The sequence below is a fragment of the Chionomys nivalis genome, chromosome 6 (genome assembly GCF_950005125.1).
Source record: "Chionomys nivalis chromosome 6, mChiNiv1.1, whole genome shotgun sequence".
Taxonomy (NCBI): Eukaryota; Metazoa; Chordata; class Mammalia; order Rodentia; family Cricetidae; genus Chionomys; species Chionomys nivalis.
The window spans coordinates 89,388,614-89,912,189 of NC_080091.1; the positions used below are offsets into that span (position 1 = coordinate 89,388,614).

At 42.7% G+C, this 523,576-nt stretch overlaps 9 protein-coding genes, 1 non-coding gene and 2 pseudogenes across 23 annotated transcripts; 4 read left to right on the top strand and 8 right to left on the bottom strand.

Moving 5' to 3' along the window:
- Positions 1 to 160,902: 160,902 nt before the first annotated feature.
- Positions 160,903 to 182,462, bottom strand: Rchy1 (ring finger and CHY zinc finger domain containing 1). Of its 2 annotated transcripts, XM_057773161.1 has the most exons (9): positions 182,001 to 182,462; positions 173,005 to 173,124; positions 172,666 to 172,781; positions 167,676 to 167,754; positions 165,430 to 165,474; positions 165,269 to 165,327; positions 165,155 to 165,181; positions 164,207 to 164,327; positions 160,904 to 162,089 (listed from the first exon to the last, which is right to left on the bottom strand). In XM_057773161.1, exons 1-9 carry the CDS (start codon positions 182,088 to 182,090, stop codon positions 161,961 to 161,963), a joined length of 786 nt encoding a protein of 261 aa, XP_057629144.1. In that variant the 5' UTR covers positions 182,091 to 182,462; the 3' UTR covers positions 160,904 to 161,960. The 2 variants fall into 2 exon arrangements, with proteins under 2 accessions (XP_057629145.1, XP_057629144.1); XM_057773162.1 differs by lacking the exon at positions 182,001 to 182,462 and having other exon boundaries at positions 160,903 to 162,089; positions 172,670 to 172,781; positions 173,005 to 173,018.
- Positions 182,229 to 190,086, top strand: Thap6 (THAP domain containing 6). 4 transcript variants are annotated; one of them, XM_057773164.1, is made up of 5 exons: positions 182,229 to 182,325; positions 182,993 to 183,095; positions 184,302 to 184,509; positions 185,555 to 185,677; positions 188,825 to 190,086. In XM_057773164.1, exons 2-5 carry the CDS (start codon positions 183,016 to 183,018, stop codon positions 189,059 to 189,061), a joined length of 648 nt encoding a protein of 215 aa, XP_057629147.1. In that variant the 5' UTR covers positions 182,229 to 182,325; positions 182,993 to 183,015; the 3' UTR covers positions 189,062 to 190,086. The 4 variants fall into 4 exon arrangements, with proteins under 4 accessions (XP_057629147.1, XP_057629146.1, XP_057629148.1 ...); XM_057773163.1 differs by having other exon boundaries at positions 182,245 to 182,273; positions 182,991 to 183,095; XM_057773165.1 differs by lacking the exon at positions 182,229 to 182,325 and adding an exon at positions 182,534 to 182,598.
- Positions 185,570 to 213,910, top strand: Odaph (odontogenesis associated phosphoprotein). Its single transcript, XM_057773167.1, has 3 exons — positions 185,570 to 185,677; positions 208,626 to 208,808; positions 213,524 to 213,910. Exons 2-3 carry the CDS (start codon positions 208,730 to 208,732, stop codon positions 213,814 to 213,816), a joined length of 372 nt encoding a protein of 123 aa, XP_057629150.1. The 5' UTR covers positions 185,570 to 185,677; positions 208,626 to 208,729; the 3' UTR covers positions 213,817 to 213,910.
- On the bottom strand, positions 185,692 to 253,287 carry Cdkl2 (cyclin dependent kinase like 2). Of its 6 annotated transcripts, none has more exons than XM_057773156.1 (14): positions 252,466 to 252,951; positions 249,433 to 249,631; positions 244,308 to 244,502; positions 238,106 to 238,284; positions 236,756 to 236,868; positions 236,233 to 236,378; positions 235,712 to 235,800; positions 233,174 to 233,303; positions 230,830 to 231,128; positions 230,239 to 230,332; positions 228,393 to 228,516; positions 227,925 to 228,031; positions 218,568 to 218,652; positions 185,692 to 186,476 (listed from the first exon to the last, which is right to left on the bottom strand). In XM_057773156.1, the coding sequence occupies exons 2-13, from the start codon at positions 249,598 to 249,600 to the stop codon at positions 218,587 to 218,589; spliced, it is 1,710 nt and encodes a 569-aa protein (XP_057629139.1). In that variant the 5' UTR covers positions 249,601 to 249,631; positions 252,466 to 252,951; the 3' UTR covers positions 185,692 to 186,476; positions 218,568 to 218,586. The 6 variants fall into 6 exon arrangements, with proteins under 6 accessions (XP_057629139.1, XP_057629140.1, XP_057629138.1 ...); XM_057773157.1 differs by lacking the exon at positions 185,692 to 186,476 and adding an exon at positions 194,958 to 195,067; XM_057773155.1 differs by lacking the exons at positions 185,692 to 186,476; positions 252,466 to 252,951 and adding exons at positions 217,159 to 217,478; positions 253,077 to 253,287.
- An 8,318-nt stretch (positions 253,288 to 261,605) lies between these two features.
- Positions 261,606 to 341,326, bottom strand: G3bp2 (G3BP stress granule assembly factor 2). Of its 4 annotated transcripts, none has more exons than XM_057771828.1 (12): positions 341,180 to 341,326; positions 280,401 to 280,519; positions 277,864 to 277,945; positions 277,052 to 277,225; positions 275,785 to 275,875; positions 275,050 to 275,152; positions 273,855 to 274,035; positions 272,844 to 272,942; positions 267,706 to 267,808; positions 265,619 to 265,747; positions 264,800 to 264,918; positions 261,606 to 264,500 (listed from the first exon to the last, which is right to left on the bottom strand). In XM_057771828.1, the coding sequence occupies exons 2-12, from the start codon at positions 280,493 to 280,495 to the stop codon at positions 264,228 to 264,230; spliced, it is 1,449 nt and encodes a 482-aa protein (XP_057627811.1). In that variant the 5' UTR covers positions 280,496 to 280,519; positions 341,180 to 341,326; the 3' UTR covers positions 261,606 to 264,227. The 4 variants fall into 4 exon arrangements, with proteins under 4 accessions (XP_057627811.1, XP_057627810.1, XP_057627812.1 ...); XM_057771827.1 differs by lacking the exon at positions 341,180 to 341,326 and adding an exon at positions 288,911 to 289,107; XM_057771829.1 differs by lacking the exon at positions 341,180 to 341,326 and adding an exon at positions 288,716 to 288,874.
- Positions 265,434 to 265,562, bottom strand: LOC130876646 (small Cajal body-specific RNA 23). The gene has a single exon (XR_009057305.1). It is a non-coding gene; the product is annotated as a small Cajal body-specific RNA 23 (non-coding RNA).
- LOC130875593 (H/ACA ribonucleoprotein complex subunit 3-like) lies at positions 266,021 to 266,573 on the top strand (annotated as a pseudogene).
- A 269-nt stretch (positions 341,327 to 341,595) lies between the features above and the next one.
- Uso1 (USO1 vesicle transport factor) lies at positions 341,596 to 408,031 on the top strand. 2 transcript variants are annotated; one of them, XM_057771648.1, is made up of 25 exons: positions 341,596 to 341,753; positions 353,802 to 353,888; positions 354,194 to 354,258; positions 359,345 to 359,421; positions 367,661 to 367,761; positions 368,160 to 368,262; positions 368,414 to 368,469; positions 371,074 to 371,194; positions 375,651 to 375,829; positions 379,745 to 379,885; positions 382,240 to 382,328; positions 382,729 to 382,883; positions 383,764 to 383,975; positions 385,324 to 385,344; positions 391,465 to 391,575; positions 391,833 to 391,951; positions 392,078 to 392,259; positions 392,623 to 392,744; positions 398,423 to 398,561; positions 399,272 to 399,435; positions 400,664 to 400,750; positions 403,424 to 403,522; positions 405,009 to 405,116; positions 406,335 to 406,550; positions 407,038 to 408,031. In XM_057771648.1, exons 1-25 carry the CDS (start codon positions 341,688 to 341,690, stop codon positions 407,116 to 407,118), a joined length of 2,901 nt encoding a protein of 966 aa, XP_057627631.1. In that variant the 5' UTR covers positions 341,596 to 341,687; the 3' UTR covers positions 407,119 to 408,031. The 2 variants fall into 2 exon arrangements, with proteins under 2 accessions (XP_057627631.1, XP_057627632.1); XM_057771649.1 differs by lacking the exon at positions 385,324 to 385,344 and having other exon boundaries at positions 341,598 to 341,753.
- Positions 396,747 to 398,041, bottom strand: LOC130875594 (KH domain-containing, RNA-binding, signal transduction-associated protein 1-like; annotated as a pseudogene).
- A 5,534-nt stretch (positions 408,032 to 413,565) lies between the features above and the next one.
- Ppef2 (protein phosphatase with EF-hand domain 2) lies at positions 413,566 to 439,546 on the bottom strand. The gene is made up of 16 exons (XM_057772337.1): positions 439,492 to 439,546; positions 436,444 to 436,571; positions 436,248 to 436,305; positions 434,991 to 435,154; positions 433,659 to 433,773; positions 432,718 to 432,764; positions 431,180 to 431,346; positions 430,595 to 430,631; positions 430,368 to 430,517; positions 427,453 to 427,845; positions 424,202 to 424,387; positions 421,978 to 422,120; positions 417,904 to 418,010; positions 416,706 to 416,869; positions 415,562 to 415,649; positions 413,566 to 414,338 (listed from the first exon to the last, which is right to left on the bottom strand). The coding sequence occupies exons 1-16, from the start codon at positions 439,544 to 439,546 to the stop codon at positions 414,106 to 414,108; spliced, it is 2,235 nt and encodes a 744-aa protein (XP_057628320.1). The 3' UTR covers positions 413,566 to 414,105.
- A 3,357-nt stretch (positions 439,547 to 442,903) lies between these two features.
- Naaa (N-acylethanolamine acid amidase) lies at positions 442,904 to 460,964 on the bottom strand. Its single transcript, XM_057773150.1, has 11 exons — positions 460,697 to 460,964; positions 459,623 to 459,787; positions 457,182 to 457,308; positions 453,122 to 453,212; positions 450,311 to 450,387; positions 448,679 to 448,851; positions 448,505 to 448,567; positions 447,615 to 447,681; positions 446,078 to 446,106; positions 444,093 to 444,170; positions 442,904 to 443,615 (listed from the first exon to the last, which is right to left on the bottom strand). The coding sequence occupies exons 1-10, from the start codon at positions 460,906 to 460,908 to the stop codon at positions 444,095 to 444,097; spliced, it is 1,080 nt and encodes a 359-aa protein (XP_057629133.1). The 5' UTR covers positions 460,909 to 460,964; the 3' UTR covers positions 442,904 to 443,615; positions 444,093 to 444,094.
- A 32,847-nt stretch (positions 460,965 to 493,811) lies between these two features.
- On the bottom strand, positions 493,812 to 512,726 carry LOC130875727 (guanylate-binding protein 6-like). Its single transcript, XM_057771840.1, has 11 exons — positions 512,561 to 512,726; positions 510,351 to 510,561; positions 508,700 to 508,827; positions 502,248 to 502,357; positions 501,850 to 502,046; positions 499,287 to 499,532; positions 498,264 to 498,544; positions 497,421 to 497,627; positions 496,362 to 496,464; positions 495,811 to 496,004; positions 493,812 to 494,995 (listed from the first exon to the last, which is right to left on the bottom strand). The coding sequence occupies exons 2-11, from the start codon at positions 510,535 to 510,537 to the stop codon at positions 494,786 to 494,788; spliced, it is 1,863 nt and encodes a 620-aa protein (XP_057627823.1). The 5' UTR covers positions 510,538 to 510,561; positions 512,561 to 512,726; the 3' UTR covers positions 493,812 to 494,785.
- Between the last annotated feature and the right edge of the window lie 10,850 nt (positions 512,727 to 523,576).

Sequence of the window (523,576 nt, forward strand, 5' to 3'; positions counted from 1 at the left end):
ACACACACACACACGCACACACACCTCCCTCCACTCAGGTGACACAGCCGGCCTAGAGAGAATTACAATTGGCTCTTTCCAGGTATGTTGGGCTCCTGTGAACCTTATTTAATAAGACTCTGATAAAAATAGTTTCATCAAGACATGTTTTGTTGCAAAGAATGGAATCCTCCAGAGAAGTTTGAAAATGGCCTGCCTTCAGGCTGAGGCACAAATTTCTTGGTGATCTCATGCAAAATCCTTCCTTGCCTCCAGTACAACAAAGGAAGAGGGGGTTGCTAGGACATCTGAGCCATGCACTGTGCCTTTAAAAACACTGGATGAATGACAAAGGCTTATTAGAAAACACTATAAACCAAGTTACCGTTTTTGCAAAATCCCTAGGGGAAAAAAATTACAAAAAGAGTCAGTAAATATCCAAGTGGGGGAAAGGTAATCATCCCCACAATTGATACTAGGGCAAAACAGAACATTTCAAACATCTATTTAAAAGCAAACATCAAACCGCCAGTCTAGTCTATGTTTTTTAAAAATATCTCTTCCTGTTTTAGCCCTTACTTAATTCATACTTAGGCTGCACACGACAGAAGAGTCTTTTTCAGTCCCCTTAAAGAATTCTCACATATTATCCCCAAATAGGGGTCATTTTGAGCTTTGGGGACATTACGGACAGTTACACTAAAAGATGGAGAATTGCAAATGTAAAAGCACTATCAAGGCCGTCTGGAAACCATTTCCACGATGGCCATCCAGGGAAGGAAAGTGGCTAATTTTAAATGAAATACCTAATTTTCTCTTACTTATATTTTTTTAAGCTGCCAGGCTCCCCTGAAAGAGAAGCGCTAAACTGGCACAGGTGGGAAAGACACGGACTTTCAAAATCATATTGTGTGCATACGGACAACCTCAGTCCTGCATTGGCTGCTTGGAAAATGAATATCATCATTATTTTACAACCAAACTATTTTTAGGAGGCCAATTATTTCTCCCCAAGCCAGAGAGGAAGCTTGAAAGTGGGCCCACTGGAGAAACTCGTGGAGTTAATTTGGGGACTTGAGAAAATCATGACAGTCAGAAGCCAACAGTTTGATTATTCCTTTCTGTCTGTCTGTCCATCTGTCTTTCTTTTCTTCTGTTCAAGATTGATTACTGTGCCCCGAAGAAATGGAAAATCAAAAGCAACAGCGCAGGGTAAAATCGTCAGGTTAAACTGTTTCAAACCGTCAATGTCAATTTACCGAGGAAGAAAGCAGACTCCAGTCAATGTGCTGTTGACCCCTCCTGCAGCTGAGTGGGATCTCAGTTTTTCTTTTGTAGTTGACGCGTCTAGTTGTACACATGAGGAATCTGTGAGATGCTCTGATGAAGTACACACTGTGCGCTGTGCACAGCACGGGACAGGAGCAGTCTCCTCAAACGCGGTCACCTCGCTGTGGTAAGAATACTGCAAATCCTTTCTCCTAGCTTGTCTTAATATCAGTACATTATCTTTGCCTATCGTCAGCTTCCTGCACTATAGGATAGCAAACTTATTTCTCCTGTCACAGCCCCCATTCTCCAAAGTTTCCCCATCTCTCCTCTGCTTCCCCAGTGTCAGGATTTAAACCTTAAAATACACTTCACTTTGTTTGTTTGTTCGAAAGTCTGAAAGCATAGCAAGAAAATGATACATGCTTAGCAAATCAAGCCCTATCCTTTTAAGGAATTTGTCCTAAAGCTGTAGACACAGAAATATAGAGATGATGTTCTAATTCCCCCATTCTGAAATACAACAATAAATAATGCACAATCGTTTCCAAAATTTCATCTAGTTGGTATTTTAGTTGACCTTATTCTCAGGAATCTGTTTTCAAGATGTTTATCTTGTTGATAACCCCCATGGCCTGGGGTAGAAGCAGTGAAAATACCCAAGTTAATGAGACACATACAAACCTGTTGAAAGAGTATTGTGTATGCATACACACGTGCACGTGTGTGTGTGTGTGTTTGTATGTGTGTGGTGTGGGAGAAATTCAAAATCTTCTAGCTGATAACCTCAATTTAAGGAAAAAGGAGACTAAATAAGGGAAATGGATAATGGCTTTGCACAACCAAGTTTTCAGTTTTAATACACCCCAGCTTGTTCAAGGGAAGTGAAAAAACAGTCTACCTCCATCTTAGCCTTAAAAGCCATCATCTTATAGTTAAAAACAAATTAGGTTCACTCATGTTTATGATTAAGCTCTGTTTCTCAAGGATTGGGCTATGTCCCCCCCCCCCAAACTTAACTACAAATGGTTCTATACTGCCTGTTCCAAGAGGACCACCGCGTCTTTGTTTCAAAAAGTTAAAAGTTAATAACCGTCTTGCATCCCTAACTTTGTTTCAAAAGGGTTGTTATGGTTACTTTGTTATGATTGCTGTTGTTCCGAGCACCTTGCAAACATGTCATTGTTTCGGGAGGTTGCTATCACTAATTTGTTATGCTATGTTCTGCTCACGTGACCCTGCCTGTTTTGCCTTGCTACCAAGTCCCCCTTTTGGAAACCCCCTACCCCTGACCTATAAAAGCCTTATCTTCCACATATCCAATTCTTGACCTCTCAAACCCTGCCCTGAGGACAGGCAGCCCGTGTACACAAACAAAAAAGCTTGCTTTAATTAATTTGGCCATGATAATTTTGTCTTCCTTTTTCCATCTTTGGAATTAACAGAAACTTGTCCAGATCAGGATATGAAAATTAGAGAAGGGGCTGGAGAGATGGCTCAGTGGTTAAGAGCATTGCCTGCTCTTCCAAGGGTCCTGAGTTCAATTCCCGGCAACCACATGGTGGCTCACAACCATCTGTAATGAGGTCTGGTGCCCCCTTCTGGTCTGCAGGCATACACGCAGAAAGAATATTGTATACACAATAAATAAATAAATAAATAAAAAGAAAAAGAAAATAAGAGAAGCACACTGCCTCTCACCCAGCAACTACAGATGGAAGAGAGAGACATTGCCAGAGTTTCCCTTTGCTTTCGGTTGCTTCTGCCCTGCTGGTAGAGGCTCTCTCCCGTCCTTGTTTTTATCCTTGCAAGCCTTCTTAAGCCCAATAGGGATGCTATTCATTTATACACACACTTCAACAAAGCTCTTCAACTACTAACAGCTCCAAAAAGAAAAACTCTCTTGTTTTTCTTTTTCCTCACTCCATTGCTGGTTCTCCCCTGCGTCAGCTATGGGTCCTGTCCACATGGAATGTTCCAGACTCTGTCCTCTAAGAGGATTCTCAACCACAGGTTTTTAAACCCCAAGCTGCCAAAAGAGAAAAGGAAAGAATTGACAGAGAATACATGCAGGAAGTCAGACTTGGTTCAAGAGAGTGGTGGGGGGTACCTTTCCTGATAACAGTGGTTACTGTCCTGATTCCAGAACAAGTAGAGCCAGGAAACCCTGAAATCTTAAAAGAATACTATGATTTGGGATGTAAGATGCTTAGTCATAGAAAATTGTGGTTAAAACAGGAATTTTCTAGAATCCCCCCTTGAGTACGGCTGCTAGGAGGCAAACAAGCAGAAATGTTTAACCAGTCCCAAGTCTTCATTCCAATTCACTGTGGGTGATTAAATATTTGTGAGACGTCTCAGGAGGACAGGAGAAGGTTTAAGATGGGAAAGAAAAAACAAAAAGTTGGGGCTTTATGGCAGAGGAGAAAAAAAACATGTCTTTTCTCCTCCTAACAGCAGTATTTTCCTGAGGAACCTGTGAGTTCCACAGCCTCACAGACTCAGCTGGCTTCCCCATCTCCATGCTGCTCCTGAGTGGACCTGCAGGTTCAGCAGGTGGCAGTAGCCATGGAGCCTGGCCTTTGGCAGGGAGTGGTGCCGCTATGACTGTCCTTTCCTGAAGACCCTTGTTTACACCCAATGAACAGGAGGACAGTGGAAGTTAAAAACCACACCCCTTTCCCTCCTCAGTTCAGAAACACAGAGGGAGTAACTCTGCCCTGTACTAACTCCAGATCAGTAGCGTCCTCCCGAAAATGACAGGCCCAGCACCTCCATCCCACAGCTACGGGATCCTGCCATGGCTGTCTTCGCAATAATCACACAGGAGAAACATTGAGTGTACTTCCTAAATCACACACAGCCTTCACCATGTCTGTTCCACTGTCAGTGGCAATCGTATGACCGTTCCTTTTAGTTTCCTAGTCTATGCATTTGCCTTTACTCAGATTCACTGTGCCGTTGGCTGTGAGAGACTCAACGCTTTTCAGCAAGCTAACAAACAGGAACGGCGTTGAAACTATCATTAATCCACAAGGCTTTCAACCTTTTAAGAAGGACACCTGGTTGTCTCTGCAGGCTCAAATGTTTGATGTATGTTTTGCGAAGGTTTACATTTAATGATGTTACCACCTCTGTTCAAAGCAGAATATAATTGAGGACAAGATTTTTTGGTATGTGATTTCTAGGAGGAACTTTTATCTAAGATTCATGGCATATTTCAAAAATCTTTCATCTTTAAATGCTGGAAACTTCAGACAGGCTATAACAAATGCTTTCACTCGTGTTTTATTTAAATGCTCAGCCAGATAGACTCGTAACTTAGAACACATTATATTCTGAAAGGATTCCAGCAGAGTCCATATGTTTAAACTACTTATATAAACAAAACCAGGTCTGAGATGTCTTCTCTTTCTCTAAGAATGTATTTTCTTTGGAGTCTTTGTTATGACTTTATTGAAGAGTTTTCATAAATACTGTTTAGGATGATTGTGGTATCTGTCACCCCTACACAATTTAGAGGGACCAGAGTTAATAATGTGTTTTTAAATTAATCTCCTAAGACGTGAGGAAATCTCAAATGAAGCACCCATGATCTAAATGGAATTATACCCAACTTTAATGCACTTTTTAAAAATTATTTGCTTAAAAGCAAGAGTTCCAGCAGGTAATTTACAAGCAAAAAAAATAATGAGAAGGTGTAAGCATCTTCATTAGTGTAGTTCTTACCCCTCTTAGTGTATTAGCATTGTAGCAATAATGTTGTGTGGAGATCCGTGCTCTTTAAAATCCATTAATACGTAATACATAATTACTCTTCCTACAAATTTGGCAATAAGACAGTTTTTCTTGTCATTTGTTTTTGTGGTTCTGAAGATGACATGTTGGGTTTCATGAGCACTGTATCATTGAGCTGTATCCACAGCCTCCTTCCTGCCCTTGGGGTGAACCATTACCTACTTCACTGTCATAACATTTGAAAATAGTGCTTGCTTCTTTCCATAATTAGCAACTGCAACATCATGACTGATTGCCACAGTGTCTTCCTTATAGTAATACATCAATATTTCGGTCAACTGATAGAATTTTAGCATAGAAAGCACATAAAAATATCCCTCCAAAAATGTGTTGCCAATATTTTATGATAATTTTAGACACAAAAAAATACATCTGGCATTCACAACTTCTTGAATTACTCATTTAATTTGCCTGCAAGGACAAGATGGTAGAAGTTATGATCATAGGACACTGACCACACAAAATTCAGACGTCAGGAATGATAATGATGCAAGCCTCCCACTACTTATCTGGAAGGCAGAATCCATGGGAAGGGGTAGACTTTGAGTCATATAGTGTAGGATAAACTTGGCTGCACCCCTACATGTGTGTTTGCTTGTCTATATTATTAAATGTCTACTCCACATTCAGCTAGGATATAAATTTCATGAATTCACAGGATTTGTTTTTGTGCATCACGGTATTTGTCAGTCTGGCAAAAGATGATAAATATTTGCTGAATGGAACAATGAATACCACACAGCGCTACAAAGAATAAATTCTACAGTCACGCCACACATCTGTAATCCCAGCATTTAGGATGCCAAAGGAGGAAAGATTATGAATTTAAAACCAGCCTGAGCTACAGAATAAGTATGAGGACCGCTTGGGCTATATAGCAAGAATAGTCTCAAGAGAAAGAAAAAAACAATAAAATTCATATATCCGTAGTGACATATATAGATGTCTACAACATACTTAAAACTAGGCTACCTTTTATATAGGAAGGTACTATGCTCCCCATTAATCCAGGTGTTTAGTACATATAAATGAATCAAATGACTAAAATACATCCCTCAACATTGTATTTCCTGCCTCCAGTCTCTCAAGTTTTCTGACAACCCCCTTCTATTCACTCATTCTTCCCTTTACTAGTATATGTGCAATCGATGTCATGATCTTTCTGTCATATGCATATATTTTCCTGCCCCAAAGCTTTTAATGTCTCACTATAACCTCTAAGAAGAATTTTGGTATTTATAATAGAGCGCCATTATGATTTGGCTGTGAAGTTCTCAATATGCTCAAATGTAGCCACTGGTGGTGCTCTTTGAGGGATATATGGAAGTTCTAGGAGCTAGGACCTATTGAGAGGAAGCAGGCCACTGAAGGCATGCTGTTGAAAGTTATACATTGTCCCTCGTCCACTCCTCTCATGAGATGCAGGACATCCACTGAGATGATGTTCTTCTGCCCAAGTGTCTGGAGCCACACAATCATAAAGAAAAGGCCCTGGAACCAAGAGCTCAAATAAACTATTCTTCTCTTTAACTCTTCTCATGAGTATGTTGGTCCTGGCCATACTTAATAACTAAGAGCCCACACATAATAACTAAACACAGGAAACTGACACCAGGGAAGTGCAGCCATTGTGACTGCCTGTGACAATGTGACTCATGAGCTTTAGATCGAGTTCTGGGAAGAATTGAAAACTTATACAAAGAGGCTAGGAAAAGCCTAGAAGGCCGCAAAAGAGTTTAAGAAGCAATTCTGGCAGGAGCTCAGAGTACTAACTAGGTTTTAGGTAGAAATAAAGACTTGGTGAGAAATTGTTCTGAAGGCCATTCATGTTGTCTTCAGACAAAGAACTGGTCCATGTTTTACCTGTGTCTTGAGACTTTGAGTCAAACTGATTTAAAAATAAAGGATTAATTAATCTGGCAAAGCAAATTTTAAGACAGCATAGCATTCAGGATATGGCATGGATATTGCTAGTTGTGTTTAACCAAATTTATATTGAGAATTGGTAGTAAAAGGCAGAGTAGAAACATTTTTTTAAAATATATAGTTTGACCAGGAAAATAAAGTACTTAAAATTATAGGCAAGGAAAACACGATTGTTAATGAGATTGATACCATTAGAAAGAAATCAAGGGCTTTTCACTGAGACCATAAGAAAGATGCCCTGAAGACACCTCAAAATGCCTGACTCTATCCATCCTAGGATAAAGGCTGTAAGGTTCTAACACATAGAAAATGATGCTTTGAGGAAAGAGTTTTGGAGCACCCTTAACCTTCTTGATCACCTAGGTGAGTATTTTTCTGGGTTTAGCCATGCAGGTACTTACTCAGTGGCTGTTGCAGCCACAACCTAAGGAGCAGAGTGGGCGGCTATCGCTCAAACCGTGGTAGACCTTGGCATTGTCCCCATGAAGCTCATTTCACAGCTGTGGGTGACAGACTCCTCAATGCTTCGTGCAGATTTCAAAAGAAAGCCTAGGAGTCTAGGCAATGTGCAGCAGGGTAAGGACCATTGCAGGTATCCCTAAGAGGAAATAGAGTCAGCTGTGAGCATCCTTAGAATGCTGGAGATGCTGGGAACATGGAATATCTTCAGAGGAAAGCTTCAGGCAATGAGCAAGAGTACAGCCACGAGGGTTGCAAATAGCAAAGCTACCGGAGCTGCAGGATTGAGTGTTCGCCGCTGAGGTGTTTGGGTCTTGCTTTGGTTCAATCCTTTCTCTTCTTTTCTGTCCCTTCCCTTCAGTATTGGAATACTTAATTTGTGTCAATCCATGTGTTAATATGTTATCTGGTTTAACTGTTTTGGCTAAGAATTCACAAGTCAGCATTGACTTGCGTTTTCAGGAAAGACTTCAAATTCAGTCTTTTGAATAATGCTGGAACTATTCACATGATGGGGACTCGAGAAAATACACATTGCTTTATGTGAGACAGGGGACCAGGGGCAGGATGTCGTGGTTTGATGGTGAAATGCGCTCATCTCTTCTTTAAGGGAAGGTTTGTTCCGCAGTTGCTGGTGCCACTTTGGAGTTTATGGGACCTGACTGGAGGAAGTGCGTCCTAAGGAACATCCCCTTGAAGATTAAACTTTGCCCCCAGTTTCTTCCTAGCTCTTTGTTTTCTGCTGGTCAAGATGAGGTAACCAGACTCACCCCCCACAAGTCCCTGCTACTGTGGTATTCACCACGCATCCATAAACGGTAGAGTCAAAGATTGTAGACTGAAATCTCTGAAATCGTGAGCCAAAATAAACCTTCCTTTCCTTGTGTTTATGTCATTTTATCAGCCAACTAGAAAACTAAACGGGAAAAAGAAAAGAAAAAGAAAAGAAAACTAAACGGGCAACACAGTTTGCCATCATCCGCTTCCAGCAAACCTAGAATGATTCAAGCGCCACAGCCTTTGCCTCTCCACTGAAATCTCCCCGTGTCTTAAGTGCTCACAACACCGGTTATTTAATTCCTAGGCATTCCGATACTGGTTCCTTCCTATTGCTAACAACAACAACAACAACAAAAGTGTTTTAGCTGCTGCCACTCTGACTAACACCTTTGTCCTTCTGTATTTCGTGTGTCTTTTTGTCGGGGGCATTTAAGATTTAATAATAACCACGGGTTTCAAGCAGTTTGATTATGATCCACTCTGATGACGCTCTCTTCATTAAATTTGGATAATCTCAGCAATTATTTCTCCTACAGTATTTTCTGTCCTCCTTAACCCAACACTTCCTCTCCTCTAGCTGCCAATTACGTGCACGTTAGTCCGTGTGGGTCTTCCACAGCTCATTAGTGTTCTTTTCACAGAAAATACTTTTTCTGATTCTAGTAGGACTGTTTCTATGGAGATTCTTCAAACATATGCCTTTTTCTAATACTTTATTCTAATATGTAATCTGCCAATAGTGTTTTCTGTTATATATTGTATTGTGGGTTTTGTTGTTGTTGTTGCTTTGTTTTGATTTTTGAGACAGGGTTTCTCTGTGTAATCCTTGGCTGTCCTGGAACTTCCTCTGTAGAACAGGCTGGCCTCAAACTCAGAGAGCTGCTTGCCTCTACCTCCTGAATGCTGGGATTAAAGGTGTGCGCCCCCACCTGCTTGACTATATAGTGCATGTTGTTATCTCTAGAAGTTCAATGTGGGTTTTGTAATATCTTAGCTATCTTCAACTTTTTAAAAAAACATGGAATATAATTATAGTTCTGCAACTGTCTTTGCTTTCTAATTAAAATGTCAACTCCAGCTCTGAGTTAGTTTTGGTTGTTTTTCTCAGTATGGGTCTTATTTTTCTATTTCTTTATTTATCTAGTGACCTTTGTTTTAGTGATAAACATGGTGAGCTTTCACTTGCTGGGTGGTGGGCAACTTTTATTCCTGATATTTGTGACCTGTGTCCTGGGTTAAGTTTAGCTACCTGGGAAGAGTTGTGACACACTAGGCACCACTTCTTATTTGCTGGGCGGGTGCCTATTGGTAACTGGCCAAATTATGCTCTACCACTTGGGGAAAGTTTCCAAAGTATTTACTTTATGCTATACAAAGTGAGAGCCTTCCAGTCTGGCTTTCAGAGAAGAATAGCGTTCCTGGACTCACACGAGGGTCTAGGACTACGATTTTTAATTAAATCCTTTTTAGTTATGTTTCTATCATTTGAATAGTTCTGGGTGCTCTTTGCTCAAATACAATGATGACCAAAGGGACAGAAGCTCCCACTGGTCACTACGGCTCCCCGTCCAGGCAGCTCTTCTTTGGTTCTCAGTCTTACGAACTCTATGCCCTTCATGCACTTGGAAATGTTCAGCTCAGTCAGATTCTTATTCTCACAGCAAGATCAACAGTCAGAACAACATGGTGGCATCATTTCCCAGTGTCCCCAGAGTGACATAATGAGAACCAGATGTGAAAAATTGTTTTCCTTGAGTGACAGGCTCACCAGTAGGTAAAGGACACAGAAACATCCATTCTCTGTGCTCGTGTACGAAAGACAGAGGCAGTTGCTCTTTTTCCTATTTCTAAGAGAACCTCCTTGAAAATGCTTCGGCGTAACCTCTTGGAATGTAAATAAATCTCCCCAGAGAAAAGATAATCCCAGTGTCTCCAATTTTACAACTCAGAGATGCCTCCAAGACCCAGAATTCCTCCCCTCTTACGATATAAACACATGTCTCTGGGGTTAGGCAAATCCCTCTGGAGTTTCCATCATCTATTCAATTGTAAATTAACCTCTTAAGATATTTTTCCCCAGGTTAGATCCAAGGTTTAGTAAAGTTGATTCAGGAAGCCCTAAGTGTAAAAGAAATAAAAATACTTTCTTTTCGGTCTTGCAATTCTCCCTTTTCTCTGGCCTGGAAACCCTCAAAAGAAGCTAAAACAATTGAGTCTTGACTGCGGAATTTTCTATTCCTTGGGGATCATTGTCCTTCATTTTCTGGTGTCTAGAATCTTAAACACTGGCTTTTCCTTTTTTTCATTGGTTTTATTGGTTATACATGATCAGAGGAAATCTACTTCCTGGTACTCCATTTTGGGGGGAAGCCAAAGTCCCCCACTGTTTCCTGTCTGTTTGCCCTTGATGTTCCCTTTGTTTAGCCCAGCTTTCACCAGCAGCAGTTATGTCCTCCAATATCTACCTGTCTAGGCTCACATCTGTGGCAGTTGGAATGTACCTGACCAACCTCCATAATCTCATAGGGAATGCACTATTAGAAGATGTGACTTTGCTGGAACATTATGGCCCTGTTGGAGGAAGTGTGTCACTGTGAAGGCAGGTTTTGAGGTTTCCTGTGATCAGGATACAGTCCAGTGTCTCAGTTGACTTCTTGTTGCCTGCCAGATGTAGCACTCTCAGTGTCTTCCCGAAATGCCTGTGCTCACCATCATGATGATAACAGACTGAACCTATGGAACTGTAAGTGAGCCACCCCAATTCAATGTTTTCTTTATAAGAGTTGCTATGGTATAGTGTCTCTTCACAGTAATAGTAACACTAACTAAAACAACATCTGTCATAGTTCAGGTAGCTAACATGTCTGTTTTTGCTGGCTTTTCAATACACACTGCTGGGTATTCGGTCGTGCCCCATAAACACTCTGAATCCTATTCCTCATATAATCCTGGCTCAGTTTTCTTCTCTGCTGCAGGTCTTCCTCTGGACCAAGAGGTCCAGAAGAGATACACTGTAGCACCTGCTCTACAGGACGGTTCAGTTCGGGAGCTGGACAAGGGGCTGGAGATTGAAACACACAGAGACAGAGATAGACAAAGACACGGTCATCCTTGAAACAAGAATGCCAAGAATGACCCCGTGAATCATGAATGCCAACTTTATTGTGTTCCAGAATAGCTTATATAGGGTCTTCCTTGACCAATGGCCACACCCTAGCTCTTGGGATCCTTCAGTTGCAAGCCTCCAGAAACCACTCCCCTGCCATCAGGAACTCCTGAGGGTCTTGTGCTCAAAGCAGCTGCAAGCACAGGTGTAGAAGGAGCTGCAGGCAGTGTTTTTGCCACCCAGCTCCAGGCCGCCGGGCTAACTTATGCCCTGAAATAACAACACATAAATTGTATTCTTTTAAACACTGCCTGGCCCATTAGTTCTAGCCTCTTATCGGCTAATTCTCACATCTTGATTAACCCATTTCTAATAATCTGTGTGGCACCACAAGGTGGTGGCTTACTGGGAAAGATTCAGCATGTCTGACCTGGTGGCTGGCTCCATGACATCTGCTTGTCTCTGCTCTTTCTCCCAGCATTTCATTCTGTCTACTCCGCCTATCTAAGCTGCTGTCCTATCAAAGGCCAAGGCAGTCTCTTTATTTGACCGATGAAAGTAACACATAGACAGAAGACCCACCTACATCACATAGGAAAATAAGTTGTTTGCTCAGAGCAGCTGCAAGTATTATTTACTCCGGCAGGCAGTGGGGCACAGGAAACCCAGGGCCTGGGGGACCACAGTTCCCAACAATACACAACCCATGGACATCCCATGAGGGGAGGAAGGCCAGATGCTGGTCTCTAGCAAAACTTTCTTCACTCCTATGGCAGAACAGAGGGGAAAATAATCTTCCTCTTCCTCTTCTAAACATGCATTTTAATATGTTTAAATGTGGCCTCTAAGCCTAGCACAGCCTGAGAATGAAGCCACCACTGTGAGAGCAGACAGACAAAAAGAACCTGGTGGTGTCACTGAGTGGCAGAAACTCAACCCTCCATCATACTGGATGAAAAGAATCCAAACGGACCAGGCTTTGTAAAGTAGCCTTGTTTCTAAGTGAAGGGTTTTCATCTCCCGAGAAGACTGTGACATCTTTATTGCCATTATTTTTGCTTGTTCATTGTCGTGTAGTCAAGATAGTCCTTGAACTTCTGACCTTCCTGCCTCTACCTTACAGGTGCTAGAATCTCAGGCAAGCCCCACCACACCTTATTCTTTATTGCTACAATTAATATTATTTATTGAAATGTTAACTACTTATCAGCTACAATGTATATACATATCATATAACCTTTGCCAAAACCATAGGAAGCAGACATGGCTATAGTTTTATGCTTATTTTACAATGGGAAGTTTAAGCTAGGGAAAGTGCAGGACCTCATCCAAGCGTGCCTCTGGCCAGAGGTTGCCAAAGTGAGAACAAGAACTACAATTTGATATGGGAGTGTCATATATCAATCTGTCGATTTCATTGGTTAATTAATAAAGAAACTGCTTGGCCTGATAGGTTAGAACATAGGTGGGTGGAGTAAACAGAATAGAATGCTGGGAGGAAGAGGAAGTGAGGCAGAGGCCATGCCTCTCCTCTCCAGGGCAGACGCAATGAAGCAAGCCGCCAGGTCAGACATGCTGAATCTTTCCCGGTAAGACTGGTGCTGCACAGATTACTAAATATGGGTTAGGAAAGATGTGAGAATTAGCCATTAAGAGGCTAGAACTAATGGGCCAAGCAGTGTTTAAAAGAATACAATTTCCGTGTAATTATTTCAGGGCATAAGCTAGCCAGACATCCGGGAGCCAGGCGGCAGAACGCAGCCCGCAGCTCCTACTACAGAATGGCGCCCAGATGTGAATAACTGAATCCACAGAAAGCTTGAGAAAGCTTGGGAAAGAATAGAGTAAAGCATGTTTTCTTGGTAGCAGCAATTTCTCGGGTCTGCTCTGCTTGCTAGAGGCAAGCAAACACTTTTTTAAAGAAAATCACGTGATTTGACTAACTCACGTTTCCTCCACAGAAGCCGATCTCTTGCTAGTTTATCTGTACGTAATAAAGTGGACTCAAAAATATTAGACCGAATAGAGTTGAATTGGGTTCAATTCAATTATCCACAGTGGGGGAAGGGTGATGGCTGACACTCCAGAGCTGAGTGGTGGCGGGGCTCAGCTCTAATTCCCTCCTGGAGAAGTAAATTGAACCGCCTGTCTGTGTGGAAATCCGCAGAATGACACTAGTGAAATTACCTTCCAGCGCTCTCCAGGGAATTCATCTCACACTCAAATGGCGCACGAGTCCCCTCTTCTGATTTCCCCACTGAACCCACAGGTATTTCATGAACGATCATATAGTTCCAGATTTGTTTCCTTTTGCAAAGCCAAGCAAGACGTTGAGGCTCCCAATAAATATCACTTAGTGACCAAAATGGAGGTGCAGGATGATGGTGGTTTCTTCCTCCTAATTGCTTTAAGAAGCCCATGGTATCAGCAAATGTCTGGACTGGACTGAAAGCCTTGAGAACCAGCCCTTCAAATCTCCCCGTGATTAATCAGCACTGCCAGGTGTTGCCATCTCGCTGCATCCTCCAAGAGGCTTTGCCATCATCACTACACACTCAGAGTTACGGGGACAAATACAATGTCAGTGAATCCTCAATGCAATATGCCATCTCTGCCCTTCTAAAATGAGACGCGCCAGAACGACACTGTTCTGGTCATGTTCCTGGTCTCCCCTTCCTTCAGCTGGGAAAGGAGAGCAGGCTTGGACTTCCACTGCCAATGTTAGAAGATGTTTGTTCCGCATTCCAGATGCGGAACAATTATGCCAACGTGGACATCCACTCCTAAGGGTCTGGTTTCTATTCTTCACATATAAACACACCTTCCTAAGGAGAGGAAGCTCTAGATGACATAAAATGATTTTATGGATAAGTCAATGTTTACATGCATTTTAAAGCGCCCTGTCTCTGTGGAAGTTAAGCATCATTGAGTGTTTTAACTTTCCTGAACTGTCTCCTAGACCAGATGGCTATGGTCCTTTCCCACCACCAGAGGATAGTTTGCACACGTGTGACTGAGAGTCAAACTACAACAGGAATGCAGGTCCACACGTGCACATTTGCAAACCCACACGTACACACGTGCAACCCAATTGACCTTGAAGTCTCTAAGTAGGTAGATTGTCTAGTGTGTGAAAATCACACTGTATGAATGTCCCTAACTTTCTGTTAACCTTCCCAAACCACCAGGGCAAAATATCGCACAAACAGAATTACCGAGAAGCCAGGCTCCTTGCTATAACTCATCTGATCTTAGACATTTTTACAGATCTTTACGTTTTTACATCCTAGACACAGTTTTTAAGCTCCACTCTGGCTTATAAAGCTCCGAGCACGGTTTCTTTAACAGACACTCACAGTAAGAGTTTTTATCCAGCAGTCAGGTCCCTCACAAATGAAATACTTCTCACCTTCTGCCCTTCCTCCCAACTGGCCCCTTTAAACAAGGGCATCCCCTCTCCCCCAGCACCTAGTCCTCCAAGGTGTTATTGATCACAGCTTTGCCACCCTGTGAACACTCAAATGACCCAAGGATATGACCTTTCAACTCCCCTGCCAGGCCAGTGATATTTTTAGCTGTGAGAAAAGGAAATGGAAAGCTGAGGGCAATGGTGCCTTTCGGACCGTGAAGCAACCAGGCTAGAATTTTTTTCCACAGTGTGGTGCATACACTGGCTGACTGACAAAAGTAAATCCCAAACTGCAGAAGGATTCAAGTAAATGAAAATATATAAAATTAGAGCTAGAAGACTACATTCAATTTGGGCAGATGGACTTCTGATCATAAATGAAAAATTCATACCTTTGCTAGAGAAAATAACTTAAACTGTCTTCCTCCACTTTTTACTCCCTGGGCAGGACTTTGCAGATATAATTATTATTATTATCATTATCATCATCATCATCATCATCATCATCATCATCATCATCTTTGAGACCCTTTCCTCCTATTCCCCAAATTGAATGGAAGAGGTGTCAAAAGCCTAAGTTCTGAGCTATAGCCACCCTGGATCTGGCAATGGAAACAGTCGGCTAACCTTTCTGAGCTGTAGTTTCTCATTTACAAAATGAAGATAATGATGCCTTCATTCATGAGGTTATGTGCGTAGCCCTCGGTGAGCTCTAAAAGGTTACATAAATATAAGGAGCCTTTAGTATGATGATCCAGGCACACTTCCAAGCCACTAGAGTTAATATCAAAATGTTAGGAGCCATGCGCTGGTAAGCTATGGTGGAGAAAAAAATTCTGCAGCCTGAGGAAGAATGTACCTCCCCACTTTAGGAAGAGTGTGTGTTCACAGAGATGCATCCTAACCATGCCCTGGTCACTGCTGTGAAAACATAGGAGCTGGCATGGTTTACTGGCTGAAGAAAATAATTATCACCAGAAATATAATTGAAATAGATCATTTTTTTTTCTTCTCAATATATTATCCAACTTTGCAGAGATGCTGGGGGTGTGAGAGTTGGGATAAGGAGGAGGAAGGAGGGAGAAAAGGAGGGAGGAGAGAGGAAGAAGAAAAGAAACGGAAAGGAAAAGCCCCTGACACTATACTAAGTGTTTTTGTTCACCTCGTCTAACTAACCCCTCCCCTGGGACACAGCTTCTGTTATCATGGTTGCTTTCATTTTTCTGCCAGGGTTATGGTCTAAGGAATGTGCCCAAGGTGTTGTTAATAACACAAGTAGTAACCCAAATTTGAACCCACACTCCCAGCGTGCCTTTCTGCTTCCTTCTCTTAAGATCTAGATTGAAGCTAATCTTTCCAGCTAATCTTGTGTGGCAAGTCTCCAGTCTTCCTGAAGGTTTCCTGGGACACGAGAAGGGAAGGGTGCTTCTATACTCTCTAGAGTTCCTGCTGGCTCTGACCTTCTGCTGATTAAGAAAACCCAGAGCTGGGTAGTAGTGGGAGAGGTAAAACCAGATTGAATTAAAAGACAATCTAAGGACAGAAGAGGCAGCATTGAACACAGTGGACACAGGTAAACTGTCCAGCCAAGAGACAGGGCACTAGGTCAGTGCTCAACAGTCTGTGGGAGGATACATTTGCACATAGAGGATCTGGTTAAACTGCTCAGTGGTCTGGGCTTGGGGTGAGGAATTCACATACCGAGGATGACAAGAGTCCTGCCTTAACCGACTCAGCAGGATCCAAGTCAAAACCAGACTCCCAGGAACTACACCCCCAAAGACAGAGCTTAACTGAAGATCCCAGAGGAGCCTGCTCTAGTTTGGTCAAGGAGAACCTGTCACTCTGACAACATTCCTCTTGGGACTTCAACTCCAGAGCAGCCACAGCCTGCCCAGAATTTCCAGTCAAGGCTTTCATTGTAGATTTCCAGAGAGACAGTTGGGAATGACTTCATTTTCATCTTAAACATTTTCGTTTCCCGAAGACCTTTGGCAGTTTCTCCACCTTCAGATCCTGCCTTAACCACCATGTTGCCCAGTGCTTCCCTCTCTGGGTCCTTCCTCATCCCATCTTCTGCAGCGGCTGCCACTCCCTCCACCAGAAGTGAAATTCTGCTACATCATGTATGGATATGGTTCCTTCCTGTCCTCCCCTCAGGAGCTCACCTTGCCCCAAGCGATCCATCCCATGAAAAACATTTCCTAAGCAAACAGTTTCCTCCCTAGGGGAGATTTGAGCGCAAGCTCTTAAAAGGAGGACTTTCCACGCTGATACCGACACCCATGTAGTTAAGAAATGTTTATTCCTGGGAGGTAAAATGACAAGGTGGCAATGCTTGAAACTGCAGTGATGTCTTTGCTCACTGAACTCTTGTACCGCAAAACCACGCCAACCTGATTAGCAGTGGAAATCACAGACCCCGAGCTCTGTAATTATTATCAGATTTGCATAACTCATCACCATCTATTATAAATTCATTATTAACAGGAGGTCTGTTCTCTCCCCCAAAACATTAAAATATTCTGCTTTGGAGGAGAGAAAACAAGCTGGTGACAGGACAGTGTGCAATGTTTATTAAAAACTATCGTCTTTAGGATCACAAATTATAGACTCAGTGGCCCCTATCCATGGCTAGAAACCAATTATGAGTGAGTACATCCCATGATCTCCTTTTTGGGTCTGGGTTACCTCACTCAGGATCGTATTTTCTATTTCCATCCATTTGCATGCAAAATTTGAGAAGTCATTGTTTTTTACCGCAGAGTAGTACTCTAATGTATATATATTCCACACTTTCTTCATCCATTCTTCTATTGAAGGGCATCTAGGTTGCTTCCAGGTTCTGGCTATTACAAATAATGCTGCTATGAACATAGTTGGACAAATGCTTTTGTCATATGCTAGGGCATCTCTTGGGTATATTCCCAAGAGTGCTATTGCTGGGTCCAGGGGTAGGTTGATCCCAATTTTTCTGAGAAACCACCACACTGATTTCCAAAGTGGTTGCACAAGTTTGCAGTCCCACCAGCAATGGATGAGGGTACCCCTTTCTCCACAACCTCTCCAGCAAAGGCTATTCTTGGTGTTTTTGATTTTAGCCATTCTGACAGGTGTAAGATGATATCTCAGAGTTGTTTTGATTTGCATTTCTCTGATCGCTAAGGAGGTTGAGCATGACCTTAAGTATCTTTTGGCCATTTTAACTTCTTCTGGTGAGAATTCTCTGTTCAGTTCAGTGCCCCATTTTTTTTTATCATTTTTTTTATTCTTTTTTAATTAAAATTTCCAACTGCTCCCCGTTTCCCATTTCCCACCCCTCCTCCCACACATTGCCCCCTCCCCCCACTCCCCTCCCCCATCCCCACTCCTCTTCTCCTCCCCCCAGTCCATTCCCCCCCCTCTCGATACTGAAGAGCAGTCCAAATTCCCTGCCCTACAGGAAGACCAAGGTCCTCCCACTTCCATCCAGGCCCAGGAAGGTGAGCAACAAAACAGGCTAAGCTCCCACAAAGCCAGTTCATGTATTAGGATCGAAACCTAGTGCCATTGTCCTTGGCTTCTCATCAGCCTTCATTGTCCGCCATGTTCAGAGAGTCCAGTTTCAACCCATGCTTATTCAGTCCCAGTCCAGCTGGCCTTGAAGAGCTCCCAATAGATCAGTTCCACTGTCACAGTGAGTGGGTGCACGCCTCGTGGTCCTGATTTCCTTGGTCATGTTCTCCCTCCTTCTGCTCCTCATTTGGACCTTAAGAGCTCAGACCATTGCTCCAATTTGGGTCTCTGTCTCTCTCTCGATCTATCGCCAGTTGAAAGTTCCTGTGCCATTCTTCTTGGACTCTCGTCAGCTCTCATTGTCCGCCACATTCCGAGAGTCCGGTTTTATCCCATGTTTTTTCATGGCACTAGGTTTCGATCCTAATACATGAACTGGCTTTGTGGGAGCGTAGCCTGTTTGGATGCTCACCTTCCTGGACCTAGATAGAAGTGGGAGGACCTTGGTCTTCCTGTAGAGCAGGGAATTTGGACTGCTCTTCAGTATCGAGAGGGAGGGGGAGTGGACTAGGGGGAGGAGAAGTGGAGTGGGGATAGGGGGAGGGGAGCGGGGGGAGGGGGCAATATGTGGGAGGAGGGGGAGGGAAATGGGAAATGGGGAGCAGTTGGAAATTTTAATTAAAAAAGAATAAAAAAAGAAAAAAGAAAAGAAAAGAAAAATAAATAAATAAATAAATAAATAATAAAAAAAAAAAAAAAAACTATCGTCGTCAGCCAGTTATTCTGACAGCTGCTCAGGCCGCAGGTACCAACTCAGAGCTGCCTCACTCCCAAAGCCAGACCAGCTGCTTTATCAGAAGCCTTGATGGTGTGTAGATATTGGCTTTATATTTCCCATCAATCCCTGTCCAGAGTCCATTCCCTGCTCTGTTGACACATTTACAGAATCATAATTTATATTGACACATTAACTGTTTCACTTCTTTTACTGGGCTATCATTTTGTATGCATGAAACCCACACATCACACATCGAGCATTTGTGGAGAGATTACCATAGACAAGGTCACAGAGACGGAAGCAGAAAGCATATGGCCCCTGCCCTGAAGTCATCCTGGGAGTCTCGCCTTACAAGTGTCCATAAGAGGAAACAGTCAGCCCATGGTGTTACATGTGCAATGAACCAATGCTCTGAGACTCACCTGCTGTCCTGGGTACCTACATTGCATAACCACATGTGCCCTTCCCAAGGCCATCACCTCCAGAGAGCCATTATTTAATACCACTTTACAGTCACTGTGACTGGTAGTTAGAGCAGTTAAGGAACTTACCTGCCATCACCAACTATTTAAGCTAGCAGTAGCAGAGCCCAGCTACCAATCCAGGTCTATCTAATTCTAAATGCTGGTAAAGGGGCTTGGGATGGGCTTGGCTGGTATAAGAGCCTTGCCGAGTATACACAGAGCCCTGGGTTTAACCCCCAGCCTTGGCATCATTGCCTCTACTAAAATAGATGATCTCCTTTGTGTTACACCCCCAGTGGTGGTGAAGAGAAGAATTGTGTAGGTAGAGATAGGAAGACATGACATGCCCTGACCCCAGCTCAACCTCAGTAACTCACCAAAGTAGAAGGAGTGATACCCTGGTGTAGTAAGAAGGCGCAGGCTGCTTATTCCACAAAAATAACCACGCCAAAATTGTATTAATTAAAAGACTGCCTGGCTCATTAGCTCTCGCCTCTTATTGGCTAACTCTCACATCTTGATTTAACCCATTTCCATTAATGTGTATCGCCACTTGACTGTGGCTTACCGGCATGAGTCTAACCAGTGTCCATCTTGAACAGGAGAATCATGGAGTCTGACACACTTCCCTTCTTCCCAGCATTCTGTTCTGTCTACTCCACCCACCTAAGGGCAGCCCTATCAAAAGGCCAAGGCAGTCTCTTTATTCAACCAATGAAAGCAACACAAATACAGGACCTCCTACACCACCCTGGGACCAGCATTTCTATCTCTACTAATGTTGCCCAGAGCAGACAGGATGCTCTCCAAGCACAGATACCATGTCCCACTCATCAGTGCTTCTGCCAGAGCCCAGAACAATGTCTTACAGAGACAGTGATTGACTTCTATTAGGAGAAATGAAGAGTATGAGGTGAGAAGGAAAGGAGGGAGCTGGGGGAAAATCCAACTTCTGGTGTTAAGTTCTCAACACAGAGTGTCTGACTGTGTTTGCTTTCTACAGCATTTAAGGCTGTGCTTAGGGGGCTGAGGTGACTCTCATGATCGCTCATGTGTAATCTGAGCCACAGAATTCCCCTTTTTGTGGTCTAGAGGCCACAAGGCTCATCTTTGCCACTCAGATGGTAATACAAATAGCTATGTGTTATAGTGCAGACCAAATGGCATATGGAGCAGGTCCACATCATCCATCTTTGTTAGGTATTAATTGCCAAAATAAGAGTCATGAGACCTTACACATTTCGCACATGTCCATCAAGGCAGTTGTCCCTCTCGTCCTATAATGACTCTCTGGGGATTTGTATAGTTTATGGAGCTAAGCACCAGGTATATAGGAGAATCCAAAGCAGGCCCAAAGAGTTCCCAATCCCAAATCCTTCCTTTCCAGCCTCTTGCTGCAGGAATTAAAGATTCATCTCCATCGGAGTGTAAAACCCACTCATTTCCAGACGTTCTGTAAGTATGTCTGTGTGTCTGTCCTCTCTTGATTCTTTCATTATCCTAATCAGGTCACATAAATCCCCAAAGCCTTGTTGGTGACAGTACATTATCATTATAACTTTGGGCTTTTTTTTTCAACTAAAATAGTTGACAATTTTATTTTCACAATTCACACTACAAGTGAAAACAGCACATTTTTATTCCACTTCTCCCCTCCAGAATCATTCTCTCTGCTAATTAACACAAGCCCAGACACTTTCATACTATACCCACGAGACCCATGGTAAACATAAAATAACAGGAATGGGTTAATTTAAGATGTAAGAGTTAGTTAATAAGAAGCCTAAGCCATCGGCCAAGCAGTTTTGTAATTAATATAGTTTCTGTGTGATTCGGGTCTGGGCAGCTGGGAAACAAATGAGCAACCTCTATCTACACAACTCTCTGTGTAACTCCAGCTTCAAGGGTCCCCAGCACCTCTGGCCTCCATTGGTTCTTGTACCTGTGTATACACACACACAAAAAAAAAATACATGTAATTTAAAATAATAAAAGTAATCCTTTATTAAAAAGGAAAGGAAGAAAAGAAGGAAGGAAGGGAGGGTCAGAGTGAGGGAAGAGAAAAAAGAAACATGATAAAAGGTCAAAATAGACTCCTTACCCTGGAATCCCAGGGACCATTAAACATGTACATACCATGTGTCATTCAGTATCAAAACCTCATCTTTAAAGATCCACAAAACCATGACACACCTGCTCTGTGTACTAGGAGCTTAGTTCCAAGGTGGCTCTAGAGGAAGTTAGTAGAACAGTTGACAGGCTAGGTCATGTGGAATGTGCTCAGGTCACTGGGCTATGAAGAGGAGTCTCCAAGAACAAGTGAGATTGTGAACATAAAGGATGGTATAGCCATAAACAGCTCTCTCTCTCTTTCTCTCTCTCTCTCTCTCTCTCTCTCTCTCTCTCTCTCTCTCTCTCTCCTCTTCCTCCTCCATCATCCTTTAGAATCATAGAATATACTACATGTTCCTGCCATATGGCACCCTCGTCTGAGACCTAAAGCAAAGGGGCTTCCTTTTCTCAGATGGAACCATCCAGAGCTGAGAACCAAGACAATCTTGTTCTCTTCCTAACTTAATTACTTCAGGTATTAGATTATAACAGCATCAATGTGTCTAGTGCACATTTTGATCTTGTCTTAAGGAATCCAGAGAACCTCCCTAAAGAGAACAACTCTGTCTTTGCTTGTGCGGCACTGCCTCATGCAGATAGATATGTCAATTATGTGAGGGAATTTCACGCAGTGAGAATAGTGGACATAATTACAACTTTGTGAGTTTTGTTTTCCTCTCTAAATATCAGCTACGTTCAGGGAATCTGACATTCTTGTGAGATTTCAAGTGACAATATTTTTCTTAGGATTCAGATTGCCCTCTGAGTTACTGCTGGTAAGAATTGACAAGAGAGTGACCGGAAGTGAAGAGACTTGTAAGGGTCAAGGAAAACAGAGACTTTGGCCCCGGAAATGGGGGTGGAGAATGCAGGAGTAGTGAGGTACAGGGTTTAGAAAGAATGAGCCAGGCTATCCTAAGACCACAAAGAAGACTTGGCTAACTGGCTGGAATGCCAAAGGGAACCAGAAAGGTACAGACAATGACCTCAGAGAGAGGGACTCGTTGAATCAGTGAAAAATTAAATATGAGCACCAGAGTTTCACTATCAGGAGAGGTGACTGTAGAAGGCAGTGAGCTGTGGTGGCCTTTGCTGATCTGGGTGAGAATTAAAGACACTGATGTAGCCCTTAGATTTTTTTTGTACACAAATGATATAAATGCAGGAGTCCTCTGCGAAGACCCAGGGGTGACAAGCCTCCAAGGCAATGAGCACACTTAATGTCTAGCTGGACCTCGCTCCATTAATCTTTCTTCTCCAGCAAGAACCAAAGCTCCCTGGAAAACCAGCTTGGTTCCCAAGCTAAAGTTCGGGGAGATTACAAATATTGGGCTGTTCTAGGTAGCGACAGGGCATTCATACCATCCAGTTTGAAGAGAGTCCACCTGGCCAAATTGGTGACAACTGTGACTGTGACAGCAATTAGAATGAGTAATGGTGGTAAAATCTATCACCCTGTAAATAACCTACGAATGCGTGAGCCTACACACATGTAAGTGGGAAATGATAAAGCATGATTAAAAGTGGATAATGACGTAACTTCAAAATTCTCCCCCACAAAATCCTAACTACAGAGAAGAAGAGAATAGCATGAATGTGAAGAGCCTGGCGGACTCCTCTTCAACCAAGTGCTCTGAGTGGCCATCATCCGCCCTGAAGGCAGTTGACACTGGGAGGCGCTTGGCAGGCGGTGGTGCACACAGTACCGAGTAAGCTCCATGTAGCAGCGTCCTGCGAAAGACTCCACATGGGCATCTAACCGTGTGAGAACACCAAAGAAGACAACACAAGGCATGCTGTAGAAAGATAGAGACAGACAGACAGACAGACAGACAGACAGACAGACAGACAGACAGATGCTACAATCTTCCTCAAAAGTGTTAAGGTCAAGAAAGCCCAAGGAAGACTGGGGAATGTAACAAGCAATTCTGGACTGGATCATTTTGCTATAAATAACTTGTTGGAACATTGGTGAAATTTGAAAGCGTTCTGTGGCTCAGGTGGCAGCCGTGTATCAATGTCAGCCCTGGCTTCAGTAGCTGCACTGTGCCCATAAAGGCTAATTCCTTTATAGCAAATGTACACGGAGGTGGGCAGGGCTGGCTGGCAACTGTTCTAGCTTGATCTCTGCTTCTGTGATAAACACCCCAAACAAAAGCAACTGAGTAGGGGGGAAAGTCTTGCTTTCTTCTTATACTTGCAGGTTACAGTCCTTTATTGAGAGAAGGGGGGACTAGAACCTGGAACACAAAGCATGAGGAACGCTGCTTTCTGATTCGCTTCCTCTTGCTTGCCCGTATCGTTTACTCATACAGCTCAGGCCCGCCTGCCTAGGGGTGGTGCCACCCATAGGGGGCAGAGTCCTCTCACATCAATCTCCAATCACGGTCACTCCTTTAAGACATACCCATAGGGTTAAAGACAGAGACAATTCTCCAACTAACGTCCCATCTTTTCAGGCGACTCCAGGCTGCTGCAACTTAAAATGATTCAGGAGTAAAACGTTGTTTGGGCTACATCACAATACATACTTCATAAATGTGAGCTTCGCAATAACAACTTTAAAAACCTTTATGTAAAAGAAGCCATCTTGCTAAATGGATTATTTGGGGCAAGTGAAGTCAGAACACTAAATATGATATTTTATATAAGATTAGATCTTTTAAAGGTAGGCACTCAAACAAATTATTATTAATAGAAAGGGGAGGGAAGGGAGAAATTTTGACTCTGTCGAGGGGAGGCAGGTGGTGGTACGTAGAGGCTCATAGCAAGAGGCGACACATTGATAACCTCAAAGTTTGAACCAAAGCATCTGGGTAGTTGGTGATGCCTTTTTCTGAAATGGGGAAGACAAGAGGACCAGGTTCGGGAATGAAATGAAGAAGTATTCATCCAGGACATCCATGAGGGGACCTGATGAAGATACAAAGCAGCAGGAGATGGAAGTCTAGTGAGTTGATCATGGGGCTCAAGGACCTATGCTCAAGGAAGAAGCTTTGTCCAGACAGAGATGACCCTCAGAAGAGCTCAGAGGCTGTGACAGCACACACAAGACCTGGAAAGTTCAAACCAGACACTATCCAGCCTGGGTAAAGGAAGTGAGCACGAAGTCCCACCCCTGACAAGCTATTTGCAATTGATGCCCAATGGTGGGGAGAGGTGGAATCAGTTTTCTCCAGTGCAGTACCACACTAGGTATACCATCCACATTCCAGGCCAATGCTAAGTTGACTCTGTGTCTTTTTGTTTTGTTTTATCTTGTTTTGTTTTATTTTTTGAGACAGGGTTTCCTGTGTAGCTCTGGATATCCTGGAACTCACTCTGTAGACCAGGCTGTCCTGGAACTCACAGAAACCTGCCTGCCTCTGCCTTCCAAGTGCTGGGATTAATGGTGTGTGCCACCACTGCCCAATGGATTCTGTATCTTTAATGTGGTTTGGAGATTGTTTTGTTTTGATTTTTTTTTCTTACTGGTTTTTTCCATCTTTTATTTTATTATTATTTTTTTGACAAGAACATAAAGTTAAGTTGGAAGGATCTGGGAGAAGTTGGGAGAGATGGGAGAATATGATCAAAATACATTGTATGAACAAAATTTCAGTTAAAAGAATAAAAAGAAATTGAAGTCTATTGCCTAGGGGGCAGATACAAATTTTTCAGTCGTGATGATGTACATGATTTTAGTTGTAAATTTGAGTTGTATCACCATGGCCTTGAGGTTCTTGGTGGAAATCAACCAGACCTCCAGAGGCATAAATGTGTACACGAGACAGGGTGGCAAAGGACCAGAAGGAGGGAATCCGGGTGAGAGGGGCACCACAGATAATCTGAAAAGATAACAAAGTGAACAATTCTGCCGAGTGTTGCCAAGTTACAAATTATCCAAAAATTTATTAGTGAGAATGAAATGCGAAATATCTAATGAGATGAGGTTCTGATATCTTATATCATTTGTCTTTAAATTGTGAAATATTTTAATCAATAGCTATCTTAGGGTTTTCAATGCTATGAAGAGACACCATGACCGCAGCAACTCCTACAAAGAAAACATTCAGTTGGGGTGACTCACTCACAGTGTCAAAAGTTCAGTCCATTATCGTCATGATGGGGAGCATAGCGGCTTGTAGGTTAGATGTGGTGCTGGAGCAGCTGAGAGCCCTACATCTTGCAGGCAACAGGAAGTTGATCTGATATCTCACTGAGGGAAGCTTGAGCAAAAGAGACCTCAAAGCCCACCCCCACAGTGACACACTTCCTCCGACAAGACCACTCCTCCTAATAGTGCCGCTCCCTCTAGGAACCATTTGTCTTTCAAACCACCACAGTGGCCCCAATCTTTCCTGTGGCCAAATGAGAAACCTTCTCTCAACAGATTTAAAGACACAGATAGCCAGCCTCTGCCTCTTTGGTATTTGGTATTTTGGTATTGTTCTATTCCTCAGAGGATAACCAATACTGTTTCACACTGACATAAGACTTAATACCCCTTTTTATACACAACTCACTGCCTTAATTATTGCTACTTTTACAAGTCTATATACTTTGATTCTGCACATGCAATATTTGACATGGACTTCACTATCTTTTTCCATCGCTTCCCAATCTTTACCTCTTTATTCCTTCTGTATTTGTTCTTCCTTAGTATCAAAAAACAAACTTCAATCTCACATTTTAGATGACAATAACAGAATGAAGGTTTTGATTTAATTTTCTTTAGCATTAGAATTTTGGCAATATTCTCCAAACTTTCCATATTTCCAGATAGTTTTGAATAGAAATGAAAATAGCCACTGACAAAGGAAAATATAGATGGACAGACAGAGGGTTTCATCATTCTGGAGAGAACACAAGTTGAATCATATCCATGGAAACAAACCCTTACAAGCAACTTCTAAATAGAAAAATAATAATTGGCCATAGGCCGGGTATCAGTGCCATGAACAAACTTTGTTTTCTCTATCATAAGACACTTTGAAGATGGATGAGAGAGATGACAAAGTCAGATAGAGTTGTAAGGATAGTACTCTTGAGCACCACACACACACACCTCACACATAGACACATGCACACACACACACATACACACACACCTATGTGTGTAGTGTGTGAAATATATTGGCATTTCATTTGTATTTTTATAAATAAATTAAATTGTAATTTAATAAATAAAGCGTGCCTGAAGATCTGAGAGTGAAACAGCCCCACTGGTCAGCCTTACAGACCAGGTAGTGGTGACACACACCTTTAATCCCAGTAGCCACACTAGTTGTTATAGAAACTGCATGGTGAATACCTTTAATCCCAGTGTGCACACCTTTAATCCCAACCCTAGAGAGGATTATAAAATAGGAGGAGACAGTCTTAGACACAGTCTCATCCTGAGATTCCAGGAGGCAGGATCGCCATTTTGGTCTGAGGTCGAGGTAAGAGCCAATGGTTGACTGCTTTGTTTTTGGGGTCTTTGGGTTAAACCCCAATTTCTCTCTCTGAGTTTTTATTAATCATGCTTCACACCTGCACACTCACACACATAAACTAGGAATGACTGCTGTTGACTCAGGGATCTGCTGGGGAAATAAGAAGCAGGCTTTATGTTTCCTACAGTCCTATTTAGATGGAACCAAGCAAACCATATGCTTTTGTGTTCTATGTCATTTATACAGTGCAATTATCCTGTAATTTATTCATATTGTGTATACCGATAATTATTCTTAATTGATCAGTAATTTGTCATCATATGATATAGATCACAACACATTTATCTTTTCATCTACTAAAAATCACTTGGGCTTGTTAAAGTTTTGGATCATTAAAATAAACATTAAAATTGCTATAGACATTTATGTTCAAATTTCTATGTGAACAAGCTGTCTTCTCTTGGATAAACTTCTAGGAATTGAATGGCTAGGTGACCTGGTATGCGTTTAACATTTCAAGAAAATGGAAAGCTTTTCCAGTGTGGTTATACTTATTTTACATTCCCACAACCAGCAACGGGAGTTCATACCCTTACCAACATTTTGAATGTTCAGTCTTTTCTCTTTCGGCCTCTGTAGCACTTGCTCAGAACTGATGACATGATGTGGTTTCATTCTGCATCTTCTGTGAACTAGAATGAGCATCTGTGCATTGCTCCTTAGTCATCTATATATTCACCTCAGTGAAGAATCTATTTAAATCTTCTTCCTGCTTTAATTGGTTTATTTGTCTTCTTACTCTATATGTCTAGAGCCTTGGTATATACCCTAGGTGCAAGCAATTTGTCAGATAAATGTTTTGTAAATATTTTTGCCCGGTCTGTCCCTCCTGCTTTCATTTTATTTTCTCTATAGCATATTCTGAAGACAGACATTTTCAATTTTAATGCCAAATATTGCCTGTAAATGCATCTTTCACTAAAGCTAACAAATTCTACTGTGTCATGTTTTCATTGAGATCTACTTCAAAGTACTGTCTAAATAGCAGTTACGCCACCACTTGCTGTCTCCAGGCCATCACTCTTTTTCCTCTGTGAAGTCCATAGAAAGATTCAGAACAGCCACCGACTTGGGTAATAACACTTCACAGGTTACAGAACTCTCCTCCCTTCACCGCAGCCTCCAGTATTGTTAGTCTATCTTATAGACGAGGAGATTATAGCTCAGGAGATTAAAATAACCAGCTTGGTATTGAACTACGCATAATGACAAACCCTACTCAGACCATCTGGCTCTAAATCCTATTTTCTTTTCCATGCACTATATCAAAGATACAGGCCATTCCCAAGCTCAATTTGTTAAGCAAGTCAATGTTCTAAAACACACAACTAGCCAACAGCAAAGGGCAAGAGATTTGGGAGTATCCAGCCCTAAAGGAATATCTACATGACACCCCTCCCTTCAAGGCTCAGGGATCTATGTGAAAGACCCAAGGACAGAGAACCACTCCAAAGAAACAGCCTTTTCCGGACACAGCAGGGTTGACACATGTGCTAACTCGCAGAGGCTATGACAGCACAGTTCAAACCAACATCCAGGCCTGGAGGAGGGAAGTGAGCACCAGGTTCCACCTCTAACTGACTAATAGCTGCTCAAAGGGGGAATCTGTTTTTGCCAATGGAGCAGGGATGCTGGGTGTATCAATTACCCCAGGGCAAGGATTCATGCTCAGGAAAGTTGGGCAACACAAAAGAGATACCAGAGATCTTTTGTAGAGGGGGTGCTTTTTTGTTTTGGGTTTCTCTTTTTGTTTTAAGAAAGAAAGAGAATATGAAGTTGAGCCCATAAGGAAAGGGTAATCTGGGAAGAGTTAGGTAGGGAAAAGAATATGACCAAAATATATTGTACAAAAATACAATATATTTTTGAAATAAATGTTAAGAATTTCAATATAAAAAATCAAGAGTTTTTCAAGGTCATCCCAAGGGTTGATTCTTCGATTTCTAAAGTTAATAGTGTGAAACACAGCAGCTGCAGTGAACGGGCAAGGTCTCCACCAATCTGCCTTCCTTGCTCTCTACCCTCTGCTGGTAACCCTGGCCATGGGTCAGCCATTGCCACCTGAAGGAGGCCCTTCATTCTATATGTAGCCAGAAACTTAAAGGACCTGGCAAGGTGTTCTCAAATCGGTGTTTAGACGATTCCCCACGAGGCCCCCTGGGATTCCAATCAATCACAGCAGACCAGGAATCAAGGTTTCTTAGCAATGTTTTCAGAGAATTCTGATGTGCTTGCTCTATTACTGGAGCACCCTAATGGGAGGGAGACAGCTGATGGTAGGGGTCAGGGGAGACAAGACAAGGTGGGCAGTGGAGGGGACTGATAATGGTGGGCCTGCTGTAGGAACTTCAACTCTGAAGGATAATGAAGAATGCCTGAGGTTGCTGAATACTACATAACATCTACCCTTAGAAATGATCGTGAAACTTTCCTGACTCTTTCTTTTCAAGAGAATAATTGTTAATGTGGACGGAGGGAAGCTAGTGCCTTGGATTATAAAAGGGTGCTGCCCAAAATGAAATCTGGGCAATGACTGCCTAGACAGCAACCATATTTAGAAGGCAATTTTATGCTATCTCATGAAAGTCTTTCCTAGGGAGCCCTAGTTGGCCGTTTCTGTGCCTTGTTCGGGAGCCCCACCCTTCACTACAGCCTCATCACTCAATTGGCTGTAAAACTGGGAGATGCACTTTGTCCTGAATCCACCATTAAATGTATTCAGGGAAATGCTACATTTTAGTCTCAGGATTCTGTGGACATGCTGGCTATGTAATGTGTGTGTACGTGTGTGTGTGTACGTGTGTGTGTCTGTCTGTCTGTCTGTGTCTATGTGTGTGTCTGTGTATGTGTCTGTGTATACACATAAGCTTGGTATACCCACCCTTTCTGATAATATTTTAATCCTATCATATGTCATCTCCCTGAGGCTGGTACAAAAGGTTATAGGTTCAAATCCCATTGAGGTTGCCTCCTGATTAAGTCAATTTTATTTTTAACCCACATATATTCATGTGATTTTTATTATTTTTCCAAGCAACATCAATCACAACCCAGAAATGTGATAATAATGTTGTTTGCACCCACCTAAAGGAAGAAAAACACCAGAAAAATAGAGAGATGATGCCCTGCAATAAAGCTTCAACAAGACAAGGGGTGCAGGGGGTGTAGGAGGAACCCTAACATCTCCAAATAAGGGGAGGGGAGAAAGACAGAGGAGCTGTTTTTCAACTCTGACCTTGCAGTAAACCACCTGGAGCCTTCCTGGGCTAGAGTCTCCAGCAAGACCAATTAGCTCAGCTGTGCCTTAAAACCTCCGCAGCTGCTTCAAACGCTCAGCACCAGGAACCGCTGTGGTAGGAGCCTTGAGGGCCTGGGGTGAGATTTTTCAGCATTCAAGGCTCCTCTCTCGGTCATGTTGTGGCCCAAGGACTGATTCAAGGCCCCGTGTAGTCTCCACAGTAAAATGTCTACTTAAATTTTAAAGAACTTAATAAGTGAAAAGACTTTTTTAAAAAAAGACTTTGTCCTTCAGGGATAAATATAGCTGCTTGTTTTTCTCACCTTTTAAGAACAGGAATCAGATAAGTGAGTTTTTAGAAATGAAAACCACTTTCCTGCTTTTTTTATCTTTTAGAAACGTGTATCAGAGCACATTCTTTTCCTCCCAGTTTATTTCTCATATCTGTGGAGCCTGAGCGGTGACTCAGAGATAAAACCTACTGCTGTAAATAGATCAAGCTGATATCCCATTAAATAAAATCTATCCCATCCCCTTTGACAAATATATACATATAACAGATATATATGTATGTATGTATATATATACATACATACACATACCTATGTATTTTTCTCAACTGGAAGTTGGAAAAAGAGCAGGGATGACTCAATTCAACTCCTCTCTGAGGTTTATGGCCTTGATTTGTGCGAGCGAAGGGGGCACCTGCTCCAATGGGAATGTGGTGGCCCAAGAACTTCAGGGGATTCGTTCTTTCACCGTCCAGATCCCAGTGATCAAGCACAGGATGCCGCACTTGGTAGCAAGCTCCCTTACTCACAGGGCCAACTTAATTGAATGATGACCCACATCTGAGTGTTCTCTTGGGGCTGCAGAGTCTTCGTGGGCACTAATAAAATAAGGTAATACTTGATGCATAAATCACCATCCGTGGAAGAAGGTTTTCTCTCCTTCAGCTTAGTGGAGTCAGCAGTTGCACTGTTATCATCAAGACCTTGCCCACATTTCTCATGCTGGTGGCAATGATGTCAAACAAACTAGGTTCCTATCTTGAGTTCTACTCCTTAGCTTTTGGAGAGTTTCGTGGGTTTTCGTTCTTATTATTTCCATTTGGAGACACTTCTCCTCCTGAAACAGTAACAATCTGAGTGAGGCAGCAACTCGATAAACATCTCAACTAACATTGTTTTACACCTTCAGATTCTGTCATGCTCGCGGACTTTAAGGCCTGTGTGTGGTGATAACTATAGTTCTGTGGAAAGTACTGGGAAACACTTAATTTAATCATGAGCCCTCACGTTTTTGTCTCTTTTTGCGCTGTAAACAATGCCTGGGAACTGAAGAACCTGTTGGATGTGTGAGTGTTTAATCTATAAACGTGGCAGGTACCGCAGCAGCACGGAGCCCACAGCAGGGCGTTCTGCTCCCTTTCTGGTACCCCTCAATGGCTTCTCTGAGAATGAGCTAATGAAGCTTACGTAATTTCTTACTGATTTCTGCTCAGTCCTAGCATGGTTACCAATAGCTCCTGTTCCCACTCACTTTACTCCAGCTACAATCAAGGGTCAAGGTCTGAGCCCCAGACTCTTTAGGAACATTGCACGTGATTGTCCTCTGCCCACCATACCTGATGGTTGCTCCTCACGGCTGGCTCCGTGTCCCCCATGTTCAACTTAAAGCAGTCTGCCTCTAGCGAATAAAGGTGCAGTTTCTGCCCTGTGCTCCCTGGGTTCAAATTTGGCTCTGCCATTTGCCATTAGTGAGGTCTTGGCAAGTCTCTAAATGGCTCCATTTTTCCATTTCCTCTCTTCTAACACTTTTAAGGAATCTATAGTATTCTCTCATAGAATCCCATGAGCCTCGGTGTTAAGACTTCATCGTGTGGTAATTGGGAGAACTGAATGAGTTTATGCTTATAAAACCCTCAGGGCAGGCAGCGCATTGGAGCTCTCAATAAACCAGAGCTTTAAAAAAAAAATAGCTAAAGCTATATAGTTTAATCAAAACCCATATCCTTAGAGGAGGTTTCCCTGACCACCCTCTCACAGATGACTCTGTTGCTCTTGCAGGGAGGGAATTTATCACCATGTAGAATTGTGTTTATTTGTAATAATAGTTTCATAACTATTTATTGTCCGTTTCCTTTCTCTAGATTTCAAGTCACTTGCTTATACAGGTGACTTTCTTTTGGGTCACCAGCCAGCTCCCAAATCATGACACGGACACTTACTATTAGTTCTGAATGCTCAGCCTTATTTTACGCCTGCCCCACTAACTCTTTTAACTTAATTTAATCTGTTTCTCTTCATCTACATTTTGCCTCGGGGCTTTTTACCTTTCTTTCACTCTGTACATCCTACTCCGTGTCTGGCTAACTGACTAGCCCTGAGCATCCCCCCCCCATCTCTCTGACCACCAGCCCCGCCTCTACTGACTGGCTATTGGCCGTTCAGCTTTTTATTAGACTAATCCAGTGCCTTAAGCAGGCAAGGTAGGTAAAACAGCAACATATCTTTACATCATTAAAAAATACAACATAAACAGCCGGGCGGTGGTGGCGCACGCCTTTAATCCCAGCACTCGGGAGGCAGAGGCAGGCGGATCTCTGTGAGTTCGAGACCAGCCTGGTCTATAAGAGCTAGTTCCAGGACAGGCTCCAAAACCACAGAGAAACCCTGTCTCGAAAAACCAAAAAAAAAAAAAAAAAAAAATACAACATAAACAAATGTAGCACATCTTTGCCTAGTTAAACAAATATTCCACAACACACTTACTCTTGGCACACAGCCCTGATAATAATTACTCTTTATGGCCTATAAGCGTTAAGCCAAATCAGAAATTACATTTTAGGAGCTGGAATTTACTGTCACATCTCCAACAAACCCTTCTCAAGATGTACTCATTTCTGATAAGCCTCCCAGAGCGATCAGGGCTGTGGTGTGCTATGTAGGTGATGAAGGCAGAACAAGGTCACAGCGCTGAAGACCACCAGCCCCTCAGAAGCATTAAAAGAAGCTTCTAGCAGCTCCAAGGAAAGAGTCTAGCTAGCTAATTTACCAATTCTGACTTTCCATCAGATGTATTTAGCTGCTGTTTACTGTTAAGGAGTAAGCTCAACTATAACTGATCAGTATCCGCCCTCTACAGTGGGCAGAGTCGCCCCTGGAGGAAATTACCCCTAAAGAGAGAACAAGGAACCTGACCTAAACGGATCATCAGGAGAATTTGTGAAGGAACACAAACCAGTCTGTATATGTCACGTGAAATCACACCCCATAAAACAGGAATGAGAAGGTTATTTCCTGAGACGGGAATCCTTTTGTTGTCTGCTGTCTTGCTTTCCCCAAAGAAATGTCTTAAGCTTGTGCCCCACCGATGCACACCAGAGGCCAGAAGCAAGGGTTCCCCACTTAGTGTGGGTGGTGTCACAGAAAACTGAGTCTCAGCAGTGCACAGGACTTGCTCATGGCAAAGCTGTCTGCTGTCCACTGGCTGCCCCTATAGTAAGGACCTGGAATTCTCTGTCCCTTTAGACATTCCCCACATCCACAGACCTTCATCATTTACCATTGCTACTGTCTGTTTCTAGTCTGTTCCTACTAATCAGGCCAGAAAACCAATTTGAATCCCTTTGAGTTCTTTAGGTCAAACGTAACAATTTAAAAGGTAACAAGGTCTGCCTTGTGTAGCCAGAAGACTCGGAAGCAGAAAGTGAGTGAGGCCCGGTTAGTCATGGCTACAGCTATCAGGAAGTATGTAAGCAATGACCCCAAATACCACAGTGCTGTTCTTGTCCCCTGCCCAGGCACTCTGAGAAACAGAAGCAGGCCTGCAGGGATGGGATTCGGCTAAGCTGAGATATGCCATGACATAACAGCTTTTAAAAAATTGTACTTCAGGGGCAGGACTGTCACAAAAGTCTGGGTTATCTGAGGGATGCACCAATTGTCCTGAATAAAAGGGAAGATGCAGCCTGATGGTTCTCAAGATCTTTCATCTGGCCTGAGGCTGTGACCAGGTAGATGGGTCATCTTTATTCTGCCTGCTCAGATGGGGCGTCTCACTCTGACTCACTAACAGGGGCCACATAGGAAGCTTCCACTCACACACACTCCAGGGTGAGCATACACTCGTACGGGGTGGAAGCGCAGACCCTCTCCACTCCATAACCTTTGCATGAGTCTATAGTCAACACTTCATGTCTGGCTTCTCATAAGATTACAAGGTTCCTGAAAGCAGACACTCAGCTTTAACCCCCATTCACAGGAACTCCCTAGCCTAGAAACTGATTTAAAAAAAAAATAAATAAATAAAGTAAACTGTGCCAATGCTCGAAAACCATGTTTATTGAAAGAATAAAAGGCTTTATTATCTGTCTGGGTGGGTGGGTGGGTTGGGTTCATAGATGGGGAAACAAGAGAAATTCAGGAAGAACGTTTCAAGAAACAACCAGTCCTCCAGGACTCAGCACAGCACACCTCACACAAACACAGGCTGTGCTGGAGAATTTCAGTTTTAACCTCCAGATTGGATACCCACCCATCTCCACCTCACCTAGGAGAGGAAGCTGACCTATACCAACTGCATCAAAGGTCTCAAAGAGCTGGGCAGGCCACTCTGGGTCCCTTAGATTGGTGCTCTTCCTCCTATGCCCTCTAAATCTTTTCCGTACGTTCTATTAAGAGAAGTAAATGCCAGCGTTGGCCAAGATCCCCTGTGAGTCACTGAGTGGATGCTCAGGTGAGCACTCACCGTCATGGAAAATGTTTTAATAGGGCCCCATTTCCTTGAAAAGCAGACTCCATGCAGGACGCTGCAATCTTAACACTCACAGCGGTAAAGCTAATCTAATCTAATCTAATCTAATCCTCAGAACAAAAGAATATCTCTAAGTTAATAAACCTAAACGTTTGATCATGGTGCCTCCTTTAGCCTCCCTGGAGACGAGCTGGGGGAGTCCTTTCATTTCTTTATTCCCTAATTTGATGCTTTCCAAACCTTTTCAAAAGAAAGCCCAGGTAGAAAATGCTGATTCCTGCTGCTCATGGCAGCCAATCTGGGGACTCCAGTTCATGCCATTTGCAGCCCCGACAGCTGAGGAGACCAGGTGTCTTAGGCTATTGGTGTGGATTACATGACACAGCAAAGGCACCAGTTTGGGGCATGGATGCTGCGCCCAGTGACACTGGATATAAATGACACCACTAAAGTCGTGGAGACTTTGCCTCTGGAAACCGGATGTCACTGTGATCTCCACTGCTGTCATTCTCAGAAGGCTGCAATTGGCTCACTGACAACAGCTCGCAAAGGGATCTGGTCTACTGGTTCCCAGTAAGTAGCCTTCCAGGCCGGTTCTTGGGTTCTCTGAGAAATTATAACTGTTTTCTTAGGTTCTACATATATTCACAATGTTCAAAACAACACAGCAACATATACATGAAGACTTTGCTCTACTATCTCCAAATCCTCCATGGCCCTTCACAACTTTTAAAGCATCAGTCTTAAGGCTAGGTGTTCTGGGCCTGGAGACACAGGTCAATGGTTAGAGCACTGGCTGCCCTTCCTAAAGACCTTGGTTCAATTCCAGCACCCATACGGTGGCTTACAATAATCGGTAACTCCAGTTCCAGGGTATGTGATGCCCTCTTCTACACTCCCCAAGCACAGTGTACACACATGGTACACAGTTACACATGCAGAGAAAACACCCATACACATACTATAAAATGTTTAACCTTTTAAAAGTCTGTGTATTCCTCTGGCATTTCTTTTTACAGAAATAGTGTAAAGAAATCAATGTTTAACTATAAATTTGATGGTGTATAATTACATAAATTTATGGCTACAAAATCATGTTTTGGTTTATAAATACAATGTAGAACAAATAGATCAAACTGCTTAATACACCCATCAACTCAAATACTTAAATACTCAAAATTTTATGGTAAAATATTTCAAATTATACTCTTAACAATTCTCAATGTGCAGTATTGTTACTAGCAACATTTACCACGACATACAGTAAGTTTCAAAAAAATTACAACTAATTTTAGATTTTAGAAAACACCTTGATCTGGGATAACTGGATCAGAAATCAATATTCTTATCACTCCTAATTCTTAAGCAAAAAATGCATAAATACAGATCTAGATAGATATTGTGTGTGTCATTTTACCACTGTTTTTTTATAATCAACAAAATATCTACCTGAGCACCCAGAGTTTTCCAGGGGCACCGATCTCTACAATGGAATTGCACCATGGTTTTTTCTATTGTTAATTATTCATTGATATTTATTTGGTTAATTCTCAATTTTATACTATAAACAGAAACATGCATACCCTTTCTAATGTATGTTTTTAGAAGAAACTCCCAGAAACATCATTATGAGGCCAGAGGCCGAATTCATTCATAATTTTGATAAATCTTACTAAATGGCCCTCTGAGAGGTTGATCATTTTGTCTCTCCCAGAAATATCTGACAATTCCTATTCCTCTCACAGCTTTGCCAACAGAGTATGTGGACCAACATTTGGGTTTTTGCCAATCTGATGTATTTTAGTGTCATTTTAAATTTCATTTATCTTTTGTGGAAGGTTCATCATCTTTTCATTTTTTGAGACCATCTATAGTTCTGGTAATAAAGCCTCTTTCTACTGGAATCAGCCAGCATTTTCTGTTGCTAAACACTGCTGATTAAGACCCTTCCCTCCTGGAAATCATGGTGTTTCTGCACATACTTTATTCGTTTATCTAGACAAGGTGTCATTTAACACAGGCTAGCCTCGGGTTTACTCTGTAGCTAAGGAGGAACTGTTAGCTTCTGCCTTCCGTGCCTCCACCTTCTGAGTGGTAGGACCACAGATGTTCACCACCACACCTAACTTGTGGTGCTGAGTACCAAACCCGGGGCCTGATCCATGCACTTGTTTTAATAATGGTATTTAAAATACTACAGCAGGGTCTGGGACCACCAAGGGAGTAGGCCTGAGTCAGGACCTCTGAGGGTCTGGGCACACCCGAGTCTAGGAGCTCGAAGGGAGTAGACCAGAGCCAGAGTCCTTTGAAGGACCACACCCAAGTCAGGAACCTCTGTGGAAACAGGTCCAGACCAGGGACATTTACGGAAACAGGACTGAGCCAGCAACCTAGGCCAGAGCAGGTCTGAGACAGCAAACTCCACAAAAGCAGGTAAAAGGAAGCAACAGCTGAGGGAGTTGGCCAGAACCAGAGACCTCTGTGGGTCCAGGCTTGAGTCTGGGACCTCCAAGGGAGTAGGCAGGAACCAGAGACGACCTCTGCAGGTCCAGGTGTGAGTCTGGGACCAACAAGGGAGTAGACCTGAGCCAGGACCTCTGCCAGAGCAGGCCCAAGGCAGCAACCTCAGCAGAAAGAGCCTCAAGCAAGCAATATCTGTGGGAGAAGGCTCAAACCCTCCCTGGTATTGCAGAACAAAGCCCAGGAGCATCGATTGACCTCCAGAAACACAGATTGACCAACAGCGTGGCTGGAACCATGGCCCGGACTGTACCATATAGAGCAACTATCTGAGCCTTGGATCCACTGGTCCCTAGAAGATCGATCACCATAGTCAAAGACAGCCCCAACTACATTAATCAGAAGAAAAGATAGGTAGACAAGGTAAAAACACATGCAACACCACAAAGATACAACACCAGTAAAAACTAGTGATGCTATAATAGCAAGACTTGATCATCCAAAGAAAGATGAGGCAGAAGAAAATGACCTAAAAAGTAACTTTAGGAGAATATTTGAGGCTTTTAAAGAGGAAATGAAAAATTCCCTCAAAGAAATGGAGAAAAACACAAACAAAAAAATTTGGAAGACATCAATAAATCCCTTAAAGAAATCTATGAACAATAAATCAAACATATGAAAGAAAATATTCAAGACTGAAAATGGAAAGAGAGACAATAAAGAAAACACAAACTGAGGAAATTATAATCAGGAACCACTAACGCAAGCATAAGCTGCAGAATACAAGAGATGGAAGAAAGAATCTCAAGTACTGAAGATACAATAGAGGAAATAGACTCATCAGTCAAAGAAAATATTACATCTAACAAAAGCTTAACCCAAAATATCCAGGAAATATGGGACACTATGAAAAGACCAAACATAAGAATAATAGGTATAGAAGAAGGATAAGAAGTTCAACTCAAAAGCACAGAAAATATATTTAACAAAATCATAGAAAAAAAAAACATTCCCAACTTAAAGAAAGATATGCCTATGAAGATACAAGAAGCTAATAAAACACCAAATAGACTGGATCAAAAGAAAAAGTCCCCTCGACACATAACAATCAAAACACTAAATACACAGAATAAAGAAAGAATATTAATAGCTGAAAAGGAAAAAGGCCAAATAACATATAAAAGCAGGCCTATCAGAATTACACCTGACTTCTCAATGGAAAAAATGAAAGCCAGAAGGTCATGGTCAAGCGTAATGCAGACATTGAGAGACCAGCCCAGACTACTATACCCAGCAAAACTTTCAATCACCATAGAAGGGCATAACAAAATATTCTATGACAAAACCATATTTAACCAATGCCTAGCCACAAACCCAGCCCTACACAAAGTACTAGAAAGAAAACTCCAACCCGAGGAATTTGGCTGTATCAACAAAAACAGACAATTGATGATCTTACAGCAGCAAATCCCAAAGATGGGAAAACACACAAAACAACATCACCAACAACAAAAATTAATTAACAGAAGATAGCAGACACTAGTCATTAATATCCTTTAATATAAATGGACTCAATTCACCTATAAAAAGGCACAGGCTAACAGATTGGATATGAAAACAGAATCCATCCTTCTTCTGCATAGAAAAAACACACCTCAACCTCAAAGACAGACAGGAGGACCAATGGAACCAAATCAAAGACCCAGATATTAATACACACACCTATGAACACCTGATTTTTGACAAAGAACCTAAAACATAAAATGGAAAAAAGAAAGCATATTTAACAAATAGTGCTGGCATAACTGGATGTCAACATGGAAAAGACTGAAAATAGATCTGTATCTATCACCATGCACAAAACTCAAGTCCAAATGAATCAAAGACCTCAATATAAAGCCAGCCACACTGAACCTCATAGAAAAAAAAAGTGGGAAGTACACATGAACGCATTGGCACAGGAGACCACTTCCTAAATATAACCCCAGGAGCAGAGACACTGAGAGAAACAATTAATAAACGGGATCTCCTGAAACTGAAAAGCTTCTGTAAAGCAAAGGACATGGTGAACAAAACAAAGCAACAGCCTACAGAATGGGAAAAGATATTCACCAACCCCACATCAGACAGAAGTCTGATCTCCAAAATATACAAAGAACTTAAGAAATTGGTCATCAAAAAAACAAATAATGCAATAAAAAAATGGAGTACAGACCTAAACAGAGAACTCTCAACAGAGGAATCTAAAATGGCTGAAAGACACTTAAGGAAATGTTCAACATCCTTAGCCATCAGAGAAATGCAAATTCAAACAACTCTGAGATTCCATCTTATACCTGTAAGAATGGCCAAGATCAAAAACACTGATGACAACTTATCCTGGAGAGGTTGTGGGGTAAAAGTAACACTCCTGCATTGCTGGTGGGAGTGCAAGCTGGTACAGCCCCTTTGGATATCAGTATTGTGATTTCTCAGAAAATTCAGAAACAACCTTCCTCAAGACCCAGCAATACCACTTTTGAGTATATACCCAAAGGGTGCTCAATCATACCACAAAGACATGTGTTCAATTATGTTCATAGCACCATTGTTTGTCATAGCCAGAACCTGGAAACAACCTAAATGCCCCTCAACCAAAGAATGGATAAGGAAAATGTGGTACATTTACACAACAGAGTACTACATAGCAGAAAAAAATAATGACATCTTGAAATTTGCAGGCAAATAGATGGATCTAGAAAACATCATATTGAGTGAGATAACCCAGACTCAGAAAGACAAATATCATATGTACTCATTCATAAGTAGTTTTAGACATAAGGGAAAAAAACAGCCTACAAATCACAATTCCAGAGAACCTAGACAACAATGAGGACCCTAAGAGAGACATACATGGATCTAATCTACATGGGAAATAGAAAAAGAAAAGATCTCCTAAGTAAATGGGAGCATGGGGACCATAGTAGAGGACTGAGGGGAGGGGAGAGAATGGGAGGGAAACAGAGAAAAATGTAGAGCTCAATAAAATCAACAAAACAAAACAAACTATAGCAAAAAAGGTGGACTTTGCCTCAGGTGTACACTCTTAGAGAAACAGGGGAGACAACACTGGTGGTCACAGGCTATCCCTGCCTCCAACCTTGGCCCGAGAATCTCGGACTTTACCACATTTCACTGTTACACGTTGGGCGTGGGAAGAAGCAGTAGTGTCCCGATGCTGAGCCTCTTGTGAAGCTCCAACTCTGCTTCATGGTTCAACAACTTCAAAATATGTACAGTGTTATATTCTAAATCCTTCCTCTTTGTTTTCCTCTCAGCCTGCCTTCCTTTTGTTCTTTGTTTTCCATGATTAAGTCAGTATCTGTATGTTGAGGGTACCTGTGAATTCCAACAAACTACCACAGTTTTTCCTTCTTTCCCTAGAGCTCACTACCCCCACATTGATGAATTTCAACTACTTCTACCAAGTCTTACAATTTAAGCTGACTTTGGCCTGTGGATTCCTCCCTCCAGTGTTAAGCCCTGATTTTATTTAAGAAAAGAAATCAGGATTAGGGGAAATATTATGGAGGAGACGATTGCAGGGAAAACTCTGGTCTCAGGAGCCAACTCTAGCCAGTCAAGAGGCAAAGCCTGTATTCAAACCAAGCAATGAATACCATGAGAGATCTGCCCAACAGATTCAGCACTCAGTAGACAGTAGACAAGACGCAGTACCAGGAAGACTAACCACATGTGGCGCTGGTCACTATTAGGAGGCTCTGGGCAGGGCTTCTTACACTCTTCCTACTTCTACTTCCTTCTTACCCATGAAGCGGTTACACAAACCCAGGCATATAGGTTATAAAATGTGTACACAAGTCTAACATTTACATATGACAAATCAGGAAGAAATTCACTTTTACGTAATTCTTTGGCATATATATTACCATTTATTAAAAATGAAAGCAAACTTACACACAAATGAGATGTATGTATAATGTGATTTTGTATTAATTAAAATGTGGCTGAATGTTTGATTCTGCAGGACAGAGAATCTTCAGCGTTTCTCAGTTAGTAGGCATTTTGGTCCTATAATTAGTTGTTCATGCTAAGAACACTGCTTTTTATGAATACATACGACAAAAATGGCACAAACATGGTTAGAGCCATTTTAGAATTCCAAGCTAAAATTCACTTTTTAAAAGATATTTTTATGGATTGTTGTGGGATGTTTGTACACTGTGTGAAGATATATTTCTGTTACTAAGATAATAAAGAGCCAAATGGCCAATAGCTAGTCAGGAGGTATAGGTGGGACTTCCGGACAGAGAGAAGACGTAGGAGAAGAATCTAGGCATGTGAAGGGCACCATGAAGATGTGGAATGAGTCAGATACGCAGAATGGGAGGTGGGTTAAAGCCATGTGGCAGAATGCAGATTAATACAAAGGGGTTAATTTAAGTTATAAGTGGGTTAAGCCTAAGCTAAGGCCAAGCTTTCATAATTAATAACAAGTCTCCATGTCATTATTTGGGAGATAGCTGGCAGGACAGAGAAAGACGCGTTACAGTGGGTTGAAGCCATGGCTCAGCAGTTAAGAGTTCTAACCGCTTTTGTAGTGGAACTGAGTTGTGTAGCGCACCACGCCCATCTGCGCTCTCTGTGCCACCATACAGTTCGTGAACCGGGCAAGGGGCTGGAGATTGAAACACACAAAGCCACACAGCAGAGACATGGGTCATCCTTGAAACAGGAATGCCCCCTTTATTGTGTCCAGGGGCAGCTTATATAGGGATCCTTTACTGATAGCCACGCCCTAGTCAAACCCACCAAAAACCACTCCCCTGCCATCAGGAACTCCTGAGGGTCTCGTGCTCAGAGCAGCTGCAAGCATTACACATTGTTTACAAGAAATTCAGGATCTGGGGGTTCACAGCTCCCAACAGAGTCCCAGATACTAGCGCCCATGATGTGAGGCTCACAACCACCTGTGGGCATGGAATGCGCATGTCCAAACCCATGGGAAGATCACATGCACATACATAATTAAAAATTAAAAAATATTTAAAAGTATACTTATTTATTCTTTGACAATTTCATACATGCATACAATATTTCTTGATCATACATGTTCCCCACTCCTCCCTCCCTCTCTACCCTGTATCCCCTCTTCTACCTTCATAGTCTTTTATTTTTATAACTCAGTCTAATTGCTGCTGTCCATGTGCAGGTGGCTATAGGTTTGTCCACCGGAGGATGAGCAACCTTCCAGAGGCTCTCCCTTTCCCAGAATCCATCAATTTCCCATGACTCCTCAGTTGGGGTGGGATCTTAAGCACCCATCCCCGACCAAGCCAAAATTTAATGACTTTTAAAAAAATGAATCACAGTCAATTTTATTCAAATTCTCCAAAATTTAAACCAAATATGTTATTTCTAAAAATGCATGCCACCCTTTATATAATGGTTATTATGTATTTCTTTTATTCCTTTTTCTTCTTTTATAAATAATTCTTTATTAGAAACCAGAATCTTGTGTTGCCCAGTTAAGAGCCCCTGGCTTACTATTCTGGTTCGGTTTCTTTTCAATACTCATGGCTAACATTTGGCTTCTACAAAACAGACTCTTTTGTCTTTTCAGTCACTTGATGATAAGAGAGAACTGGCTGTTACCTTTGACCACACGGCGCAATCTAGAATCCATCTTGAATCCATCTTGGCATCCAACCTTGCATTTCTTATCAGACCCACAATCCATCTTTAAACTTTTTCTGGGGCCTTATTCCACTTACCTGCTATGATATTAATATTGAGAGACGTAATAAAAATTCCCAAATGTAAAGAGAATGTGTGTTTTCAATGAAGTCCTCAAGACAAACCACCAGAAGAATTTCTTCCTAAGTACCAACTCACATTACTTTGACTTTGCTTGCGCCCCATCAAAAATCAAGGTTACCATTGAAGCACTCAAGTTCTGTAAGTGCATCCTTATATTTGTAAGAGTGCTGCTGGGTAACTTTTACTGCCTCTTTCGGCATCTGACAGTGATCCCAGACATCTTTGTTATAACAGCAATGGTCAAATAGCAGAAAATATGTGGACACAATCTCTGAGTTGCTTTAAGGTACTCCGGCTGGTAAAGGAAGAAATCAATCATATTATCCTGGCCTTTGGAGTGGCTAAAAAGAACATAAAACAGCAGGGATGTTGGCTGTTAAAGAGACTGGTGTAGAGAACTCCCAGAATTGTCATCTACAGTCTTCTAACCATGTCAAAGTCATCCGTGGCTGCTGCATCCAGTTCTCCATGAACATTTCAGAGGCCATTTTTTCCATGTGAACTTGAAGCATTTCAGTCTATTACTGGATTATATTGCTGGATTTACCTAAAAAGGTAAAGATATTCTGCTGTTTCCACTTACAATGGAGTTTTGAACATCAGTAAAATACATTTAAACACTCCTGCTAAACCCAGACTTGGCTTCCAAGTAGGCAAACAGCTTCCAACCACCCTTGGTTGACTGCATCTGTCTTCTAGATTCTGGGTCTTCAAAGGTCTTCACGACTGCTCTGTTTCTGCCTGAAGCTGTGTCAGCTGTGTGGCAACTGGGCTTCCTTTTCTCACAAAGCACGAGGGATGCCATCGGAATGAAGGTTTTTGTATACATCCACCTTTATTACAGGGTAAATAGAGATTTTAGCCAAACAATAACAATGTATCTATCTACTAGAGTAGATACTAAGTAGAGTTATTCAACTAGATCCATTTTCTACTTGATTCTTGCTTGTCACTTTTCTCTTATGCACACATTTTACAGGGTCCACTCAAAGCACAAGACTGATCTTTTTGATCTGTACTGGCTCCTACGGCTAGCGTGGCCTCTCTCACGTCTCACCCGGGATGGGCTTGCTGCAGCTGGGGCTGTCAATAACAGTACTAAGTTAAGAGCATGGTTGTGTTTATTTCTTTATTTTTCTGTCTGTTTCCTCTAATCCAGGCACTTGAAAACCAGCCATAACAGCAAGTGTCTGCAGACATTCACTAATTCGTTTGCTACAGTTTCCCCTTCGGCGGTGCTGACATGTAATAGATACCATCAGGATTCTTCGAACGGGTAGGAATGACAGGAACTTTGTTGGCTCCTAGGGTTGTGTCTTGATAATTTATTGAAACCACCTGGCTTTGGAGAGCCTACTCTGGGAGATATCTAACTAGCATCTTGAAAAATTTCAGACCTACGGAAAAATTGAAGATGGACAAAGGTCACCCATGCAGCTTCCTTCTTCTCCTCAGTTTGAATGCATTTGCTTTCTCTTGCTATGTGTGGGATCACAGGAGAAGAAATTGTACTAAAAGTGACACTTTCGCCCTTCATAGTTGAGCACTCGCTTCTAAAGAGCTTGAGCATCCTCCCCACTTAAGTGTGTCGCCATTACGGACCTCAGAATAGTTCATGTTGCTGCAATCAGCAGACAGCAGTTCAGACTTTTTGGTTGACACACTGAAGTTCTTAGCACTATTTTCTCTCCAGGATATACTTGAGGTTAATGTATTGCCTTCGTTGTCATGTCTCCCTGATTTTTTTTATCCTTAACAATTTTCCTGCAAACCTGCCTTCCTCCCTTCCCTTGTGCACTCTTTAATTGTGGCAGCGTTTCCAAAGACTCTTCAGCCTAAAAATCATTTCCCTATACTTTGATCTGGGGTAAGTATTTTGAAAAGATTTGGGCAACACCTTGTAAGTGATGTTTCTATTCTCTTTACATTTCATTAGCAGCCTATGCCCTGTTTCTAAAGATACTAATTTTGATGACTAGGGTAAAAAGGAATCTGGAAAACGTTTTCACGGAAAAGGTACACTTTCCTTTTGTAATCTGCAGACTAAGAAATGACCCTTTGAGAAGATGTACATGCTCCTTCCCCTGAAAGCTTCCCGTCCACCGACTGATGGTCATCCAGCGACATCAGTCGAGACTGACCGTGACACTGTGGGTGGCAGAATAAAAACTTCCAAATACCCTCTATGTGTTATTTGTGATTCTTTGGAAAAGAAAATGTTTCCCTTCATCCCAAACAACACCACTTCTGATTTTTTTAAAAGTCACAATGTTCTAATCCATGATTATTATCTCTTGATGTTATTTTTGAAATGTGGTCCAAGGAAATCACTTGAAGTTGGTAAAGCTTGCAACTTTGTTACATTATTAAATATTTCCATCATAAGAAAGAAGTTATGACATATAAAAATAATGATTCTTAACAACCAGTCCTTTATTGAAGTATTAATAATACAGCCCAAAGGCCCCTCTGTGCTCCTCATTATTCATGGAAAATAATTTATACTGCCATTCCAATAAAATATGGAAAGGCCACTCGGACAGTTTCAAAGATTTAAGGCAGTGAGAACATAACTGTTTCTTCTGATTACCGACCTCCTTTCCTGAGCAGCCCAAATTCCATCAGCTCAGCTCAAACTGAGGCTGGAGCTAGCTCACTGGGGGCCGTGGAGGAAAGAGCTGTGGTAAAAACTGCGGGTTGCTCATAAATATCATGATGAAAACAGGCTCTGGAGTTAAAGGAGAGGTTAGGGTGATAAGAAGCCCAGAAGCCCAGAAGACTGTCGGAGTTAAATTAAGCTTGCAAGTGGATTTAAGATAGCCAAGTTGGCCTGTTTAAGAGGCAGACATGGGCCCTGAAAGACAAGGCTGGGGTCCGCAGGCCTACTGAACGGCTTCCCTGAGGAACGCTGTCTCTCTCTCTCTCTCTCTCTCTCTCTCTCTCCCACAACACATTTTCTTGCTCCTAATGCACCTAATTATAACGGGGTAAATTCTAAAAATGGTCTCTCGAAAGCCTCCACCTATTTCAAGAAAGACATTGCTAAGGCTGCCCTGTGAACAAGGAGTTAAATACGAGACAATAGACGATAACTGTGTCTACATCTCAGTAGCTGTAACACTCACATACACACACACACACACACACACACACACACACACACCACATTCTGTTCATAATATTCCTACCCACAGGACTTTGAAGGAGGTTTGAGTAACATTTGTCATTGAGAAAACAGGGAAGCAGGCAGTCTAATCTGCAGCACAGTGTGTCCTGAGCCACTGAATCCTCTGTCTCTTGGTGCCCAGAACCTGTCCTGATGCCATGATGCTGAGAGCCAGTTGCTGAACTTACAAATGATTATTCACCAGGATATAAAGGTCATATCTCAGCCTCTGGCCTAAACTACACAGGGCTACATCTAAATATGTTTAAGCATACACACACACACACCATTACACCATATGTTACTCCTCTGTGAATCCTTATATTGGTGAATTACATTTTTAATTACATTTATTAATAAAGTACAAACAGGGAGTGAAGAGATACTATGGTTTGAAGGTGTCCCCTTCTCCAGATTTCCATGTTCCAGCATAGACACAAAACAGTGTTAAATGTGGAATATTTAAGGGGTGATTAAGTCAGAAGACACTCGTCAGGAATAAATTCATGATATTTTTATGAACATAAGTTTATTATCAAAAGAGCAGGTCTGTTAAAAAGCAAGTTCAAGTCCTGTTGACCTTCTCTCTCACATTCTTGGTCCTTCTGCCCTTGTCAGACGTAAGCCCCTAGATCATAGACTTCCAGGCCTTCAAATGAGAAGAACTGGGTTTCTACTCTTCATGAATTTGTCTGTGGCATTCTGGTGTAGCAGCACCAAACACCCTTCATGCTGGAATGAGAAGAGGGTGCAAGAGAGAAACAAAAGGCAAAGACTCGTCCACTTTGACATTTTTCTTTTTGTTGTTATTGTTGTTGCTATTGTTTTTGAGACAGTGTCCCTCCACATATCCCTGGATATCCTAGTTCTTTCTGTGTAGACCAGGCTATCCTCAACCTCACAGAGAGCCTCCTTTCTCTGTTTCCCAAGTCCTGGGACTAAAGACACGCACCACCATATCAAGCTAAACATTTTTCTTTTTTATTTTATTGTATTACTTATTGATTTTATGTGTATGGATGCTTTGCCTGCATATATATCTGTGCACCACAAGCGTGCCTGGTACCTATAGGGGTCAGAGGAGGAAACTAGATAGTTGTGAGCCACCATGTGGGTTCTGGAACTCAAACCCTGGTCCTCTGCAAGAGCGGCCAGTGCTCTTCACCGCTGAGCCATATCTTCAACACCCTGACATTTTTCTTAAGGAAGCAAACTCAGCCCCATTTGCCCACTCACACTAAATCGTAACTGTGGTTTATTCTTCCAGTCCAATGTTGCTTTCCCCTCCTCACTGGGCTCTGAACCAACCTCTTCATCAGATGGACCTTACAGCCCCATGCTGTGTGGAGAGACCTCAGAGAAGTATGTGGGCTAAGTCTTGTACAAGCATCGAGCATGCGATTTCTTTTAAATTTTCTAATAAATAGAAGTACTGCTGTAGTTAACATTTTAAGATTAGCATCAATATCACCCTATTAATAGTAACATGGTATCTCTGTGTATTCCTCAATTGACAGATAAAAATATTCCTATAAGCTTGGCCTGGGTATATTCTTAGTATAATACTGCAAGAATTTAGGAACCATTTTAGTTAGATGCAATTAAATATTACTATTTCTTAAGTTCCATTATGGCCTTGGACTGTGTCCCACCGAGATCCTAAACACCAAATGCTTTGGATCTTGCAGTGGAAAAGCAATGAAGCAATATGCTCTACATAACATAAGTGAAAAGATCCCGTCCCTTCCCATCTTGTCCTTTCCCCTCCCACCCCTTCCTCTCCCTACGGACCTCATCTGTGGGACTCAACACACAGTCAGTGGGGTCCAAGCAGACCAAGAGAATAAAGAGCTTGTGGTTTCAGCCTGCTTCCTGGGGACAGGACTGCATGCTCTGATACCCAGAGACACTTTCACTTTAACTGAGGAGGAGGAAATAGTTATACAAGAATACATAATTTAAAAGCGGCTTAAAGAACTTGCCTGGGGACTTAACTCGGTTAGAAGACTGTTTGCCACACAAGCACAAAGACCTGGGGTGAATTCAATTCCCAGAATTCCCCTTGTAAAAGCTGAGTATGTGGACAGTCACTATGACTCAGCAGGTAGAGGGGCTTGCCACCAAGCCTGATGATGAAATCACCAGAACCTACATGATAGAAGGAGAGAACTGATTCTGAGTCCTCTGACCCCACATGTGCACTGTAACATGAACATGTCCATGCATGATGGATAGATAGATAGATAGATAGATAGATAGATAGATAGATAGATAATACATACATACATACATGATAGATAGATAGATAGATATAGAGACAGATAATAGATAGATGATAGATAGATAGATAATAGATAGATATATACATACATATATAGATGATAGATAGATTATAGATAGACAGATATAGATATAGTTAGAAGATAGATAGATAGATGATAGATAGATAGATAGATAGATAGATAGATAGATAGATAGATGATAGATTCATACATGCATACATAAATGCAAATATAGATAGACAGAGAGATAAGCAGATCTCTGGGGCTCACTGACAAAACAGCCTAGCCTGCTTAGCAAGCTCCAAAAGAGATCCTGCCCTGCACACTGTAGCCCCCCCAAAAAATAACAAGGGAATGGTATTTGAGGAACTCCACCCAAGGTTGGCCTGTAGTCTCCATATTTACACACACACACATACGCCCACATGGACATATGTAAGTGGTCATACATGCACTCACAAAAAGAATTTTGTTTAATAATTCAAGGGTTAAGAAATCTAGAGGCAAAGAACTTTGAGAATATTTGGTGCACGATTATATTACCATGGTCATCCAAATTTTCTATCTTACGGGTCTATGATTATAGTAAGTTGGGTTTCATTGTCAAATTGTGGCTCAAGAAGACTGCAACATCTCAATTACATCAAAAGGCAAAGAAAAAGCAAGTTTGGGGGGCTTTTTTCCCCCTTGCCCATCTGTTTTTAGAAGGAAGAAAATCTTTCCCAAAAGTTCCTCCCTGGGAACTTTACCAGCAATTCCCTCAGGGACCTCTGACAGAGTTCACATTGTCGGCTCGGACTACGGAGAGACAAGAAAAATGTGCATGGAAACTTTTCCAAGCTGAGAAGCTGACATGGCAGCAAAGGGTTAGGTCTCTATCTCAAGATGATGGAGCATGGGGCAAGGTGTTGAGGATTTCTCATGGAAAGTCAGGAAGCGAAGACGGCCCTTTAGAGAAGGGAAGTGAGTCTGGGCTGCAGCTGCACTCTTTGGCTTTGGAGTCAAAGTGCACATCCGCTTTACACCTCAGTTACTCCAGTTCATCTCGCCAACCCATTGTCCCTTCTTACTGCCTTCTCCCAAGGGTTAGAAGCTTGAATTTGTCTTGTCTTGCTTTGCATTTAAGTTTTTCACTTTGTTTTGTTTTGGACAGAGTGTCATTAAATATCCCTAGCTGGCCTAGATCTCTATGGAGAACAGACTGACCCCAAATGTGAGTGACCCCTCTGTGTCTGCCTGCTGAGTTCCAAGATGACAAACGTGTGCTACCATGCCCTGCCTTCTTTGGGGAGAAATTCAAATTCACTATAGAAAATACTAATAAGTCAATAATAGAGAATAGAAAGCAGAGGCAAGGGAGGTGACTCTGTGGGCGAAACACCTGCACTACAAACTTGAGGACATCAGTGTGAATCCCCAGCACCTATGCGAAAATGCAGGGCATGACTGTGCTAGCCTGGAACCCCAGCATCAGGGGGTAAAAACAGACAGATCCCAAGAGCTCCCTGGACAGCCAGCCTAGCCAAAATGGTAAGGTTCCAGTTCAGGGAGAGATCATATCTCAAGGTAATAAGGGAGAGAACTGTACATAACACCAAATATCCTGCGGTGGCCTCCACATGAAAGTACCACACACACAGACACACAGACACACACACGCACGCACGCACGCACAAAGAAAATAGCAACCATGCCCTCCTGAGATGCGCGCTACTGCTGCTCACAGCTTGGTGCACACTTCCTTAGCTACAGCTGCATTAATGTGCATGCGCACATCTGACAAAGCCCCTCCCACCCCAGCACTCTCTGCCATGGCAGCACATGTAAGAACAGCAAGACAAATGTGTGGACCCCGCTTTAAGAGTTGAACTGTTTTGAGAAACAGACCGAACTATTTAGAGAGTAACAAGTGTTACTGCCAGAAAAAGCATGGGGAAACAGACACTGCCGTAAAGGAGTTTGGACCGCTGTCAGTTCGCAGTTAATGCATCAGGTTTCTATCTCAGAAAATGTGAGGTTGTGGAGCTCTTGGCTGGAGCAGAATCTTGGGTGAAATTCGTTTCCAGACCAGCGTTTGAAACGGGAGGGAGCACCGTAGCTCTCCACGCACAGGCAGGCTTGCGGCTGGGATTCCAGGCGTAAGTCGCTCCTCCACACTCCGTCTCTAACAATGCGCGCTCCTCCACACTCTATCTCGAACAAGGCCGTGACCTTAGAAGGATTCAGAGCATTAAATATTTGTTGACATTTGCAAATAGATATCCATACGTAGCAACTTCATCTTTCAGAGAATTCTCTGAGATTTCTCAAGTGATATTCTCAAGATCTTTCTAAAAAGCATAGTTCTTAGTAGGAAACACTGGGTTTAAATCAGCCAGCATCACAGGGACAATAGCTGTGCACTGGCAGAGCACTGCTGTCTACGTTTGGATCCTCGTGTGTCACGTGACTTGCATGTGTAGCATGGCAGCCTGATGGAGCGATTTTTGACCAAGCTCCTTGACTTCCCCTATGCTGCCCCTCTGCCGAGGGGATGTTTTGACGTGGTTCCGATTCTGCTCTAGTGTCCACTAGCTCCTTTCTGGTGACAAATTGCTTGACATTTATTAAAGACACCGCTTTCCCACCTCAGAGATTGGAAATAATAACATGTACCTCAGATATTTGTGGTGAGGATTAAATCAAATATTTTCAGTTTTTCCTGCAAAGCCTATGACATTTCACTTGCTCCATAAGTTACGGCAATGAATGACAGTGATGATATTGGTGAGGGTGGTGGCCGTGGAAAGGGCTGTACAGACTGGCTGAACACATGCGGTCCACTCAGGAGACTCTGGGGCAGCCATTCCTAAATGCAAGCATGTTCAGTGGACTTAGTTACAAACTTCCATCCCAGTTGACACAATCCTCCCTCTCTCTTCAGCTACAAGCATGCTATTCTCTAGGAATCTCACCAGGAATCTTATTTATAGAAAAATAACATATATTGAACCTTTGTACAGCCACTGTGGCTTCTAGTTTTACCTTACCCACCCAAGCACTCGGGGAACCAGTCGGTAACCTCCCTTATCAGGAAAGTGATAAAGGGGAGGGTCTTTCCAGCAATAACTCGACGAACACCAAAATGGTGCACGTGACCACTGCTGAGATCCCAAAACCACTCTGTCTTGAAAGCCACCCCAGAAGTTGACTATGTCTCACTTTCTGCTGTCCTGCCTTGGAAGGCCCATGCCCACATTGGGTCAGTCTTTCTTCCTGACCATCTTTCTTTTTCTTAGCCCTCATGTTTAATCTTTCATAAAGTCTCCAGTGCTTCCTCAAACTGGCTTGTCCTGAAATTATTTTCTCTGTCATAGCCAAAAACCCTGGCTGGGTCTGAGTTGAGGTTCATAGAAGAAAATAGGGGTACTCCTCAGGTCGATGAGAATGAGAGCATGGGGCTGTGTCTCTGTCCCATCACTACTAAAACAAACATCAAACAGGGAACTATTGTGTCCCAGTGAACCCCTGTGACAACTGAGGCTACTGCCCACAAACATGGCATGTTAGGAACACACAGACTTTCTCAGAATCGTCAAAGCAGGTAGTAACTCCTGGCTGCCGCAGTAAAATATGCCGGGGTAGCATCACCCAGCAGGGACTGGAGAGGGGGCTTTTGATGTTACTTCTCTTATCTCTGCCGACCCCACTCAATACTGTCATCACCTGAAAGACCAGAGAGGAAAAACAGCCACACCAGTCTATGAATGAGGCTCCGGGAAGGTTCGGCAGCATCTGTGCTGACAGAGTAAGGGGGGATAACATTCTCAAGAAGGGCTTTATCCGACTCAAATGCAATTGTGTGGCTTAATGGAAGGCTGTTCTCCAGCTCATGAAAAGGAAGGAGGAAGCGGACGACAGCACCAATCTATTGATTGAATTTCAAGCTATTTTGCTACAGGATGTCCACCCTAAGGAGGCTCAGTGCCCAGAGATCATCTGCCACAAGGTTTAGCTGGGGTACACGCTCACACACAAAAAGACTGTCCTTGCTGCCGCCGCCACCACTACCTCCACCACCACCACTGCCTCCACCACAAGACGTGTAGGCAGCAGCTGATGGCAAAACATTTGTCCGTGATAGTTTGAAAATTATAATTGTATCTTGCATGATAACAGCTTGGTGTACATTTGATACTCTTGTCTACAAATGTGGGTCTGGCAGGCTAAGATGAGATATGACTGAAAAGTTGATTCTGGCTTAGTGTAACCATCCGAGCATATGTCCATGCCTCTCCTGTTCGGTTAACACATCCTCCTCAACAGATGGGGCAGGGGTAGGGCTGAGAACCAAAGAATAATCCTGGCTTCCATTGTCTGCTCCACAGATGTCTTTGAAAAAGGCTTAACTTTTTTTTTTCAGAGTTCTGTGATGTTTTGTACTTTGCTAAGGTTATTTGAAAAGGGCACACATTCTCCATTCTTTGAATACCGACCCAGAGAAGGAAAGGAAAGATGGTATATGATGATACTCTAGCTTGAAACCAAGCCAAATAATTTTAAATTTGAGATACCACAATGATAAGTTTCAGCATTACAATTTATATGGTGACTTCTAATTATCTCAAATCGAGGTTGAAAAGAGGTGCTTTTCAGTGGAGCAATCTGATAAAGGAAAAAGCGTGTGTGTGTGTGTGTGTGTGTGTGTGTGCAAAACCTCTACCATAGGCTGGCCAATTGTATCCTGTCAGAGTTGTCACAAGCAAGAAATGGGGGCGGGGTGGGACAGTGGGAGTGAGGAAGAAACCTGGCATACAAAACCATGAACTCTCCAAATAGGTAAAATTCTACTTTATCCTGAGGTCATGGACATGTATGGTTATTGCATGGGTTTGTTGTCTCATTTCTGATTCTTTTTAATTTCCCAAAGCTCTGGCTACATTAACTTTTGATTATCTACAAGTGATGCACACAACTCTACCTGCTGAGGATTGTGCGCCTCAAGATAAAACACTCCTGTGCAAGTGGATGCCACAGCACCGCGTAACTGGTAAGAGTTTAGGGAACTGACAAAGCTCACTCTCCTGTGATTCTGTTCCTTTAGACACCTGAGCAAACACCTACTCATTCCAGGTACAGGACTGACAACAGACTGAGGTAAGGCTATTACCAAAGTCCAGCTTGGAAAATTCATGAATATTGAGGTTACCTACAGCAATATGGATGAGGGTTTACTTCCAGGTACAGAAAGGACACGCAGACAGCTGTTATCACCAAAGCTCACCCCAGCACGGGTGACAGCTCACAAAGGCTGGGAACCTGGAGCACACTGCACAGCCTGCAGGCAGCTCAGCGGGTTAGAGCATCCTTCCCAGGTAGCTCAAGTTAGTTTGAACTTCTACCAGGAGGCTCCACTGGTCTCTGCTTCTTTTAGCAGCCCAGCTTGTCTGACTGCATCTCTGAGCAATCCTTGTGGCTTGTGTATGCTTGGTGGAGGAGCAGCCTAGAGATCTGGTCAGTTCCAGTCCTTATGGCTTGTATGTGCTTGTGATGGAGCGGCCTAGGAATTGGTTAGCTTCAGGGACTTCCTGAAACCACTGAGTTGTTTACTTCTTAACACCAGAAGACAGGGAAGAGAGATGCATACATCATGAATGTTCTGACATGGTCCTTAGATATGCATGCGTCTCTGTGTGCTGATCACGTGTCCATCTTTCTTATTTCTGATTAGAGACACTACCATTTTTAGATGACAGTTTCACATGAGAAAGAGGTCCGACATCCTGCCATCTCCCTAGTCTCACTGAAACACATGCTATGCTTAAATGTCCCTGGCTCTGTGAAGAGGCTCATGGCCCTACTCTGTTCTCTGCTGGACTGGGGTCCATCCTGCCAACTAGCCCTTGCGCTCTTGTGTGGACCAGCGATGCGCTCAGAACAATGGTCTGCGCCAGGTGGGCTGGCACCCACCCATCATGCCAGCCCTTGGAAGGTAGAAGCAGGAGGACTATGAATTCTAGAACAGCCTGGGCTAAATACTAAAACCCTGCACCAAAAGATAAACGTCAAAGCTGTCTTCACTGAGTAGAATCTGGGAGACATTGATTGGCCTTTCTTAGTTTGTCCTGGCTGGCATCCAGGTCTTCTCATACCTCCCTAGTGAAACTATTTATAGCTCTTGGTTTAGTCTTCACTAAAATTAAAGTTTCCCTGGGATCCTGTACTAAATAAAACAACACATTGCCTCATTTTCTTACAACAACTTGAGTTGTGCTAGGGACTCGCGACTGAAGCAACTCTGACAGGTAGAGATACTGGGTCTGGCCAGCGTCTCCAGCCACATACCTAGAATACAGAACTGAGCAATTCTTTCTGACCCACGGTGGGAGCAAAGACTTGGATAATTCTGCAGAGAAAGAATAAACAGGCTGAGCATGACCCGCTGCGGAGGCGCCTGAGACCACAGACAGCGCCTTGCCGAACACAAGCAGAAATGGAGATGGGGGGGGGCTCTGAAACCAGCTGCCTCAGCCTTGTCCCTTAGCGTGGGAATCGTTTTGCCCTTCCCACAGGACCAAATGCAGGGAGCTGGCAGTGATGGGAGAAGAGGGTCAAATAGCTCAGCTTCCTCCCAGAGTTGATGTATATTTTTAGAAGTGAGTGGAACTCATTAGTACCATGACATTCCCGGTGCAGGTCTAGTCACTGGGCTGCCTGTGGCCTTTGATGCTGGCACGCCACAGCTGTTCCTACACGTCTGCTCTGAAAGCGAGATCAGACACCTAATCCTCTCCCACTAGCCATCACATGTTAATCTCTCTCTTTCTCCCCAGGCTCCCAGACCCTTCCGACTCGTTCCCCCCACACGCCTCTGACATAACTCAGAGGCGGGTTCCTCTTCTCTGTCTTCTATTTCCACTATTTCATAAAACTATGCATGATTAAAGGATTTTATTTACTTATTTGTTTGTTTGTTTGTTTTGTTTTGAGACAGGGTTTCTCTGTGTAACAGCTCTGGTTGTCCTAGAACTCTCTTTGTAGACCAGACTGGCTTTAAACTCACAGAGATTGGCCTGCCTCTTCCTCCCAAGTGCTGGAATTCATGACATGTGCCACCAATGCCTGGCTCACTCTTTAGTCTTGTTATCGTCTGTCTACCCAACAGGAGAGGTGACAAAAGTCTCATCTCCATTCCTAGACAGGAAATGCTAATTACTCTCACCCAAACCAAATCCCAACACTCAGGGGGAAGGCGTAGTTCAGTCCAGCATGACTCTAGGGCTGCCTAGAGTATTCACTCTGGAATACTCAAGAGCTAGGTCTCCTAGAAGATGAAGTCGCCCACTCAAAATCTAGGAGGTAGAGGCAGGAGCATCCATCAGAAGCACTACATGTATACATTGCACCTGATGTTTACAAAGACCGCTTTGGAGAAATTCATTCACTGCATGGTCAAGGTTTAGGAAAACAGCCAGATATTAGCTGTATCTTCAATATGATTACCAGAGTTTAAAAATAAGTAATAAATCTTTAATATACATGCCAAGTCACTGCTTTACCCAATCACATCATAACACATAATAAATAACAGATTCACAATAAATGCTTGTCAAATGAATGGATGGACAGAAAATAAAGGCAGAAACAGGGCACGGCAAACAGTAATGACTTAGTGTAAGATTACAGGACACTTTCATTTTTATCCACTTCCAAATGCTTACAAATGCTGCCACCATTAGCATGCGTTGCTTTTAAATTTTACTTCAAAACATTATCATTATAAGGAAACTTATGAAAAGTGAGTATTCTATACTTCCCTGGGGAGAAAAATCGAAGTGTTATTGAGCTCCCTGGGCAGCGATCGGTATTAACCTCTTGGTGATGATGCCTCCCAACAAGATGAACAGGAGTGTGAAGAAAGAAAGGGCACTTCTCACTCCTGGGAACCCAGCCTGCCGGAGCCATGCCCCATGGAGTACTGGGGCATTTCATTCGGTGCAAACAGTGATCTCTCTCCCAGGACAGTCCAGACTCACTTCGCTGTTTGCCTTGCTTTTGCCACAAGACACTTCCCAGACTGGACAAGGATCATCCAAGCAGCCTACCAGGTTCACCTCTTCCAGCCTTTGTCACTCATCCAAGTGTTCCCACTACGCTTCTTTTCTTCTGTGATGCTGCACAGCTGTCTTTACAGGCACGGAGATGTCAGAGTTGGGGTCATTACACCAGAGGAATTTGGACCAACTCAAGGCCGCTGTGTTTTCAGAATCTAGTCACATTGTCCTGCTGCTTCATCATCAACTTTTGAAGCTCTGCCTTACCTTCCAAACCCTTCCTCTTCGGAGTCTCCACCACTCCTTGCCCCCCTCCCCAATCTTCCCCCTAAACTTCCTCCTCCTAGGCTAAGTGGTAGCTGGGTGACAGAGTACTTGCCTAGACTACATGAGGTCCTGGGTCTTATCTCTAGCATAGCCAAAAGAAAAAGGCTTACCTGTTTTATAGATCTCAAGTTTTGTCAGTCACTAGAATCTAAGTCCTTACTGGAGGAGGAAGGAAGGCTCGCACAGCCCAAAGCCTCAGCCTAAGGGCTTCATGCAGGTGTTGGCAATGAATCCTTGTGTCTACAGCAGAGAGTTTGTGTCTAGAGTCTGTAACAGTCATTCACCTCCTTTTTTTTTTTGGTTGCCCAGCTCTCTTTTTCCCTTCATTGTCTTTATTGTGTGAATATCTTTCTCTCCTATGAGTCAGGATCCTTTCTAAAACTGTTTTCCTTTCACAATATATTTAAACACAACTTTTTAAAAAAGGATACAGAACCAGCCCTGCCAGAGCTACTTCCACAGCAGGTTTTCTGTCTCACGTTTCTGCTTTGTTCTGTTTTCCTTCTCTTCCTCCCCTCATTGTTCTCCCTAGTAACTACCTGGGACACTCATTTTTCTGCATTCGGTTTCATGCTTATATTACACATATATAAACATTTGGTAGGGACCACTTTTTTTTTCTTTTATAAAAATGAGATCCTATTTTATAGGCTTTTCTGTGTCTTCTTTTTCTCATCCAGTAATTTATGGAAATCCCTTCCAGTTCCATGGTGTGAGTCCAATTCTTTGTCATTTAGCGGGTGTATAATATCACATGGAGAAAATGTTCCACAATTCGTTCAGTATTTCCTGTTGATAGACACTCATTTCTGTCTGGTTTTGCCCAGCCAATGCAGTAATAAACACCCTTAATTCACATTCCTAGACCTGGGGCTTTTATTTCTGACCGTCTCTCCCGATTGATAGCTGCTGGATCCGGAAATCTAGATACTTTTATTTTGACAATAATTTTCATTTATCTTCAAACTGACTGTAACAATTCCTGTTTCTACAGCAAAAGGTGAGGCTATTGTCTGCGTGCCCAGCAGCTATGGATTGTGCCTGAGAGGCCTGGCCTCTGTCAGATCTTGTTACCCCCCTTCTTGTCTGGAGTGTCCTTGGCCTGCTGTAGATGTGAACATCCTCTTTGATCCTCCCTGAATTGCTTCTGAAATTCTTTTGTCCATTTTCCACCTAAATATTCATCTTCTGGTCATTCTGTAGGGACCCTTCATATAGAAAGTCTTAGCTCATCCTCAGCCTTATAGATCTCTTTCCAAATTGGTTCCTTATTTATTGATTGGTTTATTGTATTTGTATATAAAAAGCCTTTTTCAGCTTTATATAGCGTATGGTTTTTAAAAACTCTTCCTATATGCGTGTCTACAATGCACATGCATGTACAACATATGGCCATACATATATTCTGTATGAATGGTCAGTACATGTAATGCATGCATATGCAAACATTTATGATCATGTATGTGAGTGATCACCCATTCACACATGCTAAAGATTGTACGTGGAAGTCAGAGAACAATCTAGTGTGTCTGTCTTTGCCTTCCACCTTTTTGGGGAACATACTTTCCTTATTGCTCCCCACTATATACAGAAAGCTAATTTGACTACAAGGTTCCAGCATTTCTCCTGCCTCTGCTTCCACCTTGCCATAGGACTTCTGGAATTACTGACACACAGCATTGCACCTGATTTTGCAGGGTTCTGGGAATTCAAACTCCAGTCCTAACATTGGCATGGCAAATGCTTTCCACACCGAGCCATCTTCCTAGGCCCCAGTCTGTGATAAAATAGCCCCTGAACATACCTTGCTTACAGTCTCCTTTATCCCAGAAGAGGTGTGTAGGTATCTCTTAGATCTTCTCCCAGGTATTTTTTTAAATTGCCTTGTTGTCTACATTCAATTCATTGTCTTACCTATATTAATATTCAGCTATTGGATAGTGGAATATCCTTGGAAATACAAAAAGAAATATGTATCCTTTAATTGTTTGACTATGGCATTAAATGAGAGGTTTGTGGATGTGTTATTGACATCGCTCCCAGGACAAGGAGAGGAACCACTACCTACTTGCTGTTGGCTGTGAAACAGGATCTGGACTCTGCACATTTTCATGCTAGCTTGTAGAGGTTTCTCCAGCAAAAATTCGAATTATTTCTAGCCAAGGGAGAACGTAGTTCATAGAACAGTTTTGCTTCTGAAAAGGCCATTAGTCAGTTTGTCTCTTGGTAGCCTTGCTCCAGAATGTCTTTCCTGATAGACTCACATCTCTGTCCTCCAAATGCCCTCCAGACCATCTCTCTCATCCCTCTGCTCCCTCATTCATGGGGGCTAGAAATCTTTGGTCCCTGTTCAATTTATTTTCACAGAAGAGCCCTGTTTTGTTTTTTTTTTTTAAAAAAAAAACTTTTTAACAGTCCCATTTTGTAGTTGGAAGGCACATGTGTATCTATTGTGAGAGATGTTTTATTTTCCTCTGTATGAATGGTCAGTTGTGCCAGATCCATTTATTAAATAGCATTCTTTTTACCTCCAATGAATTACAAGGCTTAATTATTTCAGCCCTCGGAGAAAACTTAGCATGCATAGTAAATGCAGAAAATATATATTTTGTAACTATTGTTTATGCAGCCAGGTATCCGGGAGGCAGGGCAGGTGGACCTTTGTCACCAACTTGCTTTGTACTATATTCTGATGTGCGAAATGGTCACCTTTATTTACTTTTCTATCAATTTTTGCCCTCTATGCATAAGTATTTTTCTTATAAATTTTAAGGCATTTTCTTCCAATTCTAAAGTTAAACCTATTTTTGGAGTTTCACTGAATGTTATACAGTCACCTGTTTCAATATCTTGGTGAAGTTGGCATTGTTCTGGTTTTGAGCCTCTCTTCTTTGGCACTGATATGTCCTCCCATTATTTCAGCTTTTGCTTTATATCTTTCAATAGCAATTTTATGGTTTCTTTTTACAGGACCTACATTTTACTATCATTACCGCTATGTGTTCTGTAGATATTGAACATGGAACGTTATTTCTCTATTTCCATTTGCAGATGATTTTTGCCACAACAGAGAAAAACAAATTATATTTTATATCTCTATCTTGTATACAAATGCCCTAATAAAGTCTCATTATTTTTAAATAGTTCACTTGATTTCACATTCTGGCCTGAAGAGCTTCTAGAGAAAAAAAATAAATATAGATAGCCCATATGATCTCCTGTCTATCTCTGCATAGTTTATTTCAGCTAGCAACCGGTCCTTTAACACGTTCCATATTTTTTCCTAATGCCATAGAACTGGCCATGGACATGCTCTTTAAAGTCGCTGTTGAAGCTCTTGCTGAGAGAGAAGGAAGTGCCTTGCAGGAAAACAGTCTACCAGGAGGCTCTCTGCATGATACAGGTCGTGGGAGACAGATCAGACCTGGAAACGATGTGACCCACAGGCTCAGAGCTGCACAATACACCGTCCCAATCTGCTAGGAAAAGAGCCGTGTGCCAGTAGTGAGGGCTGATAAAATACTCTTTAAAATCTTAGACACCAAGTACGATGACAGGGAGTGAAGGGGCAGGTTAGGATGGGGAACAAGAAAGAAGTCCTGACAAGAAAAAGTTTTACAGGACTGGAATATTTACAAGGCAGCTCCCGGGAGCTGAATGTGTGCGGCTTTGATTGTAGCATTAGAAACCCAAGCATCCAAACGTCTCTGGGGCGCTGAGCGCGTTTTTGTAAAGAGGGCAGTGGCTTCATGTAAGCACACTTAGCTCACACTCACAGTGCAGTGGCTTCATGCTAGCACGCTCAGAAGCTTACACTACACTCAGAAGCTCACACTCACAGTGCAGTAGCCTCCCCGAGCACGCTCAGAAGCTCACACTTGCAATGGTAAATAACCTTTCTTTGTACCCCTGCTTTGTCTAAACACTTCCCTTGTGGTGTTCTTGACTGTAAAGTCTGCTTTACCTTTTCTGGGGGAGAAATGGGAGGAGAGTTCATTTCCTACCACCCTTTAAATAAAGGGAAGGGGGAAATATGGTTATCATCTCTTTATGTAGTAAGATAATAAGGTGCCAGCACTTGGGGGTTTTTTGTAATTTAATCAGAGTGTTTTATAGTCCGTAAAATCAGTCGCCTTCTGAATTCAAAAATGGTGTTTTCCACAGGAAAAAGATTCACCAAGAGCACATATGCTTTTCCAATCCATTTGTTCTTGGTGTCTGCAGTGTTGGAGGAGGCATTTACGGCTAGCCTATACTTGTTCTAAATGTCATGAGTGACAGACTCTTAACATTAGAGAGAACATCTTCATTTACCATCATCTGAGTCAATATTGTTGCAAGAGACATTTTCTCAATCTAATAAAACACAAACTCCTTCAGCCTGGAAAAACAAAAGGGCCCTGAAACACCCCGAGATCATTTTTCATGGGACTAAGAAGAAAGTCTGCAGACAGAACAGCTGGATCCTCTTTAGGCTTTGAAATGAACACACCGAAAGAAACGCGGTCCTTGTTTTCCCCTAAGCTGGGTAGAAGCCCACAGTGGTCGTCCGACATCCTCCCTCTCACTCCCAACACTTCACTCTGAAAGGGAGCCAGTGTCTCTCTGTCATCCTGGGCGTGCATGCCGCCTTTGGCGCCAAAGGCCAGGAGCACCGTGGCATTGCCTTACACCTCCCTTCTCTCTCTTGTCTCTCACTTCCTGACTCAGCTAGTGAGGAAGCACTCTCTGGCCTGCTCATCTCAGTCCTGGGCTATTTCACAAGTAAATAAGCAGGCTTACTGCTGACCTTGGAGTAGCCATGTCTGTGACAGAGCACACGGCATTCACCGCCCAGCTCCCACACGTTTCTAAAGAGAATGAGAGCTGACAACCCTAACTTGACAAACCACTGAACGGTAGTGATGTCTAACTCAGGACTACCTTCCTCTCGGGATCTACAGCCCTGAGTGGGACATCACTCACTCATTCATTCATTCATTCATTCATCATAAAAATGGAAAGCAATTGAGCATCTCCTGTGTGGCAGATAAAGGAAGCTAACAGGCCACTGTCACATGGCACACCATCCTCTGTGCACTCTGTACCAAGGCAGAATAGAAAGAGAGGGGACATTAGGGAGGGGAAGGAACCCTTCTCCTAATCCTATGGTCTGGTTGAAGTCTCTCACAAGCTGAGGATCAAGAATTCCAAGGCAATTTACAAGTTTTGCTGTGCAGGCTGCATGCAAGGCAACACTATTCTTTCTATACTGGGAAATTTCAAACAGGCATAAAGTAACAGCTGAGCCATGTGTAAGTGTTGGGGGGAGCTGCGGGCTGTGTTCCTGCCGCCCCAGCTCCTGGTCGCCTAGCTAGCTTATGCCCCAAAATAACAACACACAAACTGTATTCTTTTAAACACTGCTTGGCCCATTAGCTCTAGCCCTCACTGGCTAATTCTCATATCCCGATCAACCCATCTCTAATAATCTGTGTAGCATCAGTCTTATCGGGAAAGATTCAGCTTGTCCGACCTGGCGGCTTGCTTCATTGCATCTGGCTCTGAGAGGAGCTGCCCTGCATCTCAGCTCACTTCCTCTTCCTCCCAGCATTCTATTCTGTTTACTCCACCCACCTAACGACTGGCCAATCAAACGGGCCAAGGCAGTTTCTTTATTAGCCAATGACCTTCCTCCATCACGTAAGGCCTAAGCACATCTGGCCTTTCTCCCTCTCCGGGTGCAAACTTGAGATTTTCTAGGAATCTCACAAGCCTCTGCATTTACAGTAAGAACTCTCTCTCAAGCCTCTTGTGCAACCTTGATCCCCACTATTTTATTTCATCAGACTGTAATTCCATCAAGGTACCCTCAGGAACCATTCTGTGATCTCATTTATCAAAGAGAAGAGGGAGGAAGATCCCTCAGAAAGCCGGTGGTTATAACTGCCGAAGCTACAGAAGTCCTTAAGTTTGTAGCAGCTCTGTGGAGCCCATGGCTGTGTCTCCCTATTAACTTCCACACCGAAATCTACGCTAACATCTCTTAATAAACACTCCAACTCTGAAAATCCTTTCTGCGCTGAAGCCAAGAATCCCAGCTTTATCTGAATAGAAAGAAATGTCAGAAAAGCCATTCAGAAGGCAGCAGGGAGAGCTGTGCTCTGGGCCCCATGGCCACCGACAGCACTAACGTCTATAAGGTTGTCACTGACGCTGTCTGCCAGCTGCAGACACAGTGTGAACACGACAAGCCTCTGCCTACACTTTCACAATAGAACAGCCACACTGCCTGGTGGACATCACCATTGTTGAATAGAACATTGGTGTATACTGTATTCAATAATGGCAATGTGGAATCCATCTCTGGTTGACATGACAGATTTGTCACTGGAGTCTAGGAGGCAGAAGCAACAGGCGTTGTTAAGCACCTGTAGTGTGTATGGCAGCCTCCAACAGTGAAGGAGTCCTAATGTTAGCAACTCCTGCTTAGCCTTCTGTTGTTTTATAATCAGTTCACACAGGGGCCTCTAAGATGCAGGCAGGTCAGTGTCTATGAACAGCATCTTACTCCTGGGGATGCTAGGGCTTAGTCCTGGTTACAAACTCATGAAACCTTTTAGAAATAGAGGCATGTCATAGGGAGAAAAGCTGAAATTAACCCATCATCTTCTGTGGGGGAGGGGGGAGAAATGATGTGGTTCCGGGGCTGGGAAAGATCAGCAGGGCGTATACCAGGCCTGGGCACACATGCCAGACATGTCCCTCGCTCTGACACTCTAAATCCTACTTACAATCAAAGCCACAAGGCAGTGAAGCAAAAGATTTAATTAGCTCTGGGCATTGGAAAGAGCCAACTCAGGCTTTTCAAGGAGCAACTGGATTTGCAAATGCATGCATCAAACTTTAATAACAAATTGGAGGAAATGAGTTCAAGTCAACTTCAATAGCATTCCAAGTCCATAGCACAACACAAGGTGCTCAGAACGCCCCACCCACTTCGGGGGCAACAGAGTAACACCAAGTTATGGAAGCTGATACGCCAAGAACGAGACCCACACTTGGAAATGGCTAAACTTAGCTTTCTTTAATACACACTAACACCCACCCACGCCTACACACACACACACACACACACACACACACACAGATTACTTAGTGCCATTGAGTTGTCGGCAGAAAAGATACACTATGATATACTATCCTACTCAGAACCCTTTTTGGGAAAAACAAAGCAAAACAAAAACTTTCCTGATACATCTTTCAAAAAACTCATATTTTTTTCAGTTTCATTATAAAAAGAAAGAGTAATGACTCGTGATCTTTATGAATGGTGTTTTGTCTCTGTTTTCAAAGCCCTTTTGGTCTAGGGGGTGGATTGTTCTTTGAGAAATGGGCTGTGAAACACCTCTCTGATGGCCATACTCTCCCCTGCTCTCATCCATGCCTTTAGTTCTCGGGCAGAACTGTAGGAGGTGCGCGGACTAAAATGTTCTCAGATAAAGAACTACCAGAAAAGCCTGTGCTGCCCCTGCCCTCCTAAGAGTAGGATGTCCCACCACACGTTAGCCTGGGAACTCTTTTGCCCCCAGGATGTAAAGCCCACAGCAGGCAGCTCTTCAGGGTTTTGCTTACACACACACACACACACACACACACACACACACACACGATCAGGAGTCCATTTGCCTCATATCATGCCTGAGACTTGGGAGAACCACTCACCACTGACTCCTAAGCCTCCGCAGCCCCTGCTGGTCACATCTGTAATGAATCAGTCTGCTTCGTGCACAGTGCATGTCTGCTGTCTCACCAGGATGACAAGACTCAGCACCACCCATAGTTCAGGCGGTGTGGTGGTCTAGGGGCCCTGGTGGAACTGATTTCCGTGCACATGAAGCCTGTTTCCCGTGGGCTGACGCACCGGGTGTGAGTTTGAAACGCTCTTCCCAGGAGTCTTCTCTCCGTTCTTGCATCTTGATAACTCTTGAGTGGAAATGTCCATTTCTACTAAATTAAATTTTCAGCAGCTCCTGTCTTCCTGAGAAACCACTAGAAACTGACCCGACTTTTCAAATGTCTGTGTTGCTGTTGAATACATCATCTTTCCTCTTACTCCCAGCATTTGGAAAGATGAGCATCGTATTTAAAGCCTAAATACAGTATTTGGCACCAAAAACACACAATGCAGTATTCTGAAGATGGGGCCTGTTTATGGCATTGCCTCTCTGAGGACAGGCTATGAGACTGGCTGACAATTACTATTCCTCCTCTGGCCTCGGGGTCCCTGACAAAGCGGCACAGAGCAGAAAGCAATTAGAAAAAGCAGGCAGAACGTCAGCAATGTGGCACCATGTGGCACCTTGCAGAATCTCCAAGGAGAAGGATTAAGGAAAATCATCCAAAGTAATTATCCCAAAGACTGGGAGGACTGAGACAAATTCCCCACAAATTCTCAAGATGCATCCTAATGCTCTCAAACCAGGGACGGAAGAATGTTTGCCCGAGTGACTTCACAGAATAAAGAATACTGTTCAGACGATCACCAATTCAAGGTAAACCTGCAAGTGTGCCCTACTGTCCACCTCTGCTATTTCCACTTCACTTTCTTCTACTCTGTGATTTCCCCCTCTCCTCTTGGCCTCTGCCTCCTCCCCATCTCCTCCCTTCCCTCCCTCTACATATATATGTACATGTGTGTATATGCATGTATCTGTACATGCCCAGATGTAATATGAATGTATACACAAAAAGGTTTTAACTTTTCATTCTCTGTGTGTATTTGTGCACTTGTGTGTGCGCACGTGTGACAGCATACACTTGAAATCTGAGGACAACCTGGAGGATTCAGTCCTTTCTCTACCATGGGTGTTCTGGGGATCAAACTCAGGTGGTCAGTCCTGGAAGCAAGGACTCCACCCACTGAGCCATTCTGCAGTCCCAAGGCTTTTATATTTTAAAAATGTGCAGATGTTATCTTAGGGTTTCCACTGCTATAGAGGGACACCACGATCATGGCGACTCTTTGGAAGTAAAATAAATATTGGGACTGGCTTACAGTTCAGAGGTTTAGTTGATTATCATCATGGCGGGTGGCATGCAGGCAGACACGGTACTGGAGGAGGAACTGAGAGTTCTACATCTTGATCTTCAGGCAACAGAAGGAATCTGTGTATCACACTGGGTGTAGCTTGAGTATATAAGACTTCAAACCCCACCTCCACGGTCACATACTTCCTTCAACAAAGCCACACCTCCTAACAGTGCCACTCCCTATGGGCCAACCATCCAAACACTTGAGTCTGTGGGGGCCATATCTATCAAACCACCACTGACGTGGTGACACGGGCATCCCAGATGGTAGAGACAGGGGATCAGAAGTTCAAGGTCATCTTCAGCTACACATGGTGAGTTCAAGGTCAGCCTGACCAATGTCTCAAAACAAAACAAGGGCTGGCAAGATGGCTCAAAAACACCTGCCACCAAGCCTGATGACACTAAGTTAGAGTCCTGGGACCCACACACATTGTCAAAGAGAACTGACTCCCACAAGTTGTCCTCTGACTTTCAGGGGATTCGGTGGCACAAGTGTCCCAGCTCACTCCCACATAGAAAAACAAATAAGTTAACTAATTAAGACAAAATTAAAGCAAAACTAAAAATGAAGAGCACTTTTAAGTTGGCGTCATCTTGCTTAGCCCAAGTTCCTTTTGTTGATAAGACTATTTTGAAATGAATTTGAATTAACTTCCTTGTGAATGCAACACTTTTCATTCAACTGGATATACATGAGTAGAAGTTATTGGTTATCCAATTTTAAATATTCCATATAAACAAACTACATAGCAGTGGTATTTATATCTGTTGGCTTCCCTCAACCACTGGGTATAGTCATTCCATAAATACTCAGCAAAGGAAACCATGATTTAAAATTGAAAGTAACACCAGGTGGTGGTGGCACACACCTTTAATCCCAGCACTCGGGAGACAGAGGCAGATGGATCTCTGTAAACTCAAGGCCAGCCTGGTCTACCTCAGGATTCAGTTATACCACTCTTGGGTATATACCCTAAAGATGCTCAAGCATACTACAAAGACATATGTTCAACTATATTTATAGCTGCATTATTTGTAATGGCCATTACCTGGAAACAACCTAGATACCCCTCAACTGAAGAATGGATAAATAAAATGAGGCACATTTACACATAGAGTACTACTCAGTGGTAAAAACAATGACATCACGAATTTTGCATGCAAATGGGTGGAACTAGAAAACACCATCCTGAGTGAGGTAACCCAGACCCAAAAAGATGAATATGGTATGTATTCACTCATTAGTGGATACTAGCTATAAACAAAGGACATTGAGCCTATAGTTCACGATCCTAGAGAAGCTAAGTAACAAGGTGAACCCTAAGAAAAGCATATATAGGTCCACCTGGAAAGTCGAAATAGGTGAGATTGCCTGACAAAATTGGGAGCATGGGGGTAGGGGGAGAAGGGACACTGGAGAGGGAAAAAGAGGGGAGGAGGGAGGGGGAAGAGAACTTGAGGAAATGGGATAGTCAAAATGGAGGAAGGGCAGAGATGAGAGCAAGGAAAAAGATATCTTGATTGAGGGAGCCATTATGGGGTTAGCAAGAAGCCTGGCTCTAGAGAAACTCCCAGGAATCCACAAGGATGACCCCAGCTAAGACCCTAAGCAATAGAGGAGAGGGTGCCCAAACTGGCACTGCCCTGTAGTCAGACTGATGACTATCTTAAATGTCACCATAGAACCTTCACCCAGCAACTGATGGAAGCAGGGGCAGAGACCTGCAATAGAGCACTGGACTGAGCTGCCGAAGTCCAGCTGAAGAGTGGGAAGAATGAGAATATGAGCAAAGAGGTCAAAACCATGATGGGCTCATCCACTGAAACAGTCTATCTCAGCTAATGGGAGCTCACCAATACCAGCCAGACTGGAAAGGAACAAGCACAAGACCAAACTAGTTACTCTGTATGTGGTTGACAATTGCATGGCTGAGGCAGACTGAGGGGCCACTGGCAGTAGCACCTGGATTTATCCCTACTGCTTGTACCATCTTTTTGGCAGCCTATTCTCTTTGGATGGATACCTTGCTCAGCCTAGATGTATTAGGGAGAGCCTTGGACCCTTCCCAAAGCAATGTGCCTTACCGTCTCTGAGGACTGGGAAGCAGAAGGCATAGAAGGAGGGGAGGAAGTAGGAACTTGGATTGCTATGTATAATGAGAAAAGATAGGTAGTTTTCTTTTTTAAAATAAAATAAAATAAAATAAATCCAAGAAAAAGAATTTGCCTTTTTAGATTGTGTGTGTGTGTGTGTGTGTGTGTGTGTGTGTACTTGTGGCATCATATGTACATGTGGAGGTCAGAGGACAACTTTCGGGAGTTGTTTCTTTCCTTCTACTATGTGGTAGCCTCCGTGATAAAACTTAGGTTTGGTGGCGGGCCTTCACCCTCTGAGCCATTTTGTCACCAGAATTTGTCTTTAGTAGAGAAATTTAGTCTCTTGAGTTCGGGGTCTTGCTATGTTGCTAGGTTGGCCTCCAAGTCCCAACCGCACTGCTTTATCCTCAGGAATACTGACTGAGGTTACAGACATTATCTGCCATGCTGAGATTCAGGTATTCATTTTCAAGTTTGAATGAAGACTAATTTGATCATTGAATTTCCTTTGAACACAAAAGAATGTTTGAGCTCAAATGAGCCATTTAAAAAAAAAATGTGCTCTTAAAATAGTGGAAAGGTTGTATTTCAGAAGGAAGCCAAGAGCTTTCCCCAGAGATCCACAAGGACCACTCCAAATCTTCCCTCCGTGCAAGGCGGTACACTTTCAGAGACTGCTGGATAGTTCCTGCACTCCTCGTCAGTCTGCTTAGAACAGGGGCCTGGAGCCCAGCTGCTCCCACACACAGTTCCTTAGCATTATCCAGAAAATTCCTCCGTGTCTACCACCTATTTGGACTTTACATACTGACCAAAGCTTAGGTGAGTTCTGGACTCCATGAAACTGCTTGCAGGCCACAACACTAAACAGGTCTATCGACCTGACTGTGCTTGAGAAATCTTAAATCATTTACCTGTTATCTTCATTGATAAATAAAGCCTGCGTAATGACTGCCATGGTTGGAGCAGGCTCTGGGCACATCTTTGTGCTCTTGTTATCAGCTCAGCTCTTGGTCCCTGAGGTCCCTTCTGCACACTCTACAGCCATGGCTGGATTATTCTGTCCACTGTCAGTCATGTTTAGACATTCACCTTTGGAACCACTGTGCTGTGGAAACTCCAGGACAAAGTTACCATGTCAGCACAAATTGCCTTCTCTTGATCAACCAGACATCCTATGGCCTCTCAATCCAAATAAGTATGCTGACAAATGGGATGCATTAAAATATTGGGCTGAGATAGACATAATTACAAAACTAAAGCTTTGTGGGAGCAAAACAGGATACAGTCCAAAGCTAATTTGAAAAGAAATAGAAATCTTCAGCTCTCTCAGTTCCAGGGGCAACTATATATACTTTCCCAAGTCAGCGTTTCCCTTTGTGCAGCCAAGACAGGGTCCAAATGATGCTGAGCCCTGCAGCATTGCTCCCTAGAAAAAGATCAAGAATAGGCTGTCCTTTCTGAAGAACGATTCCCAATAAAAAGCCAGAGCATGTCAAGAGCGTTAGGGTCATGTCTTCCAATAGCCCCACCAGTCTCCTTTCACGGGCCATTTCCAGCCCCATCCTCCTGTAGCTAGGTGAACAGCAGCCTCCCAGGAAGGTATTAGCATCCTGTTCGTCTACTGCACTGCGAACGGCTTGAAACAAAACTCATCAATTTCCTGTAAATTCTCCTCACCCCGCCCTTTATCGCTCCTCTTCTCGGGATCTGCGTGGTGCTGCCGAGCCGTCACGGCCACTGTCCCTGGAAAGCCTCTCATTTTTCTTTTAGTGTTAGTTCTTAAGAAGCCACAAAGCAAAACAAATTACCCCCATAAAATTATAATGGAGAGCTGGAAAATTCATGAGAGCCCTCCTCCAGGATGACAGTTGCCACAACTCATGCTTGCTCAGACCCTTTAAGCACCCATCTCCTCAGCCCTCCAGAGCTGAGGGATCCTGGGAGTTTGCTTCAAGACCTTGGAGGGCAGCAGGGGCCTCTCCAGTCTCCCAAGCCACCCTACACTTTTCTGACCATGTTGCTGTGCCACCAAAGCTGTGCCAATCAACATCATAAGTGGTGACCTACAATCTGGATAACCCAATAGCAACGATTCATTTATTCTTTTTCTGCTCTCTCAAAAGGGACGAGCACTCTTGATTACCTCTTTCTACCAGAAAAAAATGTCCTCATCAGTTGGAGTCCAAAATATCTCACCCTGAGTCTGGTTTTCCTCTCATTCTCCTTCATTGTTTCTGCTCCTCCAGTCTCTAGAACCGTCAGGCCCCTCCTTGTAGTCCTTCGCACGCCTCATTCAGTAACATCCACCTGGATCAGGTGTCAGATAACCAACCTACTTCTTTTTATAAAGAACCCTCCCAGGCAGAGCGTAGGGGAGAGGCAAAAATACGTGACAGAAAAGTTTCTGCCTGAACCCACTGTTCACCGACATAGAAGGATGCAAGCCTTTTTTTAGCCAAAGGACAACTTTCAGAGCCATTTCAGAGCCTGTATCTGCAGAGAGCTACAATTTCTCTGAATAACTAACTTGAAATATACCAAAGAAATATATTTAGGCTTAGATATTTTACTCTCCCATAGGATGGACAAAGATAAATTGAATGTAAAACACATCATTTTTTTTCAGTAGTTGGCATTTAATAAACAATAGCGTTCACTACTGTACCCAAACTAGATCAACTGTAAAAACCTTAATTATGCTTCTGACAAAGCAGGAATTACTAACTGAATGGCAATATATACATGCCAAGCGGCACTATAAATCATTTGAAACGCCTTCAAGTAATATCAGCTACATGGAGTAATGTTGGTACTTATAATGTTATTGACAAAAGCAAATCTAATAACGATGTATCAGGCAAGTCAGGGTGTTAGAACTGAGAGCACACAGAAGCAAAAGCGGCCATATGGCTCCTGGTTCGTGGAACTCCAGCCTATGTGGAGAAAGAAAGTAGAGTCAGAAACAGGACACTGTGTAGTGTCATGGACAGTATGTGAATAGATGCACCATCGTCAGGGCCCCATCTAGGAACTGTAGGGTTGTGGTTGATTTTATAACCCGAGTTGCATTTATATGGTATTCTCCAAAAACATGTACTAATTTAGTTGAAACCACTTGCACAGTTGTATGAACCTTGCTGCTCATGGAGGACCTTGGTAGAGAACTTTTAAATCCTCTCTTTACTGTTGGTTTTTCTTTGCATTTGTCTTACTTAGGTTTTATAACAAAGTAATCGGTAAATCAGCTGTGAACTACCTCAGTTTCCTGCAGTCTGCATCCGTCTCCTCTTCCCACACTCCAGCAAGGGGGTGTCGGGCAAGCAGGTCCGCCCTCCTTTGCTTTCTCCACGCTCCTCTAGGTCCAAGCCATTCTTGGCCAGCCCTCCCGTCTGCAGGTATAGCCTGTTCCTCCTCCCTCATCCTGCCATGTGGACCAATCCTAATTCCTACCTTCTTTCTCAACAGGCAACATTTGTAGGAAAGGTCGAGACACTTCCCTCTGCTTTATCGGCTCCTGGGCACTCTTCAACGTGAGCTCAAGCATACACTGCACTCATTGGGACAGCCTTGCAAGCGTCTCCAGGAACTATTGCCACATACAGAGGCCACATCGCATTTGAAATTTTAAAGCCTCTTTGGTGACTTTTGCTAACTGGTTAGCCTGGAACGCTTTCCCCTGGCCAGACTAATGCCATCTTATTTTTATTAATTCTAAAGTCCCAGCTCAAATGACAGTGGCCAAAGAAGGCCTCTCCAATCCTCCACTCCATCCATACCCACTAAAGGTAAGCTGTCTCTTACATTGTATGACTCTCTTACATCCCTGATGGAATTAGGAAGGTTTTTTTTTTTCTTTTGTGTTTTTATCTTTTGTTTTTATAGCCTTTCATGTATTTAGATCTTTAGTTCATTTCAGCAGTGATTTAGAGGTCTAGTGTAGAGGTTTTTTTACAGATTTTCTGAGTATATATGTACGTATCTTGTGACAAGGCAGATTTTATCCTTATTTATGCTCTCTTATGCTATTTTGATCTTTTAAAGTATTTCTAGTAGCTGATTATTCATTGCTAGTGTATAAAAAGCACTTGATCTTTGCATATTGAGCTTCTATTCTGAACTTTGAGACCTAGATACCTCTTTCATCCCTAGCAGATTTGTTGGATTTCGCGCAGACATGATCATTTTAGCTGCACTCAAATAGCTTTACTCCTTTGTTTCAACCACAGTCTCTTCCTTCCCGGTCTGGATTCATTTTGACTTGCTTGCCCTATGCCACTGCGCAGAACCTCGCTTATAAAGTGGGGCAGTTATGGTGTGAGAAGCCATTTCCTTGTCCCGTGTGAAGCAGTAAAAATGTCTTTGTTTTTAATTTGCTATGGAATCCTTGTCTGGCAACCACCACACAAACACCCCAGTACCCTCTCAACACCCCTCAAGTGTCCCCTCCCCAGCTATTTAAGATATTTTCTTACTGTTTTGCCCTCACTGCTTTTTATAAGTAATGTGCTGTCATCCTTCCCTTTGTTTTCCTGCACATAGCATCTTTTCTTATTATTTCTTCCAAGAAGTTCCTATCACTGACTTAAAAATTTGACGATAATGTGCCCTAAGGGTTCGTTTCTTTGTTTTACTATTTTGTGCATTGAGGCTTTATTGAGATTCTTATAACATTTTTACATTTCACTTCTAATTTGGATATTTTCAGGCATTACTTTTTTGAGTCACTTTTTCCTTTGTGTTTTGTTTCCATCAGACATACACGTATAAACGTGTCCCTTCTTTTGGCAGACTCCAATCAAGTATAGATTACATCGCTTGAAGCTATCCCAAGATTGCTCATTATTTGATGATTAAAAAGTAGTTTTCTGTGTTTCCTTTGAATTGTATCTATTGCTAGATCCTTTCAGAGTTAATGTACATGTGCGTGCACACACGTATGTGTTTATATGAGGAGATATGCATGTGTGTAGGTGCAATCACCTGTGCGTGCAAACAGAAGCCAGAAGAGGGCACCAGACATCCTCCTCTCTCACCGACTATCGCTTTGAGGCAGAGTCTCTCCTCAAAACTAGGATTTGCTTGTGTTTTCTCAGCTACATTGAAAACCAGCAAACCCCAATGATCCTCATGTCTCTGCCTCTCAGAGAGGTAGAGTTGCAAGTTTTTGCAGGAACACCTTGCTTGTGACATGGATGTCGGGATCCAGGCTCCAGTCCCTAAGATTATGAAGCAAGTTGTCTTACCTGCTGAATCTTCTCTTCAGCCCTGCTGTGATGTGGGACTCCTCTCTATGTACTGTGAATATTACTGATTAATAAAGAGGCTTCTTTTGGTCTATGGCAGGGCAGAATAGGCCAGGCAGGAAATCAGAAAGGGATATAGAGAGTGGGCAGAGTCAGAATGATGCCATACAGTCACCAAAGGAGACAGATGCCTCCTGGTAGGCCATAGCCTCGTGGTGATACAGAGATTAATAGAAATGCATTAATGTAAGATGTAAGAGTTAGTTAATAAGCCTGAACTAATAGGCCAAACAGTGTTACAATTAATATAGCTTCTATGTGACTATTTGGGTCTGAGTGGCCAGGAAATGAACAAGCAGTCTCCACTTACTCTGCTGCCTCTTAAAGCGCACTACTTATTTCTACAATGTTTATTCCCCTGTTAATATCACACAGTGTACTTTCCATCTTACACATTGCAATTTCCATGTCTAAAGTTCAATGTGCATTTTAAATATCTTCCATGCCTTTACATGACTTTTTTTGAAGAACGAGGGGTTGATTTTTCTAGACAGTTTCTTTGTGTAGCTGTGGCTGTCCTGGAACTAGCTCTGTAGACCTCAAACTTCCAGAAATCAGACTGCCTCTGCCTCCCACTTGCTGGGATTAAAGGCGTGTGCCACAACCACCTAGCTCTACACAACTTCTCAAATACATGGAATATTAATATAGTATCTATTTTAATGTCCTTGTACAAATAAGAACATCAGCCAGCTGGATTAAGAGAGACACTCAGACACTCGCCCAGTCCCAGACTCTGCACCTCAGTAAACTTTTACTGTTGGAGTTGCCGTTCCGAAGCCACAGGGCTTCTCTCAGGGTTTTTACATGTTCACTGACCATTAAGTTGTACGCACTTATCACATATTAGGGTTTTACATGTTCACTGACCATTAAGTTGTACGCACTTATCACATAGGAAGCTAAGAAACTATGACACAATTGAAACAAGAAAACCAATTAGCTTTATGTCCTCATCCATCCATACCTTTTGTTATTTTAGCTGCATTCCATCCTTACTCATCATCTAATTCGTCCCACCCTTTCTTGGTCTCCTTACTAAAGGTTATACTCTAGTCACACCTCCAGACATACATGTATACATTATAGACTGCTGTCACCTGTGGGGAAGGGAGAACGGGCAGTTCTTGTCTCTCTGAGTCTGAATCAGCTCATTTAATACTGACTCAACCCCCCCCCCCGCCACCGTTTTGCTCCTGCAAGCTTCGTTATTTCATTTTTACATAAAAGCCCGTCCTGTGCATAGCCCACATTTTCACTACACAGCACCTGCTGATAGGCATCTAAGATGGTGTATTTCCTTGCCCCAGTAAACAGAGCAGCAGCAGACACGGGTGTGCAAGTGTCTGTGTGGTGGGACGTAAAGCCCTTTGGGTATATGTTGAAAGGGAGAGTCGGGTCCTATGGTAGACAAAACATTTCCTATAAACACAGATTATTTCATCTGGCAGTCTCACTCTTAGGTATTCATCAAAGATAAACAAAAGCCTGTGCCACACGAAGGCCTAGACCCAAACATTCACAGTGGCTTTATTTAAAATCACCAGCACTACCAAGGCAAACAGCCCTGATGAGTAGGTAAACAAACCAGAGACACACACTCAGCGTTAAGCTAAATTCAGCCCAAAGGGATAAAAGTGACTGTCACCTGCAGCAATGTGGATGCATCTCAAAAGAAAGCTGCATAAAAAAACACCAGTCACAGAAAGCCTCCTCCTGATTCAATCCATAGGAAGCTACACTGTTGAAGAAAATCAGGCCAGCGGCTACCAGGGCTGGGAATGAAGAAAATGATTCATTACCGAGGGGCTCCAGAGAACATTTTAGGGTAACAGAAATGTTCTACATGTTAGTTGTAGTGGCGGTTGTAGAACTGAGTGCATACGTTAAAATTTGCTCCTCTTGTACATTCCTCTAAGGACCGCTGCTGAGAAACTGAAGTAGAACTTGAGACTCAACAGAACCAGAGGACTCAAGGCAATGTTGCTCAAGGGTTCGGCACTGGGCTTCTCTGAGGCTTTTGTTCTGAATGGTTGGGAGTTAACAGCAGGGTCAGAGAAACGGGGACAAACATACAGAGTATTTCTCATCACTAGCACCAGTTGAACTCGGGATACATGTCTCGTGGCCAAATAGGTGCTGTCTGCAGAATGCCTGTAAGCAAACCAAGCTGACTGCTGGGTGTGGGGAGAGGTCTTGCTCAGAGGTGTCTTCCAGCAGGTGGAAGCATTCCTCCCAGGGGAATAAACAAAGTTCTATGGGAACAGAGTTCACATAGCAGGATGGTTTAGCAAAGCCTAATTGCAGAATGTAATCATTACACACCTAAAAAGATAAATCGTATAGTATATAAATTAATATTCTAAAATATACATATAGTTTTTAAAAACTGCAAAATTTCGAGTCAGGCTCCTCTCCACAGCTGGCTTCCTATGACTTTGTCACCCCAGCCTGGGTAAAGCCATTTTCTCTTAGTTCCCACAGCACATGGTGCCTCGGCCATTTCCTTGGAGAGACCATACTATGTTGAATCATCCACTTATCGGTTCAGCTTTGCACTGCTTTGACTGTGAAATACTGAAATAATGAACTCTCTGAGCAGAAGAAGGTTATTTGGCTTACATTTAGCGGGGGGATCAAGGCCATGGATGGCACCCTCTTCAGCTCAGCTCTCAACTGGATCTCATCCTGGCCAATAGCAATGGTGCCTGTAGGAGCAAGAGAGCAGATAACTAATTCCAAGCTGCCTTAGTTGGAGTTACTAATGCTCTGAAGAGACATCATTACCAAAAGCAACTTGGGGCAAAGGGGCTTATCTGGCATATATTTCTATATCAGTGTTCTTTATGGAAGGAAGTCAGGACAGGAACTCAAACAAAGCCGGAACCTAGAGGCAGGAGCATGTGCGGAGGCCATGGAGGCCATGGAGGCGGCCAAGCTGCTTACTGGCTTGCTCATCATGGCCTGCTCAGCCTGCTTTCTTATAGAACCCAGGTGTCCAGGGGTGGCAGCACCTGCAGTGGGCTGGCCCCTTCCCCATCAATCACTGAGAAAATGACCTACAGACTCGCCGACACTGGGAGCTTATACAGACATTTTCTCCATTGAGGCTGCCTCCTCTCACACGACTATTGCTTGACACAAAATTCTCTAGCACAATCACTTGTCACCTTGACACACAAACAAATCACTGTTATGCCACAACCATTCTTGTCTTGTTCATCCTCAATATTACAAATTCAGATCTACATCATAATATAAAATATTTTCAACTTAAAAGTGACAGTCTTAGAAATTCCAACACTTTAAAAATTCCTTCTCTTAAAAAAAAGTGTCTTTTAAAATCCAAAATGTTTTTTTTTAAAGTACAAAGCCTCTCAACTGTAGGAGCCTATAAAATCAAAAATAAGTTAAACGCTTCCTTACTTCCAAAGGGAGACCAAGGGCACGGCCACCATCTGAACAAGGGCAAAAGCAACTCCAATTGTGTAAACAACTCTCTACCCAGTGTCTGGGATCCACTCATGATCTTCTGGGCTCCTCCAAATGGTTTGCGTCACTTCTCTGGTTCTGCCCTCTGTCTCCCCGCCTGCTGCTGTTCTTGGTGGCTATCTCACAGGACTGGCATCTCCACAATGCTGAGATAGCTTGTTAACACCAGGCTGCACTTTCAGCAACAGCCTCCCCTAGGCTCTCTTCAGGAACTCCCATCCTGCCCACAGTGCCAGGACTCAGCTGCTCTCCATGACCCCTTCATGCCTTCAAAACCAGCACTGCCTGGGTGACTCTTACACTTCCAAGTTCAGCTGCCAGCACAGTGGCCACCCTGGCCACCCCTGGAACACAGCTTCTGAGTCCTGCCTTGAAGAAACATTCCCTAGAAGATGTCATGCCAATGATGCTGGGCTCTTCTTGGTCACTGCTGATTTCTCAGCCCCAGATGACCAGCATCCGTTGTCCCAGCAAAGAAAAGGTTCTGGTGGTTCTGGTCTCTTATTAATCACAGCCGATTCTTCAGCCCCAGCTAAAACTAGAACCACAGGTCACAACTCAAAATAACAAACAGCTCTGAAAGAGTCACTGACTCTGAAACTTCCAAACCCAGGCCTCGGTCATCTGCATGGCTTTCTACATTCTTATCTTCCAGGCTCCCACAGGAAAGCTCACCAAGCTTTGAACCCTCAATGGTTTTTCTACCCAAATTTCCAAAGTCTTTCCACAGTCCTTCCCAAACAGCATGGCCAGTCATGGTCTGTCAGAGCAGTATTCCCTTATTTTGGTACCAGTGTGTCTTAGTCAGGGTTTCTACCACTGTAATGAAACACCGTGACGAAAGCAATTCAGAGAGGACAGGGATTATTTGACTTATACTTCCACATCTGTTCTTCATGGGAGGACGTCAGGGCAGGAACTCAAACAGGGCAGGAACCTGGAGTTAGGAGCTGATACAGAGTTGATGGATGGGTGCTGCTTACTGGCTTGCTCTCCCTGACTTGCTCAGCCTGCATTTTTTTGTTTGTTTGTTTCTTTTATTCTTTTTTAATTAAAATTTCCACCTGCTCCCCGTTTCCCATTTCCCTCCCCTCCTCCCAAATATTGCCCCCTCCCCCCACTCCCCTCCCCCTATCCCACTCCTCTTCTCCTCCCCCCACACCATTCCCCCTCCCTCTCGATACTGAAGAGCAGTCCAAATTCCCTGTCCTGCGGGAAGATGAAGGTCTTCTATCTACGTCCAGGAAGGTGAGCGTCTAAACAGGCTAAGCTCCCACAAAGCCAGTTCCTGTATTAGGATCGAAACCTAGTGCCATTGTCCTTGGCTTCTCATCAGCCTTCATTGTCTGCCATGCTCAGAGAGTCCAGTTTCAACCCATGCTTATTCAGTACCTTGGGCAACTGAGGAGAGGGAACCTGAAATGACCCTATCCTATACTGATGAATATCTTACGTATCACCTTAGAACCTTCATCTGGCGATGGATCAAGGTAGAAACAGAGACTCAATTTGGAGCAACGGTCTGAGCTCTTAAGGTCCAAATGAGGAGCAGAAGGAAGGAGAACATGAGCATAGAAATTAGGACCACGAGGGATGCACCCACCCACTGTGACAGTGGAACTGATTTATTGGGAGCCCACCAAGGCCAGCTGGTCAGCCTGCATTTTTATAGAACCTAGAACCACCAGCTCAGGAATGGCCCCACCCTCAATGGGCTAGTCCCTCCCCATCAAATCACTAATTAAGAAAATGCCCTACAGGCTCACCTACAGCCAGATCTTATGGAATCATTTTCTTAATTGAGGTTCCCACCTCTCAGATGACTTTAGCTTGTGTCAAGTTGGCATATAAGTAGCCAGCAAGCACACAAGCCAAGACTGATGACAGAGAAAAGAATCCCATAATTTCACTCAAGGCCATACACCCAAAACCCTAGAGTCTTCCATTATACCCTACATCCCAAAAGCTCCCGCGCCTCAGAGCAGCATCTGGTGCAGACCCAGCCTTTAATGGACCCTTAGGGAACACTCATATCAAGCCCCCAACCATAGCAGTGCTCAAAACAGTATTTGCATTTTTACATGTCTGGCCCCCTGCTGGGTGGTGAGCTCATTAACGAACGGAACCGTATTTTATTTGTCTTGTCTCCCTCTCCCACCCTCAAGCTCCGAACCACTCCCCCCAGCTAGCGCATTGATCAGTTGATGATCAATGACATCTCTCCTCTGTCTGCTTAGCGGGCTATGTAATGATGTCCCCTGCTAAGTTCAGAATCTTGCCTCCAACGTTGCCTCATCAAAATTCTCTATTTTTCTTTTCTTTCCTTTCAAGCTAATGCAGCTACATAAGTCTTAATACGGCGTCGGTGACTGGTGGTGAGCACAGAAATTTTAGTGTATATTCTCAGTATTTATTTATGTGAAAGATAGGACCCCAATGGTAGGTTTGGTTTTTTTTTTTTTTTTACACAAACTAACAGCTTTGTTTCTGGAGAGATACCGATCAGTGTCTCTTGAATTAATTTAAGAAATGACTACTAATTATATAAGAACACGTTCTCATTTTAAAGTCAGGAGCTATGAGGTATTTCATGTGTTTCTTTGTTCCTAGAGACTTCTAAAGAGCCTATTACTTTGTACAGGGGATGAAATATGCCTTTTAGAATGGGAAAAGAAGTCGGGACCCCCACCACCACCACACCCAAAGCTGCACCTGAAAACCAGAACTCGGTGGCATCACTGACTCAAGATAACCAGACATGGTCCTAGACCCCATGATGCCCACTGGACAGTCTATAAGCAGAGACCAAGAGCAACGCTCTGCTCTGCACGTCTGGAGAGACACCATGTCGATCTGCCCCGAGGCTAAAGGTCTCCCCAAGATCCTGACCCTCAAACCAAAAACTTCTGTTAAAAACTGGACCTAACCTTCAGTTAAAATGTGTTACACAGGTGGGCAGCCTTGGGGAGAGAAGTTTAGGACCATAGTTACTAATTTAAAGTATGAACCTTGTATGACGACCCTCAGCATAACAAAATATAACTTCTGTTACATAGCTGCATGCACCTACCATCTTGCTCAGAACAGAAGGGCAGATGTAACCTCCTCTACAATGCAGCCTGTATCTGGTGCCACTGGGGTTCCTTTTCACACAAATTACAGAATAAACTGAACTCTGAGTCTCTTTTTCTGAGACTCCTTCACTGAAAGGAGTGGGGTCATAATTTGAGGTAGACATCGCTGGAGACCCCTGCCACACATACAAGCTGCCTTTCTTTAAAGGCTACCCACTATTCAAGGTTGTGTGGCTTCTGAAATGGTTCTCACCTACAAATCAGGTCACTCACAGTAGCAGGGAAGGGGAGAAAATAATTCACAAGTCTTGAGCATTGACCTTGTCTTTCGTTACACTCTTGAAAACCACAATGCATTTAATCCAAGCAAACTTTTCCTACCCAGCTGGCTCACCATTTTCTCTGCCAGTTTCTGCTGGTCATAGTGCAGGGTCAAGACAACAAGAGAGAAAGGTTGACTGACTCGGTGGGACACTATTTGCTGTCCTGGCTAGATTTTTTATCAGCTTGACACAAGCTAGAGTTATCTGGGAAGAGGAACCTAAATCAAAAAAAAAAAAAAAAAAAAAAGCCTCCATCAGATTGCCTGTAGGCAAGACTATAGGGCGTTTTGTTGTTGTTGTTGTTGTTGTTGTTGTTGTTTTGTGGGTTTTTTTTTTTCTTATGGAAGAGTCAAGCCCTCTTTGAGTGGTACCGTCCCTGGGCATGTGGTCCTGGGAAGTATACAAAAGTAAACTTATACGTCCATGGGGGGAAAGTCAGTAAGCTGCATTCTTCCATGGCTTCTGCTTCAGTTCCTTCCTCCGGGTTTTTGCTTCCCGGTTCCTGCCTTATATGAGTCTGATAGAAGCAGTATACAGCAGATGAAGACACTTGTCTGACACTAATTCTAAGCATCAAAATCATGGATAGGATTATTAGTCAGAGGTTACCACGTATAAAAACTTCCTGGAAAATAGGTTTTTTTTTTTTTAATTCAATTCTATGACATGCCTGTTCTTCTTTGTTGTTTCCTGATGCCATGATAAAAACCCTGATCATAAGCAGCTTGGGGAGGAAAGGGTTTCTTTGGCTTTATGGTCACATGAAGGAAAGCTGAGGTAGAAACTCAAAACAGGAGCCAGGAGGCAGGAACTGAAGCAGAGACCATGGAGGAAAACGGCTTACTATCTCACTCTCCATGGCCTGTGTTCACCTCGCTTTGTTATACAAGCTAGTCTATACCTGCCTAGAGATGGCACCACTCACAGCAGACTGGACCCTCCCACGTCAATCCCTAATCAATGCCCCCAGGCATGCTCCTAGGACAATCTGACCGAGGCAACTGAACGCCTCAGTTAAGGTCCCTTCTTCCCAGGCAACTATAGTTGGTGTCAAATTACCAAACCAGTGAGCACAGTGCCCTTATTTTTGACAAGTATTTCATTAAAACACAGTATAAGGGCATATATTAATAAAATTAGTATAAATAAGTAAATATTGAGCATATTAGCAGTTATCCTATATTTGGAACCATAGAATAGCTTTTTAGAATCTACTAAAGGGGCAGAATCCTTCCCCTGGACAATGTGTGTGTGCCCCTAGCCCATGCCTACTATTGACCTATAACAGAATACCAAATTGTCTTTTCTGGTGGTTTACAAAATATTTCCATATCTAAGGCTCCCTTCCATCTTCTTCATTAGATAGAAGAAGAATTTGCATCATTGTCTCACAAATGAGAAACTGGAGCTTAAAGAAGTTGAGAGAAGAATGCGAAACTGCTTTTCATTTCTCTTCCATAGAATGTTGCCTGCAGTTAAACATTAAACTGCCTCATAGTCAGACATGATAGGGACATTCCAGGTCTTGACTCAGTGTCTTCAGGCTCCTAGCTGCCCAGTGTTTGGTTTCTAGATCCTTTCAGCATAGGGGGAAAAAAGTAAATATGAATTTCAGCTCCTTGAGCCTCCTCGACACCTTGTCAGTCACCCCACAACACCCCATCCTGCCATACGGTTCCTATCCCCTTAACCTCAGCTCTGGAGGATAGATCCATGAAGTCACGATGACCCTGGAAAAAGGATAAGATTTTCCACCCTTGAGTGTAGGTCCCGCACTTCTCTGAACATCAGCTCTTTCCACACATACCACCACCCAGCCCTGTGTCGTGTGAGTCTTGACTCACAAGGAGTTCTAATCTGCCTTAAGTACAGATCACTGGCTGGGCCACCAGAGTGGCCTTTTTCTCTCTTGGCCCTTATGATAAAACTGATATTCTTCAGCAAGAGAATCCAAATGACTTCTGAATCTTTTTCCATTAGCAATCAGTTGAAATTCACTTAATACTGTAAAAGCAAGAAACGCTGTTTTTTTAAAAATGCCATTTAATAATGAGACTTGCTTGGAACTACTGTCGGCAGAGTTGATGCTATTTTTGTCACAGAATTAGCATATATTCTGCCTCATCCAAATCACTTTCTCCTCTCTGCCCTTTTCCAGAACCTCCCAAATTGGCTGGAATATAGAGCAGAATTTCCCCAGCTCACAGACACCGCCCATCTGTCTCTAATTTCACAAAATGACAAACAAAAATAGCCCTGACAGCCAAAAATGTTATTCTCTTCTTCTCTCTGGTAGCCCAGTTAGGCCAATAGGTTTTTATTTTCCTTTCATATAAGGAAGGCATTTAAAGCTGAGTCGAGAAAAGAGAAAACAGACTCCAAGCAACTCACTGCTGTGCTATTGATGAGAACTTGCGAGAAGCCAGACCCTTCGGATCAAGGTGAGGGCAGTCAGCCCAGGAGTGTCTGAGAATCGTAGAGATTACTGCACTTCCCCCTACAAAATATAAACTGAAAGATTTCATCTGAATCTGGGAGCAATCCTCTAACATGGGGCACAGTGTGTAAAACATGTCTCTCCCCCACTGACTTTTATTTGGCGGCGGAAGTCCGGAAGTCAATGACTGTATCTCAGGACAAGGACTTTTTGAGGTAAACCATTATCTCCCAAAGAAAACAGTTTCTGGGTTTGTTTGTTTCATCTTTCAGAGGACCTTAAAATAAGCTGAGGTTGTAAGAAAAACAAATGAAACGGAGACAAACACAAAGACACAGAAGAGATTGAACACAGCTCCAGAGCATCAAGGGTAGCAACCAAGCACCAATTCCAATCGCTTTGTTCGCCTGGACGCTTCCTTTGGAAGGACACATTCTGACAGAAGACGCAGATTCAAACTCAGGAAATGGACACACGGAATTAGTCATATTTTTGAGAAGTGGGCACGACAGAAGGTCTTTAATTTAAAGTCAGAAATCCTTACTGAGCTCTGATCCCAGGCTTAGTTGGAGGTCAGAGACTTGCTCTTCACCCAGTTCCAAACACCAGTGATCCGCAAGCGTCCCTCTGGGAAGGGGACATGAGAACTTGAGTCGCGATAAGGATGCAGCACCTGGAACAAAGAGAACGCCATTAAAAGTCGGGGAAAGATCTAACATGGGGCAGAGCTGCCCATTTCCTCTGAGGCTCCCAAGAGGGACACACACTCCCAGAACCGGTTGTCGGTAGGATAGCCGAGCGCCTCCCTACATCCTGACGGCCCCCTTCGGTACTATGTAGCCCCCGGGGCACGTTCCCTTGTTTTAGGCCCAGCAAACTCCGGCTGCAGCGGGAGAAGGGCATGGAATAGAAGAAGAGAAACAAACCAAGGACCTGAGATGAGTTTTGACAGCTCCCCCTGCTGGGAGCTCTCATGAAGTTGCCCACCAACCACAGCAAGGCAAATACCAGTGGTGGTCATGGGGGCTTTGACGTGGGCACCGGAGTGTTTAGTATGCTGTCCCGAGGCTTATAGTGTTCCTTTGTTTATTCTAGCCTCCAAAATGACCAACACTACCTGCACATCACTTTCTTCATTCTAAGCCACTCAGCTGTGGATGAGTCTGTCCTTCCTGAAGAACCGCAGCACTTTGCAGCGGTAAGGCTGACCTTCAGAACGCTCCCCGTGCCCACAGCCCCCACCGGCTCTGCTTTGATACCTGCTCTCAATTTAAAATCATTCAGTCCAGGAAGCTTTTCTTGACCTCTAGGTCAGATACTCATATGTGTTCCCTAGGAACCGGCTTCTGGGTGCTATGTAATCATATCCTATATTAAATGCTTCCTGAAATATCTGTTCCTCTAGACACGCAAAATATACCACTCAGTCGTCATGGGATGTATTCATTCATATTTGGTTTCTAGCCATGAATAGGGGACGTTGAGCCTATTATGCGTAATCCTAGAGAAGCTAATTAAGAAGGTGAACCCAAAGAAAAACATTTAGGCGATGAAAGGAGACAGAGACAAAGACCCACATTGGAGCACCGGACTGAAATCTCAAGGTCCAAATCAAGAGCAGGAGACAGAGCACGAGCAAGGAACTCAGGAGCGTGAGGGGTGCACCCACACACTGAGACAATGGGGATGTTCTATCAGGAACTCACCAAGGTCAGCTGCCCTGGGTCTGAAAAAGCATGGGATAAAACCGGACTTGCTGAACATAACGGACAATGAGGACTACTGAGAACTCAAGAACAATGGCAATGGGTTTTTGATCCTACTGCACGTACTGGCTTTGTGGGAGCCTAGGCAGTTTGGATGCTCACCTTACTAGACCTGGATGGAGGTGGGTGGTCCTTGGTCTTCCCACAGGGCAGGGAACCCGGATTACTCTTAGGGATGATGAGGGAGGGGGACTTGATGGGAGAGGGAAATGGGAGGTGGTGGCGGGGAGAAGGCAGAAATCTTAAATAAATAAATAAATAAATAAATAAATAAATAATATATACCACTCAGTCATCAGTTCCGTGAGATCAAGAAGGGTTATCCTTTATTGATAGATGTGGTCCCAAAGCTTTGCACACTGCCTTGCACAAAATTCTAACTAATAAGCTTTTGTTCAGTTCACTGAGGAGTGGGTAGATGAAGAAAGGAGTATGTAAAGAAGTCAGATTATCGGTCGCAGCTGAAATCTGCCTGCAAGTCTTTTCTTCTGAACGCCAAGACTCTCTTTCTTGGTATATTGTCTTCAGAGTCATGATTCCAGAACGTTCTCTCCCTGGAAAGAAAAAAAGCTCACCCTTTGCTGGAGTTGCCCTCGGGATTTCTCCCTTCTCTGCACCTCTGCCCTCCTCCTGGCTGACCTCCTTCTAAGGATCACTGTTTGTTTTGTAGTTAGCACTTCCAGGAGCAAGCAGTGTTGTTAGACCTGTCCTGGCTTTACAGATGGTTTTCTTCCGAGTCTGGTGGCCATCTTTCCTTGTTGCTAAAATCTGGTGCGACTTCTGTCCTCGTGAAGTGGGTGTGTGTGTCCTCCTTGCTTCTCATCTCTGTGACTTCATCATTCTCAAAGGATGCCAGCCCTATACAGAAACAGAGAAGAAGGTAATGGAAGCCTTCTGGTGAGTTGAGCTTTACCCACCACGAGGAGCCAAGGACACGTTTTCTTTGGGAAGCAATCAGAGTGAGGGCTCCTCTGAACCTCAGACGACTTCATAAATAAGGAGAAAATCTCCGAGTCGGCCAGCCTCCTCGTGAGTGTAGGGAAGGATGTCGGGCTGTCTCAGAGGAGACTTCAGTGGATAGCAGATGCTTCCATGTTGGCATACAGCCACCGGAGTTTAATAACTGGAAGAATAATAGATGAGCCCAAAGCCGTCTCCAAAGGCCAGCAAATCTATGTAAGGGCCGTTAGCACAGATGAGAGGATACACATTCGTGCACAAAACTGATGGTGGATAAACAAAGCCCACCCCAGTCCCCAGATGACGACAGACTGCTTGGAGCTTGTTCACACCATGATACTTCTTACCTCTTCAGTGCCCACCGCCTGTGCTGCCCAGGGGCTGGTCCCCACCCCTTTCATCTTGCCACTCATGTTTCCTATGCTTGCTTCTATTTGCCTCTCCTAGGAGGTGTTCCCCGAACCCTGGAGTGGGTGAAGTACACCTTCCTCCTCATCCCTATCCCTGAAGGTACCATGTTGTCTGCCCCTCCTGCTATTCTAGAGGAAGGAGAGAGCTTGTTAATGTTTGTATTGCCATCTCTCTCAAATAGCACCTTGCCTGCATGAGGTCCCTCAGCCAAACTGAGAAATACGCTGAATGAATGCATAAACCAGGAAGAAGTAGTTAGGTCCAGATCTCCGATGTAAGGCAGGAGGATTTTTTCGTAAGAACAAGCACAAAGTATAAGATGAGATTGGCTCCCAGTCCTGGACCATTGTTTTCTAAAACCTTGTTACCAGAAGTCAAGATCAATATAAGACTTTGATATGAAACCTAGTTCATAGATAAGGGTCTGTGGTGGCTAAAAGAAAATGTCCCCCAAATGGAGTGCCCCAAAAGGCACTATTAATAGGTATGACCATGTTGGAGTAGGTGAAGTTCCTATTGGAGAAAGTGTGTCACTATGGAGATGGGCTTTGAGGTCTCTATATGCTCAAGTCATGCCCAGTGAGACAGTTCACTTCCTGTTGCCTTTGGATCAAGATACAGAATTCTCCAGCACCATGTCTGCCTGCACACTGCCGTACTCCCAGCCACCATGCTCCCTGATATGATGATAATGGACTAAACCTCTGAAACTGTAAGCCTCCACCTCAGTTAAATGTTTTCCTTTATAAAAGTTGCCGTGGTCATGCTGTCCTCTTCACAGCAATGGGAACCCTAAGACAAGGCCCTTCTGACTCCAACCCTGGGTAGCAGTAGAAGAATCTAGAAAAGCTAGCCTAGCGTATTTGCAGTGGGTGGATGAGAGCGCTGCTCTGGATTGGCAGGGGTTGAAAAACTTAGAAAGCGGCAGATGGGTGGGAGGAAGTAGAGAGGCATTTATTTGGGGAGAGAGAATCAGTACACTGTCCTGATAGAATCTCCCCAATCCAATCTGCCCCTCCTCCCTCAGCATGCGCCAACCTCCACCCTAGCCCTCTTTAAATTTGTTGACTATGCCAAAATCCTTCTTGTCTCCAGGCCTTTGCGCATGCTCCTTCCTCTGTCCTGAATTTATATCTACCTACACCTTGAAGTATAAACTTCTTCTCCTCTGTAGATTTTAGATTAAACATTAATCTTCAGTGAGGCCTTTGATAGTTACCTTATTGGCTGTATATGTCCCCCATCACAGCCCATTAATCTCAATATTTTTTCCTTTCATCATAATTTATACAGCTTGTAATTGCTTCATGTATCTATCTATTTACCAGTGGTGTTAAGAGGGATAGTATCTCTTACCAGAGAAAATTCCAGTAGGACACAGGGGCCTTTGCAGCTGGTTCACTGGATTGCCTTTTGCATTTCATAGGTCGCCTGGCACCTAGCAGGTCATTGTTGCCAGCCCTGCTGTTGCTGTGGTTGTTATTTTCAACAGAATTCCTATAGTATTTATAAAACCGAGTAGACGCATCAAACTATTGACTGGACCGTGAACTGTTTCATTTTCTAGATATTTTATTTTTAATCTAGAACAACCCATTAACGCATTCAGGACCACCTCAGAATTCAGCAATATGTTTTAAAGATGACTTGTAGGTCCTAGTTAACTCATGAATAAATCCCTCTTAATGAAAGAAAATGCAATTTCCTGATTAAAGGGTTTAGAAATAATCAAAACAGGGTTAAAAATAAAACTAGTGGGAGCCAAGCACGCCAAAGAATAGCTGCTGGCATTAGAATCTCCCAAAATAATGTTCCAGACTCTGATTTTACATGAAAAGATAAATAAAATAATTGCTTGCCAAACTACATAAGACATCATAAGTTCTCAGAGAATTTAGAGCAGGAACTAAACCTCAATAGGCCTACAGAGTCTAGAACTATCCAGTCCCAGATTTTTCCTAGCCACTTTGCTTATTCCCTCATCTAACTTTTCATCATTCTTGAGATGAGGCGCCATCAGTGGTCTGGTCTTAATTACTCAAACCAGGACTGTTAAGTTAATTGAAAACAAAATAAAACAGAAAATATGCCCTAAGCTAAGTTTTTAAATGAGCTTTGGTGTTTTTGCAAAACCATGATACAGTCCCTGCTCAGTCCCTAGGCAATCTAAACTTTAGCACTGTATGTGTGTGTACGTGCGTGTGTCTCATCACAGCCGTGTCCCATCTCCTTTAAGCTAGCTTTTAAAACTAATGAGTTATAAAGAAAATTTTGCTTCCTACATGGAATGCTAGCGGTTTTATTGTCAGCTTCTGGAAGCTTAACATTGGAAAGAGATGGTTAGAAATTATGCAGATACAATACTCATGCATATATTCTCAAAAACATTTTTAATCAACATGACATTCGAAGGCAGGGGACAAAACTTTTCTAGTCATCTCTCTTCTCCCACCCACTCGCACCCAACCATCACGGTCCCTACACACACCCTGCCGTGTTCTAGAAATCCATTAGTGTTTCACCTCATAGAGATTATCCCAAGATCTCTGGAGGAGAACCCAGTGCTCCTTTATTTGTTAACATCTGGTTGCATAAGATAAAGAGCAAGATGAAGAACTATGGGAGAAGCCAGAGAGAAGAGACATTAATTGTGACAAAGCCAATTTTTTTAACAAAGTATTTCACAGGCTGTCTCTATTAATCTGCACCAAAAGCCCATGAATACAAATTCCTTACTACTTTCCAGATGAGGAAACTGGGGTTCGGTTTGTGAGAGGCTAAAAGACTCATCTATACTCCTGAACCAGTAAAAAGTAAAACTGGGCTTTGAACTCAAGACTCAAGCCACGCAGATCATTCTCCATCCTCCACACTATGGAACCAGTTTCACCTCTTCTGCGGCTTCCTCACCAAGGCATGGGAAATGGACCAGTGTTGCCAGAGAAACGAGGGTTCCTGTTAGGATATTAGCCTTGCTAATAAAAAAGAATTTAAAAAGAAACTCAAGATAATGCTTAAGGACCATGCTCTGAAGATTTGGGGGTACCCAGTCAGGGGTCACAACAGGAACAGTTACTAGAGAAATTAGGGTCCCATCGGGATTCTCTGCTGGTTGGTTTTTGTCAACTTTTGACAAACTAGAGTCACATTATAAAGGAAACATCAGCCGAGGTATCGCCTCCATCTGACTGGCCTGTGGGCTCATCTCAGGGCATTTTCTTGGTTGATGGTTGGTGTGAGAGGACCCAGCCCACTGTCGGCAGTGGGTTGTGGGAGAAATTAGGCTGATGTCTTAATTAGGCTTAGTATTGCTGTGAGGAAGCACCACAACCACAGCAAATCAGGGAGGAAAGGGTTTACTTGGCTTACACTTCCACATCACTCACTGTTCACTACGGAAAGAAGTTGGGACAGGAACCCAACCTGAAGTCAGGAGCTGATGCAGACACCGTGGAGACGTACTGGCTTGCTCCCCATGGCTTTCTCAGCCTGCTTTCTTATAAGACCCAGGATCACCAGACCAGGGGTGGCACTACCCACAATTAGTGGTCCTCCTCCATGGATCACTAATTAAGAAAATACCCTTCAGGCTTGCCTACAGCCTGAACTCATGGAGGCGTTTTTTCTCAACTGAGGCTACCTCCTCTCAGATGACAAGAGCTTGTGTCAAGTTGACATAAAACTGGCCCGCCGGGCTGATCAAGCCGGTGAGCAGTTTACGCCATGGTTCTTGCTCCTCTGCTCCTGTCTGAGTCCCTGCCCTGACTTCCCACAACGATGGACTGTGGCGTGAAGTGTAAGCCAAATAAACTCTTCCCCCCCACACACACCCCGCATCAAGTTGCTTTGGTTTGTAGTGTTTATAGCAGCAGAAAGCAAACTAGAAGTTCTTAGTCTCTTCAATAGAATTATTTAAAAGCAGACTCAAAAGAAGCGTGAGAAGAATTTTATTAGCGTTTAAAATACAAACCTCACGGCAGCAAGCTGTAAACCTTGGCAGCTGTGTGGAAGACAGAGAGCCACGCTATTTACGCTGTTTACCTGTTTACGTTGTTAAGCTGGGATAGAGGTCAGTCACGTGGAGAAGCAACCACGTGATGGAGAAGGCAGCTTTAGGTAGAGTGAAAAGGCCCCAAGTATGAGAAGAAGAATACTTGGAAGAAAAAGATAGAAGGAAGAAAAGTTGTGACATTTTTAGATGGGACCCAGAAAGGACAGCCCCAACAGAACCTCGTGGTATTTCTGGAAAAGCTACAGAGACAGTAAGGATTCTGGGAAAGAAAAGTACAGTGTCTCATTAATGCAGTGGGTCTCAACCTGAGTTGCATATCAGATATTTACATTACAATTCATAACAGTAGCAAAATTACAGTTCTGAAGTAGCTTGAAGACCGCATGAGGAACTGCATTCAAGGGCCGCAGCATTAGGAAGGTTAAAAAACACTGCATCAATAGGATTACTCCTATCTCCTTAGCATGGTTTAAGGTGGACCCTCCTGCCTGAGGGATGATCCCTTGTCCAGTTAAGCAACTAGTCCAATTGGGTTAACTCTCAAGGAGAAAACAATGACATGTCTCCACCCTCAAATGTATATCCCATGCTTTACTGTGACAATTGCATTAAAGATGGAAAGAAGACAGGGTAGGAAGTCAGCTCTAGGCAGCTGTTGGAAGGGTGCGGGGAGAGGAGGAAGATGAGGAGTGGGAGAGGAGGAAGATGAGGAGGGGAAGGAGGAGGGGGAGAAGAAAGAGAAGTTTGGGTACAAGAAAGCAGGAATTTTAGCATCGAAAGTTAACAACAAGCAGATCCATGGCAGCAAGAGGACAAAACGAGACTTCAGAGAAGAAGTGGGGATCCAGGAGAAGCTTGTTTAGACTTTTGCTCCACGCCCAAAAAACAGATAGAAAGGAGAAAAAAGGAAATTCACATTTTTTTTTTAGTCAGAACTCAGTCCTCTGGGCAGACCTGGCAGCACTGTCTGTTGGAAGCTCTGAAGACACTGCCATGGGGGAAGAGCTTTTGGAAAGTCTAAGAACATCATCTCATTAGGGGATAGTTAATCTTCCCCTCTCCTCAGCATGGCTTCAGCTTTCCTGAGGGGTGGTCTCTTAGCCAGGTGATTGACCTGCCCAACTGGATTCATTCTTAAGGGAAGAAACAAGAGTAAGTGATAATTTAACTTCAGGAACAGGATGAAATATGTTTCCACCCAGGGCCAGAAGTAGAACTCACCTTCCATTCTTTCAACCAGGAAAAAGAATCTCTTCCTTAATGGGCATCAACAAATCCTGACATCACCTTTTCATGGACTGTTCTGCATCCTAAAGAGAGGCAATGTTTCCCTTTCTAGTGCTACCATCCCAATGGAACGTCTCCAGGCAACCATGTGGCAGAGGTCCATGCTCAACGGTTGATAGAGTTGAGAACAAGAGTCTCTGTGGCATAAGATAAGGGACTCTGACGAAGGTCTGGCAACGCTTCTGAGGTAGATTCATGGGTGTGAGCTGAGCCTCAGGGTTAGGTTGCGTTGTAGAGCCTCACAGGCCTTCTCCAGCAGATTCCAAAAAGATGAATTCTCCGTGCACAATGTGAAAATTGCACTCTCCTTATGTCATCTGGTCACTGTGAGTTGAAAACAACTCTGTCAATTTCATGCTTTCTTCAAAGAAACAGACCTCATCAGAACCCATTAGAAGTTAGTTTACAGTACCTTCACAAGTTTATGATGCCAATAGAAAATACTGTTTGCAGAGAGGACCAATCTAGCAAACTGCCATCTACTACCAAGTTTATTTTTCTGTCAAAAATGTTCGTTTTCCTTAACTTAGCCAATTCCTTACAGCTTTGGGGATCTGAGAACTAACAAGTAAATGAGTTAGGGCTACAGAATCATCTTTGTCTTTTTCCTTTTGTGGGCCTTCAGTCTCAAGTGTCCACACTTAGTGTATTGGCAAAGCTGTCAGGATTCAACTTCTCTAAAGGACCGAATCTCGGGAAGCAGAGGACTCAAGAGGTGACCCCTAGAAAGGGTAGAGCAGGGGACGAGACAGAGATAGGAAGACAAAGGCTGCAGACCCGGCTGTCTCTGTTCTTTGCAGACAACAGGAAAGAGCACAAAAATTCTTGCTAATATCACCACATGAGATTCTAGAGTTTCTGTTGTCCTCCCTGGAGAGCTGCAGATTGCCAAGGTCAACTTCAAAGGCAAAAGTACTGGAACACCAGGGCTTTCCTGTTTAATAAAATGTCTGTCGGCCTTGTCCCTTTACTTTCATCATTTCCCGTTTTCCTTCTCCACTCACGTAGACTCTCCCCTTCCTCCTGAAGTGTTAGTTGACAGGGAGATGGTCATTTATTTGAACATGTCTTTGGCAGGTTGACTCTGAACAAGAGGTGCCAGGGTTTTTGGATGGCATTGCATGCACAGCCAGAGGAAGACATTGGACACCAAGGAAGAATTTGGAATGAAGTTTACAAAATGTCCCTTTTAAGCCCTGCATTTTACTGACTCAAAATTGGATAAATTCTCTGAGGAAGAGGAACACAAATTCTTCTTAAGAAAGCTGAAGAAAGCATCATCCAAAGAAACAGCTCTCACCTCAAAGAATAGCAGACATGGTTTCTTCTGGAGCCAAAATTATGAGTGACCATGGCCTGGGGGGACATACCTTAGGTCTCCCCAGATACAATGTTCCAACAAGGAAGCAGTTTCATGAGTTTTTATAGTAATGGAACAAAGGAAATTCCTGAGCAGGCATTTTAAAAAATACATTGATGGAAACATCAGGCATGGTTGGAGCAGACGGAGGATGCTCCTACAGCCCTCAGGGACTACCTGCTGGCGTTCTCACAGGCTACCTGCTGGGGTTCTCACAGGCTACCTGCTGGGGTTCTCAGCTCCTACAGCCCCCATAGGCTGTCTGGTGGGGTTCTCAGCTTCTACAGCCCTCAGAGGCTATCATCTGCTGGTGTTCTCACAGGCTACCTGCTGATGTTCTCAGCTCCTACAGCCCTCAGAGGCTACCTGCTGGGGTTCTCACAAGCTGTCTGCTGGCGTTCTTAGCTTTTAAATTGGTAGAAACTAGGATCTCGTCAGTTAGTAAATTCGAAAAGATTTTTATCTGTTGATTATGGAGTGTTAGTTCTGACACAGAAGTGGGCAAAGAATGGCCATTTAGAGAGCTAAAGCTAGCCCGAAATAAAGTGCAATTAGACTCTGGACCTGCAGCGTCCCAACCTGTCCACATCCCTGGAGCTCCACCATTTAGAGAGCTAAAGCTAGCCCAAAATAAAGTGCAATTAAACTCTGGACCTGCAGCGTTCCAACCGTCCATATCCCTGGGGCTCCACCGTCAGTCTGTCTTTTCAGACACAGCTTCTTCCCATAAGTTCTCATTCACAGAAGAATTTGTTAGAAAATGTACAATGTTATATGACTGTAAGACAATTGTAATTCTTGTACAGGTGTCTATATAGGGTTCTTGAAGGTCTTGGCTGTGGGGTCCCTTTCTATAGCTCTTTGAGGAAGGAAGGTCTCACAGAGCGAGCCTGTAGCCAGGCTCTCTGATTCCTATAGAGGACACAGGGAAGGGGTGGAGGTCAGGACAGGTGGCTTTTTATCCCCCTTCTGATATAAAATCAGCTCCATGTACCCACTCTGATGTGGGATTCCCTTCTGTATGCTGTGAATATGTTTTATTATCATTGGTTAATAAAGAAGCTGCTTTGGGCTTATGACAGGGCAGAATAGAGCAAGGCGGGAGTTCCAAACAGAGATAGAGGAGAAAAGAAGGCAGAATCAGGCGCCATGTAGCTGCCGAAGGAAAAAGACACCTGCCTGCCAGAACCTTACTGATAGGCCACAGCCTTGTAGTGGCACACAAATTAATAGAAATGGGCTAATTCAAGATGTAAGAGCTAGCTAGAAATATACATAAGCTATTGGCCAAACAGTGTTATAATGAATATAATTTCTGTGCCATTATTCGGGTCTGGGCAGCTAGGAAATGAACAAGCAGTCTCCGCCTACACCACTCCCATCCCCATCCCTGGGAAAAATCCAGGCACCCTCAAAGTCCATTAGCTAGAGATTCACCACAGGCAATGCCCTCAGTAGGAGCCTGTGGGCATCTTTGAGAGGGAGAGGGCTACAGGTCTGGTGGCCTGAGCAACAGCCTGGTCTGGATTCTAACATTACAGGAGCCACACTGAACAGGTTGTACAGATGAAGGCAGAAAAATGAGGGTGGTGGGTCCTACATTTTGAAAACTACTTCATGAAGAAAGAGAAAGAGGGTGGAGGACAGAAAGAAAGAAATGCAAAGGCTTGATTTTTTAAAAATTTAAAGTTTTAGAAAATGTTCTTGCAGAATTGGAGAAGGTAACAATGTGCTACTTTTTATCCTGCCCTGTTTTAGAAATGAAATCTCCTCTCCGAAAATGGATGCTATGTTTATACTGCTGGCATATTTTAATATTTAACATTTTAAGTCCATGTAACATTTATTTTAACCAAATTTGATACTTTAAAAATAATAAAAGGATGTTCTTCACTTTGCAAAAGAATTCACAACCAAGTTGCATAATCTCCACAGGCCCTTTGGGAACTTCCAGGGTGGTTATACTTATTAAAAGTGAAAGCATGTACAAATTTTCCTGAGTTGATCTTTTGTGTAAATTGAGATACCTCTCCCTGGCAAGGGCTATATTCATTTTCAATTTGTAAAATGCTAAACCCTCCTCAGAACCCTCCACTGCTCCTCATCCTAAATCTAGAAGTTTCCTACACCAAAACCATAATTCTTTTCCCAAGTATCAGTCAAAGAAATTCTAAGGGGCAGACATTTGCTTACTTAGACAACGTGGCACCATCAGCCGATCCTGCAAACTTTGGGCTTCGAAATCCTTCAAACAACATGGATGAAAATGCTGACAGCCCTTTATTTTTTTTTTCCATTGACAGCAAATGAATTGTCTCAATGATCTTGTTCTTTTAAGAAAGTTGAACTCCACTACTCACTGGGTGATGTAAGCAGCATTAGGGAACCTGTGTGACTCCATGAACAAAACATCAGCCTCATGGGTTCAGCTAGTAAAGTGCCACTTGCCACATGTGAGGCCCCGACTTCAGTCCCCAGTACGCAAGCAAAAGGCCAGGCAATCCTAGCACTGGGGAGATGCAGGCAGGCAGGCAGGCAGGCAGGCCGGTGATTCTGGGGACTTACTGGCTAGCCAACCTAGATTCATCTGCTGGCCCCAAGTCCCATACAGGGGTCCTGTCTCAAAAATTAATGTATCCAGGTCCTGGGAAATACACCTAATGTTGACCTCTGGTCTACACATATTTGCACACACACACAAAGAGAAACACAGATGTGCAAGCACACAATGTATGTGTGTCAACTCATGATAAGGAGGGAGATAAACCAACTTACAGCCATTATTGCCCTTAAATAAACCCATTTCACTGCTACCTCTAAGTAGCATGGAGACTGACACCTTAACCTTGCTTTTTGTTTGGTTTATGGGTTTGCTTTTGTTCTTGGAAACAGTCTCACCATGTAGCACCTGGCCTGGAATTCAATACTTGAACAAGACTGACTTTAAGCTTACAGCAATGCCCCTGCCTCTGACTCCTAAATCAGAGATTACAGACTTGCACCCCATACTTAGCTATGTCTATCTTCAGGAGAAACCTATGCTGTCTGCCCTCCCAAAGGCCTCTCCAGTTCTCAGCCTGATCCCGCCATGTTTATCTGGGATGACGGCCCATGAGAACTGTCATGCTTCCAAAGGATGCACTGATGCTCTCCAGCAAGCTCATGTCTGCTAGCTTTGTTGTGGAGTATGTTCTCATTTCAGTTAGAAGAAGGATAAAGGAGGGGTCATCAAAGAAGCTGGTAGACATCTGAAGCAAGTGGGAAGAAAGATACCAAGATAAGGCAGAGCCTGGTGCTGATGAGACAGAGCGTGAGAGCAGGGAAAGGAAGATTGGAATGGGATGTTCCACAGAATGTTCCACAGGATGCTCTGTAGGATGCTCCACAGGATGTTCTATAGGATGCTCCACAGGATGTTCTATAGGATGCTCCACAGGATGCTCTATAGGATGCTCCACAGGATGCTCCACAGGATGTTCTATAGGATGTTCTATAGGATGCTCCACAGGATGCTCCACAGGATGTTCCACAGGATGTTCTATGGGATGCTCCACAGGATGCTCTATAGGATGCTCCACAGGATGCTCCACAGGATGCTCCAAAGGATGCTCCATAGGATGCTCCACGGGATGTTCTATAGGATACTCCATAGGATGTGGAGCACATAGCCCAACACTTCCTCTCCATGGTAGAGGACTGGTAACTTGGCCAATTCCCCCGATGAGGAAAACTGAAATAACTGGACATCTTATAAAATTCATTTAAAAAAACATCATAAAGCTAAAGAGATTGACATTACTGGGCCAACATCTACAAGACAGCAGAATTCTAAAGACGTCAGACTGCCATTTTGCTGGGAGTATGATGGCCAATCAAGTAGAGGCAGCTGAGGGGCTGGCCTTGTACTAGATGACATCATAGGGTCAGATTGACAAAACAGTGTCTCCCAGAAGAAAACTCATAAAACATCGAAAACTTTGAGAAAATATCAGAAAGACATAGGAATGGAGGGCAGTTAAGATGCCTGTGGGTCAAAATCTCACCTGTGTTGAGCTCCAGGATGTCAATAAGCCACAAGACAGGAAAAGCAGACACAGGCCTGTTTCTATAAAGTCACTATAAAGATAGAAATGTGTACTTGGGAGCAGACAGTCTGTTGAGAAAACTGGACAGCCCCGTGAGGGGACACATGAACTCAGCACCCAACCTCTCACCTCATCACTACCAACATTGCCCAACCCCAGCTATGAACTTGCTAACAAATGCTTGCTTTAACAGATTTGGACAAACTATGCGTGAATATTCCTGTGGATGGAAAAATGGCTCAGCAATTAGGAGTGTGAACTAACTACTCGAGTTTGGTTCTCAACACTCACACTGGGCAATTCACAACCCCCTACAACTCCAAGGGATCTGATGACTTCATTGGGTCTCCATGAACACCCACATGCACACTCACTAACACATATACACGTCAATAAAAATAGGTATTCTTTAAAAACAATGCCCAGAGAGGAAAAGGAATCTTTTCCTCCCTTTTAGCTCTTCTCCCAGTCACTACCCTTGCCCTCTTTAGCTTTATGACACTTTAAAGGGTAAAACTTGCTTATTTTTAATGAAACAGTACATGGTCTCAATGAATAGAATGAATAACTATTTAATGGATAAATAAGGAAATATTATTGTAGAAGGAACAGCAGGCTGCATTCCTGCCGCCCGGCTCCCGGCCACCTGGCTAGCTTAAGCTCCGAAATAACAACACACAAACTGTATTCATTTAAACACTGCCTGGCCCATAGCTCTAGCCTCTTATTAGCTAACTCTCACATCTTTATTAACCCATTTCTAATAATCTGTGTACCACCACAAAGTGGTGGCTTACCAAGAAGATTCTAACCACCATCCATCTTGGGTAGGAGAAGCATGGCAACTGACTCACTTCCCTTCTTCCCAGCATTCTGTTCTGTCTACTCTACCCACCTATGTTCTGACCTATCAGTCCAAGCAGTTTCTTTATTAATTAACCAATGAAAGCAACACATAGAAAGAAGACCCATCTACATCATATTATAATACAGTAAAAATAATAGATCATCAAAATTTTTTAAAAGATAATGTTGTAAAGCTACAAAATTGAAAATTGCGACCTTCTTAACCATAGGCTTCTACAGTGTCAGGCATGCATTTCCTCCCATGCAACAGGCCTCAAATCCAATTAACACCCCCCCCAACATTCATGCCACTATTGCACCAGCAATCCAATATCGTAACAGGTTAGGTTCAGAGCATGATATGATCATTGGTGACTTCTTCCCCAGCAACCTGCATAACATGATTAACTATAATTGCGAGCCAGAAAGAAGGAAGCTTCCAGCTGTTATGGCTTGTGTTCCCTCTGTCCTATATCCAGCGTGTGCAATGCCTAAAGCACAGGCTCTTACTGTCTACTTCCGGGAGCACCTAAGAGCAACAGCAATAGCCTATACTGTTTGCAGGAGACTCTGAGAGCTCTCTAGACAACCCCTCACAGGAGGTATCCTACATCTGGCATTGGAATTTGGGTCGAGACGTGACTTTTGGTAGCATCGTTTCCTTTATGAAGATAACAGATGCTGACGAGGATGTGAAAAAGGAGGAACCCTCATTCACCGCTGACTGGAGGGTAACCTGGAACAGTAACTTTGACCATCAGTGGGGAGGTACTCAAAAATTACAAGAAAGGACCATGGGAGGTGTGCGGGGAGGGGTGGACTCTGGAGGGGAGTGGTTGATGGTAAAACACATGGAAGGTAAAAACAGAAGAGAAGAAGGAGGAAAGGTTTGATGCGGGTGGGGGTGGGGCTAGGGAAAGGTGGATTAGTGGGAGGGCCAACAGAAACTACGAGTGGATTAGGGGCCATGTGGAAATCCATTACTTCATGTGCTAACTAAAAACATGATCCCCTCCCTGGTGGAGTTTGTATTTGAATTTACAAACAACTACAGAAACAAGTACTAAGATTATGTGTTCAGAGTTTGGGAAACAGCTCAGTCACTAATAGGAAAGCTAAGCTTCAACTTTAAATCATTATAATTTTGTCCTACTCAGATACTATGATAAAATAGGCATTCATTCTTCACTTTTAAATTCTGTGACTCTTTCTCAAAGCCAAGAATGTGTCCCCAACTCAAGCAGTAAAGCAGTCACCTTGCCTCCAACAGGATGACATCTATGCTGTCCTACAGATGCTATCCTTCCCTATCCTGTGAATGATAAGCTATGAAGATGAAAGGAGGTGGGTCCCTAAAAGACAGTTCTAGATTCACTTTTATGAACTTTAAATTATTATTTAAAAATGAAATGTTTATATAAGTCAAACTTTGTTGTGATTCCTGTTACTCATATCTAAATAAAATCTTATCTGGTACATTTAATAATTAAACCCCAAATAGACCTAGCACTATCTACTTTATCTAATATAGCTCAAAAAAAAAGCCATGGAAAAACACATATTTGTCCTATCTATGAACTAAAGGCAGACTAGTCTGAAACCAAACTGTCACGGGTCTTAAATTTGAAAATACAAATGGCCAGGACAGCTGGATGGACACAGCTGAAGAACAAATTAAGTAACGAGACAAAATTCTCGATGGCAGTGAAGCAGAACACAAAGCCTGAACACAGCTGTGCAGTTCCCTCAGCTGTAATGCCACATCACCTCAGCTGAGGTGGTTGAGGGAAATGTGTTACCACTGTTGTGAGCTAAACATCGGAATGGAGGTGTTGATAGGCAGCTCCCTTCTGCCAGCTGTCAGGGAGACTCTTGGTGGTCTCCTGTCTGGCTTCTGTTTGCTGGCGACCGTAGACCTTGGTTAGCTTGTAGCTACACTGCTCTGATGCCTGTCTCCTTGTTCGCACGGTGCTCTCTCTCCCTGCATTGTATCGATGCTCCGGCTCTCCTTGGTATATGAACAGCTGATCTTGCTGTGATCAGAGGAAGTTGGGTGCGCAGCATCCTCTGGCAGTCAACTCCTAACAGCATTCACAGCTCTTCACCCTCCAAACCAGCTCCCTAAGAGTGAAAGAAGGTACCTGTGGCCACAGTGCCTAGCTTCCTTTAGTCTAATGAACCAAACAACACGTTAAAGAAAGGAGGGTTGCCCTTTGGGGCCATCCGTCTACCTCAGCTGCAGGCGGCGCATAGCCATGTGGTCCTTGGTCTTGGCTATATGCTGCGCTATTCTCGGTAGGATGTGGGCTCAAGGTGTCATTCGGTGCTACTGTATTCCATCCCCTGGCTACTCCTGACTAAGGAAGCATAACATCAAGAAAACCTTTACTTGGGGGAAGAGAACTGCCAAGCCAAGCATAGAGATCAAGGCTGTTCTTTTCCTGGTGAGGAGCAGAAGCAGAGGGAATCCCACAGTGCAGGGATTATAAGAGAGGGCTAGGCCCACTCTGACCTGAGGTGAAAGCTCATGGGATAGAGCACTCTAGGGGTACTCTAACAGTTCATTCTGAGCAATATGGGAGCAACAATGCAACACTTTCAGATGTGGGGAAAACCTGAGCTTAAGTCACCCTCTAGTGCTGAAACAGCAACAAGAAACCAATAACCGCGCAAGTGCACTGTTTAGAAAACATCAGCTCTGGCTGCAGCCCCTGGGTAGGACCTGATTAGTTCCAGCCAGTCAGAGCAACCCCATCCTCCCACTGGGATATGGCTCAGACGCAAGTACCTTACACATTCCAGCTGAGACACAAGGAGAATGTTGTCATGAGTCTGGAAGATGGTCCTCCTTGTTCTCTTGGGACGTCTGTCTTTCTCTCATTGGGTGACCCGTTTCTTAGCACCGCCCACAGCCCTGGAAACAGGTGAGATGAAACCTGATCCCGGTGCCTTTGTCAACCAGGCCTCTGCAGGATGATCAAGGGCTGCTGAAGGACACCTGGGGCGCTGTGGCAGAAGCTGGTACAATGCTGGGCACATGGTAGGCAGGTGTATCTAATGCAGTCTGTGGGTTCCTCAGGTCACTCACACTTTCTAGAGGGGGGTGAGAGGATCAAGTCTGATGTCCAAATCCAGCTCAGCACCCATGTAGTGGGATCCCAGACTCCCCTATTTATGCACTGCCTTGGGGTACATCCACATTACAAAATCAAAGCTAACTGCTATGACCTTCTGTCCACTGACGGTACCAATCCCTCCTGAGAAAGTCTACAAAGGGGATTGACTATGTCCATCTTGGTCTTTGTCTGATGGTTAGCAGGACTTTGACACAGATGTCCCCGTGCCTGTGACTGATGGATAGCAGCGCTGTTGTCACGATGAAATGAGCGGGTATCTGCAGTGATGGATATATCACCTGGTGAACAGTAGGTCTCATCCCACACTTACTGCCTATCATCACTGGCTCTGCCTGGACCCAACTGGCTGCTTCCCACATTGCTCAGCTTTGCTATCCCACGACAGCTGCAGCTCACATTTAGCTTGCCGGGTTTCTTTAAGTTGTCTGCTCTAGAATGCACCATTCCCAGGCCTGGACCTTAATAATTGTCAACTGGACCATGTGGCAATTAGTAAACTACTTATTTAGACTCCATTTCCTGCTGAGAAGAGCTGCAGAGTCTCGCTGCAAACAGGGCATAGGTGTAGGCAGCAATGATTACCATCATTTCTGTGTGCAATCTCTATTAGTCTTTATGCTCTCTTAACATGGCTTAAATATCAAACATTTAAAGTAATATAAACAAGACTTTACTCCCCCACACACACACCTTTTGAAATGCAAATCTTTATTAAATGGAAGCCTTTTAAAACACATTCTGTGGGCTAGAGAGATGTCTTCACCGTTAAGAGCACTGGCTGCTCTTCCAGAGAACCCAGGGTCTCAATTTAAGGCACCCACGTGACAATTCATTACCATCTGCAGCTCCAGTTCCAGGGGATCTGACACTCTCTTGTGGCCTGCACATGTACTGAACATGCGGCCGGGCGGTGGTGGCGCACGCCTTTAATCCCAGCACTTGGGAGGCAGAGGCAGGCAGATCTCTGTGAGTTCGAGACCAGCCTGGTCTACAAGAGCTAGTTCCAGGACAGGCTCCAAAACCACAGAGAAACCCTGTCTCGAAAAAGAAAAAAAAAAAAAAAAAAAAAAAAAGAAATAACAAATGTACTGAACATGCATGGGGTTCACAGACAAACGTACATACAAAACACCATATACATAAAATAAAAGAAAAATTCAAAAAATAAATAGCATATTATGATGGTCTGGTTTTTTTTTCTTCTTTTTCAACTTGACACAAGCTAAAGGCACCTTGGAAGACAGAATCTAATTGAGGGACTGCCTCCATCAGATTGGCCCATAGACAAGTGTGTGGCAGCATTTTCTAGATTAATGATGGATGTTTGAGGGCCCAGCTCACTGTGGGAAGTGCCACTCCTGGGCATATGGGACTGGGTTATATAAAAAAGCAGGCTGAGCCAGCCAGTAAGTACCAGTCCTCATTATCTCTGCTTCAGTTCCTGCCTCCAGCTTTCTTACATTCCTGCCCCAGCGTCTCTCCGTGACGGACTGTTGTAAAATGGGAGCTGCAGGATGAAATGAGCCTTTTCTTCCTCAAGCTGCTTTCGGTCACGATGTTTATCTCCACAGAAGAAAGTAAACGAGAATATATGTAAATTATTTTGCTCTTAGGGGAAAGATGCATTGATATTTAGCATGATGATATCTAAAACAAAAATAATAGCAAACACATACAAGCCACTTAGGATAGATCAGGATGGCTTCCAAGCAGTGAATTACAGCAAGTTTTTAATCCATACGAGGTTCTATAGCACATGCATTATAAAATAGCATAGAAGATATTTTCCTCATTCTATAGGTAAAACTGCAACAAAGAGAGGCCAAAGTCTTGCGTCAGCACTAGGTGGTAGAGCTGGGGTTTGGGTCCAGCAATCTGGCTCTGGGGTTTATCCATATGCCCGGTACACTATGCTGTCTCTAGGGATGGTGTACAGACCAGGAAAGGTCTGTTGCTGGGTAAACATTCGATACAAAGTCTGAACCATTCGGTCGCATTTCAGTTTATCCTTATTGTTCTAATTCCCCTGTGGTAGGCCAAACGCATCTCAAATGGCGCATACTCAGGTCCAAAATACATAAATAAGGGCAAAATTGGGTTAGGTTTATGAAGGAGAGAGCTCTGAGGAGAAACATTAAAGAAAGCAAATTCACAAAGGAGATGTTTCTGATCTTCTAATATCTAGAGACACAACCCTCATGTGAGGCGCCCAGAGGGAGAACAACCTGAGCCTTGCCTATGCCTTTGTGGGGGGTGAGGGTCCCTGTGAAGAAACATTGCAAGAAGAAAGACTTCAACCAGACCTGATTCACAAGGACGTCCACATGAAATAATACCACTATCATACCACAGCCCCTCTACAGGATGTCTCAGAAAGCAGTGGTGAGGACACCTTCCATGGGCAGATTTCAAAGCAGAGTGACTGCAGAGGTGGCCTGAGGTATGAATTAGACAGACACTTGGGTGTCAACTAATGGTTTGGCTGGTTTCTCATAGGCCTAAAGGCAACAAGTCTAAAGTCTGGATTGCAAAGGTCTACAGGTGAAGCCATGGGGATAAAACAGGTGCTGTTCTTCAAATGATGCTCACAGAAAATTACCTGCTGCAGAGAAGCCCAGCCAGATGGACCGGATGATGAATCTTAAGGATGCCAGCCAATCTCTGCCCATCAACCAGACTCCAGGTGGTACAGCAACTCCCGAGCCATGAGCCTCCAGTGTCAAGGAAGGCAGCTCTGAATGGCCAGCCCATCGGTCCCCATCGGTCCCCTTCCATCAAATCTACTCCAATCAGTGTCGCTGCTGAGTGCTCAACCACTCCAGTTACACAGACCAACGCGGCGCCCTCAGTATTGTACAGCTCCCTCTTACAGGGACAGCATCTTTGTAAAAATCAATACTGCTTTATACCACATTCCCTTCCTGCTTGCCTCTGTCACATCTGGGATCAGAAGACACAGAAGATGTGTAATGTCAATCCCACACAAGAAATTAAGATAAAAGTGTCATAGCGGTGAGCATGTAATCACAGGATGCTACAGTCCTACTGGGTACCCCATGACCAGAATCAGTCAGGCTGACAGATCAATGAGAGGGCCTATAATGTTTATATTGCATTTGTTATTCTAAGCAACGTAGAGATGATCTAGGTGTACGGAAAGATGTTTAAGCTATATATAAATCTTTCACCAACTAAGGGGCTTCTTATACATCTTCTAGTTGAAGTATCCTCAAGAAGTCCTGGGACCAACACCTCAATGGTACAGACAGACCATTGTGTCCCGTACTCATGAACTGATTCTAAAGCACCATCGTTAGAACCCCTTTTATCAATGACATCCTTTCAGTGTGTGGGAAAGAAAAAGAGCAGAATACCACTGTATTCGATTTAGCCCGTTTGCTTAAGTCTGGGACCTGTTATGTAATGCTGGGTGATTCATTGAACTTCTTTGAGTTTAATTGCCCAACCTGTTATCAACAAGGTCTCCGTGTAATTAAAGATGAGCTCCGGGAGAAGACAGCTGGAGACCTGCGAAAGCTGGACAGTTTACATGACGTCCCAGGTTTCCGTTCACTCGCGTGTGAAATGGAAATAGGAATGCAGCCTCCACCACGGGCTTCCTTTGGGAATTTGGTTGTATCAATTATGCACAGTACTCATAAAGTTATTTTTGGTTTGTTTTATGTTATTTTAGTTTTTTGAGATAGGATTACTCTGTGTAGCTCTGATGTCCTGGAACTCCCTATATAGATCAGGCTTGGCCTCAAACTCAAAGATTCACCAGCCTCTGCCTCCCAAGTGCTGGATTTAAAGGCAAAGGCCACGATGCCAGGCTTATCTGTAAAGCTCTTAATCTATCATTATCACCTCTGGGGAAAAAAAAAAAGCAACTCTTCTCCACCCGCCCCCCAAAAATAATGGTTGTAAAGATTAGCTGTCTTCTCCAGGTAACTGTTGTCAGGGTCTGCACACCTGGACTCTTACAGCATGGCATAACAGTAGACGGGTTTCCCCCCTGGAGAGAAACATTATCATTTGTGTTTGATTGTTTTTCCCTCGCATGATAGGAGAAGACTCATCACCCCCTGAGCCCAAAGAGTTCACTCTCCAGATGGCAACCACTCCTCCCCTGCTCAACAAGCCAGCCCCTTCTGCTCCTCTCTTCCCCACCCCTTGCTTTTGCTTGCCCTGGCAGAAGACAGAGACGCAGACAAGGCTGCTTCCTGTCCTTACTCAAGTACTAATTTGAAATAAGTGACCTGAAGTCCCCAATCTGAGGAGGGGCTCTTGGCTAAGAAAGGGAGGACAGATTCACACCAAATGACTTTGTTTTGATTGACATTTGATCTAATGTCACCCCTTTATGAAACAGTGAAGAAATTAAAATCAATGGACTTGGAAATACTGCCAGCATGAGGACCCACTGCAGATGTTATAGATTGGTGTGTAAAACACGAGGCTATTGGACTCACCAAGAATTCTATTGCTAGTGACGTGAGAGACAACAGACACCTATCCCTTCAACAGCTGACTGAGAAATTGAACGTACTGCTCCAGGCTCAGCTCAGAGGACAGATCCAGGTTCTCGGGCTATATCCTAAGAACAGCTCTCTTTCCTTTGTACTGGAGTTGGGCTCAGCATATCTGAATAACCGAAAACAAAAACATAGCAAGACTGCTGAGATCCTAGGCCAAATGAGGCAGTGGATACGGCCTCACGGCAACAGAAGCAAACACCAGAGTCTGCACCGACCCCATTCAGTGCCCATTACCGCACTGATCTCACTCCGAACGCCTCCACGGGTATTCTTCTCCCAAGATATCCCCCTTTGGAGATTTATAATTGCCACGAAGCACCATAATTCATGCAATTAATGGTTTATTCCAGACACCACACTGATTGCCACTGTTCGGCTGGATTAGAGGTTGCCCGTGACAGAGAGACTTCGCAGCAATCTCTCCAGTTAATTATCATTTTCGAGCACTCGCCGGGAAGTCAACATCAACAGACGCTGCTGGGTAATGGCCATTGTTTACGGCAAATTGCAAGGTGCCCTGGCTCCCTCGTCCCGGTCGCTATGATCACAGCCACGATTGTCATTGCTCTCGATATGGGTTGAACGCCCACTTGAGTGCACGCCACTCTACTAAGCACTTCAACGTGTCCTGCCGCACAGCCTGACAAAGAAAGCCAGTCATGAAAATAGCGCCCCACACTTATCCCGCCGTTCTAATGTAGCTTCGCGATGTGCTAATTATCTTCGCTCAGTTTTGAAACCCAATGTCAGGGAATCACAGGCATCAGTAAAGTAACCCTTTGCTGGGGAACATCTCTTTTGGTGTCTGACACAGGTAAGCTCTCCCCATATCTACTGAATAAATAAAAATGTAACTCAAGTCTATAGCAAAAATGTCCAATGAGAGCCGAGGCACCAGATCGAAAAAGAGAAACAAATAAGAAATAGCTTATAGCTCTCCTCTCTCAAAAAAAAAATTTATTTTAACTATGTGTATGCTTGTGTGTGGTTATGTGAACATGAATACAGGTGTCCACGGAGGTCAAAGGCATCAGATCTCCTGGAGCTGGAGTTACAAGTGGTTTTAAGCTCCCTAACATGAATACTAAGAACTGAATTCAGGTCCTCTGCAAGAAAGGTACATTCTCAGAGCCACTGAGCACTCTCTCCAGCCCCAGTTCAGGTGTCTTGTGTGATGGCTAGAGATATAGGCTCTTCATCTACTCAACATTGCCTCCAAGAGAAACAATCACCTTTTTTTTAATAAAGAAGAAAAGGAGGAGAGGGAGAAGGAGAGAACCATTGTCCTGGTTAGCCTAGGGTCACCTGAAGGGGTGGGGAGTGTCAATTGAGTAGTTGTCTTTATGATGGTTTGTGGACATGTCTACAGAGGTGGTCTTGATTTTTAATTGATGTAGGGTGTTCAGTCACTGTAGGTAGAACCATTCCCTGGGCAGGGGATCCAAAACTACACCATAAAGCTGGCTGAGCCTGATCCAGGGAGTGAACCAGCAAGCTCCATCCCTCCACCGTTCCTGTCTGAGTTCCTGCCCGGATTTCCCTCAATGATGGACCATGACCCAGGAAAGCAATCCAAACAGCACAGGTTTCTTTCCTGAAGTTGCTTTTGGTTAGAGTGAAAGGAAACCAGAACCAGCATAATTTCATGAGGTTATGAAAAGGGCCTAGTCATTGGCTTATGTGATAGAGGCTGGGTAGTCTGGCAGAATCTTGGAAGAAGGTAGGCCAGTGGCATCATATTGGGAATGGGAAGGTTTAGAAGGCTCCCTGGGAGTTGCTGTGTGAGTCCACACTGCAAGGCTGAAGAAGCTGGAGTCTGGTGTCTCCAGGCAGTGATGGCAGTAATTGAGGCCCGGATGGATGGAGCTGTCTCATGCCGACTTTCTCTTTAGCCACTTCTATTCCACCAGCTCTGGGTTGCCCACCTTAGTCTTTCCATATCAAGTTGCTCTCCCACAGATCAGTCCTCTCTGGAAATGCCCTCGAGCAAACACACAGGAATGTGTCTAATAACCTCCTGGGCGTCTCTCTGTTCAATCAGGTTGACAATATTCACCAACACGGTGAAAAAGCATTTTGGCACACATTCATATTACTGGTCAAGAATGATCTTATCACTTTCTCTTCCCTCAGAGAAATAACGGAACCTGAACAGAGCACATTGGCATGACTGAAGGATTTCAATCATAAATTTATTCTCATTTCTTTAAGTCAAAAGACAAATAATTCAAAACTCTTGCTTCCTGAATCATGCTTCCTGATCATGGATTACTCATGCTTCCTGAATCTTGCTTCCTAATCATGAATGATGTGTAGATTCAATGCAGCCAACTATGACATGACTGGTTCCCTCAGCTCAGGAGCTGACATAAAAGCTTAGAGGAAGACACCGTATCTTAGTTAACTCTACAGTCCAGCGCAGTGATTACTCAGTATTGCATCTCAGTGCCATTACTGTAACATGAGAAGTTAGAGTAAATGCCCAGGACTGAATGTCTTTCTTCAAATTGTCCATGGTAAAACCCTAATTTCCAGAAGGATACTATTTGGAAATGACCCTTTTAAAGGTGATTAGATCATGAGGATGGGGCCCTTATCATGAGATTAGTGTACATATAAGAACAGACACTGGAGGCTGGGGAAGATGCCCATGAGTCTGGCTTAGGTGGCAGAACAACTAAGATGTAACCAAGAGAATATAAGAGGAAAAGCAGGAGGGGGCAGAAATGAGAAAATGGGCTGGTTGGTTGGCTGATTGATTGGTTTGACATCAGGACTGTTGGAAATGCTCCTGACTATAAGAAACAACTCAGCCAGCAGAATTTTAGCAATAGACATTTAGTTACTGTAGCATAAAATCTGGAAAGATGTGACTCAGGCCAGTGCAGTTGGATCAGTTCAGCCATATCATCAAAGAGCCAGGCTCCATCCATTCTTTATTCCAGCACCCTTGACATGCTGGCTTTTTATCTTTGTTCTTACTGTTTTGTGCTCACAGTATGGCTGCCATAGCTCCGGGTATCGTTCTCCATTCAGGAAGTGAATAGACCGTGTCTCATCGGTAGAGCCATGTTTCCCCAGATGCCCTCAACGTCAGACCTCTCACCTCATCTCATTGACAGCTGCAACACATGCTCACTCTCGGTACAAAGGAGGCTAAACAGGTGTCCTCCACAACCAGAGGTTAAAACAAAACAAACAGACAAAAACAGACCCGTGAGGAGCTGGGGAGATGTCTCAGTGGACCAGAGTTTGAATCTCCGGAACTCAGGTAAAAGCCTGAATTATAATGCTAGCATCTGTAACCGCAGTGCTCCTATAGGGAGATGGGGAACAGGAGAAACCCCAGAGGGTCACAGATCAGCTGGCCAGGCTCACACAGACAACAAGGAACAACAAGGAACGTGAGGCAAATAAGGTGAAAAGTGAGGGCTGACATCCGAGGCTGTCCTCTGGTCCACGCATGTGCACGTACACACCAAACTGGTGATCGTGTGGTATTTCAGATAACATTTTCAGCTGAAAATTTTCCTAAGCAAGCCTAGCAAACTCTAGGAAATCTTCAAATACAATTCCAATATTTTATATCCTTATATGTGAGGGACACAGAAAAAATTGCCAGTCATATTTTATGCCTTTGTATGCAATGGGGTGCAATAAAGAAACTATCAATATGGCCAGGCACTGGTGGCACACGCCTTTAATCACAGCCCTTGGGAAGCAGAGGCGGGAAGATTTCTGCAAGTTCAAGGCCAGCCTGGTCTACAAGAGCTAGTTCCAGAACAGGCTCCAAAACTACAGAGAAACCCTGCCTTGAAAAACCAAAAACCAAAAAGAAAGGAAAGAAGGAAGGAAGGAAGGAAGGAAGGAAGGAAGGAAGGAAAGGAAAGGAAAGGAAAGGAAAGGAAAGGAAAGGAAAGGAAAGGAAAGGAAAGGAAAGGAAAGGAAAGGAAAGGAAAGGAAAGGAAAGGAAAGGAAAGGAAAAGAAAAGAAAAGAAAAGAAAAAAGAAAAGAAAAGAAACTACCAACATGACTGTTCCACTATGCAGGGGTGGAGGTGTGGATAAGAGAGAAAGCATCCAGAGACACCTGGATGAGTCTAACTGGAGCAAAGAGAAAAGAAAGCAGAATGAATACGGCCAGGACTAAGGAGAGCAAGGGAGAGTAGTGGAGATAGTGAGTTAGCCAGAAAGCAAGAGAAAGAATGTATGTGGGGAATGACAAAGGGAAAGAGAGAGAATCTATGTGGGGAATGACAGAGAGGAAGAGAAAGTAAGAGCGAGAGTGAGTGAGGGATAACAGGAGATAAAAACAGAACATAGCCAGAGAGAGCAGATAGCGAGAGACAGAGAGCAAGAGATGCAGGGGGAGTGGCAAGGGTGGGAATAGAGAAAGCAGGGCGGACAAATCGTGTGTTATAAGGAGGACAAGCAGCTGCAGGGAGAAAGGGCCTGGAGGCCAGCATGGACTTTGAAATGTGTAACAGGCACCTATGATACTGAGGGAGCCTGGAGGCCAGCATGACCTTCGGTATGCCAATAGACACCACAGGCAACCATTCCATTCTACCAGAAACGACTCCTTTTGGCAGAACAGAACTGGATTCACAAGTTCTTGAGGAATGCTGCCTTTTATCTACCTACCAGAAATCCTCCTACAGTCCAGGTCAAGCTCATTTCTAGATATATGAACTGCCTGGCACCTAACACTTCTGAATCAACCAGCTGCCTTCACCACTTCATCACACTGTGAAGACTAAGAGGCCCTGGAGCTCCTAACACAGGTTTGAGGGCACAGTTGAGATCAGTAAGCATTTCTCAATTTACTGACGAATAGAACTTGGGCCCAAAAGAACACTGAACATGAAAGGACATTGAGCATGGAAGATTATAGGTAGGGTTATTTGTTACCAGTTCTGGCTTCGATGATAACATCTGACTGCACACAGATTTCTAAAACTGGAGAGAATAGCAACCTTGGCAAATCTATTGTCTATGTCAGCTATCCAATTAAAATTTGCTTAATCTCCCTTGTCTGTCACTTTATTAGTGTCTTAAACGCCAACTTTCAAAGACTAGCTAGCGTATAAACTGCATTAGCCCAAAAGGATAAACACCCGAGCGATCTTTCCTCCCCACTCTCCACATAGCCATAAAGCAGGTGGCACTAAAAATTAAAACGCAGCCCTGACGACTGGCTAGATGCAAATCAAACCAGCAGCCATAGACATGGAAAGCCTAACAATGCTATCAACTGGCATTTCTCTGGCAGTGCGGTGTGGTCCAGCAGACGGCAGCCGGGTAACATTCTCTTCCAATTCTTTCCGCTGTACATCCCGGCTCAATTAGTCAGAGCCACAGAGCACCTGTGGAATGTAAATTGCTTTATGAACAGCTGCTTCGTCCCCAAAGTAAACAGGCTGGATATTGAAAAAAGGCTTCTAGTCTGGGGCCTGCTCATAGCATAGCATCTTGATTTCCCTAGACGGAAGGCAATACATGTAAGTGTATTTATGTATAGCAAGCAGAAGAGTGTTAGAGCTTTTCCCAGACAGTAGGTTAGCCCTCAAACATTTCCCACTAGCCCCTAGACATCACAGAAGAAGATTTGAATATGTATTATTAATGATTCATTTACAGTCAGCCGCTTGAGGAAATTGCTGTATTAATGGGCATCGGTGTTCACTGGAATCTGGAAAGACGTTGGGAGTCCGAACTCTGCCTGTTTCAGGATGCAGCTTTCTTCATCACAATTACAGATTCCTGTGTGGTGTCGGACATGGATGCTTGGAGCTCTGGAAAATGCAGTCCTCCAGAGACAGCCGAGCCATACAAAAAGAGAGTGCCCTGATTTCTCCCGCTTCTAATTTTGGCACTTATTCACCTGAAGGGCGGGTAAATACACACAGAGAGACAAATGCGGGTGCACATACAAGCATAAGTAAGCGCTCATACAGACCTAAAGAGAGAACTCTCAACAGATGAATCAAAAATGGCTGAAAGACACTTAAGGAAATGCTCAACATCCTTACCAAGAGAAATACTAATCAAAACAACTCTAAGATTCCATCTTACACCTGTAAGAATGGCTAAGATCAAAAACACTGATGACAGCTTATGCTAGAGAGGATGTGGGGTAAGGGGAACACTCCTGCATTGCTGGTGGGACTGCAAACTGGTACAGCTGCTTTAGAAATCAGTATGGTAATTTTTCAGAAAAGTAGGAAACAATTTTTCAGAAAATTAGGAAACAATCTACCTAAAGACCCAGCAATACCACTTTTAGGTATCCCAAAGGGTGTTCAATCATGCCACAAGGACATGTGTTCAACAGTGTTCATAGCAGCATTAATGCCATAGCCATAATCTAGAAACAATCTAAATGCCCCTTGATCGAAGAATAGATAAAGAAGACGTGGTATATTTACACAATGGAGTACTACACAGCGGGGAAAAAAATAACACTTTGAAATTTACGGGCAAATGGATGGATCTAGAAAACATCATATTGAGTGAGGTAACCCAGACCCAGAAAGACAAATAATATCACTCCTAAGTGGCTTTTAGACATTAAAGCAAAGAAAAACCAGCCTACAATTCACAAGCCCAGAAAACTTAGACAACAAAGAGGACCTTAAGAGAGACATACATGGATCTAATCTACATGGGAAGTAGAAAAGGGCAAGATCTCCTGGGAAAACTGGGAGCATGGGGATCTTGGGAGAGGGTAGAAGGGGAGGGGAGAGGCAGGGAGGGGAGCAGAGAAAAATATATAGCTCAATAAAAACAATAAAAAAAGAAAAAAAGAAGTGTTCACACATGTAAACCCATATGTGCCCATAACAGAAACACATACACTCAGAAACACATGCACACACACAAACACACATAGACACCCACACAACTGCATACATAAACATATATCTGCATATTAACACCCACGTATATAAACACATGCACATATATAAGCATGTGTGCACATACACACAGACACATGAATACACACACCAGGCCCCTCAGCCTTCTGTGTGGGATTCTGTGTTCCTGAATGTCAGTACCCCTTTCCTCGTCACCTCCTCAAGACTCTTACTGTCCCCCGAATCTGACCTTTCCAGACACCAGGAAGAAAGTCAGTTGACACGACTGATAACAGCAGAAGGTTGATGAGGCTGCTCCAGAGGGCAATGGCACTGGGAAAGCCTGGCTTCTTCCAGACAGGGGGAGTCTAATAACACACCTGGGGCAAAACGCTCTCCAGCAGAGGACCCTTTGTGGCCTCTCATCCTAGATTTCCTACCTGTGAAACAGGTTCTTGCAAATGTTTTCACTGTTTTTCAACTAAGGCCATGTAACAAAACAAAAGTACCCTATATAACAGACTTTTTTTCTTACCTGCTGAGCAAGGTCAGCTATTGCATGAAATGTACCAGCTCCTAAGAATATGTAAACACCAGAGGCCTATGCTATTAAAAGGTAATGAACTAGATGGAACTCTCAAATATTCCTCAGAGAAAGTACTGTTTGCATCCTGGAAAAGGTGCACAAAGGGCTACATGAAGTTGGACACCAGGGGCATGAGGAGCCAGGCTCCTTGTGCAGGGCCGGGGAAATCTTTGAAAACAAAGGAGAAATCGCCACCATTCTGGTTCTTGAAAAACTGAGAGAATGAGCTGGAGAGATGGCTCAGCAGTTAAGAGCACTGGCTGCTCTTCAAGAGGACCCTGGTTCAATTCCCAGCACCCAAATGGCAGCTCACACCTGTCTGTAACACTAGTTCTGGGGAATCTTACACAGATACACATGAGGGCCAAACACCAGTGCACATATTTTTTAAATAAGTAATCATTGTGCAGTATCCCTTTACATTATGTGAAGAGTGCCACTGTGGTTGGTTTAATAAATGGCCAATAGCTAGGCAGAAGGTACAGGCAGGACTTTTGAGAAGAAAGGCAGAGCCTCCAGCCAGACTTGGAATTACCAGAATGAGCAGTGTGGAGATGAGGGAATGAGCACATGGAAGGGTGTAGATTTAAAAATATGGGTTAGCTTAAATTATAAGAGCTAGTTAGAAACAAGCCGGGACTAAGGCCGAGCTTTCATAATTAATAATAAGTCTTTGTGTCATTTTTTTTTTTTGTGAACTGGCATTCCAAAAAGAAAAATCTGCCTACAGATAATCTTTTAAAAAACTGAGAGAACTGGAGAGTTTGGGGTACAGCTCAGTAGTTAATCACATGCTTAGACTATGTCAGACCCTGGGTTCCAGCCCCAACACCACTAGGACATAAATGGAAGGAAATGAAGGGGAAAAATTGATTAAACAGTGAATAGATGGGGCCAAGTAGCAAACACTGGTGACAGCAGGCTGAGAATCCACATAAAAAAGTGTCTAGGCTGATCAGCACAGCCAGGCCAGAGCAATGGCTGCCACACGACGGTTAGCATCAGAAACAAAGCTGAGACACAAACCTCTCCACACAGGACAAGAGAAATAAAAGCCTGGCTGCTTTTCCTGTCTTCTGCTGATGCCTCCACAGGGAAAATCTGGAGCTCAATTGGCCAAAGCTATGTAGAACTGGGGTTGGGGGAGGGTGAGCAGTAAAAAAAGGACTTGGGGAAAAAAATGAGCAAATGTCCAACCATGGATCAACTCTCAGAGGCGTAAGAAATTCTCTGCCCATGCCTGGTCCAATTGAGTAACTGCCCCACCTGCCTCTCCTTGTCCTTCTCGGGGGCAGGCCGGCACACAACTCAAGGGCTCTTGCACACTGATGAGTTCGTGAGAACCAGGGAATGTGGCTCCAGAATCCAACAGCTGCTGCTCCCTAAGGGTGGGGTGATGACTGCTGAAGACCCAGGAAAGGCCAGTTCGGGCCCCCTCTCCTCTATTGCTTAGGGTCTTAGCTGGGTTCATCCTTGTGGATTCCTGGGAGTTTCTCTAGAGCCAGGTTTCTTTCTAGCCCCATAATGGCTCCTTCAATCAAGATATCTCTTTCCTTGCTCTCATCTCTGTCCTTCCTCCATCTCAACTATCAGGTTCCCTCAAGTTCTCCTCGCCCCTCCCCTTTCCTCCCCTCCTCCCCTTCTACCCTCCTTTCTCCCCCTGCCCCTATGTTCCCAGTTTTGTCAGGAGATCTCATCTATTTCAACTTTCCAGGTGGATCTATATATGTTTTTCTCAGGGTTCACCTTGTTACTTAGCTTCTCCAGAATCATGAACTATAGACTCAATGTTCTTTGTTTATAGCTAGTATCCACTTATGAGTGAGTACATACCATATTCATCTTTTTGGGACTGAGTTACCTCACTGCTAAGGCCCTAAGCAATAGAGGAGAGGGTGTCCAAAGTGGCCTTGCTCCGTAGTCAGACTGATGAATATCTTAAAGATAACCCTAGAACCTTCATCCAGCAACTGATGGAAACAGAGACAGAAACATGCATTGGAGCACTGGGCTAAGCTCCCAAAGTCCAGCTGAAGAGTGGGAGGAGTGAGAATATGGCAAACGAGTCAATCAGCCACAGAGTTGGTGCTCTGGATTGCTGGATTCCAGTCTCTAGAGAGATAAACAAGGAATGTTGTGAACTATCCAGCCCACAGAATAACATGGAAAGGAAAACCGCTAAAAGTCTAAAACCTCAATGATAAGACAAATTCATAAATAGACAAAGCAAATGTTTGTTTGATATAGTCAACATTACTATATGATATTAAACTTTGGAGTTAATGACCTCGAGTCCTTCAGGAGAAATCTGAAGCTCATCTTTCATCGGATTCCGATCTTTAGTCAAAAAGAATGAGGCAGGCGAGAGATGTACCGGGACATAGACAGGTTACGCTCCAGATCATAAAAATGATTGGATCCCCAAGCAGTCACTGCCTAGTGACTCAACCCTCATCCCTCAACAGCCAGAGCCCTCTAATGGTTCTCTCACTCCTTCACTGCCCAAAGGAAAAAAAAGGACCCCAAAATGTTTTTCCTTCTCTCCCCAATTTCAAATTCTTGTTTTACTCTCCACCCACAGACCCCTAGTCTCCCCTTCCCTCATCTCAGGAGCAATTGCTCTAGGCTCAGTCTTTATATATATATATTTCCAGCCTGACTATATTCTGTTAAGCCATTGGGCAAAAGTAGCTTCTTTATTAACCAATAAGAGTGACACATATACAGAAAGACTTCCCACATCATTTTCCCTTTTCTGTTTAAATAAAAAGGAAGGTTTTAATTTTAACATAGTAAAATTACATATAACAAAACAGGTATCAAGCAAGAATTACCTTATCAAGCAAGTTATAATATTGATATTATATTTTTTTATTTTTATTATAACTATAACTATCCTTCAACTCCATTAAAGACTCCAGAAAGATACAATATTACCTAAGTCATTGTGAAGTACATTATAAGCAACTTTCACCCTGTATTGCCCCCTACACTGATGCTGTCTCCACAGCTTCTCTGTCCCTCAGCTGCCACTATGGATGTCTCATCTCCAACTAAATGTAGATTTCCAGCCTGCACTGGATCTCAGGACACCCACAAGCTAGACAGAAGGTACACACTGACTATCATCAAACACAAAATGGTCATGTTGCACCTTTCATCCCTGAGAACCTGGAAGCTATGCACTGAAACTATGGAGTTGGGATCTTGGAAAAACTTGACCCTTAGGCCAGTGTATTCTAACAGGAATTCTCAGAAGCTAGGATCTACAGAGGGACCACAATGGTCCTTCCAGAGTCAGGGAAGGTGACAGAGTCTTCCAGATACCCAGCCTCCCCATCCAGAGTACTCCTTTGTCATGCATGATCCCTTTCCCTGGTGATTTTGCCAAAGGAAGGACTCCAATCATTGAAGGAGTAATTTCACTACTTCTTCATATATATATATATATATATATATATATATATATATATATATATATACACACACACACACACACACACACACACACACTTTAAAGTCTTTTTAGTGTTAAAATTGCTTTTGTTTTTTAACAGCACATTTAACTACCGGTAAATGGACTTCTCTAAATAGAATTTTCTCTACCTTCATCAAGAACAAAATCCAATTATTCAGAATCATTGCTGAGTGGGATCAGTCACCCCTCTTATCTCCTCATTATCCAGAGAAAAGAGTGGATTGTTCCTCAGTAAGACCGTTTTAGAGTGTCCATATATGTAACAACATAATTATAAACCGTGAGAGCTACATAAAAATGTTAATGACTGTTTTTCCTGAAAAACAGCAAGCCATTTAATGTTTGTGAATAAAATGCTATGGAAATGATTGCTAAGAAGAAGAAGGTGCATTTAAATTTGGCATTGACCTTTGTAGCAGTCTGCTCTGGCTTCCTCTCAGCTAAGAACAGTGTACAGCGGTAGCCAGTTCTCCACAGTGGAGCTCTTAAGTCCCATTACCATGAGCTGTCAGGACCACAGTATAATCTTCACAAACAATGCTGCCTCTCTCTCCTCAGGAGATAACACATCACTGAAGTGAGAGAGATGACTGCTCTTTTTTTTTCCTCAGAAAGAAGTCTGTCTCTTTCTTGCTTTGGCAAAGCAGGATTCCAAAGAAGTTCTTCAAGCCCCTGAATCCTAAGTCTGCCAAAAGTAGGTGTTGACAACGATCTCCCTGGACTCGCTTCCTACTCTTTATTCCCCACGATCCATCCACCTCTCCAACCTATGTCATTCCCCTCAGATTTTGTCCCTTCTCTGTTGATGGATGGAGGCACAATGACAGTGGGTGGCTTCAATACCCAGTTCTCACCAATATACAGGTCATTCAGACAAAACGCTGGAGCTAAGTGGCATCACAAACCAAATGGACACAACAGGTATTTATAGAACATTCCGTTCAAATACAAAGGAATATACCTTCTTCTCAGCAGCTCATGGAGCTTTCTCCAAAATTGACTGTGGGGTCTCCCTTTTCCTCATAGTCTGTTGGTCACCAGTCTACAAAGACAAAGGAAGCAGAGGTGCCAGGCAGCATTTGGCCAGCTATGAGTATGACAGAAACAACCTTCCAGGAGTCAGCTTCAGTGAGACAGCTCAACTGTGTTCCAGAGTGAGGGGAATATACAGGACAGGGACAGCAGCTGGGACATCACCTAAGAGGTGCTCACAGTGTGCTTCATTTGCATTTGGCAGTAAGGGTCCCATCATATAGATCGGAGCACAGCAACTAATTATCCTATGGGTCTCAGGGAGAGAGCATTTGTAGGGAACTGTGTCAAAGGTCATACTTAAGAAAAGTCTGGCATATAAACTCAGGGACAGCTTCCAAATAAAGTTAGGCAAGGAGTAGGAAGCCCTGCTGGAGGAAGGAGTCTTCCATTTTGTGCCAAGCTCAGAGAACTGTCTGGACATGGTGAACTGCAAAAACATTTCCACTAAAGTCAGGAACAAGACAAGGTTGTTCATTCTCTATATAGCTACTCAATACAGTACTTGAAGTCTTAGCTAGAAGAATAAGACAACTGAACAAGATCGAGAGAATACAAAGCATAAGAGAAGTCCAAGTATCTTTATTTGCAGATGATATAGTAGTATATACATAAGTGACCCTAAAAGTTCCACCAGGAAACTCTTACAGCTGATAAACACTTGGTCAATGTGGAAATAGGCTCACATTTTTTGGGCCTCCACAGTTGTGTATCCCATAAGGATCTTGTATATCCACTATATAAAGAATTCTCACAGAAGTAGGTAGATTGCAATGAGTTTGAGGCCAGCCTGTTCCAAGACAGCCAGAGGTACATAGTGAGACCCTTTCTTCAAAGAAAAAGGAAGAAAGAAAGAAAGAAAGAAAGAAAGAAAGAAAGAAAGAAAGAAAGAAAGAAAGGAGAGAAGGACTCTCACAATCAATAACACAAAGAAAATAATGCACTTTTAAAAGGATCTGATAAGAATATGTTCCATGAAGCTATTAAGTACAGAAAAAGTTGTTCCACGTGGTTGGTGACAGGGAAATGCCAACCAAAAGCACATGAGAGATCACATCACATGTAGTAAGATAATTAGAGAAAAGGAGTAAGACAGTAAGCATTGGCACAGATGTGAAGAAACTAGACTGCAACAGAAATGTGACATGGCTCACTCGTAGACTCATTCTTGGCTAGCTTTCTAATACAGCCAAAATAATCTGCCTAGGGGATGATACCATCCATAGCAGGCTGGACCCTGCTGCATCAATTAATAGGTTATGTCAAGCTGATAGTTAACAATCACTAGGACACAGTCTTACCAATTCTATTCTTTTTTGTCCCTTATCCTCCATGATGATATCTCAGGTTCACACTGGAGAGTATGAAACCAACTGCAAATGAGGTGGACAAGGGAGGACCTGGCAGAGCAGTCCCTTCTCCTACCATTCCCAGATAATGCAGAAGGTACACATTTGAGCCATGTCAGGAAGGACTGGTGATGCCAACTGACATAAAGTCCAAGGGTCTACAGGACAGTGACACATTTCCTTCAACAAGGCCACACCTACTCTAACAAGGCCACACCTCCTAATCCTTCTCAAAAGTAGTGCTAAATATATGAGCCTATGGGGAGGGGTCATTCTTCAAGCAACCACATCACCTTAGACTCCACCTTAGAGGGAAGCAGAGTAGATGAAAAAAATTTGAAAGCCTGCACTACCCAGACACCGCGCAGACCTAAGGAGAGTGCTTAAGCTACAGCAGCTGTCTACAAGGAGGAGATTTGTAAGAAAACCAGACCCGCTATTTATTTTACATATGAGCCTGTAGTGTGAGAAAAGTCACAGTCACATAATAAACAAAAGACTTCTGTGCTTACAAGTCCAACATTATGGTTTCATCTGCAGTCAATGTTTAAGAACATAAACAGCTTCTGTGGTGTCTTCTGAAAGTAAATTTAGTCACCATGGCATTCTAAAGTCACTTCCTACAACAAGGAAAGCAAGAAACCATTAGAGAGAACTCCTGAATGTGTATAAACTATCGCAAAGTATATGTGTGTGTCTATGAATGATGTATGTATATGTATGTGTGTCTGTACAGGCAAGCAATGTGTGTGTGCATGTGGGATATGTGGGTGTCTGGTGTGTGTTAGTGTGTGTAGTGTATTGTGGTATGCATGTGTGATATTTGTGTAGTGTTTTAGGGGAATGTGGTATGCATGTATATGACATGTTTATATATAGTGTATATACATGACAGGGTATAGTGTGTATATATGTGTGTATAGTGTGAATGTTGGATGTGTGTGTGTATCTGTGTGTGTGGTATAGGTATGAGATGTGGGAGGGGTGGTGTATGTGGATATTGGTGCATATGCATTATGTATATTGATTTTATAGTCATTGAGATCTAGTTCTAGGGAGAGGGAACTAAGACACCCAGAGAGCCCAGGGGAGGGCAGTGAGTACCTCTGGGAGCAGTCAACTCTTAGGGGCTCCTTGTTGCTGATCTCTGCCCCCAGGATTCTCCCAGCCACCCTGCAGCTTTCTTTGTCCAGGTGTTCACATACCTCTCCACATGGCAAGATGGCTTCCTTCATTGTCTACCTCCTTTGCTCTGCCTAGAGAGTACCTCTGGGATATGCTCAGTGAGGACACGTGAGTGCTGGGGAGTAGCCTCTGGGCCACCTCTCTCCACAATGAAGGTTAGGACCTGGTGGATCAATATCCTGTGTGTCTGCAGTGGGATACTCCTGTGGCAGGCTCCATCCTGTCACAAAGGATCCCCCATAGGATTGAACCCCAATTTCCCAACATGGGGACCTACTCACTAATTCCATTAACCTCTCCTCCTTGCCTGTCTCACCTCTCACTCCTGCCTGCACTTCTGAGGGGACTCTTAACCAAGTCAAATGCAGACCCATGTTAGGGTCAGGAGTTCTATTCAGACAGCTAGACAGGAAAAAGCAAGGGGACAGGACTGAGCAATGACCAAGTTATGGAAAGGGCCAAGCCATCTAGTGTAAAGCCTGCACTCTCTGGACTTCATTGGACGTCGCAGTCTGCCTGAGGTGTCTGTGTTAGGGGAAACAAAGAAAGGGACCTTGTTTGGGTATGCAGTAGAACTTTAAAACTGAGCCAGAAAAATCCAGGGACTACAGAGTCTGGTTAGAGCCACAAAAATCAAGGTGGAGCCGGGCGGTGGTGGCGCACGCCTTTAATCCCAGCACTTGGGAGGCAGAGGCAGGTGAATCTCTGTGAGTTCGAGACCAGCCTGGTCTACAAGAGCTAGTTCCAGGACAGGCTCCAAAGCCACAGAGAAACCCTGTCTCGAAAAACCAAAAAAAAAAAAAAAAAAAAAAAAAAATCAAGGTGGGGAGATGTTGGGGGCAAAAGGAGGCTCACTACATCCTGACCATGTAGGGATAAATCTTAGAGAGAATGGGTTTGCCTTAAGGAGGAAGACATGCTCTAGAATCTAATCTCCACTCATACTAAGCCACTATTTCCCCTGTTCTCAAACAAGTTTCTTTAGCATGCTACAGTGTTGGTGAAATTTATGCAGAATGCTGTTGGGTGCAACTGAATCTGTGAGTTAGCAGAAATGCTCACAGCGATTAACTATGTGGAGCTGTAGGATTTCAAATGGGTCTTTGACAGTGAACTCACATGGAGTCCAGTCGCTTCTTTTCCTTTGGCACCTTGTTACACACCCCGCCGAGAACGCTGTGCTAATGCGCCCTTCTTCAGAGACGGCTTACCACAGCATTACAGTTTTAACTCATGTGTTACAGATTTCACAGTGAGTCGAAATGAAAGAGCAACTGATTGGTTGGGTTGTTCACCTTTCTTAGATAATTATTTGCCTGCAGAACGGTCAGCCAAAATTTCCTGCTGGGTTCAGTCATGTCTAATCCTTTGATCTCTTTTTTTCCACTGATGTTTCCCTTCTAGTGACATTTGCTAATGAAAATCAGGCCGGTCCCTGTTGTCTCTCTGAAGAAAGGAAAAGAGGAGAGTACTTAATGATGTAACTATAATGAACTCAAGAGTCATTCATTGTGGAGTAGTTTGAATGGCTTGTTCAGCTTTATAGAGGTATTAGCATGTAGGATTTAGGTCTAGATTGAGGGTCACAAGGGTGTAGCAAGACTTGATAGATTATTTGACTAAAATGCTGTTCTGGAAACAAAGCAAAGATTACAATCAAGAAGGAAAAGTGGTTACAAACCTCAGGTTTCAAAGGCGATGTAGGTCTGATGGAGTGAGTCAGGAGGTCAAAGGTGAAATTAGTAAGATCAGGTACCAGAGCGGAAAGCAAGATGGTTGGCTGGGGGACTGTGGACTAAGGCTATAAACAAGGCAAAGCTACCAGGACCCTACCTGAGCTCCAAAGCTTCGTAAGTATGAAGGCTGAGAGTAGAAGAAGATAAACTGATGGCCTGATAATAACAAGCCCAAGGTCAGTGCACGGCAGATTTGCGGCTTGGTGAGAGACCAGTTTCTCTTTCATTAGTAGGGATTTTCCCTGTGTCCTCATACAGTGGAAGAGGCAAGCTAACTCTCTGGGGTGTCCTAACCCCATTCCTAAGGGGCTAGCCTTCAGGATCTAATAATCTCCTAGAGGCCTCACTTCTTGATATTACCACCTTGGAGTCAGGATTTTAGATATGAATGGGTGGCAGAGAGACAAACGCATCCAGCATTTCTGAACTCTTCTGGAGGTAAAACTGGACTTCCTGGATCACTTACAGTTGGGTGGAATCATGTCAAGAGTTCTGCCCAATGAGTGTTAAGCCTATCTGTCCATTCCAGAACAGAACATGAGGCTGCCATCCTAGGACTCTCCAGACTTCTTTTCCACTTGACCAGGTGATTAGCATTTCCAAGGTGGTAACTGGGACATTGCCCTGGGTCCAGTAAGGTGTAGAAGGCATCCGGCTCACATGCACTGTTATGCCAGGCGAGCAAGAAACAAACCTTTGCTGTTTTAGCCATGAGATTTTGCAGGTGACTTTGTTTGTAGACCAGGATAACCTCAAACTCTTTACGTAGCTCCGGATAACTTTGAGCTACTTCTCGTTCTGCCTCCCTCTCAAAAGTTCTAGGATCATAGGCATAAATTCTCACACTTGGATTGCACAATGCTAGGGATCAAACCCAGGACTTCGTACTAGGCCAGCACTCTACCAACTGAGATACATCCCCAGCCTGAGACTTTAGTAATTACCACAGAGAATCTTGCTTAACCTGTCTAACATAAAAAAGGTAATTCTGTTGAATTGAAGGAGATGGACATGCTAAATATTGTTCACATTTATACAAATATTTTAGGTAGTGAAAAGAACATTCAGTTAGGACGGTTGGTTGTATGTATGGATGGATGGATAGATGATGGATGGATGGATGGATGGATGGATGGATGGATGGATGGAAGGACGGATGGATGGATGGTAGATGCAAAGATGTAGACAATGATTTAGATAGTCAAAATTGCACCATGGAACTAGAGTTGGGGAACCGGGGTCTACTGCAACCTCCTTCTTCTTTTTTTTTTTTTTTTTTTTTTTTTTTGGTTTTTCGAGACAGGGTTTCTCTGTGGTTTTGGAGCCTGTCCTGGAACTAGCTCTTGTAGACCAGGCTGGTCTCGAACTCACAGAGATCCGCCTGCCTCTGCCTCCCGAGTGCTGGGATTAAAGGCGTGCGCCACCACCGCCCGGCTGCAACCTCCTTCTAACCATTAGTCCATTTGGCCTCTTTAATGCAGCAACAATAGCTCCATCTGCCCGACAGAACTGAGCCTCTCTCCAGCCCACCTAAAAGGATTGTATTGATCACTGTGGTTCATCGTGTTGATACCTAGACTCATTAATGGCCACCCCTGAACCCTGCCTCCTAGAGTTGGTGCCTTTGGCAATCTCCCCAAGAGTGGGAATGAGACACAACTCATTTCTAAGTAGTAGACTTTGGAGAAAGTTACAGAAGCTTGCCTCCATGATTGCAGCACATATACAATCAGCCCTCCATGGGGCTTATATCTATAAATTCAACCAACAGATGGAAACTCTTCCCCGAATTGTGGTCCATACTGAACATATAGAGACTCCTCTCTGGGTAATATTTTCAAAACAATACATCAACTATTTACATGGCACTTATATCAGATTAGATGTGGGAAGTAATCTAGAGATGGCTTAAATTTTATGAGAGGCTGCGTTCTGGTTGTGTGCAAATACCACACCCGTAAGAAATGAGCATCTGAGGAGTGGGATCTCCGGTGGGGTCCTGAAAGCAAGCCGTATGGACAGAAGTCTGACTATATGACTGCATTTTGCTAGCAGATTTGGCAGACTGTCTCTGCTAGCTTGATAAAGTCAATAGTCATGATGGGGGGGAAACCGTTGGCTGGGACTTCCAGGGCCAGTGGTTCTCAACCTGTGGGTCACGACCCCTTTGGGGATCCAGCAACCATTTCACAGAGATCAAATATCAGATATCCTGCATACCAATATTTACATTATGGTTTAAATAGTAGCAAAATTACAAAGTAGCAATGAAGCTAATTTTATGGTTGGGGGTCATCACCACATGAGGCATTGTATTAAAGGGTCACAGCGTTAGGAACATTGAGAACCACTGCTATAGGTGGTCTCGAGAAACTGAGGGTACAGCTGCAATCAGGGCTCCAAGCACAAGAAACTGAAACCTGCCAGTGAAAGAAGTGCATGCATTAACGGGATGAACTTCAAGGCAGTTTCTTTCCCAGTCATTCCACCAGATGGGAGTACTGCCCAGTTGACCCCTGGATCACAGCTTGAGAAACACTTGAGAGGAGCCCCGTAAGCTTCCCACTCCTGAACCCTAGAAACTGTGAGAAAAGAAATGTGTTGCTTTGACTGTTATGTTTATAGCAATTTGCTGTGGTGATAGGGAAGAAAGCAACAGAAATGCTAAGTGAATTAACATTCGCCAAAGAATTTTATGAATGGGGAAGCATTACCCACTGGTTAGATATAAACCCCAAGGACAGCAAAAGATCCATGAAGCCTTTGCATAATGTAAAATGAAGTAAAAGTCACTCTTAAGCTTTGGGAATTCAAATCGTCCAAAAGTCATCTTTTAACCAATTCTTTATACTAACTCTTTCTATCTTCCTGAAAATTTCAACATATACTTATTTTATCCTAATTCTAAAGTTCAGATTCATTGATTTTGGCCCATACATATATATATTCTGTATTGCTATCAATAAAGATAAAACCTAGCGTTTCAGTGTTCCTCAGGGTACTATGAAAAGCCCGGGATCCCTTAACTATGGATCTTAGCTTAATAGGTCTGCTTCAGCCCACATTTCAGCCCAACTGCCACTTCCATCATCTTTACTATCACTCTCTGTCTCCATGGCTACTGAGACCGTCGAGGAGTGCTTGTATTTGATGTCTAAATTTTTCATCTGGATACTGTTAAATGGATGGTGGAGGCACACTGTCCTTGTCAATACGCCAAATTCCATCTCAATTACAAGACTAAAATGATCTGTCTTCGGTTTCTGTTACCAGCAATGAGTTGCCTTCTGTGTCATCTCTGTTCCATGGACCCACGGCCACTGTGGGATGAGCTACGTAGCTGTGGGGAAGACTCCCCTAATGAGTTGAGTGTTGGCATTATGGTGAGCAGGACCAATGAGGACCAAGAAGGCATCTTCTAAGTGGCAAGCTCCTCGTGGGCATCCTAACTAATCTTTGCAATCTCCAGCGCACTTTCATTCCTTTTGCAAACCATCTGGAAACAAGACTTAGGTTTACTCACCAGAGGTCATGCATTTGTAAGTTTCTTGGCCAAGAGTTTACATCTGGTATCTCGGCCTTAAAAACACACTGTATTCTCCACTTCTCCAACTCTCCAGGACAAAAATATTGAAATGATAGCACCAATTTAAGGAATGTTCTCCAATCTTCCCCCATTTATTAACAACCATTTAGCTTTCAGAACATCTTTAGAATAGTATTTATGTGATCATCAGCTCAGAAATAAAATGGTGTCCATTTCTGTACAGAAAAGAGACGGGTCTTATATTACAATAATGTTTTGCAGTGAATGAGAAAAAAAAAACAAAATTACCTTAGCGTAAACAAGATGTGAGCTTATTTCTCTTTCATGTGGGTGTCACAGAGATTGGAACACGGTAAACCTAAGACTCAGTGCTCAAAGCATTTGCAGTAAAGAAAAGCAAGCAGTGGCGGATAATGTGGAAAGGAACAAAAGCTTTGCTGCTAGTGGAGACGTCAGTTATAATTGGCAGAAATCTAAGAACGCTCTTGAAGAAGTGGCCCTGCCTTGAGCTTTGAAAGTAAACAAAACTTCATCAGACAGCAAAGGATTTAAGGAGTTTGTGAGGTGCAAAGAGAATAAAAGAATTTTCCCCTAAGTAAACACAAAAGAAAGCCAAAGAGCAGTGAGTGTTAGTCCAGTCTCCCCTATGAAGGGGGTGGGATATGGACCTGGGAAGGCCTTCTCTTTGTTTGCCCGATATCCATTCTGCCTTCCTTACATGGTAGCAGGATTCCTAGCTAAGTTCATATCCACTCAAATCAAAAACCTGTGTTTCCCAGCCTGCCTAAGAGCTAGGTGGGCTGTCAGGCTCAACTCTGAGTGATGCGGTGTAAACAGATGAACCTCACAAAACTGCTACTCTGAACTGTTAAGAAACCAGCTAATACTCCAAGCCTGGCCATCTCTGCATCTCTCTTTCCTTCAGGCTGAAATATGTGTGCATTGGTTACGTCTTAAGCAGCCAGATTGGAACATAAGATGCCATTGGACATGATGGTTCCAAAATCTTGTTATTTCCATAGGACCATCCAATGGATCTTCCAATTGACTTTTCAGATGTCTGGCCTGGGTGTATGTCTGTGCACCACTTGCGTGCCTGGTGCCTGCAGAGGGCATCAAGTCTACTAGAACTGGAGTTGCAGATGATTGTGAGCAACCACATAGATCCTCTGCAAGACCAGCCAGTGCCCTTAACTGCCGAGCCCCCTCTTCAGTTCCACTCCCATAAACCTTTGCCCTCACACCGTTTTTCCTTTAACTCCCTTGGAGGTCCCGGCCATACACCAATAAGTGATGTGGGATTCCCCTTTGTATGCTGTGAATACCACTGGCTAATGAATAAAGCTGCTTTGGCCTATAGCAGGGCAGAATTGAGTAAGGCGGGAATTCCAAGCAGATAGAGGAGGAAAGAAGGCGGAGTCAGGGAGATGCCATGTAGCCACCAGAGGAAAAAGACACCCACCCGTGTACCCATAAACCACAAGCCTCATGGTAAAATATAAAATAATAGAAATGGGTTAATTTAAGATGTAAGAGCTATCTAGAAATATGATTAAGCTACTGGCCAAACAATATTGCAATTAATATAGTTTTTGTGTGATTATTTCAAGACTGGGCCACCAAGAAATAAACAAGCAGTCTCCGCCAACATTATGGCAGGGCTACCTACCACTATTGAGCTCTGGACCGGAAGTTTTCTCTTTTATAAAGCATTCAAACATGCAATAGATTCAGTTTATTCCACAATACACCTTCTTATCTCTGTGAAGTATAAGAAGATAAACCTGGCTCTGCCTTCTATTCTAGTCAGGTTCACCAAGGATTGTATGACGTCAGCCCACCTTGAAGAGAGTGATCTTTTAGTCAAATGACTCAAATGTTAATCACTTCTTGAAACATTTTCATAAGCATACCTAGAAATAATATTGTGTTAGCTATCTGAGCATCCCTCAGCATAGGGAACACATAAAGTTAAATCAAGGCAATAGAGGAATTATTCAAGAAACAATAAAAAATGCACACATGAGATAATATCGCTTGCCTGTCCCCATCATTCTCCCTTTTCCTTGCTAGCAATAATTTCTTTTCTTTGGTGTTGGGGAGGCAATGCACTCAAGGAACTTCGCTTCCTACTCTAGCCTTAGGAGATGAAACATAATAACCAAAGCAAGCCAAGTGAAGTCCACTTGCTCTCCCAGCCATGGTGGGGAGAGCAGCATAAGGGAGGCGTAAGTTCAAAAGTGAAAGAGGAAATCAGTAGGGACCTGTGAGGATGGGTTTCCTCCAGGACAGCAGTAATAATAATAATAAAGGTAGTACCCTCCTTTCTGTTCAAATTTAAGCATAAAAAGGCATGAGGCTTAGGGCTCTGTCGCTATTGTGTGACCATGAGACAAAAGATGGAAGAATCAGAGGAGCTAACCCAGAAGGCAGAGACCAACTAACTATACTGTTAAATGAGCCCACCTGGAAACCCACTCCCAGCCACATCAAACCTTTCATTTCTCAGAGTGAAAGCATCTCATTGACAAGATGTCTTATGTGGGGTTCTCAGAACTCCTTATAAATAATGTCATTAAATGTTATAAGCAAAATCTACACTTCTATTTCAGTATATAGTTATATAGTTATAAATCAGATACAACACAATTGGCAGTGGCGGTTTACATGATTTGAATTCTCAGAGCTCTGAAAGCTAATTCTTTGTTCATTTGTTTTGTTTTCAAATGAACTCAGATTTCAGTTCATGATCTTCCTGTCTCTTTGCCCCTTTCGGGCTCGGGTTACAGTCGCAACGCGCTGTGCCCAGTGGCTGAAGCCAAGTTTTGACAAGACTTAGCAAATCCAAGTCACTTTACAGTAACTGTTGAGAGGAAGTCAAAGCCATCTTATTTACATTTTGTTCTTGGATTGTCGGAGCCCACTGGCTCTCCAGGCAGAGGTGACCGCCATATGCTGTGCCCACCACACTCCTGAGGCATGGCTCATGGGTGGATCATTTTATACCTACCCCAAAGTTGCTCGAGACAGACTGAAGAGCCAAGGAGTGGATCTGAAAATCCACACAGGGTGCAAGGATGCAGACAAATCTCAACTTCTGACTTGGGAAACCCGAGGATGAGAAATCAGTGCTAATGAGTCCATACTGCCTTTTCACAGCTACAGGAGGGTTTAAGGGCCCTGGGTCACAGTATATGTCCATAGGCTGTCTTCCTCGTGGCCACATCATACTGGCACTGGATTGGGAATGTCGCACACCCAGCTGTGAGATGCACTTGCCCTGATGGGCCACAGATGCGTTTTAAAATGCCATTTGTATATTACTTCTCTCAGGCCTGCAAAGGATGTAATGAGATAATGTGGTGGAAACACTCTGCAAGCTGTGAAGTGCTGTTTTTATGGCAACTTAAGTGATTTTTTTATGCTAAAAATGAACAAAGGCTTTAGGACAACACAGTCGTCATCTCAGAAAGGCTGGCGCTAAGATAATGGGACTCACACTTAAAGGTGCAGCTGTGCTAATGACTTCCGCCATTTTTGGAGGCTGAATTCTGTCCAAAAAAAAAAATGAACCATTTGAATGAACCCCACCTTCCTCTTCCCCTGTTTCAAAAAGAACTAAATAGCATGCACTTCCAATCATGGATGACTAAAACCAGGTACCCGCAGGTCACCTGTGATCCAGTGACCTTAGGGCTGATCCGAGGGCTCTGGTTTCAGTATGCCAAACACAATATCTGTCCCCAGAGGACACAATTGTGTCCTCCACAGTTGAACTGAGCGAGATTCTGTTTTTACTCAAAATCTAATCCACAGAGCAGCTACACCGGACATCACTGAGAGCTGACTGGACATGCACAACCTTCTGACCTAGGAAATGGTCAGAATCTGTGCCCTCCTGATCCAAATGCTGGGTTCTCACTCTGCAGGGGAAGGGTTGCTATCTAGCAAAATGTTGTATCTGGGCTGGAAATGGTAGCACAGGCCTTTCATCCCAGCACTGGGGAGGCAGGCAGAGACAGGAAGAGCTCTCGGTTCCAGGCCTGCCAGGACTACATAGTGAGACCCTGACTCAAAAATCAAACAAACAAGAAAGAATGTCCTATCTGCTGTGGCTGTGTCCTTGTGTTCTCTTTCCATGCCTCCCTTGCTGTACACCATTACCCAACAGCATGTAAACATGGTTGCTTGCTAAGCTGGCCAAAGGCTAAAGTGTTGAGATGTGCTCACTGAGAGGTTAGCTTGGCATCTGAGTATTATAGTTCTCTTAAGCTAGGAAAGTTCTGAAGCACATTGCACACAGTCTTCTAGAGGATTCCCAGCGACTTGGTTCCAGCTACTCAAAGTTAAAACCCACATGGGCTTTCTGATCTGCTGCCTCATTTCCCGCGTCCTCAACACTGCTTCCTGAATCACATCCCAAATGAATGATGGCATACTGACCTTGCCTCAAGATCCGGTCTTGGAAGAATGTCAACGCTCACAGGTCTCTGTCACTTTTGATAGACAATGCTCTGTCCTCAGCCCTGGATAGACTGTACTGCCGTAGCAGGATAAAGCAGTCAGGCATTGACCAAGAGAAGGTCAACATGCCAACACGATCTTTCCTGGTTCAAGGTGGCTGTCTTTCCAGTGTGTGCTCACACGACAGGCAAAGCGCTGAACGCCTCACTCCTCCTCTTAATCAAGAAGGCCTGCGAAACTTGGGCCAGAGAACCCTTCATTTTAAAAGATAAATAAGCCAAAATACCAAGGAGCTAAATAAATTCCCTTCTGGACAGCCAACACGGTTGTATGGATCAGAGCGAAGAGGGGATTCAGCCACCTAGCTTTCAACTCTGGCTGAACCGCGAAGCTCCCTGGGACTGTCCTCAGTGGATATTGCCTGACTATAATGCTCTATCCGGTTGGAAGAACAGAGCCCTGCACGCAAGCCTTTCGACTCCAACTCCATGGTCACTTTCTGCACACCAAACTGCAGCTCCTACCCACCCTTGAGAGCTTTCATGGCAACGGCAACTCCCCAAAACTGGAGTTCCTCACTCTTTTGTTTCTCAAACCTAATCACTTTGATTACAACCAATTCATGGTAATTCACACTGATGAAAGAGCATCGATATAAATAATTCAGAACCTCGCTAATAATCCTCACAGCTGTAAGACACTCCTGCCAGAGGAAGCATCCCAGGAGGCCACCGAGGCTCGGTTGGTGGTGGGCAGGGCTCCAGTGCATGTAGATGATCCCCAGCTCAGAGGCTGCCTACCGCCAGCTCCAGACTCGGATCAGAAAGGATGATCAATTTCAGATGCTCTGTGATGTGGGGGAAAGGCCACTTTTAGCACATGTGGCCAGGAGGCCAACATGGCAACTGCAGGTCTTCAAAATCTGTCTTGCACAGGAGGTGCTAACAGTAGGGGTTCTGCTCCCTGAACACCCAGCATTGCTTTGTCACAGGACTTTTGCTGGCAGCTCCCCTTCCCTCACCATTCTTACTTGGACTTCATTGCTGCTGTGAATACCCAGTGTAGTAAGGAAGGTTCAAGTGGGAGGGGTTGGAGGCACTGGAGAGAGGAGAGTGATTAAAAAATGCATTGTACGCATCTATAAAATTCTCAAAGAATTAATTTAAAATATTATATACTTTTAAGGAAAGGTACTAGTGGTCCCATGAGACTCCAGCAAGCTGTTGAGAGTCACCACTTTGGTATTTTCCAGAGAAGATGGATTGAGTATCCCCAAACATACTTTCTCCCTCTTTGCTCTCCTGTCTCCTCTTGCTAAAAGTATGGTCTAGTGGAAAAGGCATCTCAAGGATACCTAATTGGATTTACCTCCAGGATCAGAGACATGCTTTTTCCCACTCCTTGCTCTGAATCGTAGTTCAGTCAAACCCATCTTTGGGCCTCCTTGGCCCACAGGAGCATGATTTCATCACCATGACCCCCAAAGTCTTAGACCAAAACCTTGTTCCCAGGGATGTGGTTAGGCATTGGGTTAAAGAAACCACTAGATGTTTGTGTAATCGTGTGACCTGGAGTCATCCCTAACACGTGGGAATAACTAGGAAAGAAACTAAAGAGGGACTAGAACATGAAAACCAGCGGCTCTCAACTTTCCTAACGTTGTGACCCTTTAATATAGTTCCTCGCGTTGTGCTGACCCCAACCATAAAATTATTTCATGACTGTAATTTTGCCATTGTTTAAAATCATAATGTAAATATCTGGATATGCAGGATATCTATCTGACATGCGACCCCAAAGGGTTTGATACCCACAGGTTGAGAACCACTGGTGTAAACCAAGACTGGTTCATTAATGCCTTGGATGTGGTGACACCCAGCTCTCACTAACCCAGACTACAAAGCGTCTTGTGTGGGTTAATCCTGATTATCAACTTGATGGGACTTAGAGTCACTTTGGAGACAAACCTCAGGGGGTTTCTTCAAGGGTTTCCAGAGAGGTTTAACGGAGAAGGAAGCCCTAACTGCCCTAGATGTGGGTGGCGCCATTCCATGGACTGGGGTCCTGTGCTGAAAACCAGGTACAAGTTTTAACTGAAAGGTAACACTGCTGCAAAGAAAACTGAGTGTTCAGCCTAAGCAGCTGTCCTCTGCCATAGCCAGAGCCCAGTGTGGACAGTGAGCTCTGAGACATAAAAGACTCAGTGCACAAACATGACAGAGGCCAGTAGCAAGGACCAATAATCTCTTATTCCTGAGGACCCATATTCCCTCAGAATATTAGAAATACCTTGGAAACACTGACTAGGGTCTAAAAGCCAGTGTTGATGGCCTTTATCATCAGCTTTGTACTTAAATAAATATCATAAGATTTGTACTTAAATAAATGTATCATTATCTTCATTATATCTAGGGAAAGTACCCTTAGACTTCATTATATGCTTATGAAATCTGCACAATTAAATTTTAAGGCATTTAAATTTTAAAGCATAGAAAGTGGAAGAGAAGGGTGATTCGGGCTATGAAAAAGGTCAAGAGCCACCATCTGCTGAAAAATGAAGCTTCCTTGCTTGGGCCAAGAGTGAAACTTAACTGTGGGTATACAAATAAAAATTTTTTAGATTATTTGGCACCTATGAATGCTTTGCCTGCATATATGTCTGTGCTCCATGCATGCCTGGGGCCCAAAGAGATAAAGAAGGGGTTGGATCCCCTGGGACAGAGCTATGGATGGTTGTAAGCCACCAAGTAGGTGCCGGAAGTAACCTTAGTCCTCTGCAAGAGCGGCAGTGCTCTGAGCCTCTGAGTCGAGGCTCCAGTCCAAGTCTAAATATTTAGAATGCAGAGAGTAAGTGATCACGGTGTACCATCCCATCTGTTAACATCTACGGTGAAGCTTCTATACCTAAGGCTCAGGGACTATCTCAGAAGAGTTCACAGCCAGATTGCAGCACAAGATGACCAGGATGTCTGTGGTGAAATTGTCTTTCAGATAGGACATGGAAGCTATACCCAGGAAACCTCAATGATACAGTTGCCTGAACAAGATCTGCATGATGACAACACCGGTTCTCATGACAGCACAGATGGGGAAAAGTCACAAGGTCCTTTCCCTATGAGAAAACTATGGACAACTAAGATGCCGAGAAAAGAGAACCAATCTTTTCTAGGAACAAGCCCCCTGATAAGTTATAGGTTATCCAATCCCAAGTGTTCAGCCCTAAAACACATGGACATAAAAGAAACACTACATGGGCTCAGTAGGGTGCATGTGTCTGTCTGTCTGTGACTGTGTGTGAGTGTTCATGTGTTTCTGTGTCTATGTCTATGTGTGTCTGTGTATGTCTGTGTCTATCTGTATCCATGTGTGTGTGTCTGTATGTGTGTTTGTGTCTGTATCTGCGTATGTGTGTGTGTGTCTCTATCTGCGTGTATGTATGTCTGTAGGTGTCTGTGTATGTCTGCCTGTCTGTATCTGTGTGTGTGTGTGTGTATCTGTGTCTGTCTGTCTGTATCCGTGTGTGTGTGTAAGTGTGTGTGGTGTGTGTGTCAAATACTGTTCTACTTCCTGACGCTTAGCCTTCAGCACACCAGTTTTCTCTTGAGTGACATGGGGACAACCTTCCATGCAAGTTACTGACATGTTAAAGAGCATAGAACATATAAGATGTGTAGCAAATAGGAAACATTCAATACCTAGGACCTATTAGTACTTTCCTTAAACAAATAATTAAGCCATATCTCCCAGCATAAAATAAGATGAAACTTTATAATTGCCAATATGAACGTTTAGTATACATCAAGATGAGCCAATTTACTTTTCTAGTCTCCATTTTTTTCCTTCATTGATAAAATGATCTGATTTGTCTTAAAATAAGAACCCAGCAGTTCCAACTTGGTCTGTGAATGTGTAATGTGTGAACCGCTAAGCTCTCTACAAATAAAGTAGCACAGAGAAAATATGGGAGACCCCTTTGAAGGCGTGGCTTCATTTTCACAGCATTAAACTGCTGTTGTCAACTTGGAGCAGTTGCTGTCAGTGCTGCAAAGCTCCCATGTGATGCTGACAATACGTAAAGTAATGGAATGTGGAGCAGAGATGGGGCTACTTAGGAAATCTGATGCTATGAACATCTAAATAGGCAAAAAAATAATAATACAATTTTATCACTGAGCCCTAAAGCAAACACCTCTGAATTGGCATTTTATGCTGAATTTTCTTGACCAATGATCTTAGGGAAGAACATAACTTGAACAAAAAAAAAATGCAAAGAAGCCAGATGTGTGTGTGTGTGTGTGTGAGAGAGAGGGGGGGGGGGAGAGAGAGAGAGAGAGAGAGAACTGCATAATTCTGCTAAGAAACTTACCACATGATAAGGATCTGCAGTGTAGAGTCAGCCTCCTAGTGTCTGGAGGTTACCTCCAGAGAAACCGGTTTTTGAGCCCCTCTATAGGGCTGAACTCTGCCAAGAAGACCCCTTTCCAAAGAAAAGATGCTTGTCCATCTGTCAAGTCTTGTGACTTACATGAGTGAGTTCTGAGTATAAAAGCCATCCTAAATGACTTCCCATTAAAAAATAGCCCAAAGCAAATGCTACTTAAAAAGAAACAATGGGCATCTGAAGAAATAGCATAATGGGCATGAGCCGTGCTCTGCTCTTACAGAGACCCCGGGTTGAGTTCCCAGCATCCACATGGTGGCTCACAACCATCTGTAACTCCAGTTCCAAATGATCCAACATTCTATTCTGGTCTCCTTCAGCACTGGGCACATATGTGATGTGATGTGTGTGTGTGTGTGTGTGTACCTGTGCAAACAAAGCACTATGCACACAAAATAAAATAAGCAATTTCTTTAATGAGAAAAGGCAATGCTGGTGAGCTGGGGAGGAAATGACAGGATGATTGTAAAATATGAGACCATTCCTTTTGCTCTTTCTTCAAACACATATATAGCAAGTGCGTCATACATGAACCTGAGGAATTAAAAGAAGACAGTCCTTGCCCTCCAAGACCTCAGTGTCTATTGCTATCTAAATACAAACTGATTTAAAAGAAAAAAAACCCTACAAAACTATCTGCAAATGAGAGCAGAATTCAAGAATACTGCAGAGAGAACAAAACTGTCAAGCAACCTTAAGTGATTGTTAGACCCAAAAATGTACATTCTAGGGAGGCAGAGAGGGGTGCTTACATAAGCAAAACCCAAGATGGCTTTCTTGAAACAACAGAATCTTGGACAATGTTAAATAAAACCATCAATGTATTGCTTAATAGACTGTGGTGTGGTTGTAGAGTCAGAATTTCTGTAATTACAAGAGAGGGAAAAAAAGCCGAGCAAAGTATCCAGTTATTTCTGGTGCAGTCATCTTACTCAATTTACATAAACCAACTTCTTAGTTGGGTGCAAGGAGAATATTTAAGCAGAACTCTGCTAATCATGTTTTACATCCACAGAACTCTGAATGGGAACCAGCCACTACATCAGTCAAGGGTCTGTTCTGTGGAGTCGCTTTCCTTGATGCTCTTGGAGAAGCACTTTAGGTAACCAGTCTGGAAAAAGAAACTGGGTTTCTACACTAGGAAGCCCCAGGACAGCAGAAAGAGTGGCCTCCAGGTTTGGAAGCCCTGGTGACACTCCCACCTGACTCCACCGTACCCTCTCCCTGACTAGCAACAGACAGCCTCGCACCATCCATCCCCTCCCAGGGTGGATAGCTTGTAGTTAATCATTCCTGACTATAACACATCCACCTGGCAAGACTGCTCTGCTACTAACCTGCAAATGCCACTGGCATTTCTAAAAAGCTCCAGAATGTTTTCAGAGCCCCAACCCCACAGGCCACAGCAGCCCCGACCATCCTCCTTGTCCACAGCATTGTCTTTTTAAATTTTCTGTAGTCAACATCACTTGACAACATTAAGATGGAGACGGAGGCTGGAAAGGGTTTTAGAGTTACACTACAGAAGAACATCTCCCAGTGCATAGCACATGAAAACCCGGTGTGCATTTTATTCCCGCAGTCCATGGTAAGTCAGACTGCTCATACTTCAAGTGCATGGTTATGACATTTGGCTAGAAGTGACTGAATTGGCCAGTCTGGCTCTGCTGCTGCATCCTTCCTATGTGACACTAGATAGATTAACCTCCCTTTGCTTCAGAAAGTAGTATATGATACGTGATCCGCAAATCCTTTAAAGTAGTACCTAGCACCTACAAATGTCCCCATAAGCATCAACCATGGACTTCATCTCAAAACACAGGGGTAACCAGAGGAGAGCACCAGGGAATACTTGCCAGCTGGTGGCCCTTGATAAAATACTTGCAGGAAAGCAACAAATGAATAAAAATCTCACTACGGCTGTTTAAGATTTCCAGGTTTTGTAGTCGTTAAGAGCTGGTATGAGACTCACCCTCGGTTCTGCTATGAACCAGCGGTATGATATTAGAACATCTATTTCATCACTGATGCATCGGTGCCTTCACCTGGAAAGTAAGAATGTAGTGTTGTTGATCTTATGTGACGAGGATGAGGATCTAATGATTCCTAGATGACAAGCACTTAGAAGAAGAACCAAGAGTGGGGATAAGCAGTGGTCACCATCTTTTGACATCATTGCTGCTGTCACTGGAACTGTGATCGTCACTGTTCTTCTACCAGCTGTGTAGTTGACACTACTCTCACCATTGCACTGAACACCTGCTGGGCTTTAGTGGACCCAGATCCGTCTGCGGGGCATCCAATTATAAATGTCTCTATTCAAATTATAAAGCAGGGGCAAAAACAATTACAACACACTGGTTAAAAACATCCAGTTGGCACACATCACAATCTGGGTCACGATTCTAAGTACTGAGAAGCCACACCAGGTGACTGGGGACTGAACAATAAATAAGCAAATAACCAGATATTACCTGTCAGTCCTGCACTCCCTCCTGCCCTCTTCTTTGTTCTCCTTGATAGCTCACGGGCTAGAAGGCAGGAATTAAAAGCCATGTACACATTGCTGGCATGCTACCAGGTCTGGTTTGTAACCATGAGGTACGATCACTGCTGTCAAGCCATTCAAGTCTTAGAAGGCAGAAAGGAGGTGGAATTAGTCTTCCTCTGCTCGCCTAGCAAATGCGTGGGTTTCAAAAGTGGAGAACATTAATAAAAGCTTCTAGCTTCCCTTGAAATCTGCCCGCTGAAAGCCTCAAAAGAGTTAGGGGACCCGCAGTGGTGGCTTCTTACCCCGGAGTGGCATCAGCAGCTCCCTGGCCCCCTGGAAGACCACAGGTGTGATTGTCCCCTTGATATTTGCTGTCAGCCTCCTCAGCGACTGAGGGGACGCCTAGAATGATTTCCATCTTCCTAACTCATCCACTGCTTTCCTCTGAAATTTGATCTTGACTCCTTAGCTTGCTGATGCTTCCAAGAGCTGTGGGGAGCTAAATGCCAGGGAAGACTGAAATTCTGTTTAATTTCAACATAGTAACAACTATGAAAGCTGTAAATCACCAACCAGTTCTCAGTGACAAACCAGGGAATCTTTTTATACGACGTTTAAATGTTTTCATGAATTGTTTTCATGAATCCTGTCTCAAGGATTCAACCTAAAATGCCTTAGAACAAAGGCCCAACCCCTTTTTCATAATAAAATTGCCTCTACCTAGTGTATCACAATTGAGAAACTGTGGGGCTGCTGGGGGATGGGGAGGCTGGGGCCACATCCACACTTACACCGAGTTCAACATCAGTGCCATCGCCAGCAAGAGCTGTCACATCTTAGCTGTGGGTGTGCATGACCGTTGTCCTTCACGGGAGCACAGGCTGGCTCTGTCAACAGGGTCAAGATAAGACCGTGTCTAAGGCAGGTCCGTTTGACTTCAGAGTGAAACAAACATGTGACAGAGAAATTCCCAGCAGTGGTTTCGAAAATCCTGCGTCACAGGAAAAGCATTTGTTTCTACCTAATTTAGCAAACCTCATTGACAAATTGCCTGGGAATCCCTCTCCCCCTGGAAAAAGTCTGGGATTGGGGTCCTTCTCTAGAGAGCTGGATCGAATGCTGATCCCATGAACGTCTCCTCTCACACTGGGCCGCTTTTGCTAATGAGATATAAACAGGTGGATAAAGTAGCTGAGATCAGAAATGAGTGTTCGTCGAGGCTTTGGGCTCTGTGTTTCCACAGCAACGTCATACCTGGAGAAAAGCAGCATTGTGATAAAGCCCCGCATGTCTGTCTCCATAACAACAGGCTCATGACAAGTTGACTGAGATTCCTCCCCAATCTTCCTCAGCAGCAGTGACCATGGTAACAATGCCACACACCTTCACTTTCCAAATAGATAAATGTCCACCTTCGGGCTCCTATGATAAATGTCTTAGGGCAGGCTCCCAAGGGAAATCAGATAGGAGAGGGTAATAGCACAAGAAGTGAGAAAGCCAGACAGTGGGACCATCCTACATGGTCCTGCAAGGACAGCTTCAGCTTAGTGTAGTGGAAGAAATCACATGTCTAAGCTGCTGCTACCCAGAGTTGTCCATCACGTCACAGAAGAACAAAGTTCCACATACTTTTACTTGGTTTTTTTTTTTTTTAACCTTTGCTGGTATTGAAATTCCAGGAGCCAGAAAAATGAGAGAAAGCCTGCAGGACTGGCTTGCAAGGTAAAAATTAAAACCAGCAGACATAGTGTGAGGATGTTCAAGGTGGGGATGGTAGTAAAAGAATGACACCACCATCCGCTGTGTCAGAAGCCAGAGGGCTATGCAGAGACGGATGCTGCGGGCTTTAAACGCCAGGATCAGCTGTCGGCTGCTGATCATCCACATTTGTTTAGCACACGAATGGGAGTCACAGAGGTATAAGGCAGCAGAGCTCGTTAACTACATACAGTGGGCTAAGACTTGGGTGACCCAGCAAGGGATGCATATCTGTGCAATAAAAAAGGAACTAGGAGCTATATGACTTCCCAAAACAAACTCCGTGAGGATCATGTGATATGACATTGTCTTGACTACTTTTCTATTGCACAACATGGCTAAGGGGATTTTCTTCCAAATTTACAAGATAAATTTGACACTTCAAAGTCAATGTAATCTACATATTAATGAACTAAAACAATGGAAAAATACATGATTATATCAATTAATGTATCTGTTAGCTACTTTTGTCATTGCCATGACAAACTAGTCAGCAAAAGCAGTTTAAGGGAGGAAGGGCTTTTCTTGGCCCATGGTTTGAGGTTACCATCTATGGTGAAGAAGGCAAGAAGGCAAAATCATGGTCATATTGTGTGCATAGTCAAGAAGCAGAGACATGAATGCTGGTGTCCGGCTAACATTCTCCTTTTTATCCAGTACAAGACTATAGCCCATAGAATGGTACCACCCACATTCAGGGTAGGTTGTCCCACCTCAATCTAGAAACTATCTCACAGACATGCCAAAGTGTGTCTCCTAGGTGATTCCAAATCCTGCCAAGGTAGCAATCAATATTAACCATCACAATGCATAAAAATCATTTGACAAAATTCAACATGTACTCATTATTAGAAAAAAAGAGAAAAACTCTTCTCTATTTAACCAAGATCATTTGTAAATGTCCCTACAGCTTACCTTGTACTTGATAGTGACAGGTGTGGCATGGGTAATAAAAACCCAGAGACAGATATTGGGGTTCAAGCTGAAAATCAGGAAAGCTCCTGGCTCTTACCTCTACCTCAGACCAAAATGGATGATACTGCTTCCACAAACTACAAAACTCAGACTGGGGCTGAGCTGAGACCTGTCTGTCTCCTCCCATCTTATAATCCTTTCTAATGCTGGGATTAAAGGTGTGTATCACCACCATCCAGCCTTTATGGCTAACTAGTGTGGCTGCTGGGACTAAAGGTGTGTGCCACCACTGCCTGATCTGTATGGTTGACTTGTGTGGCGGCTTTGCATTCTGATCTTCAGGCAAGCTTTATTTATTAAAACACAAATACTATTAATGTGGGATTCCCCTCTGTATGCTGTGAATATGTTTTATTACCATTGGTTAATAAAGAAGCTGTTTTTGTCCTACAGTGGGGAATAATACAAGATAAATACACAAAATAAATTGCATTTCTACAGATGACCAATGAACAATCACTCAAAAAATAAATATTTAGGTATAACACAAACAAAAATGTTTATATCCTTAAATTCACATATTAAATTCCTAACCCACAATGCCTTTGGGAGGCAATTAGGTTTTTATGAGATCATTATGGAACATTCATAATGCAATTAGTGTGCTCATAAGGACTGAAGAAGATACCAGAGTTCTGTCCTTCCTGTGTAAGGATGTGAACGGAAGACAGCTGTCAGCAAATCAGGAACCAAACTGACTGGCACTTTCATCTTGGACATCACAGTCTCCAAGCTATAGGATTAACTGTTTGTCACTTACACCACACCATCTGTCTTATTTTGTTGTATTACAACAAAGATAGACTTAAATGCTAAAAACAGTGCAACAGAGAGAGTAAGTGTAGAGTTATATCATGTTATGGAGTTGGAAGAGCTCAAGACAAAAATGTGAACTCTTCCCAAATTAATACCTAATTGCTGTCAAAATCCTTGCAAGATTTTTATAGGTGTAAACAAGATGACTGTTAGTCTTATAGGTGGACAGGGAAAGTGGGTGCAGTAATACAGCTTTGAAAAATAAGGAAGTGGGAAGAACCACCCTACAGGATTTTCAGAGTTAGTAGGTCATTACCGTCATCAAGACTTGTCCTGTCAAGGGGCAGAGTTAGTAGGTCATTGCCATCATCAACACTGTGTTGTCCTGTCAAGGGACAGACACACAAATGGACAGACCAGAGCACAGAGCCAGCAGACATTTCTAGATATTCTTATAAATGTCCAAAGCAGTTTTACAGAGGAAAGGCAGCCTTGCCACAAATGATACTGGAAGAATTGAACACTTAGAACACAAGCCTTGTGTTTTCTATTTAAAAAAAAAAAAAGCCATGGCCTTAAATATGAATCATAAAACCTAAAAACATTTTAGGTAAAATGCAAGAGAAAAGCCTTGGAAATCTAGGGAAAAAGTTAATGCTTACAGCCAAAAACACAACTCATACAAAGAAGCCTTAATGAATTGTAGTAACCAAAATTTCAACCTTGGCCTTTAGATTGATTAACAACAAGAATATAAAATGGGAGCTGGAGTGATGGCTCCTTGGTTAAGAGCACTGTTTGATCTTCCAGAAGACCCATGTTCAATTCCCAATACCCACATGGTGGCTCACAACTGCCAATAAGTACAGTCCCAAGGGATCTTACACCTTCTTTTACCTTCCATGGGCACTGCAACACATACATGCAGGCATACATATAAAATATTTTCATTTTCTTTTTTTTTTTTTTTTTTTTTTTTCTCGAGACAGGGTTTCTTGTATAACAGCCTTACCTGTCCTGGAACTAACTCTGTAGACCAGGCTGACATCAAACTTACAGCCTCCCTCTGCCTCCCAAGAGTTAAAATTAAAGGTATGTGCCACCACTACCCAGCTAAAATACATTTTCTTAAGAATTTTAAAGAAAATGACAAATTGAGAGAAATTATTCACAAACAACATACCTGAAAAAGGACTATACACTTAACACACATAACTTATGAATAAACAGCTCAGTTATGACATGGACAAAAGATGTAACCACATTTCAACAAATAATGTGTACTGACATAAATAAATATAATGAAGTCTGAGATCTAGCCATAAGGAAAATACAAAGACCTATCAGAATGACTAAAATAAAAAATAGCAGAGCCAAGTATGATGGTGCACCCCTTCAACCCCAGCACTTAGGAGACACCTTGATCTACACAGCTAGTTCTAGCATAGCCAGGACTATAGAAAGAGATCTTACCAAAAAGAAAAGTTAAAACATCGAATAAACTGTCAAAAATAATTCCTAATAACAGTAATTACAACAAGCTTTATTTAAACCCCTAGTTTAGAGATTACTAAGCTATGTTTAAAAAAGAAGATCTCTAACATGAAACACGTGAGCTTTTCCTCACACCAACCAGTTCTCTCACCCTCTCTGTATGTCAGCTGGGAAATCCCACAAGCTATTTCCAGTTTAAAGTCATTGCCAGGTGTTAGCAATGAACCCACAGTTCTAAATGTGCACCCATCACTTCCTTCACTTCGCGTACTAGGAACAAGTATTGGGTCTCGGGCTATTCATGCTTAAGTTCAGCTTAGATTCAAGCATGGGGGTCCAGTTGGGTGTGGTAGCAAATGCCAGCACCTGGGAGGCTAAAGGAAGGTCATAGGCCAGGCTGGAAATCAGGAAGATCCTGTTTCAAAAAGGAAACAAAAGAAGGGAGGGAAGGACATAGAGAGGGCAGGGAGGGAGAGATGGAGGGACGGAGGAAAGAGAATCAGGAATTCCTACACTCCCCTCCCTGCCATCTCATCCTCCACCACCACCACCCATGGCCTCCCCACAGTCCCGGCAGTATCAGAAATCTATAGACAGCTTACAGAGAGTGAGAACAGAGTTGACTTGCTACATATTTGTTATAAAGGCCACAGAAAGAGCAGCCAAATGGAAGCCGCACTGCGCAAACTGTGGGGAAGAGGTAGCAGAGCATCTATCTGTGCAGTCCCCAGTACATCCCAACCCTCCCAACACCTTGACATTCAACCAGCATGCCCTCCTAGCTTTGCCATTTGCAAGTTTTTATGAAAATTTCATTACTTAACCATGCTTGATTAAATCATCAGCATTGTTTATTAATTCAATATCCAGTGCATTTTCCCTCACAATTATTTATAATCTTTTGTAAGAAGCAAAGATAAGTAGAAGATAGTAAAATGATAGATAGGTAGATAGATAGATAGATAGATAGATAGATAGATAGATAGATGGATAGACGATAGATAGATAGATAGATAGATAGATAGATAGATAGATAGATAGATGAATAGACACACAGCGAATAAACGTTCAGCATTTACATAGAAAGTGCCTCCTCAATCCCACTCCTAAGTACACACATTAACAGCAGGCTGGCTCTGCTCTGAGTTATCCAGCTTCGTGTAGAACAGCAGCTTTCAAGCTGTGCCTAGCCTGAAGTTATTTCATTTTATAAAGCAACAGTTTTGACTTGAGTTACTCCATTTTGACTATAAGTGACAAGAAAGAAGAACTCCTCAACTACCCCATCAGCACATCAGGAGACACAAACTCATGGTTTATTCATAAGCATAATTAACGACACCTGTGAATGCATCAAATCATAAAAAAACACCAGACACAGAACTTATCAATCACACGGATACAACCTTCTCGCCTGGGAGATGTGACAAGCACAGCTACCTGATGCCCAGCCACTCATCACAAGCCTTGGATGAGAACACTGCCAGTGAGGGACCGCTGCCTCTGTCCCCGAGCTTCAGATCAACCGCAGATCCTCCTGCCCTGACAGTCAGCTTCAAGCTGACACCTGAAATGCTGTCCGCCTGCCCTGCAGTGAACACCTTTGTGTTCGGGCAGCGCTGTGTCTCTATGTAATACTTCTTAGCTGTCCTCCAGACTTTCCCTTGTGCTATGATTCCACAACATACATACATGTGTATAACTTGTGATCTGAGAGCTACCATTAGCAGTTAGAATAAAACATCCAAAGGCCAATTATAGCAGCAGAAACGGCAGCATTTGATAAATGACTACTACCTAAACTGACATATGAATCTATTATGTTAGTCAATAGATTCTGACATGATGGAAAGACAAAAATCTGCCATTTGTTTCTGGCATTGCATCCACACGTGTATCACAGAAACCCTTGCTGGGACCACTATCTTGGCATGCACACATATGACAGCACTGTTTGGAAGAGCAAAAAATTCTAACAGTTGGGAAAGAATGATGTCTTCAGACTGAATAACAGTTTGTCTCAGGGAAAAGAAATAGTTACCATGGCATGAATGAATCTGTCAAATGTTAGTAAGAAAAACAAGTCCTAGAATTTTATTCTTTGTAAAGTTTAAAAACAGATACTACTGTATTCTTCTGCCATGCCATATATGTACACAAATATGTATGTATATGTATATGCAGCATCCATATTTACCAAATATTCTTCCTGTGTGTTTATATGGATATATTGTATGGATATATACACAATATCTATTTGATATATACATGTATCAGATATACTTAGTACAAAATATATAGATATATTCGGCAAAATCACTTTTAAAGCAAGACAATGAAAAACACAAAAATTAGGCAAAATTTTTCCCAAGCAAGGAAGCAGGTGATGGGGGAGCCCACAGAGACACAGCTGTTACCATCTAAATCGCATAAGTTATTAAAAATAGTGGTTCTGTATACTGACTGAGGGACAACAGGCCAAGAAGATTCACGATCATGAACAATGCGCATTTAATAACAGACTTCAAAATACGTAGAATAACGGAAGGAAAGAATCATGCTCCTTGGAAATTGTCAAACTCATATATTCATCCCTGTCCTTCCATGAGGCGCCACATACCAGGCATGAGTCCTGTTAGCAACAACAATTTATCTCTCACACGTCTGGAGCCCAGGGACCCAAGACCAAGGTGGTGGTACATTTGGTGTCTGGTGAGACTCCACAGCTCCTCATAAACCGCATTGGCTCATGATGACCTCATTTCATAGAAGAGCCTCTTTTATAAGAACATGAATGCCATTGATAGAGGCCCCAAACCATGATGTAATCACCCTGAAAAAGCCTCACACATTACTACAGTCATATTGGGAATTAGATTTCAATATATGAGTTGGGGAGAAGGAGACACAAACACTCATACCAACTGATAACCTAAGTAAGAGGGGAAAGAAACAGAATATTTAATCTAATCAAGAGGTACATAAACTCAACCCAATAATACACCCACAAGAATAGCCATCCTCTAAGGGGAAAGAGAGAGGGGAGAAGAGTGAAGGGGAAGGAGAAGAGATAGAGAAAGAGAGAAGATCATTAATACTACATGATATCCTTGATTCTACAAGGGTAGTAGCCAACATGGATAAAGCCAGAAGAAACTAAGACTCACGCTATTAAACACAGAGACACAAACTACATATCACATCCCGAACTGTGAGTTTGGGTTTTCTCAGGGATGATTTCTTCTTCTCAGATTTATATCTTCCAGCTTTGGGAAACAAGAGGTCTTGGTGGTTCTGGGAATAGACTCGGTAGTGTGAAAAGCAAATTCCCACTTCCTCTGAAGCTTCCAGAAAAGCACAGTTTCTCTGTGGGATCAAACTGGCCTGCCAGCATTAATCTGGTAAAACTGTAAGACACTTAGACTTCAGAGACCTTGTTACACCCTAGGGCAACAGTTCCTCACCCCTATGAAGCTTATAATGCTGATTGGTCTCCACTAATGTGTTACCCTGGAGATGTTTATCTGCATCTTAAAGATACAAACATTTGTTGGATTTCTTTGTTAGGCCAGAAAAAAAAAATTGTTGGCATTTAACATGACTGGCAAAATCAAGTAAAATTGTGTTGGATAGAAGGCTTTGTCTTATTTAAATAAATGAATAACTCCTGGGCTAAGTAGACAGTCATGACAAAACAACAATCTTCTGCGTACTGAACAGTGGAAGCCCTATATGTTAAAATTTGTGGGCTTCATTTAAATAGCACTTAGAGGGAACGCTCTATATCTAAATATATTGAAGCATGACAAAAAAATAAATTATTTCTCCTCTTCATCATCCTTCCGTTCTTTGTCCCTCCTCCTTCCTTCCCCAAACAAAACTCAGTCCTAACTATATTGGATGAACGCAAACAAACCAGGCATCTTCGCCCCAGGAGAGACTGAGCCCCGATGGTCCACAGTATATGTGGAGACCGTGAAAGCTAAGGAGGCAACCATGCAAGAGAGGAGCCCAGCTCAGCCAAGCAGAATGATGGGAAGTCTGCCACCACCATCATGTGGAAGGGAGTCAGGTGGGAGGAAGGGAGGAAGACACCTTATGGGCCAGCAGCCTGGCAGCGAGGTCAGAGCAGAAGTACCCGGAGGATGTCCGCCCCCTGGGAGGGCTTGGAGGCCAGGAATCAGAAATCACCTACACACAGGGGATGAAACAAAGAGTGCCCAGGAAGTCTTAAAATTTCTACCAACTCATAAAAGAGCTGAAATGTTTAAGGACTCGCTTATTTGTGTGCTCACTCATTTATTTTGTGATGCAGGGAAGCACACTCGGAGCCTTGCACGTGAACAAACTTCTCGCTTGCAAATATTGCCTTTCTTGTCCTTTGTTCTGATCATCTTTTATGTCCCATAATAAAATTTTATTATTTTCTTCAAATAATTCTTGTGCTTTTATTTCAAAACATATTTCTAAGTATTGTGTGCATGCTCCCATTGATATAAATCCTATGTTTTTTACTCATTACTTATTACTTATGTTTATAAGTTACTTATAGATAGGGACTCACACTGTAGCCCAGACTGGCCTTAAATTTACGGCAGTTCCCCTACCTCAGCATCCTGAATCTTAGGACTTATACATGTTATCAATTACCTAAATAAATCTTCTCATTAATTTTTATGTTTTATTTACTAATGCCTTGTACTTCCTAAATATGATATCATTTCATCAGTTTTCCTACCACTGATACCAATTATCACTGTTTTAAGATTTGTTTTACTTTAAATTATGTGTGTGAGTACACGCCCATGAGTACAGTTCATTCAGAGGCCAGGGGTGTCAGATTCTCCTGCACCTGATTGGGAGCCCCAAGACCTGAGTGCTAAGAACTTAACTCAGGTCCTCTAGTGGAGAAGGAAGCACTTAACCACTAAGCCATCTCTTCAGCCCCCAGTTATTATTTTTATGGTCGCTGTATCGGGAATTTCCAATAATTGATAAAATGATAACACAGCTTTAAATAGTTTTCTATTTTAATGGGAAAATATTTCCCAGCTTGATTTTAGGGTAATGTTTGCCGTCAGGTGCTGGCGGATGACTGCAGAATGCTTTAATTTGGTAATGGAAGGTGAAGCAGCAGGCCGTACGAGCTGAAATGCCAGTCATCAGGAATGAGTTAATGAACTTGCCCTTCGGTTTGGACATTACATACTGCTCTGCCAGCTAAGCAACTAAAATCTTAAGTCTTCCCATCACAAGATCTAGGGGTATCCTTGGCACACTTTATACTGAGGAAGAATTTACTTGTTTTAAAAAACTTGGGCTAAGCCTGGAGCAATGGCTCAGCCGCTAAAGGCTAGGCTCACAACCAAAAATAAAAAACTTGGGCTAGGTAGGCAGTTTGTTCTTCAAGCTGTTTAGAACATTGAGAGTATCTGTATCCACCACAGAGATGAGAGTCATAAACCGTTCCAATTGTGAGTACCGTGAAATGAGTCACTTACAAACAATAGGAATATACTCCACACAACTTTAGATGGCTAGAAGGCCACATTAGGTTGATGACCTTCGACCTAGAAGGACCCACTTCCTGGTTCTCAGACAATTTAAAACCTTACTGTGTCTTCTCATGCAGAAGGAATATGGGAGCTCTTTAGGGTCTTTTTTATAAGGACACTGATACTGTTCATGAGTACTGCTCCCATGATTATCTAAGTCACCACAAAAAGCTCTCCTCCCTAATACCTTGGACATTAGGAGTCTAACATATGAACTCAGTAGAATATAAATATTCAATCTGTAACAATAAAAAATGAAAATTTAATGTAACAGGACAAATAGTAGTTGTGAACAATGACCAATAAAGATTCCTATTCCTAGCTTATTTTTGGTTGAATTGGGCACCAGTACTGACTCTCATCAAATACTCTTCTATACTTATTAAAATGATATGATTTGCTAATACAATAAAGTATTTATGGATTTCTTGCCACTAGTTCATTTTCATGTCTCTAAAATAAAAATATATTTTATAAAGTATGACTATTGATTTAGTGCAAAATTATTTTTTACTAATGCTTATTGAAATTTTTCTCCTATATTGAGAAATAAGGCTTGCTTAAAATCCTTGTCTTCCTCAAATCTGGGTAACAGCAGAGATGGCATTGTAGGCATGGACAAATCATCCAGGACATCCCTGTAACCATAGGATATTCTATAGATCCCCCAAAGCCAGATCTCAAGGAGTCCTCCCGCTTGGTGACATCTCTCTCCTCCCTCCTGGAGGAGGGGAGCTGCTGCCTTCACTGGCCCAGCACTGCTATAAATGTCCTCACATCTGCACCGTTGTTAGAAGCATTTCTGTAAGTCGCCAGCCCTGAAGTGGAACCGCGGCACAGAGGTGTGTCTCTCTCTGTAGGTGCCGCTCATGCACCCAACCCGTCCTCCCCAATTCCTGTCATTGTGAGACGTTTTGTCTCTTTTGCTTCATTTATGACAGGGTTTCCCTCGTTAGCCCAGGCTAGCCTAGAACTCCTGATTATCCTGCCTCAACCTCCTGAGTGCTGATTACAAGCCTGTGCCCCCAGCATTATGAAACCTTTGTAAAAGATTTTTACTTTATGTGTGTGAGGTTTTTGACTATATGTATATATGTGCACCACATGTTCACAGTACTCACAGAGGTCAGAAGAGGACATTGGATCACTTAGAACTAGAATCACAGATGGCTGTGAACTGCTGTGTGGGTCCTCTGCAAAGGCAGCCAGTGCTTTTAACTTCTGAGCCATCTCACCAGCCACAGAGACATAAATCCGTTCATTATATGTTTCAACTTTATTATTTTTCTAGTGTTGCAATTGTTTTTTTTTTCTAAAATGAGCTCTGAGTTCTTTCAATAACCTGCCTTTCATAGTGCTAATAAAAATACTGAAGGCTATTGTCTTAGGGTTTCTATTGCTATGAAGAGACACCGTGGCCATGGCAACTCTTATCAAGGAAAATATTTGAGGTGGCAGCTTATAGTTTCAGAGGTTTAGCCCATTATCATCATGGCGGGGAGCATGGCGGCTGGGAGTATGACAGCATGCAGGCAGACGTGGGGTTGGAAAAGGAACTGAGAATTCAGCATCTTGATCCAAAGGCAACAGGAAGTGGTCTAAGATACTCGTCCTGGCTTGAGCATATATAAGACCTCAAAGCCCACCTCCACAGTGACACACTTCCTCCAACAAAGCCAACCTACTCCAAGAAAGCCATACCCCCAAGAGTGCCATTCCCTATGAGTTTTGGGGGCCAATTACATTCACACTGCCACAGTTATACATTTTTATTTGAGCATGAATAGCTTTTGCAAAATACATTGATTTTTGGCATAAATCATTCTTTTATTGCTTCTTAGAGATTATCCAGGTGTATAGCATGTATTATAAAGTGATAAAGAAATTTCAGGTCACTGTCCTATCTTTCAATTCTTATTAAATTTTAATCCTAGAATATGACCTGCAGTATCTCTAGCATTTAAATCTCAAGATTTTTCTTTGAGATCAAGAACATCAGGTTTTACAAATCATTCAACTATAAATGAAAAAGAATACTTCCAATTCAAAATGTGTATGTTTCTGTAAATGCCAATTACATGGACAGCATTTAAAGTAGCATTTGGCTCTCCTGGTGCTCACTTAATTTGCTCACTACATCTGTTTAGTTAAACGAGACAGTGAAGTCTCCCACTGCTATGTATCTTGGCTGGAAGAGGAATTACAGTTTTCAATAGTGGCTGGAGATAACTAACCAAGGCCTGAAGGGAGGTCAATTATGCAGTTATTTCGGAAAAGAGCAGGCATGCTGAGGAACTATAGACTTAGCAGAATATTCCAGAAACCAGGGGGAGGTCAAGGTAGATGGGGGGGGCTAAGAGAGAGATAGGCCGTTTGAGCAATGCGATCAAAGCATAGAGGACCTAGTGGTGAGCCAGTGAGGAACCAGCTTAACTCTCAGATGTGCTCCCTCTGATAGCCAGCATCATGAGCCACAGCAGCCTCTTGGGGAGGTCTCTGCAAGCTCCTCAGACCTTTTGACTTGAGACAAAGATGCAAATGCCCCTGCCACTCCCCTCTGAGTGACATTGAAATTCAAAATACAGCTCTCTCCTCAAAAGTTCTCCACTCTAGACCCTTTTGATACTAATCATAAATGAGTTTGCAAAGCACTGAACCTGTAAGTCCTGATCTACACCTCACAGAGTTTAGTATCTATCTTGTTTCATCCCAAACTTCTATCATAAAACCTGTAATGATCAACTTTGCCAACTTAGACTTAAAAATGCCTACAGGATTCATCACACACCCTGTGTGCCTATGGGGCCCACTTCAAATGACAACTAGCATACAGGGATGGCACCTGAGGGGAAAGACCACTGTAAACACGGACAGTATTGTTCCCTAGCCTAGGGACCCAGGAGGAACAGAAACAGAAGGGGAAACTTGCGTGCGGTCTCCACCTGCCCCTCTCTGCCTCCTGGGATGGCATGAGTTGGGCCGCGCTCCTGTGCCATACTGTTTTTTCCTAGCCATAGGCCCAAAAGCAGTAGAGCCCGCTGTCTAGGGGCACAAATCTTTCAAACGATGAACAAAAATAAATTTTCTCCCAATTGTTTCTTTAGGGCATGTTTTACAGCAATGGAGATCCACCATAATGGCCTATGAAAATACAAGTCGAGGACCTGGAAAATGGCACCAAACACAAGCTCCCTTGCCTTGCATCAATCCATGTTTGTGCAATGATATTTTCAAATTAATGAGTGCTTGCTATGAAATCTGTAAATAATTAGTATTATTATCATGTTTGATAATTGGTATTAATTTGGGGAAGAAGAGAGAGTAGCAGAACAGGCTATTCTAATCATCCCACTTCATCATGAGGAAGACACATCTTTCCAGTCAACTCTCAGCTAGCATCAAAGCCATATCTTGAACCCAAGTCCATGAGTCCTCCAAATTAGGTTTCCCTACCACTATTATTTGAATGAAAACATATTACAGCTAGCCAAGGTGATAAGTCAGCTTGGCTCTGTTTATGCATGGTCGGGTTTGTTATAAATGTAATGACCTTCCCAAGTTCTCAGAAGCTGAAGAATTGCCAGTCAGATAAAACTAAAAAGAGTGACCCTGGGTCTACCAAAAGTTTTTACAAATTTTACCAGGATGTAAGTGGAAGAAGAAAAGGAGGGAAGGAGGGAGAGAGGGAAAGGAGGAGAGAGGGAGGGAGCGAGAGAGGGCTGTTGGCTAATGTAAGGAGAGTGAGTCGAAGGTTCCTGGGGAGAGGTTTATTGTTAGACCAGCATCTCAGCAGTTTTCTCTTCTGTCCATGTATCTCGTGGCTCCCTGAGAGTCTGATGGTTTCCCATGACTTCTCAGGAAAGCATTATGGAAGAACACAGCAAAGTCTATTATTCCAGTTCCGTGTCTTCTGTTACACGGAGTGTTTAACAGTGAAGCGAGACATGGAGCCCACTCAGATGGAGTCAGCAGCTCCATCCCAGATGTAAACACAACTCTCCTGGATCAGCCTACACCCTGTGCATCACAGATGTGCATTGCTCAGGCAGATGGGGAAACAAAGTGAATTTTTCTCTACTACCCACTGGCAGTGTGGCCCCTGCAGTCACTCTCAGCCAGGATTATAGCACCCTCTTAGTTGGTGCCTATATCTCATTTCTCTGCAGTTTACCTTCCAGACATCAGTAAATGAGATGACCTAGCTTGCTTGAAATCTTCCCAGGTTTCCCACTTGAACCAGGAAAACATCCTTCATGTCTCAGCACGACATCGAAAGACTGCAAGAACCCATCACCCTTTAAACTGCAACACGTCTTACCTACAGGTATCCAGGCCTGGGCTCCCACATTCTGCCTCTCCTTTGTCCCTCCAGACGCCAACCCCGACTCAGGCCCCGCATCTGCTGCTAAGTATGGCTGGATTCTCTGCCTCATCCAGCCTGCCCCACCCTATCTCTGCATACTTCTCTCCCACTTCCCAGCCCTCACTCCAGTGCAGTCTCTGTGCAACCCACCCAGCCAAAGCAGCTGCCCACCCCAGACACATCCTCGCCATATTTTAACGGCCCCAGTAGTACTTTTTCCGTTACCTCATTCCTGTTTTGATTGTCTTTCTTCGCCCTAGAATAGAAGGCTCCGTCTATCGGTGTCTCTATATCCTGCTGTTTCATGGGCGCTGCTGCCCAGTGGAAACACTCAGTAAGTATGCAACTGCCATTACCTTCTGGATGAGATCCAGACTTCTCATTCCATCTGGTGTCGGCAATGTCTTCGAGCTCATCTCCTGAGTCTGAACCTCTCCCAGCATGCAACTGGGAAGATGTGAGAGGTGATGCTGACCAGATACGTCTCAGAGTCAAAACCTCAACAACAATGAAAAAAGTGGCTTATGCCAAACACAGTCCAAGTACCAAGAAGGAAGGTAAGAGAAAAGGGAACAAGGAAGAGGGAGGGGAGGGAGGGAGATATTCCCAGTGGTGCTGGGCATGTGTCAGGTAGGTAAACAGCCTCAGAACCAAGAGTGTAATTCTTATGGTGGGGAATTCTACTTAGAGGAAAAATGAGACTTAAAATCAGGGGGCGGGGGAGACTTTTTACTGCACATGTGAAACTATGTGTTCTTGAATAGTCATTTTAATTCTCCAACTGGTTTCCCCAAAGACAATAGCTAGCCTCCCCACCTGGCTTCCTTCTTTTCTTTATTTTGTGTGTTTGTTTCCCCAAAACCTTAAGTATAATATTCTTTTTTTTTTTTTTTTTTTTTTTTTTTTTTTTGGTTTTTCGAGACAGGGTTTCTCTGTGGCTTTGGAGCCTGTCCTGGAACTAGCTCTTGTAGACCAGGCTGGTCTCGAACTCACAGAGATCCGCCTACCTCTGCCTCCCAAGTGCTGGGATTAAAGGCGTGCGCCACCACCGCCCGGCAAGTATAATATTCTTTAAGTAACAGGAAGTGCTTTCTGATGCATGGATGATCTCAGGGTTTATTGGGGAGGAAGAAGTGAGAGATGGGTAGAGCAAGCATGGTAAAAATCTGGAGTTTCCTGTATGCAGTCAAGAATATCTCATTGGAAGGAGTCAGGGCACCCATCTGTGCCAGGGCCAGAACCAGCATCAACAACCCAGCCTTCACAACAGGTTAAAGGAAGTGGGAAATCTTTCCTGCTGAAAGACATTAGCTCACACGTGCCTCTGTACACAGACAAAGGGAGTCCCTTGTCTGGCTAACTGAAGCTGCTCCCTGACTTCAGGGCAGAGATCATTCTCAAGCACAGAGCAGAAAACACTTAATGTGCTGACCAGGGGAGGAGCACAATTATCCCTTCTGACCTCTGTCTCCTCCATTCGCAGAGACCTGGCTACGGGGTCAGCTGTGAGGGCGAGATGAGACTGAAGAGGAGCGGGAGGGGATGCTGATTCAGATGATGCTAAGGGCCAGGCTTGCCCGGGCGGCCCACCTGTCAGTTCCTGTCCTGCTGTGGTATCTAAGCAACACTTTCCTCTGAGCACATCAACAGCACTTATCTCCCTGTGGATGAGCAGCAAGTACTGAGCAATAGCAAATTCTCAGTTTAAAGGGAAGGAGACAAGGTGCAAATCCTCTAAGATACAGCAAGTCTCTGGAACAACCCTGTAATACTCTAAGCTCTGTATTTTATGAATGAGGAAACCAAGAAATTAAATGGCATGCTAGGGCCACAGAGCAAAGCCAAGATTCAAAATACAGAGACCTGTCACTAAACCCTCAGCTATTACCCTGTACCATTCCAGTTCAAGTGATGAACTGATGCTGGTAGTTACTGTTCAAGAGTCAATCTCCAAATAAATGTTTCAATACATTCTTAATGTCCACTCTGGAAAATGTCAGACACATAGAAAACTAGATAAAGCTGTATAATAGACCATCTTATGCCCAGATCCATTGTTACAATTATCAAATCCCAGTCGTATTTTGTCCAGAATCCAGCTCCCAACAATCTTCACACAAGCCGTGAGCATCATGTAATTCTAGAATCGTTTAAGATTTATTTTTATTATACAGTATTTGCCTGGATGTATTAATATGTACCACATGCATGCCTAGTTCCCCCAGAGGCTAGAAGAGGGTATCAAATTCCCTTGGAACTGGAGTTACAGATAACTGTGAACTGTCATGTGGGTATGGGAACCAAACCCAGGTCCTCTGCAAGAGCAGCCAGTGAACTTAACCTCTGTGCCATCTCTCCAGGTTTTGGAATCATTTCCTAACTGTAGAAGAGCAAACAGTTTTTCTTTAGATAGATAGATAGATAGATAGAGAGAGAGAGAGAGAGAGAGAGAGAGAGAGAGAGAGAGAGAGATAGATAGATTATAGAGATAGATTATAGAGATAGATAGATGATAAATAGATGATAGATATAGATGATTAGATAGATAGATAGATAGATAGATAGATAGATAGATAGATAGATAAATAGATAGATAGATAATAGCTTTATTGAGGTGTGCATGCCATAAAATACACCCATTCAAGTTTATAAATTCAATAGGATATTTGTGTATTTAGTCATATAACCATTATTACACTCAATTTTAGAACAGTGACTATTGTCATCCTCACCCTCCATAACCAGCCCCCAACTCTTGGCACTATTTTACTTTTGTTTGTGTGGGTTTGCTCATTCTGAACACCTCATCTAAATGAAATCATGCAACGGTGTGTGTCCCTTTGTAACTGGCTTCTTTCATTTGCCATGTTTTCAAGATGCATCCATCAATCAGTACATCATTTATTTTGTTGAATTTTTCTTTGTGTATGGGTATTTTGTCTGCATCTATGTCTGTGCACCACATACATATTTGGTTCCTTCAGAGGGAACTGAGTCTCCTGAGACTTAAGTTAGCAGTGGTTGTGGGCTGCCAGGCAGGTCCTGGGAATCAAACCCACATTCTCTGGAAAAGCAACCAGTTCTCTTAAGCAGTGTCATCTCCTCAGCCCCATCAGTACCTCATTTCTTTTATCTGTTTGTTGGTTTGTTTTTTTGGTTTTTTGAGACAGGGTTTCTCTGTGTAGCTTTTGGAGCCTGTCCTGAAACTCACTCTGTAGACTAGGCTGACCTCGAACTCAGAGATCTGCCTGCCTCTGTCTGTCTCCTAAGTACTGGGATTAAAGGCGTGCGCCACCACCGCTTGGACAGTACCTGATTCCTTATAGTTGAGTAGTATTCCATCTTGTTCATTATGTTTCCCACACATACTCTTAAATGTAAGCTCCATGGGAAACCCTACACACTGGCTCCCCACTGTATGCTGGGTGCCAGAAGAGTCATTTGAGAGTTGGATGATTAGTTCTCATACTGTGGAGTTCTCCCTCAACTTTGTTAAAGTGCTGATGTTTTACCTCTTTATAATAAGGCCCATTTACTAAGGACAGCACTGGAAACAGGCATGTTGCTCCTCACCCTGCACTCTTAGAAATGAAGTTAATCCAGTAAATGTCCAACTTCTACAAACTTTGTACAAGGCACTTAACCAGCGCTTACAGGGAGACTATTCCTGGAATATGCTTGCTCTATCATATGGAATGAGGAAAACACAAGCATGTATTATAATTACAAATCTGTTGTTTTTTTTAATACATGTGTAACTCGGTGTTTTTTTTTTTAAAGCCATATTTTCAGTAAGAATCGCCAGCATTCCACTGGAAGATAAGCCTATCTGCCATGTTTTGCAGCCTCCTTGCTAGGCACATTTGATTACCTGGCTCTGATTAGTTTACAATTACTGGCAAGTCAAGCCGTGCTTTGCCTGCTGGGACTATGCTCTGCTTGCTCCTTCGGTGTAGCTTCCCCAGGGCACCGAATTCCCAGCAAACCAGCACTCATACTGCAATCCACGTCAGTTCGGTACTGTTCTTCCTGCATCCTCCTTTGACCACTCCAAAAAGGATTTGGCGAAACCCTAGCCATTTTTCTGATTGGGCTGTGTTTTAGTTGTCTGCTCATCTGGTTGGTGTTTTGAGAAAGGATCTCACCGTGAGGCCCAAGGCTGTCCTCAATGGCTGGAATTCTAAGGACTGTGGTGGTTTGAATAAGAACGGCCCCCATAGGTTCATATATTTGAGGTTTGGTTCCCAGTGGCCTGCTACAGGAAGTGTGACATCGGTGGTGGTAAAGGTTTCCAAAGCCGGCTGCAAGTTTCAGGCCAGATGTGACATGAATGCCTACCTGCCTCCCTCCCACTTTCCACCGTGCTCACCACCGTGGTTTCTGGACCAACCCTGTGAGACTACAAGCAAGCCTCTAATTGGACGCTTCCTTTTAGAAAGTGTCTTACTCATGGTGCTTCGTCACAGCAATAGGACAGTGGCTTCCTACTTGGCTCAGTCACAGCCTCCTGGAAATACTCTATCTTGACAAACCTGACCCAAGAAACAGAAATAAGAAATACAGTGGTAACAGCCTAATTAAAATTTAAAGCCACTCAGTAACTGTGCATTCCTCGTGCTGGTTTATGTCACTATTACATAATGGACAATAAAAGTCTTCAATGTTGGTCTCCAGCCAAAAGACTCTTAAAGTGCCAGGCAGAGAAAAGGAAAGTAATCCTGTCTAGATCTCTATCATGAGCAACATTATGGCACCCTCTGCTGTCAGGAAGCAAAATCTGAGGTCCCCTTTTTCCTACAAGTTCCTCCAGCATCCTGGTTCTTACCAGATCTAAAGGCATAATGTAGAGGGAGGAGAAAAGGATTGGAGCAGGCTGCTGTAGCAAGATACAACAACAAAAGAATGAAGTTCCAGTTGGTGTGGGCAGTAGAGTAAGAAAGGAAGGAAAGAAGCTGTACTGAGAATCTCTAGTCGGCGACTACAGGGCAGCCAGGCTGTCTGAGCACTTACACGAGGAACACTAGACAAACAACCCATGACACAGGGAAAGATCAAGTATGATGTCCTAGGTCACAAAACAGAGTCAAGATACAAACTTGTATTTTTAGCCATTTTTTGCTCTACTTCCCAACAGGAACTAGTTTGCAGGGGGCAAACTTCCTTAAGTACACTTGTGTTTATTGCTAGTTATTCTTACACTCATCTAAAAGAAAACTGAGTGCCAGGAAAATTTCTCTCTTCATCCTAAGAAAAGAAATAAAATAATTTCAGTCTCTTGCCCACAAATTTAAATCTGCCCAAAGTTGAAAAGGATTCTTTTCTAAACTTAGGGAAAAACTTATTCTATGGATAAATTTTATTGTAAAATCAAAATTACAGTAACCAAAACAATGCCCTCCACCACAGCTTCATTGAAATTGGCACTTGTTTTATAGGGCTGAAAAGACTCTCAGAATGTTCCACAAAGACTAGTCACTTGATGAGTAACACCAGTAACAGAAGGGTGGTACTGGGGTATGTGGAGTGGTGGCGCTTTCTTCATAAGAGACATAACAGTCAATTCCCCTCCTCCTCAGTGGAAAGGTCTGGGTCAGAACAGGAGGGAGCTGGAGGACACCAGGCTGCAGGCAATACCTAGCAGGATGAAACCCCTCAGATGGCGCTACAACAGCTACGGTGAGCCCTGCCTGACAGCCAGGACCAAGGTCCAATCATTCAAAGCTATTTTCCCTGCCCGAGCTCTCCGGGTTCAGACTCCACGTGGTAACAGCAGTGCCTAGGCCCTGTTGTGATTGGAGCCTTGTATGGTTCACTACAAGCACAGGCAGGAGACACCCCAGTGTTACGACAGCTAGAGGCATAAGCCTTAATACTTATGAGGAGCTAGGATGCTCCAGACAGCTCCTAGTGCCTCACACTTAAGCCTGTTCAGACTTCACCAAATACTGGATATCAGGTCCGTTTTAGTTTATCCTAAGGGGAGGCTAGTCTTTTCATCCTAAATTGCCTTCAGCCCACAGGGTCTGAGCCCTAAATGCCAAGTCAATAGGTCTTTGGAATACAGTATTGTCCTCTAGTCTTGCTTTAGCTAACCAAACAGAAAATTCTGTCCCCATTTAATAGTACTGAGAATAAATTTTTCATTCTCTTTGGGTCTTCCATTCATCCCACTCTATCAGAGGAAGAAGTCATTTGATTGGTGAGATTTAGGAAAAGATCATTGCATGTACACAGTCTGGAACCTTCTGAGGACCAATGCTTTCCATAGGCAGCTGCAATGCTTAGGACTCATGGCTTCCCTTCCCAGGAGGTGGGCCCTGTGACAGAGACCTGCTCAGTGATGCCTGGGGAAATTCAATGTAAATAAGTACATATGACCAGATGTCTGGCGTGTATCTGGTCCAAAATACATTTTGTGAAATTGAATAAATAAAGGTCTCTTGGGCAAGTTCCAGCAGGATTTACTTAATCCTTGTATTTCTACCTTAAGAATATTATGGTAACATCAGATTTCACTCAGTTCCAAAAATAAACATATCTAGGGGAAGTTTTCCGAACAGATTTTTGTCCACATATGTATATGCACAAACGTGCATGTGCACGCACACACACTTCACATACTTTTCTTTTTATATATTGTGTCTTTCACATCACGCATCTCCATTCATCTCCCTGTCCCTTCATATCTATCCTCTGCCCTTGCAACCTCCCCCCCAAAAAAAATAAAATTTCAGAAAAAAAGGAAAAGAAAAGGAAAAACTCAGTCTCATGGAAGCTGTAGTGTGGCAGTGAGCTGTGTAGCAAACCCTTTGATCCAAATCTTTACCTGTAATTCACTCTTCTAACCACATCCTACATACAGTGAAAACTCGAGAACAAATTATTCTTAGTCCTCACTGCAAATTCTATCTATAAAGCAAGTAGGAAAGCTAAGAAAGAAAACCCAAATAAATAAAGCCATAAATGAAAGACAAATCCACTAGTACAAAATACAGTAAGAGACTATCATAGACAACTACATACCTACACTTTGAATAACCTAGAAGAAATAGATTCTTAAGAACCTACAACCTATCAAGATTGAATCAGAAAGAAACAGAAACCTGAACAGACCAAAAACAAGGAGATTGAGCCAATAATGTAAAAATACTATCAGAGGAAACTGAACCAGCTCAGCAGGAAAGAGATACTACAGCACTTGCAGAAGGCTCACATCAGAGAGCTCACAACTGTCTGTACCTCCACCTCCAGGGGTAGGGCCAATGCCTCTGGCCTCAGCAGGCACCTTCATTCACATGTGCATACCCACACACTGATAAACACATAATTAAAAAAAAAAAAAAAAAAACTCCCACCCAAAAGGAAAAAAGAATAAGGCTTCCCAGCAGAATTGTGGCAAAGATTTAGGAACTAACACCGATCCTTTTCAAAGTCTTCTGAAGTAGGGAGAGAAAACGAAGATGATGATTGTACTCACTGACCCATTTTATAACCCATTACAGTGTTACTACCAATGGCAGGCAGTCCAAAAGAAAAATTACAGGCCAATGTCACTGATGAGCACAGATAACAAAAACTCTCAACAAAATACTAGCAAAACAAATTTTGGGGGACTTACTTTGAACACTAGATTCAAGAAGTAAAAATGTGACATACGATGTTAAGAAAAAACAGTTAGCTCAATAAATTCAGAAAATATATTTGACAAAATCTAAGATACTTTTACAACTTTAAAAAATAAACTATCAATAAATTAGGTATAGAAGTAATAAACTAAACAAAAAGCCCCCAGCTGGAAAAGCTGGCTGGCTGACCAACTGTGGCTTCCTATAAAATCAAAACACAAACTAAATACTTTCTTACTTCAAGAGGGAAGAACCAGGACACAGTCACCACCTGAACAAAGAAAAACAAAGTTCCAGCAGGTTCTGGTATCCTGTTCATCACGGCTGATTCTTCAGCCCCTGCTAACCAGAACCACAAATTCTTAACTCAAAACAGCAAATGACCCTGAGGGTCATTAACTTCACAAGTCAGGCCCCCATAGTGGGCACTGCTCTCAACACTCTCATCTTCCAAGCTCCCACAGACAGTTCACCAAGGCTTTCTCAATGACTTTTCTCACCCGAATTTCCTACGTCCTTCTACAATCCTCTCAAAAACAACAGGGTCAGGTCTGTCACAGCAACACCCACTATCCTGACACAAACTTCTGTCCTAGTTAGGGTTATGATTTCTGTGATAAATCATCATAATCAAAGCAACTTGGGGAGGATATTGGCTTACCCTTCCACATCACTATTCATCATCAAAGGAAGTCGGAGCAGGAACTCAAACAGGACAGGACCTGAAGGCAGGAGACCATGGATGGGTGCTGCTTATTGATACGCTCCTTATAGTTTGCTCAGCCTGCTCTTATAGAACTCGGGACCATGAGCCAGGGGTGGTCCTCCTCCATCAATCACTGCTTAAGAAAATGCTTTACAAGCCGGGCGGTGGTGGTGCACGCCTTTAATCCCAGCACTCGGGAGGCAGAGGCAGGCGGATCTCTGGGAGTTCAAGGCTAGGCTAACCTGGTCTACAAGAGCTAGTTCCGGGACAGGCACCAAAGCTACAGAGAGACCCAGTCTCAAAAAAAACCAAAAAAAAAAAAAAAAAATGCTCCACAGGCTTGCCTGAAGCCCAGTCTTAGGAAGGCATTTTCTCAATTGAGGCTCCCACTCTTGATGATTCTAGTTTGTGTCAAGGTCACATAAAAGTAGCTGGCACAGTATCCAAGCGTTAGATCAAAAGGGAGATTATCCGTCTTTAAATGACCTCTTAGATATAAAAAAGCCCTATACACACTGTACTTGGGTCACATCCATTCCCACTACTTCGCACCAAGACTCTCTAGCAAATCACATCCCAACTTTTATTTATTTATTTATTTTTTTGAAACACGGACTTTAGGCCAGGATGGCATTGAACTCAGAGATCTTCCTGCCTCTACCTCCTAAATGATAGGACTAAAAGCAGGCACCAACACGCCTGGTCCCTGTCCTTTTTTAAAATTTATTTGTATATAAAAATATGATTTTTTTTTAATTTATATGAATTTGTGTTGGGATTCTGAAATTTCCCCCTGAAATCATGGGGTAACTGGGAATCAAACTCAGGTCCTTTAGAAGAGAAGCAAGTGCTCTTAAGAACTGACCATCCCTCCATCTTACCCTATCTTTTTTTTTAATTAATAATCCACTGGGTCCAATTAGTGCTGACCATATACACAGAGGTGATGCCATCCACTGGAGCATATATCACCTCCAGAAATCCACACATCCTAATAATGGGTAGTTCTCCTCCATCGGGAGCCATTCCTAGGGACAGGGTTTCAGGAATCCCTCCTCTACCCCTTGCAGGACTTTGGCTCCTCCTCATCCTCTTACATCCTTCCCACCCACCCCCACTACGTTGTTCCTTGAACCTAGAGACCAGGGGTTGACATAGACGCCCCATCCATGGCTGGCACATTAGTAACTTTGGTCCCAAATTAAGAGGTATATTTAATTCTATTATATAAATACAAAAAAGTATTATAAAATGAAAGTACTTGCCAGAATAGCTCATCCCACTCATTCATCTCTTACTTTTGAGAATTTAGAAAATAATCCATTTGTTTACATTGAATACATATACTGCTTACATTAATTAAACAGAATATGTTGATCAAATACAAGGAACGGCAGAATGTACCACTACAAGAGCAGGAACTTTTGTATACACTATTCATTGTCATCTATAAAGCTTCGAGAATCATAACTGGATTACATCTGCTTGATAAATAGCTGATGAATGACTTACAATGTGGAGAAGTAATTTTGCAGACTGAAAGAAATTACAACAATAGTTGCCTTAAAATCTTGGATGAGCTTCATTACTTCACAAGCCACTTTTCCCCAATCAATCAAACTTACAGAAAAACACCTCAAAAAAAAAAAGAAGAGAACTTCTTTTACAACATAAAATGACCTTACTGTCACAATAAAAACAAAAATAAGCAACCTTGGGGGAAAAATCCTGTAAAACAATGTCTCAGTATAATTTTATTGGTAGTTTTTACATAAAAACTCACTTGTAGGATCCAAAGGACTGTCTTAGAAAATTCAAAACCATTAGATTTTAACAATAAGAACTTTAAAATTATATTACAGTCCTTAAAAATCAAAGACTAAAATTAAATGCAGTTCTATCAAGAACTAGAAATGAACTCTGCGTGCATCGTATCACTTAGAGTTCCATGAAAATATAAAATATTTCTATGTGTGTGACTATATCTGAGGCAAACATCATTGACTTCAAAACCTGACTAAAAGAACTTCCGATCAACACGTCAGCAGCGGCTTCATCCAGTACGAGTTACGGTAATTCCATCCAGAGAGCTTGAATCTGTAGGTACATATAATATGACCTGCTGCTTTGCGACATCACTTAGGACACATTGTGACAACAGGGTCTTTTAAACAGAGTTTATCTACATCACAGAGCTGTCCTCCAGCCGAGGACAGGCTGCTCATTGCTGGTCCACTGCAGCTCTGCGGCCCCCAGCCTGAGCAGTATTGTAGGACTCACAGATCTTACATTTCATGCCTAAGATATGGAATTGGACTGTGGATCGCCCATTACAGTCATTGCAGAGAATCTGAAAAATGAAGAATAAGGACTTAAGTCTTGTAACTACAAGTGGCACTATCTCTATAAAACAATCATTTGAGGGTCATATAAAAGGTGTGAGATACAGGCATATATCTATAGACATTTCTGCAGTGAAAATGTCTTTTCTCCAATGAATATTTTAAAGATTATTAAGGTAGCTTTGAATTCTGAAAATATGAATCTGAGCACAGAAGACTCATTTTAAAATACTTCCTACAAGTATACATAATACAAGCAAGAAAATTAGCACATATTCAAATCTAATGTTTATCATTAGGTAAACAATACTTAAAATATAAAATAACACGTATAACAACTTCATTATTTTCACTGGTACTCAGAATTAATCTTAACTAATAAAATTGAAATTTCTACAAATTGGAATATTTTTGCTTAATTTTTAGGTTTACTATGCCTTAGGAATGAATCAAGAACAAGAGCACTTGTTAAGCCAGAGTTAAGCCAGAAAGCTTCTTGCTAGTCCCTAACATGATAAAGACTCAATGTCTTCTGGTGTTAAGACACTGAAAACTCAAAATGTTCATCTGAGAATACATCAACATATAACTATATAGCAGTCTTAGCATACACACATCATAAACAAAAAATTTCCATTTGTTCTTCACATAATTTGGAAGACTACTTTTAAGAACCCTACTTAAAGGCAGAGATCAGAGGCTGTCTGAGACGTGACTACGGTGAGGTGCAGCTGGTGGGGTGCAGCTGTTGAGGTGTTTGTTGTTTGGTTATATTTTGTGGTGTGGTGTGGTGTGGTGTGGTGTGGTGTGGTGTGGTGTGGCGTGTGTGTGAGTGCGCGTGTGTGTGGGTATACCTGAGGTCCACACTGGGTGTCTTCCCTTCACTGCTCTCCACCCTCACCCCTTGAGACACACGGAACATGAAGCTCAAGGACTCAGGTAGGCAGGCTGGTCAACGGCTCTCAGGGACTGACTCTACCTCCACCTCAAGGACAAAGCTATAGCATGCAGTAACCATGTCTAGCTTTTTCCGTGTTCTAGAAATCCAAACTCAGGCCACTGTGCTTGGGTGGCAGACACTTTACCAAATGAGCCACCTCATCAGCCCTGGTCATAGAGTTTTTTCATAAATGACAAAAATATTTTAAAATATTAAAATAAAAATTGTGATACTGTTTGCAAAATTACGTAAAAGTACTAGGAGTCACTGAATTATATACATTTAAGGAATGGGCTCCAATGTATGTGACATGTACCTTCATAAAGCTACTTAAAAAAAAAAAGTGTCTATATGAACACAATAAACTTGAGCTACTAACAAACATCTCAATTACCAGATAGTATCTAAAGGATCTTCCATTGTCCTCAGTAACAACTCAGTTATCAACATTAATTTTGGAACTTTACGGTGTAAATAAACCAGAAGGGGTTTTGTTTTTTGTTTATAGTGCTAGGATCAAATCCATGACCTTACACATGCTAACTACTACTGAGCTATGTGTCCAATATTAAAAGTAATTACTTGGTTTTGTTTTCTCTTTGTGTTTGAAAGTATTTGTAGACAATGAGAATATTTTTATGTCCAAAAGTTATGAAAGCATCAGAAAGCTATTTAATTTTTCAACTCTGATTTAACTCAATACTATGCTGAAACTAAGCTACAACACAGCAACTCTTGTAGGGCCAAAGGGAATAAGCTAATTGAGACCAAATAAAGGCTACGACAAAATAAAACAGGCAGTAAACATTGAAATCCAAAAGCTAGCTTTCAAAAACCAGCAAATATATTCTCTTAAAACAAAATTTTGAATAATTTAAGTGAAACAGGTAAAATATCAGTGATTCGCCTCTGACTCTGGCAAGCGATTTGTCAGAAATTCATAGCAAAGTTTTTGCCTGCCATCTAGTGTTGAGGAAAAACTATACAAAGTTGTTCTTAGGGTTTTTTTTCTCACCCTAGTCTGACATCAACATAAAAAATTTTTTTAAAATAATTTATTTCCTTTGCTTTAATTAGTTACAATGCCAAATAGTAATTTTGGGACAAATTCAAGCAAAGAAGCAAAAATAAGAAAGACTATATCAGCAAGAAATCTAAAAAGTCCTAAGCATGGATTCTACTCACATCCACAGTCATATTCTGGTACTCAGATGGCATAGGAGTTTGTGCGACCTCATTATCCAGCTGTCTCCAGTACCGCGTCATATCTAAGGCAGAATGCATACACAGTGGACATCTGTAGCCTCTGCAAGAGACAATGAATAGGATCTATATACAAGAAGACACAAGCTCACTGGCACATAACCCGAACAGGGTAGTATTCTACATTTCAAGCTAACTTCTCAGGAACCTGAAAAATCTATGCAATAAAAAAGATAAATACTCAATTCTCTATTTTATAGTCCATTTAAATCCTAAGTCTTTATCCTCAACTCTCTAAAACAGAGAACTAGTCAGTACTCTTCATAGAACTATGCCTTTACTTAGTAATATCAATTAAACTATTCATTAGCAAAACAACTTCAATTCTGATTGAAAGAATTTCTATTACTTAAAAAGTATTCCAATCAAAAAAAAAAAGAATTCCAATCATATTACTACTTCCTGTCTAAAATTTTCAATAGTTGCACCATTTCTACTCTTTCCTATTTCTCATTTTAGTTCCAGTTTTAAAGAACATTTTCTTTGTAGTTCATTGCTGGATCAATATAGAGAGCTAATAAAATGTGCACACTGTTCTTCAGTGCTTTTACAACACCATGATTAATTCCAGAGGTAACTATGTTCCCCAGAACACATGGTTAGAAAACAAGAGGTTTTGCCCACCTCAAGCTACATAAAGAAATAGGCATGATAAGGACATGGGAACAGAGATACAGTCCTGTTCCCCAAGATGCCATGGCCAGCTAAACACCAGTTATCTACTCTACTCACCTCCGTATACATCTACCATACCCCAAACAGTGTACCTAGCCACCATGGTTTGCCCACCTCCCCACCACCCTCCTCACAAAAACAAACATCTTAAAACTGTACGTTTTAAAATTAAAAAAAAAAGAAAAAAAAACTCACTCTTTTAACATTTCTTCGTAACACGTTCTGAAAGGAAATAGAACAGTATTTCAGTAAAGAAAAACTACCTCCATTGTTTCCAAACACCTCCAAGCAGGAAGAAAGTTATCTTACCTATGTAAGAGATGCCCACACGGCAAGACATGAGCAACAACGCGGGACGTGTGAATGTCCTGAAAGGAAAGGAAGCTATTAGTGCCCTATAAAGACACTTAGCAACACTCAAGCACTTTAAACCGAAGAGATTTCCAAAGTGAAAAATATTCCACACTCACCTCCAAACATATTGGACAATTCTGCCGAGAAACATTTTCAATACACTGTTTAAAGGAGAACCATACATTAACAAAAGCATGAAAAGATAAAAATGTCAGCTACAACAGCATTAATAAAAAAATAAACTGGTTAAAAGAGCCAGTGAGATGACTCACTGGCCACCAAGCCTGAAGACCTGAGTTCAATCCCTGGAACCCACATGTTGGAAGCAGAGAACCCACTCCTGCAAGTTGTGCTCTGGCCTCCATGTGTACACTACTAAGAGGTGGAGTTAAGCTGGAATCTCAGCAGTGTGAGGTTTTTGCAGAGCAATACATGTCTAATTATATAGAAGGAGAGATCATTTTGGTTCTCAGGTACACTCCATATATATACAAACCCACATACTTTAACATCTATGTAATTAGGATGCTTCTGATGGTTAATGCCATCGCTGAGTGAATTAAATTCAAATGAAGTGAATATGCAATGGGCTGGCTGTGTGTATGCACACGTGTGCACATGTGTACACAAATGTATTCTATATATGCCATGGAAACCAGAACAGAGCCAAAGAAATACAATCCATAAGGCTATTGAAAGTCATTCTCTATCCTGCCCGGCCCACTGGACTGGTTTCTTTCCCGCCCGCAAATCCCTGCAGCCGTTTAGAAAATAATCATTCACAGGCTTAATATTAATTATAATTGCTTGGCTGATGGCTCAGGCTTATGATTAGCCTGCTCCTACATATAAATTAACCCATTTCTAATTATCTGTGCATCACCACGTGGCTTTGTGTCATTATCTATTCTCTAGTACATCTTGCTGTTCTGACTGCTTGCTAGCATCTCACCAGATCAAGCTCCCACAACATTACCGACTCCAAACTATCTTCATTAGCCTGTCCTTTTAATTTTTTTTTAATTTAATGACTTTTGTTTATCTTGAGACAAGGCCCCTCTATGTAACTCAAGTGAGCCATGAACTTTCATGTGTCATAACCCTAGCCAGTTTATCTATCGCCCCCCAATTTTTTTATCTTTGTTGTTGTTGTTTGTTTTTCGAGACAGGGTCTCTCTGTAGCTTTGGAGCCTGTTATGGAACCAGCTCTTGTAGACCAGGCTGGTCTCGAACTCACAGAGATCTGCCTGCCTCTGCCTCTTGAGTGTTGGGATCAAAGGAATGCATCACTACCGCCAAGCCACCCCAAAATTTTTAAGGTCAGACTCGATCTTTAACAAATTCACATCCTGCTCATCAAATTCCTTTAAGCTAAGACTGAGTATCTTGGGAGTTACCTTTATTCAGCCTCACTCTATTCTCAGTTATCATTTCTTAATGTCTGTTATTCATCTTAATTTTCCTCACTACTCTGTGTCTGTATATTCTCTCTCTGTGTCTCTCTTTCTCTGTGTGTGTGTCTGTCTGCCTGTCTGTCTGTCTCATCTTCAGACAGAAGGCTATTATTAGTCTCTTACTGGACTGTCCTCTATTTTATACTTTGCTTTGCTGATCCTCCATTCTTTATATTCTTACAGTAGATAGAATCAGTACTATAAATACAGTGTTTTCATTAGATTGTTTTTAAATAAGAGAGAGGGTCTGAGATTACAATAAAATTCCTATATTCATATTTATAAGCCTTAATTATAAAATACAAAGAATACTTTCTAATTATTCTTAGAACACTGTAAATAGTTATATCACTTAGCATTTTTCCTTTTACAGTTAATTTTAGAAGCACTATCTATGGTAAGAATCTGTACTCACTATAAGTGGCTTTTAGACATAAAGCAAAGAAAAATCAGCCTACAGTCCACAACCCCAGAGAACCTAGACAGCAAAGAGGATTCTAAGAGAGACATACCTGGATCTATATAAAAAGGAGAAGACAAGATTTCTTGAGTAAACTGGGAGCATGAAGGTCACAGGAGAGAGTAGAAAGGAAGAGGGGAGGAAAGGGAAGGGAGCAGAGAAAAATGTATAACTCAATTAAAAGAAAAATCCATGAACCAACTGAGAAGCTGCCAGCATTATGCTAATAACTTCTATAGGCATTCTTACATTATGAAAAGTAAACTGTAGATCAAATATTCTGAGGCATATATTTTAGATTATCTACTTAATTCTACTTTTTAGAAAACCAAAGAACATAGTTGTATTTGGTAATATATGAAAATTAGCATGTTTCCAAACATACTAGAATTTAAGCTTGTTTTCAAAAACACTAATAGGTTTGAAATTATGCAGCTGAATTATATACCTTATGTTTTCCTCGAAGATTCATGGCTAGGCATAAGTTACATTTCAAGCAGTGGAAAAAATCTTCTTTTGGACCAATCCTAACAAAACACAATATGAAAGCCAAAAGATTATTTTTATTACACGATTATTTGTTCACTACATAATACCCAAACTCGGTCTCACTGTAGGAATATTCAAACACACTGAAGAATGTGGAGAAACGCCATCTTTCCAGTGTCCACGGTAACCAGCACAAGCAGAGTGACACTTCCGTAAAATCGGATATGGATGCACAGAACAGATGCACACAAGTTGAGCTTAATTTCTTACACAATTCTACAGTTGCCGTTCTGCAATTATTTACACTTAGTAATATATCCTGATGATTGTGTCTGTCCATAGAAAACTACTTCATTCTTAATAGCCACACAGCAGTCAATGGTATAAATGTATCATAATTTACAAAAATATTTCTTTATTGATAAAATTTACAATCTTTTTGTTTTCTTAGTATTTTGAAGCTGAAAAAATTTACAATCTTTACTTGCTACAATAATATAATTTTAAAAACTGTCCAGCTAGCATTTAATCCATATATATCCTATTTTTTTCACTATCCCTAAAAGTGACACTATTGAGTCAGAGAGTACTGGATCATCAACTGTGATATTGACAACCTGACCCCCTCCAAAGACTGCTAGTTTACATGTCCACATGCATGTTCCTCACAACCTGGACTACATGGACACATGCATGATAGATAATATATGCTATTCTAACTTTCATTTCTCAAATTACAAAGGACTAATTTTTAATGTTAAAGAATTGTTCAGATTTCTGTGAATTTTCTGTTGATGTGTTCTGCTCATTTCTCTACCTCAGTATTTGCCCTTTATCAATTAATTTAAAAGAAGCCTTATATAGCCTGGATATTCACTTTTCACTATGTATGTTATGATCACTGCTCTGTTGTCTAGCTCTTCATAAAGATTCACCATCACTTTATATTTATTAAAATGAGTCAGTAGATAAAAGCAACACTGCTCTTGCTCTTGCAGACGACCCACATTCAGCTCCCAACACCCATGAGAGACAGCTCACAACCACCCATACTTCCAGCTCCGGGGATCTGAGCTCTAGCCTCCATGGTCACCTACGCTCACAAGTACACACATCCAATTTAAAATAAAAACAAAAGTAAAACTTAAAGGCCATCAATATTTTCCTTTATAGTTTATGCTTTTTGCCCACTATTTAGGAAAAACTTCTATAAACTATAGACTAAAAACATTCTCCTTTGTATACACTAACAGTTAAAATAACTCATTTTATATTTTCTTCAGGTTGAAGCTCATTATAAAATTTATAATATATATGGTAAAAATAAGACTGCTAGCTGGGAGCCGGGCGGTGGTGGCACACCTTTAATCCCAGCACTCAGGAAGCAGAGGCAGGTGGATCTCTGTGAGTCTGAGGCCAGCCTGATCTACAAGAGCTAGACAGGTTCCAAAGCTACAGAGAAACCCTGTATCAAGAAACTTAAAAAACAAAAACAATGCTAGCTGATCCCTACATTTCTATTCTTTGCTTCTTTCACAATAAAACATTTATTTAAAAGGCAGTTATTGAGACCTATCCTGAAAACAGACAAGTTCCCAGCTTCTTTGGAGGCTGGGGAAAGATCCGATTTTCTTGTGTGAGAAGCGCTCTACAAGATGATTCAGAAAGCAAAGGCACCGGAGAGCCTGACTGCATTCCCTGAAACTCCCATCAGGAAAGGAGGGAACAGGCTCCTTCCAACAATCCCCTGACTTCCACATGCACACATGGCACACAATTAAAGGAAATAAAGGGAAAGAGAATGCCTCCCTCACAGATCTACTCATTTTTCCCTGCCCAGAAGATGAGCCCGCAGAATCAAAGAAGAAAACACCTAGGATCAGAATGTGAAGGGTGCGAAGTTATTTAAGTACCTGAATCAGACTTTTCCAATGAGAAATAAAATTCAGACTTTCATGAACTACTATTGAGTTTCTGTCACAAAATGCTAAAACCGTTTTATAATGAATATGCACATTTCAGAATCAAGATTTTTCCAAATAGGTATCAATTATCTTTGCTTGTTTTGTTGGGTTTTGTTTGCTTTGCTTTTTGAGACAGGGTTTGTTTGTATAGCCTTGGCTTTCCTGGAACTAGCTCTGTAGATCAGGCTGGCTTTGAATTCAAAGAGATCAACCTGCCTCTGCCTCCTAAATGCTGGGATTAAAGACATGGTTATCAGTTATCTCAGTACCCTTTCTCAATTTAGAATATCATTTTTGCTCCTGGCTCATATTAATAAATAGCTAATCTTTACATGACAACAGAGGACTACATTTAAAAGTAACATGACTTTTTAAAAAGTTATAGTGAGAGGATTAATTTCAACTCTGCTGCAAATGCACACACAGATTTTAGATTCCCTTTTGATATTTCAATCATTTCAAAACAACAGTGGCTGAAATGGCGGCACGCGCCTGTAATCACAGCCTTTGGATGCTGAAATAGAAGAGTATTAAGTCTGAGGTCAGCCTCTGCTGTACCAGGACTGTCTCAAACAAATGAAAAGAAATCCTTGATGTCACACATTATTTCTGAATAGAGGTAGCAGTATCAGTCTATGTAACAGGTTTTATTTCTCATATCTTTGAAAAAAAATCTTTGAAAACTCGAGTTCTGTAAATCTCCAGGTGAAGGCTCAGTGTGCCAGAGGCACTTAAAGCTACTAGTGAGGGGCTAGAGCAACAGCAGCTCTTCCAGAGGACCTGGGCTCCATCTGCAAAATCTACATGGCCCCTCACAACCCAGCAATCTGATGCCCTACATGAGCTGCCGGCAAAGCACACACACACATCAAATAAATAAAATTTTAAGTAAAAAAATCAACTACTGAGCCAGGCACAAAGGTGCACCCCTTTAACTCCAGTACTTAGGAGGCAGAAGCAGGCAGGATCTCTCTGACTTACAGGCCAGCCTGGTCTACATAGTAAGTTCTAGGCCAGAGTAAGACCTTGCCTTAAAAACAAAACACAATTACTAAATAGACACTTCAAAGACTTTTTAAAAACAAAGTGTTAATATCTACTAAATGCTTGAAGTAATCATAATCATTCAGCTCAAACATGAGTCACATCATCTGATGCTCAGTAAAATAAAAATGAAATGTTTTTTCATTTAAGATTTTTTTTTTTTTTTTTTGGTTTTTCGAGACAGGGTTTCTCTGTAGCTTTGGTGCCTGTCCCAGAACTAGCTCTTGTAGACCAGGCTGGCCTTGAACTCCCAGAGATCCGCCTGCCTCTGCCTCCCGAGTGCTGGGATTAAAGGCGTGCGCCCGGCTAAGATTTTTTTATAAATATTCACTACTTCAGATTTTTCATAACTTAGTTCTCATATGATAAGGACTGTAATCAAACTTAAAGCACAACATTCTTAGAGATCTCTAAGTATGGTAGAAATACCTGAAAAGCAAATACAGAAAAGTCACCACTATTTGCAAGATCCTTCAGGTTCCTTTTTGTATTGCTCAAAGCATTACACCATCTATTACAAAGGTATTAAGTACGAAGACACCTTGGTAGGCTTTGTCAGTTCTTCTTAACCACATTGAAAAGGCTGAAATTTTCCTTTTTCATTCAAAATGGCAAAAAGTAAAACAAAAAGATAAATGAAGAGGCACATAGCATGCTACATACCAGACTGTGGTTTTTTCCTAACTAGCTTCTAACATTTGGACCAAACTGTTCTAGTGACAGGGAACTGTTAGCACATTGTAAGAATTCTAATAGCATTCTTGGCTTGTACCCAGTAAATGTTATGACAACACAAAATGTCTTCACAACCAAAATACTCTCTCAAGGCAAAAATCATCCTTACTAAATTAAATAAATAAATAGATAATAAGAATCCATAAAATCTCACCAGCATGACCACCCAAACATGAACTCAACAAGGACTCAACAAACATGCCAAACTTTGCAGGAGAAAAGCCCATGAAGCCTCAACCCTACACAAAGAACTCCAGACAACTGAAGCTAGGAGGAACGGTGGCCCTCCCCAGGGAAGAACACACGAATAGCTGTCCAGTGCAGAACAGCCCTGAAAACATGCATACAAGTAACATTATATCAACTCAACAGGTTATATTTAAGAACGCTTATATACACAGAAATACACATATATATGTAGGCTTATAACAATTGGTGACAAAATAGACCACAAATTTGAAGGAGCGTGGGGAGGAGTATATAAGAGAGCTTGAAGGGAGGAAAAAGAAAAGAGAAATGTTGTGATTAAATTACAATCTCAAAAATAAGCAAATACAAGAACCACAGCGCTTAACTCTAACAATGGCCCTATAGGCAATAAATCAGATTGCTACTTTCAGATGACCACACCTTAGACGATGGTCTCACATTAAAAAAAAATAAGTCAGACAGTGGTGGCGTAAGTTTTTAACACCAGCACACAGGAGGCAGGGGAGGCAGATCTCTGAGTTTGAGGCCAGCATGAAATATACAGCAAGCAGTGAAATCCTATCTCAAAACAAAACTAGCTAATTTTTTAAACTACTTTGCTGGTTTAAATGAGAATGTCCCCCACAAGCTCCAGTGTTTACCTTCTTGGTCCCCTGTTGGTGGTGACATCTGGGGAAGTTTAAGAGGTGTGGCCTTGCTAGAGGAAATGTGTCCCTGAAGGAGAGCTTGGAGACACGGGTGAGCTAGTTCTTTCTCTCTCTGCTTCCTGCTTAAAGAGCAACATGTGAGCTCTAGGCTGTCGAATCCGCCACCTACTGCCAAACTGTTCCCCATGCTGTGTGTGTGTGTGTGTGTGTGTGACCACCAACTCTAACCCTCTGGAAGCACAGCTCAAACTCTCCTCTCCTCCACATTTCACCACAGCAACAGAAAAGTGACTAAGACACCATAATTGGCCAAATGCACAGGAAATATTAGGACATTTATATACAGTACCTACAAATTCCACAGTTCTCGCAATGATACTGCTTCTTATCTTTGTCAAACAGATGGCATATATTGCAGTAATATTCTCCAAACAGTGTGCTACAATGTTCACAAGTCTGCTGGGCCTGAAAAGGACACCGTAGTTAAAAACTCAAGTAACTTTACCAAAACGATTTAAATATTCAGAATTTATATAAAAGCATGTTTAGCTTATTTTTATGTTTTTAAACATCTAACTCAACAACATTACTTACTCAGAGAGTTAGAGTTAAGTCTCATTTCCAACTTTTGATTAAAGTTTTTAATCCATCTTAAAACTTTAAAAAGGCAGGTGCCATAAAATCTTACATGCTGGAGTTTTTCACAGTTGATGCACTGCACTTCCTTTACTTGGAAACGATCCAGCTGGTGATCTTCATTGTTATCATGACACAGCCGGCACATATAGAGCTTGTCACAACAAGGTGCCTAACCCAGGGGAACAAAGGGAGCATAAGAAGAGAAGTTAATTATAAAGCAAGAAAATTCCTACCTCCTTCTCTGATCAAGGTCAAAGATTACAACCAATGGATCCATGGCTAGCTTTCATTTCTTGGCATATTTGATGTTAATAATCTTCCCCTTCAATATCTGCCTGAAAGACTCTGAATACAACTTTAAAACACAAGCATTATAAAGGCAGAAATCTCTAGACAGAAAAATCAATCCCACAACAACCGCATCTCATTCTCAACCTAAATAGTAGATAACACCTTCTTAGACATTGTCAGAAAAAAAAAAAAAAAAACAACATCTAAACATAAACTGTTTTAACTTCACTAATATTTACTAATCATAATGCATATACCTATTACTGCACGGGATACAATAAATTTGTTTGTTTTTAGAGAGGGTCTCTCAATGTAGCCCTGGCTGTCCTAAAACTAACTACGGGTCAGCTATGATCAGATTACCCCACCTCCTAAGTGCAAGGGTTAAAAACATATACCTCCACGCCCAGACTCACTGATTTTGAGAGTGTTAAAAACTGCCAATTGTCCACTGAAATCTGTTCCCTCCTTAGAGCAGATTATTGAACTATTCTACAGCTGGATCCCACATAAAGATGATCAAATGCCTTACAATATGTTAAAATAATACAACAGAAAAAATTTGACTCTAAAATGACCAAGTGAAACAGTGGTCTTTATCCATCTGGATCACACTTGGAATTGTTACATGGAAAGAAATGTACAGAAATGTATTCTTGATTATTTAAACCTCATTATTGTTAGGTCATTTCATAAGTGTTTAACTTTTACCCCATTATATCAAGAAATGCCAGGTTTGGGATGTAGATATTGGTATAGTACTTTCCTGGCATTATGCAAGGTATTCATTTCAATACCTAATCCCCAGAATTCAAAAAAGAACATCTCTTTTATTTTTTTTTGGGGGGGGGGGCTGAAATGACCAAAATGTATGACATTGTCAGCGGGGAAAAAAATGTAGTAGGTAGGTAGGTAGGTAGGTAGGTAGGAAGGAAGGAAGGAAGGAAGGAAGGAAGGAAGGAAGGAAGGAAGGAAGGAAGGAAGAAAAAAGAAATTCCCAGGCCAAATGTTTCTCCAGTGTACTATGAGTGTGCAGATCTGCACATCCTGACCATTTCCTAAGGCTGTTACTGAACACACCCCATCCTTTAAGTGCTGTAACGTGTTACTGACTTTTCTTCAACATTATTCTTGACTAAATTTTAGTGATGAATATATCCACAATAATCCCTTCAATAACCTAAATTTTCTCACTTTAGATGGCCTTGTATCCCAATCCTCCTCTGCCACGCAGTCCCATCCCTAAGTGTGAACACAACAATATCCACAAGCATTTCAGTCTCGGGCCCCTGTTAAGCTCTAAGACTCTTAAGGGTATCAAAGAACTTCTGTTTACCTGGACTATAGCTATCAATATCTCACATAAGAATTACTTATGGTTTTTTGGGGGTTTTTTTTTTTGGTTTTTTGAGACAGGGTTTCTCTGTGGCTTTGGAGCCTTTCCTGAATTACTTATGTTTTTAAAGTATTATAAATTGTTTTCCTTCATGAGTCCTGACTCCTTCCACACTTTTGAGAAAATGTCTCCCATATACTCAAGCTTGAATAACCAATTATTTTCAAGCAAAAAAAAAAAAAGTTCCATGAACAAAGCAACTAATTTACTTCACAAATGCCTAAGAATCTTTACTCAAGAAAACCAAATGCTTGCTGAAAGTCTATTTGTCAAATAAGTTACTAAAAGATACAGATGTGCGGATCTCTGAGTTCGAGGCCAGCCTGGTCTACAAGAGCTAGTTCCGGGACAGGCACCAAAGCTACAGAGAAACCCTGCCTCGAAAAACCAAAAAAAAACAAAACAAAACAACAACAACAAAAAAGATACAGATGAGAATGAGCTAAGATTTGATAATTATTAATTTTAGCACTTCATCAATGACATTTTTAAGTGACACTGGCTCTAACTGTAGGTATACTACAGTGTACTTGATTGCAATACAAAATCCCGGCTTGAATCATACGGAGACTAGTTTTAGTTTTAATCATTGCTTTCCACCATCAGTATAAATGCCAACACACTGGATACAGAACATCTACTATCCCACAAAGTAGTTTTTAGAGATTCCTGCGGACCCAGTCATCACACTCTGCAACTGCTGCTCCTGAGAAAGGACTGTACTAGCCCTGCATTTCAATTCCAAGAACGAATTCTAGCCACTAACTCTCTACTCTTCTCAACTAACTCCATGTGTTCCCTTGCACATAGCCTAGCTGCCTCCTCCTTTCTCCAAATACCAGACAGCTAAACCCTAACACTAGCTGAACCCCACTCCTATCCACTGACATGCATCAGAAGCAGCTAACCACAGCTGAAGTAAACACCACCACACTGTCTGGTCTCCTTCTTTGTTTGTTTTTATTGTGTGACAGAGAAGAACATACTTTTGCATGCCTGCCCCCAAGCTTTTAATTTTTATTACTCTGAGATTCCTGACAATACCTTTCATGAGCTCTGTGTGAACTTTTGAAGACTATAATAAGGAAAACTCCAAGTTTTCTTCCCTTAAACACAGACACCATTATTAACAGAATTCATTTTTACACTAGTAGTGAAAATTGTACTAGAATTTATCACTAAACTAACATTTTTATTTATTTTTTTAAAATGTCTTCATATCTTCACTGTCAGGTAACTTCCTGTTCTTAACTTCCTGGCATAATGATAAATAAAAATAAACTTTGAATTTTCTGCACTGTTCTTGGCACCTCAAATTATTCTTGCTTCACTAGATACTCAAAAAATATTTTATTACCATCATTTCATAGTTAATGCTCTCATTCTTCTAGAGTCTAAGCCTCAAGGTCTAGCACAGTGGTTCTCAACCTTCCTAATGTTGCAATCCTTTAAAACAGTTCCTCAGGCTGTGGTGACTGACCCTGTGGCTAACATATATAAGAATAATGGGTTAATATAAGTTAAAAGAGCTAATACAAAGCTTGAGCTAATGGGCCAATCAGTTTATAACTTATGAAGACCACTGTGTAATTTTCTTTGGGACTTGTTGGCTGTGGGAACTGGGCAGGACAAAAACCTCTACAAGCAGGCCTCATGTTACAGATGGCGCCAATGTGTGGACAACTGCATCCACATAAAACCTGAGAGAGCTTCGGAAGTAATTCTAGACAGAAAAGAATAGAGTAAAGCATGGTTTTTTGGTAGCAGCAATTTCTCAGGTCTGCTCTGCTTGCTAAAGGCAAGCAAGCAGTCTCATCTAAGATAGGCTTCCTGACTCAGCTTTAGCTGTAAAGCCTTGCAGCACTTTTAAGAGGTCCTGCCAAGAAACACTTACATAGTGTTGATGAAAAGCTGACCGCACGCTTTTCAGTTTTCAGCCAAAGCAGAAAAAAAGCTGCGCCACTTTTCAGTTTTCAGCCAAAGCAGAAAAAAAGCTGCGCCCTTTTAAAATGCCGGCTTTCTGGGCCGTGTCAGGGCAAACTCTGACTCTTTCACGCAGGTGGTCGGACTACAGAGCACTTGTGTGTGGTTTGTGAGCAGACTGCTGCAGCTTGCTTGCTGGTAGGGACCTTGAAACACTGTAGAGTTGTGGCAATAAACGTGGCTACAGACTACCTCCACCATGAGGTTGAAATCTCAGAAAGATAAGAAATGGGCTGGATCCAGTCGTCAAAGCCACAGCTTCAATCCTACCCATATTGCTAGTATATTAAAGACTCATGTGGTCAGAAAAAGAGAGATATATACAGTGAAGATAGAGCCAAAGATTTTTAAAAAAATCTAAACGGTTTGCTGTCTGTTAAAAATATATACTAGCTTTTTGGGTTTTTTTTTAAATTATTTATTTATTTAATTATTAAAGATTTCTGCCTCCTCCCCGCCACCGCCTCCCATTTCCCTCCCCCTCCCCCAATCAAGTCCCCCTCCCTCATCAGCCGGAAGAGCAGTCAGGGTTCCCTGCCCTGTGGGAAGTCCAAGGACCTCCCACCTCCTCCAGGTCTAGTAAGGTGAGCATCCAAGCTGCCTAGGCTCCCACAAAGCCAGTACGTGCAGTAGGATCAAAACCCAGTGCCATTGTTCTTGACTTCTTGGCAGTCCTCATTGTCTGCTATGTTCAGCGAGTCCGGTTTTATCCCACGCTTTTTTAGACCCAGTCCAGCTGGCCTTGGTGAGTTCCCGAAAGATCATCCCCATTGTCTCAGTATGTGGGTGCACCCCTCACGGTCCTGAGTTCCTTGCTCGTGTTCTCTCTCCTTCTGCTCCTGATTTGGACCTTGGGATTTCAGTTCAGTGCTCCAATGTGGGTCTCTGTCTCTGTCTCCTTTCATCGCCTGATGAAGGTTAATATCCAGGAGGATGACTTTATGTTTTTCTTTGGGTTCACCTTCTTATTTAACTTCTCTAGGATCACAAATTATAGGCTCAATGTCCTTTATTTATGGCTAGAAACCAATTATGAGTGAGTACATCCCATGTTCCTCTTTTATGCCAATACCAAGCTGTTTTCAATACTGTAGCTCTGTAATAGAGTTTGAAGTCAGGGATGGTAATGCCTCCAGACAATCCTTTATTGTATAAGATTGTTTTGGCTATCCTGGGTTTTTTGTTTTTCCATATAAAGTTGATTATTGTCTTCTCCAGGTCTGTGAAGAATTTTGATGGGATTTTGATGGGGATTGCATTGAATCTATAGATTGCTTTTGGTAGAATTGCCATTTTTATTATGTTGAAAACAGCTTGGTATTGGCATAAAAACAGAAGAATGAAAATAGATCCATATCTATCACCATGCACAAAACTCAAGTCCAAATGGATTAAAGACCTAAATATCAGTCCGAACACACTGAACCTGATAGAAGAGAAAGTGGGAAGTACTCTACAACACATGGGCACAGGAGACCACTTCCTACGTAAACCCCAGCAGCACAGACATTAAGGGCAACATTGAATAAATGGGACCTCCTGAAACTGAGAAGCTTCTGTAAAGCAAAGGACACTGTCACTAAGACAAAAAGGCAACCCACTGACTGGGAGAAGATCTTCACCAACCCCACAACTGACAAAGGTCTGATCTCCAAAATATATAAAGAACTCAAGAAACTAGACTGTAAAAAACTAATCAACCCAATTATAAAATGGGACACTGAGCTGAACAGAGAATTCTCAACAGAAGAAGTTCAAATGTCCAAAAGACACTTAAGGTCATGCTCAACTTCCTTAGCGATCAGGGAAATGCAAACCAAGATAACCTTAAGATACCATCTTATACCTGTCAGAATGGCTAAAATCAAAAACACCAGTGATAGCCTTTGCTGGAGAGGTTGTGGAGTAAGAGGTCCCCATAAGATTATCAGCACCCCCAACCAGCAGGAAGTAGCCTGGAATATCCCGCCCACAGTCCCAAAAAATGGACTCTAGATATTTTCCTTTGTTTTTTTTTTCTTTTTAAAAAAAGAGGGAGAATTTTTGTAGGACAATTCTATATTCTGTCAATTATATTTTAAATAAACTCTGATTGGCCAGTAGCCAGGAAGGAAGTATAGGCAGGACAAACAGACAGGAAGTAGAGGGGGGGGACAATCAGACAGGAAATAGAGGCAGGGCAATGAGAAAAGGAGTATTCTGGGAAGAAGGAAGCTCTTTCCGCAGTCCTCCCCAGATCACGGAAGAAGCAAGATGTGACCTACCCAGCTGAAAAAGGTATCGAGCCATGTGGCTAACATAGATAAAAATAATGGGTTAATATAAGTTATAAGAGCTAATATGAAGCCTGAGCTAATGAGCCAATCAGTTTATATAACTTATGGAGACCTCTGTGTGATTTTCATTGGGACTTGCCGGCTGTGGGAACTGGGCAGGACAGAACCCCCCACAAGCAGGCCTTCATGTTACATGACCCCAACTATAAAATTATTTTGTTGTCACTTCCTAACTGTGATTTTTATAACCAATTGTTATGAATCATAATGAAAATATCTGCTATTCAGGATATCTGATATACAACCCTTGTGAGAGGGTCATTCCACTCCCCACATCTAACCACCATGTTGAGAACTCGTGATCTAGATGCTTTTACAGTTTTCCCTTTAAAATTCTGAACACCTCTTTCTTCCTGGTAACAGTCTGCTAATGACCTTGCTACTAATTTCACCATCAAAATAGTAGTAATCAAAATAAACTCACCCACAAGACCTATCAACCTTCTTGAGAATAAATATGCTTTATCTTCTAGGTAGAAACTAGACAGAAACTAGAATCACTTAAGAAGTGGGAACCTGAACTGAGGATTTGCCTCCATCAGATTACCCAGTTCCAATACCTGTGGGGCATTTTCTGGATTCATGACTGAGGTATGAAGGCCCAGACCACTGCCATCACTATCATCCCTGGGCGGGTGATCCTGTGTTATATAAGAAAGGATGCTGAGTGAGCCGTGGAGTGCAAGCCAGTAGTAAGCAGCATTCCATAGCCTCAGCTTCAGCTCCTACCTCCAGGTTCCTGCCCTGCATGAGATCCTGACCTGGCTTCCCCTAATGAACTGTCACAAGAAGTGTAAGCAATAAACCCTTTGTTCCTCAAGTAGGTTTGGGTTATGGTGTTTATTACAGAACCAAACTACTGCACTCTACCTTGTCTTCATCTACAAAGACTCTAGTTAGTACAGGCTTGCAGCCAAGATCGGCTTCACATTGACTACTCAAGCAAGAACAGTAGTCCTAGACTGCTCCCTTTTCCTGCTGCATTACCAAACGACCTCTTAGATCATTGCCCCAGTGTACAAAAACGTACTGTAACACATCTTCAGCAAAACAACCACGTTTGCTCTCCTTTGCAATAAAAATCCAAAACTTCTGTTATTTCCAGTATCCACTCCAATAAATCTTTATTCTGGATCATTTCATTGACATTTCTCTTGTCAAGATCAACCTTGACAAACCAAAGGTCAATTGCCACTCCTCTGATTGAACTGCTGCACTCAGCTTGCTCCTTCAAAGACCTCGGTCGGCTCTGCTACTTAAGGAAGAGGAAGAGCGGAAAGAAGAGCAATGCATGACACTCAGGAAAAAGCAGTTAAAGTGCTTTGAAACACAACTGTGGCTGTGAAATTACTTTGCCGGGCCAGGGAAGGGCAAGATAGGAAATTCAGTCCCATATCTGACTTTGAACCCATGAAAATATTGCAGTAGAAATGCAATCAGAAGAACAGTATTCAACTGCTTACACAACATTTGATAATTGATCAGTCTGAAAGAACTCCATCCAGTGCAATGAAACAATATTCACCAAACCGTGGCCTACAGCAAAGGGTTTAAGTTGTCCTACAAATCTAAGTGTATCATTTAATCCTAGCTTTCAAGGTCAGTGACCAGCAGGGCTGACCAGTAAAGTGAAATGGAAAAAAAAAAAGCTAGTGAATGACAATAGTAATTAATTTTTACTACTCATTTCTGGGGATGCACCTCCTAAACACATGTACACTCTAGTATGCAATCATCGTTTTATTAATAAAAGAGGGACTTTCTCCACGGTAGTGGAGATTGAAGCTATAGACTCTCTGGTGAGGTTAGTAGTGTATACACACACACACTCACCTCCCCCAACCCTTTTTCTCTTCCTTCCTGGCAGTAGCATCCCCAGGCTGGCATTCCTACTGCCTCCGCTTCACACATAGCTGGAGGTGCACCTCTGATAGAACTACAGGCCTTCACCTCTAACACCAGCCATGAAAAAAACGAACTTCTAGCCAGGCGGTGGCGGCACACACCTTTAATCCCAACACTCAGGAGGCAGAGGCAGGCGGATCTCTCTGAATTCAGCCTGGTCTACGGCACTAATTCCTCCAGGACAGCTAGGACTGTTACACAGAGAAACCCTGTCTCATAAAACCAAAAAAGAAAAAAAGGGGGGGAGGGGAGCTTCAGAAATTGCCATTTTATATGCAAGCCATTTAAAGAGCAGCTTGCTCAAAATTACAGAGTAAATCTGGGGCAGAACTAAGGTGGGGCGAAGCTATAGGATTCCAGCAATCAAGTTTCTTCTCGGTAGGAGATTTCTGAAGCCCTAGCTGAACCAGGGCCTCCAACATTTTAAGGACAAGGTCTACCGCTGAGCTACTACCCCCAGCTCAAATACCAGGCTTTCTCAACAAAATAAAGCCAGGAAACTCTTAACTGTGTGAGGGCCATTTTTAAAAACTCCAAATGACTAGGTTTCTTAAGCAGCAAAAATAATCGCATAAACGTCCCAGGCACTTCCCTGAAAGCCAACGCAATGGCAATCACACACTGTGTGATTCTCCTATCACACACTTTTCTATTTTCTCCTTGACAGGTCTGGGCATCCTCCTAGACAACAAAGCGAAGCTGACAGGCCAGACCCTGAGCTTGCTGCCCGAACAGAAGTTATATTCTGATTTTCCCTTTGCTTCGCCTCCTTCCGTCACCGTCCTCCACAGCTGACAGAGGTCCTGGAGCAATGCTCAGGACAAGCCTGCCACTACTTCCTTCTGCTGTCAACCGCAAATGACGACTCAAGCCATTGCGTAAGGGACTCCGTGCGAGGCCCGGCTCTCGACAAACAAGAATTCGGCTTGCAAAGTCCAAACGCTGAGATCGAGTCCAGGGCTCGTGCTCACCCTGCCCAAAAAGCCTTCTCTGCAAGGGGAACCCATCCCAGATGCAGAAGGCATCTCAACAAGCCAATCAGTCTGAAACTTACGCCCAAGCCTAACCGCCCGGTCCAACCCGCCCCCCGCCTAACCCGGGACCCCCTCAGGAAGCGCCCTTTAAAGTCGTCACCTTGAGGAGACAGCCCCGGTCGTAGTGCTCGCAGCCCCGCCGCCCTCGTTCCAGGCTGCGGACGCCATCTTCCCGCGCCGTCGCCGCCATCTCCTCCACCTCCCCTCACGATCTACAGAGCCTTCCCCCAGCTTGGAAGCCACACCTCGGAGCAGCAGAGCCGGCCTGACACGCCTCCCTCTCGCAGCGGCGGCCACCGCGGGCAAGATGGCGGGTGCTCACGTGACCCGGGGCATCCGGATTTCCGGTTTCTGCTCGAGGGGGCGGAAGCGAAGGGAGGCGCTAGCTCCGTCGCCGACGTTAGTCGCTGTCTTCGCTGCTAACGGTAATAACGCGTAGGTTGGCTCTCCTTTCGCCCCCGCATCGCTGCCGGCCCAGAGCTCGGGGCGAAGGGGGCCGCCGCGACGCCGGGTGGGGGCCCCGCTTGCAGGCCGCCCTCGGCCGCCCGGCGCCTTCGAGGAGAGGCCCCTCCCTCGGCCGGGCTCGCGGCCGCCTCCAGCAGGGGGCGGAGCTCGGTGGCGGCGCGACGGGCACCCCCTCGTGCTGGCGGCTGCCGACGTTCCCTTCGCGTTTCCCCGTGCTGATCGCCAGCTAAGGCGTGAGGAGAAAAAGTGGAACTCACAGATGGCTAGGGGGAAAGAACCACTGTGTTAAATGAGATCACAGTTTGGAGGGACCCTTGAAGGATAACCGTGTGTGGTTTCCCTGGGGAAGGGGACCCTCGAGCTGAAAGGGGAATGGCAAACAGTGTCCCAGGAGTTAGGGTGCAGAGCTGTGGCAGGGAAAATCGGGTCCGTAAGAACACGAGACAAGCAACGAAATCTACAAAGTTGAAATCTTAGACCTCTAGGTACATCAAATGTCCATCCATATATATATAATATTACCGACACTTGAGAAAATTTTACTAGCGAAACTTCTTTTTTGGGGTAGTGGGGAATTACCTTTGACTTTAGACCTAAAGTCACTAACTCATTTTAATTCTCTTACAGTTTCGTTATGAGTTGCTAAAATCATGGTGAAATGTTGCTCGGCCATTGGATGTGCTTCTCGCTGTTTGCCAAATTCCAAGTTAAAAGGACTGACATTTCATGTGTAAGACTTGATTCTACCTAAGTCTGCAGTCTCAAACTCAGTTCCCCCGTCCTCTTAAAGTAACCTTCACGCCTTTATAAGGTGCCAAGGAATCAAAGACGAGAGTAACACCACCAAGAATAAAATCCCCCACACAAATCGCAGACTCGCCTTTGCTAATGTTTGCATTTAACTATTAGACTCCCTATTGTTTAGTCTAAATGGGGGGTCTTTGTTAAAATACACCTCCCTTCTATTTAGAAACAGACGAGGTTTAAGGTGTTCCCATGAGAATATCTAATATTGTAAACGTGCTAAGGATTTTGCAGCTTTTTGTGTTACTTTGATAGACATGGAAATAAAAAGTTAGTATGTCTACACTGCCTTATCCAAAATAATTGTACTGGTTTGGAAATTTTGATTATTGACTCCCATATCTCCCAAGACAGTTCTGTCTTGAGAATTCTAGACCCCGCAGCTATTCTCTGCACACTTCGTAAAGCATTTGTAGACCTGCTATGTATTAGCTGCTGTTCCGTGTAATGTTTGGATAATGCCAGAAGTGAAAGTACAGGGTAGATTCTGGATGTCACCCCAGGACGGGAAAGGCCAGAGGTATACTTTCACATCTGTAGATGAGGGAAAACTATGGATTGCAGATCTTGCCCCAAGGTGCTGAAGGTCCACTGAGAAGTCCATATGGTGTGATAAAATGTTAAGTGGAGGTCCTATGTCTGAAGAAGAGTCGGCAGAAAAGTCTGGATGTTAAGACTGAGCTGTGAGAGCAGCAGGATATCTCAGTGGGTGAAGGCAGTTGTCCCCAAGCCTAATGACCTAAGTTCAACACCCAGGACCGACATAGGAAGAGAAGAAACTCCCATGAGTCGCTCTCTAGTCTATACTGTGCATACCATGGGATGCGTGTGCGCACATGTGCATGTAAATAAAATTGTAATTTTTAAAAATTAGTTTGTTGTTGGGCGGTGGTGGCGCACACCTTTAATCCCGGCACTCGGGAGGCAGAGGCAGGTGGATCTCTGATTTCGAGGCCAGCCTGGTCTACAAGAGCTAGCTAGTTCCAGGGCAGGCTTTAAAAGCTACAGAGAAACCCTGTCTCGAAGGAAAAAAAAAAAAAAGTTACATAAGCAAGAATCATGATTTCCTAAGTGTTTCAGTTTAAATATATATCAATAATATTTAATTTTAAAATTTTTTATTTTTTTCTAGATTCCCCACAGATGAAAACATCAAGCGAAAATGGGTGTTGGCAATGAAGAGACTAGATGTGAATGCTGCAGGCATCTGGGAGCCAAAGAAAGGAGACGTACTGTGCTCAAGGCACTTCAAGAAGACAGACTTTGACAGAAGCACTCCAAACACTAAACTGAAGCCAGGAGTCGTCCCTTCTGTCTTTGAATCCCCAGATCACTTGCAGGTTTGTTTGCAAACTACTGCTCGCTCTGAGCACTCACTTCCTGTGACGGTTCTGAAGATACTTCAGCACTCGTGGGTTTGTCGGTGCAACTTTCTTCATCTGAAGTGCATTCTGGGAGTTCCAGGGACTGTAGCTTCAGCTTTTCATGATGCCTGGCAGATGATATAGCCAGCAGCCACCCATAAACATTGGTTAATGGCTAGGGTTCAGATAAGTGGACCGATGGAAAGAATTGTCTTAACTCAGAACCAGCTTCTTAAAAACGGAGAAGGTTGCATTGAGGTTTCAGATTGACTGTACTTAAGAACTCGGGAGCATGGCAGGGCATGTGCTTTAGTCCCAGCCCTCATGAGGCAGAGGCAGAAGCATCTCTGTGAGTCTGAGGCCTTCCTGGGCTACAGAGCAAGTTCCAAAACAGCCAGGGCTACACAGAGAAACCCTGCCTCAAAAAACCAAAACAAAAAAAGAAAGAAAAAGAAAACTCGAGAGCAAACTGCAAATTGGACCAAAGTGTGGTTCCAGGTGAAGTCACAGGTATAGAATTTAAAACTTAGATATGAACAAAAGTCAAAAAAGCGGAAAAATGGATAAGTGACAAAGACAGAGACATGAGGTTACGAAAGAAAAACAGAAGGGTTGAGTAATAAACCTAGTTGGATTCTATTCTTTTCCAGTAACAGTGCTGTGAGTTGGTCACTTTGCCCTTGATGGCTGTCTTCAAGAAGAGACGTGGACCATGATTATCGCTGTAACTCTCTTCCTCAGGTCCTCTCTGTCTTCTTTTTCTCAGCTGGTGAGGAGTGTCCTTTTTCATTTTCACTCTTCATTTTTAGGAAAATTTTATGTTAATAGATGAACCGTAGAGATGCTTTAGGGATTCTCTTTGAAAGTAAACAGAATGAAACACACTGACTTCCTTCCAGAAGAGTCTCTGCAAGCAATACAGTGTTTCACTATGTACTTTTTTTCACTTTGAAAGTCAGGAAGGAATCAAACTGTAAGAACAGATACAGTCACAATGGTTTTCATTCACTGTTCCTAACAGGAGAAGAGAGAAAAACTTCATTGTAGGAAAAACTTCATTCTCAAAACCCTTCCAGTCACTAACCGTGGTCACCAGCTTGTCGGTGCCTCATGCATTGAAGAATTCCAATCCCAGTTCATTTTTGTAAGTAAAATTTTTTGCTGAGCTAATTGTTGAGTTAATTGCTTTAAGGTGAATATGGTCTCGCCACTAGGATCAAATTTGTCAGAGTTATAGCAAAACAGAACGTAGACTTGTTGGGGGGGGTCTTTAATATGTGATGTTTCCAAACGCGCTTGCTTCCCAGGATCGTTGTGATCGGAATGCATGCAGGAACAGTACAGAAGCAGTTACTCTGCTGGTTACTGAGTATGAAGAATGCCTTTACAAGGATGAGTCTGCAGATAAAATAACTCTTCCCTTTAAGTAGTATATTTTCTTCATGGAAATAGGTAATTAATAATAGCTCTATCTTTAGGTTTTGTGGAAAAAGTCACAGAACACAGAGTATTCAGGCTTGTATGTACTTAGAGATTCCTTGTTCATATAAATGCTAGGCATTAAATACAAACGGTCTTATACAGCTTTATCATTTTAGAATCAGGTACTGTTAGTCTACTTTCTTTGTTATGTATCAAAGTTGTTTTGGCCATTATCGATTCTTTGCATTTTTATATGAATTTAAAATCACTTGGTAAAATTTTACCAAAACCCGTGCTGGAATTTTCACTGGTCTGCCGCCTCTGTAGATCCCACGGAGAGAAGTGAGAGCTGGGTATCTTAAGGAGTCCTTTGGCACTGGAACTTGAGTGTCCCCTTTATTCGGCCTTTACCTTCTCAGCTCTGCTTGAGAGCACTCAGCACACGGGTGTTTTGCTTTGGCAGATCTGACCCTTAATATTTTCTGTTTGCTTGCTGCTCTAAATGATATCGTTGTTTGCTCCTAGAAGATGGAAATATAATTTATGTTGATCTTATATCTGACAAACGTGCTGAACTCAAATATTAAGTACAGTACAAGTTTTTTTTCCTTAAGGCCATCAGATTTTCTGCATAGATCATCATGTTCTCTATAATGAAGGCAGTTTTAATTCTTCCTTCGTCCTATAAACGTGTGTGTTGTTTTTCCTTGCTTTGCGGAACTACTTGAGACTCCAGGACTGTGATGAGAAATGTTGAGAGCCAGTGTTCAGGCAATCCCATCTCTTAACATGATTTTCCTTTTTTAAGTTAATTTGTAAGTTATGTCAGCTGACTTCTCAAGGGCTGAACTAACCTTTTACTCCAGGATGACCCTTACTCCATAATGTATCATTGTTTTTATGTATTTTGTGTACAACTTGGGAGTTTGTTAGTTTAATCTTTCCTTGAGTGTTTAAGAGAGATATTTAGTGTATAGGACTCCCCTCCTCCTCTTCTCTAATGTTTTATTTATCTGAATTCAAGATCAGATTAATACTGACATTTCAAAACAGTGAGAAAATTTTTGCCAACTTTTCAAGTTTTCAGGAAAAGGGGTTTTGTAAAATAATTTTTTAGTAAATATATGATAGATTTGTCTAGTAAAGCACTGTGGACTTAGGGGTTGTTGTTGTTGTTTGCTTGTTGAAGGAAATACTAGCTTCTGTCTTCCAAAGTTTTGTCATTTCATCACAGCTACAACATTTATTAGGATAGGTATTTAATAATACCTCCTTATTGGTCCTTTTGTTGACTCTGGTGGACTCTAGTCTTCTCTCACTCCTGATATTTCTGTCTCGTACATTTCTGATTAACCTGCCTGAAGATTTAACTATTTTTTTCACCTTATCATAGATCTCAACTTTTGTTCATTTTTTTATACTTCCCTAATTTCTGTTCGTCTGTTTTTATATTTTTCTACTTATTTCAAAATGTAAAATGTATTGCCTTTTTCTAGTAAGGTGAAAGCTGCTGTCATTGTTATTTAGAAGTATATTATTTGGGGCAGGGGAGATAGCCCAGTGATTATAAATGTGGTATTCCAACTTCACAAGGCAGACACAGGATTCCCAAAGCCAGCAGGCTAGCAAGATCTGTTTGCTCAGGATTTGATTCAGATTCCTTACCTCAGTGAATAGAGACTAGCAAAGAGGATAAGTCTGGACATCAACCTCAGGCTTCCACATGCACACACACAAAAATAGAAGGAAAAAATAGCCTCCTTGGTTTCCCTGATGTTTGCTTAATCTTCTCCTCCTATATGCCAAGCTCTGCATGGGTTTCTCATCTTTGCACTGGGGCTAAGCGGGAATGATTGCAGACCTCGCCTCTGTTTTCCGTCTTAGTGGAGTACCTGTTATCCTCAAATACTTTGTATGTGTTTGTACCACACATTGGTTCATGTGGTATCAGTCGTCTTTTACTTTGTCTTGACTAGACACAAAAGTCCCCTTCAGTGTTTTTAATATTAAATAACTTTACAAAATTAGTTTATAGTATCTTTCTATGTCAGTGTTATTTTCCTTATTTACAAATGAACATGTAAAAGTATATTGCCATATACTTAAGCATAGCCAAAATAAATATTGATGGAATTATCTTTTTTTTAAATTCCAGTACTGGAGTCCTATCCAGTCCCCAGCACTCAGCTTAAGCACCCACTGTAATTTTTCTTTCCTGTACCTTTTATAAAGTAAAATATTCATCAAAATGGAGGAAAAGTTTACTCTATCACGCACTATCACTAAATCTTGGAGCTGGGAATGGAGCTCAGTTCCTTGGGTCCTTTCCTAACATTTTCAAAGCCCAAAGTTTGATCTCCAGCACTGCAAAAAAATGGGCATTGGGTGATGCATGCAATCCTTAGGTGGAGGTAAGAGAATCAGAAGTTCGAAGTAATCCTCCACTATATGGCAAGTTCAAGGCCAGCCTTAGATACATGAGATCCTGTGTAAAAAGATAAATAAATAAAAATTACTCATTCATTTGATAAATACAAGCTGTTTATCATTGCCGTACTAAAGGAATGAAAGCGGTATAGAATGAAAGCCAGTGCAGTTTCATCCAGTGCTCATCTTAGCAGGCAGGAAGTCCCAAATGAAGAGTGATTCTCATCGTCAGTGATCCATGTTCCTCATATATGCTGAGCCTCAGAAGGAAGAGAGGCTCAGGCACCCTAATACTGCTTCCACTTCCTGTCCTCTTCCTGTCGTCTTTAAACCTAATAGTTTCCTCTAAGTTTCATAAATGAAGAACTAGCTGAAACTTAGTGCTAAACTTTTGTCTAACCACTTGTCTTTCTTATTTTAAAACCTGGTGTTTATATTTTAGGAACATAGCTACAGTGTAATGGACAGTCCAAAGAAGCTTAAGCATAAATTAGATCATGTGATCATCGAGCTAGAGAATACCAAGGAAAGTCTGCAGAATGTTTTGAACCGAGAAAAACACTTTCAAAAATCACTGAGAAAGACAATCAGGGAACTAAAGGATGAATGTCTGATCAGCCAAGAAACAGCCAATAGACTGGATGCTTTCTGTTGGGAGTGTTGTGAGAGCACAGAATGAGACTGGATTTGTGAAGGAATTGTTTATATGTTCCATCTACAGTTGACATTGATGATGCTTCTTAGAAGACCTCACATACCATCTCTAAATCCTATAATCACTGACAACACTTTGGATACCAGGCAGCATTATGCATCATCCCTGGTAGCCAAAAACTTATCGAAGATGTGCAGAAATGTGTTGTAGTTATGCTTTTGTGTGACCTGTGACAATTACATCTTTGCAAACATAAACTAGCGCTGGGTCACTATTGTAAGATGGCTAAATCTCACATAAGTTATAACAAATGGAACATCAGAATTTTAACTTTGACTACATTATTGTATGTCCTTTATAGTAAATTGTGATTTTAATTTTAAATATTTTACTATAAAGCAGACTTTGTTTACAACACACGTTCACCTTGCATCCAACCCAAGGTGCTTTAGTAATTAATCATAGATTATTTTTTAATAAGGCACTCCATAGCACTGACCCTGAGAATAGCCCATGGAAAAGATTTCTTGGCTTTTAAGTTAAGAGCCAATTAGCTAAGACTCCTGACAGGATGTCAGTGTTTCAGTACAGTGCATCATTCCTCCTCACAAGGACTAGTCAGAATAGCTTCAAACACCAAAGAATGAAAGCACACACTATTGACTTGGGTGAGCAGGTGTTGCTTCACGAGAACATGACTCCTGGCTCTTCAGTCACCTCTTCCATACACAGTGCTGCCACCAGCTGAAGATTTGCAAGGCTGTCTTGTGGTTTTAAGAAGTAATATTGCTGACACTTTTAGAACTGTAACACATAAGAAAAGCTATTGCAAATGTGCGGATCTTGCAAAGAAATAGAAACGGAACTGATGACTGTCCGGTGGCAGTAATTACTCAGAAATGACATGCGGAAGTACTATTGGAGACTTTTTACCAAGTTTACAGAAGAAGAGTCTTAGCTGTTTACTGATTGAGCCCAATGTTAGGAATATTGCTTCTCCCCTGATTTCTTACTAAAAAAAAAAAACTAAAATTAAGAATCATAAATACTGTACATTAAAATAAAAAGTATTATCCAAAGTCCCACTCTGTATTAAGCACAAATATGAGTGAATCTTTTTCAGAGATCTGTGCATAGTCAGAGTGTGCAGCAATTGGTTCCTTGTGTTAGCAAATCATGTCTAGTTTTTGTTTATTTTTTCCCTGTAACTTTGTTTCATAGTAGTACCATAAGGGTATGGTCAGATAAAGATTTTTATATTTAAGATATTGTATTTTCATGTAGGACTTTAGCTGTTCCCTTGAAAGATAATTATTGTGCTAAGATTGAAATTACTGAGGTTCTTTTGTTACCCTCAAATATTTTTTTTTGTTATCTGCCTGTTATTTATTTTTCTTGTTTAATTTTTTAAGTCATATCAGGTACTCTAACAAGAAATGTGGGTAGAATCTAAATCCTCAGCCTGTTTGTGAGCATGTATGTTTAAATTGGTGACTGGGGATGGCGAAAGAAAAAGCGCAGCGGTGTCTGCAGTCGTCCCCTCCTCTGGCTGCCGGCCATACAGCAAGCCCGGAAGACTGAAGAGGAAGGCTCCAGGTTCGGCCCTATTTCATTGCACAGTCACTTTGCCCGCTTGTGTCTTGGTGAAGTCAGTCTCTGTCCTCTCTTTCACTGGGCCTAGATCACTGAGACTTTGGTGAGTGGGTGAAATATCAGTAAGGACCCAGAGCTTCCATTTGCTCTTTACCCTTGGACAAATAGTTACAGTGGAAACCAGACTTGAAATAAAAGATCCCTACCAGCTGGCGCTTAACTGCCTAACCTCCGTCCCTGCCTCCGTCCTCTGCCCAGAGATAGCAGCCTAGGTCTTCCAGGGAAGAACTGTGGAGAAAGAAAAGGTGAATTATGACCTACCCGGAAGTTCCCAGGCAGCCAAAACTGACCTAAGGGCTCTAGTTTCTAAACATGGACTGGCCTCTAGACCCTGAAATACACTTGGTTTCCAAAGAAGGTATGAAGGATTGATGTGGCATTTTCTCCATATCAAGTTTGAATTTCTGAAAATAGACTGTGTTGCTAAAGGTACCTGTATATATATCTTTAATTTGAAAAAGGGTAAAAATGCATTAAGTATATACTTAGTTTTGAAAATAAAATTCTGACAAATAATTGAGGAATGAAAGCTATTTATTTGAAAAATAAAAATTTTGTCTAGTAATGTGTGTTTCATACCTTGATTAAAAAAATTGGTCAGGGAAAGATAAGCCTGCTTTCTTCCATGTCTTCCATCAGCCCACCTTCTAACATAGTATGAGATGGCTTGCTTTCACATAGAACTGGCCGCTCTTCATGTTCCCAGTATGTGGGAAGAGTGGTGTTGCAGGTGTGAAATATGCTGCCTCTGAACCCAGAAGACTAGCAAGCATTGTGCTTCCTAAGTCATAGCAAAGCATGCAAGATACAATGGTTTGCCTTTTACTTCAGGGAGATGTACTGGCATGCCCCAAATCACTGTGTCTCCTGACTGTTACAGATTCCTGCCCCACCCCTTACAGCACATGTAATTCGTGGATGCCCTGATGAGAGTTTACTAGACCCTTAGTTATAAAAGATATATTTTAAATTATGTATTTATGAAAAAGGGTGTACACATGAGTGCAGGTATCTGTAGAATCCAGAGGAGGATGTTGGATCCCCCAAACTAGATTACAGGCAGTTATAATCTGCCTGATACAGGTGCTGGGAACCAAACCCAGGTTCTCTACAAGAGTAGTATGAGCTCTTATCCACCCTTCTTTAAAGACATTTTAGAAGCATGCCTTGGGCCTGAAACGATGACTCAGAAGTTAGGAGCACTAGTTGCTCTTCCAGAGGTCCTGAGTTCAATTCCCAGCAACCATATGGTGGCTCATAACCATCTATAATTAGATCTGGTGCCCTCTTGTGCTATAAACAGAGACCCTAGTAATCACACAAAAACTATATTAATTACAACACTGTTTGGCTGATGGTCCAGGTATATAGCTAGCTCTTACATCTTAAATTTACCCATTTCTATTTTATATTTTACCACGAGGCTCGTGGTTTGTTACCTCTTCTTCTTGGGCAGCTACATGGCACTTTCCTGACTCTGCCTACTCTCTCTATATCTCTGTTTGGATTTTCCACCTGGCTTTATTCTGCCCTGCCATAGGCTGAAGCGGCTTCTTTATATTTAAATGGTAATAAAACAGATTCACAGCATACAAAGAGGAATTCCACATCATTCTAGCCTGCAGGCAACATGCAGGCAGAACACTCTACACATAATAAATTAAAAAAAAAAAAAAGAAGAAGAAGAAGAAGCATGTCTCACTATGTGGCCCATTCTGGCCGAGAGCACGCTTGACCCTGCTGTCTCAGTCTTAGTTCTAGGGTCACAGGCATTCACTAGCATGTTAAGTTTATAAATGTTTATCTCATTGGATTAAACTCATCCATACTTTCGATTATGTAATTTTGTTTAGGATGTCTGTGTAATATAGATCTCTTCATTATAACAAAAGCAACAGTATCAATAGCTTCGGGTCAAGACTGTATATTACTGTTCATTGCTTATGAATATTTCTGATCCTTAATGATGTTGGGAAAGCATGCATCAATCAAATATTTGCATAGCACATAGTGTATAACTACCTCTAACAAAGATAAAATAGTCAATACTCCAGCTCCTCACAGGGTTACTTCTTGACTTAATTTGCCTTAATCTGCTCTTATCCTGCAGAACAGGTCAAAATTTTCAGGGGTCAAAGTGATGGATTAAATGGAGATCTGATGAGAGTCAGAGTGATTTATACTGAATACCTCCCTGTTTTCTGGGGATCTGAAGTGTGGGACTGTATTAGGCAAAGAGTGCTTATGTGACTAGTCTGCAATAAAACCTTGGCTATTTGAATGCACTTCCCTGCTATGCAGTATTTCCTCCATTATTGTCATAGTTTGGTTCCTCTGGAATTGTGGGTCATGCATTACTACACTGAGGAAGGGCTCTTGGAAGAGCAAGTGTCTGGTTTCTCCCAAGTTCATGTCATGTGCATTTTCTCCTTGCTGATCTTGGGTTTGTTTCTTTTCCTGTAATAACCACAAAGGCAGCTATATGCTGAGTTCTGTGAATCTTTCGAGCGGCTCATCAAACCTCAGGTTACCCTTGGAGACTCAACCCAGATGTCCCTTCAGAATCGTCTGTCATAGTCTGGATAAAAAAAACTGGAGGTGAAGTAGTAGACAATCCATGAGTTCTCTACTCTGGCATTACTATTCAGCTGTCTCTTTCATCCTAATGTCTTTTAGATGTTCTTCTTTCTATACTTTGTAAGTAAGTGTGTGTGTAATCTTCCATGCCTTGAAATTCAACCAGGTACCTAGAAATCTGCCCAGACACCGTTTCTTTTGATTGTCTAGCTCTTTTCACAATCCCTCTCCAAGACAGTTTCATTTGTTTAAGCCATTATCTTTTTTGCATATATTTATTTATTGGTGGAGGGTGTGTGTGTGTGTGTGTGTGTGTGTGTGTGTGTGTAAGTACAAATGCCACAGAATGCATGTAGTGACTTTTTAGAGTTAGAGTTGTTTTTCCCTCCACATAGGTTTTAGAGATCAAACTTAGGATGCCATACATGGTTGCAGGCATTCTTACCCTCTGAGCTATAAGCCCTTATTTCTTAACAAAAATATTCCTTGATTTTCCTGTGTCCTAGTGATAACCAGAGGAGTCCTATCTAAACTTCATACATCAATTACAATAAATGCAAGTGACCTAAGACAGGGTGCCATGGTGTGGGATGTCTTTATTTTGCCTCACCTGCCTAAGGCACCTTCCGATTGGTTTAATAAAGAGTCAAATGGCCAACTGCTAGACAGGAGAGGATAGGTGAAGAACAAACAGACATGGATTCAAATCCCAGGCAGGCCTACCACTGTAGTACACATAGAGCACAATCCCGGCGCTGACTTCTCTGAGCATGTACAATGTAGACAACAAAAGGAAAGACTGTGTAAAGTCCAGATCCCACAATGAACTTCCCATGTAATGTTTTTCTCTTTTAAATTCCGTCTCAGAAATATTGTAAAGGGGTCAAAATAAGAAGAGAAAAAACAGCAAGAGGAAGAAACACTTGCTGGAAATGACAGCAGTATTGAGAGGCTGATGTCAGTACTGAAGGGCTGAGAGCAGTATTGATGGGCTGAAAGCAGTATTGAGGGGCTGATGTCAGTACTGAGGGGCAGATATCAGTATTGAAAAACATGACCAGGGAGGTTTTCTGTACTTCAAAAACATCTTCCCGCCGGGCAATGGTGGCGCACGCCTTTAATCCCAGCACTCGGGAGGCAGAGGCAGGCGGATCTCTGTGAGTTCGAGATCAGCCTGGTCTACAAGAGCTAGTTCCAGGACAGGCTCCAAAACCACAGAGAAACCTTGTCTCGAAAAACCAAAAAAAAAAAAAAAAAATCTTCCCTCTCTTGTGGCAGTGAAAAGTAAGCAAGGAACACGGTTCCACTTACAGAGAATCTTGATTTTATTTTTAGGGAGAATCCTTTCTCCATCCTTCCACCCCAATTATATCATGCCATCTAATCCATTTTTGATATACTTATTCCACTCACTTACCCTTATAAAACATAAATAATGCTACTCAAAATGTGGCTCACAGACTTGTTCAAGTAAACTTGCACCAGAATGTAGATCAATTACGTCATGACACATTTGATTCAGTCAATGATAGGCTCTCGTGAATGGAGCAATATGTTACTTGAAATTCTGGAAGAAGTGCCTTAGCTCATTCCGGAATAGTCACAGCTCAAAGTCTGGCTCCTAGTGAGTGGCTTGCTAAACAATCTTTGACCAGCCAGAGCTGTGGTTTGTGGTCCCTTGACAGCAGCAGAGTTCCCGACAGATGGGTGTCAGGTAATCAGCTCCCCCGGATCCTTGTGGCAGACCAAATGCATTTGAAAAGTGACATCACATCTGACTGGGCAGTTTGAGGCCTCGTGCTTTATAAGACAGAGAACATATATTAAATAAAGAATGAGGTATACAGGCTAAGCAGGATGCCAACCACAAAAATCAGAAATTAATGCCTTGCAGAGACAGGCATTCAGCCGTAGAAATAAAGTATATGCAAAACGCAAGTCAATAAAAATGAAGCCTAGCTGGGACTATCTCGAATGTAGATTTTACAATGCCATGAAGTGCTGTTGTCCCACTTAGCGGGAATGGTGTAGCATGAGGTTCTCCCCAAAATGCAGCTGCCAGATCTGAACTCCCCAGGCCAGGACCAAAAACTAAATAGACCTCTTTCCTTTATGAAATGGTTCCATTCCATGTGTTTTGTTATAGTAACAGAAAACCAACCAAGCTAAGCATTCTACAGACTAAAATCTAAATCATGTCATCTGTGGAACATGGGGGTCACCTGCTATCATTCCTTTCATCATTTCCCCAGAGCACGGGGTCCTTGTCCTGAGTCACTAGTTTCAGTGACACCTGGAAATCTCAAGGAACTTACCCAAGCTGTCCTGGCTGAGCTGTTGAGATTCTCAAAACCACTGTCTGTGTAGGTGTGGTCAGAAGGTTTAACTTCGCATGTGTATGCAAAGTCACTTAACAGAACCCAACCCAAGAACATTCTAACATAGCTCTCTAGCCCGCTCAATATCCCGGAGAATCCAGAACCTGACCGTGAAGTCTCCAACATCGAGACATGTCACCTACTCTCACTTTCAGAGAAGCAGTCACCATTTTTAAAATCCTTAATGTCTCTGCCCCCTCATGCTATTTGCATTAGGCATCCATGTTCAAGAAGAAATGCCTGTTGGAGGAAGTGTTTTCAGTAGTGAAGACAGCTAACATTTACAAGGCACCAATCTATTTCAATCTATCAACTCATGGACCTCAAACCCTCCTTGTAATGGAGGGACTGCCATTGATAGTTCTAATTCTACAGCTAAGAAAATTGAACAGAGAAATGTAAGGTGCCCCTTCCAGGCCTCATGGCTGGAAGAGAATAAAAACAGTAAGAGGAAATCTCATTCCTGTCAGCTCTGATCTGCAATGCCAGACCCAGATGTTCCAGTGTTGAGCTGTTGAATTATTCACAGTGTCCTATGGGCCAGACTTCAGCCATTCCATTCAGAAGCTCCCAGAGGGTGATGTCATTCTGGTCTGAGGAGGAGGAAAACCCGCAGTTACTCATTACCACAATCTGGATCTGTCTGATGCTACTACCAGGCCAAGGGTAGCTGAGCGCTCAAGGTGAAGTCACCTCCCCACCTTGCAGGCAGGACAAGCAGGCATGTGTTTCTCCTGCATGGGTCGCCTGTCTCAGTCCATGGCCTCCCTGTGCTCTCGGAAGGGATGCACGGAATGATACAGTGGTTCCGAGCTAAAAATACAGAGAGAGACGCTTCTGTCATCTCCCTTCTGCTCTTTAACACAGAGTCTCACTCTCAGTGACTGCTCTGACCGACGGCCTGGGTGATGGTTCACAGTCAGCTGCAGCAAACCCCACACAGGACACCGTGCATAGCTTCAAATACAGCGGGCTCTAGGTTACTCCCAGTTGTAGAACCGTAAGACTAGGGGAATGGGGATTTCCTAGAAGGAGCCCAGAGTCAGGTAAGCAATCACAAGTGAGCTGTGTGCTGGGCTGGGCAAGCACAGACAACAGCAATGGAGGTGAGCACACAGGCACAGGGCAGGAGCCGCAGTGGCAGCACTGCAGAGAGGAGAACCGTTGCCAGGAAACCTCTTCACATACATTTTCCCATGAGAATACCAACAGCGGAAAGCACACCTGGGACCGGTAGGAAATACCCAGGATCATTTGATCACTATATTTTGCCCAGCTATTAAATGATATTCCTGATCTCCAGCTCACTGTGGACCAGATTCATCCCCGTGTGTGTGTTCACAGGCCCATGCATTCAGTTACATGACTCTGCTGTGTCAGCCACACAGAAACCATCATGGGTCTCTCCCCTTGTAAGTGGTCGTACCCTTAGAAGGTGAATCTCTTAAGCAATGTCCCACTAGTCTACTTTTAATTAGTTTTATTTATTATTATTATTATTATTTTGGGTGGGTTTTTTGGGGTTTTTTTGTTTGTTTGTTTTTGTTTTTTGAGACAGGATTTCTTTGTAGCTTTGGAGCCTGTCCTGGAACTAGCTAGCTCTTGTAGACCAGGCTGGCCTCGAACTCATAGGGATCTGCCTGCCTTTCCCTCCCAAGTGCTGGGATTAAAGGCTTGTGCCACTACCGCCCGGCTATTTTGGTTTTTGAGACAGGCTCTCACTATGTTGTTGGAGGGGGCCCCTGCTTATTGATTTCCAGCCACCTAGCTAGCTTAGTCCCCCCAAAATCACACAGAAACTGTATTAATTAAAACACTGCTCAGCCCATTAGCTCTAGCTTCTTACTGGTTAACTCTTACATCTTAATTTAACCCATTTCTATTAATCTGTATATCACCACGTGGCAGTGGCTTACTGGCAAAGATTTGGCATGTCTCACTCTGGCAGCTCCATGGCGTCTCTCTGACTCCGCCCTTCTTTCTCCCAGCATTCAGTCCAGTCCTCCATGCCTACCTAAGTTCTGCCCTATCAACAGGCCAAGGGAGTTTCTTTATTCATTAATGTTAGTCACAGCACACAGAGGAGACTCCGACATCACTATGTAGACTGGCTGTCCTGGAACTCACTGTGTAGACCAGGCTGGCCTCTGATTCACAGAGCTCTACCTGCCCCATCTCCTGAGAGTCCTGGATAAAGATGTGTACCACCACAACCAGCTTCAGGACTCTCCTTTGGTCTCTCTGTGGAGTGCCATTCTGTCAGCCTGGTGAGGTAGGGCTTTGGTGCTCTTGACATTTCCCAGACAGAATTCAACAAATTTGATTTATTTAAAATGTATAATCATAAGGTCCAAACAAAAGCAGTTTAACTCTAACATGCTCATCACCTACTATTAAATAGTTATGAAACGGGTAACCGTGCTCCATCTGGAGTCCTAGCGACGGCCCTTTCCTGGTCATTTTGAAGAAATCTGAAGTAGCAAATACTCTATAAATACACACATCTCCTAAAGGTACAGTTCTGCTTTGTTTTCTTTTCAGAATAAGCCATATATCCTCACTACACGGGAACAGGTAACAAGAGTCCTAGACATCATCAGGCATCCAGTCAGTGCCATGTTTCCCTGTTGTCAGTTTTTAACCAAAGGTTGTTTGAAGCAGGAGCTAAATGAAGGCCGTGCGTTGTACCTGGTCAACGAACCATCTCATGCCTTACACTCAATAGCTCCTGTTCTGGTTTCATTCCTGTTGCTGTCATATTCTGGGTAAAGGAATTTAGGAGAGACCGAGTTTATTCGGCTTGTAAATCTTACATTCCATCGCCACAGGGGAGTTGAGGCAGGGACTCAAAGCAGCTAGTCACATTGCCTCAAGAGCAGAGCAAACAAATCAATGTGTGCATGCTCACGTGCTTTCTTGTTCCCAGCTGGATTCCTCCACTCTTATACACCTCAGGACCCCTGCCTGAAGAGCAGCATTGCTCACAGTAGGCTGTGACTTCCCATATCAATGAACGTAATTAAGACAGCCCCCCTCCCCAGACAAACCCACAGAACAACCCAAGGTAGACAATTCCTCACTGACTGTCCTAGTTAGGGTTTCTACTGCTGTGAAGAGACACCATGACCACAGCAACCCTTATAAAGGAAAACATTGCCTTCTGGGGGGCTAACTTACAGGTTCAGTGGTTTAATCCATTACCAATCATGCCAGAAAGCATGGCAGCAAGCAGGCAGACAAGGTGCTGGAGGAGGAGCTGAGAGTTCTACATCTGGATTGGCAGGCAGCAGGAAAAGAGAGCCAGTGGGCCTGGCTTGAGCTTCTGAAACCTCAAAATCCACCCATCCCCAGTGACACACCTACTCCAAAAGACCACGCCTCCTAATATCACTCCCTAAGAATTCAAATATGAGTCTATGGGGGCCATTCTTATTCAAACCACCACACTGACATTTTCTTTTTTTTTTTTTATTTTTTTTTGGTTTTTCGAGACAGGGTTTCTCTGTGGTTTTGGAGCCTGTCCTGGAACTTGCTCTTGTAGACCAGGCTGGTCTTGAACTCACAGAGATCCGCCTGCCTCTGCCTCCCGAGTGCTGGGATTAAAGGCGTGCGCCACCACCGCCCGGCTGACATTTTCTTTCCTGCAGTGAAATAATCCTCTTGTACACTGTAAAGATTTGTCATTCAAATTGGTTTACTAAAACACTGACCAGCCAGTAGCCAGGTAGGAAGTACGGCTGGGACGAACAAATCAGGGTGACAGGAAGTTGAAGGGTGGAGTCAGGAGTCACCAGCAGATGCAGAGAGAGCAAGATGGCCATGCCATGGACATGTGGGTTAATTTAAGTGTAAGAGTTAACTAGTAACAAGCCTGAGTTATCGGTTGAGCATTTATAATTAACATAAGTCTCTGAGTCAGTTATTTGGGAAGTGGCTGCCAGGTGTTTGGGAACAGGCAGATGGAAGAGAAACGTCTGTTTACACTTTCCAGGTGGTTCTAGGTTGTGTCAAATTGACAACTAAAGCTGGCCATTGCAAGGTCCCTCCCTCTTTTTCTCATAAGAACAAATTAACAAATCTTTTATGATGTAGTACAAAGACGATTTTAAGGATACTTCCATGGGTCTTCTACCAAAATTGAGAGCCAGGCATCAAAGCATGCCGTTGAAAGGCCAGAATGCTGGAGTCAAATTGTTCGGGTTTGTTACCACTTACTAACCACATGTCTTACTCTTTGTACCTCCGTTTTCTCATCTTTAAAATGGGGGTGACAACTATTATCTACATCATTGAGTCATTTAAATAAGAGATTTGTGTATGTCCAGTGCTTAGACTGTGGTAAACAAAACAGAGATGAGAAAATTGAGAGATAATGAAACTGGCTGGCCCAAGGTCTCACAGCTAATAAGACATAGCATAAACTAGAACAATGATTTATCCCAGCGGTTTCTCAACCTGTGGGTCATGACCCCCAAAATGCCATCAGAAAACACAAATATTTACATCACAATTCATAACAGTAGCAAAATTACAGTTATGAAGTAGCAATGACTAAATATTATTAAAATAATTTTATGGTTAGAGGTCAGCACAACACGAGGAACGTAATAAAGGGCCCTACATTAGGAAGGTTGAGAACCCTTAATTGACGAGGGCTCCATGAAGTGGGCACCACTCTGACTTGGCCAGGATGCCATTGCCATTCTGTTGTTAGATCTCTGAGGTGACTTCAGGAATTTTCTACAGAGCTCAGGTCCCCTGCCCTGCAAAGTGGGGGGACTGGAGGTGTAGCAAAGATGTCTGAACCTCCTTTAGTAGAAACCCCAAAGCCAAGAACTAAGCACTCTATTTTTTAACACAACTTAATGTTTGTCTTTCTACTCTGGGCAGCTTCACCTGTTAGCCTGTCCATCCTATCATGTCAGGAACTGACAATGTAGGCGATTTGATCAATAAACAAAAAGTAATCATTGTTTGTTTATTTGCTGATATCTGCAGAACTTAAGATTTCTTGTAATTAAACAATCAAGGTGTGCATCACCTGTTCACAGACCTGGGACCTTGTAATGATGAGAAGGCTTTGACCAGTGTGCTAGCACCCATCACCCACCTCTGCAAACTGGACCTCCTAAATCAGCTTGCATCACAATGGACTTTTCAAATAAAGTCACCTCTTTTGTCTCAACACCTTATCTCTTAGCAGTACCAAGTAACACTCCAGTGACTGCCTAGGGGATGGTCCCTAACAGGCCCTGTAGGAAAGTCAGAGCTGCACCTCAAGTCAGCACCAACCACAGAGCCTTTATAGCCCCTCAAAGCCATTAGCACCAGCCATAGCAACTTCCTCAGCTTGACTCATCAGTATCCGCCACTCCCAGGCTCCCTGCCACAGCCATTCTGATCCATGGCGTGCCTCAGGGCCACTTCTGGCATTACTCACTGGGCCCTATGAGGAGGGCCTCTCCCAGGCAGGAAGAGCAGTTCCAGTCTGATCAGATGTAGGACAGCTCACCTTTGCAGCTCTAGCGCCAGGCTACAGAGTGGGCCTCTCTCCAGAGCAGTGCAGGGTGAAGCGGATCTCTCTTTAGGGAGACCTAAGTCCTCAAACACCTCCAAAGCCACAGTCCTTCTGAACATCCACCACCCCATCCCAGCTTCCATACCAATTTATATCAAAAATAAGCAACATGGGTCAGCAAGATGGCTCAATGGGTAAAGGTACCTGCCATCAAGTCTGTCAACCAGAGTCTGATTCCAGGAATCCACAGGGCAGAACAAGAGAGCAGTGCCCACAGATTGCCTTCTGAGCTCCACATGCTCACATGCACACACACACAATAGATGTATAGGTGATAGATAGATAGATAGATAGATAGATAGATAGATAGATAGATAGATAGATAATAGATAGGTAGATGGATGATAGATAGATAATAGATAGATGATAGATAATAGATAGATGGATAAATAATAGATAGATAGATGATAGATAGATAAAAATAGATGGATAGATAGATGATGCATAGATAGATGGTAGATAAATAAATGATAAATAGAAGATGGATATAAAAAGGGTTTAAGTATTTATTTTTGATCATATTAATTATGTGTATATGTGTGTGTTTGCTGGGATATGTGTATATGAGTGCAGGTGCCCATAGAGTACCAAAAAGGGGGTCATTGGATTCTCTGAAATTGAAGTTACAGATGGCTCTGAGCCACCTGGTAAGGTGCTAGGAATTGAACCCAAGTCCTGTCGACAAGATCACTGTTCACTCCTAACCATCAAGCCATCTCTCCAGGCCCAGAAAAAACAGACACTCTTAATAATCTACATTTTAAAAAATAATTAATAAAAATAAAAAATAATTTTAAAAATCTATTTACAAAACCATTTAGTAGCCAAACCAAGTTTCTTCAGCATTTGGGTTTCCTGAAATTTTAAATGCATTTATAAAGTACCAGGAAAGAGGGGGAGACTGAAGGGGTGAAGCAGGAGATTCACTAAGAGATTCTCTCCCAGAATGCAGAAGCCTGGCCTCCTGTGGAGGGTGTGATCCAAGGGGGATGGGGACAGATTACGCCCCCTACCCAAATCCTCTGAAGAACATGAGACGTCCCAGACGTGACATCATTGGCAAAGGAGCACTTGGAGGTGGTCTTCGCTATCTATGAATGCCAGGTCCTTATTTAGTACAACTGATGGACTAAATGTTTTTGTATGTGCCTGTACATTGTATTAACAAACAGTCCTGCGTTGTCTGAGCTCACTGATAAGCTGACTCTGGAGCAGGAGCTGCCCACCAGCTTCACACCCAAGCATGTTTGTCTCAAAGTATTCTGTGAAGTCTGGGGATGGGCTGCCCCGCCTCACCTGTCATAGCGTGGGAGGAGAACAGAAAACAGTCGCAAGTAAAAACATCGTGACTTTGAGGACCAGTAGAGGGTGAGCTATTTCCAACAGGTGTTAATAATATTCATCCCATAATATCGTGCCTGCTGTAAGGAAGAGAAACTGGCCACAGGAAGATTAGTGATGGAGAGAATCTCACTTGAGAGCTCCAGCCAACTGCCTCAGCTTTCCCAGTGGATTTTACTGGATGTTTATAAGCCCTCAAATTGATATTACCTTCCTGCTGTTCATTCTTTTACTGGGAAGTCTCACCCAGGGGACACTCTGCTCTGCGCCACACTGTCTCTACCGGAAACTCCAGCTGGCTGCCTTAAAGTGACTTCCCTAGCCAGTTTCTACTGGATGTCTTGAGTTTCTGATTTGATGATATTTTGCTCTTTCATGCTCTCTCTCTCTCTCTCTCTCTCTCTCTCTCTCTCTCTCTCTGACTCTCTGTCTCTGTCTCTGTCTCTCTCTCGTATGTGTATGTTATGTTATTTAATAAACCCGCTCATTCAACACTAAAAATATTGCTACTATAAATTATTCTCTAGATGACACAAAATGGTATCTAGCCACTAAGCCTCTGCAGTGGCATGTATGTACATCAATATAGAGGAAATGTCATGTATGTTAGTGTTCTCCAGAGAAGAACTAATAAAACATGTATGTTAGGAGAGGGTTGGTTTTAAGGAGTCAGTTCATTAGGTTGTAAAAGCTGACGAGTTTAAAGTTCACAGGGTAGTCTGGGTGACCGGAGATCTGGAGAAAAGCCTGGGAAACAGTTGTAATCCGAGGCTGCCCTCACATTCAGGGGAAGGTCTGACTTAATCTTTTGGGGCTTTCCACTGACTCGTTGAGGTTCACTGACTCACATGGGGGAAGACAAACCTGCATCACAGATTTAGGTGTAAACCTCATCCCAGTATACCTTCACAATGGCACTGCAAACAATATTTGATTACATATCCAAACACTAAAACCCAGCCAAAATAATACATAATATTAGTCTTGACAGTGTATGATCAAGAGCAGAAAAGTGATTTAAAAAAAAAATACCTAGATCCAAAACGCAGGGTACAGCAAAGCACTAAAGACCCCTGAATAAATCTACCCTCTTTGTCCTTCCCTATAATGACGAGGTGCATAATCACCCATGAATAGGCACAGGCCCCTCCCACCACTCCATCCACAGACAAGCTAGACATTATCCCAAATCTACTGATGGAGGGCTCCCAAAGGCTAAAGCAAAGATGCTTCCATCCATTTGAAAAAAGTCAAATTCATACCATGCCATACAGACTTCACCACGAAGTCCAGAGCCAAAGAAGAGATACAAAACACAGTCTCAAGGCGTGAGATGGATTTGGCTGTGACATCTGTCACCACATCCATCGCCAGCACTGGTTGGGCTGATATGGTGGGTTTGGCAATGTGTCCTCTTCCTCCTTCAACCTCCACTTCCACTCCTCCCGAAACTGGGAGAGACACTCTCAGAAGAGACGATGCTCCCCAGTAAAGTACCCCCTTTCATCGAGGGTGTAGAAGCTCCTCTGCCTCACTGCTCCAAACCCTCTTACAACACGCACTTACTGTGTGAGAGTTGCAGGTGTGTGAACAAGACAAGCTAAAGAAGCAAGCACCCTTGTGGGGCAACAGAAACAGCCCCCCAAGTGTGCTCATCTGTCACCTGGTCCTTTCTCTCCCAGAACATGCAAAGCTGTTCTGTATCCCACAATGTGGATCCTTCTTAGGGCCCAAACTTCAGTTCTCTGGTGCTGTGGTTCCAGGGCCCCTGCCCTAGCTACCCCTCTGGAGACTTTAATAATTCACTCCAAGAATATTGGTTCTTAGCATTTACTCTCTTTAATATTATGTGTTTAGTTATCATTGTTTTAAAACAGTTTTTCTCTGTAGCCCACTCTGGCCTGGAATTCACTAAGTGGAGTTCAAGCTGGTCTTGAACTCATGGCACTCTACTACCTCAGTCTCTTGAGCGCTGAACTTACAGGCTTAAGCTGCCATGACTGGAAAAGGCACTTTTATTCTCCAAATTTTTATTTATTAACACAACATTATAATGACATTTTTAAGTCAGCCATGTTCTCATCATCTGAACACACACCTAACCTCTCAGAATAAAGGAAGAAGACATGCTGTTACTACTCCCCAACTTCAGTTCATGAGGAAATCCTATTAACTTGGCCTCCAACACAAACAGTGAATCACCAACACCTCCACTGCTGCCACCCCAATTGGAGTCGCCATTGTTCCCCTCAGGACTATTGTGGATGTCTGTTAGAACCAGACCATCTTTCCTCCAGCCTTATCTACTCTCCAGTCAATAGGCAGACTTATCTTTTTAACACATAAGTAGGATTGTGTTTGCTCCCCACCATATCCACAATAGCTAGCCAGCCTCCCGGTACTCCTATACCTCTCCGTAATGACGCTCTCCTGCCCAACTACAACTGTCTCCATGCTGGCAGATATTCTATGCAACCCTACTTCTGCTTCAGGGGCTTTGCACTGGCTATATCATCTGTCTGATTCAGTCTTGCTCCAGACGTCCACATGCATGACTTCCCCACTGCCCTCGAGTCTTTGTTCAGAAATCATTTTTGAATTAAAATGCCAACCTCCCCGCGTTCCTTACCTTGAACATTTTCATTTTCTGTAGCATATATTACAGGGCATTCTAACATGTGATAGCACACTAAATACTTTATTCCTGTGTTCTTCTAGAGCCCTGTGGTATGAACCTTGGAGCTGGTATTTTGTCTGTAGTCCAATAGTTTAGAATAATGTCCGACATAATGGGCACACAGCGTGGTAACACAAACCTTGAGTTGCAGCCCACAAGTTCAAGACCAGTCTGGGCAATGTAGTGAGACCCATCACCCGTAAACAAAAATTGTTCTCGAATTTTTTTTCAAGGACCAAAATCAAGCATGAGAAATTTACTGCTTTCTCATTTGTGGTTCTTTGCCTTCTGAACTCCATCTTGACCCTCTAGTGGCATCTCTAGATTGTCACCCTTTAAATCCCAAGACTATGACTAAATCTGCTCTTCCTAAAGTGCAGATGAAAACTCTGATCAACGCAGTCTTTTGAGCGAATGTTCTAAGAGAACAAATTCTGAATTGCAGTTCTGATAATTTAATTAAAAACCCACAAACACAGGCTTGCACAACAGTTTGAGCGTTGTGTCAATAACTTCATTCACAGTTCTCTGAGGGAGGTACTTATTACAGTTCAAATTTTGAATCTCCCCAAATGCCCAGTGGTGCTCCCCAGCCTGGAGCACAACTGGGTGGTGGGACCTTTGCCAGATGGAGACTGTTGAGTGGAAGTGAGGTCACTGAGGGGTGGTGCCCTTAAAAGGACTCCTGGGACCCCCTTGGTTTCCTGGTCACTGTGAGAAAAGCATCTGTGACCCCTGCAATAATGTTCTCACCACAGCTCCGAAAGCAACAGAAACAACTGAGCAAGAGCTAGAACTTCTGAGCTTATGTCAAAACAAATCTTTTTTTCCTTTCAAATTGATTCTCAAGCATTTCGTCACAGTGACAACATGATCTAATACAAACACCCCTCCAAAGATCATGCCTCTGAACTGAAAAAAAGAATACATACGTTTTGTTTGTTTTGTGAGACAGGGTCTTACTTACTATGTTGCCAAGGCTAGTCTAGAACCTATGGGCTCAAGCCTTCCTCCCACCTCAGCCTCTCAAATACCTGCAAAATAGGCCAGTGTCACCATGGTGGCCACAACAGACAATCAAATGTCAAGTGAGAAAAGGGCAGAGGTTTATTGGAGGTTTCTTTCCTAACAATAGCCAGGCTAACAATCACCTGACAGTAACCTCCTGTGACTCCCAGCAACAGAAAGAATGCTCTCAGGAGGCCAGCCACCTCCTGTCGTGGTGGTTTGAATAGCAATGGCCTCCAAATCTGTATCTATTTGAGTGCTTAGTCACCAGGGAGTGGCAGTATTTGAAAGGCCTTGCTGGAGGAAATGTGCCACTGGCATAGGTTTTGAGGTTTCAAAAGTCCAGGCATCTCTGTCTACAGATGAGTTTGTCGTTCTCAAGTACCATTCCAGTGTCCCCCTGTATGCCACCATGGTCCCTGCCATGATGATAATGGACTAAGACTCTGAACCTGTAAGTAGGCCCCTAATTAAATGCTTTCTTTCATAAGAGTGGCCTTAGTGGACTGGAGAGAGGACTCAGTGGTTAAGAGCACTGATTGATCTTCCAGAGGACCAGGGTTAAATTCCTAGCACTCACACAGTGTCTCATAACTGTCTGTAATTCCAGTTCCAGACAAAACACCAATGCACGTAGAATAAAAATAAATTAATTTAAAAAAAAAAGAGTTGCCTCAGTCATGGTGTCTCTTCACAGCAATAGAACAATGACCAAGACACATGGCCATCTTCTAAGCATGTTGGTGACTTAGAAGAAATTCTACAAAGAAAACTCACTAAGTTATGTTCCCTGTTTGCCATTTTTATTTAAACAGTGACCACAGTGGCCACAAGAAAAGACACTTTTCTAACCCTGACCCTTCCCTCACAGGCAGACACAGAGTAGAGAAGAATCATACACTAGATCAGAATCTAAAAGCAGGGCTGGAGAGATGGCTCAGTGGTTAAGAGCATTGCCTGCTCTTCCAAAGGTCCTGAGTTCAATTCCCAGCAACCACATGGTGGCTCACAACCATCTGTAGTGAGGTCTGGTAGCCTCTTCTGCCTTTCAGGCATACATATAGACAGAATATTGTATACATGATAAATAAATAAATATTTTTTAAAAAAAAGAATCTAAAGGCAGCCCCTTCAAACACCTGGGTCAGGAAACCTCTGCATCTTCCCTTCCTCATGTTTTGCTCCAGGAAGTCAAGCCATGTGGTGAGAAGCTGTGCTAGGTACCTCCCAGATGATTCTTTTCTATGGAGGGTTTGAATGAGGATGACCCTAATAGGCTCATAGATTTGAATGCTGGGTCTGAAGTGGGTAGCACTGTTTGGGAAGGATTAGAGGTGTGGCCTTGTTGGAGGAGGTGTGTCACTAGAGGCAGGCTTTGAGGAGTCAAAAGCCCACTCCAGTTCACTTAGATCTCTCTCTGCCCCAGGCCTGTGGGATCAGATATAAGCTTTCAGCTACTGCTCCAGCACCATGTCTGCCTGACTGCTGCCATGATCCCTGGTGTGAGACAATGGCCTGTATTCTGTCAATTATATTTTAAATAAACACTGGTTGGCCAGTAGCCAGGCAGGAAGTATAAGGGGGACAATGAGAACAGGAGAATTCTGGGAAGAGGAAAACCTGGTCTGCAGTAGTGACCCAGCCACAGAAGAAGCAAGATGTGACTGCCTCGTTGAATAAGGTAGAGCCACGTGGCTAACAGACAAGAATAATGGGCTAATATAAGTTGTAAGAATTAATAAGAAGTCTGAGCTAATGGGTCAATCAGTTTATAATCAATGTAGACCCCTGTGTGATTTCTTTGGAACTTAATGACTGCGGGAACCAGGCAGGACAGAAAACTTCAGACAACAGATCCCCACCATGGTGATCATGGACTCACCATCTGAAACTGTAAGCCTGAATAAACTCATCTAAAACAGTGGTTTTCAACCTGTGGGTCGCAACCTCTTTGAGGTCAAAGAACACTTTCACAGAGATCACCTATCAGATATCCTGCATATCAGATATTTATATATGATTCATAACAGTAGCAAAATTACAGTTATGAAATAGCAATGAAATAACTTTAGGGGTGGGGGTCACCGGGTCGCAGCATTAGAAAGGTTGAGAATCCCTCTTCTACAAATCGCTTTGGTCACAGTGCTTTGTCACAGCAGTAGAAAAGCAACTTAGAGACCTTCCCATCAGCTGAGGAACCACAAGCACAGTAAGGAGAAGGCAGTGCAGTGGGGGAGTGTTTAGAACTTAAAGGACATTGAAGGGGCAGTCCAAATGAAGGCAAGATGAACGCCGCTTGCCAGGCTTTAGCAGGAGCTTCAGGTCAATGAATGCTGTCTAGCATTTCCTTGAGAATTTTTCTCTCTCTCCCCACAGGTCCAGGTAGTTGTGGTCCACTGTGCTCATGCTAATTGCCTGACTCACCTGCCGGTGACTCAGGCACTCTCCTTTAAAGCAGCCTTGGGTCCAGAGCAGCGTGAATGCTCAGGGCGGAAGCCATGGCTCCCGGATTCCACTTCTGGGTCCTGGTCTGCTGGTCAGTGCTAACTATGGCAGAAGGTAAGAGTTTGGGTTTTTATTTACTGTGTGGGGGTTAAATAATTAATACCATATGGAAGGCAAATGTGGCTTCCATGATTATACATTTCCATAATTTGGAAATGTTATATCTGCTCTCATCAGCTCGTGTGGTTAAATGAAAGGCTGGATTTTCTCATCTGAAGACCTGAATCCAAGTCTCAGCATTGTGATTTAAGACCCCTGTAGCCTCTTTGAGCATTACACATGAATTTATCATATGTAAACCAACAATATTAATATGTATTATAGTGGAGCTGAAGAGGAACATTGAACTATGTGCAAAAGAAAAGAAAAGAAGGAAGAGGGAGGGAGAGAGAGAGAAATTAAGAAATTTTCACATTAAAAGCATTACACAAATGCTATTATTGTCACTATGGTTACCAAGCTAACAATGCCAACCTGGAATTACAGCGCTGTCTGTGAGTTCAAGGCCAGCCTAGTCTACATGGTGAGTTCCAGGATGGACAACCAGAGCTACTTAGTGAAACCATGTCCCCAAACAGGTAAAAATACCATTTGAAATGTGAGATTTGATCTCTGAGCTTACAGTCTAGGTTCTATGTCCTCACTCACTTCAGTTTGTTGTGGGACTGACCTCCAACAGGGTCATCGTGTCCCATGTTCCCTAGGCCCTCGCCCCTCCATGGCAGTGGCTGCTCCTTTCCTTTTCACATATGCTTTCTGCAATCCTGCTTCAAGTGGCCGCATTTAAATGTGACCATAATGTTGCATTCGCAAGCTTTCTCAAGACACAGTATTGTAAGAGAGCAGTTTTTCCCCTCTGGCATCTTTGGGTTGTCATGGAAATCCGTACATCACCTACAGCATATGTGCCATTCCGCTCCGAATGGCAGATCTGTATATCTGTAGCACCTTCCCATCCACAGAGGCAGGTGCTGTCTTTGTTGTCTCTGCATTTAATTCAGCACCTGACGGGCCACACTCACTGTGGAACCCACTTCACTCACAACACACTGAGAGAGGCCTACAGGACATCTGCTGGGCTCGAAACCACATCTTTCAAATGAGGGGTTTGACCGAAATAGTCAATCGTTCTCTGAGTCTACGAAATGGATTAAGTCACAATTATTATGAGTCAGTTAACCACGGCACTGGAACCTCTTTGTGGTTCAAGTCTGAGATGGCGTGGGAATTCTAAGGCTCCAGGCACTTTGTGAGGGAAGAATGGCATACCTAGACATCAAGTCCCAAGCCTGCATCTCTAAAAAGCACTATAGTTCGCTACAAAACAGCTATTGTCTGCCCAGTTAACCACAGACTACAGGTAATTAGAAAAAGATCTTCTCATTGTTACCTTTTTTTTTTTTAAGTGCTAGTTTTTGGGTATGTTATAAATTTCATGTCTAGACTATAATAAGCCCATTTAAAATTGATAGCCAAACTCCAAACAATATTTTGGCGTTTATTATACAATACTATAATTTTAAATATAAATTATTATTGAAGACATTCAAAAACAGGAATTATATACTCACCAAATACCACAAAAACACCGAAAAAAAAAAACAGCCAAAGTCTGCCTAGCTGTTGGGTGAATACACCAAGTGTTTACTAAGAACACTGTCATCCAGAAGTGTTCCAGGTCCCTAGGGTATCAGCAATGGCCAACAAGATCCTACATTTTATAACTATGTACTTTTAGTCCTATCCTCACCTCGATGCACAGATCATGTTAACAAATGGACCTAAGAACTGGAGCTTGTGCTGCTAAAAATCCTTCTACAGCATCCACAGTCATAACAATTGACAGTGACGACTGCCAACTCACTAAATGTGTACCGTGCGCCGTGCAGCGGGACACATTGAAAACCATGAATATCTTATTTTGGATAATCTCACAAGCCCTTTGAATAGGTCATATTATTCTCTCCATCTTACAAATAAGGAGAGCTCTCAGGGGTGAGGGCGTCCGCCTACAGTCACAATATTAGAAGCAGGACTCAGGGATCCTGCCCTGGAACATCATGCTGCCCTGCCTCTCCAGCTGTTTTTAATCAACATTCAACTACGTGACCTGCTTCGGTCTCATTAGGCACTTTGAGAGAAAGCAAAGATAATGATGACAGGAAGTGGGCAGAAAGAGGTCAAACAAAAGGACAGATGAATAGGGTCAGTGGAGCCAGGGAAAGGAAGCACAGATGACATCAGGTTACAGGACAGTTTGACTTTGTAACATGTGACAGATTCTCAAACCAACTCCTAGGCTCTTAATTTTATTTTTATTAAGTTTTATTTTGTGTAAACAGGTATTCCACCCACATGTATGTCTGCATACCACCTGTGTGCCTGGTAGAAGAGGGTAGTTATGGATGGTTATAAGCCACTATGTGTGTGCTAGGAATTAAACCTGGATCCCCTGGATGAGTGGCCAGTGCTCTTAACCACTGAGCCATCACTCCAGCCAATGTTCTTACATTTTAGAACACTTGTGTTTCTAAGTAGTGACCTGAAGCAGAACATGTCAGATGGGGGGAATGTGAATCAAATAATCCCACACTAGCTCCAAATAGGGTATACTAAAATTTTTCTTTGTTAAAAGGGAAACTAACAGATCTCAAGGAGGAAATAGGAATGGGGTCCAACATCCAGGTATGGCGAGTGGAAAGAAGAGGCTGAGTGGGTGCTCCCATGGGCTTTTTGGTACCCAAAGGTCATGCCCTACCTGGTCCAGCCTCTCAAAGGCCATTGGCTAAAGGAGGCTCCCCATCAGTGACCCAATATAATCACCATGTGATTAGTTTGTTAAGAAAATATCAAAACATACTTATATGGTCTTGTCGACTGCCTCAAGCCAGCGGTAGAAGCAAGTTGCACCTTGATCTTGGGCCTTGTGGATTCCCAGAAGAGAACACTAAACTCCTGGACAGCTCAGCCTAGGTGAAAATCTGCCTGTCATGCTCTAGCACCCAATCATCATGGAATTTAATAAGATGATGGGGCTGGAGAGATGGCTCAGTGGTTAAGCGCACTAACTGCTCTTCCAGAGGACCCTGGTTCAATTCCCAGCAACCACATGGTAGCTCACTGCCATCTGTAATTCTAGGAGTCCTAATTCCTCGATGACTAGCAAGTGAATGTTGAGTGTCCATCAACAGCCCAGTTAGTCATATCCAGATGTTCAAGACTGACATTTCGAAGGACTGTGAATTAAAAAAGGGACTAAGGACTCTGGTGGCTGGATAAGCACATCCCGGGCAGCCACGAAGCTCACATCAACTGTACCAACAGGGGGAGGATCTAGTTCTTTCTAAATTCATCAGCACTCTCAGTCTCCTGTGGGATGCTCATGTTTCCACCATTATGTCTGCCCATCGTCTCGTGTCTAGAGAGATGTTCTAAGCCAAACAACTCTGCACAGCCGAGACCAACTCGAACGGTGACACAGCACGGGAGGAAGTGACACTTGGGTGCATCCAGCTTTCTTCTCAAAAATGAGTTGTCTGCCTTTTTTTAAGACAACGTTTCTCTGTATAACAGCTCTGGCTGTCCTTGAACTCATTTTGTAGACCAGGCTGCCCTCCAACTCACAGAGGTCCACCTGCCTCTGCTTCCCAAGTGCTAGTATTAAAGGTATGCACCAACAGTGCCAGACTTTTTAGTTTTTTTTTTTTTTTCTTTTTCGAGAAAAGGTTTCTCTATAGCTTTGGAGCCTGTCCTGGAACTAGCTCTTGTAGACCAGACTGGCCTCAAACTCACAGAGATCCTTCTGCCTCTGCCTCCCGAGTGCTGGGATTAAAGGCATGCGCCACCACCACCCGGCTCCGGTTTATTTTCTTAATAGTAAATAAATTCTTTTTTTTATTTCAGTGAATTTTCCTTATTTTGTTGCAAGTCATATACAAAAAATAAAACCTTCAAATCTTAAAAGTACAACCTTACCACATTTTAAACTGGTACACATATGTTATTAGTGTGTATGTTACATATATCCAAATCTACTTAATAACCATCAAGATCAAGGTGTAGAACATGGCCTAAGGAGTTTTGTGGTTAATTCCTCCATGAAAGAACATGTGTGCTTACCCTCAGCTGGCCTGATTGGTTTTTAACCATAGCTTCATCTTGCTTACTCTTGAACTTCCTATAAATGGACTCTTACGATGTACAAGGTGTTCTGTCCACTGCCTCTGTCCAACACAGCACGGACTCTCCGTTCCTAGGCATTGGCTGTTTTTCCTCTGCGTTCCTAGGTTTCTAGACATTGCTGTTCTTCCTCTGCGTTCCTAGGTTCCTAGGCACTGGCTGTTCTTCCTCTGCGTTCCTAGGTTTCTAGACACTGGCTGTTCTTCCTCTGCGTTCCTAGGTTTCTAGGTATTGGCTGTTCTTCCTCTGCATTCCTAGAGACTGTTGCGTTGTATGAACACACACGGTTCATTCAGCTACTCTCCTATTGATGGGCGTTTGGGTTTTCTAGACTGCTACGGACATGCTTGAACTAGTATTTTTGGGTAAATATGCATTTATTTCTTTTGGGCCAGCTCCCCAGATGGAAATGTGGATCACTAGGTGTGTCCATGCTTCGTTCCCTTGGACCACTGCCATTCAGTTAGTCACGCTTTCAAATGTCTCCGTGTTGCACTTCACCTCTGTCTCCCACCTGCACCCTGAGAGATCTAACTTTCTCCACCTCTGCTGCCAGGCCCATTTCCTGACCAACATTTTCATTTCCACAGGACAAGATGTAGTGACCCCTCCTGGCAGCTCGCCAAGCAATGGGAACCCTACAGACTGTCAAATCTTCACACTCACCCCTCCGCCCACAACAGGGAGGCCTACCGTAACAAGGGCCCAACTCAACCCAAGGATGCCCCTGTGGACTTGGACTTATTTTCTGCAAAGGCCTGGCTTCTACCTGAGGCTTCCTAACAGACCTTCTTTCCTTCCAAACTACAACTACGGCGGGCGGTACCTCGGAGGAGGACGGTTCCAGGGCGGAAGCTCATCTGAGGAAAGCACGGAGAAATGAGAAGCCCAAACACATGGAAGCAAAAGAATCGACGCCTCTGAAAAAGACGATGAAGCTTTCTCTCTCCAGTCTAAAATCCCCGCATTAGAAGACTAAGAATCCTCAGTGCCATTGACTAGACATTTGTCCACAATGAAGAGATTGGATTACACATTTTTGTTTACAAAATCTGGTAGTAACTGGATATTCTTATCCCACGGGATATTAACACAAATAAAATCTTTAAATGGGCTGTTCCAATCATTTCTATCCATATTTAGACACCAGCAGTATTAATTAACCCGCTTTTCCATATTAGAGTGGAAGACATTTTAAAGAGACCATGATGAGTCAAATGTAGAAATTAATGACACTCTTTCATACTCACTGGGAAACAGAGAATAGGTGGATCCACAAAGTGAACTTTAAAAGAAATTATGAAGCTTAAAGCGAAAGGCCTTCTGGAGAATGTGACTCTAGGTCACACTTTAATTGTATGCTGAACTATCAAACTCGAATCATTTGCACAAAACCATCCTAACTTTAACTAGTGTACTAATTTGATAAACACTTCACTGTTTCTCCTATAATCATCACATAGACAAATGAGATATCACACAGGTAAAATGAAATACTTCCCTTCAAACCCAACATGGTTCCAATCAAACACTTAGTTTTACAATACCCGGATGTTAGTTAATGCCAACTCAGTTGTGGGGACCTTGCACTCTCAAGTGAATGACAAACTCACATTTGTGTACGTGACCTCTAGAAAGCCCCACCTCTTGCCTGTGTCTCGGGAACCTGGGTTCTATGCGTGTGGCCAGTGGCTTCCCCGTGTTCTCAAGAATTGCATGCGAATGATGCTGTCACTGCTGCTGCAAGAGGAAACAAACCACACTACCACAAACGCAGGAGAACTCTGGAAATGGACATCCAGGACAAGGTCAGGATCGTCACTCCAGCCGCTTCCTTCGTGTCACGTGATGAAAGGGGAAACGGAGTTTAAGAGCAGATGTTTTCTCCAAACTTCTAGGCTTAACCCCGATCTGAGTCCTCAAGAAACTCTATTTGAAATAAACTTTACACTTTCTCTGTGTGGGGAAGAGGAAAACAAACCAGAAAAGACTACCCTTGGACAAACGTAAAGAAAGATGAAGATTTGCATTTCCATCCCATGTCTCTTCCTGCCATTCCAAACACAAGGGGTCCCCACCAGCAGAACCAGGTGCCAAGCCTGGGCCGGGGTCTCTCATGGGCAGCAGGTGTTACAAAATGTCATTTTGTCACAATACTGCTTGCCTATATCAACAGCTCTACAAGAAAAATTAACTTGGGGGCTGGAAAAATGGCTCAGGGGTTAAGAACACTGACTTCTCTTCCAGAGAATCTGGATTCAATTCCAGTACCCACATGGCAGCTCACAACTGTCTGTAACTCCAGTTCCAGGGGACTCAACACCCATGGCAAAACACCAATGCATTTAAAATAAAAATAAATTTTAAAAGAAGAAAAGTAAGAGATAAAAGGGATTAAAAATAAAGAAGACAAAGTATGAAAAGAAAGAAAATTTAACTTTATATCCTAAGTCCAGAATTTCTACCAAAAAGAGAAGAGAATTGACTGATTATTTCAATTTTATTTATTAATACTATATAGTAATATGTATATTATTTATACTCTCTTAATTAATATAAATTAAAACCATCTATCATGCTTAGTTAGACACTATTTATTAATTTTAAAACATAGGTAGGCACGGCAAGCCCATTGTCTCTCAAAAGTACTTAAAATCACTTCACATTAGCATGTCCATATAAGTCCATTCTTGCAAGAAGGGACTAAACCCCACAAACTGAAAACAGATATTATTTTGGTCAGTACCTACAGACTTGATCTGAATAATCTTTAGTTCTTTAGCTCCACACCAAAGTTCTAACCAAAAATGATCTTCAAATATCAATAAGGACTTAGAAAATTATTTTTAATTCCTTAATTCTAAAGTTCATAAAGTGTCTTACTAGGCCAAAGATACCAAACCCAAGTACACAGATTATAAGGTGGCTGATAGACCCTCGCTCAGTTGTCAAGCTAAGATTCCGCATTGGCCTTTACGTGAAGATGACATTGCCATGCGCTGGGTGACCTCAGCTGTCTGTCTTCCACACTGCTGTCTGTGGGCGATGCTTTTCAACACAACAGTAAGTCATGGATTTTAGCAGAAAGCCCCCTTCTGCTGATAGAGTGACTTTACCAGCGTGTTAGTCTAACTAGCCTAGGCAAACCCATGGTCAGAGGTTTAAAACACAGCTTTTAAATATAAATACGATTGCAATTTAACTAGTACCAACAGACTTTTATGTGGGAACCTTTCATTCTTGCCTCCTCTGGAATGTCTACTCCTTTGAGGTTCCACGTGTCCAGGTTTAGAGTTTCATTTTTAAATCCCCAAAGTAATGGAGAATTCTCATTCAACTCTTAGGCTAAATTCTAGTCAATGACTTCTGAAAAAAGCACACTATTAGATGGTTGATACAAAAACCCTACACAAATTCTGCCCCCCTGAAGAGCTATGTTCTCAAACGACAAATATGGAGCATGGCTGGAAACCCAGTAACCAAGACCCTGGAGTCAAACTGGTCTTCTCCTCCCACCTAAAAGGTTGTAAACCTATACATCAGAAAGCATATGTGGAATGCAGGTAAATAACTTTGCACCTTGGTAAAAAGGCTTTTGGGTAAACCTAAGTATTTGCGGTAACAAGGCAATAGGAATCTCTGTGGGTCCAATCCACTATCAGCCTCTGCCACAACCACTATCACAGACAAGACTGGAGTCCATAAAAGCTTCCACCAAGCCTCTTCACTGAGTAACTGATAGTGACTGCCCGGCAGAACTGCCTAGGTGACTAGGCAGCTGTGCACCATCTCTTATTTTGTATACCTTTTTACTCAGGGAGGGGTTCTGTTATTAACTCCAGGGTGCAGCTGCAGAACTCTCCCCCACACCATCCCAGCATTCCACACACAACATGAGCACCAGAAACTCTCACCGCACAGGACTAGCCAAGCCAAGGCATTAGAAACAACAGGACTCCGCTGATTAGCACCAGCACAGGTCTTAGACCAGCTGAGAGCAGATTCCCTTCACAAGGACAGAAAACAAAGACACACATCTACCAACAGACAGCAGGCACACACTACCTTAATGCCTAGAAGCAAGCTTTTTAAATGTGTTCTTACAGGAAAGGTAAAGGAAACTTCTCTTACAGATCCTAGCTTCTTTTTTCATTTCCTCCAACTGTAAACATTTATATAGATAATATGCAAAGTTCAATGCACAAGAACATGACCTTTTATAGTGATTCTTTCCTTTTTTACTCACTTTTAATCTCAGAGAACTTTAAATACACAATCTAATATCAAATACACATTCATGTAACAGAACTGTATCACTAGTCTTTCATGGATATATCTTGAAATAGCATCAATAGGTTGGAAAGGGGAAGGGATAACAGCAGGGGGCACTTGTTCAATTTTCCTTTGAAGTATGTGGAAGTCTGTCTTGCCTTCTTCTGCAAAGCCTTTCTTAGAAAACGCAGGTAGTTGAGAAGGCAAGAGTCGACCTGCAGATTTCACGGGTGCTCTGGTTGCAAGAGGACATCATTTCAGGGCTGGCAGCATCTAGAAGCAGGGTGCGCACCAAACACTTTACACAGAATTTTCCTGGAAACTGATTGTCATGTTGCTTACTTTCTCATGTCAAATATGTTGGTAATACTTGTAGACATTGTGTTGTCTAAGAAACTTAAAGATGTTAAAGACAGTCTTTAGGATAATTACAATCTAAACAGCCATGTGTAGCATACTGTCTCATTTTACACAAACACAGACTGATTTGATATAACAGATCTAAGTTTTATAAGGCATGCAACTTGCAGAGTTCATGTGATATGAACGTCCAGAGTTCACGTGACCTAACTCAATGGACTGCATCACAGAGACCTTTCTTGGGGCCTTGGAAGGATGTGCAAATGAAAGCTTGCAATTTAAGCTTTTAAAGTAAATTTAGCTATGACATCATAGGTGCTCAGAATACTCTGTTGAGGTTAAAAATTAACTCCAATGACACAGCTATCAGCACATGGTATTTTATCGCCATCACATTCTTTTTTTTTTTAAATATTTATTTATTTATTATGTATACAATATTCTTTCTGCGTGTATGCCTGAAGTCCAGAAGAGGGCACCAGACCTCATTACAGATGGTTGTGAGCCACCATGTGGTTGCTGGGAATTGAACTCAGGACCTTTGGAAGAGCAGGCAATGCTCTTAACCGCTGAGCCATCTCTCCAGCCCCCTCGCCATCACATTCTACAGAGCTAATGAGATATCACATAAGAAATGTGCTTCAGGTCACATAGCAGATGTCCTAGTGGGTCTTGGGCAGTAAAGTTAGTTCTTACAAACAAGGCTACTGCGAATGTAGCATGGATTCTGCTCTACTGGGACAGAAACTGCCAGGGATCTTGCTTTACAAGTCCACAGGAAAAGGCTGATTCTGGAGACAGACACGCATTCTCCTGGAGGACTTGTCAGCTACCTTCATGTTGCCCCATCCAGTAAAATGCAAGTTAGCTTAAGAACAAATGTAAGCTCTGTGGAAAGTGATCTCATCCCAGGTGCGATGCCAGCCCTGCTTTTCTAAGTGGCACGCCCCTCTGTGCCAGCAGCTCTCATACACAGCTTGAAGTGGGAAGAGCCAGACCTACCCTGTCAGGTTAGTGAGTCTCAGTGCTGGTGTTCCATTCGAGGCAGATCACCCTCAGAATCCTCGGACAGGGGCGATCCTGATCCCTAGGAATAATAAGTAAGCATTATAGGTGTCCAGTAGCTGCAAGACTCCCTCTACCCAAGAATTCGGATTATGTCAGTTCAGGCACAGACACTCAGGACACGCAGCTGAAGTTGCTCTTACAGAAAGGATAAAGTAAGAGGTCCTATTGCTATGTTTAAACACATTTTGTTTGTTTGTCTGTTCTGAGAGAGTTTTGTGTTGCCAGAGCTGGCCTCCAGTTTGTTATCTAGCCAAGAATGATCTTGAACTCTTGACCCTCTCTAGCTTCAAATTTCCAAGTGCTGGGACGACAGCACGCACTGACATACCTGGCTTACACTGGTGAGACTGGAGAGATGGCCTGGTGCTTTAGAACACTTGCTGGATACAATTCCCAGCACTCACATAGTGGCTCATAACATACATAACTCTAGTCCAGGTTCAGGATCTCAGACCCCTCTTCTGAATTGGCACACACATGGTATAATACATATGTGCAGACAGAACATTCATACGTATAAAATTAAATAAATACATTTTTTAAAGACATTTTGTAGCCAGATGTCATCCCAGCACTAGAGAGGAGGAGATGAGGGTTTTGAGTTCAAGTCCAGACGGGGCCACCCAGTCCCAAAAAACCCATGTACAAAGAGGACATACTTCTGACCTGCCATGGCCCACTAAAAACCAATCTCTCTCACTCATCCCAAAACAAAAGCAAAAATCTGCTGGAACCAAAGCAGGCATCACAGCTGTGATACATAGTAAAGGAAAACACTGCAGATGAGTGGAGAAGTTCTCACCACAGGCAGAGGCTGCAAGAGAATGAAGAACCAGTGAACAAGGCGTGCTGGGTAAGACAGTACCTGCTGTTAAGATCTAATCGTCTGGGAACAACAGAACGGAGCCTTAACGGAGAGAACTCAGGCGGTGAAGCTCCTGTGAGCGTGATGAACTGAGTTTGCTCCCCAGAATCTATGTTTAAAAAAGAATCTGGACTTGAAGCACACGCTTATAATCTCAGATGGGAGAGGCTGAGACACGTGGTTACCCGAGCCCACTGGCCACGAGCCTAGCCAGTGAGTTGCAGGTGAGTAAGAAGTCATATCTCGGAAGACAGAGTGGACAGACTCTGAGATGATGATACAAGCACTTAAGTATAAGGAGATGGATTAGGAGGATAAATGTACTTCCAAGAAGTCTGAGACACATCCAAGAGGCTAAACCTGTGAATTTACATGATAGAAGAAGGAGCAGCGGTAAAATTGGAAGGAACAGACACAAGTATTTAGTCACATTTTCATGGTGCTGGGAGAGGGTGGGTACTGCACAAAAAGAAATTATCATAGAAAATTACCCGAATTTACAGAAAGACATAGGCTTCCAAACACAAGAGGCACACACAGACTCCATACAGACATAACCAGAAAGGAAACACTCCATGACATATTATAGTGAGGCTGTCAAAATACAAGGTAGAGAAATAATCTTAAAAGCAGCACAAGAAAAATGTCAGTTCAAAGGCAGAAATATCGGAATTATTCCAGACCCTCATTAGCAACTGTAAGTGCCATTAGTACATGGAGTAGACAACAGTAACTGAGGATGCTATACACTGCAAACTACCTCTCAAAACTGATGGAGAAATAAAGGTGTTTCGAGAGAAATACAAATTAAGGCAATTCATGGCAGCCACACCTGCACTATAGAAAGTTAGTGGGATTCTTTGCAAAGAGGAAAACAAAAGATACCCTAACTAAGCTGGGCAGTGGTGGCACATGGTGGATCTGAGTTCTAGGCCAGCTTGGTCTACAGAGCAGGTTCCTGGATGGCCAGGGCTACACAGAGAAACTCTGTCTTAAAACAAACAAAAAAAAGATAGTCTAACTACAGATAAACTCGACTCAGGTAAGAAACAACCATATCCAACACAGCAACTTAGCAAATTCTCAGAATTAACATGGTAGCAGGAGAAAAAATACTAATAGTGCAGCAAAACAGAACATCACCGACCACGAGAAACAGAAACCCCTTTCCTCAGCAACCTTACCTGTAAGAGGCCTCAGCTCACCACCGACGTGATGCAGACTGAGGAACTGGATTAAAAAGCAAGAACCATGTAGAGTCTGTCTCCAACAAACACACCTAATCAGCAAACATACCCCAAAACTCAATATCAAAGGATAGAAAACAAACTACCAAGGAAAAGTAAAATGTAAATAAGCCAGCATAGCTATCTTTATATCATACAAAGTAAGTTTCAAACCAAAGCTAATTGAAAAAGATAAAAGGGGATACTACCTATTAATAAAAGAAATAATTCATCAAAAGACAAAACAATTATAAATGTAAAAGTATTAGAGCCCTTAATTTCATAAAACAAAAACTAAAAAACATAAAGAACCACATAGATCTTGATACAATAGTAGAGTACTTAGCCGGGCGGTGGTGGCGCACACCTTTAAACCCAGCACTTGGAAGGAAGAGGCAGGCAGATCTCTGTGACTTTGAAGTCAGCCTGGTCTACTGAGTGAGTTCCAGGACAGGCTCCAAAGCTACACAAAGAAACCTGTCTCAAAAAAAAAAAAAATTAAAACAAACAAACAAAATAGTGGAGTATTTCAATATTCTACTCTCATATTTAAATAGGTCTTCCAAAGCAAAAACAAGTAAAGACATTTCAGAACTAAATATACTATGGATGAACTGGACTTAACAAAATATAAAGAGAATACTGTACCCAACAGTACATGGAACCTTCTCCAAAACTGGTCACACCAGAGGACACAAGTCAAATCTCAACAAATAAAATAACATCAACAAAAAGAGGCAATTACGGGGCTGGAGAGATGGCTCAGAGGTTAAGAGCATTGCCTGCTCTACCAAAGGTCCTGAGTTCAATTCCCAGCAACCACATGGTGGCTCACAACCATCTATAATGGGGTCTGGTGCCCTCTTCTGGCCTGCAGGCATCCACACAGACATAATATTGTATACATAATAAATAAATAAATATTAAAAAAAACAAAAAGAGGCAATTACTTATCTCCTATCAGACCATAATGCAATAACTAGAAATCAACAGCAAGAAAACTACAGAATTTTGAATGAATATTGTGTCATCTAAAAAATCAGGCAGGAAATTATAAAATTCCTCGAGACAAATGCTAATGGAAACGCATCCTATTAGCACTTCTAGATACAGCCACGGCAGTCCTGAGAGGAGTAGATTGTGAGACGTGTTCATGAGAGCTACCAAATAAATCAACTAGTGATGGACCTCAAGGTGCTCAGGAAAAAAAAATCCAGTCCTAAACAGAGCACACAGCAAGAAATAGGAAAGATTAGGAAAGAAATTGTGAAATTGATGTCCAAAGAATAATACATAAAACCAATTAAAGAGTTGTTTTGTTGAAAAAGTTAACGATATAGACAAACCCTTAACTAATCTGACGAAAGGGGGCAGGAGAAGATACAAACTAGTAAACCAGACAGAGACCAAAAGGTCGTCATCCCAACCAACTCCAATAAAACTCAGAACATCATTAGGAATTACTACAAAACCCATACTCTGAAAAGCTGGATAACCAAGGGAAATTTCTAAAAGTATATCATCTTCCAAAATTAATACCCAAAGATGTATCTGAAACAGACCCATTACAAGCAGTGAAAGTTATTAAAAGTCTCCTCTTGAAGACAAAGCCAGGACCAGGTGGATTCACTGCGGAATTCTATCTAAGCTTGCAAGGAAGGCCTCATACCAATTCTTAGACTGGTTCACAAAACAGAAGAAACACTACCAAAATCATTTTACAAAGCCAGTATCATCTTATACCAAAATACAATACATGTGCATGCGCACACAAACCACACACACACATGCTACAGACCTACTTCCTCAATGAACACAGATGCAGACATTCTGAATAAATTCCTTACAAACTAAATTCAGGAGCACAGAGAATTATACATCACCAGACGTGGTGGTACATTCCTTTAAATTTAGTATTCAGGAGACAGATGCTGGTGGATCTCTGTGAGTTCAAGGCTAGCCTGGTCTACATTAGCAAGTTCTAGGACAGACAGGGCTACATGGAGAGACCCTTTCTCAAGAAGGAGGAGGAGGAGGAAGAGGATGAGGAGGAGGAGGCGGAGGAGGAGGAGGAAAAGAAAGAGAGAGAGAGAGAGAGAGAGAGAGAGAGAGAGAGAGAGAGAGAGAGAGAGAGAAGAAAGAAAGAAAGAAAGAAAGAAAGAAAGAAAGAAAGAAAGAAAGAAAGAAAGAAAGAAAGAAAGAAAGAAAATGAGGAGGAGGAAAGCGATTAGCTATTTTGAGTAAGTGGACTTCATCCCAAAGGCAAGGTTGACCCAACATACATAAACAAATGTAAAAGATGGTAATCACATAATTATTTCAAGTAACACTTAAAACTCATTTGGCAAAGTTCATCATGCTTTCATGATAAAAATTCTGGAGACTTTAGAAATAGATGGAACATACCACAAAATAATAAATGCCTTACACCACAAACATATAGCAATTGCCTTAAGTCAGTGTTCTATTGCTGAGAAGAGACACTGTGACTATGACAACTTTTATAAAGGAAAGCATTTAATTAGGGCTGGATTACAGTTTCAGAGGTTTAGTCCATTATCACCATGGCAGGAAGCATGGTAGAACACAGGCAGACAAGGTACTGGAGGAGAAAAGAGTCCTGTATCTAAATCAGAGAGAGCACTGGGCCTGGCTTGGGCTTTTGAAATCTCAAAGCCCACCCCCAGTAACACTACCTCCAACAAGGCCACATCTACTGCAACAAGGCCACACCTCCTAAAAGTGTATTTACTGTTAGGTGACCAAGCATTCAAATATATGAACCTGTAGGGTCATTCTTATTCAGATCACCACACCAACATTAAATAAAAAGGAGGAAAAACTGAGATCATTTCCTCTAAAGTCAGGATTAATGATTTGTATTCTTCTCTCTCTTGATACAGTGCTCACAATCTTAGCTATAGTAATTAGAGAAAGGCAGCCTGGTTCTGCTATAAGAATAGACAGGTAAGGGGCTGGAGAGATGGCTCCGTGGATGAGAGCACTGACTGTTCTTCCAAAGGACCTGCGTTCAATTCCCAGCACTCACATGGTGACTCACAGCCATTTGTAATGAGATCTGGTGCCCTCTTCTGGCCTGGAGGCTTACATGCAGACAGAACACTGTATACATAATATATAAATATTTTTTAAAAAATTAATAAATAAAAAATGATACTCAGTTCACAGCTGGTACCATAAAAAAACCCTCAAATGGCCAAAAGGCATTTAAGTAATTGCTCAACATCCTTAATCATCAGGGAAATACAAATCAAAATGACTCTGAGATACCATCTTACACCTGTCAGAATGGCTAAAATCAAAAACACTAATGATAGCTTATGTTGGAGATAATATGGAGTCAGGGGAACACTCCTCCACTGCTGGTGGGAGTACAATCTTGTACAGCCATTCTGAAAATCAGTATGGCAGTGTCTCAGAAAATTGGGATTCAATCTTCCTCAAGGCCCAGTGATATCACTCCTGGGCATATAACAAAAGGATACTCAATCATACCACAAGGACACTTGCTCAACAATGTTCATAGTATCATTCTTCATAATAGCCAGAACCTGGAAACAACCTAGATGTCCCTCTACTAAAGAATGGATAAAGAAGATGTGGTACATTTACACAATGGAGTATTACTCAGATGTTGAAAAAAAGTCATCATGAAATTTGCAGGCAAATGAATGGAACGAGAATAAACCATCCTGAGTGAGGTAACCCAGACTCAGACAAACACAGTCTGTACTCACTCATAAGTGGATCTTATATGTAAAGCAAAGGATAACCAGACTACAGTCCACAGCTCCAGAGAAGCTTGGTGACAAGAAAGACCCTAAAATGGACACATGGATCTTTCTGGAAAGGAGGATTAGATGAGATCCCCTGGGTAAACTCTCTTGAGGAAGAGACCTGGTCAGTCATCCTCATCAACTTAGACCATGAAGCCCAATATGGACAAGTTCAACAGAACCACTATTTATGGACTGCCCAAGAATGCTTCAGCATTGCCAGGGCATAAATTTCAATTTCACTTCCCTGGGTAAACTGGAGAGAAGAGGGATGAGCGGTAAAGGGGAGGAGATGGGAACAGGATGGTCAAAGGGGAGAGGGATGGGGGGGGGAGAGAAATGAAGGAGCAATCTTGATAGAACCACTAAGGGGTTAGGGAGAAACTGGTGCTAGGGAAATTCCCAAGAATCCTCAAGGATGATCCCAGGTAAGACTCCTAGCAGTATTGAAGAGGGTGCCTGAACTGGCCTTCTCCAGTAATCAGATGGTGAATACCCCAACTAAAGAGCTTTCATTCAGCAACTGACAACCAAGTTCAGAGATCCACAACCAAGCACCAGGTTAAGCTCCGGGAATCCAGTCAAAGAGAGGGAAGAGGGAATACATGAGCAAGGGAGGTCAAGATCATGATGGAGAAATCTACAGAGACAGCTGAACCAAGCTCGTGGAAACTCATGAACTCTTGACTGGCAGCTGTGGAGCCTCCATGGGACCAAACTAGGCTCTCCATATATGGGAGACAGTGGTGAGACTGGGTGATCTGTGAGGTACCTGGCAGGAGGACCATATAGCTCTGGTGCATAAACTAGCTCATGGGAGCGCATTTCCTATGATGGAATGCCATGCTAAGCCTTAATACAGAAAGGAGAGGCTTGGTCCTGCCCCAACTTAATGTGCCAGCTTCCCATGGAAGTCCTTACCATTGGAAGGAGTAGATAGGAACTGGGCTGAAGAGGGGCAGAAGGAAGGGAGTTGTGGGGCAGAACTGTGAATGGAACGTAAAATGAAATAAAAAAAAAAAAGACCATAAAAAAGAATGACAAGTAGGCCAATGGAATCGTATGGAGGACCCAGTAATAAAGCACAAAGCTGTGTCCACTTAATTGTCTAAAAAGGAGACAAAAACTACTTTGGGAAAAAGCCCATACAACAAATGGTGCTGGCAAAACTGGGTTTCTAACTGAAGAATAATTAAATTAGATTTTTTTTATCTCTCACCTTGTACAAAACTCAATTCAAAATGAACCAAAGACCTTAATTTAAAGCCTGAAACACTGAAACTTAGAAAAAAATGAAAGGGACATCCTTCGAGATATTTGAGCATGCAAGACCTTCCCAAATAGAATACCAACAGCCCAGAAACCCAGGTAAAAGCAAGTTTCATTTCCTTCCAGCAAAGAAAACAGCAGGGTTAACAAACAGGCCACAGAATGTGAGAGAAATCTTTACCAACTACACTTCAGGCAAGGAGCTAATATCCAGAATTTAAAAAGAATTACACAAATTAAATACCAAGGCAATAAAACTACCAGTCAACATATGGACTAATGAATTGAATAGACAGCTTTTTATAAAAGAAATACAGCTGGGTAGTGGTGCACACCTTTAACCCTAGCACTTGGGAGGCAGAGGCAGGAGGATCTCTGTGAGTTCAAGGCCAGCCTGGTTTACAGAGTGAGTTCCAGAATACCCAGGACTACACAGAGAAATCCTGTCTCAAAAGAGACGGGGGGAGAGAAAGAGAGAGAAAAATACAAATGGCCAATAACTATTTCTCAAAGTGTTCAATCTCCCTAGTCAACAGGAAAAGGCAAATCAATACTGCTGGGAGACACCACCTCATGTTACTCAGAATCAGAACTGGAGAGATGTGGAGAAAAAGGAATCCCTATTCACTGTGGGAGAGGGGGCGAACTAGTACACCATTGTGGAAATCGGTCTGGTGATTTCTCAAAAACTTAAAAGCAGACCTAGTAGATGGCCCTGCTATTCACTCCTGAATGCCCGAGCCCTGCAATGATCTCTGCACCCCGTGTTTTCTGCTGTTTTGGTCACTAAAGCAAAAAACTGCAACCAGGCTACCTAGCCATTAGTAGGTGAATGGATAATAAAAGTTTGGTATATATAAAAAACAGAATGCTACCTAGCTCTAAAAAAATGAAGTTGTAAAATTTGCAAGAAAATGTATGGACTTAAAATGCATAACATTAAATAAAACCATGCAGTCTCAGAAAAAAAACACAATACCTTCCATATGGAGAATTCAGTCAGTAATATATATGCACATGTAAACACACTTTCTTGTGAGTATAACATAACATGAAGAAAAGAGAGCAAGAAAGGCTGAATGTAAGGAGACCAGAAAAGACTGAATTCAGGTTCTGAACATGAGTTGTAAAAGGATAAACAGCTATTTATTTTTCTAGTTCTGATTCTACCATGGATCTTTTGGGTTGGGTGATAGATATAAGTGCATAAAATATATTCAATCCTTAAAGTGTAAAATGTAATGGGAAGTGCTATGGGATAAAGTTCTTGTATACTGTGATGATCTGTCACTCATATTGGTTGAATGAAATGATGATTGGCCAGTATCCAGGCAGGAAGTATAGGTGGGGCGACCAGACTAGGATGATTCTGGGAAGAGGAAAGGCAGAGACACAGACATCAGCCAGCCACCAAGGAAGTAAGACATATAGAAAATGAGGTAATGCCATGGTCGTGTGGCAATAAACAGACTAATAGAAATGGGTTAATTTAAGATGGAAGACCTAGCTATAAATATGCCTGAGTCATCCGCCAAACAGTGTTGTAATTAATATAGTTTCTGTGTGATTATTCGGGTTTGGGTGGCCAGGAAATTCAAGAGCAGTCTTTGTTTACAGTGAGGTGCCTCTGATTCCATTCTGAATGCTTATTCTAACTGTACAGAAGCTCGTGGAGTGGTATAGATTTTTGGTCTGGTTAACTTTGGTATGTGATTTTTTATTTTTGTTTTTTGAGACAGGATTTCTGGTTGTCCTGGAACTAACTTTGTAGGTCAGGCTGGCCTTAAACTCACTGAGACTCACCTGCCTCTACTTCCCAAGTGCTGGGATTAGAGTTGTGTGCCACCAATCCCTGGCAGTATGTGATGTTTTTATTTGTTTGCAAATTGCTTATAATAAAGTTTATTAAAAAGTTTTTAAAGATAAAGACCCCATCTCACAAACTGAAGAACGAATTACCTCAATCCATAAGTGCTGCAGTAAATGCACGTATAATAAAGTTCTATGTGTAATGAACTTATAAACAAAACAGAACCCATAGAGAAACCTGCCAAATTCCTAAGAGCAAATTCCCCCTACAGCACATTAAGTCTGAGCGAGTCCTCAGCTGTATCTACAGTGAGCATTTCTGTACCTGGTGCAAGGCAATACTGGAAGCATGCAGGTCAATAGCAGCCAGGGAGGGAATTCGAGATTCTGAAAGAGATTTGTTCTCCTTCTTTATTAGCCTAGAATTTCGAGCTAGATAAGAAAGAATCAAAAACATAATAAAAACATTAGGCACTATTAGTTTTTCATTTTTTTTTTTTGAGACAAGGTTTCTCTGTGTAACAGTCCTGGCTGTCCTGGAACTAGCTCTTGTAGACCAGGCTGGCCTTGAACTCACAGAGATCCTCCTGCCTCTGCTTCCTGAGTGCTGGGATTAAAGGCGTGCGCCACCACCATTTGGTAGTTTTCCACATAAGCACTATACTACAGATGAGTAGACACATTAGCCTATGTAGGTATGCACATTACTATACATTTTTAACATTGTTAGCTTAGCTTACAATTTAGCAACATAAACAAAAGGGCTGAAAAGAGTAGAAGAGCATAAACATACCTAAGCCTTCTAAAGCTCTCAGTTCCGGGAGATGATTATAGTTTAGTTCAGGCAGTCGCACATCTGCTTTGGAATACTCCTTCCTTTTCTTACTTGCCTGAAGGAGGTACTTTTCACTAGAGACCTGATTATCAGAATGATTAGCACACATCAGCTTTGAGGTAAGCTAGGCTTTCATTCTCTTGTAACTACTATATTCATATACTCAGATGTGTGATTTCAAGGGCTGAAATAATAAAACTTTAAGGACATTACTGACACAGAAAACAGTTTCACCAGTCAATTTATCAAACTTGCTAACAATTACAAAAACTGATCTCTGCTTCTTTTCTCCTCTTTGTCAATCTTCAGTGGAAGCCCCAGCAATCAACAGGCAGCAGAAGATGGGCCTGCCATCCTGGTTCTTTAACCAGCAGGGTCAGTCTTACAACACCGTCTGGGCTTTTCAGCAAACAACTGAAGTTCTTTACCTTAATTGTGACCAGTTGGTCTTCATATACATTATCCAACCCCAAGTTTACTGTCTCGGTATAATCTCGTTACTCAGCTTTTGATACCCATACCGCGGACCCTCTCAAGCAACTTAATAGGCTAAGCATCTTGTAATTGATGAGATGGATCAGTGAGGAAAACAAAAGTTCAAATTACTGAGCTAGAAGCTAACCTTCCATTGCAAAGAGATAAACAATACATTTATATAAGACACAGAGGGTATTGGGCACACACAGTGGAGGAGAATTAGGTAAGGAGAGGGTGTAGACAGTGATGGAGGACTAGATGCCATATTAAAATGAGTTCAATAATAAAGAAGTTCTCAAGATCTTCTTTATGGACTAAAGAGGACAAAAAGCATCTGTTGGATAGTCTAGGGGAATCATATTGTAAAGGAGAAACAGTAAGTGTAAAAGCCCAAAGGCATTGGTATATCTGGCCATAATATAAAAGTAAAAGGGAAATCTCGAGTTGGAACCAATGGAGGAACATAACAGACAGAGATAGAATACTGGGCTAGGGACTTGATTCAGGCAAAAATACCTAGAAGGACTTTGGCCTTTACACAGAGAATAGAGGCCAATAGTTTTAAACAGAACAAAAAGGTGGACTACTTGGTATGGTCGTGGCTGAGAGCAACGAAGCTCCTTCCCACACTATCTCTGAAGCCTGTACATGCTTTTCACATTCAAATCTGCCACCATGCTTGGCTGGCTGCTCAATTGGTTGTTTAGTTTTTCAAGACAGGGTTTTGTGTGTGTGTGTATGCAGCCCTGGCTGTCCTGGAACTAGCTCTGTAGATCAGGGAGGCCTCAAACTCACAGAGATATGGCTGCCTCTGTCTCCAAAGTTCTGGTAGATTAAAGGTGTGTGCCACTGCCGCCCAGCCTGCCACCATGTTTTCGCCTTGCTGGTCTACTAGACCATGAGTGCCATAAAGATTGAGTCAATTCAGTTCCAGTGTCTTATATACAATAGAATGATCATAGATGGCTCTTAAGTGATTATATAAAATATGTTCACTAAAAATCTAGTAAGATAATAAGAAAAAGTATCTTCTTGTTTGCTCTTTAAAAAGAACTCAACTGCAAGCATTAGGTTAAGAAAATGTATTTATATTGCTGAAAATAAATGAGATTTAATCTTAGAGAATCTTTCATTCAGACTTAAAAAATTTATTTAAACAACCTGAATTTCAAATTACAGCTGTCATAAGTTAGGATGGTATTGTATAATTCAGATTTTACTCTGTGTCTCCAAATAAAACTCTTAATTCTTCGTTCTCATGCTTAGACCAGTGCAGGTCTGGAGGTGATGAGTGCTTGCTCTTTGGCTGCTGAGAACAGTTACTTACGGATGTGGTCACATTCATGTTATAGATCCCTGATGGAGAAGGCTGGCTGGCTTTAACAAATGGATTACAGTATTTCTTAGTTTTCTCATCCACTCTGTAACAGATTATAAAGTTAGAATCATTAATAATTATTTTATTCAAACACAAAATCAATGACATCATGCTAAAAGATATGCAATTTAATACCTATTCTCAAGTACACAACGCACAGAAGTCTGATCAAATATCCTGCCTCTTATGACATTGCTCAGGCTTCCCACAGCTGGCCCTTTCAGGAACAAGCCCACTACATGCTCACCACCATTCCATGCAGAAGCAGCCACCCAACACCAATTAGTCCTCTTATTAAACAGCTATAGATTCTCTGTATCATAAACAACAGTAAAATCATACTTTCTTAGGACTTAGGTGAATTCTTTCCTTTTTTCCTAGCAAACTCTAATAATTTTTATCACAAGATCATCATATTTAAATGGCTACTTTATAAGTAGAAACTGCAGTCAGAATTCTGACAGTAAAATCATGTGAACAAATTAGCAAGCTTTTTTTTTTTTTTTTTTTTTTTTTTTTTGTCTCATCTCCCGTTCATACCTGTAACTCTGAACTCCAGGAATAGTCCCCATCCCAGCACTGATGCCAGGAGCAACTGCAGAAAGATTGTGTGTGAGTGGAGGAATCGCCATGCCTGGGTTTCTTGGGTGGTCAATGTTGACATTACTGCAGTCTCTGAGGCTTGTGGAAGGCAAGCCTTTGATGTGGCTTGTCCCGTTGTCATGGATACAGCCTGCATTTGAAGTTCTACCTCCTTTTTCAGTTTTCTCACCATCAATTTTTGACCCTTTTATTTTAAGCATTTTAGAATCCTTTACTTTGGGATCAGCATTAGTATCCTGAACATTGATAAAGACATTAAAAATTTAATAATCTGACAAGAAACTTCACACCCTTATTCTACCTATGGAATTAAAATCAAGATTCTTATTCAAATAATTATTGTGATAATACAAGAATATATATTTGATGCATTATCAACTTGATAGATATAGGTAGGTAGGTAGGTAGGTAGATAGATGATGGATAGATGATAGACAGATGATGGATAGACAGACAGAGAGATGATGGATAGATGGTAGATAGATGGTAGAGAGATAGACAGAGGCAGACCTGTGGCTGTGCATATATATTTCAGTAGGGAAGAAAACATGGAAGATGAATAGAGATTGTTGCTTTTGGCTCTTACATATTCAAAGTCAGAGAGCATAAAATTGAAAACTCTTCTTTTGTTTCACTTGATAATAGTAGAAACTTTTTTGTTGTTTTTGGTTTGTTTTGTTGTTGTTGTTGTTGTTGTTTGTTTGTTTTTCGAGACAGGGTTTCTTTGTAGCTTTGGAGCCTGGAACTAGCTCTTATAGACCAGGCTGGCCTCGAACTCAGATATCTGCCTGCCTCTGCCTCCCGAGTACTGGGATTAAAGGTATGTGCCACCACTGCCCAACCTAAAAAGTAAACTTTTAACTATCAGAATCACAAATTTAAAATGTTATAAAAATTCTGAAAATAATATTTTCATTTTCTATTATTAAGAAAGGAAAACAGACTAAGTTGGGAGTGCTTGTCCCTGGGTGTGCATGTGTTTGCACCCCAGTGTTGTATGGATGTGGACAGAGATGCCCAGAGTTCTTGGATGCATGTGTGGATCTGAAACTCTCTACAGAGGCTGCATCTACAGTAAAGATTTTGCAGACTGACTCTGGATGAGAAACTGTGACTGTGGAGAGACAGATGTAGGTCTGAAGACAAAATTACCTTGAATTATCTTAGTCCCTTTAATAGCATTTAAATTCTGTGGCTGAGCCAGCTTCCTCAAGACTATCAGGTAAACTCTTAGATTGTATTGATGAGCACAGTGGACCTCTGGCCTCTACCAAAACCTAAAGGCTGTAAACTAACATGTGAAAAGAGCAGAAAGACTTCCTGCTGTAGTCTACCTACCTAATAACTACCAGTGTGTTTAGTAACCTTTGTTCCGTGGCTATAAGGTTCTCACAGCAAAACATGTCATTCAGGATAACTAAAAGCCATGTTCCTGGGGCATGGTAACACCTTGGCCCAGAATATACCATTTCCTTATGTCGACAAGTCATCATTTTATGTGACGTGACTTTCTAAGATCACTAGTGTACTTTCTAGTACTGCTGAGCATTTAAAACAGAATATGCTAAGGGTTTTTATTTAAGGTAGTGTCTACAGGAAAGAAATGATCTTTTTGCTTGTTTGGCTTTTCAACCAGTTTGAAAGTTATCGATTTGCCCAGTGTTTTAAAACTTTAAAATCTTCATTATTGGGCGGAAGAGACGTATGGCTCAGAGGTTAAGAGCACTTTCTGCTCTGCAGAAAACAAGGGTTTGCTTCTTAGCACCCACATGACGGCTCTCAAACCATCTGAAATTCCAGTTCCAGAGGAGCCAACGCCCTCTTCTGACCCCACAGGTACCAAGCCTGCATGTGCTCCACATACATATAAGCTAAACACTCACATATAAAATAAAGTGAATACATGGCTCAGCCGTTAAAGGCTAGGCTCACAACCAAAAATACATCTAATTTTTAAAAACTTAAATCTAGTTCGAGACCAGCCTGGTCTACAAGAGCTAGTTCCAGGACAGGCTCCAAAACCACAGAGAAACCCTGTCTCGAAAAACCAAAAAAAAAAAAAAAAACTTAAATCTTCTGCCAGGCAGCGGTGCCACACCTTTAATCCCAGCACCAGAAGGCAGAGGCAGTAGATCTCTGAGTTTGAGGCCAGCCTTGTCTACAGAGCAAGTTCTAGGACAGGTTCCAAAAGATACCCTGTCTTGACAAACAAACAAAAAACAAACAAAATTAAATCATCATTTTCCTCCATAAATTTAAACCTTAAAACATGAATACTTACCTGGACCACAAGCGTCTTTCTTTCTTCACCTAAGGTATCATCTTTTTCTTTCTTTCTGTTTTGAGATTTTTTGGGTAAAGAATTATTCCTGGCATCTTTCTCTATTTTTAACTGCAATTCTTGAGAAAACCTATATAAAAGTACATGTCTCAATTAAAATAAAATTATATGAAAAAGATAAACCTAGAAAAAAATCAAGATAATCATTTAAGATTCAGTGTTAACCTAATCCATTTTATTTAGAATGAAAAAAATCACATTCCATATAAATAGTTTCTGAAAAGCCTTTGGGTGTGGGAGAGTCTTTCAGGAGTCTTAGCATGAGAATGTCTGGACCACCCTAAACACTGGTCCTGATGGTGGCAAACAATGTGGATGAGGCTGTTGGCATTCCACTAAGAACTGAGACATCTGCACCGACCCGGGCTAGCACTCCTGTGCTCCTCACAGCCATACAGAGTGTTTGTGTGTGTGTGTGTGGGGGGGGGGGGTCACTTATGGATGGATGTTCACAATGAAGCAGTGAAAGGGTTAATTTTATTAAATGAAATGAACCCATGAACACCTCTCTTCAGATTCTGTGCGATGAGAAGAGAGATTCCTACTGTCTGTAGTGGCTGACTTAAGAGCACATGAATGATGGGCTACCTGAGCACAGGTCATGTCACATAAGTTTTCCATGTACTATTTACACTTGAAAGACTAATTGAAAAGCCATGCTTATTTAGATGGGTATGTAGCAGACATTTTGCTTTGAAAATGAACAAGGTGAGTTAGTCATTGCAAGAAAAGAAACTGATAATATTTCTGTAAACAAAAAAATTCAAACTTTCATGTAAGAAATTACAACTCTATTAACTTGGGATCTTAGAGGTCTTCCCATAATTCAAAGGTTTTTGATAAAATGGAGAATAATTTTTAATATTATATTATGGCATACCAACATTTTTAAGGTTCACATAATTCAGTGTTGCCAATGTGCTTCAAATGATGAAAGTATGTCATAAAAGCATGCACAGATAAAACATGAATTCAGAAGATCAGACAAAAATGGATTTTAATCAACAGAGAAGGACAAGTCATTGGCATGGTTTAAATTTCACAACGCAACCAGTCCTTTAGAAAGCACTACAGAGGACTGGAGAGATGGCTCAACAGTTAGAGTGCTTGCTGCTTTTCCCAAAACACACACTCAATTCCCATTACCCATACCACGTGGCTAACAACTGCCTATAACTGCAGCTCCATGGCATCTAACACAATCTTTTGCATCTATGGGCATACACACATGACAGACAAAGGCACACATACACAGACATACATACATACAAACAAATAAACATAAGGTCAATGTTAAATAAAGTAACTACTACAGCTGAGCTGGGCATGGTGTCATACACCTGTCAATTCCAGCACACAGGAGGAGGGAGGCCAAGGCAGGAGAATACTGACTTTGGGAGGAACCTAGGCTATAGAGTGAGTTTCAGATCAGCCAGAAGTACAGTGTAAGACCCTGCCTTGAATATTAAAAATAAGAAGAGAAAAAGAAAGGGACCAAGGGAGAGAAGGAGGAAAGGGGGAAAAAAGGAAGAAAGAAGGAAGAAACTAACAATGCCAGGTTTTGGTATAATATTAAAGTTTGACATAGAATCAAAGAATACTAAATTACTTCAAAAGACTATTAAAATACTTTCCCACTTTTCTAGAGATACATTTGTTTTATGCAACTAAAATAACATACTATGGTGTTCACTAATGACTATAGAAGCAAATATAAGAATCCAGATATCGTCTATTAAGCTAGATTTTTAAAGGGATTTGTATAATGATGAAGCTTTAGTACTGGAAAGATAACTCAGCAGTTAAGAATGCACTGTGGGCTGGAGAGATGGCTCAGAGGTTAAGAGCAATGACTACCCTTGCAGAGGACCTGAGTTTGGTTCCCAGAACCCATGTTGGAAACCATGCCTATAACTCCAGTTCTAAGGATCTGACGCCCTCTTCTGGCCCCCAAGAGCACATCCATTCATGTGCACATACACAATTCAGATATACATGCAAAGACATAAAAAAATATACATTTATGCTGTACATATATAACAGATAAACAGCACTGTCACAGCCACTCTTCTCCTGGTTCTTGTTCAGTCAGCTGAGCCAAGGCTAACATCTGGAGCAGCACTGGGAACCACGCCAGCAGCACTGGACCAGGTGTGGCATGAGTCTGCCAGCAACAGGAGATGGCAACTGCGCAGATGCAGCAACATAATAATTAGTGAGCAGAATGGTAGCTGCCATCTCAGAAGACAGAAGAAGAAATGCGAAGAGACTGTTTCATGAAAACCTGCAGCTCCAGGTACACAGGAAACCACCCCTTAGGAATTACGCTACCGCTACGGGTGAATGGAGTAGGACACAGAAAACTGACGTCCTGCAAGGGTGGCGGTAACAAATGCGACACTGAGACTGTGAAGGAGACTTCCCTCTGACCCTGCTCCTATGGCCTGCAGAGCAGAGGCAAGCACTATGGTACCGTACCTCTCAGCAAATCCATCCATTTGAAAGAAATCATGTTGTAGAAGGTCAGCACAGAAGGGCCTTTTGTCTGGGTCAATATGCAAGCATTTCTGAAAAATCAAGAACATATAAAAAGTCTTCTTCAAGAACAGCTGTCTACTTTTAGATTTCTTCTTTCTACCCAATGAACAGAAAACAGCACAAATCACAACAGTGACCACCAGTGGTTGATATGTCACAAACGCGACCCAGCATTCAATGTCTGCAGGTGTAAATGAATACACAAGTTCCCAAGAAGCGGTCTGTCCAAGGAACAAATTTAAAATCATCTGGAGAAGCTGTTGACCTAAAAGATCAAGTAGGGAAGGGGAATAGGAAGCAGGAAGAAAAGGAAGAAGGGAGGGAGGGAGAGAGGGAGGGAGGGAGGGAGGGAGGGAGGGAGGGAGGGACGGACGGACGGACGGACGGACGGAAGCACATGCACGAACCAAGTCTCCACACTATACACATTTCCTATCACAAAGAAGGAAAAGAACAATTACCTTTGCTAGATTTATTACAACTTCAGGGAGCTTGGGATAGCGGCACTCCAAGGGTTCTGTTTCTGTGTCTTTGATCTCAGGCAATCTTACTCCAGCAAACACGGGGTTTTTATAAAACAGCTCCTGGTGTCTTGGAATTAAATTACCTGGGGAAAAACCCAGCATCCATCTTCATCAGTAATAGTCGACAGAAATGGCGCAGAGACGGTGACGTAGGGAAGCAGTGAAAGCAGTAAGCTGACAGTGGGACGCTGTGTGCAAGATTAGCCTAGATAGACAGATCTGCTACTATAAAGACAGAGGGATTCTGTGTGTGCAAGATCAGCCCAGACAGAAAGACCTGCTACTGTAAAGACAGAGGGACTCTGTGTGCAAGATCAGCCTAGATAGATAGACCTGCTACTGTAAAGGCCTTAAAAGCCACCACCGCCCAGCATAAATAAGCATCATCTTTAAGGTATCATAACAATAAACACACAGAGAAAAAAACTGTAAAATTTAAATCACAGATGGACACTCTTACCTAAACATGTCATGATATGGTGTAGCTGATCAATATCAGATTCTCCCGGAAATAGGGGCTGCCCCATGAGCATTTCAATGACCAGACAACCAATGGCCCAGACATCAACAGCCCTGGAAAAAAGCGAGGTGATGTAAGATGTGGCATCCTGACACCTTTCCCATGCCTGCATCTTCTTGACACTGAGAGGCACAGAAGTAAACCTTGTCACTTAAAGTCATTTCTCTATAAGAATTCAAACCCTCTGTTTTAATATGTGAGACACCTAGAAGCTTCAACCATCTGCTATTAAGGGAGAAAAATCCTGAAAAGCCATACTGGCTATGTGTCCTTTATTCTGAAAATTAGGCTCTGCAGTGCCACTGAGCACCTGTGCTCCCTCCATCCCTTCAGCACTCACTCTAACAAGGCTCTCAGTGTAGTTCTCAGAATGCTAAACAAAGCACAGCAGAGAAAAGAAGTAGTCACTGATACAGAGTAACCATCAGTCAGAACTAAAATAACGTGCCAGCATAGAGCCAGCGACTCTGAAGTTGCCCAGTCATGGCTGAATTATAAAATACTACAAAAATTATAACAGTGAAGTAAAATGAAAACTCAATAATTCAAAAAAGATTACTGGATGTCTAATGTCATCAAAATTATAGAAAATGTTTTAGGAAAATTTCTGTTAAAAGTAAAATTTATAGTCTTCCCCTCTTATAAAGACAACTTAGATTTTGAAAATCTTTTTTTTTTTTAAGTTTTTTTTCCTTGGTTTTTCGAGACAGGGTTTCTCACAGAGATCCACCTGCCTCTGCCTCCCGAGTGCTGGGATGAAAGGTGTGCGCTACCCCACCCTGCTTAACTGTTAATTAAACTAAGTGTACATGATGAGGGTGTGTACATAAGCGCAGGCGCCCAAGGAGAGTAGAGGCATCACTCCTGCCGTTGGAGCTGCACGCAGTTGTGAGCCACCAGAGTGGGTGCTGGAAACTCGGGTGCCTTCTGTGCTTACTGGACCATCCCTCCAGACACTAACATTTCTTTCTGACCATTCAAATAACTCAGTTTCCCTTTAAAGTAAGTATATCCACCTCAGGTTATATCACTAGCTTTTTGTTGGTTTGTCCTGGCATTCTGTAAAATAAAACCAGGATCTCACTGCAGCAGGCAAGGACTCCACTGAGCTACCCAGCCCTCAAAGGAAATTTTAAAAAGAACTTCCAAAGAGAATGTACTAGGGATTGTCACAAACCACTCACTAAAAATTGAATCCAGGCCTGCCTTTCAGTGTTAAGTGGGTCATTCATTACAGACACATTCCACTCTTGAAGACTCTGCATCTGCGCCCTCATTCCTGACTCTTACTTGCCATACTTGACGTCACCAACCAGCAGTTCTGGAGCTCGGTACCACCGGGTGGCCACGTAGTCAGTGTAAACCTCCCCAGGAGCTGCCAACGTCCGTGCAAATCCAAAGTCGCATAGCTTCACAACACCAGACTGAGAGACTAGTATGTTCTCAGGCTTTATGTCTCTGTGTATGATCTAAGACAAAACACACACAGAGCATAAAATATGTTAACAAATTAATGATGGGGGGTGCCTGCCATGAGCAGGGCACTACTGCTGTTCCTCTCAGAGTACGACACAAGTGGGGTGACAGGGAACATCCATGCTGCAAGGATTAGCTAAACCAGCAAAGATATTAAATAAAATACGTATCATTAACCAACAAATCAACTTTCAGTCAATTACTACTATCAAGACCAGGAAATAAACATGTTGTTGAAGACTAGGGGCAGTCAAGGAAAATTTTTACAGAAGATATAAGCTTTATGATAGATTTTTAAATATCATAATACGTTAGCAACCACTTGGCCACGCATGTGTCAGGCACTGCATGAAGTTTTGCAGACTTGAACTAATTTTAACACACAACCCCCCTGAAATGGGTGCTATGATAGTTTCCACTTAGAGAGGGCTGGGAATAGGCAGTAGAGATATAGGAGTGTAAGGAGAAAGCAGGGTACAGAAACATAACCTAAGAGAATTTGAGAGTGGAGTAGGAAAAAGCAGTGTGACCTCAGGAAATGCTACTGCTTTGATGGAACTCATAAATTAGAGCGAGGTCTGTTCTCTCATCAAAAATGAATGTTTCTTTTTCATTACTGGTTTGCATCAGAACACCACTAATTCAAAGACAAAATGGGAAAGAAAAAGACTCACAGAAACATCGCCATTACTGGACGTCCGGAGTCAGCCAAGCCTCCAGGACTGGCCATCAGATCTACGGATGTGGTGGAATTAGCAAACAAACCACGGAAAAGTTTAAGAAGGAGGCTGCCGAGCAGGAGAAGGCTCCTTCAAGTGCACCTGCTTCTGGGCGAACTGAAGGCTGCATGAGAGCTGCAATAACTACTGCCGTCTCCCTGCAGAAGTCTGAGACCAGCAAACATGGTGTGACTATCACTGGTGGCCTAGGACACAGAGATTTAATCAAAACCGTCATTACAGGCCAAGCTCATGCTGTGTTGTCCTGATTGTTACGGCTGATATTGGTGAACTTGAAACTGGTATCTCTAAGAATGGGCAGACCACTGAGCATGCCCTTCTGGCTTAAACATTGGGCATCAATCAGCTAATTGTTGGTGTCAACAAAATAGATTCCACTGAGCCAGAAGAGGTGGGAAGTAATGTTAAGGAAATCAGCACCTACATTAATAAAATTGGCTAGGGAGTAGGAATTATATATGTAGTGGGGGAGGGGGTGTGAATTAAGACCATGACAGGGAAACCCACAGAGACAGCTGACCTGAGCTTGTGCGAGCTCACAGACTCCAGCTAGGGAGTTGGCATGGGACCGGCCTGGACTCTCTACATGTGGGTGATAGTTACATAGCTTGGTCTGTGGGGCCCCTAGCAGTGGGACCAGGGTCTGACCCTGGCACATGAGCCGGCTTTTTGAAACCTATTCATAGCCTATGATGGGATGCCTCGTTCAACCTTGATGCAGGTGTGTGGGGGGGGTCCTTCCTCAACTTGATATGCCATGCTATGTTGACTCCCATGGGAGGCCGGCCCCTTTCTGAGGAGTGGATGGGGGTGTAGAAAGGAAGTGGAGGGAGGGAATGGGAAGAGAGGAGGGAGGGGAAACTGGCTGGTATATAAATAAATGTAAAGATTAATTTTTAAAAAGGAAATTGGCTACAACCCTGACCAGTAGCATTTGTACCAATTTCTGGCTGGAATGGTGACAACGTGCTGAGCCAATTGCTACAATACATCTTAGCTCAAGGGACAGAATGTCACCCAGAAAGACGGCAGTGCCAGTGGGACCACACTGATGGCAGCTTTGCAACTGGCCCTCCAGGATGTCTATGATATTGGTGGCATGGTTACTGTCCCTGTGGGCCAAGCAAAGACTGAACCTTTGCTTCAGTCAATGTCACAACAGAAGCATGGTCTGCTGAAATGACAATGAAACTTTGAGTGTTCTCTTCCTGGGAACAGTGTGAGCTTCAATGTCAAGCATGCGTTTGTCAAATATATGTTAGACACAGCAATGTTGCTGGTGACAGCAACGACGCACCAATGGAAGCAGCTGGCTTCACGGTTCAGGCAATTATCCTGGACCCCCGGGTCAAATGAGCCCTATGTCCCTGCACTGCACTGTCATACAGTTCTCACAGCTTACAGCTTGCGGAGTTTAAAGAAGAGTGATCGCCATTCTGGTAGGAAGCTGGAAGATAGCACTAACTTCATGAAATGCCTAAGGAAAGGAGCATGGTATTTGTTTGTTTTGTTTGTTTGAGTTTTTTTGGTTTTGGGGGGTTATTGTTTTTATTGAACTATATTTTTTTCCACTCTCCTTCCTTCCTCGCCTCTCCCCTTCTATCCTCGACCATGCAAAAGAAGTGTGTTTTACGGACCATTTTGTGTTTGTGCATGTGTGAGTGTGCACACATGTGACAGTTTTAATGGAAACAACTTGACCATAAATCTTTGACAAAATTTTGAGACCCATTTTAAAATGAGAATTTTAAACCAGTGGCTCTCAACCTTCCCAGCGCTGCAGCCCTTTAATGCACTTTATCATGTGCCCCACCATAAAATGATTTTCATTGCTACTTCATAACTGTAACTTTACAGTTGTGACTCATAATGTAAATATCTGTGTTTTTTGATGGTTTTCGGAGACTCCTATGAAAGGGTCATTCAACCCCCAAGGGGTCGAGAACTGCAGGCTGAGAACCACTTAAACAAAACAAGTTTAATGAGAGAAAACAAAAAACTTTTGTATAGATACAGAAATGTTCTAAATGTGGAGGCAGTCAATATTAAAATATTAAACCCTGTACCTTGAAGACAGGCTGCATGGTTAAATATAGGCTGATCAGTCATAAGGATATAAAAAATAAAGGGACAGTAATGCATGTATAAGCAGAATACACTGAAATATTCTTCAACAGAAAGCAAGACAATGGAAGCAGAGGCAGAAGGATCTGAATTCAAGGCCAGCCTGGTCTACAGAGTGAGTTCCAGTACAGCCAGAGCTACACAGAGATACCCTGTCTCCAAAAGAGAGAGCCAGACAGAAACAGAGACAGATAGGGGAGAGAGAGAGCAAGCCAGCTAATGATGTCACCATACGCTAAGTTCCTTGGTCATCCTACTCTTAGGACAGGATGAACATAGAGTGCACTCACCCAAAGCTAAGCATTTCAGACTCACTGGGAAGAAACTGTGTTTTCTGTTTGTTTTTAATTATTTATTTTAATTTTTTGAAACTGTAAGTATATAGTTTCCCTCTTACTTTTCATCCCTTCAATCTCTACATTATATTCCTCCTTGCTATCAAATTTGGGGCCCCTTAATCATTGGTTGTTGTTATATAAATATGTACTTCTAAATACAACCTATTTAGTCTGTATTTTTTTAGAGCTGGCCATTTGGAACTGGAGAGGTTATCTTTTCATTAGAAGGACTTATCAAAGTGAGTCTTGACTATCAACTTGAAGGGACAAACCTTTGACTGTGTCCATGAGGTCAGTTTCAGAGAAATTTAACTGAAGTGAGACCTATCCTGAACGTGGGGGACACCATTCCATAGGCTGAGGTCCTGGGCTGAGTCAAAGGGACAAGCAGGCTGAGCACCAGCTTCACTGACTGCCACGCAATGCGACCAGCTGCCTCCCTTCCTGCCACCACGACTTCCCTGCCACGATGAATTGTACTCTCAAATGTGCACCAGATCAGCCCAGCCTTCCTTAAGTTGCTTTGATCAGAGATTATATCACAGCAATGAGAAAAATTACTAATATGTTAAAACTTCATACTGATCCAATTCCTGCATATCCAACAAATTATATATCATGTAGTCTGTTCCTATGACAACATATCTCTGACTTATTAAGCTGGCATTCAGTTTTTTAAGCTTGATTTATGTGAAGTTTCATTATAAAAACAATGTCAAAACTACATTTCTCAAAAATCAATTTTCTGAGAGTGGATCATTGATTTAGGGGATTCACGAGGAAAGCCAATTATTTCCCTAGGTCCAAATTAAACTAGATGTTTCTACTGAAATATATATATATATACAGAGATATAGTCACCCTGAACTACATGAGAATAGACAACAACAAGACCCTAAAAACTGAAGATGATAAATAAGAAAGGGAAAACAACCAAATGTTCAGGTAAATTATTTTTTCTTTTACTTACTTATTATTTATTTATGCTTCAGTCTAAGTGTAGTTCACGTATGTATATATAAGCATGTTGGTGAGGGCCTGAGAAAGGCATTAGCGCACCTGAGGCTGGAAGTACAGGTAGTTTGAAGCCACCTGATGTGAGTGCTGGAACCCAGTGCAGGGCTCTGGAAGAGTGGTGAGCACGTGACTGCGACATTGTCTCTCCAGTCCCTTCTCATATATTTGCTGAGACAAGAGTCTCATGTGGCCTAGGCTGGCCTCCAACTTGCTACTTAGCCAACTGTCCTGGCCTCTACCTCCCAAGTGCTGGGATTCCTGAAATGTACACCATAACTGGATTATGGTGCTCAGAATCAAGACTTTGTGTATACTAGGCAAGAACTCTACCAACGGATTATCTTCAGTTTTCAAACTATACACCACTATCACTCATGATGAGTGTAATCACAAAGAGGTATTACATAAAATATTTTGTAAAACTGTAAAAGCATATGTTGAGTTACTCATTTTATGTCCTGTAGGTGCTTTTCTATGACATTCAACAGACAAAAAAATGTTGCTATAGACTAGATGAGAAGAACAGAGATTTTCATACTCTCATACTTTACAAGTATGCAAAAAAAACATGAGCCAGCAAAACATATACTACTTGGTATATACTTCAAATTTTCCTAATCCACTCAGCAAATGTTATGTTAGAAAGAAAAATGGCCACCGGGCAGTGGTGGCACACGCCTTTAATCGCAGCACTTGGGAGGCGTAGGCAGGCGAATCTCTGTGAGTTCGAGGCTAGCCTGGTCTACAAGAGCTAGTTCCAGGACAGGCTCTAAAGCTACAGAGAAACCCTCTCTTGAACAACCAAAAAAAAAAAAAAAAAAAAAAAAAAAAAAAAAAAAAAAAAAGAAAAGAAAGAAAGAAAAGAAAAATGGCCAATGAACAAATGTTTAAGTCTGGTTTATTAGTGAAGTATTTAGAATTGTAGCATTCTTCAGGGCTAGATAGATGGCTCAATGGATAAAGGCACTTGCCACCAAGCATGACAACCTAAAACCAATTCCCTAGATTTACACAGTAGAAGAGAACAGACTCCTGCAAGTTTGTACACTGTGACATGGGCACACACAGTGATCAATCAACTTGTGTACAAAAGGTTACTAATGTCTGCAACTTACTTTAAATACATCAGTATTAGAGATTAATAAATTAACAGATAAACGGAGATTATAAAATTAGTGTACAGACTCTAAATAACTACAACCAACTATTAAATGCATAATATAGCTACTGAGAATAGGATGTCTATTGTGTACCCTTTCAACATTTTAATAGGTACTTGTAATGGTCTGTCCTGTCCCTTTCAGGGATAAGACCCGCCCACTCCACTCCCTTGTGTCCACAGAGGCAATTGGATTTTTCTTCTACTTCCAACCTGCTTGCTCTCTGCTCATCTCTCTTCCGAAAGAAGTGGCTGTGGTCTCCTTTCCTCTCCGCCCCCCATTTCTCTCTCTCTCTTCTCTCTCCCCCTCCTCTTCCCTCCCCCCTCCATAACCCACTAAATAAATACCCACTCTGCATGGCATGCCTATTCATCTCTGTCTCTCACCCACTGCTTCCCGCACACTTGGGACCCACACCACTTTCATCTAAACCATTACAGGCCGACCATTTTTTTAGAAATACCATCTTTTAGAAATTTTTCATGTGTCATGTGACACATGAAGTTCAGCAATATCGGAATAATACAATTCATTTCAATCATGTTACTAATTCAAACTCAAAACAACTATCTCATTAAACTAAGTTACTAGTATCTAGATAGTCAAAGATTTGCAAAATAGGCATCATAATACTTACATTGTGACTATGGCAAAATCCAATTCCATTAATAATCTGAAATAAATACTTTTGAACTACTTGATAGTCTAGTCCATTTGGAAATACTTTCAAGTCATCAAGAATCGTGTGGTCAACAAATTCAAAGACTAGGTACCAGCGTTTTTTCTTCTTACATACTTCCAACAGATTCACCAAATTTTCATGCCTCAGTTGCTGTTATAAAAATTGCAAAATAATTTTAGAAGGCCAAGTTATGAGCAATTAACTTCTCTTTAAAAGGTGCTAGTATGAGAAATACATAAATACAAAGCATATAGTGCATATTGTAAAAGAACATTTGAGCTCTAAAACAGCAAACAGCACATTGTTCCTCCACTCAGAGATCACAATAAAGTCAATGAGAAAAAAAAAAAAAACATTAAAAAGCATCCTCAGAACCGAATGGCACCAAAGACTAACAAGGGAAGGGAGATAGTAACAACCACACAGACACTTGCTGGAAAGAACCTATCAGACAAAAAAAGAATTTCATTAGGTAAAAAATCAGAAATTACAAATTTAGGGAAATTAAGGTTAACAGAATTCAATTCTATACTCAGCCCTATGACACAAAGAAATGATTAGGAACCATGGTGGATTTCTGTTACCCTCAGCAAAATCCTGTCCTCTTCCCTAAATGAACCTCTTACCATTAGCTACTCCAAAAATATTATATTATCATAAAACTAAAAACACGCAAGGGCCTGAGGACACAGTTCAGTAACAGATAACTTAACCAACACGAGCCAGGTCCTGGATTCATCTCTAACATGAAAGAAGAAGAAAGGGAGGGAGGGGACAGATGGAAGGGGTGGAAATTCCAAGAACTGTTCAACAATGCCATGTGAAAAGAGTAAGACAAATGGCAGATTGACACTCATCAAATATAAATAAAAAACTGTTACCACCTTTAAAAGGAATAAACCACTAGAATATGTGATCAAGTAATATGACAGCCATTCAAATTGTATTTAAGTTAAAAAAAAGTACAATTTTGAAAATGGGCAATTTATCAGTTTTACACAGGAACAAACATTATACACATAGGGGCATCATGGCTATGAATCAGGAAGCAAACATTTTATTTTATTTTTTGAAAGAGTATCTTTATTACATAGGTCTGGTTATCCTGGGACTCAGTACACAGACCAGAAGGCCTCAACTCAGAGAGATCCGTCTGCCTTCACCTCTGGAGTGCTGGGATTACAGGTGTGTGCTATAGTACCTGGCTATGTGCTGTAGGAATCCCTACCGCCAGTAGCCTTTAAGTTACCAGCCCACTTGGGCATGGCCTCTTATACTATATATGCCAAGGTAAAGCATGCATCCGGCCTCTCTTTCGGTTCCTGTTCCCCACTTGTGCAGAGGACTGTAATCTGTGAGTCTACCCCTAAATAAATAACCCTCTATTGTACTCAGTTCTGAGCTAGTGTGGAATTTCTTTTAAGTGTCTGTCTTCAGCTATAAATCTTTATTTTTAAAAGTGCAATAAAACAGACAGCTAACTTAACTTTTCACGGGAACACTGAGACAGCAGAACAATGGGATCAAATTCTGAAATAATGTAATTAACTCAAAGAATTCTATTTTCTGTGGATAATTTTTTTCAAAAACAAAGTAAACAAAAATATTTTTCATACTGACAAAAATGAACAGCATTCCTTGCTAACAAATCTGCTTTAAAGAAAATAAAGGATTTCAGGCAGAGATTCAAGTAGCCTTGATCCTCTTGGATCAGCTTCCCATGTACTTGGACTATAAACACGTACCATCATAACTGACTGAAGTCTTTTTTGTTGTTTGTTTGTTTTTGTTTTCTATTTTTTGTTTGGTTTTTCAAGACAGAATTTTTCTTTGTAGCTTTGAAGCCTTTCCTGGAACTTGCTCTGTAGACCAGGCTGGCCTCGAATATATACACAGATATAGTCACCCTGAACTATACACTATAACATAACTACATAATATATACACAGATATAGTCACCCTGGACTATATACTATAACATAACTACATAATATATACACAGATATAGTCACCCTGAACTATATACTATAACATAACTACATAATATATACACAGATATAGTCACCCTGGACTATATACTATAACATAACTACATAATGGAAATAAACAACGAAACCCTGAAAACTGAAGATGATAAATAAGAAAGGGAAAACAACCAAATGTTCAGGTAAATTATTTCTTCTTTTACTTATTATTTATTTATGCTTCAGTCTGAGTGTAGTTCATGTATGTGAGCATGTTGATGAGGGCCTGAGAAAGGCATTAGCGCTCCTGAGGCTGGAAGTACAGGTAGTCTGAAGCCACCTGATGTGAGTGCTGGAATCCAGTGCAGGGCTCTGGAAGAGTGGTGAGCACTCATGACTGCCAGCCACATCGTCTCTCCAGCCCCTCCTGCCTCTGCCTCGTGAGTGCTGGGATTAAAGGCATGCACCACCACTGCTTAACAAAAGATAATATTAAAATATCCCAATAAATGCCAACTATGCATATCTAACAATACAGAGAATTAAAATACATAGAGGTAATAACATATCTCTCTTGTAAGGGGAAAGGGATGAAAAGGAGGAAGTACCATAACAGGGCCCCATGCCTCGGCACAGCTGACTCCATAACAGAAGTACCATTCAGGCTGTAAAACTCAGCATGTAGACAGCACCACCTGCCAAACTAAAAGGTCTAGTCCATACAAGTCTATAGTTCTAGGAAAGTCTCTAGATGTACTAACCTTGTTTGTTGGCTTCTGTAGTTCTGCTCCGTCTAACTGCTCTTGTTAGCTGAAGTATGTCAACCCAGGACATGGCTTTTGAACTTAAAAACTCACCCTCAGAGAGGCTTGGGTTACAGTGCAATCCTGAACACCCATTACAGTTGTCAGCTGGCTAATAAAGTCTTTCTATAGGCTTAAAACCATGCCCAAACCATCTTATCTGGTGACCACCCCATAACAAGTACATTTAAAATGTCTAAGAATATTCATTGCAAAAGCAGCTATTTGGGGACATTAGTAAGTTAAGATTGTATAGTATTTCATATAATTGCTAAAAGACTGGCAAAAGAATAAATGATGAAAGACTTGAAAAACAGTATAAAAGACAACAGGAAGCTAACAAATAGAAATCTACATACATCACTAACAGTATTAAGTGTGTGTTCTGTGGGGAATGCTTTGTGAAAGCCATGCATTTGGTTTAGAATGAGTGAGCCTATGAAGTATGCGGCAAGCAAAAATAAAGAACAAATCATCTGACAGCAGATGGACAGAAACAGCAGATAGCAAACCATCTTCCATTCGGGCACTTCCAACATCAGCAGAAACTGGGAGGCCAGCTAAGGCAGCCAGCTGGAGTTCCCAACTGAGAACATTGTTCCGTGGCCATATATGGATTATATTTCATAATTTAAAAAGCATTTAAAAATACTACAAAATGACAACTCAATAACCGGGATTAATGACCCACGGAAGAAAGAATCTGTGAATTAAATGAGGAATCATAATGATTGTTGCTCAGAGTGCACAGTGCAAATGCGTGATGGGGGCTGCAAATCAGGAGAGACGGTAAGGCGAAGTTAAATATGCTAATTGGAGCCCAAAACACTAGAAATATCATAGTAGGGGCTGGACAGATGGCTCAGCAGTTAAGGCTGCTCCTCCAGAGGTCCTGAATTCAATTCCCAGCAAGCACATGGTGGCTCACAACCATCCACAGTGGGATCTGATGCCCTCTTCTGGCATAAAGGCTTACATGCAGTTAGAGCACTCATAAACTAAATAAATAAATCTTTAAAAAAAGATAAAAGAGGCCGGGCGGTGGTGGCGCACGCCTTTAATCCCAGCACTTGGGAGGCAGAGGCAGGCGGATCTCTGTGAGTTCGAGACCAGCCTGGTCTACAAGAGCTAGTTCCAGGACAGGCTCCAAAACCACAGAAAAACCCTGTCTCGAAAAACAAAACAAAACAAAAACAAAAACAAAAAAGATAAAAGAAAAGAAACATCATACTAAAACTACCCAAAAGGGAATGTGGGGCTTGAGATAACTCAGGTTAGAGCACTGACTGCTCTTACTGAGGATCTGAGTTCAATTCCCAGCATCTTTCTATATAGCCCTGGCTGTCATGGAACTTGCTATGTAGACCAGGCTAAATAAAAGAGTATTTTCTCTAAATTTGCCAAATACAAATGGACTGGATATTATAATTGTAATTCTCATTTGATAATTGTTTTTGTTGTATATAATTTTACTATGTTAAAGTCAAAACCTTCCTCTTTAATTAGACAAAAGGGGAGAAATGCTGTGGAACAATCTTTTTGTACACTGTGAATATGTGTGGTTCTCATTGGTTTAATAAAGGGCTAAACGGCCAATAGCTAGGTGCGGGGATGAAGTCTGAAGGAGACACAGAGAGAAGGAAGATGAGCATGCTGTACTGAGATAAGTTACTGACCCATGATAGAGCACAGATAAAACATATAGGTTAATTTAAGTTATAAGAACTAGTTACTAACAAGCCTAAGCTATCGGCCAAGCATTTATAATTACTAATAAGTCTCCATGTTGTTTACTGGTGAGACAGCATCCTGAAGAAAATCCTCACATAGAGTTGTTGTTGCCTCTTTTGAGAGAGATTTTGTCTATATGGTCCTGGCTGTCCTAGAATTGCTATGTAGACCAGGTTTGCTTGCAACTCACAGGGACCTGCCTGCCTCTGCTCCACAAGTGCTGGGACTGCAGGCATGCACCAAGTTTGACAAATATAAAAACACAGGGCTAGGGAGACACCTAATCAGCAAAGCACAGGAGTCTGAGTTTGATCCCCAACCTGCACGAACACCCAGGCATGACATAGTATGCTGAGAAGGTGAAGACATGAAGACCGAGGCTCACTGGCCAGAGAGTCTTTTCTTCTTGGCAAGTTCCTGGGTAGCCAGCTGCTAAGCAGTAACACTCAAGGCTGTCCTCGGGCCTCCACATGTGCACACACATAATGCGCACTCCCCCCCCCTCCCCCGACACACACATTTTCCTGCAATTGTGACACGACTCTGAACAAGAACCAGGTAATCTTCAGTGCATGCACTTACCTTTAGTAACTTGATTTCTCGCATAGCTATTTTCTTTACCATTTTGTCATCGTCGCTTTCTAAGAACTTCTTAATAGCCACAATTCTTCCGCTGTCTTTGTTCCTACACTTCATCACCATTCCATAGCTCCCTTCTCCAACCAATCCTAGGTTCTCATATTTTTCCATTGTAATTTAAAACCAGTAGGAATTTTTCTTGCTGTGGAAACCAAAGCATAGCATTAACAATGCTAAGTGAGTCTATTTCCTCCAGTCTCCCAGCAAATTCACTCTTGGGAAATTGTTTCCCTTGTTACAGCAAGTCACTAGGTTCACAGCTATCTGTAACCTATCACAGTTTCTTACCATTCCCACACTAAGCTAAGCATTCAAAATGTTTATGCAATTTAAAATAAACAATGCAAAGGAATCAAAGCCACTAACCTTACATTTTAGATTGTATAAATTCATATTAATAAATAAATTTATTTTTAAATATGTGAAGCAACAAGCTATCGTTCAAAACACGTTCACAAAGCATGATCTTTTTCACTTAGAGATGAAAAGGGCACAACTGAATTTGGTTTTCATGAAAATCAAAATTTTTATTCTGGGACTGGAGACAGCTCAGCAATTAAGAACATGTACTGCTCTCCCAGAGGACCTGGGTTTGGTTCCCAAAACCCCCACAATGGACCACAGTCATAGCTCCATTTCAGAAGACTCAACACCCACTTCTGGCCTCTATACGCATTAGGCACAGGCATGCATATTGGTGCACATAAGTATGTGCAGAGAAAACATTCATACAAATAAAATAAAAATAGGTAACTACTGGACATGGTGGTACACACCTTTAATCCTAGCACTTGGGAGGCAGAAACTGGCAAATCTCTGTGAGTTCGAGGCCAACCTGGTCTACAAGCAAGTTCCAGGACAGCCAGAGCTAAAAAGAGAAATCCTGTTTCCATACACTGAATCAAGGCTGAATCTTTAATAAATTTTCTCTGCTTTTTTCCTTTTTTTCTTTAGTACACTGGTGTTTTCTTGCATGTGTGTCTGTGTGAGGGTGTCAGACCCCCTAGAATTGGAGTTACAGGTGGAGTGAACTGCCATGGAGATGCTCGGAATTGAGCTCTGGTCTTTGGAAGAGCAGTCAGGGCTTTGTTTTGTTTTGTAGACCAGGCTGGTCTTGAACTCACAGAGCTCTGCCTTCCTCTGCCTCATAAGTGCTGGGATTAAAGGTATGGGCCACCAACGCCAGGCTCCAGCCAGAGCTCTTAAGCTCTGAGCCATGTTACAAGTTTCTTCTCTGCTTTTCTTATATACTGATTAAATTACTATATTAGACTTAAATTCTGTACCAGGATTCTTTTATCTCATTATAAGGCATTTTCTGAATAAAATCAATCATAAATGGAATCTTCTTATTTTATCAATAATTGATGAAAATCCAGTAATCAACTTTTTCCATATTGCATGCTTTAGTACAGAAAAAAAAATCATTATTTTTAGGCTGGAAATGTTGCTCAGTGGTAGAATGTGGGCTTATTAGTATGGTGTAATATAGTAATATTCTATATACTATATAGAATTTACTTGACTCTGCCTCACAAGTGCTGGGATTAAAAGAGTATGCCACCATGTCCAAAATAAATTTTATTTGTTTTTAAGTCTGGTTTTTGAAATTTAAATTCCAGTAGCCATGAATAAAAACCATTGCCCCAGATCCTACTTTGGTCTCTACAGGGGTTTGAAAGGCTTAACCATCAGGTAAGTTTATATTCAAATGACTCATAGTTGGATTTTTAAAGCCTGACCATACAAAACACCAAACTTGTAAAACAAAAACGATTCTTTCCTCTTAATACTGATGGAGTACTATGGCGATCTGAAGCTAAAACTATAAAGACCGCTGATGTTTTAGTGCCTTTTCTATCTGCATATGAAGAGCAAAGGGAAAACCAACAAACATACAAAAAAAAAATCCCACTGTCTTTTTATTCTAGGAAATTACAATAATCCAAAGTATATATTACATTTCCAACTCTTGATATTTAACAGTTTGAGGTTTTATGAGATAGAGATGAGGGAGGAAGGGAGGGAGGGAGGGAGGGAGGGAGGGAGGGAGGGAGGGAGGGAGGGAGAGAGAGAGAGAGAGAGAGAGAGAGAGAGAGAGAGAGAGAGAGAATTAACCCAGGCCTCCAACAGGCTAAGAAGGTGTTTTTTCTGCCACAGAACTACACCACCCAGCACCCATGATTTGCGAACTGCAAACGCAGAGTGATGGGGATGAAACCAATCCCCATGAACATCAAATCCAAAACCCTTCACTAGTTTATTTTGGTTTGGGTATCAGACTCTACTAAAACCTACTTCCAGTGTCCCAGGCACTGGCTTCCCATATATTTGGCATTTTTAAATCTCTTTAATTTTAATTACTTTTTAATAAAACGTTTATATTTGGAAAACCCTTCTAATGCTTAGTTTTTAGCCTTCCATGAAGTATATATTATAAAGGAGCACGCTTTAGGTTAATAATGCTAATAATACAAATAGCTGGAAACTATATCCTGGACTGTTTTTAATCATACTGTAATTGGCATCCTAGATATTTGGAGATGCAACGCGAGCAAAATAAAAATTACTTTAAGCATGTCTACAGAGCTCTGAAACATATCATGAGCTAGTATCATACAATCTCCAAGTTCATTCTCCCAACCAACTGCGCATGTGGGCACACTACACTGAGCACACCTGCTCGTTCAAGTGAGTCTGTCTACAAATACCTTAAAAGTATCACGGCCTAAAATACCCCTTGTTTCCTCAGTTATTTATAATCTATGTTTGTTCTTGCCTTCCGCTCTTAAATCTATGACTATCACGTGGCACACAAAAAGGGAGCCTGGTACGATGGCACTACAGTAATTTAGGATCTGTGCCATACAAGCATACTGTTCAAATACCACCAATTTTCTTTGGTTAAAATCAGACCGAAATCTTCTATAGATAAAAAGAACGAGATAACAGGGCTTTAAAAAGTATTATACTTACTATGTCTTCCAAACCCTTCACATGGAAAGAGCCAAAGGTTTTCAACTTGGAAACAAATTGGAGGTGATATGCATCTCGCTAGCAGATCTAAAAGATGCTGACTAGCAAAACTAGCAATCCCAGTATTGGGATTTTCTCTGCAGACGCAGTTACTGGTCCTAGGTGAAGCAGGTAGGGAGGCAGATTGGCTTCTGCCCTCCACAAGCTCACGCTTCCGAGGACCGCGGGCCGCATGCTGCCGTCGTCAAGGCAACGACCTCACTCGGTCCCCAGCCATAGGCAGTCTCCAGAGAGAGGAAGAGCCGGGGTCAGAATGCGTCCGCGATAGGCGCGGACACAAGCACCTGTCACGGCCAAGAGCTGCAGAGAACTGAGCTAGGGAAAGAGGGCACCGCCTGCCGACAGCCCTGCGGTCCGCTCAGCTCGGGGCAGCAGCACCACTTCAACCAAGTAACCCTTGGGCGAAGGCGTTGGCCACCCAGCTGCAAGGGGGCGGCTCTCACCCGCCCGAGCCCGCCCCGCGAGCGCCGGAGCCTCCCTGATTCTGATTGGTGGAGCGCTGTCGTCAGGCGCTATGATTGGCTCCGCGCCATCCCGCCCCGCCCCTTCACCTGGAGTCCGCAGGTTCGGTCAGGTGACGCTCGCGTCTCCACACCTACGGGCTTAAGTTTGTAGGGACCTTTCCGCCCGGGCCAGACCGCCTCTGCCCTCAAGGGATCGCTGGTTCCTCGAGTGGCCACGAGGCGGGCGAAGGTGGCGGTTTTGGAGGACTGAGGAGACCGTGAGAGGTGCCCACCTTACCCGCCCGGGGCGCGGCGGAGCGCGGGCCCCACCCAGGGAGGTTCCGCCCAGCCGCGATTCCTCACTTCCTTTCCGTTCCGGGCGGTGGACCGAGGCGCTTAGTAGGTTGTTTAGCAGAGGCAGGTAAACGAGGTATTTGGTGAACAGCCTTGACATGAAAAAGGACTCTGGGGACGCCAGCATGCTAGGGCATGATTTGGGGTAGAGCCCAGAGTAGACACGAAAGGATGGGTATGCTGAAGCTTAAAACTTGCCTTCCTTATGCCTGAAGAACAGATAAACCACGACTGGGCAAGATCTGTAGACCATCATCTTGCGTGTGCTGACGTCGTACAGGAAGCAGGGAAACGGGGGCTCTCCCTCATTTTTAACGGACTGAGAGTGTAAGACCAAATATTTTTACTTTTACAATAGCCACACAATTTGTAATCCTATTTGGTTTCTAAAGCAGCTGGAACCAGGGAAGGATCCTGATACCAGGCATGCCCTAGCCAGCACCCTGGGATCGTTCTTGCATAGTAAGGTGTAAGAACAATTCTTTTAGAATCTCTTCTTCGGTTGGTTCTGCAGTAATCTCCCAGTGCTCAGTTACCTACCTTCACCAAGTTGCTTAAAATCTAGTTCGCGAACCTACAGTTTTGAGGACCAGTCTGGGATCTGGTTATGGAAATCACCTTTTGGGGACAACCCAAGATGAGTCATAATGTAGCCATGAGCTGTGACCAAGCTGAAGATATGTCCCATCTCTTTCCTTTAAACTGTAACAAACATGAGCTTTTTAAAAAAATATTTTTTGTGTGCTCTGGCTGCATGTGTGTCTAAGCACCGTGAGTGTGCCTGGTGCCCATAGAGGTCAGGAGAGGGCATCAGACCCCCTGGAACTGGAGTTACAGCCAGCTTGTGAGTTGTCATGTGCATGCTGGGAATCAAACCTGGGTCCTCGGGAGTGGAAGTGCTCTTAGCCACTGAGCCATCTCTCTAGCCTCTCATATGAATTTTTATGAATAAACTGAGGTTTGTTGGGAGTAGGAAGCTCATAAGTACTTTACTTTTTTCCAGCCTTACAAAAGGGAACATTTTCAGGGCCTTCGAAGAGGCCCTGAAACTGAAATAACCCTTGGGTATCCATGGAAACAGAAAGGATAAAGGCCAAAAGTGAACAGGTGATACTTCTTGAGAAAGCATTTTTTAAAAATATTTATTTATTTATTTATTTATTTATTATGTATACAATATTCTGTCTGTGTATATGTCTGCAGGCCAGAAGAGGGCACCAGACCTCATTACAGATGGTTGTGAGCCACCATGTGGTTGCCAGGAATTGAACTCAGAACCTTTGGAAGAGCAAGCAATGCTCTTAACCACTGAGCCATCTCTCCAGCCCTGAGAAAGCATTTTAAAACAATGCAAGTGGGAAATAACTAAAGGAGATAGAGGGCATTCAGGAAGTACAAGTCCCTTTGGAACCTGGGAGAACAGTTCAGCGATGGACTGGGATCGACACCCCACATTTTATAAGAAGATGTTATGGTCGTGGGGCAGCCCTGTAATCTCAGCCCTCAGAGGTGGGGAGCAGGAGTATCACAAACTCAAGCTCCTTCTTGGCTACAAGTCAAATCCAAGGCCATCCTGGGCTACAGGAGACACTCTCATGAAGGGAAGGAAGGAAGATTACATCCTGGGTCAACCCCATTCCTGGAGAGAAGAGAGAGCTTATGAAAAACAAATGGGATTCTTTGTTTTCTTTTTTTTTTTTTTTTTTTTTTGGTTTTTCGAGACAGTGTTTCTCTGTGGTTTTGGAGGCTGTCCTGGAACTAGCTCTTGTAGACCAGGCTGGTCTCGAACTCACAGAGATCCGCCTCCCAAGTGCTGGGATTAAAGGCGTGCGCCACCACCGCCCGGCCTTTGTTTTCTTAAACAGTAAAATAACTGGTAAGGAAAATGTGAGCTAAGGAGGCAAAGTGAAGAATTGGTGAGATACCAAGTGTAAGGGTGCATTAGAGCAGAGAATAAGCAGAGAGAACGCGTGCACATTAGCTAGTCTAGGTGAAGTTCATTCTTCTAGTAAACCTGGTTCATTTAGTGAAGTTCATTCTTCTAGTAAACCTGGTTTTGGGCAGCTTGACATGGTAGTGAGAACCTTAATCCCAGGTAGCCCAGCCTAAGCTACGTAGCAAGTTCGAGGCAACCCAGAGGTACATACTGAGACTCTGTCTCAAACAAAACAAGGTAACTAAAGAACTGGTCAGACTGAGGCTCAAGAATTTGTAAGCTTAAACTCCCTTAGGTAGGTAGTTCTAACAGTCACTCAAATATGACCAGAATAAAAAGTCCAATGTGCCCACCTGAACCTGGATACCATGAATTTACAGTGAAAACTGACCATTTGACAAGCTCAAGGGCAAGAATGGAGAAATGGGTATGTAATACGAGATGATTAAACAAAGGAACAGAGAACAGTGGGGAAAGCCTGGTATCCATCTAGACAATAGATAAATTATAATGGCTAGCTGGTAATTTGAAAATGAAGAACTGGAGGGAGTGACTATAACTGTGGACAGGACAAGAGTAATTTAAGAGGGACAAATAAGAGACAAAAATCAGAAAAAGCTGTTTGTGAAATCTTAGATATGACACAAAATAATTGATCCACAAGGGTACGAATTCAGATGTGAGGACTCGGTGCAGCAGTAAGGCCATTGTCCAGCAATAACAAACTCTGGCACGCAAAATAATAATAACAAAAAAGGTGAACCATATAGTGCTTCCTTTGGGTAGCTGAAGTTAAGCAGAAAGTGTATTTTAGTTCAAAGAAAGAACAGTAAGAAAAATGCCATTAACATGAACCACTCACAGTAGGAAAGCCATAAAATGGCTCTTAAATTAAAAAATCATCAGAATTAGTGACAATGAGAGGAGAACACTGGAGATGCCCTGAGGTGGAGCCCAGTCCTCCAGAAATGGCGACAGAGCAGAGCTGTAAATGGGTGGAGGACTGTAACAACATAGCAGTTCTATTTCTCAATACACACCCAAGAAATTAACAGCTGCATTCACAGAAAAGCTTCAATTTCAACGCTTGTGGTTGTAGTGTTGACAGCAGCCAAGAGGAGAAACCAATCTGTCCATCAGCAGAGAAACCAATCTGTTAAGACTGAGGATGTGGTTCAGCATTTTCATTCCCTTCTAACAGTGGTTCTCAACCTGTGGACCTTGGCCCCTTCGGGGTTACACATCCCTTTCATAGGGGTCACCTAGGACCATCAGAAAACATATTTATATTACAATTCATAGCAGTTGCAAAATTACAGTTACGAAGTAGCAATGAAAATTTTATGGCCAGGGGTCACCACATGAGGAACTGTATTTAAGGATCACAGCATTAAGAAGGTTGAGTTTAGGGGACTTAAAAGTTTTCACCTTTAAGGCTCTCTTTCAGGGTTCAGTTAAAGATGCCACAGACAGCAAAAGAGGGGCTAGAAATCTGAGGGGTAGAAATCTACTCAACAGGAATCGTCTGTCTTCTTTATTCTTCTTCCTCCTTTCTCATTTCTATCAATTCTCCTTTGCTCTTTCCACTACATCATTCTGCACTCTCCCTCGTTCTACCCATTATAAACGTTCCCAGTCACATGTATCCTTAAGACCAGCAATTCTCCAGCCCTAGCAGGTTCCAGGGCCAGAATTCTTAAATCAGTGCACCACTCCTTTTCTCCCAGTATGTATAGAGGCTGCCAGGTAACTAGGCAACCTAGGGGAAGCTGGTGGCTCTTGACCGGATAGCACATACACCAGACACTAGTTACTACTGCCGCAGGTCTGGAGTTAACTGCTCTAAACCAAGAGACCCAGGCTCTAAATTATCAGTTTCGGGCTACGCTGTTATCAGCTGTTCTAATTGTGGGTGTTGTGGGGTAAAACCAGAGCAGCAGCTTGGGCAGGTAGTAAGTCTGTCCTTGGAGATCCGTGACTATCTTAGATGGGATGCTCTTTGCCTGGACCCTAAACTCTGACCAAATGCCTGCTGATAAAGATAATTGCAGGAAGGCAGATCTCTGCACTTAACCTAGAGAGAGGATTAAGACTTGGCAGTGGGAAACTGTTTTCACTAAACAGTTCTAAAGTGTGGGAATTAATCCCCAAACGTGTAACAGAAAGGGAGCTAGCACAGCAAAGTCTACAACAAAGGACAGCCACTTTATTCAAAAAGCAATAATGCCAACAAGCCTTGCCTTTTGGTTTAGCCTTTACCTGATCCCTTGGTCCTGATACATTGCTCATGAAAAGATGGCTGAACAATTACTGTATAATGTTGCAGCTTGTAGCAGTTCCACTGTAATAGAACATTCTTCAACCATTAAGTGGAAGTGGATTCATATCACAATGTAGATGAATCATAAAAATACTATAAAGGGAAGATGCTACACAAAATGCTACTCATGATTCCATTTTATGTGAAATGTCCAGCATAGGCTGACCCACAGGAACAAAAGATGGTAGCCATGAGTTAGACGGTAGTTGTTCTCAACCTGGGAGTTCCAACCCCGTTAGGGATTGCATATCAGATTATTTACACTACTATTCATAACAGCAGCAAAAGTTATGAAATAATTTTATAGTTGGGGGTCACCGCAGCCTGAGGAACTGTATTAAAGGGTCGTAGCATTAGGAAAGTTGAGAACCACTGACTTAGAGGTGCATGGGAAAAGGAAATAATCACTAATGGGTATAGGGTTTCTTTTGGGAGGTGATGAAAATATTCTGAACTTAAGACAGTAGTGATGGTTATATAACCTTGAGAAATCAACAAGATCTCAGTTGTACACTTTTAACCAGGCGACTAAAAGTCAATGTGATGTTTAGGTGGGTAAGGTACTTGTCTCCAGGCCTACAGACTTGAGATGGATCCTTGGGATCCAGGAGAGGGGGGCTGACTCCTGAAAGCTACCTGATGTGCACACACAGGCAATAAAAAATTCTTAAAGTGATTGCTAGGCATGTAAATTACCTCTCAATTAAAAAAGAAACTAAGAATTACTCACCTCCCCAGAAATACCTTTTTTAGTAAATTTATAAATCTTAAGCTTACAGTCCTCACACTGACAATTATCTCTATTAAACTACTTCATAACTGCCATCACTATACATCTTGTCATCCAAAGGCAAGCACGTACGAGCCATTCCTTGCTTCCCTACCCTTACCCCAAGGCCTCTGCAGTTCCGAGAATCTGATTATTGAGAGGTTTTGGTATTACTCAAGTCATCAAGCAAACAAAAGGGTTCTAATATCTTGACACAAAGAAGGTTCTCTGTTACAGTATACTGTACCATAACTATGAACACAATGCACACTATTAAAAACTTGGGGGCTGCTAGGCAGTGATGGTACATGCCTTTAATCTCAGCACTTAGGATGCAGAGGCAGGCCAATCTCTGTGTTTAAGGCCAGCCTGATCTACAGAGCAAGTTCCAGGACAGCCAGACTAAGAGGGATAAACCCTGTTTCTAAAAACCAAAAGAAAATGGTGGATTTGAGTCCAGTAAGAAAAAGAGGGGAGGAAAAATAAAAACAGAGTGACTCATTTTGAGGTTCTTTGATCTAAAGAAGAGTTAATTCTGCTCTCCACCTACAGTGATTTCACTTAGTAAAAACTTAGGGCTAAGCATAATGGCACACACCTTTAAACCCAGCATCTGCAAAGGCAGGCAGACCAAGTTCTAGGCCAGTCTGGTCTACATAGCCAGTTATAGGAGAGCCAGGGTTACAAGACAGACACCCTGTCTCAAGAAGTCAGGCATGCAACTCAAAGAGGTAGAGGCAGGATTTCTGAGTTCCTAGCCAACCAAGTCTGCATACTGAGATCTGAGATCCCCACCCATGCCCACACCAAAGGCTGTTAAGATCTGCAAAGGGAAAATCCTGTATAGCACTTGTTCCAAGTTCTACATAGCCTATATTTTGCACTGACAGTCACTAAGATATTGACATTGGTGCTAATTCAGGAATCTAATCCTCAAATACTAAACTATGTGGAGCTGTTTTTTTCCCACTGGTAACATGCCTCACATATAATCCTCCCTTTAATTTCCTGTAGCCTCTAACCCCGTTCTCAAGCCCATTTTCAGAAAAAGGGGCCGGACAGGTGGCTCAGCAGTTAAGTACACTGCTCTTCCAGAACCCACACAGCAGCTCACAGCTAGCTGTTTGTAAAACCAGTTCTGGGGCATCCAAGAGGGCAGTGTTTTGGCCTGATGGCACCAGGCACACAGTAGCACACTGATACATGAGCCAAACACCCATACACAAGTTTTCAACTTCAGAAGACAGAATCAGTTTCCATTGTTACCTGCAGTCCTCTTAGGCTTCGGCCGTCACTTCACCGAGATGGCGGTTAGCAAGCCACTATATCCTACCTGCTGCCGCCAGTTATCCAGGGCATATAACCTGCTACTCATAATCACCTGCCCCTCTCCTATCCCTACAGATGGCTTATTTCTCGCTGTCAATGAGTTCATGACAGACTTTCATGGACCCAGACCTGGTCCATAAAAACTTAGCAAGGCCCTTCATGTGCTACGCTCTAAGGCAATCTCAAAGCTGCCCTACACCTACCTAGTAGGCCCTCCATTCAACTGTTCCTAAAAGACGGGAGGCCAGAGGCAGCTGCTGCACCTCCACTCCCCGACAGCCGCTCTGCAGTAAGGCATTTGTCGTTCTGACTTCTCCAAAGCACTCAGCACAACCGCCTATTCTTTCCCAGGACACCAGTCCTTGTCCTCTGTAATGTCCCAGGGTTCTCTGCCTGCAACACCTACACTTGACCTTTAATTAGGAGAGGATGCAGGAGCTTAGTGTTCAGCCTCTTCTGTACTCTTCCTAGATGATCTCCAGAGGTTGCAAAAAACACTCAGCACAGAGCATTTTAGAATTCTAGAATTAGTCAGGAGTAACAGCACACACCTTTATTTCCAGATTCAAGACACAGGGAATTTGAGACCAATTCGGCCTAAATAGCAAGTTCCAGGCCAGTCAGGGCACCAACGTGAGACCCTGCCTAACCAAAAGATAATAATAATAAAAAAAAAATTAAAAAGCCAAATTAGACATTTGACTGATGCTTCATCACGAATATCCAAACTGTTCTATGAAACGTGGACGGCTACATTGTTTTTCCACTTGAAATACTCTCCCTCCAGATTCCTTGAGAAACTACTCCATCTCAAGTGTGCATTACTTGGTATCCAGGTCATATAGACCACTGACGGTCACTATTACATTCTCTCCCATTTTGATCCCGGATAAACCATTTATTATTGGATAAACCAGGTAGCTGTGCTGTCGGTGATCCTCACATGATAATTTTTGCATCTTTATTAATACTTAAGAGAATTTTCCAAGCCAACTTGAGTAGTAAGATACCTGCCTAGTAAGAGAATGGTCTAGGCTCAATGTTCAACACCATAAAAACATTTTGAAAATAAGCCAGGCAAACCAATCATCCACACCTGCATACTACCAGCAGCGCCAGTGTCTGGGAGGCCATAGCACAGGATCCCTTGATGACATGAGCTTGGAATGAAATCAGCCTGATTAAGTTCTCCAGATCCTGTCTCCAAAATATAAAAATCCCAGACCCAGTAACTTGCTCCTGCATATTTTGGCCTATTTTCAAGAGTTTTTTTTGAGCAGAGGGTGGTGGTACACACCTTTAATTCCAACACTCAGGAGAAAGCGGCAGATGAATCTCTGAGTTCAAGGCCAGCAGGACAGCCAGGGATGCACAGAAAAACCTTGTCTCAAAAAATTTTAAAACATTATTGATAGTCACATTCTGTTTAACACACATTCACAAACTTGCTATTCCTGTTGAGATTTTGGGCTTTGTTATTGTTTTATAAGACAGGATTTCTATGTAGCTTTGGAGCCTGTCCTGGAACTCTCTATAGATCAGGCTGGCCTTGAATTCAGAGATCTGCCTACCTCTGTTGGGATTACCTGAGATTTTAAGTAGTCCAGGCTGGCCTCAAAGTAGCTGTATACAGAGCCTGATCACCAGAGCTCCCTTCCCAACAACCATCTGAAAGTATATTTGCACTTTTTCATTTTCCTCAGTCTGCTGGGACACTCTTTTACTTGTAAACTAGGTATCAAAATAGACTGGGCCAGCACTGACATGTTTCAATATTATTTAAATGTTTTGATTTCTTATATACCAAATGTGGTAACAAAAGGCAGTTTTTTCAAACTGTTTCTCTAATTCAGACTGTATGAAATGCAACTGGAAGAAAATATTTGGGATAATGTAACTTCAGATTAAATTAGGGACATAGATAAATGCTGCAGACATCAGTAGTTTATTGTTTTAGTCCAAACACATTCAAAATGGAAACTCAAAAAGAATACTTTCCACCTGAAACAATTAAACTAGATTCTACCAGCATATAATGCTTAACACATTACAAAATAAAGATGGTAATCCATTTTCCTCTATACCTACTAAAGCCAAGATGGTAAAGCCAATTTGGTTGCAATAGTGTCATAAGGATAGAATATTACCATCAAAATAAAATAAATCAGCAAATAACAGAAATGGTAGATGAGTAATGTTTTAGTTTGTCACTGAAAGGGGGACAAAATGTTGAAAGTCCACAGTTCTGCAGGTGAAGTCACCATGTAAACTTCTCCGTGTGGTGTGTTCATGTCTCATCTGTGGTATGTAAAGGCTGGATGAAGCTGAATGGCTCTGAGCTCCACTTCTCTATTACACTTAACACCTCTGTCTTTTGTTGCCATAACAGTTTCTATGGGTTAAAGGGCAATATCCTGGATTGAAATATATATGCTGTGTCCATGTGTTTTTATGTGTGTGAAAGTATTTACACATACATACAATCAAAAGAGGGAAATAAGAACAAAAGAAAAGTACACTTAGGGGAAAACCGCTGACAATAAAGCCACTTATTTCAAAGTAGTTTGGATAAAAGTTTCAAAACTCCAAAGTAATTCTCTAGTACGAACTTCAAGTACTATACATTAGAAAGTGTAAAACTGTTTCAAACAAACAAAAAACCTTAGCCTTCCAAAATGGAAACTACAAAAATCTGTGTCCACAAAATATATGCAATAGTGCAAGACATTTCCTCAAACATGGAAGACCTCATTCAAAGGGGAAAGAGACAATAAATTTTACCCATATTGCCCAGCTGACAAAAACGGTTTACTAACTAGCAAACAGTCACATAGTTCAGAACCGACTAGCTACCATGTCAAGTGTGTGTTTGTTTTCACTAAGGTAGGATGGAGAAGTCTTCCATGTTAACTAACAAGCAGCTTTGAGTGGTCACACTTGTTTACTCCGATTCTTGCTTGAAACAGCAGAAATGTGATACACACCAACTGTTCCAACCATAAAAGCGGATAACCTTTGTCATTCTTGTGGTTTACTGGAACCTGCTATAAAGACACAATAAATCCAGCAGCTAGAAACTTTGCTCACAGAATTGTTTAAAGATTCATGTAAAAATAAAAAGATGTCGTCCCAGACTTAAATTCAGGAGCCATTCGGGTGCTGACATCAGTTCAAGAATTGTGCAAAATGAATGACAGTTCCCTGCCCCCCAAATCTTCGGAGCTGCCATTCTTCCCTCTGAAAACCGCAGTATCCTCACTTAAGTTTACTTGCCATTTTGGGGAATCTGACTGCTTTTAAAATGTGACTAAAATGTACATCAAGTTGTTTTACTTTTCCAAGCATTAAGTGATAACGTTTTATAGTTCACATTCGAGCTAAAAGTCAACTAGACTTACTCAAATAATTGACTTCCGCCCCCTTCAAACACACAAGACTCCCTCCCACATAGAACAGAGAAGTTGTTAACTAAAGAACAAGATAAATAAGCATCCATTTTACTGATTTTAAAGATACTGCAATTTTTATACATCAATGATTTTCTTCAACGTTTTGCAGCTGGTTGGCTTCGCAGCACAGCAACTGATAACCACACTGCACAGAATCACCAGCAAGACTGGAATGATGTTGTAGAAGGCACCATCATGCTTATTACATTACCAGAGAACAAAAATACAGCAAACAGTTTTCACTGTCCACAGCTTAAAGAAAGGAAAGAGGAGGAGGAGGAGTGTGTTGAGCAGCCAGCCATCCCTGTACTCAGGAGGGCAGGTCGAAAACTCTTACGATAAGGAGCCGCTAAATCTGGCCTAGTATTTAAGACCACAGCATTTGAGGTTCTCATTTTTGTTATTTCGTTCATAACTAAATGATTTCCTTCTGGAATATTTGCAGTCTTGTTAAGTAAGGTTTGTGTGTGCACACGCTGGTCACAGCAAGCAGATAAAATGCCCTCATCATTTCACAAACTATTCTCTACTGGAAAAGAAGATAAAAGATATTTTTCCCTGTTGCCTCCTGGTGCAGATGTCAACGTTAATGACTTCAGAGTACCTGATAGTGCATTTTGATGAATACATAACAAGTTTCTGTTGGTTTGTATTGGGGGGAAGCCAAGAAAAAAAAAAAAAAAGGCAAGTTCTCCAATTGCACAAATTGCACTATTTGTGTTTCCAACATTAATAGCAGAAACAGTTAACACTTAAACAAAATGTGCAGCAGAGGATTAAAAAAAAACAAAAATAAAAACTCAAATGACCTGAATTCAGTGGGCATGTCCTTTAAAGTTCATTTTGTTGTAGACAGTTTAAGATATGGTCATTTCTCAGTCCTTAATTCTCCAAGTCTAGATTTATAAATTAACAATATGAATCCTGTTGTGAAATTGGGGGAATAATGTCCACTTCAATTTAACTGATAACCAAAAGATGCTTTCACATCAAAGAAATGATCAAAAAGGCTGTGTCACATTCCAAAAGCCAAAAAAACTTAACAAGAATGCAAACACGATGAGTTAGGTACCACTGCCGAAACTTTGCCCACAGTGGAACTTCAACGACGCTGTCCTGTGAAGCGGCCTTCCATTTGCCCAGTTCCTCTTCCAGAACCAAGTTTCTGTGCCATGCCACCTCGCGGAGGTGGTCCTCTTCCATCACGATCACGCATCATTCCGCCACCCACAATTCCACGTGGACCACCAGGACCTCGGTCACTGCGCCTGATATCCCTGCGGTCGTCACCTCCACCCCTGGTTTCTCGCTCTCTGGCAGCTCTCGTTTTCTTCTCTTCCACATTTAAGCGTACTTCTCCTCGAAACATAATTGGCTTTAAAAAAGGAGAAAAATAACATGGGTGGGATACACAAGAATAAATATTAATTTGCATATATAATTTTTTTAATATAAGAAATAAGAAACTTTAAGGAAGTTTTAATATACAAATTTTGGCCTTTTTCAGTCGAACAAATGAAATTTAAGATACATACAATAAACCTCTTTATTCATTCTTTGCATAATACCATTTCATAATTAACTATTTTTAGCTTACCATAAATATTTTCTATGGTTTTAAAATGTCTCAATTCATACTATATACTACAAAAGGGAAAATCAAAATTCACTTACTTTTGCAATTAAGATTCTCTGAACTGGTTCAGAATCATCAAAAACCACAAAACCAAAATTTGGAAGTTTTCCCCCAACACCCTTGGTATTGATGCGAAGTTCCACAACGTTTCCAAAACCTGTGAAAATAGACATTACACCAAGGGTTAAATATTTTAACAAAACATTCTAGTGACTTTAAATGTTTCTCATCCAGCTGAAAATAAAACAAGGTGATTCTTGTAGTACCACTTGCTCAGGAGGGACGTCACTAAAACTGCAAATGTGTGTCACTAGTGTTCATAAGGAATCACTACCTGTCAAGTTTTAAAAAGACAAAAAAAATTTTCCGTCTTTACCAGCGAGTCTTCTAGTTCTAAATGTAAGACTATTAGTTTTGTCCAGTTCTTTCTCATCTCCTGAACCAGGCCAACAACACTCAGCAGTCACTGGGGATCATGTTATCATCTCTCCCTTCTGACCAATTCTAGTGAGACTGGAAGCAGGAGATACAATATAGAGACAAGTCATTTAAAAACTGGGCTTCACTATGAAAACATATACCTATTTCTTCCTTTTAAACAGCTGCATTTAAGTTCAAGAATATCCTCTTTGAAGGGAACCTTCACGTTCAAAGCATGCTAGGTGGTGGAGTTGTTGTACTGAAAACCGTGGAGTCCTGTGGTCCACTTGGACAGGACACCCCCAACCAGTCCAGATTCTCTTGCTCATGGAGGGCAGGTCAGGACCACAAGGCAGGAGAGGACTGAGCCCCGGCGAGCAACTATGGTTGTCTGAAATACAGTAAATCTAATATAGAAGGCAAAATTAACCACTTACTCATAAAGAATTCTTTGAGTTCATTTTCATCAATATCATGAGGCAAGTTACCAACGAAAAGCTGATGACTATCAGGATAACGAATTATTCTCCGGTTGTCAGAATCATTCTGTTCCATATCTCCTCTGCCTGAAAGACAAGAAAAAAGTAGATACTAAAGCTACGACAGCATATGAAAACAGTAGAAAGCAATGAATTGAGGGGGAAAAGTCAAATGCTGGGCACAGTGGTGCATGCCTTAAATTCCAACATTCAAGAGGCAGATGGAGCTTGGGTTCTAGGACAGTCAGGGCTGCACAATGAGACCTTGCCTCAGAAACAAACAAAATGCATGCAATATTGCTGCCTTAGCTTAATAAAACCAGATAGATATAGGCCTTGCAGGAAGTGTATTATTAGTAGATGAATACAGTGAAGTGTGACTATTGACTAGAATATCAGTCCCTAGACCACTGATCTGATTATAAATGACCAATACTAACCCATAAGCAGATTTTCAACCAATAAGGAATATTCCCACTCAATATCCCCTTAGTCTTTTGAAATACAAAACACTTCATCTTTGCATGGTACAATTCCTTTTTTTGGCTCTCTTACCTTCTAAGGTACTGCCACATATAAACTAACTCATCTAATTCAGTAACCTAGCAACATTCACACAAGAAAACTTGACAACACCTAAATGGCTTAAGAATGAGCAGTTCTCGGCACTCGTGGCAAAGGCTGCAGACAGGTCGGCGTCTCCCGCTGAAGTGCAGTCAAGCTTCTCCAGTATTACCTCAACCAATAGGGAGATTTTGTCTATACGTTGAAGAAATTTGATCCTATGGGACAACAGACTTGCTCTGCCCATCTTGCTTGGTTCTCCCCTAACGTCAAATACTCAAGACACCGAATCATCATCAAGAAACACTTCAAGGTGCTCATGACCCAGCAACTGCATCCTGTTCTCTGAGAGTTTGTTAATTTCATCTGCTGCCCGCCCCCAGGCCGGTTATCTATAACCAAATCTGTAAGCATGACACCTTCCCTTACTGTTTGGAATCCTATCTCACCACGTGACTGAGTCTATCGTAATGGGGATCTCCCGTAAAAGGAACGATCTTAACTTTTGTTTTTCATGCTTTGAATTAATTCCAGGTTATTAAAGATAAAATGACTTAAAAAAAAAAAAAAAGAATGAGCATTTCTCTAACCAAACAAGTGGAAGGAACCCTGTATGACAAGAACTTTAAATCTTTTTTTTTTTAAAAAAAGATTTTATTTTTTATGTATACAATACAATGTGCTGACCCCATGTATGACTGCATGCCAGAAGAGGGCACCATATCTCATTGTAGATGGTTGTGAGCCACCATGTGGTTGCTGGGAATTGAACTCAGGACCTATGGAAGAGCAGCCAGTGCTCTTAACCACGGAGCCATCTCTCCAGCCCCCTACCTGTCTATTCTTATAGCAGAACCAGGCTGCCTTTCTCTAATTACTATAGCTAAGGTTTTGCCTGCCTGTATTCTGTGCACCACCAAGTGCATGCCTAGTGCTCCAAGAGGTCAGAAGAGGGTATCACATCCCTTAGAATGGGAGCTACAGACAATTCTGAGCTGCCACCCGAGTGTTGGTAAACTGAACCCGGTTCTCTGGAAGAGCAACCAGTACTCTGAAACACTGAGCCATCTCTCCAACCTCCAAAAGCATTGTTAAAATTCTCAGGGAATTCAAATAACCATATTAGTTAACATCTTAGTTAATGATGAAAAGTTAAGAAAAAATAGAATTAAGAGGAATCAGTGTTTTTCCTAAAGAGATAAAAAAAGTGTAGTGTGAGCTGGTCACTAAAAGCTCAATGTAGAATTCTTAAAGCCAGCAACAACAAACAAATGTTTTATGCCTTCAAAAAACTTGTCTCCACAGGTGACAAACCGTCTCTTCAAAGTTGTTAACCCAGGCTATCTCAGTAGATTGTGCGCAGATAGGAACACGCTGCTGAGATATCTTTACTCGGACCAGGTACAAAATCCAATACAGTTTTTAAAGTTTAGCCTCCAACTGTCCAGTACATCCGAAGGCCGTGTAAGGGTTGAGGTTACCTGGTCTTGGTCCTCGAGGGGGGAACCCAGGTCGCTCTCGAGGTCGTTGTTCACGCACTCGTGGTGGCTGAGACTGAACTTCTGGTTTAGCGTCAACCCTTGGCTAAAATATAATGGAAAAATTATTAAAACTTTTATAAAGAAATAACTTCTACTGGAGGAAAAACCAACCAAAGCAACTATTAGCAAGTCACTAGCAAGGATAATAATATTAAGTTTATGATGTTTTCACCTAATTTTCTATGTTTGAAAAATACTTTTAAAAAGCTATTCTGTACCAAGCTAGGACTGTAGGGTAGATCTTAATTTTGTCACAAGATTGTAGTAGAATTCACACTGAGCTGCCTTTGCACAAAACACTCTTTAAAATTCAAATCATACTCACAAGAAACAGCATAAGTTATAGCTACAGAAATCACAAAATGCAAGATGAGCAACTCCATATACATACATAAGACAAAGTTAAAAAGCTTTCTTATAAAGACAAGAATAAAGACACATAACTCCTCAATAAATATCTAGTTGCCACCTTCAGACATCAATGACATCTCCTAATCCCATCCCATAATCTTGAAACTAATATTTTAATAATTCGGACACATAACCCTTTAGCACGGTGGCAAGTGCCTATAATCCCAGCACTCGGTAGGAGCTCAAGTTTGAAACCGCCTTGAAACAGGAAGACCACATCTCAAAAATAAAAGCAATAAGAGCTTCCATATAACATCTCAAATAGTCAAAGAAGCCCTTTAGGAAGGCTGACCCTCCTAAATGGGGTGGGAAGTGACAGGACTGTCTTGTCAACTGCTGACTTAAATATGCTGAAGTCTTGTAAATGATAAATACCACGCACACTTCAACACAAACCCTTTGCATTCTCAAACCCTGCAAGCTTTCTACTGCCCACGGATTTATGGCCCAAGCAAAACACAAAACTAATGAATGAATCCTCAAAGGACACCCCCAACTAAGAGTCAGCACTTTAACCACTGAGGAGGACCTTGATCTAAGCAGCACTCAATTTTTCATTAATTGGGATGTTATAATTTACAAGTACTATGGTTCTTTCAAAACTGCCCATTTAGATAGCAGCTACTGTAACCCTACGACATGTGTGTGTGTGTGTATAAACTATAACATTAGCAATTATTTAGAATTTACCTACTTCTTACAGCCTAGTTTTTCTATGTAAATTTTTCCCCACCAGATGAGATCACATGTCCTGAAATCTACCTAGTAACAAAATTAATTTTACTGGGTGTGCTAGCACATCTCAGCACTTAGGAGGCAGAGCCAAGGGAATTTCTGTGACTTCAAGGCCAGCCAGAGATCTATAACAAGAGGATTTAGTTCTCATTTTTGTTATGAAGTCAATCTAGCTATCTTGCTTTGTATGTATGGGAGGGGACAATCCTGGAGAGAACTGGGTTTTTAGCCTTGTTTTGTTCTTTTTTTTTTTTTTTAATTTACTTTTATGTGCCTTGGTATTCTGCCTACATGTCTTGTACATCTGTGTGAGGTTGCTAGATCCCCAGGAACTAGAGTTACAGACAGTTGTACCTGCCATGTGGGTGCTGGGACTTGAACCCCTGTCCCCTGGAAAAGCAGTCAGTGCTCTTAATCACTGAGCCATCTATCTCTTCAGCCCCAGTTCAGTTTGATCTTAAACGATTCTTCCCTCGCTGCTGGGATTGCAGACAAGCACCAAGCACGGTGCTTGAACAAATGTTCAGCAATTCCTGGTTCAAAGTATTCTATACCTGACAATGAGGTTAATTGTGCTTAAGAGTTTACCAGTCCATAAACAACCTAAAATGTTAATGCCCAGAAAGGCGTATCTTTAGAAATATATGCTCGCATCCACTAAGGGAGCCTTAAAGCAGAACTTAGTACTCAGTTTGTATATCAATCAGAATTGGAGAATACTCAAACTTTAGTGTCTTACTGGATATAATATATACACAATGTGTGCTGGGAATGATGGTACAGGCCTTTAATCCCAGCATCCGGGAAACAGAGGCAGGTGGAATCCTATGAATTCAAGGTCAGCCTGGGCCTATTTCGCCAGAGTTCCAGGTCAACTAGAGCTACATAGTGAGGCCCTATCTCAAAAAAAAAGAAAGAGAGAGAGAGATAAAGAGAAAGAGAGAGAGAGAGAAAGAAAAAAGGGGGTTAGGCAGTTAAACACTTGCTGCTTTCTCAGAGAACCACTTCAGTTCCCAGCACCCACATGGTTGCTAAAAGGCCTCTAGAATTCCAGTTCTAGGGTCTGAGGCCCTATTCTGACCTCTATAGGCACTGCACATTTATGGTGCACATGTGTGCAGGCAAAAACCACCCAGACTGATAAAAATATATCTTTTCTGAAAAAATAGCAAATAATACCTTGTATTTAGAATTTTCAGGAAAAAAAAAAAGACAACTCAATCTAAGTATTATCAAAGAACTTGAGGATCTGCTCCAACCTCAATATATTTTAAAACATATTACCAAAATAGATTCTCAAAACAATTTAAAATTAAAGTAAGTTGAAAGGATTCCCATCTTTGGGCGGTGGTGGCACACACCTTTAATCACACCACTCAAGAAGCAGAGGCAGGCGGATCTCTTGTGAGTTTGAGGCCAGCCTGGTCTACAGAGCTAGATCCAGGATAGCTAGGGTTGTTGCAGAGAAACCCAGTCTCGAAAAATCAATGACAATGAAAGAAATTATTTCCCAGCTTATAAATAATTTGTACACTGATTTCGTAAATCTGTCTTGGAAGTAGACAGAACACCAGTGCATGCAAAGCAGATTAAAGAGCTAAGAACGGTCCCCCGCTAAGAAATAAATGCCAACTAAGCCAGCTATCGTGTTCCTGTAATTCTTCATGTCCAATGATTAAAACTAGCCATTCCTAGCAGATGAAATAGCTGATAGCCTACATTGTATTAGGGCTTTCAAATTAACTTCATGATCTTACAGAAAATGAATGTCAAACAAAATATAAAAATGATCAAATAAAATCAAAAAGGCACAGTCATACACAAGTCCTTCACTGAACACAAGCTATTTAGAAGAGCTAGTCCATTTCCAGCAAAACTGTCTTCCCAAGAACTCCACTGACCTATATCTATCTCAACGCCATCAATGCCCTAAAAGTAGACTTAACTTCCTTGTACCAAATAATCTACTTAAAATATAAGAAAATCAATCTTTTCAAAAGTAACAAGAGAAGTTGAAGGTTACTAAACCCAGTGGAAATATCACAAATTTACACATAGCACAAAGATATGAGGATTATTTTTAACTATGTATCTGTGTGTGCCTGTATGGTGAAATGTGCACAAGCGGTGCTGGAGGCATCAGGGCCCCTGGAGTTGTAAGCCACCCGGCGTGGATGCTAGGAACCTTAACTCAGGTCCTCCGAAAGAGCTCTTAACTACTGAGCAATCTTTCAAGCCCCTTAAAGTTCAATTTTAAACATTTCTTATTGGAGTGGAAAATAAAAATAACTTCAAAATTAACTCCAATGTAAGCTACACAAAGAGTCTAGAATCTAGTAATTAAGACATACTTCAAATACATAGTACTCTTCTTTGGTATAAATATAAAGACACATTACCCTCCAAAGTCCTAAGAAAAATGTACCCATGTAAAACCACATATGTAGTTGATGTGTACCTACATAAATTTAAAAGCCAGACTATATTTCAGCCGTCCAAACATGGGTGAGTTATGTGGGATCTTGACCTTCCTGTCTCTAAAATGTAGATCTCTGTGAGTTCAAGGCCAGCCAGGGCTATACACAGTTGAGACCCTGTTCCACCCACACCCTAAAAGAAAAGTGAATGTAACATGCTGAACACAAAATTGTTAGTGGAAGACACACGAAAGGAATATTATTATTTAACTAATAAAAATAAGTGTTGGGCTGTATCCATGGCGTAACAGTTAAGCCATGTTCTTCCAGGTGACCCTGGAGGTTCCATCCTCCGCACCCACACTGCAGCTCACAACCACCTGTACTTCCAGACCCAAAAGAACCAACATCCTCTTCTGGCCTCTGAGGGCATTGCATGCACAAGGTAAAACACCCAGATACACAAAATACAGTCAGTTAAAAATAAACCAAGCGTCACCAAATCTCTGAAACAACAACTCAAAGACTCCAACTAGGTAGGAATCTGACAGAAAGCAAGAGTTTCAAGTCCTGAATCACTCGTCCCTTCTCCAGGTGGGTTTGAAAAGCACTAATCATTAAAGTGGAATTTTGGCTTGTGATCAAATGCAACCACATTTAAATATGTAACTAGAAAAAAAAAATACAAAGGTATTTTGGTACCAAGTAGTCTATAGATTACTGTGTGTAGAAACATCACGAGGACAAGATAATCACTGCTTTTAAAACCTCAATGTCTTAGTGTTAAAGCATCTAGAAAATGTATACAATAACCATTTTCAATGTAAATTTTCTAGAAAAATGAAGCAACTCAAAATGTAGGGGAAAACTGGATCTTAACTATGCCAATAAACTTAATTCAAATTTAATTTAAACTTCTAGCAAGCATAAATAGTGTCTTACTTCCACAGTTTTGGAAAGCTCTGAAATGGTAAGATGACAAACAGACAAAAAGCAGAATACTGAAACGATCAGTTAAGGTGAACACTACAGTCATAAGTTGGTACAGGCTTCAATTAAATTGTGTGAACCACTTACAGACTGAGTTTAGGCAATGTAAATATACATATATAATATATACATGTGTATATATTATATATATACACACACAAATATTCTATTTCTTTAGAACAATTATTTTTAAATGTCTTTCTGTTTTGTGCCTTTCCAAATTTCTCACCTAAAATCTTCTTGCTAAGATGTAAAATTTGCAAACGGAGTATTTTTCTAAAGAAGCCTTTAAAATGACAACTTATATTAATAAAACCAACTTAATCTGTATTGCACACACCCAAACCCCAAATACCACCTCTGTAAGATTAATAGAGATTTGGCATTTAAAGTGGGTGCACTGACATTTAATACATTCTTGTATGTTTAATCCATAGTTCTGGTTGACTCGCTTAAAAATGTATAAAAACTAAGCAATTGGCAAATGTAACAAGGATACAATCCAATGTGTTCACAGATCGTTACCTGTGAGACTGGTGCTTTAACATGGGGTGGAATTCCAGAGGAAGAAACAGTACCACTAGGAGGCAGGTTTTTACTGGTCACTGAAGCCCAGGAGAAAGCCTGCAGGAAATGCAACAGACCTAGACTACTAATCATGGAAAACCACCAACATTCCTACAGGGAAACTTCCAAATATATAATCTGTTTTCATTTCTAATCTGTTCCTTTATATTGATGGACTCCTAGAAGAAAGGCACACACACACATGCCAGTCTGTGTGCCAGCTCTCAACATCTCATTATGCAAGATACGACTGTTTTGTCTCAACTGCTAAATAAAACCACACCAAGTTCCTACATGAGTAAGTGGCAAACAAAACCACTATCAACTAAACATGCTATAAAATCTGAACCAGATAGAACTTCTTTCCCCTTTTGGGGGAAGACAGGATGTGTGAGTGACAGTGCTGGGGAAGGGGAAGAATAGAAAAGAACAGAGTGCTAGTTGGAAAGTTAACAGACACAAATTGAACAAGGACTCCTCTACTACTCTTCTCTCACTGCCCAAATATACTTTAACCTTCTGCTTCACAGAGATAAAGAGGTTTACCATGGTATGCTATGGGTGTCACGCATCTCTACAAGAGAATTAGTATAGTGAGGAAACTGATCCCATTTAAATCACAAACAGGTATCTCTCACAGATCAACTTCAGCTGGGACATTGCATGACTCCTGGAGCATCAGAAGAGATAAGCAACTGAAAACCTCATACATGGACTTGAGTAATTTCGTGTAAGTCATTCAACACTGCATACAGACAAGAGTAATTTTATGATATAAATTTCATTCTTAGGAATATTTCTGGGGTGGAGAGAAACCGTGAAGTCTCCCCAGAACAGAAACTCCAGCTTCTTTCACATACAAAGAAGGTAGCTTACTGTATCAAATAGCAGAACCAAAACCATGCTTCATTAATGACACCAGGCATGAAAACGTGAGGCTGCAGGTCTGAAAAGTTCCTCTGATCTCACCTTTGGTGGTTCTTGAGGGAGAGAAGCAGGCTCGGAGGGAGGAGGAGTGGCAGACTTCTCCTCTAGCTCTTCTAAGCTTTTCTCCTCCACTTGTGGTTTCAGCTCTTCAGCCTTTGTTTCAGATTCTGGCTCAGGTTCAGGTTCATGAGAGGATTCTTCTAAAGGCTCCTCTATGCCATTACTAGAACAAAACATCTAGGTCACCAGGAGGTCCAGTGAGATAAAACTCCAAGCTAACAGCTGTCACCTGTTCTGTGTTCACGTACAGACAGTGTAGGGCTGAGATCCAAGTCCTGCCTCATGTGCACATACTAGCAAAATTTCTCTACCACAAAGACCCACACCCAGTCAAATCTCAGCTTTCTGTCTGTTTTGGTTTTGCTGTTTTGTTTGTTTGTTGATTTCACCATGTTTCCTTGATTGGCCTCAAACTCAGAGAGATCCATCTACTTCTGCCTCCCTCGAGAGCTGAGATTAAAGGTGTTCACCATCAAATCCAGCCCCAATGTTTAAAAGTGGTATTATTTTGCATGTAAGGGTGTTTTGCTTACATGTATATCTGTAAAGAAGAAGGCACAGAATCCCATGTCTGGGGTTACAGACTGCCGTGTGGGTGCTCTTACAGGCCGAGCCATCACTACAGCCACACCCCACCATTGTTACACCTAGATTACCCACAATGCTTATCTTAGTAACAACTATAAATCCTGTGCTTATTTTCTAATTAGAGTGTGAAGGGGCAATGCATGACAGTTAGAGCACTTTAGGGAGTCACATATCTCCTCCAATATTAACTCAAGAATGAAACTTGGGACACCAGGGCTACAGGTGAGCACCTTTACTGGCTGAGCCACCTCTCTGCCCCTATACACCATGTTTCTCATAAAAATTAAGTTCAGTGTATTGTCCTGAACAGTTTTTACTATCTGTTATCAACCACATCTCTGATACAAACCAGTATCTTGATATACGTCATAAAAAAAAAAAATCAAATATTGGCTTAAATATGCTGCTTTAACAAATATGTATTTCCAGGGGCTGAGGCTGTAGTTTGGTGACCAAGGGCATAATTAACATGCATAAAGGTCGGGGGTTTGATATCTAGCAACAAAGAAAAAGAAAAAACAACTTCTAACAATAATCCTACAAACAGGCCAGCACAAATGCAGGCCTTGCAACTGCTGGCTAGCCTTACGTGACAGGATGGGCGTCATAGTAGGCGCTGTTAGCGTTCTCTTGCACAGGCTCAGGAGACGGCTGCCTTTCTTCTTGCTCCTCTTCTACTTCATCTTCTGACTCTGACAATACATAACGCACCACATCTTTGTGAGGGGCTCACACACTTACACACTACGGTATCTTTCAGTGTAAGCTTCAAAGTCAGTAAACTTACAAAGGCAGCCATTCACTGGAACATTCCCCGTTCCCCACATCAGGACAAACTTGATTACTATGATTTATTTTCACAAGATCTATTAGTAAAGAAAGGAAAAGCTTGCAAAGAAGCTAAAAACCATTGTTTCTGTTGTCATATCTATTTAAGAGCAGTAATAATGAGAAGGAAAACAAACTGATATTTTTATCAGTGGAAGATCAATCAAATAGCTACAGTAGTGCCACAGCTGGGATAGGCAACAGACAGCAAGGGAAAATGAGTGTGCTCTATACCACTTACTTCATTCTGATAAAACTGCTTGTGTCTCCAGACTCTATAGTACAGTATGGAATCTATAAGACATGTCACCTATATACATGCTTCCTAGGTTTGACTTTTACATAATTTCATGTACACGCATATTCCCTTTAACAAGAACTAAAGGGGGGGAAAGAGTTGGATTCAGTTAAAATAAAAGTGACAAACTTCAAAAAGCTTCATAGTTATAGAAATTCCTGAGAGAAGAAGACCGAGAGAACACCGAGTTAAGCTCACCTTCATCAAGTTCTGGCTCAGAATCACCAAATACTTCATCTTCATAACGAAACATATCATTGTGAACATAAAATTTATTTGGAACAGATCCCTATAGAAAAACAACATGCAATCTCAATTTTAGTACCACAGAAATAATATGGATTAATATAAGCAATCAAAGCTGAGTATATTATGACGCTAACACAAAAGAAAACTAGAAAAAGTATCATCCAATGAATACTGGATGAGTGTGGTGGCAAGCACATGTAACTCCACCATTTGGAGGACTGAGAAAGGAAGAGGACCGCAAGTTCCAGGCCAGCTGAGCTACAGATTCTGTCAGATAAATAAATAAATAAATAAATAAATAAACAAACAAACAAATAAACAAATAAAATACAAATAATACACACATATGAAAATGTCAAAATAAAGCCCAGCATCATATATATTCTAATGCTTAAAAATAAGAAAACAGCACAATTAAAAATTCTCAAAAAGAAACAGCATCCATAAAGTTCTTCCATCTTTTCAAAACCCTCTGAAAATACAATTCAATATTTTTACAATCATGTAGGGTTTTTCCTTTGTCTTATGGTCCCAGGGACCAAATTCAGGGTTTTAAAAACAAAACCATGAGCCATATCACCCCAATCCTCTCTTCTGTATCTATCATCCACTTACACACACATTTCAGCATCTAACTTTAAAGTACACATGTACATACAGTGTATAAACAAACTGTATTAACACACCTAATGGAATCTCTCAAAGACAGCAGTGCGCAAACTGCAGAGATGGCTCAGTGGTTAAGAATACTGGCTGCTTTTGAAGACCAGGTTCAATTTCCAGCATGGTGGCTCCCAACATTATATAACTCCAGTTCCAGAGATCTGATACCCTTCCCAACTCTATGGCCATTAGGCACACATCCATACATGCAGGTAAAACACTCAAACACATAAGAAACAAAGGTGAAAGGGCTGGAGAGATGGTCTGGAGGTTAAGGGTGCTAGCTCTATTCTTCTATTCACCTACGTGGCAACTGTCTATGTCAGTTCTAGGGTATGCAATGCCCTCTTCTGGCCTACAAGGGCACCAGGCATACACATGGTATACAAACAAAGCCAAAACACCCAGACACATAAAAATAAGTAAAATTCAAAATATTACTTAATTTTAAAAATAGCAATAAGCAAATCCAAACCTGTAGGAACTCTTTAGTATTCCAACAAACTATTAACACATAAATCATATAAATACAAACTAAGTGAAATTAACTTACTTCTGGAGCCAGAACAAAGGTTTGCATAAACTTCCTCTCTGGCTGTCCACTGTTAGACAGCAAGCCCATGACCTGTACAACTACGCCATCACTCAAGGTTGCATGAGCATCCACATGACGAATTTTGGTATGACATTCGCTGAAGTTCAGAGACAACACTTTGTGGTGTATATCCTTTACAGGGAAAAGTGAAGAGAAGAAGAACATGTGTGCTGCCACATTAACTACACATCACTATGTACACACAGCACTTATTTCCTCAGGACCCAAAAAGCTTAAGGATTTCCCTGTTCTGCATTAATCTAGACAACTATATATTACAATCAAACTGCCTGTCAACTACTATCTTTAAGACATCATCTCTATACAAGAAATTGGAATGCATCTTGATCCTGTGTGTTGTAGCCTGTGTGTTAGGCAGCTTAGTCTCACAAACTGCTACCAACTGCCTTCTGACCTCACACCTCATTTTACCTTACTATTGTTTTCCTAGATCTAAATTTTTCCTGTTTCCTGCTAAGGCCCAAACAAAAGCCCCAGATTCTTCAAGACTGATCTTCCCATCAAGTTATGAAGCAAGTACTGTGCATATCTGGAGCATGAGAGAGATACTTCTCAACTCCTTCGCATATAAAATACAATACTCCACATTGTCCTTTTAAATACACCCAATCAATAATACATTTCTACTAAAACTAACTCTTTACACCAAAGGGTCACACTAGAAAAACCCAGTGAGGAGTCCAGAAAGGCTATTTTTTAAAATCTGTCTCAATTCACAGACACTTGAAAACAGATAGTCTGGAACTTACATTTTGGCCATAAACTGCTTCCTGGGGCTTTCCACTGGCATCCACTCCACCATGAACATAGGAGGAATTCCTGCCATAAAACCTGCAAAACCATTGACAGACACGTCAAGGAAGGCATAGGGGCCACTAGAGTTCTGGTTCAACAGATAAAGGGGCTCTAATTCATCAACAATATATGGCTGCTGTAAGGATTAACCAAGTCAAGACCCATAGAATCCTCAGAGGTTCTGTGTGACAAGGCAGATGCTCAGTTAGCTTGCCTCAAATTCACATCAGTGAATAAACAAATGGCTGTCTGAGGAGGGGAGTAAATATTAAAAACTTCACTCTTTTCTTTAGGTTTATTCGTATGAGTATTTTTCCTGGATGTAGCATGCCATGTGTGCTGGTACCCTCAGAAGCCAGAAGGGAACAGAGATCCCATGAGACTAGTTACAGATGGTTCTGAGTGAAATGTGGGTGCGAATCAGCCTCTAGCCAACAACCCAAGACCAGCAGTGCTTTTAACAGCCAAGTCATCTTCCAACCCCTTATGCAAAGTTTTTAAAAATCTAGCCGGGCGATGGTGGCGCACGCCTTTAATCCCAGCACTCGGGAGGCAGAGGCAGGCGGATCTCTGTGAGTTCGAGACCAGCCTGGTCTACAGAGCTAGTTCCAGGACAGGCTCCAAAGCCACAGAGAAACCCTGTCTCGAACGAAAAACCAAAAAAAAAAAAAAAAAAAAAAAAAGCTTTTAAAAATCTAAATTTTTATTAAAAGGAAAAGTGGTTAAATATGCTAGATATAATATGGAAGCCATACCACTTTACTCTGTGGATATTCATGTACACGTGTTTGTGTTGGAGATCAGAAGATACCCGTGAAAAGCCTCCTTCCACTTTTCTGACGGAATACAGGGCAAAAGTCTTTACCGGAAAAATTCCTTTACCCACTGTGCTATGTTGTTAGCCTGAAAGTTATACTAGTTGAAAACCTTGTTGGCTAGGTGGTGGTGGCACATGCCTTAAATAAATCCCAGCATCCAGAGGCAGATGTCTGAGTTCAAGACCAGCCTGGTCTACAGAGGAAGTTCTAGAACAGCTAGGGCTATACAGAGAAACCCTGTGTCGTCAAAATAAATAAACAAAAACAAAACCTTGTTTCTAACTTTGTTCCTTTCATTTTTCTTCCCTACCAAAAAAAAAAAAAAGTTTGGCATGGGACCTCACATCTACAGTCCCAATGCCCAGAACAGCTGTGGCTTGCAACCTGCCACGAGCTGAAGGCTAGCCAGAACGACAGAGACCTTACAGAAGTGGGCACGGCGGGGTGACTTCCAATCCCAGCCCTGGGGAATGAGAAAGAGGGTACAGTGACCTGGTTCCAATTCATTCTCACCCACATAATGAAACCCTGTCTCAAAACAACAGACTACCGATATTCTGAAAGATCAACTCATATATAAAGGTCCTAATAATACCATTCACTCCAAAACATCACTCAGTCTTAAAAAAAAAAAAAAAAAAAAAAAGCTCTGTACTGAGGGAATTAAAATACTTTACATACCCCCATTTCAGTACAATGTTAAAAACTGGCTATGGGTAGCTTGTTTACTTATTTATCCTTATTTCTAATCTAACTTTTCAAGAAAAATGCTGAATTAGTTATTAGCTTCAGCTGTCAAATATGAAAAATGAGATAACCAAAGTACCTACATTAAAACCAGCATAAAATTAAATGGAAAAATAAAGAATTCACAGAGCCGGGCGGTGGTGGCGCACGCCTTTAATCCCAGCACTTGGGAGGCAGAGGCAGGCGGATCTCTGTGAGTTCGAGACCAGCCTGGTCTACAAGAGCTAGTTCCAGGACAGGCTCCAAAACCACAGAGAAACCCTGTCTCGAAAAAACAAAAACAAAAGCAAAAAAAAAAAAAAAAAAAAAAAAGAATTCACAGAAAGGGAACCCAGCAAAAGTGAGCACAATCCTCTCCCATACTGCCTAAGAGTATCAACATGTCAAGCAGTATAAACTGCCAAAACTACCCTAAGACCTGCACAACAGATCCACAGCAGCGACCGCAGGAGGTAGCAACAGTGTATTATTTCAGCCCTGTCCTGCAGCATCGTAGGACTCATCTTCCAGCCGTCTCAATCACCTTTCAGCTTCACAAGTATAGCAGCCAAAAGAATGGGACTTGGCAAAAACTAGCTACACACTATACGAATTTAATTTTAACCTCTGGAAAAACAGCGAACAAGGTCACTAACAGTGTCTCACAAAACAACACTATTTTTCACACGGAAAGACAAACTTTCACAGGTATATAGTAGTTTTTCTCAACACCATGAGAACTTAAAAAGATAAATTTAAGTCACTGATTTATAATTGCTCACTGGAACCCATTAGTAAGCCAAGTCCCTCATTAGTATGATGAAACATGAAATACTGAGGGGGTATGTGTGTGTAAAATAATGTGCTATAACACTATGATACGATGTGCTTCCTGTTTGTAAAAGGTGGCCATGCCACGAGAATATGAGGTGATGTCTAAGTTTTACCTGTGTAAATACTCGGGAGCTTTATTCAGCAAAGTATAATACTGCCGCACAAACTCCCGCCCCACAAGCAGCGGACTGGGCTTCTCCATAACCATTTCTTTGCTGCACAATGTCAAATGCTGGGGGAGAAAACACAAGAAAACAACTATTAAATCATTTTTGTAAAATGCCATGAAATAAATCTTCATAGACATACAAATGAGACTATACATTAACACCATTTAAAAAACAAATTATTAACAGGCCAGGTGGTGGTGTGGTGCTTTTAATCCCAGCACTTGGGAGGCAGAGGTATGTTAATCTCTGTGAGTTCAAGGACAGTCAAGTGCTGTGGAGAAATCTGTCTTGAAAAACAAGAGGTTAGAGATGGCTCAGTAGTTGTCTGTTCTAACAGAGGACCCAGGTTCAATTTCTAGCACCCACATTAAGGCACACGACCATCTAATCTAACTCCAGTTCCATAGGATCTGCTGGCCTCTTATGACCTCCTTGGACACCAGGCAAACATACGCGCACAGGTACATATTAAATAAAAATGAAAATCCTTTGTAAAGTGCAGTTTGTTACTTACTTTATACATATAGCCCTCAGAATAATCTATGTAATCACCACGAAGGGGCAGTGGGCTGTAGATATGGCTCATGGTTAAGAGGTAGTCTTCCACATGACTACAGTTCATTTCCAGATTCCGCATTAGGTGGCTCCTAACTGCCTTTAATTCCAGTTCCAGAGGATCTGAACCTTTAGCCTTGAAGGCAGGCACGTAGATTCAAAATAAATCTTGGACCGGAGAGAATGCTCAGCAGCAAAAGCTCTTGTTGTTCTTGTGGAGGACCCAGGCTCAGTTAGTTCCCAGCAGCCACATGGTAGCTCACAAACATATTCCAGAGGACCAAATACCCTATTCTGACCTCCATAGGTACCAGCTACACACATGCTACACAGACAGGCAGGCAGGCACAGGCGCATGTGTGCGAGCACACACACACACACACACACACACACACACACACACACTTAGGGAAGTGGAGGAAGGAGAGAGCCATTGAAATGGCTTCGGAGTTTGCCTGACCTGAGCTTGGCTCCCCAGGACCAACAAAGTAGAGAGAACTGACCCCCAAGTTTGTCTCCTGACTTCACTTTTTTTTTTTAAGATTTATTTATTACATATACAGTGTCTGTCTGCATGTATGTTTACAGGCCAGAAGAAGGTACCAGATCTCATTATAGATGGTTGTGAGCCACAATGTGGTTGCTGGGAATTGAACTCAGGACCTCTGAAAGAACAGCCAGTGTTCTTAACCTCTGAGCCATCTCTCCAGCCCCTGACTTTCACTTCTAAGCACAAACAGAGACCATCCCAAACACCACTTGTTTTTCAAAAGAAGTAGTAATATGGCTAATAGTAGCTCACTGGTAGAGTAGTACAGTAATTCCAAGAAATAGCCGCAGGTTCAATCCTAAGTACCAAAGATGTGTGTAGATCAACAGACAGAACACACACTCAAACACCCACACAAAGCCTCGAGAGGATTCTTGACTATTTTTATTTATGTGCATGGATGTGTGTATCCACAGCGACCAGAAGAGGGTGTCAGATGCCCTGGAGCTTGGATTACAGTGACAGTGAACCACACTATGGAAATGGCAAGGAACTAAACTTGGAACCTCTGGAAAAGCAGAAAGCACTCCTGACTTGAAAGAACTAAAGGGAAAAAAACAAAACAAAGTAAAAATCAACCACACAGTGTATATCAGGCAAATAAAATACTATCTGAATTCCTATTTTAACAAATTTCAATGCAGGTTTTCTTTAAGCAACTAAATACTTTCATAGCCGAGCCATCCCATAATCACCAGCTTGGACGTGCTGTTTCTCACAAATGGGGCAAAGAGGTGGGTTAAGTACGACCCTTAGAGACTTCAGGATTGCACTCTGTTCTAACTAGCTGCTTCTTCCTTTGCAATTGTTCCTCTAGACACTTTTTGTTTCGTTTTTCGAGGCCAGGTTTCTCTGTGTAACAGCCTTGGCCATCTTAAACTAGACCAGGCTGGCCTGGATCATGGAGCACTAGCCACCTCTGCTTGCTGAGTGCTGGGAGCCCTGCTGATAAGGATGGAAATATTCAACAATACTGATTTTTGCACAGAGATGAATGAGTCTAGATAAGACTGGCCTTGAAAACTCACAGCAGGGGGCTGGAGAGTTGGCTCAGTGGTTAAGAGCACTGGCCGCTCTTCCATAGGTGCTCTTCCATAGGTCACGAGTTCAATTCCCAGCAACCACATGTTGGCTCACAACCATCTGTAATGAGATCTGGTGCCCTCTTCTGGTGTGTGGGCATACATGGAGGCAGAATGTTGTATACATAATAAATAAATCTTTAAAAAAAAAAAAAAAAACTCACAGCAACCCTTCTGCCCAGGTGGCCTAAATCCTGAGCTTAGGTAAAGCAGCATGCCCGGCATAACATCACTAAACTAAGAACTACCCACTTTCAGTACCAACAGTAGCAAGAATGTATCTGTCCGACACAGTAATGTTTAGTGGCTAAAGTCTTCTTACACTAGAAATTACTCAGTACAGGTAAATGAAGGAAGTTGAGATGGGAACAAATATGCTGAACAACATAGAGAAAAACTAATAAAGAACAAGAGAGGGTAGGGAGGGAAAGAGGAGGCAGAGGCAACCAGATCTCTGTAAATGAAGGGCAGCCTCATCTCCAAAGCCAGGGCTGTCATGCAGAGAAACCCTGTCCTGGGGAGAAAGAACAGGAAGACTGGAGAAATGGCTTGGTGTTAAGAATTCTCACTGGCTGTTCTATCCCAGCAACCACAGGGTTGCTGTTCACAACCATGCACAACTCTAGTTCCAGTGTATTTGATGTCCTCTTCTGCCCTCTGCAGGCACAAGACGCGCAAAAACATCTATGCACAGTAAAAGAAAAGCTTTGGGGCTAGGAACTTACAGCACCATAAAATGAGACATTGAAAAGACCAGAATAAAATGTTAAATTAAATTACTGTTTCATGAATTAAAAAGGCAATATATATGATGAGCTAAAGAATGAAATTAATTTTAAAAATCCACTACAAATGGTAAAAATTATTATTAGAGCAGATTACAGTAGAAAAGGTTATCCAAAATAGTTAATTCTCATTAATTTCAGAGCTATCTTAAACGGTCTCTCTCCACATTCTTACTAAGGACACAGTGCTCCATTACTAGTGATAAAATGGCTAACTCTCCAGAAAAAAAAATCAAAATTTAAACACAAATATCTAGCCACAACTACTAATGCAACTCTTTGAACATTTCAAATTTCAGAACATTCCAGCTTTCAGAACAGAGATATTTAAATCATATGTTAAGCAAGCACTCTATCAACTGAGCTGTATCTTCAGTACCCCCAGTCTTTAAAGCATTAAAACACACACACCACTCACTGCACTTCGTTCCATGAAATTTCATGCCATTCTTTGGTAGTTATTTCAATGCTTGGAGAGAACAAATTATTTCTGAAGAAATCATACTTTTTATTAAAAAATATCAAGAAAACACCTAGATAAGGAAGAGGAAATGCAGATAAACTGCTAACCTTGGAAGGTTATACATACCATATTTTATTTATGGAAAGAATGTCTCCAACTGGCTGTAGCCTGTTACCAGAAACTGCTATCAAAGGCTGTCCATGCTTAGCCCTAGCTTATCTCCAGGACAGGATGCTTACTCCCACTCCCTCTGCAGGGCTCACACTTAGGTCAAGGCCCATTCTCACTGACCCAAAGACCAGATCCCACTTTAAAACGGCAGCTCCATTCAACACTATAACTTCCCAAAGTTCCTGAAGGTCTTCATCTAAAAGGTTTTAATGACTACAACAATACCAGCCACACATTTTTAGAACAAGAAATTCAGATTTGTTGTGGCAGACCTTGGGTCTAAGTACCACAGTGAAGGAAATAGGAGGCTATGGGTAAAGCAAAGGGGCAAGTGCTGGAGTACAGAAAGACACCAAGAATGACCACCCTTAAGAACGGCTATGCTGGGTGGTGGTGATGTATGTAGAAATGGTTATGCTACTTCCCTCTGAGACAAGGTTTCTCTCTAAGTACCCTGGCTGTTCAGGAATTCACTCTATAGAAGAGATTGGCCTCCAACTCCCCTCTTCTAGCCTTGCCTCCTGAGTGACCTCACCTGGCCCAAAGCAAATTTCCTGAGTGTCACACTGACACAAAATTCTTGTTCTTGGAACAAAGACAGGCCCTTTATCTCTTTGCCTTCTGAGTGTCCGTTTCATTTTTCTGTAAATGAAGTTAATATAACGCTCCCTATTCAAGAGGTAAAGGAAACAGGGGACTCAGGAAACATTAAAGCACAATGAGAGGTGGGCATGGTTGCAGACGCCTTTAATCCCAGCACTCAGGAGACCTAGACGTAGACAGGTAGACAGGTGGACCTCTGCGAATTCAAGGCCAGCCTGACCTACAAAGCAAATTCAAGCACAGCCAGGGCTACTCACAGAAACCCTGTCTGGGGTGGTAGGAGAGGAAGGGGCCGGACTGTCTTTAAAACACAGGAGACAGGGGCTGGAGAGATGGCTCAGCACTTGAGAACACTCGCTGCTCTTCCAGAGGTCCTGAGTTCAATTCCCAGCAACCACATGGTGGCTCACAACCATCTATGAGATCTGGTGCCCTCTTCTGGTGGGCAGGCATACATGCAGACAGAACATTGTATACATAATAAATAAATAAATTAAATAAAAAAAAAAACACAGGAGACAGTAGACAGATCTCTTGAGTTGAAGGCCAGTCTGGGCTATAGCTCTAAGTCAGCCAGCCAGGGCTACAAAGACACTGCCTCAAAATACAGGGTGAAGGGAGCATGACGTGAATGCACCATTTCCGTGGACGGCACAGCCATTCTTAGCGTCTTTCTGTACTTCAGCACTTGTCTCCTTATCTTGAGGGTTGAGGACAGAAGTTGTTTTATCCAGAACATTCTATTTCTGTCACTGAGGTACTTGGATCCAAGGTCTGCCACAACAAATGATCTCTCTTAATTCAAGATCAGCCTGGCCTACACACAGCGAGACCCTGACTCAAACAAAACCAAACAAACAAAAAAGCCACTCAACTTTTAGGGGTTGGAGAGAAGGCTCCGTGTTCTTTCTTCCCACCACCTACATTTAGGAGCTCATAATCGGCCTTAACTCCAGCTCCAGAAGGATCTAACACCTTCTATACACACACATATACACACATGCAAGTACATAATTAGAAGGAACAAAAAATAAGTCCTTAAAAACTTTACAGTTCAGCCGGGCGGTGGAGGCGCATGCCTTTAATCCCAGCACTGGGGAGGCAGAGGCGGGCAGATTTCTGAGTTCGATGCCAGCCTGGTCCACAAGAGCTAATTCCAGGACAGGCTTCAAAGCTACAGAGGAACCCTGTCTAGAAAAACCACAAACTTTACAGTTCAATTTTCACGCCAAGCACGGTAGCATATACCTCTACTTCCCAGCACCAAGGAGGCAAAGGTAGAACGTTACCATAAACTCCAGACCAGCCTAGGACACAAAGTAAATGTCAGGCTAGTTTGGGCTAAACAAGGTCCCGCCCCAAGAAACCAAATAAATACAGTAATAAAATGCAAATCCAACTTCCAGTGTATTTTAAACTGGAGGGGGGGGAGGTATTGACAGCAACACAATATAGTAAGAGATCTTCCCAGCATTAGTACCACAACAAAACAGGATAAAATACTCAGAAGTTAGATGATTACAATAAACCAATGCACAAAACAACATTCTTTTGCTGAGGGTTTGGAAAGAAACATTGCTTTGCTTTACTGATTATTATGCACACATCTACCAGTGAAGTGCAACCATTAAAGGAGCCGGATTAGCCGGGCGGTGGTGGCGCACGCCTTTAATCCCAGCACTCGGGAGGCAGAGGCAGGTGGATCTCTGTGAGTTCGAGACCAGCCTGGTCTACAAGAGCTAGTTCCAGGACAGGCTCCAAAACCACAGAGAAACCCTGTCCCGAAAAACCAAAAAAAAAAACAAAAACAAAAAACAAAGGAGCCGGATTAAAGTTGAGTGCCACCACCACCCTGCACAGGTCAACTAAATCCCACCCACTTTCCATTCCAAGTGATCCAATTTGGGCTTCAGTGTGAACGCTGAAAGGTGTCACTCCATCATCTTCTTCATATCCATCCAACATAAAACGTAGGAAAAAAATTTAGGAAAGAAAACAACTTCTAATAATGGGTAATAATTCTGCAACATACATTGCTGTCAAGAATCTAAAAGATATTATGGTTATCTGTAAATTTCCAGTTGTTGATATTGAATTTTGTTATTTAATCTATAAGGCAAATACAGCTAACAAACATTCCCTGCTAAAACAATGTCAACCACTTCTTCAAAGCTAGAACTCACCTAACAAACAGTCCAGGTCACTAAGTTACACTCAATCTAGCTATTAATTTTGTGGGAGGTTCACAGGCCAAACGCTGATCAAGAAACTGTAGCACACCCCCTGAACTGCAGTGAATGGTGGCAGGGCCTGGGTACTTCTGATGCCCCAGGTATGCTGGTGCCTTGAACCTGAAGAGCAAGATCTTACCAAGGTTCACTTACTAAACTATCCAATGACATCATCGTCTGCTCCTCGGATAGCCGGCCACCCATCCCACTCGTGTCTAGTTCACTCCACTAGTATTTCAATTCTAGATTTTTGTGTTTTATTTTCCAAGACAGGGTTTCCCTGTATAGCCCTCCCTGGCTGTCCCGGAACTCACTCAGTGGATCAGGCTGGCCTTCAACTCGAGATCTTCCTACCTCTGCCTCTGGACCGCAATTAAAATCGTACTCCCAAGCCCAGCACTATTTCAGTTCTGAATGTTCAATAACCTCTGCCACCAAGAAACATATTTGAAGCCCTTCTCATAATTGATTTTTCATAATGAAATAATTTGTACACAACTGAGATGAGAAGGAAAGAAACACATGACCTAAAGCTTAGTAAGAAGGGACAACAATATTCAGTCCTAAGATTCAAACTGAGCAAACCTTGGGTGGGGGAGCGAACAACGACGACAGAATCTCACTATGTAGCCTGGATGGTTTGTAAGTATGTAGACCAAGTTGGCCTCGAACTCACAAGATCTACCTGCCTCTGTCTCCCAAGTGCTGGGACACCGGGCCTGAAAACCTAAAGACCAGAAAGACCACTGGATTTGACAAAGGCAAGTGTTTACCTAGAAACTTTGGTTCACATGCCTAGGGCTACAGTAACAGCCAAATATGGACAAGAAATTACTATCATCTATTCCAGTGCGTCCTTTTAACCACAGTTAATGGTTCCCTGAACTGGATACTTGCAACGAACGAGGTATGGTGTCTAGAATCTTAAAAACCAGAAACCTTAACTCAAGTTAATAAATAGCACAACAATCATACCCGGAGGGAGAAAGGCAATTTTCCTTGATTCAGCTTTGGTGCACGTGTTTTGTTTTTAAAGAGGCAAAACGCACCTCCTCAAACACTCGATTAAAAATCAGTTATATCTTGGGAGCAAAAATTATGAACACGACCCTATAATCCCAAAGCAGTATAGGGACACCTGAAGAAATCGGCTCTTAGAGACGCAGGAAAACCTCGATCAAATTCCACTAACAAAACCCATCTAGGGAAACTTACATTCTTCTCCCCTCTCCCTCTTAAGAAAATAAAAAACAAAACACTGTGTGTGGAGGGAAAGAAACCCATTCCCAAAACACTCAAACGTCTTTTTTTTTTCCCCTGGGCAACTGGAGATAGCCTGCAGAAAAAAGGACAGAGAGTCTTCGCTTGTTACAGCCCTTGTCTCGTATCAGAACATGTTCGGGATAATGGGGTGAGGGGGGGAGTTCGAGCACCCGGCAAGCGGAGCGGCGGCCACCTTCAACCCCGGATTCAGTTTCCGGGCACAGAAATGGTGCCCGGAGGCCGCTACTTTCGCATCTGCGTCGCTTCTGCCTCCGCCGACACGGCCTCCCTCCCCTCCCCCACGGGCGGGGCGACGACCGGGAACCAGGGCCGCAAACCAGCGGGGAGCCAGGCGGGTGGGTTCCCACCCTGAAACCGCGTCTGCAGAAGCCCACCGGCCCGTTTCGCGGCTTGGCGCCCCTCGGCGCGCTCCTGGAGGGGCGGCGGACAGGGTCCCGCCGAGCAGCCTCATCCCGGCAAGCCCCAGCCCCACCTGTGCCCTCCTCTGCACCACGCGCGCGGGTCATTTTCCTCCCCACGCAGTCTCACGCTCACCTTGCAGAAAAGGCTCGGCTCGGCACACACGCACGCACTCTGGCTGGCGTAGGCAGCCGGCGAGAACAATGTTTCTGCCGCGGCACCCCAGATAGCGAGTGCACACACCGGACGGTTGCTGCGAGCCGCGGAGCGGAGCGAAATGTCCCCTGCCGACCACCACACCGACCGCCCCTTCTCGGCCCCCGTACACACCTCCAACCAACAGCGGCGGCGGGCACGTCGCGCGGAGGTCAGGAGTGTCGCGGGATCGGCCACAGCAGATTCTCCTTCCTCGACTAAGCCCGAGGCTTGGGAATCCGGAGACCTGCGAGCTCGGGCCCCTCGAAGCCGCCTCTTCCCCAGAGCCTAAAGCTGCAACGAGCCACAAGAACACGGACGTCCCGCCCCCTTTGCCGCCGCCCCCTCTTATTGTTTTACCCCTGCCGAAAGGGCTAGGGAACCCCCCAGAACAACACCAGCCAATCAGACATCACCATGGAGAGCAGGACCCAACCCTCTCGCGTCCCTCTGCAGAGCACGCGCAGTACGGCGCCGCGCTCGCGCACTCGGGCGTCCGGAAAGCCAGGGAACCGGAACCGGCCTAGAGCCCGGGCGAGAGCCCGCTGATTTGACGTCACAAGGAAGCTGCCTTTCTCTTGCAGTGATGCTGAGCCTCCTGTCCTCTCAGGTGGCGCGAACAAAAAAAAAAAAAAAAAAAAAAAAAAAGGCTGGCTCCCCGCTGAGCAGTGTCTTTACTAAAGGATGGTCCTGGCGCCTTTATCGTGCTAAGATGTCCCTAAACTAGGGGCCTGCAGGTTGCTGCCTTAGCGGAGCATTAAAATACAGTGTTCAACTCTGCACAGGGAGCGCACCTATTCTGCTTATTGACCTGTTTTAGGAAATGGAGGTTTTAAGCCTTTCAAGTCAATGTCATCCAGCTAGTTTAAAAGGATTGCTGAATCAGGGAAATGCAAATCAAGACAACATTAAGATACCATCTTACACCGGTCAGAATGGCTAAAATCAAAAACACCAATGATAGCCTCTGCTGGAGAGGTTGTGGAGAAAGGGGCACTCTCATCCATTGCTGGTGGGAATGCAAACTTGTGCAACCACTTTGGAAAGCAGTGTGGCGGTTTCTCAGGAAAGTCGGGTTCAACCTACCTCTTGACCCAGCAATACCACTATTGGGAATATACCCAAGAGATGCCCAAACATACAACAAAAGTATATGCTCAACTATGTTCATAGCAGCATTGTTTGTAATTGCCAGAACCTGGAAACAACCTAGATGTCCTTCAATGGAAGAATGGATGAAGAAAGTATGGAATATATACATATTAGAGTACTACTCAGCAGTAAAAAACAATGACTTCTTGAATTTTGCACGCAAATGGACGGAAATAGAAAACACTATCCTGAGTGAGGTAAGCCAGACCCAAAAAGAGGAACATGGGATGTACTCACTCATATTTGGTTTCTAGCCATAAATAAAGGACATTGAGACTATAATTCGTGACTCTAGAGAAGCTAAATAAGAAGGTGAACCCAAAGAAAAACATATAAGCATCCCCCTGAATATTAACCTTCATCAGGCGATGAAAGAAGACAGAGACAGAGACCAACATTGGAGCACTGGACTGAAGTCTCACGATCCAAAGGAGGAGCAGAAGGAGAGTGAGCACGAGCAAGGAACTCAGGACGGCGAGGGGTGCACCCACACACTGAGGCAATGGGGATGATCTATCGGGAACTCACCAAGGCCAGCTGGCCGGGGACTGAAAAAGCATGGGACAAAACCGGTCTCGCTGAACATAATGGACAATGAGGACTACTGAGAACTGAAGAACAATGGCAATGGGTTCTTGATCCTATTGCATGTAATGGCTTTGTGGGAGCCCAGGTAGTTTGGATGCTCACCTTAATAGACCTGGATGGAGGTGGGTGGTCCTTGGACCTCCCACAGGGCAGAGAAACCTGCTTGCTCTTTGGGCTGAGGAGGAAGGAAGACTTGATTGGGGGAGGGGGAGGGAATGGGAGGTGGTGGCGGGGAAGAGGCAGAAATCTTTAATAATTAAATTAATTAATTAATAAAAAAATCAGCAAGAAAAAAAAAATAAAAGGATTGCTGAGTCGTGCGTGGAGTATGGGGAAAACAACAAAAAACCTTGGGCTGTATAGACTTGGGTCTCTTGTATGGCCTTGACCATCCTTAAATGGAACCAGGCATTTACAAACGAAGGCTCAAAGGCTTGAAATTTCAAAACAAAACAAAAATGTCGTTTACAGATCTGGGACCCAGTTATGCATACTACATTGCTTCATGGATCTTGATTCATGGGGGAAAAATCATTTCTTGACAAGATGTCGTTCCTTTGCCACGTATAGATCCGGCAACGTTTTCAATATTAAGATAGCGGAAGAAATTGGGAATGCTCAGAAGGGCAACCCGAGGAGAATAGAAACATCTGAACCAAGCACGATGCAGGCAGAAATACATCATCAGTTTTTCCTCACACCCCTATAATGGTGATTTTAATGTATTTCCTAAAAGTAAAAAAGGTTCACAAAAGGCAACACCGATATTTGAGCCTCAAAAATCTACACTGGTATTACTTTGGATGACTTAATAATTTGTATGTGCAAAGTATATGGGCAGACCATCACTTATTAAATGAAACTGAGGTGGTTTCCCTTAATGCATTACATATGCAGATTACCTTAAAAGTGTACTACTTATAGATCAGGCAGTCCTCTGATTATTGTATGAAATCACTTGTGTCTCACAGAAACCCAAAGTTCACCTATTTGAATGCACACTTCAAACACAGAAAGTAAGGCTTAAGAGGTCTGTTTACCCAAGGACACACACCTATTACTCATCTCAGCCAGGCATGGAGGGACACACTTGTAATCCCAGCACCTGGGAAGCAGAGGCAGGGGGGTAACCACAAGTTCTAGACCTACAAATTTGGTCTACAAAGCAAATTCCAGGCCAGCTAGGGCTATATAAGGAGACTGTCTCAATCATAAGTGAACAAACAATTACTCATTTCAACAGGAGCAGACTGTGGCCACAGCCTACACCCTTAATTGTAAACTACAAAATGTTGCTATTATTAACAGCTAAAATTTCAACTGTTTCCAGCCACATACAGTGCTTTTTGTTTGTTTATTCTGTTTTTGATGTCTAAAGACAAGGTTTCTCTGTGTAACCCTGGCTGTCCTGGAACTCACTCTCTAAACCAGGCTGGCCACAAACTCAGAGATAGGCCTACCTCTGCCTCCCAGGTACTAGGATAAAAGTGTGTGATACCTTGCTTGGCTCCATGCAGTGTTTTTATAAGTATTCTTTGTCCTGTAACCTAGAATAAAGATGGAAGTTTCTTGTTTGTTTGTTTTTTGTTTTTGCAGCTTTGGAGCCTGTCCTGGAACTAGCTTTTGTAGGCCAGGCTGGCCTCAAACTCAGAGAGATCAGCCTGCCTCTGCCTCCCAAGAGCTGGGATTAAAGGTATGCACCACCAACACCTGGAAGATGGAAGTTTCTTGAGAGTGGGTCTCGGGCCTTCATGTTCATGCAAATGAGATCAGGGCTTGTTATAATACTTCCCAGTGTGTCTGACTCTGCAGGTGTGTGGGGAGGCCTGCCACTCTAGGAACCAGTTTACCACTACCACGGCAGAGCCTGGCAAACTTCAAGAAAGAATCAACTACTATCTTCCTCTCCCCTCCTTTTATAATCTTTCAAAGCAGAAAAAAAAATTCTCAGCTTAACTCTAGGCCTATACAAAAGTAAGCCTCAGGCAACCCCTGCCATTAAGACACAGCAGTAATTTGTTACCAATTTTTTTTTTTTAAAAAAAAAAGACCCAACTATCTCCAATTTTAGTAAATTACTCTAACCAATTCCCACAAGTAGCTAGAATTTTTTATTTCCTAAATGTCTCCTAGTCTGCTAGTCTGCTCTGTGAATACCTCTGCATTCTGGTAGTCTTTGCCCAGGGTTGGAGACAGTAACAGACTCGTTAATCTCCCTGCCTTTCAAAATCACCACGAAGCAACCACTGTCCCCATGGACCAAGAAGGAGGTCGGACTGAAGGATACCCAGTGGAGAGGCTCAGGTCAAAAACCTATCACCCTTGATTCCACGCTTTTATCAAAGCACACACCCAATGTTAGTGACCTTGCGCTCCCTACCTTCATCTACTCCAGATTAAACACATCGCTGATTCTGTTATGATGATGGTTCAAGCCCACTGCAAACCCTTCCTATTGGTTGTGACACAACCACTTAATTCTTCATCCCTCTCACAAAAGCCGGGTCTTTTTTTTTCTTTTGTTTTGTTTGTTTTTCAAGACAGGATTTCTCTGTGTAGCCCTGGCTGTCCTGGAACTCACTCCGTAGACCAGGCTGGTCTTGAATTTAGAGATCCGCCTGTCTCTACCTCCCCAGTGCTGGTATTAACAGCATGTGCCACCACTGCCAGGCTAAAAGCCAAATCTTTCACAGCTATAAATCTGGTGGCATTCCCCAAACCTCCTAAGGCAATACTGAACTTAATTCCTAACCAAGGCCTACGAGGATTACCTAATACTATCCTGAACCTGCTAATTCTGCCTTTCTTCCTGCCATGTTCCTCACGCCATCTCAGCTCTACTGACATTCCTAACTTCCCATCGCAAGGTCTCTGATGTGAACCTTTGTCAAAAGTCTGAAAAAAACAATCCGTGAATTGTATCTGGTGATTCCCACCGTTGGCCAAAATTACTATGTCTTTCTTTCCTTTGTAATTAGTAATCATCTGCTTTGGAGTTATACTTTGAGACTGCGGCAGTTTGAATGAGAAATGTCCCTCCCTCACATGGTCGGTCACACATTTGAACACTTAGTCCCCGGTCAATGGGGCAGTTGGAAGAGGTTATGAAGATATGCAGTCTAGGAAATAGGCAGTGGTTTTGAGAGTTTATTGCCTTGCCCCAATTCTAGTGTCCTGAGTCTGCTTCTGAAGATGTGCTCTCTCAGCTTACCGGCCCTGCCTCCGTGCCTACAGCCATGCCTTCCTATCATGATGGACTCTGATCCCCCCAGAACCGTAAGCCAGAATAAACTTCTATAGCTTGCATGTGGTCATGATGTTAGCAGAGCAACAGAAAAGTAAGGGATATGCACAGACTCCTTATACATGCGTCTACCACTGTGCCTTCTTTGGGTTACCCAGTTTGTTTCTTTAAAGGTGAAAGGGTCTGAGCAAAGACTGATAAGGAAAGGAGGAAGTTGAGAACTCTATAGTTACAGCTGGTATGGTGGCACATGACTGTAATCTCAGCACTTGGGATGAGGGGGGAACACCATAAACTGGAGACCAGCCTGGGTAACACAGAGAGCATGTATTGAAGAAAAAGGAAAATCAAACCACAGGGCTGGCTCAGTGGTTAAGAGCACCGGCTTCTCTTCCAGAGGCCCTGGGTTTGACTTACAGCATACAAACGGTGACTCGGAACCGTCTATAATTACAGTTCCCGAGGATGCTCCAAAAGTTTTATCCAGGTAACACAGATAACCTGACAAGGTGAGAACCAAACTTCGGTGATTGTTCTTAAGAATGTTTTCTTAAACCACAGAGAGAGAATAAAATACAACATCTACGCTACTTCACTCAAAAACTTCCTGCTTTAATGCCAGTGTGCAGGCGGACTTGGACAATCATGGCCATTCCCTTCCCTGCTCCACTTCCGCTCACAGCACTTCTCACTTCCCAGCACTGGCTATCAGTAGGCTCTTCCGGTTGTGGGCCTCTCCAGTGAACTCTGTAAAAGCCCTGGTTTTACCTACTCTGTGCAATGCGGCATGTCTGCTACAAAACAGAAATTACAAGTAATTAATGGGGCTAGGGACCGCGCTCAGGAGCAGAGCACCTGCCTTGCTCTATGTAAAGCTTTGCTTTGAATTTGACCACACCCTCCATTATATTATATTACATGCACACATAGTGTATCAATGAATTAAAAAATGTTGGTACTATTTGGCAGATAGAAATGAGTTATATCTAAGTACATACATATAATAAATACATTTTCAAATACTATATATATGAAGGAGAAGGAGTAACAGGATCACATTTACTTCCCTTAACCATATAAATTGACCATTGTTTTCTATTAGTACATAAATAAACTTAATTTTTCCCCAATGGCTAGGCAGGTTAGTTTAGGTAATCAAATAAATTAGAAAATTAGGATATAACCAAATTAAAGGCAAGCTATATATTTGCACATTTTTACCACAAATGAAAATCATTGGATTAATAAAACTTAATGAGAAACCAACATGTAATTGATAAGAAACATAACAACATAATAATCTATATGAAAGGATTCCGACAGGGGGGAAGAAAGTACATAGTATTAGTAAAACCTAAAGGGGGAAGCTTCAGTTAGAAGTTAAGATGAAGTCATCCCTTCAAAAATAAAAGCTCTGTGAGGGGTGTGTGTGTGTGTGTGTGTGTGTGTAGGACACGCACATATCTAAAGCTCTAAATTTAAATATTTAAGAATATTCTGTGGCCGGGTAGTGATGGTGCACACCTTTAATCCCAGCAGTCAAGGAGGCAGAGGCAGATAGATCTGTGTGAGTTCGAGGACAGCCTGGTCTACAGACCTAGTTCCAGGACACTCAGAGATATACAAAGAAACCCTGTCTTGGAAAAAAGTAAAAAATAAAAAATGGCCAGTGGAAGAAAAGATACCCAAGAGTCAGAGCGGTAGCTCAGTGAATAAAGGCACTTGCCACCATATGGACAGACTGGGACCTGAGTTCGATCCCTAGGACCCACGTGGTTAAAGTATAGAACTGACTTCCACACGTGCATAAATAAGTAAGTGTAATAATAACATAACATTTTAAAATCAGAGACTCTGTCTCCTGTCAGCATGATATGTCTCACCTCAGCGACAAACCTCCACAGCCTTTGAACAAGTGGAGACCCCATCAGGAGATATTTTGCTTATTAGGAATTGGCCTCGCTCTATGTGAATGGAATTCTGGCTGTTCCTTGATCAGGTCCTATGGAGTAAGTTAGTGTCAAAGAATACCTCTGAGACAGAGTTCTCAGAGACGTAGGAGACTGCCTTGGACAAGCCAGGGCTGAAGAACCGATTCCCGCTGAACTATGGAAGTGTAGAGCACGTGGCCAGACACCATCTTCCTCACTAGGTGCATCAGTTCAAGGATGCAATTTAGAGCAGAGATTACTTATAGTGTTTAGCATGATTCCTGGTGGGGTGTGCATTACATGTATGAGTCCCGTGGTAAAAAAAAAAAAAAATGCAAGCCAGACGTGAGTGAGTCTGTGTTTCTAGTATACAAGAGAGATGCTGAGCAAGAGGATCACTTGAGCCCAGTTCAGGGGTAGCCTGGATACAAGGCAAGAGTCTTGGGACAGGGAAGAAAGGAAAGGAGGGTTGGGAGAAAGAACGCAAGGGAAAAAAGAAACCACTATCAAGAGGACCCAATACAGAACTGCGTAAAGTCAGACTGTATAAACACAGCATAAAGATGGCTGGACTACGTGTCCCAGCCCCACTTGACTGTTCCCTAGTCCCTTTTGAAATAAATACTTCATTTGGGGGCAGAGCAGAGAAACCATGGTGAGTGTCTTAAGTGGAGTCAAATTTACTCATCTCTTTCAATAAGCAGTCTGTAAAACTGTTCAAGACAGCAAGAAAAGAGCTGCAGAAAAATACAGGCAGGAGGCATAAACGACAGTGGCTCACCGTGAACCTTCTGACTGAAAAACACTTCTACACTGAGGCTATCCACTGGTGCACACCATGACAGCACCGCGTCCTTTCTACCTCCAGGCCAGCTTAGAGAGGAACACAGCCAAGCATGCTTTGTTCAGGGTCAGCATCAGCCCCATCTCCCACCTATGTGTTTCCAGGGTAACTGCTTCCTTATTGTCTGGAAGCTGAGCTGGGCTGCGGATCCATGGCTGCAGAACACTTATCTCAGCAGAAGCATGGCGAAGCTTTGGGGTTAAGGCATGAACCTCCATCTGAATCAAGATGTGCCCCATCTTTCTCATCAGACCATAATCCAGGCTTTCTAAACATTTAGTCTACATCCTCTGGCCTCCAGACAGCCGCTCTGAACTCTGCCTTATGGACTCGCCTTATCTCACTGTTTGTATACGGCCTGGCACCTGCTCAGAACTGGCAGGAGCTCCCATTGCTCGCCTCTGTGCAGTCAGGCTTTAGTGACTCAGTGCGGCCTCATCCTAACTCCAGAAACATGACCCCAAGTTACCCACGCTCGTGGTGGTGACCTGAAAAGGGAAACAGAACTGAAAGTAACAGATTGCTTATTACTCGAAGTAAAACACGTTGACATGCTGATAGCGTTAGAATCAAAGATTTGCAGGGTTTCTTTGTGTAGCCCTGGCTGTCTTGAAACTCACCTGCCTCTGCCTCCTGAGTGTTGGGATTAAAGGCATGTGCTGCCACCACCCAGCTTTGTTTTTCCTTCTAATTAATAAAAAATAAATGGAATCCAAGCCAGGCAATGGTGGCACATGCCTTTAATCCCAGCACTCAAAAGGCAGAGGCAGGCAGATCTCTGTGAGTTCGAAGCCAGCCTGGTCTACAAGAGCTAGTTCCATGACAGGCTCCAAAGCTACAGAGAAACCCTGTCTTGAAAAACCAAATAAATTATTATGTATATATACATAATAATTTATTTGGTATTATTATATATTATATATAATTATTTATTTGGTATTTATTTATTTGAGATATATATATATATATATATATATATATATATATATATATATATATCAAAAGACTTCCAGTACCTTAAGTAAATGTGTAAAAAGAAAATTGGGGGTGGAGCTTTTCTACAAGAAGAAGAGAGATTATTTGTTGTTGCTGTTTGTGTTTTTGAAGACAGGGTTTCACTTGCATAGCCCTGGCTGTACTGGAACTCACAGAAATAGAGAGGTTTTAAAAGCACTTATTAATAAAGATGGGCTGCGGAGACGGCTCAGAAGGCAAAGCACCTGCTGTGCAAGCCTGCTGACCTGACATTGATCCTTGAACCTTCCCAAAAGTGAAGCAGGAAACCAGTTCCACAAAGTTACCTCTGACCTCCACACACTTGCTCCAGCATGGGACTCCCCCCCACAAATAAGCCATATTAAACAAGATAAGAGTTTCTCCACTGTTTGTGTAAATGTATTACTCTAAACAGTGGTTTAAACCAGACCCTAAGTCTACGCATATTTGAGGAGCTTGTAAAATCACAAACATTTTGCATATATATGTATAATTGTGGTTTTTTTTTTTCTGAAAGGGCACATTTCATTGGCTCCTAAAACATATTTACAACCCAAAAGGCTCGAGTCAATAACGCTTGTTTAGCTCTGGAAGCCTGGAGTTTGATCCCAGCACCGCACGCCAGGCAGGGAGCACCAAACATGCAGGTAAGGTAGCATACACTTTCAATCATCAGAAGCTCGGGCATCCACAGCTGCAGAGTGAGGACAAGGCCAGCCAGCGAGGCTAAGGCCGGCCAGGTGGTCACGGACTAGACAGCAGGGACAAGTGCATGGTCTTCAGACACAGTCTCCAAAGAGGAAATACACTTCCTTTGAGGTAATCATAGAAAACCAAATTTAAAAAAAGAAAGAAAGAAAGAAGAAGAAAAGAAAAAAGACAGTAAATATGATAAACAAAGTAGATATTGAAAGAAAATCCAGGATTGGGAAGAAAGTTCAGTTGCCAGAGGGCTTCCCTAGTATGAGCAAGACCCTGGGTTCAATCCCCACCACCGCCAAAAAGAAAAAAAGAAGAGAAAATTTAAAATCTAATGTAACATACATACATGGTAACATTTTAATGGATAGTCCAGTAAGCATATGCTTATGGCCCTGAAAGTTTGATAAAATCTTTATCTATATTGTTTCTATTTACTAACAGGCTAAAAAGACGATGGGATACTTTATACAAAGCTGCCTGTTTTCCATCAAGGATTATATAAGCAAACCTAAAGTTTGGAAGGGGGATAATAATGCATATTGAGCTTCCCTCCCCAAACACAGGATATTATTTTGTTGTTGTTGTTGTTTATTTTGTTTTGAGTCAGTGTCTCACAATGTAGCCCTCAATTTCTTTTCTTTTTTTTTGGTTTTTTCGAGACAGGGTTTCTCTGTAGCTTTGGAGCCTGTCCTGGAACTAGCTCTTGTAGACCAGGCTGGCCTCGAACTCGCAGAGATCCGCCTGCCTCTGCCTCCCTCAATTACAAGGGATCCTTTGCCTAGGACACCAGGAATGCACGTGGTACACATACATACACGCAGATCAAAGAATCACACATATACAACAAAATAAATCTAAAAATAAAAATATGAAGCCAACCAGGACTACATAATTCCAGATCAGTGAGAATTACAGAGTAAAATCTCATCTTTAAAAAAAAAAAAGATATAGCCAAGCAGAGGTAGTGTACACCTTTAGGGTTAGGGCTAGGGTTAGGAGGGAAGCAGAGGCAGGTGGATCTATGTGAGTTCAAGGCCAGCCTGGTCTACAGAGCAAGTTCCAAGACTGCCAGGCTGTAACACAGAGAAACCCTGTCTCGAAAAAACAAAACAAAAGTCATATTTATTAATTCATAAAGTCATATTTATTAATTATGTGTTTTCAAGGAATGTACATAGTATGGAAAGGATGCATTCAAAGAAGGACTTAGCACAATAAAGTTTAAGATTTGTACACAATGAGAACAGAGAAAAGAAATGACTGCATTCAGCAGCACTCAGAATTGCTAGAAGGGATGGCACTTGAGCTGAGGTAGTAGTGGCTTTGTCTGTGTTTTTTGATGAGTCACTCTCATGCTAGAAAATTATTCTGTCCCCGGGATCTGTCCCCAGGCCCGTGAGTTGTCTTGCAGGTGTAGCCGGACAGAAAGTGCACAGCTTCACGATCACTGCCCAGGCCTAGGCTACAGCAGTGATGAGCTGGCAACCACAGCCTCGACTGCTGCCAGATTAGGTTCAAATCAGGTCACAATCTTCAACAGCACCACACCTCAGAAAGGGGGAGGGAGGCAAAGAAAGAAACGTTTTTATTCTGCCTGAGCCGGACGGTGGTGGAGCATGCCTTTAATCCCAGCACTTGGAAGGCAGAGGCAGGCAGATCTCTGTGAGTTCAAAGCTAGCCTGGTCTACATCGGAAATTCCAGGACAGCCAAGGCTGTTATACAGAGAAACCCTGTATCAAAACCACGCCCCCCCCCCCAAAAAAAAGAGTATCCCCCTTGTACACATATTATAGAAAAACATCTCATGCAAAATCTACTTTCATCACAGAAGCGATGAGCAAGAATGTATCCACTCAAGGACAAACTACATTTCCTCCCTATTTTTCTCTGCAAACTGAGAAAATGTGTAACAGTTTTAAGCATTTAGAAGGTGTACTTTTGTTCTCATAGCATGAGGAGAAGTCTGGTGACATTTCTTAGTTTGTTTGTTTTTTTTTTTTTTTTTTTTTTGGTTTTTCGAGACAGGGTTTCTCTGTGGGACATTTCTTATAAAAGTAGAATCTTGAGGGACTGGAAACAGAAGCTAGGATAACAATCAATCAGCAGGTTGGAGAGGAGGACAAACAAAACCGCCGGGCTAGGAGAAGCGCTTGTGTGCAAGCCTGAGAGGACCCAAGACTGAGCCCCTCGGGAACCCATGTGACAGTGGAAGGAGTGAGCAGATTCCACAAGTTGTCCTGGACTCCACGCATTACTGTGACGTGTTGGTGCCCACTGCCATCTCCCCCCACACCACAATAAAAATAAAGTTTAGAAACTGAAATCTGTAGAGCGATTGTTGATTCCTGCCCATTTGCTTGGGGATAACTTTTCCAGTCATGCCTGGTATGAGAAATAAGCCATCATTGCTAATTTGATGGGTACAGAGAAGTAGCACCCAGCGAAAGAGCACGTTCAAGGTGCTATGTGTTTTCACATCATAGAGCCTCTGTTGTCTGTGCTTCTGCTTTGCTTGCTAAGCCAAGATACTTTCACAGCCAGGCGATGGTGGCGCACGCCTTTAATCCCAGCACTCGGGAGGCAGAGGCAGGCCGATCTCTGTGAGTTCGAGACCAGCCTGGTCTACAGAGCTAGTTCCAGGACAGGCTCCAAAGCCACAGAGAAACCCTGTCTCGAAAAACCAAAAAAAAAAAAAAAAAAAAAAAAAAAAGATACTTTCACAGTAGCAATAGAGGCCCGTAAAGGAAAAACTCCTTCTGGTCGAAAGAATGTTGTCTCTGGCCTCAATTGAGACTGAACATTCCAGGTAGACAAGCTGAGGTAGATTGGCTGAGGGATGACAAAAAGGGGGACCACTCCTAGGAAGGTGGGCTCAGTATAGGGCCCAGCCACGACAGGCTCAACAGATATCACCCAGGCACCACCTAGGAACAGACTATTCAAGGGGAAAGAGCCTAACATTTCAAAGGAATACCTAATGCTCTAACCATTATAGATAGGATCACCTAATGTCTCTTAGCCCAGCACACTCACCAGGACACCCCTAGACACTTGCCAGTCAATCAGGGGTCCTGAACCTTAGAAATCCCTTACCCCAATCTCTGCTATGCTAAAAACCCCACCCTAACTGAGCTCGAGACTCTCTGATCGTGCCAATGTGTTGGACATGAGGAGAGTCTGAGTTCACTTGAGTAAGAATAAAGGCTCTTTACTTTTACATACAAGACTTGGTCTCCATAGTGGTCTTTTGGGGGGTTCCCACAATCTGAGCAGATCACTCACCTTAAGCCATGTTAAAGAGATAGGTGGGATAATTATTCCTTTAATGCAATATTATACTTTTCTTTCCCAGAATTCCCAGCCCAGCACATCCCTAGAGGCTGTCATTAACTGCCATGAGTCCATCCACCTTTCCGAGTCAAGATTTTTTCATTGTTTTAATTTTGTATTGTTTGAGACAGGGTCTTACTATGTGGCTCTAGTTGTCTCCCCCAAGTCCCCTGAACATTCAAATAGATTAGTCAAGGTCTCACTCACAAAACCTCTCTAGTACTTTGTCCAACAGGATAAAATTACATTGGTTCACAAAACCAAACGTGAATGTCTGAGAAAAGGCACCCTGCCACGGTTAGGGAGCATTTTACTTGCTGTTTGAGAATGAGAAGCAAGAGCTCGGAAACCTGGGAGGACATTAGATGGAATCTTTGAACATTTGGTGGTAACTATTGATAAAAATAATTCATAAAATAGATTCTTCCATTTTCTTATCGATGTCAAAACGCCACTTCACCTCTAGCATACATTTAGTGTTAAATATTTTTAGGCTAAAAAAAACCAAAAGGGGGCTGGAGATAGGGCTCAGTGGTTAAGAGCACTGGCTATTCTTTCAGAGGACCCAGGTTCAATTCCCAGCACCCACACGGCAGCTCACAACTGTCTGCAACCCCGTTCCAAGGAATCTGATATCATCACACCAATGAACATAAAATAAAGTCAAATAGTTTTTAAACAAATAAATAAATAACCAAAAATGTTGATCTACTATACTAAATATTTCATAAACTGTTCACAAAGATATTGTTATACAATAAAATGACCCCAGAGAGAAGACCCAGGTGGGGAACACAACCCCTCCTAGCTGGGAGCTGGTTGTAACTTGTGACTCTTAGCAAATCATTATGAACTTTATACTGTCAGTCTCTTTTAAGAAGGCTGAGCTTAATTTTACATGCTTTGGTCTACATTTTTCACTTTTTATTTTCACCTGGATTATATTTCCAGTAGAATTAATAACATCAAAAAATTATGATAGCTACAGATAAGAATACAGATGCATCTCACAATGCTGAACAAAAAGCAGACAGCAAAAGAAGACGCACTAGGGTGTAGTGTGTATACCTTTAATCCCAATCCAGAGGCAGAAGCTGAAGGAACTCTGTGTGTATGAGGCCAGCATGAGCTGCATAGAGAGTTCTAGACCAGCTGGGGATATGTAATGAAACCCTGGAGACAGACAGACAGACAGACAGACAGACAGACAGACAGACACAGAGAGAGACTTACTTTATAACCCTGTTGGTATAAAGTGTTAAAGAAGTAGCAGATGAGCCGGGCGGTGGTGGCGCACGCCTTTAATCCCAGCACTCGGGAGGCAGAGGCAGGCGGATCTCTGTGAGTTCGAGACCAGCCTGGTCTACAAGAGCTAGTTCCAGGACAGGCTCCAAAACCACAGAGAAACCCTGTCTCGAAAAACCAAAAAAAAAAAAAAAGATGTAGCGAAAGTCACCCTGGAAGGAGACAGTACAGCAGGGCTTCCCAGGTGCTGCTAGGGTTTGTGTCTTTAGATCTGGATGTCGTTTACGTGGCAGGCTCAGTTTGCAAGGTTTCATTAATATGTCTCACGCTTCTTCTCTGTACACAGGTTAGATTTCAATAGAAGCAAAAACTACATATAACTAGCCATGGTGACACACACTTTTAAGATAGGCAGATCTCAGCCGGGCGGTGGTGGCGCACGCCTTTAATCCCAGCACTCGGGAGGCAGAGGCAGGCGAATCTCTGTGAGTTCGAGACCAGCCTGGTCTACAAGAGCTAGTTCCAGGACAGGCTCCAAAACCACAGAGAAACCCTGTCTCAAAAAACCAAAAAAAAAAAAAAAAAAAAAAAAGAGAAAAAAAAAAAGATAGGCAGATCTCTTTGAGCTCCAAACCAGTCTGGTCTACACAGTGAGTTCCAGGACAAGCAGGACTACACAGTGAAACTCTGCAGCAAAGAAACCATCCCTGACACAAAACAAACAGACAAACAAACATAAAACTATAAAAAAGTCACAAAGGTCACCACAAGTCCTGCACCAGTGAGATGTTAGGGTTGAAAACCAACATTAGGGTGGCTGAGTTTTTAGCTGGCTGGGGATAGTGTACTAGTCTAGCAAGCAGGAGGCCCTGGGCTGGATCTCAGGTTTGCAAATACAAGACTAAGCCATTAGAGTGCAAAATAGGAGAACCTACAGAGATGCAAAGTGGACCAGAGAAGGCTCAGGCTGGGTTTGGCAGGGATCGCAAAACTGCTCCCTGAAGCAGGCTGACTGAAATTGCCGCATTTAGTTTATTTATGGGTGCCTATGCGCCTATGTAGGCTAGGCAAGCGCACCACCACCTGAGCTATCCCCCATCACCCCTGGAGTTGCTGTTGCTTCTACTTTTCTTTTTTGAAACGGGGCTTACTTGTCTGGGAACTTGCTACATCAACTGCTCTGTCCTTGAACTCTTAAAGAACCAGCATCTCTGCCTCCTGAGCACTGAGACTAAAAGTCTGCACCACCAGGCCTGGTCTGGAGCTTCTTTAGGAATTGACCCCTACCCCCACCCCCCAAAAAAAGAGAAGAAAAAAGTTCTAAAATGGTCCGTGGTGACAGCAGCACAGTCCGTAAATGTGATAAAAAGCCCCTGAACTTTATACTTTAAGGAAAGCTAAACAAAAGCCAAAACCAATATTGGGAGTCTGGCAACACTGTCACCCGACCCACTCTGTCCTTGGAGATTGGATGCGCACCTGGAATGGTGCAGATGTTCAGTGTCAGCTGGGAAGATGACCCTAGTCCCAGCGGCCTCCCTGACTTCCACCTGCTACTCCGTCTCTCCGAGAATACTGCTCAGCAGGAGTCAGTATTGTGGGTGGCTGCGGTTGTTCCAGACCTGGGGAGCACGCTAAAATCACCCTCCCAAACCTACTGATGTCTGGGTTGTACCCTATAAATTTCTTATTCAGTTTGTATGGATTGAGAGAGAAAACCCCCACAAAGAAGCCATGTCTCCAGAGACTGCCTGATTACAAGTTCAGAGCTATGAGGAGACTGGAATGCTACAGGTCCAGAGGTCACCTTATCTTGGGTTACCTTTAACCCCTAGGATCAGTCATTCCTTGCCCATCTTTGTGTCAGAACTAACATCTTATGACTAATAGAGAAACCTTTGGAATCTATTGATGTAGCAGACTCAGGTGGCTTCTGCCAACCCAAGAGCTGAAAACGTCATCAGGTAGCATCTTAGGCCTACGGAAAAGCCTCTCTCCCACTTGCTGGAACTACCTCTAATGTAACCACTAGTGTATTTTAACTTCCCTTGATTTAGGAGTTTCTTTGCTCTGTAAAATTATGAAACTGCTTCTGTGTTGTAACACAAAATTTGGGACAACCCAAATCCATGTTCCCAGGCCATGGCAAATCATAATGGTACCAGAATAAATTATCCTTTATTCCCTGAAGATGAGAGCTGTGGATCTGCACCAACAACATCTGACCTACAAATACTGCTGCTAGGAGCACAGACAATCACCATGGAGATGGGTCAGTCAACAGACAGGAAAGGGGCGAGGATGCTGAGGATTGCTGAGAAGTTGAGGCAGCCTGAGCTACCCAATGAAGTCCCAGGGCAGCCTGGACTACAGTATGAAACCTGTCTTTAAAAATAAATAAACACAATAAAAATAAAAACAAAAACAAAACCCTACCACTTTCCCTTTAAAACCCCAAAATTTTTTGGGGGGGGCACTAGGAGAGAGAGAGAGTCTAATAGACTCCCAACTGGTCTTGAATTCACTGGGCAGGGAGGATGGCCTCGAACTCCTGATCCTCCGGCTCCAGTCTCCTACTGCTGAGACAGCAGTTACCCAGGCAACAGCGCCGTGCTCGGCTGGATTACTTTATCTTTCAATGCAGGGATTCTGTGACAGAGCTTCATTCTGTCCCCGTAGCTTGTACCTAACACTTGCTCAGGCTCCTTGACCTGAATTCCGGAAGCTCCTATGCTGACTCCCTGTTCTCTGGACTTGTCCACTGAAAATGTGATCCTTGCCTTGGCTGACCTCCCAGGACTGGTTACCCAGACCACCTGTCAGTTTTGAGTTTGCTTTCCCCATTGCTTGCCTTTATTGCTACTGAGAAGTCAAGCACACCTTGAAGCAGACTTTCAATTAGAGAAGGAGCCAGGGTTTGGACCAATGAAAGGAGGTGGGCACTAGAGTCCACATAATAAAATATGTGAGGGGGAAGGACATGAAAATTCTAGGTGTGAAGGAATGCATATGGTCTCAGAAGGCTATCGAGAAGGAGTTGCAAATGGGCGGGCTTCAGGCCCCATCCAGCATGCAATGGTTCTACTTAAACGGGCTTAGAAAAGAAAGATAACACTTAAAACTTAGGTGTTTCCCATCAAAACCCAAACATCCAGTTTCTCATGGAAAAGATAATATGGGGCTGTCAAGACGGTCCAGTGGGTAAAGAGCTTGCCTGGGCAACAGTGAGACACCCCACCCTACTCCCCAGGAGACACTCTTATTAGTAATACCTGAAAGAATAATTGTCAGGTTGAGAGTGTTAAGCCCAGACCATAGAGTTCCCCAAAACCAACCAGGAGCCCGAGTGCTGCATGTAAAGTAAAGAGCCTTTATTCTACACAAGTCTGCAAACTCGGTCTCCCAGGGTGCCCAACAGGAGTCCAACGCCTGGGAGTGATCGGAGAGCCCCAAGCTCAGTTGGGGGGGGGGTGAGGGATTTCTAAAGTTCAGGACCCCTGATTGGCTGACATTTGTCTAGGGGTGTCCTAGTGAAAAGCAATGGCTGTGTGCTAGCAGGTGATCCTATCTACAGTGCTGGGAACCTTAGAAATTTCCTTTGGACGGTCTGTTTCTGGGTGGTGCCTGAGTGGTCTCAGTTTGTGGTCTTTCTGGAACCAGGTATTGCCTTAGGGTGAACTACTGAGACTCAGGCCTTTATTGAGCTCCTCACAGCTAGGTCCTACAAGAGCACTGCAGGAAGTCCTTTCTCCAGTGGCCCCAGAAGAGACTGAAGAGGGCTCGATGGTCAAAAGCACTTATTGCTCTTGCAGAAAATCCAGGTTCAGTCCCCAGCATCCACATCAGGCAGCTCATAAGCACCTGTAACTGTGATTCTGAAAGACTGGTTGCCCTCTTCAGGCCTCACCTGCACACATGTGCACACACGTGTGTACACTCCAGGCACAAACTCAGACACAGGAAATAAATAAATCAATAAATCTCTCTTCAAAAACCTAACAGAAGCCGGGCGGTGGTGGCGCACGCCTTTAATCCCAGCACTTGGGAGGCAGAGGCAGGTGGATCTCTGTGAGTTCGAGACCAGCCTGGTCTACAGAGCTAGTTCCAGGACAGGCTCCAAAACCACAGAGAAACCCTGTCTCGAAAAACAAAAAACAAAACAAAAAAAAAAAAAACAAAACAAAAAAAAAAACCTAACAGAAGAAGAGGAGGGGAGAAAGAGGGTGGAAGAAGAAAAACAGCACCTGGATGCCAGGGAGGGACAATTATATAAAAGAGTCACTCAGATGCTACAGGGTCCACTCACGATCCACATTAAGCATTTTAACTCTGAAATCAAAACACCGCTTCTTTGCAATTGTCGTCATGATTGTCCCTGAACAGTGCTAGTCTGAGCAAGGGTTAGGGGTTAGGGACACACACACACACACACACACACACACACACACGGTTTGGGGTGGAAGGGGATAGGGATGGGAGTGGAGGGGCTGGTCTAAGAAGTCCAAGGGAGACAGGGCACGCCCTTGTGGACAGCGAGGACTGAGAAATGTAAGAAGGGTGGATCTGGAGGTCAGAAGTGGAGCAAGACTTACCACACAGATCTGAAAGCCAGAGAGCTGAGGCTGAGAAGAGAGTGCTGGGAGAGGGGTAGAGGTGACTGATCCTGATCAGAGAGGCCACAACTAAGGGCTATATGGCAGCCACCATAGCAAAGATGGGTCAGACTACACAGATATGGGACAGAATCAGACAACACCAACAGAAGCTACTGGAGCCAGGCAGCACGAAGAAGGGTATGGCTGGTAGCCACACACCGAAGACAGGGCACATGGGGCCCAAACTGAGAGGATGTCAAAGATTTAGGTGGTAGCCTTCAAGAGATTTTAGAAAAAGGAGCTGGAGACCAGACAGTCAGGAGTTAAGACAGTGTGGTGAGGAAGTCAGAGGTGCCGAACAAATCCACTGATGTTTATGGTAGTGAGCGAGGTTTGAGTTGTGTTTGTTTTGGCTGTGGAGTTGCTAGGTTATGACAAGCACACTAAACAGTTCTGTGGCCACCTCTGATGTCTGAAATTCAAATCACCTACTTTGTGTGTGTGTGTGTCTGTGTTGTGTGTGTGTGTATACACATATGTGTAAGGGAGTTTGCCATTTAAGCTACACTGGTTGGCCAATGAGCCCTCAGGATCTGCCTGTCTCTGATCCCAGACTCCTACCTCAGGTGCTGGGATTAGAGGAGGCATCCCAGCACCCCTGGCTTTTGCTCAGGTGCTAATGACCCAAACTTGGGTCTCAAACTCTTGAAGCAGCAAGCATTTTACCCACTGAGCCATCATCTCTCCTGATAGTCCTGCTTTCCTACATCCTGAGTGGGGGATTGCAGGCATGTGCTGTCCGCCCAGCCTGGACCACCTACTCTCATTCAGTCCTTGTCACATGAGTCTTCCATGGAGAAGCCTGCAACTCTCATATGTCTGTGCCTACCAACAACCCAAGGGAGCATAGACTGTGGACAGCAAAGGCTCTCAGTGCCCACTGCCTGGGGACCATATAAAGATCACCGAAGAGCAGGCAAGTGTGAGGAGTGGATTACGTTCTTCCCTGTTGTGTACATTTGTATTTTCCATCAGCACCTGGTGGCCCCGGCAAAAATCATTTCAGCAGCCAGCCTGCAAGCAGTGTTTTCAGTCATCAGGGATGCCATGGAAAGAGGACTAAGTCGGGACTAAGGGCAGCCTGCTAACTTTCTAAATGTCACCCTTTTGCACAGCTCCTACTTCACGTACACGGCTGGGTAGCGTGGATATAAACAGCGTTTTCCAGGCGGCAGGTGCCCAGACAGACTCGCTTAAGCAATCAGAAACTGGCAGCTCCTGCATCTTCATCATCAGTACAAAAGCAGGGGCTGGGGATGTAGTTTGGTGGTCGAACACCTGCTAGCATGCTGGGAGCCTGGGGTCAATCACAAGCATGGGAGGAAGAAAGAGACATTCAGAATTTATCTTTCATCCACTCAAGAGGGTAAACAAGTTGGACTTCTGTGTGTGTGTGTCACAACAGAGCAGAGAAAGCTACCTGGGAAAGCACAAATCATGAAATGGAGAGATTTTGGCAAAATACTCATAAATGAGATAGGTGTGGTTGCAAAAGTGTCAGCACTCAGGAGGTGGAGACAGACAGAAGGATCAGAAGTTTCAAGGTCATCCTTGTCTGGATGCCAAGTTTAAAAAGCCAGCCTGGGATACATGAAACTCTGTCTCAAAACAAACAAAAAACCTGTAGGTGAAATTATATATCTAACGTTTGCTTTGAAATAACTAATGCAGAAGTGAGTAACGCATGAGCAAATGAGGCTAGCCAAGTCTACAGTTACTTAAACTGGGGACAGATTCAGAACACTCTTCTCACTACAGTTATCCGACTTGAGCTTTTTTTTGAGACAAGGTCCCACTATCTGGCCCTGGCTGGCCTGTAAATTACCATGTAGACCAAGGTGGTCGGAAACTCAGAGATCCACCAGCTTCTGCCTTCTTAGAGTGCAAGGATTAAAGGTGTGCACAAACACTCCAGGTATGTTTGACAGTTTCAATAATAAAAAAATTTTAAACTTTAACATATTCATGTCAGTTAGCATAAGAAAAAATTTGTTTTGTTTTTTTCTTGTTTCCTTTTTTTTTTTTTTTTTTTTTTTGAGACAGGGTTTCTCTGTGCAACAGCCCTGGCTGTCCTTGAACTTGTTTTGCAGGCCAAACTGCTCTTGAACCATTGATTCATTCGCCTGCCTCTGTCTCCCAAGTGCTGGGATTAAAGCCTGTGCCACCATGCTAAAAGAATTTTTTAAAGACCAACTATATGAAAACACATTCAACTTCAGTAACTGTGGAAGACAGAATAATCCCTGCCCCCCTTCTCCACACCCAAAGATGTCCCTAATCTGTCTACCTAAAGTACCTTCCTTTGACAAGGGCTAGAGCGTTTGCAGGCAACGTTAAATTAGAACCTTGAGGAGGCAAGTACAGTAGTGTTGGGAGATGCCTGGGAAATGAAGGAAGCAGCCAGTGGAGAACAGAACGACATTTCATTGCTGACTTTGAAGATGGAAGAATAGACTATGAGCCAAGAAAAGCAGGTGGCAAAGTCGAAGACACTGGTTTCCCTACAGCTTTCAGAAAGAAGCCACCCTGCTGACACTCTGACTTTAGCCCAGTGACTATGTCTGAAGACAGACAGACAGGCTGTATGCCACCTGACCTCACTTGACACTCTAGCCTACTGACTTCCAGGCTCCACAAACACCACAATGTTACAATATATTTCCCATCAATTTACCCTCCTGTTCTTCTCAATAACTTCCTATTTCACAGTTTCTGAACCCTCCTCAAGTCACTTCTTTGGTCATGTTCTTTGCTAAAGGGAGGGACTTGTCACGTGCCCACAACAGGACCCAAAAAGAGGAGTACTCTCAAACCCTGCCAGTACCAACTTACCCAGCTTCTGTCCCCACGCTTGGTCCCATCAGGTTCTTCCCCATCTACAGCAAACCCCACCCCCTCAGCTTTTCCACGATGCTCCTACAGCTCTCCTTCAAACACAGCTAGTCCCCTTTCCACTACCTTATCCAACAGCATATAAACATGCCTTAATATAACCCAGCTTCAAAACAGGACATCCCCCACCATGTCCCCTTCCTCTGTTTGCTTCACCTTGAACTAAAGCTCTCAAGGGCTGTCTGCGGTTCTGCGTTCCGTCTCTAGCTCCCTTTCTGCCCCATTACAGCCCCCTCTAGTTGGCTGTTATTTAACAGCCTCAGCACAGTGGCAATCATTTCCGTTATGTAGAGGAGGAAACAGGATCCTAGAGAAGCCTGGGCAAGCTGTTCAAAACCAAACATTAGTAAGCATTTTACTCTAAGCCCTTTGCCATTTCCACTCCCTGCTTCTGCCTGGCCTTCAGACTCAAGATCCCCTATCACTGTAAATTAGACTGCCCCGCCAGCCTTTTTTTAACATTAAACTTGTATATGTTTCTTATAAAATGATTAAAATATTTGATTCTCATTAGTTTATATAGCATGGCATATTGATATTGAAACTAATACATTTTGGGTTTTTTCTGGCTGTGTCATAGTTCACACTGACATATGTATTCTCTTCACAGTTATTTCTTTTAAATAGGATTCCTTGGATAGTTCCCTTGGTTATGAGGCTATATTACCATAATCTATAGCACGTTCTTTATTCATAAATTCTTATTTTCATTTAAGAATACGTGCTCAGTATGAAAATGTGGAAAACAGGAACAAAACTATATTTACCATAATTAGATAATTATGCCACTGAATACAAATGCTGTCACTTTCATTTCCTTCCAAGTTTTCATGTGACTGCCACCCACCCTCGTTATAACCACAGCAAATATAGAAAAAGTCACCTTGAATCTATCTACTAAATATCAAAGAGATCGACACAGACAAAAGCTGCAGTGGTCAAGGACCCCGACATGCTTAATTCCACATAAGAAACAGGAAGTCAATTTCTCATCAATAAAAGAACAGTTATATAACACTTTTTCTTTTGTAGAAAGCAGAAATAACACTAGTTCTTGGTTGAATTCTAAGAATTAAATTATTACAGGGCTGGAGAGATGGTTCAGTGGTTAAGAGCACTGGCTGCTCTTCCCAAGGACCCAGGTTCAATTCCCAGCACTCTCACGGCAGCTCACAACTATCTGTATAACTCCAGTTCCAGGGGATCCAACACCCTAACACAGAAACACAAGCAGGAAAGACACCAGTGCACAAAAAAATAAATCTTAAAAAAAAATAAAAAGAATTAAATTATGTTATTTCTTGGCCTCCTGGGCCAAGATCAAGTGACAAATTAAATTAGATAATGCATGTGGTGGGCAAGGCATACAGAGGAGCAGGCGAGTATCCTGTAAACAACCACAAGGGACATTTCCTCAGCTGAGAAGGCTCTAAAGCTTTCCTGCTCTGCTGAGACCTTGAACTGACACCCACGCACAGAAAGTCTCAGTACTGCCTGTTTCCTTCCAACCTTTCACACATTACAAAAGCAAGCCTAAAACTTCCCAACAGAACAGTGCCTGGTGCAGCAAATACTGGTTGAAAGAAAAAGACTGTCTTTTTGATATAAAAGTGGGGGTGGGGGGTTGGTTAAGGGTGAGGATGTGGCTCGGCCCTAAAGCATTTCCATTTCCCTAGCTTGCCTGAGGTTTGATCCCCAGCACCACTACCAACAAACAGGCCTCTTCCTGTAAAATAAACAGATATAACAGACATGCAGACACACACAGACACACACACAGATACACACATTCACACACACACAGATACACACATTCACACACACAGATACACACATTCACACACACAGATACACACATTCACACACACATTAACACACACACAGATACACACATTTACACACACATATACATACACACATTCACACACACAGATACACACATTTACACACACACACACACACACAGAAAGGACCCAGTAAACAGAAGCACATTTACAATTTAAAACAATTTGACACACACACAACCTTTTTTCTTGCCACTAAGGATGTAGCTCAGTGGTAGAATGTTGGCCTAACATATGTGAGGCCCTTGTTCATTTCCTCGTACTGTCAAATAAATAAATAAATAAATAAATAAATAAATAAATAAATAAATAAAGTATTTCTTATCTTTTTAACTTGGTAAGAGAAAACTTGCTGAGTTTCAGAGTCAATTGGACCTAGTAATTAACATGGCAGTCGCTATTTTTGTGTTGTTGGCTTCGGGGTTTTGTTTTTTGTTTTGTTTTCAAGTATATTTTAGTAATTTGTTTAAAGGCCTCTTGGCTCAAATAAAAACACCGATATAACGTGCGTGGGGACTGGAGAGACGGCTCAGCAGTTAAACGGGTGTGCGTCCTTGCAGAGGACACGAGTTTGGCCCCTCGCGCCCATATGGCTAGACCTCTTCTGGCCTCCCCAAGCACCTCACACAATCACACGTGTTGAGCACACACACACATACACACTAATAATAATAAATATTTTTAAAGCCTGTTTAATATTGGAGCACAGTTATGTACTGTTTTCTTCTCTCCACTAGAATGGTTTACAGAATACAAAGCAGACCTTTACAAAGTCCAAAATATGACAAGGTAGCATTAAAACTATTTCAGCAAGAGGCATTTCGGTTCCTGAAATCTATCTAAAAGCGGAGCTCCCAAAATAACTCAATTATTAAAGAAGCAGGGAAGATGGACCCATCATCAGAGACAAGTCTCTACTGTGCATCCCAGCAGACACTGCCATACAACTGCCCTGACTCCTTTCATCCTTCTCAGAGCCATTTAGGTCACTCATTTTTCTGTAACTGCCCTTCTCCATCTCCCCTGTGAGGATGGTGTAGGAGCCCCAAACACTTGGCCTCCTGGTGGGCTCCTATAAATATGCTAACAAATATGACTACATTTTGTCTTTTCTCTTGCTAATCTGCCTTTTGTCAAAACTCATAATTCCCATGCACAGAACCTAAAGGGATAAGTACCAAGAAAGGAACTCCTTTCTCTATAAGCTTCTATTCCTGTAAGTCTTTGTACACAGTGAATCTGGACTCTTCATATAGATCTTGCTATGAGAGTGAGCCCCAAGTACTAGTATGGAGGCCACAACAATGTGTTCTAAATGCCCCTGCCAGGACCACACACCAGGAATCTGTCATTAGGACTGCATCAGACAACAGAGACAAGCCAAGGGACCCAGAGGAAACTTCCAAATACTCCTAAGTAAACTCGAACCATTACTACAGTAAATGAAAAATTCCATAGACAAAGAGAAGAAGAGCAACTGGTCAATCTCGGAAGGCTAAAAGCAGAGTGTGGAACTATGTGAGCCAAAGTTATACTTCAAATTTAATGAATATGTCTTAGAGATCCATGAAACAAAAAATGCCTCTCATCTTCAGGTCCCTTGCCCAAGGACAGACAGTTCCTAAACTGCTGGAGACTATTGTTAATGGGCAATAAGAAGTCACATGTTTGTACTCCCCTAAACAACTTTGCTTGAATCATCTGCACCAAATGTGCTTGATCACATGTGGGCGGGAGGTTCACAGGCAGGAAATATGTCATGATGTACGTTTGCCCCTGATTGGATGTAGGTCGGGCGTATGTCAAGATGTATGCTTACCCCTGATTGGACCTGATTTGAAATACTTAAGCCACTGTAAACTATGACTCGGGGTCATTTTCTGGAGTTTAATTAAAGCTTGCTTCAAATTTGGCTTTAAACTGATGTAGTGGTCTTGTTCTCGACCAGAGGGATTAAAAGAACCAGTCTGGCATGGTTCCGTCACTGTTGGCAGTGAAAGGTACTTTGGCTGCTACAACCCATTAAACAGAATTCACAGGAAGAGAATGTAGCAACACTTAAAACTCACTTAGCTGAATGTCATTCTTCAAGTCACCCAGTCCTCTGAAGCCAAACTAAGTCGGCCCCAAGAAGGAAGAAAGTGGGCACCCACGGGCTATCATCTGTTCACACTCCTGCCTGCCTGTAGCTTCAGGTGGGGAGACAGTGCCAGAGTCTCCTCCTCCACTCTGCTCTATGAGATGACTTTTTAAACAAACATGAATGTGCTTGTAAGGTTCACTGAGCAGAAGTAAGAGAATCAGGGGACCTGCAAGCACAGAGACAACATCACCAAAAGCAGACAGAGGACTGACAGCCAGAAGACACCACCGAAGCCCTCCGGCCAATAGCAGTCACCCTTGCAACTATACAAACGCCATTGGGTCTTCCCTTCCCCAAATCCTCCTCCTCCTCCTCCTCCTCCTCCTCCTCCTCCTCCTCCTCCTCTTCCTCCTCCTCCTCCTCCTCCTCTTTCTCCTCTTCCTCCTCCTCGTCCTCCTCCTCCTCCTCCTCCTCTCTCTCTCTCTCTCTCTCTCTCTCTCTCTCTCTCTCTCTCTCTAGTGAGTGTTTCTTAAGTGTTCAGAAATGGCCCAGAACTAAGATGTGTGTGGTTGTAAAACAGACAGTGGCCCGCGTAGACAGCATATAGCACTGAAAGCGGAGGGCGAGGGTGAGAGGATGGGAGGACGGGGAAGAACCCGCTTCGGGAAGGGAAAGAGGTTAAAGTGAAGAGCGCAGAGACAACAGGCACTCGGATATCCAGGGGGCGCTGGAGAGATGGTTCAGTGGTTAAGAGCACTGGCTGTTCTTCCTGAGGACCCACATGGCAGCTCACAAGTATCCAGTTCCAGGGGACCCAACACCCATGGCAAAACACCAATGTGCATTAAAAAAAAAAAAAAAAAATCCAAATCCGGGTGTGGTGGCGAACATCTGTAATTCCAATCCTAGTACATGGATGCTGAGGCGGGAAGCCAGGCGGGAGTAGAGGACTCTGCAAAGTGTGTTTCAAGCCAGCCAGAGCTACACAGGGAGGCTGTCTCAAAAAACTAAATCAACACTAAAAGTCCAGACAAGCAATCAAAGCGAGGGAGGACGAACAGGGTCAGGAAGTAAGGAAGGTCAAGCAAATTGGGACGCTTTTTTTTTTTTTTTTTTTTTTTTGGCGGGGTGTGTGTGTGTGTCTGGGGCTGCAGCTGGTGGGGGGTATCTCACGCTAGCTAGGAAGGAAGGCACTCAGCCCCAGCAGTCAAGCGCCCTGCGCCCTGAGGAATTTTTCTTTGTGTCCCTTCCCACCCCCGCTTTACTATGGTCTCTTTTTGCTTCTCCACTGAAGGCCATTTCACTTTCTTTGTGAGCTTAATTAAAAGGTAAATTCCAACCTACATCTCATCTTTTTCGAGACCGTGGTCCCGTATACCTCAGGGAAACCCTTCTCCTGACTGCTATTTTTTTTTTCACCTTGACACAGCAAATAATCCTCTATACAATTTCTGTGAAAGTTTTATTAGTCTTTTGACCTCTTGGCCTGCCTCAAGAGTTAAACTGGCAGCCAAGTTTAAAGAGAAAATACCCTGGGGGGATAATTTCCGGCCATCAGAGTCCCAGATTAACTTAATTGCCTGACTTTCCCCTCATTAGAAACTTCCTCAGAAAGGCAAATCGCTCACTTCGGGAAGGGAACACCCACAAAAGCCTGGGCTGTGCCTTCGGCCTAGGGAAGGTAGAGGACCCCAGAGGGAGGCAAAATCGCAATTCACTGTTTTACCATCTCAATAGGAGCCAGGAATTACAGCCAGGAGCAAAAGAAGTTACCTTTGTTCCTTCCCCCGCATTTTCCTGTGTACTGTTCCCTGTTGTGTCTCCCCGCAGAACAGAGTGTGGTACTGGTCGGAGCAGTCCTTCCTAGCGTGAGGGGTGAGGGGTAGATGGGGCGTGGAGCCCAGACCTCCCGGTTTTTTGCTAGGCCACTCCCAGGATCTCTTGAAGGCAAGTCCCCATGCCTGTAATTCCAGCACTCTGGAGGCTGAAGCAGGTTTCCCGAATTTCTAAGCCCCTTTAGGCTACAGTTTGTTTCGTTTTTTTGAGACAGAGTCTCACAATGGAGCCCTGGCTGGTCTGAACTCACGATGTAATTCAAGCCGGCTTTCACTGAATTCAGAGACTCTCCTGCCTCAGTTAGAAATAAGTTCAAGTTACAAAGAGACCACCACTCCAACTGAAGTGGCTAGACAAGGCAAATTTCACTCTTTATCAAGAGGGTGTGCTTAGGAAGAGCAAACACACATAGACAGGAAGTGCATTTGGTTTTTATTCAACTCAGCTGAGTATTTTCCCTGCTGGGTCCAAGTTGGGGGACAGGGAATCACAGTTCCAGGCCATCAAATTCCTGGAATGCTGCAGCGGGCCTTGGGGTACACAAGTCTTACCAGGTGGAGGGGATTAAAACATTGGCCAGAAAGTCTTACAAGATGGGGGGAGATAAAGATTCGAAGACCTTATCCCAAGTACAAATTGTGTAGTATTTGATAGAAAAGTCTCAAGTTTAGTATTTCTTACACCTCTGAGTGCTGGGAATAATGGTGTGGACCACTCTACCTGGTGCTTTGTTTTCAGGGAATACCAAATGCCATAGAGGAAGGAAATCGGGTAAAGCCTTCCCTTGTACAGACAAGAAAACGCTGTTTCCCGACGGTAAAACAGCAAAGCAGCTGTCGGTTACTGCGCCTAGGAGCAGTGCTGGGAGAGGAAGCAACGCCAGTGACCAGCTTCTTGTTTTCAAGCCCAGAGCAATCTGAGTTATCAGTATATCTTTTCTATTTTACACTAGAGGAAACTGGCTTAGGAAGTTTAAGTAATAAGATAAAATTCACTGGTGAGGCTATAGAGTTGACTCCAAGCCAGGCTCGGTTCTCAGCACCCACAATGACTCACAAACATCCCCAGTCTTCAATTCCAGGGGCGCTGATACCCTCTTCTGAGCTCCACTTGAGCGGGACACACATAGTGCACAAACATACGTGAAAGCAAAACACACATTCTCCCTTCCTTCCTCCCTCCCCCCCCCCCCACACATACAGAATAAATACCTTTCTTTTTTTTTTTTAAGTCTCTCTGTTTCCCTGGCTGTCTTTGAATTCACTGGGTTGAACAGGCTGGCCTCTAACTCAGAGCTCTGTCTCTCAGGTGCTAGGATTAAAGATACAGAACACCATGCCTGGCCACATAAATACATTTTTAAGAAAATTCACAAGTGAGGGGCTGGAGAGATGGCTAGGTGGTTAAGAGCACACAAGCACTGCTCTTGCAGAGAACCCAAGAATGATTCCCAACTTCTATTACTTCATCTCTAGGGAGACCTGGCACCTCTAGCCTCCGTGGTCACCTGAATTCTCTCTGTCTCTGTCTCTCTCTCCTCCCAGGTGTTAGTTTCTGCCACTGCAGCAGCAGCACTTACGTCATCACTTGTCGCCAACCTGTGCACCCTTTAACAGGGCTCACCAGGCACAGCTCGCCCACCATCTTTGCCTTTTTACCTCTCTTGTCTCTCTTGCCTCTTTCTCCTCTTTCTCCTCTTTGCCTCTTCTTTCCTCTTTTGCCTCTTTTCTCTCTTGCTTCGTCTGTCTGCCTCGCTCTTGTCTCCACTCCAACATGCCTTTCACTCTCCCCCTCCCCCAATAAACCTCTTGCACTACCTGGTGCACGTGGCGTGTTTGCTTAGTGGCATACCTTGGCAGGGCCTGCCAACAGGTACCTGCTATCGCTTCACTTCCTTTTTATTTATTCTTTCAACAGGTAAGTCTTGGTCAACTCAAAGAGCGTACTTACACGTGGATTTCAGCTATTCTAATGCACTTGGGCATTGGGACATGATTATATGTATTTATATACTGTTGTGGGTTCAAGCTGAACTGGGTCTCAACCTCAAATTCTGCCACTTGCTGCCAAATGATGAGGTAACAGTGGCTGTCTGCAGGGTAGTTATGAGGATTATATTACAATACAAGCAATGTTCAGTGTCTAGAACACATCAAAGATGACATCTAAAAGTCCACATTAGGTCACAAAGAGCAAACGAGAGTGACAAGGACCAATACACATGCCAGCGGGGAGTGAAAGATCTGAACAGCAGAGATAAACTGGGCTGGGGAGCCAGTCATTTCCCCAGAGTAGGGAGAGCTCCTGGCAGGCAAGTGTGAAGACCTGGGTTCAGGACCTCAGAGTCCAGGGAAAATCTGGCTGAGGGAGGCAGCCTCCTCCAGCAACCCCAGCCTTGGGGTAGCAGACGTCGGCCAGCTAGTCTACCTAATCTATGTGCTTATGATTTCTTGAGAGACCCGGTTTCAACAAATAAGAAGAGAGAGATGTCTGTTTCTTCAAAGAGCTAAGGTTTGATTCCCAGCACCTACATGGTAGCCCAAAACCACGTGTAGCTCCGGTTTCATGCGGACAAAACACTCAGACACGTAACTAAAATTTAAAATAAATGGGTAGAAAGCAACAGCTAAAAGACGCCATAAGCCTACCTCGGGTGTGAGTAAACACCGACACTAACATGTCCACACACATACACAAATAAAAAACCAAGTAACTAAGTGGAACTATTTAATGGGAGAAAGAAGTAATAAAAGACAGGAATATACCATGACACAAGTCTCTGGTCCTCAGAAGAAACAACACCTACACGCAGGCTACAGCAAAGAAAGCATATACAGTTAAGAGACCAATGAGTGGGAAGTCATTCATATTTTCTCTATAAGGGAGCATTAATGCTGAGTTTCACTACAACCTTAAGGTTTAGTGAATCAATATTTTAAAATGCTGATTGGAGCTGGTCTACAAGAGCTAGTTCCAGGACAGGCTTCAAAGCTACAGAGAAACTCTGCTCAAAAAAACAAAACCAAAACAAAACAAAATAAAACAAAAATGCTGATTGGTCCTCAGTCCTGTCAAACAGGTATTAAACTAAAAACTACATTTTTCCCATTTTCCAGAGTTTATTCTGAACACAAGTGAGTTGAGTGAAAGAAGATCTGGAATCCTATACTAAATGCTAATCTTGAAAGTAAAAGTGTAAACATCCTAATTTAGCGAATTAGCTAATTGGATTTTACTATGACTACTGGCTGCTTTCCAGCTAGTATATGCATAAATACAAAATTATTTCATAGTAAATTCAAGTGCATATGTAGCATGCCAGGGCTCTGTTACTTCCATCAGGCGGGCCTGCGAGCATGTCTGCGGGGCATTTGTTTAGCTAATTCATGTAGGAGAGCTCAGCCCAAAAGAGACAATACCATCCCAGGGCAGGTGGGCATGGGCTACAGAAGATAGGAAGGAATTGAGCAAGTCAGGGGGAAAGATCAGTGCACAGAGCTGGGTACCTCATGGTTTGTATTTCAGTTCCTGCTTTCGGGTTTCCTCAGTGATCAGCCTTTGGTCACGGCGCTTATGACAACAGAAAAGCCAATGCAAACACTACCCTTCCCCTCTCCGGACCTGGCTGAAGAGGATGGCCGTTTTACTTTACTCCAGCCCCTAGCAGCAGGGCTGGTGGATCATCCCTGCATTCTGGGGCTAACAAGCCCAGTCCACACTGAGTCCGATAACAGCCGACTAGAGAAGGTCCAGAGTGAGCCACGGAGGAAGGTAAAGAACCTTGCTTATAGACCAGTTGACCAATGATGACATCATTCACTTCAGGGTTGCTGGGGTACAAATCTAGCAGGCAGAGCCCAGCCCTGTGGATAATGAGAAGCACACCTTGTGGTCCACATTTACAGGGAAGCAGTGCCTCCCAGAGGCCAACACAGGAGAGCAGCAGTCATTGGAGAGACAAATGACAAGGGAGGGTACATGCATGTGAGAGAATAAAGTGATTTCATATCATGTCCAGCTCATTCCCTCCATTGGGATACTCTCCCAGCCAAGCACTAACTAAGCAAGGCCTGTTTAGCTTCCAGGATCACGTAAGATTAAGCATGCTCGGGTCAATACAGGAAGAGACTACAAGAATCATTTCTATAAAGTTCAAATGTGTTGTTTTTGAGGCAGAGTTTCTCTGTGTAGCTCTGGCTTCCCTGAAACTCCCTTTGTAGACCAGGGTGAGCTCAAATACACAGAGATCTGACCGACTCCGCCTCCCGAGTGCTGGGACTAAAGGTGTGTGTGCCACCACACCCAGTTGTGTTGTTACGTTTTTATTTAAAATGTGGACGTTTCTCTTCTATTCATTTTATTTTCAGTGTCTTGTTCCCCTGTTCCATAGCTTGCCAGCCTATTAGTCACAATACCCTGCAACTCCATCACTTTGCCCTGGATTTGAACTTGAGAAAAAAAAAATCAGTTCTGATAACCCCTGGCTTCAATTTTATGGGTGAATATAAACTAGACGTGGCTGAGGTGATCTGGACAGGAGGTAAAGCAAAGTTTTATCGAACATCTCAGCATATACAGGCACAGGGTGAAGTGTGAGGCATGACCTGCTACTTCTCATATATATGCATGCCAGACGGCAGTGGCACACACCTTTAATCCCAGCACTCAGAAGCCAGAGGCAGGTGGATCTCTGTGAGTTTGAAGCCAGCCTGGTTTACAGCATGAGTTCCAGGATAGTTAGGACTGTTTCACAGAAACCCTGTCTCAAAAAATGAAAACCAAAACAACAGTGCACATAAATACCAGTTCTCAAGAGTTCTGCCAAGATCAACGAGCTTTGTTGAGGCTCTAGACACAACTGGGGGAACTCTAAGATGAGGTGAACCACTGAGCTTACTGCCTGGTTTTCCATTTCACAAAGATGAGCCATAGTTCAGCTGGGTAGGTAAGTGAAGACAGTCATCGGAAGCAGCCAATGACTAGAGGCTGAAGTGGAAAAGCAAGAGGACGGGGGACAAGGTGGGGGGCAGGGGGCGAGAGGCAAGCCAGATAGAGAAACCTCCTATCAAACCTCATCCTCCGGTGGTTTGTCACCTGGCACAATCACTTCATTTCCCTCTTCCAATAGGTGCCTCCTCTATGAAAAGGTCCAGGGGCCAATGCAGCCCAGTAGTATGTATGAGGCCGTGTTTGATCCTCAGCTCCCAGAAAACTAGCAAGTCAAAGATGAAGCCAGGTGTAGTGTCCCACATTTAGGAAGCTGAAGCTTGAGGACTGGTGCAAGCTTAAGGCCTACAAAGGAATTCCGATCCAGGCTGGACCACAGTGTGAGGCCTTCTCCAAACACAAAACAAAGAAATGAACGATCTGGGTGAAAGCAGGCAAGCTGAGGGAGACGATCTACATAAAGAGCTCAGCACTGTGGTCAGGAGCAATTAGAAATGATGCTAACTGGAACTGTGCTCACATAAAACAGATGATTCCGGAACGCTTTCACAGTAAGACATAGCAGATTCATAACCCTCCCACATCCTTACATTTATAAACTAAGCCAAAAACTAACACAGGAAATAGGAGCCGTGCTATCGATCAGACTAAGATTGCCAGGAAGACGAGCCTGAGCTGAGAGCTGAGCTGTGAGTCTTTGCTGAGTTTGCCCTGGAGTCTACATAGACAAGGCAATTGCAGCTTTAATGGCAGTGAGGCCAAAGGTCCAGAGAAAGTGGATCACATGGAGAGGCTTAAGCAAGAAACTATGAAAGCTGACCCAGACGGGCATGCAGCACTCACACACGCATGTGGGCACATACTGTACACACTGCAGAACAGAAATGCTGCCATGAGTGCCTCTTGACTACATCCCTGAAGATGGCCGTGTATCGCACAACTACCCCTTCTCTGACCCGACAGGCAAACAGGTCAGACCCCCAAGTCCTCACAGAGCTCCTTCGCAAGTGAGAAGTTTTAGGAGGCCAGGATGGAGGGGTAGCTGGAAGTGAGATGCACGAGGGAGAGTCAGCAAAGTCTCTGTCATATAAGGAACTCAGAGGTCTCTGACAGTGAAACTGTTGTTTGAGAAGATAAAGAGGGGTTGGAAGGATGGCCCAGTGGTTAGGAGTATTTGCTGTTTTTCCAGGGGACCTGAGTTTGGTTCCCAGCACCCACAGCAGGTGGCTTGTAACCATCCAAGGGACCCATTGCCCTCTTCTGGCTCCTGAAGGCATCCATACACACACTGCATTCACTCACACATACATATAAGTAAGAAAAAGAACCTTAGCTAAGGATGGTGCCTTTATTCCCAGCGTTTGGGGGCAGAGACAGGTGAAACTCTGAATTTGAGGCCTGCTGGCATACATAGAAAATTCCATGCAAAAAAAAGAGCTGCAAAGTGAGATCTTGTCTCAATTATATCTTTCAATGTGAACTAGAGGTTATATACGATTTAAGAAGTCATCCATGAGTTAGGCCTGTATGTATCCCGCAGGGAGCTGTTACTAACTTACTCATTCCTGTACATGTTCTAAGGGAGAGGAGCATTCTAGAAACAGTTGCTGCTGTGACGTACGTGAGAAGGCCACAGAAGGCCGCAGACTCGTCCCTCAGGAATACCCAGATTATAAGATGATCTCTCCAGACACTTGACCTTCAGAAGGAGAGAGCTGATGAGCTCAGTCTCCCACCAAGACACGCTGGTCCTTTAAGGACAGGGTTCATTCTGAGTCTTACCAATCTTACCGCACCGCCACGCCACGCCTCTCCTGAGCCGTGTCTTCCTGCAGGAGCCTCCACAGCCTTCTCTGGAACCCACTCAGGTTCACTCTTCCTGGATCATTAGTTCCTACAGAGCCTCTCTTCACTTAAGATGGACTCCTGGGGGCTGGAGAGATGGCTCAGGAGTTAAGAGCACTGGCTGCGCTTCCAGAGGTTCTGAGTTCAATTCCCCACAACCACATGGTGCCTCACTACCATCTGTAATGAGATCTGGTGCCCTCTTCTGGCATGCAGGGATACATGCAGGCAGAACACTGTCTACATAAATAAATCTTTAAAAAAATGTTTGTTCCTACATGGCTCTCTCAGCTATCTTGAGAAACAACACAACAGGTTCACACAACCTCAAAGGACTGGTACTCTTTCCATGGATACTGCACTGTCAAAGAGGGCCATTCACCCAAAAGGCTAAGTTCCAAATGACGTCATCTTTCATGAGGCAGGTGACAGGGCAGAGGGTTTTTGATCCAGGCGTCTTTCCTGCTCCAAAATGTAACTTTCATAAAGGCAGTAATTTTGTCTGTTTTAATCATTACAGCTCTCAGCCCATGGTTGCTGAATAAATACAATAATGCCAGAGTTAACCCTGTCTCTTTGGCCTTACAGTTCTTCCTAATAAATCAAACTGTTTCTTTCTTAATCTTGTGTTGTCTCTTGATCCAGTCGTCTACCCGACAGCTAAAGGAGGAATGATAAGATGAGCACAGGGAAGGAAGACCAGAAGGAAGGAATGAGAGGGCATGACATTTGGGCTCAGGCACCAGCCACATTCAAAGTCCCTGGCTCTCCTCGAAAGTCAATTAGCGGACTTGGCAGGACTCCAAAGATGCTTCTCTTCCACGGCTGTTTCTGATGGATATGTTTTATGAGTCTGTTATTTGTGATTATTAAGAAAGTAAAAATAAAGCAGCAGGGACCAGGCACAAAGGCAGACAGATGTCTGTGAGTTCAAGGTCAGCCAGCTGCACAGTGAGACCCTATCTCAAAAGGAAAAACAAAGCTAGAAATTATTAACAGGATAAAGAAAAATCACCCAGAAAAATTCCATAAAGATATTAGTTTTGCTATTCTTGTCTTTTATTATTATTAATTTTTTGTGTTTTGGTTTTGGGTTTTTTTTTTATGTAAGTTCTTACTGTGGACTGGACTGGAACTTGCTATGTAGACTAGACTGGCCTTGAACACACAGATCTGCCTGCCTCTGCGACTCTGCCTAGAACAATCAGTTCTAGGATTGAAGGCAAGCGCCACCATGCCTGACCCCAAAATAAAACTACTTGTTTTGTTTTGCTGTTTTTTGAGACAGGGTCTCTCTACATAGCAGTGGTGTCCTAGATCTCACTAAAGTAGGCCAGACCAGCCTTCAACTCAAAGATTTCTCAAGGCTCACAAAACTGCTTCTGCCTTCCAAGTGCTGGGATTAAAGGTGTGCGCCACCATGCCGGGCCTTATTCTTTGTTCACACCTTACTGCACGTCTAAGTTTCCCTCGTGGACATGTTTTGGTTTTTATTTTATGTGTATAGGTGTTCTGCCTGGAAGTTTGTCTGTGGACCACATGCTGACAGGGCCAGAGGAGGCCAGAAGAGGCCATCATATCTGGAACTGGAGTTCCAGGTATTTGTGAACCCACACTAGAGTGCTGGGATTGAACCAGGTCCTCTGAAAAAGCAGCAAGTACTCTTAACTACTGAGCTGTCTTTCCATCCCCCATATATTTATTTTAAACAAGCTGTGATCATTCCATATATGTAATTCAAACCTGGTTTGTTCCTTTCTTAGTACCGTACTTTATTTCTGTCATGTACTGATATTATCATTTCATGACATTCAGTGTAAAAGTTTCAGTTAAGTGAATTGAGATTCTCCTGTCAATCATCATTAAATGTTCATGCTCGTTCAAACTAACTCAGCGGCAAGACAATTTTAAAATCCCAACTCTTAGAACTGTCAGGAGAGGAAAACATTTTTACAGTTCCCCCTTTCTTTGCTAAATATTTTATAAAACTATAAAGAATCACACTGACTGTGTTTATTTATAAAGCTGAGCAAGTGTCATTATTCTCTGACCATTTTCCCTTTCAAGGTCTTTCCAGACTATGATCCTTGGGGGAATAAGCAATAATCACGAACTCAAAACAGATCAGTTGTCTGGGCCAGAGAGGGAGGAGAAAAGATTCAAATATGAAGAACTCTGAGCCTAGTTTTTATCGGAACACATTGTTATTTCCATCTACGTGGTTTGGAGTATTGTTGTTATTGGTTGTTTTGTTTGAGACGGGATCTCTTTATATAGTCCTAGCTGTCCTAGAAGACCAGGCTGACCTTGAGTCACATTGCTCTTCCTGTCTTTGCCTCCCAGTTGCTGACATTAAAGTACGCACCACCACTGGCAGCACTAGGGCCATTTTCTTCTTTCTATTAAGATGCACATACTAAAACACAGCAACAAAGCAATACATGTCCAAGTCATTCTCCCAACTAAAATCAGATACGATTCTTAGCAAAATGGGCAGAAGTCAAAAGACTGCTTCTTGGAAAGCTTTCCCACATGGGAGGCAGAGTATCATTAGGGAAGTAGGAAAGAGCCTACTCATGGTGCTGGGTGTTTTGCTCAGTGTTAGAGCACTTGCCTAGAATGTACAAGGCCTTAGGTTCTACTCCCAGCACCATAAAAACAAAACAATATACACATGCACATGCAGACGGACATACATACAGACACACACTGAGAGAGACACACAGACAGATACACACACACACACACACCCCACCGCCAGGTAAAGGTTTGGAAAGAAATAGGATATGTAAGCATGCCCACCCACACCACCAATGTGACTTATTAATTACTAAAACCAGCACCTGGGAGGTGGAGGCAGGAGGAGTTCAAGGTCGTCTTTAGCTATCTGGCAAGTTCAAAGCCAGCCTGAGCTACGTGATACTCTCTCAAAACAAAACAAAACAAAAAAATACACCATCACTAATAACGGAGAAATTAGATGTGTTGAACCTTCTGTGGGATATGAGAACTGCAATTGTGGAGACTCTCTGAACATGAGGCTGAACAAGAAGAGACAAAGCAAAGTGGAGGAACATTCTACAACAGCCTACACTGGACACTCCATGTCAAGACCGTGAAAGGCAGGGAAAGAGAGAAACTATTCTGTTATTTTCTTTAAGATTTTATTGTTTGGGGGGCTGGAAAGATGGCTCAGAGGTTAAGAGCACCGCCTGTTCTTCGAGAGGTCCTGAGTTCAATTCCCAGGAACCACATGGTGGTTCACAACCATCTGTAATGAGATCTGGTGCCCTCCTCTGGCCTACAGGCATACATGCATACAGAACATATATAAACACATATAATAAATATATGTATACATAATAAATCTTTAAAAAAAGATTTTATTTTTTAATTAGTTGTATATGTGTATGTGCAGGGGCACGTAAGAGCCTGAGGAAGCCAAAAGGAGGCATTAGATCCCCTGGAGTTGGAGTTACAAGTGGTGTCTGGAAGTCACCTGACATAGCTGCTGGGACTTGAACCCTGGTCCTCAGGAAGAGAAACACTTGTTAATTGACCTTTGTGCCATCTCACCAGCCCAAGGAATCATTCTTATTTTATGTGTACAATGTTTGCCTGAATACATGTACATGTGCCACTTGTATGCCCAATGCCATGGGGGTCAGAAAAAGGCATTGGGTTCTCTGGAACTGGAGTTATAGATGGCTGTGTCCTGCCACAAAGGTACTGGGAACAAAGCATAGGTCCTCCAAAGAGCAGCATGTGTTCTAAACCAATGGGCCACTTCCTTAGACCCCACCTCAACCCCTGCAAGAAATTCTTCTTTTCTTTCTAAGAAAAATTATTCTTTTGATGTTTGTTGTTATTGTTTTGCTTTCTGTTTTTGTTTGAGAGAGGATTTTTCTGTGTAACAGCCCTGGCTGTCCTGGAACTCTGTAGCCCAGGCTGGCCTCGAACTCAGAGAGATCCAACTGCCTCTGCCTCCCAAGTGCTGGGATTAAAGGTATGCGCCACCGCTGCCCATTAAGAAAACATTCTTGATTAAGGACAACTAAAGAAACAGAAGATTTGCCGGGCGGTGGTGGCGTATGCCTTTAATCCCAGCACTCGGGAGGCAGAGGCAGGCGGATCTCTGTGAGTTCGAGGCCAGCCTGGTCTACAAAGGGAGTTCCAGGATAGGCTCCAAAGCTACAGAGAAACCCTGTCTTGAAAAACCAAAAAAAAAAAGAAACAGAAGATTTAAATGAAACATTTAGTTCAGGACCAAAACAACAACATTAAAGGTATTTAGCAAAACTACAGAAAAAGAATAAATAAAGGTCTGTAGAGAAGATAATGGCAAAGCATTACAGCTAATTCCCTGCCTTTGATCACAGCACTGTGTTATTCAAGAAAACCGTTTCACCAGACAGTGGTGGTGCACGCCTTTAATCTCAGCACTCAGGAGACAGAGGCAGGTGTATCTCTGTGAGTTCGAGGCAAACCTGGGTCACAAAGGGAATTCCAGGACAGCCAGGGCTGTTACACAGAGAAACCCTGTCTCGGAAAAAAAGAAAGAAAGAAAATAGGAAGGAAGGAAGGAAGGAAGGAAGGAAGGAAGGAAGGAAGGAAGGAAGGAAGGAAGGAAGGAAGGAAGGAAGGGTGGGTTTCATCTTCAGGAATCGGCTGATGGAGTCTTTGGGAGCATGTCAGTAAGTTCCTGAGGGATGGTTTAGGAGGAAATGTATATATTTGCAGAGAATGAAGTGATTAAGAATGCTTCCATTTGGGGCTGGAGAGATGGCTCTGTGGTTAAGAGCATTGCCTGCTCTTCCAAAGGTCCTGAGTTCAATTCCCGGCAACCACATGGTGGCTCACAACCATCTGTAATGAGGTCTGCTGCCCTCTTCTGGCCTGCAGACATACACACAGACACAATATTGTATACATAATAAATAAATAAATATTTTTTAAAAAAGAATGCTTCCATTTGAAGGGTCTGGGTGAAGGGAATAGAGGAATTCTGAAAGTAGCTCTTGCAGTCTCTCTCTGGTCCTGACGTTAGTTCACTAATTAAAGGTTAGAAGGGTGGAAGGACAGGGAGGGAAGCCTTGATTGGTAAATTCTCTTGCTTCCTCACTTTTACCCTTTTTCCTGCCCAAAATAAGGATGTGCTGGGGATAGAAGAACTACCAGGCAGCCACAAAGCAATATGGCGCGTCCTTCCAGGCAGAGAAAACTTGGAGCCCACATGATATCCTGGGACTACATTCTGCACTGTCCACCTCCGAGTACCTGACCTAAGGCACGCTGCAGTTCTGTGGTGCACAGGGACCAGGAGGCAGCAGAGCTCAGCAGTCTGGCCTACAGGTGTAGCTCAGCGGTAAGGTCACTGGTCTACTACGTATAACGCCCACCCTGGTTTCTATCTTTTTAAGTTTAACTTAATTTTATATTCTTTGGTGTTTTGCCTGCTTGTATGTCTGTGTGGGGCTGTCAGAAGTCTTGGAACTGGAATTACAGACAGGTGTGAGCTGCCATGTGGGTGCTGGGAATTGAACCTGGGTCCTCTGCAAGAGCAGCCAGTGCTTCTTAAGCCATCTTCCCAAATTATGGAGGGTGGTGATCTTCTCAAGGCCACAGCTCTAAAGTGGCAGGATTGTAACAAAAATCATCCAGTTTGGAAGATATCGTGCCTTTCTGCTCTGTTCCACACTACAGGCAGGCCTCAGTCTGTGAAACAGGAATAGGCGTTCCAAAGTCTCAAAGGAGCAATACATGGGAGAGAACCTCAGGGCTTGGTACCGAGGACAGAGAGGTCCCAATGCTTGCTGAATCAATAATTCAAAAAAACCAGGCACATCTGTTTTTCAGTGTTCTGGTACAGTGAGCTATTTTAAGCACGGGAGGGGAGGTCACTGTATTTATGTGGGTGACTCGGGCTGCAGCTATTAGTCAGCAATTTCATTCAGTTTCTTGGCTCTCCCCATTCTTTCCCCTTCTTCCAGTCCTGCCTTGAAGCCCTCCGACCTTTCTCCAATCAGCTCTTGGGACTGTCTACCTCCACACGGAGGGTGGGCAGGGACTCTGTGAAACAAGTTATAGGAACAGAATGGCTCACTGGGAGATGGAAGGCCAGGCTGGAGAACAGGAAGGACCATTCTTCCCAGACGGCAGAAGAAAGCCCGAAATGCTGCATCAGGGAGCTCTTGCCAGAGCTGAGTAGGGGCTGAGCTTCTGAAAGCCCTAGGCGGAAGAGCAGAAGTTGCCACAAGGACCTGAATGTCAGCCAGATCAACCTGTCACACATGTCCTGCTGTGGGTGGGTCCTCGCCCATGTCCTCATCGGAGACCACGTGGACATCCTGCTCCTATTCCACAGGCTGAGGCCAGGGCTTTAGGCACATTTCCTTTCCAAACCTAGACAGATTTGGGTCTTCAGTGCATTCCTGCCCCTTTGGAACTATGGACTTGAGAAAATTACTTTGGATCCTCTCCACCCCATGGTGCTTAGCCAGGGACTGGGACAATGACTCAGTGGTTAAGAGCTAATATAGACTCAAATGAAATGCACTAAACATGTCTCTGCCCTGCTTTGTTTAAAATGGTGTGGATTCTGAACGTTTTAAAAAGAAAGATCTCGACACCTGCCATATCATCAAATTAGTACCAAAATACCAGTATCGTCATTTGCTCTGGCCCAGATTCTAGGCCCAGACCTAGTTAGCAGCCTTTTGGGAAGGAGAATGGCTGCTGCAAGACCTGAGATCTTGGATGGTGCTTGTTTTGAGACAGGGCCTCACTTAGCTCTGGATGGCCTACATCCTTGTGCCTCTACTTTCCGAATGCTGGGACTGAAGGCATGTACCAACCATACCTGACTTTTTTTTTTTGAGACTGGGCTTCTCTCTGTAGCCCATGATGTCCTGGAACTCACTCTGTAGACCACGCTGGCTTCAAACTCAGAGATCCGCCTGCCTCTGCCTCCCAAGTGCTAGGATTAAAGTGTGTGTCACCACCATCTGGCTGGTTTTTTTTCCAATTATGTATGGGAATGTACGATGTATGTGTTGGTACACACATGACACCATATACATGTGGGGTTAGTAGGAAAGCTCTGTGGAGACCTGTGGAGACGGTTCTCTCCTTCCATTTCTAGACGGGTACAGGGGATGGAACTCAGGTCACCAGGCCTGTATCATCAGGCGGCAATCACCTGTACCTCCTAAGCAATCTGGTCAGCCTGGATCCCAGGTATTTTACAGTTGATACGAAAGACTTGGTACATTTTCTAGGACTTATCTCTGGATCTCTCTGGGTGTCACAGACTTTGTGGCCCTGTCTCAGAGAGACGTGTGGTAGGTGAAGTGGGTGAGGAGGGTAAATTAGGGGCTCTTATAGCTCTTTATCTACTGTCTCAGTCAATGTTCTATTGCTGTGCAGAGACACCATGACTAAGGCAGCTCTTAGAAAGAAATCATTTAATTAGGGACTTGCTTACAGTTACAGAAGCTTAGTCCATCATCATCACGGCAGGGATGTGGTGGCATGCAGACAGGCCCTAGAGCAGTAGCTGAGAGCTACTTCCTCAGCCATAGGACAAGAAAGCGTGGCATGGGCTTCACCCCCAGTGACACACTTCCTCCAACAAGGCCGCACCTCCTAATCCTTCTAATCCTTTCATATGGTGTTTACCTGGGGACTAAGCATTCAAATATGAGCCTACGGGGGCTATTCTCATTCCAACCACCATATCTACCTTGTGGCTAGAAACATAATCCGATGCAAAATTCCTCTGATTTCCCAGCATGCTCTGCTGAATCCCATGTAGAGCCACAGAATGGACATGAGCAATATGCTAATGCCCAGCCACAGAGAAGAGAGACCAAAGGCAAGCTTCTGCCTCCCGGTGCAGGTTCTTCTCATTGTTCCACCTCTTATGCCACTATTCAGGGCCTCCAGAGTAGTTAGCAGAGAGTAATGTTTACACCCAACCTCTTCTGCCTTCCATGTACCTGTCTATGACAGTTCCTGATTTGTAGTGATGAGGTGAGCAGGCCTGCTTTTCGTCCTGCCCGGCACCCGCAAGGCTAGCTTTACACCCGAAATAACAACACACAAATTGTATTCATTTAAACACTGCCTGGCCCATTATTTCTAGCCTCTTACTGGCTAACTCACACATCTTGCGCACGCCTTTAATCCCAGCACTTGGGAGGCAGAGGCAGGCGGATCTCTGTGAGTTCGAGACCAGCCTGGTCTACAAGAGCTAGTTCCAGGACAGGCTCCAAAACCACAGAGAAACCCTGTCTCGAAAAACCAAAAAAAAAAAAAAAAAAAAAAAAAAAAAAAAAAACCCATTTCTAATAATCTGTGTAGCACCATGAAGTGGTGGCTTACCAGGAAGATTCTAACCTACGTCCATCTCGGACTGGAGCTTCATGGCGTCTGCCTGACTCTGCTTTCTTCCTCCCAGAATTCTGTTCTGTCTACTCCACCCACCTAAGGGCTGGCCTATCAAAAGGCCAAGGCAGTTTCTTTATTAACCAATGAAAGTAACACATAGACAGATGACCCTCCTACACCACTGATTCTCTGTCTAATACCTGAGAGCTATTCAACTGAGCTCTTGGAGGGTGCGGTCACTAGTCATCAGGCATTGGCACCCCATAATCAACTCCATTAAAGAATTAAAATTGGTGGGTGGGAATGTAGGTGAGTGGCAAACAGTAAGCTTAGCATGATTTCAACCCTAGGTCTGATCCCCAGTAGTCTCTCTCTCTTTCAGGGGTGTGGATTAAAATTTTAAAAACCAAACAAACCTGGAATTGAGGAGAGGGAGGGAACTTTGAAGGTGTAGGCTGGCTAGTTTCAGAAGCTTCTAGTCCCAGAAGCACAGACTATATTCTGTTCTCAAGAGACAGACAGCCTTGATATTCAGTCTGGCATGTCCTCACATGGGCCACCAGCAAGTAAGACACCAGCAACTTGCCCTGTAACCCAGGCTTGCTGGAGAAGAGGCTGTGACTCCATAATAAATCATCTTATACTTCCATGGAATCTTGGCATCAGCCAATGAAACTTCAAAGGCTTGGTCTAGCTGTGGAATGGGACAATAAAGATGCTAATCCCAGGTCTTAAGTGCGTAGGACCTGCCTGTTCAGCCAGCTGTATGGAAAGAGAGAAGGCAATGGGGGTGGGGAGGTGGTGGTCAAATGCCCCACAAAAGCAAAAGTGCTAGGCTTGGATCCCCTAAACTCATTCTTCAATAGTTTTATAAAAATATAGCTTGGGATTCCTAATTCAGATTTCCTACAAGCAAGCACTTCTATTTATTGTATTTTCTTAAACTTAGAAACATCACCAGGAAGACACATTTTTTAAAAAGGTTTAGAGCTCCTGGCAGATAGAAAACGCAACACGAATTCCTTTCATCAAATGGCAGCATCATCTGCTGAACCTTCTGCAAAGCCCCAGAGCTGAGGCCAGCATGTGCCTGTGGCTTTGCTGGAAAGGTATCATAAAAACAATTAGGTTCTTGAGAGATGGCTCTGCCCGCGGTAGCAGTCAGAAACACTTGCTGCTCTTCGTGAGAATTTGAGTTTGATTCCCAGCACCTGCCTGGTGGCTCACAACCACCTGTAACTCCAAATCCAGGGGGTCTGACACTCTCCTCTGGCTCTAAAAGTACTGTACACATGCAGTACACAGACACACCTGCAGGCAAAACACCCACACACATGACTAATAACAGTAGTACTAATAACAATGATGATAAAGATTTTAAAACCTGGCAAGGGGCTCGAGATGCAGCTCAGCAAAAGTGCTTGCTGCCAAGCATGACAACTTGAGTTCCATCCCCAGGAACCACATGATGGGAAGAGAGAACCAGTTCCTCCAAAGGTGTCCTCTGAACGCCACACACACTTTTTGCGTGTGTGTGTCTCCCAAATAAACAAGCAAACAAATAATAAATGTTTAAAAAAAAAAAAAGAACTAGCCAATGGTTCTGTTCACTGAGGGCAATGAGAATATCTATTAGTTTTCTTTTATCTATTTTTTCATTTTTTAAATGTATTTAATTATTTGTTTCTTTGTTTATTTATTTATTATGCATACAGTATTCTGCCTACATGTGTCCCTGCAAACCAGAAGAGGGCACCAGATCTCATTATAGATGGTTGTGAGCCACCATGTGGTTGCTGGGAATTGAACTCATGACCTCTGGAAGAGCAGCCAGAGTTCTTAACCTTTGAGCCATCTCTCCAGTCCTATTTTTTTCTTTCTTATATATAAAGTGTTCTGCCTGCATGCCAGAAGAGGGCACCAGATCTCAATACAGATGATTGTGAGCCACCATGTGGTTGCTGGGAACTGAACTCAGGACTTCTTGGAAGAGCAGCCAGTGCTCTCAACCTCTGAGCCATCTCTCCAACCCCCACTGATTTTCTTACTGATAAGCTTACTATAGCACAGAACTCCAGCTTTCTCTTAAGGGACATCCATTTTCCATGCATTTTAGGATGAGCTTTGAACCGCCACTTCCTGCTTTAGAAGGACAGGTGACTCAAAGTCAGTCAGAACATCTCAAACCCAGGACAACAGGAAATGACAACACATGGTCACATGATCCAACTAGAGTCAAGGAGCACAAGGGAGACTCTGGCTGGGATTACTGGGAGATTAGAACCTTTCTTGATGAACTTGACCCTGGGAGATCATAGGACCAGCTGTCCCACAGCCACTTTGCCCCTCTGTGGAGCAAAAACAAAGAAATCCTAAACCTAAACCCAGAAACCCTACCCTAACCCTAAACAGAAATACTGAAAGCCCACATCCTAAGGGAAATGTTTTGATGTCCCAGAGACAGCCACATCTGAAGGAGCAGACTTCTTAGTAATGGGACCCAATAGAGTTGAGTTGGTTCTATTACAGGGCAAGATCTTTGCAAGTTCAGTTCTTAAGAAAATGACAAGACACACCAAGGCTGAGCTGGGTCCTCACTCACTGTGTTGCAAACACTGTTATCTAACAAACCTCAGCAGGGAGGGAACAACTCCATTTCCTTTTTAGAGGTGGAGCAAGAAGCTTGGACTTGAGGGCATGCACTGTATCCCAGCTATCCCAAGTCCTGGCCTCGGTCACATTTCACATCGCCTGATAAGGGTGATTGTCCAACATTTTTGCCTCTGAAACTTTTTGTTTAAACCAAAACAGGAAGTATTAGAAATCCAGTCAGTTGGAGAAGGCTGTGAACGGACCCTGACCTTTTGCTTGTCCCTTTCTCTAACAGGATTCCCAGAGCTTAACAATACTTTGGAGAGGGCCTTGAGGGGCTTGATTTCTAGAGCTGGAGCAGCTGGTAGAGCGCTTGCCTGGCACACACAAGGTTCTGTGCCCAGTCCCTAGCACTGCATAAATAAGGAATGCCACAGTGGCACACATCTGAAACCCCAGCATATGGGAGGTGAATGCAGGAGGATCAGAAGTTCAAAGTCATCCTCATACTACACCATGACTTTGAAGCCAGCCTGGGATATATGAGACCCCATCTCGAAGACAACAGAAAGTGCCTCATATTGAGAGCAAATGAGGACACTTCCTTTAGACTGATCTAGAACAATCACCAAGCCACAGCCAAGTTAAATAGAGACGAATAGGGCCATCTCAGGGGTGGTGAGCAATTTTCCAGACGAGGTGGTACTCTGAATTTACTCTCCAGGTCATCAAAAAGGAAGAAAAGATAGAGAACAGTGGGTTAATTGTATTATCAACAAAAACATTATTACACTTACACACACACAACTGTATATGGATGAATTGTGCATGAATATACAATTGCTTATGTTAACTGTCTGGGTGACCAAAGGTGGTAGGAAACTTTCCTAGACACCCTTCTGCATATTTTAGGTTACCTGTGCATGACAGTTCATGGTTTTTTATTTTTGTTTTGCAACAGAATCTCATGTATAGCAGGCTGGCTTCACATTTACCATCTAGCATAGGCTAGCTTTGAACTCCTGATCCTCCTGCCTTCACCCCCTAAGTGCCAGGATTACAGCCTCTGATGATCAAACTTGACTGTCAACTTGATGGATTAAGAATGACCCCGGATAATTCCAGCACTCGGGAGGCAGAGGCAGGCGGATCTCTGTGAGTTCGAGACCAGCCTGGTCTACAAGAGCTAGTTCCAGGACAGGAACCAAAAAGCTACGGAGAAAACCTGTCTTGAAAATCCTAAAAAAAAAAAAAAAAAAAAAAGAATGACCCCGGAGTTGAGTAAATCATATCTCTGGGCTTATCTGTGAGAGCATTTCCAGGAAGACGTCACTACCGTGGGAAGACTCAACATAACAGCAAGCATCACTGCTCTACACAAAGGCAGAGAAAGCAAAAGGCCAGCTGTCTGGAGCAACTGAAATCTTTTTTTTTTTTTAATTTTAATTATTTTATGTATATGGGTGTTTTGCCTGCCTGTGTGTCTGTGTACCACGTGTGTGCCTTGTGCCAGCAGAGGCCAGAAGAGGATGTGCAATGCCCCAGAACTAGAGTTGCAAACGGCTGTGAGCCTCCATGTAGGTGCTGGAGATGAAACTTGGGTCCTCTATAAGAATAATAAGTGTTCTTAACCGCCGTGCCATCTCTCCAGCCCAAAGTATAATAGATCTTAAAGTAAGATGTATTGGACACAGAGAAATTGAACTGAGATTTGATGTTAAACAGGTAAGCCCTTCTTTCTACACATGTTTATATTTACATCTGATAAAGGTTAACTATCCATTTAATCATCAAAGGCCACTAACATAGTATAAACAAAATTTACCATATTAATAAAATTTTCAAGCCAGGCATGATAGTGTACACCTGAAATCCATGCATTTGGAAGGAAAAGGAAGGGATTAGGAATTTAAAGCCAAACTCAGCTAGGTAGTAAGTTCAACATCAGCCTGTCTCAAAAAGAAAAATAAATAAACAGGAGCTGGAGCGATGGTTCAGTGGTTAAGAGCCTTGGATGCTCTTGCAGAGGACTAGGATTTGATACCCAGCACCTACGCTGCCTCTAACTCTAGTTCCAGAGGATCCAACGCCCTCTTCTGGATCCCAAAAGCACTGCGCATATTGGTGCACAGACATACATGCAAACAACCATATGCATAAATAAAAATTAAAGTGATTTTATTTATTTCTGTGTTGAGGGACAGAGGGCCCGCTTTTGGTCCCAGCTGCCCCATTAGCTTACACCTGAAATAATCACACAGAAACTGTATTCATTTAAACACTGCCTGGCCCATTATCTCTAGCCTCTTATTGGCTACTCTCACATCTTGATTTAACCCATATCTAATAATCTGTATATCACCACGAGGTCGTGGCTTACCAGGAAAGATTCAGCATGTCTGACCTGGCAGCTCCCTGGCGGCTCTCTCTGACTCTGCTTTTTTCATCCCAGAATTCAGTTCTGTCTCCCTGCCTACCTAAGTTTGGCCCTATCAGGCCAAGCATTTTCTTTATTAATTAACCAATGAAAGCAACACACAAACAGAAGGACCTCTTACACCATTTCTGCTTCCTGTGCATTGGTGTTTTACCTCATGTATGTCTTTGTGAGGTCATCAGAGCCCCTGAAACTGGAGTTATAGAGGCTGTAAGCTACCACGTTGCTGGAAACTGAACCTGGGTCCTCTGGAAGAGCAGCCAGTGCTCTTAACCGCTGAGCCACCTCTCCAGACCCATAAACAAAAAGAAAAAATTTTAAAGTTTTGATTAAAAAAAAGAAAGAAAGAAAAAGAAACCAAGAATCCTGAATTAGTATGGCTGCCATGCCATGCCATGCTTAGTAAACTACTGAATCTTCTCTGTACACAAGTCCACAGTGGGAATCTCCTCTTTGGGGGATTAAAGTTATTAGATGTCCCTATGGGTTAGATACTATGCAACACACTGGGGTAAAACAACTTACAAAAGGAATGAAATCTTTGCTCTAATGGGGTTAGAATTCGAGGAGTCAGAGAGGATCAGACAAAAAGAAGATGAAATATACACAGGGCATACCATATTTTATGGATCCTGCAATGCACATTTCCTCCTCTTACAAAGGCTAAGCTCATGTCCTTCTCTTGGCAGGCTGCACCTTACAGGAGTGACGGAGAAAGCATGAGCCGGCAAAGGGAGGCAGTAGAGCCCTGTGTGACAGCTTCCAAAAAAGGAAAAATACAGCTACAAAATCCAAGTCAGATTACAGAGGGCCATGTGGACAGCTGGCCACTGTGTTGACTCCAGAGGGACAGCGTAAAAGCACACAGGCGTGCAGGCTTTGGAGCCAGATGCCAGCTCCTGTTCATCTCTGCCAATTGTACAGGACACCGCTGGTCAAATTAACATCTCTGCCAAGCCCCAGCAGGACACCACTGGTCAAGGCCGATGTTCTTATTTTTCCATCTCTAAAGCAGAGCTAACAACACTATCTGTCATCAGGTTGCTGCTGTGAAGACTGAGCCAATTATTACCAGGTCTACATCTGTAATTCCAGCACTCGGGATGTGGACTGTACAAGGCTAACCTACCTGAGTTACACAGAGTAAAATCCTGCCTCAGAAAACACAACAAAACATTCAAACAAACAAAATACAAACTAAAAAAAATTAACATTATCCAGAGCCACACAAATACTAAGCAAGCTTTCTGTCTATGTAGGAAAATGTGCTTGTTTGTTTGTGGGATTTTTTTTTCTGTCAGGGTACCACTTAACTGTGTACTCTGAATTTGTGATCCCCTAAACCCCCAGCTCCATCGTCACCTCCTCAAGGTGACGTGATCATAGGGATCAAACCTAGGGCTTCAGTGCTGTACTAGCTTGATCTATACTTACCCGAGCTGGGATTCCAGCTCTAAGTGTGCTTCAAACACCAAGCTACAGCGACAGCCAGGAGGATCCTTTTTCGGGGGAGGGTTTCTCTGTTTAACAGCCCTGGCTGTCCCGGAACTCACTCTGTAGACTAGGCTGGCCTGGAACTCACAGAGATCTGCCTGCTGGGATTAAAGGCATGTGCCACCGCCTGGTAGGAGGATTCTTTTATGCCAAGCCCTTTGAGCAGAGTCTAGCAAATAAACAAAGGGTGCAAGTACTTGACTCTGTTATTGATTAGTTGTGAACTTGGGTCTTGCTTCATTACCAATTTAAACTTTGTCGTATGTGGCTTGGTTAATTGGACAGTAACGAATATTAACAGTGTGTTTAGACACTGCTTTTCCAGAGTCCCAAAAGGCTTTAAAATCCTGAACGTGATGTGTTTCAAACACAGTTGATCATTTCTACTCAGTCTCTAAGTCAGTGGTCCTCAACCTGTGGGTGGTGACCCCTTTGGGGGTCGAATGACCCTTTTGCTTTTTGCAAGGGTTGCATATCAGACGAATCTCCTGCATATCACTCATTTACATTACAATTCATAAAAGCAGCAAAATTGCAGTTATGAAGTAGCAACAAAAGTAATCTTATGGTTGGGGGTCACCATCACATGAAGAACTGTATTAAAGGGCCACAGCATTAGGAAGGTCGAGAACCACCGTTCTAAGGCATAGGCAACTGTTTGCCACCCGCCCCTCCAAGCTATATAACAATTTTGTGCAATGATGTTTCATTGTTTTTGCTGAGTTTCCTCCTCCCCACCCAAAGTAGAAAAAAGATAAGCAAGCTCAACCACTGAAGGAATTGGTTTTTTTAAGAAAAAAATGGATTTCAAAATAATGAATTTTAGTAGATGCTCTTGGTCAGGTTTGGTTTAGGAAATGGAAAATTAGCCTCATCCACTCAAAGTTTTTAGACTGCAGAAATTTTACTGAAACATACCATTCTCGTCCTGAATCCCAGAGTCAGAAGCACGTGAGTGTAAGTCAGTCACAGCTCCCTCGTGTTTGCTCTTGCTTAGTAGCGAACAAGTGGTTCTTAAGCAACTACCATGTTGGCGAATTCCGCCATACGACAAGTACAAGCAGGAATAAGTCACTGTCCCTAACTGTCTTCTAAAAGTACCAGCACCGCTGGATTAATTCGGAGCCCTTTTCTTAAATGAGGAGGCCCCTTCACAGCTGCTCCTTGCTTCGGCTCCCTCAGATCCGACCTGGGGCATAAGTAACAGCTTACACCTTCTCTGCTGCCTCTTTAGACCCCAAGTAGTGAGCGGAACAGAAGTGAGGCTGTGAGGCCGGGGAACACGGGAAGGTTTCCCTGTTTCACTTTGGCACCCAACCGTCTGTCCTTTGGTCCTTCCTGCCCACAGTACCCCTGCCCTAGGCACACTGCTAGAAAATAAAACAGGTCAAATGAGGGGAGTATTCTAGGTTGTGACAACTATATCCACCGCAGTTTCAGCCGGGCGGTGGTGGCGCACGCCTTTAATCCCAGCACTTGGGAGGCAGAGGCAGGCGGATCTCTGAGTTTGAGGCCTGCCTGGTCTACAAGAGCTAGTTCTGGGACAGGCACCAAAGCTACAGAGAAACCCTGCCTCGAAAAACCAAAAAATAAAAAAATAAAAAAACAAAAACAAGGTATTTTAACAAGGCTTGTCCCTTAAAACAATTTTGTTAGGATGTCGAGGTCCTGTGTTCCATTATCAAATAGCAGAAAGAGCTGTCTCTAAGCCCCTTCCAATCAGATCAGCGCCTCAGCCCTTGAAGGTAGGACAAAGTGAGGCTTGGGGAGGAGGCGAGGTCAGGCCCAGGGAGACAGGGAGACTGCTAGGTGAGGTTCTCTACAGGCTCTACTTGCTAACTGCTGAGAATTTAATGGTTACTTTTTTTAGGCTGCAACAAAATGCCTCCATGGAAAATGTCTAAGGCAAAATGTCAAGCAGAGGACAATACTCAGTACACAGTACTTCTGGCAGGAGTACCCCATGCCCTGTGTCCAGGCTTAAGACCTTGGACTAAAATGAACCCTCGCCATGGCCTTTGTGGTGCGTGTTCTGTAAGCCACAGGCAGAACAGACCATCTCCCTTGGTATGCCGGTCACAGGAACTCATTCAACCATTTATTCACCTGTTCATCAAAATCAGTCTGTAGGATTGGTCAAGAAGAGTAGGCAGCTGATACACAAACAGTGTCACCAGGTCCTGCAGAGCCACTGCACACAGATATGCATCTTGATGTCAAGGTACTCTTTGCTGAGATGCTGGAGTTGAGGCTTAAGGACCTAGCAGGGCTCTCTGCCTCACAAAGAAGCAAAGGGCACACTGAGGCAAGAGAAAAATGTCGAGGATGTGAGGGAGACAGGAGCTGTAACGCCAACAGGTCTGTTTGCCAAACTAAGGAGTTTGGATTTCATTATACAGACTGGGGAAGCACTGGGGAATTCTGAGAAGACAACTGACATATTTCTTCTTGGGCTCACCCACGGGTGGGCTGAGAGAAGCCAGGACTGAATGTAGACACACTAGTTAGGAAGCTACTGCTGGAACCTCGGAGTGAAATGAGAGAATAAGAAACACCGACAAGCAGAGTACTCGAGGAGAGGAAGGATTTGAAAACTCGTCTCTACATAAAAACTACACACTCACATTGGACAGGTGAAGGTGGAAAGCCAAAGTCCAGCTTCCTCCTGGTTTAGGGAATTCTTTGGGTAAGGGTCCTGGAGGGCATGCTACGGCATGTGGTGGAAGCATACTGATTTTTTTTTTTTTTTGAGGGAGGCTGGGAAAGACGAGTTTAATCTTAAACGTCACATCTGAGACCCACGGGGAATTGAGACCAAGAGATGCATGAGTCAGTTGGCTCAGGAGACTACCTTTCAGTGTCAAGACATTTACAAGACTATTCCAGAAGCACGGGAGCCTCATCTGGAAAGAACAACATACCGATTTGGAAAAATGACATTTTGCATGTTAAAAAAAAACACTGAAAATACAGGAATCAAGAGTTAATGAAAAAAAAAAACAAAACACCACCGCCACCAACATTATGCTACTGGCTACCAAACTGACACTCCGGAACAATTTATCTCTAATTTAGAGTGAGGTAAACGCAGGGTTCGACGGGGGTTTCCTCTCACACTTAAAAATGAGCGGAGTACCTGGTATTTAGATCTAGGAATTCCTTTTCGTGGGGTTGAGGAGCAAGAATTTAGAAACGCGCCCTCCAGTGGTAGTGGACTAAGGGATCTCTAGCACCCCCGTTACCACCAAACAAAGCCCTGTGAAGAAATGCAATCTACGAGGATCAAAAGGCCACAGCGCTCCTGCCGCTTAACCAAAAGAACCAAACGAATCCTCCAGGGGCCCGGACCCGCCCTTACCTGTCACGCTGACCAAAGGATAATTTCACTTTCGACTCAACAAAATAAGCCCTCAGATCTGACAGCTTGCAGTCCGTCCCACTCGGCGACAAAACACCTAGCAGCAGCCGAAGCGCGCAGTCTAATCAGATCCTCCCGAGCCGACTGGGCTGGGCTGCGACCACGTGGGTGACCGCGGCCAGCGACAGCGAGCGGCGCAGGGCGGAGGAGGGGGCGTGTCCGGTGGGGGCAGTGGGCGTGGCCTGCGGGCCGGGGCTCCCTCCTCTCCCCTTTTGCCTTCGTCCTTCGAGCCGCCACGTAACGCCACGTCCCCGCGCAGGCGCAGGGCGACTGGCGGCGGTGGCTGTTTCCGGGCTCCGGGGGCCGGAGCGGCTGCTGAGGAGGAGGCGGCGGTGGCGGAAGCCGGGGCGTTCGGAGCGCCGGCTCGGGGGGCTAGGCCCTTCGGGGGCGGGGGCGGCCGTGTTTTCTTTGGCTGAGGGGCTGGGGACGCCGGCGGCCGAGCGACGAGATGAATTTCCTCCGCGGGGTGATGGGGGGCCAGAGTGCTGGACCCCAGCACACAGAAGCCGAGACGGTGAGCGCAGCGCCCGGGGCCGGGCTGTGACCGGGCTGGGGCCGGGCTGGGCTGGGCGAGAACGGGGCATCCACGCCGCTCCCTTCGCCTTCCTTCCCCTGCTCGGACGCGCGAGCTCCTCACGCGGCGGGCCGCCCGGGCCACGGTGACAGGAGGGCTTCGGGGACCCGGTTCGCCGACGGACCGCGGCCCCTCCCTCTTTCCCTTTAACCTGTCGGCCGGCCTCGGTGCCGGCTGCTGCCGGGCTCTGGAGGGCTGGAAGGAGCTTAGATCCCAGCTGTTGGCCGAGGGCGTGTGGCTAAGAATAAAACGATGTTCTTGGGGGCACAAGGCCACCTGCTCCCGCCCCAGCGGCTGTACGGGCAGACGTTTGCTTGGGGTTGGTGGTTCAGACTGCACTTTTGAGGTTCACCCAAATGTGTCATGTGGCAATACTTGTCTTGCACGCTGTAGTGATCTGCGCTCTAATCACTCTAGGGACTTTACTGCTCTCCTGGTGACACAATTTGTAATTTTTTTAATTACTAAGACACGGAAATCCAGTGTTTGGTTTTATGTTTGGATACACTTACTGTAAAGTTTGCATAGTCCATTGGGGATTCCTGTGAATGGCATTAAAAAAGAAAGAAAGAAACTGACATAAGTTTAAATGACCGCGTGTGACATTTTAAAGATCAGCTTTGGGTAGCTGTGATACCTTTGTTTGGGGATCCGGAACGATCATAAAGTACCCTGGAAGATAGGATAGGGTCTTTACTAATGAAGAGAGAATTGAAGTAACTTGATCAGAGTCTTAGAGCTACAGTTCTGCTACGGTGAAAAGTAAGCCTTCTGTTAAGCCTAGACTTTGTTGCTGATCCCTGTGTTTCAGTTCTTAACTGGCGATTTTGGAAATTTACATGATGTTAACCCCACGAGTTCTGTTAGTACTTCTTGGGGGAGATGGAGGAACTCTGAGGATTGAATCCGGGGCCTTACCACATACAAGGCTAACGTTCTGCCGCCGAGCAGAAAGCCGGCAGGGCTCTTTGCTGCATTTGAAAGTCAGATCTCCTCTTTCTTTTTCTGTCCGCCCCAATATTTGGTTTCCCTTGTCCCTTCCCACACGGCAACAAGACTACTGTCACTAGAAAACCAGGGACTCCTTAAGATTACCATAGTCACAGCCCATCTCTTTAGCCTTTCTGTATTTTGTCCGGTATCTGCGTGTCTCAGACACACAAATTAAGAGCTTGCTTTGAAGTTAGACCCTGATTTGAATCCAGGCTTCGCCATTGATTGAGTTGGACAGATGAGGGAAGGCTGACACTTTCTGAGTAAAATGGAGAAGTGCTGGCTCCTGGGGATATAATGAGTCTTGAAGGAGAACAAAGTGTGGCCCATAGGAGATGCTCAGGGAAGGGCAGGTTAGAGTTGGAATTCCCTTCAGCCTTGTCAGGGTGACTCTTGGGAAAGGTGATTGAGAGCAGAGGAACGTAAAGCTGGAAGGCTCCTGCTGGATCATATAGGGCAAGCTTCCTTATTTGACAGTCACCCTGTAGAGCTGGAACCCTTCTGTGCAGTGCGCAGATGATCATTTCAGAATGATGCCCCAGTGTCACCATGAGGACATGTGAGCTGGAGAGAAAGCGATGAGCCTTGTTAACTGCTCAACTCGGTGTGCACACAAACTGGAAAAAGTGTTTGCTTTCTAAGGAGAGTGTACTGAGTTACAATGTGCTCAAAACTGGCTCTGATTCTATGAGGAAGTACAGCAAGGACCCATGGGTGACTAGTTCAGGATTTATAGAGCATCAGAGGAGTACATGGTGTAGTATTAGATGCTTTAATTGGAGATATTTGATTTGCCCTAGATGTTTGACTTGAAAAGGTTTTGAACTGCTTAACTGTCATTAATTTTTTTTCTCTAGTGTGCACCCCTAACTTCTTTGTCCAAGAAACTGCAAATAATGTCTTTCATAACAGAACAACCATTGCTGTATAACTTGGCGAACAGGTCTTGTTCTTCTCACCATTGCTATGCGCCCCAGCCCCTCCGTCTGTCTTCCTATCACGTATATTATCGTCCTTTGCAGTATCTTTTTTGTTCAAGGGTCAGGTGTATTTCAGCTTTCTCCCCTAATATAAGCACCATAAAATTTTTTCCAGACTTCACTGAGCTAAATCCGCAATTCCCCTCCATAATCATTTTTAATTAATTACTTAGAGTACTATTTCAAATAAACAACAGACATTACAGTCAGCAACTTTCAAATGTTAGGCTTAAAGAAATAAATGACATTTTATTATTTTAGAGACCCCAGTTGTTGAACTGAAATCTTTTGTATCAAACCTTTTACTTAGAGAGTTTTCTAATATACTGCTTGCTTTAGCTGTTTTCCTGCCTATACTTTTTTCTTCCTTTTTTTGTGGGGTATAAGGGAATGGGGGCTGGAGTGGTTTGGGTGCTAGAAATTGAGCCCATGCTGAGTGTCTTCTGAATGTGGAAGCGCTGTATTGCCGGATGTGCCGTGCCGTGCCTAGCCTCAGCTGAGAGTGACTTTGGACTTCTTCTTCAGAACCAGCCAAGTAGTGAAGATCTGTGTTTGTATCACAGGATCATCAGCAAGTTTGTGGAATAGGGGATATTTTTAGTCTCTAATTTTACACTCTGTATTTTAGAGTCTACTACCTTTTAATATGCCCCCCTGATCCTGAGGTAGAGAAAGTCACTATGTCTGATGACTGTAACCTCTTGCTTGCTCGTTCTTAGTTTTACGTCTCCTGTCAACTGGTACTCATTTTAAAAGATGATTTCTTGAAAATTCCATAAGAAATGTGAGTATATTTGATGATAAATCATTGGAATGCTTTCTGTTTTCAAGTTAGATCCTGAGCCATGAAAGTGGCTGACAGCCGAAAGCTAAGAATTACTGCTCTGCTGCAGGCGTCTCTTTGGGGGTTGATGATGAACTGACTCAAAGCAGAAAGACTAGCAAGCTAGATGCAGGTATACGTTCTTTTAATTAAATTCTTAAGTGACGAGCGTGATTGTAAATTCACAGTTTTGAATTGGCTAGTAGCTCAGCAGATAAGTCACTTGCCATGCAAACCTGGCAGCCTTCAGTCTCCAGAACCCACAGAAAGGTGGGAAAGGAGAACCTGCTTGACAGAGTTGTCCTCTGACCTCTCTGCAAGCACACCGTGTTGTGATCACACCCACGCGTCCCTCTCTGTCTCTGTCTCTCTCTCACACACACACAATAAAGAAAAGTTTTAGTTTTCAGTTTTGGTTTGATGAGTGTGTGATTAGGCACATCATAGTGTTAGTGTAAGTGTATGCTCTGAAACTCCTCTTGGAGTTGCTGCTACATACTCTACGCTAGTAACTAGGTCGGTGCCTTAATTGGAATGTTTTCTTGCTTGGCTTGACTTGCAATAACAATGTCAGAGACAGGAGAGTGGTTTGCCTCTGATGACTTTTATATCCAGGAAAAGTGGCTTTTTGACTTGTTTGTATTAAATATCACTTCCCATTTTGAAGTTTAATTGCATAAATTGTTTAGGCTCCTTTAAAAAAAGAATCACTTAAAATTTACGGGCCATAACATTACCAAGATGTGTTCCAGAGAATGTTATTTACAGCCTTTGTGATGTCCTAGAAAACAGAGTTTGTTACCAAAGAAGTGTGTTGTCTGATGGTCACAAATGAAACAGGAAAACCCTCTTATATGGAGCTATAAAGGGTGCTGTTTTCATAGTTTTCTGTCTAGACCCTGTGTGTGCACACGTATCTGATTGTGGCTTCAGTAAACTTCGTGTATCTACTAGTATTCTGGGAAATGTACAAAGGGAAAATTGTCCTAACAGGTCTATACTGGGATCTAAGTATATAATATGCTTATCTAGTTCCTATTTTTCAAAAGTCTTCCATGATCTGTGGCTCTGTACCTAAAAGACTAAGTCCTGAAGCCGTATGATTTGGGGAGTGATTACACTCATCCTGAACTGGATTATCTCCTGGGGGAGAACACACCATTATATTTTTAGAGGCTTGTGTTTCTTTGCTTGTTTTTGAGACGGAGTCTCTTTTTGTAACCTAAACTGGCCTTGAACTTAGAATTCTAGTGCTTCAGCTCTAATGCTGGGATTGTAAACTACCATGCCCGGCCTGGAAATTCCCTATACAGAAAATTTTGTTTGTTTGTTTGTTTTGAGACAGGGTTTCTCTTTAGCTTTGGAGCCTGTCCTGAAACGTGTTCTTTGTAGACCAGACTGGCTTCAAACTCACAGAGATCTACCTGGTTCTGCCTTCCAAGTGCTGGGATTAAAGGCATGTGCCACCACTGCCCGGCTATACAAATATGTTATGCTGATTCTTTATTTAGCTGTTCCGAATATCATGGGGAAGTTACACTTTTTTCCTTTTCTATATCAGAGAAGTACTGTAAACATTCCTTGTATAAAGTGTTAATCAACTTTAATTTGAAAACTTATATGTGTGGGTGTTTTGCCTATAAGCGTGTGTGTGCCTAGTGGCCATGGAGGCCAGAGAGGTATTGGATCCCCTGGAGCTGGAGTTTCAGACGGTTATGAACTTCCATGTTGGTGCTGGGACTCTCTTAACCACTGAGCTCCTGTACTCTCTAGCTCCTGTACTGTTAGATTTTTAAGATGCTGGTATTTAAGACAGGCTGTTGGGTAAACAAATTTCATGATAGTCTTGTTAAAAGGTTTTCCTTTTAGGAATAGTTCACTCGTGGGGAAAGCAAGGACAGTACGTAAAGCAGTGTTGTGTCTTGGCAGATTCCAGTGTGATTGTGATAGAAATGGACTGTGTTGTAGCTGAGGTCATCAGAAGAGAAAACTGACCTTTTTCATTTTTCTCATCTTCAAAGTTACAGAGCTACATTGGAAACAAATCCCTGCTCTTGCTTGTAGTTGATTAACTGTAACATTTTTATACTATTACTACGGTATTAACAAGTTAACTGTGGGTTCACATGAATTATTTTAGTCCTACCAAGAAGAGTCTTCCTTGGGAGTTCTTTTTTAGGAAGGTACAACCCTGTTTCAAACTCTCAGAAAGCATTAAAGTAAGTAGTTACTAGGTGTTAAACAAGTCCTTGTTAAGTTAGTGAACATAGAGGGTTTTTTAAAAAGGTATTTTTAAATATTTATTTTGTTTTTATATGTATGACGATGTTTTGCCAAGATATATGGTTATGCATTGCCTGTTTGCCTGATGCCCAAGAAGGCCAAAAGAGGGTGACAGATCCCCTGAAACTGGAATTAGAGATGGCTATGAATCACCATGTGGGTGCTGGGACCTCTCTGCAAGAGCAGCAAGTGCTCTAAATTTAAACTGAGCTATTTCTCAGTCTGTGATGTCACTGTCTTGCAAATTTAAGTTAACCTTCATCCTACTTTTATGTGACCCTGTACCCCTCTTTGCCTTTTTACAACTTTTCGTTTTCTGTTTTGTTTTTTTATTATTTTTTTTTATTATGGGGGGCATGCGTGCCATGGCACAGGTATGGAGGGCAGCTTTTGTCGGTTTGTGAGGTGAGCTCCCTCCTCACTGAGCCATCTTTCCAAGCCAGCCTTTCATTTTCATGTCCTCCTTTTTTCTTTCCTACTCACAGCTATCCCCATTGCTTTTTTTGGGAGGGGGGTTAGTCTCCTTTGTGCATTAATAAATGACATTACCAACCCCTCCCCCCCGTTTTTAGTTTTTTTTTTGGGGGGGGACAGGGTTTCTCTGTCCTGGAACTAGCTCTTGTAGACCAGGCTGGTCTCAAACTCACAGAGATCCGCCTGCCTCTGCCTCCCGAGTGCTGGGATTAAAGACGTGTGCCACCACCGCCCGGCCCGTTTTTTAGTTTTAATAAGCAGGTCATTTAGTTACAGTTCTGAGTATATCTCAGTTGCCTGTTAGTGGGTTATTTCATGTTACTTGCTGAATGGAATTGTGAGTCTCAAGTGGCAATTATTAACAAAAAAGGTATTCTAATAATCACCCATGCTAATTTCATGATTCAAGTGCTTTATTGATGAGACTTTTATTTTGGAGGTGGAGCCTTCAGTCTGTAGCCCGTCTGGTACTCAGTCCTCCTGCTGCAGCATTCTGAATAGCTGGAATCACAGATATGTGCCACCACACCTTGGCTGTGTGTGTGCATATACAAATAATACCAATGACCATTAACTTCTGTTTGACTATCTCCTGCATTTATAGTTAACTCTCTTTCCAGAGATAAACCTGTTACTAATTAAGCATAAATCTTTTCATCTGGGTTAGAGTTTACTCAAATTTGTTTTTCTCTTTAAAACTTTTGGGGGGCTAGAGAGATGGCTCAGCAGTTAACAGCATTGGCTGCTCTTCCAGAGGAGCTGGCTTCAATTCCTGGCACCCACATGTCAGTTCACAACTGTCTGTATCTCCAGTTCCAGGGAATCTGACACCCTCACACAGACTTACATGCAGGTAAAACACCAGTGCGCATAAAATAAAAACAAATCCTTGTCCTTGTATAGCATTTTGTGGTTTCGTATGAGAGCCACAAACCTTCGTTGCAGGTGAAAGCACCAGTAAGGCTGGCAAGGTAGAGGAGAGCCCAGAGCCCAGAGGTGAAGCCCTGGCAATCTCTCCAGGCTAAATGATGGTATTGGCACTCAGCAGTAGCCAGAAATGCCATGGATATAGGCCAGGGAGCCAGTTTTAGGTGGTCTGCAAACTTTGCTTTCCTCCTGCCCCACCACTCCATGTTCTGTGTTTGCTAGCTGCTGGGCCCATGCCTTTGTCTCTAAGAGGTGGATGTGGAATAGTGCCAGTCTTAATTGGGACTTTATGAAGATTAAGTTTAAAAGTAGAAAGCGTTTTAGGATCCATCTAGCATGCAGTAAATGCTGCAGTGACCATGTGTCTTAGTTTCTATTGCTGTGAAGAAACACCATGACCAAAGCAAGCTGGGGAGGAGAGGGTTCGTTTATTTGGCTTGCACAAGTGCATATAGTCACTAAAAGAAGTCAGGGGCCAGGCAATGGTGGCGCACGCCTTTAATCCCAGCACTTGGGAGGCAGAGGCAGGCGGATCTCTGTGAGTTCGAGACCAGCCTGGTCTACAGAGCTAGTTCCAGGACAGGCTCCAAAACCACAGAGAAACCCTGTCTCGAAAAACAAAAAAAAAAAAAAAAAAAAAAAAAAGAAGAAGAAGAAGAAGTCAGGGCATGAACTGGAGGCAGGAGCTGATGCAGAGGTCGTAAAGGAGTGCTGCCTCCTGATTTATCCCCATGGCTTGTTCAGCCTGCTTTCTTATAGAACCAGGACCACCAGGGATGGCACCACCACAGTGGGCTGGGCCTTCCCTCATCAATCACTAATAAAGAAAATGCCCAATGGGCTTGCCTACAGTGGGATCTTATGGAGGCATTTTCTTAATTAAGGTTCCCTTTGTCTCGGATGACTTTAGTTTTTTTAGTTGGCATAAAACTATCCAGCTCACCATATTTTACCAATACATGTTAGCATTTATACATCTCTGAAGTCAGGATATAGCCTACAGTTGTGGTTAGTATTGTTATCCTGATGATATACATAATAATAGTGGGTCTCCACATGGTGGAAGGAGGGGGCTGAGCCTTGCAAGTTGTCCTCTGACAAACATACTTGCACATGCATTAACAATAAAGTGTGGAGCTAGAGAGATAACTCAGTGCCTCCAAGTCCTTGCTTCTCCTACAGTGGACCTGGGATCCGTTCCCAGCACCCACATGGCAGCTCACAACTGTCTATAACTCCTGTTCCGGCGGGGGGGGAGGGGGTCTGACACCCTCACACAGACATACATGCAGGCAAAACACCAATGTACAAAAAAAATAAAAATAAATTATTTTTAAATTTTTAAAGGAAGAAAGAATTATTTATGGGTATTTAACTGTCATTTTTCATTACAAGACATCCACTATAAGATTCCAGACGAGGACTATTTCTCTCTTTTGACGTACTTAGTGCTTGAGGACCACTCATGGTTGAACTGTAGTAGGTGCAGACTCCATCACGGTAGCACAGCACTTAGGAGTTCAAGGCTAGCCTGAGCTGAATGAGAACCTGTAGGGACTCTCCAGCCACCATGGCTGATGCTGGAGGAGAAACAGCTTCAGGAACCACAGGAGGACGTGTTCACAATGCTAGCATTCAGTGTTTGCCGTTTGTCTCTACTTGAGACTCAAGCAGCTAACATTTGAACACCTAACCTTTGCAATCCTTCCCTCACTGATGGAGACCTTATCACCTGCTGCTCATATTCAGGGTGACTGTGACTTCATCCTCCCAGAAGGAAGTGTCGTGCTGCCTCCTTTTGACAGCTGCAACCAAATGAAAGAAAACACATTACTCATACTCAAATCCTATAAAGACTTGACCATTTTTGTTCAAACACAGGTCTACATTTTTTATTTTTGTAGCATTAAATATGCTTAATTTCTATTTCAAACTTGTGACTCGAAGACTCGGAGTGTTTTTCACTGCTGTGTAATGGTGCTCAGCTGCTCATCTTCACTGACGGCGTCTGTGCGTGGCGTCCACACGAGCACTTTGACTCCCTCGAAATATGGTATCCCAGCGTGATCACATTCTGCCAACAAATTATAACTTCAAGGTCATGTTCGTAAATGAAGCTTTGTGTCCTTCATTCCTCTTTCCACTTGTCTCAGCCTGGAATTTGAACTTGATAGCAATAAAGAAACCTCATCAGTTCAAATTAGCATAGTACTGGAGGTGATGGCTAGACCCTTCAGGGCTCTGAGGGGCAAAGTTCCCTGCTGCCAACTAGCTTGTACTTTTACTAGACAAAGGAAACTTCTTTCTCCTTTCAGCCTGTCTCTCTCCTAGCCTTGCTCACAGCAGCTAAACCACTGCTGTCAAATACCTCATTCTATGGGTAACACAAACCCAAGCTCTGGGACAGTGCAAGCTCAGCATGTGGACTCAATCCTTAGTGCAAGTGCACACATACCTGATCCTGATAGAAATATTCTGTTTTGGGGGGCAAACCATCATTTTCACTGAGTAGATTGATAATAATAATAAATATCCAATATCTATTACATATTTTAAAAAGCAAGTCTCAGAATAATTGTTTCACTTTTGAAAAGCTGTCCCTTTGTATATACATATTTATTGGGGAGAAGAAAAGGAAAAAAGAGATTATTCCTGGAAATGACATAAGACATCAATTGTAGACTATACATTGATTTTAATTAGTACAAGATTTATTTTGTTTCACTAGTCAACGAGAAAAAAATATGAAGAAATCTCTATTAAACCCTCCTTTTACTCTGCATATCTAACACTGATGGCTGGCTTCATATCCTTTGCTTAACTGTCCCTGTTGGGTCAGTTATGTTCTAGCAAGCCACCATGGACATAGAATTGGCGTGCATCCTCAAGTACTCCTCTGAAGGAAAACCCAAGGTCAGCTTCATGTGAGCCGCTGGTCATATTTTTGTCACACCAGTCAATACAAAACCTTGTTTTAGCCAGGTGTAGTGACATCTCTAATCCCAGGACTCAGAGGCAGAGGCAGGTGATCTTTGTGAGTTCAGGGCCAGTCAGGGCCACAGAGTGAGATCTTGTTTAAAAGAAAAATTGAAACAAAAATCTCTCAAACCAAAAATAGCCCCATTGTGTTTATGTTTATTTTTCTTTAAAGATGCTTCATTTAAAACATGTCTTTATTTAACTCAAGGCCAGCAGCACCTCATGCTGAATGGAACCTAATTTTTCTTTAGGACGCCTTCTAACCTTCCTGTGCCTAGGAAAAGCCCTCAACACAGCACCCAGGAGGCGTCTGTTATAGAGAAACCACCAACAGCAAATACAAACACAACAACTGTAATACTACACAGAGCATAGAAAGAATTTTATTTACACTGAAAAGGTCCTACTTGACCTCAGCTGGATGTGGAGTCTGGGAGTCTGTTTTCACTGCTCTGCACTGTCCTCAGACGAGCAGGAAAGCACTGCAGTCATTGATTTGTGGCTGCAAATATGTTTTAGTGAGTGTGCAGATGAGGGAACTGATAAGGATGCAATGTGTCCTAAGTAGAGTCCACTTCATTACCTATAAAGTAAAAGTATCTAAACAAGATGCATTCTTGAAATTACTTAGTTTTGTTGGTCGATGGTGGCACTCACTTTTAATCCGGGCACTCAGGAGGCAGAGGCAGGTGGATCTTTGTGAGTTCTAGACCAACATGGTCTACAAAGTGAGTTCCGGAACAACCAGGACTTACACAGAGAAACCCTGTTTCAGAAAACAAAAACACAATGAATAAAGATCATTTAGTATTTAAAACTTGAAGACATAAAAAATATTCTATTTCAACATAAGGAATAATAGCATATTTAGTATTTGAAAGTTATTTGACTTTATTATATGTGAAATAATTTTAAACTAGCTTTGAAAAATTAAAACAATTTCATATGAAAGTCTACATTTCTATCTTTTCTTGAAGAACACTAGCTTGAAGGTAGTTAACATTCTATTTTATGCAGTGTAAAAAAACAGTCAGCTTTTAAATTTGTGTTTTATTTAGCTGTGTGTGTGCATGTTTGTATGCATGTGTCATGATGTGCATGTGAAAATCAGGGACAACTTGTGGGGTTAATTCTGAGACCAGCAAGCTTATCGACAAACACCTTTACCTGATCAAGTACCTCACTGGCCCAGGAGCAAAACGTCTGAAACTTCCGTTATGAATCGAACTTTGCAAAGGTTGTCTGCTCTGCTTTCTGTAGCTTTGCCGTTCTATAATGATACTTTTTTTTTTTCAGGATTTGAGGTTTTGGATGGGATATTTGTCATTTTGAATATCTAATTTTTCAGTACAATTTTAAAAATACATGTTTGTGGGTAGGCAGGATGGTTCTGTTGGTAAAGACACTTGCCACCAAACTTAAAGACCTAAGTTCAATTCCTCAGACCCACAGCGTGGAAGAAGAGAGTGGTTTTCCACAGATCATATCCTCTAACTTTGACACAAACACACATGCATGCATACATACACATGTGTACATACAAAATTAATTTTGTCTTACATACATACTTTTGCTTCTGTGGTTTCATTTACCACTACTTCTGTGGCTTATTTTTATTGTATGATACTCTTTTTTTATGTCAGTACAGTTGATTCTTTTGAATAGCTACGACTGGGTTCACCAAATAATATACCGCAATGTATTTGACTTTTCCTCACTTAGTAGACAGTTGTTTAATGTTTTACCATTGTATCTAGTGCTCTGATGTTTATTTTTAAGTTTGGTTTGAATTTTAATTCCTGCAAATTATTTTAAAATAGAAATATTCTGTCTTTAAAGGTTTTGAGACACTTAGAACTTTAAAATTGGGGGCTGGAGAGATGGCTTGGGAGTTAAGGACACTTCCTACTCTTCCAGAGAATCAAAGTTTGATTCCCAGCACTCACAAGGCAGCTCATAGCTGTCTGTAGCTCCAGTTCCAGGAGATCTGATGCCTGCTTCAGGTCTCCCTAGGTACCAGGTGGGTGAGTGGTGCACAGACACACATGCACGTCAAATACTCATACAGATAAAATTAAAAGAATAATTTTAAAAACACTTTTAAAATTTAAAACTTTCTGTCCACATTTTTCATTTTCCTAGTACAGTGTATAGTTGCACAATGGAGGTAGCACGGTGACGTGTTAATAATACACCATAACCTGCTGGATTTGACCCCTCTTGGTGGCAGTCATCCTGATAAGCACGTTCACAGAGCTCCAGTCCCACCCATGACTTCTCTTCATTCTTCAGCTGCCTAGACTTTCTTATGTGTCTTCTCACTTGCCCCTCCCACTTTTCAGGTCTCTTGTGTTGGTGGGGGGGAGCCGCTGTAATTTGATAATGCTACCTAAATAAACAGACTTGGGAAAGACCACTTCCTCAGTGTCTCATTTGCTGATTTTCTCCAGAATTAACTGGTATAATTTTGGGAGTACGAAACTTGATTTCCTTTTTTTCTTGTAATGCTGTTTTATTTTTTATTGATAGATTCAAAAGCTCTGTGACCGAGTAGCTTCATCTACTTTACTGGATGACCGAAGGAATGCTGTGCGTGCTCTTAAATCCTTATCTAAGGTTTGTAACACTAAATTATTTCCTACCCACCCCCACCCCGTGTATGAGTGTTTTGTCTGTAGGCATGTATGCAGCACTTACATGTGTAGTGCTCACAGAGGCCAGAAGAGGGTGGAGGAGTTACAGAAAGTTGTGAGCTGCTGTGTGGGTTCTGGGATTCAACCCACGTACTCTGGAAGAGTACCCAGTGCCCTGAACCACTGAGCCATCTCTACAGCCCCAAATTACTATTGGTTTTTTGTTTTTTTTTTTTCAGTTATGCATTGGTAATAATTAGTAAAAACACTTTCCTGTTTTCTGTGTAGAAATACCGCTTGGAAGTGGGAATCCAAGCTATGGAACATCTTATCCATGTGTTACAAACGGATCGGTAAGTTTTGGTATTGATTTTTTCTTCTAATTTTTTTCTTAACTTTTAATTTGTTCAGTAGTTAACCATCATTATTCCAGAAGATAGTAACATTAAGTCTACTACAGTTTTTAACTCTTGGTTCTCATTTCAGTAAACATTTATTGTATACTAGGGACAAGCCACTGTGCTAAGCATTAGTTGACACATAAAAGTACGATAGAATAACCAGATGTAGTAGTGCATACATGTAATCAAATCACTTAAGAAGTGCAGTAAGGAGGGTTAGGATTTAAGGTCATCATTAGCTTCCTAGCAAGTTCTAGGCCAGTCTGGGCTACATGTGATCCCATCTTGGAAAAAAAAAGGCGGGGAGTGGGTAATGTTGTAACTTAATTATAATGGCTTTTAAGATTTTGGTTTGTGGGCTGGAGAGATGGCTCAGCGGTTAAGAGCACTGCCTGCTCTTCCAAAGGTCCTGAGTTCAATTCCCGGCAACCACATGGTGGCTCACAACCATCTGTAATGAGGTCTGGTGCCCTCTTCTGGCCTGCAGGCATACACTCAGACAGAATATTGTATACATAATAAGTAAATAAATAAATAACTATTAAAAAAAGATTTTGGGTTGTATTGGGTGAATGGATATACTGATACTCATTTGTAGAAATATATGCTACAGTATGTAAGTTAAATAGACTTTTTCCTTTTAGGACAGTAAATGCACAAGAGTGGTTATAAATCTGGCATGTCTTTAGAGAGTGATAACAGCCTATTTGTTTTTAGGACATTTTGTCTGTATTTTCTGTTTTAATTGCTTGTGCATAGATAGTTTTTATATCTTGCCTCTGACAAAATGTCTGTAGAACTTTAGTTGCTTGTCACACATTTTTACTCCACTGAGATCCCACATAGGACCTCAAATTCAGAATCAGGACTGGGGAGACAAGTGTTTGCTGTACACGTTCCCAACACCCAGATAAAAGCTGACATGGTGCTTTGCTGCAGGGAGGAGACAGGTAGAGATCTCACGGCCGCAGTTCTTTCCTGGTCCTCCTACTCCTGCCTATCTACCCACTTCAGCTATGTTTTCTTTTGAATTTATCCCAGTCAAAAGTACCCTTTCATTATGTTAAAAACCAGAAGCTCCCTGCTGAATTCATCCCTGTAAGCCAAAGAAAGACAGCATGTTTTCAACCTTCAATGTGTCCATCCCTTAAATCATTTTCCTGACTTTTGGCTGTGTTACAGAATATGAAAAAGTTCTTTAAAATTTATTGTTTCAGATTTTCTGGGTGGGGATTGAGGGGTGACTTAGCTAAGTAGACTGAAGGCCTCTTTAGCTGTAGTAGAAATATCAGCAGAGACTGCAGTCAGCTTGATGTGCTGGAGGGTCAGTTACATGGCTGCTGCTCTGAGGCCTCAGCACTCCTCCATGTTGCTTTCTTTAGCCTACTTGAGCGCAGTCTGATAGAAGACAGTTCTGGAATGTCTCTGGAGCCTGTGGTCCAAGGGAGCAAGGAGACAGCCAGTACACTCCTGCTACTCACTCTCAGGTCACACATACTGTAGTCGTCGGAAATGAGCACATAAGTTGCCCCCATGTAAGAGGTGACTCATTAAGGCTCTGACTTCTGAGAGCTGCATCAGAGAGCTGTAGACATCATCTAAAACTACTACCACCTTTAAACTGTACTTTTTGCCTCTGATCTCTTTGTAACCTATGTTTTTATTGTGTTTTACCAATTCAATGTAGTGTGAAATCCAAAATCAAATTTATTTTTCTTTAATTTATTGGTGTGTGTGTGTGTGTGTGTGTTGTTTTTGTTTTTTAAGGCAGACTTTCCCTGTAAAGCCCTGACTGTCTGTAGACCAGGCTGGCCTTGAACTCAGAGATCTGCCTATATTTGCCTCCCAAGTATATCATCACTACCCAGCTATTTTGTATTTTCCAAATACAAATCTTAGACCTTTTTAGGAAATTCTATTCCAAATACTTTGTTTATTCTTATTATTGGAATTACTTAAATGATCCACTCTAGGGTCCACTTGTCTCTATTCCAACACTGGGGTCACGGGCACATACAGCCATAGAGCTGTTGTATGTGGGTGCTGGGGATTCAGATTCAAGTCCTTATGTTCACATAGGAAAAGGCCTTTACCCACTGAGCCATCTCCCCAGCACAGGTTTCTTGGGGATTAAAGTCAGAGCCTTCACATGCTGCACAGATGTCCTACCACTGAGTTGAAGACCCAGTCCTGAGTTGTGAGCTTTTAGGGGCAGCCCCGGTCATGTTAAAGAAAGTCTCTTATGGTTCGGGATTCTCATTTGTCTCTTATAAAGTGTGTTTCAAAATTTCTCAGAAACAGAGTCGTGAATAATTTGTATAAAATCCTTTTTCCTTCAGTACTCCCATCTCTGATAACCTTCTGTGCTGTCATCTTCGTTCTCACTGTCCTTCCTCATGGGGGACTCTTTGGGACCTTTGGGACATTCTTTGTCTGGATGCTGTTAACAATCCTCCATAAGAGGGAAAATCTGACAGATTTTGAAATTTGTCAGCAAATGTAAAATCTTGTGTTTCTTGATTATATAAATTTGCATATTTACTGGAAGGATTTTTTGAGGAGACAAAGTATAGAGAAGTTAGACTACAGATAACACTATTTTACGTATATACAAATGACATGGACATAAAATTAACTGGCTCTCTGCTCACTAGTTTTAAAGTTTGGTTTACTTTATAAATATGTGATGTTTTAATAAACACATGCACTTCTGCAGTGTATTTGCTCTAGACACCTGCCATTTCCAACATGGCAAATGTCAAACGTAGAAGTCTTTGCTGGGGGGGGCGGGGAAGCAGTGGAATGCAGACCATTCTAGATTGGGAATGTCAAACAGTCAACTTCATACATTGCTCCTTTAGATGAGTTTAAAGAAGTTGTACAGAGATAAGTGGGGATAAAGCTGAATGCAGCAGCCTAGTTCATTTCTTCCACGGTAGTAAGTTAGTCCTTCCCTTCCTATTGGAACAGGTGGCTCAAGTCTAAAACTTTTTTATTTTCTCATAATCACTTAGTCCAATGTTTGTTTTTGAATGCATTTAAGCTACATGGCTCAATTGTTTCATCAAATTATAAACAAGAATTCCTGTATCATCTACAAAAATAAACACATGCACATATACACATAAATATGCACTCACGGTTTGCTAAATGGAATTATCCTATCTAGTTTTTTGAAAGTTTTTTTTTTTTATGGATATGGGTGTTTGCCTGTTCGTATCTCTGTGCGTGGTGCCCATGGAGGTCAGAAGAGGGCATTAGATCCCCTGGAACTAGAATTATGGACAGTTGAGTGCTACCATATGGGTGCTGGGAATTGAACTAGAGTCTTCTAGAAGAACAACCAATGATCTTAATTTCTGAATTATCTCTCTAGCCCTTCGTCTGTCCATTTTTAAACTTGGGGGTTTTTTCCTACTTGACACCGTGTTAGGATTTGTTTAATAACCAATTCTTCTGTCACATATTCTTTTTGGGGTGCAGGGGATGTTTGTCTGTCTGTTTAATAATCAATCCTTCTGTCACATATTCTTTTCAGGGTGGGGGGATGTTTGTCTGTCTGTTTGTTTGTTTGTTTGTTTAATAATCAATCCTTCTGTCATATATTCTTTTCGGGGTAGGGAGGAGATGTTTGTTTGTTTGTCTGTCTGTTTAATAATCAATCACTGTCACATATTCTTTTCACGGTGTGGGGGGAGATGTTTGACTGTTTGTTTGTTTGTCTGTCTGTTTGTCTGTCTGTTTTTTTGTTTGTTTGTTTGTCTTTAAAGGCAGGGTTTCTCTGTGTAACAGCCCTGGCTACCCTGGAACTCATTCTGTAGACCAGGCTGGCCTCAAACTCACCTGCCTCTGCCTCCCAAGTGCTGGGACTAGAGGCGTGCGCCACAACCACCCAGCACATATTCTTTTAAGATACTTTTTAATCGCTGTCTTATGTGTGTTATTTTCTAACTAGACAAGTTGATTTCTCAGTTTTTATAGTTCTGTTCTTTTTGTTGTTTGTTTGTTTTCTTTTGGTTGTTTTTGTTTTCAAGACAGCGTTTTTCTGTATAACCGGGCTGTCCTGGAACTCAATCTGTAGAACAGGCTGGCTCTCTGCTTCCCAAGTGCTGGGATTTAAGGTATGTGCTACCACTGCTCAGCAATTTTTACAATTTTTAAAAAGATTTGTTTACGCCAGGTGGTGGTGGCACATGCCTTTAATCTCAGCACTTGGGAGGCATAGACAGGCAAATCTCTGTGAGTTTGAGGCCAGCCTGGTCTACAAGAGCTAGTTCCAGGACAGGCTCTAAAACTACAGCGAAACTCTGTCTCAAAAAAATAAATAAATAAAAGCCAGGGGCTGGAGAGATGGCTCAGAGGTTAAGAGCGTTGCCTGCTCTTCCAAAGGTCCTGAGTTCAATTCCCAGCAACCACATGGTGGCTTACAGCCATCTGTAATGGGGTCTGGTGCCCTCTTCTGGCCTGCAGGCATACACACAGACAGAATATTGTATACATAATAAATAAATAAATATTTTTTTAAAACTCCAAAAAACCCGATTTATTATGTATACAGTGTTCTCCCTGCATGTGTCCTTTCAGGCCAGAAGAGGGCACCAGATCTCATTACAGATGGTTTTGAGCCACCATATGGTTGCTAGGAATTGAATTCAGGATATTTGGAAGAGCAGTCATTGCTCTTAGACGTGAGCCATCTCTCCAGCCCCTAATTTTTATAGTTCTCAATCAATCTTTATGTAGTCTCTTATTTTATTGTCTGATGAAGATGATGATGATGTAGAAAGGTCTCACTATGTAACCCAGCCTGGTCTGTAACTTGCAGCCATCCTCAACCCTCTGCCTCCTGAGTTCTGAGATTACAGGTGGGAGCCACCATGCCCAGCTGTACACATTCCTTTTCCTACTACTTTCTTAGATTAGATTTATAGATAAGAAATGAATATTTTGTTGATCTTCTGGAGGAACTACTTAGAATTGAACACAACAGTTTAAATCCAACCAGCAGTCTGTAAGTATAATAATTTCTCTTTTTCAGTTCTGATTCTGAAATAATAGCTTATGCTTTGGACACACTCTATAATATAATATCTAATGATGAAGAGGAAGAAGTAGGTAAGTTTCCAGTTATTTTACTGTGCTTCTGTGTATAAACTAGGTTATGCCAATTTTTCTTTAAAGTTGAGTTTATTATTTTATAAACTTGTTCGCTGTTCATAGGTGTTTTCTTTTTAAGTTACTCTTAATCAGTACAGTAAAGGTCTACCCTTAGTCCCGAGTAGTGTCTAGGATGAAGCTCAGTGTGTGATCCGAGCCATTACGGTGGAGGATAAGGGCTCAGTGTGTGATCTGAGCCGTATGGCAAGGTGGAGTGAGGTTTCTGTCCTAAAATCAGGGACTATGCAGCCTGGGCTAAGCCAAGTTCAGTCTCCTTCCTGAGCTTCCAGAACATTAGGATTACAGGCTCCACCACTTCTCACTTACACCCTTCCTTCTTTTAAATGCTTATTCTTCAGATACTGTGACATTTCAAATAAAAAGTGTTTTAATAGATTCTCTTTCACCTCACTCACCTCCCCCAGATCCTGTTCTCTTTCTTTTGTTTTTTTGGGTTTTTTTTTGTTTGTTTGTTTGTGTCTTTGGGGTTTTTTTGTTGTTGTTGTTGTTGTTGTTGTTTTTCTAGACGGGGTCTCACTGTGTAGCTCTGGTTGTCCTAGAATTCACTGTATAGACCGGGCTGACCCCAAGATGCTCTTGCCTCTACTTTGTGAGTACTGGTGTTACAGGCGTGGTGAGCACCACACTGCCGGTCCTTCTTACCTAAGTGTTTTCTCTTTGGGTTGTTGTAATTAAGCACTATTCTTATTAGCCTCACAGAGTTCAATAATCTCTTTGCTTGTTGGCTGATATCTGAAGGTGTTATTACCATTGTGCCTGTTAAGGGTTAGAAGCCAAGTTAGGGAATGTCTCTCCTAATACTTAAACCATTATTTTCCTGAGACTTCGTTAATTTGTAAAGAGCAACAATTTATTAAATTTAGGAAGGTTTTTTAAAATTACTTTTTCTTTGTTACTTCATGAGAGGCTTGGTTGGATGTCTGTACCTTTGTTGTGTAAATAATGAACATTTCCTCAGTGAGTAACATTTCCTAGTGCTACTGAGAACATTCCACACAGCCATTGTTGGTTACAGTAAGACATTAGTGGGGTTTCCATTATTTTAGAGGAAAAAGCAGACATATTCATGTGTTTTATAATTCTAATTTATGCTGATATATAACAAAACAAAAATTGTAAATAAATATTGACCTTGCACATATTTTGTTAATAGTTGACCAGAAAAGCATGTGCTTGTTAACCCACAGAGTACTGGTAGTGTGAGTGTTTGGAGTGACGTGTTGGGTGGTCATGGTCCCATAGAATGAAGTACACTTTTTTTACAATTTTATTTCTCTGTGGTATACCTTGCTTAGAAGTTTATTAATTTCTAAAGGGCAAAAATATTTAGTAAACATAATTTATTTTCTGTAGAAAAAGAAATTGAACACACAGCCACTTAAACCATATACACAAAAATATTTCTTGAAGAAAAGGTACTTGCTTCTTCTAGTGTTTATAAGATGAGAAAATTAAATGCAACATACCTTTTGTTGTTTGCAGCAAGGGTCTGTGTAGTTCTGGCTGTCCTGGAACTCACTTTGTAAACCAAGTTGACTCCAAACTCATAGATCTTCCTGCCTCTGCCTCTCACGTGCTGGGATTAAAGGCATGCCAAACCATACCCAGCCACTCAGCACACTTGTTAAAAAAAAATGGCTTAAAACCCCTCCATTTCTTAGATATTCAGTATGGGAGGTGGTTTTTTTCTTGTGTGTATTTAGGATTGCTATGTTTTACTTACTTGCAGTTTTTTGAGACATTCTCACTGTGTTATTGAGGCATGAACTCACCGCATAGCTCAAGCTGGCCCTGCGTACCTAGTTTTTGTGTGCCAACTTCCTGGATGCTAGGATTTTAGGCAGGTGCCACAGTGCCTGCTTCTGTGCTATTTATTTTTAATTCATCATTCAAAAGTCTTTGATAAGATAGGAAAACAACTTTGGATAAACGGTTGCAGAGTAATTTTTTTAGGGACTTTTTCTTCAGTTAAGTGAGTACATTTTTTAAAACTAGATATTAAGAAATGTGTTCTTGAGTTGTATTCTCAGTGCCTTCTCTTTAATGCTTTACTGCAAGGCAATTCTCCAATGACCTAAAAACTATTTAGAGTTAGTGATAAATCTGTCTCATAGCCCTAAAAATATAGTGTATTCCATGTGTCTTGGATGTTCCTCAGCTGTTTGCCTTAAATGATGGAATCTCATTTTCCAAGAACTACACTGCTTACTTGATCTGCTCCTGTGTTTATACAGATAGATGTGAATAGCTTTCCTTGTCACCTGCTTCTTATTTATTTATTTTCATCTACCTTTTCAGATGATGTTGAAGGTAAAGGTTTGCATTTTCATATGCATGATGCTTTAGACTTAAGACCTGGTAATATAAAAGGACACTGTCAAATGCTGTTTCTTCTGGCTTCTAAAAACTCTGACATTGGTTTCAGTGTGTCAGATCTGTTATTAAACAGGAATATTTAATAATCTGTTGTCCATACCGTGAAACAATTCTAGTGTTTCTTTTAATAAAATCAAAAATTTTCCCCAGATTCCTTTTATTTAAATTTGTTTTGTATACGCTTTCTGGAAAGCATATTATTTATAAGCAGTATTTGAATATGTATACACATAGATGCATACATATCTACTTAACTGAGTGAGCTGGAAAGCACTCGGCTCAGAGAATACACGTATATTGATGTCGTCCCTTTACAGTGCCAGTGCACAGCTGTGCTCCAGGAGCTGTGCTCCGGGTACTGACCTTCTACATCGGTTTCTAGAGTTCACTGATACTTACCCTCTTGTGATCTGTTTGATTTCCAGTAACTTTTAACCATAATGTTTTTTCTTTGTAATTAAAATAATTTTCTTATTTTAACTAATATTCCTAAATATTTTAGAATGAATGAAATATTATCTAAACTAGATTTAAAATAACAGTTGCCAATACCTAACAGAAAACTAACATACTAAAATGCTATTTCTACTTTTTATGGCATTTAAGTCTGTTGCTTGAAATCAGAGAATCCCGGAACACTGCCGTGACTCTTGTCTGACTGTTTCTTTGGAATGGTACAGATCAGGAGCTGTTGTTTCTACTGTTGTTTTCTCATATTTGTGTAGAGCTTTAAAGTGCACAGAGTCCTTTCATGTCAATGTCTTACTTAAGCCTCATAGCAGCCTCAAGGTAGGTGTTGTTTCTCTTTCCTCAGATTAACCAAACCAAAGACTGGCCATTGTCCTCATACACTATGACATGGCTAACAGACAGTGTCTTCTCTCTCACTGTCCTTTCTTGTTTTTAAATACTCCATGGATTTTTCAGTTGAATAAAGTGTGGCCAATTTTACATTCTAACTAGAACTTAGAATTGTGTAATTTACATAATTGGTTGATAGAAAATTCAGATAAGCATTTTAAAATAGGCATACCTGCTTAACTGTTGGGCCACATTTGTAAAAGATTACCTGATGTTCTAGCTTTGTTACTTAGGACTACTTTAGTTAGAATATCTCTTTTTCTTCTCTTTTTCAGGGGACTGGAGGCGGGGGTCTTGGATTTTTGAGATAGGGTCTTGTAATGTGTGCCCTGCTGTCCTGGAACTCATTTTGTATGTCAGCCTGACTTAGAACTTGCAGTGATCCTCCTGTCTGTTTCTGAGTGCTGAGATTACAGGCATATGCCACCGTGCTCTACTTTAGATCGCCTCCTTCTACACGGCAATTTTTCTCTCTAGAGTATAGATTGTGAACTTGGAATGGAGTTCCATTAAAAGGTCCCACAGTGCTTTTCAAACAGTTTACACTTCTGGAAAACATACCCCTATAAATACATTTAAAGAACCAACATATCTGTATGTTTAGTTAAAAGCTAATTGCATAAATAGATCTGGAAAGTGATAGGATATATGTATATATTATATATGGGGTATGCATATATATACACACATATGGAATTAAGATCTAGTCTTTGACTTTACTCTTCTGTTTTAGGTTTATCTTTGCTTTAACAATAGATCACATTTTTCCCACTTACATTAATGGATCACCTATTTTTACAGGTTAGAGAAAGTGTTGCACATAGTATATAAACTAAGATTAGAGAGATAAAATCATCTGTGATATAAGTATGCCAGTGTGACAAGATGATTTGTCTCATGCTTTTGCTTGTATGTATAATAGATATAATTTTGTTTTGTCTTATTGAGACAAGGTCTTTTTCTACATAGCTCTGGCTAACCTGGAACTTACTATGTAGACTAGGCTGGCCTTGAACTCACAGAGATCCGCCTGCCTCTGCCTCTCAGATTGCCAGGATTAAGTGTGTACCACCATGCCAAGAATTTACAACTTTTAGACATGATTAACTTAATAGTTTTAACAATTTTACTTTACCACTAAAATTTTGTGTACTATTGCTTAGCTAGTTTGAGGCATCCATTAAAGTTTGGAAGTGCTGAGGTCAGAGAGATGGGTCAGTGGTTAAAAACCCTGGCTGCTCTTCCACAGGGCCCTAGGCTCCTTTTCCCATCACTCCCCCGACCTTCTTTAACTCCTGTCCCAAAGGATCTTATACCCTCTTCTGGCCTTTGCAGGCACTGCATGCATTTGGTACTCAGGCATACAAGCAGGGAAAACACCCATACATATAAAATAAAAATAAATAAATCTTGGACCTAGAAAGATGATTCTATGGTTAAGAGCACAGGCTTCTCTTCCAGAGGACCTCGTTCAATTCCCAGCAACCACATGGCAGCTCACAACTGCCTGTAATTCCAGTTCCAGGTAATCTGGTGTCCTCTCATTGACATACATGCAGGCAAAACATCAATGCACACAAAATAAATAAAATATTTAAAATAAAATGTTTTAAAAAATAAATCCTGGCCGGGCGGTGGTGGCGCACGCCTTTAATCCCAGCACTCGGGAGGCAGAGGCAGGCGGATCTCTGTGAGTTCGAGGCCAGCCTGGTCTACAAGAGCTAGTTCCAGGACAGGCTCCAAAGCCACAGAGAAACCCTGTCTCGAAAAAACCAAAATAAATAAACAAATAAATAAATAAATAAATAAATAAATACTGGATGTACTGCCTTAGGGCTGTGATTTTTTTATTTTTTTAAAGGTTGATGGTTGTCCTGGTTAGTTTTGTCAAGTTGATAAAAAACCAAGGCATATCTAGGAAGAATGAACTTAATTTAGAAAATGGCTGCATAAGGTTGGCCTGTAGGCAAGAATACAGGTGATTGATATGATTCTGGTAATTGTTGTGGGAGGGCCATTGTGGAGGTGCCACTTCTGGGCAAGTGGTCCTGGAATATTTAAGAGTGTTTAAGGCAGTGGTAGTGCACTCCTTTGATCCCAGCACTCAGGAGGCAGAGGCAGGTGGATCTCTGAGTTCAAGGCCAGCCTGTTCCATTCTGAGGCCCCACAAAATTCCTACCAGGATTATAAGCGCCGAGAAGCTGTTGAACTCTTTTGTCAGGAACATGTGTTTCTAGGCTCTTGCTTTCAGCATATGCGTGTTACAATGCCCCACTATTCTATATTTTAAAAAGCTCACCAAGGCTCAAGTATAGGTTAATTGTTTGTAATTACCTACATAGAAATGTTTCAGCATTTGATGAAGCAACTCACAGGCTGGAGAGATAGATGCTCAGGATTTAAGAGCATTTATTGCTTTTGTGGAGGACCCAAATTTGGTTCCCAGCCCTTATGGTGGTTCACAGCCATCCATTACAATAGTTTTAAGGCACCAAGCACGTACATGGTGCAGATGCAGGCAAAATGCTCATGTATGTAAGTTAAAAAGCAAATACATCTTTTTAAATTAGCAAAAAATATTTTATAGGATGAGTCCATGAAATCGGTACTTTTTCCCTTCTTTGACTAGTTTACTTATTTATTTATTTATTTAGTTTGTTCTTATTTATTTTATGTGTATTTATTTATTTAGTTTTTATTTATTTTATGAGTGTTTTGTCTGTATGCTTGTCTGTATACCACTTACATGCCTGGTGCCTATCGAGGCCAGAAAAGGGCATAGGATCTCCTAGAACTGGAGTTACAGGCAGTTATGAGCCAACATGTGAGTGCTGGGAATTGAGCCTGGGTCCTCTGGAAGAGCAGCCAGTGATCTTAACCACCGAGCCATCTCTACAGCCCCAGTATGCAACTTTAAGAGGGTATTCAGTTGCTTCTAGTTCAGGACTACTGGAATTTGATTAGATCAATTTTTATCAACTTTTTTTTAATGATTTAGGCTTTTGTATATGTTTATTTTGTAGCTGTGACAACACCACAATCAAAAGCACTTAGGGGAGGAAAGGACTTATTTGGCTTTCCTTCCGAGTCACAGTTTATCACTGAAGGAAGTCAGGGTGGGAAGTTGAAGCAGAAACCAGGGATGAATCCTGCTTGCTGGCTCCTGCTCATGCTTAGCTTCTTAAATACAGCCTGGGACCACCTGCTCAGGGCACAGTGCCAGCCACAATGGACTGGGTGTCAGACCTAAGCTGCTCTCTGTGACACCTTCCCTCAACCCTCCACTCCTACCTTTCATCTTTCATGCCTTCAAATCCAGTACCATGGTGGGACTCTTAGACCTTGCTGCATTCTACTGTCAGCTTGAGATACAGGCTTGGACCACAGCTTCCCAGCACTGACCCTAAGGAAAGACTTTCCTGTTGTCCCAGTGAAGCCGACTTTGCCTCAGTGAAGCTGATCTCTTATCAATCACAGCTGACCTTTCAGCCCGGGCAGACCAGCATCCCATTGCCCCTGTGAAGCACAGTGCTTCTGATCTCTTGTTAATCATAGCTGATTCTTCAGCCCCAATGGATCAGTACACACAGATTCCTCTTTTGGGAAGAGATATGTTTATTGTATCTGAATGAATATTTTGCCTGATGCTCACAGGGGTGAGCAGAGGACTTTGGATCCCCTGGAACGTGGGATCTGGAGTTATGAATAGTCGTAAGTCACCATATGGGTGCTGGGGACCCAATCCAGGTCCTCTGCAGCAGCAACTGTGCCCTTAGCTGCTGAGCATCTCTTCCCCTATTGATTCTTACTCCAAAATATCACCAACTGTTTTAAGAGTCTTTGAAACCACACAGGCCTCACTGTTTGCATTTCTTTCAGCGTTTATTTCTTTCAAGGCTCCTGCAAGAATGAAGGCTTATTAAGAGTTGGATGATTTTTCCAACCTGAAGTTCCGAAGTATTCCACAGTCCTCTAACAAAACCAGCCCAAGGCACAAAGCCTGTGGCTGGCGTCATCACAGCATCCCACTCCTAGTACTTATTTTCTTTCTAGTTTTATTCAATTGCTATGATACACTCAAGACCATCATCCTACCTCAGTCTCATAAGTGCTGGGATTATAGGCACGCACAACCACTTAGGTCATTAAAATGTATATTGTAAAGAAATTCAGTGTTAAATTCTGCTTTTATTGCTAAATAATGTTCTTGGTTCTATAGGAAAACAATACTGGATGCTCTGAAGTTGGTTGGTTTAATTTTATAATTAAATTACACTAACAAATAAAAATCATCAATGAATACTGTTTTGAGATTTATTGATTTAGAGATATAATTTATGTAAAATAAAATTTGCTTCTAGAAGTTGTATAGTCTTGTAAGTTTAGACAAAAGAATCGGTAGTATTTGATGGGATGTGACACTGTGGTTAAGTGCTTGCCACCTAAACAAAGCCCTGGGTCCAAACCCCAGCACTGAAGGAAAAAAATGGTAGAGCCATATTCAAGATAGAATATTTCTACCACCCTAAACAATTCCCTTATCCTAATAAAAGTCTAACCTGGTGTCTTTGAGGAAATATGAAATCTAACTGGCCTTGAAAGTGAGTTCAAAATTGTTTTCACTCATGCCGGGCGGTGGTGGCGCACGCCTTAAATCCAGCACTCGGGAGGCAGAGGCAGGCAGATCTCTGTGAGTTCGAGGCCAGCCTGGTCTACAAGAGCTAGTTCCAGGACAGGAGTCAAAAGCTACGGAGAAACCCTGTCTCGAAAAATCCAAAAAAAAAACCCAAAGTTTTCATTCATGATTGTATAACTAATACCAGCCATACTGTTGAATTGTTTATATTCCAGAAAAATGACCATTTTTGTTTAACTCTTCAGTGGAAGGATACTTTAACACAGCATCATGTTGAACTACTTTGTTCTTTGAATATTACAGAAGAAAATTCTACAAAACAGAGTGAGGATTTGGGAAGCCAGTTTACAGAAATTTTCATTAAGCAGCCAGAAAATGTCACTCTCCTGTTATCTTTGTTGGAGGTAAATAGGGAACATTGACCTGTCATGTTAATAAGCTGCTTTCGTTGGCTTTGTGGATGTTACTGAGGATGTAATATGTACATACTTTCAAAGGAGTAAAGTTTGTTGTATCATGCTTTTTGAATGCATGTGAGATATCCTCGTGCATGCTATAGGAAATACGTAATTTATTAAAATAATATGCATCTTATTTCTAGTTTTACAAAGTATTTTATCATTAACATTTTAGTTGATTTAATCAATTAACACTAACTTTTTATTTCTTAAAATTCATTTGTAAAGTTTACTGAAATTCTATTTTTTACTTGTAGCTTCTCATTGCATTATTAGTTGAAAATAATGTTTTTCTTGAAAATAGGGATTACAGTTGTTAAACAGCTGGCATTCTTTTATTGCAGGAGTTTGATTTCCATGTCCGCTGGCCTGGCGTGAGACTCCTGACTTCTCTTTTAAAACAACTAGGGCCTCCTGTGCAGCAGATTATCCTGGTCAGTCCCATGGGTAAGTGACTCGGCCTGTGTAATTTTGAGTAAGAAGATGAGGATCGTTTTCTAGAAGTGAGTGAAGTGATGCCTTAATAAATTGTGATCTAAATCACTGTTTGCGTTTTTAGTCTGCCTGTATGTTCCTCATGGCTGTTCTCGTGTTCTAGGTGTTTCCAGACTTATGGACTTACTGGCAGATTCCAGAGAAATTATACGTAATGATGTAAGTTCATTTTGCGGTGGGGGAACCCACATGATGCTTTTTTTCTCTCTTTGTGAATGAAATATTTCTTTTAAGTTAAGAAAAGTTAGTTTGGGAAAGGTAGGATGATGGTCAGTCATTTAGACCTTTTAAACTTGTATTGTTTTCTTGTCTTCTGCCTAGCCAGTATTTAGAGTTAGACAAACCATTTGCTCTTCAAGTTTACTACTTCCATATGTTTAAGCTTTCCTTTTGGTTTTTCGAGACAGGACTTCTCTGTGTAGTATTTAAGCTTTCTAAATATTGATGTAGAATTCCACCTCAAAGAGATGGCTCAGAGGTTAAAAGCACTGACTACTCTTCCAGAGGTCCTGAGTCCAATCTCCAGCAACTACATGGTGGCTTACAACCATGTGCAGTGAGATCTGCTGCCCTTTTCTGCCTGCAGGCATACATGCAGGCAGAACACTGTATACATAATAAATAAATACATAATAAATAAATAAAAAAAGAATTTCACCTTAGAAACTGTCTTCTGAGACATTAAATGATGTAAGTTTACAAACTGTTGCACTTGGCTTCCCCATTCTTATTTCACTGAATATGTGTCCAAAGGATTTTCACTGAGAATCTCTCTAACTCCAGAGTGTGACTGCAGGGAAGTATATATCCTACCTTCAGTCTTTAAAATTCTATGGCATCTGTGTGTGGTAGAATATGCCTTTAGCCCCAAGCACTTTGGAGACAGAGGCAGGAGGATCTCTGTGTGTTTAAGGCCAGTCTAATGTATACAGAGAGTTCCACAGAAACCACACCTACATAGTGAGACTCTTTGCTATTTAAAACAATAGCATGACAGAGGATTCAGGATATTGTTCTATTTTGCACATAAGTATCCTGAGACATGGGATTTGTATATTTTGCTTAACATTACACAGCTAGTAAGTAGAACATCTAGTTTCTGCCCACTTTACAGACTCAGAGTTTCTCTGTCTTGTGTGCACTAGTGTTCTTCTTTTGCAGTTAAATTCAAGTTGGCAGCATTAAGTTGGGAGGAGAATTGGACATCTAAAGTCTTTTTTAACTTTCTTTCATGTTTCTGTTGAAATTTGAAAACCAGGGAAAGATGTAGAATGAGTCCAACGAGATGTGGGTATTCTCAAATTTGTACGGAAGCTTAGCTGCCCATCAGTAATAGCCAATTGCTCATCTGCTATCATGGGACTCGGATAACCTTTTTGCTTGAGGTCCCTATGTGCCAAACCTCTTCCTATGAAGTAGAAGCTGTGCTTTTTCCCATGAGATATTTATTGTCTCTTTCACCATGTGGCCACCTACGAACTCATTAGTACTTGCTGTGTAATACTGAAATAATAGGACTGGAGAGATGGCTCATCAGTCAGAATAGTGACTGCTCTTCCAGAGAACCTGAATTCAGTTCCCAGCACCCACATGTCAGCTCATAATTTGTCTGTGATTCCAGTTCCTAGGGGTCCTATGGCCTCCGTAAGGCATGAAGTAGTAAAAGGCATATATGCAGGCAAAACACCCATATCCATAGACAGAAATGAGTAAGAAGCAGTAACATAAGGTTTTCTTAATGCTAAGTGACAAAATGTATAAACTTATGCAGCTTAATAAGCTGGAAAAAGATAAAAAGGGCAAAGACTTACTTAATTTAACCTTTCCTTTGTGTGCAGCTATACAGCTCTATTTGACATTCAGCAGCAATGGGGTCTCATCCACATTGACTGTAGATTTTGAATTGTGTTAACAGTGTCATAAGTTACCATTATATACTGTGGAACATTCCTTTTTCCTTGGCCCAGATAGCTTTGTTGAGCTCTTATCAGTAAACACATTTCGAGTCCCCTGTGCGCATCTGGAGTCCCCATACACACACCTGGAGCCCCATCTCCTCCATGACAAATTATGGATTTCTCTGAGTGCCCATAGACATGCTTCTTGAAGCCCACACCATGGCTGTCCTTGTAAAATTGACAGTGCATTCCTGGATTATTGCCTCATTGGCGGCAGGACAGCCGTTCTCCCCACCCCAGGTCAGAAAGGATGGGCACAAAGGCTGTGGTAGGAAAAGCCGTACCACAAGTACCTTCTGTAAACTTTGTGCAGAGCATACTATTCATGAGGCATGAATTTTCATTTCTTTTTCTGTTGATTTAAATTCAAACTGTGAGAATTAGGGATCAGGTATTTGCAAGAATTCCTGGACTCTGTAGAAGTTCTGTTAGAATGTGATGGTATTTGGTCATTTGTATTGTTATTTTAAGAAGAGTAAGTCTGAGAATGATCACTCTCTGCTTATGGAAACTACATGGTGAAGGATGAGCATGCAGTTGTTGTGTTTTTACCAGATATGGTAAAAAGAGACCTCTTAGATGGGAACGGTTACCAAGGCCCCATCCCTCTGTGATCTATGACCTTCAGAGAAGCAGATTGTTGAACTGTCTCTGCCCTCTACGTCTTTCTGCACATATAGAGAGTGAAGCAGTAGCAGTTGGACTTGTAAAATCCTGTTTATTATAGGATTCTGTGATTTTAAAGTAATTTTAGGTGCCCAGTAAAGTTCATACTCAAGCAAACATCATCTTTCTTTCCCAAAAGGGTGTGTTACTGCTGCAGGCGCTAACAAGGGGCAACGGAGCAATCCAGAAGATCGTTGCTTTTGAAAATGCTTTTGAGAGGCTACTGGACATTATTACAGAGGAGGGGAACAGTGACGGAGGTAAGAGGGAGAGGCTGTGAAGGCAGCTTGGTACTTACTCTTTTGGGGTGGTCACCATGGTTTCACAGTAGAACATATGCTTGACTACATGATTTCAGCCTTTCTGGGACACAGGCCCGGACAGTCAGTGAGACAGGAGCCCTCGGCAAGTTATCGCTTAGACAGAAGAAATGTAGCTCTGTGAACATCTAAGCTAGATGGGGAAGAAAGACAGGAGTCTATCTGCATTGTGAGTGCACTGTGTGCAAAACACAGAAGAGCACATTCACGTCTTCTGCAGTGTCAGAATTCCTTGAGGAACAGTCAACTCCTGCGGCATCGTGGTTTCAGAAGCAGCAACTTGCAGATACTCCCACTTTGCCAACACATGTTCTTTATTGACATCTTAATAACTAAGAATATATCCCTCAGTAAGTATATCATTATATGTGTAGATATGGACTACATAGAGCTAAGGGGCTACAGCAGGGTTAAAAGTCTTTAGAAGTCAGGGAAGCTGATAGAACATGAAGTCTGTATGAGTATGATAATGAACCAAACTGAGCTTCTCAAAAATACTGGAGAAGTTGCTGTAGTGGCAATTCATTTGTATTTTAATAAATAAAGCTTGCCCAAAGATCAGAGAGTAAAACAGCCACACTGGTCAGCCTTACAGACCAGGCAGCAGCGGCACGTCCTGGATGGTCAGATGACAGGTGAGGGGGTTACCCCGTCCTAATACTGAGTGTCTGTGCTTTATGGGGAACCATACGAGGAGTTGGACTCTTCCCTTGGTTTGGTGTGTCTGATGAGTTCTTGAGTTCTTTCTTTAAAAATTTTTCGTGTGTGGGGCTGAAGAGATGGCTCAGGTTAAGAGCACTGGCTGCTTTTCCAAAGGTCTTGAGTTCAGTTCCCAGCAACTACATGGTAGCTCACAACCATCTATAATGAGATCTGGTGTTTTCCTCTGGCCTGCAATGCAGGCCTACATGCAGGCGGAACAACATACATGATAAATAAGTAAATCTTAAAGAAAAATTTGTGTGTGGTACAGTGGGTAGTGGTGGAGGAGGGGCTGCATATGTGTGTGGAGGTTAGAGGACAACTTTATGGAGTAGTTTCTCTTCTTGCAGCTTTAGGTGGGATCCAGGGATAAAGGCAGGCTCCAGGCCTGCACAGTACCCACTGAGCCATCCAGATCACTAGCACCTCACAAGTTCTTGGACTTTGTTTTCCTAATACGACCTTAATATGCCCATGCGCCCCATACATCTCAATTTACCCCAGTAAATGTATGAAGACCCTTCCTGCTGTGCCTTACGGGTGGAGCTAAAAAGAGGGTATTGTTCACCTGTCCTCCTGTGTGTAGAGTGGCCTTCCAGCCTCAAAACTGAGTCAAAGGCTACTTTAAAATGAAGTCTCTCTGGTCAAGGCACAGTACTGTTCTTTACAGTATGGGGGAACTTATGACAGGAGCAAGCTTGATCTCAAACATTTCCAATCAGTATCTTACTCATATCTTACCAACTCAAACTGCCCTTCAGTTATTGGTAATTTTGCCTTGGCCTCCAGGTGCTAGGGTTATAGCTGTGTATCCTGAAGACAGGTTAGAAAATAAATTTCTAAAAAGGGAGAAAATTATTTGGTTGAAGACTTTAAGGTCTCAGGGAAACCATAAAATAGCAAAATTGAACATTCTGGAGCCATATTTGCTTTCCTTTGAGTTTAAATATTTTAATTGAGTCGGCATGGTTGATGCGTCAAATAATCATTGCAGGTGGCATGATAAAACAAAGCAGCAGACCCTGATAAAGTACCAAAAGCATGATCCTTAAGAGGAAAAAAACTGATGAATGGGACTTTATTAGAACTGAAAAGGTGTGGGGCTGGAGAGATGGTTCAAAGATTATGAGCATTGACTGCTCTTCTAGAGGTCCTGAGTTCAGTTTCCAAAAACCACAATCAGCTACAATGAGATCTGGTGCTCTCTTCTGACGTGCAGGTGTATATGCAGGCAAAACACTATATACTTAATAAATAAATAAATCTTTTTAAAAAACCTGAAAATGGGGGCTGGAGAGATGGCTCAGAGGTTAAGAGCATTGCCTGCTCTTCCAAAGGTCCTGAGTTCAATTCCCGGCAACCACATGGTGGCTCACAACCATCTGTAATGGGGTCTGGTGCCTTCTTCTGGCCTGCAGGCATACACACAGACAGAATATTGCATACATAATAAATAAATATTAAAAAAAAAAAACCTGAAAAGGTGCAAGTCAGGCACAGTGCTGCATGTCTTTAATGTCAGCACTTGGGAGGCAGAGGCAGGCTGATCTCTGAGTTCGAACCCAACCTCCTCTACAGAGTGAGTTCCAGGATAGCCAGGACTGCTACACAGAGAAATCCTGTCTTGAAAAACCATAAAAACAAAACAAAATTGCAAAGTTGTGTTCTACAAAAGACTCTATTAAGTGAATTCAGTAACAGCATGGGCGGGGATAAAGTATTACTAAAACTTGTATCTGAAAGAGGACTTAAAAACATTATGGTGAAAAGAAATGCAGATTTAAAACCAGTCAAAATATCTGAAGAGATTCTTCATTGAAGAAGAGATTGCAATTTGCAGTAACATACAAATAAACACAATCATGTCATTAGGCAATTGAATAGAACTGCAGTGATAAAAGTCCAAAATTCTAATTCTACTAGATGCTCTTGAGGGTATGGAAAACAGAAAGACATTGCTGATAGAAATTTAGAGGGGTGCAGCCAGTGTGAAAGACAGTAACAGTTTCTTAAAAAGCTAAACACAGCCGGGCAGTGGTGGCGCACGCCTTTAATCCCAGCACTTGGGAGGCAGAGGCAGGTGGATCTCTGTGAGTTCGAGACCAGCCTGGTCTACAAGAGCTAGCTCCAGGACAGGCTCCAAAACCACAGAGAAACCCTGTCTCGAAAAACCAAAAAAAAAAAAAAAAAAGCTAAACACAATCTTGCTGTGTGATCTAATGGTAATGCTGCTTCATACTTACACATATTACATTAAAACTTAGAGTCACACAAAAACATACACTTGATGTTCATAGAAGCTTTTATTTCTATTTCTAAAACTTGGAAGTAATCAGGATGTCCTTGAGTGGGTGAATGGATAATTGCTAATGGATTCAGAAAATTGGATCTTACTCAGCAATAAAAGTTGTCAAGCTACAGAAAGGTGTCGGGAACCTTAAGTGCATGCTGTTGAGTGATTCCAGTTTAACAGCTCTCTGGGAAAGGCTGTAGAGGTAGTCATCTGGGATTTGGATAGGGGAAAGGGGATGTGGGGCAGTTTTTGTGATGAGACTGTTGTGTTTGGTACTGTAATGGTAACTTCTCAGATTCTACATTTGTCAAAACTCAGTTTTTCAGCGTGAAGAGTGAACTGTGATCTTCAGCACTTTGCCAGCATTTGAGCATCCTTTATAACTGCTTCACACTAATGGATGGTGACAGTGAGGGAACTCGGGAGGAGAGCAGCTGGAGGTGCCGATTGTCCTGGTTCTCTGACTATAAGCCTGCTCGAAGAGGCAGTCGCTTAGATTGTTTTTCACATCTATTTATTTAGTGCGTTGTGTGCCACAGCACATGTGTGGGAATAAGAGGACAGCTTGCAGGAGTGCCTCTCCTACCACGTGGGTCCTAGGGGTTGAACTCAGGTCACCAGGCTTGTCAGCAAGTGCGTGTACCCCACTGCACATTTATCTAGCAGGACCAAAGGTGTGTGTGTACTAAGGCCTAGAACAGTAAGCACCTCGAACACTCTGTACTTCACAGAGGAGCCAGGAACTCGTGGTTGTTCTAACGCTTGGTAGAGGTTAGTGGGAAGGTCTTCACTGAGATAATAACAGGGGCCATAGTGTGGGTGAAATTGTACACGAGAGTGGTATTTGTAAGCAGAGAAGTAGGAGAAGGGTGTGGCAGACAGGAGCCATGGGAAGTAGTCTGAGCAGCCAGATGAAGAAAACACCAGGGAGAGGCAGGGACACGTGTCACATGGGTCTCAGAGATCATATAAAGTAGGATGGGGTCAGTCAATAAATGGTTAATATTTAATACATATCTGAAGTCCTTTTCTTGTCTTTGTCAGGAATGCAGAGGTATATAGGACATTGACAAACTCCTGTGTTCCTGGATTATAATATAGTGGAAAGAACAAGCTTCTAGAAGGTTGTGTGTGACGCTCTAACCTAGTTCTTGAGTTTTGTCCATCAGGACTGAGCAGTTGGTATTTAAGCTTGTGTGTGAATGTGGTAGATGGGCTTCTGTAGTGGGTTGGACAGACAAGTTGCTATGGGCTAAGAAAACGCACAGACAGAGGCAGGCAGAAGGCGGGGGTCAGAACAAGCTGTACCGTACTGACCATGGGTGTGCACACTTTAAACACTGGGTTGAGTCCCTTCAGATATCATTAGCCTTGATGCCACCATTTTTCATTCTTCCCCAGGTATAGTAGTAGAAGATTGTTTGATTTTGCTTCAAAACTTGTTAAAAAACAACAATTCGAATCAAAACTTTTTTAAAGAAGGCTCGTATATTCAACGTATGAAACCTTGGTTTGAAGTTGGAGATGAAAATTCTGGTTGGTCAGCACAGAAAGTGACCAATCTACATTTAATGCTGCAGGTATGTGGTCTTTAGACATCACTGTGATCAAATTTTGTCAGAAATCTTTTTCAGTGAAAAGAAAATCACTCCCATTTGCTAAATCCAGGATTTTTAGTTGGTTTTAGGGGAGATGTAAAACCTTTTTTTTTTTTAAGGATTTAAAAGAATCATGTACTCATTACATACAGTAATATGTTATACAAGAGCGTTTTCATTAACATATTAGTGTATCTGTTTGATTGAGCATGTTATTGCAGCTTGTGTGTGGAGGTCAGGACAACTTGAGGGAGACAGTCTTTTCTACCATGTGAGTCACACACAGGGTAATTTATAACTCAGGTTATCAGGAGCCTTTCCCCCATCAGCTAAAAGTATATATTCTATGGTGACCACGTGCTTGTCCTGTGCTTTCCTTCTCTCTGCCTTACCCTCTCTCCTGTTGTTGTCTCTCCTCAGTTCTATAGATAGTGTTTATGAAAAGGTCTAAAAACCACAGGTTATAGTGGCATACACCAGTAGGAGTTGCTGAAGGAGGCAGAGGCAGGAGGATCACGAGTTCGAGGCCAGCCTGGGCTACACATTAAAAAATTTTTTAAAAAGAAGTCTAAAAACCACAAATGACAAAAAATGTTTGATGTTACTCTTTTCTATGACTGGCCTATTCATTTAACATGGCTATCTCTAGCTGGATTAACTTTCCTACAAATAAATACCATTATTTTTTTAAAGTTTATTTTATTTTTATTTATATCTGTATGTGTGAGAGTATGTATGCCACTTGTGTATGGGTGCCTATGAAGGCCAAAATAGAGTGTTGGAGACCCTGAAGCTGGAGTTAACAGGGAATTTTGAGTCACCACAGATTCAGGGGCTGAGAATCAAACTTGTGTCCTCTGCAAGAGCAGTAAGTGCTCTTAACCACTGAACTATCTCTTGGTTAACATACCTTCACATTTTATGGTTGAGAGAAATCTTTTTTGTATATATTCCAAATTTGTAATCAATCATCTGCTGTTGGACACTCAAGTTGGTTCCCTAACTTAACTTGTGCATGGTGTTGCAGTGACCACCGATATGCAAATGTCTCTGTGTCCTTTGGACCTGGAGTGGTATAGCTGTGTTATGACATAGAGGACCATGTAAAGAATTTTTGAGGGGCTAGAGAGATGGCTCAGTGGTTAAAAACATTCGCTGCTCGGGCTGGAGAGATGGCTCAGCGGTTAAGAGCATTGCCTGCTCTTCCAAAGGTCCTGAGTTCAATTCCCAGCAACCACATGGTAGCTCACAACCATCTGTAATGAGGTCTGGTGCCCTCTTCTGGCCTGCAGGCATACACAGACAGAATATTGTATACGTAATAAATAAAAATATATATAAAAAAAAAACATTCGCTGCTCTTCCAGAGGACCCAGACTTGGTTCTAGCATTTATATTAGGGAGCACACATTTGCTGGTAACTCCAAGTTTCAGAGATCTGATGCCCTCTTCTGGCCTCTTCACACACCAACAAACACACGGCCTGTTCATTCATATAGTTTCCCCCCCACACACAATAAAAATTTAAAAATAGGGTTTGGGGATTTAGCTCCGAGGTAGAGTACTTGATTAGGAAGCACAAGGCTCTGGGTTGGGTCCTCAGTGCCAATAAAAAAAAAATTAAAAAACAAAAAAACAAGAGTTAGCTTTCTCTTGAAGAACATTTCATCTTAACACTCTCTCTCTCTCTCTCTCTCTCTCTCTCTCTCTCTCTCTCTCTCTCTCTCTCTCTGAATCTCAGTCCTATTTCCAATTTACTTAACACCAAAAAAGAAAAGAAAAGAAAATTTTAGAATTATTTTAAAGAAAGATCGGTTTAAAAATTGTCTTACTGGCTAGGCATGATGGTGCACACCTTTAATTGCAGTCTTGGGAGGCAGGCTCAAAGGGATCTCTGAGTTCAAGGCCAGCCTAGTCTACAGAGTTCCAAGACAAGTATATTACTGCCTAAAAAGTTGAAGTACACAGAGAAATGCATTATAGTTCTATGTATTATGAACTACATATATATGTATATTTTATGCTGTGTATTATAAAGTACATCTATATGTAGGTTTGTTGTAGGGTTTTGTTTTGTTTTTTAACTTTAAAAAAGTAGATCAACAGCTGGGCGGTGGCATGCACCTTTAATCCTAGCACTTGGAAGGCAGAGGATCTTTGTGAGTTCAAGGGTAGCCTGATCTATAGAATGAGTTCAGGACAGCCAGGGCTACACAGAGAAACCCTGTCTCGAAAAATAAAACAAGTGGATAAACCTGCCTTGCCTCCCTCACTGAAATGTCCCTTTCACATGCTAAGTGAAGACCATGGACTCCAAGGCAAAGGACCTGAGATTCGTACATCATAATATTTTCTCCACCTCAGAGAAGGAGTAGTTGAGTTCATGACTTTGCAGCTGCAGTTGGTCTTTTTAGAGCATCTGCAGTGTCTCTCTCCAGTTTTATTTAGGTTTGCTTATCTGAAAGTGCACCATTGTTTTCGTTAGAATAGCTATGCCCCTGATGGAACTGTTTCATTATATTCATTGTTACAGTTATAATCCTAAGCCTTTGAAAACTGGAACTAATATTCTTGGGGGAGAGGAGGTTAGAGCTTTTCCTCTGAGGAGTTGGCTGGCTCACGCTCTCTCTCTCTGTCTCTCCCTCTCTTTCTCTCTCTGTCTCTCTCTCTGTCTCTCTCTCTCTCCTCGTTTGCTCTCTCTGACTTTATTGATAGGTTCTCACTGTGTGGCCCTGGCCTGACTGTCTCCTGAGTGCTGAGATTTAAGATGTGCCACTACACCTAGCAAAACCACCACTTTCAGATCTTTTCTTTTTTCATTAATTAATTCAATGCCTCTCTGCCCCTCTCCAGAAAGTCATCTTTATCAGGGAAACAGAATCTGTGATAGTCATGTCTGTAGTGATGTTAGTGTTTTAGTTGAATTCTTCAGCATATCTGCTATAAAGTCATGCATGACATTTGTCTGGCACTTTTGTTAAGTAAGTTTTCTCATATATATGTATTATATTGGGTATAAAAAGTTTTTTCATATAAATCATATGACTAGTTTGTAAAAATATAAGCCATTGTTTAGTTATTTTGAAGATGTAATTAGGCCTAAATAATGGTTTGTTTCTGAAACTTAGTGTTAAGATTCAGAGTAATTGGGGGCTGGAGAGATGGCTCAGTGGTTAAGAGCACTGTCTTTTCTTCCAGAGGTCCTGAGTTCAATTCCCAGCAACCACAAGGTGACTCCAAACCATCTGTAATGAGATCTGGTACCCTCCTCTGGCGTGTGGGCATACATGGAAGCAGAAAGTTGTATACATAATAAATAAATAAATCTATTAAAAAAAAGGATTCAGAGTAATCATGGAACTGTAGGGATTTAATAATGAAACCAGCCCCACCTAGTGTATGAGTCTCTGTCAGGCCTCCAGCTGTTAGCTTTAGCCTCTTTATCTCCAGGGTTAGAGAAAGTCATGGAACTCAGGCTGTCTGTTTCAGACCCACTCTGTCTTTAGATAGTTTTTCTCTGCTAGGAGCCTGCCATCTTGTACCTGAATTCAATTTTGTATTGAATATGTCTTATTTGTAAATATTGTGTTTGTTGTTTCAGTCCAGAAATGACTGAAGCAGATACTATTCTGTGAGAGTTCAGATCACCTGAGAGGGACAGCATTAAGCACATAGCAAAGTACTAACACTGTTGCCATAGGAGAAAGGGGCCATGCTTAGCTCTGGTGAGCATATTAGGGAATACCCCAACAGATGGTTCTGTCCGCGGGGGTCAGCTTTATCTCACGCCTCTACAAATGATTTTGAGACAGGGTCTCCTCCTGCCTCTACCTCCCTGGTATGCAATACCATACCCTGCTGCAAATCTTTAAAAGACAAATTTTATCTTGTTCACAGCTTGTCCGAGTACTAGTGTCTCCTACCAACCCCCCTGGTGCAACCAGCAGCTGCCAGAAGGCCATGTTCCAATGTGGGTTACTGCAGCAGCTTTGCACCATCCTGATGGCTACGGGAATTCCTGCTGATATCCTGACCGAGGTAAACGAGGGAAAGACAGAGGCCACTCTAGGAGTTGGGAATCCTAGGAATTAGACACTAATTGAAGGAAACTTATCCTTAAACCCAAATTTTGAAGTCAAGAGCCCTCTAAAGCAGATATGTTGGTTTAGCCTAGCAGCATGTACAATGAAGTGTCTCTCTGTACTTAGCACAACAGTCAAAAAATTCAAAGAAAACACAGTAATATTCATAATCCAGACTCTGTGTATTTTCCATCTTTATGTGGCTTATTTTTCTTTATTTCTTTTAATCTGTGTCTGTACTCTGTCACTCTTTAAAAACTTTGCTTTATTTTTTAAAAAATACTATTTACTTCTTTTTATAATTCCCTATACTCTTTTTCTTCTCTCTCCCAAGCCTATGTACATTTATCCAACACTGTGACCTATTTAGAGATCTTTTTTTATCTGAATCTGTCTTTATTGTGTATTTGTAATTATTTTCTGACCAAAAGCACTCTTTTTTTAAATGCTAAGCAGGCATAGCTAGGGCCAACACAGCCCAGTCTGCTTGCTCCACCAAGTACAGCATGGCAGAGGCATGTTCACTGCCTCTGAGAGTCATGTACATTGCCTCATTTTTAGGCACACAAGTCTGTGTTGCCATTAAGCAAATTGTAGCACTCTGCTCACAGATCCCACTTAAATGCTCTGTAGCTGGACCTCCCAAAATAGAGAGCCATTCGTGCTGTTGAACCAGGAAGCCCTCTTAAGGAGCCACACGGTTTTCGCTGCCAATGCTGAGTCAGAAAGACCTCTCTCAAACTCGCTGCCATCAGAGTCCATCTGAAAAAAATAATTGCTGGCTACCAAGAAGCTGTGCTTAACTCTGTTCTTTTATGTCTAGAATTCTTTTTTAAGTTTTCTCAGGTTTTAAATGGTTATAGTTGACTATGTTGGTGTGCCAATTTGTTGTAGGAGGCCACTCACTCATTCAGACCTGAAATAATCACTCAGTAACTGTATTAATTAAATCACTGCTTGGGCCTTTTACCTCTAGTTTCTAATTGGCTAGCTCTTACATCTAGAATTAATCCATTTCCATTATTTTATAATTTATGAAGTTTGTGGCCTACGGGCAAGGTTCCAGCTAGCAACTTGCATCTTTCCCCTGTGGCAGCTACATAGTATCTCCCTGACTCCACCTTCTTTCTCCCAGCATTCAGTTTAGTTTTCCCTGCCTAGCTCTATTCTACCCTTTCTATAGGCCCAAAGCAGCTTCTTTATTAATCAGTGGTATTCACAGCATACAGAGGGGAACCGCACATCATTTCTCTCTGCTTTAAGTCAGTCTTGTCTCCAACCCCTACCCCAGTCCCACAGTTCTCTTATTTTGCTTCTTTCTGTCATGCCAGGATTGTTTTTTGAAATGTGTGTTAAAATTAGTAGGATTTATGTAGAGATATAACATTTGTGAGACAGGATATCACTCTTACCTAGGCCAGCCTTGAACTCCAGATAGTGCTCCAGCCTCGGCTTCTTGAGTGCTGACGTTACAGTCTGCTTTTTTTATTTTTGGATCTTTTCTTTAATTCTAGTTTTCTGAAAACTACTGATGCTAACTGTGGGTTTCGTCCCCATCCCAGCAGTGATGACCCTTTCCTCCTGTGGGCACGCTCTCTTCACCTAGGACAGTGGCTGCTCTTCCTTGATAACATCTTTTCTGTTCTGCTGGAACTTTGTTAACAAATTTGTAAATGTTTTTAACCTACAGATATCTTTAAAAGGAATTTTTAGTTGATAATAATGACATGTGTTTATTATGTGCAACACTGCTCTGAAATATAGTTTTTCTTTTCATTGTCATTTCTTAGAGGTTGTTTTCAACTTAATCTTTAAATTGAACGTTCATTATGTTGTATTTTAAGTGTGTCCATTGATCTTATTTTAAAGCTTTTCTCTGATTTGCTAGGACTGGGGGATAAGTCTCACCTCTTACAGTACATTATTATTTTAGTTTTCATGAGGCTTCAAACTGCATGCAGTCAAATCTTCTGTTTGGTTTTAGTTATGATCTGGTCTCATGGAGCCCACAGACATGCTGTGGAAATGAGGCTGGCCTTCAACTTATGTTTCTCCTTCCTCTCGCCCCCCAGTGTTGAGATTCCAGGCGTGTGTCTGTGTCCAGCGAGTGTTGGTTTTAATGAGGCCTGGCTGGGCATCCTGGGAGAATCTCCAGAGAACATTTCAGCATGATCATGTTCTAACTGATCTTTTCATGTCTGAATTTTGACACTTAAAAACAAAAGAGCAAGATGTAACGTTTTCTTAGAAAATAGATTTTTCCCTCTTAACTTACTTTCCATAGTGTTTTCTTGTTTTCATTCTTGACAGACCATAAACACTGTATCCGAAGTTATCCGAGGCTGCCAAGTCAACCAAGACTACTTTGCTTCTGTGAATGCACCTTCAAATCCCCCAAGGTAAGAATCAGGAAATGCCAGGTCCCTGTGAGGAAGTCAGACTTAGGTTTGGGTGCTAGTAGATCTCATGTGCCCATCTTACTCTTCTTAAAGGTCAGTGTGTGTTGTGGAATGGCCCAATAATATAAAGATATTGGTCATTAAGACTATGCTTCTGTATGAGGATGTTGGTGATTAAGACTGTATGCTATTGGTACCTAATACCTGGTTCAACTGCCAGCCTTTCGGTTGACACAAATCACAGGACTTTCTTAGCCTCAGCTCCCTTCTTTCTGAAATGAAGATGGAAATATTTGTTGCTTGAGTCCTGGTTATGGTACTTCAAGCAACAAAATAACTGGTAGTTGATGTATTTGGGTTATAATGCTCTGTTTCATTCTTTTCTTTACACTCTTGTCAGACCAGCAATTGTTGTACTTCTCATGTCCATGGTGAACGAAAGGCAGCCATTTGTGTTACGCTGTGCTGTTCTCTACTGTTTCCAGTGCTTTTTATATAAAAACCAGAAAGGACAAGGAGAAATCGTGGCAACACTTCTACCCTCCACTATTGATGGCAAGTAAAGTTTTTTTGTTCAAGCTTATATTTGAATCTTTGCTTATGTTTTAGCCACAAGTGCTTAGTAACTCGATGAAAGACTTAGATTGGATTGGAGGAGAGCTAAGTCAGACTGCACCTGTATCTACATTGCAGAATTTCTTCTTCTCTCTCCTTCTTAAGATGTGAGAGGATGTGGTGCTCGTCCATGCATGGGTGTGATGCGTTTAGAAAGATTGTGAAAATTACACACACGCAGTTACACAGGTAGAGCCGTGACCCCAAATCCTAGTGTGTAATAAACACCAGCAAATCAGTACTATGAAGATAAATCCTACCACTTAGTCACACTCAACATTTTGGTCTATTGTTCTACGATAGAGTATAGCTATTACTTATGGATTCTCCAGTATTCAGTTTATTTGAGATGTGTTTAAATGGCTGTTTTCATATTAAGAGCAATTTGACACAAATAATTGGAAACTTTAGTGAGTTCATTTTAATTACATAAATATAGGCGGTAGACAAAAATTTAAGTCTATTTAATTGTATTTTACCAAAATTATTTTTGTAAAGGATATTATCATAGAGATGTTTTCTATAAATGAAAGTAAGATGCTAGAGGTAGTGAAATAATGTGCCGATTGTTTTAGAAATGATGTTTTCCATGAAGACAGTTTTCTGTGTTGTTACCATCAGACTGATGCCTATCATGTTCTGATATTTCTTTGTGCAGCTACCCTTTAAGGAGACACCTTTCTGTCATCTGTCCCTTTGTGTTTGAAGTCTTAGATAGTACATAATAGTGTTTTTACTGCTCCGGTGTAGGAAACGATTCTTCTGACCCTTGTGAGTGTGGGGTTACTCCACAGGGCCTAACATTTCTGTCTGTTTGCAGCAACAGGTAACTCGGTCTCAGCTGGTCAGCTGCTCTGCGGAGGTCTGTTTTCTACAGATTCTCTTTCAAACTGGTGCGCTGCTGTGGCCCTCGCCCATGCGCTGCAGGGGAACGCCACCCAGAAGGAGCAGCTGCTCAGGGTCCAGCTGGCCACAAGCATTGGCAACCCTCCGGTGTCCCTGTTGCAGCAGTGTACCAACATCCTTTCCCAGGTAAAGGTCACGGGCTCCTGAGAGGTGCCGCAGGGTTGTCATGTCTGTGACCCAGGGTGGACAAGGAGAGAAAGCCCTCGCTGAAACCAGACAGTTTTGTGGAGAGGAAGCCAAACTGTTTCTACAGTAGTTCTACCAAGTGGATGTATGGGCTTCAGCATGCAAAACACCAGTTCTTGGCACAGGGCTGTTTTGAGTTTTACTTTTCTTCTTAAATTATCTAGGATTCTTCCCTGTCTTTTTTCTCTTCTCAGTGAATTCAGATCAGTTAAGGAGAGAAAGTAAAATAACTGCAAATCATAGTTATATGCCTCCCTCTTTTCTCCTGAGCAGTTGATCCCCCCCCCCCAAATAAAACAACCCAGTAGCAGTCCATTCCATGTACAGTGTGTGCAGTGTATATTTCCAGGGTCTGAGTTCTCACATGCCTAGCAAGATACAGACGAACACAGCTAAGGCTGTGTGTGTTCCTTCAGCTGGTTATGGAGGACAAGTGAAAGGTGCTTGCCAAGGCGCCTGGACGTGTCTCTTACTCCATGGTTTGCCCACATGCACTTAGCCTTGCTTCTGAACAGTTAAAGACATACTTCAGCATAATTTAAAGCCAGAGTCCTGAAGGACTTAAATTATGGATGAACCCTTGTTCTTTCTACTTGGTCTAGCCGTGGAGGGTCCCTTCCGTGCTCCCACAGCACTGCAGTGGCCTGCACTGTGGAATTTCATCACGCATTGCAGTTTCTTTGTTTTGAACTTTTTGTTGTCACTGTTGCTGGGCAGTAGACTCTTTTCTTCATGCTTACTAAACACCCCCTACCATTGAGCTATATCCCCCCAGTTCACAGGCCTTTTTTGAGCATTTTTACTAAAGAAATAATACCATTATTCATAGAAGTTAGGGGTGAAGTTAACTAATGGGAAGAGAGTTGAATGCTGTTTGAATTGGTTTTACTTCAGTAGCCAATTCATCACTTAACTCCCCATGATTTAAAAAAGAAACTAAAATTTTCAAATCTTTACTTACTTAATGCGGGATGCTCACCATCACTGTTGAAAACAACTGCTGTCAAGTTGTGAAAACTCTGTCATGGGCCACAGGCGCACCTTACCTTTGTAACTGTAATGTCTGTGGAATGCGAAGACCTACAGTGGTGATGGCTAACCCCCTGTAAGTAATCACAGGGCTATGAAATTAACCTTATATGCCAAGTTTATCAAAGATTAGAGCTTTGTTGCCACTAAGTATCTGTCAGCTTAGATTGCAGAGACTAAGAGCATAGTTGAGGGATTTTTCTGGAATTAGGTAATTTAAAGCAATGTTTATGAATAATGTTTGATGTATAATTTGCAGGGTGATAAGATCGACAGACGGGTATGTATACTTGATAAGTTGAGGCCTTTTCTTCTGACGGGCTTCTTGTCTTGGGTTTTGCAGTTGGTTTTTAACAGCTTGTTTGAAGTTCTGTTCTACTCACCTTACGTGTGTTGGCAAGTTTGTCTGTCACAGTGTCTCTCTAGTTTCCTCCACTCCCTCTTGGACTGGTTACTAAGACTATGGGGACTACTAAACCTATGGCCTGGGCTGCTTCAGGGTTGCTTGCACTGCCCTCCGATTCCTCAATTTTGGTTCCCCCAAGCTTGTTTCTTTATTTCCCTTAAAAATAATTTTAAAAAAGTCAAGTTTAGGGATAAAAGTATGCCTTTTAATCAGTAGGTGAAGGAGGAATGTGTGACTTTCTACTACTTACATTATATAAAATGTACAATAGTAAAATTTTTGTAATTATAATTTTAAATGTAGTATTACGGATTATTCTGCTTATAATCTATAGGCTACAGGTACCGTATTGGTTTTACTATGCTGGGGGAGAGTGTTATTTATGTTCAGTTTGGTTTAGTTTTTATATCTTAACATCCTTGTCTAGTCGTGTATTTTAGTCATACAGTGCGACCAGCAGTAAATAAGGTCCAGCTAGTTACCCTTTCAAGTGTGAGTATGGTGTAGCGTGGAGCTACAACTCATACACAGGTACTGTTTCTTTGTTTTCCTATGTGGTTCTGGGGATCAAACTCAGGGCTTTCTATGTGCTAGGCAAGTGCTCTACCAGTGAGCCACACCTCCAGCCCCAGGATTTTTGATTTAGGATGTGTCTTGTAAGTATAAATGTCAATCATTTAAAAGACAGACATTATGTTTTCAATTGATTGGCTTTTTTTTTTTTTACCACTTACCACAAATTGTAGAGTTATTTTTGTAATTTTATCAATGCTCTTATTCTTTGTTCTTAGAAGCTACCACTAAAAATTATTCTGATCATAAGACACTAGAACTACTTGTTTTGATTGGTTTTGAAACAAGGTCTCATTTAACCCAACTAGCCTTGAACTCACTATGTGGCTGAGGTTGACCTTGAGCACCTAACCTGCCTCTACCTCCCCAGTGCTAGGGTTATAGGTAGACCTACTATGTCCAACTTCTAGAACCTTGTTTTCATGAGAAAAAAAAAAACTTAAAAATTTTAAGTGCCAGCTTTTTGTTTATATAAACAATACAAAAATGTTCAACTTGAATGAACATAGTAGGCATAAGAAGGGCTTTTATTTAGAAAACTTAGTTATAAAAGCATAATAGCTGATATTAAAGATTATTTGAGTTAACTTCAAATTTTATTTGTGCCTGAGCGTGGTGGTACACACCTTAAACCTCAGCACTGTGGAGGCAGACTCAGGAAGATCAGTGTATATGTGAGGCCAACCTGCTATTAGAGGGTTCAGAGCAGCCAGAGATACATATGCAGACCTTGTCTCAAACAGAAACAAGGGCTGGTGAGACGGCTCGGTGAGTGAAGTGCTTACCTCACAAACATGAAGGCCTACGTTTTGATCCCCAGTACTGACATGAAAACTAAGTGTGGTGGTGTGCACCTGTAACCCCAGCACTCAGGGTTGAAGGCAGGTGGATCCCAAGGACTCCCTAACCAGCCAGGATATGTAACATGAGGGGCCGGCTTGTTGGGGTTCTGCCCTGCCCAGTTCCCTAGCCATTTAGTCCCAGAGAAAATCACACAGAGGACTCCATAAGATTATAAGCTGATTAGCCCACTAGCTCCGGCTACTTATTAGCTCTTGTAGTTTATATTAACCCATTATTCTTATCTATGTTAGCCACATGGCTCAGTACCTTTCTCAGTGGGGCAGGTCACATCTTGCTTCTTTGGTGGTCTGGGCTGGACTGGTGAGGAATGGGTTTCCTCCTTCTAGAATTCTCCTGTTCTCATCACCCTGCCTCCACTTCCTGTATGGTTGATCCACCTATACTTCCTGCCTGGCCAATCAGCATTTATTTAAAACATGATTGACAGAATACAGACAATTCTCCCGCACCAAGGGTAGCCAAAAAGGTGAGCTGCAGGTTCAGTGAGAGGCTCACTTAACTCAAAAGAGAATTTGGAGAGAGTCATGGAAGATTCTTAGCATCCTCTATACACCCGTGTACCACATTGGTACATGTGTGTTCATACACACACACACACACACACACACATCTCCGTCTCCTCTTCTCCTTCCCCTCCTCTCATAAGGAACAAAAATCTTGTGCGTGTGTGTTTATGGCTTTTCTTTCATCCTTTCAAATCTATGGTTTTTAATGACTGAGTCCTCAGAATGCCCAGAATAATATCTTCAGTCTCCTTTTGTTTTCACATTTCCATGGCTCACGTTCTGTAGACTCTGGCAAGAGGTGTGTACTTGTTTTGTATTTTCTAATCTCTGCCTAGTTAAGGAGCTTAACTGTTGTCTTTTGATATAGCTTATGCACACGCACATACATCATTTTTCTTTTGACAAGTGCTTTTAACCACTGAGCCAGCTCTCTATCTAGCCTTGGTACAGAGGTCAGAGGACAACTGTTAGGTTTTGTTTGTTTTGTTTTGTTTGTTTGTTTTTTCTTACTCGTACTCTTTACTCTTTGGGGGCTGCCACCCAGCTCCCAGATAAATCACACAGAGGCTTATTCTTACTTATAAATGCCCAGTGTTAGTTTGGCTTGTTTCTAGCCAGCTTTTATCTTAAATTATTCCAGCTACCTTTTGCCTCTGGACTTTTATCTTTCTCTATTCTATTATACCCGTTCTTTACTTTTGACTCTGGCTGGCTGTGTAGCTGGACGGCTGGTCCCTGCTGTCATCCTCCTTTTCTGGCTCCTTGATCTCTCCTCCCAGATTTCTCCTCTTGTTTATTCTCTTTGCCTGCCAGCCTAGTCTATCCCTCTCCTGCCTAGCTATTGGCAGTTCAGCTCTTTATTAGACCAATCAGATTTTTTAGACAGGCAAAGTAACACAGCTTCACAGAGTTAAACAAATTCAACACAAAAGAATACATACGACACATGGGCTGGAGAGATGGCTTAGGGGTTAAGAGCACTAACTGCTCTTTCAGAGGACCTGGGTTCAATTCCCAGCTCCTACATGGTGGTTCACAACTGTCTGTAACTCCAGTTTCAGGGGACCCATGGCAAAATACCAATGCACATAAAATTAAAATTTTTTTTTAAAAAGGAACACAACTCGAAAATCAAAAAAAAAAAAAGAATGCAACACATCTTTGCATCATAATTAAATGTTTCACAAGAACAAATGTCACATATCTTCAATTAATATTCCACAACAGACAACTTTCGGGAATAGGTTCTCCCTTTCTACCATGTAGTCTGGGGGTTGAACTTAAGTTGTCAGGCTTGACAGTATACACTACTACCTGCTGAACCATCTTGCTAGCCCCCACTGGGGTTTTCCTAGGCAGCTATCTAGCTGATCCAGTATTTTAGTCTATCTAGGACGCACTGATGGCTGTATGGTACTTTTTCCACACACAAATTCTCGTTTGTACAAGTCCATTTCTGCACTTTGGTTCTGTTCATTTTTTTCCGTGACCTAGGATCACCTCATACTACCTTTCATAGTATCCTTAATTATTTCCACTAGTTTATTTTTCCATATGATGTTAAAAATCAGATTATTTAGTTCTACGAAAGTAAAGTTCTTCAGGGACCTAAGGTATAGATCGGTAGTAGAGCCTATCCTTTGCATGGATAAGGGCCTGAGGTCACTCTCCAGCACTAAAAGGAGGGAAAAAAGGAAGAAATCTGTCTTTTGGCATTTTTGTGTGAGTTATTCTTCTCTATATGCAGTGTAGATGAATCTGTTGTCAACACAGTAACTACTATAAGGAATTATAATCAAGGAGCTAGGCAAAACAGCGATGTACTCAATTGAGAAAGATGCTTTAAGCTAGCCAATTTCTGTGAATAACAGGAAGCTAAAGCATGAACATAAGGAAAAATAGCACATCATGTAAAAACTAATTTTTTAAAATATTTATTATGTATACAGTATTCTGTCTACTTGTATGCCTTTAGGCCAGAAGAGGGCACCAGACCTCATCACAGATGGTTGTGAGCCACCATGTGGTTGCTGGGAATTGAACTCAGGACCTTTGGAAGAGCAGGCAATGCTCTTAACCACTGAGCCATCTCTCCAGCCCTAAAAACTAAATTTATGCTTGCCAGTGTGGTGCACACATTTAATCCTGGTGTTCAGGCATATCTCTGTGAGTTTGAGACCAGCTGGTTTACAGAGCGAATTCCAGGGCAGGTTCCAAAGATACAGAGTAACCCTATCTCAAAAAACAACAACAACAAAAAACCTAAATCCATTTTGATACCTCCTTGGAAGATCATTTAAAGTAGTTTGAAATTAATCAATATTAAAAAACACCTGAAAATAGATTATAAATAAACCAAGACCTCAAGGATTATGAAATTAGAATAATCTGGGTGGATTTGAAGAGGGGCTAGAGAGATAGCTCAGAGGATGTAAGCCCTTGCTGCAAAACCGGAAGATCTGAGTTCAGTCGCTGGGACCCACATGATGGAAGAGAAGCATACTGTCCTCTGACCTGCACACACACACACACATACACACTGACATGTGTCCCACATACGTATAAATAAGTAATGTGGTTTGGTTTGGTTTTGGCTTTTTCAAAACAGGGTTTCTCTGTGTAGCTTTGGAGCCTGTCCTGGAACTAGCTCTATAGACCAGGCTGGCCTCAAACTCACAGAGATCCACCTTCCAAGTGCTGGGATTAAAGGCGTGTGCCACCACAGCCCAACGTAAATGTGGTTTAAAAAAAAAAAAAAATTTGAAAAGCATAGTGATAGTTAATTTAAGTTTATTTCTGCCTCATTTCTTTGAATAATTATAATTTGTATATTTCTGAAAATTCTCCCAAATGAATCATTATTATTCTGGCTTTGATTATTTTATTTCAGATTTTGTTCTTTAAAAAGAAAAATAAGGCTATAAATAACATTGTATGTGGAGATTTATGTATGTTGTATTAAAATTTCAAAAACCGTGTTCTTGTTGGACACCTGATCTTGGCAGCAGTGAAGTCAGTATGTTCAAGATGTTCTTGGTGCTAGTGAGCGCACCCACTTAGTTCTGTCTGAGACGTCTCTTCTGGCCTGCTGTCACTAGGCTTGCAGTGTGGGCTTTCATTTTTTTATTGAGAGTAATACATTCTTTTGGAATTTGACTAAATGGCTTTTTTATGCCCTTTTTTCGTTTTTTTTTTTTCAAGAAGGAAGAATTTATTTTTTTTTTAATCAGAATTTGCTTTTAAAATTCTGACTGAGGTTCTCTTGCAGTAAATCTGCCTACCTTGCACTTATACTTCTCAATAAAATCTCTTCCATTTTGCTAATTTAAAAAAGATTAAAATATTAATTTGGAGCATTTATTTTTTGTTTTATTTATTTTGCAATAAAATTTTTTTTTATCCAATATGTTTTGATCATGTTTTCCTTCCCCTGGCTTCCCCCAGATCCTTCCCACCTCTTTGCTCACTCAACTGGATGTGAAACATTTATTTTTGATCGTTTGTCTTGGGATTGGTGTTTTAAAGCTCCCACATTATAATTTTGTTCGTAGTATAACATCTTTTGCTACTACGATTTATTTATTGATACAGATCCTCGGGTAACTCAGGCTGGCCTTGAACTCACTGTGCGGTCCAGGGTGACTTTGAGCTTATGATTCTCCTGTCTTTGTCTCCCAAGTGCTAAGATTACAGGCATGCACCACCATATCCGGGTTTGCTCAATGCTGAGGATGGAACCAGAGCTTTGTACATGTAGACAAGCACTGTACCAACTGAACAATATTCCCAGCCCAGCCACCACTGCTATTTTAAATAACCACTTGTATTGGTGCATATAAATTAATTCTAATGTCTGCACTGTGTTTATTTGGGGAAGTGCATCTTGTGGTAGACACAAAAATGTATTCTTTTGTTCAGTTTTTTAAGTCTGACTCCCTACACATCTCACAATGCTTCAGTTCTTTTTTCACGAAAGGAAAGGGATCTTAAGCCGACTGTGAGTTTGAAAAAATAATAAATACAAAGTGGTTTCTGCCAATTTATTTTGCAGGGAAGCAAAATACAGACAAGAGTTGGGTTATTAATGTTGCTTTGTACCTGGCTGAGCAACTGTCCCATTGCAGTAACACACTTCCTTCACAATTCGGCCAATGTTCCATTCGTATCCTTTATGCTTTGGTGTCGTACATGTAAGTAACTTACATCCTCAGCTTCTGTTGAAACTTGAAAATGTTATGGATATATAATGATGCATGCTTAAGTTCTCGCTCTTTCTTCTGTCTCTCTCTCTCTGTATGTATGTGTAGTTCTTTATAGCTAGATTGGAGATATATATATATATTTTCTTGTAGAGAATCTTAAGATTATGTATTAAATTCAGATTACTATAAATCATTAACTCCTTAACAAAGATGTCAGCTTACAGGACAAATTGCAGAAAATCTCGGAGAGGAAGAACAGTTGGTCCAAGGCTTATGTGCCCTTCTTTTGGGCATTTCTATTTATTTCAATGATAATTCACTAGAAAACTACATGAAGTAAGTAAGAGCATAATGGCCCTCTAATCATCCAGAGATAATGATACTTTTTTTTGCTAAAGTGTAAATAAACCAAGCTTATGACTTTGCAGTTTTTTTAAGCATCTCATATATTTATTTATGTAGAGAGAAACTAAAGCAACTAATAGAGAAGAGGATTGGCAAAGAGAATTTCATAGAGAAACTAGGATTTATTAGCAAACACGAGTTATACTCCAGAGCATCCCAGAAACCCCAGCCAAACTTCCCGAGTCCAGAATACATGATATTTGATCATGAGTTTACAAAGCTGGTGAAAGAACTTGAAGGTAAGCTGTGAGGGTTGCACTGACCCAAAGCCATTGTGGGTGCACGTGTGTGTGTGTGTGTGTGTGCTTGCGTGCATGCGTGCGTGCGTATGTGTCTTTCTGGATGTGGACGAGTGATGAGCCGGGAAGTTCATCTGCAGCACATGGAAAGACTGGATGGATTCTGTAAGATTAGAAAGTATTGCATGACTGTCATGAGTTGGACTACTTTCACTCATTAGATTCTTAAAATTAAGTTGTGTTTACAGTGCTTAAAATTTAGCTAGAAAGAGAGCATACCTAACTCTTCTGGAGCCCTGAATTCAGTCTGCAGAACCACAGAAAGCCATTCAGTACAGAGTTTAAGTACGTTTTCTTTTACAGGTGTTATTACTAAGGCTATTTATAAGTCCAGTGAAGAAGATAAGAAAGAGGAGGAGGTAAAGAAAACATTAGAACAGCATGACAACATTGTGACTCACTATAAGAATATGATTCGTGAGCAAGTAAGTACCAGTATTTCAAGTGGGGGAGGGATGCAGAAAGTAAACATTATTTCTGAAAGCACCTGTTCATTAAATTGAGTACTTACTACCTGCTAGGCACTGTGCAGGATGTTATAGATCCAAATATGGATCAAATGGATTCTCTTGTCATTTCCAGGTGAAAAACACACCTGTATTATTGTGGCATATATATGCTACAGCAGATTAAACCTAGCGCTGAAGTTAATCAAAGGGTCAGGATGAGCTCTGAAGGAACCTGGGTGTAGATAGTTCTCTAGAAGAGAGGCAGGAGATGGCGTACAGTGCAGTGAGTCTGCTGTAGCTCCTGGCTGTGTGAAGGAGAAGTTTGAGGGTAAAAACTAGAGGGAGGGAGTTCAGGAAGGAGGTTATTGTGGTGGTTGGCAAGGGAAGGAGGTTAGGACACTGGTGGTAGCAGTGATGTTGATGTTTGCTGCGTTCTGTGAACTTGGCATCTATTTTAAATACTGTTTCATTTTGTCTTCACAACATCTGTAAGTAGTGACTAACTATATTCGCTTTAGGATAAATGGGGAATCTGTGACTTAGTGAATTCTCCCAGCAATTCTTAGTAATTGTAGAACAGACTGTGAGTGCATCTGCCTTAGTGACAATGGAAAGCTCATACTCTCTGGTGTGGCAGGGACAGACTTGAAGTGTGGAAACTGAAGTTAAAGCCTAGCAGGACTTGGTCATGTTTCTCTGCAGAAATGGTAAAGTGTGATCCCCAGGTTTCTGTGGTGGGCAGCCGAGTGTGGTCCTGTTAAACAGGCAGCTCCATAGAGTAGGTGATGATCAGAACGCTATTTTCAGCCATTCAGAATGCTAGTTGGTGTCCTTTACTCACGTTCTATTGCTCACTTTAAGCCTCTGTTTTGTCCTTTAAAATGTTGTTTCATTTCTTATCATGATATGTAGTAAATGATTATAGTATTATCTGGAAAATTAGATTATGATGTCGTTACAATTCCAATGTCATTAAAAGAAGTGTGACAGCACATGTGGGGGAGGTTTATCTTCTTACCTCTATGTTGTTGTTTTTTCTTCCTCACAATATATATTGAGATTGAAAATTTGTGAGTGATAATAGAGTTGTATGCTTAGTGTTTGCACTCAGCCTTTCAGTGTTCAACCAAATCAATAAACTAGAATCAATCTTTGCTCGAAATTTGAGTCATCAAACTATCCCAGTTACATACAGATTTTTAATCTATGTCTTAAATATAGTCATTTTTAGTTTATGAATATAATATTTTTGAATGAATACAAGATAAATTTTTGGAATGTGGTGCATAGCTTACATTTGGAGCTGATACAGTTGATTTAGAAAGAAAAGAGTCTTTTGACATAATTACTGACTTATTTATAAAATTAACATTTTATACATTCTCACCACTTAAATACTGCTAGACTTAATAAACATCTAGAACTATAAAAATGTTTATATTCTTTGAATGACATTTAAAAATTCATCCTAAGGAAATTCTCAAAAAAACTGTCAAATTAGCAAATATACTTACACAATAAAATTTATCATTTTGAAAAGTGGAAATTAACTTTAGTGTTAAAAACATTTGATATGATAATCTACACGGGAAGTAGAAAGTATAAAAAGGACAAGATCTCCTGAGTAAAGTGGGAGCGTGGGGACCTTGGGGGAGGGTTGAAGGGGAAGGGAAGAGTCGGGAAGGGGAGCAGAGAAAAATGTAGAACTCAATAAATATCATGGACAAAATAAATAAATAAAAATTTGATACGATTTATATAACATATGCTTGATTAAGTGAGCATTAAGATTGTAGCTGTACAGCTGGAAAGATGAGTCAAGAAGACCAGGGCTGGAATGTCAACACCCACATAACAGACGAGGTGCCTAGTGCTCCTGTAACCCCAGCTTTGAGCAGAACAAAGAAGGATTCAGCCTAGTCAAGGAAACATGAGCCCTAAGTTCAGGGAGAGATGTGTCACTGCAGTAAGTGTAGTATGACAGAGGGCAGTGCCCGGTGCCCTCTTGTGGCCTACACATGCGTGCATGTGCGCACATGCACGCACACACAGGTACACGTGCATTCACAGGCACATAGATGCACACACAAATTGTTTTTTAAATTATGATTGTGAAAATTGTATAGTAGTAAGAAATTAGTAAGAAAATAAGTATAAGTATAGAAAATTAGTTATCTAAGTGTTCTACAAATATATGTGAACTGACTGTGGCAAGTTTAGAAAACATGAGCTCAAACCTGCTTGTGCCCCATTTCTTTTCTTTTTATTATTTTAAATTATGAGTGTGGGGGGGGGTATGTGCACATGAGTGCAGATGTCCAAAGATACCAGAAGTGTGGGATTCTTCTCCTCTGACTTCACACATGTGCCCATGTACATACTCACACATACATTATCAAGTAAATAACATAGATGTGTATGTATATCTTCATTTGCTAAGTTTCTTAAGTAGTTTGGTATACATTTTTTACCTAGTTCATGACCTCAAAATGAGTTTTTGTTTGTTTTTTGTTTTTTATTAAAAAAGGACTAAACTTTATTGACAAACTGCTACAGACATTTTGACATAAGTTTAAGCTACCTATTTAGGCAGACTTAACACATGTAGCGTTTAATCTTCTGAGAACAAAATGGGAGGATGGTACAGATCATTAGGACTTTAACTTATGTACAAAGTGGATTTCGAATCCGTTTTCATTCAGCTGCAATGTGCCTTTTTATATCATGCTAGTGTTGAGACATATTTGACTTCCTTAAGAACAGTTCAAAATTGACAATGATCAGTTCAATGCACATCATCAGTTTTTGGCCCCAGTGTCCAAGTGAGTTTTTCATGAAGTGCAGAATCGCAGATGGACAAAATCCTCTTGACGCCGGGCCGTGGTGGCGCACGCCTTTAATCCCAGCACTCGGGAGGCAGAGGCAGGCGGATCTCTGGGAGTTCGAGGCCAGCCTGGTCTACAAGAGCTAGTTCCAGGACAGGCTCCAAAAGCTACAGAGAAACCCTGTCTCGAAAATCAAAAAAAAAAAAAAAAAAAAAATCCTCTTGACATTTTAAATACTGAAAATTTGATTATCAGTGCTACTGATAATCTGAAAAGATTGTGGCTAAAAAGTACTACGTCAAATTTCATTTAGGTGACTAACTCCTCTCCCCCATCATTCTTAGTCAGACTCTACCCCTCCCCCACACACACTAAGTATCTCTAAACCCTGTATGTCTGGGGCTAGGTTTCAAAACCCACATAATGAAAAGATCAGTCTTACAAACCTAATTTTGTTGTTGTTTTAAGTCAGTTAATGTTAAAAATTGCATTAACTATTTCATGAGGATCTTTCATATTAAAATTTAACCTTAAGATTCAAGCACCATGTGCTTTTAAAGGGAACACTTTTAGAGCCGTCTGAGCTCACTTTTACATGGTGGTGCCTACTGCCGTCAACACTGATTTTACATCGTAAGCAGCCCTGAATTTTGAAATGTAGCCTAGTTTGAGATTCTGCAAATATGGCTTTATGGGGTGCCTCAAATCAAAACTAAGAAAAAGTTAACAAGCCTTTGCTTCAGAACCTTTAAGCAAGCAATGCCACTTCTGAAACTGACATGTTTGTGTGCGTGTGTTTGCTCCACTTCTTTTTTATTCTAAAAGGTACACTGTTTAAACAACAAAGAAAAAAGGATCTACACACTTAAAAATTTTGATATCCTAAATCTATTTTAACTCTTTTTAAAATACTACATACAGGGCTGGAGAGATGGCTCAGTGGTTAAGAGCATTGCCTGCTCTTCCAAAGGTCCTGAGTTCAATTCCCAGCAACCACATGGTGGCTCACAACCATCTGTAATGGGGTCTGGTGCCCTCTTCTGGCCTGTAGGCATACACACAGACAGAATATTGTATACATAATAAATAAATAAAAAAAAAATTTAAAAAAAAAAAAAAAAGAATGGGACCACGAAGAAAAACACTAAGACAGTTACTTGTCTGTAGTGGTTAAAGCAACAGGAATCCTAGGATACAAGAAATCACTAACAACTTTGCTCATAACTGATGTTTTCCCTTCCTGTTCGTGTTCTCTGTATGATCCCTTCACTGGCCTACCTTGGGGGGTCCTTCAGTGATGGCCTGGTCCCATTCCAATCATCATGTCCATAAGCTTCATAAGAATCTTGAAGCTCCCCATGTCCATAGTCATACTATTCTGACTCCCTGGCTCTGGCTGTAATAGCCTTCATATCCTTCATAACTCTGTTCTGTATATGTAGCATCATCTCCACACTCTTCGTAGGTTTCTGCTGCAGGTGCTGGAGGTAAAGGTATTCTCTGGGTGCCTGCTGTCCGAGCTCATGGTGTTGGACACCTCTCACTGGGCTCCCACGAGCCAAAGCCCCTCGAGGTGGGACCACGACCTCTGGGAACAGATGGAGGAGGCGGGGCAGCTCCTTGTCCTCTCACTGGTACCCCACGACCACGAGAGGGTTCAGGAACTCCAAGTAGGACAGTTCTAGAAACTGCTCCTGGCAGATATCATCATTATATCTGGTACTAGAAATTACTTGACTTCCTCCACGGCATGGGCCATAAGAGCAATAAGCCTCACAGAGGGGTCCAGAGACTTCAGTGAAGACATGCAGATCCATATTTAAATGGGCCTTGTGAAGCTCTTCTTCCTTGGCTTTGTCTCTCACTTTGAACAGAGATCTTTGCACCAATCTCTTTCCGGAGTCTTTTGGTTGTGTTTCCTTGTGGTCCAAGAATGTTCCCCACAAAATTGAACTTTGGATCCTGCTTGATAGGTATCAGTACCCGTTCTTTCAGTTTCATGTTCTTATGAGAAAACAAATCCAAATAATTCTCCTCGTTGTCTCTTTTTGACTCTCCCTTCTGAATCTTCTCAATTTCTATGGACAAGAGCTGCATGTTGTGAGTGAAAGGTTGAGGGAGCCCTTCTCAGCCATGAGTTCGGGCAGGTACTTACTCTCCGGCCCCATCGTGGGGCCCCATCTTGGCCATAGCTGTGGCTGATAGGTGCGGAACCCACGGGACAGTCTTTTCGGGATCCATGGCTGAGGGAGGCAGCAGCAGCGTGGCGGGCAAGGCCCGTACGCCCCCTTTAGGTCCACCTCTGCCTCTCCGGTGACCGGTGTGGCAGTGGTGACGGCCAAGTTGAGGTCTGACACACCCAGGGGTGGACACCTGAAGGGTCCATGGGGCCGTTGCCGCCCGAGGACCGAGTAAGGCGCGCGCGGCTGGGTCGTTCCTGCGCTGCATGGGGAGAATGTGCGGCGCGAGGGAGGAAGGGATGCAGTGCTGAAGCGGTTGGCTGGGATGGAAAAGCGGGAGCGACAGTGACTGAAGGTGACCCAGCGAGAGAGAACTTTGGTTTTTTTCTTTGTTTTTTCCATTTGGTTTTCTTAGATACTAGCGGTGAAATTGCAGGCTGTGCCATGGTCTCCCCAGTGGAGCTTTGATTGAAACCTCTGGATGATGATTGGCTTTGCACTTATATTCAAGTCCTAAAGCTTAATTATTGGTTGATTTTGGAAACATTAGGTATTTTAACATACTGGTCTTTTTTAAATTTTATTTTATTTGTGTACATAGTGTTAGTTAGTAGGAAATGAGAATATCTGACTATATTTTGTTTCACAGGACCTACAGCTGGAAGAATTGAAGCAGCAAGTTTCTACATTGAAATGTCAAAACGAACAGCTTCAGACTGCAGTCACACAGCAGGCGTCTCAGATTCAGCAGCACAAGGATCAGTATAATCTCCTTAAAGTCCAGCTCGGTGAGTGAAGGGTGTCCAGGTCACTCTGTCCTCAGCTGGACAGATAGAGTCTCTGTGGACCTGTTGTTCCTGAACCGTAGCCACGGTGACGAACTCTCAAGTTAGAACTTAATACAGAAAGACCCTTAAAGACGGAGAGACCCTGTCTCGAGAAAACAAAATAACTAAGACCAGATCTTTCCAGTTTGAGGTCCAGTCTTTAGCTTCCTGCTTGATTGTCTGATCCAGTGACTGTTGACCCTGGTGACACAGTTTTGACTCATGATTACAAGCTCCCCAGGTGAACCTAAGCCATAGGCTGTTTGAGATTGGTTGATAGAGTATTTCAGTTGCTTCTATTCCAAAGTTGAATAATAGCATTCATATCATCTAAAAAATTAAATGAAATATCCTCTCTCTATAAAGTTCTAGTTCAGTACCAAGCAGATAGGCAAGAAGTCACATCTCTCATTTTCAAAGGGTGGTTTTCATATAAGTTGCTATTGTCTGTGGTTGTACATGGGCATTTGGGTGCTGCTGGGGTCTGGACCTGACCTTGTAAACTCTCCTTTACTTGGCAAGAGGGAAGCACCCCTGTGATCGCCCTGCTGGTTTCCTGGGCTAAAAAGACATCCCCTGGAGTCTTGTGTGATCTTATTTATAGTCTTCTAGTCCCAATGGCAGAAAGCTTGTTTGATAGCAGCTTGCCCAATGTTGTGCCTGTTTAACAGGAAAAGACAATCACCATCAAGGTTCCCATGGTGATGGGACTCAGGTGAATGGCATACAGCCAGAAGAAATCAGTCGGCTGAGGGAAGAGGTGGAAGAGCTAAAAAGTCAGCAGGGGCTCTTACAAAGCCAGCTAGCCGAAAAGGACTCTTTGATAGAAAATTTGGTGAGTAGATGTTGAAAAGGAGGTATAAATAAGATCAAGATCTCATCATCTTGTTTGCTTTTGGGTTTATGTGTTTGTTTTGTTTTGAGACAGAGCTCACTGTGGAGCTCTAACTGGTCTGGAACTCATATAGGCCAGGCCGGCCTCGAACTCACAGATATCCTGAGAGCTAGATTGAAAATTACATACCACCATTCCGAGCCCTGTTCTTATTTTTACAGTCTCAGCCATCACAGGTGATCTTGAATTCCTGATCCTCCTGCCTTCACCTTCCAAGGGCTGGAATCACAGATGTGTGTCTCCAAGCCTGGCTTAATGCTTCTAAACTCACTATGTGGGCCATGTTAGCCTTGAGCTCACAGAGGTCTCCTGCCTCTGTGTCCTGGGTGCCGAGATTAAAATGAGGCCACTGCACAAGCTCATTTACTCTGGAGACAGCGTCTCTGTGGCCCTGCCTTTCCTGGAACCCACTACTTCTAGGATTAAATACTGCTAGGATTAAAGGCTTGCTTTTTTTTCTTTCTTAAGTGATGGGGATTATTTCTTTAAAAATGATGATGTGGTTTAGAGACTGTGGGGGGGGGGGTGTTCAGGCAAGGGCACTCAAGCCTCAGGGTGGAGGCCAAAGGACAGTTTTCAGGAGCTGGTTCTCCTTTGACTGTGTAGGTCTCAGGAGTCAAAGTCTTATTGTCAGGCTCGATGACAATGTCTTTGCATGTTGAGCCATCTCACGGACTTCTCACACTTAAAACGAGATAGGTTTTTCTTTTCTTTTTTTCGAGACAGGGTTTCTCTGTGGTTTTGGAGCCTGTCCTAGAACTAGCTCTTGTAGACCAGGCTGGTCTCGAACTCACAGAGATCCACCTGCCTCTGCCTCCCGAGTGCTGGGATTAAAGGCGTGCGCCACCACCGCCCGGCTGAGATAGCTTTTTCTAATGAGGAAGGAGTTCAGGAAATACTTGTTTTTATGCTTTTACCCCTTACTACTTCGGGTACTTGTTTAGATGTAATGACTCACTTGGTGTAAGTCTAACTTCTAAAGCTGAGGGAAGCTATAGACAGTCAGCAAGTGCTGTGTTGAAATAGAATCTTACATAAAAGAATTAAAATCTTCATGTGAAATCTTTTGGTGAGCTTCTGTAAGACTTGGCTGTGTGTTTGTCTGCTTTGGCTTTCCTTTCTCTTCAGATCTAACTAATTTCACAGTTTGTTCCTCTACCAATTGTAGAAATCTTCACAAGTGTCTGCTGGAAATGCACAGGCGTCAGCAGCAGCTTCACCCAGAGATTCCGAGCAAGTTGTAGAATTAAAACAGGTAATTTTCTAGCTTGAGCCCAGTTCTGTTCTGTTTTGTTTCAGTTCCAGTAGAGTAAAACCCTGCAGTTGTATTGTTCTAGAACTCCATTGCCAGGACTAATGAAATTTGGTAATTAAGACAGCTTTGAAAATCCAGAAGGTGTGTTTACCTTGACAGTAAAGTTGTTTCGTCTTTTATTGGTTGGTTTTAAATTTCTTACATTTATTTATTTTGTGCTATACATGTGTGCACATGCACATCTAGAAGTCAGGACAGCTTGAAGGAGTTGGTTCTCTCCCTCTGCCACGAGGATCCTAGGCTTGGTCTCAGGAAGTCAGCTACTGAGTCATCTGGCTAACCCAGCTTCTCGTCTGAGCTTCCTTCTTTGCTCCCTCTTTTCTGTTTTCTTTCTTTCTTTCTTTCTTTCTTTCTTTCTTTCTTTCTTTCTTTCTTTCTTTCTTTCTTTCTTTCTTTCTTTCTTTCTTTCTGTGTTATAAAAGAATGCATGCTTATTTGGAAAGAGAAATGACCAGAAGAGTCAGGCTGTGCTGCCGTGCTGCCTACTGTCTCTTCCACCGGTCAGCTGGCCTCGCTCGCAGATAGAGCTGCCTGAGAGGGGTGACCTGAGGTGCATTATGTCACCAGTATCTAACACTTATCAGTGCTTACGTTATGTGCACCAATGTTTTGCCTGCATAAATGCATGAGCGTGAACGTATGTGCACCACATACATGCAGTGTTCACAGAGGCCCAAAGAGGGCATCCAGTCCCCTGGAACTGGAGCGACCATGTGGGTGCTGGGAGCCAATCTCAAATGCTCTGCAAGAACAGCAAGTGCTCTCAGCTACTCAGCCACCTCTCCAATTACTCAGACCTTATCTAAAAGCTGACCTTCTCTTCAAATCAGTTGTCATTTATAGTCTTTATGTCTCCAGCAGTTGTTCACAATATTGCTTGTGTAGGCAAGGTAAATTTACTGAGTTTGCCAATGCTAAAATATTAAATTAGAACAAATTAAGTTATTAATATGTCACTTTACTTTGGAAATTCCAAATAAAAAGTTTAGTTATGCTTCCCAATGAAACTTTGATAGAATATTTTTTTTAATTGCTTTTTAGTTTTTTTACTTTCCCCAGTTTTCCTTTGTAAGTGTATGCGTGCCTGCATGCATAAGTACGTGTATGCAGTGGCTTTTGGGTTTAGTTGTTGTTTTAAGGCAGGGTCTGTCTGTGTAGCCATGACTGTCCTATAGCTCACTATTTAGACCAGGCTGGCCTCAAGCTCACAGAGATCCTCCTGCCTTTTCCTCCCAAGTGCCGAAATTAAAGGTGTGTACCATCATGCCCAGCAAATACACAATTTTTTAAATGATGGCTGTATAGGGTTTTATAGCAACATAGGGATTTTTGTTGGGGGTGTTTTTTGTTTTGTTTTTTGTTTGTTTTGATTTTTGGGTTCGAGACAGGGTTTTGATGTAGCCCTCGAGCCTGTCCTGGAACTAGCTCTTGTGGACCAGACTGGCCTCAAACTCAGAGATCCACCTGCCTCTGCCTCCCAAGTGCTGGGATTAAAGGCATGTGCCACCACTGTCCGGCTTAGCAACATAGGGTTTTAATTATATTTTACAAAATGCTGTATAGGAACAGGGGAGATGAGTCAGTAGGTAAAATGTTTGCTACACAAGCATGAGAACTTGAGTTTGAATCCCCAGCACCCACTTAAGAGAAAGGCAGGCATGGTGTCATGTGCCTTTAGGACAGGAATCTTAGCTAGGGGGATGGCCAGGCTAGCCAAAACACAAAACAGCATGACAGCATGCTCCAGGTTCAATGAGAGACTGTCAGAAAATAAAGTGGAGAGCAATTACAGAAGAGGTGTATGTGTGCATGATAGGCATAAGAGGCAGAACAGAGGACGATCACTAGTCACGTGCCATAGTTCAGCAGCAGACACATCTCCAGACTCTGCCCCGTGGCCTGAGGAGCACGGAGCACCACTGCATGGGAGCCACCATTTTAATTACTTCTCTAGCATTGTACTTGGGCGGAGGAGGGCAATAAACATTAGAAAGTTAAACAACATAAACTCTAATTTCTTGGCTCATTTCTTGGTAGCACTGCTGCTGTCATGTTTGGTGGCCCCTACCCTAGAGCTGTCCAGTTCTGCAGTTGCGAATGTTAAGTCTGTAGGCTTCCGCCAGGAGTAGTAGGACCCATGAGCACTGGCAGGGATCTGATGGCTCTCTCACGAATAGACTGTGAACCAGCCCTCAGTGTTTAAGCCCCACTTTCACTGTTCTTCTTAGGACATCTAAGGGCACCAGGAGACGACAGATTCCTTGTAAATCAGGGGCCAACTTTGCTTTCTCTGTGGTCAGCCTAGCTTTCTAGTTTCCCAGTGTATTTCCTTCTGAAATTCTCCAGGCTCATTTTCTGTTCTTATGCCTACCTGCCTGTCAGATTTCCTTTCTTCCCTGTTCCTCCATTTATGTTTTCCTTTGAGGGGGTGGCATGGGGAGAACATACAGGGTCTCAAAAGGCAACAGAGATAAACAAATGTGTTTCATTTTCCATCTTTAACCTAACATAAAACGTGGGCGTCATCAATTTTTGAGGAGAGGGTCAAGGAAGGATTTTCCCTGTAAATGGACGTTTTTTGTTTTGTCACAACTCTGCTCTTCTTATTCTCAGGAACTGACAGCGCTGAAGTCCCAGTTAAACTCACAGTCTCTGGAGATGACCAGACTCCAGGCAGAAAATCGTGAGCTGCTACAGAAAGCAGAAGCCTTGGTGAGTCATCTTTGTCTCTCTTCGGAAGGCAGGAAGATGAAGGCATCTGCTCTCTCTGCCACAGCCTTTATGACCCAGTAGCCAGAGTTCCTGTGACAGAGACTTCAGGGTAGCCTCTTTCTTTCTCCCTCCCTCCCTCTCTTTCTCTCTTCCTCTCTTTCTCTTTTTGTTTTCTTTTTATTGCTGTATGGATTCATTAAGTTACTGAATGGTTTATTTTACTGGTGTAGCATCCATTTCCATCACTGTTCTTCCAAGCCGACAGCTTCCTTACTGCTATAAAATTATCAGAATCCCATGCACTTTACCTGCGTCAAACCACCACCCAACAAAGCCCCCAAAGTGCCTCATGTCTGTGGGGTACCCCTACAAGTATCTCCAGTGTCTGCCGAGTCGTTGATTGCACCCACGTGTATAATCACTTATTTAAAGGAGATCCCAACCCCCCCTCCATCTTTTCTCCAGAACATACTTTCTCAATCTGGGTAGTCTGAAAATTCCAAGCCTTCATTCTTATATGATCATTTGTAATTTCTCTCTTCTCTTACATTCCATTCTTCTGTAAGCTGCAGAGAGACTGGACTGCACAGTGGTCCTTTGTTTAGGGTGTCAGCTGTGTAAGGTTTCAGTTACATGTGCCCGGCATAATGATGGTTGAGCTAGATCCCAGCTGGGGCAGTGTTGAAGACACATTCCAACACAGGTGTGTGGACCAACAGACTGAACGGTCAGTTGATCTCCGTTCTCCCAGAATACTAGGTCACAATCCTGCCAAGTTCTTTGCTGCTGGTAACAGGGATTATCTTTATCTTTCCTCTAATTCTCAATAACATGCTTTCCATTTCTCTCTGTGAACGTCACCAGAAGCACATTTAGCTTTTATACTTCTACCAACAACCTCTAATGTATGTGCACAAAGCTAAAAATAATAAATCCTTTTCAGAATTGCCTTTACTGTTCATATTTCTATCAATAGTTCTTTGAAATGACTTAGGCTTTGTCTGATGTGCATCCAAAACCCCATTCATTACCTTGTCCCAAAGCCACTTTCCCATTTCTAGGCATTTGTTTAATCAACACCCATTCTCTGGTATTTATGGAAAAAAGGTGGGCACTAAAATGTCTTGGTTCATATAACATTTAAAATGCTTGTATCTTACCAGCTAATGGCATTTGGGTGGGTTTAACACCTGGAACAACAGTCGTGGACTTAGCCAGGGATCTTACGAGGTAAAGATTCAGGGCTGAGCCCTGATGCTGGACTGACCTTGACACTTGCCTTCCTTGTTCTCTGATGAGGTTTAATGCCATCCACGGTGGGACAGCTTGTTTGTCACAGACCATTTCATTGCTTTTGTATAAAAACACAAGGAGTTTTGTTTTCTGTCATTTGAAATAAAACTTCAAAACAGCAAGAAGATATACACACAGAATTTGTATCTTTTGTAGCTTAAAGAGACTTTTTTTTTCAAACTTGTGTTTTCAGGCAAAGTCAGCCCCTGTTGAGGGAGAGAGCGAGAATGTGGCCACTGCTAAAACTACTGATGTAGAAGGAAGACTGTCTGCCTTGCTGCAGGAGACAAAAGAATTAAAGGTTGGTTTTGGTAAACCTGCTACTTATCATACATAGTATGAGATAAATTCTGGAAAACCTGGCTATTTCATTTCATGTCTGAGCCTCTAAGCCTTAGAAAGAAAACTGAAAACTAGGGTTTTGTCTTGTTTTCCAAGCTATGGTTTCTCTGTGTAGCCCTGACTGTCCTGGAACTCTCTCAGTGACAAGACTGCCCTTGAATACAGAGATTCACCTGCCTCTGCCTCCCAAGTGCTGGGATTAAAAGGTGTGTGCTGCCACCACGCAGCAGGTTTTCTTACCAACATCAGTGTTTAGTCACATCAAAATGAAAGCAGCAAATTTGGGTAATACTAATACCACAGCATATAGCCAGACATGTTGGCTCATAGCCTTAATCCTACTTAGTACTGAGGCAGAAAACCATGAGTTCCAGGCCAACCAGGCATGCATGATGAGACTATCTCAGAAAATAGAATGACATACAGACTTCCGTAGGGCTGGGAAATGCTGGTAGACATGTCAGAATAGGTAACATGAAGAAAAGAATCAGGGGACATTCATAAATCTTGAAAGAGAATGATGAAATAGACTCTTTGGATTATGTTTAAGTTATTTATGTTGTGGTTTTATTTGAAACTATTCTTTCCATTTAATTCTCAAAATGAAATGGGACTTTTCTTTCCTTTGAGTTTTGAGTTCTAATTGTGGTGCCAGCCAGCTTCTATACAATGTTATCTCAGGGTTTGGGCAAGGATGGCTAAGGTTTGGACGTTCTACTTTGTTCATTGTGGCTTTCTTTGCTAAGTAGGCTGGCAGATTCCCTGGGTGTATGTTTTAACTTACGTACCTTCAGTTCCCACACCAAGCTTCAGGTTGATTAGTTGTCACATGCTAGTTACCCTCACCTTCCTGTGAGCAAACATCCTGAGAGAAGAACTCTTGAGGGGCTGAGGTTCATCTTGGGTCATGGTTCACATATCGCAGTCCATAACAGCTGGGAGTGCAGAGGCTCCTCACAGCGTGGTGACCAGAACATGAGGTCGCCAAACATTAGCAGATCAGAGAATGACCGCTCCGGGCAGACCAGAAACAGATAGCCACCTTCAAGACCTACCACTATTGACCTTTATCTGCCACCTAAACCATCACCCACAATGATTTGTTATTGACAGAAACTGTCGTGAGCTTTGGAAATGAGTACTGACTTTAGATCACTGCTTGTCATTTTTCTTCTAGAATGAAATTAAAGCTCTGTCTGAGGAGAAAACTGCCATTAAAATGCAACTGGATTCATCTAACAGCACCATCGCCATCCTACAAATGGAGAAAGACAAGTTAGACATAGAAGTGACTGATTCTAAGAAAGAGCAAGATGATCTCTTGGTGCTGTTGGCTGATCAGGATCAGAAAATTCTGTCACTGAAGAGTAAACTCAAGACCCTCGGCCATCCAGTAAGCCTGAAATATTTCCACAAGCGTTCTGTGTTTTGTAAAGTGTGTTTCTAAGTTTAATGCTTCATGGGAAAGTTGTGTCCTATGTTAGCCTTAGAAATGTGGGGCTGAGAACACAGTATTACCTGTTTTTCTCCCTGTTCAGTGAGTTGGTCTGAGGAAAATCAAATTCTCTTTGCAGTATTTGAAGACCTTGAGCCTAGGAGATAGTTGATTTCATTGCTCCTCGGTGATAAGACCACCATCAGGGGTGGGTTCTGTGAGCATTATTCACCACAGTGGGTTCAGACTCATAGATGGGAAAGTTAACTGACTAGCAATACCTATTCATGTTAAAAATGACAGGGAGCCTGAGCATTATGAAGTCAAGGAAATCTGATCTACTATGACAGACTAGTAATATTAGTAATTAATATGTGTTAAACAGGCACATACTTATTTGTATGTATTATGTGTGTATATGAACAAATCTGTATTTTCCCCTTAGGTTGAAGAAGAAGATGAATCTGGAGACCAAGATGATGATGACGATGAAACTGATGATGGTGACAAGGACCAGGACATCTAGCTTAAACCCTAGGAGTGATAAAGATTATGTCATTACTTTGAACAAGTCTTAAGACAGTGCTTTGGTTTGCCGCCTCCACAAAAAAAAAAAAAAAAGATTTAGAACCAGGCAGAAAGAATTCACTAATAAAAGTATTGTTTATGTTTTTTAATATTGCCTCCCATGTGGGAAACTTTAAAACTCTAACCTCATGTGAAAGTTTTATTTATGTTCATCTGAACTCTCCCAAAATATAATTTGCAAAGAGCACCAGGCCCCAAAAATCGACCATTTGGAGGTGTGTGGTGGGGTTCATTAGGTATGGTGGCGATACAGTTGGCCTTATTGGTTCTCTGGTTGCTTTTCAGAATCTGTGACTTCAGTCCTAACACATTTGATGTAATGTGTACTGAATGGGAACCAGTTATTTCTAAATCAGCATTTGAGTTCTCACCTTACTATTCCTTGTAAAGAAAGGACTCTACTTAAAGACAGTATAGCCTGGGCTCAGGGGTCGTGTGTGCTATCACCCACCCACCCCTAGTGTGCCTTTCAGAAGAGCAGGATGGGGCAGTTTAGAGGGAGTGTTTGCCATCAAACAGGGCCACATTCTGTCTTCGGAAGAAAGGAAAGACTGCCCGAGTGTGGAGAGCTCTTCTGAGAAACTGCAACAGTGGATTAATGTGGCTGCTTTTCTTTCTGTCTAAGCTCAAGATGGAAAACAGATTATAGTCAACAGTTCATACAGCTGGGATTTAGCATTGTTTGATTATCATAAAACATGTTCTTAGTTTTAAAAATACCCAAACTATGATTTATATAATTTATTGGCATTTTTGCTGAATAGGTGTAAGTCAGATAATAGATTTTTAAAAAGCAATGAAGCAATGTGTCAAAGTCTAATGTTTTCATAATAAAAATAGATATTACGTTCACTTAATCCCTGTCGTGGTTCCCTTTGTTTCGATTTTAATGAAGTATTTAGTTCCTCATAGGAAGTAAATGAAATGCTAAAGAGACGTCTTGGTCACTATCCTGTTGCTGTAAAGAGCCACCATAACCGAGGCACCTCTTACAAAACAAAGTATTTAATTGGGAACTGGCTTAGAATTTGAGGGGTTTAGTCCTTTGTCATCATGACGGAGAGCATGGCAGCACACATGGCACTAGAGCCGCAGATGGAGCTACATCCTGATCCAGACCAAGAGAGAGACCCTGGGCCACTCTCATGTCCACTCCCCCTAGTCCTTTAATCCTGTCTGATATGCCACTCCCTGGTGACTAAGCGTTCAAATGTAGAGTCTGTGGGGTCATTCTCATTCACACTGCCACACTTCTCTCTGTCAGGAGCAGTCTTCCCACGAGAGCCAGTGGCCAGGATTCTGTAAAATTGAAAGGGACTAGTGGAATCAGTTGCTAGAGTGGAAGAGGCAATTTAGAGTGAAGTTGGGTTTTGGGTTTTTACTACTGTCTAGGGGCCAGTCTCCCAGCAACACAGGGCTTTGATAGGAATTCATGGAGTGTCAACAAATCTAGAATTTTCTACCTGAGAGGGTAGGGAAAAGGCACTCAAACTCTCTTAATGATCTCCTTTTTCTCTATTCTCTCTCTCTCCCCCTCTCTCCCTCTCTCCCTCTCTCCCTCTACCCCTCTACCCCTCTACCCCTCTACCCCTCTCTCTCTCTCTCTCTCTCTCTCTCTCTCTCTCTCTCTCTCTCTCTCTCTCTTCCAGGCAGTATAAGAGTCAAAATGATTCTCAAGTGAATGATTATAGGTAAAAACATGGTTTTCATCTCCCTCACATGACTAAACATTTTATGTATTACAGGTGAAAACAAACTATCCCAAGAATCCACATGCATTCATACCCAAGCAGCTCATTACAGATTAACTGTGAGCAAGAAAGGTGTTCTTGTCAGGTCCTTTACTGGCAGGCTGTATTTTGCAGTTACAAAGAAAGGACCAATTATTTTATTACTTATCTTAAAAAGGTAATCTTAAATCACAAACCTAAACTTTTTTTTAATATTTATTTATTATGTATACAATATTCTGTGTGTGTGTATGTCTGCAGGCCAGAAGAGGGCACCATCATTACAGATGGTTGTGAGCCACCATGTGGTTGCCGGAATTGAACTCAGGACCTTTGGAAGAGCAGGCAATGCTCTTAACCGCTGAGCCATCTCTCTAGCCCCCAAACCTAAACTTTTATATGTGAAAAAGAATCACTCAGCTCTACTTTAAGTCTTTAGGGTGCATATCCATTCATTAATAGTTTTTTATATCAGGAGATTGAGGACAGAAATGAGTAGAAGGAATTGATTGTCACCTTTGGTCGTCAACCAAACCTAGCAAGGAGAGCACGGCAGCCAGTAATAATTGGGCTGCTTTGTTCTTGTTCCCTGACCTTAAAGAGTCCCACATTCAACTATGTGCCTTTCTAAGACTTTAGGTTGTCTTCCTGGGTTTTCGCCTCAAAGTTATTTAACAAAAACATCTGAGTCTAACTTTGATACATTCAAAGCTTTGTTTAAGCTGTGATGCGCTCTGAGACCTGTGAACACATCCGACATTAAGGTTAAAAGAATTTGTTAGCTGGACTACTGGGACTCAGTTGTTAGTCATTATCTATCCATGCAGTTCCTTAGGTGAGACTCGCAGGCCCTGGCTATGAAATACACCCTTGTATTTATTTTTATTCATCAAAACTCTACAAGCTATCAGTATTGTTACCAAATTAAACAGTACAGCTTAGGGAGGGGCCATCTTCTTGACAATCCTCAGGTAAAAATGCCCAGTAGAACAGGATGTTTCCAAGAGATAAACACACTATAATACAGGCAGTGGAGATCTCCCCATGTCCACTCACACCGTGCAACATACCAGAGAAACAGAGCTGCAGCAAACATGTAGAGGCACAGCAGAAGCAAAAGACATTCTGGGGTCTGCAGTCCCATGGCCTTGCCTAAACAAGATTGGCTCATCACAGGATTCCCTTCTGCTGGCTGACACCTGGAACTTCAACTTGCTGCTCCTCTGGCATGGCCAATGGCAGGTTTTTCCCCCCTCTTCTCATTTTTAATTGACCCTTGAGAATTCTGTACAATATGTTTCAGTCATATTTACCTACCTCCCCTAACTCCATCAAGATCCACAGCTCCTTCTCTACCTGGCCAACTTTTCCACCCACCAAGTCCAGCACTAGACCATCATCCTAGGCCATCATTCTACTTGCTCTCTGTCTTCTGGCATCTCCCCCTTCCCAGCATCCTCTCTGCCCAGAAATTCTGCCTAGCTATTCCTTTTAGCCTTATATTAAACCAATCAGAGTGATGCATCATGGCGTACAGAAGATTATTCCACAACAGTGGGACCCTACCGAGCCCTTCACAACAACTGGCCCTTCAGAGTGATGTTGACACTTTCTGGAAAATTGGCAGTCTGATTGCTGAAACTGTCTTTATTCTCAAAGAGATGCTGTCCAGAGTCCCAGCTCACAGGTTAATGGGTTGTTGCTTATCTGGAATTATGCTGAGAGGAGAACAGATATGCATCATTTTGTTGCAACTAGATTAGAGCCTTGTGGTAGTTTAAATAGAAATGGCTACCAGAGGCTCATATATTTGAATACTTGGTCGTCAGGTATGATTGCTCATACTTGAGAGGTATGTGGAGGTGTGACCATGTTGGAGGAGGTGTGCCACTGAGATGGGCTTTGGTTTGCCAGTGCCTAAACCAGGCCAGTGCCTTTGGATCCAGATGTAGAACTTCCGGCTACCACAACTGCCTGTGTGCTGCCAAGCTCCCTGCCATGAGGGAAACGGACTAAACCTCTGAACTGTAAGCCAGTCCTAATTACATGCTTTCCTTATTAAGAGCTACCGTGGTTGTGACACTGACTGAGACAGGCCTTGTAATGCTCCTCGGAACTAATCTTCATGAGTAAAGCAAAACCTACTGGTTTATTCAGCTCTAAGCACCGAGGATGTGGCAGAGGAAAAGACAAAGTCCCGTGTTTAACTTACATTTTAGAGTAAGCTTTCATAAATATACAGTCAGTGCTTTGTAGCTTTTGGAAAGAAGACTGCATATTATTCAGAGTTGGATGGAAAGCCGCAAGAGTGATTAGATATATTGCTGTCCACAGATTACATCTCTTCTCTGTTGAGAATTGTCTGGGGCAGAGTCGTGAAGGAAGTCAAGAGACCATGTAAGAAGTTATTGCCATGGTCCACACTATATTGTAGGGTAAAGGTGTCTACAGCGGTACAAATGGAGATGTATCCTGAGGGCAGGGCTAATAGGACTCAAACTGTAAATACCCAAGGAATAGAGGAGGAAGGAAAAAAAATCTAGAAAGGGCAATATGGATTGCAGAGTTCAAGATGAGAGGAACAAGTGATCAAAGCTTATGTTTCCTGTGGACTTACTGAACCCGAGATCCACGTGCATACTTTCATACATAAATGTGTTCATCAGGGAAATAAATGTGGAAGTTTGGGGTTCCTGGAGCCAGAAAAATAGTGGAATTTAAATCCACACGACAGCATTAGCTCTTTTAGGGAGTGTGGAGACACAGCTGGCAAGAACTGAGCCAGAGAAGTTCAGGCTTTGGGGATTAGCTGAGCTTCAGAACATTGAATGAATAATACCCCAGAACAAATCCGAGCATTGGAATGGAGAGGAAAACCAGAAGCCTGATATCTGAGTTGATTGCACCCTGCAATTTTGGAAAGTGAAAATGTAACTCTTTCTGAAACATTTAATAACCACTTTATTTCTATGGATAAAGAGTTTCTATTTGGGGGTACTGGGGGTAGAATCTAGGAGCCGGCTATTTTAATCTAATTAAATGTGCTTTTAGTGAAATCTGCTCCGCCAACCAGTTAGAAGTGTCCGATGCAGATGCTGCTTAAAGTTCCATTGTGTCATTTATAACGTGCATTTTATAATGCAAATTATTTTAGCAGGATGTCCCCGTTTCTTATGGGTTAGTGCTGGCACTTCTGATGAGAAGTGATCCTTTCTCTTGATATATCAGGAACGTCACTTTTCTGTACGGCTCCCACATGGAAACGATGTGACTTGTCACCTCTCATGGATACGTTGTCTATCTTAAGAAGGCTTTTCCCTTCCTTCCTAGCAAATCAGGCATTTTTCCCCATTTCCATCATAGGCACGTGTGAATAGTTTTAGTTTCAAACCTAAGTCCACATGGGGCCTTCGCTGTGATTAGACACTGTCTACAAATACAGGTGGGGCACCCATGAGGTTGAGAACACAGGCAGACCCTTGCTTTGCTGGCTCTGGGCTTTTATTTCTAGACTTACTTGATAAATGTATTACTCTGGCATGCAGTGGGTTTGGGAAAGCTTGCCATCTGGCACTCCGCTGCCCTTTGCAGCGAGGCTCTTTGGCCTGTCTGGCATTTCATGCGGCTGTTCCCGAGAGGCAAGGTAGTCGTTGTGGAGGGACGGGGGGGTCTTCTGCGTCGTTTGCCTGAATGTTCTTTTTTGTTTTGTTTTGTTTTGTTTTGTTTTTTGAGACAGGGTTTCTCTGTGGTTTTGGAGCCTGTCCTGGAACTAACTCTTGTAGACCAGGCTGGTCTCGAACTCACAGAGATCCGCCTGCCTCTGCCTCCCGAGTGCTGAGATTAAAAGCGTGCACCACCACCGCCCAGCTTGCCTGAATGTTCTTGAGCCACAAAAGGGCTGCATAAAGCAAGCAAGCAAAAAAGAAAAGAAAAGAAAGGAAAGAGAAAGAAAGAAAGATGGAAGGAAGGAAGGAGGGAGGGAGGGAGGGAGGGAGGGAGGGAGGGAGAGAGAGAGAGAGAGAGAGAGAGAGAGAGAGAGAGAGAGAGAGAGAGAGAGAGAGAGAGAGAGAGAGAAAGAAAAAGAAAGAAAGAAAGAAAGAAAGAAAGAAAGAAAGAAAGAAAGAAAGAGGAAACCAGGAAAGGATTTTACAGCTAAAAGGCAGAGTATATAAAAGTAGTGAGGAGCAGAATGACTGAGTGAAAGAGCACTGGCTGCTGTTTCAGGGGACCCAGGTTCAATCCCCAGCACCCACATGACAATTCAAAACATCTAACTCTAGTCCCAGGGGATCTGATACCATCCTCTGGCCTCTATGGGCACTGTGCACATTGCCACAAGCACAGATACAACATCCATACACATAAAATTTTAATTAGGTGAGCTAAACAAAAGTTTATCATATTAATTCTCTATACTGTGTTTGGATTTGCCATAAGTTGAATGAGTTAAATCAATACCTGTTTGTTACCTCACCATTGCTGAGGGGCAGAAGCCAGGGCACAGATGAACTGAACCTTCTGTTCTCATCCCAGGCTGCAGTCAGGGTGGTACCAGTCATAGGAGTAAATACAATTAAAAAACCTTTCTCTCACCAACTTAACATTTTATTTATTTATTTTTTTAAATATTTAATTATTTATTAAGTATACAGTATTCTGTCTGCTTGTATGCCTGCAGGCCAGAAGAGGGCATCAGACTTTATTTCAGATGGTTGTGAGCCACCATGTCGTTGCTGGGAATTGAACTCGGGACCTTTGGAAGAGCAGGCAATGCTCTTAACCACTGAGCCATCTCTCCAGCCCCCCAACTTAACATTTTAAAACAATAAATAAAAGGTATGAAATGAAAGCAATGAGGGTGTTAAATTATCAGTGATAACTAGAGTATATTTTAGAATTTATACATACCTACACCCAAATTCTACTTTGTAAGATTCTGAGATGAGGGCGGGACCACTATCTATTCACAAACACACACACATACACACACACACATGCACGCGCGCACACATACACACACACAAACCATGCATAGCCCACCAACCCACAAATAGGTGATTCTGGATTCCAATGCCTGGTGGTGACAAATTCTCAGCATCAAGTCCCCCAAGTCTATGTGGAACCATAAGCTGTCATTGCCCCTAGGCACTGTAGGTGATAAAGGCCAGGCTAGCCTCAGCATGGACCTGGACTCTTCAGGCCCTCTCTGCAGTGTCTGTGGACTGTAAGCAAGCAGAGGCGTGGCCCTCAGAGCAGGACTTCTCCACGAGGCGGAAGGCCTCCAGGAACTCATTGATGTCGATGCGGCCATCCTTGTTGAAGTCGATGCTTCTGGCGAGGTCACAGATGTTGTCATCTGTGATGTCGATGTTCATGTGCGAGCTGAAGAGCTTCCACGTCTGTCTGAACTCATCCAGGGAGATGAATCCTTACAAGAGGGGAGAAGCCGGTGAGCCCATAGAGTTACGGGGCTAGTATCTATCGTCTGACTTGCTCGTGGGGAAACCAACTGCCCAGCTAGTAGGGAGATGCAGACCCCAAGGCTGAGGGTGAAGTATAAACTCCCAAGGGCACCACAGAAAAGCGCGGATCATGAGTGCTTTTCAGCGGGGAGCAGTTATGCTCTGGGGTGGGGGGTGGGGGGCATCCAGCAATGTTAGAGACATTTTACATTTGTAGCAAACGTGAGAGTAGTGTACTATGGGCGTCTAGTGGACAAAAGCCAGGGCTGCTGCTTAACACCACACAATGCACAAAATGAACCCCTCAAAATACATCATCCTGCCCCAAACGTCAGCCGTGGGTGTCTTACACTAACTCACCCTAGTCTTACACTTATTCATACTGTTTACAAAATGTGTGTAAGCAGGCACACTTGACATTGCTTCGTGGGATGTAGAGGTGTGAGCTTTACTTGAGCCCAAGACGTAGACTCCAGCCTGGATAGTGTTCTGAGACCTCACCTCAAAAATCAAAACAGCTCATAACATAACAAGAGCCCTTGGGCCCATGGGCAGTTCATTGGAGTTTATTTTCGGTTTGGTTTTTGGCAGTTGTAGAAGTTGAGCCCAGGCCAAGGCCTCTCAGATGGCTGACCAGGGCTCTACCGCCATGCTTCATCCCCAGCTCACGTCAGCTAAGCTTTTCTTGTTGTGGTTATTAGTGTAGTGACTCTGCTCACGACCATACACATGCATGCTCTTGTCCATGCGAGCCAGTCTGTATGTGGAGGTCAGAGGGCAACTTTCAGGAGTCATTTCTCTCCTCGCCTTCCGCTGTGGGTTCTGGGGATTCTCAGGCAAGTTCCTCTTTACCCACTGAGTCATCTCACTGGCCTGCAATTGATTCTTTTCTTTTTTTTTTAAACAAAGATTCCAAGGTCACCCGGTGAAGCCAGGAGTGGAGGTGAGCGCTGTGATCTGGGACAGCTAAAGAGGGTGAGGCAGGGAGACGGCTTGAGCCCGGGAGTTGACAGGCTAGAGAACGTGGGAGGAGTCCATCCCAAACAGATACTAATAAATCTCACCAAGACCACCTGCTGTAGAAAGTGTTTTTCCAGCATGGTTGCGGAGCACGGCTGGGGAGCACGGCTGGGGAGCACGGCTGGGGACAGCTCAGCAGCAGCAGTGACAGGACAATGGGTCATTTTACCTGAATGATCACTGTCGATGACCCTAAAAATCGTCTCCAAGTTGGATCGGTTTCTATAGAGTTTTTCCAGAAGACTCGACTGGATATTCTGTAAGAAAAATAAATAAATAAAACCACCTTATCTTTTTTTATCCTAACGTATAGTTAGGACACACAATGAACCCTGACAATTATACATTCTCAAAAAAGATTAAAGGTATTTTATTATTCCACCTCTCTGGAGTGAAGTAGGAATGTCATTCATGGTAAAAAATATATATATATATTCTAAAACTGACTGTGGCGGATGGTTGCCCATATTTGAGAATATAGTCATCCTTTTACATCCAGAGGTTCAGCATCCATGGTTTAACCATGGATGAAAATCGTGTCAGTGCTGAACATGTACAGACTTTTCCCATCATTATTCCCTCTACAATCCAGAGTCCCAGATTTTTACATACCATTTGCATTGCATTAGATATTATAAGTAACCTAGAGATTAAACCCTGCCGGAGGATGTGCACAGCCATGCTTTTCACACAGGAATTTGAGCATCCACAGCCCCCAGCATCCTCCTCATGCCAGATAACAAGGGATGAGCATATGCTACACATTACTGAATTGTGTTCTTTCAGGTAGGTGAATTTACAAAAAATGTGAATTATGTTGCAGCAAGAATGTTCTTTCAAAAGCACATAACAGAGAGTCTCACTTAATGGCATTACCAGTAACTATTTATTTATTAGTATTTTAGTACAGAGGAAGAGTCACAGACAGTGTTAGGAAAATGAGATTTAAAGTCAGTAGACTTGAGTCTGTTTTGCTATGGAGGTTGATCCAGGGCTTTGGACATGCTAATCACACGCTTTCCCACAAAGTACACCATGCCTGAGTCACTGCTGAGGAATTCTCTAACTCCAGGCTAATGTCTTAAGCTCTATGGGCAATGCATTCTAATAGCACAGGGTAACTCCTACCTCTAGGGTGCTGGGGGGATTAATTGAGGCAGCTATGTAAACCCCCAGAGCACACAGTCTGACACGTGGGAACATAACAAATAATTGCTTCTGTTTTCCCCAGTTGGGGCCCTAAACAGCTGTTTCAGAATTGAGGGGGTTCTGAGGCTACGGTGTGCTCCAGGTCACCCCGGTCACCCACTTACCTCTCGGCTCAGCTGTTCTTTGGCCAAGCTCTCCAACCAGGACTTGTACTCCAGCACATTATCCGCGGAACTATTCACCAGCTGTGGCCGGAGCATCCGCCATGGCAGGCCCAGGTGCAGCACAGACTCGACGGCAACTGCCCAGTCACTCAGGGTGACCGTGCCTGCGGGAACAGCCGGGCCTGTTGAGCTGCCGCCTAGAAACTCAGTTTCGTCCAGCAGGACGTGCATGCCATGTGTACATTTTTATCCTGACATTCTTGAACTATAGGTGGGCAGCATGAAGAATGGGCAGCACAGCCCCTTCTCTTGGTTAGAGTTGACTGGAAACAAGGCTTGCCAGATGCTATGCAAGGTGGCCGATTTGAATTTCAAATAGGCAAGAAGCATAAGTGTGTGTCAAATATGATATAAAATTCTGGTGTCTGTCTATAATTAAAACTTAATGATGCATTCTTTTTTTTTTTTTTTTTTTTTTTTTTTTTTTTTTTGGTTTTTCGAGACAGGGTTTCTCTGTGGTTTTGGAGCCTGTCCTGGAACTAGCTTTTGTAGACCAGGCTGGTCTCGAACTCATAGAGATCCGCCTGCCTCTGCTTCCCAAGTGCTGGGATTAAAGGCATGCGCCACCACCGCCCGGCCTAATGATGCATTCTTTTGTTTATTAAATTTGTTTATTAAAGATTATTGTAAATAATATCATAAAACATATGTGTATATGTATGTACATGTAAGTATTTGTATATGTATGTGTATATATATATGTATGTGTGTGTATTGAAGGGCTCTCTAACAGGTCCAAGCATGGCAAACATGGCTTTGGCAGGCCTTGTTTTTTCCCATTCCCTCTTCCTTGCTAAACCGTAGATACCACCAAGGTCTATTCCCTTATTTGGCTACTTCCTCCTCCTGAGACTGACTACCAAGGTCCAGCCATAAAAGTATTGAAGTGTAACAGCAAAGCCTCCTTTTGGCTCACCTAATTAACATGCCCAATTTAAAACCAAACACGTCATCCTAACGAGGGCTTTCCTCTTTCCCCCTTCATAAACTGCCGTTTGCCTATGGCCACATCTGTCTCCCTCTACCCCGAGTCAGTCCTCTGTCCTTCCAGGACAAACATCCTGTCCCCTTCTTCTCCTTAGCAGCATGGTCACGCTCCAGCCTGCCGAGACTCCCTACGTGTGTTTCTTGTCCTTACCGCTCTCATCCACGTCGTGCTTCTGAAATTCGACAAGCAGGTCCGAGGAATGAGCAAATAAGTTCTGCCGCAAGGCTCTCAGGGCTGACTCCTCCACCCTGCTGATCCTGGAGCCCGGAGAGAAGGGGTCGTGAAAAGCTGAGCCTAAGATAAGTCCTCTCTTTCTCAGTACCTCGGGCTCCCAAGAGCTCAACTTTGGAGGGAAGTGTTCCATCTCTTATTTCTCCCTCTACTAGCCAGGTGGGTGATGGTGGCATGTGCCTTTAATTCCAGCACTTGGGAGGCAGAGGCAGGCGGATCTCTGTGATCTGTGAGTTCGAGGCCAACCTGGTGTACAAGAGCTAGTTCCAAAGCTACAGAGAAATCCTGCTTGAAAAACCAAAACCAAAACACCAGATTGCCCTGCTGTCAAGTATTCTAAGCAGACTATGACTCCATCCATAAAAAGGTATAAAAGGCCATGGGCCTCACAGGGTGAAAGTGGACTTTAAATAAGAAAATTCATAGTGAGCATTTCGTAGAAAGCCTAGCATCATCCTAAATCATCATGTTTTCTTATTATTTAGCAGAAAATGAAAATGATATTTACATAAAAACACAAAAATCACTAATTCAAGTTTCTTAAAATTATTTTTTGATGAAAAAAAGAGTGTTGAAATCAAGCTTTGTCCATGCTAAGCATGTATTATAGTTATAAACTACGGCCCTAACCCAATTTTCTCATTTTTATTGGGTCAACAAAATAATTATGGGCATAGCACTTGGCCCAAAATAGATAACTGATAAATATTTATAATTGTAGGGACAAGATATAGAAAACAAATGTACTTAATTTGTGATATCAAAGAGTCAACCATTCTATAAATTACGATCAGCTAACCTTTCTTTTCAAGTGATAACTATTTTTTAAAGCATTTTTGTTATGTTTGATAAAACTATTCATTGACCAGGTATAGTGTTACATGCCTACAATCCCAGCACTCTGGAGGCAGACAGAAGGTTCTGGAGTTCAAGGTTAGTCTTGGCTACATAGCAAGTTCAAAGCTAGCCTGGAATACATGAGGCATTCTTGCAAAGAAAAAAAAAACAAAAATAAAAAGAAATAGAGTTTTGTTTTTGTTAGGGAGATGTTCATTGCAATTTAAGCTGTTTAACTAGCAACCCATATGCAGGTTCCAGTAACCTTTGGAGGGAGCTATCTGAAATTTGGTCCAAATTGCCTGGGTGTATGAGCCCACAAGATACGTCTAGAATACACCAGAACCTAACAGATCTATAGACTCTAAAAAGAACAGGTTAGTGCAGTCGCTTGAATGATGTCCTGGCAAACAGTAGTCACTGACACTTAGGCAGGGACCTGGGGCAGCAATGCTTAGACAGCCTTCTGTCTGGATGAGGTTCTCTTTATCACCTGGAACTCTGCATGTATTGTGCGTGTATACATGTGTATGTGCATGTGCGTGTGTGTGTGTAATTGCCACAGCACGCACATGCTGATCAGAGAATAACTTTCAAGAGTTAGTTCTCCTTTTATCACGTGAATCCCAGGCACAGACATCAGGTTGTCTGGCTTGGTTGTAGGTGCCTTTACCCACCAAGACGTCTGGCCAGCTTGCCTGCATAGACTCGCCAGTCCTTCACACCCTCTGAAGTGGGTAGCACCATCATGACTTGATGCCATGGCCTTGCCAGATGAAACCCAGGCTGGCTATGTCGTCCCGTAGGACATGAATTTAAACAGTAAACGAACTCAGGCGCTTTTGAGAAAGGCAAGCAAAAGTTGACAGTCTTGAGGCCTTGGGACAGTCCCTTTATTGAGTTCTAACTTAACCACTGTGTTCTAGGTGGCTGATGCTGTTGATAGTGACTTCTGGGGAAGTTAGGCTAAGTAATTTATAATAAGTAATTAGTAACTTAATTTAATGCACTCAGTGTTTACCATGAGAGGAATTCTATTTGCTCTTCTTATTAAAGCTCACTCATCACAGAGTCCCCCACAGTGACTCTGTAGTGATAACAGCTAAATCCAAGAAGATTGCAGTCTTCCGGTGCTGGGTCCACTCCCCGGGAGCAGCTGAGTAGCCAGCCCTGTGGGAAGCTCAGGTGGCTGGGTTTTTTTTTTTTTTTAATAAAGCTCCAAGGATGATATGGATTCACGAGAGGGTTCATTCTCTATGGGAAATTTACATTTTATGTCACGTTTCTTTCTGAAAAAGGTTGGACTCAAAGTCAATGTTAAATCTTTAATATTTTAAATCTCCACCCACTTGATTTATGCTAACTTTGTCCATTTTGATTTTTAATTTAGTTTGATTGAATAATTAAAGAAGACTGTTCAGACTAAAGCTGGACCTCTCAGCAAGCTCTTGTTTACCCCGAAGCCCTCTTCCCTGTGGGAGGCAATATTGAACAGTCATTAAACCCAGGAACGCTACAATCTGATGCCAGGGTGCAGACTGCCAGCCCCACTGCAGGCTGGCTGAGCTAAGTTCTGTTTCCTGGTGGATTCATCTAGCAAAACGAAATGGATCAAATGAAAACATGTCACAAACTCAGTGGGAGATGCTATATGTAAATTCTTGTAACTCTCCACATACATTAAATTCTCCACTAGAGTCGGAACTCCAATCATCTCAACAGATACCAGTCAGATCCTAGCCCAGGCTTCCTTCCCGGAAAGGCTCACGGTTAGCAGACCTGTGCTCTGGAATCTTATTTGCCAAGTCCCACGGGTGTGTTACCCCTTAGAGTAACACAAACCGTTCCCGAGTAGCAGGAAATAGAATAGCATTGACAGGACTTAGTGGCCTGACACCTGGAGGCCTGATACCTGGATCTTATCCAGAGGCGCCTGTATCAGTGATGGGAGGCTGAAGAGAAGAGAGGGTGTGGAGGAGAAGCAGGCTGCTCTAGTTTGCTAGGACACGTTCTCCAAAGGTTCATGTGTCGGGGACTTGAACCGCAGTGTGGTGATGGAACTTTTGTAGGGTGGGGCTGAGAACAAGGTCCTTAGGTTATCACACACACACACGCATTCACCCAAGAGAATAAGGCAGCTCTTGTGGGACTTTTGACTGAGTTCTGTGAGAAAACTACTAAAATAGATGAAACCTAAGTCCCCTCCCTTGCCTGCTTCCCATCTCAAGTTGTGACCTTTCCCTGAGTCCTTACCCCTGATGAGATGCCACCTGCACTCAGGTCCTCTCCAAAGGACGCTGAGAGGCTGCCCAATCTTACTCCTCCAGCCTTCAAAACTGTAAGCTAAATAAGTTCATCTTCTGATGCCTCAGATGTTTCATTATATCAGAAAACAGAATTAGGCAGCTGTGGTAGTGCCTGCCTGGGAGGTGGAGGCAGAAGGAATGGAAAGTGTAGGTCATCCTTGTCTACGTGTGAGGTTGAGGCCAGCCTGGGCTACAGGAGACCCTGTCTCAAAGAAGGCAAAAAGAAATAAAAAGAAAGAAAGGAAGGAAGGGAGGGAGGGAGGGAGGGAGGGAGGGAGGGAGGGAAGGAAGGAAGGAAGGAAGGAAGGAAGGAAGGAAGAAAGAAAGAAAGAAAGAAAGAAAGAAAGAAAGAAAGAAAGAAAGAAAGAAAAACCAGTTCTAAGCTAAAGAATCCCAGGACTCAGAAGACAGAGGCCAGTGACTCTCCATGAGTTCAAGGCCATGCTGGTACACACAGCAAGTTCCTGGCCAGTTAAGGCTACACAGTGAGACCCCATCTCAAAAAGAAAAAGAAACCGAGCAACAAAATAAAAAACAACAACAAAGAGACAACAACAAAGAGAACAAGACAGGAACTCTGGTACAATGTCTATTCTAGACTTCAATAGGAATGTATCACAACACTAAAATTCCTTTTCTTCTTTTTGCTCTTCTTTTTTTTTTTTTTTTTTTGGAGACAGGGTTTCCTTGTGTAATAGCCCTGGCTGTCCTGAAACTCATTCTGTAAACCAGGCTGGCCTCAAATTCACAAAGATCCATCTGCCTCTGCCTCCTGAGTGCTGGGATTAAAGGTGTGTGTCACCACTGCTCAGAAAAATTCTTTCTGATAACCACTTATTGAAAATCTTGCCTTTGCCTCATGGTTAGCCTGTGTGTCGTCTTGTTAGCTTGATACTGCACGATATGTGGAGTCAGGGCTGGTCCCAGTTTGACATAGGCACCTCTGTTACTGCCAACCTCATAGTAGTTGGAGGCAGAAAAGACGGTCAACACCTGAATCAAAACAGAAGCGTCATGGCATGTATGCACACCGAAGAACCTTCATCCTCAACCCCATTGACCAAACCACGTCGGGGCTGCTTCCCACACTCATCTACAGACCTACCTCCCTCTTTCCCTCCCTCCTTCCTTCCCTCCCTCCCTTTCTCCTTTCTGCCTTTCCTTCCCTCATCTTCCTCCTCCTCCTTCTACACACCTCTCTGTCCTCAATGCTGTTAGAGAATTGTGACTTAAGTTGTAGACACTCAAACTGATTGGAGATCCATAACATGATTTCACTTTTCTATCCCAAGTAAAATTAGCAGAAGTTGCTTTAAACAAAGGGGTAATATACTTTATTTGGCTAAGCTTGGAAGCGGGCTGGGACTTAATAACCGAGGCAGTCATGTGTAGAAGGCAAATTAGTTCTAAAGTTAGTGAGCTGCCCCAGTGCAGGATTTCCTTCATTCCTTTTTTATAATTTTGAGTGTGTATGACCCTGCATGAGTTTATGTGCTCTCTGAATCTATGTGTGTGTGTGTATGTGTGTGTGTGCAGTGCCCACAGAGGCCAGAAGTCAGCGACAGATTTCTCAGGATTGGAGTCTCAGGTGGTTGTGAGTTCTACACGGATGCTAGTAACAGACCTCAGGTCTCCTGCAAGAGCAATAAGCATTCTGAGCTGACCATCTCTCTGGTTCCCAGAGTAGCGTTTCTATGGGTTTTGTACCTGTGGTGCTTTGAAAGAAAATGGCCCCCAAAGGAAATGGTACTATTAGGAGGTGTAGTCTTCTCATTGGAGGAAGTGTGTCCCTGGAGGCCGACTTAGCGGTCTCGTATGTGCTCAAGCCACACCCAGTGAGACAGTCACCTTCCTGCTGGCTGCATATCAACATGCTCCTTCTCCAGCACCATGTCTGCCTGCATGCTGCCTTGCTATGCCATGTTGATAATGGACTAAACCTCTGAACTGTAAGCAAGCCACCTCAAATGTTTTCCTTTATAAGAGTCGCCGTGGTCACAGTGTCTCTTCACAGCAGCAGAACCCTAGCTAAGACAGTCGTACCTCAGAGATACCCTGTGAGACTTTCCCCTGTTGACATGTACATTTTATCCTGGGGGATGCTGAGCGTACTGTCTCTCCCTTAAGATTTACAGTGAGCATTGGAAAGAAAGGTTCTTGGAGCCTTGCAACAAGGAAACATGATAACCACGTAGCCAAATGTTTCTTCTATTAATTAACTGTGAATCCATTGTTCTCCACAGAAAGAGGACCCTGGCAACACAGAGTCCTACATTATTGCATTTGGAGATAGCTAAATACACAAGAACCGGAATGTCTGCCTGGACAGTGCCAAAATCCAGTGCCTTGAAGGGATGTTTGAGGGAATTGATCACAAACCACGTGACTTAGAAGTAAAGAGGTGTCTGGGGAAACGCTGGCCTCCTATGTTCATCAATCAAAAAGGCCCTTATCTGTCCCTTGCTTTCAGGCTTTTGGGAAGCAGTAGTTACAAACAAACCTAAAATGTTAAAAGCTGGGTGTGGTGATGCTTTTAATCCCAGGAAGACTCAGGAAGCAGAGGCAGGCAAATCTCTGCGAGGTTGAAGCCTGCCTGGTCTACATAGTGAGTTCCGGGATAGCCAGGGCTATGTAGAGAGACCCTGTCTCAAAAACAAAACAAAACAAAAAAGTCGTAAAAGTCCAAGGTAAGATTGTAAACCCTGAGATGATGGCTCTGATGGGAGAGTGCTTGCCGCGTGGAACACGGGGACCTGAGTGTGACTCTCCAGCATCCACACAAAAAGCTGGGCTAGTGGTACCCATCTGTAATCTCAGTGTGGGGGAGGTAGAGACAGGCAGACCCCTGGAGTTTACTGGCCAGCCAGGCTAGATGAATTGGTAAGTTCTAGAATCAGTGAGTGACCTGCCTCAACAAATATGGTGGAGAGCACTGAAGAAGATACCCAATGCAATGTTAACTTCATGTTTCCATGTGCACATAAGCACGCACATGCATGCGCGCATACACACACACACACACACAGTACCCAGTTGCCTTGGGCAAGTAGGTAACAAAACCTAGCTCAGCTCACCTTGCGGTTGTGGCAGAATTCATAGCCTTCAGGTTTGCATTCATGTGAGCGAATCAAGAACTGCAGCTTGTACTTCTCCAGCAACTTTTCTGTCACATCAGGCCCGAAGTAACAGCCTCCTCCTCGGACAGTGTTGGCCTTGCAGCCCTCCTGAGCCATGGGATCACTCCACAGAATATCCACCACCTGGGAAGATCAAGGTACACAACCACTCAGTCACTCAGGAAAAACAGAAGGAAGGTGGAGGAAGATCAAGGTACACAACCACTCAGTCACTCAGGAAAAACAGAAGGAAGGTGGAGGAAGATCAAGGTACACAACCACTCAGTCATTCACAGGAGAAGAAGAAGGTAGAGGAAGCCGGTGAGGAGGAGGAAGCAGAGGAGGGAGGAAAGAAGGGAAAAATAAGATGGAAATGAATCCATTTCTATGCAATCGATATCAGACACATTTATTTTGAAGTTTTATTTGTCCAAGGAGACCAGAGAGGGTGTTGGGTTCCCTGGGACTGGAGTTACAAGTGGTTTTGAGATTTCCTATGGATGCCGGGAATCAAACCCAGGGTCCTCTGGATGAGTGACCCACGGTGCTCTTACTCTTGGCCACTGAACCATCTCTCCAGCCCCATGTTTATATTTTGGATGCTAAGGCTGCATTTAAAAAGATTTGTCTCATCTTTTTCTTGTTTGCTTGGGTTGTTTATTTGCTTGTTTGTTTTGAGACAGGGTCTTGCTAAGCAGCCATGGCTGTCCTTGAACTCACCATGACCCTCTTACCTCAGCTTCCAAGTGTTTGAGATCTCTTGCTTGTTCATTTGTTTTTGTTTGCTTGTTTTGAGACGTAGTCTTGTGTAGCCCAGGCTGGCTGAGATCTCCTGCGTCCACTTCCCGAGAATAGAGATCACAGGCATGCAGCTTAGAAATGTTTTATTTCATAAGTGGATGTACAGTCATACATGGCTATTGGTTGGCAAGCACAGATCCATTTTCTTGGATATAAATCTTATATAAAATGTCAACGTGTAGAAGAGGTTGCATTGGTTGGGGAGCAGCTGTGGATAAGGGCTGATACTCTCAGAGCCCACATCCCAGGCCCATCCACCCTGGCTCCAAAGCGAAGGCAGAACTAGAAATGGCAGGACAGTCTTCCCTGTGGCGTTCAGGGGCCCTAGCCGTGGTCCTGGAGAAGCTCAACCACCATTTTGCTTTTTTGAAGCAACTTAAGGATTCTGACAGAAGGCTGCAGAAGACCTGAGATGTGTTTCCAGCAGTTCCACCGTCTTGCTCACACTCAGGAGAGTATCCATTGCTGGTCTGACACAACACAGACGCAGGGACTGCAGATTTGGTGGGATGGTAATAATACTGCCAGAATGTACTTTGCACGAAAAATGCGTTTGAAATATTTGCACACTATTGGGTCATGTGTCACGAAAGGAGAGGCCTTCATTTTAAATTCAAGTGTACATTGGTGTTGAAGCCCAGATCAAGAACTTGGGGAGAATGTGACTTCTGTTCTTCATCCTCCTTTGTCCAGCCGGGGCAATTTCTGCTCGTTTTAGCTCTCAAAGGAGTCTCGATTCTTCTTTGTTGGATGGACTCTATGAAACTGCCATTTTTGCAGATGACAAATGACAGCACCATAAAGTTTTCATAGATCTATAACTGCCCCAAACCACCAACATCACCTCCAACCTGGTTACGGTGTGCTGACAGTTTTATGTCCCTTGACACAAGCCGGAGTTATCTGAGACAAGGGGAACATGACTAAGAAAATGCCTCAGTACGCCTGGCCTATGGGCCAGTCTGTGGGGTACTGTCTTGATTGATAATCCTTACATCAGGCCCATCCCACAGGGAGGTCATCACCCCTGGGCTGGTGGTCCTGGGGTACCTAAGGAAACAGCCGGAGCATTCCAGGGTCAGTAAGCAGCACTCCTCCGTGGCCCCTTCATCAGCTCCTGATGCCAAGTCCCTATCTGTCTGAGCTCTTTCCCTGAATTTCCTCCATGGTGGGCCATGATGTGGAGGTAGAAGCACAATCAACCCTTTCCTCCCAGGTTACTTTTGGTCATGGTGTTTAATTACAGCTATAGAAACCGTAACAAAATAGGAGCCAGGTATGGTCACATGTGCCTTTAATTCCAGCACTTGGGAGGCAGAGGCAGGTGTGCCTGCCTGGCATGTGGTGAGTTCCAAAACAGCCAGGGCTACACAGAGAAACCCACATCTCAAAATACAAAGCCAAACCAGAACAACAATACCTAACCAAGACAGCAGGCCAGCCATTTCGGGGCCTCCCTGATGTGGTCTTGCCCCTGCAAATGTCTCTTCCAGTTAGCCTGAGTCAACTATTTCGGCAAATGATGGGCCATACTGTTCAGGGCCACCGCCATATCTGCCCCATTTGCTTTCCTCTGTCCTGAGAGAATGATTGTGTTTGGGATAGCAATGTGCCCAGCTATAAACACTTTCCCAGACACCCTTGCAGGTAGGGCGTAGCGGCCAAATGACAGAGTTCCAGAGAGCTGGGGAAGCCCATACTTTGCTGACAACAGGGGCCAGAAGCTGCTGGCTAGTTATCTAAGTTTTGCACTATAGTAGCCAGCTTCTTGCATAAAATCAGCATGGAAAAGAATCCACTGAGTTGATCTAACCTGCATCCCCAGTTGATGCCAAGTCCTGAAACAGATAATTGTGGGCGACAGTCCCTTGCAGCCTCTCCCCGCTCATTACAAACTTAACATGAGTTATTAGACAAAACTAATCCTCTTCCTGATAGAAAGTGGGTGTTAGTTTCCTCTGGGGCAGCAGCCTGCTTCTGCTACGTCATCAGCGGTCGCCAGGAGCCTTTCCACCATCAGCTATGCGACGTGGGCACCCTTTAAAAGTGTCCGCCAGGCACAGCTCGCTCTCTTACCTCTTTCCTCTTGTTTCTCCTGCTTTTCTTCCTCTTGTTTCTTCCTTCTTCCCCATCCCCCCCATCTGCCTGCCTCTCTTGTCCCCACTCCGACGTGGCCTTTCACTCTTCCCCTCTCATAATAAACCTCCTGTGTTAACTTTGTTGTGTGTGGCGTGTTTGTTTAGTGGCATACCATGGCAGCCCCTCCATCCCCCCACTTGGCCCCACTTCTTCGTATTTTTATTCTTTCAGAGGGCCCTTGGGCAACCTCTGCATTTTTACAGGAGTTCTGATCTGTTGATTCCTAGATGGCAGGCATATCCTCAGAAGCAGCAGCTAGCCACACTTACCTGCTTCCACTCCTCCGGAGTGGGCTCCGGTGTCTGTCCCGCATCCGCATCACAGCGGGTGTCTGGGGCCAAGGGCGAGGGCTCCCCCTTCTCTCTGATCCCTGGGAAGCCGGCTTCCTGCTGGCACCGCTCCAGCTCCAGGTCCACCGAGCGCCGCACTTGCCGGGATTGCTCCTTGTGGCTCAGCGAGCTGCAGGGAATGCTGCAGGAGCGGCAGGTTTTGTAGGTCTTAGAGCCAGAGCCCGGGTGAAAAGGCGACGTGGGCAGAGAGCGGCTTTGCGGAAGAAACCATGGAGTAGGTCTCTGTCCAGAGCTTGTCTGGTTGGCTTTTCTCCTCTGCTCCTCCCGATTCTCACTTTCCCTTCTCGTTTTGCACCTCATAGTAGAAACAATCTAAACGTGTCCATAAACAAACAAACAAGCAAACAAATAAATAAACACACAGAGAGTTGTAAGAATGAAACGCTGTCTTTTCAGACTATGGTTCCAGCATACAGGTCAGTCAAACCTTGGAGACCACCAACCATGCTTCTCTCTGCAGTTTCCTGGGCCGAGACAAGCACAGATCTTGAGATCAACTGATCTTGAGAACTTAGGACAGCAATTCCGTAGCGCCACCACATTCAAACACGTGTTGGCACGCCTATATCTTTTGTTGTTGTTGTTGTATTTCATGGTTAAAGAACTCATATTTAACATATTTTCGCAAAAACACATAGTAACATTTTGTATCTCCAAGGCAAAATTGTATACAACGTGAGTCACCGTATGTGTAAGCGCATCCTCGCTGTGTACACAGTCTGCCCATCAGTCGTGTAGCCTAGGTTTTCTGGCGAACAGTCGCAGCATTATCATGCTGTTTTTAAGGAATTATTCTTTTTGCTTAATGATACCCGAGAATGGAACAGTAGTGGGACCAGGGCATAAAACATGGACGAGCAGATCATGCCTCTGACACAGGGTACACAGAGAAAAACAAACCATCTATTCTGTGCGGGGTTTGGCGCCATCTGCTGGAAGTCCTGGATTGCCTCGATTGATAGGCTGATGTTAGAATCGAGAAAAGCAGACTCTTGCTAGACAGGCAACTGGAAATGCTGTGACCCTACACGCTGCATAAGGGACAAGGGAGGGAAAGGGGAAACCCTTTTCAGCTTGAGCCGTCACCGACTCAGTCATCGTGATGCTGGGACCGAGTTGAAAATAAATAGAACACTGTTCTCGAGAAAGACAGAGGTCTGGCACAGAACTGCCGGTCAATGAATACAAAGACCAACCATCACTGGGGCCGAGGGCCACCGGGAAGGCTGAGGAGGCTAAGAACTCTGAGCACATGTGCAGATTCACCTCCCTCCCTTCCCCGCGCAAATGGACGCAGGAACCGATGTAAAAACAAAACGAAACAAAACAAACAAAAAACCTAGGATGGACTGGCTTAGGACAAGAACAAATAAAGGTCCTGGAGAGGGCCAGCGAGACGACTGTGCTGGGAAGAGACCACACTGTGTAGAGGCAAGGAGGCTGTAAGGACTTTGGACAGGAGCTGCCCGACCCTTTCCTAACAGCTGGGAGAGAGACGGGTTGAGATCCCCCAGTTCCTAGTCAATCTGCCCCACTGCAGACTCAAACAAAAGCTGTGACCCCCACCCCCCAACACACACCCCACGTCACCTCGCAGGGGACTTTAAGGATTCCATTACCTGCTCCTAGTTAGAATGTCTCTAACTTCGACTCTAAGGGAGACTTCGGGTTCCAGTGTATTGAGGCTTCCTGGTGAGGTGTACTCTGCCCAATTCACGTAAGCCAACCCATGTTCTCACCAGCTCTGTGGGAGCATCCTTTACAGACAGCCAAGAAAACTGAGACGCAGAGATACCAAGACTCCTCCTGCTCCGGACCCAGTAGCCTGACTGGATCCGCCCCCGGCCCCGCCCCCGCCGCTCCATACCCCGCAGTACTCCCCACAGGCAGCTGTGCCAGCCCTGCCAAGAGCCTTGCCAGCTAAATGTTAAGAAATTAGCATGTGCTGAGCCATGAAAATAAACTGCTCCTTCGACTCTTTCCAAAGTCCCTCCCACTTCAGTGCGTTCAGCGTTCCATAGGGTTCTCCCCATGAGATAACTGGCTCTCCCGTGGCTTGCTGTCTCTGTCTCCAGATGGAAACATAGCTGAACAGAAGGTATGAGCTCAAAGTTTGTGAAATATCAAGCTTAAAAAAAATCAGGTGCCAGGCAACATGTAGATTTAACAAGGGAAAAAAAATGAAGAACTGGCTTTAGGTCCTAGGGCCCTACACTCTCAGGAATGTAAGTGAGGGCGGGGGCAGGAAGGTGGAGAAGGAAGGAGATGGGTGGGAGGGCCAGCTAAGATTAAATATGGGGGCTGGAGAGATGGAGTAACACCTGCTGTTCTTACAGGGGTCTCAACTTCAATTCCCAGCACCCACATGGTGGTTCACTGACATCGGAAGCTCCTGCTTTAGGGGACCCGATGCCCTCACTGGACCCCTGCAGGCACACTCATGGTGCACATATATACATGCAGGCAAAGCACACAAACAGATAAGAAATTTTGCTTAAACCTTATTTTAAAAATTAAGTGTGGGGGCTGGAGATGATTCAGATATGAATCATTTGGGAACTAGAGGCTCTTCAGGTGATGGCATTAAGGGACAGGTAATTAGAATTATCTAAATCAAGAATGACAAACACACAGCATTGGTCTCCCCTCTTATGTGACCATGACAGACATTGCTAATGGATTATCACACACTTGCTCCCTGAGCAGCTGTGAACCCTCAGTCCTCTCTCCACATTCTCACCATGTCTAATGTCACCATGCAAGGCGACATTAATTTTCCCTTACCAATGTGACCAGACAGAGGTGGGATTTCTATCGGCTCATGAAAACAGTACCTTGTGCCTGTTTAGTTTAGCCAGAAGGTCCAAGTCTGTCCTGTCTGAGACCCCGCCATGAAGAACAAGGACTTTCTCATCAACCAGTGTGGCCAGTGGAAGCCAGCAGAAGACGTCTTGAAGCATCTTTAGGATTTTCTTCCCGTGTATCTGCGAAACCGACAAGATGTTCAGCTTTGCGAATCTCAGCCTGAGGCAGGGGAAGGGTGACTTGGGAAGGGGCACACCTTGTATTTCTGCATCACTTCCTTGGTGAAGCCGTATCTGGACACAAAGCACACATGGAGATACATTTAGTGACAGAGGCCATGGCGTGATCACACCTTACAAAAGTGCTTACTCTATTTTTGTGCCCTTAGAATATGTTTAAAAATAGAGAGAGCTAGGAGTCAGCATCAAGAAGTTTGCAATTTTGCCATTATTTCTGGGTAGAGAAATTATGAAATATTTAAATTCTATTCTTTTTGTTTATCTAGATTTAATAGTTTCTCTGTGTGAATCTTTATTGTTTTCAAGATAAAAATATTTATACATTAGAAATATATTCTTATTCCAATAGTAAAATAGCATGAAAACTAAAGAAAAATTTTAAAATATTGTATGCTGTGTGTTCTTTCAGAAATTAGAAAACTTTTTTTTTTTCTGGTAATTGAACCCAGAGCCTTGGGCATGCTAGGCAAGAGCGCCATCGCTGGCTACAGCCATAGCCCTAGGAAAACCATGTTTAAAGTCATCTGTAGTAAGGGACTCTAGAGAAGTAACTTTTACAACTGAAAGCAAGCACCCGACAGCCAGCGCGTCTGGGCCTGTACCGTAAGTTCACGAGGTGATCCTCATGGTTTCCTCGGTTAAGATGGAACTCCTTGGGATAAACCAACATGAAGGCAAATAGGACCATCAGGACCTCTACTGAGTCCTTGCCTCGGTCCACGAAGTCACCATTGAACACATACGCCCTCTCTGGCGACGGTAGACCGTTCTTCCAAACCAAGAAGAGGCCATGGGGGAGGGGAAAAAAAGCAGGGGGAAGAGAATTTTAGGTTAAAGGCAGCAGGCCTCTGGCTGCTAGGTCAGAAATAGTCAGTCCTGTGATCTGCGGGTTCCTCCACAGGGAAACGCCAGCGAAGAGGGAAATGTTCCCCATCGTGCTTTATTTCCTTCCCAAAGAGGCTGAGGACAGGGTGCCCATCAGAACCGACACTTTATACAGAGACACAGTGTTGCCTTGCGGTGTGGACCAAAGGATGCTGGCTTGTGACATGGAAGTCACTTTTAAGCTCCAAGTACATAACAACAATAACGATAAAAGTCATAATGACTGCCATGGACTCATAAGGATTAAATAAAATAATTCCAGGCTGAGCATGCTAGCACACCCCTGGAATCCCAGAACTTGGAAGGGAGAGGCAGGAAGGATCAGGAGTTCAGGGCTAGTCTGGGCTACATAGTGAGTTGGAAGGAGGGCAGCCTGGTCTACATGAGACCTTTTTTTTTTTTTTTTTTTTTTTTAAAGAGTCAGGCAGTGGTGGCAGCACGTGCCTTTAATCTCAGCCCATGGAAGACAGAGACAAGCGGATCTCTGTGAGTTCGAGGACAGCCTGGTCTACAAAGTAAGATCCAGGACAACCAGAACTGTTACACAGAGACACCTTATCTTGAAAAAAAAAAAAAATATATATATATATATGTACTTTTTTTCTTATGCTTTATTTTTATTATATATAATGATTTGGAAATACGCACATACAAAGTAATATTGTACTAATAAAATATTGAATATGCACTTTGTTATATATTCTACTTACAGCTAAAACGGATATAAAAACAAACTTTGGTTGCTTTCATAGTAATCTTCTTTATTTGGAAAAATAGGAAATCAATTGCTTAATAATGGTTCCAACTGCCTATCAATATACCATTGGGTTTGCCTAAATTTTACAAAAATAAACCAGAACCGAAAGCAAAGCTGACTTTTAGGGCATGTGTTGTACAGACACATAAATCATTTAAAATAATATTTTAAAAATCCAAGCAATTGGGGCCGAAGAGATGGCTCGGCAGTTAAAAGCTCTGGCTGCTCTTCCAGACAGCCCAGGTTTGGTTCCCCACACCCACACGGAAGCTCACAACCATCCTTTCAAGAGGTCTAGCGCCCTCTTCTGGTGTCCATAGGCACTGCATGCATGTCGTACGCTGAAATAGGTGCAGACAAAATAAAAATACATACAAAATAAAAATAAATCTTTTTTAAAAACCAGACTATGACTAATTGTTTGTGGAATGGAAGGCATATTTGATCTTTTAATTTAAGCCTCACAGCAAGAAAGTAACTAAATTTGAATGTTCATACCTTATGAAATATAAATATTAAGTCATCCAATTGGCCATGCAGATCTCCTAAAAAAGAAAAAAAAATATTCATTCATAGTGACCCTTCTTTAGCGAGAAAACTACTGCGCCTGGAAAACCCCAAGCAAGTGAAGGAACCAACAGTTACTGATCTAGGGACAATGGCTTGCTTTTCACCTTGATATGGAAAAGCTGAAAATGCTTTTTTTTTCTTTTTTCTTTTTCATGATTCTCGCAAACTGTAACTAATCCGTGCTGTTGCTGAAATGGAGATGGGGAAGAATGATACAGGGTTGTAAGGGGTGAGAGACTTTCCTTAGAAGCTGCTGCTCACTTTGGGGCCAGCGTTGGGAGATTGTTCAAGAGAAGTTACCAAATCCAGACATCAAAAGAAATCTCCTGTTCACATGTAGAAACAATGATTCTTAACGTTCAGATGCTTGCAGAGTGGGCAGGACACATCGACTGGACCAGTTCGCAACCCCTTGTGTGTATCTCTCTCAGCTGGAGCGTGGGCTTCTCTCTGCGTGGATGCTACCAGCGAATGGTGAAGATTGGCTGCTAGGGCTCTCCGTGGGAGAGACGTGTGTACGAATGGGAATCGTAAGCCTTGAAACTGGCTCAAGTACAAAAAAATAATACATCTGCTCATACAAAAGGCCAGGTGGGGTTTCTTCGTTTGTTCTTTGCTGTTGGTTGGCTGGTTGTTGCCATGATTTTGTTCTCAGGATAGAATGTGAGCTTGGGGTCACTACGAATGGTTTCTTCTCTGAGCCACGTCTCCTTTAAGAAAGTGTGGAACGTATGTGTAAATGGTGAGCTGACACACTATTCACATGCCATCATGTTCCTGCTGGCTCAGCTCCTTCTCCAGACTCCTCGCTACGGCAGTGTTTTCTGGATTGTGTCTAGCCAGGGAAGGTGGCACCCACAGGCACTTACCGCACACTGTGATCTCCTCGCTGTAACAGGTTGAGACCCGGTTGATGTTCGGCAGCTGGGCCAGGTGCTTCCGGGTCTCGTACAGAAGATTGAGGACGTAGCGAGCATGGAGCTGCTACTGGGAGGAAGGAAAGCGACAGAACAGAACAACACTGGCGGTCCCACTTTTGCTGGAGAATGCCCAGCCAACCCCGGACCCCAAAAGGAACCCTGTAAACTATGGATCCTCTTCACTCAACTGTTTTCATTTCTTCTCTCTCATTTCTCCCTTTTGTAAACATAGAGCCACCCCCTCTTTCCGTCTAGTCTATAAAACTCTTCTTTGCCCATAGGGAGCAGTGCATGTCTGTAGTAGCAAAGCAGGAATTAGTGCACACACTGGTAGCATAGGTGGATCCTGCCATTACTTAGAAGAAGTTTCCCGACCCCTATACTGCTTTCTTTCATCTTGGCAAAGAATGGGAGGACCGTGAACTACGGGCCTCTCAGAACAGAGCCACTTCTCACCCCACTGGCCATGGGGGTTTCAAAGCAAGACAGTGTTTGGCTTGGACCACTGTCTACCGCAGGTCTCCCTGCTTCAGCCCTCATCCTGCACGCTAGTCTCACCTCAGCAAGAGCTGTGGCTTCATAATTACGTCAGAGAGGTTCTCACTATGAACTGTCTCCCTGACTGCTGGAACTCACTCTCTAGACCCAGCGAGCCTGGAACTCACAAAGATCAGCCAGCCTCTGTCTCCCAAATTCTGAGATTAAAGGTGTGAGGCATGGGGCCCCGCTATTTTAAAGAGCAAACTGGAGCTTCTGCCACTGCGTCTCTTACTTAGTCCCTGCATTTCTCCTTGGTAACCACAGTGGCCTTCCCGAGGTCTCTGAACAGTCCACGAAGGTCCCTGAACAGACCACAGGGCCTTGGCACTTGCTCCCCTGTCTAGAATACTCCATTCTCAGATAGCTCAGGTGTATCCCTCACCACCCTGAACCTTTGCAGGACATCTCGTCCCAGACTCTGTAAAACTGCCGCCTTTCCTGCTCCCTCTTCCTTAGCTCTCATTGCTTTCTGTATTGACTCATTGGTGTATTGCTTGTCTACCTACACCACTAGTGTGTCAGCCTGACGAGGGCCGCTGCATCCCCAGCGCTCAGCTCAGCGGGAGCATCCCAGCATCCCTCGCCATTCTGCCTGCGGGCCAAATGAACAAGGCAAAGGTTTCGATCTTAAGAGACTGGCTCCTGGACCAGGGCAGCCTGGCTACACTTCCGGCCCTGGTTTGGTCGGCCCTTACTCAGGAATGCAAGTCGGGAGGCACCCACATTCCCACTTAGGCTTACTTGTCTCAGTCTGAAAGCTTCCACCAGGGTGGTGGCATGGTCAGGAAGAAGGGGGAAGGAGAGGCGTGGCCCTGTGTAGCTGTCGGGCACCTCTATGGATTTGTAGTCTGTCTCCACATCCTGGGTGAATCTCTCCTCAGTGAACATGCGGTTCAGGAAGTCCCCTAGTCCAGACACAGAGGGCAAAGGCAGGCCAGCTCAGGAATAGACCAAGTGGGATTTATTGTTAATGCAATGGGACCCTGCCAGGGCACTGGCTCCAGCCCAGGATATGACAGGGAAAGAAACAGGAGATGAGGAAGGGCCCAGGAGAGAGGTTCTATTTCTGGGACAGTACAATCATTAGTTGATATCTAGCTTCATTTACTTTTAAAAAATCACCATAAACAGGCGATAGAGGTAGGATGGCTCAGCAGTTAGGAGTGCTTGCTCCTAACTGTTGCTCTTCCAGAAGTCCTGAGTTAGATTCCTAGCACTCTGGCTTCTCACAAGGACCTTTAACTCCAGATCCAGGGGGATCTTGTGCCCTCTGCTGGCCTCCTTGGGCACCTGCACTCACATGTGCATACACACATCTACACATGCTTTAAAATAAATCTTTCTTTTAACAATTAAAATATGGGTCAGAGAAAACCCAGAAATGCAGAAGTCAGGAAGGAGGTCAGAGCAGAGCCAAGAAGGAAAAGATTCTGGGCCATTCGCCTCCTTCAGTAGGCACAGCAGGGTCTAAGACAATTCCCAGCACTGCAGCTTCCTCCAGCTGCCAACCTCTGGAAGCCCAGGCCGAGGCTTTCCCTGCCGGACTGCGGGGGACCATGAATGGCAGACCAGAAAGGCTGTGGAGTCAACTCTCCCTACATTCTTCTCTCCAGGAGGTCTTCATCCAGGGACACCCAGGCTGACACAGCCCCAGGGTCCTGGTGTCTGGAGGCTCAGTTTTCATTATTTCCCAGTCCTCCTGAGTTGTTGGTGGTTCTCCCATTACTGCATCTCTCTCCACTCCCTCCATCCCAGTCCACCCCCTCCTGTCCCCACCTCCAGGGATTCCTGCCACTTAGTAAACCAGCTCCTGGCGCTTAAACTCTGGCCTCCACGTGTGCTTCCAGGAGAACCCAGGCTAAAGGTTTACTCTGTCCTTCATTTGCCAACCGGCTCACTCAGTCCTGGGCTCTCACCGGATTCCCGGTCCCAGTTACCCTCTGTGTAACCCCGTCCACACTGACAGAAGACCAGTCACATGGCAGCTCCCGTACTCACTCTCGTGGTGGCTGCTGGGTGCGAAGTGATCCACAAGGTAGCTAAAGAAATCATGGAGCTGTGGAAAAAACAGACAAGGTTAGCTTTAAAAACGAGGGAAACAGGATCCAGGAGTGGTTCGGATCGGCTGAACCTTCCTTCAAGCACCAGGCCTGCTGCCCGGGCTGGCAGGCAGTCTCCCATCCCCCCGGCATACCTTGACCTGGTCTTGCTGTCCAGCATACTCTATAGACTGGAAGATGTTCCAGGTACAACGCCGCCTCATCTCCAAACGGGCCATGTAGCGCCGGTACCACCTCTGGATCAGGGCCGCTGCCTTGAAGGCTACAACACAGACAAAGACACAGGCCTGTGAGCAGGAACTCCCAGAGATGGAGCAGGAAGCAGGGGAGGAAGGTGTGCAGACCCTGTCCCACCGTAAAGGCGGGGAGAAGATGGTGGGGGACAACTCTAAGCGGAAATGCCAGAAGGAAGCATCATCTTACTGTTGGTCACAGAGGTTGGTCCTCCGTGCCCATCCCAGCATCCCTCCAAATCCCTGCCATGACTGATGGTGCTAATACCACTGACAGTCTATTGGATTTTCACTTCTTGAAAGTTTTACCGCACCTTGACCCCTTTCTGAATGGAGACATTTGCAGTTCCTGGTGGATGCCGGAAACCAGGAATATAATGACGCTATCTATGCTCTTTTTTTTTCCCTTGATGGTTAAGTCAAGAAAAGTCATCTTTTCACCTAAAGAAACACCTTCCTGCTTCTCTTTGGCCTATCAGAGTAACTGCATCTGTAGGCTAGTGCCGCGGGTCCATTGCTAAACAGGTGATTACTTGACAAGAACCTCTTGGGGCTGAGAGTTGGCTCAGCAGTTAAGAGCATCGGCCACTCTTGCAGAGAAGCCAGGTTCTGTTCCCAGCACTATGTGACTGCTCATAACTGTCTGTATTTCCAGTTCCAGGGCATCTGACGCCCTCTTCTGGCTCTGAAGGCACCAAACATATGTGTTGTAGAATATTATTTGAACTAGGCAAAGGCGTGTTACATTTGTTTAATGATGTAAGGATGTGCTACACTTGTTTGTGTTGCGTTTGTTTGGTTATGAAAAGCTGTGTTGTATTTGCATGTGCCTTGCCTGCCCAAGGCACCTGATTGGTCTAATAAAGAGCTGAATGGCCAATAGCGAGGCAGAACGAAGGATAGGTGGGGCTGGCAGAGAGAATATGAGCAGAAAAAGGAGAGGAAAAGGGATTGAGGGAGGAAAAATAGGGACACACCCAGGGCAAGAAGCCAGGCAACTGCCAACCAGACTTGAGAAGCAGTGAAAGTAAGATACACAGAAGGAAAGAAAGGTAAAAGGCTCCTGCGGCAAGAGATAAGAGAAACTGGCTGAAAGAGGTGGTCAGAAACGACCCTAAGCTAGGTTGAGCATTTATAACCAATAAGTTGCCGTGTCATGATTTGGGAGCTGGTTAGTGGCCCAACAGAAAAAGCCTGCTATGCATATACCTTTACAATACATACGTGTAAGCAAAATGTGCATACACATAAGATATAAGTAAATAATTTACTAAAAAAAAAAGAAGAAGCTGGATGGTAGTGCATGCATTTAATCCCAGCATTCAGGGGGCAGGCAGGCAGATCTCTGTAAGTTTGAGGCCAGCCTGGTCTACAGAGATAGTCCCGGACAGGCTCCAAAGCTACAGAGAAACCCTGTCTCGAAAAACCGACAAGAGGGGGGTGGGAGAGAGAAAGAGGGAGAGAGAGAATTGCTGTATATGTGTAGAAGAGTTGGGGTCTGAAGATTCTGGGAAGGAAGGCAAGGATTTTACACACTTGAAGAATGTGTGTGTGAGCGCATGTGTGTGCGCGTGTGATATTTCCACACTGTGGCAATAGGCTGAATATCCAGAGGCTGACTTCCTCTAAACTGCCCTGCCAAGCTTTATGGCCTTGGCAAACCATCTTACATCTCAGCATCTTCATCTAGACAAGTAATTAGACTCCGTGAAGAGTGGATACTCTCGATGTCACATAACAAGTTGTGAGTGTTTCCTCCATTCCAGTCCTTCATATGTTACTGTCCTGGCTAGTTTTACCTCAACTTGACACAAGGCAGAGTCATCAGAGAGGAGGGAGCCTCAGCTGAGAAAACGCCTCTACAAGAGCAGGCTGCAGGCAAGCCTGTAGGACATTTTCTTAATTAGTGATCGATGACAAGGATCTGGCCCATTGTGGATGGGGCCATCCCTGTGCTGGGGGTCCTGGGTTTTACAAGAAAGCAGGCTGAGCAAGCCAGTAAGCAGCATTCCTTCATGACTTCTGCATCGGCTCCTGCCTCGAGGTTCCTGCCCTGCTTGAGTTCCTGTCCTGACTTCCTTTGATGATAAATCGTGATGTGGAAGCATAAATTGAAGAAACCCTTCCTCCCCAAGTTCTTTGAGCACGGTGTTTCATCACAGCAATAGTAACCCTGACTAAGACAGTTAACATTCTCAGTTTAAGAAATACTTTGTGGGGGTGTGGTAGCATAGGCTTTTAATCCTAGCACTTCGGAGGCAGAGGCAGGCAGATCTCTGTAAGTTCCAGGACAGCCAGCCAGACCCACAACATAGTGATACCCTGTCAATAATAATAATAATAATAATAATAATAATAATAATAATAATAAAGTTTCTGTTAGGTATTTGGTCACATCTATGCAAAAGTACCTAATAGAGATGACATTAGTCTCTCTAAAAATTCATTTCTTGCTACCTTCTCTTCAAGCCTTTCTTCACAGAAGCCAGGGATGTTTTGAAGAGGTAAAAATATTGTCATAGAATTTCTTATTTTGAATTCTTGGGTCCTTTATGCCTTTGGAATAAAGTTTAGAGTCCTACAGAAGGCTGGACATGGTGGTACATGCCCCCAATACCAGCCCTTGGGAGGCAGAGGCAGGAGAATGGTGGCCAGTTTTTGACCAGCATGGTCCGTAGCAGGTTGCAGGCAGCCAGAGCTACGCAGAGTCCTAATAAACAGAAATCTGCAGGATTCGGACTGGCCTGGCTTTTGCAGACCTCAACAGCTCCTCTTCAGTTCTCCACCTCTTTTAGGTTAGCCGGTCCTGTTCCGTGAATTAGCATCAGTTTTTTCCTCCCCACTGACCCTGGTGCGGTGCACCCTCTCTCTTCTGTCCTGAGGAGTTCCGCCCCACACAGCAGGGGTTCGGGCACAGCCGCTAGCCCTGAAGGAGGGGAGCGAGCGTACCTTTCTCAGCATTCTGAAAAGCGAAGTGGTGCTGGCTGGAGGAGCTGCTTCCCATGGCTGAGGTACAGAGCTCCCGCGGGACACAGCCGTTCTGGGGAAGGAACGAAGCGGCGTTGTCAGAGGGAGAGTCACACAAAGCCTCAGTTCACACGGAACAAACTGTCCCGTGAGAACACCCCCTCCTCTCTAGGCTCTGCACGCAGGCGTTTGTTTATCCCTGCTTTTGTCGTCCCTCGCCCTCCGGTTTACACTCTCTACTGTCTTTTCCTCCAGGATCCAGAAGCGTGCTGGTAGCTTTCAAGGTTTCGAAGATGCTTTTCACACTCTCTGCCATCTTTAAGCTCTTACAAACCCTTGCTCCCTTCTCACCCACAAGAACAAATGGCACGTTTCCTTCTTAGATTCTGTTTTGTTCTTTGAGACAGGTTTGCTCTGTGTAGCCCTGGAACTCACTATGTAGACCAGGCTGGCCTCAAACTCACAGAGATCCCCCCTGCCTCTACCTCCTGAGTGCTGGAATTAAAGGTATGTGCCACCACTGCCCGGCGATACTATTATTTTATGGCATTGGGATTAAACTCGGGGCCTGGAATATGCTAGACACATGTTCTACCACTGAACTATATCCACAGCCTCCCCCTTTTGTTCTTTCAAGACAGGGTTTCTCTGTAGCTTTGGGTCACAGCCCTTTTTTACTTGTCTTGTTTGTTTTGTTTTGAGACAGGATCTCATGTATTCCAGGCTAACCTCAAACTTACTGTGTAACTGAGGATAACCTTGAACTTCTGTCTGTGTGGTCTTTGCTGTGTGAGTGCTAGGTAACAGGCATGCAGCATGCGCCAACGATGCCTGTTTATGTGATTCCGGGCCTCATGCATGCTGGTTTGGCTCTCTGCCAACTGAGCTACATCCTAACTCCCCTTTTTACATTCATTTTGGGATATTAAATATTCCAGGCTGGACTCAAATTTGTGCCCCTCTTGTTTCAGTCTCCCGAATCGCTGGGATTACAGGTCTGTACCACCCATGCCTGACCTCTTAGATGCTCTTAACACTACCATTTTTATCCTCATTGATCAAAATATTACCCAATGATTAAACCACAGAGTAGAAGAGGAGAGGTTTGGGATTCGAATTCATACGCAAGCGTGCACAGCCCCAGGCGCACACACACATGCATACACACACCCAGGCACACACATACATGCACACATATGCCCAGGCATACCCAGGCATGCACACAGGTCCCTAGGAACACAATATGCTCGTACACACCCAGGCACACACACATGCACACACATGGGAAACTTCAAGCATCTTTGGTGAAGTCACAGTTGCTTAGTGAGACAGTCAGTCCATGCTTCCCACAGACATCATACAGAGGTGTTGGAGGCAACAAACAAGCAATGCTTACTTAGGGCTGGAATGATGCATGAATTCCTACCCAGGCCAAGGGTAAGTGAACTGCTTATGTAAGAATCAGGGGACAGGGGCTGGAGAGATGGCTCAGCAGTTAAGAGCGCTGACTGCCCTTCCAGAGGACCCGGGTTCAATTCCCAGGACCCTCATGGCAGCTCACAACTGTCTGAAGATCCAGTTCTGGGGATCTGACACCTTCACATCAACACACATAAAATAAAGTTACATAAACCATAAGAAAGATTTTTTTAAAAAAGAATCAAGGAACATAGAAGACTGAATACACCCTGCTCTTTCCTAACCCTGAACGGTGCCTTTTACAGACCTGCCTTACAGCCTGTTCACTAAGGAAAATGCGCTACACTCTGGGCAGTGTGTGTGTGTGTGTGTGTGTGTGTGTGTGTGAGTGTGTTGGGGGTTGGAGATACAGCCCGGTGGTTTAGAGCCCTGTGGCTCTTTCAGTTTCCAGCACCTACATGGCAGCTGGCAACCATCCATAGCTCCGGTTTCAGGAAACCCAACGCCTTTTTTCTGACATTCATGGGCACTAGGCATATACATGTTACACATACATATGTGTAGGAAAAACTATTACACATGCAAAATAAATCCAAAGTTTTTTAAAAATAAGTGGTGTGCATGTGTGTGTATGGGGGAGTATTCTTAGCAAGCCTTAGAGAAGACATTTGAAAACCACTAAGCTCGTATGTAAACCCACTGTAAAGGGACCTCAGCTGACTCACCCAGAAGGCCACAGGCATCCTTGGGTGTCTCACTGCTCTCCAAGTGCCTCTCTCCATGAACCTCTGTGTTTAATATCTGTCAGAAATGTCTTTACTTAGTCTCCAACCCTGCTTCATACTGGCTCCCTGAACATTCCTTCATGGGAGCCACACATCCTGGTTTTGCCTGGATGGAGGCTGTAGGGGACAGGAAACTCTTGAGGCTGCTGGGGGAGGTGGATGCCCATATTGTCCACGATGAAACCTTTTTCCTGCCACGTTACCTTCATTTGTTGGGCTCACGTCTTATCCCTTTCTCTCCCACAGGCCAGGAAGCTCCCCCTTACCTTCTCGGTGCTTAGTTGCGAGACGCGTGGAGGCAGGCACCTAACCCATATGTCTGGTCATCTCATCTCCAGGGCTGGTGGGTGGAACTTGCTGGTGTTGTCTTCTCGGAGGGCAGGGTGACACTCGCAAGCCTGGCAGTGCGTTTCAAGCCCTGAGTGACATTTGCAATATCCACCTTTAAGCTCTGGACCAGCAACCTGAGTCAAGTGGGGCCTGAGGACAGGAGGCAAGTCTGCAGGGTGTGACGTGTCACTCTGGGTGGGGGACACACACCCCAGTCCTAGATCCTCTTACTCTTGTGGATTAGGAGGTACGTTCCCCAAGCCAGTCCTGGATGCCTGAGCTCCTTAACCCAGAAACAGAGAACGGTGACCCCGCAGAGGTCATGTGACTGCAGCATGCCAGCCGCTCCACGCGAGCCGTGTGTGTGTGTGTGTGTGTGTGTGTGCGCGCGCGCGCGCGCGCGCTGCACGCGCACACATGCGTGCACGTGGGCCTGTGTGTATGTGTGTGCATGTGGGCCTGTGTGTGTGTGCACGCGCATGCACGTGGGCCTGTGTGTGTGTGCACGCATGCGTGCACGTGGGCCTGTGTGTGTGTGTGTACATGTGGGCCTGTGTGTGCGCGCACACGCATGCATGCACGTGGGCCTGCGTGTGTTGTTTCTGCCTTTTCCAGGGACCAATACACTCAAGATGAGGCTGAGATGAGATGACCGTTAATCTACATTCCCAGATCATCCTTTAGCAAATCCAAGATGCCTGAGTATATTAAATAGGTATTAAGTCTCCCATGAATATTTACAGAGAAATCTATACTTAGTTCCCTTTCCTACATCCACTAGGAAATATAAAACAATAAGTTATATTTAAAAACGGAAGCGCGAGGTTTCAGGGAAAGCGGGTAGAACACAACACTTGATGTCCACAAGCTTTTATTTTCCCTGACAACATCTTTTGACATTTTATTAACAAAAGACAAACAATGACAGGAAATCACTTGGTTTTATATAAATTTTCAAAAGTAGTAAGAAAGTAGGTTTTTTTAAGAAAATAAAGTCCACATAAAAATACATTTAGAAGTGTATAAGAAGTGGGGAGGGGGTCGCTATTTGGAAATATGAAATCAAAATGAATGCACGTTTAAACAGACTCGACTCAAACTACAGTTCTCCACTTTCCAGAGAAACTTACTTGTTCCTTTATTCTGTGGCGCTATGGCCGGAACCCAGGGCTTTGCACTTGTTAGGCAGACTGTCATGAGCTTCACCCAGCCTCAGGAGAAACTTTTCCCCGGGCTTGTCCACCAGCCCTGCCATGACAGTTGTCATGCCCTGTCATGCCTTCAGCAGAAAGGCAGAAGCAGGAACACAGAATCATGGGAAACTGAGGCCAGCCAGAAACACCCTGACACCTTGACCTCTGACCCTGGTTATATGAGTTGCTGCAGTCAGCATGGGCTGTTAAGGAATATTAAGGGGACCAGGATGTGGGGAGGATGCAAGACAATGGGCTGCTGTCCACGTCTCCGCAAGACAGAAAAGCTGAACGAGGGAGGAGGCCAAGCTGCTTGGGAAAGAGTACACCATTTCTCTCTGTCCTAGTCTTTGAGATGTGGCCTTTTGACAATAATCACCTGCCAGGAAGAAAAATTACATGCATTTAATTCAAACAAAAATTTTTGAAAAATGTAATTTTTAAGATTTGTATTCCCATGCTAAAAGGCTGACCAAACTATCAGGCCAGGTTTAATAATCCAGAGACCTGAGCAGTAGCCCAGGGTCCCTACAGCAGGTGCTGTTCAGAAGGTCGAGTTCAGGGACAGCATGAAGGAACTCCTGTCCCTATGTCCCTTATGTCTGTCCTCTACCCTTGGGCTCACTGGAACCTTCTGGCCTGCAGAGCACTCATACATAAAATACAAATAGCTAAAAATATCTAATGATTGGCCATCATATGCTAAATACTTACCCGAAAGTATTATGTACTTTTAAGTCTTAGGGAGGTCACCATCGTCTGTGAGAAGCACTGTCCCCCTCCCCCTCCCCAAAGCAGTAACAGATCTAATGGATCATCAAATCCTTCCCGGCCCAGCACGGCGCACTCTGTTCACCTTCAGCTTGGGTTCCGGATCCTAGTCGTGTACTTGTCAGGCTGGGCGGCGCTCATCACCGTGGTGTAGATCGTGAAGCTAAAATAACAGAACCCTTTCTTACACATGCATCAGCTTCCCCTACGGTTCCCCGCCCCATCTCTTGGTAAGAATGCAGAGGCAGAAGGTTTAAAATGTAAGTCAAGAAGTCTAAGTGTTTTTTTCTGCCTATTTTGAAACACCCCCGAAAGCCGAGATGGACTTTCAAATTCTGATTCCTCGGAGCTTCAGGCTGTGGTGGTGACTTGGGCGGCTACCTCTGTTCTTTGCTGTCATGGTGAAAGGGACCCCCAACTTCTGTACAGCTACCCCTCAGAGCACACTAGGGACATCCTGTGGCCCTGCCCTTAGGAGAGCGTGTGGGTAAAATCACAGGCTACAGGCCAGAGAAACCCTAGCTCAGGCTGGGGTTGTCAAGAGCACAGGTTAAAAGGGGAGGGATAATAATAAAGCCATCAATCATAACTAAAATTATATTTTTAAAAATCAAAATAATAAATACATAAAAAGAGAAATGCAATTGCCTGGCGGTTGTGGCACACACCTTTAATGCCAGCACTTGGGAGGCCGACAGAGGCAGGTAGACCTTTGAGTTTGAGGCTAGCCTGGTCTACAGAGCAAGTTCCAGGAGAGCCAGGGCTACACAGAGAAACCCTGTCTAGGAAAAAAAAATAAAGAAAAAGAAGCACGGACAGTGAGTGTTCAGCAGAAGGAAGAGCGTGAGTAGGTAGCAGAAACTGGAATCTGGCAAAAGCCAGGTCTATCAGGGAGCTCATGAACTCATGAAGACTGTCCCCCTGCGGACTGAGAGACAGCCTCGTCCAGGTCACCCCATCCTGCTGCTGGCTTTGCTTTTCTTGAATTTCTCACCTGGTTGTAACATGTGTACCCGTCCCTCCCCCTCAACAATAGTATGTGTCCCCTGAGACTTGGCTTGGCTCACTGCTGCCTCCGGGAGCAAGGATCCCTGGGAAACATCTAAGAGGTAACAAGCTCTTAGATGAGAGGTGACTCCTCACTGGGCACACACGGTAACTGAGAGAGGGCTAAAGCCGGGCACCCCACCTTAATTTTATATGTCTCATTGGATCACCGCTCCCCTTTGCACATGGGCATGTGAGTGTGTCACTCTGAATACAGCATGTTAGTAGGGGTGCCTATCTAGAGACTGGTGCTGCGTAACTACACCAACCCAATTCCAGGCTTAAGATACATGGACGCATCTTACTGTCCATTTTTACACTGACCTGTTCCAGTTCCCCCAAATGCACTTAAATGTCCCCAGTCATTATCCTAAACCTGCGTCAACTGGGGTTCCAGGAACAGCGCAGTCTTACGGGACACACTCACGTCTTCTAAGAACCAGCCCATTCCCTTAAGAGGTGGGGACCAGAATGGAACAGGGATCAGCTAGACCACGGCCTCACTAGGAGGAGCTACTCTTGACTCTTCCCCCAATTATTATTATCATCATCATCATCATCATCATCAGCAGCAGCAGCAGCAGCAGCAGCAGCAGCAGCAGCAGCAGCAGCCTCTTCTTCTTTTTTGTTTTGTTTTTCGAGACAGGGTTTCTTTGTGAAGCTTTGAAGCCTGTACTGGAACTTGCTCTGTAGACCAAGTGAACCTCGAACTCACAGAGATCCGCCTGCTTCTGCCTCCTGAGTGATGGGATTAAAGGCGTGTGCCACCACCGCCTGGCTCTCCAGTTCTTCTGTTTAAAACCTAAGCACCTGCCAGCCCCCTCAAGATGAGTTTGGACTCACTGACCCTTTTACTTGTTGTACCTCCCAGCGTGCCTTTGTTTTCTTCCTCTAACTGGCACATCAGGACAGGCAGCTGAGCTCGCTTTTAGAGGCAGTTAGTGCCGGAGCTTCTGCTCTGAAACACCTGGTCACAGGAACATTTTTCTGGGGGACAATGAGATGTGCTGAACATCAACTTACTTGTTATAAACAGGAAACACAGATAAAACCTGCACAGGAAAAAAAAATCATATTAAGAAAACAGTAAAAGGTAGAAGACACACGTGCAGAGTACATACAAGGAGACTGTAACCATGTGCCCGGCGAGAGGGCTCAGCAGGTAAAGGAGCTGCCTACCAAGTCTGATGACCTGAGTTCAGTCCCTGGAACCCACATGGAAGAAGGAGAAAATCAACTCCCATAAGTTGTCCTCTGAGCACACACACTCACACACACACACAATAAGTGTTTTAAAAAAAAGAATAGGGCTGGAGAGATGGCTCAGTGGTTAAGAGCATTGCCTGCTCTTCCAAAGGTCCTGAGTTCAACTCCCGGCAACCACATGGTGGCTCACAACCAGCTGTAATGAGGTCTGCTGCCCTCTTCTGGCCTGCAGACATACACACAGACAAAATATTGTATGCATAGTAAATAAATATTTAAAAAAAAAAAAAGAGGCCGGGCAGTGGTGGCGCAAGCCTTTAATCCCAGCACTCGGGAGGCGGAGGCAGGCAGATCTCTGAGAGTTCGAGGCCAGCCTGGTCTACAAGAGCTAGTTCCAGGACAGGCTCCAAAGCTACAGAGAAACCCTGCCTTGAAAAACTAAAAAAAAAAGCCGGGCGGTGGTGGCGCACGCCTTTAATCCCACCACTTGGGAGGGAGAGGCAGGCGGATCTCTGTGAGTTCGAGACCAGCCTGGTCTACAAGAGCTAGTTCCAGCACAGGCTCCAAAACTACAGAGAAACCCTGTCTTGAAAAACCAAAAAAAAAAAAAAAAAAAAAGAATATAACCGCTTAACATTCCAGTGTATCTCAGGATGGTTGTTGTAGATTTTTAAATTCTTGCTCGCTCTCTTTTTCAACTTGTTTATTTTATTTATTTATTTATTATTTATTTATTTATTTATTTATTTATTTATTTATTTATTATGTATACAATATTCTGTCTGTGTGTATGTCTGAAGGCCAGAAGAGGGCACCAGACCTCCTTACAGATGGTTGTGAGCCACCATGTAGTTGCCGGGAATTGAACTCAGGACCTTTGGAAGAGCAGGTAGTGCTGTTAACCACCGAGCCATCTCTCCAGCCCCAATCTGTTTATTTTTATTTCATGTGTTTTGGTGTTTCCCTGCCTGCATGCCTGTGTGAAGGCATTAGAGTCCTTAGAGTCCATGGAGCTGGAGTTACAGGCAGCTATGGGCTGCCATGGGGTTGCTGGGACTTGAAACTGGATCCTCTGGAAGAGCAGCCAGTGCTCTTAACCACTGAGTCATCTCTCTGGCTCCTGTTCTTTCTCTTTTAAACAGCAAATATATAACTGTGCTCATTTCTTCTAATATGACAAGAAGCTTAGATGAAGACAGATACTCTAACCTATACAGACCCAAACTCAGAAAATATTAACTGGCTTTTAAAATGTCTTCAACTTTTACTGCAATATTTTTCTTGAATTCAGAGACTTTTTTGCGCTCTTAGGACAGCAACACCCTAGAGAAGGTAAGCAAGGAGACAGAGTTACCTGGAAAAGGGTCTCCAGGTTGATGTGTGCTTGCCCTGTGGCATTTAGGGCTTTGATAGCTGGTGTTCTGTAAGGACAATAGGTCAAAGGTCACCAGGTGCCTCAGGGAAACCCTGACCCTCATCAGATGTCATTTAGAGAGGCCCAGAGCAAGGCTTAGTCTCCTTCAGATTCTGGCTCCCAACCTTCTTTCCCGCTTCATCTGATTTGTTCAGCTAGACCCCACTCATCCCGTGTGCTCAGGGAACCTGGACCAATTGCTGCAGCAATCGATATCGCCAAGCACACGGGACAACAGAGATTAGGGAGATACACTACTTCCTGTAGCCCAATGACTCACAGTAGAAAGAGCGATGCAGCCTTGTATCAGCGGGGCAATGACTGATTGGTTTATGGAAAATGACTTCCTTCCAAAGAAAGCCTGTTAGCAGCAGCCATTATCCAGCTTTTCCTAGTCTCTTTCCTGTCCTCATAGAGTCATTGATAGGGTTCATGATGGGATTCAGGGCTCCTTGACCCTGAGGCCAGGGCCAACCCCACCCTTCTAGTTCCCACCAGCTACCAAGAGGTTCTTTCTCTTCCATATACTCTACCCGTCCAGGTTCTGGTGAGGGGTCAGGGCATATTTTCTGGAAGGAGATGGAACCTGTAGGCAGGCCCCTGTTGTAGGAAGGGGACCGTTCCCTAACCATGAGAAAATATTGGAAGTCTATCTTCAGGGCTGGGTAGGGAGGCTCAAGCATCTAATCGCAGTACCCGGGAGGCTGAGGCAAGAGGATTACTCTGAATTTGAGGCTAGTCCAGGCTTAAAGGCAGTTCCATGCTAGCCTGGGCTGCAGAGTGAGACTCAGTCTCAATGACACGTAACAAGACAAGAACAAAAAGTCTACCTTCGGTCATCCCTCTTGGGTACAGGTTTCCAGTGATCATAATTTGTCTCAACTCGGAACCACCTGCAATAGAGCGTGTCCGTTCACCTTATCCAGGGGCATTTAGAAGAATTATTAAAAATAACTCCCACTCCAGCAAACGAGATTTGATGATGAGGCTGTAATTCTACTCACGCTCCACTCAAAGGGTCAAGAGGCCAAATGTCCGCTGGGCCACCTCTGTCCCGGGTGATGACTACCCCTTCCCGGGGTGAGGTACCCCCAACAATGTAGTACACATCAGCAATGAGGGGCGTCTTAGCCAGAGTCAAAACAGCTGCTTCGAAGTCTTCTGAGTCACTCAGGGTCTGAACAGCAGGACAAACCGGTATTGGCTACGGCATCCCAAGGAGAGGCCCACATGGCAGGGCACACATTCCAAAGTACAGCCTCCGGGGCTAAGCCATGGCTGTAACCTGTAACTCCTGACCGTACCCTGTAGACCCCGGGCATCCTGGGAGGCAAACAAACAGCACAACCCCCCAGCTTCAGCAGAGAGCCCACAGAAGGACAGAGCTGTCATCTAGTTCTGGAGTTGGCTCCCTCAGACTTAGGGGGCGTGATTTTTGGCCATGTCTCCCCACTCAGGTGTTCTCCCAAAGCCACTTCTTGGTCACGGCTCTGCAGTAGATGACATGTTGGGGGTGGGAGAGCAGAGCCTCATTCTTGCTCTCCACAAATTCTCCAAGAACACAGACATGACCAGGCAAGGGTGACATGGTAAAATAATGATGGAAGCCACAACAAAGAACCCATCCTCACTTTGGGCACAAGAGTCAGGTACCAGGGGATGAACAGGACTCACAGTGGGATGGTAGCTACAGGGTGTGGAGGGGGTGTGGGACTGAGTTTCAGGTCAAAGATTTGGGACAGAGAGATGGTGTGTGGTATCAGGACGAGGAGCCAGACCAAGTCTGTGGAGTCAGGCACAGATCTGAGGCATGCACAGTGACGAGCATCACTGCCCAGCTCCCCACTTCCATCTGTGCTCCTTCGCCAAGTTCAGCTGCTGAGAACACCCTGCCCTAGGGACCCCCCATCCCTGCCACCCTCACAGTCGCTCTTGTCCCTTTCTGAGAGAAAGTCATCTCACAGCTACCATCCTACTAAGGCACTCAGAAGTATGGGGACGGGAAAGGAGTCACTGAAAGGACAATTCAAAAGTTGGTGTCACGCCGGGCGGTGGTGGCGCACGCCTTTAATCCCAGCACTTGGGAGGCAGAGGCAGGCGGATCTCTGTGAGTTCGAGACCAGCCTGGTCTACAAGAGCTAGTTCCAGGACAGGCTCCAAAACCACAGAGAAACCCTGTCTCGAAAAACCAAAAAAAAAAAAAAAAAAAGTTGGTGTCACAAAAGGTTCTATCGCACGACACATTAGCCTCAAGGCCCTGACAAGGTCTTGTTCATATTGCTGGAAAGATGAGATATTTTTACAGTTTTTTTTTTTACATTTATTTCATGTGTGTCCTCTCTGAACCTTCACCCCCTTCCTTATCCTCCTATTCTTCCTTTAAACCAGCCAGCCCCCCCCCCATACAAACCAGAGCTGAGCTCAGTTCACCCCCATTCTTGTCTCTGTTGCAATAGTACATTACTGATAAAATCTGCCCATGTCACTGTTGGTCGTATCCAGCCTTATTGTTAATGTTTGCATAGCTTATTCTTCTTGGGAAAGAACATCCGTCTTATTAAAGGACACAGAGCCCTGCAATATGGTCCCTCTGTTTAGATGAGCCTGGGGGAGGTGGACGCAACGTCAGTACTCACTTTGCGGATAAGCCAGCTGATCGGAGAGTGTCCCAGAGAAATGGCGGCGATCACATTCTCCCACCACCAGCCTTTATCTGCAGGTGTAGAGAAGCGTCGATCAGTGTAGGGTCTGAGCACCATTCACATTTTAAAAAATAATTTTTAGTTTCAAAAGTTCTTTATTATGTTTATTTCCATTTTTATTCTGATGGTGTGTTTAGGTGTGTGCGCCGCAGCATGTACGTGAGAGTCACGGGACAGCTGCAGGAGCCGGTTCTCTCCTTCCACTGTGTGGGCCCTGGGGAATCAAACTCAGATCCTAGGACTTGACAGCAGGTGCCCTTCCCTGCTGAGTCATCTCACTGGCCCTAAGCCTGAGAGTCAGCCAATCACAAAACATCTATACCAAGTGCGTGCACATATACATACAGTAATGAACAAAAACATGCAGATGTTCACTGATCTCTCTTTTTCCATTTTCTCTTTTATTTATCTTTTTACATTTTGAGGCAGGAGCTTCCTATGCAGCTCAAGGCAGACTTCTAATGTGCTACTCCTCTGCCTCAGCCTCCAGAGCATTGGGATACAGGTGTGTGCCACCATGCCCAGCTTCCCTCCGGTTTTGAAAACAGAATCTTTTGTACCAGATTCAATAGCGATTATGTTAGATAAACTCATTCTACCAATAATTATCTCAGTCAAAATTAAATTCTGTTCCTTTCAAGGGAAGCTGCTCAACAAATTTTAGGAAGGAAGTGGCAAACTTTGTCTTTCTGGCGTATCTTTAATAAGTTTAAATATGAGAGCATTTCATCAGTTTTGTATGTTACAGACTAACTCAGTTATTTTAAATTGCTGACATTCCAATAATCAGTTTAACAAACATCTTAATTCATAAGATGGAATCAAAGCTTGTTAAATAAATATATACATTTGTAGAAATTTGTAGACATCACACACACACACAAAACCATTTAAACATTGTCATGCTGTGGTTTGGATTTAAGATTCAGATTCATGCCGGGCGGTGGTGGCGCATGCCTTTAATCCCAGCACTCCGGAGGCAGAGGCAGGTGGATCTCTGTGAGTTCGAGACCAGCCTGCTCTACAAGAGCTAGTTCCAGGACAGGCTCCAAAACCACAGAGAAACCTTGTCTCGAAAAAAAACAACAACAACAACAACAACAAAAATTCAGATTCATTCATGACTGATATTTGAGAAAATGTTGAATAAATTACACAGCTATAAAAAGCTGAATACTGGGCCAGGTGGTGGCAGTGCACGCCTTTAATCCCAGCACTTGGGAGGCAGAGGCAGAGGCAGGTGAATGTCTTTGTTTGAGGCCAGCCTGGTCTACAGAGTTGAATTCCAGAACAGCCTGGCCTTCACAGGGAAACCCTGTCTCAAAAAACAAAACACACACACACACACACACAAAACCAAACAAGTAAACAAAACCACACACACACACATGAATAAACCTATCCAAATGAAGCAATAACATCACGATGCCACTCAGGTCATCAGATGAGGAATGCCATGTGGATTCTCTGCTCTTCCTTAGCTTTGAGCCCCTGGGGACAGAGGCAAGAGGTCGCCTCTCCCTGGGTTTCCCACATATTATGGAAGCAAACAATGTCCCCATGAGGTTTGGGCAATGACATGGAGCTGTCAGCAAACAGAATGACTGGCGCAGGTCCCAAGAGATCAGTCCGAGAAGAACCTCTTCCTCCCACAAGCTAACATTCCATTTTCCTCGGTTTCCAGCCCTGCCTCATGTATGGTCCCTAGGGTCAGCCCTGCCTCATGTATGGTCCCTAGTGTCAGCCCTGCCTCATGTATGGTCCCTAGGGTCAGCCCTGCCTCATGTATGGTCCCTAGTGTCAGCCCTGCCTCATGTATGGTCCCTAGGGTCAGCTCTGCCTCATGTATGGTCCCTAGGGTCAGCCCTGCCTCATGTATGGTCCCTAGGGTCAGCCCTGCCTGTGTCGGTGAGAAAATGTCTGAGCGTACACATGTCAAATCCAAGAGTTTCACAAAAGTTGCCTGTGGACGGGGTCGTGGACCAGTGGATGAGTTCAATAGCCCCTTAGTGTTCCTCTGACTCGGTCTTAACCCAACACGGTTCAATCTCTACTGAGCAGCCAAAGAAGGTCAAAACATAAATCAGAGCTACGATCATGGTAGTTCTGCAAGCCCAGCATTCAGGACGCTTATAACAAAGATCCTATTGTTTCAAATGTGTGTGTGTGTGTGTGTGTGTGTGTGTGTGAGAGAGAGAGAGAGAGAGAGAGAGAGAGAGAACGAACCTGTTCGCTCTTTGGTCTGAAACTCTCCTATGGCATTTAATTCTGCTTAAAGCCCAGCCCCTCCTCACAGCCCTGCACACGGGTGCAGTTTCCTCTGCATCTCCAATGTCCTTACCCCCTGCTGTGACTACACAGACTGTATGCATTTCTGGACTACACCAATAGTAACAGCTATTGCCGTATCTACCCCGACTGTTCATTTCATGATACTCACCATCTTTGCCGTTGCCGTCAGACCACAGAAATGATCTTCCCCTTGCCTCTGCAGACCCAGACTGGGGTCACATAGGTCAGGCCTTCCCTAGTCCTTGACCTTAGGGACAACCTACACCCTCACTCCTCTGCAACCTTCGTGCGGTCCCAGCACCGCCTGTGGTCACCTGCCCATCTCACAGGAAGTACAAGTCCTTGGTTCTAGAAGTCTCCCTCCACATATTCTGTTGGTTGAGAGTGAAGGAAGCAGATAGAAGACCTCAACAAGGGTTTGCTTTAAAATGCTCCTGAGTTTGTTTTAATCACCTCGTTCATCACCAGACACTGTAAACTTGTGTGGACGTTGACCTGTCCACAATCCTACATAGCCAACAAAAGTAGTCCCCGTGAACACGACCTGAAATCAAGAAAAGAGAGCATCATTTACCACCCAGCAGAAAGCAAATCGAAATCACTTAAGTCCCCTACACTTTTCTGCACTTTTGTTTGTGTGTTTGTTGAGAGAGTGTCTCACTGTTTTGTCCTGGCTGGCCTAGAACTTGCTATATGTAGACCAGGATAGGCTCAGACTCACAGAGATCTACTTGCCTCTGCCTCCTGAGTTCTGGGATTAAAAGTGTGTGCCACCATACCCAGCTTCCTAGATTTTTTTCCCTTAGAGATTTCAACATAACAGAATGAAACTCTGAAACAGCATTCTGGAACAGGTGCTCTTTACCTGGTTGGGAGAGGGGTCCATGGACAGCTAGTGAAACAGATGGGGGCGGGGGGGGGGGCGGCCTTCCTTTCCCTAGCTTCTAACTAGAACCACACCGCTTTTTTTTAAAAAAAGATTTATTTATTATCTATAGTGTTCTGCTTGCATGTACACCTGCAGGCCAGAAGAGGGCACCAGATCTCATTACACATGGTTGTGAGCCATCTTGTGGTTGCTGGGAATTGAACTCAGGACCTTTGGAAGAGCAGCCAGTGCTGTTAACCGCTGAGTCATTTCTCCAGCGTCCACACTGCTTTTTTGTTTTGTTTTGGTTTTAGAGACAGGGTTTCTCTGTGCAGCCCTGGCTGTCGTGGAACTTGCTCTGAAGACCAGACTGGCCTTGAACTCAAAGATCCATTGCCTCTGGGATTAAAGGTGTGCACCACCACACCCTGCTCTTCAAACTGCTTTTTAGAGAATGCTTGGTAAAGCATGAAGTAATGGTGGTGCCTGCGGCTCTGTCCAAGGACCTTGCTGATGCTTGGGCAGTGACTGGTGGCAGACGACTCACAACACCACCCGTGGTGTCAATCTGCAGGAGTCACGGTAGTTACCAGACCGACTGCTAAGTCAGACAGCTACTAAGACACTTAAAGATCTGAGTCTGAACTGGCAGATGTCAGCCTAACAGATTGTTTCTCACCCTTTGCATTCTGTGTGTCTGCGAAACACAATTATTCACTCAGAAGACTTCCATTCTGAAAGCAGCAAGTGGGGTTTAACTGGAAATGTGTTTGAAGTTCATGACAAGAGATGCTCTATGTTTCTAAGGTCTGTGGAGTCGGGAACAACCGGAACATATTGAGGTTATGCTGTGTTTAAGCCCCACTAAAGCTCCCAGGATCCAGAAGGATTGCTGTAGAGGTAAAAACCTGACTAACAAGGTCTGAGAGTAAACAAACTAAATTAGCTCACATAAGTTTTTTTTTAATCATTTTATTCTTTTTTTATTCTTTCTATGCTCTCTCTAATGCTCTCCTGATGTTCCCCTCGATGTTTCTCTTTGATGTTCCTCGCTGTTCTCCCACCCAAGGTTTCCAGTTTCTATACCGACATAGACATTGTTAACAATTTTCTGGTAAATAACAATGATACCAAGCATGCATTTCTTAGGGTTAACAATTGGGGTGGAGCTTGTTCCTCCCCACTGGGCTAAGTATCAGGGTGCTGTATCCACTGGGTCCCAGGTGAGAAGGAATTTCTTTCTCTGGGGCTGGTTTAGCACCCCAAGGTTTCTTCCTGTATATTTTAGGGGTAAAGGTACAAACAGGTAATTTCCTAGTATAAGACCTTGTGTCAAATGAGAGATGAAGGTAAGTACAGAATATTAATAGCTTGTTAGGGCAGAGCAAAGGCCAGTAGGCTATACTCTTCTGAGTTGGCTGTTAGAGAATTCAGGGTCACCCTGACCTGTTTATCAGTAAGGGCAGACATGCTGTCTCTCCAGCTCAGGGCTCCTTTCTTGTCAACAAGCCCTGTCAATAAGGAGACTTGTGGGGGACCAGCTTTATGTAGATTTGCTATGAGAACAAAGGTTTGACTGAGTGAATGCTTTCACACCGGGGCCCCACGGTGTGGGTGAAGTCATTCAGTTGCCAGTACAGGAAAAGCCAGGTTTAAAGAATGATTTCTACACAGCTGGGATATTTCGGGATGAATCCCATTATGGAAGGGAGAAGAGCCACGGCCTCACGAGATTTCTACAGAATTGACAGTGACTATCGAAAAGACAGGTGTTCCAGGAGGTCTGCAAATCGGGTTCTCCACCAGACCACACTCGTGTGGACTGTCTGTAGATCTGCCAACTGTAATTTTACTGCATAATGCTAGTGGCTCACAGCAGCAACGACTCACCAAGAGCAACCAGACTAAAGCTCAAATGCTTGAAAAGCCACCCTACATCCAGCTTCCATTTAACACTGCACTCATCACCGTAAACCAAGTCACAAGCTGCAGTGGTTGAAAGACAGCACCAGCAATGATCTTCGGGCTTTGTCTACTGGAAGCATCTAGAAGCATCTAGAAGAGCGCACAGTTTGTACTGTTTAGAATGGCTAGCCGATATTTTTATATTTTGAGAAATTAAATAGACCTAGAGTAGTATTTTTCTTTTTAAAACTTAATATTAAAGCTAGGTACGGTGGTGCATGCCTTTAATTCCAACACCTACGCCTAGCACAAGGGAGTTCAAGGCCAGTTGGGTCTACATTGTGAGTTTCAGGACAGCCAGGGTTACACAGAGAAAACCCTGTCTCGAAATAACAAAACCAAACCAAACTTAATTTTGTACTAATAACCTTGTTCACTGGGTTACTCAAATTTGCTCCATCTGAAAAATGTGAAAATAACTTGGGTGACTGAACTGTGAAAGACTTGAGATAATAGGCTAAACAGTTTGTAATTAATATAAAGGTTCAGAGTGGTTATTCAAGAACTGGCGTTAGGGAGGGAAACCTCCGGTTACACACCGGGCTAGTACACGTTTTATATTCAACCAATATTGAGTAATGCTACTCTCTAGATGTTTCCAGTCACGTGACAATAGTAAATATTAGGTTATATGCACCACATGAGTGCCTGGTGCCTCGAAGGTCAAAAGAGGGCAACAAATCCCCTGGAGCTGGAATTGTGGATGGTTTTCAGGGGACACATAGGTGCTGGGAACTGAAGCCAGGTCCTGTGTAAGAGCAGACGGTGCTCTTAAGCACTAAGTCATTTTTGTAGCTCCGGGATTTAGCTGCTGTTTATCTAGACCTACAATCTGCTTTACCCTGAGGGCTTCATTTATCGTAACAGCTACTTCAGAGAAGCAAATGTTAATGCCTCTGAGATGGAGACTGCAGAACAGGATTGAGCAATTCTCAGTGGCCATAAGTGACCGACGCGCAAGGCAAAGCCAGAACCACCCCACCTTAAAGCTGGGTGTCCCTCACCACTGTGCAGCCCTCATCACCCGAACAGGGAGAGCAGCGGAAGGTGCAGAGAGTACAAAACCTTTGCACGACTGATCAGTCCCCCAGGGCTGGAGAGTCTGACACAAGCTAGAGTCATCTGAAAGGTGGGAACCCAGCTGAGAAAATGCCTCCTTTAGATCCAGCTGTAAGGCAGTTTATTCATTAGTGATTTATGAGGGAGGGCTCAGTCCCCTGTGGGTGGCACCATCCCTGGCTGGTTGGCCTGGATTCTTTAAGTCTATGCCAGGCCAGCTGGCCTCTCTCTCATGAGCACTGGGAATCACAGACTCCTGCTACTGAGTTCAGCTTTGCATGGCCTTGAGGATCCAGACCCTGCGCCTCATGATCCACTGAGCCTACGTCCCCATCCTGGTGTCTGGCTCTTACAGGGAGTAGTGCCCTGCAAACCGCTCCTATCCTGGATCAGAAACTCTGCTGATCTCTGCATCTTGTGCGCATGACTGTACCAGCCCCGGATCTCTGCATCTTGTGCGCATGACTGTACCAGCCCCGGATCTTGGCATCTTGTGTTCATGGTTGTATCTACCCCTGATCTCTGCATGTTGTGCGCATGGCTGTACCCGCCCCATCTCGGCATCTTGTGTGCATGGTTGTATCTACCCCTGATCGCTGCTTGCTGTGCGCATGGCTGTACCTGTCCGTTCTTTAGGAACTGCACATCCGCCGTCAGCTTTCGCAAGGCATTTCCAAAAGGGTAGTCCAGGTTCCGGCCGTGGTAAATGTGGCCTTGGGAGTCTTGGGCCACAATACTGGTGCAGAATCTGAGCAAAGGGAAAATTCCAACATGAATGAAGACAACAGGAACAGAGAGCGAGGTTTCCGTTTTTAAAATGAATCCCCCAAAGCATCAGGTTTTCTTCCTTACTGTTGACACGAATGCTATAATATGTTCTTGTACAAGGATATGGAACTCCAATTCTGGCTGGAAAATACAACTGGACACAACACATCTAGACCCTGCTGTGGGCCCATGCAATGCTGCTACAGATGTACCAGATAAGAGTTTCATGTTCCCCCACGTCCTGTGTGTATGCAAGGCACAGCTAGGCCTCTGAGCGTCGCTTGCTGGTACGTTACCTATTAACATGGTATTCAAAGCTAGCCCAAGCTGCCCTCTTCTTATTTTGCATTGTTAGAGCAAACACCCCCCCACACACACACACACAAATACTAATTAAATTACAAGGAACTCCAGGGAGGGCATAGTGACAGAAGTCTTTAATCCTAAAACTTGGGAAGCTGAGGCAGGTAGGTCTCTGTGAGTTTGAGGCCAGCCTGTTGTACATAGACAGTTCCAGGTGAGACAGGGCAAACCCATCACAAAACAAACAATAAATAAATGAGTGGATTTAAAAATCTTTTTAATAAACTTTTTGGCACTACTTATTTTTTGTAATGGTTCAATGATACTTTTATAATTAGGAGAAAACAAGTATTATCTCACTGCTTGGTTTGTTTAGTGAAGTTTTGGCTCCTAAGGTTTCTGATCTTGAGCCCAAAGGGCCGCATAGAGTTGAGGACCCAGGTAACATGGTGAGTGCCTAAAGTCTGCAGAGGTGTTCTCAAAATTGACGTTTTCTAAACGGCGGCAAGGTGACTGACTGCCAAGTCTTTTCTGGGCATGTCCTGAAACTCAGCAATCTAGACCAGACTGGCCTCAAATTCACAGAGATCCTCCTGCCCCTGCATTCCAAATGCTGGGATTAAAGGAGTACACGCCACCATTCCCGGTGTGCAAGTCTTTCCAACGTGACCCCTTCTGCAGAAGCACAGGGGACAAGGACACGCCTCTGATTCCGGAGAGGTACTCTGGGTGGCCTTGGGACTCATCAGCCACCAGAAAGCCAGCAAGTGTTCCCTCTGAGGCTTGGTTTCCACTTCACAGACCAGAAAATGCCACCGCCCCCTCCCCAGGGCTGTGCTCCTAGGCAGCCTGAGGCCACGAAGATTCAGTAGCCATACTTAGCATAATGTTACTGTTCTCACATAGCCAGCCTTCAGAAGCGAGAGCAGCACACTTCCTACCTGAACCTAAAGAAAGTTAGGCAATTTAATAAACGTCTTAATTTGAGACACAGGGCAAAATGAACTTAGTTTGCTTTGAAAGGCACTTGAGTTTAGCAGGCTGGAGTCCACAGAAGTCTTCTCCTGGAAAGGCGAGCAGTTAGAACGCTGAGGGACCCTGCTATTCTGAGGTTGGAAAATTGCTGTAGATTAGTTTGTTACTCCACAAACTAACCTTCACTCATCTTATTTTTTAAAATCTTATTTTACTTATTTATTTTTGAGAGAAACAGGGTTTTTCTGAGTCCCTGTCTGTCCTCAACTAGCTCTGTAAACCAGACCATTCATGAACCCAGAGATCTTCCTGCCTCTGCCTCCTGAGTGTCTGACTGCACCTCCTTCATCTTAAGGCAGCCCCAAGCTATAAGCACCTAACAGGACGTCCAAGCAGGGTGGGAAATGTAAGTGTGGAGTGCCCGGATCTTCCTCTGATTCCATCTTATTTTTATCTGTGTAGGAGAAGGGAGAGTACACGGGCCATGACAGGCTTCTGGAGGCCAGGGGACAGGCAACATTAGCCAGCTCTCTCTCTCTCCTACCCCGTCTCAGGGATCGCACCGAATTCTCCACTTTACTTTTCAGACAGGTTCTCCCATTGAACTTGAAGCAGCAAGTTCCCATGATCCTCTCCTCTTTCCCCACCCGGATGACTGGGTTACAGGCACAGACGGACAGACCCTGCCAGGGGTCTGAATTCAGGTCTACTCCAGCCACTACAGGCACGCTTATCCAGTCACAGCCCCAGCCCTTGAGCAGTGTGGACAGTAGGATGCCCCCTAGACTGATGACAATATAAAACTAAGTTTTGGGTAGACCTCCTGGAGGTCCACCTGCCAGGCGCGTGCTGCTCAGATTTCCCCAGGGACTCAGAGGCCCAAGGTGGTTTCCAAACGGCAGGGACTGTCTTGTTTCACCTCACAGCAAACACACCTCCTCCCACTCATCGTGGGTGACCGTCCCCGACAGGTGACAGTTGATTGACTTTAATCCACCCTAGCATGGGGCACTTACGCGGAAGCCTCATAGGCCAGGTTGACCAAGATGCCCTCGGCCAGGCTGAGGTTGAGGAAGTTGCACATGCCGCGGATCTCGTCGGTGAAGGGCTGGGGCAGGAAGCTCTCCACCTTCGACACCACCTCTCCGATCATCTCGAGCACCCACTGGGGAACCCTGTCGCTAGAGACGACAAAGCACGAAGCTCGTTTCTCCTGCTCAAAGCACCGAGGGTGCAAGTGTGCGTGGACTAGGAGGGAGGAATGCTAGAGCCTAGATTTTCCCAGAACTGAAACAATGCGCGCTGCTGCTGCTGCTCCAGTAAACCAGAGTCCAAACCGGGGTGGAGGGGGTGGGGGGGGTAGGGGATAAACACGAGCGTTAGCGCAGGGCCGAAATCCCAGCTACTCAGGAGGCTGAGACAGAAGGATTACGAGTAAGGCCAGTTTATGCTACTGCAAGATTTAATTTTTTTCTCGCAACATATTTTTATTAATTATTTGGGAATTTCATACAACGCATCCTGATCACACTTGCTTCCCATTCCTCCTGGGTCCATCCTCCTGCCCTTATGCCCTTCCCCTGCCCCCCCCCAAAAAAAAACCCCACCGAGCCCTTATGCCCCCCCCCCACACACACACACAAAAAAACTACACCAAGTTCAATTTTTGTTGTCCATATACTCATTGGAGCAGGGTCAAACAAACTCCCAGCAAGACTTCCAAAATGAAAATTCTAAGGGCTGAGAAAACACCCAATGGTAGAGAATTCACTTCCTTCTCCAGGGCCAGGCACCATGGAGAGTAAGGGCGGACAGGCTAATCAGGGATGGAGAGGCTCGTGAGCTGCACGCCGTACTCCGCAGCTTAGCCGGCAGGGTGACTGATACCTTGTGCGTCGCCCTAACCCGGAAAACGTCTGGAAGGCGGGGGCGCCACCGGAGACACTGAACTTGACAGCCTAACCCGCCTCGCAGTGTCAGCCACCCTCTGGGCACTGCACGGTGCTACGGAGGGAGGACTGGGATGTAGCACCGAGGGGAAGGAGGAGCAGAGTCCGGCTGCAAGTTCCCCGGACCTGTCCCGCGCTCACCCGATGACCTCCGCCACCGCGGCGCGCACGAAGTCCGGGTCGTAGTGCTGCAGCACCGGCAGCCAGCGCCGCTCCGGGGCCGCGTCCAGACTGACGTTGAAGAGTGGCGGAGCTCCGGGGACGCCAGCCGACAACCAGGGCCCCGGCAGTAGCAGCAGAGCCAGCGCCAGGTGTGCCCCATAGCCCGCAGCCCCGGTGGCTCGGGTCCCCATGGTTCGGGCTCCTGAGGCCAGCACCCTACCATGGAGCCTTTACCCGGTCCGGGAAGTGAAGGGGGTGGCATCGGGGCGGTGCTAGCACTGAAGGCGGGGCCTGCCCTAGGTCGCTCCACCCGTCGCCAGGAACCTAAGCAGTGACACCCGCCTCCTGCCCCAGTGGGATCAAACCTGCTTCTCACTCACAGCTTGAGGCCGCATCCCACCTCTGTGGGCTGAGAGTGTGAGCTGTGCTGGTCCCGGGCGTTAAACCCCTACAGTGGTAAAAAGGCGTCGTTGTCTCCTTACTCTACAGTTGCTCATTTTAAAACTCTGAAGGGCAGAACGTCTCTGCAAAACTCTCCAGGCTACAGATTTAACCATGTGTGCGTTATTATTTTTGCTGACTCCCATTTCTCAACACAAGTCAAATGACAACTATTAACTCACATTTTACTAGTGGTGGAACCTGGAGGGAAGTCACCTGCCGGGGCCACAGTCTGAGGAGCCTCTGCCTTGCTTTGTCAGGGTGTTTGAAGCCAAAGCCTGCCTACCTTAGCAAACCTCCAACCTGAAGCTCCCTCGACTCCTCTGTGTCCCCAATATCCGGGAGACTGAATTTGTAAAGTCATCTTGGTAAGACCAGAACATTTTTATTATATAGCAGAGTTGCTTATAATCAAATAGTCAAACGTGCACGAGAAACTTAGTTTATTTTGTTCAGGTGTTCCTATCTCTTTATCATTAAAAAATATGGTCTTTATTATTTTATGTATATGTGGTTTTGCTTGCATGTATTTCTGAGCACCTCATGTGTGCCTAGTGTCCAAAAAGGCCAGAAGGGTTAGGGTTAGGGTTCCCTTGGAACTGGAATTGTAGAGTTGTGAGCTGCCAGATAACCTCTAAGCCATTTCTTGGCCGCCACTGCCATCCTTTCTTACCCCGTCCTCCAGTAGGGCCCATCACTACATCTGATTTCACTACATCTGATTTGTCTACATTTATGGCCTGTATGCCACTAAGCTGAAGTCCTTTGGTCTCTCTAGGTCGTGTTTCATTGTTCCGAAGCAAATGCCCCACCTATAGCATAACAGCAAGCACCAGGAGTCAGTCCTCAGCTTCACACAGAAGTCATGGCTCTTCTGCGTTAGATAAAGCCCAACTCAGATGGGACAAGCAACTAGAATCTAGTTTCTGGAGGGAAGCTGCCAGGCTCAGGGACCCACAATGATGTCAGGGCCCCTCCCCACCAATCAATGTGTGGGGCTCAAAGAGGCAGAAGTCTGTTCTTTTTTTATTATGTATACAATATTCTGTCTGTGTACATGCCTGCAGGCCAGAAGAGGGCACCAGACTCCATTACGGATGGTTGTGAGCCACCATGTGGTTGCTGGGAATTGAACTCAGGACCTTTGGAAGAGCAGGCAATGTTCTTAACCTCTGAGCCATCTCTCCAGCCCCAGAAGTCTGTTCTTGAAGGAAGGATGAAGCAGCAACTTCCAAGAGAAGAGTCACGCAGGACAGCATGCTGAACGGTACTGTTCTCTATAGCCCTGCAGAGAACACTGCTCCCAAGTGCCTTAGTCAGTTCACTATTGCTGTGACAAAACACCAAGCAAGCTGGGGAGGAAAGGGTTTATTCAACCTACACCTCAATATCATAGTCCATTACTGATGGAAGTCAGGACAGGAACTCAAACAGGGCAGGATCCTGGAGGCAGAACTGAGGCAGAGGACATGGAGGAGTGCTGTTTACTGGTTTTTTCCTCATGGTTTGCTCAACCTGCTTTCTTATAGAAGCCAGGACCATTAGCCTAGGGAATGGCACCACCCACAAAGGACTGGGCTATAGATGGATGTTCCCTGTCAGAGGCTTAATAAATGCTCAGTCAATAGCTCAAGCTTGTTACTAGCTAACTTTTACACTTAAATTAGCCCCTATTTCTTATTTATCCTCTGCCACATGGCTCGTGGCTTGTTAACTCATTTTCTACAGGTCCTGCTCCCTCTGACTCCACCTTCTTCCCAGAGTTCTCAGTTTCCTCTATCTCCTGCCTGACTACCAGCTTGCCAGCTTTTTATTAACCAATGAGAATACATATTCATAGTGTACAGAATGATTATTCCACAGCACTGGCCCCCCCACATCAATCACTAAGAAAATGACCTGATGGAGGCAGTTTCTCAACTGAGGTTCCCTCCTCTCCAATGACTCTGGCTTATGTCAAATTGACATAAAACCAGCCAGCACACTAACGAAGTAGATTCTCTTGCTGAAGTTGCCACCTGGTTTCTTCTTGCTCATAGTAAAATGTCTGGTGAGAGAGAAGCTCCAGGAAGAATGGATTTGGGAATGGTTTTGAAAACGCCCAGGGTCAAACTTTATATAGGAATTTGGTTTATATACCATGTCCTATCTGTGGAGATATTTGTACTGTAAATAAATGACAAAAAGTGTCAGGGGCTAAGGGTGCTTGCTGCTGTATTATGAGGTCAGAGTTTGATCTCAGCAACTGTGCTGGGCAGCTCATGAACGCCTCTAACTCCAGGGCCAAAGGGTCTGACACCTTCTGGTCTCCTTAGGCACATTCACACACATGTGATCATATATGCTCACACATACATAAACAAAAATACATCTTTAAAAAGAGAGCTTAAAATAATTAGAGATAGAAAATGGTTAAAAGCACTAAAAAGAAAACCAAGCCTGGTGGTGATGGTACACCTTTAATTTCAGCACTTGGGAGACTGAGGCAGGCAGATCTCTGTGAGTCTGAGGCCAGCCTGGTCTACAAAGTGAGTTCCAGGACAGCCAAGGCTGTTACACAGAGAAACCCTGTCTCGAAAAAAATAACAACAACAACAACAAAAAACCAATCAAACAAACAAAGAAAAAGAAAACCAAACTGAATGGCAGTCTATCTCCCCTCTCCAGGACCCACTGAACTGCATAGTATAACAGTTAATCTCTTCACAGGCAAAAGCCTAGTTTTTGAGCCTAGTAACACTGAGTTGATATGGCTGCAGTAGAAGAGAACTCTTGTGGGTGGGGCTACTACGCAATGTAGCATTATCCAAGATCAAGGAACCACAGACCTTCCAGCCTAGCAATTCCATTTCTAGCAAAGACTTGTCTGTTATCTAGTTTGGATAAAGAAAAGGAAAGTTAGCCAGGCAGTGGTGGCACACACCTTTAATCCCAGCACTGGGAGGCAGAGGCAGGCGGATCTCTGGGAGTTCGAGGCCAGCCTGGTCTACAAGAGCTAGTTCCGGGACAGGCACCAAAGCTACAGAGAAACCTTGTCTCAAAAAACCAAAAAAAAAAAAAAAAAAAAGGAAAGTTTTAAGAACATTTAAACATGTTTATTACTCATGGTTCTGCAGAGGCCATGAGGCCTTTTCGCTCACAGATAAACCCCAGGGAAACCAGGGATGTGAAGCATACAAACTTGTCCTCAACAGAAGGGATGTATACCGTCTTCACCCAGACATCTGGGAGTGTATGCAGTTAACAGCCCGGTGGAGACCTTTGCTATCTGTAGGGCCAAGCCACATCTGAATCCCTTAAGGATTATGTTTACCCCAGACTCTCCCTCCCTAAGCCTTTATTTTTAGCTTTGTTTCTCAGACAACAGAACCCATCCTTAAGGGAGATGTCACATGCGCTTTGTAGCTTGGTGACCTCTACAAGATCTGTATGTCCAAGACTACACCTGCTCTTTCCCTAGGCCCTCAAGGTGTCATAAGCTTTGCTGTGCACACGGGGTTGAGATAACTGCCACCAGCAAACTTTTTCTCCAAAACTGTACTGCACTTAAATGCCTAAAGGAAAAGCTGCCCCGTGCCAGACTCTAGAAGCTCAAAGCAGGTACCGGCCGCTGAGCAGGACTCTTCTTGCCTCACACAGATCGTTTTCCTATGGTTGTTTCTCTATGGCTGTCGTGTTTGCAGGGATGCCCAAAAGGCTCTAAACAGAAACATCTAACCGTTTTTAGGCAGGAAACAATAAATTATGAACGGTTGAATAAAGAATGCAACATTTAACAAAATGAAAGATGCGTTTATGAGGCTCTAATGCTGGGCCTGGGGAAGATGACTCAGTTGGAAAACCACTTGCTGTCTAAGCATGACGACGGGAATCGGATCCCGGTGTCTGCGTAAAAAGTCAGGCCTATGATCCCAGTGCCGGGGAGGCAGAGGCCGAAGGATCCCAGGCCTGTCCGCCTCAATTGCCTCTTGCTGAGAGGGAACGAAACTGTACAGCACTCCCAGTTCATCCAAATCTGAACATCACGTTCAGAGAGAGAGCAGCTCCATCTCAGAAGACGCAGGAAGAGGAAGACACTGGATGTCGGCCTCTGGCCTCCATGTGCACACACACATGCACACACCCCACATACAACACACACAGAAGCCAATGCTGAGTCACAGTCTGCAAGAGTATAAATCGATACTCTGTAAATTTTTCACAGCACCATGCTGAACACACGCTACAGGGATGGCAGGCATCAGCCCTGAGATTAGCAGCTCGCCTGAGGGAGGAGTCGTGGTGAGAACTTCATTTCACTCGAATGCTCTTTTCCCTAGAGTTAACTTCTTCCCAGTATGTAGTACAGAGCCTGGGCTGGCCCCAGGCTGCTCCTCCCGCCCGAGTCCCCTGTGTGCTGGGATTACAGATGTGCACCACGCCAGCCTCCCAAGCTCTCATTCTTTAAAACAATATACTAATGCTGAGTTGGAAGTGTTTCATTGGCTCTATATTTAAAGTCACAGTTATAGAATGTTTCTATCTTTTAAAAAGAGGAAGGTTCATGAGGCCTTGAAACAGGAAGTTGTGAGGCATACCCTCTCCTCCTGACCTGCTTCCCAGGCGATTCCTTTACCTCCGGCTTTTGCAACCTTTCCCAGAAGGGCAGTGGGTTCCTATTTCACCCTATGGCTTTACTCCTTGGCCCAATTTCCTTTTAAGGCCCCTTTGATGCTGATTTAGGAACAGAAAGTCCGCCCCAGCAGCCTTTTGCTGAGATGAAACTAGAGCTGTTCCTGGTTTTGCCAAGGATGCTTTGTATAAATGTTTAACACGCAAATTATCAGGATGTCTAAGACAGACAGAAAAGCTGTCAGACATATTCTTCTCACTCACAGCCAGCAGCCATTTTCACGTGGTTATTTTAAATACCATTACTGTATGTGCCTCAAGGGATAACTGTCGTTTAAAGTGTGACATTCCTTTTTTTTTTTTTTTAAATGAGGACCCTGTTTGCATTTAAAGAACTCTCTTAAGTCTTTGTACAATTAGGGGGAAAAGTGTCTCTACTCTTGTACGTTAAAAAAACTGAAATTAAGATATTGCTAAGGCCCCAGCAGCCCCTCTGTTGTGGGAACTCTTCCAGACAATAGCCTTTAGGATACTGGCTGACTCTGGGCGTGGTCTCATGTACTTTAACTGCCTGAAAGCTGAGCAATGTTTGGGTTGGCTGAACCACAATAGGGACTTGGTAATTTCTAGCTCTCCTACCCCTGTGTGGCTCAGTCCTGCCAGCTAAGTGGCTGAGTAACTGATGCCTGCAGCTTTCTGTGACAACTCCTCTGTAGCTTCTCTGACCCATGTGGCTCACTGCTGCTACCCAAGCTAGGGTCTGCTTCTGAGGTCCAGCTGCTGTCTGGCCTGCTCTGATCAGCCTGAGCTCTATGCCTGCACCTAGAACACAGGCTTGCATTCCCAGATTGGAGCCATGAGAACCACTGACCCAAAATCCACCAGCAACTTCACAGCTCGCAATTGCCTGCGAGCTCTGAGTCCTTTGAGCTTCTGCCCGTGAAGCTCAAATTTCTCCCTGTGAAGGTGTGCTACTTTTAAATATTTTTGCTGAGTCTCAGTTGATTCAGGCCCTGATCTAGGACCTGCCTTACTGCCACAACTGTAACACCTGCTGAAAAATTCACAGTATTACACCTACAACAATTTTCTCAAAATTATAAGGGAGGTAAGTTAACGTGATATCTAAGTATCAGGTTGATTGGTAAATAAATACATAAATAAATAAACAAATAAATTTGAAGATTGTAAACCAATCCCAAGATAATTGTAGACAATATCGCCACCCAGGAATATAGTAATATTTTTGTTTCTGCTATGAATGGATTGATGCAAGAACTAAGCTGTATGACCTTCCTGGTACATATATTTTTGTGGCCATGGTGGCTATTATTTTTTTTTCCACATGATATCGCTAAAGACATGGTTTCACAACAGAGTCAAGAATGAGAGACTTTTAGAAATGATAGTCTTCATTGACTCGTAATGAGAAGTTATCTGTAAAGATTCATACTTTTGAAATTGACCATCAACATCTGTTAAAAAGGTATGATAAGCCAGGAGATAGAACATCCCACCAGGAAGGCAGTCTACATGCCATCCAAATAATATCTATGGATAAGAAGATATAAGTGAAAAAATGTAACACCTTGAAATAACATGTGCAGAATGAGAACTAGAAATTAATTGATTTGAGGAACTCATTAGAAATATTCAGAGGTCAAGAGGTTTAGATTTTACAAAAGACAGTGATAAAAAGATTTGAATCAATCAAGGACCTTGTCAGATCTGATAAGCAAGGAGAGGAGGGACAGGCAAAGGACAGTAGTAAAGATTTAGCATTGCCAATAGCTCAGAGTCAGAGATGACTTTCCAAGAGTATTAGCTATTGATCCTGTTACTACTGCTGAAAAGTCAGTAAATTCTCAATACCCCAAAGGATATACAGAATGTCAATTGAAACCTATACATTTGAAAGATCTAAAAGATTAAGCAAGCAGTAGTATCTTATGGCATGCAATCACCATATGTGAGGGAGTTGTTAAAGACATAGGCCTCAAGAAATATGGTTACTCAAAATGATTGGCTTCAATCAGTCTCACCCATGCGAGCAGATGGATTGTAGTTACAGTGGAAGTGTTATTGGAGAGAAGAGGCTAAAGCCCTGGATCATCAAGGGAGAACTGGAGGTATTGAGGCCTCCCAAAATTAAATTCTTGGTGAGGGTTGTTACACTAATCCACATAGTCAAGCTATATACAATAAATACATCTTATTTCTGTGCCATACAGCAGCCTTGAATGCTTGGGACACAGATTCAAGAACTAGGAAGAAAATTGAATCATACACTAAGGCCATGCAAGGCTCATGAGAATCATTTAGTGACTTTTTAGAAAGATTAGCTAAGCTGTACAAATAGGGGTAACAGGTCCAGAAGCTAGACAAGTACTGACTGAAACTCTGGTTTTTGAAAATGCCAACATCAAATGCAAAATGATACTTGGACCATTAAAGGTCAGATCAGCACCAATGGATGAATGGATCCTGCACCCAATCAATGTTGAGTCATTTGATTATAAGGCTGAGGCTTGACTGAGGCTTGGGTAGGAGAAGAAATTTCCAAAGGTATGAAAAGTCATCAAAATAGCAAATGTTTTTATTGTGGTAGAATGGGCCATCTGAGAAAGGATTGTAGAGAGGGCATTCATACAAATAATGTTTCTTGTGGAAATAACAAAAATAAAAAGTCTCAATATTCTGAATTATATAGAAGATGAGGCAAAGGCCAACATTGCACCAATAAACTCAGATAAATAAGAGAAAAACAAGGTAAGCTGTCAGCACTGGCAAACTCCTTAGGGGGTTTCCCACAGACCCCAGTTCAAACGTGGTCCAGTCATTCTCAGTCACTGTGGGGCACATGCCTCCCCAGGACAATGAAAAACTCCAGTGCCTGCTGGAAAAAACATATTGCTATTGACAATAGAAAAATCCTGGAGGAGGAATCAAAAGTTTCAGTAGAACATCGGCAATGTATATTTTGGCAGACTTCGACAAAAGATATCAAAGACCAAAGCCAAGAGTATGCATAAAAATCACTATAATTAAAGGATCATTGAAACTGCTGGTTCTACAGCAAGAAAACCAGAACATCCCAACTCAGATGAAGTAGAAGAAAATAACACAAAAAATAACCTTATGGGGATACTGAGGCACTGAAAGAGGACATGAAAAAAATATCCCTTACAAAAGTGGAAGAAAAGAAGAAATCAATAACTCCCATAAAGCAAACCAAAAAAGCAGTCAAACAGGTGAAGGCAACAGTTCAAGACTTAAAAATTGAAAAGGGGCAATAAAGAAAGCCCAAGCCAAGAGAACTTCGGAAATGGAAAATCTGGGTAAATGATAAGGAACTACAGATGCAAGCATAAACAGAATACAAGAGACAGAAGACAGATCTTAGGAGTTGAAGATATCATAGAGCAAATAGATTCAAAGAAAATGTAAGATCCAACTAATTCTTAACACCAACTATCCAGGAAATCTGTGACACCTTGAAAAGACCAAACCTAAGTATATTAGGGATAGAGGAAGGAGAAGAAGTCTAGTTCAAAAACACAGAAAGTCAATTCAACAAAATCATAGAAGAAATCTTTCCCAAGCTAAAAGTACCTACCTATATCAAATACAAGAAGCTTATAGAACACTAAATAGACTGGACCCAAAAACAATTCCCTCAAAACATAACAATTAAAACATTAAACATACAGAATACAGAAAGACGATTATGAGTTGCAAAGGAAAACGCCAAGTAACATATAAAGGCAGACCTATTCAAATTTAGCCCAACTTCTCAGTGGAAACAGTGAAAGACAGAAAGTCATGGTCAGGTGTTATGTGGACACTAAGAGAGCACAGATGCCAGCAAATACTAACATATCCAGCAAAGCTTTCAATCACCATAGACAGAGAAAACAAGATATTCCATGACTAAACCATATTTAAGCAATATCTATTCTCAAACTCAGCCAAACAGAAAGTACTAGGAGAAAAACTCCAACCCAAGGAAGATAGATATATCAACAAAAACACAGGCAATAGATATCGCCACACAAGCATATTCCTAAGAGAAAAACACACACAAACACAATATCACCACCACCAACAAAAACAAAAAATAACCGGAGCTAGCAATCACAGGTCATTATCATCCCTTAATATCAGTTGACTCAATTTGCTTACAGAAAGACACAGGCTAAAAGATTGGTTACAAAAACAGAATCCATTCTTCTGCTGCATACAAGAAGCAAACCACAACTTCAAACACAGACATTACCTCAAAGTAACAAGTTGGGAAAAGATTTTCCAATCAAATGGTCTGGGGGGAAAAAGTTGTTGTAGTTATCCTAATGTCAAAATAGACTTTAAACTAAAATTAATTAAGAGATGAAGAAGGTCATTTCATTTTCAAAGGAAAAATCCATCAAGATGAAGTTTGCATTCTGAACATCTATGCCCTAAATACAAGGGTACACTCGTTTGTAAAAAGAACCATTGCTAACGGTTAAATCACACATCAAGCTCCACACACGAATAGGGGGAGACTTCAGTATCCCCATTCTCACCACTGGACAGGTCTGCCAGACATAAAGTTAATAAAGAAATCAAAGAACTAACATGTTATGAATCAAATGGGCCTAACACACATCTCTAGAACATTCAACCCAAATACAAAAGCACATACCTTCTCAACATCCAATGGAACCTTCTGTTGAAAGTGATTTCTGTCCCACCTGGTCCCGCAGCCATTCAGTCCTAAATAAACACACAGAAGTCTATACATTTGTTGACAGAGATTTCCATCCTGCCGATCTCACAGCCAATCAGCTCCCCGCAAACACAGAGGTCTACATTAATTATAAACTGGTTGGTCTATTAGCTCAGGATTCTTAGTAACTAGTTCTTACATCATATAGTAACCCATAATTCTTGTCTATGTTAGCCATGTGGCTTGGTACTGTTATTAGTGAGGCATTCTCATTTTGCTTCCTCTATGTCTGATTTCCTCTGTGACAGTGCAGACCAATTTTCCTCTTCCCACAATTCTCACGTTCTTGTTGCCCTGCTTCTATTTCCTGCCTGATTGCCCCACTAACAGAGGTAATGAATCAAATGGACTTAGCAGGCATCTATGTTGTAATATGAGCGGCGGGGCTGCGTCCCCGGCACCCAGCTGCCCGCATGGCTAGCTTATGCCCCGAAATAATTACACGGAAACTGTATTCTTTTAATCACTGCCTGGCCCATTAGTTCCGGCCTCTTATTGGCTAGCTCTTACATATTGATCTAACCCATTTCTAATATTCTGTGTAGTACCACGAGCTGGCTTACCAGGAAAGATCTTAACCTGCGTCTGTCTGGAGTGGGAGAATCATGGCGACTCCTTACTCGGCTTCTTTCTCCCAGCATTCTGTTCTGTTTACTCCACCCACCTAAGGGCTGGCCTATAAATGGGCCTAGGCAGTTTCTTTATTATTTAACCAATGACCTTCCTCCATCACATCTATAGAAAATTCCACCCAAATAGAAAAGAATATACCTCCTCGGTATCTCATGTAACCTTCTTGAAAATTGATCATATACTTGGTAACAAAGCAAACTTACACAGATATAAAAAAAAAATTTAGTAACCACCTGTGTCTTATCGAATCACCATGGAATAAAGTTAGAATTTAACAACAATTCAACCCCTAGAAAACCTACAAACTCATGGAAACTGAACAGTCAAGTACTGAACCACCCCTGGGTCAGGGAAGAAATAAAGAAATTAAAGTCTTCCTTAAATTCAATGAAAATAAAGATACAAAATAACCAATCCTATATGACATTATGAAAGCAGTGCTAAGAGGAAAGTTCATAGTGCTAAATTCACAAATTAAAATAAGATGGAGCAAAACTCACATTAGAGAATTAACAGCACAGGTAAAAGCTCTAAGAAAAAAGAAGCAGACTCACCAAGGAGGAGAAGACTGGAAAAATCAAATTGAGGGTTGAAATCAACAAAATAGAAACACAGAAAACAATCCAAAGAATCAAGGAAACAGTGCTAGTTCTTTGAGTAAAATCAACAAAATTGATGAACCCCTATCCAAACTAGTTAAAAGGAAGAGAGAGAACATGCAAAATAACAAGATCAGAAATGAAAATGGAGCCATAACAACAGACACTGAGGAAATTCAGAGAATCATTGGGTCTTGTTAAAAAGCCTATATGTGACAAAGTTGGAAAATGTAAAAGAGATGGACTTGTTTTTAGATAAAATCCAAATACCCAAATTAAATCAAGACCAGGTGCGCAGCACACAATGCCTGTATGCGCTCTATGTGCTACCATACAGTTTGTGAGCTAGGGGTAAGGGGCTAGAGGTTAAAATACACAAACACACAGACAGAGAGACAGAGACACGGACCTGTAGGCACTGGTAAGAAGCCCTTTATTCAATAGCACCCTGGAGGCTTAGCACCCAACAGTCAAGTGGGCCAACAGGTGAAAACCTTATCCTCTGATCCTCAAGGCCCAGGCAATGTGTGCTTGTGAAGCAGAGCTGGTAAACAATTTGACACATGTTGTAATAAGAGCGGCGAGGCTGCGTCCCCGGCACCCGGCCGCCCGCATGGCTAGCTTATGCCCCGAAATAATTACACGGAAACTGTATTCTTTTAATCACTGCCTGGCCCATTAGTTCCAGTCTCTTATTGGCTAGCTCTTACATATTGATCTAACCCATTTCTAATATTCTGTGTAGTACCACGAGCTGGCTTACCAGGAAAGATCTTAACCTGCGTCTGTCTGGAGTGGGAGAATCATGGCGACTCCTGACTCAGCTTCTTTCTCCCAGCATTCTGTTCTGTTTACTCCACCCACCTAAGGGCTGGCCTATAAATGGGCTAAGGCAGTTTTCTTTATTAGTTAACCAATGAAAGCAACAGATAAAATACAAGACCCACCTCCATCAGACACAGCCTTTAGTAACTCAAATCAGAAGTAAAGGTCTCTAGCAAGGAAGAGCAGCTCGAGACCAGGACTCCTATTGGTCCCAAGCACAGGTGAACAATTTAGATAGACCTATTAGTTGTGAGGAAATAGATACTTTCATATATATAAAACGCTCACGCAAAAAAAAAAAAAAAATCCCAGGACCAGATAGTTTTAATGCAGAATTTTACCAGAAATTCCAAGAACAGCTGATACCTATACTCGTTAATGTGTTTCACATTATAGAAACATAAGAGTCTCGCCAAACTTTTTTTGAAGCTGCAGTTACTCTAATACCTAAACCATACAAAGACTTAACCAAGAAAGACAATTACAGCCCTATCTCACTCATGAACATCGATGCAAAAATTCTCAATAAAATACTGGCAAACCGAATCCAAGAACACATCAAAAATTATCCATTTTGATCAAGTATGCTTCCTCCCAGAGATTCAGGGCTGGTTCAACATTTGAAAATCTATCAATGTAATCCATCATATAAATAAACTGAAAGAAAAATAACATACGATCATTTCAGTAGATGCTAAAAAATCATTTGACAAAATTCAACACCCCTTTCTGATAAAGGTCTTGGGGAGGTTAAGGATACATGAATCATCTCGAAATATAATAAAAGCAACATACAGCAAGCCAACAGCTAATATCAAATTAAATGGAGAAGAACTCAAAGCCATTCCACTAAAATCAGGAACAAGACAAGGCTGTCCACTCTCACCATATCTCTTCAACATAGTGCTTGAAGTTCTAGCAATAGCGATAAGACAACATAAGGGGATCAAGGGGATTCAAATGGGAAAGGAAGAGGTACAACTTTCGTTATTTGCAGATGATATGATAGTGTACATCAGTGACCCCAAAAACTCTACCAAAGAACTCCTACCTTCAGTGATGTGGCAGGATACAAGATCAGCTCAAAAAAATCAGTAGCCCTCCTGTACACAAAGGATAGAGAAGCAGAGAGGGAAATCAGAGAATCTGTTTATATTCTGTCGTGAAATTCATACTGTAGAAATGACAGTATACTTGTACCATGTACAGATCTGGTTGAAAGCATTAGCATTGTTTCTCTATCCAGAAAACTCAGACAGGTGTTTTCTGTGCAATACAAAGCGTCTTTGAGGTCTATAGTTAGGAAACAAGCAAAGGGATGTTGAAATCTTGAGCTTGTGGCTATGGTGACTGTGGTAGTATTCTGCCAGAGCTAGATTAATAGCTTATCAGAATTTTGTCAATTCATGTTAAGACTATGGAATTTTGGAGTCTTAATATAACAGTAGCGTAATGAGACAGATATCTGGAACACATTTTATTCTTTTAAACATCTCAAATCTTTTTTGCTTATTCAGTACTTAAGCCTTTTTGTCCTCAGACCTCTGTAACTTGCATTTATGCACCTTAAGTCACTTTTAGGTACCCTGAAACATTCTTATCGTCAGACCCTCATAACTTGTATTACACGTCTTAAAACACTTTCGTAGACCCTCAAACATCCTTAGGCCCTCACATCCTAAGTTTTGCATTTTAAAACAACTTTTATCTAATTTGCCATTAATTCCAAGTAGCAGACCACCGAGCACAGTCACTGTAATGTAAGTTCCTGTAAACAAAGGAATGGTAAGAAGTTATTCTGAAATCTCTTCTGTGAGTTTATTTTTATTTTTTTATTTTTTTGAGTCTGGTAACAAGGTGAACTGTGTCTGGACTTACTACTGAGACTAAGAGAGTGAGGTCTGTGACTTGAATTTTATAGAGAACTGGGAAGGCAGCTGAAGCCCTGATTGCTGCTTTTAAGTTGGCAAAGGTATTAGTTGTCAAACTGTGTCAGAGTTCTGAAGGGAGTAAACTTTACCTGAATTATTGCTTAAAATTTGACAGAGAATTACTTGCTGGCTGTCTAGACAGCTACCCCAAGGTCCTCCTTGGTCATTAAGGGCAGGTCATAGGGCAACATCTGTCTTCCAGCTGGCAGAGGTCAGCCTCCAAGTTCCCTGAAGATCCCACAAGTCTCCCTGGCATGAGGACTTAGGCAACTCTAGGTATTAAATTCCCCAGTGTCCTCTTTTATCCACCGTCTAAAGAGGGTCTTTGCAGCTTGAGGTGAAAGGCAGGTTCGCTCAGTGGCTAGTTCTGCCAATTTTGAGGCCAGTTCTGCTTAGAGATTCTTCTGCTTCCATCAGTCTTCTTTGCAGGAAATCGGGGAGATGTCTGGAACTGGCTTGCCTCTCTATTACACAAAGCTTTTAAAGAAAACATGTAGTTGCTATTTTCTGCAGATCTCTGAGCATGTGAGGGCAGTCTGTCCATTAGAGAGATCTCAGCAGACAACCCTTGCTACCAGTTATTTGCCCTAAGCACACAGAGCACTAGGTAAGGCTTCTCCCCGCAATAACCCCATCAGTGCTTAGCATGACTATAACCAAAGAGCTTGGTAATTCCTAAGATGACTCTTAACTTGTATTTATTAACGGTCTACAATGTGTTATTAGCTTTCATAACTAGGACTTTATATTACATTCCTGCCGGATTTAGTCCTAAAATAATGATTTTAATTGAAGCTCTTTTAGTATCAAAATACAATCCTTTAATAGTAGATGATGAGTTCAATAAAGAAACTAAGAGAGCCATCCTATTGGGAATAGCAGAACAGGTTTGTGCCAAACTAATACTGTCTCATGAGAAGGAAGAAAAAGTGATGAAGGAAAGACCCCAGGGCCAAATGGGAATAGGAGAAAAGTGGTTTGTGAGGTGGGGTGTGGACCCTGAGCAGGGACTGAGGAACACAGAGGCCAACATTGCCATGGGTCCCCTGCCTAAATCTCCAGTCCTAAAAAAGAAACCTCTCTGAGGGGCAGGTATTTTATCACAGAATATATATCTTGTTTATCAAATACCTTACTTATCAAATAGATGTTGTCATTTTGTTAAAGTTTCTGAAGTCTTGGTGTTAGATAATTGGCAAAGACATAAGCTTTTATGTGTAAATCTCTAAATTAGTTCTTGTTATTCTGAATAGATCTTTATGATCTTAAATTCTTATCATCATATAAAAGTTCATATCAATTAAAAACACTTGAAACTTGTTGCTTCCTTAGTCTAGAAGGAAATATGATGTACAGAGGTGCAATGTAGAGAGAGCTCATTAAGACTAAGAAGTGTTATATAACATGTAATCATAAAAATAATATTTGCATCTTAATTATAAGCACATATATGAGTAATTAAATCAAGCTCTTATATAGTAAATTTTAAGGTTGGGCGGTCAGTAAGGGTTGCAGAAAGGACACATCAAACCAAGTCAATATATACATTTAGATACATTTAAAAATAAATATTACTAGCCATGTTTCTGCATTTTAACATAACAAAATTTTTCTTACTTTTTCCAGCTGAATTTTGAGGTTGGGGAAGGGCGTCAGGCCATTTGTACTTTCCTGATAGGGCTGCTCCTACTAATAATGGGCCCTGGTGTTCCTTACTATGCCATTCCTTACTGTGGAGCAGTTGTTCTTTTGTGAGATCTAAAAATTTATTGTCCAAGAGAAGCAGCTGATAGTGGCCATCATTGCCAACTGTCATTTATTCTTTAACCTTTGTCTAACCTTGGCTCAGTTAACTTTGTCCTTGGATCTTAGCCTGGATTTTATCCTTTAAGATATTCTGAACTGCAGAGGTGTCTCAAGCCAGCAGAAGTTCCATAGTCATGCTGAGGTGTGAGACCAGGCTGTCTTCTTGCAGCCCACTTAGGCTCATCCTAGTCTAAAGCACTCACTGCATGTTGTGTCTGCAGCACTCAGAAACTGCTTTCTTTCCAAACTTCTTTATACTGAGTTAAAATTGGCCTGATGGAGGATTGGAAGAAATGAGGACCCTCAGATATTTCTATGGTGAAAAATTGTCTAGCCCCGTTAGAAGCTATCTATAACTTTCAGAAACTTGAATAGCAGCTCCCAGATGACCTAGTGATCCCAGAATGAGAAGTGTCCACAGAGAATATAGAAGCATTCCTAAGAGCACCCCCAAAACAGCAAATATTCAAATTCCCATCACTCATGAGTAAAAAAATCAATGACGTCCAGCCCTTCCATGGAATATTGTTAAGCATGAAGTACATGTACTCATTTGACCATGTGTTAGTCAGCCTGCTGATACTTAGAGAAATCTCTGAGACATTCATCTAATGCATGGAAAGGTTTAAATTTTATTCCTGATTGTAGAGATTTTTCTGTGCTCATTGCTTGAGCACATTAGGCTGAAATTGAGGTAACCTGTGGTTTAGAGAGCTCCTTTTAGGGGACGCTGCCCTCCTTGGAGCCACTGGAAAACACTGGGTGAGAGCAAGGGGCTGGTCTACCATCATGCAGTGGTCTTGTACCAGGAAACTAAGCCTTTAATGTACAGCCTGGAAAACTTGCTATGCAAGCTGGGATAACTTGTCAAGGAACCCTGGCAACCACAATTTGCGGCTTGGGTTTATAAGGCAAGCACTACATTGACTGATCTGTCCACTCTGATCTTCGCCCACATTACCAGGCATGCATGTGGTTCATAGAAATACAGGCAGGCTAAATACTTTATACCGCACTTGTAAAGAAGAAATAAGTTGAAAACTTATCAAAAGAGACCAAAAATGCATAATCCTCACCACATCACCACATCACTCTGCCTGGGTTGGAATGTGGGTAGAGAGGGTATGGGCAAATGAAAGTGAACCCTCTCCTCTATAGTATCCCAGGAGATCTCTTCTTAAATTAGTTTAGCTAGGAACTAAACATGTGGATGCAATGCACTGTGCTGGTATGTGTGCATCCATGTACTTGTGTGTGTGTGTGTGTGTGTTTGGGTGTGTCTGTGTACATGCATACACACATGTGCATATGGGTGCAGACAACACTGCCATAAGAATACAACCTTCTAATGAATAGGAACATCAAAGACTGGAGGAATATCGTCAGACCCTACTGAAGCTGAAGAAACTGCCAAAGGACATAGAAGTCAAACTATAGCATCACTTGCCTATGTCCCAGATGAGGTAGGAGCCCAGACAGGGAGAAGCAGTCTAGTGGATCCCCAGTAACTGGATCTCTGAACTCTTTGGGTTTTTGTTCATTTGGCAAGGCTCCCAACCACAGCCAGGGAAAGAAAGTTCAGAGTATCGAGTTAGTTAATCACTAGGAATTGTCCAGGCAACTATATGCTTGGTTATTAGTCTTCTGGGGATCTCTAGTGTAGTCTAAGTATCTCGTTCCTTAGGTTATGTTTCCCCACAAATATTCCCATGGTATCCACAAACCTAGAAGTAGGAGGTCAATTGTGAAGGACAGGTGTTCTCTGCCACTTTATTTTCCTCCAGGAACATCACCTTTAGAGATGAATTTCTGTTCTTCAGATTATTGGAATGCAGCACACTCCTGCGGATTGCAGGCTTTCTGCAGGGTTCCTCAGTTTCCAGTGAGAATATTGACTCTGGCCAGAAAGAGTTTAGGAGTTGAAAAATTAAGCCCTTGCAGCATCTGAGCTGGAGGAATAATCACAGCCTTCTCTGCAGTGTTGTGTAGAGTCCACTAGAGGTCATCCAAAGTGGCCTCTGATCCCTTCACGCCTCCCGGGTCTCCCTAATTCCCACTCTGAAAACCTCTGTGGGAAATGAAATCTAGTTTTAAAACATTAAAGCCCAATTTGGAAGTCTGTCTGTTGCTGACCTTCTCCCAGTCTGTGTGGTTGAGAAGAGCTGGGCTCTGTCCTACTAGGTCAGTTCAGGAGTGTGATCAAAAATTGGAAGCAATAGAAGTAGATGACTAAAGCAAGTAGATGAGGAGTGGGTCTGGCCTTTAACATTTCCTATTCTGGAAGTAAGCCAGGCCCTACTAGACTTTCTTTTCTCTAAGTTGCACTGCTCATGGTGATTTCACAGCACCAAAAACCTAAACAAGAGAAAACCTGGTTTAATTAACGAAGTGGAAAAAGTGGCTGGAGACATGGCTTAGGGGTTAAGAGCATTGCCTGCTCTTACAACCTCCTGAATTCAATTCCAAGCAACCACATAATGGCTCACAGCTATCTGCAATGAGGTCTTGTGCCCTCTTTTGGCTCGAGAAAGCAGAGCTGGAGAGATAGCTCAGTGGTTAAGAGCACTGTCTGCCCTACCAAAGGTCAGAAGTTCAATTCTTGGCAACCACTAATGGCACAATCATTTTTAAGAACAATATTTTTAGCTGTGGGGGTGCACACTTTTAATCCCAGCACTCAGAGGCAGGCGAATCTCAATGAGGTCCAGTCGAGCCTGGTTTATAAGAACCAGTTCCAGGACAATTTTTTGCCAAGGAGAAATGGTTCTGGGGCAATTTGGCATCCCCTCATGAAAAAATAACAAGTGCTGGTGACTATGAAACAGCACCAATAAAATTCACTCAGAATGCAACATTAAAAGTATGAAATGTGATGTGCATTGCCTCAGTGGTTAAGAGCATTGCCTGCCCTTGCTACTTCATGAATTGAATTCCAGGCAACCAGATAATGGCTCCCAGCTATCTGCAATGAGGTCTTGTGCCCTCTTTTGGCTCCAGAAAGCAGAGCTGGAGAGATAGCTCAGTGGTTAAGAGCATTGCCTGCCATGCCAAAGGTCAGCAGTTCGATTCCTGGCAAGCACATAATGACTTACAAGCATCTGCAGTGAGGTCTGGTGCCCTCTACTGGCAAGAGAAGGAAAAGGCAGGAGAGATGGCTCAGTTGTTAAGAGCATTGGCTGCTTAGGTCTATGAGGCCAAATGCAGACATACGGGCCAGGGCCATGATTTGGGGTTAATTTGTTTTCCCCAAGTGAAAGAAACCAGTGCTGGTAACTCTGAAACACCTCCAATAAAATTCACTCAGAATGCAACATTAAAAGTATGCAATGAGATGTGCAAATTCTAGGAAAAGGATATGGGCAAAAGTTATTGTGACTGGACCATGCAAATCTTTGTTTTGGAAGATTAAAGTCCAACAGCTCAATCACCATGAGCCAGCTTGCTTTAGAGACACCCCCAAGGAGAATAAGGCAAGATGGCTAGAAGAAGAAAATCCTGGCATGTTCATGTGCCTGAAGAAGAACTCACATCCAAGACATACAAAAGACTACAAACACCAGCAAAAGGTTAACCAATTTATTGCCAGAGAAAAAATTTATCTAGACCTCCTCTATGAGGTACATGAATGGCCAATAGGTCCATGGAGACCCCTGTACTCAACATGTTATGTTAATGCAGATGTGATCCCCATACCACTTCGACTAAACCTGGTTTAGTTAAAAAAAAGTGGAAAAGGGGGCTGGAGAGTTGGCTCAGTGGTTAAGAGCATTGCCTGGCCTTGCAACTTCGTGAATTCTATTCCAGGCAAACACATAATGGCTCACAACCATCTGCAATGAGGTCTTGTGCCCTCTTTTGGCTACAGAAAGAAGAGCTGGAGAGATAGCTCAGTGGATAAGAGCACTGTCTCCCCTTCCAAAGGTCAAAAGTTCGATTCCTGGCAACAATGTAATGGCAAAATCATTTTCAAGAACCTTTTTTTGTGGCCGGGCGATGGTGGCGCACGCCTTTAATCCCAGCACTTGGGAGGCAGAGGCAGGTGGATCTCTGTGAGTTCGAGACCAGCCTGGTCTATGGAGCTAGTTCCAGGACAGGCTCCAAAACCACAGAGAAACCCTGTCTCGAAAAACCAAAAAAAAAAAAAAAAAAAAAAAAAAAAAAAGAAAGAAAAAGTAAATATATCTGATCCTCTGCACAGATGCAAGAACAGTTCTCATCTGCCTCTGTCTTGCCTTTGCTTTCCTGCCTCTGGCTCGTATGATGCTCTTCTTATAAGCTAACCTACCACACACACACACACACACACACTCACACACACACACTGCAAAAAATCACTCAGTGCTGCAGAAATGAAACTGAAAGTAAAGTACTCAAATCCCTGTTAACTTAGCTAAGATGCTGGAGGGCAGGAAAGCCAGGGGTGACTCTGCTGACTCAGGGAGAGCAGTCCTCTTACTGTGGGTAGTTTTTACATTTTCTTTCCCTTTAAACTCTCCCCAGTGTCCTTGGCACAGAACAAGTTACAGCAAAACCCAGGCACCAATTAGGGGAAGTTACACAACCCGGGACAGCTGCAAACGTATTTCTCTCAAAGGAAAGTCCCCAGGTTTCCTCAGTGAAGAGCTTTAATGTTTTTAACACGTCTTCTAAAATGGAAAGTTTCATCTAAAAACAGTTTTTAAAAGAAGCAATCAGAAATTAATAGGTAGAGGTAGTGAGGTAGCTCAGGGGAAGTGCTCTAAAGGCTCCAGCAGTGCCAGCCTGGTGGCCCAGCTCTGTCTCTGGAACCCATGCAAAGGTGGAGGGGAGAACTGATGCCACCGTTCCTCAGCTCTACAAGGGTACCCGGCATGTAAACACACAATACTAAACACATTTTTTTAAAAAAACAAAAAAGAAAATAAATGAAACTCTAGGAAGACTTAGATTTCAAAATGACAATAGATAGGGACACCAAATCAGTAGTAAAGCAGCTTACGATTTCCAAGGAAAACGATACAGTGAAATCTGAATGTCTCATTTCACATGTTATCAGTGTCTGCTTTAAAGTAAGACCTTTAGTGAACTGAGGGTGTGAAACAGTTTAAAATGCCATCATCAACACAGCCAGATTTCCTTTCTAATAACTGACATCTTGGGTGGGGAGCTCCTGCCTGTGAGGGACCAGCTGCTCAGGCAAGCCTCCTCCACCAGCATCCTTAAAGCGGACAGACATCTGGGAGCAGCTGTGTGAAGAGCTCTGAGGACAACCAAAGCAGCCAGGGTTAAGGGACAGCAGCAGTGAAGTTGACCCAATGCCTTTCCAGCTTCCCTCCTGCCGTCAGCACAGCCAAACCTCTCAAGTACAGGGCCAGCTCCAGAAAAGGCAGAAAAACAAAACCTGCTTAACACATCTGCCTGAATCTGTGTTATTCTTAGGAAAATCATTAGCATTCCAACACCAGGCAAACGTGGGGCCTCAGAACAACGGCATGCTCTAAACCCTGTGCCTTGAGATCCAGAAGTTTAGGCTTTGGGAATTAGGACAAAACAAATTATGGGGCTAAACCTCTGCCACATCAGTGTGCTCTATTCAGACATGGTTGGAAGAATGTGAAACCTCTCTTGTTCAAAAAAATATTACCCAAGATTTCAATTGCAAATTTCTAGGCCTGTCAATAAACATGATCAAATATTTCTAAAGTGAGAACATAGAAGGAGGGTCACAAGTTACCCGAGGACCTAGGAAAACCTACATAGCCTCACAGACTCCATCTTGAACGGGGACCTCATTTTAAGATATTTGGTGACCAGTTCTTGAATTCAGTTCCTAATAAACAAAATCATGGAATATGCTGTGGCAGCAAATTTTAAACAAACCCCTAGACACAGCCAATCAGAAGACAGGACAAAAAACATTATAAGGTCCAGATGTTCTGGCAGACATTCTGTAGGCGGTTTGTCATTTTGAGCCAATAGCCTGATCAATAATTTTAAAAAATCAACTTTCCCCATACCCCAATCCAAGCATGAAACACCAATACATGTAACTGCCTGATTGTGTTTTTTTTTTCCTTTAAAGCTCACCCTCCCCTGAGTTTGGGGCTGCATTCCCTCCTTCTGCTGTGTGTAAGTGTTGGGATGCAAACCAGGCTCGAGCTTGACAATAAAGACCCTTGGATGTTTGGATCAGCAACAGGATCCTTAGTTGTCTCATTGTGGGACTCAAGATGTGGGCACAACAGAAATCCAGACAGTAATCATTAATAATATAAAAATTGATTGCTACATTCAAAGAAAGAAAGAAAGGAAATACAGATTTCTTGTCACAAGATACAAAATCTATTTTAAAAATAATAGTAGTTAAGATTTCAATAAAGGCATTTAGCCACCACTTAAACACTGATTGATTGAGAAGGAGAACTAGAGAAACTCATGACTGATACTGAAATGAAATCCATTATGAATGAGAATTATCATATGAAAAACTAAAACTACAAGTTGAAAATAAAAAGAGCTACATAGGAGCATAAGGTATCTGCAGGAATTAACAAGAGTCTGAAGTACCTTTACAAGAATGCCTGTGATGGGAGACAATGCAGAAGACAACAGCACGTAGAGAAATACGGGCCTGGACCTGAGAGCACAGGACAATGCACGCTCATCTTTTGTGAGACCAGGAAAGAAACTCCAAGGTGAAACAGGCTGCCTTGGTAACGACAGCTGGCAAGAGGAACCTATCGTTCTCCTGTAACTTAAATCCAGCACAGGCATTTAAACTGACACTGTCTCCTCCTACGTGACAGTTCTGGGAATAAACTCATTGAATCTAACACTATTATGGGGATGTCATGTGCAAAACATGCATGGATACACTTATGTCATCCACATGTAGGTTATTGAAGAACAATGCATTCATAAACTGTATCAACTTTCTTGTGTTTTTCTGAAGTTTGTAGCTTTGAACAACTATAAAGTTGTTCTTTTCAGTTATAAAAACTGTGGAGACCTCCTGAATAGGGTATTTGTACTTTGAATTATACCTTTGGAAGCTTCCTCAGGATGTTTGGAGGATCTGGAAATCTATTTGTTAAGGATAAATTGTAGAACATAAAAGCAGCCCTAAAGCCAAGGGGAAGTGGTCAGGATATGACTGAGACCAGAATGCTCAGTTCTGAGAGACTGACCTGCCCCACATCCAAGAAAGGCAAAGTTCATTCTTAGAGTGCCTCTGATTCTTCATTTCAAGGAGCTGTGTGCACCCATATATCCATGCCAAGACAGTTGCAGCAAATCCTAGTGACCAATAGCGTATCTCAGATCTCAGACTGCATAGAGCATATGATATACAGTGTCACCAAGAAAGGCTTACAATGGTGCAAGGGTTTAAGATGAGCTGTGGAAGAGAAAACAGAGCTGATACACATGCAGCGGACAGAACTGTTCTGGAACAGGGTGGCCAATAAGTATTCAGTTGGTTCAAGGTACAGTTTCAGTTCAAGACAGAAATATGGTTCACAAGATAGATTGCTCCAAACACAGAGCTGACTCCAGGCATAAGGTGTCTGAACAAATGGGAGCTCAAAAGGGACACTTCAATTTGGGCTGATCATGTGAACAGACATCTTGAGAACAATGTTGAGAGTTTGCTGCCTTGTATCTAGTGATGCATACATTGTGTGATGTAACATAAATTCTAGTTGGTCTGATCATTGCTAGAGATTAAGACCTCTGTAGAAGGATGCTCACTATACAAATCCTCATATCAGTGTGAAATACATATTCACTTCCACAGCTGCATAAACTTCAACAACAAAACACAGAATGTGAGGAAACAAAACTTGTCACAAGATCAGAACACATTGTCAATAGAATATAAGAATGTTTAAATTAAGTAAAATACTGAAGAAATCATTCAAGAAGTTTACTTTGAAAGGATTGCAAATCGAAAAGGTAGAAAACTGAAGGAAATAAACAAAACAATACAGCTTATGAGTGGTAAATAGAGAATTTTTAAAAATGAACATTTTGGAAAACTTTGAAAATCAATTTTTAAAATTCAGAAGAAACCAACAGAGAAATAATATTGCCTTTGTAAACAGAAAGTGCAATCAACTTCCCAAAAGATGCAACACATGACTGAAACAACAATCTACCTGGGTAATCACCCAAAGTCTCACTTGCAACATTGAAGCAAACAACTTTGGTTAAGGCCTAGAGTAACAGATGGATCATTTTCAGAGGCCAGAAAAAACTTAAAACTGTCTGATGTTGTCTTTGCAAGGTTTGGCAGTCTCCTTTCTTGTATCCTACTTGTCCAGTCTGGACACTATGCATTTTTGTCAGTGGTTGAGGCATTGGCAGTTCTTTGCTCAAAGGCCAGTTTTTTTAAAAAGAAAACAAGCTCCAAGTGGAGGGGTTTCAGTGTTCAAGATTCCCTCAGAAATAGATCGGTGCTGCCAAGAGCAGTCATGTCTCATGGTAACAGAATTCTAAGTTATTTGAATGCCATACTGTACAGTTCTTTGAAGTGGTTGAAGATTACCTATCTATGTCAAATGCAACCTCTATGCACCTAAAGAACCTGATCAGTCTAACAATAAGTATGGCAAACATGTTTGAATATTGTTCTACAATTCTTAATATCTATATAGCTTAAAGACTAAGGCTTCATATTAGAGTAGTAAACAATCAGAAACAGCTGTGCTGCAAACGAGGACAATGACCTCAAAATATAAATAATGTGTAAGTATCTTGATCATAGTTAGAAAAGTATAGTGCAGTATGATATATATATAAAACTGAATCAATACACAAAATATCTTAAGAAGTGATAGAAACATGCTTGCATACAATATGACTAAATAACTGCATTGATGAACAAATATTGTAAATGGAAATAGGAGTATATGCAACATAACAAATATAATTTGAATTTGTATCAAACACAAGAATCTATACTAATAAAATTGTCCACAAATAATAGATCACATCTCACAAGTATTCACTCACTGTTATTATTAGTGTGAGTAAGCTCAGACTAGCTTCTGGATCTGTTACTACTATTTATACAGCTTTAGTTAATCTTTATAAAAAGCCACTAAAGGGTTCTCATGGGCATTGTTTAACATTACTAAAAGATTAACTGTTCTTCCTGGTTTTCAATTCTGTCCTAAGCTTTAAAGGCTACTGTATGGCACAAGGAAAAGGGGTGTACATTATAAAGAACTTGAAAATGTGGATAGCATAACAGCCCTCAGCAAGAATTTCATCTTGGGAAGCCTCAAATACTTTGAACCTATTTTGTTGTTTTAAGACTTCAGCCTCCTCTCTCCAGTAACATTTCAACTATAATTGTGGCCCATCTTCAAGGACCACTGAAACTAATTGAAGCCAGTCATGTGGAGTGATCTCACTGCTTGAAGTCCGTGTCTTTACCATCTCCCTAACCAATGGTGAATGAATGCCATAAGATAAAACTGCTTGCTTAACATTTTTTAAATCTTTTATACCAATCGGTTTTCATTTACATTCTATGTCTCTGTTTAGATATTGAGAATGTGCTGGTTTGTCAGAGGTAAGAATGGCATAAGTTTCTAAAACTCTTTGTAAGTCATCTCTAACTCTGAGAAGTTCTGGAGATGCTAAATCCTTTGTGGGTAGCTCCTCTTCTTGTTTATCAGTTCTGATAATTTCCTCAGTCGATTCAAATCTCTTTACCACTGTCTTTTGTAAAGTCTGAAATTTTAACCTGTGAATATTTCTAAAGATTTCATCTAATCAATTAACTTCTGGGCCTCATCTTGCACATGGTGTGCAAGGCCCTTCTGTCTGTGTATTGCTTTTATTGGTTAATGAATAAAGAACTACTTTGAGCCTATGGCAGGGAAGAACAGAACTAAGCAGGGAAAGCTAGGCTGTATGCTGGGAGAAAAAAAAGTGGAGTCAGAGAGACATCATGGAGCCCCACCGGAGTCAGATGTTGACACTTTACCCAGTAAGCCACAGCCACATGGCCATACACAGATTAATAGAAATGGGCTAAATTAATATGTAAGTGTTAACCAGCTCTTGGACTGCCATTTAGGAGCCGCACTCAGCACTTTAACTCAGAATGAGCATACAGCACATAAGCTCATTTTATCTGAGTAATAGCTAAATATCTCATGCAGAGCATTGCATGACCTGGAAATATATCTGTGTAAGGTAGCAGTAATCCACCATGCTTTCCCGCCTGTGCACTCCTAGCAGTCCTGATCCCGCCACCTGTCCAGACTGAGGGCACTGTGCTGTGGGCATGGTTTATGATGGAGGAAGGTCATTGGTTAAATAATGAAAAAACTGCCTAGGCCCATTTATAGGCCAGCCCTTAGGTGGGTGGAGTAAACAGACAGGATGCTGGGAGAAAGAAGCCGAGTCAGGAGTCGCCATGATTCTCCCACTCCAGACAGACGCAGGTTAAGATCTTTCCTGGTAAGCCAGCTTGTGGTGCTACACAGAATATTAGAAATGGGTTAGATCAATATGTAAGAGCTAGCCAATAAGAGACTGAAACTAATGGGCCAGGCAGTGTTCAAAAGAATACAGTTTCCGTGTAATTATTTCGGGGCATAAGCTAGCCATGTGGGCGGTCGGGTGCTGGGGACGCAGCTCCACCACTCATATTACAACAGATTTCAGCTACTTTTCTGAGTGGGTATACAAGCACTTGATTCCACAAACCCCATTCAAGTGCTTCATAGCTGAACCTCCCCAAAGAGCCAAAACTGTTTCTGTTGGCAAACCAGGAAGCCGCTGTTTTGATACTGTGACTTTTTTCTGCTACCACTGAATCAGGAAAATCTCTTTTCAAGGAGCTGCTGCGTGCCGCCATCAAGCAAAGCCTATCCAGAAAAAAAAAAAAAAATTTAGCTGAACTTTGTTTTTCAGTATCTAGAATTCCTTTCCAAACTTTCTTATTTTTAAGTGGATTTTAGCTGGCCACATGGGCACCAGTCTGATAAAGCTTCTCATTTGCTAACATCTGAATTTAACCCATTTTCATTAATCTGTGCATCACCACGAGGTTGTTGCCTACCAGCAAAGTTGCGGCGTCTGTCTCCTGCAGTGGCTCCATGGCTTCTCCCTAACTTCTCCTGCCTTCTCCCAGCATTCAGTTTAGTTTTCCCCACCAACCTCTATTCTCTGTGTAGGCCCAAGACAGTTTCTTTAATAACCAATGGTATTTACAGCATACAGAGGGAAATCCCACATCAATATAATATGGAGAACAAGGCTAAGTCCCATGATAATAAAAATGGATGTACTAAGAGCACCACATAATCCTTGCAGAATTCCATCCATGGTAGAAAGAAAAAGTTTATTAAAATTCCGAATGGTGATATTGTCTACAAATATATCATTTTAAACGTATTAATTTATTTATTACATGAACTTTGCTCTGTTACTTGTTTTTCGTGAATTGAGGGGTAATAATCTTTATTAGCCAGTAGGTGTTGTGGTTCCTGGTGCAGAGCAGGCAGTCACACCCAGTGACCTCTCGAAGGGCCCAGCTATCATTCTGCAGTGGCACCAGCTTAAATACTAAAAAATTTACTAACAAATTAAAAGCAGTTAAACCAAATCCAGACATGAAGAAGGTTTTTTTGGTGGCCAAAAATATCAAGGGACCCAGTGCTCAAAAGCCATAAAAGCAAACCAGAAAGCCTGTGCTCCTGGGGTCATAGGCAAGGAAAGCTGTGTGGGTAAACAACAGGAAGTTGCCAAGTTGCTATGCTAGCCAAAATATTTGCAGCTAAATGCCAAAAATGTCGCTCCACTGCAGAGAAGTTTCAAGCCATGTAGGCAGGTGTAGAAGGCTGCAGTCCTTTTAAGCCAGTCCCTCGCTTATACTCTGTCCCACACTGGGCACCAATCTGTTGTTGACTATAATAAAATAGTTCCACACTAACCCAGAATGAAGTACAATAAAGGTTTCTTTATTTAGGGGTAGCATCACCAATCAGCAGTCCAATTCATGAGCAGAGAATAGGAACTGAATCCAGCATCCCAGGAGCTGTGCATGCTTTTACAACTGTATATATAGTACATGTGACCACACTCAAACTGGGCCAACAACTTAAAGGCTATTGGCTGAAGGAGTTCCCACAGAAAGAACAGAACTGACTTGAAAAAGTTATCCTGTGATCTTCACACACACACACACACACAAACAAACACACATACACACACATCAACACACACATGAGTTTTAAATTATTTTTTTATAACTCGCTTACAAAATTGTAGATTTCTACATGACTTTTACACACAGTTCCAGTCAGATTAATTTCCTATCACCTCCTCACCTTTTTCCAACTCTTTTACCATCAATTTTTCCTTCCTATGCCAGAGTTCTGTGTGTGTGTATTTTCATATAATATGCATTCATTACCCTTCCTAGCAATGGCCATTTTTAAACTTCCAGTCTCTACAAGCATCCAAGTTAAACAGAGAAATCTAAACATTCCATTTGAGAGCAAAATCTGTTTTTCCTGACCTCACTCAATATAATACATTCCAATACTATCAATATTATTACAAATTTCATTTTCTTTACTGCTGCGGGAGCTCCTTCCACTCCTTCAACCAATAGCCTTTAAGATACCAGAGCACTTTGGTGTGGTCATTGCTTTTTAAAGCAGTAGGTGTGATCTCTCTCCCTTGCTTCAGACTCCGCTTCCGGCTACTAGACCCCTTTTGCTGGTCATGCAGAGGGCTGTTGCCTAGGACAGTGATCTGTAAGGTTTTTCCTTTAAATAAATAACCCTTTTATTAATCATAATTCCAAACTAGTGTGGGATTGTTTTGTGACATACATTTGGCATTTGGTTTTAGAACCCCATCACCACCTACCCCAACTGACAGCTCAGTGCTTGACGGGAGCCCTACCTCAGCTGCGGCCTGTGCATACAGCCAGCTGTTCAATATAGAATCTAGCGCAGTAACTTTTATTGCCACAGTTGTTTCCGATGTGGATTTAAACTCCACACCTCTTGGGATCCACAGGCCCAGACAGTATCTGCCTGCCTAGTTTGAGCAGTTTTTTTTTTTTGTTTTGTTTTGTTTTTTCAAGACAGGGTTTCTCTGTGGCTTTGGAGCCTGTCCTGGAACTACTCTGTAGACCAGGCTGGTCTCGAACTCACAGAGATCCACCTGCCTCTGCCTCCCGAGTGCTGGGATTAAAGGTGTGAGCCACCATCGCCCGGCTTAGTTTGAGCAGTTTTTATATCCCCCTTGCAGCGCAAGTCGGAGCATAAGCGGTTGCAGAGCGCTGAAAACCCTCTGGGGCAATTCTTTGTAAAAACTCCCTGTGCAACGGTGTCACGACAAATCCTGTGGTAAAATTCGCCCTGATATTTGTTTAAAAACTGGGGGGAAATGAGTCACTGGAAAGGTTAGATGCCGTACACAGAGAACAAAAACCCAGGGAGCTTCCAGCAGCTGATAAACAGCCGATCTCTCCCTGTTTGCCCACCGTGCTGCTCCTGGAGGCTCAAATAGAAGCACTGCTTAAAATCCCTGCCACAACAGAGCGGAGGGCTGCCACAGCAGCGTTTGCAGTGTGATCCTTTGTCCTAGAGGAGGCAATGACAGAGACGCTGAGCATGAGTCTGGTGCTCTCACAGCAGCTGCGTCACAACACTGAGAGGGGCCTTGGAAGCTGGACTTTTAACATTCCCATTAATAGCCTCCTTTTCTCTTAAGAAAGAAATTGACTATTACCATAAACCACTTATAACCTACCCCCTTTAAACGAAAACAGTCATAAACAATATTTTGAGAATTTTGGTGTAATTTTCTATATTACACCTCCTGATTAGGTGTGCTGGTAATCTTATGGGGATCCTGAGAATATTTAGAATTAAGGTCAAGTTCTGAATGGGGTATTTTGTATGGTTTATCCATCTCAACCAGTAGCCCTGTAGCTATTTTGAATATTGGATCACCTGGGCCATTGTCCCCATTGGTGATCTTACAGAGGTTCTTGCTCATTCAAACCATATTAACCTGGAAAGAATCCATATCTTCTCATATTCTATGGGAAGAAAAAACCAAACTTCTTTTCCAAAGCAACATATACTTAGATTTAAACTTTGAAGTCAAGATACTTTGAAATCATACATGTTGGTTTAACTTAATAGCCCCCATAATCAAATGTCTTTCAGCACTTAGATCATTAACATTCAAAGAAAATGCAATAAATACATAATCCAGACTCTCCATGTGTTTTCATTTTCACATGGCTTATTATAATATTTATTATTTTATTTCTTTTTCAAAAACTTCATTTACTATCTTTAGATTATTCTTTAATCTATGACTGTCTCCTGTTTCCTCTCTCTCTCTCTCTCTCAATCCTATGTACATATTTAAACATACAGTAACCTGATTAGAGGTTTCTTTATGTCTGAATCTGTCTTCATTGTGTGTATCTGTTAATTCTTTTCTGACCACTGATTTAAACTGCAAATCAGGCATGGCTAGGACCAATGTGGCAGCTTTGGCTGCTGGCTCCACCTACTTAGGCTTTCCAACATGGTGGAGGTAGCAACAGGAATCTCATGCCTCCTTCCCATAGACAGCAGCTAGAAGTCTTTTTACAGAGACCCTTGGAGGAGTCTGCAGAAACTCACCATGCAATCTGCAGCTGTGCTCTCAATCCCACAGGCAGTGGCTGGGAGGAGCCTCTTTATACAACAGCCGTGAGAGACCTCAGGAGTCTGCCATGCTGCAGACAGGGCCTATGTTTCTCTACCATGGCCTGCAATGAGAGGCATGAACTATGATACTGATGTTGGCTCCCGTATGGAGTGACTAGAAACCCTTTTATTGCTACAAGCTAAAGCATTATTCAGTAATTAATTAGCCTCATTTCACAAGGTCAACACCAAGTCAAGGACTTCATATGGAGAATTAGGCAAAGTTACAAGATGTATTGGAATTATTGCCTCGTGAATAAAGTGACTGTTACTTGCTGTAAATTTCTCACTGTAGCTTGCTCCCATCTGTTACAAATTTTGGATTTATCTTCTCAGGCTGGAGATCCATGGCATCTGACACTCTGCCCTTTTCTCAGCATTCAGTTCTGTCTACTCCACCTACCTAAGTCCTGTCCTATTCAGTAGGCCAAGGCAGTTTCTTTATTCAACCAATGACAGCAACACATAAACAGAAAGATCTCCTATACCAGAAATGGTTTTGGATTACCACACCATAGTGAGGAAAGATTCTCTGTAAGTGTGTGTGTGTGTTTCTGAGATGTTGTTACATTTTTGAGAACTGGGGACATCTCTGTAGACATACAGTGGTTTAAAATGTGTTCACTTCCAACAAATTCAAAGGCTGCCATATTGAAGTCAGGTTGACCTTTCACATATGCTTTCTCTGTGCCTTTGGAAACATCCAATACCAGCACACTGCCTTTGGGAAACATCCATCACCAGCACAAGCCCCTCTTGTAGATTTGGGACTGTAGAATCTTCTTGGTTCATGAAAGTTCTGCTTTGTAAAAAGTGGCTAAAACAGACCCTGGAATTCCTACCTTCCTTCCATCTTAGGAACTAAACTTGAGGTAGGAGTCCCTCTGCTCTGTTTTGTTACTTGCCAACTCTCTCCTCCTTGAAGTGTTTGTTTTAACCACCGTACATATCCATTCTCTTCATCACATTGTCCTCAACAAGGCCACTATTCCTTCATTTCTCTCCTTGGTGGTTGACTTTAGAAGTGTTTCCCCTGTCTTCCCATAGTCATTATTGTCATTTAAAGGGACCTCAACATCCATGTGATTGACCAACCCTGCACACAGTCCTCTCTGCTCTTGTAGTTCCACTCTTCCAAAACAATTTCAGGCACCAAACTGAAATCCCAAATATACACAATGTCTGATGCTTGTTTTTCTGTATTAATTGTCTGTTCCACAGCTGACAATGTATTTGGTCAGACATGTTTTTCTGAATGCTCCTGTGTCTGCAACTCATTTCCCATGAAGGGAGGTAGTTCTGAAAACATTCATTTCTAGCCACCTGCGAGAGGTCACTACCTTAAACAGCATCAAGATCCTTCCTCCACACAATTCATTCTTGACATCTTATGAGAAATTAAGCAAGAGGAAGCAAGCTTCTCTAAAATTCCAGAAGTCATTGGGGATATTTACAACAGAACTATGAAATGAATATAAGGATTTTAAAACAAGACCTTATTATTTCAAATTATCTTTTGGACATGATGGGGCTATGACAGTAGCTATAGTTGCTAGCAGAAGATAGGCACACTGTCAGTCTGGTCATCACTCCAGCAGGGATTGGCAATGAGCTTAAGAGACCCAATTCTAGCTGAGGAAAACTTAGTGGTTGATAGCTGGCAACTGGGAGAGCTAGAGTGCGTTTTCTACAGGTGTGTGGCTCATTATGAGTTGCCTGTGCTGCAATAATGGTATTCTATAGACATAAACACGAGGCCTCCACCAATTACATTCAGAAGTAAAAATGAGGAAGAAGAAGAAGAGCATGAAGAGAAAAAGAAGATGTGAAATTAGGAGCAGAATTTGAGTGTGTCAGAGAACTTGGAGAGGAAATAGATATATTTGAAATATATTGTATTCATATATATAATAGTAAGGGTCCTTGAGTATCATCACTCTTATGGCCCATTGTCATGTCAGTCTTTAAAAATTGTTTAAACTATGTGTATGTGGGGGTCACGGATATATAATGAGATTACTGGTGACCTTTGGGGCCAGAAAAGGCTGTCAGATCCTCTGGAGCTGGAGTCACAGGATTTGTGAACCACCCCAGGTGGATGCTGTGAACTGAGCTTCTCTGTAAGATCAATGTGAATTATTCTTGATCACCGAGGCATCTCTGAGCTGTGCACCTTTTATATTTCACACTGTGATGACTCTTCAAGTGCAATTCTTGTCTGTCTTACTGTGCAAATAAATATAATAGAAAAATGGCATGTATAAATTGTAATGATTGCCTATGGAAATAATATGTTTATATATTGTGTTACATAAGATGTATTATTTAAATTACTATTTAAAAGTCACAAAGAAAAAAAACAGCATTAAGATGCAAATGTTACACTTCCTGGCACTGAGGTTCTCATCTTAGTTGCCTTCGAAAAGCTTCTCCTATGTCAGGATAGTGAAATTTCACCATGTAATAGAGAATTCGAAATTATTTTTCCCTATTTTAAAATGTAAATTTGTCATGTTTTCCCAGCATTTTTCAAGAAACCTATGAGACAGAACATAAGGAAATGCATGTGTCCCTTCAATTTTTGATTTCAACTTGTTCTCCCTAGTGGAAGCCAAAGGATCACAGTTTACATTAATTTTCTGGAAGACTTGATCCATGCTACTGTGCATGTGAATGAAATAGAACCATTTCTAAAATAAATCACACTGTTGTGTAGAGTTTTCACTTTATTTAATAAGAAATCTTTATGATCAACTTATGTTAGTATACAGGAAGCTTGACTGACACTTGTTTCTAGACTATACAGTAGTCCAGCATCAGGACATGTTACAATTTGTTACCAGTCTTTCTCAATGATGCTTAAGTAGTTTCCAGATTTACCACCAATGATATCAATACCTTTTGTTCTTCTTGTGACAAAATGGTTCAAAAAAAGCAACTTAAGAAAGACAGGATTTGCTCCAGTTCATGGTTCCAGATGGCACACTTAACATGGCAGAGAAGGCATACAGTAAGAAGCAGAAGCCGGGCGATGGTGGCTCACGCCTTTAATCCCAGCACTCAGGAGGCAGAGGCAGGTGGATCTCTGTGATTTCGAGACCAGCCTGGTCTACAGAGCTAGTTCCAGGACAGGCTCCAAAGCCACAGAGAAACCCTGTCTCGAAAACACCAAAAAAAAAAAAAAAAGAAGAAGAAGAAGAAGAAGAAGAAGAAGAAGAAGAAGAAGAAGAAGAAGAAGAAGAAGAAGAAGAAGAAGCAGAGGCTGGTTGATCACATGACATCCAGTCAGGAAGTAACAAGTGGTACATGTTAGTGCCCAGCTTGCTTCCACCTATTAGGAATGGTGGTGCCCGCACTTGGGATGGGTTTCCTACCATAGTGACCAGAGATGATTCCCTATATGCTAACCTAGTCAAGATGGTCCTCACGGGGTGCAGAAGAGCTTGTGTCCTGGGTGATTCTATATCCAGTCAAGCTGACCAACAGTAAGTGTCAGAGTGTACAATGATTAATCACATCACTTTCATAGGAATGGTTTAAACATCTGTGCCCTGAAAGAAAGCATTGTCTGTGCAGACATGTACATGTTCTATCTAATGTGCGGCAGGCATATGTGTTCTCTAATTAGCACTTTTAATGCTGAAATTTGCTGAATAAAAATGAAAACATGAAGCTTCATAAAAATGCAGAGTATATATTCATGGTCTATCACTTCATAAAAATAAGAGTGAATCCTATTTAAATGCTGAAATAATTTTTTTTACAGCCATCACAGGCAGTAAAACAGGGGCAGCAATTCCTGTAGCAAATTCTTTTAGAAGATGACCTATAAAGGAACCACTGTTTTCTTTCATGTCATTGACAGTAGATGTCAGTCGCTGAATTTCTCCTTTCATTTCCTCAGATTTCTTCCTAAATCCTTCTTCAAGCAAAGCCTTTTGATGCTAAAAATGGTGAACATGAGAGAGAAGAAAATATTGTAAAATCCCAACATTGTATAAGTTATAGCTTCAAACATTTGGCAAGTGGTCCTTAGTATAGCCCGAAATTACTTCCCTTTCCATGAAGAAGGTTCTCTGAGTTGGACCTACACACTGTGAGGAAGAATAGTGGAAATTTCCCTGGGATTGATTCACCATGTCTGGTTGGTTGTAATGCCGGCAGAGGTGTGAACACATTCCCGCATGCATGCCCACTGAAAAGCACTGGTCAGATTGTGTGGGGCTCAATCCACTGAGACAGTGTGGCAACCACATCATACAGACAGTGGCAACCAATCATTTGTTTTAGAAATCTGTTACCATTTTGCTTGTAGTTGGGCAATGAGACAATCACTCTCCTGCCATGTGCTGCTTCAAGCAGGCTGTGTACTCTGAAGACAGCTACAGGACCTGCAGAAGCTGCCAATTATCTGTTCTTTGCAGTCTGGATATTTCTTTCAGTTTTATGTCAGCATAGGTCATTCTCAGAGTGGGAGGGTGGGTGTCAGGTGCCTGATAATGTAGGCCTGCACTGTTGTCCTTATTAAGCTACCTGGATGGGAGTTTGTTTGGTAAGTACCAATAAGGTTGTTTTTAAATATCCTGAATTGGTGTATGAAACTATTGCAGTCATTCAAACCCTAAAGGAACAACTGAAAGCCTGAGGGGAAACCTCCTTAGCAACAATGCCTTGGGAGGTGCTTTCATTCATGAGCATGCTACATAGTTTCTCCTGCTACCCAGGGTATGACAAGCACCAGGGGGATAAGGAGTCTTACCTGCAACTGATTCTCAAGCATTATTTTATGTTCCTTGATGAGCTGTTCACGCTCCTGCATCAGCTTCATTTTCAGCTGCTCAAGGTTTTCCTTGCGACTTCTTTCTTGAGCCTCTATCAGTTGCTGCTGCTCTTCCTGCTTCTGTCTTAGCAGTTCCTGCTCCTTCTCAGCTGCCTCCCTCTGGGCCCGCTCCTCTGCCCCAGGAACATTCAGGGAGGGAAGAAAGTGGTGGGAGAATGAGGATGGATGGTGGGGGACAGAAATGATGGGTGAAGTAAAATGTCTGTATTCCAAAACCCAGAGAGCAATTCAGATCTGAAAGGAAACCACAGACTCCACACTGGTCCACACCGTGGAGAGAGTGTTTCTGGAGGGGATGAGGAGACCCTGCCCACCTGGCTGAAACACAGACTGACTTCCTGTTGCTCTCAGAGTGAGCATCCACAGAAGGGTAGAGAGCTGCTAATCTGGGAATGGGTTACCCTGGCCTCTATCAGGAAGCCTTGTAGGAACCTAACCCCTGTTGAAAGCCAAGAGACAAGCTCCTATACCTGCGATGGTCTTCTCGCCAGCAGTTAGGGCTGTATCTGCCTGCAGGATGGAACTCTCAATGGTGGCTTGTGACTGCAGAAAGCTCTGGAAGACTTCACTTGCCTGCAAGACCAAGAAGAAGCAGAGACCTTGAGGCATCCTGGGAGAGAACCTGTGTGAGTTAACACAGTCTCCACTGTGCCTCACTGTCAAATGCTATGGTGAAGCCTGCAGTCTGCCCTGCTCTTCACTGGCACTAGATACTTCTGGGTCTATGGCTCCCCTGTCATCCCCACTAGGGCCACCTGCCACCACCTGTTCCCAGATCACTCCTGTCCACATCATGTGCAGATTTAGGCACTGTAACCTATGATGCTTTCAAATATTGTATCCTATGTAAAATGCTGCATAACTATGTGGCCTTCACTTTTTCTGCTCTTGTTGACTGTATTCATGGTCAAGTTCCTCTAACTGCCTGGACTTCAAGGTACAAATGTGCAAACTCTCGCAGTAGGGTGGACATCACCCAAAGCATTTTACATAACTACAGAAAGAACTGAGGAAAGAACACACCATGGTTTCACTGGCAACAACTGAGTAATATGTTAGCTGTGCTCTTACATTTATTAGTAGCTCATAGGTAAGCATCCTGACAAACTTGAAACTTTGTGATTCAGTATTTTTATGTGAATATTTCTAAGAATTAATAATCAATAGCAGCAGTTTCAGTCAAGCACAATTCTGGTGATGGGGCTTGAGGGTAAAGCACTTGCTTGCCCTGCAAAGCCATGTTTTGGTCACAAACACCAACATGAAGCTAGACATGCCGTGCTGTCCTTGTGTTTTCTTATTGCACTTAGGAAATGCTGTGTGCTTCTGTTTTATGACCCCATCCTTCCTCTGCTATGAGCATCCATGCACCCTATACTTCACGTCTTCCCCATGCTCCCTACTCCTCACCCTGTTTCCCTTTCTATGTCTCTGCTCTTCATCTCGTTCCCATGCTCCCTAATCTTGACCTTCATCCCTTTCCCATGCTTTCTACTCCTCCCCCTTTCCCCATGCTCCCTGCTCCTCACCTTCACCCCTTTCCTGGGCACCCGCCAATAATCTTGCTCAATCTTCTCCCTCATTTCCATGTAGAGCCTGTGTCCTCCAGGAACAGAAAATGTTGAAATATTTTCCACAAAAGCCTTTGAAAGCCGATTCAATTCTTCCTGGCAGTACTGATCTGATGCTTCTTCATTCTTCAACATGAACATCCTTTTCTTCTCATCTATTAATTCCTACAAGGGAAATGGACAGAGATCTGACACGTTGAAGAAATAGAACAGATAAGTTTCCAAGAAGTTTGTAGAAGAGTCAGCCTATTTCCCACAAGAAAGTATTGTAGTGTAATAAGACCACAAGAGAATGTGAAATGCTAATGCCTGAATTAAGATTCCAAGAAATCTGTACAAGGCCACAGTAAAAGTTCCCGATGTTCTTAGTCCTCAGGACCTTCTATAAAATAATGTTTCCTATTGGGGTCCCATCCTGTAATTTTATCTTCAATGACACAAACATATGACAAGGAGCTATAGAAGAACAGTGACCTGCAGTGGGACTCTTGTGAGACAAAACTGTTTCATAGGTACAGAAGAATAAAGCAAGTTCAGGGATGAGCTACAGGTGTTGTGAGAAGGATTGCAATCCACAGATATTAACTGTGTGAAGGACTTAGGCCACTACATACTCATTATTCCGCTCATTAGAGATTTCTGTATAAAAAGCACCTGAAGTTTGAGAAGGGGGCCTGAGTCTTTCACAACTGTGTTCCCTATGGCCACACAGAGTGCTCTTCTTTGAATGAATCACACACCCCGGGTCATGAAGGCACAGCAGCACCACAGAGTCATGAGAGTTAATGATGCCAACATTACCAGCAGCTTCTTCTGGAATTGCTGGTTTTCGTCCTTGAAGGAGTGCTCCATGAAGACAGCAATGGCTTCCTTCTCACAGGCTGTGTGCACATCCAGCAGCTCCTGGAGCGTGTCTGTGGGGAGCCTCAGTCGCTGGCCCATCTGCTCACTGTAGTGCTCAGCTGCCTTCTGCACAGCTGCTGAGTTCTCACGCTGGGCCAGAGTTGTCACCGCATCATCCAGACAAGGCACAGCTCCACTGTTGATGGCATCCACGTAGGTCGTCACCAGAGTCCCCAGTCCTTCACAAACCAGGAGTTTTAGGGGATAAGTATGAAGTTATAAGTGTCAGGGATGCAGTTTTAAGACTATAGTTCTACTCTTTCAAAGCTATACATGCACACTCATAAACACAAACAGTCTCCTAAAAGACATCATATTTTTTTGGATTGTCCCTTTGTTTTTGATGTTTTCTAGTTCCAGTTAAAATTAATATCAATCTTCATGCAATAAATTCAATTATCTATAAAAATGTAATGTTGCCTTTAAATCTTGAAATTCATTAAAATAGATAAACTAACATAAACTAACAAGGAAAAACATCATTAAATCTTAAAAGAATGGATTTACATGGCTTAAACACTAGTACTTATGTTGGAAATATTTCAATTTCCAAATTACATTACACATTGTCATTCCAAAGAATAATTAGTATACAAATCACTCCCTCTGAAAATAAAATACATCAACTTGAGCAGTTTAAACACTGATTTTGTACTTGATTAAACAATTTTCACTTGTGATTTTATTATTAGTTGAGAATTTCATATAGGTGTGTTAGAGCTATAGATACCAGTGATGAAGTCTGCATTTTTAAAGAAGGATTTGTAATCTACAGTTAATTATAAAACATATAGATTTTTCGGAGTATGGACACAAGCATATTATCATTGTATAGATAAGTTTTTAAAATACACATACTAATTTCAACATATATTACTCTATGCAGAAGTGTGTTAAAAAAAAAAAAACAAAAAAACTCACGATTCCCAGTGACCTTAATTCCCTCTCTGAGCGTCTTGATCTTTCCATGGGTGAAGATGTAAGAAACAAAAGTCCTCGTTTGTTCCAGGAACATAGGATCCAGTTGTTCTTCTGAGATAGTATCAAGCTTGCGTAACAGTGCTTTGTCATGCGCTGGTGGATCAAAAACAAAACACTTCCGCTTTGGGAAAAAATGTCTGATGCACTCCCTGGGCAGATTGGATGCTTGGATTCTGGGATTGACACCTGGTGTTAAGGGAAACACAGAGCAACGAGAATAGACTTAGAAGAGAGAAATGATGGAGGCCCTTGTCTCTGTGAAGTGCTCTGCACTCTCAGGTCACTACCATAAGCATGCAACACTCTTTACAGGTCAAAAGTTTACCAAGTTTGTACTTGGCAGACATCTGGTGAAATATTCAGGAGACATTTGACTCCACTGGAGGATCATATGGCTGATACCCACAGACCTGAACACACCATCAAGCACATTTCAGTTGTGTATCCTGTTGACTGAGCAACAAAATACTAACTGTGATTTCTGATCTAAACACTTTTTTGTAGAGAGGAGCTGTGGAACTCAAAAGAAGAGCCACAAAGGATTTTTTTTTTTTTTTTTTTTTTTTTTTTTTTTTGGTTTTTCGAGACAGGGTTTCTCTGTGGTTTTGGAGCCTGTCCTGGAACTAGCTCTTGTAGACCAGGCTGGTCTCGAACTCACAGAGATCCACCTGCCTCTGCCTCCCAAGTGCTGGGATTAAAGGTGTGTGCCACCCCCACAAAGGATTTTTAAAAAGTAGTAAAAATAGCAGCCTTAGCAATTCTCAGAATGATGCCACGATTAGCAAAGAAAAACTACATTGACACTAAAAGACTTCATTTGATATCAATGCCAAGTATACACTCCTAGAAAAGAGGTGTTTCTCACAACTGGGGAAGGATGGAAGATCTACGAAATTATGCATGATACGTAAGTCTAGAGATTCGATGAGAAACATCAAGACAGCATTTATGAGACCCCTGACCTGAGCATTTTCTCCATTTTGCTCGTGTGAACATTTGTGGTGTGTGTATCCATGTTTGCCTGTGACTGGGTTATATGTGTGAACAAAGAAAAAAAGAAAGGAAAGGGAAGGAAACAAAAGGAAAGGAAAGAAAATCTGGGTAGTGGCTTACACATACAAACCCAGTAAATGGGAGGAAAACACAAAAGAAATTGTGAATTTCAGGCCAGCCTGGTTTGGGCTACATAATGAACACCAGGTCAACTAAGGGCCACATTTGATTCCTGGTTTAAAAAATAAACAATAATAATATATTATAGTGAAGAGAGTCTGGCCAGCTTGAGTGTGGTGAGCATGGTTCTGGCAGGCTTTGCCTTTCCCCCAATCCCTCTGCCTTGCTAAAGTTCTTTAGGTTACATTTGCAAAACTACCTACCAAGTTCTATTCCTTATTATGCCATTTCATCCTCCTGAGACCAAATACCAAGGTCCAGCTTTGGAAGCATCAAAGTTCAACAACTAAAAGGCCCCTTGGCTCACCTAATTAACATGCCCAATTAAAATTAAAGACTTCATCGTTACATGAAATTTCCTCTTTTATTTTGCAAACTGCCCTTTGTCGAGGTGCCGTTATTGTCTCCATTCTATTCAGAGGCAGTCCTTAGTCCTCTGGAACAAATATCTGTGCCCCTCTCCCTTCTCCTCCTCTTATCACGCATCCTCTATCTCCTGTGTTTGTCTCATCCCCTGCCGTTTGTCTCTTCTTAGTGCTGAGAGCTTGGTCTTGGGGTGTCCTGGGCTGGATACTACTTTCCTTTTCATATCCAATTTTATGATTATGAGTACAGGTTTCACAGAATGCTTTCCTAAATACTATGTTTTTAATGTTCTGAGAAAGCAAAGACAGAAAAATAAAAACACTGAGCAGATCAGAATTGGTATTCTTCACTAGGCTTCATGGACTTCAACACTTTGTAAACTCACGTTATTCATGCTAATAACACACATGCAAATAGTTTACAAAGCATAATATAACTGATTCTGACACTGTAGAATGATGAATTATGATGGCATAGACTAAAAATTTTACATCTGTAACTATACTCAGAATATAGCTGTTTTGTGGACAATATAACCAGTTCAACATTGAAAACCTCTGTTCCTGCAAGAGTAGAACAATGTATAACTCTGTGAAATGCATTTTGAGATTGGCTATGCATGACACATTCATGAATAAGAATTATGTAGCCAGCTACTTCTTAAAGGAAGGTAGACACAAAACAGACAAGACAGATGTCTGGACTTGAAGAAGGTTAGATGCTTTAAACTCTAGATGCTAAAGTACAAACTGTAAAGACATGATTTGGAATAATTTGGTGATGTTCCAGGTTCTACTTTTCTCAAAAGAAATCAAACTCCAGTTCTCAGGCATTATCAGCCAATGACAATCAGCATTTCTACAGACTTCCATTCCACTGCCAATACAGAAGGACCCCACAGAGGATGGGAGCAACTCAGCAGATCCCAGCCCTTCCCAGTCCCCCACCCCAGCCCTCCATCTACCTGGGATCAGCTTCAGTGCATTCTCCAGGTACTCGTCCTCAGAGACGTTCTCTCCATCTATCTCCAGGTCCAGCCTGAAATCCCGAACAGCCCAGATGAAGTCTGGGAAGAAACTCACAAACTCTGTGGAATTCTTTATTCCATCAGTACTTGGGGAAGACTTTGCCCTGATCAGCTCAGTGAGTTCCGTGACATAACTGGCACTGGGTTAAGGAAAAGTAAATTCACATGCACATTCTCATGAATTTCTTATTAAAATAAATCACAATAAAGAGTTTTTGCTGCCCTGAGTCTCTTCTGCCCTGACCAAAACAACACAGTGACAGGGCAGGTCTGTGCCTCCATATGTATTCCAGAACACTCAGTGAAACATGGCACCTCATGTCCTGCAAGGATACTGCAGCTGCTCCAGGGCCTGGTGGTTGATGGTGTTCATGCTGTTGTAGACAAAGGTGCTGCTCAGAAGCACAGCCAGGGCAAAGATCCACGAGTCATTCTTAGGGTCTCCCTGGAAGACACATGAAGGCAGAGTGAAGAACCATTAATAAAAATTCAGAGAGAGAAGTTGGGGTTCAACCTGAAGACCTGAAAAGCAAAAGAGACAGTCACTGGCTCTTACTTTGACCTCAGTCTAAAAATGGTAATCCTGCTTCCAGGGACCTCAGAATGAGACTGTCTGAGAGCTGCCTCCTCCCTTTTTATAAGCCTCTCAAGGACTGGGATCAAATCTGTGCACCACTAGGATTAAAAATATGCACTTCCCAGGATGTATGGAAAACTAGTGAGGCTAGTGGGATTAAAGGTTTATGTTACTACTACCTAGTGTGTAAGGTTGACCAATGGGACTTTTGACTCTCGGATCTTCAAGTCAGCTTTATTAAAATACAAACAAAGTGCCACTACATTTCCCCTTTTTGTCTAAAATAAAAAAGAAGTATATAACTAATATAAGAAAAATTATATACAATAACTAAAATATATACAGATGGTAAATACATCAACAATGTCTAGTTCATTTGCATTTGACAAATTCAGAGAAAATATTTCATATCTATCCTACCTTGGGGAGTCCAAAGTCTTATAATAATTTACTTTCTATCCTAACATTCTTTCTGCATCTAGGAAACTATAAATATAGTTATCTAATCTTCAACTCCCTCAGAGACTCAAGAAGAAAATAATATTAACAGAGTGAACAGGAAGTAAAAGCAAGTGACTTCCAAAAATGTGGGTAATGACAGAAACATCGGCTGCCTAGACAGTCACCCAAAGTTCCTCTGTAATGTTATAGCATCCATCTTTGACCAAGATACCTAGCATATCTGACAGACTTGTCTGTGAAGCAGGATAATTTGTGTCCTGCTTGTCTATTTTTGGGAAAGAATACTGTCAGCAGTTGAGGCAGGGGCATTTTCTTGCCCAGTGGCTTACTTTTGCTACAAAGAAAGAAAAGTTCAAGTGGAATTTTACTTCTCTAAAGTAAATTGGTGCTGCCAGGAGGAAACATGTCTCATTTTCATAAAAAAAAAGAATCTAAGTTATTAAAACATCTTAAATGCCATATTCTGTAGATCTCTGAAGTCTTTGATGATAATCTGTTTATCTAAAATATATTTTTGACCTTTAAAACAAACCTAACATGACTACAAGTTTGATTATACTAGGTGATTAACTACTAACCTACACTTTCTTCTTATCCTAAATAGCTGGTAATAATAATTTTCAAGGACTAAAAATTTTCCTTACATTGTTAAATGAATTACATAGGTACAATACCTTAAACAAGATTTGAAATGTATGTACAGTATGCTTTAACCATATTAATTTTAAATTTGTATCAATAATCAACATTTCTATACAATATACAAAAGTTCAGTTGAATGTAATACATTTAAAGCTAGCAGATGCTTTTTCAAGTAGATTCAGTAATCTACCATTTTATCTCATCATTTCTATATCCTCCCTCTTTCCAGAGTAGATTCAATAATCTTCCCTTTTATCCAATCCTATCTCTATCCCCCACTTCTCCTTCTCTTTTTTCTTTTTTAAAAATTATTTATTTATTGGGTTTTTTGAGACAGGATTTCTCAATAGCTATGAAGTCGGTCCTGAAACTTGTTCTGTAGGCTAGGCTGATCTCAAACTCATAGAGATCTGCTGACTCTGCATCCCCTCCTAAGGGCTGGGACTAAAGGCATGCACCAAGAAACCTGGCTTGTTTTTCTTTTCAAAACAAGATCATACCTATACCCTGTCTTTTTTTTTTCTTTTCAATACAATAGTCTTGAATCTAATTTCCTTTGTTTAGCTTTTTTCCTGACCATTATCCATAACAACTTGTAACCAACACATTAAACAATGATAAATATTCATAATCCATTTTAAAAATCTAGAAATAGTTTTCTAGACTATGTCCTGCAGATTGGGGGCACTGATAATCTCATGGGGACAAAAATAAAGTTGAGAATATGGTCAAGTCCAGACTAGAGTATTCTAGAGTCTGCATCATCTCGGCCAGCGGTCTTGCAGCTGTTCTGGATATAGAACTCGGAGGAAACTACAACAGAGGGGCTCTAAAATGTTGGCTCATCTGGGCCAACCGCTCCTATTGAAGACATTTCAGGGGATGGTTCTTGATAAAAGCTTATTTTTCTTAACCTAGAATGAATCGACAATAAATCAAACCTTATTCTTCTTAACCAAAAATGAATCCACGGGCTGTCACTTTTTGTGGAAACAAAAGCAAAACCTCTTCTCCAAAGTAGCATACCTTTTGACTTAAATTTTAAAGGCAAGAAGTTTTGAAAATATATAGATAGGATTAATCCAGCAACATTATAATCAATTGTCTCTTAGCAGCTGTTCCTTCTGCAGCAGTCATATAATTCAAACACAACACAATAACATACAGTATCAATGTATCTGTGCATTCTATCTTTACATGGAAGCTAAGCAGGGAGCTGGGAGCCGGGAGCCATAGTATTTCTCCTGGACCCGGGTGGCTAGGTTTGGGTTCTCACCTGTGCCAGTGGCAAAAAAAGCCACAGGAGAACAGCTTTTTCATAAGTTCATGCCCACACTGGGCATCAAATGAGGAATGACTAATAAAAACTCAAAGAGAGAAACTGAGGTTCAACCTGAAGATCTGAAAAGCAAAGCAGCCAGCCACTGGCTCTTACCTTGGCCCTAGTCCAAAAATGGTGATCCTGCCTGAGATTCAGGAATCTCAGAATAAGTCTGTGTCTGCAAACTGTCTGCTCTCATCTTACAGTCCTCTGTAGAACTAGAATTAAAGTTCTGCACCACTGAGATTAAGGGCATGCACCACCCGGTTTCTATGGAAAAGCAGTGTGGCTACTGGATTTAAGTGTGTGCTACTACTACCTAGTCTGTAAGGATGACCAGTGGGGCTGTTTTACTCTCTGACCTCAGGCAAGCTTTATTTATTAAAATATAAATGAAATGATATTACAGCAGAGGGCTGAGGAGAACAGTCCTCAGGAGCCCATTTGGGCTGTCTGTTGACCTTGTTATTCCAGGCACTCTGGAGGCCAAGAAGGAGGAGCAAGAGTGCTTGTTCTAGCTGGAGAAAAAAATCCAAACTCTGTCTGAGAAACTTAGTGGAATGTATATTGCTCCTCACAGAACACAACTCCAAGTAGAGCAAGGATCTCAGATCAGACACCCTGAATCACACAGGAGAGAGAGAGAGAGAGAGAGAGAGAGAGAGAGAGAGAGAGAGAGAGAGAGAGAGAGAGAGAGAGAGAGAGGTGAATAGGCTGGAACACATTTGCTCAGGAAAGAACTTTCTGAACAGGACCCAGATTTCATAGACTCTAAGGACAATTAATAAACGGGATCTCACAAATAGGAATAAGTCTATAACAGTTATGATCTGATAGTAATCTGGTAGATGGCTAGTATTCAGAATATATAAAGAACTAAAAACAAAACAAAGAAACAAGAAACTGAACATCAAAAAACCAAATATCCCAACTTAAAATGTGTATATAGAACTAAAAAGAGGGCTCCTAAACACTGAAACACCAGAGGGCTCCTAAACAATGAAACACCAGAGGGCTCTTAAACACCGAAACACCAGAGACTAGAAACACATGAGACAGGTTCCACCCCCTTGGCCACCAGAGGGCTTCAAATTCAAACCGCTTTGAAATGTCATCTCCTCATAGAATGGCCAAGAGCAACAAAACAAATGATAGCATATGTTTTTATGTACTAATAAATGTATGATGTCACAGAGAGAGTGATATCACATGCAGTCTGCACGGTTTCAAAGGAGACAAAATCCCAGGACTTAGAAGGGAAGTAGACGCAAAGTCCCAAACAAACTTAAATTTTAGAACTATGATTGTTTCTTCACGTATGGTTTCAAAGTATTTACAAATATGCCAATGACATTCTTTATAATTAAAATTCATAAAATTCAAAATAAATCGTAAATTACACTCTCTAAAGGGATTAATATTGACCAAGAACAGCAGCACACATCCTGATTTGAAGCAAATTCCTGACTCTAGTAATCAGAACAGCACGGTCTATTCAAAAACATGTTCCAAAAGGCTGTTAACAGATTCCACAAGAAAGCAAAGGAGGAGACAATGGATGGTGTCTGTCTCAGAATACCACGCTGAATCCCGTTAATTTGTACAATTAACATGTGTTGAGGAGTATGCTTGAAGTATGATGATAACAAGAAAAGGACATACACCAACGGGACATAGGAAGAGGCTCATAAATAAATCGATGAATTAACTATCCGCTGATCTTTGCCAAGGCTGTCAAGAACCCACAAAGCCTTCCACAGATAGTGCTGGGGAAACAGGCATCCACATGTAGAAAAGCAGAATTAGATCCCATGCACACTACACACGAGAGCCATCGGAAATAGATACAGGTAAGTGCTAGGATGTGACCCTGGATGTGGCAGTCACAGTGTGCGTGTGTGAGGCAAGCAGAGCAGCACAGGGAAGGAACGGCTGCAGTTTTCTCAGTCAAGGCAGGGACTCAACCTGGAGTGATGAGTGGACAGAGAAAACACGCTACACATTTGCACCGGACTCAGATGCAGACACACACGAAAGAAACCCTGTGATATAAACATGCAGATGAACATGGCAAGCATCTAGGAGAGTGGAGTGTCCGGTTCTATGTCTAGAACTAAGAGGAGAATAAAGGGATGAATCAGCAAGCAAGACGACACAGGGTGGAAAGGCTCTGACTGCGCAACCCCAAAAGCTTATTTCAATCTCTGGAACCCATGAAGCGGGAAGGGGTTGTGACCTGTGCCTGCACACACACACACACACACACACACACACACACACACACACCATGCATCTACATACACACACATACATGCATATACATGCACCACATAACATCTCGCATACATCAAAAATCTTTTTAAATCACTCAGTTCCCTTATTTAAACAGCCAAATTTATCCTATTTAGTTATTGTGGGACAAACAGGCCTTCACTGAACCTGCAGAATCAGTTCTCCCCAGATTGCCCCGAGGACAGTTGGCAAGTTTCATTATAAAAAATGTAAACCCAAGAAGTCGAACAGATGTCTCAGAGGTAAGAACACTCACTGCTCTTCCAGAGGACCACAGTTTGGTTACCAATATACACATCAGATTGCTTCTAACTTTCTGTAACTCCAGCTCCAGGGAATCCAAAGCCTCTGAATACCTAGGATGCCTTTACTCACATACACATACCACAAGCAGACACACACACACTACACACAATAAAAATATAGCTCTCAAAAATGTAAACCCAATCCTTAACCCCATTTTCAAAATGTATCCTAGGTATCTCAGAAGACGAGTCAGCCATTGTTCACCAACTGAGATGGGATGATGTCATCCCCTATGGGAGCATCTATCCACCTAACTGCTTCTAGTGTGATGTCATTCACCTTCTCATGGAAGCATCTGTTCACCCAACTGCTCTTATTGTGATGCCATCTACCTTCCCATGGAAGCATCCATCCACCTAATTGCTCCTAGTACGGGTAGCACTGTGCCACCTGGTCTACCTTTCCGAAGGGAAGACCTTGTTCATCTAGCTCTGAGAGAGCTGATGTGTAAAAGCTCTCATATGCCAGCACTTAGAATGACAACGGCCTCCAGGGAAGACTTCCAGTGATGAGTAGGCATCAGAGATGAATACACTCACCCTTTACCCAACACAGGTTAGCTCTAAAGTCCCTGCCCTAGTTCTCGTTCTGGAGTTCAGAGGTCAGAGGCTGCCCCATGACTGCTCTTCTTCGCTCTGTTCTGCATTCTTTCCAGTACTGGACTATATGAGAAACACACAGGTAGGATCCTCAATGAAACTAGGAAGGTTCATGAGAAAAAAAAAAAAAAACCTTTATTTTCTTCCCTAATACCTAACTACTATACCTATAATCCAGGAATTTAACTACTAAACAAATTTTTATTGGATTGAATAAAAAATCATTCACTCAAATGACAAGAAATAAAAGCATGTTTCACCTAATATAATTCATCTTATCACTGGGCAGTGGTGGAGCAGGTCTTTAATACAGCACTTGGGAGCTATGAGCAGGAGAATCTGTCAGTTTGTGACCAGCCTGGTCTACAAAGCAAGTTCTAGGATAGGCTTCAAAGCTGCACAGAGAAACCCTGTCTCAAAAACAAAAGCAACAACAAAAACTTGACCTTGTCTAAATGTGAAATCTAAATAAATCAGTCTTATCTCACCTACTGTAGTTCAGTCTGTAGAACTATTAGATCTATTCATGAATAGGTTAACCAGTTAGATAACAAGGACTCATAAGGGTCCGCATGGACCTCATCCTACCTTTTCTACGTCGCCCAGACCCTCAGTGTCCAGGAGGACCAGGGTGTGGTTTGGCTTGGTGGGGTGTGGCACACACCACATCCAGATGCCCTTGGTTTCAGACTGCACAGTGGAGCCCAGAGGGAAGCCTGCGGGGAGAGGTGAGGGATAAGGGTCGGTTTATGAACGTCCTGCACAGGCAGCCTGGTGTGCTAAAAGTATCAGTGCCAGGAGGCCTCGTGCACTAAAACATCAGTGCCCAGAAGGCTCGTGTACTAAAACTTCAGTTCATGGAAGCCAGCACCATCTTGAGGAATTCTGAAAGTTTTGGGAGTTGAAGCCTAGATGGAGGATACGGAAGTCTTAACTCTTCCCATCTCTGCTACCAGTCTTCCCTGCAGCTGCCTCTGTGGTGTCACTAGAGCCACAGGATCAAGAAGCCCAACCATTAGGAAGTGAAATCTCTGAAACCATGTCGAGATGAGTCCTTCCCCATTAGGTTGTTCTCTCCGGTGTTTCAGACCCAGCGATGAAAAGCAAAGAAGAGAACAATCCACACGAAAATCAGATGGAAGCAGTAGAATTGGCAGTGCTGTGAATCTCAGCAGTCAAAATGGTGCTTCATCTCTCCTCAAAACTATACTAGTTTATAAGTCATCTATTCCAAACTATAGTGGGCATTTAACAAGAGAATGAAACCTAAGAGGACTCCAAATGGAAACAGAGGCATCCACGAAGAGGTGAACATGGCGCCCTCTGGTGGCTACAGGGAGGATTTTGCACAAGCCATGCTTGTACACACATGCCATCCCTGAAGGCAGGAGACTGAGGCAGGGGAATTGTCATTAGTTTGACAGCAGCTGGGATTACATAGCTAGAGCCAGGCCAAACAACAAGACAGTCAAAAAAACAGATATTTTTACATATTGTGGGAAATGGTATGGGTTCCATGTCACAGACAAACAAGAAGAGAAAAACAGGAAAGTAGAAAAAAGATATTGGTATAATAGTTTTTATATTCAAAGTTACTAAAGAACAGCAGGAGTAACTATAAAAAGATATAAAGTCCTTTAAAATGTTTTCAAAATTTTATTTACAAATGAACAGTTACTAATATTTATTGATTTCATTTTATGACTATCAGAATTTTGACTGCACGTATGTGAGTGAACCATGCACATGCCCCAAGTACATAAAGGCCAAATAAGGGCAGCAAATCCTCCAGAGCTGGAGTTACAGAGAATTTTGAGTTACCACATGGGTACTGGGTACCAAATCCTGTCCTCTTCATGAGCAGCCTAGATCATCTCTCTAGCCCTACACAATTTTTAAAGTCTTAGGTATTCAAAGAAATTTTTCCCTGGTGGAAATATTTTATTGAGAAAGAAAACCTGATGTATGAGACCAGAGACCAACACACAGGATCCCATTGCTTAGAGCATCAGAAAATGACCTGTCGTGAGCACTCCTGAAAGAGAGTTTCCCTGATGGAGTGGAAGGAAAGAATGCAGGAACCGATTATTGGCGAGCAGTAATTATTCATGCAGATTAGCATGAGAGGGTAGATGTATTGAAAGGAATTTGGCTCTCCTTTGTTCTAATTGAGAATCAAAATTAAGATAATGGCACAAAGACAGTCAGACATTTGGCTAGTATCCAGCATGCCACTCACCGTGATTCTGTTCTGCCAGGCGGTTCATCAGGTAGGACTTCCCTGTCCGGTACAATCCAACAATAGCCACAACTACCACTGGCTGGGAAATGTTGTCCAGAATCTCGATGGCTGTTTTGTTCACAGACAGCTGGTCTTTGTGGTTCTCCACCAGACAAATGGGAGCCATCATCTGTGGTCTGGCCATAGCAACTTGCCAAGCTAGAAGAATCTGCAAGAAGAATACAAAACCATTCTCCGCCTCAGTGTTACTCAAGCCCAAGGTGATGACAGTTGTACATTTCCTATTGGTAGCAAGCAGATAGAGAGGACATTATCATTCGTCCACAGTTCGAAAGAAGATTTGGTAAGACATGGTCTGCCAGCATGAAGAAAGATTGACTTCAATGGAATAAAACCCTAACAATGACTGTCTTCATAAATTCCTTCAGAATACTAAGCCTTGTAATGAATGCCTTACCTTGTGAACCCTACAATCTGTAAGAGCCTACAGGTTACAGATTACTGCACCCTGCCAATAAAGTAGGCGAGTTTGCAAAGCCTTGAAGACCCAGCAAAATGGCAGAGCACTGGGTTCTAAGCACTTGTTCCCTCTGTGAATTTAAAATGGCTGAAAATGTATAGGAGCTTTGAAACACACCCACGAATCACACACACACTAAGATTCCAAATTAATAATCAATGTGAAATACATGGGTATTTACATGACTTTTCACTGTTTACCTTCCCTCCTCCACCTGACAGATTGTGTCTGCAGGAAGCAAAGCAGACTTTAATTGTAATAAGCTAGCCTGGGCTAATCTGATCTCTGTTTTACCTTACTTGGATTTCAAGAACAGATTATTTCTTGAATGTGATATCAAAATCTCAACAGGGTGAATATAGATAAAATCCATGTTGCAAAATTAGGAATTTTTGTGCACGGAAGGGTGAGCACTGTACATTAAATATGTGATACAAGATTAATATCTTAAACCTCTACAGTTACAACTCAGTTTTAAAATGGGCAGAACACTGGACTCTCGTTTCTCCAAAGCAGGTTTATGAATGGTCATGAGCACATGAGAAAACATTCAATATTGCTAATCACTCTGTACAAGACAACGCTAAATTTTAAAGAATTTATTTGAAAAGATGTAGGGTGCAAACTGGGAAGTACCAGACTGAAATATAAAGTGTCTATGTTCCCACAGCAACATGTAGGTCTGCTTTATTAGGAAAATGTAAGAGCAAAATTAAGAAACTTTAGCTATAAGATTTCTGTCTTTTAGATCTGGAGACTGGTGTAAAATCTATAGTCACGTGATCTCGTGTGACTTGGCTTCTTAGACTTTACTGAGGTTGAGTCTTCTGGGAAACATGCATACTTACTTGAAATCACTTGCTTGATTTTGCTTGTGTTTGCAGTTCACACAAGAATGAGGCTATCTTATGACCTACTTGATTTAATTGCTCAACAATCTTTCAAACCCAGTCTGCATTATAATGAGGCTTTCAGAAACACTGAGGAACTGCCACTCAAAACCAGAAAATGTCACTTCATACCCACCAGGACAGCTACCACACAAAACAAATAAATGTGAATCAGAATTCAGATCACTTAGACATTTGTACACGGCAGCTAAGAACACAGAATGATGCTACATCATGGGGAACACAGTCTTGGCTTCTTATATGATGAATAGTAACCTTTGGTCCAAGAACTCTGCTTTAGCTACATACAACACACAGGTAAGGAATTGGACACATTTGAACACCAATGATCACGGCAGCCATTGTCACAGTACTCAAAATGTTAACTCTAACCCAATCTCTCATTAACAGGTCATCCACAGATGTGTAGATTCACAGAGTGTGCTGGCTCACACGATGGAATGTTATTCAGCCAAGGAAGGAATAAAATTCTACTGCACACTGCAACACAGATGAGCCTGAGGATATTGTGCTGAGGAAGGAGAATGTACAGAATCATGAGAATTTAGATAACAGGTGATGTCATAGGTTCTCTTCAACTTGCTCTCATATATGAGAATAAAATCAATAGCATGAAAAAAAGCATAGAGTTTTTGTCAGTGGCCTGAGCTGAAGTTGCCAGGGCAGGGGGACTGGAGTGTCAGGCGGCCACTAGAATCTGTCTCTTGTCGACAGAAAGAAACTGAGCTTCTTACATCTAAAGCCAGCCACACCCCTGCAGACCGGACAAGACATACCTGCCTCTCTGGAATGTCCTTCAGTTGCCTCTTGGAAATGGAAATTAGCTTCAGCTTCCAGACTCGGTTGCTTCTTAAAGAAAGAAAAAGTAAATATATCTGGTCCTCTGCACAGATGCAAGAACAGTTCTCATCCGCCTCTGTCTTGCCTTTGCTTCCTGCCTCTGGCTCCTATGATGCTCTTCTTATAAGCTAACCCACCACACACACACACACACACACACACACTCACACACACTGCAAAAAAATCTCTCAGTGCTGCAGAAATGAAACTGAAAGTAAAGTACTCAAATCCCTGTTAACTTAGCTAAGATGCTGGAGGGCAGGAAAGCCAGGGGTGACTCTGCTGACTCAGGGAAGCAGTCCTCTCACTGTGGGTAGTTTTTACATTTTCTTTCCCTTTAAACTCTCCCCAGTGTCCTTGGCACAGAACAAGTTACAGCAAAACCCAGGCACCAATTAGGGGAAGTTACACAACCCGGGACAGCTGCAAACATATTTCTCTCAAAGGAAAGTCCCCAGGTTTCCTCAGTGAAGAGCTTTAATGTTTTTAACACGTCTTCTAAAATGGAAAGTTTCATCTAAAAACAGTTTTTAAAAGAAGCAATCAGAAATTAATAGGTAGAGGTAGTGAGGTAGCTCAGGGGAAGTGCTCTAAAGGCTCCAGCAGTGCCAGCCTGGTGGCCCAGCTCTGTCTCTGGAACCCATGCAAAGGTGGAGGGGAGAACTGATGCCACCGTTCCTCAGCTCTACAAGGGTACCCGGCATGTAAACACACAATACTAAACACATTTTTTTAAAAAAACAAAAAAGAAAATAAATGAAACTCTAGGAAGACTTAGATTTCAAAATGACAATAGATAGGGACTCCAAATCAGTAGTAAAGCAGCTTACGATTTCCAAGGAAAAAAATACAGTGAAATTTAAATGTCTCATTTCACATGTTATCAGTGTCTGCTTTAAAGTAAGACCTTTAGTGAACTGAGGGTGTGAAACAGTTTAAAATGCCATCATCAACACAGCCAGATTTCCTTTCTAATAACTGACATCTTGGGTGGGGAGCTCCTGCCTGTGAGGGACCAGCTGCTCAGACAAGCCTCCTCCAGGAGCATCCTTAAAGCGGACAGACATCTGGGAGCAGCTGTGTGAAGAGCTCTGAGGACAACCAAAGCAGCCAGGGTTAAGGGACAGCAGCAGTGAAGTTGACCCAATGCCTTTCCAGCTTCCCTCCTGCCATCAGCACATCCAAACCTCTCAAGTACAGGGCCAACTCCAGAAAAGGCAGAAAAACAAAACCTGCTTAACACATCTGCCTGAATCTGTGTTATTCTTAGGAAAATCATTATTAGCATTCCAACACCAGGCAAACGTGGGGCCTCAGAACAACGGCATGCTCTAAACCCTGTGCATTGAGATCCAGAAACTTAGGCTTTGGGAATAAGGACAAATTATACATATGTATATGTAGTATGTATGTATGTATGAATGTATGTATGTATGTATGTATGTATGTATGTATGTATGTGTATATGGAGCTAACCTCGGCCCCATCGATTTGCTCTACTCAGACATTGCTGGAAAAATATGGAATCTGTCTTGTTTAAAAAGTATTACCTGTAATTTCAATTGCAAATTTCTAGGCCTGTCAATAAACATGATCAAATATTCCTAAAGTGAGAATATAGAAGTTCACAAGTAATGTGAGGACCTAGAAAAATCTACTTAGCCTCACAGACTCCATCTTGAAAATAGGCCTCATTTTAAGACATCTGGGGACAAGAGTTTGAATTCAGTTCCTAAAAAAAAAAATCATAGAAAGTGCTGTGGCAGCAAAATTTAAACAAACCCCTAGACACAGCCAATCAGAAGATTGTTCCAAAGCACAGAGCTGACCCCAGGCATCCAGTGTCTGAACAAACAGGAGCTCAACTGGGGTACTACAATTTGTGCTGCTCATGTGAACAGACATCTTGAGGACAGAGTTGAGAGTTTGTTGCTTTGTATCTAGTGATGTATACATTGGGTGATGTAACATAAATTCTAGTTGGTCTCAATTATTTAAAAAAAAAAACAGATATTTGGTGAATAAAGCTGAAGGATCAGAGAAGCAGAGCAGTAAGTCACTAGAAAGTTCTCTTACCTCTACCAGTGCTTACTGAAAGGAGTGATCCTGTCCTCACACTGCCTGTGTCTTCACCAAACTTCAGATGGCCATTGGCTTCGGTGTCCTCCCACCATGTACCCCTCTCCACCTAGCCATATCTCTCCTGTCTTCACCTCCCTACTGCTCAGATGAAAGGCATTTGATCCCAAATGCTGGAATTATCTTTGTGATATGGGATTCCCCTCTGTATGCTGTGAATACCATTGGTTAATAAAGAAACTGTCTTAGGCCTGGGCAGGGCAGAATATAGGTAAGCAGGGAAAACTAAAGTGAATGCTGGGAGAAAGAAGGCTGAATCAGGGAGAAGTTATGTATCCCCACTGGAGACAGATGCCAGAACTTTACCTGGTAAGTCACAGCCTCATGGTGATACACATATTAATAGGAATGGGTTAATTTAAGATACAAGTTAGCCAGACATATGCTTAAGTTATTGGCCAAACAGTATTTCAAATAATATAGTTTCTGTGTGATTATTTCGAGTCTGAGTGGCCAGAACGAACAAGCAACCTCCTACTATAAATTGGCACAAATGTGGACAAGTAAAATCCACTTAAACCTGAGAGAGTTTGAAAAGGAATTCTAGGCACAAAAACAAACAAACAAACAAACAAACAAACAGAGTTTAACACAGCCTCTTGCTTTTTCATGACAGCATTCCATAGCTCCTGACTCAGCGGTAGCTGAAAAAAAAAATGTGTGTTATCAAAACAGCGGTTTCCTTGGCCATGCTGCCAGCATGAACTCTGGCTTTTTTAGGAGGCCAAGCACTTCAACGGGGTTTGAGAGTAGAGCACTACAACTTGCTTGGCAACAGAGACATACTGTGTGCCTGAAAAATGGGGCTGTGAGCAGACCTCCAACCAGCCATGCTGAACTGGGCAGAGCCAAAAGACAAATTAGCCTCAGTTGCTGTTTAGCGTTTTAGGAAGTGGTCCTGGACAGAAAAGGATTACAGATACACAATAGGACAGATTCAGAAATAAAAGACCACTAAATGAGACACAGGGTGTTTAAAAAAAAATGTATGTAGGCTTGGGAGAGAGAAGAAAAAGAGTAAAGAGACAACAAATATAATATAAAAGTACAGACAGTCATAGATTAAAGGAGTAAAGATAATAAAATAAATATTAAACTTGTAGAAAAAGTAATAGAGTAAGAAAAATAAGCATTGTAAAGATGGAATGTATACAGAGATTCTGGATTATGTATTTTATTGTGTTTTCTTTGAATTTTTTGACTGTGAAGAAGCTAAGTAAAGAGCAACATTACATTATATGGGCTGCTAAGATAAACCAACATGAAGGTATCTTGACTTCCAATTGGGTCTAAGTATTTGTTACTTTGGAAAAGAGGTTCTTCTTTTGTTTTCACAGAAGATGAGAACATGTGGATTTCTTCCCAACTAATGTGGTTTGTAGGACCAAGACCCCCCCAAAAGGTCGCTGTGAATACCCCCCAAAATACTGTGCCCAACAAAAAGCAGGAAGCAGTTTGGAGATAACTATGCCCAAATCCCCAAATATTGTTTATAAATGTTTGTTTACATTTTAAAAGGTAATATGCTATAGAGATTTACATTGGTATGGATCTTGGTTTATTGATATAAATTTAAAGTCAATTTTGTTATACTGTGTACATGTATTTCTGGCCTTGATTAATGTATTGTTCGAAATCAGTGTGGCAGTTTCTCAGGAAATAGGGATTCAACCTACCTCAGGATCCAGCAATACCACTCTTGGGAATATACCCAAGAGATACCCAATCATACTACAAAAGTATTTGTTCAAATATGTTCATAGCAGCATCATTTGTAATAGCCAAAACCTGGAAACAACCTACATGCCCCTCAATGGAAGAATGGATAAAGAAAGTGTATATATACATTAGAATACTACTCAGAGGTAAAAAACAATGACATCTTGAATTTTGCGTGCAAATGGATGGAAATAGAAAACACTATCTTGAGTGAGATAACCCAGACTCAAAAAGATGGTATGTACTCACTCATTAGTGGACTCTAGTCATAAACAAAGGACATTGAGCCTATAGTTCACAAGTGTAGAGAATCCAAATAACAAGGTGAACCCAAAGAAAAACATATGTAGGTCCTCCTGGAAATTGGAAGCAAACAAGATCACCGGGCAAAAGTTGCAAGCATGGGGTTTGGGATAGGGGTGGGAATGGGAGAAGGGGAGATGGGGAGAGCTTGGGGGAATGGGAGGGTGGAGATGGAGGAAGGGCAGATATAGGAGCAGGGAAGAAGATATCTCCATTAAGGGAGCCATTTTAGGGATGGCAAGAGACTTGGCTCTAGAGGGGATCCCAGGCGTCCATGGGGATGTCTCCAGCTAGAGCCTTGGGCAGCAGAGAAGAGGGTGCCTGAACTGACCTTGCCCCACTATCACACTGATGATTATCTCGAATATCACTATAGAATCTTCATCTGGCGATGGAAGGAGATAGAGACAAAGACCCTCATGAGAGCTCCCAAGGTCCAGTTGATGAGCAGGAGGGAGAAGATGAGCAAGGAAGTCAGGACCGTGAGGGGTTGGTTCACCCACTGAGACAGTGTGCCTGATCTAATGGGAGCTCACCAAACCCAGATGGATCAGAACTGAACAAGTGTGTGATCAAACTGCACTCTCTGAATGTGGCTACCAATGGGGGTGGACTGAGAAACTATTGTTAAAGGCACTGGGACATGTTTCTACTGCATGTATTGGCTTTTTGGGACCCTACTCTATTTGAATGCACACCTTCCTAGGCCTGGATGGAGCGGGGAGGGCCTTGGACTTCCCACAGGGCAGGGGTACCCTTGCCCTCTCTTAAGGACGGAGGGGGAAGGAGAAGGGTGAGTGGAGGAGTGGGAGGGAAATGGGAGGAGGGAAGGAAGTATAAATTTTTTGAATGGAAAATAAAAAAATGAGAAAAAATGAAAAAAGGTACTGTTTGCCTTATTTAAAAATGTAATTTATAAGTAAGAAACATAGGTTAGGGCTGGAGAGATGGCTCAGCGGTTAAGAGCCCTGGCTGCTCTCCCAGAGTTCCTGAGTTCAATTCCTAGCAACCACATGGTGGCTCACAACCATCTGTAATGGGGTCTGGTGCCCTCTTCTGGCCTGCAGGCATACACGCAGACAGAATATTGTATACATAATAAATAAATCTTTAAAAAAAAGAAAGAAATATAAGTTAATAGTTATTTATAGTAGTCAAACTTGTTAGTCATGTTAGTTAGGTTCTTCAGATATATAGATATATATTTCAGTTACATAGACATTCTTCAAACCTCTCAAAGAATAATAGAATATGGCATTTAAAATGCTTTAATAATTTAGAACTTTTCATGACAATGAAAGACATCTGTTCCTGGAAGCACCAATTACTTCAACAGAAAGATTGGCATCAAAGAGGCTCCTTATGGAGTTTGCTAGCCATGTGGGCAAGAAACTGCTCTTTCCTGGACTGCTTGATGTTATGCTGTATGAACTGGACATGCAGGACCCACAGAGAAATGACTGCTGAACTTGCCTAAAGGTGAGATGGTCCTTCAGGATTCCTGTTTCATGAAAGAGTCTGCTAGACATTCTGCAGGACAAAGAAGAAAGCAACTGATAGACTTTGCCGCTGAAAGGCAGAACAGATCTTCAAATTTCCTGCTTCATGGAAAAGTCTGGCAGATACTATGGGTCTGTAGGCTGAAGATGGATGCCCCAATGGTACAAAACAACTTTGGTTGATTATCCAGGTAGTGAGATATCTCTGTCAATTCTAGAGTTTTAGAAGTTTCTTACAATGCACTTCCTGTTTACTTAGGTAATATGATATCCTTCTGAAGTCTTTGATGGAGTTAAAAAATATGTAGTTATGGTTATAGTTTTCCTTAGTTATTATAAAAGATAAAGTGGATATAAATATTGTAACTATACTTCATACTTGATGCCTGTCTTATTATATGTAATTTTAATATGTAATAGTTAAAACCTTCCTTTTTATTTAAACAGAAAAGGGGAGGTGATGTGGGATTTCCCTCTTTATGCTGTGAATACCATTGTTTAATAAAGAAACTGCACAGGGCAGATATAAGTCAGCGGGAAAACAAAACTGAATGCTGGGAGAAAGAAGGTAGAGTCAAGGAGAAGCCATGTAGCCCCACCAGAGACAGACAAAGAAGAATAGAAATGGGTTAAGATATGAGTTAGCCAGAAATACTCTTAAGCTATTGACCAGACAATATTGCAAATAATATAATTTCTGAGTGATTATTTCAAATCTGAGTGTCTGGAATGAACAAGTAACCTCCTACTACACTTTGTGTGAGCTTTCTTTCACTTCTTAGACAGAATTAATCTTACGTTGTTGTCCCCAGAGACTGGATCCACACAGTCCACTGACAGTCTTATTAATTACAAGTTTGAACCCAGTTCTTTTGTCCATCTGTCCTCTGGGGTTTCTCTGTTGTTATACACCTTGGCTACTACTTCTAGAAGTCCAAAGACTTTCCTACTAAACCATCTCATGTCTATAGCTTTTTTTCTAATGTCTGGATTGGCTTGATTTACAAAGGCTAGAATCACATCTGGCTTATTGTCACTGGCTTCCACATCTATTGAAGAGTAGGCCCTGAATTCCCCCATGATTCTCTCTAAGAAGGCCAGCAAGGACTCAGTTGGTTCACATTAAAAATTTTTGTCAAATTGGTGGGCCACCTGGCAGCAAACCTGAGTTCCCCCCTCTCCCCAGTTATAATCTGGTGATAGGTTTTGAGGCTTTCCTTAACTCCAAGAGAATTGAAATCCTATTTGGGTCTAGTCAATGAGAAACCAACATTGATGAGGGCTGGTTAGTGGTGAGGTGGTCATTAAGACCTGAAAATTCCTCAGTTGCCCCAACTTTAGTTTATCCAACCCATCATGGCATCCACTGTCTCTGAAATCCTTAAAGCTAGTGGGGTGAGGTGATGAGAAATTGTCATCGTCTTGCTGCATCACAAGAAATGAACATCCCAGTTTCTGGTTAGCAAATGGTGCTTATGCTGTGACCTTAACTTTTAGCTTTTTATTTGAAGTCTAAATATTAACAATATAAAACATTTTATAAGCACAAGTGTCCAAAGCCAGCTCCATTTCACTGTAGCTGGTGCTTCTGGTGTCAATCATCCAGCATTGACCTTTCTAAAACTGTTAAGGTCCATCCTTGCAACTGGACTCTCTCTGGGACTCAAGTCTCAGCTGTTTCCTATGGTCCTGTTAAGTCTATAAAACCATTATTACCTAGGTGACTGTTAAATTATAAAGTTTAGCTGCTGGATCAAGGTATAGTCCTGTGTATGAAAGTAATGAGGTGTAGCTTTATTACTAAATCCTATTATTTGAATAAAGCTTGTTTTCAGGACACCATATGAATTATTATATAAAAATCTATCCCAATCCAAACTATTTCAGAGATAGGTTGTTATCTGCTAGTTAAACTCACTCTATGTGGTCATCTTTAATCAGGATGATGGTGAAATCATGAGGCATCCATTTTTTAACTCCAGCAAAATGGCAACCAGCCATGTGACTAAAAAATGGTGGCAATCCAAATTGGAATTGTGTCATATGTTTCCTTTAAACTATCAATTCAAAGATTTCAACTTATCAATTTCCAGTGTTACTAGTTTTAACTGTTTAACAAGTTCTAATTTTAACAGATTTTAAACATATCTAACAAAATAAACTTATTAATTTTAAAGAAGAGAATGTTCACAAGAACCAAGTCCAATTTTTTGGCTATTTTGTTTTGTTTTCTTCTCTTTGTCACTGGGTCAGGAGCTCACACTGACAGAGTAGCATAGAGGAAATTTTAAATATGCTTGGGTCTAGTGAAGGAAGAGCTATAAACTTGAATAGCCTGGAAGTTAGGGCAAGATATATTCGTGGGTATGGGAGCTTAGGAGATTGCATAGGGAATGTAGAAAACTAGGTGATCTATATTAAAGATAAGGTACTGTGGGACAATGGTCTTGTACCCTTTAAATATTTGTCACTTGGATTGGTTTAATAAAATGCTGATTGGCCAGGAGCCAGGCAGGAACTATAGGCAGTGTAACCAGGCTAGAAAACTCCTGGGAAGCAAGATGAGAAAGCCTCACTGATAAAAGGTACCAAGCCCCATAGCTAACAAAGACAAGAACTGTGGGTTAATTTAAGATGTAAAAGTTAGTTAATAAGAAACCTGAGCTAATAGGCAACCAGTTTATAATTAATGTAGGCTTCTGTGTGTTTCTTTGGAACTGAACAGTTGTGGGACCAGGTGGGACATAAACCTCTGTCAGCAAAAAGGGATGGAAAAGTTCTTTCAAAGAGAAACCCACTTCACAAATTTCTGAGGAATGTTGATTTTAGGCTTTTATCTGCTAGCAATTTTTCTGTTTACCCAGTTAGGGTCCAGTCTGAGCTGAGTTCAGACTGTCATTTACAACATTGTCAGTAGCACCACCATTTTGGAAGACCAATTTGGGCTAACACTTAAGTCATGGATATAGAATGCAAACCATTGTAAATAACAAATATTGTGTGGCAGTAGAGAGGGGAATGTGATATCCATGGATGAGCTACTGTGTCCCCACATAGCCAGGTGTATTATGGGATACATGACAGTGGTATAAGGAGTATAGTCAGCTCAGCATAGGGCAGTCTGCTCTCCATGTCTTCAGGTTCTAAATCTGAAGGTTCAATTGACTATAGATCAAAACTTGACAGAGCTGAATAGGTGTTATTGTTTCATAAGACTACACATTACTTACAGTGTATTAGCTATCCTGGGCATTCTATAAATGATCTGAAATAGATGTATGGTTTAGATTGTTTTCAGAAAATGCTATTGTATAGTTAAGAGACAAAAATTACCAGGTTGTGGTGCATGTAGGGGTAGGGATTTGGAAGGTAGTATTGGAATCAACCTCCTACGCATAGAGAAAAAAACTCTACTCCTTAATCTTTCACTGCACATAGATAAAGTTTAGGGTATAGTCTTGATAGTTAAGGTTTTCCAAGTAATAAGACAGTGATGTGTGGGGAGTGGAGGAAACCATGAGTGAGTGAAATACTGAGTGAATATGTGGTGACAGGGCCTTGAGTTCAGAGGGACAGCAAAGCCACCTTTGAGTGTAAGTGTTCACAGTTGTGCAGAAAGAGTCAACCATAGCTTTCTCCTGCACTCCAGGTGTTTACAGACTAAAGACAGCTCCCCTCCAGGGACTTGTGATGTGGTATGTCCTATTTTTATTTTTTTGTCATTATTGGTTAATGAATAAAGATATTTGCCCAATGGCTTAGCAGAGTAAAGCCATGAGGGATAGGTGAACAGAGATACAGAGAAAAAGAAGGCAGTCAGGTCAGACTCCAGCCAACCACAGAGGAAACAAGACATGCAGAAAATGAGGTAACACCACAGCCACATTGCAATACGTAGACTAACAAAAAATGGGTTAACTGAAGATGTAAGAGGTAGCTAAAAGTACACTGGCCAATCAGTATTATAATTAACATATTTTCTGTGGTATTATTTGAGTCGAGACATATGGGAACAAAAGTAGTTTCCAGTTACAAAATGGCTTCGAATGTGGGGCAATTTATAGTCACATAAAGCCTAAAAAAGCTTTAAAAAGTGATTCAGGACACGAAATAGGTTCATTAAAAAGACGAGAGGGGTGGGAAACTAAAACAGTTTATGACAGGAAATCTGAACAAAATACTGTTTAATACTGCATCATACTGATTTTAGCAAGCTAGTCTTCTCCCAAAAACACTGTGCTCTGACTCTAATAATTACAACCGTTGGTGAAAATATGAGGATGTTATTATCAGTCAGCAATGTCCGCTGAGCATCACTTATCACTTTCAGTGCCATGGGTTACAAATTTGAGTTGAGTGGGGAAGGAAAAGGGCTCCGGGGTCATCAATCCCCTTCATGGTCATCTGGTCCTAGGTCTCTTTATTGTCAGAGAAAATAACTTTAGTTCTGTTGCTGAGAAGGAGTGTGAAGGTGAAACTTGGATGTTTTTAAAGTAACAGAAATAACTGAGGCTAAGGTTATGTAATTGTGATAATCCTCTGGAAACGACATTTGAGAGTTTTATCTTGTTTTGACCTCCTTTGTTACAGGCTTTGCAGTATGAATTTTTAGGACAAACTATTATCCAGGATTCAATACAGAAAAAAGCAGTGGCTGTCCCACCTATGTAATGTAAGCTTGCACTCAGGGTTCTCATGGATTTGCGTGCTATTACTGTACGATGTTAAAGGTTCCTGGGTAGAGAGCTAACACACATCCTCTCAAAGTCAACAGTCTATTCTGCCACCTGCAAAGTGAAGATCCATCCTTCTGCTGCAAAGAAATACACCTCAACATCAAAGACAGACATTACTTCAGGGTAAAAGGTTGGAAAAAAATACAAGCAAATGCACCTAAGAAGCAAGCTGGGGTTGCCATTTTAATATCTATTTCCAGTGAACAAAATCATCAAAACCAAGTCTAGAGAATGAAAAAAGAAAAAAAAAAAAAGGAACCACACTAATTGCTCAATGCCAGGAATGAGGTTAACGTGTTTTATTTCTTATAAATTATACATTCATAATTTATTATTAAAATGTGGACACAATCAGTCATATAATACAACTTATAATATGTACTTTGCACATTATATACTTGGTATATTATGCACAGTAACATATGGCACATTCATGACATGACATGAGGAAGGGGGAGTCCAAAACTGCAGTTGTGAAATATGTGTGTGTCATGACTTAGAATAGCCTTTAAAGCTTTTAGTTATCACTGGACAATATCTGTCCCTTTAATTTACC

Bases quoted from the DNA above. Each gene is read 5' to 3' on its own strand.
- Rchy1 (XM_057773161.1), bottom strand. From the start codon at position 182,090: ATGGCGGCGACGGCGCGGGAAGATGGCGTCCGCAGCCTGGAACGAGGG. The intron at 165,328-165,429 runs GTGAGTGTGGAA...CTTTCCTTTCAG, and splicing joins ATTGTCCAATATGTTTGGAG to GACATTCACACGTCCCGCGT. The intron at 164,328-165,154 runs GTGAGTTTTTTT...TGTCTCTTGCAG, and splicing joins TACGAAGAAATGTTAAAAGA to AGGCTACAGATGTCCACTGT.
- Thap6 (XM_057773164.1), top strand. From the start codon at position 183,016: ATGGTGAAATGTTGCTCGGCCATTGGATGTGCTTCTCGCTGTTTGCCA. The intron at 184,510-185,554 runs GTTTGTTTGCAA...TGTTCCTAACAG, and splicing joins AATCCCCAGATCACTTGCAG to GAGAAGAGAGAAAAACTTCA. The intron at 185,678-188,824 runs GTAAGTAAAATT...TTTATATTTTAG, and splicing joins TCCAATCCCAGTTCATTTTT to GAACATAGCTACAGTGTAAT.
- Odaph (XM_057773167.1), top strand. From the start codon at position 208,730: ATGCTCAGGGCGGAAGCCATGGCTCCCGGATTCCACTTCTGGGTCCTG. The intron at 208,809-213,523 runs GTAAGAGTTTGG...TCATTTCCACAG, and splicing joins AGTGCTAACTATGGCAGAAG to GACAAGATGTAGTGACCCCT.
- Cdkl2 (XM_057773156.1), bottom strand. From the start codon at position 249,600: ATGGAAAAATATGAGAACCTAGGATTGGTTGGAGAAGGGAGCTATGGA. The intron at 236,379-236,755 runs GTAAGAGTGTCC...GTTTTTCCCCAG, and splicing joins CCATATCATGACATGTTTAG to GTAATTTAATTCCAAGACAC. The intron at 231,129-233,173 runs GTAAGTATTCAT...ATCAATGTTCAG, and splicing joins GAAAGACGCTTGTGGTCCAG to GATACTAATGCTGATCCCAA.
- G3bp2 (XM_057771828.1), bottom strand. From the start codon at position 280,495: ATGGTTATGGAGAAGCCCAGTCCGCTGCTTGTGGGGCGGGAGTTTGTG. The intron at 277,946-280,400 runs GTAAAACTTAGA...ATGGTTTTGCAG, and splicing joins GCTCCCGAGTATTTACACAG to GTTTTATGGCAGGAATTCCT. The intron at 275,876-277,051 runs GTAAGTTAATTT...GTTTTTCTATAG, and splicing joins CCTTTGTTCTGGCTCCAGAA to GGATCTGTTCCAAATAAATT.
- Uso1 (XM_057771648.1), top strand. From the start codon at position 341,688: ATGAATTTCCTCCGCGGGGTGATGGGGGGCCAGAGTGCTGGACCCCAG. The intron at 353,889-354,193 runs GTTTGTAACACT...TTTTCTGTGTAG, and splicing joins CTCTTAAATCCTTATCTAAG to AAATACCGCTTGGAAGTGGG. The intron at 367,762-368,159 runs GTAAATAGGGAA...CTTTTATTGCAG, and splicing joins TCCTGTTATCTTTGTTGGAG to GAGTTTGATTTCCATGTCCG.
- Ppef2 (XM_057772337.1), bottom strand. From the start codon at position 439,546: ATGGGAAGCAGCTCCTCCAGCCAGCACCACTTCGCTTTTCAGAATGCT. The intron at 430,632-431,179 runs GTACAGGCCCAG...CTTTGTGTCCAG, and splicing joins GATCACCTCGTGAACTTACG to ATACGGCTTCACCAAGGAAG. The intron at 415,650-416,705 runs GTAAGTGGGTGA...TTTTTCTTACAG, and splicing joins AAGAACAGCTGAGCCGAGAG to AATATCCAGTCGAGTCTTCT.
- Naaa (XM_057773150.1), bottom strand. From the start codon at position 460,908: ATGGGGACCCGAGCCACCGGGGCTGCGGGCTATGGGGCACACCTGGCG. The intron at 450,388-453,121 runs GTGATTAAAACA...CTACACCTGCAG, and splicing joins AGTGTCTGGTGATGAACGAG to ATAAAGGCTGGTGGTGGGAG. The intron at 448,852-450,310 runs GTGAGTACTGAC...CCTGCTGTTCAG, and splicing joins TCAGCTGGCTTATCCGCAAA to ACCCTGAGTGACTCAGAAGA.
- LOC130875727 (XM_057771840.1), bottom strand. From the start codon at position 510,537: ATGGCCAGACCACAGATGATGGCTCCCATTTGTCTGGTGGAGAACCAC. The intron at 497,628-498,263 runs GTAATGTTGGCA...TTTCCCTTGTAG, and splicing joins AATTCCAGAAGAAGCTGCTG to GAATTAATAGATGAGAAGAA. The intron at 496,465-497,420 runs GTGAGGAGCAGG...TTGGTCTTGCAG, and splicing joins TGCCCAGGAAAGGGGTGAAG to GCAAGTGAAGTCTTCCAGAG.